Genomic DNA, 411,096 nt, shown 5'->3' on the forward strand with positions numbered 1-411,096 from the left:
TTACATGGCTGTTAAATATAGAGTTAATAGCATGTTCATTACAATACTATAGTTCACATTCTATCTATTCTAATATTCATTGTATTTAATGAAACTTAAAACTGACAGCACTTTCTGTTTTGAGAAATTGCTGTTGTGCTTCTGACACTTTAACATTGTCCCGATCTTGCTGTCAGATCTTTTTAACTTAAGAGAAGCTTCCCCTGCTTACATCCTTTACTAATAATGTCCAGAAAGCTGTGTGTGTCAAAAACATATTTAGTTTAACAGAAAACAAACACAATGTTTTAATGATGATGCAGGAAGTTATGTTTCAGCCACAGGAACAAAAGAGGTTACCCTGAGTAAGATTTGGAATTATTACTGCTTTATTAATCATAGAGGCTAAATTGAAAAAGCGAACATTAAGCAACAGTTGAACATTGTAGCAGCGGGATTAGGCGAATGAACAATAAACTGGGTGACTCCACACCATGCATTCAGCTTCAAAGAACAAGGACATCTTCTGAACTATATGTACGTCTGGAGGTTTAGTGAATGAACAGTTCTTTGCTCATCTGTTGTTGGGATTGACACAACAGCGTTGCCAATGATTTTATGGAAACCAAACATAAATTTGGAACTGCTGAGGAAGAAAAAAAACTACTGTGAAGAAATAAACTGAAAAAGAACTACTCACAGAAAAGATTTTTAAGGACATAATGTAGGTCTGTTTTATTTTTCATGTAGACAGGTCTGATATTTCACTGCAACAGATGGAGTCTTACAAATCAAAGTTCACTTTGTCACTTTAGCTTTATGGAAACAAAAAAAAAATCATTCTTCTCCTGAACTCTGCTTCTGATGTTGATAAAAGAAATCACACACATACACACTAAATCAAAAAGACTTTTTTTGTTCATCACTCAAATTCCAGTTAGAACCTACATGGAGAACAAACATCAAAACCCCAGAAGAAAAGGACAATATGAAACCTTCTATGTGACACGCCCCGACTGAAAACAGCTGAAACCAAAACAAAAAAAAGGAAAACGAGATAAAATCAAATGTCACTCTTAACACATGGTGGGTCAAATCCCAAAACATTTTTTTGTTACCTCAATGTTGCACCCTAATATAGGAGGGGGTTTGGTGGGATGGTGGAAGGGTTTCAGGTTCAAATAGAATTTCACACTAAAACAGAATTCACAGCATGTTCCCATCAACCAGACAAATGTTTGTTTTTGACGTGGATAACTTGCTTTTCTCAGCCTGACATTCTGCATCATCTGTGACATCCTCAACAGACTGAAGAAAGATCAGGCTTCAAGTTTGTTGGCAGTAACAGTCGTAAACAAAAAATACACTGAATGTGTCCAGTTTAATGATTTGCCCCCATTATGGACTGAAGGATGAGAAGGGGCAAAGCCAAAATTCTGTTTTAGTGTTACCCTCCTCTTAAATAGTTGTTATGTAAAAGAGATGTTGCCAAAAGTGATGTTTTTTTAGACTACACATAGTTTCTGCTTTGTTAATTTGAAGATGTCATACAGGGAAGAAAGTGAGAAAGAAGCATGGTGTCTACTCTTTGTGTACTCGGCTTGTGTGTCAGTGTGTAAAAAGAGAAGATCTTTTTTTCAGTTGATGGGTGTCCCAACTTTATCTGCAGGGCTTTGGGGTGTTGAGAGAGGTTTGGGTTAAGGTTGGCCATCAGGGCAAAGAGTTCAACAAATCCTGCAGGAAGAGGTCTGGGTCTGCAATTTCAGAGAGAAGACCTGAAAGAGAAACATAAGATACTTCACGTTACCATTCACATCACCAATAAGAACTGACACAAAGCATCAGAATCTTTCAGACCTTTACTTTCATATTGAGTAGTTATGAAGTTCATCATACTGACCTACAACATCAAAGAACTCTGACAAAGACTCAGCGGGCATGAGCTCATCCTGGAAGGCTCTGAGCACGCGCTCTGAAGCTTCGTAGATGGGCATGTCGTTGTGACGGACGTATTCTGCCAGGGAGAAGGACCAGCCCCCCTCTGTGTTGCTGGTGGGTACTTTCTGTGAGGCCACAGGGGAGAAATGAAAAAGATTAACGGAGGTTTACAAACCAGAAATCAATGTTTTATTATATGTATTTATCATATGCTGAGCTAACATGAACAAATAAGACCATTGTCTAACTTGTCTGGATTTTGACTTTTTCAAAGGTTATAATTCACCTCTTTGTTCAGCAATTAACTTAAAAAAAAACATATTTACACTTTAACATTGATAGTTAAACTGGCTTGATAACTACCCTATATTGTAAACATGATAAATAATTCTCTCTGTAACAGAAAACAACAAATAACTGGTGGAAAATAATACAATATTGAACAATTTTAGTGGTATCAGGTCAGATTTTAAATTGCTGTGCATTACTCACCCTGAACATGTCATAGACAAGATCCACCAGGCCCCAGAAGAGAAGAGGCGAGCGATAGACTGCATATTCCTTTGGTGCTTTATCTGTGAGTCTAAAAATGAAATAGGAACATGATATAGAGGTTGGAACCTATTTTAAAGAATATCAGAAAAAAACATGTTCAATATACAGACAAAGTAATCATAGTCTGGGATCAGGAACTGAAAATTTGTATCGACACCTTGGCATGTCGTATTTTTGTGTATAAGAAACATCATTGAAATATTTTACAGCTGCTATTTATAACCATTCTAAAACTGAACTTATTGTTATGAAAATAAAATTCACATGGTTTTCACCTATTCATATCCCACTACAATTTGAATCAATCTAATTAATTAATTAATCAGTTTAGAGTTTTCAAGAAAAAGGCACGAACACAAATAAAGGTTAAGTCCTTACTTGTTGGTGAGGACTGCCGAGACTTTGCGGGTGTGTGCAGTGACCAGAAGTCTTCTGAGGAAGTATAACCGTGAAGTCCTCCAGCGCTCTGGTGGCATGATGTGCATGGCCAAAATGGTGAAATAGTGCGGTCCTTCAACGTCATACGAGCCCTCCACCCATTTCTCACACGGCTGCTCCTGGAAACTCTGCAGGTTTTTCTCCTCCCGGGATGTGGCCCTCGTCCTGCAGTTAGTGACAGAATGAAAAGGTGAGATATGCGTCAGAAATACTGAGTCATTCCAGCTGGATGTTGATCAATGTCACAGGTAAAACTTCAAAAGTGGATTTTCTGCAATAGATTTCAAACCAGAGGGTACGTACGTATTGAGAACGTAGAGCACAGTGTGGATGATGTAGGGAATGAGGTGGATGTTGCTCTCTCGCCCTCCTCCTCCTGTGTCCACACTGAAAGACTGCTCTGTAGCAAAGCGGAGGAACAGCAGTTTGGTGTCATGAATGTTGAGTTGGTACGTTGGCTCCCGCTGGCCTGTGCACTCCTGCAGATATGTGTTGTGCCTGGACAGAAGAGAGAAATCAGTTAGTATCTTTACTGTGAACAAAATGAAATTATTTTGTTTATATTTGTGAGATTTTTTTTTTGTTCACCTTGCTAAACACGTAGCAAAAGCTGATTCTGGCACATGTGGCCCCCACACAGGAAGCAGTCCATTGCACTTGGTGTTGGCATTCTGGAGAGCAGCACTCTCCCATTCCTCTCGCCCACGAGCCAGCCTAACCCAGAGGACAAAGAAAATGCACCGATTAGAAAATGATACATTTCATTTGCTGAAAAATATTTGAAAGAGTATTTCAAACTTCAAAAGGTACATGACAGCATAAGTTGATACCTGACAGCTGCCAGATGGCAGTCATAGTGGACTATGTTAAAGTGCGACACAGTGCTGTAGCCCTGCTGCTTGCGAGGCTTGTTTTCAAAGTCATCCAAGGCCACACGCTTTGTAAAGGTGTAAATACCCAGGACTTTGGTTGGCTAGAAAAAAAAGACATGAAATATGTTGATTCATCACAGTATGTTTGTTCTGTAAACAGGAACAAGAAAGGAGATTGCATCATCTTTGTTAACACTACTTTTCTTTAACACAACTTATTGCCAGATGTAAAGAAACCAAGTGATGTGTTTATTTATAGTTATGTGGCACTATGGTTTGAAATGTGACAAAAAAACTAAAACTCTTTTTCAATTTTCACATCCATGTTGCAAATTCTTCCATTCTATCATCAGTTTATCAACTGAATTCAGTCAAAGGCTGCCAGCTACAGGAATTAATAAATAAATAAATAACTCTCTTTGTACCTGGAACTTGTAACCCTCTCTGCAGATACAGCAGGTCAAGCCCGGCTCCTCTATAAGCTCCTCCATTTGCTTCAACAGTGAGGTCTTGGTCACCACTTGACCCTTCTCATTGGTCTAAGAACAAAATATAAATGCAAAAATGAACAATAATAAACTTAGCTGTGTGAATGCAGCAAAAGGAAAGTAGCAGACAAAAAACTGATAGATTTCTTTAAAAGGGGGAAAGGTATATAGAAAAAAAGGAGACATAAGAGAAGAAAAAGTACCGTCATGCCCAGTGTTCCAAGAGCCTTCTGTCTCATGGCCATAGCCATACGCTTCTTCTCAGCTCTGGTTTCCCTTCGGGCTGCTTCAATCTTGAGGTTAACATCACTGTGTTCCCTCAGTGCCTCCAGAAGGTTCTCTGCAAGCGTACCAATGCCTTCATCACTGGATACCTGCTCCAGCTTGTGCAAGTTGGTTATGGAATCTGTGCCTATCAGCACCTGAACACAACACACAGAGACGTCCAGTCAGGGAAGGTCATTAGCAAAAATTAGATGGTGAGATTTTAAGCTGAGAAAAATGTTTCCATGGCCTGTCTTGTAAGTTCTCCTCTATAAACAGAAATAATCTGAATAAAAAGGGGCTCCATAATGAATACCTGTGTGGGGGGATGCTGGGTAGCTAAACCCCGAAGCAATCTGAGAATGAAGGGTAGAGCTGGCCTGGAGAGGAACTTCTTCCAGACATCTGCATCCAGGCTGAATAGAATTCAAAACAAATGGTTTAGATATTCAGACTGGAAAATTATTTAAATGTTTTAACTTTTCAAAGACCATCTCTGTGCTGTGAAAAACCTACTTTTTGGCATTTGGGATATGTTTCTTCATGTAGTCCAGTGCATTCTGAGTGATGCCTTTCTGAAGAATGAGATCCTTCAGTTGATGGCCGTTGCTGTTATTTTTGATTCCAGCAGCAATTTTGCAGAAGCAGTCCAAGAACACTTTGTCATCTGCACTGTGCTCCTCGTCATACCTTGGGGGACAAAGGCAGGGGTCACATCAAGTTTGATCAAAACTGCAGCTACTCTGTGTAAAGGTTGAAGCGGCCACTGTACGTCTTAAGTCCTGGATACAATCCATTCAAATATGTGCTGATTTAGAGAAAGCTGAGCAATGCCTACTTGTCAAAGCTGCAACAGGGTTTAAAGCGTTCCACCAAAATCCTCATCTTCTCCAGTTCACCAAAGGAGAGGTATGGGATGATGCGCAGCAGACCCTGGAGCACACTGGGGTTGGAACGCACAAATGGGGTGTTGATCTGGTCTAACAACATGACCAGCTGATCTTTGTCTCCTGTCAGCAGCAAGTTGCCCTGCAAAGAGAAACCAGACCCAGTTTGAACTAAGGAGCAGCACAAAATATTTGTGGCTTAGATAATATTTTGTTGTTAGCAGGTCGTTTAGTTCTTCTTTGCACAGATGAGTAAATCTTCTCCAGATTCCTACCTTGTCCTCAGAGATCTCAGCATTGGCTTCATCCAGAATGATCTCCATGATACTCAGAACTTGCTCTGCTATGGAGGCTCCACCACTGTCTTTACTCTCCTGTTCTGCCACCAAAGCCTTAAGGAGAAAGGAAAAATATCAGAAAGAGTATTTGACAACCCTAACAAAGGAGAACATTCACAGTTTGATCAAAACCTGTTCAGGATGGCTCTGATATTAGAAACTGTCATTGAATTATTTCTACTTTCAAGACATGTCTGAAGACTCATCTGTTCAGTGAACACTTGTGCACTTAAGCTGACTCTTCTCCTCTGTCCTCAGGGGTAAAATGAGTCAAAGGTCTCAAACCCAGCTCTTAGAGAATATTCAGTACTGACTATTGAATGTTGTTGAATGCTGAGCTATACAGTTGCAGTATTTAATAGTGGTTAGTTATGGCTACATTACTCCACATAGGAGTAAGAAAAAAAGCTTCTTGTACCAAATGGCAGCGCCTGCCACCAAATAACTTGTAGCACTTTGTTTCACTAACTAAGGTTACCCCTTCTGTCAAAATTCTTGTTTGTGTTGCTCATCACTTTGGACAAAAGTGTCTGCTAAATGAAACTGTAAAACTGTAGAAATCACTCACCAAGTTCAGAGTTCCCAGCATGACGTTGAGAGTGTTCATCTCTGGTTTCACCAGCTGCTGCCTGTTGATCTTCACCTTTACACAATAACTGAACAACTTCAGCAAAACCTGCAGAGGAAACAAATGACCAAAGTCAAACCTGCTGTGTTACTTAAACGTACATAGGCTGCTTCTGTGAGAGCATTAACAGCAACCCTCCTTAAATCAAGACGTTTTTATGCAGCATGTTAACAAGTTACTTAAAGGATGTTTAGTTGGAAGGAAAGAGATGTCTCACAGTTAGTAGATGTCTTCCTTGTTTGAAATCTTTGATTCCTGACAGCCGGTTGAGCATACACTCCAGTCCTCCGCACTGTGCCATGACCCCTGCCATCTTATAAACCTCCTCATCATCCTCCTCCTCATCTGCAATGAGATTAGATGAAATTTTCAAAAAATATGGATGCGATATTGCAAGTTAATGTCTTTCTGTTTTGTTTTGTTTTATTATTTTTTATTGGGGGAAAATAACACAGGCCTTTGTGATGGAACAGATCATGTCCTTGAGGTTAATGTCTCAGGCGTTGGTAAAAAGTCAATAGTCAGACACAAGGGAAAATTCAAAAATATCACATAATGTAGTTTTTGGAAATCTTACCTGTGGTTGAGTCCAGAGACTCGATGAATTCTTCAGTGGCGTCACCAAGCAGACCTCGCATGCGGTAGATGATTCTCATTGGTTCACCCTTCAGAAAGTAAACAGAAACCATTACTAACAACAATAGTTGTTGTAAGATGGATATATTAAGTGCTGTACACATTTATTACCAACCTACAAAATTTCAAACAGTCCAACAGAATTTTAGTAAAACTCATAAAGACTCACCTCATTTGTAGGGCACCAGACCTTCTTGTAGACTTCTGCCACTGACAGATCCAGGCTGATGATTTTGTTGTTTACCAGGAGCTGAGGAAACAAGTCTGGCATTAAACAGAGTCCCAGCTAAGGGCTAGCCTGGTGAAGTCTGGCACGAAAACAATGCACTGTTGAGGAAAAAACAGCACAAAATAAACAATCTTTTTTTTTTTTTTACCTCCATGCCACTGTCGTCTTCAAGAAGTGCCACCAGGTCACAGTCTTGGCAGATCTTGTTCTTGATGTCCCTCATGAGTGGGCCAATACCAGGCTCATTGCTGCTGTAAGGGTTTCCTGGCATACGACCCTGCAAAAAGTCCTCCTGCTGGGGGTCCTTTTCCAACGTGACAAAAAACTCTGTCACCTCATTCTCCTCCTAAAAACAAATGTGAAACAGGCTGATGAAAATAAATGTACAACTCTATTTCTGTTTTTAACACTTTATTTATACATTTTTTGCAGAAAGTTTTTGTTATAATACACCAAGAGAAAAAGACTCACAGGATAGATGATGCTGCACAGTCTCTCAAAAATGAAAACTGGTGTCCTGTAGTCATCCAGGTTGTACCGCTTGGCAGTCTCTATGCACACTGCCATGAACGCTTTGGTTTCAGACTCTGTGCCTGTAAACACAACAACAATGGAGTACTAATGTTATAAACACACAAGCAAGGATACTGGGGGGGGGGATTCTAAGAACATCCTTTGAAAACAAATAGAGTTAATTCAAGCAAAAAGTATAGTGGAAGTACATCTTGTAACAAGTTGAAATCTGTCTTTAGGAACGTTGGGAAGTGCAAACCTGTTGTCATGTCTTCAAGCATTTCAAGCAGCATGTCTTGAGTCTCGTCGATGAGCTTGGTGCGCTGCACCACCAGTTTCCTCAGGCACAGGTAGCCATTGAGCACGGTTCCAACCAGCCGGCTTTTGAAGTGACGCTTTATGGACTCAACCTCGACGAACGAAGAAAGCAATCCTGCAATGGCACCAAAAAATATTTGAATAATTCAAATGGTCAAAAAGACATATACATTCACAAAGACATTTGATGTTTAGTTTTTCCTTTTTATGTATTTTCAAAGCTGTACACCACAGTTTCTACACTGTCCTGTTTACTTTCAGACGCAGTTAGGAATGGAATTAACATACCAGTCAGACTCTTGAGGGCATAGCCTTGCTGTAAGTCTGTGCTCAGTGTGGCCTCTTCCAGAGCCAGCAGATTGGCTATTTCCTGAAAAGGAAATTGAAAATAATTCAGAACTCTTTTGACTCATGATATTTGAATAGAATATTAACACATAGCTTGATACTGACATTTGAATAAAACCTCCAACCATTTGTTCAACAAAAGTAGTGATACAGAGCAAATCAAATGCGATCATAGCCATAACAGAGGAGAAAAAAAGACCAGAGTAAAACATTTGAATTAAGGGTAAACTTCTATCAAAGGAAACTCTACACATAAATATTAACTTGAAACAAATCATGTTACATCCTATTACCTTGGTGATCAGGTTGCCAATGTATGGTAGGACTCCACGGGCTGCAAGGTAAACTTTCCAGTGTGTTGGTTTGATCAGCTTCTGATAGAGACTCAGGTACTCCACTGCACACTCTCCAGCGATGCTCAACTCATCAAGATAACTGAAAAAACACAATGAGTGTTACAACCCACAAACTCAGGTCTATGGTCGGGATCTAAGTGCTTGTATTGCACTTGTATTGATTCCTCCATAAAGAGGCTCACATAGCTCCTCATTTTCATAATAATAATAATTAAATTGTTTTTTATTTATATAGCCTTTTCTAAGAACTCAAAGACACTGTACAATTGTTAAAATCATCAAAAAGTTCTGATGATGTCCTATATCTAATAAAAATTCATTAAAATCTAATATTATATGGCTTAACCTCACAAGTACTTTTTCTGTTAAAGATTTATACCTGGTGAGCAGGTCCAGAACTTGTTGCTTGCGGCTGGGAATTGTGGTTAGGGCCTCCACAATGGTGCAAGCTGCCTGTCTGGCTGCCTGGGTGGCTGGTGTGAAAAGAACCTGCAACAAATATGTGATCACACAATTTAATTATCAATGGAATTGGTGGTAGATTTGTACATGAACAGTGCTCCTATAGTCTATTTGACCGTCAAAAAATTTCACACTGCAAATCATCCATCAACTCCACATCCACACACTGATAGCAGACATGGGAGCAGGCAGAGGGGACTGAGTGCAGGAGCTGGGATATTAAATCCCCTGATTGAAAAGAATGGCAAATTTACAGTTTAACCATTTAACTAATCAACTTTTGAGAAGTTACTGCAGACAGAAAAATACACATTTACATGCAGGGTAGTAATGACACTTGCAGCATGTTGTAACTATAAATGAACCGTTACCTGTCGCAGCCAGTTGTTATGACTCAGTTTGAGCAGGCGAGGGAAAAGGCCTTCACCTTTTCTCGACCTCATGAACTGCTTCCACTTCCACACGTACTTTTCCATCAGGTACTGCCTTCGCAGCTCAGCCTTCCCCTGAGGCTTTGGCACAGTCTCCTGGCCTGTTGAATCGAGATACACTTAATCATTAAAAGCTGTTTTCCTTTTGCTCTTTTGCATTGGAAGAAGAAAATGACTTTGATTTATTTGTTGTATCTGTATTCAGGCACAGTATTAACCTCTTGCGGGGAGACACTTTTTCCAGGCCTCATAAGATGCTTTAGGGTCCTTTTTGAGCCAGAGTTGAGCCTGGGCATGGATTTCATTACTGTAGGGTTTGACTGTTGTCAGGGACTCAACTGCAGCATCCTGCAACAAACAGAAAAAAATGTTGCTGTGTAAGGAAATGTTTGTTATAATGTAAAAACTGAAAAACACAGTGCAGATACTCAGTTGATTCATTTTATGGGGAATATAAGTATATTAAAATATTTAATGAAAAGTAAGTAGTTTTTGATTTTTTAAAACATCAAGTTCACCAGCTTGCAAGTTCAGGTTTTTGTCAATATCTTTTTCTTTTATTTTTAACTTCAAAGAGCCTCGCCTTATGGTCTTGTCACTACGCTGCATCACTTTCACACTTGCAGCCCCCTTAAGAAGAAGAAAACCAGGAAAAAGCAGTGATTTCACAGCACTATTGCAGCTCATTTACCTTATTCTTCTTGCTTGTGGGAGCAGGCGGCTTGATCAACTTTTGCAGGATCCTCAGGCACATCAAAGTGATGTTCTCCACCACTACTGGTGTCTTTATGTTCACGGACATGAGGAACAAACTGAGGGCTGCGTTGATGAAAAAAGGGAGAAAAAAAGGCACAAGATGGTATTAGATAAAATATTGACCATAATCACTCATTACGATAAAGAATAAAATATTCAAAGTATAAATCCAAGCATCAGGGTCAGAAAAGAGATCACAATATCCAAGGAAACACTTTGGGCTGAACTTGTCTTTTTTCACCATGTGAGTGCTTGTTAATCTGTAGTGTCATTAAAAGGCGGTTCAATGCCAAAGTAAAAATCTGAAAAAGCTTATCAAACCAAAGCGCAGGCTAATTCTTATTAAACACAGCCCCTCAAACTAAAACGCCAAATAAAAAGCACCATCATTGAGTTTTTCAACTTAGCTTACCACAACGCAACCGCAGCTCCCAGCACCCTCCCTCCTTTGAAATGGAGTCTGTCAGGAGAAGCATTTCGTACTGCAGATTGCTAACCTGTTCAGAAAAACAAAAACATCAAGCTCAAACCAGAGAAAAAAATCTTTCAGTAAGTTTAACCTGCTTAACCCAGGTGTTCTGCTGCTACGATAAAGAGATTTCCAACCACTTAAATGAGACTTTTTGATTGATTCATCCATTCAATAAAAATTATTTGGATTATTTACAACTGCTAGTAGGATGTACATGACTACAAACCAAGTCAGGATTGGCCCAGTGGCCTTTGAGAGCAGCCGAAACTTTGGCAATAATGAGGTCGTTCATCTGTTGGGTAGCCTCAGGATGATCTCTGAAACACAAAAATGAAAGGACAACAAAATCGACATTAACAGCGCAATTATTTGCTATCACAATGGTGGAAACAAAAGAGCTGAAAAGTAAACAAGACTAAAGATTCTCGGTCCAGGGTCACAACATATTTTTTCCTTGCGATCCTTACACAACCCTTTTACTTGAATCGAAAAGCAAGGGGGATATACCTGGTGAGGAGACAGACCAGCTGGCGCACCTCTTCTCTCATAGCTGCTGTACCTCGCCGGAGGTTATACTCAAACAGCTCACGAATAAGACCCTGGAGAACCAGGATCTGCCGCAGAGCTGGGTTAGTGGCCAGGGCACGCAGCAGTGTGATACAGTGGCCAGTGACAGCTGAGGCACAGCCGTAACACTTTGTTGAGGAGGTGTGTCCACAGCCAAGAACTGAGAGGGCACGGTACTGGCTGGCAGTGAAGGTAGGCTGGTGAGTGCTGCTGCTGCGTGATGACTTGGTGGCAGCTTCTCTCTGCTGAAGATCATACTCCAGGAGCTCTTTGCGAGATGCAAGCACTTTCTGTAATCGTAAAGACAAAGCAAAAAATTTAATTGGAAACAGACTGAAACAAAGACTACCATTAATTCAAACTAAAATATTTCTTCTGTCACCTGTATGATCTTGGAGAGCTCATCAAAGGACGTCTTGCAGTCTCCACTGTACTCCTGTGCCAGCTGCTGAATATATCTGTTCACATTGGCTGAGGATGTACCAAGTCCTGCACCAGCTCCAGTGTCATCCTGAGAACAGAAAATGGTAACAAACGGTAACCACTAGCATATCAAAGCAATTTCCCATATACATTAGCATCAAGCCAGTGCTGTTTTTTTTATATCAAATTGTTAATTTGGAAGCTTTATACCATGTTGAAAGCATCGAACATGAATCTCCTGTGAGACAGTAATGTACAATTCTTTGTGGGTTCAGTTCTTTAGTAAAACTTCAAGCAGAAAATCCTGAATTAAGAGTTTTCTTGGGAAACTGTTACCTAACTGCTAAGCTAAGATAGCTGCTGCAGACTAGCCGACGTAAAGTCCGGCAGCTCTGGCATAGTGTAAAGAATCAATAAGGGAATCGTTAAGCACAAAGGCTAACTTAGGGATGCACGATATTGGATTTTTGCCGATATATAAAACCCCTTCTGGCCGATACCGATAATCACAAGTTTGTTTGTTTTTTTCACTGTAAAGAAAGCTAAGTCTATCCTGTACTGGAATTTATATGTTACTCTTATTGTGACAGTCTTATTTGTTTAAGAAACACACATAAAACAAGACAAAAAACGTTTGATTTTACCATAAATAAAAAAAGTATTATATTTTCAAACTCAAGACATTCAGTATTGAAATAAAGAAAAATAATTTCTCTAGATCACATGAACTTTAAATGTACAATGCATTTTTAAACATAACCAAGTTGCATTTTATTTTTTTCAGAGCTACTGTAACAACCTGGTGACAGACACAGAGCTCTGCAGTGCAAATAAATGAAGTGCTACATTTTATTTAAGGAGCTTATTTTTCAGATGGAAAATAATAATAATCCTAACTGAATAGCACCTTATCGGCTGTGCTTATCAGCAGAAATTTTCATATCTGCCGATGACGATAAACATGTTTTTAAGCTTTTATCAGCCGATACCGATATTGTGCCGATAATATTGTGCATCCCTACGAACAATTACATTGAAACATTTCTTATCAAATCTCAATAGGAATTGTGTTTTGATTCCCATCCCTACAGGTTCTTGTGTATTTTTTCAGTAGGAACTGTGGTCTGAAACATTTAATTTGCAACAGTGGTCACAGAGCTTTTCACATAGTAAACTGATACCCTAATCTAGTCTTACCCATGTCTTGTATCAGTCTTAAAACTATCAGTCAGGCGCTTCTTGTTACTAACCTGTGGTTTCTCTGGGGCAGCCTCGTTGACTTTAGAAAGCAGGCTCTCCAACTGTGGTCGGTGACCCATGAGCTGGTGGTAAACCCGGTCAGCTTTGTCAAGAAGTGTGTTGATGTTGGTCACAGCCTGCAATTAAAAAAAAAAAAAAAAATTCATGATAACGTTGTCCCAAAACACTTCCAATGGGCTCCAAGCCTATTTTTCTGTGCAAGGTTCTCTAAAACCGTTATGAGTTGAGTTTTCAAAAGATACTGTTTACCTTTTTCCTGTCCTCTTCATTTTCAATGGGATCCACGGCACAGCACGGTTTTGCATAGAGCATGAAGTCAAATCGGGCATACTTGCAGAAACCACAAGCGTTGCACAGGAAGGGGTCTTTCTCATCATAGTTGATAGACCTAAAGGAAAAAAACAAAAAATTTTGTAACCAACTGATACAACTCCTCAAGTTTCAATTACTTTCATTATTCTAGAAGGAGAAAAAAGCTGCTGCTTACCTGCACTTGTGACACTGATACACGTTCTCACCACAGTTGCCACACACTCCTGGATTAGCTGGCACAGAGGCACTGCAGCGTGGACACTGCAGGGTCTCGGTGGAAGCCTGGTAGTTCTCATAAAAATCAGAGAACTCAATCATCAGATTTGATGCAACAATTGGTAGTGGGAGGTCGATCTTTACTTCTGTTTGTCCTGGGGTCAGCTGGACTTTCTTTGCTTTGTGCCAACGAGCCGGTCTGAAAACAGAGTTAAGTCAGCAGTCATCTTAAAAAAGCAGAATAAACCTGAAAGGTGCAACTGTGCTGAATCTTTTGTATTAAAATGTATTAAATAATACTAAATGGATGTTACCAACACATTATTAAAATGAGAAAATTAAAAGGCATTTTTGGACATACTTGTTCTTCAGCTCCACAATAGCTTGCACAGTCCTGTTGTTGTAGTAGAGGTTGATGGTGCGGACCATTTTTGTGCGTTTGAGGTCACCAATCTTCACCGTGACTTTGCTTATGGTGTGGCTGCCGATAAGCTTGACAACCTGCTGTGTGGTGGTGTAGCGAGTGTCCACTTTGATGGATGACAGCTTTATGTTCTGGAAGATAAATGGAGGAAACACACTAGTATTTAGATTAAAGATCTTACTGTTTCCCCTGAAATTCTACTGTGCTATCTTTAAGGATAAACACCACACATTCCCATTTTCTTCCTTCTTTTTACCTGTTACTACCACCACCAAAAGAGGATCAGAGGCAGATACCAGTTTATCACATCACTGTGCCTCAGTGCATACACAGCGTTAATATTCATTGTTTTTTTTAATTGCATATAGGGTAAGCTGATCACATCCAGTTGAATTTGTGAAAGCCATGCAAACCTCTCAGTGTGTTAAAACTTAATCTGGAGGGTGTTTTTTTGTTTTTTAATAAAATCACATGTATATTAAGACAAGTAACTGTGTAGTGTACATACTGAAAAGGGAACTTCTGGGTTGTTGCAAACCAAACAGGGGTCACTCTCCAGATAGAATCCGTCAAACTCCACTAATCCTGACAGAGTGCTGCAGGGAAAACCAACAAACATTTATATACATTGTCCTAAAACTTCATTTTCCTTGCTATCAAATAGAATGCTGATGTGTACGTACTTGTAGATGTTTGAGTTTGGGTGATTTGTCAGGATATGGTTCTGTGCTCTCAGGATTTCCACAGCTTTTTGGGAATACTCCTTCAGCTGGCAAAAGAAAAGGAAAATGATGAACATTTTTTCAAATTTAAAATACAGTAGCTATTTTAGCTTGAGTTTGAGAGATAAATGTTGAACAAAATGGTGACATAAGGGATTGAGAATGAGCTCATTTAAATTTAAAGAGACAAAATCAAAAACAAGTATAATGAAAGTTACTTTGGGTTTCAACCAAATCCTTCTCTCATGTTATTCATATAATATTCTGGAAAAGAGTTTTTTTGATCCCTATGAAGGAAATTTTGTCAGATAAAACAAAAACAAAGAGTGAAATAGAGTACAATAAAAAAACAAAGATTGGACTGAAACATGATAAGTGGTGAGGGTTCATTTGAACCACAGGGGGCTGTTTTAAAGAGTGTGGTGTCACTTCTAAGGATTTTCTGTGACAATGTATCTCAATGGTTCAACCAAAAAGCAAACAGGCAAAACAACACTAAGACACTTTATTTATCTTATTAGAACATCAATTAAAGAGAGTGATTGTTGTAGTAACAGGAAAGATTACAACCTTGCAGGGCATACTTTTTAAAATACTGGGGAAATAAATGAGGACACTGAGAAATATAACTGGAATATTTCTGAACCAAATTCATATTGGCTAAATGGTTAAACTGTGCCAAATTGGCACAGTTTAAACTGCTTAAATAGTCGCTTGTGAGGTATTCAAACAAACCTTCTTCTCTGTCTGAGGGGTTTTGAGTGAAAAGTATCCAAGCAGGTCCACAAACTGGGCAGCTTTGCGGCCATATGCAGGGAGCTCAGGCCAGATGGCCCATGTCAGTTCCAGAAGCAGCTCCTGCTGAGATTTACTGGAGTTCCTACAAAGAGATTAATACATCAGCCACAGAAAAGGAATCAAGTGACAAAAATTTTTTTTTTTCTTTTGGATCCACATTCTCTCAATCGTTCTGCTCTTTAGGGCTATCGCTTTCAATCAAACTTTTATAAAAGACCAAACAAGGTCTCAAAATGAAACCAAGCACAAAAAGACGTAACCTTGTGATAACAAGACTGATTGAAAAAGCTTGGGACTTAACTTCTATGGATGTCTGTTTTGAATTTTACAGTACCTGTAGATATGAAGAGCCAAGCAGTGGGCTTGCCAGCGGACAGCAGATGAGTTTGACTCCAGCAGGAAGCAGCGCAAGAACTGGATGAGGGTTTCTTTATCAGCAAATTTGTTAAGCTGACTGACCAGAGCCATGCAAAGCTGGTCCTCCTGGCTGCTGACACCATCCCCTGTTGTCAAGCCATGAAAATGAAATCAAACCAACAACACTAGCATCTTGTTTTTCCTTAAATATTGCAGGATATTTTGGGGACTGAATGTGTATGACCCACACAACCATCGGTGCGACAAGAAAGTCTGTTCATGCCTCACCCTCTTTGTCTTTGTCCTTGTCCTCCTTTTTGCTCTTTTTACTGGAGGACTTGCTCTGTGAGGACTGGGAAGCTCCGGCCTGTCCAGCACTACCGGAGCCTCCTCCTGAGAATGACGAAGAGGAGGAGGAGGAGCTGGCCAGTACCTTACTGCCACACAGGGCGCAGGAGAGCAGTTGCAAAAGTACTGGGGAAACACCCTCATCCACCAGGAAGCTGACCTGAAGGAGGAAGTACAGAACGGCTAGGGAGAGAGGAGAAGCAGAGGGAAGAGAGACACAGTCAGCGTTTACATGTCAGCCTAAAAAGTTGGTTTCAAGAAGCAGAATCTGTTATTAAACCCGCTTACAGTCATCCTTCATGCAGAACTTCTGCCAGTTGATTGTCCTCTGAGTGGCAATTTCTGCACAAGCTTTCAGATGTTCCATCTGCACAAAGTCAAGAAGTAAAAAGTAAGTATTTTTACTGAAAAATTAAATAATCTTCAAACAAATATGCATGTAATATGAAACTAGCAGGTTCAGGGAGCACCCACCAGACTGATGAGAGTGTCATACTGTAGAGCAGAACCAGATGAGGCTGTGACCACACCAGCTCGCAGAAAGATGCCCTGCTCCTCCAGCAGCTTCTTGATGCTGCGCACATGGGAGTCAAGAGTGTGCAGATCTCGCAGCTGACGGTACTTTTCCTTTGATCCACAGATAAAGAGCAACAGCTTCCTCACCTGGCGCCTGACAAATGGTGTCTGTTGGATCATCAGATACTGGAGAGACAGGAAAGAGTTTAGTGATTATGTCGTTATTTCTTGTATGTTTACTGCTATTTAAGGGAAAAATCCCTTATATGTTTACTTTAAGGTTTACCTCAGACAGATAATAAAACCAGGAATGGTCAAAGACAGGAGGTGGGATGCGTGGATTGGTGTCCGCAATCTTCTTGATCTGATATGGCAGGCGCAGCACCATTTCAGTCAAAAGCTGGGAGTAGGCTTCAAACACATCAGCAGCATGTCCCTTAGGAGAAACAAGTCCACATTAACACTGATACAAAAAATCTTTTGAGCATTATAGATGAGATCTTTTTCTTTCTGATACCTTGACATATTGGCGCAGGAAAAAAGGGCTCATATCAGGAGGGGAGGAGGCCGTGTGTGGACGGAGGAGCTGGCTGGCAGCCACAGGCTCTTCTTCACCTTGCTGACTCTTCCAAAACTCCAACAGAGACTTCAGCACGTGGAGACAGTAGTCAATAGCACCCAAGCTGAGCAAGGCAGTCGCTGTGGCGTTAGAAATAAGTGAGGAAGACTGAAAAAAAAGAAAGAGAGCGCACCTTTTTTTAGACATTTATTTTGAATACCTGTGAAAAAGAAAAAAGTTGTCCACAAGGACATCTAATCACAGAAAGTTGTGGGATTTCAAGATGACTCCCAAAAGACTAGAGGGTTAGTGTGGAAATACCAGGATGTCTGAGTTCTGATGACTTAATATATATGAAATGAATCAATGTGGTTTTCCATGCATTTTTTTAAAACATACCTTTATTACATTAGATCACTAAAGAAAAAAGAGAGGCTGTACCTCAGAGGAGGATTTGGATCCAGACTTGGTTCGAGACATGAAGACACTGAGCAGTCTCATGATGACGAGGTGAACTTCATTGATGGGGCTGCGTTCATTCTTTTTGGACACATCCTGCAGAGGGAAATAATAGAGTTTTTTTAAAACAAACAAATAAAAAACAAAAAAAAATTATTAAGTACAGCTTATTCCATCCTTACCTTCTTATGCATGCCAAGCTCAGCAATGAGCTGTGCTAGCAGGTCATCCAAGGCACCCTTGTCCTTTTCATCCTCCCCATCCAGGTCAGAGGTCAACATGAGGATAACTTGCATGTAAGGAATGGCTTGGACTCCACCGACATTGTGGAGCTGAGAAAGGTGCTGAAGCAAGCGCTCCAGTAGCATAAGACGAACCATGTGAAGCCTAAAAAAGTACATAAATTAGAAAAAAGAAACATTTTTAGTATAAGTAAATGTAACACAGTATTATGCCTTAGTTGGCATACTTCAGCACAACACTGTTCAGCCACTCACAGCTCATAAGCTCTAAATTTCTTTCCTCTACATGGTTCTATTGTTGGCCCAAAGTGTTAAGTTACAGTGTCCTTGGTAAAAGCTGCTTGTTCAGCAAAACTTATGGTGCACCATGATTGATGTATTCTCTTCCCTTGTCTTTGGGAAGTCTGACCTGTTGCTTGTGTGGATGTCTCCCTCGGTCTCTCCTTCTCCCTCTGAGCCATCACCCTCCTGCTGGGCTGTGGTGGTACTGATGGCTCCAGTGCTGGAACTGACACTGCCTGGACCAGCTGGGTGTCCCTCTACTGTTGTGTCCCCATATGCACTGCTGCGTCCTGACACTGTACAGACAAATGTATGTAACATATATGTAATATTAATTTTGTGCCGTAATAAATTCAAACTAATACCATATCTGTAATTCTGTAAAACACAATGTTCTAATCCCAATTCAATAAGGTTTAAAATTCTGTCAAACAGAGAGAAATAAAAAGCAGGAAAGACAGGAAGAAACAGAGAAATATTAAAAGTTTTCAGGGTCAGTGGGGTTTTCTGGAATCACATACCACTGTGCTCCCCTGCTACAGAGTCGATTGCAGAACCTCCACTCTCTGAGCCAACACTTCCGCCATGCTCAGCTGGGGAGGTCCTCAGTGTGGAGCCGTCAGTGGCAGCTGTACTGCCCTCATCATCTGATGCCGGGGCTGAAATAAAAGCAATAGCTGTAACAGTAAATACACCGCGGTCATCTGGCCAGGATACGTGTTTATACTTGTGCACAATCATCAATAAAGCATCACAATACATCAAAAACACTTCACATAGGCATGTTTCTAGTTCTGCAACAAACCTGTTGTGAGAATTGATCACTAATAGTTGCTTCACATTTAAGAATGACGGGTTGTGGACAGTTACTTCAATTGTCAAACATACATTCTGAATTTTTTTTTTTTTTTTTTTAATGTTTTTTGTTTTAAAATTCTCTCAAAGCAAATATTAAGTCTTTCCTGTGAAGTCTTTTTCAAAACACCCTAAGGATATATATATATATGCCATTGAGCAGACCTAAGAATCTTTTTCTGATGACATACTATCAAGTGTTTTTTTTCCTGTTACCTGATGCTGTGGTATCTGAAAGGGTTCCAGCATCAAGTGAGGAGGAGCTTGGAGCTTGGCCAGACAGGCCAAGGCTCTGAAGGCCAAGTGCACTGCTGCTACTACCTAAAGTAGAAAAATTGTAAAATATGTAAAATGCATTGGAAGAAGATATCAGGCAAAGTGACATGTCATATATTAAGGTTTGATCTATTACTTAAGGTGCATCACTGCAAGATTAGAATGTGCTTGATGTAACAAATACTTAACACATGTGAACTCAAGCTTAGTTATTCATGTTAATTAAAAACCTAGTTTGCAATTTAAATAGTTTTGCATAAGAATAGAGTGTCTAGGAACTAGGATAGTTTTGATTATAGAGTAGTCTTGCTTAGTGTCCCCATCCCTGACCAATGCCTTCTTTGGGAGGCTACCTTTTTATGAACTGTCTCCTCACAGATCTATACAAAGCACCTAATTTTGATTTTAGACAGTCTTGGTTTCCTGAAAAAGACCGATTTGTTTACCTTGTTGATCCTGTTGAAGGCTGAGAGCAATAGCCAGCTCTACCATAGTTTCATCATCTGCATCTGGTGGAATGTCCAGCATGGGGGGGAAACCCTCAGCCCCTGCCAGCAGAGCCTCAAGAGGGGACGGGTTACCATTATTCACATTTTCTGCTGTCTCTAAGACCATAGATTCTGACTGCAAAGACAAAAAGAAGCATTTTCACAAAACCATATTAAGACAAAAGTTTAAGACTGAGGAGAAAGTTAACTCAGAGTTCTTTGCTCACCACCATCTCGAAGTCCCCATGGTCCACTTCATTCTGCTCCTGACTCTCCTGTCTTCCTTCCTCTCCTCCAGTCAGCACTGACGACTGCATTTTGTCATCTGCATCATCATCATCATCGTCATCCTTGTCTCCTGATATGCAAAATTAACAGAGTTTCAGTGAGCTAAAAACGCATATCTTCACTCGGGCATGATCGTAGGCTTTTGTTATTTGGTGAAACGTCTAGCTGTAAATGCTCCAAACATTTGGTATTGCAACTGCCCCAATTTCTTGCAGTGTATTGGCATAAATACTCATAAGATGTAATGCCCCATGAACAGTTCAATTGCACAGTCACATACAAGTTTTGATAAACGTATTCTATAAAGTCTGCACAAACTTACCCATTGGTGTGTTAGAGCGCGGGGGAGATGGAAGGGTCACGTGTCGTCTTTTGTTTCTTGGTCGAAGAACTCTGATCAGAGCCTGCTTACAAGCAAAGCTCACAGCTGTGTCCTGAAATTGGTTGAACACAGCACAGTTACCCATTGACTATCAGCTCATTTACAGCACTTCAGCTTTCGTCCTCTATGATCCTCACCTCTTAAGACCAGGTCATAAATAGTATCACACGACTGTATAATCCTCAATTCTTACATGAGACAGGAAATTCGACAGGATTCTAATCATTGTTGGTAAAATGTCTTTATTGGCTGTATTTGTCAGTAAAGAGGTTTGAACCGTGAGACAGATTCTCAAGATTTCCTTGAAGTTTATGCAATCATGATTCTAGTCAAGAATAGAGGAACTTCACTTACTGGGCACAGCAACATCTGCATGTAGATTTTGGAGGCTACATTGATATAGTCCAGTTCACACGTGCAGTATGCATGGATAATATCCACCAAAGCATTTACTGTTGCTTCCACGTGAGTTAGTCCTTGAATTGGGAATAAAAAAATATTCACAATCATTGTTTTAAAACGAGTGCACAGTGCATAAGGAATAATCTAAATACTTCAGAAACCACACATTTCCATTTTCATACTGCAGTTACCATACAGCATAATGTTGTGGTACCAAGTTCTGAGCTCACCAGGCAGGCAGGCAGGCGCCAGAAAAGCATTCTTTGGTTTAAGAGCATGTAGCTTCCAGAAGTTGTTCATCAGCTGTGTGATGAAATTACAGCTTTCACTGTCCATGTGTTTTTGCCATTCGTCTGTCACGTCTGGGGTTTGAAGAGACAATCATAAATGAGGCTTCTTGACACCTATGAGTTAAATCTAACTGTAAAAATATTCTAACTACAGTTTTCAGAAGAATTTCTTTTGACATTTTCACTAAATAATGAAAACCTGAACACAAATAAGATTTAAAAACTCACACATTGACAGGTCTTTTTTTGGAAGCAATAAGCACAAGCAGGTTGATCTCTTACCGGAGTCATGGTGTGAAGACTTGGTTTCTGTGAAATGCACCAAGTTGTTTGGTCTCATGATGGCTATGGAGCGAGCAGTGATCACCAGCCTCTGAAAGACATCAGGGTCGAGCTCTCTCCCTTCTCTGCTGCAGCTATTCAAACAATGCACTGCATTACTCAGCAGGGACTGGTCCTGGTGTGAGAGAAAAGATATAGATGCCTTAGTTCCCATAAGGGGTTCAAAAGGACAGGGACAACATTTAAGATTAAAAATACATTAGCTTAGAATTCTGTTTCACCCTTTTTATTTTTTTGTTGTTAAAAAAATGACTAAGCACAAAAACTTTGAGCAAAAATAAAATCAAAATTGTTGTAATTTATGAATCACAGGATGCTGAAAAGCAGGACCAATTTCTCTTCTTCGAAAAATGAGATGTAGCAAATACAAGCCCTAAAAGGTAGAGGACGTTTGCCCACAGTACATTTCCAGTTCATCTCAAGTCTGGCACAGAAACATCAGTAAAAAAAAGCCATTTCAGCAGCACAAACAGGGAAAGATATTGATTCAGAGAAGTGTCCTACATTAGCTCCTTGCATCCAAAAAAGTTATTTATGGTTCATCAATAGAAGAGTTTTATTTTCTAAAGCTCAACGATGTTCATTTGTTGTTTAAAACAAAAGGATGAAGTCATAGTTACTATCTATACAAATAAGGGCATGCAGATTTAATTATTCCATTCATTTGTGGTAGTTATAACTTTAAAGTTATAGTTATGCACTTCTCATTAACCTTGTGGTTGTGGTAGGCAGTTCTGCTGGTGTGCAAGCTGGCAAGGAGCCCCTTGGTTTGATGCTGCACACCAGTGGGGGTGGGCATAGACAGAAGCAAAGTAGCCAACTCCAATGCTGCAACCTTATTTTTCTCCTGAAAAGATTGAGGAAAAAAAACAGTAGACATTAAACATGTTCCTGAAGAGTGATAAAAGAAACATTGTATTACTTTTAATAGGAAGAAGGAACAGATTACCTTTTCATTGGAAGAACCCACAGCAAAGCAATTTTCCAGAGCCTCAAGAGAGCTAACTACCAACCTGAAATAGAGAATGAAAATTATCCCTGATCGGTGGGATATTTTGCCTTCAAGCTACAAATCAAACACAACAAAGAGCATATCTCAACCTGTTACAATCTGCACTGATCTAAATGCCAAAACAACACTGAATGCAAGAAGAGATATCAGAAAGCAAATGACTTTTTTTGTTAAAGTGTGAAAATGATGCATGGCATGTTCACAGTCTCAGGCATAGACACACAAACTGGCAAACGTGCACAAAACCATACAAACAAGCAGAGAAAGGGCAGTTACTAACCGGTCCAAGGTCGATAAGGACTCAGTTTCACAACTTTTTATTTATTTTTGGGAGCAAAAGAAAAAGAACAAAAAACAAAGTGTGAGGATCACAGAAAGAAACAAGTGGAATTAAATGATTCAGTTGAACATAAGAAGCATGCAAGAAAAGATGATGCCACAATAGCCATGCACTAAAGACAACCAGACCCCAGTATTAAAACTTCAAGCTTGCCCTTGTTAACTTGTACTATCTAGCTAAACCTCATGAAAAGTAAAGTAATGCTTTGGTAGTATGGTTAATATTTTTGAAGACCAGTTAAAACAGTTTTCTAGAAATACAACCCTGATTCCAAAGAAGAAACTATACACAGAAGAAGCCAAACTTAAAATATCAAACAAGGTGCAGTTAATTTATTAATTTGGTTTTTTTTAACCTTTTAATTCAAAAAGTCAACCTTAAACACTTGCTTATAACTTCACATTAAAACACAAATTGTATTGTTTCAAGCCTTTTGTTTTATTTTTGCAGGTTTTGGCTTTAAGGTTATATAAATCCAGTATTTATATTTGCACATATGTCTCAATCCTCTTTAATAAAGTGCTCAAAAAAGAATAAATATTTGTTTATATATACATAGTTAGTCAGATACCATGATGCTAAAGATACTACTGTCCAATCACCCTAGCTTTTGCTGTATCATGGTATTTCCATTATTATGAGCCAAAGTCTACCATCAAGGTAACTTTTTTTTTTAATTATGCTAATAGAGCTCTTCAAACCTGTTTATTTAATGGAGAATAGACATTGTCTATACGGCAATTTCTGCTGGCAGAGTAGGATGGTCAGTCCTACAGTGTTTTAAAAGCACACCATGTGTAAAGCAATAAATTGTCATACTATCCCACCAGTTAATGATCCTGGTAAACTTAATATTCTGCACGTGCAAATGCCAACATCCTGTATTGACATCATCAACCCCCAAGCAGTTAGCCCATACCTCTCGAGTACACTGCCACTGGTGGTTGTTGGGGTAGCTATGTCTCCATCAGAGCTGCCATTGCCTTGGTTGAGGTTGGGACTGCAGACATTGTTTACTGAAGCAGAAGAAAAGTCCTCTGGTGGATCCTCAGGCCATCCAAACTGCTCCTTGGTTTTTCCATAGATCTTGATCGAATCAAGCATGGTGACTCCAGCTGGGTCGACTGAGGCTCCAACTTAAAAGTAAAAGAAATATAAAGGCACATTGTAAACAACATGCAACATCAACATCAGAATCCAAGAGGGTGAAACACTTCCATTTTACATTTATCCACACACATTGCTGTAACCACAACTAATCAGATTTTTGCAATAAAGTAATATACATTAGGCAAATTCAATAAACTTAACTCTGCACAACCAGACAACATCTGAGAAATTCAATTAATGAAAAGGGTGCAATTTAAAGAGCGCAGTTTCAAGAAAAATGAGTGAATGGAGTTTAGGAAGCACCATTTAAAAATTCACAAGGCAGAACAACTTTAATCTTTCACCCCATGAATAAACCTTTTCAAGTGCATATTGCAGCTAAGATAAATAGAGACAAGTATTACTATCACTAAAATGTTAATCATTACTGCATTACTAGATGGGACAAGTTAAAATCAAAACAAGTCAAATATAATCATGGTTGCACATTGATGCTTACTGAAGATGCAGAGCTTCTTGTCTGCCTGTAGAGCCTCCTCTCTGGTGAAGGGGAAGTCAAACCAGCGAGCCCTGGTCAGGTTGATCTGCATGGTGCGGCCAAAAACCTCCACATAGGAAGGGGCCCTCTCAATGGCCTGGGTGCCCACTTGCACCCTCATGCCTGTCATCACCATTGAGCTGTTGTTGTTAACTGCCTCCACAGTGAATCCGCCCGGCTAGAAGAGAAACAAATTGAACTTTGTTAACATTTCCGTGTTATACGTGAATTGTTAAACAACAAAACAGTCAAATTAGCTCTGTTTCCCCCAGCATCAACGCATCATTTTAAAAAATATATTAATTGGATTCAAACTAGTGATTCATTACTCAAAAGTCATGTCAAATTGCATGATGTTCAATTAAAAGAGATCTTAATTATTTAATATAAGGTCATTGCAGTCTTTCACTTTTGTCACAGAACCCTCTTTACAAATGTACCTTTGTATTCGCCACATACATCCCAGTTGAGTTAAGTCTGTGTTTGATCTGCTGTCCATTGTAGACCTGCAGAAGGTCATTGCCTCCAAACTCCACCTCTGTCAGCTGCTGGTTGTGTTCAAAGAAGTCCACTGGGAATGTCACTTGACTGGATGTCCGGGTTGCTGAAAGTACAACTACATTAAATCATTTTTGCTAAGCGCTTTGCAGATGTTTTGAAATTTTGAACTATCTAGAAAAAATGATGACTCCATTTAAAGTGAAAAATAAACAATGCTCAGTATAAGGTTGTAGGTTCTGGCTACATTGCAATGCCACTGTTGGTTAAATGAGTGTTTGAGAAACATCCAGCCATTTGGATGCAAATGTGACAATCACATTTGCATCCCAACGGTATAACTTTTATTTACAATATAACTAACAATTTTAAATTAATTAATTGAAAGCATTTTTTGAGCCTCAACTCACTTGTTGCAGCAGCTTTGCGTTTGCGAACGGGCTTCATGATGCTAATGCCACAGCTGGGCTGCAGCGAGGGCTGGAGCCAGTAAGAGGTGTTGTCAACATTGGCCATGTAGATTCTCAGGCTTCCGTCCTCACAGAGGAGAATCATAGTTGTGCGTTGTTGCTCGTTACTGGCAGTGTGTCGAATAGCCACCATGTCCTGAATCTGAGTAAAGGAAAAAACACATTAATGTTAACCCAAAGAGCTTCTATTCACACTGCAACTTCACTTGACCGATTCAAACAAAGAGCCTGAAAGACATTTATCTGGATTAAAAATGTGTAAAATCAAAAAAGCACTAATATTTTTATCTACACATTATGATAATGTCACCAGCAAAGCATAGGGTGAACTAAGTTGCCTTTTTGAAGACTTTAGAACTAAACTAAGATCACACCGCTTTAGTTTTTGTAGCTTTGCAAACTTACTCAAACAGGCACGTCAACTGATCAGTGAGTATTTTATCCAGTAGGACTTGATAAGATCTGATATTTCTGGGCTTCTTTTAAGTTTTGAGGAAGTTAAATTTATTCAGCATGTCCAGAAGTTTTCAGCACACACTGTTTGACGGAAGCAAGATTTGGACTTCACTTTTTATCAGAATTATGGCTGGCTGTGCTGTGCTGCAGACCGAGGTGCTGCTGCTGAAGCATGGTGGATCTGTGCAGCGTTTTCCTCTAAGAAACATGAGTAACGCCAAGTAAATTTACAGGCTTTATCCTTGGCAAATGCACCAAACCAATAACTGACATCAGGTGGTAATTCTGACATTACCCCTGGTCCGCACAAATACAAATCCTGTACAAATCGTATTATAGTATCACCAAACTACTGGTTAACTCCATTTATTAAAAAAGTAGTGATATAATGTGATACCATCACAATAATTAAAAATATCATGGTATAATTTTTTTGCCACACCATCCAGCACTACTAGAAACTAGAAACTCAACAGAAATAGCGCAAGTTACAAGATCCACATGTACCATTAGTGCATATCTGCTTTGACTTTTTTCATACACTGATTTTTTTTCTAAAAGTTGAACTTTCTGTCCTCTAAAATACATGCAAACAAATCAAAGTTTAGACCCCTTACCTTAGCTTTGGCTGGCAATGTTTTGATCTCTTGAATGAGGAAGGTGTCCGGCTTCACCATGATGACAAGCGGTATTCCTGTAGTCTGCTGCACGCAGCACACCAGCCCTGGGTGGTTCATGACCTCAGACCACTGGCACAAAGCCGGTGACATCTTACTGCTACTCCCATTGGAGCTAAGAAGGCAGGATGGCCAGAGAGAGATGGTTACTTAGTAAGCACTTCCAGTTAAACATTGGCTTCTTAAAATGCATCATGTATTGTGCTCAAGTAATGTTACCCTTTCATGTTGATGGGGAAAAGCCTCTGCACCTCAGTAGTGCTGCGACTCACTGTTGCCGCAAAGGATTTTCCCTGGCTGTAGCTGAAGAAGAGCATCTGCAGCACATGTGAGTAATAAACTGACACACCACCCCCGGCAACTTGCCCGTTGCTGTCCTGAAATCACAAAAAAATAATTTCATTGTGTATTGCTTCAAACCACTTAATGAGCTTTCTGGAGGTCTAATTCTGTGGTCTTAGTATATCAGGCCTACCTTCAAGTCTTCATGGTTTATCTCCAGAACATTTGTGACATAGAAAGGGCCATGTTGGGCACTGCTGGATTCATCCATGAGCTGGGTGTACATGTAACCTGCCGAGGACATGATGGCAATAACGCTCTTCCCCTCCTCATTAAAAAGGAAGGTGGCATCACGGATCTTGGAACTTGGTAGCAGGAAGTAGTACATGGGGCTCAGGGCATCCACAGATAAGTCATAAATCTGCACAACAAGAAAGAAATTAATGACTTTTCCTAATTTTAGAAAGCGTTTCAGTTATTGATACATGTTAAGTAAAAAAATATATAAATTACAACTTTATCGTGATGATGATGGATCTTATATTTTTTTTCCCTCACTACATACCTTGACAAAGTCTGCAGTGATGATGGCGAGCTCAGTTTGTGATCCTGGTAACCAGATAGCTTTTATGATGAAGTTTCCAGTGGCCAGTTGTGGATGCAACACCAGATGGTCTGACACAGACCCTGTGCTGCTGAAAGTTAGAACATGGCAGTCCTAGAAAAAAGACAAGAAAAGAAAAAAGAGACAAAATAGTCAAACACCGAAGACCTTTTTGACCTTTTTCCAATAAAACAACAAAGGCAGACATGTTACAAAGCCTAAGTGTTGTCAATAGAAAGAGCTGTCAACCTAATGCAACTCATGATGAGAGAAGTTCTCAGTGTTTAAGACGTAAGCAAATGTCAAGATCTGATGCTACAAAATCACTGACAAGACTTGACTATAGCAGCCATGTTGGGATTTTGTGTGTGTGAAAAGGGGGTAGGGGATGGACTGAAGGTGCTCAAGAGAGTAGTGGAAGAGGTACCAGAGAAAATCTAGATATATGTGGCCCCAGTCTTTCTCTAAATGTTAACATGGACTCAGAAAGGCCTCAAAAGGAAAAAGCCCTTCATTACAAGGAAACTAGTTTCCTCACCTTTAGGCCACACACTGCCAGGTAATCCTCATTACAGGGGTTTCCTGTGAGACTGAGCACAGTAAAAGGTACTGGAGCAGAGGCCAGACGGGTCAGTGTAAGCTTCCTCTTGCTTGAGTCAGCCTGTTTCAAGAGTGTAGACAGCTGCAGAACAGTTATCTGCAAGGTAGGACATGGAGAGAAAATTACTTAAAGGGATAGGGGGAAAATGGAATGCATAAATGTTAATAATTAAATTACATTATTGCCAATAAAATACATGAAAAACAAACAAACAGAAAGGATCATTAAGTAACTTAAATATGCAACAACCAAGAAAACACTAGGGTTCCAAAAGGGCCTGGCTGACGGCGGTGGGCTCAGGCCCTGAAAATCAAAAAAACCTAACCAACCCCAGGTCCAAAACATGATAATAGCAATATAAAAATTGAATTGTGAATGTCAGGCTTTGCTCTATGTCAGAAATTTCCTTTATAGGCTTGTAAATATCAATGCATTATATTATTGATGAATTTAGCTTCTTGGCCAAAAAGCTAACCTTTCCTTTCTCATGGCTCACTGCCAGGTGCTGGCGCCGTCCATGGGGTGAAGACAGAACACACATAGCAACTCGACGCAGGACATGTGCACTAATGAGCTGGCGAATAGTTTGTCCCTGGTCCCCACTGTAGTTCATCCTCACATTCTCAAAGGCACCTTCCTGCGAGCCGAGTGTGGGCACCTAGGAAATAGCAGTAAGTAATAGAATTCATTAACCAAAATAGATTTTCCGGAAATGTTCGTAGAAACTGATATTCAATGTTCAGGTTTTATTACCATCAACTGATCTGTCATCTCTACAGTTTTGTCCTGGGTGTGCAATTCATTTAGGGCTTGCTGAGCTCGGCTGCTGCTCCCCACTGCTGATGCCTGCTGGAAGTTGGTCTGAATAGCTTCCATGAGAAACATGAGCATCTCCAGTATGACTGCTGCAGTTGATGAACCAATCTGTCGTGAAAAAAGAGAGACAAAGGTTTGAACGACACAATGTTGAGATCTAATACAACATTTCTTTATGAGGTGTTGGGCCACATTGAGTTTTCTTAGAAGAAAAAAAATTAAACCTGATCAGACACAAATACATATATCGGTGATTAATCCTTGATAGATCAAATATAAAAATTCGAACCACTTGAGCCAGCAGCTCCTCCTGGCAGCCCTCAATACTCTTGCACACACTGCTCTTCTTCGGTCTGTCTTCATCACCAGGTTTGCCGTCGCAGATAGTGACCTTGCCCTTGTCAGAGGGTGAGGAGTTCTGGTGGCGAATAGCACTGTCAGGCATTCGCAGTTCACTCTGGAATGCAGAAGACTCTTTCAGAGTGGAGCCTATCCCGCTGCTAGGGCTGCGTTTGACCAAAGCCTGTGGATGGCACGATAAGAAGTAAAGCAGTGAGAATAGCAACATGATGGATCACTGAAATCATATATAAGCAACTCTAGCAGCACAATAAATACAAGCTTTCGTCATGACAGCATATGTTCCATTAACTTCTTTACAAAAATGATAACCTACACTCATTCAAACATGGCTAGCTCCCCCACAATGTGGAGTATATAAAGTAGCAAAAGAAATACACCGTTTAAAGGGGTATGTCTGATAATAGTCTATTTAATCTTAACTGCCCCCATGGCAAAAGTCATGACTGTTAATATCACAAAAACAATGTCTACCTGTATTCATCATTGTAGTCTGCTGCATGCTTTTACCACACAGTTATTTCTCTGAACAAAAGCATCACAAGCCATAATAATCACAGAAAAACAGAAGACTAATGGGAAACTAAAAATAAAATGTAAATGCGTGGTTTGTTCATCATCACATGCACACTTAAAAAGCCTCTATAAAACTTAACTAGGAAAACTGGCCTTTCCACTACACAAAATATTGACAGAAGATGTTATTTCACTCATTTCTGGCCACAAACGTGGACTAGCTATAACCCTGACCGAATGAAATGACTGGATGGAAGTCAATGGGGGAGTGACTTGCAAGCCAAAGTTACCGCTGTTGTTCTCTTCCCATGATGACCTGAGGTATTCGGTCTCACCTGGCAGCTGCCATCCTCTTTGGCACCGCAGTCACAGAAGAAAGAGCCATATTTGGCATAGGAGATCTCATGGTCTTTGTGACAGACCTTGGCGCACACTGTGCACACACCTACCCCATCCACCATTTTACAGGTGTGACAGTGGTACCTGCAAAATAAAGAAACAACCAAGACTTGTACATAAAATTATCATTAATGATTTCATCAATGGCAGGATGTCAGTTGCTAATTTAACAGGCAGTCAAATAAACTTCCTGATTTTAAAAAATAAGAACAAGACAACTTTGTGCAGTATCTTACACTGAATGGAATCAGGCTGTCATGTTTCAAAACAAACCCTGTCAACCCACAACTTTTTTTTACACAGTGTCCTGTTAAACAATTCAATGACTGCAAATATTTACCAGTGCTGGTTCATAAACTCCTTCTGTGTGATGGTAAAGGTACAGAGTTTGTTGCAAAGAGAGTCTTCATCCTGCAAAACAATGACAAATATGTTGGCAACCAAGAAGTTAGCATTAGAAAAACAAAAACAAGCCACTTATATCACAACACACAAAGACATACTTCACGCCATAATCAAAGGGATTTTTGAGTGTCGACCTGCAGTAATTTTATTTGTTGGCAAAGTAGTGTGTACAGTGTTTAAGTATTTTCATTTCCTTGGTTTCACCAGCTTAAGTTTGATCCTAAAGATTGATCAGGATTGCTTTTATGCTTTTAATGTATGCTATAACAACACTTATGTTAAATTTTGTTAACGTAGGGGTGTTTTTTAACATTTCAATGTCTTTTCTAAGCTTTTAATTTTAAGCTCAGTTTTCTTAAATTGACAAAACATCAAACATTGACAGAAATGGGTATAATCTCACAGAGTCTTCAGCCTGGGAATCATCCTCCTCAACAGCAAGCTCCTCAACCCAGTCTGAGTCCACTTCCATCGCCTTTTCTTCTCCCTCCATCAGCAAAGCTGAGGTGCCTTGACCACTGCTCTGCCGCAAGGCATTCATCACATCAGCCAGATAGGAGATGATGTGACAAGAGCATTCCAGCATGCTGGCGTGCTGAAATAAAGGAACAGGTGTACACTGAAAACTTGAAGGTTATTTTGAATGAAAATATTGCATGGGAAAAACATGTTTGCTGGCGTGAAAGAAAATTTCACCTGGGTGACGTTGAAGTGAAATTGTTATACTTTGAATTTTTATTGTATAAAAAACATACCTTTCCTTGAGACAGGTTTGTGCTCACTTTTTCCACAACATTCTTCTGGGTGAGATACTTTTTGCTGGAGAAAAAAAAACAGATTTTTTGTTTAGGCTATTCACAGACTGATAAAATTGCTGCTCAACCAAGCCGAATTTGTTAAACCACTGATTAAAAAACATTTTTCCAATCATAAGTTTCTATTTGATTTTAAAAAATTCATGCAGCAGTTTTCCTGATGACCTTTGCATGAAATTACCCCCCTGCCCACCTTTATTTGAATATGATCATGGAATAACACATGAGAGGACTTTAAATCTTACCATCTGGTCAGCCAGTCGATAGCTGCTCTGTGAAGCTGCAGGTGGCCAGCCCCCTGTCCAGCGCTGGCAAGCGTGGCCATGATGACCATGAGCTCAGGGAAGCCTGTTCCATCTCCATTGGTCAGCATGTCTGTTGCCATGGGAATGAGTGTGCTCAGGAGAACAGTGCACACTCCCTCCCCTACCTGGCTGTTGTCCCTTACAATGTGAGTGGTGAGCAGTTGAAGAAGCTGTCTGTTTTCTTGCACTATTTCAAGCTGCTCTGAGTCCTTTGGTGGTGCCGCTGTCATGCGCGTCAGCCATGACTGGAGGCGAGAGGGCTCCACACAGGCCAGCTGGGCCAGAGATCCGCAGAGACATAGGAGGCTCGGGTTTGGGCTTTTCTCCGCTAGATATGACAGCACTAGTATTAGAGTACTGAAAAAACTGTGTCATTTTTAGCATACATTTATTACATTCTCAAATCGGACTGATGACACCTTGGCTTTTTCAACTTAAGAACCTGATAAACCCTAAAAGAGTGTCAGACTTTTGCTTCTACACACTTTTCTTATGGTAGAATAAAGTAGTTTGTGTTGCAGAAGTTTCATTACTTTATGAAACAACCAGACAAGCACAGTAACCTGGTGTGCAAAAGTGAATGAATGAAATAAAATGTACTTACTGAGCTGGAATAGTTTGGTGAAAAATTTCAGAACCCTGTTGCAGAACTTTGCTGATAGGTTTTCATTGGCTGTTGCCATCATTATCTGGACAAGTTCCCCACTAGACAAAAAAGACAGACTATTTGAGGTAGATGTAATAACTGTGGAATAATGCAGCCTGTATTCTCAGCTGAGCAGGTACCTGAATGAGAAGAATTCTTCCATTGCCTTGCGGACTTGGCTGCTCTCAAGCTGCTTCTCAAGGTACTGAAGGCATTCCTCAAGGACAGATTCATCCAAACCACTACCAAAGAAATAAAAAACAAAGCTCTAATTTTGCTGAGTACAGAGAGAGGATAACATTCCACAAAAACAATTCACTTAAGTAGACTGAAAGTTTAAAAAAACGCGAGTTAAGTGCTGATTTAAAATAAAGGTCCAGATATAAAGTTTGTGGTAAGTTTACAGATGGTAATGTCAAATGTCGTACCTGTTAGGATCTGAGTGGTTGGCAATGATGTTGTAACACCCAGTCACCAAACGCTCGTAGATGCGGGCCAGGAAGGCATCTGACTCTGATGGTCCAAGGATGCGCTCCAGTGAGGTGCTGCTGATCTCAGCGACACTCTCTGTGCTGCTCTCCAGCAGGAGAGGCAACAAAGTGCGGACAACCTGTGAGGGATTCAGCTCCTCTGTGCTGGAGAGGCAAATGGCAGTGGCATTCATCAAAACATTTTTCTTCTCTGTTTAAATTTCAGATTTTAAAAAGGGCAGGAAAACTAACTTACACAATAAGATCACCAGTGAGACGAACCAACGAGAGCACAATGTGTTTTAGAGATGAGGCCAGTGGCAGGGACTGACAGCTCAATGTGCCCAGATGAGCTGCTTGAATTGCACTGATGTAGCTTTCTGATGGAATGGTATCATTGGCAAACGCATTTCGCTGAGAAGACAAAAAACAAGATGAAATAAGTGTTGTACCAAAGATTGTCTTTAAATTTAATAAAGAAAAGCTGGGATATTGGGAGAAAACCAAGGGATTTCATTTGATTTTCATTATTTAATACTTCAAAAAGTAAATATTTCTACAAAGAATTAATTTTAAAATGAGCTGCCTATAAACATTTTAAACCATACACCTGATGATTACTAACAACTTTATTTACATACCCATGAGCCAATGTTTGGGAATTCATTGGTGTGGATGCTGTTCCAAGTCTCACATATTGTCTGTACAGCTGATGGCAGGTTCTGCATAATGCTGTGACCTGTAAAGTTTCATTTGGAAATGAACAAGCGAGTACACTTAAAAGACGGTAAAATAACAATAATACTTTAAAAATCCTGCTCTTTAATTAACGATTTGCATACCGAGCATGTTTGCCTTGCAGCGAGTGGAACCAATCGATAAAACTGCAGCATAACCCTGGAGCTTGGCATCTGTGAGCTTGTTCTCCCCTTCCTCTGGTATGTTCATCAGAAGGTATGACCTGATCACAACAAGTCTGGTTAAAATTTGATCAGACCCAACACATGACTGAGCTGCAGACAGATAAAGCACATGATCCTTAAAAACTGTAAGGCCTAGTACACACACTGGTCTGCACAGGCAGTGACAAACAGTGTCAGCATCTAAGCACTTTGGTAAAGAAGGTGATGAAAAAGACACCCAGCGTCTAAAAAAACAAAATTGGAACAGGCACATAACAAACACTGATTGTGTCGTCAGGCAGAAGATTGCTCTGAAATATACAAAATCTCCAGATAAACATTGATCTTATCTTGACATTTAAGCACACAACACATGTATGACAATCATAAACTTGTCTGATGTCCAGATTTGTGTTTTTTTCTCACCTTGTGAAGGCTGTGTAGATGTCAGTCAGCTGCAGTGTGGCGGGCAGCAGGTTCTTGGTGATCTCTGATGATTTGTGGGGTTCTGCCTCAATGGCAACCTTGGACAAATGCTCATCAAGGGAAACCTGCACCTTTGAAATGACTGCATCCAGAGTGTAAATGGCTTGCAAAGAGGGCAGCTGGTGCAGTGGAAGAATTGCATTTGGGTCTACGCTTGAGAAAGTTGATATCTGCAACAGAATCAAATTTTCAATCATTACAAAGTTTTTGGAATATTTCCACAGGTAAGGAAGTGAACAATAATGATAGTATCATCACTTACCTGTCTGGCAATGTATTCCTCTGCTAGTTCAACATCGTATTTGACGGTGCTGCACTTTGCAGCTGTGATCTCAACCAGAGAGGCTGCTTGGTCGGGTTTCATACCCTGCTTCACCAAATGATCCTGTCATGGCCATAAACATCAAAAATCTTAATGCTGAACCGCTTAAAGATGTTTGATAAGAAACTTAAAAACCTAGTCTAGTGTATAGTGTTTGCAGTGTGTCTAAGCTTGTTCAATATTCCTGGAATTTAAATGATCAAAATCCCAATTCAAGTATTTAATAACAACATATTGATGTCAACACTGGTTATATACAGGTGTTGAATTTAACAATGTTTTGACTCATTTCATTACTTTGTTGCAGATAAGAATTTTGTTTGACTGATGTGGGTGTCAACAGACCTTGATCCAGTTCACGTAAGTGGACACTCGGAGTCGTGAGGACCATCGGAGTGTGTGAAGTATGTCACTCTCACTTGGATCGCTGCAGCCAGTCTTCAGCTGTTCCATGTACGCCTTTGAGGGTGGTAGAACCCCCAAAATTCTCCACAGTACCAGAAAGTAATATTGTAGAGAACAAGCCTCCTGTGAAGGATGATAAGACCATATAATTCATTTATTCCTTTTTAATGTCAATGCTGAAGTAGAACTTTACGTCACTGTAAGTTAACCCCACATTTACTGGTGTTTTCTATTAATGATTTCTTTATTCTAAAAATGGACTGGCTTGTTCAAAGTACAAACAGGTCAATTCAGATGTATGAGATGTATGCTTGTTCACTCTGAAAAAAGAGTTCACGGTTTAGTTCATGTTGTGTGCTCTCACCAAAGGAGTGACAGGCTTGTTCTCCTGTCGTCTTGCTGTGTCAAACTCAGAGCCTGCCACCAGAAGTGATATGAGCCAGGCATACAGCTCATCGTATTTCACTGCTCCGTTAAATAGTTTAGGAAAGACCTATAAGAAAAAATCAAAACATCATTCTTAAATCCTTAGGCAACAGAGAAAATAAATAGAGATTTGATAAAAGTTAAAGTCTCACTTTGCAGTCCAGTCTGCTGATGTCATCTTCAGAGGCCTCGGGGGACAGAACGCAGTAGAACTTGGGCTGAACATTTGAATCTCCAAAAAGAAAAAAAAAGACTTTAAATTTATGAAAAGGACATTTTTTTTTCATTAAGTAGCACCATATTCTCATTTTTTTGATTGACTAGACACACGACAAAACAGACAATAAGAATAACACTGGCATAAGTGAATTTTAACCCTGTTTAATCTCTTGCCAAATGATCACTTAAAAAGTCACAATGTTCAGCTATAGTTATAGGTTCAAAAGTAAAAATTTACCCTATTTGTTCAAAACAGCATTAGGAGAACAAGTGAAATCATTAACAATGTTTTGTAGAACTTAAAACTACACTCAACACTGTGTTAAACATTCTCCTCAAACTTAGTTCCAAGTAAAAGAGCAAAGCCCTATTTCCACCAAGCAGTCCAGTCTAGATCAGTACGGTTTGGTACAGGTTGGCCTGGTTAAGCCTGGTCCTGTTTGCCAACTGTGCCCCCTCGTGGTAGGCGGCATGTAGGCCGGATGCCAATAGTTACATTATAGAATGATGCCATAGCACCACGACACAATGTACCCTGCTAATGAATCCAACAAAGAAGAAAAATGCAACACAGTAAACAAAGAGCAACTATGGGAAACATCCAGCAATTCGCCTTCTTTGTTATTGGTATGTGGCTCTTTGTTACAAGTGGCACCCCTAAGGAAGGGTCCTAATGAGTGGGATGGCTTGTCTCAGTGATTTGGGGATCTGTCCCGGGATTAGTCAGTGGAAATACCATCAAATGTGTGCCGTGCTGAGACAAACCAGACTGAACCGCTTGGTGGAAACAGGGCTGCCACTAAACACTGAAAGCTCAATACATCAATGGCTTTGGTGACAACATAAATGGGTGGTTTGCCAAAATGTTGTAGCAACTTGTTCTTCATTGGTCTTACCAGCTGAGCAGTGTTTGGCCCAGTTCTCCTCCACCTCTTTGAATCCATAATATAATGGGAGACTGCCCCGTTTGCCACCTTCCTGGGCTGAACTTGGCCCGGCAGAGGGTGGGGTTAGGAGGTTATACTGCACCTATAACAAGAACAAAAATAACTCAATAAAAGATAAATGATTAGATAAATCAAATATTTATACAACCAATAAAAAAATTGTCAATCAACCTGTTCAAAGAGGTACAGAGGAGCTTTGGAGTAGTGGCGCAGCAGGTAATCAAAAACCAGACACAGACGGGCCAGGTTGAGGGGCACTGCCTTCAGCTGGGAGTCTCTGCTCTGTGCCACTTCAGTGATGGCCTGGGTAACCTGGGTCAACACTGACCGTCGGCCGCGCTCTGACAGATTGTGGAACAGAAGGAGCAGAAGCTGGAGGTGCTCCACGTTAAGATCATCTTCCCCGTGAACAGAACTCTGGATTGTGTGCTGCTTCAGGGTTCCCAAGAACCTAAAAGAGAGAGAGAGTGATAGATGACTTTCAAAATTACTTAAAAATGTATGAGACATGCTTTTTTCTTAATACTGGTGACTTGTAAAAACAATGCGGCAATAATCATTCATGTGCCAGGAGAAAGCTGGTAAAATTCTCATACCGTTCCCAGACTTTCATACACTCAGGGACATCTGGCTCCCCCTGCACACTGGCTTTGTGCTGCCATATGAGGAGAAGTCTGGAGAGTACTGACAGTGACTGAGGGTGAATGTACAGAGGCCAGGGACCTTCTGAAAAAGGTGCAACACCCAACTGCTGAAGAAGAGTACTCTGGAAACGACAAAACATGCAAAACGAACTCTGTTACACTGAACAGTTGATAAAGATTCACATCATTTGCACGTGTATTGTTGCCTCACAAGATACACGTGGGAAATAAAGAAATTATTGATACCTGCAATGCTGGGGAAGGAAGGTCTGATGTTACCAGGGTGTGGTTGAAGTGATACAGAGCCAAAGAAAACACTTCATCTGAAGAGCCTGGGGGAAAAATATATATTCTATTAAGTGACAGGCTTTGCCGTTTACCAACAATGGGCTACATTCATCATTATCTGATAGAAAATGAGGGATATAACTTGAATTTATTCATGCATTGTCATTTACTGGCATACCTTTAACATCTTTGTCAACGTCTTTGATGATACTGGCTAGCGTGGCCATGTGTTGCTCTGTGAGAGATACACTCAAGTAGTTGCGGATGAAGTTGTTCCTGGACTTCAGCATTGAGGTGGTGATAAAGTTCAGAATGCTTGAGGCTAAACTCAGGAACTGGAAAGTAAAAATTTGGGTGAGTTTGGAAATGAAAAGTTTTTATTGTCTGTAAAGAGGATGAGCAACATCAAAATATCAGCTGTTGTAATCTAACTTGATGCTGATATAGAAACACAAAAAATAGCCATTACCAGTTCAGGGTCTTTGCGACCAGCTAGAATGTTGCCGTTCTCGCTTGGGTTCTGCTTGCTGGGACTCTTCAGTCGAGGAGAGGTCTCCAATGGCGGGGGTGGTGGAGGGGGCGGGGGAGCAACTTTGTCTTTGGTCGGTGAAATTGTCTCTTCAAACCAAAGCCCCAAGATTGGTTCACTGTCATCATCTGTAAATAAAGATGATGGCAAACAGTTAACATGAATGTTGTAAGAGTGTAAGAGAGTAATATCACAAGACAGACAAGATATTTGTGAAGTGGTGTTGGTGACGTCAAAAGACAAGACATAAAAGCTTTAGATTAGTTTACAACACCTACAACACTGTGCAGGCAGTGGACAAAGACTGCAGTAATAAACACAAAGTGATGTCCTGTTGTTAAAAATCCACTTAAACTTCAGTCTTTTTACAAGCATCTACATTTTTAATTAATAATATTACCTATCACCTAACCTTTCATAAAAAGTTTTCATAAAGCTTTCATAAAAATCGCCATGAAAATGAGTTATTTCAGGTTTTACACCTGTTATGCAGTATCAGTTTGTATTGTCAATAGCGACTGGTGACAGAGATCCTTGCATGTTTGCCTTTTGTATCAAAGCAGTAAAAGACAGATCTCAGCTCATCAGCTTTCATCTCATTCACAACTTTACATTCCTGTCTCAACAGTCTAAATGTGCCCCTTCTTGGGTTGGTGACAAAGCTGTGAATGACAGTATTCAAAGGCACAGCTCAAGCTCAAGTCTGGGTAAGGTCCTTGAGACCATCGTCTTATCAGATGATGCATTCAAATACTGCTCTGAAAACACAAGGTGGCCATGAACTTTAAGGTTCTCTGCTTGCAAAGGTACAGAGGAGAAAGCTTTTACTCCCTGAAAAGGTAGTTGGCATATCAGCAGCACTCAGGTTTTGGATGGTGCTGTATTTTGAGTGTTTGCTTTTGAGTTTTCTTGTATCCACTCATCACCTTAGGCCCAGTAAAACTCAAGGGAAATAACTAGAAAAGCCAAAATACTGGGTCGTACCACATAAAATGTAGCATGTAGTGTGCACTACATTTTCTGTAGTATAACTTTTTATTTAGATCTATTTTGTAGAATGCTAAATGGGTTTTTCGGTTTCCTTAGGCAGAAGTAAATAAAGGATTGAAACACAGCTTCTGTAGCATTCACAAAGGAATCCCTTACAAAAGTCAATGAGTAGTTTAAAAGGACTCAAATGATCTTTATTCGATGACAAAATTCATCAGTATTTCTTTCTCATTGTGTCACTGTATATGTGACAGACTGTTAAACATTAGTGTCTCAGATACACTGCAAAAAACTGAAATCTTATCAAGTGTTTTTGTCTTTTTTTAAGTAAAAACTGTCTTGTTATACTTGATATGAGCCACTTTCAACTTATCAATCCAGAAAAATGTCTTGTTTCAAGTTATCAGAGTACAAAAATGAGGTTTTAATTGTTTGTAACCAGTAAAAACATCTGCCAATGGAACAAGAAAAAATTGCTTGAAAGTTTCCTTGAGACTAGAACAATGTCTTAATACAAGTAACTTTTCTCTTGTTCCATTGGCAGATTTTTTTTACTGGTTACGAGCAATTCAGAGCTCATTTTTGTCCTTAAATAACTTCAAACAAGACATTTTTCTGGATTGGTCATGTGAATTTGGCTCATACTGAGTCTAAAAAGGAATTTTCAACTGAAAATAAGACAAAAACACTTGATAAGATTTCAGGTTTTGCAGTGTAGGTTGGACTGGTAACTCAACACAGTAGGTGGCAGTGATGCATCTACCATGAGAAGAAAAAGGAAGAGAATATTAGCACCATGCATTGAGGGATGCGAGTTAGACTGGTCCACTGAATATTACATTTTTTTTTGCAGCAGATTTTGCTGCTGTTTGTATTCTGCATGCTGCATTTTGACCAAATCAGCATGTATCACTAGTATAGCAGGCTAGTTTTGAAAACAGCCCATGTTTGAGTCTTTCTCCACCCTGCTGACAACACACTGAACTCTCACATTTAGTTGTGGCCCCACAGTGCTAGCCGTTTCAGCTGCTGTGAACAATTTAATCAACGTAAGCAGTATTGTGATTAAGCATAAGAGAATATAAACGTATGTTGATCTTCACATTTTCATTCCGCTTTAAACAATAGTTGTTCTTCAGGTGACAGCATGAGTGAGAGCAAAGTGTGTTGGAATCCAAATTTTACAGGCAAACCTGAAATTATCATATTCAAAAATAATACCACTGATTTGACATGGGTCCTCAAATGTCTTTACACAAGCCATTTTTAGACACATGTAACAAGTATTGCAATAAGAGTAAAAGGCATTAATGATCCCAATTAAATGGACTGTTATTATTTTACTATATACTGGTGAGTTAGTGGATGTATAAGACAGTTTAAGGACTAACTTTTCATTGGCTGTACAAGGCATGACAGGACAGTCACAGACTAGATGAGAAAAGGTTAAGGCCACAGGACACAGCTGTCAGAAGAACCATCAAAACCTCCACTCAACATATCCAGAGCTGCAATATATAGTTAATCAGTTGCTCTGAATGTTTGAGTTAAATATTCGTCACTCAGCGATAAGCACAGATTTGCCTGCTTGTTAAATCAGCTATGAGAACCAGCATGTCAGAACCATTGGTATTATCTTTTGAAACACATTACGCTACAGATGAGCCTCTTTGACAAAACATCTACTTTAAGATAAGCCAATTTTTAAATTTTGAAAGTTTGCCAAAGGATCTCCATCTGTGGCTCTACCATATTCTAAGGTAACAGGGCCACTGCTTAGAGCCTAAATTGTGAGACATACAATAACAAAATGAATCTTGGACAGTGAAGTGGACACCAATTCTTTGACCTGAGGACAGAAAACAGCTGACCTGAGACACAAGCTGCACTTGTCTTCTCCTGTCTTCTCTCTGCTGAAATAGTAGACACTGTCAACTACACTGTCATTGTGTGATGAAGGGACAAAATTCAACTTTAACAATGTTGTATGAATGTGTGTGTGTTTTACCATTCTCCCTGCTGCCACAGCCTAACTGACTGATCCACTGACATAACATCGGTTTCACTGCATTACTGATAAAACTCAGCACTGACCATAGCTCAGAGATCAGACACAAACACGACTGCTTTCAGTACTTGCCACCTAAAGAGAAACCTGAGGCGTACCCAGGAATTACACAAAACTTCTGGGTTATTTACTTGTCAGTTAACTTATGAAGTGATGAGTACAAATATGTACTGGTAGTAGTTTTTTTGGTAAATAACCATCATTTACTTTCAAACTATTTCTGCTAGATCACACTTTAGGGATGCTCTGATATACAATTTCAAGGCTGTTAGACATAATAACATAGCACTGGAATGTTATGTAGTCAGGGTAATCAATAGTGATAATCTAAAATGTAAAAATGTAAAGACATAATTTTGTCAAAAAAGGAGGTTATTTCCCATATTATGCTTATGCCTTATACCTGAACTACCGTTTAGGGATAATAAAGTGCATCCTATTCTATTCTATTCAAGGTAATCATGAAACATCAACTGGAAAAAGGAGATAAGGCCACATTTTATATTTTCCCATTTCCACAAGAAGTTCATCATAGCTATTATGACCTGCCGGTGCCATCACCACCACCACTATCTATTATCCCTCAAGGAACGCCACTTGGCATAAAAAACTCGTAAAAGTGAAGATGCTGAGACTTTACTAAATTTAACTGAGTATTTAAAATTACTGCAGAACCACTGTACACTATGTTGACACTGACACGCTTGCCTTCCAATCTATTCAATCAGAATAAAACATCTTTTAAGCTCAGTGGTGGTGGCGTTTCCTTTGATTGGTAGGTTAGGGTTTAACCTCAGGTCCTGCTATCCACATGCCAAATTGTACTTGGTCAAGTCACTGAACCCCAAATTGCCCCCAGTGCCGTGCCATCGGTGTGAATGGGATTAGTTAGTACTGGTGGTCTTCACAAAGCAACCTCTGCCATTAACAACACTTAGGCCTGGGCCAATACAAATTTTGCTGGACAATATGTCCCATTGACGATAAACAATATTATTGACAAAATGATTTTGAGACCAAATTAACCACTTATATAAAAATAATATTACAGAGTTATTCTGATTGCTCCAAACTGAGGCAAAAGGACTGCTCCTCTCATCCATGAGGCTTCATCAGCCTCATCCTAAATTTTTAACAGACCAATAGTCTCACTTTCAAGCATTTAGAATACACTTTCTGTGAGTAAACACCATTTTGCACTGTTCTGTTTGTATTTACTTTTATCAATCAAACACTTCAGTGAGTTTTGACTGTCGGGGCGAAGGCTCTGCATCTGCAGGTGCAGTTTCTTCCCCAGCTGGGAAAATTCGGTCAAGTGGTTGTGTTTTAGGTGGGCATGTGAGTTTGATGTGATGCCTTTTTTTTTTGGTGGTGCACACTGACTCGTCCGTGTTGGTGGGCTCATCTTGCTCCTTCAGTTTGAAGCCAAAATATTTCTACACTGGGGCAGTGGCATTGCACTTTACGATCATCTTCTTTCCTTCTAATTTCTGCTACTTTAACCTGTATCGCCACTCTCAAGCTCACAAGGCTCATTTGCTGAATTCTGTTTACACTAGCCCGAATAGTACAAGAGTCATGATTGTCCAAATTTCCATCAGCAGATTGATAATGATTACTTCATTGCACCCCCACTTCATTGTTTGGGTTATCACATACTGGCCTCTGATATATCAGGCATCCCTAAAAGATCCTCTATGCTTTACTATCTCTTTGTCTGAAAGCATTATAGTTTTTGTACAGTAGTTTGCATATCAGTATCATATATGCCAATCTACAAACCTTACACTGCTATGTGAGGGCATCCTCTAGCATGAACTTGTGATTTTAAAAAAAGGCCATCGAGATGATTTGGCTGCTAAATTCCACAAGATTACCTTGACTGCTGTCTTCCTCAGTACTGCTGAAATCATCCTCATAATAGGTGTTTGAATCCGTAGAGGCACTGGCATCACTGCTGACTGAGCCTTTCCTCTGGCGCTGGAGAACACAAGCCTAGGGGAAGCAAACGCAGAAAGAGCCTTTATGATGGTCACATATTTCAACCTTTGCATTTCAATAGTTTTTACTCAACAGAGATCAACATAGATAAATCATTGAATCTACTCAAAAATAAGAGCAGGGTACAAAAAAACAGCATCAGTCATCATTTTTATGTTACCTTTTGCAACATTTACAGGGTTCCTACAGCTCAAGGCAAGTTAAATTTAAGACTTTTTAACTTTTTTAATGACTTTGGAAATCAAATTTAAAAACAAGTCGACAACGAACCACAATTAAAACAAACAAAAACACCACATAAGTTACCTGGGTTAGAGGGAATTTTAACCCAATGTTAATTTTACATAAAACATCACTTTTTACCTTTTTTTAACCCCATTTTTTACAACTTTTTGCCTATTTCGCCCCCATTCATCTTTTGTGGCCACTGTCACAACCATTTTTGGAATTTTTACATGGTTTCTGAAATTTAGTTTCAAATTTAATTCTAAATTTTGCTGCCATAATCAATTTTCCTAAGCCACTTGTGGATTTTTTTTTGCCAATTTTTCCTCATTTTTCTCTCTCCAGGCACCCTAGGTAGAACCAAGATACGCGTCTGCTTTAAAAGTTCCACATCAACATTTTGTTAGTTGCGCTATTGTGATTATGCAATGTTGCCATGAGAGTAAATCAGGAAATTATTTAGAAAAATAGATAAATGTAACTTAATATTTTTTTTTACTTCAAACTAACATATATCTTACCAATGTGTTCAAATTTTTAAGACTTTTGAAATTTGGATTTAAAACTTTTTAATCCCAATTCAGGCCTTATTTTCAGAATAATGAATTCAATGCCTTTTAAGACTTTTCAAGGATCCGCGGGAACCCTGCATTTAACACTCTTTGTTGTTTCTGTGTGAAAATAATGACATGACATTACAATGCCAAGTGAACATTTTTTGTGATAAGATTACTGCACCTTTTTGTAAGATGTGGAGAGAAGGGTGAAAAGTAGATTTGTCAGGGGCACAGAGTCAATGAGCCTTTGCACTCTTTGGATGGAAGTGCTCTGTGCCATGATGTTGAGCTCTGCTGGAGGACCATCACTCGCCCAACCCTGCAGGTAGAGATGCGAGAAAATAGAAAAAGGAGCAGGATTTTAAAAAACAGATCATTTTGTGAGTGTTCAAATATGACTGATGTGTAGCATGTTCACATGAAAATTTGCAAAAGAAAACAGATGACTAAACACCAAATGTTGGTATGGCATGATGTCATGTTCCCATAACCAATACTTTTTTAATAGCAAACAAAGCACAAAGGAAGGAGCAAGACCTCTAATCACTAGATGGTGCTCTACTACAGAAAGCTCTTGTAGCTCTGCCTTGGTATCCTGTGTGTCTAGTTGAGCATCAAGGACCAAAATGAAAGGAATGTTGTGCATATATGTGCTTCTAGGTTGGCAGTGTGACTAAAACATGAGTGAGAGAGTGTCATTCGTAAAAAAAAAAGAAAAAATTCTTTGGAAAACTACAAAGTGTTTGTGGTTACATGTACCCGATGCAGAGCCTCAACTTGCAGATCCTGGAAGAGCGAAGTCAACAGTTTGATGGCATGGTTGGCCAGGATGACAGACAAAACTCCAAACCCTTGGTGTCTTTGGAAAAAAAACATAAAAAGGACAAAAGACAAACAGTAAAACAATAATTATCAGATTTCTTTACAAGATATAATGATAAAAAATAAGCAATTACAAAAGTTTGCTTGTACTACTTGAAAAGATCAGTAAAACTTATTGTACACCAGAAATAGGCTGAATCTTAACGTCCACACTCACACACTGACTTAGAGGCGCGTCTACACTAAATTTCTCAACTTATCTCTTATTTATTGGTTCATACCCTTTGCCAGGACCAAGTTTAGGCGATCCTGCGCCATCCTTGGTGCGAGCAGCAATATCCCGGACACGCAGAGCAGCCAGAGGATCTTTCTCTTTCCCTTTGTCTGCCAGGGCCGTTGGGCTCAGGTTCAGAATCAGGTACAGGCTGTTTAAAAGGCACCAAGCCCCAAGCAGCTGGAAGTTCTGATAATGCTGTGCAACAAAATCAGTGAGTAAAAGATTTAACAGATTTCTTTGGAGAGCACATATTTTTCAACATTTTAAAGAAACAATGAGAATCACAAGTTGGTCTAGGTAAGCACATGAGTACATCAAAAAGGCACTCAAACATGATGCTCACCTCTCCTCCAGCTCTGCGTGAGTTGCTGATGGCTTGGCCTATCATTTCATAGATCTCCAACTGTTGTTTTACAAAAAAACACTGCATGTTATCTTTTCCATTACATTGTTTCTTGTTATGGTATACAAAAAGACAAGATATCAGTGAAGATCAGAACTAACACCCACTCAAAATAAAAGTATATTATTCAACAAAAAGATCTTTAATTAATTGAGGTCTACTCACACATTTCTGAACAATTGTGGCTGCATCATTTTCATAGTCTTCCTCTTTAGTCCCAGTGGAAGCAGAGCGAAGTTGCAAGCCACTACCTACCTGCAGAATGGCCATGCAGGTGGCTACACTTACACCTAAAGGGAACAAAATGCTTTGGGTCACTTTTCATTTCCCATCTAGAATCAAGCAATGTTCAAAGTTCTACTACAGCTTTCACAGCTGTATATATGAAAATTTTGGTAACCTACCAGCATAAAGACAACTCAAAGCCAGCACAGTCATATCCAGTAACCTTCCTGGTGTCAGGGGCTCCAGCACCGGAAGCGAAAGTGTGTCCAAAGCCATGGTCACATCAATCACCAGCGAATGGAATCTATGGGTATAAAAATTGACTTACATAAGCTTAGGCTTAAATAGTTCCACCAGTCATTCTGAAGATGCATTAAGAAACTGAAAAAGACTTATGTCACCTTAAGAGTAAACGTTTAACATATTACATAAGCAAAAAGAAAAATGAATACCCATTGCGGACAGCAGTGGCATCAGCCACTGTGGCAGGCATGATAAAGAAAGAGTTCGCTGATACAGCATCCTGGAAACGGTTGATGTAGCGTAGAAAGTAGGGCAGGTTGAGGCACACTCGTAGCAATTTCTCAGACCCACCTAGAATTATACGAAAGAAAGAACTCAAATCACTGACACTGAGGTTTAAAATTTCAAAACTGATGCTGCATTCAATAAAATTGAAAAGAGTTTTTAGAACTCTTGTCAAAGGAGTAAATATGTATGACTGCACCTTAAGAAAACATATCAGGAGTAAAAACTCTTTTCTCTGTTCTCTTTTACAGCATAAAATTCTTGAATTGTTAATGTGTTCAGTTTGATTGTGGATTTCATAAATTTCAGAGTGTATAAACAGCCACATACCAAGTTCCTGTAAGCTTGACACATTCTGAGAGACAAAGGCATTTTTCATTTTGGCCTGAATGGCTTGATCTGTGGTTTGGTCTTCACAATCACTTTCAGCCTATAGTCAAGGGGACATGAAAACATTCAATTAGCAATGTAATGATGGGCAAGAAAGTAAGTATTAAGTAAATTTAATCACAGGTTTTTCATTAAAACATCAAGGACAACTGTTGCAGTTAACCCTGGATGAGGCAGTTGAGGACCTGTTAGTTCATAGGACTTGCCTGCATGTGAGCTGATGATGGGGAGGCTAAGATGGTGGTAAGGTCGGGGTTGAAAACTGAAGTCAGTTGATTGAAGAAGTTCATTTGTACTTCTTTTTGTCGAAGCTCTGGGTTCACAGCACTGGGCAACTCTTTTTGATCTTCCACTATAAAAATGTACAAGGACACAAATATTTTAAAGCAATGAAGTCAGAGGTTCTTTCAACAGCCTTGTTGGAAATACTGAAAGTCCCTGTTTTTAGTTATCATTTTTTTTACAGTCACAAATGAATTATTCAACAAGTAGAGGGTTTCTGCCATCATCAGTTGAGTATTTGTTGAATTTTTGCTTGTACTCCAAGGGACACTTACCATCTGAAAGGGTCTTCACGGTTTGAGGCAACTTGGCAGATTTCATCATAGCAGTAAAAGTAATGATTTCTGTGCGATCTAGTCTGCTGCAGCCAGTGCAAAGTCCTTTTATCAGAAGAATCAGGTGTTTCTGAAAGTAAACAAAACATAGTCCTGCTTTAGCTTGTGTTCTGTCACACAACATTTCTGGGGGCAGAAAAGTCTTCTTCTATCTACTGAACAAACCAAGAGCTGAAAGCATGCTCTGGTCATTCAAATTGCTCATGCGTATTTTCCCCCTTACCTGTGACACTGCACATGCCTCATCTGGGTTCTCCAAGCGCAGCAATGAGAATTCAATCAATACCTTGCATGCTGCAGCAACTGACAGCAGCTGATTCCTTGGTACTATGGAAAGGACATAAATAACATAGTTACAGTAACATTAGAGTTTTCAAATGAAGAACTGATTACAGTTAGGAAAATAAAGATACATACTTTGTCCACAAACAGTGGTGATGTAGTGTGCAGAGAGTGCCACAAATGATGAGTAGAAAGGCTCATACTGTTTGTCATGGTGAAGGATGTCAGATTCACTGCAAAAAGACAATCAGATAACCACAATGAATACAGTATGAATATAGACAGCACATTTTTACAGCCTTTCTCCTGGAGCTGAGACACCGAGAAACATAAAATACAGAATGCTTTTTTTAATATAAAATCCACTTAAGGCAAATTAATTTCATACAACTTATATCCACAGGGGAAAAGTGCTATCTTTCACCAATTCTGATATTTTGGGGCTATAACAGCCTTTCAGCAAACGGGATGAAAATGAAGTTAACTGTGCGCATTCTAGCACATTACTTAAAACACAATAGTTTATCTATGCAGTCTTTCCAAGAATGTCTGACAGATCTGCTCTTTGGCAATTTGATGGTCCCTAAGAAATTGACCGTCCCCCCTTCGCTGATAGACCTCAGCAGTCTACAAACACCTTTAACCGCTTAATATTAATAGTACAAGATACCTCCAGACAGTGGGAAAGAAGCGCTTGATGGGAAACTCACTGTTACTTTGAGGAGTGTTAGGTCCTTTTTACCAAACCACTACAACATGCTTTACAACGTTAGTCACATTCACCTTTTCAGATCACTTTCATACAATGAGAGCAGAGGCTATGTAAAGCAGCATCAGTACTGACAAACCCCTTTCACACACCTATGTGCAATTAAGGGTGAAATGTGTCCCAGTGGGACCTGGGATCAAAACCTCAAACTTCCCATTGAGAGACAACAGACTACCACAGGGCCACAGCCACCCCAAAACATAAAAACCATGATATGCACTCCTCCTTCTCCTTCTAAAAAAAAGCTCCTAAAGTGAACTGCTGAATTGGTCATTTGCTTATATTTTCTGAAAGAGATTAAAGTGCTTATTATTACCCAGGTTAATAAAACAAAGGGTTCTTCAATACATCTTGCACTCACCATACTGGTTTCAGATTAAAATTTAATTCTTACATTTCAAAAATTCCAGTAAAAACATAGAATTTTACATCCCCTCCACTATGAAAACTTCTCATAAAGTTAAAATAAAAAAACTAATATTGTTTGCAGATTTTTAATTGTAGACATGGCAGAAAATCCTAAATGTTTGTTTCATCTCCCAGATTTTACGGTTCAGTTTGTAGGCAATCTGAGAGATGTGCCGCTGGAGATGCTCAGTATTTTAAAGACATTTATGTATTACTTTAAGACTCTATATTTATTACCTCTAACATATAATAACTCTTAATTGAACAAAGATTTGTGCACTGCATTTTGTTCTTTTCATAATTATACCCAAATGCCGACAACTGAATTATCCTTGTTTATGCTGACACGCTTGCTCTTGAAGCTCTAACTCTTGACTGTAATGTTAAAACTAGAGTTCAGGATATTGAACCTGCAAGACAGGTGCAGACTACGTAGACATGACAAATCAATAAGCAAGCTTTCGTTTCATTTCAAAACGAAACCTGGCAACAGGGTTACTCATGTGTGCCGTTCTTAAATGTTTCTTCAGAAAATGAGCTGTCGAATTTCGCACAGAGATCGCTTTTAAAGTGCCCAGAGGCATCATCTGATATCACCACAAAAAAGGTGTATCAAGTGACAACTTGACTGCCGTCAACTACTGATTTGACAATCGCTTCGTGGAATGTATTCGCTAATGCGTTACAGAGAGAGGAGCGTATTTATTGACATGAAAATGAAAGACAAAACAACTAAGCTGATCTACAAAGAAAGGTAGTTTAGCCCCGAGGAAGGCAGTTCGATCCCAGCTTTCTAGCGATGAGCAAATAGTGCGAGATGCAAATATGTTTTTAGTTCCGCCTATTTACAGGGCAAAAACATGACAAGTTAACAGTGTTACAAAAACAATGTTGCAAAGAAACACAACCTCATCAAATATGACTTGAGAGTACAAGGTCCCCGCCTACTTTGTGCCCTACCACGGACATACAACACCAAACGTTTAACTGGCTACCTTAACCGTCAGTTCATATCTAAATGGTTTGTTGTCACAACCGAACTCGGTCAGACACAGCAAGTTCAGCATATAACCCTGAAATAATTTGACAACTTCACGCTGACGTAATCCAAAAATATTGTAGCTGAGCCATTTCAGTGGCATTTCCCCGACTGTTTTGAAGGCCCATTCCTTCGTTAGCTAGCTAATGTTTGTGTTAGCTAGCTAATGATGAAGCAAATTTTCGAAACGCTACACTATGCTGTCAACACAGTCCTGATTAGCCATTAAACATACGGAGGATCGCCGTCCATGGCCTAACATTGTACATTGTTACAATTAGTTTATGAGTTACGAGCAATGACAAGCGTCACCACATTATGACTTAGTTAGCTAACAGTTAGCATATCAACTAGCGTCAGCAACTGACTCCATGCCAGAGCAAGTTAAGCTCAAATAGCTCGCTAGCCGCTAACGTTAGCTAAGCAGGTAGCATTTCCCATCGAATCTGACGAACCAAGCTAAGTTAGCATGTTAGCTTTTCAGCTCACTTCTTGGTGAACACAGACCCCATTTGAGTTGAAAGAGACACGCAATTAATTGACAAGTGGCCGGTTACCTGTTGATTATAGACCCAATAAGCTGAGGTAGCTCTTTCGTTTCAAAAGCGGTGTACGAAGCTGATAGAAGCGGTCGAACCGCCGCTGTCCATTCGTGCTCCCCATCTCCTCCGCTCGACGCCATCTTGAAATCCCTTAAAAACTACCTACTGAGGGACGACAACAATTAACTTCACTCACAGGGGGCGCTGTCATCCCGACAACAGTTTGCCTCTAAGATACAGGTTTAATAGTTTAATGTCATAGTTAACTGAAGTCTACTTTTTTTGAAAATAAAAGGGAACATCTTTCCATTATGCATTTCACAAATAGATATCAAAAAGGTAAGTCACATTCCCAAGTTTTTAATCTAATTTGATGTATATGTTCACATACACTGAGGTCAAATCTGCCACAGAAAAACTGACTGGCTCGTAAGAGGCAAATCACATACACGTATCACATATGTCACTGCTCCTTTCTAATGTATTGTAATTTAATTCAGCACATTTTACCTCATACTTCGAGTAGCTATTCGTCAATGCAGCCCATAGAGGGCAGACGCTTTCGATTTCAGGACTAAAGGGTAGCTGGTCGACTTCCGACTTCCTTCCTCCCCTGAAGAGCAAGCCGTATCCGCTGCGACAATGGCAAAGCTAATTTTGTTTTGCCTAAAAATAACTACTTTATATCTCACTGTCAATGCAGTGTTTGAGGACCAAGTCGGGAAGTTTGATTGGTAAGGTCTTTTGTAATTGATCAAATGAGTGTGCAGCACAAAGGCATATTTTTAAGTGGAGTTGCTAATGCTAACACCTGTCACAGCCACTAGCTGCGACCCGGTGCCTGTGTGTATGTGTGTGTATGAAAGAACAGGTTTTTTTTACAGGGTTATAACATCATTGCAATCACCTTTATCATAGAGGGACTACCGATCCATGAGATACAAGCGTTTGATGCGTAGTTATTATTATTATTTTTGTTTTTGTCAATGATACCTGTCTTTTGATTGTGTTCTCTGTCATGTCATTCATAGGCGACAGCAATTCGTTGGCAAGGTACGATTTTCTCATTTCGACAGCCAGGCGCAGTCTTCCAAAAAGGTACTTGTGGCAACGGAGAACAATGTTTTTGCTGCACTCAATACAAGGACCGGAGATCTCTGTGAGTAATTGACGAATCAGGACATTCTAGCAGTGATCCATTGTTACTGTGAATTCTTTGCCCTTTCTCCTGTAATTTTTTATTGTCTGCCGCAGTTTGGAGACACGTTGATAAGACTGGACCAGAAGGAAACATTGACGCTCTCCTGCATCATGGTCAAGGTAACTTAGATGTTTTGTCAAACTAGACTGAAAGCTTTAGATTCCATTTGAAAGCAAACTCATTTAGCTCTCTTTGTGCACCAGATGCGGTGCTGGTGGTTGGAAATGGCCGCTTACTGCGCTCCTGGGACATAGGTGTTGGTGGTTTGAACTGGGAGATAGTGCTCGACTTTGGCAGGTAAATATATCTGTGACTGGAAGTTCTTCTGTCTATAATAACCATTCAAAATGATCTGATGTAAACAGCTCTTTTGCATTTTAGTTTTCAGTCAGCATGTTTAGTGGGACAGCAAGACACAACAAAACATGTGGCTGTTCTGAAGAAAATGGTCATCTCACTTCATTATCTTTCTAATGGTCATCTGAAATGGATAGAGAATCTCCCAGAAAGGCAAGTTTCTTTTCTTTGGATTATGAAAAAGTGAAATCACAGTTGTTCATAGTACTTACAGTGGAATAGTTACTTAATTGACTGAATATTTCCCCAAGTGATTTAGGATTCACTCTAGACAGGTTTGGAGTCTTGTCAGAATACTTTTCCTTTGTTTAATGATTTGTATCATTTGGGCTCCTAACAAGTAGTGAAAGCAAATGATCGAAAGTTTTCTCCGTTACTCTATTAATCAGTCACAAGTCCCAATACAAATGATCCATAACTGCTTTATAAAAATGGAAGATCTAGGCTGTACTCTTTTAAGTGTAGTTTAAAGGGACTTGACATAAATCCACTATGAGCAGTTACCAAGCACAAATTGTAAGACAAAAAACCTTAATGTAAGCAATACCAGATGAATGTTGATGAAGGTAAGGGGGGTGGAGGGGATTCAGAGATGAATGGATGCTTACCTTTATATGACATTATGTTAGCTGTCATATTTATTGGTGTTAAATACATAGGGAAAATGATTTCTGAGCCTTGGAACTATTAAACAACAGGAGTCAGTTGGGTGTCCACAGAAAATAGAAAAGTGAAGTCAAAAGTCAAGTGAAGAAAAATAAGATGTGTCCTGAGCATAAGACCATAAATTATGTGTGATATTTAGTATGTTAACATACAGTGAATTATATAATTGTCTTTTTCCTCCTTTAGTGAAACTGTGGATTACCAGGCTGTGTACTCTGGTGGAAATGGTGAAGTGTATGCTCTTGGATTAGGCCCTCATTCCCACATGCAAATTGTTACATACAGTTTGGAGGATGGGGAGATAATCAAGCAGGTAGTCCTGATTTATTGTTTCAGGAGAGAAGTTTTTTTTGTGTATAAAGAATACAGTTATTTTCACAACATTTTATTTTCTTACGTGTATTGATTTAATTCTACAATTCTCTTTCTATGTGCTGTGTCAAGGTCTCAGTTGAAGCTCCGTGGCTGTCCAACATACAAGCAAACTGTGTAGTGATTGGCCGGGGAATGTTGGTGTGTGTGGACTCACCAACTCTGTCCCTGTACATGCTTGACTTGCATGAGCAGTCACAAATGACCCAGATCCCCTTGCAGGTGAAAACATTACCTTTTTTTCTTGGTGAAAATGCTTTGTATCATTGTTTAACTGTGTGTAATCATCTTTTTCTAGTCACTGGGACTTGAAGTTGCTCCAGGTTTCCATCCTGTACTGGTGTCCACCCAGCCAAACCCAGCCCGCCAGCCACTGTCAGAGTTCTTTCTCCAGGTTGCACCTGAACACCACGTGCTTCTCCAGCTCAACAATGGTCAGCTAGTCACACTGAGGGATTTTAAGCCTGTAAGTCACTGTTTCCACCATGGTATACTTGTCTATGAAGCATAGGGCTGAACGATTTTGGAAAATAATCTAATTGCAATATTTTTAGACCAATATTGCGATTGCGATTTAGCATACAATTTTTAAAAAAATATATTTTTATTATTTTTTTATTATTATAATAATAATTATATATATATATATATATATAAATATTTTTTTTTTTTTTTTTGGGGGGGGGGGGGGGTCCTTCTGCATTGTTCACTTAACACAAGTTTTAAGTCATCTTATAGTATGACTAACCAACAAAAGATACTGTTAGCATTTAAACAAGTCTTTTTTGCATTTCTTAAATGAAAAAGAAAAAGAAACACTGTGAAATTTTACTGACCTCCAGTTGTCAGTAAGAGAAACAAACCATACAGAAAAAAGTGACAAAGGGGTAGTGCTCTACAATCCACTGGATGGATCTTTGTAGCCCACAGGGTTGGGGTTTCTTTTGCCTGAAAAAAAAAACAGCATTTTGACTTTTGCTGGTTTTAAGGGAGAACAAGTACAAGTTACTATATTTCCTCCAGGTCTGTGCACATGAACCTTTTTTTTTCCTAGTTACAGCCTTTGCGATTTGAAAATTGCAATGTATTACATTGCAGTGTTGGTTTAAAATAGATAAATGGTTCAGCCCTAATGAAGCATGTCTTAAAAATTGAAATTTGGGACAACAGTATAGCTCAGAAGTTAAATCACAAGCTCAGTGTACAGACGCCATAGTCAAACTCAAAACAACTGGCTGGGCTTTATTTCAACTTTTCACTTCCACCATCTGTGCCCTCTTCTCTTCTCTTGCCGTATCCCTTAAACAGATCCACTAAAAAGTCCAAATGTGTAAAGAATCTAAAGATATCAAACAGCAAGAAAATCAGACCAGAGTCACAAAGACCTTGTTTGAAAAGTGTTTACATTTTCACTGTTGGATATTGAGATATAGGTATTGCATTTATTGTGTACAGTCTGATGAAATCATCAACATATTTTTCTCAATTAATAGGCCACGCTTGTTGCCTTTGCTACTACTGGAGAGAAGACTGTTGCTGCTGTAATGTCGCCCAAAAATAAAACTGTGAGTTGGAATAGTTTTTCACTTTCAGATCTGAAAAGTATGTTGTTTGCCATTATTGTCTCTCTTGAAAATATTGGTAAATATCACTTTTTTTAATTCTCATTCAACTTTTGGTTGGCCTAATGTGTGGATTAAAACATGTAAACATTGGTTTTCCCCTGTAGGCTTGCAGTCTTAATTTGTTTAGTGCAGAAACTGGACGCAGACTTCTCGACACAACACTCATTTTTAATATGGATCCTAACGGCGGGAAACCAGAGAAGGTAGGTCTTCATTTGTTGTACAACATTTCTGATCTCTAGCAAATTAAGTCAAGAGCTATTACTCTTAGAGCTGGTCAGCAAGATGATTTGTGCACATTAAGCATAAAGCTCTAGATTTTCAAACACGAATTGTTAATTTCTGGTTCGTTCTGTCTCTCAGCTGTATGTACAGGCCTTCCTCAAGAAAGATGACTCTGTTGGCTACAGGGTCATGGTGCAGACAGAAGACCACACCCTGACTTTTATACAGCAGCCAGGTGCCTTCAACACTGAGTATTTATTAAGGAGGACATGCTTTTCTTAAAGTCAAGAAATGTAATGTTGTAACAAAGTTAATGTCAGTTTTAAAAGTAGATAGTCCAATAATTTGATTGACCCCAATGGAGACATTTCATTTTTTAATCATCCTACCCACTACCAGCACCTAACCACTATAAGAAACATTCTGTGTTTTATGCATAATGTCACTTCCTCAAGCATAAGAGAAGAAATAAGTTTGATGCTGTGATTCATGGAGAGTGCATATTGTCATGGGTAAAAACAGAGCAATAATTGGTCTTGTTGTTCAGGGCGTGTAATGTGGACAAGAGAGGAAGCCCTGTCTGATGTGGTGACAATGGAAATGGTGGATCTGCCTCTCACTGGGACGCAGGCGGAGCTGGAGGGAGAGTTTGGCAAGAAGGCTGGTAAATGCCACACCTGAATCTACTTGTTTTCTCATTCCTTGTTAAAGAATAATATACAGTGCTCATTTTCATTTTTACTTCATATTAATGGTTCTCTGATTTTCTTTTTTTATACTTATCAAATAAGCTTAAAGCAGCTGTCCAAACCCCTAATCTCATAGGTATTCCAGTTGTTTGATCATTTTTTCATTTGTTTTATTTAACCTTTATTTAACCAGATAAACCCATTTAGATCTAGATCTCTTTTGCAAGGGTTTTTTCACCATTTCAGTCCTGACACGAGTAGTCAAATGTTTTCTTCAAAGCGGAAGGCATAAAGGCTTTCAGATCTTTGAAGGAGCATACAGAAGCATTAGTCAGTTGTAATTTTAAACTGCCCAACCTCTACACAACCATAAATGAATGTCAGAGAATTGTCGCTTTTCTTTTTCTACAGTTGTAGACCCTAAGTGAATTTTTCGCTTTAGTTTTTATTATAAAGGTTGCACAATGTTTTCTGAACTGCTGCTTTGATGTGTTTGCTATGTGCTTCACCTGCTTTTGTCTTTTTGCTGTTTTATTGCTGCGTTTGGATTCAGCCATTCAAGGTAATAATACTGCTCTTCACTGATAAAACTTGATGATCTGACTATATCTGACAAAATACCCCCTGCCATGTCCCCTGGACCTTTCTTTTGGTCTCCCCTCCACCATGGCTAGACTCTGAAGTGTGAACCTAATTCACTGAAAGTCAATAACTTGTGTCTGATTGTCCGAATTTTCTAGATGGCCTGATGTCCATGGTGCTGAAGAGGCTCTCCTCTCAGCTCATTTTGCTCCAGGCCTGGATTTCCCACCTCTGGAAGCTTTTCTATGATGCACGGAAGCCTCGCAGTCAAGTTAAAAATGAAGTAACCATCGAAAATCTCTCCAGAGATGAGTTCAACTTGCAGAAAATGATGGTCATGGTCACTGCATCTGGGAAGGTACTCTGTCTTATTTATATTAGTTAGGTAATAATACCAGATGGATGAGTTGTGCTTTACATTTTTGTGATTAAACTAGTTTCTGGTTATATGAATTTTGGATCAGGTTTAAAGAAAAAATGGCATTTTTTTCTGTTAAGCTCTTTGGGATTGACAGCAAAACTGGCAGTATTCTATGGCGGCACTACCTGGACAACATTCCCTCCAACGCAGCCTTTAAACTGATGGTGCAACGGACTACTGCACACTTCCCTCATCCACCGCAGTGCACACTGCTCATCAAAGACAAGGTATCTAATAACTAGGGCTCTGGTTTAAGCGCTACACAGTGGTAGTTGGTTTTGTTAACTCATTTGCCTCATAGACAGGAAGGCTAAAGCTGACTACTCTTTTCTTGAGAGGAAACGTATCCAACTGCAGGGGCAGTGGCGATTAAACTGTATTTTTCCTCTTTGTTCAGGACACAGGTCTGGCTACACTCCATGTTTTCAATCCCATCTTTGGAAAGAAAAGTCACGTCACCCCACCTGCTCTGCCACAGCCGATACTCCAGTCATTGATGCTCCCTCTCATGGATCAGGATTATGCCAAAGTCTTGCTGCTCGTTGACGACCAGTATAAGGTCTGTGGCACACTATAAACCTGCTCATCCAGCTACTTCCTTTAAGTCTCTGTCCACATACACCAGTACATTATAAAACAAATGTCTATTGTAGTTTTATTGGTTATCAGAGAATATTTGCTTTAAAAAAAACAAACTCTTTTCCTGAACAGGTTTCTGCCTTCCCCTCTACAAAGAATGTACTACAGCAGCTCCAGGAGATGGCATCATCCATATTCTTTTATCTTGTTGACTCCAGTCAGGGAAGACTTTCTGGCTACAGGCTTCGAACAGTAAGTTAAAGCTCATCTATGGAACTACTACAAGATTCTTTGCACATTGGGATTAAAAGTTTCAGATCTCTAAAGTTTCAGTCTTTCATTTTCGGTTGGCAAAGATGATCAGAATTGTTGCAACTGTATGATGTTTAAAAATAATAATAATGAATGTTATGTATCAAATGCAGAATTGGCCAAAAAAGTGTTTTGCATCATCCTTAATAAACTGGACTTTGAGTTTAAGTTTCTGTGTAGTATGCAGGAATTAAAGGAATGTGATATGTTCAGTATAAGAACAGATGAGGGTGCAGAGATCTTCCACAAATATTTTGAGAATGTGCATTATCACCAGAAATCTCTTCATCCAGCAAGCCACTGTTAAATATTGTAAGACTGGAATAATTAATTTGGATGCTTTGATGTCTCAGGACCTGTCAACTGAGCTGATCTGGGAGGTTGTTGTCCCACCCGAGGTCCAAAGGATCGTCTCTGTCAACGGGAAAAGGCCAAATGAGCATGTGCACTCCCAGGGCAGAGTAATGGGTGACCGTAGTGTCCTCTATAAGGTTTGTTAACTTTCTCTTTGTCCTTGCAGATACGGTGAACTATAAATACTCTTAATGTTGCAGGGTTTGGTCAGTACACAATGCAGAAAAAACGTTTCCACTTTGGTCAGAAACACAGTCACTAGTCGCACTCTGATGTAAATGAAAAAGTCATCTCACCAGAAATTATTACGGCTCATGTTGCTGTTTTCCTGGTTCCTCTTACCCACCATGGACTCTGGAAGGTCTTTTTATTGGACTTAACCCTCTATCCTGTAATTCCTCCATATCCTTATGGTTTTGATCCATGGGCTTAATCTTTTTCTACTCTGATAGTATTGTATCTGAGAGGGGTCTCTTGTCGTATCCTAGTGAATGAGACTATCATTAGTGTCATTCATTGTGGCATTGGGGCTTGAATGAATGCAGAAGTTCAGTTTAAATAACCTGCTCCCAAAAGCATTTAGGTTCCCAGACTCTGTTTCCATAGAGCCTCAGGTATTCTGTGTTGGAATGGACTAGTTACCCCTCTTCCCCAGGTTTGAGTAACTTACCTCTCTTATGCAGGAAACGCTGAGTTTCCCCTCATATCAGGGTCATTAACATTGGATTTTCAACCTGCCTCTGAAACAGACTCCCAGTCTTGACTAAACTCTTAATCAATGTGGTTTACAGAGATTATATGTAATAATGCTAAATAACTGCCTTCCTCTTAAATTCTCTTCATATTTTGGTTAGTAATTTTGTCACTTGGTTACCCTCCTCTCCTGTATTATATTATATTATATTATTATATTATATTATATTATATTATATTATATTATATTATATTATATTATATTATATTATATTATATTATATTATATTATATTATATTATATTATATTATATTAACATATTAACATAATACTTTGGGGTTAATTGGGGTAAATAGGGATGAGCACATTCCTAAAAGTGGACTCATGATATGTAATCCTTTTCAGTCTTTTCTGCTCTTTTGCCTGTATTAGTTTTATTGAACATCATAAAAGACCCATGTTACTAAAAGATACATGGGCAGTGTCCCTAACTGTGGCTTATTGGTCAAAGTTTAAAAAATGAATTGTGTCTACATGTGTATGTAGGGTCTTTTGGGAAAATAATGTCCGAGTTCCCTACAATGTTTCCTGTTAAAAAACACAGTGTGGGTTTTTTTTTGGTAACTCTGTTTTTTTCCATTTTCCACAGTATCTGAACCCCAATCTTCTGGCTGTGGTGACTGAGAGCACAGACACGCATCAGGAGCGAAGTTTTGTGGGGATCCTCCTGATTGATGGTGTGACAGGTCGTATCATCCACGAGGCCGTTCAGCGGAGGACCAAAGGACCTGTTCATGTTGTGCACTCAGAAAACTGGGTCGTGGTAAGAACTGATAGCATTTGTCTCATGAGATGTAAAAATATCAGTTGTGTCTTTGGGCTTGGGGGATCTCACCTCTGATTCTAACCCTGCTTCTGTTTGTCTCTGCAGTATGAATACTGGAGCACCAAGTCTCGCAGGAACGAGTTCTCTGTCATTGAGCTGTATGAAGGGATGGAGCTTTACAACAGCACCGTTTTCAGCTCACTTGATCGGCCTCATGCTCCTCAGGTTCTCCAGCAATCATACATTTTTCCTTCCTCCATTTCTACTATGGAGGCAACTCTGACTGAGAAAGGCATCACCAGCCGCCATCTGCTCAGTAAGTGTTGAAGTTTAGCCTTGTAGACTGCGCACAATTACTGTTTCTCAGTTCTGCCTTTTATGTATCAAATGAAGGACTTTTAACATTGTTTACCCTTTTTCTAAATATATATCCTTTGTTTTCCTTTATCACAGTTGGTTTACCTTCTGGAGGAATTTTGTCTTTGCCTAAAATGTTCCTTGACCCTCGGAGGCCAGAAATCGTGTCTGAGCAAAGCCGGTAAGTCCTACTGCTTAGCGTGGGATTACATTTTTTAAAAGTACACTGTCTTAAGCTTTTTTATTATTATTATTATTATTATTGCTCCTTTGCCTTTTTGATCACCAGTGAAGAGAACCTGATACCATACGCACCAGAGCTGCTGATCCGTACAGAGTGGTTCATCAACTACAATCAAACTGTGTCAAGAGTGCGAGGAATTTATACTGCCCCCTCTGGGCTAGAGTCTACCTGCCTGGTGAGTTTGCCATCACAAAAGTGTAATATTATTTGATAACTACCTCTGTACAGTTAACCTTCAGTGGAAACAAATGGATCCTGGACAAAGTTTATGTCTTTTTCTTGCAGGTGGTGGCATATGGTCTTGACATCTACCAGACACGCGTCTACCCCTCAAAACAGTTTGACGTTCTGAAAGATGACTACGACTACATGCTGATCAGTAGTGTTCTCCTCGCCCTTTTCTTTGCCACCATGATCAGCAAACGCCTGGCAGAAGTTAAACTGCTCAACCGAGCCTGGCGATAAAGTGATCAACAAAATCCCATCTCTGGCAACTGTAAGGGGTGCATTCAGGACCTCGGCCCAAGGAGATGAGATGGCATGGGCCATGCCTGCAGGAAAGCTCAGGTCAAAGTTCAGTAAAGCCCACAAGGAACTGCAAGGGGAGAGGGAATGGCAGGGTTGGGGAGAAAAGAAATTAAGGTTTTACATGTTTCTCATGTTTATTTTTTAACTTATTTTGCAAGCACAAAAAATAATTTTTGCCATAAAACAAGTTTATTGTGTCATGTTGTTTGATTGAGATGGTAACCCTTTGTTGATTAACATGCAATTACACTAGCTGAGATTCATTAAATTTGAATATTCCTTTTATGAATACATTTGTCAATAGATTGTCCTAATCAATAGTAATGATGAATTCCAAGCCCAGAGTAAAGAATGGATGTGCAAATGTGTGAGCATAAACACTGTCAGAGTTGAATGGTGTGAGATGCCATTTACTCGAATGGCAGATAAACCGTGAATGTGATGTTTGGGGAGATGATGTGGCATGTACAGAAGTTTTTTGTGCTTTTCAAATAACTATCCCTGAAGTCACTCTTATTGTCATCAACTGATAGGCTTGATGAAGTCTTTGTTTTTAATGACATCCAATCAGCAGCTCATAGGCTTGTTAGCATTTTACAGTCATCAGCTGCTGTTTCTGCTCTATTAAAATGTGTCTCAGAAATCAAGTTTTCATATGTTCTGTTTCCCACAATCATTCAAAAAAATGTTTCTTTTCAAAATTTGAGTGGCACATATAATTCTGAAAAAAAGGAAGTCCAGCCAAGCATTGAATAAATAAGTTATTGTATTTATTCATCTATAAATATATTAAAAATCCAAATTTAAAAAGATTCCAACAGACTCCAACAACATTTTGAAATTAAAAAACACTGAAGTTTGATACAGGACCTTCAACTTGTAGACGTAACAGTGGTTGTAAACATGCTCAAACAGAAATAATTCAGTCCTCAGTCTTTATGTTTTTGACCCTTCATGCATTACTTGAGCTCCTAAAATTTTTAATACTTGATTCATCATTATAATGGGTTTCAAACTGATCAGCACTCTAAACAAAGAATCTCTTTAACAGTCAGTTTCCAGTTAACGGCACATTTCAGTCCTATTCTAAGGTTTGACTCGGTATGCTAATCTGCTCTTACTGTTTTTCTCTGAACAAATAATCTATGTGAGATTTAAAGTCTCTACTCAAAACATTAAGTGTTTGTAGGTTTTGTAGCTCAAGTTCTTCTAAATATAAATATTTTTCAGACAGTTGAAAGCATCGACAGCCACTAAAATTAAAGTTTCATGGTTGTTCAAAGCAATTGTTATTATGTAAGGTCATTCTTACATGCGCCACATTGCTCATCATTAAATTTCTTTAAAAAAGTATGAGTTCACAAAATATTGAATTCATCTTTTCAGTACACATGCCTACAAGCAGCATTTTTTAATAAAATAAAACACATGAGTAGTTTGATACAAGCCCAGCTTGCACATACAGTGATCATTTTCTTTCTGGTAAAAACATGGAATTAGACAAGAAAACTTAAAATCAATGTGTACATGATGATCAAAATAAAAAACATTTAACAATAAAACATTTTCCCTGTAAGAAATCTGTTGTATCCCTGTAAACCAAAACTAAAGATACATGGTACTAATAGCAACACTGCAAGAGAAATGTGATGGTTTTTTAGGTTCAAATAGAGCAAGTATCCAAAAGTAATAAAAATTAAATACTGACCAATAAAATGTTCAGTAAAGCACAGAAAATCTTAAATTATTGCATGACATAAGTAATTAAATTGAAAATATAATCTTTAAGACGGTGGACACACAAATGTAGAATGTGGATGTTTAAACACTCTTGGTACACTAGAGTATCATGTGGTTAATTATACTGTCAGTCACAGTTTAGTACTCAAGTTCCAATTCTCGAGGGGTTTTACCTGTCCTGGCAAACACTGTGTCCTGTCCTGGATGCTTCACTCAGGTTTCTCTCTCGTCTGTCAGCGTAAGCCTGTCGGCCCGGGGGCAGGAGGATGTAGTGCGTATTGCTGGCCTGTCTGCCATCCTTCAAAATGGGAACAATGCAGGGTGAAAACTGAGCTGCAGGGGGCGCTCTTTCACTTTGCTGTCTCTGTAATGCCTTACTCACATATTTAGGATTAGCAGCAAAACTTTGTGTGGCAGGCATCACACCATTGATATAAATGGGAAGGCTTTTGGGGCTGGGTGTGCGTGGTGGACAAGGGGGTACTAAAGGGACTCTTGGGGGGATTTTAGGAGGCTTGTCTTCCTCGTTGGCACAAAGAGTCTTTAAGCGAGCAGGAGGTTTTGGCGGGATGGGTATACGGGGAGGGATTTGTGGCTTTTCAGCTTGGCAAGTTGTGGTGCTGTTGTAAAGAGTTTGGGAAACAGGTCCTGAATAGGAAAACCGGAGCCTAGATGGTTGGTTTTGTTCTGACTGGTCCTCTCTTTGGAGGGCAAGGGACCAAACGTTGGCTCCAAACTCACTTCCCCTTCCCGTTGGTCCATCCTCGCTTCCTGGCCAAGAGAAAGCCACCGAGCCAAACCTAGAGTCATTAGAGCGTATCAAGCTTTCTTGGTAGGCATAATTTACTTGACCACAGTCTCTATTTATGCCCCTGCATATGGCCTTTGGGCAGCTTTTGGGCAGAAGACGGCGTCGGTCACTGGTAAAAAACTCCACCTCACTATCAGCTGCTTCATCAGACATGAGCTCCTCAGGGTCAGGCAAAGGTGGCAGAGGTTTGGCTTCTTTCTTAAAGCCCCCCAACATTGTCTGTCTCTGGGAGGATGGGACTACTTGGTCTCCTTCATGAGGACGCAGTGTGTTATCTGGCCTCTGGCAGTAGGTATCACTGTAGAAACAAGGCTGAGAGATGGAGGGGTTGCCTGGGAAATGAAAAAATAATCAGCTGTAAACAACTCAATTAGCAAAATACCAACACATACCAACTACCAACACTCACCAAGCTACTAGGTTTTTTTTCGTTATGAAAGGTTTTGCTATCACAGTTTCATTTAGTGCAGTACCAGTTCTCAGAGGAAGATACATGAAAAACTGAGCAATGAGAAAAAAACCTCTTAACTCCAATGTTGTTAGGGTGTAGGAGGAAAAATACCAAGGGGGTTGGCTGCACAGCGTTTGAAAAAAAGCTTTGCTTTTGCAAAAGGGTTATCATACAGGAAACGCAAGGAAAAACATGTTGAAAACAACAGCTTAACCTATCACCCTCTTCGTCAAACATAAGCCACAACACCCTGATTAACACAGGAATTGTCATTATCTGTGGGGCTGAACATAATCTTAACAGAGCTTCCCATAACCTTCTCTGTGGAAACATCCAACGTGCCCCAGACTTCAGGAACAGCTGGTGACCAGGGAGCAAGAGCTTCCCCTCCTCCGTCACACTGCTCTCTCCTCCGCTACACAGCTCAGTGCAGAGATGGCAAACTCACCTAGGGCCTGTCTGCACACAGAGATTTACCCTGACAGGATACATAAATAAACCTATTAGGGAAAACTAAGGGTTGCTTAAATTTAAATATTAGGTGCTCATGTCAAACTCTTTTTTTTTTTTTTTTTTTCAAAAAATTTTGAGTAGCCGTCAATTGTGTCTGTGATTTATTTTGTCTATTCTAATTATATTTCACTGACAACTGACATCATGTTTGAGCAGGTTTGACGATATCACAGAGTTTAATAGAGCTCAAAAATAAGAATATTCTGGATATATAGCCAAAGTAATTTAGGTTAAATTTTTATGAACAGTCTTTCCTATAAAATAAACACTGACATGCATGTGTATAAAAGGAATATCCCCAAAAAACTTACGGTTAAACTCCTTGGCTGTTTGCTGCTGAAGCTCAGTCATGCTATGTTCCATGTCAGCACTGAGGCCAAAGCACGCTCTGTAAAGCAGGACAGGTTAAGAAGCATATATGGAGCTTTACATGTGTGTAAATCATTTCTACACATAACCTTTCATGAGTGAGTCATTATATATGAAACAACAAGCATGTCTTGCTCCAGCAGAGCATATGCTCTGCTTTCCTACATCTTGTCGGATTATGTAACATTACAATTACAACAACTGCTCCAGGTAGCTGGTCTTTATTTACAAATAAACAATTCTGTTTTACGAAAATGTGCCTTGGATTATACCTATTGTAGTATATTTGTGTAGGGGGTTTTTTTGGTCTTCATATGAAGCCATGGATTTTTCTGTCTTAACTTTCAAGATGTCATACAATCAAAAAAACAGATATTTAATGGTTCACTCCTAGAACAAAAATAATAATAATCACCACTTTAGCAGCTTGTATTCATAATTTTTGTACTGTCCCAGTATGTACTTGTAACCAATTCTTGCCTACATTTTGTATCTTTCTTCTTTCGAGTGGTGAGTACCTACCTATTTAGCTCATGATGTCTCCAGTAGTTACCCTGACCACTGGCCATGCTGCATCACAAAGTGTATTCTTAAAATACATGAAGGTCTACGTTGTATAAGCCTAGAGCACCATCAAGCTCCATCAAGCCCATCCCAGCCGTATTTCAGTGGCAATCTGTTGAAGAAAAACAGAAAACTGAAAGTTAAAGGCTATCTCTAACCGCGTAACAAGAACACTTGGACATTCCCCTTGCAGGTGTGTCTTTGTTTTGTTCTAGTCACACCTTGTAACAAGTGAGATGCTCATAAACAGGGAATACAAACTGTGTACATCTGGAACAAAACTCTATCCAACACATCCAGCTGCAAGAACTCTTTGCACCCAGCATGTCATAAGAGCATTCTCAGCGTTACGCATGAAATCTTCCAGTATTTTACTCTGCGCTGAGAGTAAACATAGTTGTGTAATTAAAAAGCACTTTACAACAGTAGCACTTGAGTGATCTTTTTATGTTGCTTTTTTCTTGATGTTTTTTTTGTGACTTACATTGAAAAAGTTTTGCACTTTAGATGTGAGAAAAGATAGACAAATAAAAGCTAAGTCACTTTCTTGCAGCTGCCATGTGTATCTCTTTGTTGTTCCAGCTTAGAGCCATTTGTCTGATGCGCAGGCTATTACACAATCCCTGGGTCAGATGTGGGAGGGCAGCAGCGCTCACTCTTCTCTCTTTGACCGTGGAACCCTGACGTTTCCGCCCTTGCAACAGGGGCTAATTGTGAAGCATTCCTGTGATGCTCAGACTCAAACACATCAGCAGCACACCAGAGCACCACATCTCCAGACACACTTCACTAAAGGTTATTCCAATTACAAGATCATTTTAAAATTTCTAGGTATAACTTCACAATTTGTAGGATCAGAAAAAGTCTTTTCTTCAGTAATAAATGAATTTCCATGTTTGCTCTGAGACCAACTGACGCTTGTCTTGATTGACACTCAGTGTTTTAATATTTAATCACATACATGACAGCTAATTGTTGCTGCATACTTGTAGCATTTATCCAAATAATCTAAAAAAAAAAGTTGTGTATGGATAATATCAGAGTTGAATTTTCTCCATCAAGATCAAAATTAAAATCTCAAACCAACCTGACTCTTATAATGTACTTTTTTACTTTCAGAATGAGCTCACTATTACTCTTTAGTAGCATATCCCAAGGACAGACCAACCAACATTTCACAACTCTAAGTATTACGTAAGCGTGTGCAAATAAAGCCTTTTTATCCACATCTTTCAATCGAGACTGAAATCCTCCAGTCTGTCTGTCTGATTCTGTTGAATCACCGGTCTCTGGGATTGGCCCATTTTTTTCATGAACTATTCTGCAGTTTACTTTATAACTGCCATGCAGCAGGTATGATATGAAGTGATAACAATCACTTCAAGCCTCCTAAACAACTGAGGTACCATATTTGCCCTGTCTGTAAATGTAAATCACTCTGCAAACAACAAATAAGTTACTCACCCCTCCTCCTCAGCCAGTGGGCACAGCAAGGTCTCAGTTTTACTATCACACTAATCTCATTCTTCAAAGTGTTGCTTTGTTTTCTATCACTGATATGACCACAGTCTGTGTAGGAAGTGCACAATTCCAAGCATGCATAATAAAACAAAATAAACCACTACAAACAAAACAGTGACCGAGGGCCCATTTGAATATTTATGTCATCCTTAAAACAACTGACTGTGGCGTCATTTCCGTCAGTGAGCCCCGGAGATGGAAGACGCTGAACAATTATGAATCCTACCGGCAAGTACTCAGCGTCCATGAATGGAGCCACTCTGAGGCATGAATGGGCCTTTGTGTCACTTTGGTGAGCAGTGAAGCAAGCCTGAAAATACAAGTGAACTCTCCCATGAGGTTAAGACTGAACATACGCCATGGAGACGAGCACACATGGCCAAGGTATGAGCCTGTGCTCCAGATCCCCTGCAGGAGTACTGTGCATGGTGGCACGGATAAAAGAACAGGCCTCAGGATTTTAAAAAAAGTTTGTTTATCACATGCAGGAGCCTTGATGAGTTGTCCTTGGCTGCTCCAGCCGCCTTTTTTTTCAGGCAAAAGGCCATTCACAGGCTGGACATTTACAAATGGTTTAATTGCAGAGCAAATATAAAGGATTTGCTTAACATTATCATCTAAATTCAACATTCTCTAATCTGCCAAGTGACACACACAGTTCAGTAGGTGACACATCCAAAAAGAAAAGCACAAGTTTTGAACTGTAGTACCCTCGTGCCAGATCAATGTTTTTTTTTTGTTTTTTTTTAAATACAATAAAATCTGACATCATTCTAGTTAATTGTCCACAAAGGTAATATTTAAATGTGTAAATGTACAGACTTCATACCACAGAAATTTTGCTTCCAAAAAGATCAGCTTTCTGCAGGAGCATATTAGGTTGTGAAGAAGGTATTGTGCACATGTAGGAGGATTAACTTGTAGTTTGCTTCACAGCTGACAAATTTACATTCAAGATCCAAAACAAAATATATTTTATAAATCCTTTTAACTTCCTCAAATTATCAGAACTTTCCGAGGATGATTTTACACTGCTTATAAAGTCTTTACACAAAACAATTAAAATGTACTTTTGGTTCTTTGATCATAAATTTACAAAACTGTATCATCACTGAATTTTATTCTAAGTTGTATCATGTTCCTTTATATATAGCGCAGTATCTTGCGAACAAATGCTTAGGACAAACCAACATGTCTCTTCAAAAAGTGCTGTGTATGAGTGGGAAAAAAAAAACCTTTGAACCTGAATCTTTGAATTAAGGCTTGGGTCTTCCAGACTGTGGGATGATGGGGGTGAGTCATTAGCCTTTCATTCATGACTTATGCCGTAATTTATTCTACTATGGTCATTCAGTTTTATTTGACATGAATTTTAAATTAGTGGGAGCTTAGCAAGTATATCTGAGTAGCTATGAATAGCTAGACGGTGAGGGCATAACATTTATGAGACAATTTTACTGGGCGTAATTAAATACAATACTTAAGAACTATTTACCTTCCTTGAAGGTTTTTATCAATTTAATGTGAATTTGGCAATGTAAAGTAACATACTGTTAGTCAACTTTACAAACTTAAATCTTCATATTCAGGTATAGTTGAAATAGTATCAAGCAGGTTTTCTTTATTTCTTTTTTTATTTATAGGGATTAAATCCAAGTTGGATTTAAATACAGTTGAATATACTGGGTTGCTCATACAGTTAGATAATGTATTTTCTATCTCTTCTCATAAGATGATTGTGATAATGTGGTGTAATCCTTATCAAGGTAAAGTGTACATCTCCTCAAAACTTCGTTGATCAATCTCTTTCAAACATATCACATTGAAAATTAAACCACAATTAATATATAAAAAATCCCAATCATTCTAAAGACGAAAAAAAACATCACAACTTTCTGGGCAACAGCAATGATAACAATGTAAATGTAAATATATATTACAAACGTGTAAATAAATAAACAGACAAGCTAATTAATTGGATGTTTAACTGAAGGTTATTTTTTATGGCTCGGCAATATACAATAAAACCATGCCCTGTTTAATATAAATTAAATAAAACCAGTAAAGTTATTCCAGATTTGCTCTTTAGTGCCCCCTAGCGGCTTACTAGCGTGACTGGCCCGAGGTTTCCAGGACTCACCCATCCCGCCTCATTCGGCGGACTCAATCGTACATCGGGGTTGGAGGAGCTATTTGTACGCCTGTTTATATAAGAATAACCTTGTTAGATTAGTTGTAACTAACTATCTGACCACATAAATTTCAGTTTAGCCAATGAAACAACTGAGGGTACTCTGTTTTAAATAACTTCAGAAACACCGTCGCGTCTTCACCTTTTCTCATGTCATGCGTTCCTCGTGATTAATTCAATTCAGTAACTTTATTACATCAAACAGGAAGGTTCGTCTGTCTACAGCATAGTTTGTGACTCAGCTCCTGACCACTCGGTTAAAAAAGTTGTAAAGCTTAGTTTTAATCATAAAGAAAAAAAAAGTTGTCGCCATATTATTAAATGGGTGGTAGTCTTACCGTGGAAATGAAGTCTATATATCCACTACGCAGAGTTGGGTCGGTCGACAAACTGAAGAAACCTATTTGCTACAACTGAATAAGCCAGTCCCCGAGTCAAAACTGAGCCATGTGCACCATCCCTCCTATCAACAATACGAGGAGGTGAAACTCATTTTGTCAGAGTGACGCGGTTTTTCACATCTCCTTATAATGCGTGCAGCAACCAGCAGCCCCGGCCCGTGGCTCCTCCCTATTCCAGTCCTCCAAACAGAGGAAAATAAAACGGCATATTCAAATAGTTTAAATTCATTCAGGAACGTGACCCTTGGCTCATAAGACAGTTTTGATGGGAAATTTGTGAAGTAGGGGAGAGCGGGGTAAACTGAGACACTTTTTACATTGTTTGACCCGTAGGCAAGTGGAAATGAAATTGAAGCAAAATCAACACATGTACATTGATTTCATGATGTCTCACATCAATGGAAATAGTTAGAATGCATCCACAATGATTGGTCATGGAAATATAACCCGTCAAAAAAAAGGTCTTTGTGGCTCAACTTGCCCCAGCTAAGGGGTAAATTGAACCACATGGGGGTAAGTTGACCTTTCGACCTTTTTGGTAGCGTTCCTTGAAGTTGATGAACCAATCTCGACCTAAAAGAATAGGGACACTATTAAGAATCTGTTTAGCTGCAAGATCAACTGTTTACCTGAGTTGAATTGTGATCTCCTCGACACTACCTGCTGAATGGTTAGCTTTCCAGCTCTCGGGGGACAGAGATATTGTTTTTTTCTGCCATTTCGTAGGCTAGATCACAGGATTTCTTTGCCGTGAGGCCATGGAGCTGGTCAGCCAGTTTTTTCACATGGTTTGCAAGGTCTTCCTCCATCTCCTCTGTGAAGACCCTCTTTGCGTTTACTGTCCCTGTGTAGCCTGCCACTGTCACTTCCCCTCCCTCTTTCTTTTTTAGGAATCTGTGTAAGGTTGATCTGTTAATATTTCTCTCTGTGGCCACTTTTCCTATGGATTTTCCTCCCTGGACTTTGGTTGCTGCTCTCTGCATCTCCTCAAGGGTTTGGGCCCCAGTTTGTCTTCCTGCTGTATTTACTCGGCATTCAAGCTTGTCTACATTGTTACACATATTTAAAAAACTAAACAAAAAAAAAAATTCATTATGTATCATTACACTTAAACACATTTTACCTCTGACACTTTAGTGCCTCATTCTGGGTCAATTTACCCCAAGCAGTTTGGCTCACTTTATCCCACAGCCACCATTTTGTTAAAAACAACATAGACTAGCAATTCAGGCTAATACCTAGCTACATGATTCACATGGTTTTATACATTGATAGTTCAGCTACACATTTGATGTATGTTTTTAAATATAGTCAAAATTATTTTGAGTTTATAATCATTATTCATAATATGTTGAAAATTTACTTCGACATGCAAAAAATGACTTTTGGAGAATAAAAGTTACTTAACACTTCAACTTGTATTTCTGTTTACCACAGAGAGCTTAAAATGTGGCGGGCTAACTAAATCCAGAGTCATGTGACCACTGATTTGTACCATTTCCCAGAGACAGGGGTGGGTCAATTTACCCACAGGCTCAACTTACCCCGTTCTCCCCTATTTCACTTAGAGGACACTTTGTTAAAGTGATGCCACTTCATATCGCCTTTGATCCTCTGTTTACTACAGAATAGTTTATTTACAATATAGCATTCAGGGCCTAAAGCAGTTAAGTGTGGCTAGAAGAGAATGTCTTTATGCTACGTACCCTGTCTTCATGTCCTTGTGTCATTTTCTACAATATATAGGCCTACAAATTCTTCTCACAGCCAGTGAGGTTGACGATCTTAGGAAACTAAGAGACATCACTAACTAAAGATCAATTCACATTGCATTTTTTAGATGATTTATATATTGTCAGATTTAGAGAGCCCGATGTCTTGTTAGGTAAAGAATATTTCTCTTACGCCACCTAACTCTGCACATCATAAAACAAAAAATGTCCCCAGATTTAGATTTATTTTATCTGCTTGCTGTAATGAGTGTATGGGAAACTGTCGCTCAAAAGGCAGCAAACAATTTTGTTCTGACCTGTGTGGGAGTCAGCGAGTGTGTGGGTGGCTTCTGGCAAGTACAAAATACAACTGATAGTCAGGAACAACTTGATATTTGCCCCCAAATCATGTTGAAAGAGGACTTGTTTTGAAGCCAAAATGTCACACAGGATATTTGCTGTCTGTGTTTGTCTTTGCCCACACTGAGAGAAGCAAAAGGACAATACAGGAGGACATTTACTCGAAAATAATAGGGAAGTGAGCGCTGGCCTTTTTTTTTTTTCCAGTTGAGACTACACTGGGCCTACAGTCTTCCCAGTCCAGACTGCTGAGTTGTCTTTTTCTGTTGTCACAACCCAAACAGATCTTTGGGACAATAAACACAAGGTGCTGAATAAAAGCAACCTTATGAACATTCAGGATAAAGCCAACTGGCGCCCTCACCTCATTTCATTCTGCCCTTTGTTCTCCTGAGGTTTCCAAAAAACCAAGGTCATATGTTGTAAATCACAAACCCACAAATGAAACATGCCACACAAAGAGTACTGCCTCATTAATCAGCATCATTTGTTTGCTTAAAGAAAGACTCATAACACTGTTTAGCCAATAAGTTGATGGACTTCCTGTTGTGTACTGAAGTGATTGGCTGTATGTAATTTCAGAGAATCATAGGATGTAAAACTGCTGTCAGCCGTCACTCCCATCACCCATAATCCCCATAAAAGAAACATTCAGGTTATTTATTCTGTTTTTCAGTGTCAGGGTGACCCTGCTCCTTTGCTGTTGACGTGCTGCCTCTGTGGGCTCTTGTGGTGACCCAGGATGGCCAGAGCAGTGGGGGTTTTGTTGGGGTGGGCCAGTCTCCCACAGGGGAGGTCAAGTCATTTCCTGCTCTGAGAGACCTCCGTCCCTCGCAGCTGTCAGTGCAGTCAGAAGCCCACCTCCCACATCTGTAACCCCCCTTTCCTTCTTGCTGTTTTTTTTTTCAAAGATGTGATGGATTTCTCTGAAGGAACTCCCTCATGCTGCTGCAGAATCAGAGATTAACCATCAAAGCTGGACTGAATTCAGGGCCTTCCATTTGGACATTTGATTTAAGACAAGAAACACTGATGCCAAAACACATATAAAAAGATGTGGCCCACAAGTGGATAATGAACAGCAATAGTCTGTCTAAAATCTTTGGCTTTGGTGGACAAAAATGGTTTCACATGTCTTATTAGAATAATGTTAAAGATGGATAAACTCCAGGCTAAGCAGTAACCCACCCTACAGGTCTGATTTAACGACAGAATAGGCAACAGAGTAAGTAGGTGTAAACATACGTGTTTTATGGTAAAAACATTTGTGTAGGTTGATGTGCTGACACGATGACACCGGGAATTCTCTTATAGAGGAACCAGCTGTGTACAAACATGTAATAGTAATCAGACTGATGGGCCCGCTGCTGTTTTCAGAGTCACGCTCAACTTATGTTTGAGTTTCACATTCCTTTAAATCCCAACGCTATCGTTCATGTGTGTTACAGGTTATCGCTTGTATCACAGTAATATTTAGTTCATGTAGCTGCAGTAAATGTAATATTTATCACATTTCATCACAGAAAAAAATGTCTCCAGTTGCAGCTCAGACACGAAAAGAGTTTAATTCTTGTTGCAAAAACTTCTTTTTTTTAAGGCAGATGAGTTAACAGTACTGGAGCGCTGAAAGTAAAATATGATGAATTGTCAATCAACTCTATACCCACATTGCAGTGAACTCAGCAAAGATGAACTCTCATGATGGTAATGTTTATTACACACCATTGATTTCACTCATGTCTTTTAGCAGCCTGCCACACAAAGAGTACACTTTTGTTATTTTATTTTGAGTTTGTTTTACAAATGAGATATAAAGAGATTAACATAAGTAGGCTGATTTTTGGAGTGAGAAGCATCTGCTCATTCTTTATCACTGCTGTCTGCAGGGTTATGGGTGATTGGAAAAACACACTCTGCATTTAATCTTTTTTAATTCACTGGTTGTGCAGTCGGGTTTGACATGCTGGAGGCGTCAGGAAGGAACCAGGCTGCTCAAATGTCTGAGTGGGCTTCACACCAAAGCCTTTGACCTTAACCCGTGAGAAGACAGCTCAGTTATCAAAGACAGCCAACAGGATGAAGAATGGTCTTGTGTTGCTTTTGATTTTTGGTAGCTCAGGAACTACAAACTGGGCAAGAAGGACTGACTTCCTGACTAATTCCTGACTACAGTCATTATCATTTTCTACACATATTAAATTCCAGAGGATCGTTTGTCTTAAAGTGTAAACATTTGATTTAGAGGAAGAAAGACAAACGCACATACAAGCACATAGCACTGGTTGTGAAGCTATCCCCTCAGAATACAAGAAGTTTAAAGGTTTCTTTTCCCAGGGGAACGACAGATAAAAAGAAAAGAGTCAGCAGGCAAAGAAGTGATTGAGGAAGTGGCAAAGATTGAAGGATTTAAATACTGTGACATCTGATTTCACGGTGATAGCTTCAATGAATGGTGGAAACTTCAGTATGAAAAGGGTGATTCTTTGCCCAGGATGCAGCACTGGGGGTCCGGCAGCTTCTCTACCCATGATTTGAGGCCTCCAAGTGGGCAGAGGGGCTGCAGGCCCAGTGGGAGGGTTTCCGCAATGCAGTAAAGTGGATCTCCAGTTCATTCAGAGTTTGAGCTGCTTTAGAGAGGACATTAAGAGGCCAGTACACAGGCTTGCCAGAGCAACTTTGGAGGGACACAGGACTTAGTTAAAGCTTTTTTATCATTTTCTCATTTGAAGTGTCTGATAATTAAAAAGTCACTGTCCCATTTTAATCCATGACCACTTATCACACAAGTTAGAAAACAAACTTTAATTGTGTTCTTTTTAGTTGTGTTTTATGTAACCATGCACTGTCTTGCTGGCATGTGTTAACTCTTCCATTTTCAATGAGGAGTATCTGTTCTTATAGTTTATCTTATAGCTTATCAGGACAAGGACTGAATGTTCATTTTCAGTAAACAGATGTGACAGATGAGGACAATGTCAATATTTGCTTGTCTGCTTTGTCACAATTTGTTCACAGGTCAAAGTCTTTTTGATTCACCACATCAGGATGAACAGGGTCACCTAGGGCACTCTAAAAAAAGTTACGTTTTTCTGATGTTTAATGGTATTTCCTGTTATTCCAAGCTTCCAGGTGTCTTTAGAAAGCTATGGCAGGTTCTTTCATACTCAGTCTTTCCTGCGACATAGCTCAGAGTCTTGAAGTATGATGAAGTCAATGCCCTTTTATTCCCTCATTTTATCTCTCCTCCCACTCCCACTCACCTCGCTTTTCTTCTTTCACCTTACTTACTCCTGCTCCATCACTTCCTGTTGAGTCAACCACCTACTCCATGTTTTACAGTTTATTGCTTCCCTCCTTGCTTTCCTCCTCCTCCTCTTCCTTGTTCACAGATGCCTGTCTTGTAAGGGAGAAGAATGCTGCTGTGACATTCTAGTGGCACTCCAGTAAGCGCTACGGCATGGAAGAAAGTAGAGTCTGAGAAAGTCAAAGCAGGCCCAAGACTCTTCCTGGCAACGGGACTGATTCATACAATAAATGACTCATAAAGATCATTGAACTCAGAAGTTCAAAGCATTATTAACTAGACAGTAGGTTCACCATGCTGCTCTCCACTGTGTGCTATCAACTCCAATGATTATTCAAGAAAAAATGAGCATCAAAGCAAAAGAGAGAAATATAAGCTATTGAAAAAGTTAACACATTCATAACACAAACATTCCAAGAATGACTCTTGAGTAGAATTACCTCCATGAAAAGTTTGATACATATTGACATTGTCTATTTGTAGATGTCTCCTAGTAAAGCAACAGGAAGTGATGCTGTGGTGAGGTAAGGCTCACTTAGGCAGTGCGTGCCTGTGTGTAAGGGAGGGTTGAGGGCAGGGCTCTGAGAAACGAAAGGGCTCTGTGGTGGTGTATGGTGGTTTGGTTGAGTCATTAAAAAAAGAGAGGCTGACTCAGTTTTCAAAATTGTCTCGAGGAGCACGTCGCCATTCTCTCTGGTATTTTGAATGGATTTATACGAAATGTGGTGTTGTCAGGACGAATCCCCTTTTTAAAGGATTAGATGACTTCCTTCAGATCACTCTGGTAGATATACTATTTGGACATAGTTGAAGGTTTAAGTTTCATTCCACCATTTTCTGTGTTAGTCAAAGAATTAATGTAGCGTAATGCACTGAATGGGAAATGTAAGCTTTGCCAAAGGAGTGCCTTTTCCCAATACTGCTGTTATCCCATCTTGGCATGAGGTCAAAGTTTTACTGTGATTCAGTCATTTCGTCATTTCTGCAGTTTTCTCTACACACCCTCCTTGCCACAGTAACCTTCCAACTGTGTCAGTACAACCTTCAACACAAAGTGATCCATCTGGGAGTATGGACTGTGGGACATAATCAAGAATTAGTCATCCTAGATATGTTGCAAGGTCCAGGATTGGAGTGCTGCTGTTGGCATTATCTTGCTCTTGAAGTAACTAGATGGACACCTGTCTCCACGACAGAATGTCATTTACTGATAAAACTGAAGAGCTGTTACACTTTAAATGTGGCACAATGTGAGTCACCCTACGTTCTGCAGAGCATAGCCCTACTACAGCCTAGTTATTGCAGTTGTATAACAAATTACCCAATAATTGTTCAAATAAATCATGGTATTTAAAGCTTGAACAGCTGAACTTTGAAAGATCAGGTCTACAGGTCTCCTTTTTTTGGACCTGCAACAAAGTGCCAAGGGGTGGGCCTCTACACTGTAAATTGTGTTTTTGCATGTTTGTTATTTCAACATATTATCTTAAGCCAGTAGAACAAATGATTGCAGAGGCTGTTATAATAACATGATATTATTAGTTGAAAATGTTTCAACTACAAAATAAATGCTAAATTAAAAAAACAAGTCCAGCTGAATGAATATTCTATGTCAACTTGATTTTGGAGGCAGTGCCGGGATAAAACGCTTGCGTCATCACGTTTTTGTGAAATGCATTATGGGAAGCAGCCCATAACGTCGTCAGCGACACTGGCATGTGCTCGGTCAGACGCATCCCGCGGACGACATTTTGCTTTTGAGTTGATGCAGTTACAACACTTGTTTTACTTGGTGAACTCACGATTTGTTCTAACCACACCACAGACTGTGAACGTGGGAGCAGAGGAAAAACGGGTCAAGACGTTTTTGGTGAGTTCTCTTTGCTTTTCTGTCGAGTTTAGAAATGTTTAGTGGTGGTTTAACATGGTAACGATAAAAAGCTAGCGTGTTTAGTCCTTGGTTAGTGCTAGGGCTGTCACTTTATATTCGATATTCGAATAAACCTTCGAATATGGGGGTAAATATCCGTAACCGTACAGTGTTTCCCATTAATTAATGAGACTGTGGCCGCCACAGTGTCATTTGGCTCCGCCACGGTCTCATTTGGAGAAAAAAAATACGATGCGTCACTCTGTCAGACCATTACACAGCTGTACTTTCCTACCGCACGTTAACAGACGAGAACAAGAGTGCGCGCGCACTGGTCACGCTCATAGACGTCGCTCTTTACTTGGTACGTTTGGCGCTAACCAGATTCCAGCACATTGGAGCGGGACGTCTGACTCTAAGTTTCAGTGCAACTTCTTTTTTGGGCATTAGCGCCCATGCTAACTGCGGTCGTGGACACAGTATCTCACAGTATCGCCCCCCTGCTCGGGAAGAGGAACGGCTGCACCGCGCACGTCTCGGTACCAGAGTTTCAGTGACGAGAGCGGCCGCACTGTTTTAATGTCACAGCGCATTCAGAGTCAGTGCAGGCACACAGTACAATCACCTGTTACCATACCAACGAGCTGACGCTGCTTATTATTTCATATTCTCCTCTCCTGGGGCCTCAATTATTGCAGCGAAGTCCTCTTAAGTTTCACTTATGACGAAAAGGCAAAACGTGCATACCACCGAAACATATACACTCTTTTCAGATCTATCAGACTCTGCATACACACGGCTGCACGCTATTCTCCGTGATAAACCACACTGCGCCGAGAAAAGCATGAATGTGGTGAGCGCGCCCCCTTTCCCTCCTTCAGCGTGCCCGAACTTTACCATATATGGTCAATGCAAATCAGTACGTGCATATTAAGTAGCCATGTGCGTTTTTGTAGTGACGTCAGCGTAAGACGGTAAACACAACATAAGGAGAGAGCATGGAAGAAGATGAATTTCTCTCCAAGCCAGATACACAGCAATATCAGGAAATATCAGTCAGAAAATGATCTTGCATTGATTTAGGCTACATTTTGTGATGAAGTGGGCCTCAGCAGATTTAGAAATCTTTATTTATTTAGACTATTTTCTGCAGTCAATGTAGCTTGTTTTTATCTACACTCACAGATTGAAGCAGAATTTGCTCGCCTTACATCAGTTGACCTGAAGGGCTGCCTCTTTGCCGGGCTGGACCAGCATATGACAAGGTTCCTGGAGCTGTACAGAGCAAAGAGTGGCATTGAAGGCCTAACCAGGCTGTTGAGATCTCTCGATGATAATGTAAGTGTAAAGGAATTATTTTTTACATCAATGCCTTTCACACTTGTTAGGATCTTCCACACTGTATTTGTGAAACTTTTTTCTTGGGCACTGTTTTAGGAAGCGGATTTAGTGAAAACTGAGTTACTTGACTCAGCATTACAGGAAACTCAGGGTTTTTTGTTTCAGAAAGCTGGTTCAGCTCAGCTCTGAGTCAGTCACCATGGCAGCATACTATGTGAACCTAATCTGGTTTGGAGCAGGTTATTATCCAGATTGAGATCACAAAGTATAAAAGTTCTGCCTCATGACCGATAAGTTCTCTTGGCAAATGAATCACCGATTTAGTGAGACAGTCTGATCAGCTGACAGGGCTGTCAGTCCTTCAATGAAAGCGAGAGAGAATATGCATCTGTCTCTTTTATGCTCATTAAAAAAGTCAGGAGCCTGTCTTAATTTTATTGAAGATTATTTACTTTTTTTTTTTTTTTTTTTTGGACGCAGTGCATGCATTTTATTCACAACCTAACTCTCTGCATTGCAAGTACACCACAGAATTGCATGTGAGCAACACATCAGTTTAGGAATAAAATGTGATTAGAGCCATCCCATGGAGCAGTGGTTTTATTTAATGTCAATGCTGCTGTCAGATATGACTATGTCTGTGATAGGTCAGATGCTGCCAACTTCGCCTGTTTGATGTGAATGCGCTAATGTCCAGACTGGGAAACCCAGGATCAATTTCAGAGTTGATAAGCCCTGTTGTGTGACTGTTTGGTGTGATCACGACTGCTTGGTTAAGTGAAGCTGGGTAACTGAAAGATACCCTGGGTTTGTTAAACCTGCTTCGTAGTGCAGGCCCCAGATCTCAAAAAATGAAGAAAACACTTACAAGCATGGTGGATCATTGAAGTCTTTTAGTATTAAATTTGATTTTAAAAATGTGAGGCCACAACATGTCTTAATGTCTTATTTTTACTTGAGAGGTCTTAAACGCTGTTTACAATCGTATAGAAATGCCAGTTATTGAGTACTGTTTTTTTTTTTCTAAACAGAGCTTGAACCACCATAAGAGGACAGTTCTCCTGCTGGGCCTTCCACACTTCTTCAAGGAGAAATCCTCCGGATTTTTCAAGACTGTCAAGGTAAGCATGTTTTATGTCTTTATTGTAGTGGTAAAGAATAATTTGAGGTAAAATTGCTTGTTGGACCTACATAGTGGTGCCTACAAAATACATGCTATAAGCATGTGCTTTCTGTAGGTGTTGGACGAAAATATGAACTCCGATGTTGAATTAATTCTCTTCACGACACAGATTTTTCTGCTCTCGGCTCACGCAACTAATTCTTTCCCCTTTTTGAAAAAAAAAAATATTCTCAAGGCAGTGTAGAGCACGGTTGCTACAGTGACTCAGTCCCTTAGCTGCATGTCAAACCCCCTCTCACTTTCACTCTGCATCCTTGTCTCTCTCATGCTGTCCCTTTAAAATTAATATATAAAGCTCAGGGGAAAAAAACAAACAAAAAAAGTTCAACAATGTCTCCTGAGCTGGTGGCAATGAGAAATTTAAATGAATTTTCCTTCTCTGTGGCAAACATTGCACACCATTCCTTTACAAAAAAATTCTGAAAAGATCTGTCCAGCTTAGATCATCAAAATCAAGTTTATTCACCGAGTTTGGAAAATTTTGTTCTGTGGCCCATTTAGTAGGGTGATGATTGTTATCAACATTTCTGAAATGGTAACCTTGTTTCTGTTTTTTTTTGTTGATGTCAACATACATACATTGCTAACAGAACAATTTTGGATGGTAATATATTTCTGCCTTCTTCAAAATCTTGTGTAGGCCACAGATGGTGAGGACACGTTCAGAAAGGGTATGAAAGTTGGTGTTGTGATGGTGAAGGATGGAGGAGACATCGTTGACACAGTAGTGGTTCTCAAGGAAGCAGTGATCCTGTCCGATCTGAAGGACATCCCACGTGCCATGGCTTTGCTGATGGGTCTTCTTTACTCTCTCAAGACTATCCAAAAGAACTAAGGTACACGTTTGAAGTCATTCAAAAGGTCCTGATGAACATTGGTGGAGGACAGTGTTCAGTTGACAGTTTTTAACAAGACCCTAATCCTTAGTTGTTCTGACCTTACACTGTTTGTTTACATTGTTCTTTATTTACAATTGTCAAGCAGTTCAGTAGTCCCATATAGAGGCTCAACTGTTACACTTACTCACAGTCCTTTTCTTCCTCAGATTTTGCCCCTCTGAGTAAATGCCCTGTTCTCCAGCTGTGTATTCCGCATCTGTTGACTGTGAATTGTGACTTCACACTTTAGTGTTTGAAATGTATAATTCACATCCATTTACTGCTGTTGTTATTCATTATGTTTGTGAACTGCCGATGTCGTAGGCAGAGGGGGGCAGGGGGTTGGACTGACGTACACACACGCAGACTTGATTAAAAGTGTGATTGTTGTTCAAAATGCCTTGGGTTGGCAATGCCATGCAATACAGCAATAAATGTTGAACTTGTTGCTTGTGAATTGCTGTTTGTCATATTTCTCTTTGAAACAAACTTGATATAGGCATTTGTTACAGTCTGTTGCATTTATTGTACTAAGAAAATGTTAGTACAACAGGAAACATTAGTTATGTTGAAATGGAAATTTAAGTTCAAAGAAATATTGAATTATATTAAATAGATTAATTAATTTAATTTAAATAACGTGACATTTTTAATTAAGCTAAAATGGATTTGCATATTAAAATAACAACCATAAAAAGTTCAGTCAATGACTCCAAGTCAACTTAACTGAAATTAAAGGGTTTACTCAACTTAATATCTTAATTAAGCTGGAATACATTTACAGGTTCAGACAACTATCATAAGTAGTTCAACCAACTAACAAATCCAATTCAGTTTAACTGAAACAAGAGTTTAAACAACTGACCATTTTAAGTGAACTGAGAGATTTGCAGGTTCAAACAACTACCTGAAGGAGTTAAGTCAATTATGAAATCTAAATCAATGAAACTAATGCAGATTTTTACACAACAAGGAATGTTTAATGAAGATGACAAATAATTCTTTTTCATTTAACTTAGATTTTTAAGGCAGCCCTTTCACTCATAATTTTAAGTTGAAACAACATGTTACATTTTACAGTGTAGCTGAATCCCCTCACGCAAAAAAAAAGTTTACATGCTTGTATCGGTTAATCCATGTTTTTAAAGTAGTGGAATGTTTATCTCAGCACCAGACTATATGCAAGTTGAACTAGTCATTTATTAAATTTGTTCCATTCTTTATGTGTGTGTGTGTGTGTGTTTGATTATGTACCGTATCTCAAGTCTCAGAAGATTTACGCAAATTTTAAAACCTCAAATTGGCTATTGCTCTCTGCTAAACTTGCTAGACAACCTCCCAAAATGAGATGATTTAACACACTTTTCTGAACCCCTTTGTAGTCATTATCCAAAATAAGGCAAAGGAACCAAAACTCTGGTACCTAAAACTTACAGTGTTTTACAAATCAAGTTAAATGATGCCAACAATGACTGGTTGGTTGCTTTTTTAAACTAAACTGACTAGTGACATCTTGTGGTTTAAAAAGGTACTCCATGAAAAACAAATGGTGATGCATGATTTTTTTTCCTGGTTATGATAAGAGGAGAAAGAGCTTTGTAGTATGTCAGTTGAACTTTAGAGTCCAACATGTACAATAATAGAGGACATTTAAATGAAGCACAGAGCAGACAGAGGTAAGTAACTGGACAGATGGGGGACCACACCTCTGCATCACTGAAACAGAAGTGTCACAGAGGCAGTTCTCTGAAGCAGGCAATGTCCTTATGTTTGAGCAAAAGGGTGGCAGATATTTAATATAATGCTTTCTTTCAATTTTTCTTAAACTTGGCAGTAAGAAAGATTTCAGCATCAGCTGTGCAGCAGTAGTAAAAGAGGTATCAAAACGTCTGTGTAAAAGTTTTCATGAAGCAAGAGGCTGCTGAGTTACTGCTTAATGTTTGTGTTTGAGCTCATAGAAAAGCTTGAATGTCAATTCAAAAAGTAAAACACTGCAAAATATTTTTATAATGTCTTATAGAGAAAAGTAAATTCTGTTTGATATCAATTCAAAGAAGATAAATATTATGTTACTGGATGCTCCATAATCAGTCTGGTTGAATGTTTATAAAACAGAAAAACAAACTGCAAAAAAGAGCAACAGAACAATTGTTATAAATATCATCTTTAGGGGAGCAAAAAGTAATACCTGATGATTCATGATTAACCTGTCTGACACTGTCACATCAACCAGAGTAAGTTGATCAAAACAATTTATGAATGAGAAATTAGCCCAAAACTATTTACTGCGTATGTTTTGCCCACTTTCTGTCATCCATAACACTTTGCCTCCATACCTCTGCGAACTCCTCCACATCAACCCACCCAGTCGCTCTCAGGTCCGCTTCTTCCATCGACCTTACTTCATAGACCAACATGGGATCCAGAGGCTTTAGATGCACCATCCTTCTCCTCTGGAACTCCCTCACATCAGGCATGACATTGATTCTCTCCCACCATTCAAATCCCATCTCAAAACATCTGTTTAGACTTGCAAACATATTGATTGATTAATTTGTTGATTTTATTGTTGCACTGTTCTTTGTTTTTATTTCTGTACTGCACGGTGAATATTTAGTGTTTAGAAAGGCACCTATAAATAAAATGTATCATCATTTATTAGTAGTATTACATTCATTTCCGTTCATGTATATAACCCCACATCTGATTGGATGGACTCAATACAGCGTGTACCCTGAGAAACAAACTTCTTTTAAACAATTATATTGTGCATGATTCAAAAACCATTTCATAAAATTTCAAATTACTCAACTTCTTCTACAAATTCAGAGAATGATTCACATGAAAAAACATTTAAAAAGAATTTGCTTACAGCTCTCAACTACAGATTATGGCTCAGGTTATTGGCACATTACAATTTAACACTAAATTAGCAAAAGATCAAACACATTCCCTTATTCAGTCATTCTCATTCCTTCACTCATACACACACTTGTACACGCACAATTAAAATCCCTGGGCAATATAAGCTTAATAATCAGTCTGATTGCACTCATAGATTTGGACCTGGTCCTGCTTTGGTCAACCCTGTGAAAGACTGATTTTCTACAGTAAAACTATTTACAAAGCCTGTTTTTCAGCTGCTTAGTTTTTGCCACTGTCCCCGCAATACACCACCCTGCTCTCCAGCCGTGAACGCTCAGCTTCAAACACCAGCAAATGACTCAGCAGTGTCTCCTGGGGACCTGAACGAATCATGGATGGATCATTGCTCTGCACACAAACAGATGAAAGGCTTATCAAATGTTGACAGTGTTTTCAAACTGCATATATTTAGTTTAGGGTTGGTGGAAACATGAAAAGGAAGTCTATCTTTATCTGTCCTAATCCTTATTTTATCTCTAGTTTCTCAAACAAATACTGATCAACTCTCAATATCAGATGAAAATTAGATTATACTGAAGTAAGTGGCAAAAGCATAAAATTCTCAAGTTTCTTTGTATTGCAAATATTGTTTACAAGCACTCACCGCCACAGCTGAAATAAAAGTATCCACAAGGTGGTAGTCAGCACCACCATGTCCACTCATGCCAAAGTTGCGGGGAGCATTGTTTTGTGCCGTGTGCTTAGTGGATCTCTGGGTCAGAAAGTCAAACACACTTATCTCATGGCCATTATATGACAGCTCCCCCTGTGGAGACATATTTCAGCATAACAGTAAGCCGTCATCTAGAAACAGAGTCAATGGTAAGTTTACATTTCACTTTTTAACACAGGAGCATGAAACTGTGCACAGGGCCTGGGGGGTTTATCGTCTTCAGGGCTTCATTTGAGCTGTACATGCCTATGTTGCCATGTCATCAAATCAAAAACAGAGTCTGAGACGATCTGCGCAACAGGAATCTCTGTGAAAGTACAGGAACTGGGTCTAAAGTTACATTTGTAGTTTTGGATATGTTGTTAAATGCCAAGGGGCTGTGAATGGAAACACGTTTTAAGCTGATTCTGGTATAATGCTTCAAATAGTAGCAGTAGTAGCAGTATTCTCAATGTTCTACATGGTCCCCTTCCAAACAAAATGAATGATAAGAATCCAGATGGTTTGTTCTTTGGAGCAGAACCAAAACTGGCGTGTAAGCATTCTGGTTTCCTGTTTACACTTAAAGATGTATTTGGACTGGTTTTACATTTACTGAGATTAGGGATACACCGATCCAACTAGTCTGGTCTCAATATCGAGACTTGGGCTTTGGGTATTGCCTGATACTAGTGTTAATAACTTGCATGCCCTACTGTGGGATAAGATTGGTAATGTTTTGGGTAAAAGACAAAAATAAAGGGTATATAAGGTATTACTTAAGTTGATATTCATTTAAACTATAAGTGTTGAAATGTTTAACAGCAGTTTGGTTAAAACAATTAGAGTCAAGTTCAGACCAATCCTTTCCCACTGACACCTGATCCAGCTTTGAGGGGCGATACCTGATACAAGGATCGAAACGGTGCATCCCTTACTAAGATTTGTATAGAATTTATCAACTATGTTAAATGAAATAGAAATGGCATCACTTTCCTCCTCAGAAATCCCTATGAAGAGTTATTATTCCCAATCATTTTTTAGTTCCTTTAATACCAGGATATATGTCTGTAAAGAATTGTTGAGGACTGATCCCTTTATGCCATTGAGATGGCAAGAAACACTTTGGCTAATGTTCACAGTATACACACCCTGGTTAAATGCCTAAATGAGACAAACCTATAAAAATGTGCTGATGGCATGCCATGGGATCGCTGTAATTGCTGAAGACACAAGGCTTCCCTGAGCAGAGACAGCCAGTAATGTAACAATACTTCAGTCTTTTCAGATGGAGTAAACTAGGTCTGTTAAAACTCTGCCAGCCCTCAAAACATTACCCTGAGTAGTCATGCACTGTAATAAGAAATGTGCTCAAGGCCATTTTTAACTGTTTGAATGTGTTTTTTGTAAAACAATATTTATCTGAAACAAAAATATTAACTTTTTTTGTTACAGAAAGTAAACATAACAAAACATTACATTAACCCTCTGATGAAAATAAACTAGCTTTATCATATATGAAGTGATGCACAAGGCAAGTAAAAAAGCAGATTTTTATATTTATATCATTGTATTTTTTCATAACAGTAAAGTCAATATTTAAAGACTTGTACAGTATAGCTAATGTAGGCTGCAGTAATAAAATATCTGCTAAAAAAAGAGACAAGAGGAGAGACTGCCTCTTAGAGCTGCTTTGAGTAATGCTTTAATTTTACCGATTTCACTGTCTTGGGATCGGGTGTTGACTTAATAAAAACGGCAGTGGCTGTCAAGTCAAAGGTACAAAAATTAATAAGTTAGGCCTAACTAATGTCAGTGGATCATGCAAAGTTTATACCACGATGACTCTAGAGAGAAACCATTAACCTTCCATTTCGTAAATTGTTTTTTACATGTCCGATTTTTTTTTCTGGAACCTTAGAGTAGAAGTCCTTGTGCCTGGTTTTAGGGCAAGGCCAAATAATTTGTATAAGCTGTGGGAGTTTAACAATACATAGACAGTCTTATGTGCCTTTTTTTTTTTTACAAAAGAAAAACAAAGACCAAGTGACTGATACGCTGAACATAAAAGACACATTTTGTGGCAGATTTTGACTTTTTAAGGCTTTGGTTTTCAGCTTTTGGTCAGCTGGTGAGCAGCCTGAGCTTAAATACAGTTTTCAATCAACTACCAACTCCCTTCTTTGTCTATTGCTCTTGTTTCTTCTTTTCGCATTTTCAGCTCTACTTAAAAACAGGAAGTGTATCAGGATACTGTGAAGAAAGTTTTTTTAGGTTAAAAAATTGGTACGGTGTTCACACACTTTTATCTAAATTGTGTTTATTGAAGTGCTGTACCAGTGTTTTGACCCTCTGTTTGATTACCTTACTGCCATAGATGACTGTTTTTCGCTGGCATATTTCCTCAGTGAATGCTACCATTGAAAAAGCTGCTGTTAAGCCTCCTTCAAACTCCATGTTAACAACCTGAAAAATCCAAACAAAAACCAATCACTCGACAGCAAGGAAATGATCAATAACAGTGAAGTTTCAAATAACTTCATTTGAATCTAGTAAAAATCTTTTCAAATGACTGGAAGTCATTGGTTGTAAAATATAAAAGTGCTCTACCCAGAAACAAACCGATGCTGACCTTTTTGTGTCTTTTGAGATCAGAACAGCTTCTTATATTTGATCATTTTTTTGACTTCTGATAGTTAGGTTTTCCTTTCTTAGTTCAGGATATGAGGAACAGTTAAAAAAAAATACACCCTGCTACTTTGATTTGGTCTCATCTTTGATGCCACTATGTGTAGTGGATGGCTCAGTGGTTGAATGGTTTGACTCTTGACTGTTTCATCGCTACATACTGCCGTTAGTACCAATGAGCAATTGGGCACTTTACACAGCTGCCTCAGCTATCGGAACAATCAGTGTGAAACTCTGTGCAAATGTTAAGTTATATGACGTAGTTTAAAAGTGCTTTAAGTGGTCAGTAGATGAGAAAAGACCTATCTATTGTTCCTACAATCCATTTAGCATGCTTACTGATGAAAACATGATTTTCCTGTTGCTCAGTGTCATCAGGAGAGGAAAAGTATATTTAGTATTGTGTTATAAAGTAAAAGTTTTCTCACCTGGTTACTGCACACATCATTATCACAACTGTAGACACAGCGGCCATACGGTCCAGTCTTCAGCGCCTCAGTTACCGTCTCGATGTCTGGTAATGAGCTTTGGCATATGACTGATACAGGCCAGCCTGTGTGACCCTAAAACATGTAAAAGAACACATGCAGCATGTATGGAGTTATTCATACCAAGAGAATTTCATATCAATGGAGTAGAAAAATAAAAATGAAAATAATAAAATTGCTGAAAATCTACCTGAAATGTGTGTGTACCTGTTTCACTCGATCCAAGTAGATTTTACATGCTGAGTATGGACAGTCTTTCTCAACTGGACAATCCACACAGCGATCTGCTGCACCCACTGGCTGAACAAAAACAACAAAATACGTCAGACTTGTATTCATTTTGGGTAAAAAGGTTTCTATTTCCAATAGTGGAGAGAAGCATCATGGATTACATCCTAATTTCACTGCAAAACAACAAAGAAACTGAAGTTTGGTCATGTTTTGGACTGCTATAGTTAACATTTATGGATCTACAATCAGGCAAAATATACAAAAAAGTATGAACGCAAAAAAAAAAATGTTATGTCATTTCTGCAGTGTATACAGGTTTTTTTTCCATATACCTTTTTTTCTTTTTGGAAGTGGCTAACAGATCCAAAGGATGACACTTTCACACACCTGTCAAGAACAAAACAGCTGTAGTGATTAGTCTGAGGAAAACATATTCACCTCCAGCCAGTTAATGATTAATATAAGTGTAGACTGCATGTGTTGCTGGGGTTGATCATTGACTGTTTTTGTTTACCTACGTCCTCCTGCCCAGTGATGTATCAGGTCAATGTCATGGCAGGACTTGGCCAAAAGAGCGAAGGAACTCTCTGCCTCATTCCTCCAGTTCCCCCGAACAAAAGAGTGAGCAAAGTGATAAAAACCCACCTGGAACAAGATTTTGGCAAAATGATCTGCAATGGTCAGTCCTTGATTAGAAAAATTGAAGAGCAAGAATACTTTCACCCATAATTTGTTTTTGTTTAATCTCTCACCGGCTCAAGGTGCTGAATATGTATGATGTCACCTATGGCTCCACTATCGATCAGCTCCTATTAAAAGTTAGTTTCATTTTTATTCTAAATAATTGATAGGAAAAACAGACAAAAACGTATTTGTATTGGTATGTTTTTCAACTTCTTGCTCAAAACGACAAAGAGTTTCGTTTTTATGTATGAAAATCAACCAAAACATGCCAACCTCACCTTAATCAAATGGATTAATGGATCATAGCGAAGAACATGGGCCACTGTAAGCATCACACCACTCTGGGTACAAGCCTTCACAATGGCTTTGCAGTCCTCAACAGTCGTCTAGAGTCAAATCAAAACACTGGGTAGTTTTTCAGTTTAGTCACTGTCAATTATTAAGTAGCATGTGTTTCCACGATCTGCCTTGTGTTAAAAAGTTATGTCAAAATAAGTTTATTGTAAGTGAAATAATCTTAAAAAAGCAAACTGTTTTTATTTCTTTCCAAGCTCTTTAACCAGCAATATCACTACAAATTAACATCGATGTGAAAGTTTAAAGCTGTGTAAACACACTCACTGCCATTGGTTTCTCCAGAAGCACATGATAGCCTTTGTTAGCAAAAGCCACAGCAGGTTCCTTGAGGACACAGAGATTTTTAGGAACTTAGCTTTGCGCAAACATTTGTATACTAAGTGATAAACTATATGTTGTATGTCTACCTTATGAAGGCGATCAGGAGTACAAATAAACACAGCATCTGCAAACTTCTCTCTTTCTGCCATACTCTTCCAGTCTAAGGGGTTAGAGAACAAATCTTTCAGTCGTTCAGTAAGAGGCAGAAAATCACAGGAATTGAAGTTTTTACCTGCTATAATGCTCACCATCAAACACATTTTCATTCAGGATGTTGTGCTGCTGTTGAAGCTTCGTGCGGGCAAATTTCCTAGGATCAGCTACTCCAACAACCTGAAGGGTTGAAGTTAAGTAAAAGGTGGTGAGGACGGAGCAGTACAAGTGTGGTGACATTTTAGATGAATGGACAGTGACAATAATACAAAACCCATGAATACACTCCCAAACACTCCCTAATTTATAAAAGTCCATTTCCCATATGATCTGAAAGGTTGATGGCTTCAGTCGGGCCAACTTAATACTAATGTTACTGCATTTTACACCCATAATTGTTATATAAAATGTATTTGTATGATCTGCAAGTGATGCAGTATTAATTTTACCCGACATGTTAATTGCTTTAAATGGTCGCATCTTTGATCAATTTCCAGAATTTTTACTTTTCTGATTGTTCAGCCACAGAAAATGAAGACTTTCTGTAAATGTGCTCTTTGTTGTCAGAAAGAGATCCAGAAACTTTAACTGACCTCCATGCGCTCTGGGTGGATAGAGGCGAAACGGGAGTAACTGTCCCCTCGATTGCCAGCTCCAACCACCACCACTCGGACGGTCGAAGACATTCTGGTATCCTGTGAACTTTGTGACATAAGTAAGAAAAAACACACCTTACACGCGTCCTGGTAATTATATGAGCCAGAGGAAACCAAAGGACTATTGTCTTCTGTGTGATCTTGGTTAGGCTAAAGTAGATATATAGTTCCCAAGATACGTAGTAGATTTTCCAAAATTTGAATCTCTGAATTGACTATGGACAACTCTTTCATTTGTTTTGTGAATAATCAACCCCAGACGTGGTTGCCCATTAACATTTGCTAAAGAAATCACTGTTTCCGATCGAGAAATGCGTATTTCGTGGTGGTGTATTGCATGGTTGTATGGTTCAGTACCTGTGTTGCCCTTTCCAGAGGTCAGGTCCTATGGTGTAAAAAGAAATGAATACCAGACTGTCCGGTATACCGTGGTAAATAAATAAAAACCAACCGGAATGGAGTTGGTAGTGACTTGGCGCCTCCCACAGTGTACACGTGAGGTGTTGCATTCACTGCAACTCGTCAAACTCGCTCTCGATTGAGCCACGGTGGCAGGAATTACGTTTTATTCAGCCTAAAGCAAATACCAAACATTATTATTATTATTTCAAGGACTATTTACTTTTCAAATGACTGCAATTCATCTCCCAAGCCCGTAGAATAGCTGCGTTCCAGTCACTGATCATCAATCACTGATACAAAACTGTCTTTGGGATCACTCCCAGCAGTCTTCTCACATTCATTACAGTAAAATAAAGTGACTTCTAGTTCGTATCATACCACTCTTATTTTATTGGTATATATTATAATGTGAAGATAATATTATCAGACCTCTATTTGAGTCTTAAATGTGCACTTAACCCAACATGCAAGCTCTGAGTCTTCGGCAATCTTCGGGTATACTCGTCTTGTCCGAACACCATTTGCAAGCAAGATAGCAAGGGTCACATGATTCGGTTAGCTCCTGCGTAAGCTCGACTGTGTAGCTTCTTTCACATGTAAGCTAGCACCCGAAATTACGACAAGTATCTCATGAGTAACAAATAAATAGGTTAACTTCACTGAACTCTACGTCGTAAATTATTCATATTTGCGCTGCATTGCACGGAATCGCGCTTCTTTGTTGGTTTTAAACATTTCTCTGTTTTCGTTAGCTAAGGTTAGCGCGTTAGCTCACAGTCAACCATCATGAACATTGACAACGTTAATCAGAGTGTCACAACCGGAACATCATCTACCACGTCTTCTACAGCAAGTAATTGCATTGCAAATGATAATGCAACAACAAACGTCAGCAGCATTCCTTCGGTCACGAGTAGTGGTAACGTTATGTCACTTTTGTGTTATTGTCCTTTCTGTCCTGCAGATCACTAAGTACGTGCTATTAAAGCTAGTATTTTCTCATATATGTCGTTGCCTGATGTAGTATGCGTACATTTATTACTACATTTGGAAATTTTTCTTTTATGATTTAACATGTTTATAGGTTTACATGAGATAGTGTGCAACAATTGATTGCTTATGGGGGCTCAAATAAAAACTTCTTTAGCTTACGTGGTCATGCATGCACTGTCACATGAGTAAGGGTAAAATATGATAATGTTTTAATAGAGCTTATAACCATGAATTTTATGAGATGAACCAAAATGAAATTACCCCCACCTTTTGTGTTTACAGTTTCGGCCTCATCAGCCATGGTTACACCATCAGCTGATAGCTCTGTCTCTAACGGCGTCTATGTTCCTGGTGGCATCACCAATGGAGATGTAAAGCCTGCTGTCTCCACCACTCCTTTGGCAGATTTCCTCATGCAGCTGGAGGAGTACACTCCCACAGTGAGTTCAGCTCTGGAAGTCACCAAACTACAATCTTCAGATAGCTTAAATAGCAATAACAGTATAGTTTGTGATCATACATTGCTACGTTCTGTTAGTCTCGGAAGTACCTTGCAGTGGTGTCTACTCTGCCAGTTAAATGAACTGCTCAACATCACGAGTTAAGGTGAATTAAGTTGTGAAAAATGCAACAATTCAATATAGGTAAAGCACATCTTTTTGGCGTACCTGAAATAGCAAAGCATAAAAAACAGCCCTGCTGATCAATTTCCCTCTAGATCAAACATGAAAAGAAATCTTAAGAAAAAAAAAAATTGACATAAAAAAAAATCAAATGTGTTTTTAGTTGCTACTGTTTCTGCAAGTACTTAGAAGAAGCTGTTAAAAGGCACTTAGCACTGTTGATGTAGTTTCCCATTGAATGGCAGAACTACAGTTATTGTTCTTTCAAACAGTGACTGAGAAAGTGGTCTTCCTGAAGTATAACTGCTGATGTCGATGGTTTATTTTTTATGTATTTATTTATTTCAGATTCCTGATGCTGTCACTGGGTACTACCTGAACCGTGCTGGTTTTGAGGCTTCTGATCCAAGAATGTAAGTTATACCAAGACTTTGAAATTTAACACAAGTACAGTGACAGGAGACAGGTGTCAGAGGATTTGCAAAAGCAAGAACACAAATGCAAACGCCACAACACAAATACAAACACCGCCACACAATGGAAGTACAGTCACAACAGAAGGGAAGAGGTCAGATAATCGGACAAAGAAAAGTTGTGAAAGTAAGTAAAGTAAGTAAATGATTGTTTTCTTTTTTTAACTTCAGCTGTGAGAAATAAAGCTATAATGGTATATTTTATGCCATGACTGAATCACAAAGCTAAATATAAGATGGCATTACCGGTAAATATAAAAATATAAGCACCATGAAGGATATAGCAAAGTGAGACCCTTACAAAGCTTTATTCATCATAGCTGAAGTTAAAAAAGAAAACAATCATTTACTTACTTTCACAACCTTTCTGTGTCTGTTGGGATAACTGACTTCTTTTAACTTACCTTGAGGCTGTACATCAGTTGTGTTGTGACTTTTGCATTTGTGTTGTGACTTTTGCATTTGTGTAGTTCAGTTTGCATTCATGGTGTGGCTTTTGTAGATTGTCTGACACCTACTAGCCACCGTACATAAGTGATGTGGTGTGGAAGATTCAATCACAGCCGGACAGATGTAATCACAGCTGACGACATCTAGACAAATCATATTTCTTCAATGAACTTATGACTGAATCTTTCTTTGTATGCGAGTAAAAGCAGACCCTCAGCCTCTTTCATCAGACTTCAAGAGACTAGAAGGGTAACAGAAAAACAGTGATGCTGACTTGCAGTCAAGCAGCAACTTTCAGTCTAAAATTATGAAGCCATTGTGGAAGTGCTAAAAACTGCAGTTTATTAAGTTTCTGCTTAAGACTGGCTACAGCACTCCTAAAATCACATGTATACCCATTTTAGAATACAGACTCACTCTACCATACCTCATACACGTTCAGTAAAAAGTTTGACAACACTCCACTTTTTCTTGTTTTTGTTGAAAGTTATGCCTAATTGTGCTCATTGTACTTTGATATACTGAAATGAAAATAGAGAACAAATTAAAAATTATATCAACCAAAATTTATTTTAAACTTTTGATTCATTAAAGTGTGTGAGTGAATCTATTTAATAAATAGATGTTTTTAAAGTTATCAAACATACTGAAGCTGTAAGTAGAGAGGCCTAAAAGTCACTTCGACTCCATCTCTTAACCACATCTCAACTAGGATGAGGTACAGCTGAGTACACTCTCTAATATGCACTTATAGACAACAGGCCTGAAAAGTCCACTTTGAACTCTACACGGGAGTGTTTTTCATCAGTTGTTTATCCTGACAACTAGCCAAGTCAGACTTTTGCCTAAAGGACTTTAATTTTATGATGATAAACTGTATGATCTGAACTATGAAAAGTGATGGTTTCCAAGCTGAAACACATTACAGGATTCTTCAAACCTTCACACATTTAGAGACCACACACTTGATGATAAAAAAGGAAGATCACACAAGATCTTTCTTTTCTGACCTTATAGTGTGTAGTGTGCACTCTGGAGAACAACACCCACTAGCTGATTCTTTAGCAGAGTATCAGCTTCTGCTTAGTGCTGCAAATCCTATGTAGTAAAACAAGACTTCATTGTAAAAAAACCCATGACGGATGAACCAGGGGAAACAATGACGGGTTTTTTGCCCCATTAAAACACACAAAAAAAGAAAAAGGATTATGGAAAAGGTTGTGGAGAATGGTGGCTATGTGGGCTGTATGCATTATAGTGCGAGTTGGTGGTGAGTAAAGTTAAGTGTTATAGATAGATTTTCTTGCTTCCCCTTCGATCAGTGAGCTGAGTCAGCTACAGCCTTGATTGGCTTTGCTCGGGTACACGTGACATTAAACACCATGCCTGTTCAGCTCCTCTTGGAGCATCCCACTCACTACAGGATTTCTGTTCATTATCTATGATCTCTCAATCAGGCCTTCCTAGTAGCTATAACCAGACAAAATCCCTCCCAACACACCCCACACCACAGGAAAATCGCATACAATGTAGTTTGCAAACATCAGACAATCTGGCCTTTGCTGGCTTTGATCGTAAAGTGGAGATCAGAAAAAAATCAGCCAGATTATCCTGCAGTGTGAACCAGCCTTAAACTGAATTATTGTCAGTGCAATGTCAAAATGTGATCCTTTCTCTGTCTCTAGAATCCGTCTGATCTCCCTTGCTTCTCAGAAGTTTATCTCAGACATTGCCAATGATGCACTGCAGTACTGTAAAATGAAGGGTACTGCCTCAGGAAGCTCCAGGAGTAAAACAAAGGTCAGTGTATGTCTGTATTTATTCACAGTGCTCTAAATAGAATTCAGTCATAAAACACCTGAGTAATGGAAGGTGTTTGGATTGGTCAGATCATGGGTAGTTGTTAATTGTCTCTAACTTCAGTAACCTGTTCCTGATCATTTCTAATTTGTACTTTTGCGTTTTCCCTTTATGCAGGATAAGAAGTACACTCTGACAATGGAAGACCTGGCCCCTGCTCTCACAGAATATGGTGTCAATGTCAAGAAACCATATTACTTTACATAAAACTGCATTTCTCTCATTTTAGTTTTGCTTTTGCAAGTTTTATCATACTGCTGACCCATAAGTCTGTTGACTTTTTTGTTGCTAAACATTTTTTTTAATCATAATGCTTTGAGACAGCTTTGACACATCTTTGTAGTGAATCTGCCATTTTTTGTTGAGCCACAATGTGTTAAATTGTAAATTTAAGTTTAATTGTGAAAAATAAACACATACCAAACACATTTATGTCTGTGAGCTATGGTACCTGATAAGGTATTAACTGATAAAAATCAATCAATCTTTATTTATGTAGTGCCAAATCATAAACTAAATGTCAATACAATTTTATTCTATTAGCAAAAACTCAACATCAAGAAAAGAGCCTTATCTCATCTTAACCAACCATGAGTACAGCACTTTGCAGCATTTAGCAGGTTACAGTGAAAAGGATAAACTTCCTTTTAACCAGCAGAACCAGACTCATGTTAAACAAACATTTAGCTCAGCTGTGTTGGGGTTAGAGAGAGAGGAGAGAGGTAGGGAGATGTTGAGAGAGACAGAGAGAGGGATGTAACCAGTGAGAGAAAAAAGAGCAAGAGAAAGAGTATGTAGTTCCGCATTGTAGTGATGATGATGATGATGGCTAGACTGTTAATAGGCGTAGCAGCTGGTGTCTGACAGGTCCACAGAAGCATGCTGTCGACAGCATCAATCCAGAGGAACCTACAAAACAAACCCAGTGACTTCCAGAAAGATCCATAGTTTATCATTTAAATGGGACATTAGGATTAGAAGTTTAAGCGTATAGCAGCATGAGATTAAGTTCAGACTGGAGTTTTAGGTCATCTCTTATAAGAAGATATGGTGTCTGCCCTCCAGACCTCAACCAGTAGATGATGCCAATGAGGAGGAGCCTGACAACTCAAGGCTCAATCTCCCGTACAGCTTTTAGAGACCATGTGCAATGAGCAGGCCTGCATGCTAAGAACACAGTGATCGAGATGGATAATATGGCATGATATGCTCTTCAACCATTTGAAGCCTGACCCGTTTAAAAAAAAAAAAGAAAGAAAGAAAAGAAAACAGAAAAATCTCTTTTTGTTGAAACCATGTTTATTAATATTCTAACATATTCCACAAACATATTGCTACATTATTTTGCTTATATATCTTTTTTTTAAAATCATATTTGATAAAATGGGCGGTTTTGGCCAAAAAAAAATTGTAACGTTTTTTGGCTTTTATGGCTTCATTTTTAATTACTTGCTCAACACTGTACCTCTGTGGTGAATAATGTGGGGAAGAGCTATCCACTATCTGAATAAACATTATTCTTCTTCTGTTGTACAACCTTTTTGGTTTATGAGAGAAATTGTAACAGGCCACTTTAATTTGAGTTAACCTCAGGTATTTGCTGAAGCATTGAGAAGGAGTTTTGAATTGACAGTTGAAATATTATGAAGTGTGCTTGTTTTCTATGCGGTAACAAGAGTAAGACGTTCAGATGCGTCCACCAGACGGCGCCCCTTGCAGGGCATCAATAGACTACGCGCTTTGTCACAAAACTGAATTTGTTCCCCACCGCACGCCGTAACATGTCTATCCTGGGCCACCGTAGAACCCTTCAGCGCTTATGTTAGATATTCAAACGTTCATATGAAATTCATTGAACTTTTGTATTCAGTCGTTTTAAAGGGTGAAATATAATGTCTGTTCAGCCGTCAAATCCAAACAATCCGATTGTGTTCTTCGATATTACCATCGGTGGGCAGGTGAGTAGTGCTGAGTAAACCACTGAAACAGACTTTACTTCCGAGCCGAGACGTTTATGTTACCACGTTGAGGAAATCCCGCTGTAGTATCGTAATTCGATGGGAAATTTGGAGCTACTTTTCTCCGTGATCTTTCAACTCATGTTAGATTCACGCGAAGATGAAAGATGTACAACTTTTACCGCTGTGTCCAAGGTTTTCCTTGTAGCAAGCCTCGTGTAGCGTAAACACGGTGAAGCGGTGTAATGGTGGTCTTGTGTTCATCCAGTCGTCCTCCAATAGTCGAGATCGTAATTTCACTAACCGACTAGCTTTTGTTATCTCTACCCGATAGTTTATCTGGGCCAAATTTCTCCACTTTGTGAAACTGTGCTAGAAGAAATGGTGACTATACATATCATTAAGGCACAACTGAACCTATCTCCCTACACTGTCAAGTTATAGTGGAAGGCTCTGATGCAGTTGACAACAAAATGCGAGATGGTAATAAGTAAGGTATTTTATTATGCCACAGTTTTTGTAACAAGCTGCATTGATCATGCATTTCAGTATAGTTGCAGTGAAACTCATTTTTACTTCACTGTTAAAATATGCTTCTGACAGATTTGGCACTGTAGGTAAAGAAAGATAAGAAAAAATGGCATGTGCAGATGGATAGGCGGGATATGTAAACACAAAATATTTCTGTGTATTGTTACCTCCATTACATTTTACTTTCCCATCAAGCACCACCAAATATATGGAATGCACAGTTATCAGAAATAGACACTTTACACTGTAGTGCATATGGAATACAACACAAGATGCTGTGTACACACATATCACACTGTATATCTCTGGTTAAACTGTGTATTAAGACACCAAGCAGTGTCCATTTTAAAAGAGACACAAAGTATGTGAATCTGAGCATGAGTTTGACCATGTCTAAAATGTGATGTGCCATTATAAGTACAACCCCAACTACAACCCAAGGGCTCTGTATACAATATCCAAAAGGAATGTTTAAATTTTAAATGCTGTTTGGTGCAAAAATGTGCATTTTATAATTGATGGCATGTCAGCAACCTATTTCAAAACATATGAGACAGGATTATTCATCTCTAATTACGTTTTTTACAAACATTCAGAAAGTGAGAGACCATTTTATTTTTTAAAAATCTTTTTATTCAACTTTTCTTCAAGTTAGAAAATAGACAAAAGAATAGGCTGAAGTCAACAATCAATAACATGAAATTTGACAATGTACAACAAGATTAATTTCTTGAGTGGACGCTCAGCAGTTTAGAGTCTCTCTTGTCTTATTTTTATGTCATGGTGTCTCAATGGCTTCAGAAGGTGTGTACTTTCCTATGCACGTAGCTTCAAAAACAATTGATAGCAATATTATAATATTGCTGAAACCTCACTTCTGATTTGGGTTGTAGTTTACCCTGATTCCATTCTTCCTCTTCTGACTTGTCTTTTCTTCTTTTCTCACTCAAGATGATATGGTTGTCCAATCCCTCATATGGCAATATATGGATATCACAAATGGAGCCAACAGTGTATACAAAATTAAGCACTCTGATGATGCTTCAAAGCATTTACCCTGAGGCATCATCAAGATTTGTATCATACACTAAAAGTAAACAACCTCAGATAGGTGGCACCCCATCACAGTAACAACATCCAGCATGTTAGTTTTTTTTTTTTTTTTTTTTTTTTTTTTACATTTTTGTCCCACCCTTTTCCACCACTTCATATCATTTTTGAAAGCAGCAGCATACTGCAGATTCACTTTCGACTAGTTCTGTCCAGTTTTTGTAGATGTCAAACACAATGATTTCCATGCCAAAAAAAACAGTCTTTGTGTGTGGTCTCCCAGAGTTTTCAAATCAGTGAAGATCTAAAAGTTGTAATGTGACTGCCTGGCCATAGTCTTTCTGTGCATAATTTTTTGAATTTTACAAAATATTGTTCACAAACATGATCAAATCCTGTCACAGTGATTCTGCGATAAGCTGCAAGAGCATTATCAAATGAAACATAAAGATGTCTGTTTCACTGAAGAATACAAAATGTCTTGAGGAAAAATAAACACAATATTAAGTGCAGGATGAATATCATTCCAATAATTAGAGAGTAGGTCAGTTAATAGCTGATAATGCTGGTATCATGTTAATGTCAATGCATGTCTAAGGTATCCTACCCTGTGATATTCTTTTGGTAGTTTTTTCTCTGAACCCATGAAATAAAAAATATATTATATTTTCAAATATAGATGATATTTATGTCAGAAGCAACAGTAAAGTGCATTACAGTAATTGTATTGCACAAGCCAGAATGATAATATTGCTGTACAATTATTTCCAAACCCATATATGTATATATTTTATATATAGAGGAGAGTAATTTTCTTCTCTTTTGATGGCTCAAACACAGGCATGGGGGGGTTGCAGCTGTTGTGTTCCTTTGCTCAAATGCCAGAAAACTTGCCAAGAGCACACATTTCCTGGCAGATTGCTGTATGGCCCTTGTGTCTTGCTTTTTACCCAGAACACTACACCTACAATTAAACTGTTAACACACTCCAACCACAGTATGTTGACTGTAAGGTATGCAGGCACTACAAGGCCAATGAGCCAACAGCCCACAGACACGACCAGGTAAGGCATCCAAAACAGACCAAAGCCCAAAGTTAGGCTTAACCATAGAGGGGGTCGCTGCCAGTCACTGTCCTCCAGATAATTCTCCTCAGCGCTTTTTGTGTAGACGCTCTTTGTTTGGGTGGACATCAAGTCACTCCTCCTCTTCTTATGATCTTCGTCCCTTGCCAGAGATATTTTGTTAGACTCTTTGACCCAGCGGGGAATCATAGAGCAAAAGGGCAGCAAGGTACAAATTACTGCAATGAATAGCCCCAAAACAAAGTAGGTAATCACTGAACAATCAGATAATCTACAAACAAACATAACTGTCCATGTCCCAATGCGTTGGTCTTTCAGCTCAACTTTCCCAGAACCAAACGTGAAAGTAGCAGCCAGAATCAACACCAGCAATGTCAAAACTGCATTTCTCACAAGCTTGCAGAAAGAGCTGTGGTTATTCGGCGAGGCATCTTCCAAGCTGTAGTTGAGTAAACCCAGGATCATCATGGGTAATGGGAGTGCTCCATATGTTGCTGATGCATTGGTCAAGACAAAACAGGGTGATAGAGGAGACTTGTCAGGTCCAAGGAACCACACAGTTGCCATGATAAGCACCATGAGCACATCAACCAGTAGAAGGGCCAGGCTGCACATGTTTAAAAAGAAGGTGTAAACCTTTTGGCAGCAGAAGTAGAAGACTAATGCATCCAGTCCCAGCTTAGAAATCATGAGCAGAAGATATTTGTATGTGTTGTTGGTGTGGCAGCCAGCCTCATCCCATTGCTCCATGATGACTAGCATCTTAGCTGTATGGGTAGTCTTCAACAGGTGGCAACTGATACAGTCTGTGCTCTGTATCAAGGAGCTCTGGATGATGCTGGAAAAGACAAAATAGTGTTGGTTTGGTTATGTCATCAGGTTTGGTTTAAGCATTAATTTATATCCATTCCTGTCAAAACTCCTTTGAACAACTCTGAAGATTAGATGGCAGAATCCATATTTGCTAAAGGAGTGAACCTAAAAGCAGGAGCTGCAATGTTAACTTGCTTTGGAACGCTTCACAATGACCCTGTTATTATTTAACCTCAAGCAAAACCTCATCTCTGACTAATTCTGACTTTTCCTCTTCTGCAGAACCAGATTCTTCATGTCAGTATTCATCATCACTGTGTTCAATCTAGAAGCATAAACTCAAATTTCCTGCAGTTTCTTTGGTTTGCAATAACAAAGCAAGATAAAGGTGGTTCTTGTAACTAAATCATGTACTTATCTAGTGTAAACACATAAGCATGCATCACACAGTGAAGTCTGTACCTGTCGCATTCAGCTGAGTAGAGATCCAGATTATTCACTCCTGCAGTAATGGAAGTTAGAAGCCCTGCTTGCTTTCATCAGTACTGGTTATTGACTGTTATCAGGTGATGCCTTTACCTTTTGAGCAGGTCTTTCCAGCTCCACCTTCCATTGTCAATGTAAACAAGTAATAGGACACACCTTCTCATGAAGGATGCCTGTCTGATTTGCATTTAAAACACAAAGGGGATGGTTGCTTGTTTCGCTTTACATGTCCTATAACATGTATTCTGTAACGCTGAAACCACTCAACCGGTTTTGTTTACCAGCACCATGCTCTTAGACAACTGCGCAAAAATCTCTGGAAAGACTACAAAGTGTTGGATGCTAGAGGCAGTCGTATCAAAACATACTTACTAAGTGTATTTCGGTTTTGTACCATTTATATTGCAATAACATGCTTTTTTTAAGTTAGTCGGTTGTACTAGTTAACAGCTCAAACTGCTTTACAAGGAGCAATTATTGGTGAGACTATTCTAAAACATTTAGGCTTTATAGGAAACCTCTATTCATCTTCATATTGCTTTTCCAGCATGTTTGGTCAAACATGCACCTGCAGGTGTCTGATTGAACCATATCAGGTTAATAACACAGAGATTTTTACTGCACTGAGCAACACTGTGAATACTCACAGCCATCCACGCCTAAGGATAGGTGACGGTGTTATGATTGATAAATACTTTTATCACTTACGTAAAATCAATATCTTTTCCTCATTTTATTTCTTTATTAATTAAGTGGGACAATCTGAGGAGATCTCCACACTGTTACATCTTTTTTTAAGCATTACAACAGCAGAGGCTTACAAAAAGTAGACCTTCAAGGAGCAACATTTTTGAATCTGAAAGGCTCTTACCTGTCATCAAATTCTAGACACAAATCTCTTCAGCGCTCAGTAGTTGATGTTAGTTCCTCCTGATCTGACTCGATGTCCTTAATTTCACTCTCTGGAAACTCTAAACTTGATTTCTCTGAATCAAACAGTTAAGTGATCATGGCAGTGATCTCGCTGTGAACAGGTTGAACTGGGAGTGAGAGTTGTGCAGTGATGGCATGTGGACAAACAACTCTTTTATACAAGATTTTTTTTTCATGCATTCATACACACAAATGAAACACATGCATGTCAACGTAACAGTGAGCCTCTTGCATGTCCCCCTGGGCTGTGGGAGGCCTAAGTGACCCGACACCCACGCTCCCAGACACACACACATACAAACCTTGCAAAGGGTCTAATGTCTTGTAATGAGCTGCGTCGAGATTGAAGCACTCTCATTCATTTCTACAGATTATGTATTCTTTGACCTTTGGCAAGTGCAGCAAGATGGCTTGTGTTGTTAGGGTCATATTTTCAGCTCAGTGTTTAATGTGTGTCAATGGAATGCTGAAAGGTGTAACTGGATTGAGCTGTTGCGTCATTCTGTTGAGTGCAGAAGAAATCCTTCAGATGTATTTCAGTAACATTATCTTCCAGCTAGAAAACCGTAACTGGTAATTCCAGAAAGGGCTGTTTTGGCCAGAAGTTAAATTTGTTTTGCAGTGAAACTGTTTAACAACAACCGGTAACACAAGGTTGGATACTCTGTTTTATCAGGATGTTGGACGGATGAAGATCGAGCTGTTTGCTGATGTGGTTCCAAAGACAGCTGAGAATTTCAGGTAAGGATGAAGTCTACTTGTCTAAATCTGTCACATAAAAAAAAAAAACAGATTAAATAATCACATCAGATTGTCTCTTAGTTCTCAGAGCCAATATTTGATTCTCTCTTACAGGCAGTTCTGCACTGGAGAGTTCAGGTAAGTCACTGGAAGCCCGTAATCCTTATCAGGACACAAACACTTCTTCACCCTTTAAGTTACCAATACAGATTATTTTATCATAATTGAAGAGATTTAATTGGGCATGCCAACTAACAGTAATTTGAGGATTTAGAAGTTAAGATGAAGAACTTATTTTGCTTTTATCAGACAAGGAAGTTTGGAGGAACCTGACACATTGAAAAAGATAACTGTACTTTAAGGTCTCAGGTCTCTGAGTATTTCTTTGCTGCATTAAAAAAAAGAATTTCTTTACAGCAGTAACAAACCATGTGCAGAGAAAAAAAAAGTCCAATGAGCTGTTATGAAACACAATGGTGGATCCGCTCTGTGACTGTCAGTTTGCCCTCAAACAACCCTACAAAAAGTTAAATTTAAGCTAGTGTTTACATCTTTTGAGGATAAATTGCCTTATTCACATTAATATGGGGCACATTTCCCTGACAAATTCAGAGTACCTTATTTCAAAATATAAAAGGACAAAAATAATGGCTGATTTGCTTTGTAAAGAGTTTCCAAAACTGCAAACAGGATAATGTGCTAGTTTTCTTGTATAAAGGCAATATTTTTATTTCAATGAACTTAACAGGCAAATTCTTCCTATCCCCTTCAGCCAGTTTTTACTCAATAAGAAATACAGTGTTTGTATTTTAAAACTAACACATTTTTGTGAACTTTCAAGTCCATTTCTGTGTTGCAGGACCACGTCACTGTCACTGTTTCATTTACATTTCTCTGCTCAGCATTAGTTTTGTCAGATAGGATCATAGACAAACATTGATCTGTCACATGCTTCTTTATTATTCAACAAAGTTTAGAATGGCAAGTGTTTGTTTGCATTGCCCATTTGATTAGACATTTATGTTATTAAATGTTCTGTGTTGTTAAAATTCTGTCTTACAGGAAGGATGGCGTCCCTATAGGTTTCAAAGGCTGCACATTCCACAGGTACAAACTGTAACACCTTTTTTTTGTTTAGTTAACAAACTTCTTTGGTGTTTGATATATTTAAATGATTCTGAATGGATTGATTTTGGTTTACTTATCAATATTTTTAGCTGGTGTTAGAATAGCCAGTGGAACTATAATTAAGAATAACAACTTCACTGTTTTTGAAGATGTAATCCATAACAGTCAAATGTGCATTTTTTTCTTTTACTTGTGAAAGGCATACAGTTGTATTCTCGACTCATTATTAAGTTCTTTTCAAACAAAATTTGACTGTTTTGACATGCCTTCTTCTTTTATATTGCCAGGGTTATCAAAGACTTTATGATACAAGGAGGAGACTTTGTGAATGTGAGTATATATCTATAAATCTTTGCTGTGAGGATGGTGCCACTGAGCAGAGAAAATGACACACTGATGGCTTTGAGTGCTTCAGCTCAGCTGAAAAAAAAGCTGCAAAAGTGAGCAGAAAACCTCCACAAATCTCTGATGGGATAATTTTAGGGATTGGAGACCACAGGGCTGGTGTAAAGGAGAAGAGTTAAAAAAACATACACAAGTGAGATATTGAAGGCATCTTGCCTAAAATCTGATGATTCTTGAAACATTTTCTCTCAAATGCTTGAGAAATCTACTTGTCATTTCATGACCTTATTAAGTTCATCTCTCATGCTGAGATCACACAATCTACAGAGGTTTGTTAAATTATGCAGGCCTTCATGTAACTCTTTCACTCCCTGGTGGACATTAGGGGGATTACAGTTACATGTTTCACATGATCAAGCTTTCTTTTTGTCTGACAGACTGTTTTCTCTCCCATTTTGTTCAGGGTGATGGTACCGGTATCTGCAGCATCTATAGAGGTCCGTTTGCAGATGAAAATTTCAAAGTGAAGCATTCTGCGCCTGGTCTCCTGGCCATGGTATGTACAACAGATCAATGATCACATGTCAGGGTCACTGTTTCATCAGGAAATGGTTTGTTTACAGTGATCGCCGTCAAATTAAGATATTTGAGGAAGTCTTCTCCTTAACTCAGTTAGCATGCCCTGCAATGTCCTCTCTATTCAGCCTTGATTTACCTTATCCTATCAAATGGATTTTACATCAGCTATGATAGAATTGATTGGTTCAAGTGAAATAACCCCTATCATTTAGAAAATTCATTTTACAACTGCAATTTATTTCTCAGTTTATATTTATATTTTCTTTTGTAGGCAAACAGTGGTCCAGGGACAAATGGTTGTCAGTTTTTCATTACCTGCGCTAAATGTGATTGGCTAGATGGGAAGCATGTTGTTTTCGGTAAGAGAGATTTCAATATTTTTCATGCATTTTTCAATTGGGTTTTTAAATTCTTATTAGTCTGTGCTAAGTAAAAGTATCTTCTTCACAAAATTTTCAGGAAAAGTGGTCGATGGTTTGCTGATCATGAGAAAAATTGAGGTAAAAATTTACTTCCATCTTTTGTATAGTTACTTGTTTTTCTGTTCTGTATTGATTCTGTTAGCTGGAATTCGGTGTCTGCATAAACAAACACTCAGTAGAGCGGAAGAACACTCTTAATGCAAAAGTATTGAAATATGGTGAAGCTGAGTGGAAAAACAGCTAGATAAAAAAACAGTTTGCAACAGCTTCAGCTCAGATGAAAATGCCTTTTCTAGTTGTATTACTTCTTTTTTTCACAAAATTATTTAACTCATTCATCTTTTTCTTAAATAGAGCCTTTATAAAGACTGAATAATAATTAATTAAGATGTTGGGGTTATAATAATGTTTGATTTACTAACTGTCGAACTTCAGGTCATCAGGACAAATCATTCAATGCTAAAAAAAATAAAGAAAAGCTGCAATTATCAGAAACTACTAAGTATTTAGGCAAAATTTTGTGTGAAGAGTGTTTCTTTTCTTGCATGAAGCCTTTTTATCTTAAGCTTTTTTTCTAACTTTATGCCCTTTTCCCCACCAGAATGTTCCCACAGGACCCAACAACAAACCCAAGCTCCCCATCCTTATTGCCCAATGTGGGGAGATGTGACCCAGCTTAGTTCCAACAATACCAGAACTACACAACCTCTGTGTAAATGAAGTAATGTCTCAACAAACATTCACCCTTATACTCCCATTTTATTCTTTTTTTTTCTATTGATTCTCTGAATGACATTCTAAAGTTAAGCAGAAATAGTATCATTTTCCTAGTACAGTATACCTGATCCCAGGGTAATGTTTTAATGATTCAGATGGATTTTTGTTAAGATAGGATGTGATACACATGCTTGGTTAAAATTCACCTTAAAAACCTTATGTTCAACTCAGTTACTGATGTATTACTGAGTCCAGTGGAGACAACTTATGTATCAACTTCAAATTGTTTTTGCTAATAACTAATAAATTGTTTGCCATTTTTGTAAATTTTGCAAGGGTAGTGTGTATTTATTAAAAAATATTTTCACATCGGCAAAAAAATGGCCTTCCAATATAAAGTTCGTGTTGCGTGTTCAGTTGTTTTACCCTCAGCTTTGGTAGTAATTGTTCTCTCAACCCAAAATAGTGAAAGTGTTCAAATTTACTGTCTAATAATGAGTTGTAGCATAAAGCTAAAAGCAGTAACAAGGTATTTAGATGTATAGATTCTTTTCTGTATTGAAAAATCAATAAGAGGTCTTGACAAAAAAAAAAAAATTATAAAGCATTTGCAGTCAGTTGACACATTTCAAAAAGAAAAATAGATAAAATTGAATGTGCATAAAAAAACTGCTCACAAATTCAGGTGCACTGACTTTGCTCTGAAAGAACATTATGTACAGAGTCCATTAAGACATGTTTAAGCAGCATGAAATAGTTTGTTTCCACTGGAAGTAATTCTGCAAAAATGTACAGTATGTTTTGTCTCTGATGTAACCAAGATATATTATTGTAAAATAATCAATCTCAGGCTCATCGTCATTAAAGCGACAGAGGAAACACTATGCAGGGAAATACAGTGGAATCCTCCAAGTCACACAAGCCCTGTGCCAAGCAATCCTCTGCTGAACTTATGGCTACCTCTTCTTATCCCAGCCATCCATACAAATCCAAGCCACCATACCCCCTCCCCCAACCATGCTCTCCCTGTTCTGCCTTGGATACCGTTCTCATAAAAGAATCCTTTCAGATGGAGACTCAGTTCTTATGGAGGGAGGAAGAAGGTTTTTCTTTTTTCCCTTTTTTTTCCTGCAGTGATGGAGGTAGTTGGGGGTAGGAGCGGTCTCTTCGTGGGGAGGCTTTCTGGGGTCAATGCTAAAGCCCATCTTTGTGTGGGAGAACGGACTCGGCCATTAACAGCAAGCTCTCACACATCAGCCTGTGCTCATAAACAGTGCCAGTGGAGCATTACCATGACAATGGATGGGGTGGGGGCTGTCTCACACTCAGTCTGGGTCTCTCTGTTCTCTGCTACTGGAAGTAGAGTTTCTGGATACACTCAGGGTAATGACAACCAGTTAACCACTATTTGTGCATGCCAACAGGAGAGGAGTAATGTGACTAACTATAGAATTCAGTGTCCTCATTTGAGCTCATCGGCCATATTTATCTTTGAAAATTTGTATCAGTTTTTAAATCCTGTTTTTTTTTTTTTTTTAAATCAATTTTAAGATGACCCCTAGCTATTCCTTATTAATAAAAAAGACAAATCACGTGAAATATTTTCTCCATTGCACTTGAACATAAATGTTATGGACATCTTGGTGTAGTGTGTCCTGGGATGACCTTAGAAAACCGGCAGGGAGGACAGCGAATTACTTCAGATGATTTATTGTCAAATATCGAATGAAATTGCTTGTTTTCTCTATTGTAGATTTAGTGATAAAACAAGAGTTCCTTTTTAAAGAAAAATATTGCATTAGCTTTTGAAGCAGACTCAACTGACATGCTTTGTATTTCATACTGAGAACTTCATGTTCTCTATAGCGCTCTGCGATGCACCCAGACCGAATCTTGCACTGAATCATGTTTGATTGAGAGGTACCATGCTTTGAAACGACAAATATAAGATGAACATTGTGTTCTATGGATTAATAACGCCTTTTCCCTTTTTAATATTATTCATACACTACGATTCATAGATCAAGAGCGCATGGGGCAATAGATTTGACGTTTTAGATTTTATTCCACCTGCTAGGAGCAGCAAAATTAAAGTTATGCGTAACGGCTTAAGAATGGCAATAGATAGTAAAAGATGATCACATATAGCTTTCAATATTTGCTGCGAAAATGTCGTTTGGTCTCTTCCTGGGAGAAAACTGTCCAGCAGTAATTCAGAAACTACACTAATCTGAGAACCTGTTTTCCCAAATATAAGAAATACACTTTGTCGATTTTTACTAGATTTTTCAGTATCTCTAACACTTTCGCGAACTAATCATTTTGTATTCCTGTAAATTGATAAAATATTTCTTAAGCATCACAGGGCAACCAGGGAGACACTTCTTTCCCGAAGTGTCACAGTTTCCCTTGTCTGGCTTTGACATCACTGGGGCGGTGAGAAGAGACAGGTACATTCTCAATTGGCCAATCATCACAAGCGAACGTTGGCCACAACAATGATTGATGGCCGTCTTGGCCAATGAGAATAGGTTTTGTAATGCGTTAGAGATTCTAACCAATTAAAGAACTAGTTGGGCGGACCCACACCAGGAACATTCCCCGGCACAGTTGTACATTCTGCCCAGTTCGATCGGCAACGGGAGCGGAAAGAGGAAAGCAGAGAGCCCGAAGGCAGCAGCCCCCACCACCGCCGGCCCAGGTTACCATCTAGCACCGGGAAACATAGCAGAGAGCCGCCGCCGGCAGAAGCCGTTACCAACCAGTAGTAACCATGAGCAGCGAGGCCGAGACACAACAACCACCGCAGCCTGCTGCCGATGAGGAGAGCCCATCCAGCCCGGCAGCCGCAGCTTCCGCGGGGGATAAGAAGGTCATCGGTAAGACTACTGCTAGTTAGCTTGGTTAGCCAACGGCACAGCAAAGCCGATGCGCAAAAGAGTCGGTTGCTAACGTTTATGAACCAGCCACTAGTTCAGTTGAGGTTATACACAATCGAGTCAGTACGCTAGCACACAGTTGCTTTATTTGGCATAGGTTGTCGGGAATTGAGTTTAATACATATGTGTGTACATGTTAGCTGTCTTCGTGATTCCCTCTTAATGTGTCGTCCTACTACATGTTACGTCAACGTGTGGGTTTTCTTGTCGCCTAAAGAAACTTAAACTTTAAATAAAGTGCTTAACTGATGGATTTTGTCTTTAGAGCAAAAACAAGTCAGTAACGGTTGATTTTTTTTTTTACCCAATCAACCCTCTAGCTATGCCTTATCTGCCACTGCATGCTAATTTGTCACATGCCGCATGTATTATTAAGCAGTTGTTTCAAGTGGCATATGATAATGACAACGTTTATCAGATGGGGGTATCCGATAAACCACTGCCCGTTTGCCTAATTTTCCATCTACCTCTGAACGTCAGATAACCGTCATAGAAAACCGACTGGCCGTTACTTGCACGGCCGTTGGAGCGGTTTCAGGGCAACCGTCTGTCTGAACGCCAGTACCACTTTCAACGTTTTGTGGACGATTCGTAGCGGTTGACGTAGATTCGTGTGAACGTAACGTTTGCTCGTTTTTTTTTTACAGATAAACTCAAGTGATTGGGTACTTGGTTTAATCTTCTACTTCAATTGATTAACATGAACACCCATCGTTGTCAAGCTAGCGTTAGCTGCTAACCTCCCCTTTGTTCATACGAACGACTGTGGCCCCGTTTGTCATTAATTATTCGAGAAACATGTAAACACAAGCAGGAACCTAGTCCAGTCATGGGGGACAAAACGACGATGTCAGTATCGTTTTCTAAGTCTATCGCAAAGTTAACAACAGGGTTTATCTAATTTTGACCAAAATCCTTAGCTAGTATTTTGGCCTGTCTTCCACAGGGGTGGTAACGTTAGCTCAATGGCTAACGAGGCTAACTCATTGGCTACACTAGCCTAGCCGATCATCGTTTATTTGCATGACTGTAGGGGCAACTCAAAATGTCCGCCGACTGATTCCATGAAAATATTTAGCCTCTTAACAGTAAATATGAGAGTGTTAACATTAAACGACATGTTTCCTTGTATTTCAAAGCTTTTTGTCACCATTGTGATGCGAGTCGACAAGCTACTCTTACGGTCGTTTCGGTTTGTTGGCTTTAATCCAACCGCATGGTTGAGAACCAGTTAGCAATGTAGCTTCTATGCTCAAACAGCCTAGCCATGCTTATTGCTAACGTAGCCGGCCGCGATTTACCACGTGTGATCGAGTGCTGTACGTGCGGCTTAAATGGGGCAGTAGGTCTGTCGTTGCTGAACTTTGTAACGATGTCAGTCACTATTGCTAAAAGACGGTACAGCTTTATCCAGCATCCATCGCACTAATGAAACAAGACATTCAACTCCATGGAATAAGGATTCCCTCAGTATAGTAGCAAGCTGATTACTAGCTCGTAGTTTTCATGGCTCATGTCGCATTTAAGAGCAGCTGGCATGAGCCTCCCAAACTATCATGATCTATTAAAGGGCGACAGTTGGGATTTAAAAATACCAGCCAATTTGTGTGTTGCCTTCGTGGTTTATCCATCCTCTGCTGAAATTTGACCCCATCACTGTTTTTCCATTGCTAAAGGCGTTGTGCCGTAGAAATAAGGCAGTTATTTGATGTGTTAAATGGATTGACTGCAATAAAAGTTGATTGGTAATTGACTCTTACATTGCTTCTATTCGTAGCCACAAAAGTCTTGGGTACAGTCAAGTGGTTCAACGTCAGGAATGGATATGGTTTCATCAATAGGTAAGTAGCTCCCACCCCCTTGTCCTCATGAACCCTGATAACATCTGCGCTCATGTGAAGGAACATCTCCAATCCTATTATAGCTCTGTTTTGCTTGCTAAGCTGGCTAGACAATTTACTTGCCTCTCGCAGTTGTTACAACTAAATCTAATTTTATCCTCAGACTTGGTGGTTCAATTGCCAGTGGATACGTTGTTGCACTTTGTCACAAAACAACCCTAATGTTTTCCCCCTCTTTTTGCTCTAGGAATGATACAAAAGAGGACGTTTTTGTACACCAGGTTAGTTGTATGAAGTGTTTTTCAAAATCATTTTGAATGGTCATTAGCAAAAAAAATAACTCACAGGTCAACTATTTGTGATTTTAGACAGCCATCAAAAAGAACAACCCGAGAAAATACCTTCGCAGTGTTGGAGATGGAGAAACTGTGGAGTTCGATGTAGTGGAGGGAGAGAAGGTAAGTTGCGTTCATGTGATTGTTTAATGTCTTTTTCTGAAGGTAATGAAAATGCCTTTACTTCCTTTTGCCTCCATCTGTCATATGGAAGTGAACTTTTCTTCGTAATTCACTTATCCTCAGGGAGCAGAGGCAGCTAATGTCACTGGCCCAGGCGGCGTTGCAGTCCAGGGAAGTAAGTACGCCGCTGATAGAAACCGCTACAGGCGGTATCCCAGGCGAAGGGGTCCTCCCCGTGGTGGAGACTATCCAGAGAACTACCAGAGTGACGGAGAGGGTGAACAAGGCAGTGGAGGCCGTGACAAAGGCAGCCGAGATGGGGGAGAGAGTGCCCCTGAAGGAGACTCGCAGCAACAGCAGCGCAGGCCCGTTTATCCTGGCAGACGGCGTTACCCCCCATACTTTGTACGTAGACGCTACGGCCGCCGGCCCCCATACACCAACGCACCACGCGGAGAGATGACTGAGGTACGCCGTCACAGGGCTACTTTCCTGAAGCAGGCACCCAGCCGTCCCATTAGAGTGAAGGGACTTTTAATAGGTTGAAGTCATACTCAAATCAAACCTCTCCTTTTGAACAGTCACGTGGTTGTGTACATTAGATCTTGGTGTATCGGGGGTCTTGCCGATATCTTAAAAAATGACTCAAATATATTCCTTATCGGACATGAGTAGGAACTTCCTTGTGTTACCTACCTCTTGTATCAGAAAACATGTAATGGCATCTGGCCATTGGTTTCCATTCATCATGAATTAAGATTGTACATTACACTGCAATTCTCAATTAGCATACTAACTCTTGACAAAGTTATGTGTCAGTTTTTTTGTTAAATTTGCCTTTAGGGAGGTGAGGGTGACGAGGGCCAGGGAGGTCCAGACCAGGGGAACAAACCAGCAAGGCAGAACTACTACAGAGGCTTCCGACCAAGGTTCAGACCAAGGTTTGCATGTTGGCTTCATTGATGCAGGGCTGCAACAAATAGAGTAAACTTTTGGGCAGTGTGGACCATAGCCTCAAGTCAAAAAAATTGAATTTTGACTATTTGAATTTGTCTTTGTAATAAATGCTACTTTAAATGGCCTGAGAATGTTGCTGCATAACCTCAAAACCTTGCGGCTGTGCATATGAATGTGCCATGTGTACCGTATTTGTTGCAGAAATTGCATTCTGACTTCAAACTGCATCCTGTTTTGTTGGCTTTCCTCTATGCAATATGTTCACGTTCTAGTTACATTGTACTTCTTGGTTGCTACAGTAGAACGGGTTCTGCTTTTTGTTACCAGGGGTCCACCCCGTCCCAGACCGGTGCGGGACGGTGAGGAGGACAAGGAGAATCAGGGTGGCGAAGGTGGTCAGAACCAACAGCCCCGCCAGCGGCGTTACCGTCGCAACTTCAACTACCGCCGCAGACGCCAACAGACTGGTGGCAAACCCGGCCCAGAAAACAAGGAGCCCAAGACAGGAGGTGACCCATCTGCAGAGAAAACGTCCGCTCCCGAGGCCCAGCAGGGTGGGGCTGAGTAGGAAACAACCTGCCCACCGGCACCTACCATCTTTTACCATCGTCCGGGTGAGTGTACAGTTGGTATTTTTTATTTATCTATTTATTCTACTTATTAACTTAGGAAACAGCCGTCTTTTTTTTTACCTGTCGTGTTATCATTTTTAAGTGTAGACATTTATTTTCCCTTTGGCTCTGTAGTAGATAAGTTAAAGTGTGAAAGCATTTTAAAAATTGATAAATGTGTCTCTCCAAAGCCCACCTACTGTTTTTTCCATTTTGTTGTCTGTTGACATTTACTAATTTACTATTTTTGTGTCTTTTGACAGTTTTTTTGTCAACAAGAAGAAACATCAAACAAGAATCGAGCAATAAAGATTTGACTTGACGATCGTCACAAGCTTGCACCATGCATTTGACCAGATTACCACCAATTGCCTGCAGAATCTATGCAGACTTGTTTTTTTTCCATTATTTTTATGTGACAGGAACAAAACATTTTGGGGAAACAGCAAATGTTTTTCTAAATCTCTTAAGTTTTTACACCAAAAGGTTTTTAAAGAAAAAATGGAATTTGATATCTGGTCAGTTTGACATTTTTAAATAACTTTTTATGTATTCAGACATTTTAACAAAATGCAAGCTAAAATAAAAGTCCAGAAACCAGACAATTTGACTCTGTATTTTTATTACACAGACATTTAAAAACTCTGAAACCATGGCATTAAAAGTCACACATATATAAAGAGAAATAAGAATATGCATTTTTTTTTCATAAACCAAACTCAATTGTACAATTATTTGAACTGCATTAGAAATTGCAAACTTGTAATGTTGTCAATTTTACAAGGTCACATTTTCACTGACATATCAAAATCCTATACAGCATCATGCAACCACAACGTGACAAAGAAACATTTACTGTAGCTTAAGATCAAGTTTCTAGCTTGAGGTCAGGTTAAAGTACCAATGGAAGTAAGTGTAGACAATACACTGGGTATTTCTGCATGCAAATTCCTATACTTCATGCAGGACACTGTATACCAACACTTCACATGGGTAGAGCTCTAATCATATGATACACCTGGGGTCCACTTTGAGTAAAGCAAGTAATGGCCATACACTACCATTTAAGATAAAACCCAAATTTTCCATCTTTTTATAGAAAATTATGCAGATGAATGAATTGTTGTATTCTCAAATAAAAGCAGAACAAATGAACATTTACATTTTTGGTTCAAGGTGCCTCACACGAGTCAGCGACCCTAAATCCAGCAAAACAGCCCCAGTCCATCATGCTCCGTCCTCCATGTTTACATTTGATGTCACACACTGAGGAACCATCCTTTTTTACAAATCAAAGATTTCAAACTTTGATTCTTAAATCCATAACACCTTCTTCCAGTCTTCAGTGGTACAGGCAAGCCTCTTTTTCTTCGTTATCAAAGTCTTCGCTTCACAGTTGAAACTGAGACTTGTTACTACAACCACTATTAGCTGTGCTTGAAGTTGTCCTGTGAGCCGTTAACAGCACAAGCTGCTAACACTCAGAATCTTGTGTTTTGATTCTGTTGCAGCTTTGGGTCAGCCAGACCTCTTCCTGTCAGTTCCCACCAGTTTATGAGTGTTAATTAATGAGTTAATGGTAAATTAAACTGTACTTACTGACACTGTAGGAAAGCCCTTTTCTTGAAATGTTATGATGGTCCATGTCTTTTTTTATTAACTGCCTTTTCATCAGCATTTTACAGCAAAATACTACTCTGGTATAAAAGTGTTGACACAATGCTCAGGAAGGTACAGTGCCACGAGTCCAGCACTACTTTTACTCATACAAAGGGATTGTAAGTATTCAAGGGAATTTGGTGCACCTGTATGAGTTAGCACCAACTTTAAAGGCTTGATCAAACCCCATTGTTCCTGAACATCTTTAAGTTGTTAACCAATTAAATGCTAAAAAGGCTTTTTTTTGTGTAATTCTGTGATGCACATTATTTTTCAGTTTTGGGTATCTTTTTTTAACCTCTGGTAGTTTGCCACTTACTTTTCTACCATTTCAAGCTATTCTTGGACTTGAATTGATCAAATTTCAATTAAAAAAAACCTAGAAAAATTGGGGCATTCTAAATCTTTTGACCCATAGTGTACACCCAAAACAACAACCCTACCTTTAAATATGGCGTTAATTGCTGCATGCAAAATCGTTAAACATATTCATCTGAAATTACAATTCATCCACATTAATTATCTTCTTTTTCGAAACACTACACTTGATCGGACGTTGTGGCTGTTTTAGAAAAAGGTTCAGGTTCAATATCAGCAGAAGATAAAGAAACAGTGGGCCACAATGTTTCCAGTTTCAAGAACCAAGACACTAATGAATGTCATTTTCAGACTCTAATCATGCTCATGTCTCTCATATTTCAGTAATGGACATCTTAAGGTAATTGTCGTGTGCCCAGTGAATAAACAGCAGTGCAATCTCAAACAGAACTTATGAGTCACTTCTCTACCTCAAGGTGACATTTTAATAGTTACTTCCTGACCTGAAGGCGTGTTCCATTTCTTTTACCACCCTGAGTGTGGAGCAACCTATTGGCTTACACATTTGTTTCTTTGCGCAGACGCTTCATACGTTGAACATTGTTCTCCATGGCAGTGGGGTTGGTGATCTCTGTTGCACAGCTTGCAGGAAACCAGCCTCTCTCCCCGTCTCGCATCCTCTCCCCATAACACCAACCTGCAGCAAAGCACATTCATTTCGTATGTGCTCCTGTGTGCTTTTAACTGAGTGTTGAGGGGCAACAGTAATTTTGCAGGAAGGTCTGTATTTGATGTTAAATCATTAAAGAAGAAAGAGTCAAGCTCCAACACACACATAGGGCCTCACCTTCTTCTTTCTGCAGGACAATAACAAGCTCTGCTTGCTGAAGCCCCAGCTCATCTGGCTCCTTTGGCATGTAGGCTTTTGTGGCTTCATACTGTGGCTGACCTAAACACATTCCCATCACACAATTGTCAGAGTTTTGACCCGTTTTTAGCTCCAATAGTTGGTGTTTCTGTGAAACACTTTTTAAGGGTTTTCATAATCCAGAATCCTGCTCACTATTCTCACGCGTATCCTTTGCAACCATTATGTTCATAACTGGTTCAAAACTAAGAATCACTACATTTAAAACCCTAAGTAAAAGTAAAAAGTGAATAGGAAAATGTTTGGAGGAAGCTTAAAAGTGTCAGATTTTTATATCTTAAAATTTGAACCATTTTTTAGACATTCCACTGAAGATTAAGAATTAAAACACATCAGGTAAGAGCACAGATGTGATATAAGAAAAGTTACTGTTTTTGTATGTCTGGAACTCAGTTGTGATCGTAGGAACAACTCTCACAAGAAATAAAGCACATCGACTCACCAGCAGTGGAAGTGAAGATTCCTGCCTCCTTGTTTTCAGTAAGAGCAACTATCCAACGTGCCCGGTCCACCCTTGGTAACATTGACAAAACAGTAGCGTTATTTTTAACCCAAACTTCTTTTGGGGATTAATATACTTCATGAATGCATCCTGTAACTAGAAAAGCACTCAGAGAGCACAGACCTCTGCCAAGCATATTGTTATTGTCACGCAAAACTTTAGTCCTACTTTAATGTTATACTTACTTTCAGCAGACTGTCTGCTACAATTTGGTGTAAGTTGAAGGTTTGTATGATAATTTGTTACCTGACAGTGTTGAAAATTATGATGACCCTGTACATATTTCATATTCCACATCTTAGTATCCAGAATATTGCCAGGATATAGATTTTACTTTTACATCTGCCAGAAATTATGGTGATCTTGTCTTGTATTTTTTTTGCAAAGAAATCAGACTTTTTTTTAAATCATGGAGTTATATACACATATGGTGAAAACAGCCCTATCTCACAATGATAAAGAATCCTTAAAAAAAAATCCTGGATCCAGACAGTGATCTATATCACCTTCCATTTTGAACATTTCCTGTAAATTTCATAAAGATCTGTTTGTTACTTTACGAGTTATGTTGTTCACAGACAAACTAAAAAACAGGCGAACTCTCCCAAAAACTAAACCTCCTTGGTGAAGTAATAACAAGAAGTTTGTTTCTGTTTAACACAAAACACACATGGAATCAGTTTGTCTTGTCATAAAGCCTTCTGCCAGTAGAGGGAGCCAAACACAGATTTAAAAAAAGTTCTACGCCTCATTGTCTGACTTCACTGATGGATATGGAAGTTGAAGTACCTTGATTCAGCCACAAGGGTGATCTGCTCTGCTCTTCCTTCACTGTTTTTGCTCATCAACAGTCTAAAGGAAAGAAAGTGGCTGTTCTTTGAGGGTGGAGACATCCGTCCTTCTGCATCCTCACCAACCTCCACCTCCACATTCTCTGGTGTTGCGTAGTCCATCACCACAAAGCTCTCCTCACTAGAAAAATAAAGTTGTTTTTTGGTCAAATGTCTTTTTGGATGATATTGTGCAGAAAAATCACCTAACAAGCTGTTTTAGTGATTCCAAATCTAGAGATGGGTGTGCTTGAAGCATAAACTTTCCATATGATGACTCGACTTAATTCTGCCACAATGTTACAGAGTAAATGTGCATTATTAACAAGCACATGTGTTCAAAACACATAGCTGGACCTCTGCTGATTTAATTTCCTACAAATCATGACCTGATGACTGGAGGGTAGTGTGGACTTAACAAGCTGAAAATTGACTCCAGTGTCAGCTCTGCTCTGAGCTGACATTGTTTTGTTTCTCCCTAACTCAAAACAGAAAGCTGTAGTCTTTCGAGCTCACATGCTGAATGCAAGATTGAAGAATCTCAAGTATGCCAGCACAACATCCACACTGCTCTTTTTCAGTCCCTTTTCTCTGCACTTTCCTTTCTGGTTTCTGTGTTCCTCACAGCTGGATTTACTGAAACTCCACAGGAGTCTCGAGGAAAAGTTCATGAAATGCTTTAAAAGCTGGTTATTGTCAACAAGTTTGTCATTTTTGAGCGGCCAACATCACATCACATGCCCGAGGTCAGGTATGAAGAAGAAACTTTAAGTATGGGGAATTTCCTTTGCAGCTTTCCTTCACATTGTGATTGTAAACTGCATAATTAATAGTCAGAACAACATCAGTGTATTTTAATCCAGCTGACCTCTTCTTTTTGGTGACAATCAGTACATCATTGAATAGAAACAGGCAGTAGCTTCTGTTGCTAAAAGCCCTCCAGATGCTGAGCTCCTCACTGCTGACAGCAAGCTCACCGCTCTTCTTCAACCACCGTGATGATGACACCAGAGGAAAAGGCTGAAAGGACACAAGTTATGAGCCACAATTAAGAGCTGTATCATAACACAAGAAATCAGCTCAATTTCAACTCTTCACCTGAAAAATGTAAATTTTTAAATGTGTCTTCAGAAGGTTTTTGTAACACAATAAATGGTCAACTTTTACCTTAATTTTACCAAAATCCATCTGTTTCTGGATAGTGTACATCTGCTCTGTCCTCTCCATCCGCCTAGCCCCATCATTGCAGCTAGCAACCAGCTGTTGGAATAATAACCAGATTATTGCACAATGCCTGAGAAATCAAAAACACATTTGTTTTCACAGTGTTTTCTGTTCAGGGCTAATAAATTGTTTCCAAGCCTAAAGATGTGTTGTTCTTATCATGTGTACCTTACTGATGGCATGCAGTGCCCAAACAGCAGCAAAGTACTCTGCAGTTTTGTCTGGAGTTTTCTGGCAGATCGTCTGTGAAATGAGAAGAAAGTCGTCAGTTGTAAGCTTCAAAATAATTTATCCTGGTTTGCACCAATTCTGACATATCAAGCTTTTGGACAGACATTTTGTATGTATTGGTGAAAGTTGCTTTAAGAACATGCATTGCATCTTATTAACTTTTCTAAGCCATCAGTTACAATCATCATCAGCAGGATAAGCAAAAATTCCTATATCATGATGACACCAAGTGGCAACCTCTGGTCTTAAATCAGGAGAAAATCTCTTCTCCCTACCGCCTGCCACCAAGCACCAAACCTGGGGGGACCGAGCTTTTTTCTGTCGCCACCCCCACTCTCTGGAAGGCTTTACCACTTCATATCCGTATATGTCCCGACCTCTCCACCTTCAAAACACTAACCAAATCCCACCTTTTTAAAAAAGCTTTTAATGTTTCATTGTCTTTTCAATGCACTTTATTTTTCTGCTCGGCTTCTTTTCATTCATGTTTTATAATTGTGTGTTGTTTTATATGCTGTTTTTATCCATTGTGAAGCGTCTTTGAGTGTTCAGAAAAGCGCTTTTATAAATAAAATGTATTATTATTATTTAAAGCTAAAGTCTGCAGTCTGCTGAGGGTCTGCTTGAGGCTGGCTCCAGAAGTCTCATACTCACAAAGCCAAAAAATAAACATGTTTACAGCCTGGTACAAAAAATGTCTCCCATCTGAATATCTGATTTTGCTAATGACACACACTGCTTGGGGGTGACATTTTTTTCTAACTCAGCAGTTTAGAAAACATTAAGATCTCAAATTCACCAATCAGCAGGCAGGCGCCTTAAAGCTAAGAATGAGAGGGCTCAGAGCCTGCCCTATTTCCAATATGGCCGCGGTCGCCGAGTTGCTTTAAAAGTCTGTTCCAGTAACAGATGGGTGACATCACAGAGATGATGTCCATTTATTACACAGTCTATGGATGACACTCATGATAACATGTCCTGAGAGCTTTTAAAATTAATCTCATGGGACAGAAAAAATATATTCTTTATTTAGTGGTGGGTCGGATGCTGTACATGCTAAGGGAAATCTGCAGGCCGTTGAGTTTTAAAATAATTCAATCTGTTTCTACTTCACACAATAAAAACCAACAACATAAATCCAAGACTTTGAGGAGATGTGAACAACTGAAAGCTACTCATAAGAGAAAAGCTAAGAGAAAGCAAAGATTATACTGACATCCAGCAGTAATGGCAGTCTGGTGACCCGCTGCATTGGAAGAATAAGGAAAGAAATCATTGGCAGGCCTCCACATTCGCTGCTCCCTTCAATTTGCTTCAGGGTCTCTTTAAATGCAGTGTTACTGGTCCTTATGAACAGAGAGGAAGAGGGAAGTTTAGCACATCATAAGAAGTTGCTTCAAATCTGTGATGTGTCTCACAGCATCATCTGTACGACTCACAGCAGCTTCTGCAGCGTCCTTTGCTGAAACGTCTCATTGGAGCAGTAGACAATGTAGGGCTCAAAGTGGTTGGTAGCATGGTTCTGAACAATATCACTAATGTCCCGGATTACCGGGTTGTCATAGTGACGCCGTTCTAGGTCCTCAAAAAACCTGAAATGGAGAGAAGAGGAGGTTAAAAAAGAAGTGAAAGGACTCTGTTTTTCCTCCCACTGACTGAGTAAATGAGCAGGGCATACAAAACTGTTTCCAGGCTAAACTACATGTGAGTTTTTGAATTTAGGCTATGTGGGATGGGATTTAAACTTGAGCTATCTTAAATGCACTTTGGTTTTATTCACAGACTCGTGCCATTCCGGGACAGAGGAAATAGTCTAATATGAGCTGCAAACATTCAGTAACAAGAGACTAACCAACACGAACACTTCTACATACTGTGTGAGAGCCCACTTACATGATGGTGTTAGTGTTGTCACTTACATAATGCTCCTTGCAGTGTTAACTAATCTTTATAACTGTTGTGACACCAGTGGAAATGATTCACACAAATGACTGCCTTCTCTTTTCAACATGTAGAGACGTTTAGAACAATCCTGCAGTAACTTTTCTACCAGTGTAGTGAAATACTAAACCAGTGTGAAACTGCAAGAAGCAGGTAATCCTGTCTTCCTAAGCTTTGTAAAGCCTTTGTATTAAGAGCATTATTATCATTATAAATGACTTTCAGACCCACCCACACTGTCTTTTTCACAAAAAGGAGTAAAATGACACCTGAAAAGCAGCCCAACCCAGAGAGTCACTGCAGCACTCTCCATATACTGCAAGCAACGCATGTAATACAGCGAGTGAGACACTTCTTAAAAAGTAGTTTCACAGATCCTGTTTTCTTGCAATGAAGGAAAAGAGGATTTAAAACAGAACAGCAATCTTTTTGCTTCTTAAACTGGATTCGTTCTCATGCAAACAATTGTTTGCAGCAATACACAAAATAACACAGGCTGCGTTCAAAGACATTATCATTTTAAAGCCTGCGAATACCATTCAGAGCAGAAAAACCAGTTTGGCCAGCATGTTTTAACATGTTGGGGCCCACAGGATACCGAAGACATACTAAGGGCAAGTAGTCGACCAGATTCTTTAAAACTTCCACTACAAATCTGTTCTTGGTGAGAATAAGGCCTCACTCAAAACAATGTCACAAAGTTTGGATTTTGTAAAGTCTAGTTCATACTGCTGGTAGTGAAAAAGTCCCCTGAACTGCTTCACATTAACACCAGTTAATTACAGTAAGGTGATGAACCTTCTCCACAGCTAGTTTTCCCATATTCTCAACACACATCCTACAAAGAAGCCAGTCTACAAGATTTCAGACATGCTCACCCCTGGCTGACTTTATGGATGACAGAGATGTTGGAGAAGAGGTGATGGTGCTCTGTGGCAGTCATTGTCTTCTTCAAGGCTTCACTATTCTTAAAGTGACGCACCAGGATACCCAGACTGTGCAGATACGAGTGCTCCGACGTCATGATCTCAAATATGGCCTGTGAAATGATAGTAAACAATGAGTCCTAATGTAAAGATGACAATCATATAAATGACTAGGCATCTCAGATTAAACATTTGACATTAGAAGGAAAGTCTTATTCATTACTGCAGGGGTGGCCTGCAGTGGTACTACAAAAAGCCACATCACACGCGTGGCCTAGCAAACGCACTTCCTCTCAAACATAACAAAATGACATAAAATAAAAATCAAAACATTTCCAATTTTTAAAGCAAGATTTAGTGGGTTTGTAAGCGTGTTTAAATTTGTACTTGGAGCCGTGTCAAAGACAAATTTCTGTTTTTACTGCAGAAGAGACAAATTTCCATCTATCTTTCTATCTATCTATCTATCTATCTATCTATCTATCTATCTATCTATCTATCTATCTATCTATCTATCTATCTATCTATCTATCTATCTATCTATGAGCGATTGAGAGGGGCACATGTAGAGAAGAGAAACTGAAACTTAAGTATCAAGGTCATCAACCAAGTCTTGACCAATACTGATCCCAACGTTGGCATCAATATATGATTTTTTTAGATCGATCGTCAAACCACTACCCATAACAATATATTCACATATATATTTTATGAATGGATCAGTACCGTATTGTTTCAAATGTAAAAGGCACCCATCCCTAATCAACACTCATACATCTCTAAAGGAAAGGTATGGTTTGTTGAATTACTTTAAGATGATTGAGGAGCCCTGATTAAGTTGCTTCTTCTGTCTGAATTATACTGTTTCATAAAAAAGGAGGAGAAAAGTGGTTACACTAATTCTCAAAGAAAACACCAATATGGATTACATCAGCTGTATCTATTATATAATAATGAATGACAGAGTACAAATTTTGAGGTGCAAGGCTTTTGACGCTTAGTTTGCTGTTTGTTGTCAGGATCTCATGTAAATGATTAGGTGCAAATTATACATTAAACACACCTTTACTTTGACCACTAAAAGTTGGTTCAGAAAGGACCAAATTACATTAACTGACCTGAGTTCCATAAACAGAAGAGGCATGTTTGCTCTATGGATGAGTCTACATCACTTACAGCTTACAGCTTTCAGCTTACAGAGGGCTCACAAAGTGTGTATGCTCTAAGAGCACTACTTTCAGTTGATGCAGCATAAAAGTAAAACATTATAAATATTTTCTTCTTCTTAAACACCTTAAGTCTGGAAATTGAAGCCCTCTGTTTAAAGCTAAAACTCAGCGTGATAAGAGACCAAGAGTCCAAAAGAGCAAAACAAGCACCTGCTTAGGACACAGACTGTGATCACAGGGTGTGGCTTTGTTCAGGGACGGTTGTGCACACAGGTTGGACTCAGTATTGACACAACATCTGCTGTTAGACTTTTAGTGAAGTGGCATTATGAAGGAGAAAACACCACCTCGGAGTCAGACCGGATAAGTGGTGTTAGGCTGTGGTTTTTCTCTGAAACTTATCTTTTTACTTATGTTTCTTTCAGCCTCAATACTTCTTACAAAGATTTTTGACCAATCTCTACAAAGGGTAGAAACTTATTCTAAAACATTGGTCAGTGGGAGATAAAGCTTAATATAACTAAAACATGCATTCAAATGTTACATCTCCCAGATGATTTCATCCACTTGACCTGTATCTGAACTCTGGGATTTTTTCTCAGACTGCCTTAGTGGGCAGGGTTTTGTTGTGAAGGTAGAGTGTAATAAGGAAGAGGGCAAAGTCTGATAAAAACTACCTTTGATCTCTAAAACAGAGAAATGGACCACCCACTTTTGGGATCGACCAATAGCAGGAAAAAAAGTCAGGATATACCAGCCTTAACACCAAGTTTCATTAGGCACATTTATAACAGAAAGATGATCAATGATGCTTCAAATGGGGTTACTCTACTTTCTCGACATGGCATATGTGATGCAAACACACACACACACACACTTACCTCTTGTCTCTTGCGTTCCTGAGGTGTGATCAATGTCAGGATACCCGTGTCCTTCACCTTTAAACATAACCAAGAACCTTAAGTCACTATCTGTGATCTGCTGCATATTTGAGATATAGCATGTTTTGTAGATGATAAAGATGAGAAGTCAACATCCCCAGCCTGTTGAACAAGCTTGATGAATGTATTCACAAGGTCTGGGTTATTCACGAGTCTGGGTTATGAAGTGTGTCAGTTTATGCCAGAAGCTGAGAAAAAGACGGTCCACTTTTCTTTTACACCACTGTGATTCAAATGGATTTATGTAGCTGTAAACATTTTAGTTGTAACACATATTTTCTTTCAGAAAGTTCAAAGCTATCTTAAAAATCTCTGAGGTTTTGCTCCCCTCAATCCTTTCACCTCATTGCTTGCATTTAGAACAGCAGTACAGGTACAGTTTACCTGTGGCAGCTGGCTCCAGGTGAGCTGTGCAGGTCGATAACTCTTGACCACGATGCCCTGGTCTTCAACAGCATCTACAGGATGCTCCACAACCACAAAGTCATCCAGCAGCTCATCTTGGTTGGTGGAGTGCAGCCCTCTCTCCCGGATCTCCTGATAAAGGCGTGGTGTAGCTGGGGATCACACCAATTTTGAGTCTTCAGAGTGACTTTTTTAGGTGAAAGTACATTTTTCATGTTTTTAAAGAAAAAGATCAGACACTTATCCTTAGATTTCACAGTTTAAAGGGAGAATACACATTTTTCTTTTTATTTAAACCACTCCTCAGAGGACAATATGCATAAATCAGATGTGTCCTAAAGGGTAACGGTATTCAGCTCAGTGCAATGTATAAAAAACAAATGTACAGATGGAATCTAAGAAGATAATCACATGTGCACCTGAACAATCAAAGCGTAGGCGGTGAGAATGTATCTGTTTGGAGTGACCTAAATGCATTTTTCTGCTTTGAATGTGTCATTGCCGGAGTAGTATGGATACTTTTAAGTTAAAAAAAACAGTCACAGATTTGATTTTCACAAGACTGAGACACAAGTGTAAACCAAAGCGAAGGTTCATGTCACGTTTGTTTTGTTTTTTCCAACAAAAATTTAGTTCTAAAGATGATTTTAGCATCTATTGATACTTTTTATCAGGAAGTTGCAGATCTGTAAATCTGTTTGATCCAACATCCTCATCTATTATCAGTACAGCTGATCCCATCCAGGGTTGCTTGAACCAGTCCCAACTGCCAATGGGTGAAAGCAATGGTACACCCAGCACAGACTGTAAGTCTTTCTAAGAGCTGCCAGGGACAAACAACCAGCCAGTCATACTATAAAGTGTCAGTGCCACAATATGGCTCCAAACAATTCCAGTTCAAATTTAAACGTCAATGATAACTGAACAAAAAATCATAATAATACAAGCAGCAGAGTCTGAATATGAAGGATGTAAAAATGTACCATTCAGGACTCAACAATTTGATATTTCACAGTTGACTATTTCTCGTTAGTTCCTGTTCTGTTACCATGCTAATAATAAGTTGTTTTGCCACAGCATATCGTACCCGTTTTAACATTTTGATTGTGAAACTACACATAACAGTTTTCAGATCCTATAAAAAGAAATATTTCCCATCTATTTGTATTCTCGTGTTTGTGATAAGAGAAGTGGACAGAGTGACACATTTTTGACCTACCATCTTTGAAGGAGCCACGCTTGTTCTGGTTCCTCTTTTTCCTTCCCAGAGTTCGCTACAGAGGGGACAGCATTGCAAAAACTGTTTACTGTGGGAAGCATGAGGCTCAATATCAATGTTCAGTGCATCTTTTTAGGATTATCAGTCCCCTCCTTCAGCACTACATCTTTCCTTAATTTTATCTTCTTAACATCACTGTCTGGTAAACCACTTTGAGACTTCCTCATCACTGGTAGTGGTCTGGAAGATAACAGACTGTTATGGAAACACCCTATAATCCCCATGACTAAAGAAGAATAACTGCCAATGCTGCTGGCCATACTTGCTATGACTTCTGAGGATAATACAAAATGTATTATCGGGACTGTTTGTGTCTGATAAACAGACCTAGCATCAAAACCAACACTTTATTCAGATAGTTTCACTGCTGAGTATCTTCATTCAAATAATAGCCAGAAATATCTGATTAAATGGTCTTTCCACAGTACTGGATATACAATGAGCAAGCTGCAACTTCAATTATGATTAATTAACTCTTAATTAATTAATTAAAGTGTCAGCATCATATCATAACCAAAACCCTGAGGAGCTGTACCTTGCGTCCAGGACTGCGGGCTGGACCAGGACTTGGTGCTCTGTCCTCTCTAACAGGTCTCAGTTGGGAAGTAGTCCCTCGTCCAGCAGCCATGGCTTCAATGTCCAAGCTCGTCACAGCTGCTCTGTAAGATTTGTTTCTGCGGTTCCTTCGCAAAGCAAAGCCATCACCATCACTGTCATAGTCCTCCCAGGACAAATCTGGACCCTGGGTTGAATGACGACTCCTGGTCCCACTGCTGGAGTTCTCCAGTCCAACCGGGAATGTCACCACAGTGGTGTGGTGGCGGTTTTTAGGCCGGCTTCCGGCAGCTAAATTTTTGGGGATGAGTTGATTGGTGCCAACCTTCAGTGCTGCAGGGCTCTGGGTGCTAAGAAGTACCTGCCGTGGCCCCGTTGTCCTGTCTACTACATCTTCCTGTGAAGTGGATACTTCAGTTTGGGGTGTTGCAGAGCTTGGTGGCTGATAGCCTTCATCGCCAGGCTCTGATATGTGGAGTTCTGTGGAGAAAAGGCTCTCCAGGATGAGAGGAGCATGGTCCCCCATGCAGTTGTCGGACTGGTGGTTGGACATGGCACGCTCCTCAAGGAGATCCTTTCACCCTTCCCCAGTCTTTTGATCACTCAGCAGCTACAGCATTGGAAGAATCTGACAAGGGCGGGAAGTTTTAGAATCTACCTGCAGAACCAGAGACACCAATTACAGGCCATACAAACTGCCCCCTATGGGAAAAAGCAGTGGTACAATTAGAATAGGCTATATTTCAGAAAAACCCTCAAATGCCACCAGGGACAGTTAGGGGGGTCTTCTCCCTGAAAATGGGAACTTCATCCTACACAAACGCACACACACACACACACACACAGCTAGTAGGATTGAACTGTCAGTTGTGTTAGTTCTCATACCAAGGGACTCAACCCGTGACTCACCGCTCACTCCCACACTGCACTTGCTGTCACAAAAAAAACAAGCAGAGCTCTGCTTCAGCAAATCTGTGCGCCACAGAAAAAAAACGCCTGTTGTCACCAATTCTTCTCACTGTAAAGCTACTCCTATCTGTCATGAGCAAAGGCCATATCCAGCAGTGACTCCACATGCCTTCAACATACATGACATACTGGTAAAAGTTTTAAAATTAAACTCAACAAGCTTTATGAGAATAAGTTTGAGAGCATTTTCTTACAATATTTTACTTTTAAATGTGAAGAAGACATGTTTTCAAAAAAGATAAGAGGCAGTCGACATTCCTAATAACTTCTTTTTCTAAAGACAGATTAGGGTGGGAGCAAAAATGTCTGCCTCACATTCCCATGGTTCATAACAGCGACTTGTCACGAAGTTAAGCAAACAGAGAGGTCAGAGTGGAGAAACAGCTCTCTTACCTGTGCTAGGTGGATGACCGGCCGTGTCTTTACTGATAACACAGCCTGCCGGTGAAAGAGACTATCCTGTCCGGTAAAGAGAAGGACAGCTTGGGCAGCTGTAGTCCGCTTCACGCTGTCACATATTTTTCCTTACTCACTCACTTCCTCCTCCTTTTCCAGGCGCCCATTAAGCTACGCTGCCTACGTCACTACAGGTAAGTGTCAATCAGACATCGATAAGAGTCGATTTAACAGCAAATCAAGAAGCTGGCGAGGAGCTGAAAAAGGAGCTCGACATGTTGAGTTCAGGGTCTAAGAGATCCCTAAAAGTGATCTGAACTCAAAACTTTTTTAAAAACACATCCAAGCAAAAGGAAGCGGCAGAAATCGATGAAACGACGTTTCAGTAATTGAAATTTAATTCAAAGGGATTAAGCATGCTCATTCACACAATACGTCGTTTAGTTTTAACTATGTGAAGGTATGCTCCTTTATAACACTTGATGACATTTAATCCGCATGCTTGACAAACAATGTTCTCACTGCCATCTGGTGGCCAAAAGGGCAACATGCAGCGCCGTCCCTGATTAATTAAATGCAGTCGATTAAACAGCTCACCTATGAAATAAATCATTTAATAAATCCTCATCAAAATTAAAGAGATTTTTTTTTCTTCGATGCAAGGATTTTGTCAAAGTAGACACCAGATCATACTTGCCAGATATGTTTGAAAATAAAAGGCCTACTCCAAACAAGAAAATCTGTAGCACTATTTTTTTTCAGATTACCTATTTTTTCTCAATTTCTTGACTTTAGTGCTACTTAAATTTTATTTATGAAAAAATAACTTAATCATAAATGTGTAAAATTCTTAGTTTTTTTTTTAATCGATATGGGTTGTTTCAACAATTGTTTTCCATCATTGTTTGATATTCTATTTGAATCTGGCTAATGGCTCTGTGAAAGCTTAAAAATCATCTGTACCTCACTTCAAACACAGCAGGGTACATGGTAGCTGATAGCGACATCAATTAATCAATGTAAAACTGTTGGAGTTTGAGGCCTTTCACTTGATATGCTAGTCTTCCAGTTTTCACTGTATATTTGTTTCTGCTTGAGGAGACAAACACACTCTCGACTTGTTTGGTGATCAAAGGTTTATTGTTTTTCATTTATTGTCTGAAAATATAATTACACATGAATTAGCCAACAGTCTATTCAAGCAAGGCTGAAACATGTAATATAATGCATTATGGAAACAAAGAAAGGACAAAGCTCTGAGAGGGACACTATATACACAATTGAAATATATATATATAGAAAATCAAATGGCAATGACGTTTACATAATTTTAAATTTATGCATCATATGGCATCCGATGACAGTAAATTAAAAATATTTCCAAATGATAACTAAACCACAAACATGTCTCTCACTTTCACATAATGTGTACACTCAATACCCTTCATTTAAATATACATCCAACATTGATTTGGAAAAGAGAGAAAATGTTTCCCATCATGTGAGAATTCTTGGGTGTTAAGTTCAACTCTTCCAAACACATTCAACCAAGTTCAACTTTACATAATATGTTCATCCCCAAATTGACAAAACCAGGTCCATCAGGTATGTAAGTTCTACAAGGTGTTTAAAAGTGGGACTGTTCACCAATTAAGAGATGAATCCAGTTCGTTGTTTGGTTATAACAAATCAATAGAGTATTTGTATTGGCCTGTTGTGTAAATTGTCTCTAGATATGTATTGTCAATAATACTACACAACAAAAGCCCACTTTATCTGAATAAATAATCCGACTCTTGAGCGAAAGACATCAGCATGAGTATTGACACTGGACTCAACACACACGTGGCTGCAGATTACTAATAAATGGTTGGCATTAACTAAAGAATGGTGATACACAGATATATACGCTTCATTTTGTCGGCTGATCTGCTCATCATTTTTTTTTCCTCCAGGTCAGTGAGATAAAGGCTTGAGGATGACACAGGATGACTAACTGTCGTTTTTCTGTACTATTTAGAGTGGAGAAGAGATTGTTAGCATTAAACAAAGATGTTTACTTTTTTTTTTCTCCAGGTCAAATAGAGTTCTCAACTGAACACATATTGTGAGTCTATTTTTTTCTTTTGCTGATGACTAACAGTCTATGGTCCTGGCATCAAATGTACTTGATAATACGCCATAACATTCTTGATACACATCATGTAACACATGCACACAACATCTCATACCGATGATCAACATAGGTCACATATTGAAAATTCAATTCTCACACTATGCACTTGTCAGTGATAGTTGATAAGATTTAATTTGCACAGCTACATAATCTTAATATTATTTAAGAATGATCTATATTAATATTTAAAACCCACAGAGAAATAAAAACAAGCTCAGCTACAGATATAGATTAGTTTGAGCCGTATTAAGATTACAGTTCTGGCAGTAAAATTAAGCTGTTAAGAAAGTGCTTCTATGAACTTGATACAAAACTAGACATCATCTACAAACCAAATGCATTAGCAAAACATGCCAATGCCATGTGTAAATGACTTTACTGTAATGTAAGCTACATTTGCATTTATAACATTACAATGAATGTGTAATGAAGGAGAAATATACATGAAATGGCTATTTTCACCCTGGCAGAAACACCCACAAGTAGCCCCATTCCATCTATTTCAAATGTGTTTCATGTGAAATGGATTCTACTGATTTGTGGAAACCAAAGTTACAGAAACTACGGACAATATTACGTAAGTTGAGCACACAAGCATTTAAAGCAAGTGCCTCAAACAAGGAAAATCAGTGCATGTTATCAGTAATGTCAGCACAAGACAGAGTCTGTTCCACCTGGTTTTAAAATGGGGTATATTTAAGTCAGTGTGGACAGCAGGAAAGACTGTGTGGTTCAGTATTTATGGATATTGTGGTGGGGTTTAACAGTGACAAACTCTTCCATGCTGACTAGTGTAGGGTACAGGATGGAAGAGCAGGTATTCAGTAAAGGCCTTGGAGTGGGTGACAATGGGAGTAATGCAAGCGAGAGGAGAGGATGGCCTAGGTCACTGTTTGGTTATATCCCCTTTCTTCAGAATGATCTGTCGCTGCCAGGGGGCCAGCTTGGTCTCGTCGTAGCCCAGGGTCCGTATTCGTTCCAGTTCTGTTTTCTCTTCAATCTCTTTTGCCTGTTTGGCTTGCTGCTCTGCTTTCCTGCATGAAAAAAGGTAGAGAAACAACAAAAATTAAAGGAATAAATTGACATCAGAGAATTAAATATCATACAAAAACAGTCTATACAAAATGTATGTAGCCTACAAAACAGATTTTTGACAAATATCAATCAATACCACAACTATAGTTTAACTTGACATGTGTTTATGAATTAATGCAGAACATTACTTGCACCTCTATAGATATTTTTACATTTAGACTTTCATTTACTTGAAAAACATGCTTAAATTATATGTTAACATATTCTAGTGCATCAAATGGTGATATAAATGTCTAATATTTTCCTTTTAACTCCTGTCACCATTCTATGATCTTAACCCTTGCACTTTACCAGCCTTTGTCATAAAATGTCATGGGACAATTTTCACAAAACCTAAGACTTTCACAGTTATCCATATCATTTAGTTCTTTTGAATGTAGGGTCGGCAGGATTTTCCTTAAAACAGAAAGTCAACTTTTACAGGAATAATCTTGCTGTACCGTCGCCTACGACCTTCTATACATGTGTGTCACGTTGTGTGTCTGCCTCAAACCCCTTTTCTGCCTTTATGTTGATGTCGGTTAAATTGTATCGGGACGTTTCTTTGCGGAGAGTAAGCGTAATTTAGCGTTCTGACGGGGACGCATTTGTTAGGCAGAATATAGAGATGGGGATATAACTTTACACATTCTTGTACAGTAGGTGGCGGTATGCACTCAAACGTTGCTTGGGATCCGCCATTAAATGAAAAAAGGAGAAGAAGAAGGAGAGCATAAGCGCGTGGCTACCTCAGCCAATCACAGAGCGCCCAGTGCGCAGGTGACTTTGCTTGTTGATGAGCGAGCGGAAGAAGCTATCCTTAGCGGCTACGATAGTGGACGTAGCAAGACACGACCGAAGTGAAACGAAACGACAAGCAGCTAAAGCTTTTTCCTAAACCAGGGTGAAGCGTGGCCTGACTTTCATTCGCTTTTTGGCATTTGGAGAGCAGCTCAGGGTGAAGATCGACGTGAGATGACTTTCCGTTGACGAGGTATGTGTATGTAAGTTAGCGAGTTAGTGAGTTAGCTTGTGCCAAACGAAGTGGCTCTCGAGTCTCTCCCACAGAGAGGTAGAAACGCGAAGCTACAGCAGTTTTAATGTTGTATTTACTAACAGGTAACGAAAATTCCTGCAGACCCTACTTTTAAAGAGAGTTCATTTTAACTCAGCATGGGAAATGTTTTTTTTTTCCTTTCTTACCTTTTTAGTTCCCTGTGATGTCAGGAAAGCATAAGCAAAAGAAGAAAAGACGTTAATACAGAGACAACAGTTATTTCACAAGCAAAAACAATGTTGACAATTAAAAAACAGTCAAAATTGTGTAGGAAAACTGGAGTTAAACAAATACATAGAATACATAGACACACCAAAGTGAAAAAAAACAACAGCTTTATTTCATAGGATTAAAAAACCTGACACAACCAAGTAAACCTGCAGAAAATTAACATAAGGAAAACAATATTAGGTTGCCTGAGATAAATGACACCTGGAATGAAAAAGCATGTGGACTGAAACAGCTGTGTTACTCACCTCTCTTCATCCATTTTCTTCTTCATTATGTCTCTCCTCCAGGCAGGCATGGACGCAAGGCGTGCAGCCTCCTCCTCAGCCTGTAGAAGGACAGAGGGATTCAGGGGTGGTCAGAGATAGAGAGGCACAAACCATGTAGTAAAGTTTATAAAATATCTGTGAATTATATTTTGAATTTATCATGTATTTACCTTATTTTTTCAAACATGTTTACTGTTTCTTTTTCAGTATTTTAAGGGGGGTTTAGACATTTTTGGAATAATACTCAAACCTATCTTTCTGACAAGGTGTCATGTGAAAAAGAAAATAAAGTGTAAGAACAATATGTAATGGATAATTTTATTAATGTTTTCCCACACTTATAACCCTCATCAGCAAAAACATCAGTCCTTATTTTGTCAAACAAAGTCATAAAGCACTCATTCGGATACTTACATCATGTGTGTTTCAAACCATTTCCATGGTCTGCCTCATCAAAGTTATCCAGATAACTCAATAAACCTGCTTACTGAAACTGTAGTCAATAGTTAGTTCTTTTTAGGTGGTTATTATTCTTTTAAACATTTTGATTGCATAGAGACCTTTGAAAACCATAATTTCAGTCTAAAGTGGTGTTGATAAACTCAGGAACCCATTTACAGGTAAGAAGAGAACTGTTAAAAGGATTAGTCTCATGGTAAACAAGGTCTGAATACAAACTATAGCCTTCAAGGAATGTTAAAATAGGCCCCGTATGTGGCATGCAGAGTAAATTGATATATGCACTTATCTGAACAAATACAACTCACAATGGGTACGCCTGTCCTATTTACTCTTACTAATGTAAAGCCTTTTTACAGGACAGGGAGGGACACTGTTTGATAAAATGTTCTCTTAGACAAGGAACACAAAAAGTAATTGGATCTCTTCCTCTCTTTCAGGACTGTAACTGGAGGTGGAGCAAGGACAGAGATGGCATCCATCTCGGACTCCTCATCACGACAGATAAGATGATAATAAACATCACTCCTTGGAGTTTCTCTCACCAAAGCTCTTAATTTGCTGTGGCAAAACATGAATCCAGGTAAGATTACCAACACAGTACATCAAGAAGATTCCCATGGGAATTAAAAAGCAAGACTCCACACAAGTGGACTCAAATGCACTTAGTGCATAGTAGATGAATTAATGTCTGAAAGTAGATTGCACAAAAAAAACTGGACAAGGCCAGTTTCTGTTTATCTATGAATCACCGATCCTTGTTAACCACTTTAAGGAGGTCATTTGGGCTGTAGGTATGAAATCCAATGACATGTTGGTAAAAGGAATCCTCTTGTTTCAGTTTGGAGCCTGTGCTGACACAGAGTTTGTTTTATAACCGACATGATATGTTGTGTTTAGCTTTTAGATTTATGCAAACCAACTGACATGAGAGGAAAAGTGCATGTTTGCTGAACCAGTGACATCTTTGATCATTGAGCTCAGCCTTGTTAATTTCAAATCACTGCCTATATAACTTGCCTCAAACAACTCTCTGTTACCTGCTCTTGTTTAAAAAAAAAATCAGTCCATGACAAGAAGGTAGTAAAGCACTTATTGAAAGCTGAAAGACCCAGAGTGAACAAACTCTGGACATTTTTTTCATGAAAAAATAAATAAAAATATAAAAGGTCAGATAACACCCTGGTTGTTCAGACTGCGTTGTTCAACTTTTACTCAATGGAGGAAAAGGAAACATCATTGTAGCCAAAAGACCATCATGCTAGAATCCAGGTGAATCCATGATGAAAACAGGTTATTCTCCTCTTCAACATCTGTGACTGATAGTAACTTGCACATTGTCATGCAATACACATACACTTGTTGTTGCGCAGTGTGTAAGCCTGACAGATTAAAAGAAGCATGCGTTAAAGTTGTTTATATTTATATCATCACTGCTCACAATACTACTTAATGTTCCTTTTATATTCAACAACTGAACTGGGGATCAAATACTATATAGAAATCCAAATCTATATATACACCTTTAAGTTTACGAGCCTTCCCTTTTGGCTTGTGAGTTGATCAAGATTCACTGTAACCTCCTTATGACTCCTGTAAGCCATAGATAGCATGACAGCAGGTGGTGCTAAGAGGGTTACTTGAAGGTAATCTTGATGCTGTAAAAGAGATAGTGGAGTGTGGCTCTTTACTGCTACAAGCATTACGTTAAAGGACTGCATACTCACAAGCTTTGTGTTTCAGGCTGGCTTTTTCAACATTACATAAAGTAGAGAGATCATTCAATATAAACTAATTTAGCCAGATCTTTTACTCGAGTAGTCTGTAAATCCAAGAACATAGATTGAGTAGCCTGACTCTAATAGTAACAGCAGAATGACTAGGAGGGATCTTTTCATCACAAAAATGTCAACCAACTTTATTTCAAACAGCAATGTAAAAACCAAATGATGAAGATATGCACTTAAATAAGAGAGTTTAACAAATCCCTTAAAAGGATGGAATCATCATCATGGACAAAATGCTAATTTAATCTTTAAGTTATTTTTTTTGTCTTCTGAGCGATTCAAACTGGTAAAGTTACTAAATTAAGATATGTCTTCAGGCTTTGCATTACCCTCACCCGCTAATCTGTGTAATCTATACTGAAAGGCACACATTGTTTTAACAAAGTCAAGGGGTCACAGACCATTTGTGAACTACTTAACCTTGATCTCCTCCAAACCCACTAGAGACCTAGTTTTTCTCCCTTTCATTTCATACAGAGATTGCTGTAAAGAAAGCTTTTTTTTCCATTCTTGAGTAAATTCTTTGCCTCTGTCTCAAAATGAACCAATATATGAAGTTTTTAGTATAAACCGAGTAAGAGAGTGAGGACTTCTACAGGATTTGCTTCACATTTAAAAAGATAACCAAAACAAACACACTAGCTGACTTTTATGGCAAAAAACAACTTAAAAAACATGTTTTTTTTAGAAATAATGTACCATGGCAATAAGTGTGTATTCAAAAGTTCATCATTCAATGCAATTCTAAATTTTAAGTATTTTAACAGCATTGTGTCCTTTGAAGTCGTAGGCGTTCTTTTCATCTAGTTCATCATGCACAAAAAGGTTAGCCAGTAGCTTTGTTTAGATCATGAATGAACTAAATTAATTCCTTTTGTGACAAAGCCAAAAATCAAGCGGCAGAATGTTTTCTGCTCTGCTTTCCTTACTGCTTACATCGGTGGACTTGGCCTCTGGGGGATACTAAATCTCTGTTAGACATCAAAAAGCTCAGCTTCCTTCTCTTTCCAAAAAGCAAAGCTTCTGTCAATGTATCTGATGATCTCTTCATTACTGAACTCTTTGAGCTCATAGATCACTTTGATTGAATCTTCATTACTGTCACCTCTCACTGCACATTTTTCACTATGAGGTTCTTCCAAGACTATGTCAGTAACAGGTGTAACCTGAAGTTTCTCTGACTCTGCTGAAGAATTGGTGTAAACTACATTTTTTTGCTCATGGGCTTCCTCTGAACTTTTTCCATTGAGGGCCACTTTGTCTGTCGGTGACATCTGCGAATTGGCTTTATCAGCCTCATGAGCGCTGTCCTTCGGTGTCTCCTTTACGGTTCTCTGGTCAACACAATGGCAACTGGCTGGTTTGCTGTCATGTGAGTTTGATGATGGAGAAACAACTGGTTGTGAGGAAAGCTGTGGTGATGGTGCATTTGGGGTTTGGGGTGCAGTTGGAGGTAGGGGTGCAGGATGGGTAGGTGGGGGTGGAGGTGGGGGGTGAGAAGGTGGGGGAGGGAGTGACTCTTGCATTGGCATAATTGACAGGTCTGGGGACATCGATTGCAAAGAAGCTGTCATTACACCTCCACCACCTTCACAGTCTCCAAAATACTTGACTTTTATGTCTTCAAACCCATCTGTCCAGTCCCGCTTTCCTTTCTCAATGTCCTCCATGACCTCTTTATGAAACTGTCTTATGACCTCCCATTTATGACTACCAAGACGGTCAAACATCTCGTAGCACAAGAGGTGTCGAAACTTTCGCTCACAGCGTGACATGGTCATTTCTAGCAACTGGAAGTATCCAAGCATGAAGAGGTCGAGGGTTAGGCTTTCATAACTCATGGTTGATCCGTTGATATGGGGCAAAAAGTGCTCTGGCCAGTAGATCATCTGGGCACGGCTCAGTCTGCGGATTTGGCGAGTGGGCACTTGACTCATGATTGTCCTCCAATGACCAATCAGGTTACCTACTACCTGCTTTGACTTCATGAAAAGAAGAAGTTTGTCGTCCTCACTCTGCATCTCCTCGCCGAGCTGTGCGCTGAATTGATCATAGTCCTCGCAACCAACAGTCAAATGATTTGTGCCAGCATATTGAGTTCGATAAGATTCAGAGATGGTGTACTTCCGCCAGTGTTCGAGGAACAAGAAGACAATTCTCTCTTTCCTCATTTCAATACATTCCTGGACATAACTGAGGTCCGTCTGCACCTCCAAGCTTCTTGTCAGTTGATTGTTATTTAAAACAGGGTCTGCAGTAAGAGTCTGGTTAAACTGTTCGATGTTGGTCGGTGCCATTGCCTCAGCGGGTTCATATGTTTGTGGAGCATGAGATGCAACAATAACTGGCTCTTCAATGAGTGGTAAGACTGATTGCTCCACTAAGGACAAATCTCCATTGGAACATAGCTGTGGGACCTCAGAAGAGATACATGAGACAGCTCCTTCACAAACTGGCTCAAGATGATAACTAGACTCACTTACTACAGGAAGTGACCTCTTTCGTTTATACACCCTGTTGGCTTTGTCGTCTGGAGACTGTACCTGACCCTGGATTTCATAATTGGCCTTCAGGTTCTTTACTGACACTCCACATTGTTTGATCTCCTTCTCTACATCCTCTCTTGTTGAGAACGACTGAGACCGTCCAATAACTCCAGTACAAACTGATCCTGATGGCTCAGACTGAACTGTGCTCATGCTCCTTGCCTTTTCTTGATAATACCCAGGATGTATAAGATCCAAGATGTCTATCTCTTTTCCCCCTAATGTGGCAAGAAGGATAGCCATACTCTTGAGCAGGGTAGAGATCTTGCTGCACCATGCTGGAAGATCCTCAGCTTGGCCATGCACCTGTTTGGGGTTTACTGAGAAGTGCCCTTGACTCAAGGCAGCAGAAACTGGCAGGAGCTGGTGAAGCTCCCGTTCCAGTTCTTCCAGCTCCTTCTCAACTTCTGAGACCTTATGCATGACCTGCAGGTTCTCAATTTGCTTCTCAATTCGGTTAAGGTCACCTTCTGTCATCAGTTCCCCAAACGGGCCCAAAATGGCATTGTGGATGTGGGAATAGTGCCACTCTTGAGGCTGGTAGTGCCCGCTTTCTGCAAACTATATCAGATGTCAGAGGAGACCAAGAGACAAGAAAGAAGGAAAGGGGGGAGGCATTCCTTCAGCTCGAAGTTCCTGGTGTGAACATAAGCTTCAGTACAAATCCATCTTGACAAACAGGATTTACATGGATTTAGTGGTGCAATGGCACTGCCTCATTACAAGCACAGAACTTTCTACTTTAATTTTGAGCCTAGGAGCACAGAGAAAGCTTTGTCCTTTTTGAACTAATTTGCTACCAAAGAGGTAAGAATAGATTATCGACAAGTATAACACTTGATACTGCAGAATTTCTAAATCTAGATTTGCTCTATCCCTCTTCATAGTTTCTGCCCCCAGCAATTAAAACTAAGGATTCTGGTTTTACTAAAATCTAGCTTACTTTTTTTTCATCTGTCTGCAACTACAATGCATCCCTGAACTGTAATACAGAGTTCAATTGTGGTTGGGTTCTAGCAGCAGTTCAGCAGACTGACACACTTCAGTCCTCACCCACAGTTTCCCTTCAGGATCTACCTGAAACCAAAGGAAAAGGCATCCCGTCTCCCATTTTATCTTCCCTGTATTATTTATAATATTTTTTAGTAACTTTAGGGGTGAAATGGTTTACAGAAGTGGAAGTTATGTATTTATTGTTTTAACTGGTTGACCGTAGTGTGAATGGGCCTGGCATCACACCACTGAATCAGCATGTACAAACTTGGAGCCGCAAAACCTCATCATCAAACACCAGCCCACACCTGTTTGTGAAGTGTGTTAATGTTGTGATGGAAATTGCAACCAAGTATTCAACACACTGCAACTCAAACATTTTTTGTTTATCTGAGCTTATTGAAAAGAAAAACCATGCATGAAGATGAAATAGGTACAACAGAAATCATGTTAAAACTCATGAGCACATACAAAACATCAAGTGCTTGAGGTCTTATTTCATTTCATGAAGCAAATTTCTCACTGAATTATTAAGATGCTAAAATAATGTTTATTTAGCATTTGGCTAACCAGTTAGATCAGCAATGCTGTGGTACCATGTCAGCATCTTCAATAACAGAGGAGGGAAAATGATTCCTCTTTGATCACTGTTGAGTGCAATGTAGCCTAAGTTCATTCATTCGTCCCGATCAGACTCTGCGTAAATTTTTTTTCCTTGTACTCATAATCAGCACATTTTGAATGAGTTGTTCATCCTCTGTCTCACTTTGTGCACAGTCTTACTACATGCTGGCAGAGGTAGAAGTCCTTGATTCTTGAACCAAGCGTCTTTTGTAAAGATTTTCAAACTGTTCTATGGTTTGACTAAAACAGCTGTAAATGACTTTGGTCTTTTGGTCTACAGACAAATAAGAGGTGTTGCGTGACTTAACGTGAATTTAATGTACCACTTAAAAGGTTTAAAGAGAGAACTAACATCATGCAAAATACCAAAATCATATTTATTCTAACTTAATGTTTTAATCACTCAAATCCACACAGAAACCAGAGCCAAGCTATCCCGTCTGTGCTGTTCACGGTTATAAATTGAAATGATTGAATAACCAAGGTTAAAGAGCGTTTAAATTTACAGGACCACAAATGGGAGAGCTTACCACAACAAACCCAAAACCCAGTTCACAGCCTTGCAACATCTTTCCTACCTTGCGTTTGTGCTCCTCCTCTTCTTGTATTTTGACCTGAAGCTTTCGCACCATCACTTGCCTCTTCCATTCAGGGATTGCTTTCCCCTGTTCGTCATGAGTGGGCACTAGTGTCTCCACATCCGCAATGCTTGTCTTCCGCCCAGACTCTGCTCCTGCCATGCTGCCACCATTGTTCCCATTGATCACTGAGTTGGAGGTCAGCTGCTCATAGCTTGCAGACGTTGACATGGTTCTGACAGATCCGGAGTTAGTCGGACTGGGGCTGGGACTTGGGGTGGCTGGTTGTGGGGTGGCTGACTTGTTGGATGGTGGAGGGGATGACGGCTTGGGTGGTGGACTACATGTGCGGGTCTCAGGTGGAGAAATGGTGTTGCCCTAGAGGAATGAAACAGACCAGCATGAAAACACATAACTCTTTTCAGCAACACAGTTTAGCTTTGGCAACCCAATATGACACTGCAGCCAACTAATTCTGGGGGAAGACCCCTGAATCCTGGAAGGATCATCAAAGAATCCCGACTGCAAGGTTTACTGGTCAACAATGATGATGCAAAAGATGCATCAGAACGATATTCTATCAATCCCCCCAAAAGTTGCAAGATCTGTGGCTAAATCCTTGATGGAGAATTGATGGAATTTTGAATTGGCCAGTGACTGTCGTGAACAAATCAGCTGTAGAGGAAAGCTGGACATACATTGTTGCCTGTGGGTCCGCTGCTTGAATACACAGTGGTGTAGCCTTTACTGTGAGGTGTGGGCTTGAGGCTCTTCCCTGCTTTGATCTCTGCCAACAACTCAGAGTTGTCTCCAGTGGGGGACATCATGTTGAAAGACTTTGTGCCTGCGGACAATGGAACAGAAAAGTGAAACCGGGTAGAAAGAGAGACGGAATACAGGGAGAGAGAAACAGGAAGAGTGAGAGAGACACTGAAGAAGAGGTAGCAAACGAAGGGTTGGGTGACATTTCACTGTTAAATATTTCATCTGATCAGGCAGGTAACAATGCTAACCTGGAGAATGTTGAACAGTGATGTGAGTTCATGGTGCAGGGTCACTGTCTCTCACTGATGAATTTCCTTTTTTTTAATTTATTTATAACTCTTTGGTTCTCTTTGGTGTTTACTGTGTGACAGCATTTGGATTTAACAAAGGTCCTTCAGCAGATTTCAAAGATGAATAAACCAATTAGAATTCAGATCATTAGGCAACTTTTGAACAGAGACGGGAATAGATGGGGAGGATAATCAAAATTATTTCACTACAGTGAACCCAAAGAGATGAGGCACACAACCTCTTTTAGAGTGTCACCTGATGTGTACGCAGCCAAGCAACGGCTAACTCGTCTAAAAGTAAGTCTATGTCAAATATACATTGAGCCTTCATGGATCCTAATCTACTTAGAGGGAACAAAGCAACAACTTCAGACCCCTGCTGCGACCTCTGCTGTAAACACTTTCACAAAGAAACTTAGTTTTAAGAAGCTAAGAATAAAACAAAATAAAGCGGATTAAATTTTATATCTGCCTGCACTAAAGAAGCAGTTACAAGAACAGCATAACTGTGCACTTAAATTTATTTATAACAAAATCATGGAACACATCAAGGAGTCAGTGAGCAGTTAAACAATTTAAGATTGATATATTCTTACTGTAAACTCTATTGTCAACAGGAAATTACTAAATAGTGGGCCACAAACAGCAGTTTCATTTGTGCAACACAAACTTATGACTAGAAAGAAGATGTTCAGATCAAACTGTAATGTTTACATTTCTCTTTCCAGTTTTTTAAATCTTGGGACATCAACTTTTTAACTATTTAGGCCTTGCTATAAAGAATCAACAGTTATCTCACCTGTTTTGTTGAATACAGGCCTCCAGTAAATTGGGTATCCTCAGTCTCTCAATGATCACCCATTTTGAACTTGCTAAGCCAGGAAAAATATCTTCCAATAAATTGTTTTCCGTTGAGGCGACCACAGCGGTCTAGCTGGACACGAACCCCTGCTAGCCTCCCACCCCTCCTCACTCTCCCTCACTCTCCCTCTCTCAGTCTGTCTATCTCTCTCTGTGTCTCTCTCTTTCTCTCAGGGAGGCCGGCCCAGCTTTCTATTAAAGACCCATCATCACAGTCGGGGGAAATCTAAAGGAATCACCGGTAACTGGAAGTGACAGCGAGCCACTGCCAAGCCGGCAAGGAATTAACTAACACATGCACACGCACACACACTCATGGATGGATGAAGTTAGCCTCCCACGCACACACTGGTGCATGTGCACAGTCATGAACACACACACACACACACACACACACACACACATACTGCACTCAAAGAATCAACCGTCAACCAACAGTGTGTCTGTCCTACCAGACCAATCATCGCTGCAACAAGCTAGATAGTTCAGTCCTAAACAAATGAGTGACGTGTACACCATCTCACCTCCACTCAGCTGAAGTAGACAGGCCATTCACCTTTGCTTTAGTCAGTTTACACTCATCCAACTCAAACTGCTCCCAGTGAAAACGATATAAATAAAGAAACAGCGACTGAACCTTGACACACTTTGGGACAGCATGTGACAGCTCTTAAACGCTCCACTCAGAAGATTACATTCTTCAGTAAATCCATTCCAAGAGCCAATAAATAACCAAAAATCTCTGAAAGTCTTACGAAAAATTAAACCTCAGTCACAAAAAAGCAGAGTTGTAGATAGATATATAAATGCAGCCTACCTTCATTCATTTTTGCTTGACAAAGCTGAAGTGCAGAGCTCTAAACACAATCCAGTCTCCACAATCAGATTTTATTTAAGGACAAAAGATTAAGCAGGACTGGAGTTAACTGTTTCCATACACCTTTTGTGATTGTGTGGTTTTGAATCAAAGGTAATGTGTTGGTATCAGTAACATTCTGTTTAGGTTTGGGGTGTGGACTCAGCAGTCATGTCAGAGTGAGTGCAAAGGAGGGTGGGGCTGCGACAGGTAGAGAACATTTGATAAATAGCCTCTCGGGCTGGACATCATTGCACGGAAGATTTTCTGCTCTGGGTTAGAAACTGAAGAGCAGTTCTCTGGAGCAGTTTACACCAGGATATGTCCAGTCTGATTAAACAACCTGTTTTCTTTTAGTTATCTCAACAGGATCAGCTGTAAACTCCCTTTGAACCCCCAGACCCCAGTTTTATAGCTGCCTGACTACTTATTCACACGCTTTTCTTTATCTTCTAGTATTTTTTTTTTGTTATGAGTTATTTTATATTTATTTGATTCTGTCTCTCTTTATTAAAGTGGGTGACTCACTAAACTGCTTTAATATATTAGTTGTTTACCTGTAAAGACCTAATAGATGTGCAGACCAATTTTCTTTCTCTTTCCTCATAAATATCTTTCTTCTCTACCACCAGAAGCTAGGCTTCAGCATTTGCCTTATACTGTACTTACTTTTCATTTGTTTCGGTGCCCCTCCCTCTGCCAGAGTGGCAGACAGTTCCCCGCCTTGTTGCAGCAGCAGTGAGGCAGTACCATGTCAGGCAATAGAGGAAAACAAAACAAACAAGAACAAAGAAACGGGACGAGAAGAGAGGAGTTCAGAAAGAAAAAAAGGAAGTGATTCAGTGAAGATTTGATTAATGAAAAGAATGATTGAATTTGAAAATCAAAAAAAAAAACTTGTCCTTTGATTTATTTTTAGATTTCACCAGGAACCCATGTATTGATCAAATTAATGGGAAATAACTGAAAAGAGATCTTATTATGAGTTTGTTGAATTTAGGTTGTGTATGATAGAAAAACTTAATTCAGTTTAACCTCAGTCAGGAATAGTGTGTACAGTATACAGCAGCAGCATCCAGGACAACCTGGGGCACTTAAGGAAATAGCTGAACTCTAAACCTGTTCTCAAAGTAATGGTAGCCCCACATCATTAATTTATAATCTGTTATTTAGGATGCGAGACTCAGACTCAACTCATCTTAACCCAGTAAGATAACGTGTGTCCATCAGTACCAGTGGTTCTACCTACAGGTAATAAATGTACCATAATGTGCATAAGCATCAGTGCCAGCTATAAAATGTACATCACTTAACGATTTAATTTATTTTTGAAGAGCTTTATACAATTATTTGCTGCCAGGAAAAAAATAGAAAACAGAGAGGAATCAGGTGAGAAAAGGTAGGAGGGAGGAAATAGTGATTGGATTCTTACTTCCTGATGAGGAAGATGGGCGTCGCTGGTTGATCGAGTTGCACCTTGAAGAGTGATTGGGTGGCATCTCTGGGGGCAATGGAGGAGGTGGAGGAGGTGTCGGTGTTGTATTGATAGGAGGTAGAGGAGGGGGCGGTGGAGGAAGTGGGGGCCCAACAGAGTCCTCTGTGGTGCCATTCTCTGAGTTTTGGGTTGAGCTGTCGTTGGGCTCTTCCAGCAGCACAGAGCCCTGGGAGGGAGGGACGGATCAGAGTCAGCGAGTCATGTTTGACACTCACTAACTTGCTGTTGTCATTACTTATGAAACATATTGACACATTACTGTAAAGGACAGTTTGGACATAAGTATACAACAGGTGGCCCAGTTGAAAAGTGAGATATGTCCCCAAAATAATGTCAAAGCATGCTGAGGTAATTTTAAAGTATAACCATTGGTCCCCCTACATCAAGTCATGGCCTGCTGAGCAAAGAGGTCATTGTGAGCTGTCTAGCTTTCAGGACAGAAACTAGGTCGGGACTTAGTGTCTACTATAATAAGGTTCGAAAAAAGGTGTTGGATTTGGAGAAGCAACATTTTGCTGAAAAGTTTACACCGCCACACTAGTAAATGTAATTCTAACTTTTTGATTAATCCACAGCATACACGTTCCTCTGCGATTCATTACTTCCTAACTGTTAGGTGGTAGCAAAGACTGTAAAATATATGGACGTAGCCTTCGAGTCTCCTGATTAACAGCTACAGGGCGCCAGATCTGTCAGTCATGTGAGCTGCGCCTCTGATTGGGCAGACTGGTAATCTTAATATCTTCTAAACCGCTAAGTTAGAAAAAAAATCCACTCCCTCCAAAGTGCGTGCCAGTGGTGAAATTAGCGATTTAGACCCAAACTGTTTTTTGAACCAGGCTGTCGACATGTTTTTCAATTTTGTAAAAGTCCACTTTTTTTGGCTTGGCGTGTGCATTCAGGTTTTGCTACAGCCAGCCTCAAGCAGACACTTCATGAACTAAGATTTTCGGCTCTTAGACATACCCTCCTTAATTTTAGACTGGAACTTGCCACTTGTGTGGTAGCTTTTGTCAAACCAGCTAGCAGTTGAGCATTCAATGACAAGTTTGTGGCTTTTTGCTTTTAGTTATTATCCTACCCAAGGAAAATAAAGGACGGTATATCATGTGAAAAATGTTAAAGTGGAAGAGAAAGCACTGATTTAGGAACTACTCAGAAATACAGTTACATAAAAGAGCTGTTTAAATACAGAAACTTCAATAAGTATCATGAGTTACTTCCCAACCCTGATTTATCTGCTTTATATTTCAAACAAAACAAACAATTCAAACTTAACACATTAGGTTTTAGAAAATACCTTTTTCTGGTGATAGTCTAAAGTTCTGATTTAGACAAGGAATCATTTTTATTTTCCAGCCTGCATTGGCATGCAAGTAAAACCTCAGCTAGACACGGAGAGCATCACATTCTTTCACAGAGCTGTCTGTCAGTGACAGATGTGTGCGGCCCTTCAGATGTGCCCTCCCTCTGCTTCCTGTCGTCTTTAATCAGCTCATAAAGACATAATACCCTGTTACTTATTACACAGCTAATATGACCTAATCTCAGGGGAAACTCAGGAGGGTAAACATTGGGAAGAAGCCATCTGTCACTGCAAGTGATAGGGTCTGAACCCCCGGACCCCGCAACCCCCACCCGGCGCGTGTCTGACACGCTCTGAAAGTGTGCCATATCTGTTGGAATCAAATTAATGGACCGTGACATTTGATGCAGCCCCGCCCTTCAAACAATCCTCAGACGCGTGCTCCTCATTGTTGTCCCTTTTACTTTTAAATGCCCCTAGAGAGATGGGGGGGAGGGCTGCGTCCAGATGGGTCTTGGCTGCACTTGCTATCTCCCCTGATGATTAGCCAATCCATCTGCTAGGGCCCCTCTGAGACCAGTAGGGGCCCCACTGGGGCTTTAATTGGCTCACACAGAACATTTGCACTCCTGATACTCATTAGATAACATGAACACCTCCCAAAGGACGTAGACAAAAGTCTGATACACTCCATTCACTTTGCCTCTTGTGTTGGTTTGCTTAGTAATCATGGGTACCATGCAGCAAGAGACAAACATTTTCTTTGATGTTATAGGAGAAACAGGAACAGGAAAGTTGATTTAAATATGTACTCAGAATTTAAATTCAAATTTCTGTATTTTTCTACCATTCGATAAAAATAAAAAGTGCTTTACAATTAAACATGCAAGCTTCCATTGCACAAACATGGATCAGTGTTCTCGTCACTTAATACCTGCTTGACCCTTTGTGTTTTCACCCATCCTTTTATTGGATGTAATCTCTGAGACATTTATTTATTGCATCTTGGGAGTGGAAAAAGAACCGAAATAAAAAGTGATTCAGATTTATTATTCTTGTTAGTCATAGTCATAGGAGTCTTTTCCGTATGCTTGTCCCGAGCGTGCGTTTGTAGTATATTTCAGGAAGTTTAGACAATAGGTTGGAGACTCAGGAGCAATTCAAATAGTAATTTGCATAAGGTGGAGCACAAAAGCTCAAGAGGACACAAGATTATGAAAGATGCTGAGTGTACAATGCACAGTCAAATAGTACAGTCTGTGTGGTAACCTAAGCCAGCACGCCATCACTGCGCCTGATCTCACCTTGGACTGGACCTTTTTGTAAGCTCTGCGCTTCAACATAAACACAGTATTTGAAACTTAACTAACCCTACCCTGTGGAGTTATGCATCACTGTTTCAGATTTTTCACTGACACTTAGCAATGCATGCTAAATCAGACAGAAACGTGGAAAAAAGATTCCTACAGTTTTTCTTCAAACAGAAATGAATAATACAACTGGCTCTGCATGTCCCTTATAAAAGCGCCTATTACCATCTATTCTGAGTGTGCGTATTGATGGACCATGGTGACAGCAGTGCAGTTTGTGATGCTGAGATCTGACTTACTTCCTCGTTGGGTGCCATGCCTCTGTACACTCTGGTCTCTGCTGCGTCGCTGCCCAGGTTCCTGTAGTAGTCCCCAGTGCTGGGCTGCTTACTGAAGCTCCTCGACTTCCTATTTGAATCCACGCGTCGCAGTTTGTCGTGACTTTCCCCTGGAACCAGCTGATTAAAATACGAGAAAGTGACAGCAATTAATTAGTCTTGAGGTAGCTACATTATTTTCCAATTCTTATTAAAGAAAAGCTCAAATGATTTGATGATTAGTTGTTGCAATGTTGGAAAAATCAAACAATACTGCTGGCGTCTTATTCATGAGGACATATGGAAAATACCTAACAGCTGCATAAATATCTACACTGATGATTATCATTCTTTGTCATCTAAAGTGAAACAAATGATAAATTAAGACAGTGAATAAGTTCAGAGATTTCACTATGAAAAGCATACAACACATTTATGCAGTCATGGATAATAAAGTATTCTTCAAACAAATTCTGTAAAGAAAAATGAAGTTTTTATTTTATTCCCAAAGTATTGTTTCCAACAGGTGTTTGGTTGACAAAATAATAGAATCATTGATTCCTCTGAGTTGAGAGTTGAATGGCAAAAATGGTTTTAATATGGCTAAAGACTGCTTTTGGGATGAATGTTTCATTTGTTGGACAATAGAGTTTAACACATACTTAGTAGCTTTTGTTGCCAGATTAGCTTCCTCGTGACCAAAGCAGCCTTATCCCAATAGTAGAACAAGGCTTTAATTCATGTGCAGAAAAAAAAAAACATGAGCATTTATCTTTCATTTAAGGACAAGGGCACAGGAACCAGAGCGTTAACATGAAACTTTTGGAAGAAAGCAAGAGAGACCCTTCTTTCCACAAAACAGGGTCAAAGGTCGCTAACTTGGCCCCTTCACTGAAGCGCTCTCACTTTCCACTCTGACATCTATCCCACACAAGAGCTATGAGGGCCTGATATCCTTCTTCTTGATTAATGGATGTTGGTTTGTCAGAAAGATGAACCATGCTAAAACAGTGAATAAGCTCAACCTGCCATTGTGACTTACAATGCTTCCTGAGCTCAATTTGTGACAGCATTTTCCTAATGCAACAAGCTTCTGATTTGCATTATTTTTCTCTCAGAGTACTTGCAAAAAATTTTTTTGGTTGGTATTACCCAACTACATTAGCCTATTACAAAAAGGCTAGCCCCTTTGTCTGTGTATATTGTAAGACTTACCATTAAACTAGTCAATCAGAAGCACTCCTTATACCCTGTCATAGCAAAGTGTGTAGTTGCTTTGCCTTTCAAATCCAGGAATCAGCTCAGTACTCATTCATTTACATCGTAAAGCCATGTGAGGCCTCTGCTTCTCATGAAATTCAGAGGAAAGTGACATATGATTAGCAGAAGTCTGATATTAACAAGCGGAAATAATAGGCAGCCGACCCTTGACCTCTCTTTCTTTGTGGTGTCGTGTTCTGGGTTCTTCTAAGCCTGTTGAGTTTTGTTGACTCATGTCTGCTGTCAAAGAAATGGTCCCTGCGCTCTCATCAGGTAGGAGGGTAATGCGAGTAGGGGAGTGCCACAGATGGTTTGATTGTCACCCTCCAGGGAGGTGGTCCAACAAAAGCCAGAGCACAAAGCATTTTATGTTGCCCCCTCCCATCCCTCACACCAACGAACACACATAGACAGACAGCTTTTCTTCCCATTACACACATCGATCTGTCAGCATTAATACACTGTTAGGTGCAGATAGTTGTTTTGACAGTCTTATCTTGTATACACACTACCAAACCTTTTCCTGTCTAGAAATAAAAATATTTAGCATCTGTATGTGATTTTTTTTACAGATCATGAAATGTCACACACAGTTGGACCCTTTTTTTCCCTTGCATTCTTAAAGACAGCATCTCAGAACAGACAAAGGACACACAATTAAACAAAACTCATTTAGTGTCTCACCATACAGTAGCTCAAAACAGGAGACCAAGGAGAAATGGCAAGTTTTCAGGATTAGCAGTATGCTGTGTATCTACCCAAGACTTAGTACAGCAATAATAATGCCAAAGGTGGGAAATAAAATCAAGAATGATAAATAAAATCAAGCCTTCTTACTCCTACAAAACCAACCTTAGCTGTAAAAATCCTCTCCCACTGCTCTCCTCCAGTCTGGACCGCCGAGGCTAGCTGTCACCGAATCCAGAACGTCACCTTCTCTCTGCTCAGCGCTACGCCTGTCACTCTACCTGCCCTCTCACTTTACCCACAGGCCTCATCAATAACCAATCAGACCAGCCACAGCAGTGGCAATGATGTCACCACCAGCCTAGAGACCAACCACTCCCCAGTCCTGTCCAGTGCCTCTTATGCAAAACTTTAAGACCAAGGTGCTGCCCCCATCATGGCCGAACACGCTTAAATCTCAAAGGCTTTGGAAGTATTAGCATGTTTTAGCTTACAATGCCCTGAATTAGCAGAAAAAAACAGTAAAAAAATTACTAATCGCTGGAGAGAGCTCAAAGTTCACGCTTTCTGGGGAGATTACTGTGGGTCTTACTGATGAAAACGTGCCTATTTTTTTTAGCATGGCTACCCTGCATGGAACATTGACTTGAGTCCAAGCAAATACAGACAAATGAGGAGAGAGAAGCTGCAGCAAAGAAAACCAAACAAGTCTTAAACAAACAAGCAAACATGGGAACCTGAAACTCCCTCCCCTTAAAACAGAGCCCCTCAGCTTAATGAAACTGTCTCTAAATGAGTCATGATCAAAAGTTTTTTTAATTGTTTAAAATTGTCCTATGCACATTGGTCCACCTGATCTGCTGTTTTCTTCGTTGTTACTAAGGCGCCCAAGGTAGATTGTTTTTCTCAATGTATGTGGTACATGCTGATCTTAATTGTCTCTGTTTGTGCGTGCCTGTTCATGTGTTCCCAGCACCAGCTTCTGTTCAATTATTAACAAGGACGCACCGGGTGCTGGTCACCTGGGTACCAACTCAGGGAGGAGGGGGGGGCGGCACTAATTAAAACTCTTCTCCTATATGAGTGGTGATGCATGCACTCACACACGGAAATACACCCACACACACCCCACCACACACACCCCCACACACACACACAACAAACAGCTAACCCTGGAAAGACAGGGCATGTTGTGGGTTATATAACAGCCAACAAAAACTCACTTTGCATAGCATTTCCTTACACAAGACCTATCTGTCTACACATCTCACATTGCCCGCAGATTGACTGGCCCTACCTCTGACATGCAAGTCTATCATGTGACTATTGTTTTGCATGATAATATGTTTGATTAACTTTTATTGTAAAAATATCGTAATTTAATGTAATGATTGAGTACAAACATGCCGCTCGTGGATTTCAGCAACTAGCCTTAGCTAAGTCTTAGTTTAGCCATGACAGGGTGAGACATCTGAACTGTTAAATAGAGAATGCTTTCGAGATGTATTGTCTAATGATTACTGTATAAACTCACATGTATCCTATCCAAGTGCTCCAAAGAGACTCCTTACTGTTAGTCTAAGATGCTCCACTGTGAACCTGCCATGGCTTCTTTTTTATATAGGGAGAAATGTATAAACAAAAGACTAACTGAACAGTTAAAGTTGAAAATATCAAACTCATTTATGATATTAGGTGGAAAGAGAGGGAAGTTGTTCTGTCATCATACCAAAGACAAAGTCAACATTCACAACTCAGTTGAGTGAAAGTGTTTTATCTGATCTTGTTATCTTTTTTTTAATGAATTTAAATGATACATGTTGGTGATGTAATCGGTTTAACAATAGAATAACCAGCCTCTGAGGACTTCATTGAGGAACTGAGCCACCAGAAACAGCACTCAAACATATGCTGGTGCCAGTTTTAATTACTTGCCAGGGCTGTAAAAATACTTTTGAGTGATCTGGAGCCAGATTAATTACTAGAATTAAGATCAAACCCATCACAACAACCTTTGTGTGCGCCAACCCAGAAGACCTGCCACAGTAATGAGAATCGTTAGCCATGCTAACACAATAACATCATTGTGGGAACCGAGACAAGGCTTATTGTTACACAAGAGAAATAGCGCAACTGATTAGACACAAGGGAAAAAGTAGCTCTGGCCAATTTACTTCTTCTTCCTTAGGACTGTTTGATCTTATTCATCATGACACAGGTTCAGCAAACAGGAAGCTTGAATTTAGAGTATCTGAATTCAGGGTCAGACAAATGTAGCAGGTGTGGGAAGCCATCACATAACTTGATTTATATAACAATCAGTTATGCAAAAGGAATTACCCAACATAATGGCTGAGCTAAAAAATAACAACTAAATTTTATCCCTTTATCTTTTCCTGATCACTATTTCTTGACCCCAAGGAAAAAGGTCCTGAGGTCAAGGAATATTGTGAGGAGTCCTCAGAATTGCTAAAGTTTGGGGGAAAGAGAGTGTAATGGTACTTATACCAGGTTGATTCTATAAATGTCACGTAAGGTAGTTGTACCAGAAAAACAGCTTCCCTAAGAGCTTATATAGCGCTTGCAGCGTTCTTTCTGAGTTTTTTGATGCAGCAAACTGTGGAGAGCTTGTGTGAAAACATGACCCATTAAGATGCCTGCAGGTTGTGAATCAGAGCAGCCTCTAAGGATGAGATATCTTTCAGCTGCTGCAACAGTCAAAAAATATTCAGCTCACTTTAAGCATTTATCTATGGAAATATGGTCTTACTATAAGTTATTTTCTTTTTGACGAAAAACAAAAAATCTTTGTATTTGTTGCAAAATCCTATTGTCTTGTTTTACCTATTAATTTCCATGAAAGTTACTTTTTTTCTGTCTTTTTTATTTTATTTTTTTTAGTAGCACTAGTTTTACAGATATCCCTGTTTCTGTTTTACTATTAGCACAAGAGTCATGTGGAAAGAACTATGAACTTCAAACAAACACACTCCAACATCCCAGATGAATTTTTATTTATCTTAATTATAATAAGTAAAACAATGATTGCGTTTTGACTACAAGCATTATTAACTTCATCAAAGTAGCATAAATCACATTTTATACCAGCAGTGTTAACTGCACTAATCTGTATTAACTAATATAGGGAGATAAATACAGCATGATTGATTGATTGATTGATTAATCAGAGGTTGGAAAGGAATCATTTCCCCAAAGTGAACTTATTTGTTCACATGAATCATTAGTTTGATCTTATGAAACTTTATTATCTGGGGAAGATAGCATTCCAATCTATATCTATCTCAATGATTGTTTTCCTCAACAGTCGAATGTTGCGTCACTTTAAACGTTGATGCCGCAAGGAATTGTGAGTTGATATATTCCTCTCTTCTTTTGTAAAGGGCCGTCCAGTGTATCCTTTGCTAAAGGAGATAACAAAGGAAGCAATAAAGTTCCTTTCCTTATTATCCATGGAGATTATGGCTAACACTTAAACAGTTCTGTGTGCGTGTTACACTCAGCGTAACCTTCCTAATAAAAAATGACTTTTTAACAATCGCCTTAGATGAAAGTTTCTTTTTCTTTAACTACAAATGAACCATATCTGTACTGACCTCCTTCTTGGCAGGGTTGCTTTCCACATGCCGCAGGTTGCTTTTCACCTTTAGGAACTCTGCTGATGATGGCTCCTTAGGCGGCTGTGGTGCTGGGTAGCCTGGGGGTGGAGGGGGCGCTGGGGGAGACTGTGGGGGTGGTGGGGGTGGATAGGTAGGTGGTGGTGGTGGGGGCCTGGAAGCGGCATTACCAGGTGTCTCACTCTTCTTGGGCATGTCAGTGCCAATGTCTGGGTTTAACATGTCCATATATGCCTGCATGTCTGAAATTGCAGATTCAGATGCACCTGTGGCAAAGATAAAACCCATTAAGGCATCTTTAATGCAGAGTCACTGAGTTTTTAACAAGAACTCAGACAGTTTCTACTTCTGGTCAAAAATCCCAAAACAAAGCCTTTAACACTTTACTATATTTATAAGCACCTATTTCTGTTTTGCTAGGCTTAAAAATGAATGAGAAACAACATTCTGAACTATACAATCTCCTCTGAGTGCAAAACAAAATGTCTACACGGAGACCACTAGGGTGCAGTACCAGTTTTCCATACACCAATGACAGCAGATGGAAGGCACAGGTTGCTATGTGATGCTAGCTCTTTAGCTCTACACTTCATGTTGCTTGTAAAAATATGGCTACTCCCCACTAACATCTGACTGTGGCTAATAAAACATCATAAACTTCTCAGCTCTTTAACCTTTGAGGTTTTAATTTAGAAGCATAAATGGAAACTATTGGAAATTCATTGAAATAAATAAAATGGAGAATGCTTTTGTTGCCTTACTCAAAAAAGCTTAATTCTGCTTTTAATTCTAAAAAGTAAAATCAGTTTTACTACATGTGTTGCAGACCTGTGTGTGCAACTGCGTTCAGCTTGACTGGCGGGCCTCGTGACGCTGTTAAGCTGCTTCTTTTCTCCCCGGTGCTGGACTGGCTGGAGTTGGCTGAGTCGTAGTTTGACAGGGAGCTGGATGGTGAGCTGATGTCAAAGTGTGCCCCCTGGCTGGCAGGGGGCATGGTGGTGTTTGGGGATGAGAGGCCCGAGTCTGGCTGCTTGTATTCGAGGTCTGTTGACGGGTCCCGAGACAAAACGCGGTGCTCCACACTCTGTTCGAGGATGCAGTTAATCAAGAAGAGTGTCACTGTGCATATTTGGTTGAACTATCAATATGTGAGAGTGAAATTCAGTGTTGAAAAAAGAAAAAACTAAATCCTAATCCAAGGTATTTCTCATTAATTGCACAGTAGTAAGGATGTACTCTCATTGTGCAGATGTTTAAATTAATCATATTTAATTTGACATCTACTTGTTCATTGTCAACTCTCAAATCCCACCACCTCTCTGTCCCTGATGACTTACATGAGAAGAAAAGCATTATGAGTTTAATTACAGCACACTGATGAAACATCTCACAGCTGATCAAAAAGGACCCGGGGCTCTCCGCTTTTCCCACAGCACAGCTCTCACTTGGCTGAGTGTCCCTCATGGGAGGAGCGCAAGAGGGGGAAATATGTTACTCAAGCACCAAAGAGAGTGCAGAGCAAGGAGGAGGTTTTATTCCCCTAGTCAGCTGGTTGAAGCCATGGAGGCTACTGTATGAATCATGTCAAAAGCTGTGATTTCACTCGAGGTTTGTTGTGTTTTCTGCCACAGAGTACACAGTCTTGTGTTTTCCAAGGTTGGAATTTGGCAAGGGGGCGCTAAGTATGGATTACTACTGCTCATTACTGAAATATCTACCGTCTGGTGTTTAACTCACAACATCACAACACATGCAAGTTGGTCATGAAATACATTGTCACAATAGAAGACCTAAAAGTGAGCTATGATTCAGTCCAGAGTTAGATACAGTGGAAGTTGGACTTATGTAATGGTCAAACTGATTTTTTAATCTTTTGTTTTCCTCTTGAAAGCTGCCTTTAGTTGATTAATAGAGACAGTATTAATCCTACTGACTCATGACTCCAAACATGATTACAACCTTAGCATAAAATCATTCAGCAAAAACATTCCTGCACCTAAATTAAAATATGTATTATTTTGATTTTAATACTGGGGATGTAGAGAGGTTCGGTCTGCTTGCCACCAAGTGGTGTAAGGCACAGCTCTTACCATGTTCTCCACAGTGCGCAGGTACTTGGCACACTGGGAGTGGCCGTTGTATTCAGCCAGGTCTGCTGCTGTGAAACCGTCCTGGTCTCTGATGCCAAGATCCACCCCATTGACCACAAGGATCTGACAGCACTGGAGACATGAGACAGAAGGGAAGTACACACAAAATAACTTCAATCAGTTCGTCACCTTGAATGAATCTGAAATTCAACAAAGACCAAGAGTTTAGTTTTAGAAAAGGAAAAATATGCATCAACACCACTGACTTATGGACCTCCATGATAAATCATTATAGATGTGCAGATACTTAAGGTTTTGGTTGATTTGTGAGACCTGGCATAGTGTTATGGTCTACACATCAGTGAATAGTGTGTCTCATCAAGATGACGTTGTCCATGAACTCCACATCAGCCTCAACTCTGATTTTTACCTCATCCAAACTTGAACAAAGGTAGATTGAGTCACCTTTCTGAATTTAAATTAATTTAATTTAATTTAGTTTATTTGATAAGGAGGGACAATGTACAATCACACACACTTTAAAAAGAATAAAATGTAATGGTACACAAATCTAGCTACCAAGCTAATTTCCATTGGTCCCCCCAGCTAAAATATAAAAACAAACAGGTTAAAAAATATATGAATAAAATACCAGTATAATATTTAAAGGATTCTGTTCTTCTTGTTTTGTTTCTTTTCAAGGAAAAGAAAGAACAGAGAAACATTATCATAATACAAGGCATCTGCCGACACATGCTTCAAAACTTATCTGAAACAGATGTCTGACATCCTGGAGACTATGTCCATTTATTAAACAGCCAATGGTTAAAACTGGAAGCCACACTATGCTTGTCATTCAGTGGTTGAGCATGCTTTGCATTGCAATTTTACACTGCTCTGTTCAGTTAGCATCTTCATAATTTTTACCTTTGTTGATCTTGTTTTTGTTGTAAGGGACTGTCATTCAAAAAAATCTACCTTCTTGTCTTTTGGATGTATCATGTTTGTGCTAAAACAGATGAAGTAGTAGATACAGTTAGGCCTGGGATGATAGTCTATAAATCAATTAATCTTTCAATAAATGAACTGAATAGTTTTGCTGGCCTCAATATATCACTATGTGCATGCCTGTTTGTTTTTGTAGTTTGGGATGAAGCTGATGAGGCTGAAAGCCTCATGGATGAGAGGAGACGAGTCTTCAGAAACTCTGAAGAGTCCAGTTGCCTCGGTTTGGAGCATTTAGATTAAATGAGCTGGATGAGTGAGAATTTACATTGACACAGAGAGTGTAGTTAGCTACATCAAAAAAGGAAATTCTGCATTTTAATTCTGTTTTTTAGCCAAGTGGAATTTTTGACTGAAAGCCTATTTTATTTCATTTCATTTTATTTTTGGGGCATTTTAAAGTTATTGATATACCAATTACATTACTACAAAGTACTTATGAGAAATAAAAGTTTATTGCATTATTATGATATATATTTTTAATATTAGTGGTAAATTTGGTCTCCAAATAATATTGCCAATAATTGTGGGACAATGTATTGTCCAGCAAAATTTGTTATCAGCCCAGGCCTAGATACAGTTTGTTTTGACAAACTTTAGTCAAAGCAGCAGGTCAGCGTGGCGGCAAAAATACTGACCGAGATCAGTGATTCAAAGCAGATGGTCAAGTACAAAATTTGCTTTGAATGTGAGAACAAACAATGGATACCCTCCTGATTTGTTTAAGTGGTGACTTTCATCTATTTATTTCACACAGAACAGCATTTGCCGATTCCAAAACTTTTAACTTTGAATTCCAGTCTACCCTGTGCACTAATGCTGCAAAAGATATAAAGACACAAACCTCCAGCTCCCCATTCTCTGCAGCATCGTGGAGAGGGGTTCCTCCCCAGTTGTCGGTGACAATGTCCCCACCGTGCAGCAGAAGCCAGCTGAGCACCTTTGCGTGACCACGACTGGCTGCAAAGTGCATGGCTGTGGCCCCATCGCCATCCCTGTCGGTCAGGCTGATTTCTGTAAAGCTCATCTAAAGCAGGGAGGAAGACAACATCAGTAAAAGTCACATACTAAGAGATGAGCACAGAATGAAAGCTGCCGGATAAGGTTTCAGAATACTTCAAATGTAAAGAGTAATAACTAAGGCTGTTAGTGTTCACCACAACGTGATCATGGGTCTTAAATTAACAGATGCATTTTTAAGTTGAAGCTACAACAAAGAGAAGCTACACCTCCATTTCCCCATTCTTGATGCTACTGTGGCGGAAAACAAAAACCAAAAAGGATTTCACACATTTTATGCAGCTCATGCAGTCCACAAATGTGTGCACGAATCCACAAATGTGTGAACTGATTTGCAAACAAATATACAGTAGAGATAGATCGATATGGATTTTTTGGGTCCGATACTGATTATCAGTAGGCAAGGAGGCCGATAACCTATATTTGAAGCCGATATTCGTTTGCAGTCAAAGTGAAAATACTGGCGTAAAAAAAGTTGAACAATACAAACTCCAACACTTAACTGCATTCAATGCCTTCAAGCATAAGTTTATTAAACAGCTCCCAGGCTTAGCAGCATGTTTTATAAAGTTAAACAAAAACTTAAAAAATAAGTAGCCAAAGTTTTCAACAGTAAATAAAGTTTTCTAAAATTTCAATGTTACTGTGAAAATACTGGACAGAATTAAGTTAGTGCTGCCTTTTACTGGCATGTAATGCAGTTGAATAAATTATCTGTTAGGTTTTACATGACTGATTTTAAATGACCATCTAGGGCTTCCATAGTGTAGACAGGGAGAAACTCTGTGCAGAGAAGCATCAGAGCCAAAACAACACCGTTTTGAAATGGATTAAAAAGAAGGCAGATGTCGATATGCCCCAAAATGCCAAATATCGGCCCTGATAATCGGCCAGGCCAATAATCGGTCTATCCCTAATATATAGTCTTAAATGGCTGAAAAGTTTAAGTGTTTTTTCTACCTGAAAAGACACACAAAACATTAGTCACAACTGAGGCTGGCCTCTTCATTGGCCATCTGTGTACTGTGGATTTTTTGCTACAGGCCTGCCTTGTAAGTGATCTGCAAATGTGTAAAAAAAAATCTGCAAGAGGTGGGTTAGTTTGCCCTGAGCTCAGGCTGCCAGGCACAGGCTGCCAGGTGGAGCTATTATTGCAGCACTGTGCCTCAGCCGCTATGCGTTCTAAATTATTGTGGCACCTTGCAGTCCTGCCAGTGTGGTGCAGTGAAGAGGGTGGACTGTTCATGACCTGATGTAAGTAGAAGTTGGCACTTTTAATTTAGGTTTAACATTGCCTATCTTTGCGGGGGGGATAATGTCTACCGCCGCAAAATAATCCAAAAGGAGGAGGCCCCCCCTGAGTTGCAACTGATTTTTGTGGATTTGTGCATACATATGTCAATCTTTTACACATTTGCAAATTTGTTTACACATTTGTGGATCAGTTGAGGCATTTGTGAACTGACTCACACATTTTTGTGTCAGTTCACATACTTGTGGATGCATTTACACACACACAAATAATTTTGCTACAATTACAGCTCCATAACAGCCCTGTTTACTGCGCTTAAATTACTGCAGTCTGGTCAACATTATGGAAGACTCAAATAAGCATGTTGTGTTAGTTGAAGTATTTGTTTCACACCAGCCAGACGATGACTGTGTTGTGACCCATCTGGGCAGCAGCATGCAAAGAGGTCATCCCGTCATTGGCTCTGATGCTTGGATCCGCCCCACAATCCTTGACCAGGTACTGTATGACCTCCAGATGACCCTCCTGGCATGCCAGATAGAGCGGCGTGGCACCATTCTTTGTTTGGGAGTTTACAACGCTGTTGAAAAATGAAACAGAGAAGTAAATTTAGAGAGGGTGGAGCTGTAACTTAATGAGTTTGAGTGAATAGCATAATGTCTGAGTCCTCATGACTGTGTCAAGAGTCTGATCCCCTTGTTTCACTGTGAGAAGCCCTACAGATCATCACGTTTCTTTCCCTGCCTTTCCTGTCTAACTCTGTCTCTTTTCTGTAGTGCCTAAAGAAAGCGACAGAGAAAATCTCATAAACTGACTTTAAGATTGAGTTTTGGCTGCCAGCAAAATCTTAATTTGGGCCCCAAAGAAGTAGACATTGACAATCAAATTACACTGCTTTTTATTCTAGATTTAGTTGTTGCACTTTTAAGACAGACGTTCACCATGAAAACTGAGAAATTCCTCACATAGTTAGTCACTGGCACGTCTGGTTGAATATTCTGAATAAATGTGCCAGTTTTAACTGATTATATCTCAGGCTCTGCAAAAATACCAAATGTACTGCTTTTCACAAAGCTGATTTCAGAGTACTGCATGTTACCTAAAGGAAATGTGGTGTGGTGGCTCAATACTGGCCTGTGTAACCGCATCACTCAGCCTTTGTCAGTCCCTGTTTATCTTCATTTGCAACCTGATAAAATGCAAACATTTAGTAATGATATAGATTTAAAAAAAAATCTAGATGGGTTTACTGGAACAGATGCTTGTTCATTTATTTATATTTTTTGTCACCAAATACATCTGCTGCTTTTTAAACTTAATTTTAATTCTGTTGAAAGTTTTGTTCAGGAAGATAGAATTGCAGATAGAAGACAGAAAGACTCAAACAAAAGCTTAAATTTCTCATTTTGAATGCTAACACTTGAAAAGGCAATAATGGAACAGGTACCTGATGCATGGCATCTTAAAGAAATGCTTAAGACAGTCTGATAGGAAGAGAGCTTTTTTTTAAATTGACTTTGAATGAAGCATAATTGTTAGTGCCAGATGGGCGGGGAGTATTTCAGCCACCCCCTGATCTAACGAGATTGTCTGAGGTCCTTAAATGTCTCAAGGGTCAAGAACGATCCAGATAAAAGAAAACACCCTGTGAATGGATGTTGTTTGCACACATGGCTGGATGATGCTTGAGGTCAGAGGTTTAGAACCGAAAGCACGAGTAGCTCAATCAACCACTTCCTACAGTGTGGAAGAGTATCCCTGAGTGTCTAATACCTAATCTCCAGCTACAGAAACCACAACTGGTGTGGACTTCAGCTGAGACTCTAAGTCAGTTGACACAGGCCAACTAAAGTGAACAACAGAGGATGTGGAAAATGTTTGTGATTGGTTTAAGTTTGTCAGTAGTTTTGCTGACCATGTGACAACAGATTTCCCATCTCGTAATGGTTTATTCCAGCAGGACGCTATGTGTTATCATGAAGCCCAAACCATCACAATCTAACTACATGATCCTGTCATGTCAAGATGGACTGAGTCGACTGCCCCACAAACTTTTGGAATCTATGATTTCTAAGATCAAGAAGGGCTCAAAGAGTAAGTAACGAGTAGCCCAAAAGCTGGTCTGTCACTGTTTTAAATTGCTTTAAATAAATGAGAGGATGAGGTGCCAATGCTGTACATGAGGCTTGTCCACACTGGGCCAAACATTGGTTGGTCGGTCAAATTGAAAGGGGCTGTGAGAACTATGCAGACGTGCCTCTTACTAAAGTATGTGTCTGTTTAGAAACAAATGAATGGAGAGCAGACAAGACAGGAAACAAATCAATGAGGCGTGTATTTACTAACAGCTCTATTTTTTTTAACTTGACAATCAAACTTTGTAAAATCAGTTCTTAGTGTGGTTAAGTAACCAGTTACATTCAGCACTACTCACAGCTAGGGGCCCCACGTCGTGTCTTGTATTGTACTGGTATTGTTAGTGAATCCTGGTTATGTCCGACCAGTTCTCATCTACCAACTCCAGCCTCATCAAGCAGAGCTAACGTAACTTCACTCTTCATTTTATTGATAGACTCTCAAGTTTGAACAGACCACTACAGAATAACTGCTGACTGTGGGTTGGGATGACCATTAACACAAACAGCTTAGTCCCTATTTTAGCTTTTAGCTCAGGCTGTACCCCTCTCCCGTCTTCACTCCCTTTTCTTTTTGACAGTTCAGCTCCGGTGTCCATTCCCACAGAATTGATCCAAAATCTTTTTTTTTTTTTAAAAAACAGATGTCGCTCCTCACTATTAGACTTTGCACTAAACTTTGTCAGCCAGTGTAGTGCTGTTAAGGGGACTTCTATGCACCGCAAATCATTCTGATTTTGGAAGACCTCACCAGCAAAACCACTTAGAAAGTCCTCACAGGGATGTTAAAAAAAATTTGTTAATAAAGAACTCAAATACTCAATACAGTTGTTTTCTCTGAAATTACACCAGGCAAATTATTGCTTTACTTTTTTTTGCCGATTTTAAATGGCCAGCAATATCTGTTGCCCAGTTGGATATATCATACAATATTTATGCAGAGGCTCTTATCCCCACCTCCTCTACTAAGGCTCCCCCAGTGCCTGTATACCTCTACTTCTAATATTTTTTCCATCATGGCAAGAGGTCAGGGCGTGAACGACTGCTTCCCCACCAAATCCTATAAAGTTGTGCTTTATTTGGACACTGACAAACGAGCAATGAGTCTCCTAAGCAGATTAGCACTCCGTTGGCTTTGCTTGACTCACTTTGTGCTTAACGAAGGGTTGTAAGTGCCAACGCCACACCCAGCGGGTGAAGATGAGCAGAGAAGGTGAGGATAATGAGAGGCAGGTCTAACGGGGACATGCAGTTCCTGTAGACACAAACATGAACAACCCAAACTCTACTTCGGTAGAACAGGGCTCAAGGCTGAACTCTGGTGGGTCAGGATCCACGTTGAAACATCTTTTTGAAGATAACATGTTCTGTGTGATATCTTAATGCACATGACTATCTGCTCATGATCAGTGGCACTATAAGTATCATTAATGGAGTTAGTCACATGCCCTTGTTTAAGATGCAGGAAAAAAAAGGGGTAAAAATATTTACCTGTGAGTAAAAACAACCCAACTTAAATATTTCAAAACAAGAGGATGAAGCATTCTGTGGTTCTGTCATCAGGATGTAGGCAGCTGGGTTAATTATTTATGCTTGTAACCCTAAGTGGGCTGAAGTTCACCTGGGTCTGTGGAGACAAGAAGCTTATACTTGTCATTAATCCTCACCCAAACTCTGTGAGAATGAAAAAATCAGAGTCTATTTAAGGCAAAAACATTATAATTCTAAAAGAAATAATAATAATAATGATAAATAAAAAATTAATGGCACTAAAAGAAGAGGCCAGAATAAGAATAAGAGGCCTCTAAACAGAAGATCAGAAGTCAAATTCAAAGAGCTAAGAAAGGGATTAGTGCTGTGTGACCACTATGCTGTCAAGTGGCAAAAGAGGTACTATAGGGTCTGTCACTTTAACACTTGAAGAAAAAACTACACTCTAAGGAAGCAGAAATTTAATATATGTCCTGTTGAGTACCAGTGAGTAATTTGCCTCAGTATTTCTTTGTACTCTGTCCCTTCCCCCACCTTGCACAGTAACACAAAGGTTATCTCCATTACCAGCAAAGTAATTGATGTCAGACTAATTGTCTTCTTGTCTGATAATGTCTGATTACTGCAGCTCCTCAGTTGTTTCCCTGACTAAATAATGCAAGTGTTGTAGGAGAATTTACACACCACTTACCCATGTGGCCTAGGTTGCTTTTGTGTAATTCATATTTGAAAAGTAATAGATCACGCATTCCACACCTTCATATAATTTATAAAAGGCTGGGGCACTTCATAGCAGTATCTAAAGCTACAAAAGACAGGCAACAAAACTGTTCAGGTTCAGGTCACTGTGGTCCTACGTGGGACAGAAAATGGCAAGTCACACTGCATTTTATCGGTTTAAGTCCCCTGTGGTAACATAAGGGGCTGTTGATCCAAGTTGTACCAAGAAGATATTGAGAAGATTACTGCGGGGGAAAATAAGTGCAGCGAGGCCATTGGCTGGAGGAAAAATGCTGCTCACATATTTAACCTCTATGTCTGTAGTTGATGCTGACTACCACTGCAGACAAAAATCTTCCACTGAAAGCTTAAAAAGCACCGTTTTAGATCATAAGGTTGAAATACAAACTAAAGTGGCTCAGTTTGCTGATACAGACCAAATTATTTAAATATAAGAGCGCTGTTTACAACTGCTTCCGTTTCAAACTGAGGTTTACTTAGCTAACCTCTATAATATCCTAATGCAAAGGTCTTTTCTTCTCAAGTGCATGCTTGAAATATGATTGGCCAAAAATCCTAATCTGTACAAAGTGATTACATAACCTGTCTGTAGTCTCTCTCTCTCTCTCTCTCTCTCTCTCTCATTCATTTGCGCTTTTGCACAGAGGCTACCAGCATAAGGAAAGCACATGAGCCCGTTTGTTTCAAATTCTTTAAAATTTGATGTTGAAATTGCTAGCAGTGTGGATATATATTATAAACAAATACCAAAAACATCACCCACAATGAATCACTAGGAAACAAAGCTGCTTCAGCTCTTTGGCAGAAACTTCTGCATATTATATAGCACACAACTAAACTTTGCAACATTTTCTTGGCCCCATCTGAAGGCTTGTCTTCACCTGTATTGGACGATTTACCAGCTGTCACTGAAATTTTAAAACGTTTGCAAAGCTATGAAGCAAATGTAACACACCGCTCATCTAAAAAAATCACGCTAAATCTAGCTTTGCTATCATGTTATAAGTAAAACATAGAAACACCTGCATCCACTTATGTAAAATCTGTTGATTGAAAGATAAAATGACAAAACATATATTCCACCAAAACAGTGAAGACAACATGATAGTCTGAGTTTCTTTAGTCACAGTTGGTTGTTGCTCTAAAGGCTTTGTCTAGAATAGAATTTACTATAAAATATTACAGTTCATGTCATTGAAATTTTGGGGGTAAACACTTTAAAGTAAATTTTAAATTATTGGTTTCAAGTTAAGCCACAAATAGACTGTTTAGTTGGTCTGTCTTATTTACTGCATGTAAGAGTGTGTACAGGTACCTCTAGTCAGTAACAATGTGACTGAAGTAATGATTAAAACAGAGGGTTTTTTTGTTTATTTTTTTTAAAACTTTTTTTTAAGTAGAACAAGCTCAGTGATCCAACCTCTGAAATCACAGATTTTTTTCTTGATATCAAACTCTAGAAAGACACCCTTTCTTTTTTGTTTCATTCCAATCTTAACAATGCCTGAGGCTGGCCACTACAAAGCAGCTCGTCCATTCAAACGGGTTTGTTTCCCTCATTATCTTATCGCTGGTTGGTGCTACTGTGTGTCACCATGGAGATGGTGGTAAACAGCAACAGTAGTGGTGGGGGAGAGTGAATGGGGCCCAGCTATCAGGGAGCTACCATGTCCCTGAGACTCATTAAAATTTCAGCAACCATGCACCTGTCTGGGATGCAACCTGACAATATTGGAGGTGCAGAGCACAAGATTAGAGCCTGAATAAGCTGCTTGTCCTGCTAATGTCAATAAAGTCCAAGCAATTCAACAGACAAGGCTGTTAAGCTTGATGACCATGTCATAAATTCATTACATTTCTACTTCTTTATGGCAGCAGTTAGTGTGCATCGTTGATAGTTGACATGGACACAGCAGAGAGAATACCAATCAGCTCAACAATTATCCCAATTTATGCCTTTATGCTGCTGTGCTACTCCAGGCTACAGAGAGCTACACTGAACAACAAACCAAAAAGACTTTGCAGCTACTTCACAATGGCCTCATCTACATGACATTATCTTGGGGGATCTGTTAATTTACTGAATCTACTTTAAAGGGGTAGTTCAGGTTTTAGAAGTGGGGTTGTGTGAGTTACTTGTTAAGTATACCCTACAGGGGGTATGAGTCAGCTCAGTCCCTTTGTTGAGAAACTGGCCCGAGATCAAGGATGCAGTCTAAGCTAACAACCGGTACAGGTGATGTCAACTCTACTGTAATATAACTAATTTTAAGAAACTATAACCCAAACGCAGGAAGTTACCAAGTTACCAGGTATAAGGCAATAAGCTGTAAGTCTGTGCGCATGAAACAAAGACATACTTGGTGTCAATAGGACTTGCTAACAGGAGTATTTCAGGACCTGTCAAGTCTGGGTAATGTTAAGCTGGATGGCAACCATAGGTCTTTCATTGAAGATGCCATGAGGAGGGTCTGTTTGAATTGGACTGCCTCACCATCTTCTGGCCCTGAGTCTGATTCACACTGTCCTGATGACTTTTGGCAAGGTGTGCGTTTGTTTTTGAGTAAAAAAGAGATCAGATCATACCAACTATTCGTAGTTTAAGACAACGTCTTACTGGACACAATGCGTCGAGGTGAGGTATTTATCAGTACAGTTACGTAATGCTGTTGTTTGAACCGTGACAACAAGCAAACATTGCCCGGCTATATGTAGCGCTATAGGCAGCGTGGTGCTCCAACATATCTGTAAGCTAACGTGACAACAAGTAAACACTGTCAGTTTGTAGGGAAGTTTAGTAGCCGTCTATATTTAGTGTTACTCACAGCCCGGTGCTCTAAGACATGTCCGTAATGTGTTTTTAAGTGAATCCTGGTTAGCTATGTCCTGCCAGTCATCTACCAAGCAGAACTAACGTAACCTCACTCTTCATTTTATTGATAGACTCTCAAGGTTGAACAGACCACTGCAGAATAACTGCTGCATATGGGTTGAAATGAACATTATCACAAACAGTTAAGACCCCATTTTAGCTTTTAGCAAGGCTTTATCATTGTCCCGTTTAGTTTTCTTCTGCTCTTCTGTCCTTTTTCTGTCTGACAGTTAGGCTCCAGTGTCCATCATCATTACAAAATAAATCACAGAAATTATTTTCAGCAGAGAAAAACACAGACCTCTCTTCTCCCTCCTAAACTACGTGATGAAACTACTTGATGTTGTCTTGGGGACTTTTACCTGCCGTAAATCAATCTGGCCCTGCCTGACCTGATCAGGAAGCTAAGAAGTGGCATTTCAAAATAACCGTAACCTGTATTATTGGTTCTGATAACCTCATTTTAAAGTGTGGATTACCATCAGGCATTTATCTAGAAGGGAGACTTTTTCTCAAACTCCTCACAGCTCCTTTAAGCAGATTTATTGAGCAGATTGCAGAAGTGCCATAAACACACTGTTTAAAAAAAAAGCCCATCTTTACAGCAAAAACTAACATGGTTACAAATTTTGCACACTTAGGGGTATGGCTGATTTAAGCGACAGAGGGGCACACTAAGGCCATGTCCACATGTAGCCGGGTATTTTCAAAGATGACGTAGAACACGTGCCAGCCAATCAGAACGAGCCCCTGTCATTCAGCTGTGATGGTTGAGAACTGAAAACTCTGTATACTGGTGTCTATATGATACCATTAAACTGGGGTTTCTCAAAATCTTCACTTTGTCCAAAGTTTTAAGAAAACACAGTTGACGTAAAGTGACGTAAAGTGACGTAAAGTGACGTAAAGTGACGTAAAGTGCCGTAAAGTGCCGTAAAGCTGCGGTTTCGTGTGGATGACAGGCGCAAACCTCTAAAAATATATGCGGTTTCCCAAATACCCAGCTCCATGTGGACATGGCCTAAAGCTGCTGGCAAAGATAAAAAAAAGGTCCACCTCAACTCCACTTCTTTGCTTGTGTAAGGTGACCAATTATTGGGTTGAGCCAGCATTTCTGATATGGAAACTGCTCGTAACAGACTTCACAGCTCTGCATCTATGGGTGAAGTCTCAGAGTCTACATTCATGTATTATACTGTCTATGTGATCAGCATTTGTTACTTAAAATTATATCAATCCCATCAGCAAAATTCGATTGATGATTCTTTGACCTATTTCTCAACAAAGAGGCAAAGATGAACACCATCCCTTGTAGTAAATACACTCCCTGTTGAGATGTACCTTAAACAACCCAAAAATGCTAAACTATCTGTTAAATGAAGTTGATATATGATTACGTTAAGTTCAAAAAGCAGACATTATTTCTGGTCTGTAGGGAAGCACAATACAGCATCCATGGTAACTAAGTTGCCCCTGGAGCAGGTCTGGAGGTTGAGTGTTCATTTGCTAAATGTGTCAGTTAAATGGATTTGAACTGAGCTCTACAATGCAGCCATCTAACAATATTAATCAATTACAACCAGACTAATACGAGACAGAACACCACATGGAGCCGACAGAGTTTAACAGTCTTTTCTGCAGTGACTCTCTTACTGGAGCTTCACAACAGTGGAAGAAAACTAAAATTCTTATATTTTTCCTCTCTGCACTTTAAGAAATACATGCAAACACTGTTTTAAAGTTGGTCCTGCTTGATCACTTGGGCGTTTGCTGAAGTGTTGGTGAAAGATGCACTGTCACATGCATCTAGCATTATACAGTCATGTGACTCAGATACAGACTACATGTACCACAGTCAGTATTCTGTGTATTTGAGTAAGGGGCTGCATGAGACTACAGACTTAAGACTGGAGCTATAGTGACCCAACTACAACACTAAAAGAACAATACCCCGCCCAACCTGAACTGTTACTGCGGTTTCCTTTCATGAATTTGAGTTACTTTACTATGCAGATGAGTTAAAGACGATTATAATTGGTCGAAATATCAACAGGGTTTTTGTCTAAGCAAATTGTTTCTAGGCACAACTTGATCCCATATGATGCATCAAATTGATCTGCTGGAAGAAGCCTGTTCACACTGTAGCAAAAAACCTCAGCTTCTGCTTGTATGTTACATCGGTAAACAACATAGAGGATTTTCTGAATAATACTTTGATCTATTTCAATCTATTCCAATGGTTAGCCAGTCACAATTTAGAGAAAAAAAACAGAGGTGGAGTGGTGAAAATTGGTGATTTGATGGTTATTATCGAGTGTTGCTAATATAGTCCTATATTCTGCCAAAACTACATTTAAATGCTGCATCATTATCACAATCAAGTGGCTGAAATGGGGGCGCGGTGACCAAAGCCCTGCTATCCAATTTACAAACTGTTTTCCACACAAAACTACTAGTGGCTGTTTACAGAAACCTCTGGCATTGGTTTGTGCTTTTCTAGTCCAGAAGACTGACAACCCAGTAATTCAAATACCTCACCGTTGCCCATTGTATTGTAACAGTCCTTATAAAAGGTTGTTATCTCAGCAGGGCACTGGTGGGTCTGACAACACACTGATTAGGGATGAAATTCATCAGAGGATAAGCCCAGGCACACACAAACACATTTAATCAAAGAGAAGCAACAGTTGTTAAATGGATTAATGAACTTCTTTGATGACAGACAATTATTGAAAGTTAATTGCAGCAAACATGTCAAATACCTGGGGAAAAAAAAGGAAATTCTGCTTTCCTTGCTCTTTTGTTGAAGTAAACTGTCTGGGGTCACAGAATAAAGGCATGCAAAATAGCTGTCTAGTCATGTATTTAAGTGACAGAGTGAGGTTTTTTCTGTTTTTCGGGTGTTTTTAACAATCAACCAATTAAAAGAGGAAAAAAACTTTTTTGGCACTAACGATTGTAAGTTGCAGCCATACCTTCTGCCCAAGTCTTCTATATACAGGACAGGCAGACTAAAATAACATTAGATCACAGTATTTGCTTGTTGAAATGGCTTTCACATAGCACTTAGGTCCTCTGGCAACAATATGGAAATATTTGTAGATGTATTACATAAGGAGCACATGGGCAGTGAGCTGTATTTTCGGAGAGCTAAACCAGTAAGAGGTTCTTTCCTTAATGAGATTTGAGCAAAAAGTATTAAGATTGCTGCGCAGGTATCAAACAGCACAGTGCAGCACACTTCTGTACTATCAGTTTAAGCCCAAATCTGATAACCTACTGACAACGATAATGTCCATCCTGAATTTGTTTTTTAACAAGTAAAACAGGTTAGACTTGATTTGTTTACCTTTCGAATCTGCTGGATCATTTATCAACGTCAGACTCCTAAAGTGGCATCTGTCTGAAATCGGAAGAGAGGATCTACTGCCACCTGTCTCAGTTACAAACAGCAGGAGGGGACTGACTACAGCCTGTTAAACTGATTCTTTTTAAGTTTCTCAAACAGTCAACATTTTTGCCACTCTTTATGGTGAGGGGATGCCTTTGAGTCAATTTAAGTTCAAACACTGTGAAAGATTTTTGGACAACAAAAATCCAAGAGAGGTAGGACACATCAGAAAGTGATTACCACTGGTGTCAGGTTTTAGCCGTGATTAGTAAAATTAGAGTTTGTATTAAAATAGGTCAACCTTATTAGACACTCATTCTGGGATGATAGGCATGACTTTGGAAAGCAATATCTCTGTTCTTTATCCAAATGATAAAAAACATTCTGTGAGTAGGTTCATAGAGGGCTGTAGAGAAGAAACTGTCTTGTTCTTACTTTGGGCTGTGCCCCAGTAACAGTCGCAGTGAGGGCAGGTCTCCTTTGGCAGCAGCATAGTGAACAGGTAGGGCACCTGTATCTGTGGAGGTCCCAGGGTCCACCTCACCACTCCTCAGCAGCCAATCAGTGATCTCATGGTGACTGAAGCGGGATGCAAGGTGGAGAATGTTGGCGCCAGAGCTGTCCCTGTGCTGTCAACCAAAACAAGGCTAATTAGATCCAACATATAGCTTTGCAACATTTGAATTTTATAGAAAGGTTATCACTGAAAGAATCTCACAGTTTGATGGCAATGAATCAAGCTGTTTGTCTCCTTTGTGTATGACTTTCAGAATGTGGTTACCATTGCCTTTGGGGTTGTGAACGTTGCCAGTAAAAATGTCCCACCTGTTTCACACTTAAATAATGACATGATACTGTTATGGCTTTAAGATTGTCAGTTTTCTCTCTATTCCAAAGCTTGTCATTGAGTGGGCAAATTGCCTCTTGACTGTTGTCACTGTGACACAGATTTATTTAAGAAGCAGTTTACTGTTTGCAGCAGACGGCAAGTTTTAGTATTTATCAGGGTACTGAACACTACTATGTACATACCTGACATTCTGAAAAGAAGGAACAATTATTATGTGAGCTAATGCATTTTGAATTAGCATAGAGTGACAACTGCAAACAAACATAATGAGTAGAGAAATAAAGGGGAACCTGAAATCTCCTAGGCATTAAAGACAACACCTGTCCTTACCTCTCCAAATGTTTACAACTTGTGCTTTCTTGTTAAAGATGTTCACTTGACAGAAACGTTCTACCTTTTGTCTTCTCTGGAGCTCAGAATATGAAATATGAATGCTCTTTGGATAGATGTCTATTAATATTTCAGATTTATCAACAAAGAAACTAAAGCTGTGGCAGGATCAGTGGAGCATCAATAATAACATCAATAACAACAGATACAATCAAGATCAGAGTGCAGTGACTCAAAGCAAAAGGCACAATTGTGAAAAGTTCAAGCTAATAAACCATTCATCCACTACAGTGCATGCAAGTTGTAATTGATATGTTTTACTAAATGTCAGCCAAGTGTCCTATCAGCTGCCTTTTAGACGACAGATGATAGAGCTCTTAATACCATGATTCAAGTTTAGGATCACAGATTACTGCAGTTGGATTGGGTGTCTTATTAACTCAGATTAAGCAGCCCTTTTCTGTTTGAGTTGTGTTGATCTGAATCATTTCTGGGAACAAGTGGTCAGGATATTGGTGCACTGACCATCAGTACTGTAGCATTGTGCAAAATAAAAAAAGATATAAAAGCAGCTGATGAGCTCCTGTTTTTAAAGACTGGCAGGGTTATCACAAGTTATTTTTTTCAGCCAGGTTATGTGAAATGTGTCTGTTAACACTACAAGTCTGGTCATTGAAGAAAATAACTTAAATACACTGTTAATACTGCATATACTCATTTTTTTTTTTAGTTTGTGGGAGCATACTTCAGAGAATGCTCAAGTGTAAATGCAATAAAGCTTCTACTAAGACTCTTTTAAAATCTGGGCTAAATTCCTTCTCAAGTGAATGCTTTACATTTTATCAGCAGTGACTAAGAAATTTGGTACAATGCTTAATCCATTGTGTGATGCTAGAACAAACTTTTTGTCTACATTATTATCAAAACCCCTCTTTCTCTTTGTGTTTGTCCTTTATGAGTAACTTCCTCTACTGTGAAAACATCAAGTTTGAAAATCTACTTTTGCATACTTTAGTGCCATGGGGACAGCATCATGGGTGTGAAACTGAAACCAAAACAAAAGTCTCAAAGCTTTGGCTTACCTCACCATCTACTACTATTATTTCAGACAAGCTGTGACAGGTGAATTTCATTGATTTCTTGATCTCATAGAGTGATATTATACTCTAGTTTTTAAAAGAAAGGCAAAAAGGCAACACGAAGTCGCTGACTGTGTGGATAGGGAGCAGCATGTACTTATGAAAGACACAGTCACCTGATGTCCTCACATCATTTAAGGTCTCGATTCTAAAGCTGGTTAAAGTGATTTATTAAAGTTGGCTGCCATCTTGAAATAAGTTTTCTGATGTCACTGCTAACCCCAGAGTGCTTGTTCAAAAAAAAACCACAGAATGAGCCTAGTTCTAAAGTTTCAAGGCATTTGTGCATAATGAGTGCATAAGTGGAAAAATACTGATGAGTTTTTCCTTTTTTTGTTTGCCATTTCAGTTGAATGATAGTAGACTTCCCACTTTGAACAGCTGCACACATGACAGCTCTGTAAGCTCCTAACTCCATTTACAGATGTTACTCTTTCCTTATAATGCTATAAATGAAAACACACTTCCCACTGATTAACGTCTGTTGTAGAGAAAATGAGGCAATCATAGAGATGGCATCCAGGTCAGAGGAAGCAGAGAATTAGGCTACTGTCTGCATCACTTAAATGAGGCTAACTATAGCTTAGGTGACTAACCTCTGGCCGACATCCGCCCTGGGTCAGCAGCCACTGCAAACAAGCCAGGTTGCCGGTGGCTGCTGCGTCATGTGCCGGGCTTGCTCCGTTGTTAGCCAGGCAGTTGCCCGCTAGTCCTGCCTCTTCCACCAGGAAACGCAGACATGTTAGTTTCCCAGCTCTGGCTGCGTGGTGGACCGGTGAAGCCCCCATCACGTCCCTGACATCGCTGGTAAGCGCGTTTGCCCCCAGTAAAACTTTGAGAGTCTGAACGTCTCCTTGTCTGGCGGCTAGTAGCGTCCGGTCACCCTCTACCACCATGACTGCCGCAGACTGGACAACTCCTGTCTTCTTCTGACTGCGCTGAGCCTGATCACTTCACCGAGCAGACAGGCTCACCATTGTAGAACATCTCAGTCACCCAGGAAATGTTGTGGGACAGCTCAGTTGTTGCTCCACATCTTCCCAACACAACGCAGCCAAATAGTCAAAAGCACCATCCGACTCGGAACATGCACATCTTACCATGCGGTAGCTTTTTTAAAGTCGGAATAAGACTCCATTATTGTGGGAGTCGGATTATGAGTCCTGTCTCCGGATGAATAACTTGCTGCTGTTTATCTTTCGACGATGTGGCTCCCTTTCTTCTCCCTCAGTCGTCCGCAGGATGCTCAACACCTGTTGCACAAGTATGGACTTAATTTTTGCCCTAGTAAACTTATTTCGTTTTAATTCTTTGTTTACTCTGTTTGCTCACGCGTATCATGTGCCTGTGAGAATAATACGCAGTGTTTTCTACCTATAGCAGATGGCGACATGGGACTCAGCGCCTGTTAAATAATCCATCAGGGGGAGGATCGCTGAGCTTAGGCTACAGGTTGTTGCTCTCTGGAAATCGGCTCAGAAGTTAAAGGGACAGTACGAAGCAGTCATTTAAAATGCTTGTGAAGGAGAAAGTAATGAAACCGCCTGGACGCGTGTAGCTAGCCAAACAGTAATTCAGCAATGGACTTTTTGAACACACGCCCAGTTTGCATGCAGCCTGAGCGCCATTAATTTTACATAACGGCAATGAAACCACTATCACCGGACACCCGCAGGTTGCTCACCAAAGAGGTCCATCTGGTGGCCTTTCAGAAAAAACAAGCTGCTAAACAAACTACCCCGAACCTTAAATGGGAGCTGTAAAAAACATCAAAGAATTTTTATCACTAGCAATATGACACGACACTATGACAACAGATGTCTTCTTAATCGTTTAAAAATATCCTCAAGCAGAGCTCATGAGTCAGTGCAGCATATTGTCTAGTAGTAGAGGTTAAGCCTTTGCTCATTTGCAAAATTGGTAAACCTTTATGGGAAATTTTGTTTTCAACAGGTGAAAACAAAATCTTTGCATATAATTTAGTGGCAATTCCAAGTAATTTCCCCTAGATTGAGGGGATTTAGTTTATCACCACATATACTATACTCTACTGTGTGTAGTGTGTGTGTGTGTGTGTGTGTGTGTGTGTGTGTGTGTGTGTGTAGGCTTGATTCCAGAAGTGACATAAGGTGTGCAGGTGTGCAGCAGCCGCACTTCACCTCCAATCACTCCACTACAAATAGGTTCCCACTTCACCAAACTGCCAGATTATAGATTCTGCTCCAGTCTAGCCCCAGCCACTTGTCTTAAAAAGACGAGTGGTCTCTCAGTTCTCTCTGGATTCACTCACCGTGGATTCTAACCACTTTTATGGCCTATCCTCCCAAACAATCTAAGACTCTTGATAAATTTTTGATAAATTTTTGATCTTCAAAATACTTCTTTGCTGCTTCAACCTGCATGAGTCCATGTATTCTGCTCACTTTAGGTATCAGATATAGTACTCCAATTCTATAACCTTTAGGTTTTTTATTGCCCACAATGCCCACCAAAAAAATGTCACCAACCAGGCCTGTTGTGTAACTCAGGTTACAGAATACCAATAAGAGACAGAAAAGAATGAACAACTTGTCCTAAAAATTCTGCTACTGGTAAATCTTTGCTCATCACAACTTTCTGTGTGCTGGTCCCTGCATACATGTGCCTCCTTTCTTTTCTTTATTTGATTTGTGTCCTGGAGTTAAAAAGGTAGCCTATGAAATATTCTAATATATTTCAAATGGATTTGTGTTTAAATCAGCTACAATCAATTAATATGTCATTTCACGCAACTTCGGATAACACAGTTTTATGGGAGTGTGGAAGGAGCAGGTTTTCATGAACCTGAAATGGGGTTTTACTGTAATACCATTAATCACCAAAGGAGGGCAGGGAAGCTGCACATTGACCTGAGATAGAGCTACCTGTAAGGACGTCTAACATCAAGATGGACCAATCATTTTTTCTAAATTATTACAGCCGAATCATCTTACACCAAGGGAAATAAAATAATATCTTAAGAAGAAAACTTTATGTTCTAATAAAATGGTTGTGGCTAGTTTAATCAAAGCAATGAACCAATTTATCTAGTTTGAAGTTTACGTATTCGGGACGCTTAACTACACTATTACAGAATGTCATGTCTGAGCCCGTTTGTAGACTAAAATATTTAATGTTTTCACGTGGGCCTACTTTATGTGTGCGCACCAAATTATTTTCATTATTATTACCTTTACATACTTCGCTCTTCACCAGACTCCTCACTTTCTGATTCTTCACTGTCGGATTAGGTTGATGATCTTTTCCGCTCTGTCGGCCTGCTGCCTGCTGCCTGCTGCCTGCTGATGCTGGGGGTGTTCCAGAGGTATGGGTGGGGCGGGGGGCAAGTCTCGTGCTTGGCGCGTGCCTCTCTGGACCATCTGTTGCACTGGTCTAACTGTCATAGATACCACGCGCCTATGAGAGGGGAAATTCCCACGAGCGTTTTGACTAATGGCCCAATTCCCAAAGGAAATGGACAACAATGACCCCCCAAATCAGAGGACTAACACATTATGTTAACTGTGACTACAGGCCTGTGACAGGAATACATCTACCTGTATTTCAAAGTAGCATGCGCCTATGCCCACCCGCATGTGGTTTGTTTTGAATAGCCTATAATGAAACCATTATAATATGTAAAATTTGGTTAGATTTAGGATAGGCCTACTTACTTTAATTTTTTAACAACAGGGAAACTAGCCTACTTGTTTTTAGGTAGCTAAGGTTAGGGTAAAACTCGATCCTAAAACATAGTTTCTGACATTTACGATGTTTTGATTAAAGTTGGAAGATAATCTGATGAATTTTTCTGTTTCTGTTTGAATATTTCAAACCATGTTTGTTCGCTGATGTCCAGATATAACGAACATTTGTGCAGCTGCAGCCCTGCGGCTCTTCAATAAGATGTCCCACACAGGATTTAATCATGTGTAGGTGATGTAGAGTATTTTCCCAGGCTTTGTTAAAGACGTTCCCACAACTTCAAGCAATTAGAAGCTAAATCCCCACCGAAGTGGAAAGGGTCTACCAACGGTTTTTCTGCAGAGCCTGGGAAAGCTGGGCTATTTCTTGCACGCGTCAGGCGTGCGACAGTTATTCAAATTAGAGTAAATTATTCAGGGGTGGGCCCCCTCTATTGTATGGTCACATCTGCTGCTGCGCGGGAACGTTCAAACAAGGACATTTTCTGCTCAAGTTCAATGTGTATAGGATAACAAAAAACCTCTCTCTTTTCTCATTATAGCACTCAAAGCCCTGAAACATAGAAAAAGTCAAATCGAGAGAATTTTGCAAAATAGTTGTGATAAATCTAAGTGTGTTTTCGAGCATTTACCCAGCCTATTTCATTGTTGAGCGTATGGTTGCTATATTTACCTATGTATGAGTAAACACTGTTTGCTGTAGGGCCTATTTATTTATAAGCCATACAGTTTTCTAAGCTACTCAAAACACTTAAACATCTAGATAGGTTTTAGAGCACTTAATGTTGTATTGGATTTTAAATTTATCAGATCTTAATGGAAAGATGGACAGTTTGGATGGATTCTGGTAAAATAAATTAATTTATCAAAAAACCTACCATTTTCATTTTAAACCTACCTTATTGGACTCTACAGTTGTTAAACTATCAAGTTGTAACTAGTTTTTGACACATTTTAAGCATAAGCTTGATCTTATGTGGGCAACGGTACACCAGCTCCTGGCGTCTCTCTGTAACGGCCCAAGTGGTTGGCGCGTGCCATTAACTAATTGCTTTCGCTTCACTAAGCCTGGGCGCGTGCAGAGAGGATGCCTCCAGTGTACCTAAACCTGGCGGGTTTTTATCTAGTTTTCTGATCTAATTTGATATTAATAATGATTTCAATATTTAATCATTCTCAGATTTTGGTGGTATGTCACAAAGAACAAATACATAAACACAAACATCTCTTTCACATAATCAAATGAAGACTGAAAACCAAAAAAGAGACCAGACAAAATGAACTTTATTCAGCAGCTTAAAGAAGACAAGACACGAAGAGAGCATATGACTTTATTTATTCCACACAATAATTCAAGCTTGAGTTTATTTCTTTTTTATTTTCTTTCTTTCTTTCTTTCTTTCTTACTTGTTTTAAAAAAATAGACTCACGTAACTCATTCGCTAAAAGAACCATATCAGTCTGACATGAAACAAGACTAAGTACTACCACACGTTACAACAGTCTGATTGAGAAATGACAGATATTCCTTTTAAATTTTTATTGGGTAACTGTTGGACTATAGTGCTTCAGAGAGGCTTAAAAGTTGGGATAGACATTTCATCCTAAATCATCTTATTTAGCCTTTTTCATAGTTTTTTTGTTCCAATGGATGAGCCACTGGCAAACCTATCAAAGTAAGTTATCTAACAATTCTTTATTTAACATTTTAGATGTGATAGTATAAAGAAAGGCTAATACACTTATGAAGGATGGTCATCTATATCAATAAAATGACCACTTTACGGCTGTTTTCGTTAAGATATGTAGAATTCGAAGTTAACAAGATGTTCTAAACTATCCTTTTGTCTTCTGCATATGATCCATTTCATTTTTTAAAAAATGTTTTTTATATACCTATTTTCTGTTTTCTCGAAACTCTGTAGGGGTTTATGTAAATTTGTTCTTTGGGAACAATTAGGAGAGCTTTTTTTTAGAAAATAATGTATTGATCATGCCTTTTTTTCCCCTACACCATGAAAAGGTACATCAACAATAATGGCTAAGATGGTGTTGTAAAAACTATTTATCCTGATCATCAGTCTGATATTACACCAATTACTACCTTTTATACATTACAGAAGTCTACTTGATATGTTTATATCAAAAAGTGACACTCTTTTCTTTCATGTTTTGATTATTCAGTTGTGGTGCCAAACATTCGCTCCCTTTCAATGCTACATGTTAGAAGTAGGAATAGATACGTCAGCCTGAATCATCTTGATCTCGGTCTCTCTGTCATTCTCACTTTTTACTTTGTTGTCGTCCGTCTTCCGTGAACTCACCCTGTTGGCGTGTTGTCTCTCCCAAAGCGACCTAGTCACGCGTGATCTGCAGTGAGAATTTCTGTGGTCAGACTTTCTCACACTCAGGCTCATTAGTGACAGACAGATACAGGACAACTAATGTGACACGACAGCCTTTTAACACAAAAGTAGTACAGTGAAAATTCAAAGGGTTTTTACCCCACTTTGATGTGATGTCTTCACTTTAAACATGGTAGTGTGGGGTTTCGCTTTATTTCAGTTGTTTAAGCTTATGAGAAAGTCTTAATTAATTATGAAACCCAATAACCTGTGTATCCTATCAAGGAGACAGAATATCCATGCATTAAACTACATGCCTAGAGATACAAAACATGACAACAACAATTAACACACGTCAGTCTTACCTTACCAAAACATTGACATGTGACAACAGCAACAGCCTGTTTATGATACTTTGAGTTTCTTAGATGGTTATGATCTAATTTTTCAAGCTTAGACATCACACATTGACTTAAAATAATTCACGCATAAACCTTTTAACATTTTTTTTCCCAAAAGCTACATTAACAGAACTCCATGCAGAAGAAACGTTTGCAATAAAGTTTTATACTGCACTTTATATGGCCTAAGTAAGCACGGTAATTACACAATAAGTATTGAACCAGCATTTTAAAATAGGGAAATATAGGCTAAAACAACATACCAGGTATTGTTAGCGTGGTCCTTCTTCCCGTCATTTAAAGCCCACGCTGCTCTGCTGTCAGGTCTTTGCTGGTGGATGACTGCAGTTGTATTGAGCGCCCTTTTCCAGCATGAGGTTTACGGCTCAATGACAGAGACGCGCTCTTGTAGTGGGCGGAGACCAAGTAGCCTACAGTACACGCCCCAAATAACATGGCTCGTGCTCTCCTGTTCAGAACCTCACATCAGCAAGAAAAAATATAGTAGTCTGTATGTATCATTTGAAATCCAACTTTCTTGTATTGCATGGGAATACATTTTTTTTCGCCCTGTTTGGTTCTTAGTAAAAAAAAAAAAAAAAAAAAAAAAAAAAAAAAAAGTTAGACCAGAAACCGGTAAATCAAAATAATTTTCCTGTTTTACACAGCTATATTTTCAGTTCCAATGTCATAAAAAAACATTGATTTCTATGATAAATAGAAATATTCCAATGATATCAGACAGGTGAGCAAAGTTTTTCTTGGATCACTCTTTCCTGCTGTAAACTATTCTGAAAAGATGTTATTTTGGCTCAAGTAAAACGTGAAATAGTATTAGGATTTAAAAGTCTACCCGTGATTAAAAGCACCTCCCACTGTTTGATTTTCCCCCGGACAACTCTTAATGGCCCCCATGTCTCTGTAACCTCAACATAATTCATCAGAGCAGGAAAGCCATCTGCTGCCATTGTTTGCCTGGCTCGTGCTGTTCTCGTGCCCCTGATATGGCAGCACAATGGAGCCCCCTCAATCAGAAATCCAATATTCGAAAAGCCCGCGAACAAGCCTAATGTTCAGCCTGTCCAATAGCTCGCATGCAACAGAGGCAGCTTAAATCTACAGGATACTAGCCCAAGATTCAACAAAAGTATCAATAAAAGAACTCCATTGTAAAGTTTTCAGCGAAAATATGAAGAAATAAACATCACTTTAATAAGGAAGGCTGGGATAATTCTATGTCACTCACTACTACTACTTATCTTGAAACACTTACGGTGCGGTACAGTGACAAATGCTTTTGGAGAGCTCTGAGCTGATTGTCTGGAGGTGGAGACGCCAATGCGTGCGACGCTGTAACTTTACCTTTGTCGAGTTTAAAATGTGCACCAGATGTGTGTTCAGTTTTACAGCTTGGCTTCTGGCTTGGTTACGATATTCAAATCCTGTCTGAGCCACCTCACATCTGATTTATGCAGCAATTACGCAAAAGCTTTTTCCAACTCAGACGCCTGACTCTACGCTTCGCACTGTTATAGACCTCTATTGTGAGGGGGAGAGAGACAAAACTGCAATTTGACAAAGTGTCTGTAAACACAGAAAGCCAGTGTGTACGCAAGACAGCCTCTATGTAATTTCTGGTGACTTTCATACACCTGGATTTCTTTCTTTGTCTGTCTTTAACGCAATACGCTGATGCTCTTTGTCCTCTGAACCACAAAATCACCAAAGAGAATTTCTATGATTTGACACCGCTACAAGATCCTTTAATGAAATGCTGGATATATATTTGTGGATATGCATGCTGTATAATTCACGTTGAATGAAAACAACCTTTTGAAAGGCTTGCTTAGAAATACACGCAAAGTGAACATTTTTATTTAAAGACTATGCACTATTATTTCCTTAAAATCTCCTTTGTGAGCGTCTCATTTGTCACGTGGCCAAGGGATGCTGGTGTAGGCTTCAGTACTAAACCAGTGACGTCAATAGATCCTCGTGCTTGAGAAAAAAAAAAGTTTGGATATTGGTCACTGGTGGCAGATGCTTTATGAAAATAGCGTTGTTTGAGGCTTGGGAAGCTTCTCAGTAAATGTTGATAGGTCTTCGTTTGCATCCCTGGAGAGAGAACAGCAACAACTGCAACTCAACAATGCAACAAAGACCGCTGTGCAAAGGGATCACATTATTGGGCAATAGTGATACGTCCGCCTAAATGAACACCCATTTAAACATATTTTGTCTACTTTTATTTTCCTGCAGCAACAGAAAACGATCAAATGACACACATTATAGAATTAGTATTTGAAATAAAATTAAAAAAAACACTATGGACTAATCAGAAATTGAAGTATTACCACCTTGATCTTTAATGAGATGTAAAACTGTTTGTTTTTATACATCAAGAGCTGAAATCTCAGAATCCGTTTGAAAGACAGCGCAGTGCCAAAAATCACTACCATTTAGCTACTGACTTCTATGACAGACAAAATCAGCAAATACCTGCATTTTCAGAGTCAATACAAAGCTGTACTACTGCTCTGCATCTAGCTGTGTCATTAATATGTCAAGTGAATGGGAACAATGTCAAAATAGTAACAAGTTAAAAAATTAAAGCTACCTCAAGATTCATAGCAAAGAGCAGATCTAGACCCAGGTTATGCCCAAAATAATTCACTCATTCCCTACTCACTATATAGTGAATTAGATATAGTGAATGACCATGCTCACTCAGATTTCGGACAGCACTACAAAATGGCATTCACTAGGCCTATATAGTGCACTATGTAGTGAATAGGGAGCGATTTCAGACACAGCCCCAGTCTTTATTGTAATTTAGAGAAACCTAACATGAATCCCCATTAATCATAAGTAATCTTTGTCATATGCATTTATCCGTCCCTGGTTCTCATCATCAGTGCATAAAAACAAACTCTTGAGGAAAGAAAGAATCTTTCTATTCATTTGTTTCCTTAAAACTTCATTTAACTCTGTGTCTCCAAAGTTACTAAAGAATATTAAGAAAGCTGAACTTTTAAAGGGGCTTCACTGAACCTGCGTTGCATAAGAAATCTAAACAAAACAAAAGAAAAGGCAAGTTAGCACCATGCATGGTTATCCTTAGCCTCTTTGTGAGGTGGTGAACTTTTTTTTTGACCACAACCTGGGTCATCAGGATCTAAGTGTCAACAAAGTCAAATCCCACTTTCACATCTAGCTTGAAAATGATCCACTCCTTTTTCAGAACCATGGACAGAGGCCACCTCAAACAGGTGACTTTCTATAGCTTAATGTGCTTGAGAGAAAATGAGTGTGAGTTGACATTCTATTCAGGGCTTGACATTCTGTTCGGTTACAATATTTTTCAATAAAGTACAACCCTTATTAAAGAAAATAATGAGTTATAACAAAGTGTAAATTGTTGACAAGCAACAGAATTTCTAAAATAAATGTAAACACATCATATGAAATACTGAGGCTGAAAATTGTATTTATTCTGAGCAAAATATGTTAATTCTGAATATATTGCCAGAGACATTATTTAAAACATTTAGGCCTGATTTAAAAAGTGACTGCGCTTGTCGGAATTTTAGTCCTGAAGGCTTCTTCAGTTTAAGCTCAGAATTAACCATGAGCTGGACAGAGACAGAGAACAGAGAACCTTTTAAACAGTTGGGATGGATATGTATACCACTGTGTAGCAGCCAGACACTTCTTGTTACAACACCATCCATATTTTGTAATCAAATCAAGGACACTGGTTTCTGCACTTTTGAAATAGAAATGCCAGAAATAGGATTGTAGCTGCTTAACTTAAAATATTGAGCCGTCTTGTTTGTATTAGGGGAAAAGATGATGCTGCAGACAGGCCAGCTTTGCACCGACTCTTCCACAACAGAGACATGCTGTTGTACAAATTTTGGGAATGGATACATCAGCCGTCCTTGCTATAGGCACTTATAGGCGTGAGAGACATGGTGGTTCCTCTCCTCTTAAAAGTGGAGGTCGCAAGATCCAGGATTTTCAAAAAGACTGTCAAATTTTCATGTTAAACAGTGTTCACAGACAACAGTTTATGAGTGGTTTTGAAATAGAGTCATACTGATTTTGGACTTTTCTTTCCAAGTCTGTGGTCAGAACTGAAAAGGTACAAAGTGCGTTTTAATTTGCTGCTACTATTACTTTGGATAAGTTACAAAAAGAGCTCATGTAAAAAGAACTGGTTTCACTCAGTGGGTTTAATGTGAAGTTTAACAGTATCAAGGCAGACACATAGAGGTTTGTGTGCTCTGCTTGATGCACTCATGACAGTGGTTGATTTAGACACATGTTGTTTTATTCTGTTATGTCATGCATTTAAATTAAATTTAATTCAAATCATTTGGACCTTTTGTACATCACAACCAATTTAGACACTTCATTAAACAAGGATTTATTAAAGTAAATGATAAAGAAACCAGGTAAATATGTTTATTTTAGAAACTGTTCCCAATTCATTCCTTACTGCAACAGACAGTCACACTCAACACATAAGAGTGCTGTTACGTGATATAAGATTGTACTTTTAGCAAGAGGCACATTAAGTTTCAGGTGTAAAGAGATGGGCAGGGGAGTCTCGAGAAAGATGATGTTGAGTCTGACTAGCTTTGTTGGGTAGAGCTCACATTCCAGCAGCTTGAAGCATCACAGCCACTGATTCTGCGGTCTGTCCGGCTAACTAAGTAGAAATGGAGTCTTACTGAAATAAATCTTTGAATCAGCATTGCTTTTCTGTCTTGTTTTCCTCAAGATGGCTGGGAAACTATTTTAAATCACAGCCTCTGGGAAAAAGCATCATATGAAGCAGTTCAGGTGTTAATCAAGGATAAGCTATGTAGGAGTGTAGGAGGCAAAAATCGGAGAGAATTTTCTTGTTGCAAATAAAAACATTTTGGGCAGAAAAATTCAAATGTTGGATTATAGTAAAATCAGTGCTTTAGCCAAACATTACTTCTTAGTCCATTGGGACTAAACACAAGTGTATTCAAGTCCCCTTTCCTTTATAAGTTTGTTGTATCTTCTTAAGTGTTATCTTTATATTTGTTTGACTGTTCCTCACAAGGACAGACAAAACAAAATATTGCCATTTTTCCAGACAAGGTTGATTATGTTTATATCATCCAGTAACATAGATTCAGTTACAGGATGGAAAAAAGATTAAATCTGTGATATACTGATTTTGACCTCAAAGTTCATTAAGATTTTTGAGGACAAATTGGAAAGCTGCAGCTCACACAGCACTTCCACATTCTCCGAGCAACTCAATGAAATATTATATTTAATGTGAAATTATCTGTAATTCAAACTGTTGTAACTTAAGTGCATGCATGACTTTAATCTGCGTGGATGAACACTGGCGTAAATCTAGTCTCTCATAGTTATAAGAACATTTTAATATGAGATTTACTGGGATTTGATAATAAACTCGTGAAATTTAATCCAACCCTAACTCAACTCAAGCTAATGTGTTTGTCGCAACGCTGAGTCAGGGACAAACAGCAGCCAGCTGTACTGATGCTTCAGGATGATGCGGATCATGTTGGCGTAGAATTCGGCTTGGGATGCCAGACATCCTTTCAGCAGGAAAAAAAAAAACAATTTGAAAGTTGTAAATCTTCGAGGTTTGGCAGCTTCTACGGAGCCGCTGTCGAGGCGATCACCTTCATCAAGAGTCATCGACGCTTTTGGATTTACGCATCAGTAACTCTGCGCAGGCTCCATCTGTCCGAACACAGTGGCTCGTGTCAGCCTCATGCCCGATGTCACATTTAAATTTGAAGCTCGAGATTTCAGATGATGTCTTGGATAAATACATTTTCACCTGCTCCAGCCAACGCTGAACCAGCAACAATCTTAAGCCACAGCAATACAACATTTAAAGGGCTTGAATTGGATGTAATAAAATAAATAAATAAATTCAATTGCAACCTGCAGTTAGGATTTTGACTTCTAGAAAGAAACTATTCGTTTTCCTTTCCTATTGGGCTTCTCCAAGATTTTTGGGAAATCTACTCTTCTGTATCTTCCCACAAAGGATCCCTGTGCCCTCAGCCAGCACAGATGGATACCCACGCTGAAACTAGGACAAAAAGGTCCCAACTGAAGCCTCTTGAACTTTTTTTTTTTTGTCTTATCTCGCCCGTTCCCAGACTGGACATGATGGCAGTTATTTGGGGCCCCATGGGAGAGGGCGCGTGCAAAACCGTGCATCTATAATGCTTTTTTTAAAAAAGGGACTGAAACCCTCAAGCTAGAGCGGAGCAGCTTGAAGCCGAGATGCTGAGTCTTCACCAATATGATACGAGCTTGTTGACAATATGTGTTTGACACAAAGTTGACTCAGTAGACTCTAAAATAATACACATTTAAATACTGAAACACGTAATATACACAGTTTTATAGAACTGCAGTAAACATTTCATTGTGTAGAGATGTTTTACAGCGATACCTGGCACAAAATGACCTACATTTGCTTGATAAGCTCTACAAGCATTAGATTTGGCATCATCATCATTTCGTTTTGCAAAGTTTGCTTCTTATGAACACAGTGTTGTATGTGCTATAGTGTTTGTGCGCTTTGACTCAAGCTTCCCTCCCAAAACCCCCACATCGATGGTGATGGGACACAAAGAGCAGGGGTCGGGATGCTGATGGAAGCAACAGCAGTGTGCTGCGCCAGTGTGAGGCTGAGGAGAGGAGGGGAGGGGCGAGATGAGGAGAGGGGGGCAGAGACGGAAGAGGAGAGGAAAGGGGGCTTTCCCATCTGTTGCACTGCTGTGGCGCGTGCCGAACGCGTGAATCCTACTGCCAGCTCATCTCACTGTTTGGGAATAAATACTCAGCAGTAATAGATAAAACCAAAGCATTTACAATAGTCAAAATGAAATAGTTTCTTTAAATATGCCTCTCTTATAGTTAATGATATACATTATGTGTTTAAAACCTGAACTTTGTAGGAATATCTCCAGAAGAGATGACAACTTTTTCACCAGACCATTGTTCTCTGTAAACCCTTCTGTCTCTGCAGTCTGTCTTGTTTACTATATGACTATTTTTGTGTTAGACACGCACGCTTGATGTACGCACTTCTGCGCTTGGATTCAAGGTTGTCCACGTCACTCAGTCTCCTCCCACTCTGCTCCAGGTAAACACGGTGTGGTTGATATTGGAAACAAGCTGCTGATGGTTCACAAGCAGATGTTAATCCATACATGGCGTCGCTTGGGTGTCTGTTATTTTAATTTTTTTGGAATAGATTAGTCCTGTCAACTCAAAATCACTCCTCTGGCTTTGTGTTTCTATTGTTGCTGGGGGGCAGGTGGAATCCGTGTAAGCACGAAGAAGTTTACGAAATATTCTTTATTTGTTCATTAATTCTTCTCTTTACTGTTATTTATTGCAATAAAGCTTTTATACATCTCATCAAACTGGAATGGCTATTTACAGATTGCTAAGCTTATTTGTTGTGATTTCAGTAGTTCATTGATTTAATAATAAACATAAACATAAATCTATAGCAAAATCAGGCAAAAAAGAACCAGAGCACGTCTTCAAGAGATGCTATAAAGCAGTTGTCTGATAAGCTAAAGCCCGAAAGTAAAGGACACAAAACACCATTAAATGCTTTGTATACTTATTTATGTCTTGGATGAACGTTGAAGCTTAAAATTTAGAGGAAAAAAACGCATAAACTCAACGTAAACGAGCAACCTCGCATACCAGAGGTATAGTCAGGGACCCGACAGGACCAGATGGTCCCACAGGAGCTGCGCTACAGTCCCACAGGCATTGCCCCCTCAACCCCCCCGCGTCGGACCCCTTGCGTGATGGCTGGTGTCCCCTCCCCTCCGACGCGCCGGGGACCCATAAATAGGAGGCGCCGCGGCACACAGGCACACTTCAGCTGAGCCGCTCCAAGAGCAAGTACCCTCCTCAAAAAAGCACAACAGCAGCAAACGAAATGAGTCCCAGCATCACTGCCGAGGCCGTTCAGCCTCTTCCAGCCAGGTCCACTGTGGCACAAAGAAAACAGGCCAACGAACTGAGAAAGGTAAGGGAAAGAGATAACCTTCAGAGCTGTGAACAAGTACCGTGTTTTCTCATTCGACTTTCTCAGACTCCGGATGACTAACGTTGTTTTTATTTCTTCCAGACTCTGAAACCTTTACTGGAGAAGAGAAGACGTGCTCGTATCAATGACAGTCTCAGTCACCTGAAGAGCCTGATTCTCCCACTGATTGGCAAAGACAACGCTCGCTACTCCAAACTGGAGAAAGCTGATATTCTTGAAATGACCGTCCGTTTCCTCAGAGACCTTCCCTCCACTCCTGTCAAAGGTGAGCATCCTACTATGAGCTGCGATATAACCGCTCACAAAATGTTTATGCTTCATATCTGAAACTGGAAGTCAAATGATAAATTCAAGCAACTAATCTCTTCTTTTCTTCTTTCAGACTCGGCAGAAAGTTACAGAGAAGGCTACAAAGCTTGCCTCCAGCGCGTCTCCGCCTTGCTTCCAAAAACCAGCCTGGATCAGGAGGCGTGCCAGCGCGTGAACGAGTTCGTCCAGCAGTCCAGGTCTGCGACTGTCACCCCAACCTGCCTGAACTGCTGTGCACAGAGCTCCAAGACCTTCCCTCAGATTCAGCAGAGACTTTTGAGCCTTAAATCAAGCTTCAGCTCCAGACCGGAGAGCCAGTCCCGCAGCAACAGCGGCGCCGTGGCTCCAAGCCGCGCACAGCCAGTCCCACAGGCTGTGAGCTCAGCCATGTGGAGACCGTGGTAGATTAGATGGAAATGAATGTCATGTGTGCTATTTATTTTGTGATGTTATTGATGTTTTCGTAGACATAGTCATAGTTATTACTAATTGTTGGATTTACTGTATAATAATCTGATTCAACATTTATCTCAAGATGCGTTAAATGCCAGAGAGCACGAGCACAGATCTTAGCACAGGTCTAAGAACGATTTTATATGCAATCCTCTTTGGGGTTTCAAAGATATGGGTTGTTGACAACACTTTTGTAAAACCCCACGGGTTGTTTTGTTTGAGGTTTGCACGATAGACTTATTTCTTACTATGATTATTAGTATCTTGGTCTGTGCAAAAGAAGTCTGTAAACACTATGTGTTAAAACTATTTCCTGATTTTTCCTTGACATCTTATGTGGACAAAAAACATGATTGTGACACTTCAAATATTTTGTTGTTGATTTTCTTTACAATAAATACATGAAAGGAAGACGGTTGTGCTGTTTGGTTTGTGAAATGTGTTTGTGGTTTCATAACCTTAATATACTGAATGACTAAACAACAAGACCACAATCTCAGCCCCATGAGAGCAGGGGAAAAGGCGCGCAAATGCATAAAGCCCATAAAGCCACAGGTCCGCTGAGCCCATTGATGCTGATGAGCAGCTGCTCTATTGTTGCTGGCGCCTCTCAAGTTGCCGCCAAATTGGTGGGAGGAAGTTGGACTGAGGGAACACACACTGAGACGACTTATTTCTTCATTTATAGCGAGAGATTCAGCACAACCCGAAGAAACAAATCTGACAAATCTGACTTCATCAAAACACAGTGTGTGCTGTCTGCTGATTACTTGAATAGCAGATGATATCAAAAAGCTCCGGGATCTGACACTTTTGCCATTTATGTAATTTGTATGTATTTATACAGCATCTTTTGCACAAAGCACTGCACAATGCACAAATGCTGAAGCAGAATTTGATAAATCCTTTATGAAGAGAGTAGCTTGGTGAAATCTGTAAAAAATGAAAATAAAAAAATAACTTCCAGAGAATAACCAAAACATAATTTTCCTATTTTGACCACAATTACATCTTATGTCTTGGGACAAAGACTGATTCTTGAGTCTCTGTAGCTTTATTTTTCTTTATGGAGGACACAGAAAAAAACAACTGGTTGAAGTAACCCTGAACTCAAAATGACGGTCTGTTATATGAGATGGGCATTTTTTTAAACTGCTGGTATGATGTCGGACTCAGGGAACAAATGTCAGAACTGCTGACTTGTAATTTTTCTAGACATCCATTCACCTTTTTTCTCATCAACATAGTTGAAAATTCACTTGTGGGTTTACTTACATTTTTTGGTGTGACGTTACGCTCATGTATGAAACTGAACAACAAAACATTGGTGTATTCAAAGATGATATAGTTTCTGGGGTTGAAGTGTCACTTGGCAGACCAGCATTTAAGAGTTGTTCAATGGATCAGCAACACAGAGGGGCAATTTCTCAAAGCACCATCAATTTATCTCAAACTGATGTTTTGTTTTGTCTTGTAGTTGGCAATCACACCTTGTGAATCCAAACCAATCCTTGTGGCTTCCAATCAGGAATGCATTACAGAAACCAACAGTGATAGTCCTTCGAACATTGTGTTCAAGTAATATCTGAAAATACGTTAAACTTGCCAACACAAATGTCATGCTGTTTTTATTCCTGCTGCCACTTCTGATTTTTTTTTAGTTGACTGCTATGGTTAGATGAGACTCATTGGTTGTAATAATAAAGTATCAATCAATAAAAAGATAAATCAACTTTTATTGATGTAGCACCATTTCTAGAAATTCTCAGATCCTCTGGTATGCTTTTACAGTGTCTTGGAGTATACTGACTTACAGCAGCATCACCAAAAGAGTTTTGTTCTCCTTTGAGGAACAGTTAAAAAAAGAGTGAAGCTATAAGAGACGTTCCTGGTTCATAATCATTGCATCTCCAAGAGAAAGTCATATGAGCAGAGATTTATTTATTTTGTCGTAAAGACATTGCCTTTAAGGCTACAAATCAAAGAAAACATATCATGTGCTGACACATGTTTAGTTAAGAATTTAAAACAGTAACTACTGAGCTTGACTGATATCCTTCACTCGGTTTGGACTAATACTGATTGTGGTCACTGGCAATAGTTTCATATGAAATGAGCCAACTAGCAGGTGGTCACCCTCATAAAACAAGATATATGATCCCAAGTCAGGTTCACGCATGGTTCCAAACTGGTCTCCTGCCTTCATCTTTTAAATATTGTCTGTGGTGTGAACCACGTTACTGTAGGTGAGAGGAATACACTGATGGAGAAAAAGACAGCTCTGCCTTGAGATTTGTTGGTAATTTTTTCATGTCAGTTGTAGTTATTGTGTTGTGTTGTGTTTTAAATGGGTGTCACTAGGCTGACTATTTTTGGGTTTGGGAGGTTTACTAAGCCCTGACCGTGCTTGTTGTTGTTGTTGTTGTGACTTACTGATTCTTGAGACTTTGTCAAAAACACATCCCACTAAAGAAAGTGTAAATCTGAGAAAAAGTGAATTAAATTATTCACTTCACAAATTCAGTGTTGATCATCGGAAGGTTTGTTGCACAAATATAACATTTTCATATGTTTGTCTTTATTCCAGTAAATTATAAGGTTATATGATAACCCAGGGCCCAAAAAATCTGCTGTCCTCAGACAACAGTTTATCATTTCAATTTTTTATAAAATTATGAAAAAATATTTAAAACGAATAATATATTTACCAGATGAAAGAGAATAATAGAAAAGTAGCTTTACACCATCAGGCAGTGAACATGCAACAAAATTAACTTGCTTTGTGATTGCTCAAAATGTGTCCTGAGTTTTCATCAACACTGTCAGAGATTTATCAAAAAGCAATAAAATCAGATAAGTACTTGATCAGCTTTATTCCTGAAGACCTCCTTTCCCCTCCTCATCATCTGCCAAATTGTCACCCTATTAAAACAATGACCTAAGTCTTTTTTTTCTTTTTTTTTTTGACAAAAATGAGTTTTTGGCTTTAATCATCTCTTGATAATGCACACCATCTCTGGTAAAATCACTTAAATCTTTAGCTAAAAGGATCATGCTTTTTATGCCCATAGGACAATGGCCCATGTCAAGACAGTGACTTGGGACATTTTATTTCCAGCCTACATTCACACCAAGCCTAGGAAACTGTTTTCACTGCAAAAATAAACATGTTTACAGCCTGGTACAAAAAGTCTCCCTCTGAGAAATTAATTCTCTATCAGAACACACTGTACAGGGGGATTTGTCAGTTTGCCCAATCAGAGGCAGAATAGAGGGGGCAGCAGTAGCTCAGCCCATAGGAACTTGAGTTTGTAACCGGAGGGTTGCTGGTTCAAGTGGGCATGGACCAAGATTGAGATTTGGGCTGATAGCTGGAGAGGTGTCAGCATGACTTCCTGAGCACTGTCGAGGTACCCTTGAGCAAGGTACCATACCCCCAACTGCTCAAGGTTGTACATTACTTGGGATAAAAGTGTCTGCTAAGTGGAATTGTAAATTATAGAAAATGTAGCTTAACTGATGGACAGGCGGGCCCCTGTAGCTGTCTGTGCGGGGGTTAAAAGCCTGACCTTTTCCCAAAAGGCCTCTGTCCACAAGTTGCTTTAAAACTTAGTGTCAGATGTCACAGAGACTTCATCCATTTTTTAAACAGTCTCAGGAACAGGAGCCAGCTCGCAGCAGGCAGTCAATGTAAATTGTTCTTGTTTAAACATTGCCACTCTGGTTTATGGAAGTTGTCATTCACAGTAGAGATAATATGTTCAAGACAATTTTATTTGTTGTACCAAATTGCTTATTAAGCAGCCATTAATTTGAGAGGGGGAAAGGTTGGAATTGCTTGCTGTTTTTTGGCCACTGGGTTGTGTGGAGGGAACCCTGAGGACAATTGAGCATGACGCTTGAAGACTGACAAGAAACAATGTGAAAGGAAGGAAGCACATTAAATGCACTGATGATGAAAAAAGTAAACGTGAAGCATATACTAAGATCGATGTCAGACACAGACAGCTTACTTGTGATTTGTGGCAATAACATGAGTGTTTGTACCTTTGTCTCATAAAACATACCACTACTACAAGGGAAGTTGTAAAGAAATATTGGTTCATACTCATCCAATTATATGTCATCTTGTAACTATAAGTCCATGGTCTATAAAGACCATGAGGGATTTACAAGGTTTCCAGTTTTGAGAGTCTGGACTCTGATGTTGAAAGAATCAGTATGTGTGCGAGTGCTATAGTGGCTATATCATTTCACAACACACACAATAAGACCAAAATGATCATTATTTATCATCGAAAATCTCTCACACTGTCAAAATCACATAAATAAGACCGATATCTTACGATACGTGTTTTTGGATAGTTTCAAGCTGAGGCTTCCATAAATTGGACTAGATTTCCATAGCATATCCCATAGATGGTCAGTGGGATTGAAATGGACCAGTTCTTATAAAGTGCTTTTCTGGGCTTTGTGACCATTCAAAGCACCAACAGTTATAGCTGTTGGTGCTTTGAATGGGACCTTCACGTCCAGCATCTTCACCTCCAAGATCGTCTGAGATCAGCCACTAGGATGGCTGCTGCAACAATTAGTTTGCATAACCAAAGATTTCTACACAAACTGTCAGAAACCATCTCAGAGTAGATCAGCTGCATGCTAGTCATCCTCACCAGGGTCTTGACCTGACTGCAGTTCATCATCATATCTTACTTGAGCAGGCAAATGAGCGCACTCAGTGGCGTCTGGCTGAATCCTGGTTTTCACTACAGGGCAGATAGTGTGTACAGGGTCATGTGGGTGAGCCGTGTCTCCTCATCAACAGCCTGTGTATGTGTATGTGTGTGTGTGTGTGTGTGTGTGTGTGTGTGTGTGTGTGTGTGTGTGTGTGTGTGTGTGTGTGTGTGTGGGGGTGGGTATATTTGTGGGGGTGGGGGGTTTAGGGTTTTTATGGTATTCTTTTGTTTCTTTCTTTTCTCGTTTCTTTTTTCTGTTTGACTCCGTTTTGTTTTTGTTTTGTTTTGTTTTGTTTTGTTTTTATCCTCTGTGAGGCACTTTGTGTTGCTAAATTGCAGGAAACGTGCCATATAAATCAAATAAAGTTAAAGTTAAAGCCATTTGTTGATATCAGCGTTGAGAATCTAGTGGCCCATGGTGGCCGTTGTGGTATGAGGAAGAGTATGTCATGGACAACAAACACAGGTGTATTTTATAGGTGGCATTTTGAATGCACAGAGATGCCGAAAGGAGAACATGGGTCCCATTTTTTAACCATTCATCCATTAACATATCATCATGTTGCGTCATGCTAATACAATGAGGGGATCTGTACACAAGTCTGACCTAAGGGTGGTGACTGCAATGGTGAAAAAATAAGTTGATGACCAGTACCAGTTAACATCTTCCATTCCCAGGCCATAGCTAGCTGCCAGCTCTGGATTGGTGGGTCAGCTGGGCTTTCCCTGTCCCTCTCAGATGAATGTTGGTGCCATGATAGAATTGGCTGAGAGGGCAAAGAGTTAATGACAAATCCAGGAGGCTGAAAACATCCCAGTTCTTGCCTGGCAAACGCACTCATTGGACTTGTTGCCCATTGATCATGTTTGGGATGCTCTGGACTGGTGTGTACCGCAGCACGTTCCAGTTCCAATATCCAGCATCTTGGCACAGCCATTAAAGAGTACACAATCAACATGATCAATGCTGAGCATAGAAGATGTGTTGCACTATGTGAGGTAAATGCCATTTGATACCCCACAAAAAATAACTATCTAAGATTTTGTAATGCTGCGTAAAGATTATATTATCTGTTTGCTAAACCTCCAATGGACTCCTTCAGTCTGTCTGTAGACGGATATTTAGATAGCTTAGCTATCTGATTTTGTTTTTGCTTCGAGATCCAACAAAATACCTCACATAAACCTGCAGGGCAAAAGTTATTGGTACAGCAGGGGTGTAACAACTCAAACAATGATCACATTTCTGTACAGCTAGACCCTAAAAGCTTGGATGAAAGTTTTGTCTGCCCTCAACAGAAGTCAAACTGTGTGTAGATGTTTTAGGTAACCGTAATCTATACAGCTAAGTCAAAAGACAACAATGGTACAAATAGAAGACACACACACACACACACACACACACACACACACACACACATTCAGAGCTGTTACCAAGGATATGGATAGCAGAGATGGGAGTTAGAAAGATGCCCAAAAGCACTTGAAGGATTCAGTCAGAGAGAAAAAAAAGATAGCAGAGGGACCCAAAGAAAAACCTTCCTGTATATAGTTTTGTATGGTTATATAGTGGCTACAGAAAAAGTTAAGAAAATTGTAGAAAAAAATCACACTATTTTTCCCTTGCTTTAAAACACAGCACAGCTTCAAGATTTGACTTTGTGGTTAGATGAGTGCATATGTTATGAAAACTGTGGAAGCTGCAGTATTTGAAGTCTCTACAGCAAAATGTGTTTGCATGTTTTGGCTGGTCATTGTTTAGTTTGAATATGATCAGTGATACTTCAGTGAGGTATTAGTTAGAAAGATTTAAACACCAATTGTTTAAAGGATGGAATGAGAGCTTCACGGTTTGATGCTGTATATAAAGCATCATGAAAGCTGCAGGAAAGCCAAGGTTGGTCTGATTCTATAATCCATTCAGTTAAGGTCGTGGTTAAAGGCTTCTCCCAAAGCTGTTATTTTATGCACGTCAAACCTTTGATATGAGTGTCAATTTAATCACATCATTTCATTTTTCTGGAAATTTCAGTTACTCAACTAAATATGCGTTAATTTACATTTCATAATCGGTTGATGTCATTGAAGAAAAGAGTTCCTCACACTGACGACGCCACAACGATCAAATCCAAGCTTAATGTTCAATGACACATTAAACAACAAGGACCAGTGCGAAATGTGCACATACAATGGGTCAGTACATCGTTTCGTCTCGTTTTGACTGAAAATTTGATTGTTCAAGTAGAAAATTTCATCAAGCCCAGCGCGTAAAACTCCTGGTGTTACTGCCTTTAAGCGTAGTACCCAACTTCTTCTTCCATCTGGTCATTTCAGCATTTTGGGCCGGTTGATGCCCATTAAGATAATACTATTTCGCTTAAAGCTACTGTTAATGTAAATTATTGTGTAGTCAGAGAAAAACACCGAGGCAACTCATTTTCCTTTGCTCGCTTCACGCTGCTGTAAAAGTTAAGGTGTCAGACAGGAGTCTCCTTTGCTGATTCTCCCCCATCAACCCGCGTGTGATTTTTAATTTCCCATGAAGTGTCGAAACATTTTCGAACAAAGGCTCCCTGTTATCCAGCCGGCACAGATGGGTTACCGACGCTGAATTTGCTCGAAAAGACAAAAGAGGACTCTAACCGTAAGAGAGGAACGGAGACGAAGTGCACCTCCGCACAACCCCCACCCATCCCCCACTCCTCCACCCTCCCTGCATCCCAGAGGAGCCGAAAGGGGCGCGTGCAGCAAGTGTGCCTTCCAGTTTTTGGTTGGAGCGTGGATTTGTTAAAGTACAAAACAGAAAATGTCTATAAAATGGTCCTCATACTCTATGCTCAAAAAGCATTGTCCACCAAAAAGCATCACTACTAATCTTCATCCGACTGCAAACATTATATAAAAATGTTCCTTCAAAAATTCAACTAACACTGTCCTTTCAGTGTCATGTACCTCGTCATGATAAAAGTATGCTCACGAAGAGAGACTATGATATTTAACTGAGTACTCTTTTAAACAAGAGTCCTCTTTTCAGGAAGACAGACATGCTCTGCAAAACCAATTTCCATTTCCATCAACAGATTGAGCTTTGTGTGTCGTCATCCCTATACAATATTGATAAACAAGCATATCATGATAGCGTGGACGCTAAAATATCCAGGAGTCAAGCTAAAAGTGCAGCATAGTTTCCAAACAGGGGGTGAGGGTGATTTGTTTCAGTTGAACCCATGAGACACTTGCAGATGGGGTAGCCACGCCAAAACTGCGTGGTGATCATGTGTCGTGCGCGTTAAGTCTATAAAAAGTAGCTCATGCAGTACTATGTGTGTGTACGTGCGTGCGTATGTTCGAGAGATGCATGGATTCGTGGTGGAACAGGGGGACAGCCTCTTTAGGATGCTGGTGCATGGCAGGTGGAGTGAATGGGGGTGGGGGCATGGATTGAGTAAGAGAGGCTCGGTAACAGACAGCCATCTGGTTCCTCTGGCGCGTGCTGCGCGCGTGGTTCCCCTGAGTGCAGTGGTATTTGATGGGTTGTCATGTCTCTCCACTTCTTGTTTAATTATGAAAGTCCCAGTTTTGTTCATAGTTTTACATTTACACACTATGAGAGCACGATGACATGTTCTTGAATCCTTCAAGTTTGCAAGTTAAAAGTCGTAATATTTATGACATTTAACAAGTTAGAGCCCACGATATTTTTCTTATTTTATTTGACACGGGGCATTGTCATCAAAGCTCATGCACTCTCCCCCTCCCCTTGTTTTCCTACCCCCACCGCCCTGCATAAGGCGTTGGCAGCAGCACAGTATACAGCCTACAGGTAGAGACTCCCCCTGGGCAGAAACAGCAGAAAAACGTCATATGCAAAACTATTGTTGTCAAAATGTAGGAGCAGATGTTATATGAAAGTAGCGTGGCTTGGGTATGAGATTTGAGAAAGAGTCTGTATCTGTGCATTTTTCCATGCACGCAAGCCTGACCCCTATGCTAGTGGTGTATGTATTGCATCTTGTTGTTCCAAGTGTGTATATTTATTTCAAGATGGCTTATAATCTAAATTATTTTGTCAAACTTTCCTGGCGCTGTTATTATTTTGTCAAAATCTTGACGTTGAACAACCAGAGAAAATTCATGTCCTGATAATTTTTCATGATGCAATCTTTAATTACAGTGGGAAAAAGTTTATAACATGTTAGAAGACCAAAAATAAATCGTCATTGCGCAGCCTTGCCCCACAAATTATGGCAACCTTTAATACTTTTATTTAGCTTGTATTTTTATTCATCCCTGTAGTAATGTGTCCACTGCTGTATCCATGATCACTATTGTCCATCTGTCTGAGCCTGCGTGAGCTCTTGTCTTATAGTTTTATGTCCATTATATATATATATATATATATATATATATATATATATATATATATATATATATATATATATATATATATATATATATATATATATATATATATATTACCGTCTTTCCTTCTAAGCCACATACGTGCAGTGCGTAATTACGCAAAAGTATTAACGATAAGCACGTGTCTCTATTTTACAAACATTTTTTTCACCTGTGTTATGAAACTTTGATGCGCTGATCAGCTGAATACAACATGCTTGTTGGATGATATTCGATGAATAAATATTCGTCGCATTCAAACTTGAAGCTTAAGGCGCATTTTTTACCAGCTTCTTCGCAGTTTTTGTTTGTTTCGATGAATGGACCATACAGCAGACACGCACTGCAGTTGTCACGCATGGATTAGTGGAAAAGACAGATGGTTATCCTACCAATTTTAATGGTTTTCTGTTGTTTTCATCATATATTTGACCACTCCAAATCGCTGGATGCGCTTGGGGGCGTACCCATGACGCACGAAACCGACGCCACGGACTTGGATATAAACCGCACACCGTGGCCGTTAGAAACACATCTTCGCTGACTTGTGTTTTAAACACTTCTCTGGCACAAAGAAAGCGCAGGAAATGTCTCCAAATATGACTTGTGAAACTCTCCAGTCATTCTCTCCAAGGCTTACTGTGGCCAAAAGGAAAGAGGCCCTTGAGCTCCGTAAGGTAAGCGAAATCCTTGACTTTTGCTTCTTTATATCCAAAAAAATAATTTTATTGTTGCACTTGGATCTTTGGTTTGATTATTAAATTGCATTATTTCTTTGCAGACTATGAAACCTCTGATGGAAAAAAGAAGACGAGCCCGTATCAATGACAGCCTCAACCATTTAAAGAATCTGATCCTTCCCCTCACAGGCAGAGATGTAAGTTGTTTAAAACCAATTAAATTCACAGAGAATATACCTTTCAGCTGTCCTTAAATCAAGGGATTTGGCTGCACATGTTTGACCTTTTTTTCCCCATGTTTTCTGCAGAAAACTCGCTACTCCAAGCTTGAGAAAGCCGACATCCTGGAAATGACTGTGAGGTTCCTCAGCGACATCCCTCCTGTTAACACCAAAGGTGAGTTTTGGTTCTGCTTGTGAAGCACCGTAAATGGAATATTACTTAGACCCACATATTTCAAGGCTATCGAAACTAACATTTCATTGTCTTTTCGTATTCCTCAGACAACTACAGAGAGGGCTACAAAGCCTGCCTCCAGCGCGTCTCTACTCGGCTCCCCAAAACGAGCATGGATCAGGACGCCAGCCAGCGGATGAACGAATTCATCCAGCGAGCCACCCCCGCCACTGTCACATCAACTTGCCTAAAATGCTGTGCCCAGAGCTCGAAGACCTTCCCTCATATCCAGAAGAAACTTCTAAGCCTGAAAACAAGCTTCAGCTCCAGAATGGAGAACAGCATCGCAGTGAGCGCCAGCCGCGCGCAACCAGTACAGCAGTCTGCGAGCGCACCCATGTGGAGACCCTGGTAGAAATGCTCAGTATCCGAATCTTCCGAAGGCATAAAAGAGACTGAAAAGTGTTTCATGGTGGTAATATGATGATACCATCATTTGTAAATATAGTCTACACAGTGATTCACCGTTCCTATCGTTGATGAAAAGCTAGAATTCATCGTTAAATCGTATTAGTTGAGTATTATATACTTGGATTTTTGCGCACGAGTCTGTTGTCCTGTACAAGTTGACAAGTTCAGATAGCCGCTTTTCTTTAAATCTGCATGTATGTATCCGTTTAATATTTAGTCCTCCGCGCGGACTAAGTGAGAAGGGCCGTTGAAACAGCCCTGTAAGACCCAAAGGGTCATTATGTATGAATTTGCACAGACCACTTAAGAGTCTGTGCGGATGAAACTTGTAGACATGTTATATGTCACTACCAGTATCTCTGTTGAGGTGTGATTGATTTTGCTATTTTCAGCAAAAATTGTATGTATATTATATATATAAAAAAATGAAATAAAACTACGATTTCGTGGTAAATTCTTGTTGTTTGTGATGTTTCATAGTCATTTTCAATACACTGGCCTTTACGCATCTGTACAACTTTGAATATCAACTTAAAGGACTCATTAGATGATCGCATCAAGGAAATCCAAAAATGCAGCATCAAATGAACCTTAAAGTACATCACTATAAAAATTCAGGTTTGCAAAACTTACAAATATCAACCGGCAGCACACATGAATAACAGTTTCAGAATGTTTTGTTTTGTGTTGAAAGACTCAAGAAACTCGTTATTCGCTTTTTTTTTTTTTTTTTACCACAGGAGGTAACGAGTGGGACCTGGCTTAAGGTTTGAACAAAAACCTTTATTGTTCTATCAAAAAACATATGAGGAATCATCTGTCTTTAGCTTTGCGCCAGGACAGGCTTTGCTATGAAGAGCAGACCACATAGAGCAGTGCGCGTGTCTCGAGGTAAACGTGGTCTCTGCTCCCCCCTACCGACGTATGCATGAAATGCAACTGCCTGTGATTTCTATCCTCGTCGCACAATCTCCTGCCCTATGAGGCGGAGACCAGTACATCCCAGCTAACCGGTAGTTCTGACAAATGTCCCTTTTTCGTAATTTAGGCCTCTCTTGTTTGCAGGTACCTTGCATAAACAGTTTTTTTTTTGTCAAAATCAAAATAAAACACTGTGCTTAAATTATACATTTGTGTTTATTTGAATCATTATTTTGACATATGAGTCATTTCTAATAGAAGCGGTGACCAGGACTGCTGGCGGACGCAGCAGAGGTCTGGTCTCTCGTCACATCACACAGACACAGATCTCGCTTCAACACGAGACAGTCAGAGCCCGAGACCTCAGCATCATCTTCGTCACAATGTCGGAACCGGCGCGGGCGCGTGAGGCAGCATCTACCCTTCAGTTATGCAGGTAGGACGCTAAATACGAGACACAAGAACAGGCTGAGGAACCCTCACATACTATTTACGTGCTGTACGTTGATAAGTGATGAGAACAGCGCCGCTACCGTGGTCGCTACTTCCCGTAACTAGGTAATCCCCTCCTTGCCCTGCTCAACTGTTTCCACAGATAAAGCGGCCTAAAGTCTAACGGTTGTCATAAAATACACCATTGTCTAGCTCGTGTTAGACATCCGAAACGACACGGTGTGATCCGCCCGTGCTGCCGTTGGAGGTGCAGGACGCCCATTAGCATGTCGTATGATGTGACCTCACTACGGTTAGCCTACTAGGAGGAAACCTTTAGACTACTAGCTATAAATGACTACTCAAGATCGCTATCGCATTTACAGAACTGCGAGAAAAGTTCAATTTCATTGTAATCGCTGGGAAATTTTGGCCTGTGTTCATTGTTTATCTGTAATTTGCTATTAGCCATGTGCTTCCTTATTATCCCTTTCCTAACTCAATAAACAGAGAGACAAACAGAGACCGCTATAAAAACACAAAGGAAGTAATGGGTGCAAAGGTTGCAGAGCTAGTGCAGCGATAACCTGCTAAAAATGCTTTTGCAACGGTTCGGTTTTCATATCCCAGCAGCCTGCAGAGTTTGTGGTATTACTTTTCAGCAGTAGATGGAGCTATATAGCTTTGTGACTAACAGCCTAGTTTGTATAGCAAGACTTTAGAATAACACGTCACTTACCTTACTTACCATACATGTCTTGTTTGGCCATCAGAAGGAGACACGTGATCACTTGCTCGGTCAAAATGGAAAGTTTGCTAAAACAGAATTAACCAATTACATTCACACTATGTTTGCTCATGCTTGTTGGTCTCCCCATTGATTTTCAGAATGGTAGTTTAATACACTTAAGAAACTGACCACTGTTCATGCATTATATCATTTCAGTGCTGCTCAGTTTATCCCCCAAGACCTCTAAGCAGTGAAGGTAAACATCTGACGTGATCTGGACATCATATATATGACTGAGGAATACAGATTTTAAAAAGTTAAAGGAAAAGGGCATATGTGATAAACCAAATGCTAGTATACGACAAAAGCAAAGCATTAGCAAAACATAGAGCAATAAGAGCAGTAGTTGCTTCTAGCAAAGTAATCATATTAAACTAGTGAAATTGTGCTGCTGATGGGTAACCTACCTCATCTTGGTGACCTCAAACCAGGTGTAGTGAATAAAGTAAGAAACCATTTCAGCAGTTGTTCTTTGTCTTAACCTATTAAGGCGGTATCCAGGTGGAAGTGGTTGAATGCTAGCTGTTGAATAAGTGAAGTTAAATTCCACTTCTGACTTTGCGAGTTGCATTGGTTCCTGAAGTTAGAATGTTAATGCTAAAAACAATACAATGTTTCTCCTCAGGCTATGGTTACTAATTGTCCCGTATTGTAGTAAGGCCGCTATCCTATTTAACTAAGCAATGAGGAAGTTAGATCTGTATATGCACATGTTTTTTATTTTATTCTATTTTTTTATTTTATTTTATTTTTTTATAACTTTATTTTTTCAATCAGTCAAAACTCATTATTTATCAAATTAAATTGTCTCAAATAATAATAGTAATGAAAACAGCACAAACAACCAAAACAAAACAAAAAAACCCCACAAAAAACAAAACCCCACAAAAAACAAAAAACAAAACAAAACAAAAACAAAAACACTGAGGAGGAATTATGCATATACATACATAGACATACATATACATACATATACATACATAGACATACATATACATACAATGCAATGCAATGCAATACAATGCTAAAATCAATACAATGTTTCTCTTCAGGCTATGGTTACTAATTGTCCTGTATTGTAGTAAGGCCGCTATCCTATTTGACTAAGCAATGAGGAAGTTAGATCTGTGTATGCACATCTTTTTTAAGTAAGTAGTAGTAAGTAGAGTAAAACAGGTTCAAAGACAGGTTTTGTTGTGTTACACTTTCCTTCTAGTTCTTGGTGGGGGGTTTTTCTAATTTTGTAACTCCTTACTGGAGTGATCATTTTCTGTCTACTAGGTAACTATGTGTGAGAAATTTTACTGGTCAACTTCTGTCAATCTATCTGTACTTCTGTATAGCATCAGTGGGAGTGTTGGGATCCAGTCTGACCAGTCATGATGTCTGAGGCGGGGTCAACGTTGACACTGCATGATGTCATCAACCACAGAAACGCCAGGGCCTAAAACTTTAGAGGATGTAAGAGAGAGGCTCATTCAGGGGAGGATTAAGTCACAGGAAGAGTCAGAGTTTGAAGATGCTTTGTATTAGACCTCAGAACAGACGGCCAAAATATGAACTGGATTACAAAGCAGCACTCAGTGGGCAAAGTGTTCAACTCAGCAGGTATTTTATTTCTGATGAATCAAACACATCTTTAAATTATAGACAGAGTGTTTACATTACCATGTTCTTTTTTAAATCTAGCATTGTTTAGGCTATATGGATGAAGGTACAGAGTAATTTTCCTTTGTACTGTCTCAGATGATTGCTGTAAATCTGCCCTGCCTGTTTATTTTAAAGCAACACTGAAAAGTACAACCATGCCCCCTTTGTGGTTTGTTGCTTCTGCTTTGTTGATGATAATGTTTTGCAACTGTAAAAACCCCAGCATTGCTAAGCTCTGATTGTTCCTTAGGGAGAAGTCTGCACACTGATTTTCATAAAAAAGCTAAATTAGATAATTTCTAATTGCTTACCACGATATTTCACAAACCACTATTGTTGACTGTTGTTACGGTGCCCTTGTGAAATGAAGGATTACTAATGGTGTCCTGAGGTAGATGATTTTCTTTGAATCAACACACACATTCACACTGACACTCACATACCTGTAGATCTTAACCAGCTGATGAGTACTCAGATGTTGGTTCATCAGCACATGCCTGTGTGGTTTGTGACCTCAGAGTACGTAAACAGATTACATCGTAACTGGTAAGACTAGTTTAACTGACACACTGAAGAGTTGGAAATAGCTGATTTACATGACAGCATGTTGCGATAATAATACTGAAAGCAGTCACCAGATAGATGTGGGGGGCCAGCTGAGTATAGTGTCAACAAACATACCTTTAACTTTCAGAATACTCTGAGGAAATGTTTTACTTATCAGTGTTAATGAACTTTCCTCTTTGCGTTATGATTGACTATATAGATACACCGCCAATATACCATCACCAGATTTATTTAACTTCCTTTGGATCCCACAAAACACTAAATAATGTTATCTTAACTGCAGGATCATGGGACCCAACGATGCCAACATTGTGGGCAACGTCCACGGGGGCATCATCCTCAAGATGATCGAGGAAGCAGGATGCATTGTGAGCACCCGACATTGCAACACGCAGAACGGGGTAAGAGTAATATCGACTATCAAAGATTTTTCCAGTATACATGTTCCAGTTAAAGACAGACCTGAAACACCCATTCTTATGATCCCAGGATCATGGGATGCCTTGTCAAACGTGGCACAATGATTCTTTGAGCGCGCACACATTGACTGCTGGAGCTGGGCTTGCGCGCTCTGGTGCTGCCAATTGTTACAAGTATTGTTACAAAAAAGAAAATAAAAAAAAGAAATAATCCACCAAACACACATTTTCGTACTTTTTCTGCGAATGTTATTTTGGTTTAACTTGAGAGATTTATTATTAAAAAAAACCTTAATTATATAACAAAAAATGGATAAAGTTCCAGTTCATAACACTAATCAAGTTTTCTAATTTAGAACAAGTCCCATTATTCGTGCAGGAGTAATTTTTTTGCTCAGGATTGCTTCACCAAGATTTGTTTTTGTTCTGTGCTTGTATTACTTTTCACCTGGTGAACTTTAACAGACTTCTGACACATTCTTAACTTGCATCATTTGATTGTCATCTTACCTGCTGCAACAATGTGTTCACTATTTTGTCCTACATTGTACTTTTCAGATAAGACAGTCAGACAGACACATGATATACTAAATATGCAGTGCTTTGTGAAAGCACATAGAGCAGTTATTTAAAAAAACAAATGAGCATTTTTATTAGAGCCCGACCGATATGGGATTTTTGGGGCCGATGCCGATACTGGGGGCAAAAAAAAGCTGATATACAATATATCGGATAAATGGACCGATATCCACTAAGCGGCTGATATATATAATAAATTCATTGATATACACAGGATATATACTGTATATAATCACAAATTATTATAATACCCATAAGATTCAAGACAGAGACAGAACACTGTTAAATTAAAACAAGGAACTTTAATTATAAAACCGTTCACATAAGAACTGTATTGTTAACCAATGATAAATAACAAGCAGTAAACACAATGATAAATAAAGAAGTCAAACTTTAAACACAGTAAGTAGAAAAAAAAAGTCAAACTGTAAACACACAATGAGCAACTTACACAACGTTAAAATGCCGTTATTGTAGTCTTACATTAGATAATGGTGGGCGTATGAAATAACAGTACCATTTATCTCTGTTTATCTCTCAAAAAAAGCAACTAACACAACGTTAAAACGCCGTTCTATAGTCTTACATTACATAATGGTGGATGGAGGGGGCAGGCACTCAGGCAGTGTGCAGCCCAACACACAGACACACAGGAACAGGAGTGACAGAATATCTGTGGAGCAAAATTTTTTTCATAATCGGCTACATTTTGGCCAGTGTTGATTAATCCGCCCAACCAATTAATCGGTCAGGCTCTAATTTTTGTTCAAATCATTTGGGAAATTGAAGTCATGATGTGTCATGATCTTGTGTCTTTAAGCCAAATGTTAAAGCCTATGTTCAAATTGAACTTAAAAAGGTTATCACAATACTTAATCAACCTTTATGTGTGGAGCACTTTTGGTGCACACACAAACTGTTAGGATTATCATGCATTTACCAACACATAAAACTGGCATTATCAGTCTCCTTTCCTGTCTTTGTCTGTCTTTTTACTCTGATCAAACAGTCATACATATTTTGAAAGTGTGTAATTCCCTTTTATCTTCCAAAGACATCATGATGCCAGTCTGATGTCTTTTAAATTTAGAACTGCAGACATTGTCGATGTTGAGTTTTTATCATCAGAGAGGAGAGAAAGAAGTAATGATGAAATGAAAGAGTCATTTTGTGTTGTATTTTTACAGATGAGCTGTGTTGAAAGTAGAAGTGTGAATCACAGGGTAACTCTTAGAACTCCTTAAAGATATGAGCGATGCTCATTTTGAGCAGTAATTATGTTTTTTTCAAACAATAACTTTGGGTTTTGACTCTTTTACTAAGTAGAAATTGAGGTAGAGAATGCAGGTAAGGGGTCAGAGGTCAGAATCAAACCTGGGCTGACAACTTGAAAACATTAGTCTCTACACATGAGACATGCAACTTAACCACTAGGTCTGATGTATGTGTGTGTGTTTCGGGGGAGTTTATGACTTGCCGTGTTTTATCTTTAGGATCGCTGTGTGGCAGCTCTTGTTCGGGTGGAGAAGACAGAGTTCCTGTCTCCTGTATTCATTGGAGAGGTCACCCATGTCACGGCTGAGATCACTTACACCTCTAAACACTCACTGGAGGTGCAGGTCCATGTCATGGCAGAGAACATCCTCACAGGTGACATCTCTTTATATCTGTTGACCTCTTAAAAATTAGCAGTGCTATTGCAATAATGCTGAATGAACTAAAATACTGTCATTATCTACTGAACTTCACAGCTATAGGAAAAGTACTAATTCGTTTTTACATTTAGACTGAACAGTTGGAATCTGATACCTTCTTTGTTTAACAGTGTTCACCTTTGGCCTCATTTACACCCACATCACTAGAGAGGAGGAAAAGAATGACAAATATTTTCATGCAGAGGGTTCATAGACAGGGAGACAGACACAGAAAGACAAACACACATGCTTTCTCTCTCTCTGTCACACACACACAAACACTCACACAAAGCAGGCAACACACATACACTCCTGGACAGTTGCCACACACCTTTAATGCTTCACTTTACATTGAAGCAAACAAATGCAGTAGTGTGTTTCATTAAAAGCAAATAACTAATTGATAGCTCACAAAACATGGGTAGAGGTAAAAGTGAAGAGTATGTGAAGAATTTTACCGTGGACTGTAAAATGAGCTTGGCCAGTTCAAATGGCTCAAGCTCATAGATTTCAGAATAATGGCATGATATGAACAGCTTTGGTCATTGTGATATTTCTCACATATGACTGCATGCAGAAGGTATTACTTCCTCTGGTTTCTTTTACAAGTTGACTGAATGATTCATATCTTCATGCGGGTATGCTCACCTCTGTGTTCAGCGATGTGGTGGGATGAAACGTTTGAAATGTCAAGGCACCTAGTAGTTCAAAGAAAAAAAATGGGAAAGCTTGATCTCAGCTGCTGTACATGAATAAACTTAACAGAGAAATGATTGTACGATAAAATAACATGGCTGGTATATTGCAGCATTTCCCCAGAGTTTACAGCCTTATAATGTCCAATAATGTAGAAACGACATCCCATCATGAAAATTAGATAAATAACATATGGCTATTTAGAATAGAATAGAATAGAATAGAATAGAATAGAACTTAATTGTCATTGTAACAAGTACAATGAAATTGAAGTCACAGCAGCAATCAAGGAAACAAAAGTAAGAAAGTGTATAGAAAGTGCAAAAAGGTCCATAAGAAAATAGATGATGACAGCTTGTCCATCATTGTCCAGTTCAGCCAGCCTCCACCTCCATAGGGTCCAGGACTGAGCTTCTTCAGTCATGCTCCATCTCTGTCTCCTGGATCCTGTCTGCTCACAGCAGGTGAAGCTCTTCCAACATGGCGTTGGTGTCTGATGTTAGCTCTGTTAGCCATGTCTGTGAATAGCATGATGCTACTCTGCCCTCTGGTATTCCCTCTGTTGCTGGGTTAGCACAGCTAGCTCGTCCATCCTATTGGAGATAGGTCTTACGTTCCCAATAACGATGGATGGAAGGACAGGTCCATGTCGTCACTTCTTAGCTCACACCTGAGAACCAGCACGTCGTCCTCACCTTCTTCTCCTCATCTTGTGGGAAGACATCAGGTTTTACACCAGTTAGCATTGACATGCTACAGGCTGCTAACAGCTGAGTTCACATGTAAACCATGGTTACATGTAAGATCTCCAGACAAACACTGGAGAAAAAGTAGTGAAAATATCACTGAAGCCACAAAAAGTTTGGTGTCCATGACCAACAAATGAACCATACAAAGTAATGATCCACTCCAAATACAAATTTATGAAAAAGAGACGAAAAAAATTACAAGAAACGGACAAAGAAGAAAGAGCTGCTGCAAAAGGCAGCCACAGACAGGGCAGCGCCTAGCAACAGAGTGAGTGAGACAGTCTACCTCCATTTGTATAAGAATCTAAATATAAAAAAATTGTGCAGCAGGAGAGATAGTTTCCTTTTTTAAAAAAGTAGAATAACTTCTTAATCACTAGTTTCTAACAATAGCTGTACCAAACTTTGATCTCTGTTACTTTTATCCAGCTCTTTGTCATCACAGTACTGAGACAACTTTGATTCTAGAAAATGCTGCACACATTGAAAGCAAGGATTCCTTTCCTAAGTTTTTAAAAAGTTGTCCCAAGATGGCCCTGGCTGTTCAACTCAATGCTCAAAAGTGACTTTGGAGTAACATACTGTATTTGGGGGTCAATTTTTCCCCCAGAAATCATAGCTCGGCCTGAAAAATCATACAGTACTTTTTTTTTTTTTTTTTTTTGAAATCTACTAAATCCTTTCTAAGTAGTTATAGTGTACCTTTCCCAACACAGGGTCATTCCATGCTCCTTTTATTCTGCTTAGATCAGAACAGAAAGTACCCCCTGTGCTGTTCCACTGTTTGGCCAGCAGAGAGCAGCACACAATAAAAATTGCAGCTCTGAAACCATGCATAATGAGATGCAGCTCTCATGACATGCTGCATTACATGCTGTGACAGGGGAATAGAAACTAAGGGCCATGTTGGTTCCCTGTTTTCATTTGTTTTTCAAGTGACCCATTTTTAATTCATGTTCATTATAAAGATGCATGTGTGTTACATGTTGTTGATGCACACATTAAGTATCCACAACCCTCTCTCTTTGTATCGCTGTGCGTCTCTATTTCTCTCTGTCTCTCTCACACACACACACACACACACACACACACACACACACACACACACACGCACACGCACACACACACACGCACGCACACACGCACACACACGCACGCTCTGAGTCCCTCGAGTAAAGATGCAGAGAGGATCACATTGGGCTGACTGAGCATTATCTCTGAACCTTTAAATGCCAGTGGTGAGGGTGATGCACAGACTGTCTATATTAGCCCCGTGTTAGATGTTGACAGTTTTGTAACTGCATGAAATGATGTCAAAGTGGAGAACATTCTGTCTACACTCATAAATACACGTAAGGATGAAGACAACGGAAGGAGGGTTTCTGATATCTTTTAATGAAAACCTCTCTTTTTCCGTTATTCCCTTTTTTTGATCATTCAGAGTCAGCCGATATTATTCATCTGTGATGAGGGCACTGAGGAACAGACTAAATGAGGGAAGAGATGGTAGGACAGACAGACCGACAGACTTATAGCAACTAATAGGCACACAATTATATTGACAAGGAAATGATTACACATGGAATGATAAAAGAAGACAGACAAAGAGTAAGTAGAAACAGAAAAGGGATAAAGGAAAGGAGGTGCAAGAAACAAAAGAAGTATCCCCTAGACAGCCGTTACCCTAGCAACAGGCTTATACTGGTTGGTTGGCTGGTTGCTGGGCTGGAAGCAGGTTGATGGAGGCGGAGGCGGGGATATGAGATGACAGGTTCATAGCTTGGTGCATACATACAGGCATCAGCATGGTTAGCCTGCTTAAAGAGCACGGCCAGTTCAAAAGGTCCAGACGAGGGAAGATCAGGAGGAGACATTTTCAACATCAGGTCGTAAACACTGACGGCCATAAAGTTGTAATAGAGTGTTTTCTACCTTTTCTGAAGAAATGGTTGTGATTTGTTTTTATTATGAACTGTTTATCTTCTCAAAACATCAATCTCTTCCAAACAAATCACAGTGAAATTTAAGACACATTTAATCTTTGTAAATAACAATATATTTTTAGAGGAGACGTAGAAAATATTTTATTCCAACGTTAAAGGCAACAGTAAATACATCAGTAACAAAAGTTCCTCCTTTTAATTGTTATTTTTGTGAATGCCATCTCTTATGTTTTGTTATCTTTACTTATTATTTGCCCTTTAGAGGCATTTTCCCCACTTTATGTGCTGCATAAAATTACTTTCTCACAATACACATTTTCAGCATTTATCCCATTCCTATCCACCATGATACTTTTACTACGAGAATAAGTTCCAGAACATTCTGTTAATCAATATGAGACCTGTATTTTCCATAGATGCAGGCGGCTTATTCTGATCACAGGAATGATTCTAAGGTTAAAAATAAAGACACATGATCTGCTACACATTAAACAGGACAATGTGCTCATTCCTCTACCTTCAACTGAGGATATGGAAATGAGGAAATGGCCTCAGATAAAGATTTTTTTTCATGTCCGCTCTTTTGTTCACTCCATTGTTACAGTTGGCAAATCAATGGACAACCTGAAAAGCTTTCTGTGAATATGGTCCATCCTCTTCTTATCAAGCTCACCTGAATGCAGCGTTTGATTTGATCACAAGATTTAATCTCAGCCATAATTTCATCCATTATATTGTTTTGATAAAGATATTTTGTTTCATCTGCATTTGTTTTAGCTTTAGTTTTTAAGAAGATGTCTGAGATATATATCCGTTTTCACTTCCTTTTTGATTGCTCCTCTGTAGACAAGGGGAACTAAACTGTTGCCTGGGACTATCCTTTCTGTCTTTGGTACGTGTTCAAAAAACTGCAACTCAAGCCACAAATTTAACCTTAACTGATCATTAGTACAATCACAAATAGCTCAACAGGTAGAGATACTTCAAGTGAAAACAACATTTGTTCAATTGAGGGTGAATTCTTTTCAAAACAACCACCATTTGGGGTTAGGTCTATCTTAGTTTTACTTCTGCTGTATCAGTAGTCGCTTCACCTGTCAGTTCTACAAGGAATAAGGTGGGTACAGGGATTTTATTCCATTGTGGTATAAAAAAAAGTCAAAACAAAAGCCAGCCATGGCCCATTTCTATTCCAATATTCAGTCCGGTCTGATGTAAAGGAGAGCTCACCTTTGCAGTGGTGAAAGCTGGTAGGGAGGTGGATTCCTCTGTGTCATTGAATGAAGCCTGTGCAGTAAAATAAGATAATATGTGATTGGAATTTCATATTTCAGAGCCTACTTTGTCTGTAAAAAAAAAAAAGAATTATTTTTCAGTGCAGAAAAATGCTATAGCACACATTTAGTGTATGATGTATGAGTGTATGATTTTTAAAAAGGATCTGAAACTGTTATTTTTCAGCGCAGCGTAGAATGAGATGACATGTTTGTAGTTTTAAATAAGAAACACTGGGAGCCAGGGGAGATGTGGTGGTCTTTTGGGTCATAGCTATAGGAAGTAGGTCATATCTATACACATGTATGTGGCTGTGCATTTCTGTGTGGAGTTTTGAGTTGGCACAGCTGCAATTCATGCTCACTTATTGATATGCATTTGCTTTTATGGTTACATTTACCATAGATGTCAAAAACTTTTTTTACTTTCAATGAAAAAGTTAGTGTTAAATGTGTGTTGATGCATGTTTATGTCGCGAATAAAGTGTTTGTACAGGAAACTATTTGTACGATATAAAACGGTTACATAAGCCCAATGTGCTTCACTTCACACTGGACTGATTTACAGATTCATGTTTTTGTTTGTGTGACCACAGTTTGCATAAGCTCAGTAGATGTGTTCATCAGTGCTGCATGTGTGTACGCCTGTGTGTGTGTGTGTAGGTTTGCGTATATGATTTCATCAGTGTTTGGCCCTTTAAAAGGTTCCTGCAGGGCCGAGGGGGAAGAGAAGATAACGGGAGCAGACATTATTTGCTTCTGTCATGTCGGCTTAGTGTCAGGCCTCACACACTGTGGCTCACTCAGACACGGACGCCAAGTGGATGTACCTGCACACATGCTCCAACACGACGTGCACACTTACCCAAAACATACTGACACACACATGGGGTAGAGGAGGGACAATCTGCGTCCATGTGGAGCTTGTGCTGATACTTTCTGCATAGCAAGAGTCACACTGCATTAACACTCTCTAGCTTGCTCAGTTTCACGCTGGAGAGAGCTGTGGTTTCACAAGTTCCTGATAAATAGTGATGGCTGGAGCACAAACACAGAAGCAGAACTGTTACTGTTAAGTTGTTGACAACATTCAGGATTTATATCCAATTGCAATTAATCTTTGTGTATAACAAAAAAGCTGCATGCATGTTTTTGCAGTGTTATAAACATCTTGTTTACCTCAAAAACAGGCGTGGTAATTACAGCTTCTTCATCGTGGATGTGTTGACAGCTTAACAGTACTGCGTCTCTGTTTCTGTTTAGCCATACACACTTTACACACTTGATTCGCATGCATCTATGTATTTCTGCACTCATCTTTTTTCCACATGTGTTAGTATATGTGTGTCTGTGAGCAGGGGGGAGGAGGCATGAATCCAGGTTCCACAGTCAGTCAGGCAGCATCTCGTCAGGCAGGCCTCAGTCATGGCCCCCTAGGGGAGGGCTGCCTACTGTGGGCACGAGCCGTGATGATTGTTCCTGCTGGGGGGGGATTGCACATGCGCACTAAGAAACACACACGCGCTCACACACACGAACTCACACACGTTGGAACACACCAATTTGCATATACCATCAATGTACACACATGCGGTGCATATAATGCCTCTCTCACACAGTCACATCTGCACAGTGATCTAACGTGATAAAAGTGGATCCCCCATAGAGAATGACATGTGCAAAAACCCAAACACACACTCAGGCTTTTTCTCACACAGGGGGACAGAGATCTGCAGATGTGACATTTCCACACATAAAAAAAGCCTTTGCATCATTTTACAAGTACACAAAGGTCTTTGCACAGACACTTAACACACATGTACACAAAAGTCAGATGAAGGTAATAATACTTGTGTTGCATGTGCACTCAGGCACACATTTGCATAGAGGCAGCAACCAAAGATGCTGCCCCTTTAATACACATTCACTCACACACAAATGCGCGCACACGTACACATGCACAAAGCTGAAAGCAATGCGTTGTGAATTGAGGCTTAAAATAATCATGGCAGTTCCTGCTATGATCCTGATGTTTCACACAGCTGCACATACTCAAAGAATAAGAATACAAATGTAACAACTTTTCTTTATTAGATTTTTTTTGTCATCATCTAAAGCAGGGAAAATAGGATGATATATTACTGTGATTTAAATTCTAGCACATCTAATTTAAACATAGAAAATAAAGGAAACAGATAATAGAAAGACCTTTAAAAGGGAAGTTGGAGGCTTGCCTGACTTTTGGAGCAGACAAGAATTTCCCGAGGGCACAACTGAGGTCTGTAACAGGACGAACACTACAGCAGGAAGGTCATTTCAGTGCGTTCAAAAATATGTTTTGTTGCAGCTGTGTGTTTTATGATTTGACTCTCTTGTCCAAAATGTTGCGTGCATAAGGAGACACCCAAGGTGTCACTGATCAAACAATGTTTGTACACAACTGAAATATACATAATTCTTTAATTGAGTTTTAAATTATCTACTTCTGTCAAAGTGCTTTATCCCAAAACTCCTGGCATGATATCATCTGTCCCTATCGGGCAGAAACATCCCACAGTGGGACTGCAGTCTAGTTAAAAGTAATGGAGTCTTGGCTCAGCACAATGGAAAATCTGTGGTTTTGATCATGGGGATCAAGCAGCAAGAGTGAGCCTTGCTGCACTGTGTCTGAGCCGGGAACATGCTGTTCAGGAAGGAGAAAAGAAAACAAGGGCTTTTTTTCCGTTCAAAAGAAAAATGAAGGGGTTTGGGGGAGCGTCAAAGTGGAGAGCAAAGGGTTGGATGTGTAAAATATGGCGATAAATCAAGTGAAACTGCTTCGGGTAAAAGAAAGAGCGAGAGCAGTGTGCAGAGAAAAAGAGAGAGTGTGGAGAAGGTAGGAAAAAGATGGAAGAAGTAAATCAAGATAAAACAGTACGGATCTCAGAGTGGTGAAGGCTGGGATTCAAGGCCATATCACTCCAGGGTTTTCTTTTTTCATATTGTCAGCTTAAAGTTTCTAGCTGGACTCACCAACAATGAAATGAATTTAATTGCTCTTTGTTCATCAGTCATCAGATCGTGGGACACCTAAAATGTGGTTTCTGGTTTTTCCATGCTCACACCATCATGAATCATCACATTTTTTGCTAAGTTGTTCTCTGTTCTCTGGCATTGCACTCCAGTAAAATCAGCCAAGTGTTGCAAGCGTGATTGTCTGCTTTGTAACAGTCTTCTGCACACATGCAGTTTCCTGCGGCACATTCACACACTCAGTGCACTGCTGCACTAATACATCATCAGTTAAAGGGGAAAAAAGATCTGCCGCTGTCAGGCGCCATTTGTCATAGATGTCATGTTAATGCTTTCTTACATACTTAGGCCACCTTGTTCAAAGGCTGCAATCAATGAACTTGAAAACCTGAATACAGTGTCGATTTTAGGAGTTTGTGTTTTGGATGGATGCGGTCAAGTCATCCTATGTGCTTATTCTTTAATACTAATTAAGAAAGCCATCTGTCCTGCTGCTGCTCGAGAACCCTCCTTTGGGACTGAATTCAGTTTTCTATCATATTATGGATTTAATCTGCAAATGTTTCGAAAAATGTTTTTAAGATTGGATAGAATATTTTAAAAAGAAGTATTAGGCTTTTCCTCACCATGGTGTGTAAATGTAAATTCATGAGGATAAATGGATGGGATGTCACAGGCATGCTGCAAAGGTACAATAAGGGTGCAAATAGGAATGGCATGGAGTGACAATGAAATTAACTCTGTTCAACCCTGAGGGATTTGAAAGTGAAAGCTAGTTCCCTGGTTACATTTTCAAAAGGTTAACAGTCATACTGGGAATGTTTCTCTGTCCCTTTCTCCCTCACTCCTCTCCTTCCACATCCATCCTCCAATCAAAACACAGTCCACTCTCAAGTCCCAGCAGGAGCTTGTAATAGACCGGAGTCACTTGGTCTTGGTAGAGTCAAGGATATGTAAATGTGTCTTTCTCCTCTCGGCAACTTCCTGGTTGCTGGCAAGGGCGAGAGCCAATGTGAGGAGGAGGACAGAGGCATGGTAGGCATGGCAACGTGACCCGGCTGTATGCACGGTTTTAACTTTGATGTAAAATGCAAATGTTATTCCCAATAGGGCAAAGCTCCCACTCGTTTCTCTTAACCGTATTTTCCTCTGTAGCATTTCCATGATGTTGACCAATTACAGCCATGTACACAATCATGTCACAATTCTTCATGATCTCACACATTGTTTTATTGATGAGATGTCACTTATGCATATGCTTACAACTTCAAGTTTCTGCGTACTTCACACAAGTAAGCACAGCTGAAATGCTTGTGAAGAAACAGATGAGGAAATGTTTCATTCATCAGTGAGAAACGTGAACTTTCACACACAATCTCAAACAGCCATAAGTCAAAAACACTTTGACATCTTATTTATCATACCTTAAGTCTCTGTGAGTCTCTGTGCCTTAACAACCCAACCTTAAAATAGCACCCCTCTCTGTTAGCAAATTAAGAGAAAAAGTGTAGGCAGCATAGAACGGATATCACTATAGCAACCTCCCCGCCTGAATGCTAGGAGATGTTCTCAACAAGTAATATGTCTTAACTTTCTTCTCAAAGAGTTAATGCTACCACCTCCACTAGACAAAGTATCTCATGCAGTACATGGTGACACATAGAAGACTGGACAACATATTTATTACATTTATACTTCCATCCAGTCTCTTAACTCATTGAGGACGGAGATGGTTTTGTTTGGGGGCTAAACACAGCAGGGAAGAAAGAGAAGAATTAAGAATTTTAGATGTCCAAAAAGCAACATTGCAGCTTAGCAACAACCTTCAGAATTTTAGCTGTTTCCTGGTGTTTTTCCTTCTTGTTTTTCATTGTTAAATTCTTATCTCTCTAGCTGCACTTAGAATATTAAACTGAAAAACTACTGTTCAGAACCCTTCCCATTAACCCCCGGTGTTCCTCAGGGATCTGTTCTTTCCCCCAGCTGTTTGTCTTCCTCTCACTTAAAGGTCATATTAAAGTTGGCTCAGCTGAAGGGGTTGAAAAAAGGAGGCAAAAATCCCAACTGTAGATCAACTGTATTTCTTTCCGACGAAGGAAAAATAAAACAGTGCAGCTTCATGCACTGTACAGACCAGGGGGTCAAGGGTCAAAAAAGGATAATAATACCTGCTAAAAACAAACAAAAACAAAGGCAAAATAATTAAGATTATGGAACAAAATAAGAGACACAGCTACAGTCACTACCATTCCAGCCCTTGCTGCTCAGTATACTCCAAATTCAAGACATTTAAACGACAGCTTCTTCACCAGCCACCCTGAAAACTTCCACCCTCCTCCTATATAGCTGCTGGCTATTATCAGGAATGAGGGATTATTAGCTTTAATAAGTCAACCTACCTCTAACTCTTATCTGGTTTGCAAATGCACTTCGCATTACACATAGGGACGCACTGATACCGATCCATGCCTTTTTTCACTGGCGCTCTTGGCTACTTGATTTAAAATGTTACCTTTGATGCACCTTTTTTGCTGCATTACCAGTCTACAGGGTATAAAAGTTTAAATTTGCATAGAGTTTCTGTACATTCTGAAGCATTGTTTTCACCAATATAGTGCTAAACATTTGAATATTCTATAGTTGAAATAAATATTTACTTGCCAGTCTAATCCCACAGTAGGACATGCAGGTTATTATTTGACACTGGTATCGGATCAGTATCGCTATGGACTGATACCCAAAGCCCAGGCATCAGTATCGGAACCAGAAAAGTTGGCTCATACCATGCCATTACATATTGCACTCAGGTTGTTGCAAGGCTATTTAATAAATGGCTTGAAATTGAGAATGTTTTGTTTGTTTTATGTTTTACTTTGTTGCCTACTGTGTCGGTATGGATCGGGTATCGGCACAATTAGATTTTAATATATCGGATCGGATTGAAATGTAAAGAAGTGTATCGTGCCATCTCTAATTACACATTGAGGTTAAAAAAATCATTATCACAATACCTTCACATAAAGTGTATTTTTAAATTGGATTTGGCACACCTCCATTTAAGCCAAAGACAGACTAGTCTTGGTTTGGAGGTGGTAACAAAGCTTGGAACGTAGGACAGGTGACAAGAAAACTACCTTTCACAGATTTACCAATTAAGAAAAAAAAAAAGATTTATGTAAAAGACTAACTAGTCTGCTTCTTTTACTCTCAGCCAGTTTGATGTTCAAATAGGAGAGAACGTATACTCCCACAGCATGCAAATGTGTTATTATAAGTGCTGGGCAAGTTAACGCGTTATTTTCGCGTTAACCCGTCAATCTATTAACGCCGTTGAATATTTTAGCGCAAATTAGTGCATGTTGCTCACATGCTTTTATTGTGTAAATGTCTGCTGCTGACCGCGGTGGAACCGGAAGTGAAATTGGCAGAAAAACACGATGAGTAACCAAAACAAGCATGGAGAAGAGGGGCAACGCCACGGAACTTAAAGGCGCTCGCCGCTTAGTGTATCAGTCCGCGCGCGCAGCGTGCCAGATATAAACAAACACAGGTAGTCTGCCAGGACGAAGAGACACGATGAGAACTAGAGCCTTATTTAGCGGTGTTTTGGTGTGAAAGTAACGCGCTGAAAATTCTCTGAATAAAGCGTGAATGCAGACCGATATCAGAGTTTTTCGGTGGGAGTCTGTGTTTTTGGTCAAGTAAAATATGGCCCTGTCTGAGTGCAGAAGAAAAGCGGCAGAGGAGCAGGGAGGGGGTGTTTGGTGTGTGCGTCCTGGGCTTCTGCTGCACAAAAACATTGCTGTAGGGGTAATTTCTGCCCTAAACTTTGTGATAGGACCCAACTTGTTCCATCCCGGAGTATCACTTTAATTCCCTGACCGTGGCAATAAGCTTTAATTTTGTATTTACATTTTGTAAATTTGATTTGCACTGAATATGTGATTTAACTATTACTGTATAACAAGTACTGATTTAGTGTTTGCATGACAGATGTTGTGGCACTTTCGTTCATATGGCAGAACGTTCCAATAAAAGTGCACTATACTCTGGTTTTGAATTCATTATTAGATTTTGAATTTACAATGCAATTAATTATGATTAATCAGGGAAATCATGCAATTAATTACAATTAAAAGTTTTAATCGTTGCCCAGCCCTAGTTATTATTATTATTATTATTATTATTATTATCATTATACAAATAAAGTAAATTGAAGGGCAAAGTAAGTAAGAAAAACAAAGTTATCACTGTTACAAAACTGTTTTCACAAACATAATCAACACCTCTTTTTTAAGGTGTTCTTTGAAGGCCAAAATAAAAAACATAGCTCTTAGAAATTGAATTATCTGTAAAAACAGACGTATCTTGGAATAGATATTTTTCTGGTGAGCTTAATGAGGAAGTGCCTTTTGTTTTTCATGTTTACAATAACAGATACAAAAGTCAGGTGTAATCAGGATTACAGGATTATACTAAACCTTGCACTAACTGAGGGACAGAGTTTGGTGAATGTGAGTATGTGTTGTTCTGAGTAGACATGATAAATTGTCTTCGAACAAAGACGCTCATTATTTTCTGCTTCTTTGTTTGCTGAAGAAAAGATGGTCTTTGCGCAGCGTCTCTGGATTCGTAAACAAAATAAATAAATGGAGGGATTTTTATTGGGGTGTTAATAAAAGCGTCTGCTATGACAATGTCTATTCCAACACTGCTTGGTTTATATGAGGACGTGTCAAAACTCATGTTGATTGTTTTATTGTCCCAAACAATATGAACATTTTCAACAGCCCAAGAACTGAACCTTTTCTCTGTGTCTACAGGGGCTAAAAAGCTGGCCAACAAGGCAGCGCTGTGGTACGTTCCCTTCTCTCTGCAGAATGTGGAGAAGATCATGGATGTTCCACCCATCAAGGCATGTGAAAACATGGTTACTCTGACATTCATGAGATGACGTTTGGTATTTCATTTGTCGGTTTATGTCCTCTGTCTTACCATCTTTCCTCCATTCCTGTGAAGAGCATACAAAGCCATTTAGTAAAGTTTTTACCAACACAACACCTGTGATGAGACATGCGTGAGTAAGTGTGCACACCTTTTTATGTGTTAATATACATTTTATATCTATAGTATGCTGCTGCAGAGCAAGAGGAAGAGGGTAAGAAGCGTTACGAGGCTCAGAAGTTGGAGAGGATGGAGACCAAGGCACGGACTGAGGAGGTGGTGCCACCTCTGCCTGACCCAGGTAAAACCCGAGATCAAAAGCTTCAGATCACAGCTCCATATGCAGTTAACATACAGTACATCAGAAAGCTGAGGTGTTGCTTCCATGTCTCTGGAGTGAATTGTGCTAAAAAAGTTATCAGAACTTTAAAACACAGCAACACCTCTACTTTCTATCAAAACACAGATCCATCTGAGTCTGAATTATTTTCCATTTTTTGCTCTGATCTATGAGCAGGAACTGAAGCAGGTGCTGTAATACTGGAACAGACATGTAATCACATTACAGGACACTGTGAACAGTTCTGTTGAGTGTAAACATAATTGTTTCCTTTGTTGTATCTTTTACTACTTGATTCTGTTAGTGTGACCTGCAGCATGAAGTCAAATCCAAATAATCTTAACAGTGTGGGATAAACTTTCAGAATCCCAACTCTTACATGAGAGATCTTACTGCATTTTACCATCATTAAACTGTTGATAATCGCTCTAATTTTGTCATGCTTACGCAATCCAGAGGACCATCCAAAAGGTATGTTACTCAGCAAGCTGTGTGTCTATTGTTGAACATTTACAGAATCATTTTAGATGAAGCTCAATAAATGAATTAGATTTGTGTTTTTGTAGATTTTTTAAGTGTGTGTATACATTTGTCAATTCTTGATGCAGAACGACACACAGTTGGCTTCAGCCAGTCCAGTCTGATCCATTTGGTGGGCCCCTCTGACTGCACTCTTCATGATTATGTCCAAGGCGGTGAGTTTACCCTTTTTTGTTTCACTTACAGAGCTTGGGTTGCATAGTGAAATCAGATCTATGTCCCAACACACACTGATATAATAACAGACAGTTGTATTGCTGACTTAGTGCCTCATTATGCAGAGTCTGTTGATGAGTGCATCAATGACCTTTGCAAACAAAGCAGGATTTTTGAAACTAACAGTGGATTAAACAAAACGGGAGTTTCCACTCATACGTGAGTTCTGCTGAGTTGACCTCCAGCTGTCTGTTGTATGGTCTTGTAGTTCTCACATTTCCAGAACTGATGCACTCAGAGATGCTAAGTGTTTAATTCCTATCCGGTCTGAAAAAAAACACCCTGCTTGCTGAGATGAAGAGAGCTGGTAAAGAAAGACACACATCAGGCTGATAATCTCAGCTTTCTGCTCTTCTGATGTGTTTGAGAAGACAACACAGAGCTGCAAGGCCAGTGAGGAGCAGTGTTAATCTTTTGTGTGTGTGTGTGTGTGTGTGTGTGTGTGTGTGTGTGTGTGTGTGTGTGTGTGTGTGTGTGTGTGTGTGTGTGTGTGTGTATGAGTGAGAATAGGCATATTTTGGTTATGAATGAGACAGTTTGCCAATTTTATTTTAAAATTCTGAGCTAATAGTGGATTATTTTTTCTCACTTTTGGTTAAAAAGACTTAATGCTACTTTAATGTGACCAAAATATTAAACTGAGTGGGATTGATGTTTTCTCACTAAATCATCACAGGAAACACTAAAAGGAGTGTTCCACAAACTCAGGAGTATTCCGTCTCTTGTATACATGAATCCAAATTTGCATTTAAAGTTTCCTGGAATAGGGCCAATGCTTACATTCATATCATTGTGAGTTCTGTATAAGTTCATATGCGACAAAGTCTAATAGCAGCAAGGATACTTTGACACTACACAGTTAGAAAATCTTATCTTGAAAATGCAAATGTTACTGCTGAATACAGAGAAAGGGAGATATTTAAAGCAAAAAAGAAATACTTTTAAACAAACTCATTTTAAGCGTTGGCAGAAATAAGGTTAATCTATCAGAACCTAACTGAATTAATGTCTCAACACTGACCACACTGTACCACAAACTGCTGACATACCACTTCAGAACCCAAGTCGTTGTCTGCCACTTAATATCCATCAAATATCTTTGTCATTTTCCCACAGGTGAAACAAAGAGCTCATGAACAGCATCAGGCTGTTTAGTATTCAAGACAGGGGATATCCTGTCCGTACACAACATGACTAGAATATTAAAGTACAGCTGGATAAGGATGAAAGAGAGTTACCTACTGCAGAGAATGTATAGAAAGGAGTAGAAAGACAGAGAGAAAAACAGACCTAAAGATATGACTATTAAGGTGGGGATAAAAACTGTGCTGTTATCTCAAAAATGTTTTAACAGTGACTGAGCATTTCATCATTCTACTGTAAACAGTATAACATTTATTTAACCTTCATAGGTTTCCTTGTGCTTTCTGGGTTGATACAATATGTACCGTGGCAACACAGACAGGCAGAGAGGAAGAAATACAGCAGAATTTAATCCAAAGTGAAGCGTTCTTGAGAGAGTTATATAGCTTTAAGTCACTGTGTCCCACCTTCACTTTAATGGACAAGTGATGTCAGAAGAGATAAAAAGTTCAAGTCAATAATAGAATAGAATAGAATAGAATAGAATAGAATAGAATAGAATAGAATAGAATAGAATAGAATAGCGTAGAACTTTATTGTCATTGTAACAAGTCCAACGAAATTGAAGTCACAGCAGCAAGCAAGAAAACAAAAGTAAGAAAGTGTATAGAAAGTGCAAAAAGGTCCATAAGAAAATAGATGATGACAGCTTGTCCATCATTGTCCAGTTCAGCCAGCCTCCACCTCCACAGGGTCCAGGACTGAGCTTCTTCAGTCATGCTCCATCTCTGTCTCCTAGATCCCGTCTGCTCACAGCAGGTGAAGCTCTTCCAATGTGGCGTTGGTGTCTGATGTTAGCTCTGTTAGTCATGTCTGTGAATAGCATGATGCTACTCTGCCCTCTGGTATTCTCTCTGTTGCTGGGTTAGCACAGCTAGCTCGTCCATCTTATTGGAGATAGATCTTACATTCCCAATAACAATGGATGGAAGGACAGGTTGATGTTGTCACTTCTTAGCTCACACCTGAGAACCAGCATGTCGTCCTCACCTCCTTCTCCTCACCTTGTGGGAAGACATCAGGCCTTACACCAGTTAGCATTGACATGCTACAGGCTGAAATTTGACCTAGCTGCACCACCAGCATCACCCAGTGATAACACTGAAAGCCACTTTAAAGCTTCCTTACATTATGACTTTAACCATCTCAGTTCTTTTTGGAGCCAGAATTGACCTGATGAAGTCCTGGAGAGGAGTGAAAGGAGTGAAGAGGGTCAGTAAAGCTTAGCTATTAAAATTTTACAGTCTGTGTCCAGGACTTAAATGACTATTACATCATTTCCTAACAATATTTGTTGCCAAAACTCCCCAAAAGTCATAACTCAGCTTAAAGTACTAAGGTAGCTTGTTGAACACATGAAAGTAGTGCTTTCTTCCTCCTTCTTAAATTAGACAGAAATAAGTATTTGAGTAAAAAAAAAAAAAAAAGGTTAATGATATGAACTTCTTACCTTTAGAAAGCTTTCTCGCTGGGAAAAGCAAACAACAATCCTGATTTTCATGCAGATTTAATGAAGTGCTGTCAGTCAATCTTTATGTTTTATATAACATCAAAATCGCTAAAATATATATCTCAAGATACTTTACAAAAACAGAGAGGGTTAGAGGGAGATGCAGAATGAGAAAAATGAAGATAAATGATCGCAACATGGATACAATACAGACAATGAAGGTTTAGGGTTGTGTAGTATTTACAAGAACCTCCAATGGATGCTCATAAACTGATACTAAAACCAAAGGCTCATATTATTATTATTTGAAAGGAATTGGGGAAAAGTCTCAATAAGAACATTTAAAACAACTGGAAATTTAAAAATTCTCCATCTAAAACTCAGTTGTAAAAAGCAGCAGATAATTGGATGGTTCATACAATCTTCACACAACAAAGACACATTTTACTTTCCCAAGACAAAAAACCTCAAAAAGATTCAAAAAATGAAACCACAGCTGAGGATTCAGAGCTTACCTATGAGAAAACAGTGCACACCTGTCACTTCAAGGCCTCTTGTCTAATTAAACAAATCTTTAATATCACATCAGCACTGGCTTCATCTTTCAGTACAGGTTGCTGCTGTTTGTGAAGCGGTGTATGACAAGGATGAAGAGGGATGAAGAGGGAATCTGAAAACTGGAACAACAAATGGAAAATACACTGTCTTTGAAGCAGGACATTTAAAGTACTGATGACATTTTCAATTCCCTGCTTTGGGAACGACAGCCCCCTCGGACACTTAAATTGTCACTGTGACTCATCTTTTGACCTTGTTGGATTTCTGACCAGGACAATCCAATCATCTTTACACAACCATTTTTATTATTTAGAAAGGGTTGAGGAAAAAAAGGCACTGCGAGACTCCTTTTTTTGTCAAAAGATGATGCTTTTTCTTCAGGCCACGTTCATGTAAGTGCTTCTGTCTCATGTTACCTTTTACAGATTAGAAGCTACTGTTGTATTTGTGTTGTTTCTCCTTGCTCGCTTTCCTTTCTAAAAATTATCATTAGGGGGTAAAAATGATAAAACTAAGTGAAAACAATCTAGGCAGTTGAAAGCTATGATTAATAACAAGATAGAAATTAGTCCTGCAAGTCCTGTCTGGAAACTGTTTTAATGGCATCTGTAACAAATCCAATATTTTATCAGCACAAGCACATGCAGATTGTTTCTGGCAGGCTCTTACTGCTTATTAGTGCCATTTCCATTAAGGTCGGCTATGCAAGAGGCCATCGCAGAGGCACACAGATAATGTGGATGAAGAACAGAGGGGATATGTTGACTCAGAGGGAGATACATTGAAAAGGAGACTGGACAGGACAGCAGGGTGAAAGGAGCAGGAGAAGGAGGAGGGGGGTGCAGGGTGGGACAGATAAGTATCGCCTGTGTCATGGCTGCCTCTTTAATTCAGAGAGCTGGCTGAGAAATCTGTCCAATTAAAAATCAGATGTGGAACACGCATCCAGGTCATTTAGAATACGCACACACGCACACACACACACACACACACACACACACACACACACACACACACACACACACACACACACACACAGCCCCTCACTCTCCATACATGCCACTGCTCATTAAACAATGTTCCTTGTTGTTCGCTGCTGCTGCTGCTTTCACTACACTCATTATGTTTACATAACCAAGTCAGGTTGGGCAGCCAGAGTGCTTGCTCTCTTCTCCTTCTGTGTCTTACTCTCTCCTGATCCTCTCCTTCTCTTTCCCCTTGTTGGAGGAAAGCAAACTTTCCTCCACATGTCAGCTGCAGCTTTTACTCTTCCAGTTATGTGTTGTGGAGAAGTGGCCTACTTAGCTCGGGCCTGAGGAGACATACAGCACATGCATGAACACATGTGCGAGAGCATACATGCATGTTCATATTGTAAATGGAAACACAGAATATCTATTCACCATGTATACATCCCTCAGTCATTTCTCTTTAAACCACAGCCTCTGTATGAACCAATGCATTGGTGAAGCCGGCTGATGTGAAGAGCTGAGCCAAAGGCACCTGCAATGAATCAACTTCACATTATGCTTAAAGCATGTCTGATAAACTCCCTTAATGTTTATAATATGAGATGTGGAGTGAAAGCCTGTGAGAGCCTGGTTATGAAATGAAAGCCAATGTGCTGAAAGAAAACCCTGGAAACAGTGTGAGGTAACAGAGGCTCAGAAACTTCTTGGATGCCCATTAACTCAGTGTTCCTTTTCTTCCTCATCTTTGTCATTCTTCTTTCCCATCCACCCACCTCCCGTCATTATCTCTCCCTCTCCTTTCCTCTCTTCCTACTCCCTTCCTTCCTTCTTTCATGTTCTAAAGAAGTACCATGTGTTTCCATGGAAACAGCATTTGATTGCCACAGGTGGACAACACTTTGGTCTGATTAAAGACCAATGAGGCAATAAAGAAAAAGACCATATATGTGATGTTTTTCCTAATGTCTTGGTTTGCTTAGGAGGGAAAAAAACAAACCTGATTTGTCATCAGCTAACAAATTTAGCATTGGCCAGTGGGTGACCTTGCTAAGACTTTAAACAATTTGGCTTCTGAACACAGCCTCAGCACTGTGTCCACTATGTGTGTGTATGACTGTGAGTGAGTGAAGGGGAAAAACACTGCTAATAAACTAGTTGGTATGTATGCATAGATTTAATGTGTGTGTGTGTAGGACAAAGCTTTGCCAGGGACTGCCTTAGCACAGGAACACATCCATCACTGTGTCTCTAGATTATCTGCCCTCTGCTCTGATCTATGCTCAGTGGGTTTATAAACATGTCACTGCCTGAGACAGAAAGGTTCAGGGAGACAGGGATATGTCCTTTGGAGCTTGTGTGATCAACCTTTGTCAGGAGTGTTTGTGTGTGTGTGTTAAAGCTTGTGCAAATTTTGTGTTTGTGTATTTGCATGGTTGTTTTATCTTTGGTTATTTCACTTCTCACTTCCCTGAACTCACTTGTTTCACTTTACCTGTAATCTAACGTTGATTCAGAAAAGCACATCTGCCCATTTGAAACTCCAGAAGAGCAATTTGAACTGTTAGTATACTACAGACTGAAAAGTAAAAATATGTTAAAAACTTAAATATTCAGAAATTTAAAGATGTAAATAGCAAGGGACAAAATCTGGTTTAGAAAAAGGAAGCCTGTGTGGAAGTACTTTAGATTACTTTTTATAGCCTGAGGCTGGATGCAAAAAGACTGGAAAGACAAGACAAAAAAAATCGGACTTTCATAGCATTAAAAAAAAAAAAACTATTTACAGCCTGTTTCAAGAAAACTTAGTTTTAAAGCGCTTATTTAGCTATCGGCACACAATGTGCAGGAGTTTAGAAGATATGGGATCATAAATTTGTCCAATCAGAGACACAGCTCAGCTCCCTTGACTTAATAGAATAGAATAGAATAGAACTTTATTGTCATTGTAACAAGTACAATGAAATTGTAGTCACCGCAGCAATCAAGAAAAAAAAAGTAAGAAAGTGCATAGAAAGTGCAAAAAGGTCCATAAGAAAATAGATGATGACAGCTTGTCCATCATTGTCCAGTTCAACCAGCCCCCACCTCCACAGGGTCCAGGACTGAGCTTCTTCAGTCATGCTCCATCTCTGTCTCCTGGATCCTGTCTGCTCACAGCAGGTGAAGCTCTTCCAATGTGGCGTTGGTGTCTGCTAACAACTGAGTTCACATGTAAACAATGCAGCCATGGTTACATGTAGGACCTCCAGACAAACACAGGAGAAAAAGTAGTAAAAATATCACTGAAGCCACAAAAAGTTTGGTGTCCATGACCAACAAATAAGCCATACAAAGTAATGATCCACTCCAAATACAAAGATTGAAAAAGACATAAAAAATGACAAGAAACGGACAAAGAAGAGAGAGCTGCTGTAAGAGGCAGCCATAGCCAACAGGGCAGCACCTAGCAATGACGGGCACCTTATGGCTGTTAGAAAGGAAGCTTAAAGCCAGAGTCATATCCAGTATGGCTACCACCAATGTCGGTTTCAGTACTCTGCATCAGGAGCAAGAATGGATAGGTGACGTCGCAGAGACTATGTCCATATTTTATTCAGTCTACGGTGAACAATAATCTCTAAATAACTTTAGAAGCTTTATGAGTTCCCTTAAAGAAGTCCAATTGTTTTATTGAAAGTCATCATCTTTTTAAGAAGTTCAATAACATTTGAGTTATGCAGTTTAGTTGTGTTATGACATTACTTATTGTCTTTTCAGCATGAGTGGTCCAACACACCGTACACCCAAAAAAAGAACCAGAAAACTTCTGTTGATATGAATGCAGTGCAGAGAGGGTAATATTGTTCACTGCCTCCTCTTCAAGTTATTCTCAATTTTTGTCACTCTCAAGGTTATAAGTGCGAAAAACAAAACAAAAAAAAACAAAAACACAAACCCCCAAAACCTGTTTAGCTGTCTTGTTGGCATGTTAAAGTCTCATAATGCTGCTGTGTCATGCAGCTGTATTCCTGACCCAGCTGCACCCCCTGGTAGAAGATCAGAGATGAAACAAACTTGAGAACAGAGAGTGAAGTAAAACAACTTTTTATTGATTAGAAAAAAACCCTTTTGCCCTGAACAGTGTCTGCAGCTCATCTAATAACCTGCATACAGCACCAACATCCTCCACCAATCACAGGCTTTGGCAGCATGTATACAGGCTAAGGGCGAAGCCTGGGGCAAAAATAAATCCACCGAGCATGTTGCTGTGAGGATCATATCCAATATTTTTATCCACTCTGAGCTTATCTCATCTGAATTTGGACAGCTGGATGGCGAGAAGACACTTTTAGAGAGAAAAGTTGTGGGTTTTAAAATGTAGCCAAGATTCATCTCCACATCCTCAGCACCTTACTGGATGCCAGTTCTACCAAGCAAACAAGCTGAGGTTGTCTATTTACATGGAAGAACACAATATGAGCATGTTTAATAGGGCTGGGACGGTATGCTTTTCACACGATTTGATTCTTTTACAATTTTTGGGGTGCAGATTCCATTTAAATTGACATTCTTTGATATTTTTGATTTTTTCGATTTTTAACTTGCTTTTGTAACACCAGACCATGTAAAAAAAAAAGCTGGATGATGATGATGTCCACAGACTATATCAGAGGCCATATTTCACCCAAAAACGCACATTGTGTGAGTCAGAGAAAAACATTTTGCCCTCTGCTGGAGAAGAGTGGTAACATTTTTCCAACCCAGATTATAAACAAAGACTACAATGAAGTATTTAAATTTGGAAAAAAAAAAGATTTTAAACAAAGAATCCTGATTTAAAAATCATGAGGCAAAAAAAACATCAGCTACTTAAGTGAATATTTTTTTTTCTCTTCCCCTAATGTTCCTTATTTAACCAAAGGTTCTTCAGCCAGAGAGGTAATCAGGGTTTTTTTTTTACGATCACAGCTAGAGCTGCATTTTAGCTGCAGCAACTCTGTGTGACAGTATTTCCATTATAGGAATCACATCTCAGTGATTTTCTCAAGCCTATGGCATGCAATGAGCTCACAGTTAGACAGTAACCATGACAGCACTGACTTGCAATTTGTGAAATTTAATGTCCCACACTAATTCATCTAACTGCTCAATAAAGCTCACCACAGCTGGAACAGTAGCATGCAGCTCATGGGTCTTAGTAAGAGAAAGTGGGCGTGTTACAGCGTGGCTGTAATGTTAAACCGGAGGTGTTTCTATAGTAACAGCTCATTAGGAGGCAGTTTGAGCTGTTTGATGCTGTCCATGATTAAAGCATTTGTTGGGATGGGGATGAGGAGAACAGAGAGAAGGAGGGAATTGTTGCTCGTGGATAGCAATAGGAACAGGGCAGAATCAGGAAGAAATAGAGCTGCAAAGATAGAAAAGACAGTTTATGAAGGTATAAGAGAGTATGTGAGAGGTCATGGTTCTCTGTTGATGCCTTTGTGTAACATACTTCTCTTCCAAGGAGAGCATGCCTTGCAGTGTGTGTTATGTCTGAGCTGGTTCTAATTAAAACAAGCATGAAGTTAGTAGACAACAGTTGATGGACAAGAGGAGCTGCCCGGCAGACTCCCTGTGTTGTTCTCTTGCCTTTTTGCCCATAGACAGAATTGTGCATAAAGATTTTGGGAAATGGTCAGAAGGAATCTTGTCACTGAGGTATTTTTGCCTTTAGCCAACTGGGCTGCACTAGGGACTTGGTTACTAATTGCTATTTCTCCCCCATTCAGAGTGAGCTGTCTTTCCTCTTCATACACACCAACTCAGGCCCCCCTCTCCCCCCTGCCTTTCAAGTTCCCGCCCCTCGGCAAAGAGAGAGTCATAGTGTGCCATGTCACCCTGCGAATGTGTAACGCCAGGCCCGAGGCTGTCTTGGCCTCGCTTGTCCTCATTTGTAGTCTCACATTGAGCCTCACTCCAACCTTTTACATGGACTTCACAAGGAGAAGGGGTTTTGCAGGAGTTGCATTCACAGTCCCACTGACGAGCATCTTCAGTCCTCAAGGACAGTGCTGCCTTCCACTAACTTCTCACTACTGTTTAAATGAAGAACATGATCCTGTAGAAAATCATTCTAAGTAAAAAAAACAGGGATGAATAATGTTTTGCCAAAAAAAGTGCTGAGTGGTTATTTTATGTAGCATTTCATGCTTGTTATTTTCAATTTTGAAGTAAAAACACTGCAGCATGGCAACAACAAGAAAACACCCCAGCTTTTTACAACCCACAGCTATTTTTAGGGGATAGGAAACCTCAAAGGTGGTGTGGTAAAGTAAAGAACTTGAGCAAACTCAGGTTATTATCCTCACAGCCTTGTTTTTATCTGGTGACATGCTCGCACAGTGGAGTCTGGCTGCTCGACTTAGTCTACAAATCCTTATTCAAATCACAAGTGTTTTCCTGTTTATCATTTCAAAATTTAATAATTTATATAAAATATCAGAAGAATATTCTTAAATTTTCTCCATTCAGCTTCATTCCAAAAATGCTGTGAGGGCCTACTCTCCATCTCTTATTTTTCCTTTATTCACCCTGAATGACCTCCTAAAGACTTTCATTCTCATAAGAGCCTTCATAACATTACTGAGGAACAGAATCACATTTAATCTAATTCATACCATCCAATATTTGCAAATGGAAGCGCAAATGAAATCAGATCAGATGAAATTTCCCAAAAATGCAGGGTCACTTTGTTTTAAGGAATAATATCCCTTCATCCTTTCAGCTGATGCTGACTGCTGCTGAGGGAGAAACTGTTTTTTTAGCTCTGCTCTGATTTAAAGATGGAAACTATTTTCTCTAAAAAATTGAAAAATATTACTTTCCACCAGATCTAGGAAAAGCAATTTCTTACTGAAAGTGTAAATATTTTTATGAATTTATTTTTGACTTTTTTATGTATTGATGCTAGTGTTTTCATAAACGCTGGTATGGTGCAGTTTCCTGAGTCAACTCCAGCAGACCCTCACTGTAAATTCACTTAACAATGCTGTTACTCCTCTGGAAGGTGGGAATCCATCTTTTTTATTTGTCAGCCTGTCTTACTGCTGCTCTCCCCAGTACCTTTTTCACCTTGAATTATCTTATGTCTTCTGGTTTAATCAGCTGTCAGTCTGCTTACTGGCAGTCTTGGCTGATCACAGCTTTGAGGGAATATACTGCTGCAAAACAAATAAGGACAAAAAGAATGGAACCCCTGAAATGAAGAGAAACAAAGAGATCACACTGAGCATTTTAAACAATGTGCCAAAGATTTACAGGTCTGCAGCCGTTCATGTGGGTTTGGGTAACTGTGAAGGTTTTGTTATTAGAAACTTAAACTACTAGAACAAACAAAAATCTCAAAAACAACCTCACATACAATGTTTAAAAAAAAAGAAAAATGAAATTTCAGATATCGTAGAAGTCAAAGCATTCCCAAAATGATGATCATCAGTGATTAAAGTTGTCTTGAATAACGGCCTACACCTGTGTGAAGGTGTAGACAATGACTCTCCTGGAATGAAACCTGCCAAGAAGCATCAGCCAAAGCTTCTGATTACATTAACCTTGATACTGTCTTCAGAGGAAGATGCAATGTCAAGACAGAAGAAGAGCTTTTTTTTTTTTTAATAAAAGCAGTTTAGTTAAATGTCATCGGTTTGGTTCAGCAACACAACTTATTCTTTCAATAATCAGTGTAAAAGAACGGGATGTAGAAAAAAATCACAAATATGATGTAACCATTGATGAGATAAACTGAAAAAGGAAAGGCATCAGTTTCTTTACCCATACCTGAGAAGTAGGATGCCTCATGGGTATGAATTGTAAAGTTTCAAGTTGAAGGAGACATGACGTCTTGCAGTTTTCAGATCGGCAATGAAGTGTGTGGCTCTCAGAGTGTTTTAGGTAAATGTAGCCTATGGCTGCATCGTGGGGTAATTGGGGTTGAGAGATCTTAATTGGGGTTGCTTATCTGGTGTTAGCTGATCCCCCCTGTAACTTCTGTTTTATCATGGCATCAAGTTTTGGAGGGAATCTTGAAGATGAAGGCTTTAGTCTTAGATTTATTGAAAACCATCTTGAGGTGTCATTTTTTCTCAGATGGGGTGTTCAGAATTTGGTTGTCTTAATAGATCCAAAAGTCTTAAAGGGACGGTTTAGCTTTTTTTTCTAATACTGGGCTATTTTAATGAAGGCACCTTAACAATTCTCTTTTTGTTAACTCTTAAAGCAAATGTGTAATGTAGAAATGAGAGTTGACTATATCAAACTGGTTTAAAACAACACTTGAAGTTTGCAGCTGTGTAGATGTTCATCCCCTTTATTTTCTGTCATTTTTTAAAAATTTCTTCTCCACTACCCTCAGACTCAAATTTGAACTACTAAATGCCATGTCATTTGCAAAAGGAAGCTCAAATCTAAATAAATCAATTAATAGATAAATAAATAAAAAATATATAAATAACTAAAATAAATAAATAAATAAATAAATAAATAAATAAATAACAACATAATCACCGTGTTTAAGGAATGATTAAGACTTATACAATGAAATATGTGTTTTAATGCCCCATATCTTTTGTATAATATGTCAGAGATGTTGCTAAAAATAGAGGTGAGAGTGAATCAAAACACTTAACCCCCCCCCAAAAAATAAATAAATAAATTAATAAATTAATAAATGGATAGATAGATAGATAGATAGATAGATAGATAGATAGATAGATAGATAGATAGATAGATAGATAGATAGATAAATAAATAAATAAAAGATGAAACTATCCGTTAACCTTAAAATCCAATCTCAACTTTCTCTTTCACTGACAGATGTTTTAAAAGCCAGTCATTTGATGGTAAGCCTCAGGCAGGGGCCACAGAAGCAAATACATGTAGCCTGTCATTCATTTTAATGGAATTGTTTTGACTCAGTTTAGTGTAATTCAACTTTTCCCTTCAATTTCATCATCTTGTCAGGTCATGATCCCTCTCTATTAAGTGGGACATGCTCAGACACGACCACTCCAGGCTTTGAATAGCAGCAGCCTGCTGCGCCTGTTACCCAGGGGAAATTTTCTGTCTTAGGTGAGATTCCATCAATTTTCACAACAGAGTGGAGCTTAGGGGGGGCTTTGGAAAACGTTTTGCAACAGGCCTCAACAAGGAAAAGACGTATTCTCTCCTGCAATCACTTAAATTTCTGACATGCTATTGTCAACATCTCTATTGTGAATCAGAAAGCTTTTAATGGATGTCTTCCTCTGATCATTTTTTAACAATAATGATGTGAAGAACAAAGGATCTGCTTCTTCCTTCCTCCCTGCCTGTCCTGGGTTTTATCGAATACTCAGTCACTACATTCAGAGCTTTCCTTAATTAGTCCTGCTCCAAGGAATTTTCTATCATTAACTACAGTGTTGAATATATTAAAGTACACTCTGGTGTACCTCTGAGACAAGCACAAGCTCGAGAGGACGTGTTTACTTTCTAAACTTAACCTTTGGTATCATCAGTGGAATGAAATGGAAGTAAATCTCAGGCCATTTGGGACAGGAGAATGTCAAAGTAATGACATGTTTAATTCTTAATCAAGTCAGTGGGAGCACTCTTACAGTGAATGCTGCATTTGGGAGCAAGCAGTGCGCTCTGTTTGTACACCCACACATTTGGCTGTCATAAATAGAGCCACACAGTGCAGATGGTGGGAGCTTTTGGGAGACACATCAACCGTCAGCAAGCAGACTTATTGATTTTCTGCAGCATGAGAGCTACTAAAAGGAAGTCAGAGGAAATGTTTGGGGCAAACGAGGTATCCAGTGAAGGTCTAAATGTCTTTAAATGAGCATGAGTTCAAAAACACACACATTACTCACACTCACACACTATACAAGATTAAAAAACAGATGCCATCATGTTCTTCACTTGTCTCTGCTCTATCCCACCCACTCCATACAAGATGTCCCACTTTTTGAGAAAAACATCCGTGTCCTCCACATATGACACAAAGTACCGGAGCTGCATGTGTGGCACAAGCAGACAATGAATGTGCAGATTTAATAGTCTTCTGTGTCTAGTAAGTGAAGTCTATTACTCTGTAAATCATGGACGTCAAGCGTCTAGCCTTTCTGTAATGCTCAACTTTGATTCCTGGCTCAGTGTTAAATCAAAGCTTTGATGCAGGGCTGTCAGAGTGCTGTGTTAACTTTTTGATGGTGGTTTATTTGATGTGCTCTCATATCTACAAGTGATACTTTACCCAAAATGTGTCTTTCATGATTGAATGCTCACCTCCTGTAGGATTGACAGGTGGCTTTGAAGTGTTTGTAGTTTGATCTGTAACAAAGGAATGCTGGGTTTAAAGATTTATAATGAGATCTATAACGATGTATAATTAATGAAGCAACTTGTATAAAAACTACTACTATAAAACATATGGTAATTTAGAAGGCTTTAAAAACATGCAGCTACTGTTATTTAAACAATCAACGTTTTCTTCTGATGAGTACAGTGGCTCACCTTCTGTACTCCAAATATAAAGGAGTGCTTTAAAATAAACAGGTGAAACAGTGAAATACAAAGAGATGTGAAAATCCAAACATCTAAATAACTGATAAAATAATTTTATGACACTTAATGTTATGTGATCTGCCCCATAAAGTCAGGCACTGGTTATATTTAGGTTGCTTAAATTCTTAACAAGGTGAAAGGATGGTAAACCTTGAGGCATAGCATGAGCATGAGTGCTGTTCCTTGAACCACATTTAAAGACTACTGATGGCTTTAAACAGGATGCAGTTTAAAGACACAGGAAAAGACGTTTTGATTGGTTTTGAAACAGATTAAAAATAGCATCCATTGTGTTCCAGTATATTCAGGTATTGTATTTTTAATGCAACCACTGTGAAGGGAAAGATGTCAGAGACTATTTATAGCACACTGAAGAAACAGCTTTCTGTTACCATTTGAGGAAAGCATAATGATATTTTTGTCAAAAATCCTTACTTACACACTGACAAAACAAAATTAAAAATACAAAAGGTATCAATTTGTCCACAGGGGGCGCCAAATTCAACACAAACAAGAAGTTTTCCACTGGACCTTTTAGGACAGTGGTATTTCACACCACAAACAACTTTAAGGACCCTTCCTGTCTAAACAGTTTGAAGCTCACCCGAGTAATGCATTGTATTTTATTTGGGCTGGGATGATATGCTGTTTTTGCAATTCTTTTAAGATTTTTGGGGGTGCAGATTCGGTTTAAATTACAATTCTTCTCTTCATTTTTGTGATTTTTAGTTCACTTTTTTAACACCAGACTTTCAGACAAAGTTAAATAGTGAAGATAATGTCTGTAGACTATACCAAGAGCCATATTTTCCCATAAAATGCACATTACGAGTTAGAGAGAAAAATTTCACCCTCTGCAGGAGAAAGTTTTTCCGATCCTGTTTATAAACAAAGACTAAAATGAAGAATTAGAAACTGGAATTTTTTATTTTATTTTTTTTAAAGAATCCCAATTTTTATATTGTCTAACAAAAAATCCCAATATGTCACATTTCAATTTTTTCTTCCACCCCTGAGTCATATATTACTGTAATTATTGATTATATCTGACTTTCAGCTCAGTGATTTCCAAAAAGTGGGTTGGGACCCCCTTGGGGCCTGCAAAACTGATAGCGATGTTGTGAAATGCTTTCCAAAATTTAAAACTATTTACTACAGCATATTTCATTTATTCTTGTAAAAATATAAAGTTTGTCAGTTTTTAGATTGGCCTCTCAGTGACTTCCAGAGGTGGCTGGTCTTTGGCTTCTTTGGGTGGTTGTGGGCTGAAAAGTTTGGAAACCCGTACATACCCCCGGGCTGAGTTGGAACTTAGCCACAAATTCATATCATCCCTAGATTGTGTTTGCTACAATTTCTTATAACACACTTTTTATTACTTAATTTAGACTGGTCATTTTTAGCAATGGTTGGTTATTCCTTTACAGCATACCTCACAAGAAAGGACAGTCCGTTGCCGGGAATGTGACCTGAGTCATCGACATTAGCAAACCCTGATCATATCAATGCACAGACAAAAGTCTGGTTGATTTGATGATGAGGAAAAAGCAAGCACAGAAACACAAACAATAGAAAAATTGAGTATGAGGGTTCAGACACACAAAAATTAGGCAAGACCCTGACAGGGATGATTAGTCATGTAAAAAAGTTTTATAACATAAAGCAAGCAAGTTGTTATTTTGGATTAACCTCTTCAGGTGAGAAAAGACCCCTCTCAGTGCACCAAGAACTCACCCACTGAAAATTATCCCAAAATTATACAGTTTATCCGTCTGTTCAGTAATATTTTATTGATGTGAGAGAGAAGCTGACATAAAATTTTTATAAAATCAAAAGCTGTCTTGGTTTAAGTCAAAGCTTTTTTACTGTGTTGCTGCTACTTAAGATCAGAAGGCTACTTTGTGTACTGTGTACAGAATAGCATTGGGGTAAGGTAATACCACTTTAACCGTTCACTTTTATGTGTTTTTTACAACACTGAGAGATGTTGACCTAAAAGTAAAAATGATTGAAAATTACTACAAGAATGATGGCTCTTTCAGTCTGGAGCTGCTGTATATCACCATAGAGTTGAACTACTTGTGTATGTCTGATACAGGCGTGACCATGAAGCTGATGGATGAGGTCGCCGGCATTGTGGCAGCACGTCACTGCAGCACCAACATCGTCACCGCCTCTGTGGATGCCATCAACTTTCATCGCAAGATCAAGAAAGGTGAGGAGGACGAAGGGAATGTACTCATTGTTGGTTTTATGATGCAGGAAACTAAGAGACCATCCTCCACTGTGCTTTAAGTCTTACACTTCTCTTCTTGACAAACTAATGAACTGCACGCTGTAAAAAGCTCAGCTATGATAATGTGGAAAATGTCAGCAGTCTATAAATTCAGCCTGAGACCGTGCTGTTTTAAGCTGGGCTAAAGCCAATGTTAACAGATGTCACACTTTAACTAACCAAGATAAGTTGTGTTTTGTTGGGCTGTCACTTCATCTGGACAAACACATCCTTGTTATGATTGAACATTTTTCCATTACCAATCTTTGTCCCTGCCATGTGTCCTCACCGAGGAATCATCAAGAGCACGTGTTCCACATCGCCTGCCTGTCTGTCAGGTCCAGAACTTATGTGGAAAATCTGAAGCATCTTGGCTGAAATATCATTTGTAGGTTATGACACCATTTCACTTTTCCTCTTATAAGGGGAAGCAGCTGACTGCTCACGGTGTCGATACCATTCTGCTTTATTTTCTGGTCATTTAAAGGAGCACAATTTTAATGGCTGCACCTCTTTAGACAGACAGTTAATTTGAAGTGCTTTACGGGACAGCTGAGAGCCAAAGTACAAGAAAAAGCATACATAATCTCCTGCTCTTGACAGGTCCTTAGGCATTCTCAGACATAGTCTCTGTGGTGTGACTCACTGGTTCCCGAAGAGAGGTTTTCAAGCCTAACATTGGCAGGCACCATTTTGACACCCAGCTTAACCAAGAAAAGGCAAAGTGGCAAAACTGAGGTGACTTTTTACTCTTCTATATACCCTTCTATATATCATAGAAAAAAAGCAATCTCTAGTGTGCACGGTTACACAAAAAACTTTGTACCCTGATGTGTATAATCTGATGTGAAACCGGCATTAATACTTGAGAATGAGCAAGGATTCGTCTGTTTTTGTCAAGTGGCAACATCCAGCTGCAAGAAATGAAGTAGACTGGGCTGCAGTTCACAGAGCACCCGCCTATATCTGTGAATTTCATCGTTATTTAGCAGTTTACAAGATATTGTGATTACAAATTTGTACAGGCAGGCACACTGTAGCTGTTAGCTAAGGGATTCGGACCACACCATAACTCCACCTCTTTTTTGCTCACCTGGACTGAGTTCAACATTTTCGACATGGCATGTGGCGATGATATGCTTCAAAACTCCACTTCAGAACCAGATGGGTGATGTCACAGAGGCTATGGCTACTTTCAAAACCATCTACTGTACTAGCAGTGCCGGCTGATTTTGTGAAAATGTAGTATGTACAAGACATGTGTCAGTGAAAAAGAGCAAAATCTCCACCAAAATTTTTTTTCTCCAGTCTGCCTTGCACATTGTTTCCCACATTGCATAGCGTGGGTGTTGTTCTTTTTTTCTAGTTTATGACCAATGGCACTCAGCTTTAGCGACATTTCCATCATCTGCATGAGCAGCCCATGATTTTGCAGCCAGCCAAAAGTAAGCACTCAAATAACTGACACTGACAGATGTTGCTTGACATGTGGCAGAAAAAGATCACTTTCTGTCTGACACCATATGCCAACAAATAAAACACACAGTCAGTTTTCATTCTTAATCAAAAATACACGGTTTCAGTCGTATCCTTGGTCAAGATATCTTTCCCTGTGATAAACAGTGTTGGCATCAACCTGAAATATCCAACAACAGATGGACTCCAGTTCATGTGGGAGACAAACAACCTTTTCATTTGGGGTGCATGTTTATTTGTTTCTACAGTTTGCATATCAGAATTTTGTGGTATCTAAACATGTCACCAGGGACTGAAAGCAGTTCTGACTAAGTGCTGTAGAAAAGCACTCGACATTTATGTCTTACAGTATTCCTCTGCTCTGTGTGTGTTGTTTGTTCTTGTGCTGTAAATGACAGAATCCAGACATTCAGATGTTATGATTATCACAGGATATGATGTCAACAATGAAGCAGCTAAATCTCTCCCTGTTGTTAATTTATGAGGTGAAAAGAACTTTTTGATATTTTAAAGCTCAGGACAGCTGTGACAGATCAACTGTCAGCCAAGTGTCAGAGCTGAATGTATGTTATAACACATAAGATTTTATGATGGGTGGATAAAGTCTGCAGAAAAAGGAGGCGTGAGAAGGACTGAATGGCTCAGAGAATGTGAGGGTGGTGGGTCAACTTTAAATATTTAAACTATAAAACATAATTTTACAGTATTGAACCAGAAAACAGTTAAGATTGACTGAAAAGCATGTCCAGATGTTTTTAGCTGCGTGTAGTTGTTCCGGTTGCTCCATCTTTCTCTTGATAATAACGGTCAAGGATCCTAACAGAGACCTTCCCATGACTCTGCATACATGTGTTTTTTCAACAACCAGCTAATTTAAATGATATGAAATCCCTTTAAGATATTTCCAGTTTAAAGTTAAAACCTGTTAGGACTTTACAAGTCATCTTGAAATAGTCTGACTTCTAAACATCTGGCCAGACATAATCCACAATTTAAAATGAGATTATCAGTGCCAAAATCTGTCGGATTGGACTTAAATGGGAGAAAATGAATCTATTAAGGGCGAACTGACTGAAAGTCCCTTTGATGACACTACGACAGCTGGCACACTTTAGCGAGAAAAGCAAGATCTGTCCTTTTTCCTGAAGAAAACAAATTCTTTGATTTATTGTGTAGTAGTGGTGGACACTGGAGCTGAACTGTCAAACATTTAAAGGACAGAAGAGCAGAAGAAAGCTAAAAAAGAGAGTGCTAGAGTAAAGGCTAAACCACAGGTTAAAGGTCCCATATTATGCTCCTTTTCTGCAGTTTGATATGGGTCATTGATGTCTTCATGAAATGGTAGTATAATGTTTTGGTCCAAAAAGCCAAAAATTCAAGCACAGCAGCATTGTTTCCAGGCTCTCATAGCCCCTCTGTTCAGAACGGTCTGATTTAGTGGGCGTGACCTTCATATGTAAATAAGCCACCGCTGATACCGCCCTGCTGTTCAGCGTCACTGAGAGCGGCACCACGAGCTCCGAGTGCACGTTTAGAAAACAGCTAAGCTTATTTACCGTAACATTACAGGCTAAAACAACAGGCTAACCGCAGCTAAAGTTAGCATCCTGAAGCTAACACAGAGACAGGGGGACACTGAGGAAAAGCTCTTACATCTGCTCCACAGCACACAGCATTTAAAATACTCACATTTCCAGGGTCTGAGGTTTGTTGGTGGATGGTTGGTAATGTGCCTGATTCAGGACCAGTCTATTCGCTACCCCTCTGTTGTACTGTCCAAAGTTGGAAAAGCATTCGGCCGGTGAAGTGACTAGCACAAACATGTAGTTTTACTGAGTGTAGCTGGTACATTTCCTTGATAAATGAACTCTAGCCACTTAGTCTTGTCTTCTTCTGAGATGGGAAGCTTGTGCATGGAACTATGTGGCTGTTTATAGCCAAAAACAGGGCAGTGATGGCTCTTCAACTTCAGCATTCTCCTCCCCGCCACTGGAGGGGGGTTCGGGGGTATCTGCTCCGGTGGACATATCAGGTCAGACTTGCCTCTGATTGGTCAAAAAAAGAAAATGCTGACGCTGGCAAATCCCCAAAATCCAAACAGCTCGTTTTAGATCAGGATTTTACATTCACAAGTACTACTAGGTACAGGTTTTATCATTAAATATCACATTTTGTGGGCTGGGAGGAAAGTCAAAGACCCACAAATTTAACTAAAAGACTTAATAAAGAGATTTTTGCATAATATGGGACCTTTAAAGCAAGAAAACAACAAAATATAGCAAAGACTAATAATATAATAATAAGGAATAGACACAACCGGTCCATGGGAAGACAAAAACATCTTAACATCCTAACAGAGGTCTGGCTCAGAGGGAGGATGTTCAGATGGTTTGTTTGTGAGTTTTGGAGGTCCCACTGTGCCCACTGTGAACAGTCCACTTAACTAATTGCACAGATTTTATGTCTTGTGGGATTCAGCAGCAGCAGGACTGTTTTATAATTCAAACAAATATCATTTGAGAAAAAATGCACAGAATGATACACAGAACAAATCACCTAGTTAAAAGTCAGAGAGTCCAGATGTTTAATCTGAGAGATTTTTTGCCTTGTCAAAAAAATAAGCCTTCAAAAATTATGCATCTTGGTTTTGTCTTATAAATATCAAGGGGTAAAACACCGAATAGTAAAAATGATAGCACCAGGTTTTGGAAAAAAGTGTTCGAATATATTATCAGTGCAAAAGCAGAGGAACTCTGGTCATGTTAGAAGGAATATCAGAATTTAGAATACCAGAACAGTAGATACATTCACTGTTATACATGGTTCATGAAGACATTGATAATGGTGAATAATGGAACCAGGTCAGACATTTAAAGAAGTAATGACATTTTTCATTTATTCATACAAATAAATGGTCTAAAAATTCAAAATACTTTGGCCAAAATTAAACTGTTTTAAAAGTGTTTTATTTACTTTATCGCTCCAGTTTTTGTCTGCCTAACATATAATACTTCCAGTGTGCACAAACACTATTTTATTTTGCTATTGAGCACATTGCAATTTTTAGTATGTGTCTCTTTTAGTTTATCATTATCTTGTCTGCAACATTCTTGGCATGTTTTCATTTAAAATGCTTCCGTATTGTTTTGACATTAAATTAACTCAAGCCTGGGTAGAGCCTGAGCACTACACTGAGCCTTCAAACATCAGAAAATGGCTGCATTCATGTCATAGCTCATGAGTCACTTGTTCATTAGTGTCTTTTCTTGTTCTTCGCCTACACAGTTAAGTGTTCTCTTTTCCCCCCTCCTAACCACAGGCTCTGTGTAAGGCAAGCACAATGTCCGACTGAACAGCATTTTGCATTATTTGGCAGTGAATAAAAATCGGTTATGAGATGGGTATACAGCACTGCAGCAGTGTTTGGGCGATGAGCTTCTCAACCATCCATATAAGCAATTAGGCCAGAGATATAAAGAAAGGAAGGAAGGTCTTTAATCAGGATGACAAGAAGATTTCAGGGTATGAATAGAAAGAACTACAGGTATGACAGAGAGAAGAAGTATTGGTACAGGACTGCCTTATGAAACCTCACAACAATGTATTATTTATTAGTTGTACATACTCCATTCAGAGAAGAAACAGCTGGGGTAATGCAGAAAGTGGACACTTGGAGATGAACATCATACTTGTAAAAAGGATATCTAAAAAACATTGTTTGAGTCGTCACTGAATCGTAACGATTCTCTAGTTTTGGCATGGGGTGAGGATCCAATATTTTTCCTCAATTTGAGGCATTTTCTGTGCAATAAAAGAAACATTTCTCAGTTTTGTCATTGTCAGACCTTGTTTTGACTGCTGACCTGCTGCAGTCTTCCTCCATGTCATGTGACGTCAGCTGTGACGTGTCTTTAGATGATCTTATGCAGGTTTGGTCACCCTGTCAGGTTTGACCACACCCCCTGCTGTCAGTCAGCTTCCCCACGATTCCATCCCAAGTGTGAGGTCGTTTGTAAGCCTTCTTTGTAGCAGCTGGTTTTGGAAACTGAAATTTACAAATCTTGTAGAAAATTTGACAAACAGATGATTAGGGTCACATCAATGAAGACAAACACTGACATTGTCAAGAATAAAGTCATATATTTACAAGCATAGCTAATGATGTTGTGAATTTGTATGAAAAATGTACGATGATTTAATTTAATTTGAGATTTAGAAAACACTGAAGAATACAGTGGTACATCGACCAAGGTTGAAGCTAAAAATTTGTAAGAATTAAGTTGTCCTGATACTGTGATGTTGAAGTGCTAAAGATTGGGTATTGAGTAGTTTGTGACTTACGATTAGTCCCTGTAATCTAACATCAGGGTAAACAACAGACTGAAATTTCTGAGAATCAAAATTATTATTGATTTATTTTTGCTTTCATTTTCCATTAACTTGTATAATAATAATAATAATAATAATAATAATAATAATAATAATAATTATTATTATTATTATTATTATTATTATTATTATTATTATTATTATTATTATTATTATTATTATTATTAGTGACTTTGGTCATTTTGTAAAATTTCTGTCACATACTCAAGATGTGTCTCATACATGAACCACCTGTTACCCTTATTGTTACAGCGACAGCGCTGATAAAACAACACCAGCACAACAAAGAGAATTAAAGCTGCGAGCAGCGTTGAACGGGCCTTCGCCCTGTGTGCGCCAGTCGGAGCGTGTCGCAGCCGCCACATGTGCTTGCCCAATCCCTGCCAATAGGAGCATGTCCCAGCTGCCGCATGTCCAAGCTGCCGCATGAGCAGCGAATTGTGGCTCAGCCACCGCCACATTAGCTGCAAAATGTGGCTCAGCCGAGAGCCATAGGTTTAGGCACGTTCCAACGGAGCATCTTGTTAGTCATACATTTAGATGCTGTGGAGTGATCCAGAGGTTTCATTGATGTCCAGTGAGTTTAGCTGTTTTATAAAGAACAAGCGTTGTGTAAAAAGATTCTTTCGATTTCACTAAGAAGCAGATACAGCTATAGCTGCGAAGCTTCTCCCATGTCATTAACACTGACAGCCTGCATGTGTTGAGAGGAGTTTGCCCTGTTTAAAGTCTTACACCTGCAACTCAATGGGGTAAGGGTGTTTATGCAGTCTAGCTGTGCTGGTAATTGAGAGAACACTGGTAAAACTCCTGGAAAAAACACCAGGTTGGTACAACAGGGTCACAGATCATTTTCTTGTAAAGGAATGGAGGGTAGAATTTATGTTTAAATAAAGAAACAATTTTATGAAGCGCTATGTAGCACTAATGTAAGTGCAACCAATGATGGAAATGCACTGAAGCTGTGACACAGAGCCTCTGTGTTCATGGGCTCACAAGGTGTATGAGGATCAAATCTTGGTACTGAATGTCAGTCAGTGTCCCTCTGGTGAGCACATGGAGGGGTATGCAGCCCTCTGACAAAAAATGTTAACCCACAGCATTTATGATTCACTGTCAAACAGGTTCTGCAATCAATGTTGCAGACAGCAGAATGTTTCCACAGTGTTTGCATAACATTGCCTGCATGTCCCAGCTGCCGCATGAGCAACGAAATGTGGCTCAGCCAAAAGCCATAGGTGTAGGCATGAGAGTTGAGCCCAAAACTTATGATGCCCATAGCTTAAAGTAGCTGGACAGGCTGCAGATATGAGCCCCTGGGTGGCGCTATGGAGCATTAATATAAGTGCAACCAGTGATAAAAATGCACTGAGGCTTTGACACTGAACCTCTGTGTGCATTTTGGCCCTGATCCAACACTGTACTAGAGAACCATTAAGGTTTTAATGAAATGGTTAAAATGGTCAACTTTGAGCCTCATTTGTGGCCACACCCATTCACGTAGCAAAAATCTGTTTGAAACATATCAATGTCAGTGAGTATAGTATACACAGGCCAAGTTTGGAGTGGATCTAATGAAAAACCAAGGAATTGTTCCATTTCGTCTGAGGCTAAAAATCGTCAAAATCCGATGTTTATGGCCAAATAGCGGACTTCCTGTTTGGAATTCACTATGGTCATAATAGAGTTTTTTGTAGGCGTTGGCATGAATGTTATACCCACCAAATTTCAGGCCTGTAGCTCAATGTGGCCGGGGGGACAAAAATTTTGAGCCCCTTGGTGGCGCTATGGAGCATTAATTTTAATGCAAATAATGATAGAAATACAATCAGGCTGTGACAGTGAACATGTATGTGATTTTTTGTCCTGATCCAACATTGTACAGGAGAGCTACTAAGATTTTCAAAAAGTTGCAAAATGGTCAACTTTGACGGTCATTTGTGGCCACGCCCACAAATATTACAACAATGTTTTAATACATTTTTATCTTTAATATGTGTTGTTCACACAGGCCAAGTTAAGAGTTGATCTGATGGAAAACTTAGAAATCATTCCATTTAATGTGAGGCTAAAAATCGTCAAAATCCGATGTTTACGGGCAAATAGCGAACTTCCTGTTCGGAATTGAATTTGGTCATAATACAATTTTTTGTAGGTCTAGGCATGCTTGTTATGCCTACCAAATTTCAGGCCTTTAGCTCAAAGTAGTCGGGAAGCCAAAATTTTCAGCCCCTTGGTGGCGCTATGGAGCATTAATGTTAAGGCAACTAATGATAGAAATGGAATCAGGATCAGACAGTGAACACGTGTGTGAATTTTTGTCCTGATCAAACATTGTACAGAAGAGTTATTAAGATTTTCCAAAAGTGGCAAAATGGCCAACTTTGACGGTCATTTGTGACCACGCCCAAAAATATGAAAACAATCTTTTAATAACTTTTACTCTTTAACATGTGTTGTTCACACAGGCCAAGTTTGGAGTTGATCTGAGAAAAAACCTAGGACAAGTTCGTTCAAATACGTACCCTATACATGTAATTTTTCCAATTTCAGGCCTTTGCCAGTAGGGGGCGCTGTACTTTTTTGAGGAAATAATTACATGGCTGTATCCGGGACGCAACACTGAACATGTGTGTCCGTTTTGGTGTATATCGGAAAAAGTTGAGGAAATGCCGAACTTTGAGCCCACGTCGTAGCCACGCCCATCAAGATAGAAACAATCTTTTAATAACTTTTAATCTTCACTGTGGATTGTATACACATGCCAAGTTTGGAGTTGATGCGTCAAAAACCCTAGGACAAGTTCGTTCAAATACGTAGGCCAAAATCGCTAAATTTCGAAGTTTAGGTGCAAATAGCGAAGTTCGTGTTCAGAAATCACGCAAGTCATAAGAGACTTTTTTGTACGTGTGGGCATGCTTGTGCTGTGTGCAAAATTTCAGGGCTGTAGCTCAATGTCGGCCTAGGGGCTGCAGTTTTAAGCCACTAGGGGGCGCTATGGAGCGTTCATTTTTGTGCAAGTTGCAAATTCATAAATTTTTTGGGGCATGTAATTTTTGGGTACACGTCTGTTCGCGTTTTCGCCAAGCGTCGGCGCGCAATTTGTGTTTAATGCGGCGGAAAGAAACATAAATAATAATCGCAAGGGTTTCAATAGGGCTTACGCCCCTGGTTCCCAGGGCTCAGGCCCTAATAAAGAAACAAATCAGGAATGTCCAATCCTATTAGCTGACTTTTATCCGCCTCTTTGCATTGCCTAAAGAATAAGAGCACACATCTTGATGGGTTAGATGCATTAGCTGGCTAAAACTCTGCCTAAGTTGGTTTCAAAGACTGGAGAAATATGGGAAATGCTTCTCTGCAGTGAAAAAAAAACTTGTCCTCTTAAGTTAAAACTATGCATTTTAAGATTTAAACAAAAAAAAGGTTGCATACATCGTCTGTATTTTCTGTTCTTCTGATTCCCTTTTTCCTTTACCTTCCATCTTTTTGTAAATCTAGAGAATATGCAGCCAGGTCGATTGGCTGGCTGTAGATCTGAAATTCTTACAGCCAGAGATCATCAGCCTGTCTCGCTCTGCGGACTCTCTCAGTGGAACTGACTCCAACAAGTTCATGATGTAACAATGTGAAGTACGTTGCAAGAGCAGATCTGAAGGAGCCCCAGGCTGAATAAATCTTTGTTCCAGCCTGTTTCAGGTTCAGCCTATATCCTGTATGATAGGCCTGCATGATATACAAAAATATGTTACGTGATAAAATTTGTCAAATTATTATATAATTATGAGATATGATAACTAAATAACATTTACAGAATGCATTTTAGCTGTTTCTAAAAGAAAAATATTTTTTTTCACAGCTAAACTGACTCTGGTTCAGCATTGTATATTGAGATAAAGTCACCGGGATTTTTTAATGTTGAAATGCTGAGCATTTCAGCATAATAAAACATTTTCCCTCAGTTATTGCTTTATGTTCAGACTTTCATAGGGAGCTGATTTGGCTTAGCTGTTTATATTGGCTTAGCTGTTTATATTTGCCTTCAGTTCCCTATCCACTTTCCTGTCCTCTGGTGTTTGGCACTAAAGGACCCCCAGAAGTGACCAGTAAATCTACTTAGACTTTCAGGATGTGTTTGGTGGGACTTTTCACATTGTGTAAATTGTTTAACTGTTTTACCTAAAGGGACTATCATAGTGGTTATCCAGAGTTTTCAGGTATTTCAGAGGTGGTGTGATGTGGATGTGAGACATTTGCATTCTAACAAATCCAAATCCCTAAAACTCTTCCACAGCTTCTTTATTTGAAATCCACATCTTAATAAAATTTCAGTGGAAGGCTGCAGGGAAAAGCAGTTTGAATGATGAATTTCTCATCTTTTTTTTTCTTATCTCTTCAAGGCTGTGTGGTGACGGTGACAGGGCGGCTCACATTCGTCAGTAATAAGTCGATGGAAATCGAAGTGTTTGTGGATGCAGCTTCACTGGTGGAGGCAGAGAAGAAGAAATACCGGGCAGTCTCAGCCTTCTTCACCTTCATCTCACTGGACAAATACAACAGGGCACAGACTGTTCCTCCCATCAAGGTTTGTGTTGTTTAGTCTCTCTGTAAACTCATTGATCCTGCACATCATCCTGAACTCAAGTCTCACATCTCTTGTTTAGTGTTGCCGTGGTGTCCTTTGCTTTTCTTTGTCTTATTTTGAGGACATGGGTTTTAGAATGCCTCTCTTCTGAGGCACTACCTCCAAAGTCTTTTCCCCCTTTTCAATGCAGTTTAAGATGGGCACTGATGAAGAATCAGATCAAAACCAGCTTTAGGGACTTATAGAGTTACTACTGAAATATTATGGCACACAAAAATTCCTTAAGAGCAGACCTGTCTTTCCACATGCTTTTAAAAAGAAGTCATCTATTAAGACGTCAGCAAAGTCATAATCCACTTAAATCATAGATCAAAAAGTCAGAGTTAATGAGCTCCTTTTCACTTCCTATTTTAAATCCACAGACACTGTCTGTCACTGTATTATTTTTCCTTCTTTGTTTTTTTTTCACTGTTTAGAAGTTTTTTGGCTGAATGAAACTTTGCCTTTTGTCTGTGACTTTTGGAAACTTCAAATTATTATAGCCTGTCTTTTTTGGCCACTTTTTAAGACCAGTGCCTTGTCAGTACTTAAAACTCTCTGCTGTGTCTGCATATCAGGATGCACTGAGCACCTCATGCTAATATATGTCTGGTTGACTCAGCACCTACTGTCAGGATGTAAGCTGTGCATGTGCACCTGCAGACTGGGGAGAGAGACGCCTGCTGTTTGTTCTAGCTTGACAGTACATGACGATCTAATCCCTTTTTTATGTGCAGGCACTGTGCACACCAGCCATCTGTTTAAGTCAGCACATTTAAAATATTTCCTGGCGCCAAATGCGTTCCCTGATTATTCCTGTGATGATGGCTCTAAAACACTTCCAATTGCTCAGTGAGATGAAGTGAGCCTGCAGTCAGCAGGTTTAGATGATTCAGAGGCTATTATACTCACAATTAAAACTGCAAGATGAGAATTTTGTTGATTTTGTTATGTGTTAACCATTTTATCATATTTTTTATGTTTGATGCATTTGGACATTTCTGGATGATGCAATGCACAACATAAAGCTTTGATATAACTTTACAGCTTGATGTACTTTGAGCTTCTTAATTTCAACTTAATGTAAATAAGTCTGCCCACCTAGGTGACCCACCTGCTTGTCTACATAAGTATCCACTTCAAAGAAGGGGGTTTATGCTTTGTTTTGTTCTTTCTTATATTTTAAACATGAACATATAGTGCTAGTACTAGATACCCAAGCTAAACATGCTGATTTTTTCAGCTATGTATTCTTGTAAAATTCCAGAATCTGTTGATAAACTGCTTAATATGGTCCGTTCTGTTGGCCCGAGCTCTTTACAAGACTCACTGAAATGATTGGGTCATTGAATAAGGATCTCCTAAGTGGTTCATAACACGTTGGAGGAGTGGACCTCAAACACCAAGGCCTACCAATAGCCCAGGAGCTGGGAGCCCAAAAGAGACACCAACTTTGTCTTTTAGACAGAGGCTGAAAAACACCAGTGTGAGATTTTTTTTAAACTGTAGGGCCCTGTTTGCAACATTTCACCTGACAATACAAAATGTGAAAAAAAATCGATGCTTACATAAAAATACTGAAGAACTGATAATGCTGTAGTATGCATGCCAGGCCTGTAGTTAGGGTGACCAGGTGTCCTGCTTTGTGCAGGACTGCACATCATTTTAATCACTTTTCCCACGTCCCACAAATTGAGACGATGTCCCGCATTTGATCGACTCTTGCTCGAGTCTCCGACAAACAAAGGTAAAAGCGGTAGACACCAAACAGCAGATTTTGGACGAAAAACATGAAATTCCTGGGAGAAAAAAGAGCTGATAACATGTTTATTTAAGGCTGAAACCAGTGCAGGGTGATTCACTTTTTTTTTATCAGTTATTTCTCCGCTCCGCATGGAGGTGAGTATGATGCAAAGTGACACACGTCATGATGTAAAACCTACAGAAACAGCCCAGAAAGTTAAAATGTCATCACCTGTGCCTTTTTGTTTTATTGCACATGGACTAGTTGACCTTTAAGTGCTATGAACATACACTGAATGTAAAAAATTGGGGATACTCGAAATGTATGCATTCACAATATTTTACAAGCTCCAAGAAACTGTGGTTTCTTTTTTGAACTTTTACAAGTCAATTTATTCAAGTTTTTATGAGTATCATTTTCCTGTGACAAATGCATATTCTTGTCTTTTGAAAAGGAAAAAATCTGTTTAAGGGAGGAAAAAAACAAAAACAAAACACAAATGGGCAAACTGTGCAAACAATTTAAATTGTTGTTATTTTTATAATTATGAGCTTGGTCTCATTAGAAATATTACTGATTCAGAGTTAGATGGACATTAATAAGAATTTATCTATTAAAAATTTTAAAATTTGTCTATGTTTTAGCATTGTAGTAATATGTCCCACATTGTCCCGCAATGTCCCACACAAACACACTCCTTGTCCCACATTTGGCTTAAAGGCACCTGGTCACCCCACCTGTAGTTGGCACTGTAGAGACACACCCCTCCACAGACCAAAAGAAGTCTAGCCGGCTACTAATAAAACAGGAGAAGTGCAGAAGTGGTGTAACAGATGCACATTTAGATGACAAACAATCAGCAGATTTAGCAGCGCAAGGACAGTAGTCTGCCATTGTTACTGTTGTTGTTGTTGTCCGGTTCGGGCATGGCAATTTGGGTTGCCACACTGAAAGTTTAATGCCCAAAGCAGAGTGTGATGTCAACATTTCCACTTAAAACTCCAGCTTGCTGTTCAAACGGCAACAGTGGCAGCGGAGTTCAGAAAAATTCCACTCTGTAGGCTGTTTTTAAAAAAGTTTCTGTTAGCTCAAATGCCGTTTTCATGTAGATGAGAGGCATTAACACAACAGTACTTTTGCATTTCTTCCTAAAACTGTTGCCATGTAAATGGCCCCTAAATCATGAAAAGCTCTACTGTGAGTACCAGAGGAACAGCATACAATTCTACAATCTTACAATTTTATTTAGCAGATGCTTTTATCCAGTGTGACATACAATACATTCAAGAATTTAGACAGAAGGGAAAACCTTAGTTTGCATAGAGCCTGAAAAACACTACACCCCCTCTTTAATGTAAATTAGTGAGCCAGTTTCAAGAAATGACAGGGAAAATTAGTGTGGTACTACCTAAAACAGATCACATGCTGTGAACCTTTATTTATTTGAGGGCTGTGGATGAGATGCTTTAGTAGTTTGTTATTTTAAAAATCAGGCCACTCCTGCTTTTCTTTCCCCTTTAAACTAAGCTACCCTTGTTTAAACTTAAGTTTATCACATTGGCATGCACTCAAACTTGACCTACAAACACCAGACCATTACTCTCAAGTGCTCACTTGTACAGAATTCAGGGGTTGCACCTGAGCTAATCATTAAATTTTAAGTGTGTGCAGAGGACCGGGTAAGCCAGAAAAAGGCATTTGAACACCACTCAACAATAGTTTGAAAAAAAAAAATCAGGCACATTAGAGCTTTGTAAGTAAATCTGCATTTTTTCCACTTACATTTACACAGACACCAAAGAATGCAGGAATAAAATGTGTGTTTTATATCCAAAAAGGCTCTGTAGCTTAGCCCATAAACTTAGGGAGGGTTGTTTATAACACCATATTCTTCATGCCATGTTTTGAGAAACACAGACATGTAATGACACATTTATAGGAAGAAAGACAAGCTTGGCAGCACTGAGAGTGAAACCTGGCAAAGGATTGTTATAGGTGTATGCTGCCAAGTGTTACGATGACCCTCCATAAACATTCACAAGCATCATCAGTTTTAACATCAGGACATGTTTATATAAAAACAGACTTGTCTCCTTCTCCTGCCAGACAGAAATGTGCATTAGAAGTGCATTAGAAGTGCATTAAATGTGCATTAAATGTGCATTTGGGTGGGTCAGCCTTTTCTGAAAATCAGTATCCCAATTTCCATTTCACAAAACTCATTGTTTGGTTCAGCTAATGTGTGCCTCCCTTCATGCAGTTTTCCATCACACACAAGATTCCCACAGCTATTGTTTTAATGGCAGCGAGAACAGCACAAATGATTATGGCAATAGTAATTTCTCCGTCCAACTCAATTTTGTGAAAAGAGCCTAAAAAAGCTTCAGATAATTTTCAATAATTCATCTTTGTCACTCCAAATGGAAGTCTAAATGGAGCGCAGGCTGCAAGGATTCTGATGTAGCATGGATGATAAATAAGGATAAGACGAGACACATTTCATGTGTTTGAGCAAAAAAGTTTAGAAGAAATAAAATATTGACGGACTGTGTGTTTTGTGTGTTAAAGGAAAACAAATAAAGCATGTCCAGGTTTGTTTGTGAGGGGATAGGCTGAACAGATCACTGAGCATAGATGAGTGTGTGTTAATTTACATGTGTGATGGAGTAATGATGAAGCTTTATCAGGGCTATGCTGTTCAAACTTGATTGACAGATGAAAGTAAACAGATTCATTGATATCAGTCCCTTGGTGTGAAAGACGGGCGTCACATGCAGGAAATAAGGTTCAACACATCAATCCAATTAACACCTGAGTTTCCGTTGGCTGTGAGATGGGCCTGTGTGGAATGGAAACACAACGGTGAAAGCAATTAGGCTTATTAGCCACAAAAGAAAGGGCGACAAAGGCCTCCTTGTCCTTCCATTACAAGTTTACTTTTTGCAAACTTGAACACCTGTTTTTCTTCTGAGAGATATAAACACACACACTCTTCATGATAATAGACTCTATGTTAACTGATAAAGTTAAAGAGACCAAAACATGAATTCATTCATTTTCCATACCCCTTATCCTGTGTAGGGTCAGGAGTGGCTGGAGCCTATCCCAGCTGCCTTAGGACAAGAGATGGGGTACACCCTGGACTGGTCGCCAGTCAATCACAGGGCTGACACATAGATAGACAACCTCTCATGTAGACACTCACACCTACAGACAATTTAGAGTGACCACTTAACCTGATGAGCATGTTTTTGGACTGTGGGAGGAAGCTCAACCCACGCATGCACAGGGAGAAGTTGCAGACTCCACACAGAGAGGCCCACCAGCACAGCTAGGAATCAAACCAGTGACCTTCTTGCTGTGAGGCTGCAGCACTGACCATTGCACCACCGTGCAGAGACCAAAACATTTAGCAATTGATTTTATTGTAGGTGTTAATAACTGATAAAAAACAACGATATAGCACTTCAGGTATTAACTTTTTTCTTAAGTTTTGTCAGAAATGTGATTTTGATGTTGAAAACGAAGGAATTTTAATAAACAATGCAGACAAACAAGGCCTAAAGGAGATGTCAACTCAGACACAGAAATACACAGGATCAATACCTTAATCAGGGTCCATGATAGGAAAGTCATCACAAGGCTAATTCAGTGAACAGAAAACAATACAAAAAAAAAACAAAAGAAATCTGAAAAAGAGCAGCGTGTAAAAAGGAGTGATAATCTCTCACAAAAACAACTTCTTATGAAGCATTACCTTTAATCCTTTTGCTCCTGGGGGAATTCATGGAGTTTGTTGTTTTCAGCACCCTCTGTGTCACTTTGCTGGTTTTGTCTTTCAGATCAGAAATCAGAATGTTTCTTCTCCCTACTCCTTACAGGAGATTCAAATCTTTCAAATTTGTAACACTATTCAAGGAAATGTTTAAAAGGCTTTTTTTTTCAAATATCACAAAACTGAACATTTTGCAGATATCTGCATATATATTTTAAAAAAGAAATATCCATCGTGTGCTTTTACATATGAAGGAATGGCAGGACACCAGAAGACAACTCAGGGAGCAGCAGAATAAAAATCCTTCAGTCAGGCCAAACAGAGGGAAATTCAATTAATTTAGTCTTCATTATCTTTTTAGTATTATTTTGAACATAAGCACAAAATGTCAGTGCTGGCACCTAAGTTTTCACTTGATTTTGAGGTGTGTATTCAGTGTGTTATGCTACATTAACCCCTTGATGCCTGTTGTCGTTAATTTGCGACATACCCTGTCGCGTCTGGATGCAGCTGAAATGACCTTTGTATCTCATTATTACCCATTGATTCATATTCTACACATACCAAAGATCATATTAGATCCCCTATGTCACAACATATTGATCAGGGGTTGAACTTCTCATGTCTATAGATATAACTTAGTTATAACTATTGTGTGTACCATATATGTATTCAGGCAGTAAGGGGTTAAAGATAGCTGCCATCCAGTGTAAGCACTAACCACAGACAAGCTGCTCCCCTTGCTTAATGCATGGTGCCCTAGCTCTCATCTGTGCAAAATGGGCAATTTTGATGGATTTCGGCACATTTCTAAAAACCTGTTGTCCAAAACCAGACAGACTCCTTTACAGTGATCAAGCTAGGCTAGGCTAACTGACCCCTGGCTGCAGATTTAGATACACTACAGCCCTAAGAGTGGAATAAGATTTCTTATTTAACTACTTTTAAGCAAGTTAAACATGCGTGCTTCTGAATCCAAAGCTTTAAGGAAGTCCATCAGTCATTCAGTGTCAGGCCCATCACAACAAGATTTGCACTGTGACTGGTTAAGATGCTCATTATGCATAAATCCAGCAGAGCACATTTTCCTGTTTGCCAGTTTAATGTAAATGCAAAAGAAGATCTGATGAAGCTTTATTTCTGCTCTTGGATCCTTTTGTAAAGATGGTATTACTGAAACATGGGTGCACCCTCATGTAAAAAATCCTCCCTGATGAAATTTTCATGACATTGTGGCAGATTGTGCTCCAGTTGTGCTCTATAAATAGCTGGATCAAAAGGACAGCTCCCGCTATTTTTGACTGCAGGTGCTTTTCCCCCTATTCTCTCATCCTCACATTCTCTTGAGTGAGCTCGCTGCGTTTCCTATTTTTAGATCTTCCCATTTTAGCTTGGCAGGGGGTTCTGTGTATGTGCATGTGCGCGCGTGCTGAGGATGAGAGGGTGTTTGTGTTATCGATGGGCTGTCACTAACAGTACCATAGTGTTGGAAGAGCTTAAGAAAGGAAGGCAGGGTGCATTAGCAGAACAGAGTTTATCTCAGGAGTGCCTCACCTCTCAGACATAGTACCTGCAAAGCATGTCCTGAAATAATGTATGTGCACACTGGAAATGATCAAAAGCTCCTCTGACTAGTCTTGGTTGTCTTTTCTGAAGGTTTTATGTGACATCATTTAGAAAAATGCTGTGTTTCCTGAGCACTTTGAATGTGCAGCAGGCTGCTAATGCATACTAAGTACAGCTGCTGTGGAGGGATATCCATCCTATGGTTTCTTCCTGTGGGAAACGCCTGAGTGTGTTTGTATTCAGAGGTATGAATGTGAAGGTGGTTACTGCATGCTTAATACTGAGTGCACATTTAGGAATCTCCCTGTGGAGGCAAAAAGCTCTAAATAAATAACTTTACAGTGAATGTGTGAACCCATGCTGGTGGACCTGCAGTAGTTTTGTCTCTGTTAATGAAGCTTATCTTTATTTCTCTGTTTCTATTGTTCCACGATACCTCCCCTTACTGTCTTCTTTAGCTCAATATATCCATTCATCTCTGCTTCAGTTCCTGAATTATCCTTTATTTCTATCTTTCTCTCCTCTTCTCCTCCATCTCCTCTGCTCCCTCTCCTGCCTCCTCACTGCCGGGGACTCAGCTGGCCTCCTGTGACACAAAAACAAGCCTAGTTGTCATGGCAACCTCCTGTAGGCCACATGAAGTGATGCACATTTATTTTTAGATGCCTCCAATCCAGAACAATCAGCAACGGGTTAACAGACACGCTCGTGCCACAGTAGCAGATACTTCTCACTGATCGAAGACTCCACGAATGAAACACACCTTCGTTTCCTCCAGTTTGGCCTGTGTGCCAAAAATGATAATGACAGGTTTTTATACAGGGGTCATTTATTTATTTATTTATTTTAAGTGTGGTTATATAAATCAACACCATTTCTTCTGTGTTTCAGCCACCATGTCCAGTGATTTACCTTAACCTTTTGAGCACTGACAGATAAAGTGAATATCATTAATAATCCTTTAAACAGAGACACCAGTCAGTGGGCGGGGTTTGTTAGGCAGCATTTGAACACTTCCTCTTTGAAGTTTATTTGTCAGAAGCAGGATAAATGTGATAAGAACTAAACTATGATGGCTAGATGAGAGGGTCTGAGCATCTCTAAAGAAGTGCCTATTCAGACCCTTTTCCATAGCTTTAAGTTCTACAGTGGAAATGTGATCATCAGACCTGGACCACAGAACATTTGAAGAAGGTGGTGACCTTTTTTTTTTTTTTCCAAATCTATTTTAGCATTTTGGATTTGCTAAACAAAGTCTGATGTTTTGAAAGCTCCCTTTGCATTTACCTAGACTTGAATGATCTGATGCTAAAGTTTTAGTGCCGGATGCAACAGCACTGAGGCCAAGTGAAGTCCTGGTCTCATCAAGTCAGAACTTTTGACTCCGACCTGAGCTGTCGTGATTTCATGGCATCAAACATGGTTCTGCAAAAAAGTTGAAAATTAGAAAAAAAAATGTCTCCCTTCATAATTCTGATCTTTTCAGATGCATGTTGAGGTCATCACCGCCACCAAGGACGTTTCTGGGAGAGTTTGTCTGTTTGTTCATCTGTGAACAACATGACTCAAAAAGATACTAACAGATCTTGATGAAATTTTCAGGAAATGTTCAAAATGAGATAGAGGAGAAGTAATGGAATTTGGAGGTGAACCAGATCACCGTCTGATCCAGGATTTTTTTAAAAAGGATTCTGTATCATTGTGAGATAGGGCCCTTTTTACCATATGTGTATATAACTCCACAATAAATGGTCAGATTGCTTTGCAAAACAATACAAGACATGGTCACGATAATTTCTGACAGATGTAAAAGTACGATCCAGATCCTGGTGATATTCTGGATACCAAGATCCAGAATATGAAATATGTACTGGGTCATCATAATTTTCCAACACTGTCAGGTAACAAATTATCATACAAACCTGCAACTAACACCAAATTGTAGCAGACAGTCTGCTGAAAGGAAGTATAACATTAAAGTAGGACTAAAGTGTTGCGTGACAATCACAATATGCTTGGTGGAGGTCTGCGCTCTCTGAGTGATACCTTAGCACTCTGCTTTAGTGGCATTAGATGTTATGAGTAAAAAACTGATCATCATCAATCATAACTCACATGATCAAATATGCAACACCATGCTGCTCAGACTAAGATTATGAATATTAATGTCAAAGTCTAAACTTATGACAGGTAAACTGTGTGTCAAACAAAGAAGCCTATTGTCTAAAATGTCTTATATTCTGCATCTCTCTCTTTCGTTTTCTCTTCTCTCTTCTTCTCCCTCTCCCTCTTTGTCCCTTACCCCCACTCTCTCGTTTACACACAAACATATGTGAGTGTCCAGACCCTTGTCAGTCCAGATGGCTATTATTTTCTTGAGCCGGTTGCTTTCAGCATAGTGCTACTTTTGAGACTTAGACATTTGGCAGTCACTGTGTTGCCCTGCGCCTGCTCTGATAACAGCTTGTGCCAACACAGCAGGACCCCTCTGTCATTTTGCTGGCATTACCCGAGTCCCTTTCCCACATTAAGTCCGTGTTCCAGGTTTGCTTCATTAGGTTCATCACGTTCATATCAGAGGTCCACCTAATAGATGGACATCATGCACAAACTGCTGCATTTCTTAGCTGTTATACACTGACTCTGTGGTTACCAGAGCACACTGTTTAAAATATTGGTTGTTTTCACCATTTTCATACTAGTACAGTGGCGGCCAGCCAGTCAGAGACCAAGAGCCACAAAAGTTTCGGTGGTACAACAAAGAGCCACATCAAAAACTCACTTCCTCTCACACATAAAAGAAATGACATAACATTTTCAAAGCAACATTTACTTTGTTTGTGTGTTTCAATTCATACTTGGAGCCGTGTCAAAGACAAATTTCTGTTTTTACTGCAGAAGACATACAGTTCCATTTATCTAGATAGCTATGAGCACATTAGCGATGTAGAGAAAAGAAACTGAAACTTAAGTATCAATCTCATCACCCAAATATTGATTGATACTGATCACAACGCTGGCATCAATATATCAATATTTTAGATTGATTGGCACACCACTATTCATAGCAACATAATATTTTTTTATGAATGGGTCGAAGAGCCACACCGAAAGGCAAAGAGCCGGATGTGCCTCACAAGCCACAGGTTGGCCACCCCTGTACTAGTGTCTACATTCTGTCTCTGTCTCTGGGTTATTAAATGAACTGAGCAAAACTGATATACTTTTTGAACATGTTAGCTTTTCATGCTTTAACACCTCAGATTGAAATTTTAATGTGACCAACACTGGTTTACTCAATTTCATGTGCCACAGCTAAATGCTTGAGTTAATGTTTATGAGTAAATAGAAATTAACATGTTAAATTAACATTATGAACTTTGCAAACTTCACACCTTTATTCTCTGCATCAGTATCATCGTGTTTTGAACTGGAGATAGTTAGCTTCTGAATGAGTGGTTCATAGAGCTGCCAGTTTGCTGTTGGATTCTTGACTGTATTATTTTAGAAAAGGAAAAATCCACAGTTAGACCACCCAAGTTTGACAATAATTTATACATTTATACAGAAACAAGAAATTCTCATAAATATCATAATCACATTATCAATGCAGATTTATTTATGTTTTATCTACTCAGTTGCAACATAGACAAACGAGTTACAACGAGAATAACCTGTACAATAGTCAAGGTTTATATCTGAGAAACCTGTCAAGTCTTCAGTATCAGAAAAGAATGATCAGTGAGCAGAACATCTCAATGCCTGAAACAGCAGAAGAAATGAGTTTGGATATGCTCGCTAGAGGCACTGTAAAGGATTTATCTCACTATGCGAGCTAAGTAGGCTCTGCCCCAGAGTCAGCAGCAGTAGTTGATGATCCTGCATAACCACAGTTATCAGACTGACGCCGCTGTGGGAATACTAATTACATGAGGACACCAAAAGGACATCGCTTGCCAAGCAATGAATTGTCTTGGTGAGTTATGCACATGTACAGCCTTGTAGGGATGCAGGCAAATCACAAGTGTAAGCAATCATACATAGACATGAGAATGGACTCACTAGTGGCTAGAAGGGTAGAAAGATATAACTTCTTATAAATTTTTCAGTGAGAAAAAACTGTTTACTGTAAAATACCTAAGTGGCCTTATTGAACTAAGGCAACAACTACAGTTATTAGCAAATAAATGCTACTCAAAGCAGCACTAGTGTAGGACTCATCTGACTTGTACAGAAACTGACAAAGGTGATACATCCTATTGTTATTTATTGACATTCGTTATCACCTTTATTCAGTCAGTTTGGTTTTTAACTGGATTACGTATTGAACCATCCCAAGGCAAAGTGGATAGAAAATAAACCCTAACCCATTCTGTCAGCTGTTAGATTCAGCTGACATTTGCCCACGTTTTCTGATGACATTTTGCATCAGATATACATGTATCTATATGTCATGTGAAAGTCACACTATCAAACTTCAATAGTTTTAGTTTACTGGTTGAAGTAATTCTTTTGGTCAAAAATAATCCCAATAGATTTTTGTAGAGTCTGCTCCAGTTTAACAGCTGCAGCCCTTGGGGATGGATGTCTTTGTTCCCCATTGTGTCTGTAATAAAGTGGGGTAATTATTAAGCTTCTGTTTTGTGTCAAGTTACCAAATATTTAGCGATCAATTCCTGTAGACAATCCCATTTGCAGTCAAACTGAAAATGTTGGTTAGTTTAGCCTGTTATGCTATCTAATAACTCCACTCTGTGAGCTGATGAAGGAAGCTGCTTGTCTAGAGAGGAAATGGGTATAAAAAACCACTGGTAGCCACTTGAATTACTTCCTGTAATTATTAAGTGAGGCTGCATGTGTATATGCATACAGTATGTGTCATTCTGCCTTGTTCCACTGCAGCTAAGTATTTCAGTTCACTTTCCTCTCATAAACCTAAAGTGAAAGCACATTCTTACGGTTTGTAGCTTTGGCACACAGGAACCCATTTTCCACACTTCCTGTTGCATCTGTTTACAGATTTGTTGCAAGACACTCACACTTTGGAAAAGCTGCGAGTTTTTGAGGTACATTTAGGGAAAGCTAGAACTGTGGTGAAACGTGATCTATTTTTTTTCTTGTAGTCAGTGAACTGGAATTATCCATTACTTGCAGTTGAATAGCAAACAGAATTGACTGAGCAGTATGTTGACTGTTATATAACAAGCATACAACCAACACACAGCTCTGTGCACCTGAACCCACTGCAGAGGGAAGTGATTCTCACCAGCATTATGTTTGTGGCTCAGTGTCACTAGCTTAAATTTCTCATCTCATTAGAGCCATGACCCCTGAGCTCACCCCGTGCATGAAATTTTGTTTCGTTACTGCTCTTCTCTCTCCACAAACTTAAGGCATCATCTGTTAGCTTTGCACACAGGGTGCTTCAGACTGACAGGTGCTCTGAAATCTGCCTGCCACCTAGTGTGTGCACAGACAAGGTCTCCTTCTGTTATCCTTAACCAACTCATCCTTTACACCTGTGCTGTCTGTGTTACCTTCAAAAACCCACCCCAATGCCGACAGGAACAAACTCACTTATACCACACTCCTTTGTTCCTCTGGAACAGTGTGCAGAAGGGGGGAGTGGGAGAGCTAGCAGCACCATAAAAGTAAGTGTTGACACTGTTGCTGGTTGTGATATTGTTGTTTGAGTTACAAGGTTGCCAGGCAGTCTAATTAAACTGTGCAGGCTTGCAAGTACCTCCGCCTACTACCAAACAGAGATAAGTAAAGAGGAAAGAGTCATGCTATACAAGCTTGAAATGCTGAATCCAGAATTATAAGCGATGATGGCACAATCATTATCAAAAGTATCGGACTATTATACTACCTCTAACTTTCATTATACTTTCCCAGCTGATGGAAGAATGCCTCTACCATTGTAATGAGGAAAAAGATAATGGTGCTGTTGTTAAACTCAATGATACAGATGAACTTTAAAGGATCAATCCACCTTCTCCTGACAAACAACATATGGAAATATATTTTTTCCTGTTTGTGTTGTAAGGACACTAAACACCATCCATATTTTAAACACAGGTATAAAGTAACAATCCTGCACGTCCATATTAAACACTAGAAATTCCTGAGTCTGTTTCTAAAAATAGTACAAGACCTTCATGAGACTTGCTGAAATGATGAGGTCATTATGTAAGTATCTCCGAACTAGTTCATGAAACATTTGAGGGGCTTAAACAACAAGGTCTGGCCATCGTTCTGCCCCGCCACAGGTCTCCAGAGTGTTGGCTATCCAGAGGAAAGGGGGTTTGTGTAGTGGGGAGTCTTAAAGAGACAGCAGCTAAAAAGAGGCTGAAATAAGGGTTTCCTATAACACCAGTGTGCAAGGGATCAGATTTTTTGAGCTGTGAATTATGTAAAGCTTCAGGGGTACCAGAGGGACAGTTTGAAACCTGAACAAAATGCACAATACCCTGTTTTGACAAGCATTAACCCGATGGAGCATTTTTTTATGATGAGACTTGTGGAAAAAATTAAATAGAGTAATGCCTGGGGGATAGTTCATACATGCAACTGAAGATTCAATACTTACTCATCTGCCATGCACCAATGGTTTGCTCCACCTGCAGCCTCAGTCTTTCGGGAATTTAAGATTTTTTTCGATCCCTTTTTGATTTCTGCATGTTAAATTAATCCATAAAGAGTGATGAGATTTCATCATCTTAATAATTACATTGGTGATTTTATTAGAGTTAACAGGCTGAGCTGAAAGGCAGTACGATCCCTGGGCCTTGCTGCACATGTTAGATTAAAAAAACTCCAATGAGAGCAGTGGCAGACTTTAAGTACTTGTGTAATATCTTGTGGAGTTGTTTTAAGAATGCCATTTCAAGAACTCAAAAATAGATGTCCTGCAAATGATGTACAAGATGTATTTACCTTCACTGATACTGATTCTTGAGCATATTTTGAATGCATGTAAAGTGACCCTGCCAAAACTCAATGATTGATTCTGTGTTTCATCAAGCAGATGAGTGGCAAGAACAAGAGCACAGACTGATAGATTAGATTTGAGCCCTTAGTTAATAAAATAAAGACAGAGGGAACATTCCAGAGCCCAATATGTGTGTATGAATGATGAATGTGCCTGAATTTTTTTCCTTTTTTTGTTTCCTCAGTTCGACGGAGAGGAGGAGCTGAGACGTGCAGAGGAAGGCGAAGCGCGTTACCTCCAGAGGAAAGAAAAGAGGCTTGCAGAAAGGGAGCGCCAAAGTGCTGCTGCTCAAAGTTAAACCCTGCACCAACAGTATAACCCACATCACATATACAGTATGGAAGAAAATTGTCTCCTGTTCTGCGATTGTAGCTTCCTTTAAGACTTCAGCCTGTGACTAGTATTTTCTGTACAACACACCAAAGTGTTCACACTTAGCTGAATATGTGTGTGAAGTAAGAGTACATATTTTATTTTGCTGAGATTTTTAAAGATTGTACGAGCAAGAAATCTATTTTATTGTTGGAGTATTTTTAAGTATGAAGACTTCATGATTGGTGCGAATGCAAAGTGAGAGTCTGAGTGCAAAAACTGATGATTTAGCGAATAATGAATAAAAGATCCCAGAGTGAGTCTGGGGCTCTCGCCTTGTGTCCTTGTGAGTTTCATGACGATGATGTCATTGTCTTGGGCATGCCTTGGCAGAGGGCACACGCTAGCCATCGTTTCAGCACTGTGTCTTTCACAGAGAAATCAGGGGAGCTCAGGGGGCTTTTACTCAACTCGCATCTCTCCCATGCCCACCCTCCCTCACTGCTCTCCTCCTGCTCCTCTTCCTCTGACTCCAACCTTTGCTCTGCCTCACTGTGCTGGCCTGACCCTCTCCTGCTTACTGTCATGTTCTCTTCATCTCCAGTCTTTTTGCTATGTCAATGTTCCCCTCCTCTCAGCCATTCCATAGACAAAAAGAAAGAAAAAACATGTCAATATGAGCTTCTTCCTCTTCCTTTTCTTCTTCTTCTGCTTGTTCTTCTTCCCTCCAGAGTTTGGCCATGCATTGCATCAAAATCCTATGACTACACTCTTGGACCAAAAGGAGAGGTGGACTTTAGTGTAGAACAGCTAATGGAGAAAGATGTTTTCATACCAAAAACAGTCAGAATTAAGAGATATCTCTATAAAAATAGGAACATTTTTGGAAGTTTTGCTCCTCTACTGTTTTCTTACCCTCAAAAAACTGAATTGAATCTGAGGTTATCATTTTCCCCCTCTGTCCCCTGTGTGTTCTATTTACTTCCTCCATGAAAATAAAATTAGGCTCAAGCTGCACTGGGGGAGGTAGAGCTATTTTTAACCCCTTGAACTCAAGACATCTTGTGTGGGAGGAAAGCACAGAGGGAGAGAGATGGGGGAATGTGATACAGGGCTACAGGAACCTTCTCGGTGGAAAGATAACACTTTATGGAAATTTGACCCTCACACATGACTTGAGCACAGGCATGTTCGGTTGCCCTGTTTGAAAATTCAAAATATATAAGTTACCTTTTGCAACAATGATCTCAAGCCATTGCAGCTGGTAGCAGCTAGCTTCTGTACGTAGAGACTCAACATGGTAACCATGGTTACTTAGGTGGAAGGATTTGAAATGGAAGCAGTGACATCTATGAAGTTGTTCCTCTTTGAGATAGCAACAGAATTTGTAGTTCTGTTGAGAAGGTAATGTCAACTCTAAAATGAAATTTGTTTGTTCTTACTGTGCAGAACTGCAGTCCATAGAAAGTGTGCTTAACGCAGAGTCACTAGAGGAAGCTGTTTGTCAAACTGCTTATTCCCATCAGAGAATAATGCAAAGAAGCCAAAAAGCTGATCCAGTATTTCCTCCCATGTCTTTGCATCTAAATGAGGAGACTAGCAGCCCTCTCACTGAGCGATCCCAGTGTAAAGAGACTGACAAGACTATTTAGAAGATAAATGATCCTTCAGTGCAGGAGAAAAACCATTACGGACTCTGAATGAAGGATAAACGATAAAGCAAGTCGGTATTGGAGAAGCCTCATCTGTTATTACCAAGAGACCCTCTTTGCATTTTCTCCTGGCCTCTGTCCTCAGTCATTTTCTGACAGCAGGAGCTTTGCTTCCACACATGAGACTACGCACAGAAACCTGAACCGTGTGCATGTCATGCTTCAAGGTCACTCTGGAAAATAAGTTTGTCAATATCTGAGAGAGGCAAAGCTCCTGTTGTGTACTGGCAGGAGATGCAGATGCTCTAAGGCATGGGCGTCAAACAGAAAAAGGTTAAGCGAGTCAATTTTTCCCTTTTTTTTTTGGTTAACTTTTTTTTGTGCTTCATGAAACACTTTCACAGTGCCAAGAGATGAGTCCTGCATTCAGCCTTCCTGTGTTATCTGGGCTAAGAGCCAGCGGGGCTTTCCTTGCAGAGGAGTAGGTGATGGGCTGCACTTTGTCTAGCCTGGAACCTCCTTTTCTCTCAGTCACAGGGGACCTCACTGGGACTACCTACTGCTAAATTAGGCTGCTTCTGACAGTGAGGCCTACAACCTCCACAAGAAGAGGTGGCAACACTTCAGAGGACATGAAAAGTAAATTGCAAGAGGGCACATCAGCAGGACATTCAAAACAGTGTTAACTATTAAAGAGCTACTCTGTGCTTGTGTGGGTGCGATGTGATGTGTGATGGTAGAACTCACAGTAGTAAGAGTGGGGGCAGCTCGTCGCCAGCAGAGCCAGTGGGCGGGAATGCCTTCTGTTGCTTTTTACTTCCAGGTCACCTAGCATCACAAGAGGAGAGGTTAGAGATACACACTCAGATTCTTTCAGCTAACTCTAACTCATCTGCCCTGTCTAGGTTTAATAATGGGATCATTTTGTCCAACAAGCTGAACTGAAATATGCATATTTCAACTTTAATAAACATGCTGAGAATGAGAGATCGAGACAGATGGTGTACAAAGCAGTTTGCAGACACTTAGTTAAAACTGATGATAAAAGAGAGTGCACTGTCTGTAAGTATTTTTATATGCACTGATAGCATGACACTGCAAGGCTAAAAGTTCACAGCTTGAGGTGTCAAAGTAGACAAGCTTCTAGCACGGGGATCTTTACAGTTTCTTTAGCAGGTGTCAAATCAGTGCACTAATAGGTCTCTTATCATTTGGGATAGGTAAAATTATGTCACGGTATGTGGGGTAAAAAAAGCTAACAAGTCCTTTTTTTTTCTCTCTGAAATTGTCGATTTTCTCTGAGGCACAAAAGGATCCTTTGATATTTATTTATTTATTTATTTTTGCAAATGAGCAAATCTGTTCTTACATGTCCCTTTGCATGATTTGAATGAAAAGAAAATGCAAACCCAAAGGCTGTAGCTGTCGGTAAGTATTGATGGGATCAGTAGTGAAGCTCATGGGAAATTTCCCACCCCGCCTCTGCATTTGAAGGAGCTTTTCTTCCAAAGGCACAGAACAGCACAGCTGTGAAGTGTGCTGCATGGGTAGCTCCCAGGTGCAGTGTGTGAATCCATTTAATGAATGGGAAGCTGGGAAAGCGCACACTGCTCATCAGACCCTCTACCAAACAAACGAGAATGAAAAAAATCCTCGATAAAGTGTCAAAAACCAAGGCACCAAAGTCTTTTCGGTGTCTCTTCTCTTATGTGGAGATTATTAGGTTTCCTCACATGGGTACAATCAAGCCCAGAGGGAGGTAAACTGCTCTTACTGAATCATCTAGGGAGGGAGTCTTACGTCGTACAATGTCAGTGAAAAGGGCCCTTTGGAAGAAGCGTTAATGTAACTGTACCATCAATGGGAATCACAAATGGGAGGGTCGATACAGTAACCTATACATTTTTAAAGAATGATATGAATGAAAATAATAGATCTGATGTCATTTTGATCCAACATATGTGAGTTAAGGGTCATTCTTTAAATGCGGTGCCTTTTGGGTCATAGAAATGGTTAAAAGAAAAAAAACTTTTTTAATTTTATTTTGATGTTTCTTCTTAAAAACATGGCTCTAAGCTTTATGAAAAGCATAAAGGTCAATCTCAGTCTGCTAAATTTAATATATTTTTTTTAAGTTTTAAAAATGTATGTCACAGTGAATGTGTCCACTGTGTTGTGTCCACCGTGTTATCCATATAAGGATAACACGGTGGATATTTTACTACAAAAATAGCTTTTAGCCTAGCTTCATTAGCATTTAAGCTAACAGGATTTTGCATAGCTGACAAGAAATCAACATTTTTACCCAGGAACCTTTTAAAATTATGATATTTGATCATTTTCTTCATAAAACTGGGATAACACGGTGGAGATTTTATGATTGACCACATTAGATCTTCATCATAAAAGAGTAACTATAATAAAATTTACAAAAGAAAAGTGAGTAATCTTACCACTGTTGAATTCCCCTCCTCTGGAATGACATCACATCAAAAGACTGCATCTTGCTAATGTGTGTGGAGCCTTCCTAGAGGTAAAGTTACTTAGGAGGTGGACACTAAATCCAAGGACAAATATTAAACTACAATTTTAGACAAAAATATATATTTTTTGCTGATGAAATTATAAAATATATAAAGAACCCCTTATAGCTTTATAAAAATATCCAGAAATATTTTGGAAAAAACAACAACAACATAATTTTCTTGAACGAAACAGTGGAAAGGGCACTGGGGACATGGCAAAATAGCACATTTTTGATTTTTTTAAATGGTATTTTAAAAAACTGTTAAAGTTTTATGAGTTATATCCTTGTGTTTTTAACAGATAATTAGTGAAATTTTACTAAAATGAAAAGTTTTTTTTTAAAATTGTATTACTTTCAGAAAATACAGCTGGATTTAGGCTGGGGACGCAAAAGGCACCGCATTTAAAGAATGACCCTTAAAATAAGTTTGGGCGGTCATATTCTCCTCCAAATAAGTACAGCCTATGAACTTGTTTGTAACCAGGGGCGAAAATCCCTTCTCATTGTTGGGGGGGACAATAAACAGTAAAATTTAAGACATCAATTCCTTGGGGGGGGGGGGATAAATGCTTTATTTTTTGCTGTGTTTTTTATATTGTGATATTAAACAGTGACTATAATCATATCATTGTTCCTTTAAGTCCATATCCTACCTGTCTGCAGATTTGTTTATACTCAACTGGCAATTCCAAGTGGTGTTGGTTGATAGGTTTCAGTTACACCAGTTGTGACCAAACAGTATTTATTTTCTCACCATGAACACTGGTCTGATCACAATTACAGCAGCTTTACAAGAACTGAAAGCGCAATACAAGTTCTAAAAATAGAAGAAACACTTCAGCGAATAACTACACTACACCAAATTATTCTTCAGAGATATGTTTTTATCAAACCGTCAACAAAAATAAAATCTGAATATGATACAAAACTTAAAAATGCACAATACTTTACGGATTTAAATTATAAAGTGCAAATGACTGCTACAAAACTTAAATACACAGACCTTTACACATATAAATAATAAAGTGAAACTAGGTAGATAGATAAAATACATTTGTCTTCATTGGAACTAAAGAGCCATCCATGTTCACAAATGTATCCTCTAAGTTGGATCTTGAATCTTTCAGTATTTAAAATCGTCAAACAGTGTGTTTTATGTAGCATGACTTGTTTAATACCATTAGAATACATTACTTTACTATTAGAAAATTAATTAGAACTGATTTTTATTTATTTTTTTTGGGCGGAGGGCTTTATGGAAGGGGGGACCCCTGCGTTTCCCCCGGGATTTGCGCCTATGTTTGCAACAGACTGAAACCCTTATCAATTCAAATATATCAATATTCAGGCTTTAATGCAAATCAAATGTGCAACGAAGAGCAGAGGCTTTTCAGTCAATATGATAAGCTTTTTTCAATGAATTATTTCTCAGTGCGGTTCACTCCCACGACCACTGAGCGTCTGACCCGCGGCGTGAACGAGCCTGTGCTGTCGGGAGCGCGCGCAGCAATCATGCCTCGTCCGTTGGTCGTTTTACCATTGTTGGAGCACAGGAAAAGAAATTCGTCTTTTACCTGCAGTCTCGTGGTCCCTAAACGCTCGTGCTGACACGCGACCTCGGGCTTTGAGGCGTAGACGCCATAATTCTTGTGAGCAAACACGTCGATAATAAGCGGTTTCCCCCTTCTAGTCAAAGAGGGCAGTAAGACACAAAAGGGACCGCTCTGTGTGAATGTGTGTCAGGGCTCATCCTTCATCTCGCAGGTCGTTCCTTCACCTTGGTGCTGTCCACACCGCTGACGCTGTTCAGTTTGGGGATGTAAACGTTAGGACCGCACTCCAACGGACTCGAACTGATGATATTCAACGAGTGACTGAATCCCTCGGAAAAATGAGCCTGTAGGAGCAGAAACGTGCATTAAAAGGTAAGATCGATGAGATGCACAGCGGTTTTTATTTACGTCAACTGCTTTACTGGTGAAATGCTAAATTAGCTTATGTTGAGAAAACAAGGCTTCGTCCATACAGGTGGTGTCTTGAGCACGAGCAGCTCCATTGATAAGGAAAAGTGAATTCACAGTTAAATCGTAATGCCTTCCCTCTCGCTGTGGCATATTTGCAATTCTGACTTTTCAATGTACTGAATTGTTTAAGAAATACATGGAAGCGGTCTGTTTGATATGGCTGTACTAAAAAACCCACACACCAGGCTGTAATTCTGTGATGAGCGTTATATATTATATATGTGCGCTGGATTTGGAGTGATGATTTAATTGTGCTACAAGGCGAAGGATAGCCATAAATTCCCAGGATCAAACACTGACTTTACCCCTGTTTATGATTAAGAGAAAAGCTCACCAGCATTTGAAACAAACAGGCTAATGTGGTTATCGGACATCTATTGACTTGAAGCAGTTTCTGACACGAGAACATCGAGTCTCTTGCAAACAGAGCTGCACAAACATACACTGCAGGCATTTCTGAAAATAAATTAGCTACAACCTTCGAGTCCTTAATTTTTAAACGAGGTTTAGTGTATGGTTAGACTTTTTGGTGGCTACTGTACTTCTAAGCTTTTAGAAATCCTCTTTAAAAAATATTTGAAAACATAATGTTCTGCTCTTACTTATATAAACCCACAACAGACAAACCCACCCAAAGCCAAACAGAAAGAAAACTCAACTAGCTTCAAAAAGACACGATATATCTTGTAGCCAGCCACCTCATAGTTATTTAAGCCAGATATACCCGCTTGTCCCCCTTTCTCTTTACTGAATTAGTTTTTAAGCTGAGACAGGCAACTCCAGAGAATCCTGAAAACAAGCCAGATTTTGAAAGTATCCCATTGAGAGAGTTTTTAAACTCTTTCAGTCTCTAACACATGACCACACGCTCTGTCTCTCTTCACTTTTACTGCAGGATGAGCCTCCAGAGAGCATTGCAGAGAAGAGCTGAGCATAGTGTAATAATCATATCTTTTTCCGTTCCCTGACATTTATGTGTGACTAGCATGATAGCATTAGCTAATGGAAGAATCCAGTCATGTGTGGATGTTTTTTACAGGCCTTCTCATAGATAAATTGTTTTATTAATAAATACTGAGAGTGAAAGGAGAATTAAGACAAGTTGGAGCCATATACTTATAGAATGGATTGCCCACATCGAGTTATGGAAGACACAGAATGAATAATCAATCTTCTCATTCTTTTTCATCTCAAGATGTGTTAAGACCCAGTAGCAGCAACGGAGGGGGATACCAGACAGTCAGAGGTCACAGAGAGGCCATGTTGCCAATGATAACATTCACTGCTCAGAGAAAGTGCTGTAGCCTTCGTGTGACAGTTGATGTAACACCACAAAGCCTCACAACAGATCTGTGTTTCACAGGGCATGTGACATTTTGTTTGTCACACATTTGGCTCTGTCATTTTGTGACTGTGTTAGCCCCCTGTGTTCCCAATTTCCTGTTTCTGACTCAAACACACTTTGACTGGAGTCGGCTTAGACAAAGCAACATGCTAATGTGGAACTAAGAGAGAGGAGAAGTGAATGATTATCACCACTTTTAAACTCCACCAGCTCCAGTTAGATATGTTTGAAAATAAATTTGATAGCTCTAATTATTCTCTTGTATTAATTCACTTTGACTGCACGCCTGTTTCCGGGACACACTCAGAAACCCTCTGCCATATGGTGCACAGTGATCCAGCCACAGTCATAGCTGGAGGTAGCTTAACATAAACAGGAAGAGACCCTCTAGGGTTACATTTGTGATGGAAAATTCAAGTTCTTTCTCCGTGAGTAGCTGGCCCCTTGCTAAGAAGTGCTCGTAACATTAAATGGGATTCCTGTTTCTGATTTGTGATCTGTTAAAAACCTTCACCTCGTTATTAGAGCCAGCTAACTTAATAACACTGACTGTACTGTGACTTCTGCCTATCTCAAGATTTATTCCAGATTTCTGCGAGTGGGAAGAAAGTGGAGGATGGGACTAGAAAAAAATCACACTAAAAGAGTTATATCATGACTGGCCTCATAAGGTTTTTTAGTGACTGCTCATAGTGTTTCTAAAATGAAGACAATGCAGTTGATGTAACTGTCTGCTAATGAATCCATAAAGGCGTACCAAAAGGACACATTCTGAGACTGATACTGTTTACTTTTTTTTTTTTTTTTTTTACTTATTGATAGAATGACACAAATCAACAAATTTGGAGGATATATACAATCACACTTTCCAAAAAGTTGGGACTGTGTGTAAAATGTTAATTACAACAGAATCTGATGGTTTACAAACCAGTTCAACCATAAATATAACTGAAAATAGTGCAAAGAAAAATACCATATGTTGGAATTGTAAAAATATATGTTCATTTTAAAGATTTGTCAGCAGTGTGTTTTGAAAAAGTTAAGACGCTAACATGTTTTGTGTTATGTTTCATCCCCTCCCTTTGCTGATGCAGCAATACACTGTTCAGACAATTTGGTCTAGAACCCATGCAGTGATTTCCAATGCGGAGTCATGTTCGTTAAGCTGGCAGCGCCACATCAGCCACCCAGTATTGTTTGTCTGTCTTTGTTGCCCTGATGATTTCATATACTGTGAATGAGTAAATCGCTATATTCTTTGAAATTTTATGCTAAGGAATATTTTTCTGAAACTGTCTACTTGCTCTTGTAAAGGGTGGTGAACTTCCATCTCCCCATCTTTACTTGGGGCTGTTCGTGAATGGCTCAACCATAGTAAAAAAATGGACGTCTGCTTGCTCGGCTCCAAGTGAAGTCTCCACAAAAACTGCTCCCCCTGGTGGCTGGCTGCAGTATAGGTTAAAAAATCCAGCTTTCCAGCCATTACAGATGGGCTGTGGTCAAACTTTAAAAAATTAATACTACTCTTAGAAATGTTTCTCACGTCTGATTGTTGTGGTGATTTGAAGATAACATTTGGCTGTCTTGTATTCAAGTTCTCTTCTTTCTGAAAAGTTTTGTTTTCAGTAGTTATACGAGGTTAAAAATGAGGCTTTACGCAACTTTTAACTATGATTGACAGATGCCGTTCTTCTGTATTTTTTGGGGGGATTGTAAAATATGTCGAGAGGTAGAGTCAAGAAGTGATTAGACTCACGAAAGAAAAAAAAAAACATTATTTTTGTCACCCAGCTCCACTCAGATTCTCCCAGAATCCCTCATCGTCTCTGGCTGCAATTGCTGCCAATGGTAGCGCCTGTGGTGGGAGAATTTTGGCTTCAAAACCATATAATGATAAATGGCGGAGCCACGCTGTCCACTCTATATACAGTCTATGGGCCCAACATGTTGTCAACAAGCAGAACAGGCTGATAAATCTAATCTTTTCTAGCACAAAAATGGGAATAACATGGATTAGCTGCAAAAAGAGAACTAAACATAAAATAATTTTCAAACCCATATAGTCCAGTTCTCTGCCTACTTTTTTATAATGAAAAATATTGGAATGTCATGAAGGTCATGTGTCAGTCGGGAGCATGACCAAGTCAGGGTGGCAGAAAGTACATGCTGAGGCAGCACTGATTTTGCTGGTCTATATAGGCATGCCATCTCTAGGGAATCTCTGTACTGACTCCCCACCAGTTGGTCATCTTTGTAGCCAGAGATGGGGATAATAAATCTGTTCTCAATTTCTCTCCCCAAAAAGAGCTGTTGATTGTTCCAGAGTTAGCTTAAAGACGGTTTATATCTGCACTCTAGTTTATAGAAATGAGAGCTTAGTTTTATAATTATATCTGTTGCGAAACATCAGATAGACTATTTATAATCTGTATTGTTATCAGCCCTAAACAATGATAGTGTTAAACATCTAATCTTTACTTCTGATAGGCTCAGCCCCCCTGGAGTGCCTCTCGGTCATAGTGTTGGTCTGTTGCAGACCCGCGTCAATATGGGGGTTTCAAAAACCTAAAAAGTGCCACCATCAATAAAATACTTATGTGATTAAAAGATTTGATAAAAGTTAGCATTTACTGATCCCTATTACTCACACTTTTTATCTTTGTGCTTCAGAGCTGATCTTTTTGCTGATCATTAATATTGAGGTTCAGTAGTGTGCTAATTTGATGGTAAAACTAGCCAGGGCAAATTTTATTCCAAAAGGTAAATTGTCACCATTGACCTCTAGGAAGATGAGAGTTCAAGCTCCCATAAGCACTTCTAGAGCCTGATACTTCCTGATTTCCTCCTGACTGAAGCTAAGAGTGTTTCCATGGCTTGTTTTTGAGACTTCAGTGGAGCTAAGGGGCTGACACGGGAGCTTAAATCACGGTCAGCTGGTTGGACTGCATGCTGATAACTCACCCTGCCTCCTTGCTGTGCATGACTGGAACTCTGTGATTAAACAGAAAGTGGCATTTGCCCTCAACAAGTTATTGCTGTTGTTGTTGTTGTTGTTTCAGTCTTAAAGTGTTGCTTGTGCATATTTACAAGCTTCTGTCACTCACTGTAATTGGATACTTAACTGTGACTGTGACTTAGATGTGCTCGAAAAAAACAACAAAAAAAACAATTTCCGAAAAAGAAAAAAAAAGTCAGGATTTAAAATTGTTAACAAAAAATCCAGATTCTATGATACATCATTTTTTTCCCCTGCAGGAAATTAGACTCTACGGGTTTGATAATAATTTATTATGCATAACTGAGAGTGGAGTCTTGTTTCCTTGATAGCAAAGCTAAACAGACGTTTCTTTTTAAAAAATTCATATTTATTAGCCTTTTTGAATTCTCATCAGATTGGGTAACACCAAGACTGACTGGCTCTGTGTAAAATACATCTGTATTAAAAAGCAGACAGGCCTTCCTTAATCATTTTTACCCAATACTTTCTGCTACCTTCATTCCCTACATTTGTCAACTCTTGACTTTAAGTTCAGAACTGATCAATCACTGATCAACTGCTCCATCATTAGCCACTCTGCTCCACTGTACTCAAATCAGACTGGAAACTGTGTTTGGTTTGTTGCATAGCAACTGAATCAGTCTTAGAGAAAACATTCAGCAGAAAACACAGGTCAGACTAACTGCTCGTTCCCCTGTGAATATAAAAATAAACCTGCTAATTAACCTTTGATGTGAAATACAGGCTTAATCAAAGTGTGTCCAGCAAACAGGCTCTGCCCACAGATTAATGAAGTACAAAAACAATGAGTGAATATCCTTTGAATGATTTAGGATGTAAAATGAGTATATAATGAACTTCAGTTATACCAATAGTTGTCAAGTACAGATAGGTTGTTCAGCTAACCCTCCTCTTGGATTTATGATCCAAGCTGATTTCAAGACCTGCTTAAAGATGCACAGCTCTAGATGCTGCTGCCACAAATAATTCTGGAGGGTCTACTATAATAATAATCATAATAATAATAATAATAATAATAATAATAATAATGATGATGATAATAATAATAATAATAATAATAATAATAATAATAATAATAATAATAATAATAATAATAATAACAATGATTACAACAACAACAACAACAACAACAATAATAATAATAATAATAATAATAATAATCAATTCATCAGTGTTCAGTCCTCAGAAACTTGACATATTGTGTAAGATGAGTAAAGGCATCAAGAGATATTATGGAGATTGAGTGGATGTAGGGGACTGTGTGCCACACTTTCTTATAAAAGTGGGTTTTGAACCACGGGTGTTTGGATGGAGATTGTTCCAGAGGGCTTGGCTGTGTTTTGAGGTCAGTAAAGGGAAGGCCAAGGAAAAGATGCTGTTGCAGCAGTCCAGTCAGGAGGTTGTGAAGGCATGGATGAGGGTTTCTGCAGCAGATGAGGAGAGGGTCAGTCTGAGCAATACTTGACAATACAATACAATACTTTGTTAGTGGAAGAAGGATATTCTGGTTATGTTTCTGATGTGTGGTGGCGAGGAGAGAATGTTTCAGGCTTGCAGGGAGGGTGTAACTGAGGAGTTCTGAATGGAGGGAACGAAGGCTTTGTGGCCACTAAGATTGCGTTCAGATTTATTGCAGTTAAATTTTAGAAAGTTGTAGTTCATCAAGTGTCAATGAGGCAGTTACTGAGGGTTGAAAAGATGACACACAGTGGCAGTTTTGGTGGAAATGTACAGGTGGGTATCACTGGCAAAACAGTGGAAAAGTAGCCTGTGGCGGCGTATGATATGGCAGAGGAGAAAGTCTGAAGAGGATAAACAGGAAGGGACCAAACACTGATCCTTGGGGCACACCATCTGAAACACTGTTGGCATGAGATTTGCAATTATTGACTGAGATGAACTGAATTCAGTCTAAGAGGAAGGAGTTAAACCAGGAGGTTGAATGATGATGTCTATAGACTATATCAGGGGCTATAATTCCCCCACCCCCCCCAAAAAAAATGCACAAAGATCTGACATTTCCTCAACTTTTTTCCAACCCAGCTTTTAAACAAAGACTAAAATAATGATTTAAATTTGAAAGAAAAAAAAAATTCTTAGGAAAATAAAAAACATGATTTAAAATCGTTAAACAAAAAACCCCTGAAACTTCAATATATATTGATTTTTTTTCACCCACCCCTAAATAATAAAAGCAAAACCTGAGGCATATCTGTGCTGTCTTCCAGATTTCCCTTCCTCCTGGTGTATGTCTGTTTAATAACATAGATGTCTCCACACAAAACAGAGATATCAGCCTCATGAGGAGAGAAAATCCCCTTAGTTAGTTTTAAGGTTCCCTCCTGCAGTGTGTTGAGTTAAAGCCAGTCCTGCTGATCATTTGCCACATGAGAGGGAACTGCTCCTGTGCTCTCATTGATAAGTATAATGAGTGAGAAATAATGAGTGCTCATTGGGGATGAGTGAGATTGATGGTGTTGTTTCCTCTGAGGGCCATTGTAATCCCTCACGGGGAGAAAGAGAGCTCTTCACCTGCACTGAACCGGTGCCACATGCACCACATATAGACTCTCTGATGCTGTTTAAAATGAAATCGTGTCAAGGGTTTGTGTAGTATTTCACATGCTCATTTTTATGAATTGTTCAACTTGTTGAGACAAATCTAAAATAAGAAGTACTTTTTATTTTAATATTCTTAGCTGTATTTCAGTTGCTGTGATGATTTTCTTCCTCTTACATTGATCAACTAGTTAGTTTATTAATTTATAACTCCTGTTTTCTTTTATGATGACACGTTTTCCTAAAAGAAGTCACTGAAACCAAGAAAGGTAATGTGTAAAAAGACTCTTTTTGTTAAAAAAAATAGATTTGGTAAATAAAACAGATAGTTATCGTTAGATATAAATTTAAAAGTGAAATAGTTGTCTTTGATTAGATTTTTGTTTCATCTCCCCTCCTCTTTCCCATGTGTCCCCACAACCCCCTCTGGTGCCCCTCTTGGGACCTCCTGAGGTGAAAGACCCTCACTTTAAAAAATACTGCCCAAAATGTTCTTTTTGCAGTATGTCTTTAAGGCAATAGCAAACTCAATAGTTCATCATTGACAATGAATGTCAAAAAACAACAGCTAATTTAAATCACCCTCAAAGTAAAATTGACTGAGTTCTGTTGATTTGGAGTAGGAATTTAACTCTCATGCATGAATTGCAAAAGCCTGTGTCAAGATTTTTCCCTTAAGTGTTTTTATTCTTCTTAGGGCATAAAAAACTGTTTTCATTTTTTAAATACATTTTTTCAAATCAAGTTACAGATGTTATGTCTTGTCCAGTGGACTACATGCGTCTGAGCATTTAATATGTAACAGCATAAACTTACTCTGAAAATGATTTTTTTTCTTTTGGTAATAAGTAATACCATTTTAACATGTTTTTACTTATTTAACTCATTGTTGCAAGATGTACACCTCAGTAGGGAAATGGTTAATCATAACTTATTGCTTATTTGAAACGAAGTTTTCAGAAATAACAGAGTTATATAACTACTCAGATGTCACTGTACTTATAGGGCTCTTTTGGAAAAGAAGGATTGAGAATATGGGCCCCTGAGGGGCTATAAATGTGGCTGTCTGGTAGTTTTATTTTTTTTTATTGTTTCAAAGTCAGTGAAAGTTTATTTGCAGTAACATCGACTGGCCCCTGAATTAACCTCTGAGCAGCGTTGCAGAAGAGATCACTCTAGAGCCTGATATGTAGTTCCACCATTGAGACCATTGCATGTTGGAGACTTTTAAATAGTGATCCACTGCAGTGAATACTGTACACCAGAGGGTTAAACATGCACACATACCTCAGAGATACTTCAATACACAATTCTTGAGAGATCAAAACTAACAACAGTGTCAATATTTTAACTTTTGAATTTAGTTATAATTTTATCTCAATTGAGTTGATGGTTAATAACTGTGTTTTTAACAGAGAAGAGGAGAAACTGCCCTCTAGGTGAAGAGCGCCCTGGGTTTAATACAGAACAGAAAAGTGAGAAAAAAGGAATGAACTGAAAAAGATTTCCCTTTTTAATCAAACTCTGGAAGATGTAAGTAGGAAGCATGACTTTTGCTTATGAATTTGTAGCTTTTCTCCCTCTCAAGTGTAAGTCTAGTGTATGTCAGTGTTATCCCCACAGTTTGCCTCAGAATAGTTGCTGGGTCTAGTGATTTTCTGATGTTTCCAGTATGTCCTGACAGGTCATCATATTACATAAACATATGTTTTAGATAACTTATTTATTCAGCCTCTTTGAGGGAAGTGCTCTCCAATGCTCATTTCACTTGTTTTCTAATCTTCTAATATTCCAACCCAAGATCCAAAAGCAATGAGCACTGCACAGTTTATCATGCTTATTTTGGGCTGTCATATTTCTGTTTTGATTAGTTAAGTCAATAAAGATTGAAGACAACTCATATTAAAGAGAAGCTATTGTAAGATTAGAGCAATTGTGCCTTTACTTAACTCATGTTCTCCTTGGCAACTGGGTTACCAAGCACAGCACGCTGAGCAGAACCGAGGAACCAAAGATGGCCCCTGGCTTCTCTTCCACTGTTCAGTGGATCCCAAGCAGATGTTCAGCAAATGAAACTGAAAATGTTTTCTATTGCGCGTCAAGTTTGTGTCTTGCAATTTGAAGAACTGTTGACTGACAGAAAACAACGCCACTGGTTATAAATAATTACATAAGCCTTTATAGTGAATGTTTTTTTTCAAGCTGTCTGACAGATTCTCATATTTCTCTCTTAGCTGTTGGTTTTTAATATCACTACCAAGATTCATGAAAGAATAAATGTCAGACGTTGAGAAGCTGCTTTTTCTGGTTAGAAAAAAAATGTCACAACAACCTGGGAATGTAAATACAACAGTAACACTGAATGCACTCGCATCATACTAGACTACATGATCTGATCTTTAAGATTAAGTAAGATCACCCAGTCAACATGTTGGTACAAGAGCAACATGCAAGATGTAAGTATCACAAAACGAATTAACCTGTGTTTTAGTTTTGTCACCTGCAGGAATCACTTTCATCTGCTGTGTGGGCTTTGCTGGGATTTTTTTCAAAATAAGTAAATTGTTACGATCTGAATATACAACAAGGTTTTTAAAAAGAAGAAATTGTTATAAATTAGAACAAAACTTAAACTGTGGCTGAAAGAGCACTGCAGAGCATTTTCAATATTTCACATGTTTAATAATTGCTTTAAAGTGAGATGGGGAAATGAAGGACTGCTCCTGACATTTCCGGTTTAAAGCTTTGAACCCTCAAGCTGCAGAGGACTGTGCCCGTACAGCCTAGCATGAGTGTTTTTAGTGTGTTAATGTAACTCAGGCTGCTGCTACTGTGCCATAAAGAGGGGGAAAAAATCATACCTGCTGACTTGACTTTCAGAGTGAAATACCTGCCATGTGTAAGCATCAGAGATGTAATATTAAACACTGCCCAGGGGAAAGCCGTGCAGCCTCAGGGGGCACAGTATTTTCCTCTCTGACAGCTTCAGGGACGAGTTGCTGCTTGGGAAACAAGACCCCATGCATCATACCTGTCAGCAGAAGGCTTATAACAAAGGTCTACCTCCTTTCTCTCTTCCAGCTCATACCAAACCATAGTTTGGAGACGAGGTTCAGCGTCACGTACAGGCGAGTGTTTGTGACAAATTCGAAGAGGTTAAATTAGTGATGATAATGAAATTGGCTTGTGACGTATTCTGTCGCCTGTCACTCCAAGTAAGTCTTCAATTACAAAGAAACCTGCTCTGTCTCATATATGTTGGTCACATTTTTAAATGTAACGATGCTGTCTACATGCTGGCCAGCCTTATAATCCATAGAAGAGATGAGCCTCAGCAAATGTTTGATCTGCTCCACAGTGAAATAAAAGTCAAGACTGGGAAAAACCAAGATGGTCAATAAGTGTAAAGAAGTGAGGAGTCAGCTTTAAAATACAGATTCAAAATGAGTCCTGAGGCTGAACTGGAAAGCTATGGTAGACAGTATTTGAAACTCTACCAGAAAAGAAAAATGTGCTTATGAAAACAACGCATCAAGATGACGCAAATGCCCATGGTATCATCATCAGGGTTATTTTCAAGTTCTGAACTCTAAACCTATGAATGAGTAAAGAGGAAGAGGAAAAGTAAGGAGGAAGAATTGAAGAGGTCTGTTGTGTGTGCTGTGCTACAAAGCGCATTTGATATTTGAAGAAATTCAGGAAGTAGATAAAGAAAACATACTGGGAAAAAAAGCTTGCAGTGTTTGAATACTGACTGTTTATGGTTTTAGTTGGTAAAAACACAGCTGCAATTTCTACTATATCATGGAAAAAATACTTTGTAGATTAAAACTTTGCCTCTTAATTTTGAACAACCATAACTTTTATCATAAAGCACTGAGTGAACATGAATTGTTCAAGGCGTTGTCACCTATTGTTATCATTATTCAGGCGTTCTTTAACTTTGCCCTGAAAGTCTTCATCACTGGAGGATTTAGATAGTTCATAAAAGATACGAGCATTAATACGTTTTAATGCTTAAACATAGACACTGATCTCTCTCATAATCCTCCCTTCATCAACAGCAAAAGAGAGAAGCTGCCCATTTGTTTGAAATTCAGTAATCAAGTTTGAGAGGAAGTCTTGGCAGTGTGCTAACCATGAGTGCAGATTCCTCCTGTGTGCAGGACAGAGGACAGATTTGGCTCAGAGACAGAGACCCTGGGGGCTGTGGGTGATAAGGCTGGCAGTTAAAATATGTTAAGAAGACCTTTAAGTGAAGTGTTAAAACAAGGCAAATGCTTCAACCACTGACAGTGCTTACACATCGATAGCACAGAGACACTGTGATACCAACTGTAAAACCACTTCTGTATCTGCATTCACCTTTCCTGGATTCTTCCAGATAATACTTTCTTAACACTGTCACCTCAGCTCATCTTAGTGCTCAGAAAAAAATTGCCCAGAAAATTGTGCCTAATGTCTTCAAAGAATCAAATTGTTTTAATAAAAAAAAATACTGGAGATTACCTGCCAGGTAGGGATGGGTACTGAATTAGTTACTTTTATAAGTACTGACCGAATTCTTTCAAGAGTATCAGGTACCGATTCACGTAAAATCAAAAAGGTACCATGTTTAGGTACCTAAATGCATCTTTAGCCGCGTTTCCACCAAGCAGACCATTGTGGCGTTTTCACTGACTTATCCCGGGACAGATCCTCAAATAACTGAATTGAGCCATCCCACTTTTTTGGGACCCTATAGTATGGGCGCCAGATTGAACCGATCCACTCTTGGAAGGTGGAGCAACACACGGCAGACCGTTGATTGCTCAAAAGAATCGTCACTTACCCCAACAGCGGCTGCATTTCTCCTGGCGGCACACAGACTTCTCTGAAACAAAGCTCGATTGCACTTTGTATCAAAGAGCTACATGCCAATCAATCAATTTATTAGCGGGGTAAACTGTGTCGTGCTGCTACAGCGTCACACTATTGTTTAACAGCTGCGGCTTTCGGCAACCGGCTTACAAGCTGCCTACCACGAGAGGGCAAAGTTTTGCTGTGGAAACGCAAACGGGATCAGGCTTAATTGTACTGAATCGTGCCAAACCGTACTGAACCGATCCGGACCTCTTGGTGGAAACGTGGCTTTTGGATGTATCTGGCAATTTACATCATCCTCATTTTAGAGGCTGATGTAAAGTGCCAGTCAGTAAAAACTAATCCCCCACACACACACACTCACACACACATTCATACAGCAAAATTAAACTCTTTGTCACATCAGCAAAACAGCACCAGAGTTCCAAGTTAGTTAAACAAAGTATTGTACCACCTGCCAGGGTTATACCTCCAGTTAATGGCTTCTGCCAAAATGATCTACTACCCCGTTAACAAGCACAGATGACAGATGGCATCTATTCAAGAAAATGGAAATAATGTATGTCAAGAAATACCTTTAAGTAAAACCTAAGGCTGGTGGAGCTCGCTCTGCTCACACTTAGCAAACCAACTTAGCATTGTTTACCTGCAACTGTGTGAGCTGTGCGTATCAGACTTTTAAAAAGAGATATTTAACTGGCTGTGCTTATTTGTATTTTTAAGGCCCAAATATAATCTCCTCGCTGTTTCCTTCCAATGTACTCCAGCTGCTCTTTCATCTATAACACTGCTGCAGCTGCTGTGCCAAAGTTACAATGAGCTGCTTACTTCAAAGGGTTGGAGGTCTGCATTAAAGAAAATGTAACATAGTTCTGATTTGAAACCCTGATGCAATGATAACCCAGGATATTTTCATTGTCATTGTGATTAATTAATACTTTTTAAATATACAGATGTTTTTAGAACTTAAAAACCAGATAAAACTCAGAAATGAAACTGTTGCTCTCTTAAGTGTCTTACAAACAAGTTTTCCATAAATGCACTGTAGAGTCTTACATCAGATACAGAAGGTAAATGAATCAGCTCTAACGGTCGGGGAGAGTGACTACAGAAAGACTGAAAAGGCCAAATCGAGGCAAAATAGAATCAAAGTTGAGGATATAATCCAGCTCTTGTTCCTTTTATTAAACCCTGCTCAACTCTCTCTGACTGTTCCCACAGGTTGAAAAACTCGAGTTGCCTGCAAACATCCTGTAATGACCCAGTTAGACCTTATTGCAATTTCTTGTATTAATTGAAAGCTGCCAGTGTCCCTCCGGAGCCTTGTGAATCACCCCAGCAGTGGAGCTCTGAGTGTATTTCTGCTTCTCTCAGCTTGTGCTGTTAAATTGGAAACACAGCTGGATAGACAGAAAGCGGACTTGTTTTTGTATAATGTGCCTAAGTTGAAACATGACTTATCGTGATTAAGAGCAGTGTTGGTTAAGTGGTCTTCTTTGTACTGTCTCATTAGCTGTACGAGGTTTTATGCAGCTAATGTAATTAACTAAATGAATAGAGGGACTCCTCCCTTCACTGTGCTTAAAATGTCTTTTCTTCATCCATCTCAGCTCTGTGAGTCAAGGAAAGCACTAAATAAGTAAAGTCAAAGTTTTACATTTGCCAACGCTACAGTATGTTGCTTAATACAGTATAACTGCTGCATGTGAGTTAAAATGAACATTATCAAAAACAGCTTAGCTTGTGTAATCACCTTTAGCCTCTAGCCTGTGCTGTATCACTCCCCTATTAGGCTTTCTTCTGCTCTTCCAACTGAAAGGTCAAGTTACAGTTAACAAAAACTAACGAAATAACGAAATGAGAGGGAGGTGACAAAGTATATGGAACATATAATATAGAATAGAACTTTATTGTTATTGTAACAAGCACAACAAAATTGAAGTCACAGCAGTAATCAAGAAAACAAAAGTAAGAAAGTGTATAGAAAGTGCAAAAAGGTCCATAAGAGAATTGATGATGACAGCTTGTCCATCATTGTCCAGTTCAGCCAGCCTCCACCTCCACAGGGTCCAGGACTGAGCTTCTTCAGTCATACTCCATCTCTGTCTCCTGGATCCTGTCTGCTCACTGCAGGTGAAGCTCTTCCAATGTGGTGTTGGTGTCTGATGTTAGCTCCTTTAGCCATGTCTGCGACTAGCATGATGCTACTCTGCTCTCTGGTATTCCCTCTGTTGCTGGGTTACCACAGCTAGCTCGTCCATCTTATTGGAGATAGATCTTAAGTTCCCAATAACGATGGATTGAAGGACAGGTCCATGTCGTCACTTCTTCGCTCACACCTGAGAACCAGCACGTTGTCCTCACCTCCTTCTCCTCACCTTGTGGGAAGACATCAGGCCTTGCACTAGTTAGCATTGACATGCTACAGGCTGCTAACAGCTGAGTTCACATGTAAACAATGTGGCCATGGTTACATGTAGGAGTAGGATCTCCAGACAAACGCAGAAAAGAGTGAAAATATCGCTGAAGCCACAATGTTTGGTTTTCATGACCAACAAATGAGCCATAAAAAGTAATGATCCACGATCGAGACGAGAGAGATTTGTCAAAAGGAAAAATCCCTCTAATCTCAAAGTCTATTTGAAAACAAAAACAAATTGAAGCCAAAATGAAATTGAAAACAGAGGTCTAAACTATAGTGATAAAAAAAAAACTATTAAGAAAAATTTAAACCTTGCCAAAGGGCCCTTGGGGGTCTGTGTATTTATGACCAGGAAAATATGAATCAAAAGTGCATGTAACTGAAGCACAAACATCTGATGGTGATCCTCGCTGTAAAAAATTACCATTTTAAACATTTTAACCTCTAATTAGTTCTTTCAAGCGTTTGATGTATCTTTAAGAATTCTTCCACACAAAATGAAATAATAATTGGTGACCTACATCCTTCAGGGTATTAAAATGAACAGCAATGATAAAAAGTTATGAAAAATCAAGAACCACATGGCAAGAGATGCTGTTAATGAGACAGGGAAATGTGCAACTGAATATGTTCATGCTTCTTTTATTTGTAACTTAACAGCCCAGTGATGAAGAAAAAATGAAAATCCCCTTTGGTTTTGTCCAATCCAAAGTATAATTCAGTTTCATTGATTGAATGTTAAGTGTTCAAGCTGTGTAAAGTAGCATAAATCAAACCTGGCAGGGACAAAACCTTATGTTGTCAGTAGAAAAAAAAGAGTATTTGTGGCGTTTTTAGTGTAATGCTACAGTTCAGCTAGTTTCCAATTACATAGTCCATCAGATGGGAATCAATATCACTCACAGCAAAGACCACAAGTCAGGATTTATGAAAGTGTGGTGCTTAAAGGCCAATTTGAATATGAACACACATTAATCTCAGGCTTTAGAGCATCCTCTCAGTCTGATCAATAGATATGCCCAAAGAGGGGCAGATCATTCAGAAGAGAAAAAACTGAATGGTGTTTCAGGTTATAGATTCCCATGTTACCAAGCATACAGTGATTCTGAAACCCCCCAAATGAAAACCTGCCCCACAGTCCCAGTTCCAGCTGTACTGTGCTCCAGGCTGAGGAATCAGAAGTGGTGAAGGCAGCAGTTTCTAAACTCTGTTTGGGCTGAGATGATGAAGACAGGATGATGGGCTTAGGGTGCAGGCTAAGCTGTGGCTAAATAATTCACAAAGCATGTGAAAAGATGATAGGCCAAGATGATGTGTATGTGCAAAGTTGTAGTGACCAATACAGATATGCAGGTACAAAAAACTTTGTGAACTAATTCACTTATGATTGTATTGTAATCTCTAATTTTATTGAAAATGCCATGAGTATAAGTGGTAAAAGCACATCACTGCCCTTGGTATTCTAATTATTTAGTAGGTGTGTCAATCATACTTTTAGATGCTTGTTTTTTGAGAAAATTTCTTATAAAACAGATTTTTTGTCTCCTTTTGTGCAAGTACAAAAGCTGTTTAAAAGTTTTTGAACAATGATTGTTTTATTCATTCTGGTTTTTAAAAAAGCAATTAAAAGATGCACTTTTTTTTCCTAACTTCTGTACTTGATAAAAACTTACTTACATTTATTTAAACTCTGTTTGTGGTGCTTTCTCCTTGCATTCTCTGCCTTTGACTTCAAGTGGATGACAGTTATCTAAAAGGCAGAGAAAACAAAATAATTAGCTTTTGTTTATCTTAAACTGTGCAGTTATAATTCTGTTTTTTCATTGCTGTGAGAAACCCCATTTTATTCAGTAATGCATTCAACTACACTTATCCTTAGTTTCTGTGTACATTTAATGTGTTGAATGCAGAGGATTCATTTTTAAAAAGTCACATCACTTTCATCCCTGCAGAGTCTTTGAGGTCATTTGTGAATATTTGAAGAAAAACAGGCAGTGCTGAGTGGATTTACTGCACAAATTCACTCCTGGGAGACTATATGAGAAAGGTCTTAGTGACCCAGTAAAGCACATCAACCATGTGAGTTAGATGGTTGGAGTGATCTGGACAGAAATGCTCAGTTAATTTTGTCAGCAGTTTTCCAGTGTGAAATAATGAGCTGACATTATGTTTGATCAAACAATACCAGAGGCTGTGAATAAGCTCTGAGTTCAGATCTGAAATGTGTTAAACTGAAATCACACAAATACCTCTTGAAGGCAAATTATTTGTCATTCGTGATACAAATGAAAACAGGCTCAGCTGCGATCTCTCCTCAGTAAACTCTGATAACATCAGTGTTGATTTAAATATATATTTATGGGAGGTCAAACAATTCAAACCACATACATTTCCAAATTGCCAGTTAGACGTCATTCCTGCACCGCCCTTTATTGCTCTTATAAACAAAGCAGTTACATCATCTCTTTCCATGGCAGCAGTGCAGAAGGACTTTCAACCTGTGGTGTTATTTGTGCTGCTTTTACAGTGTTTAGAGTCTGATTCAACTGAGGTTTCAGTCTCAAGTCAACAAACACTGCAGCTCAGTCTGTCCCACCCAGCTGGGAAGTCCTGGATCAAAGCTATGAAACATTCCTTTTTTATTCTGGCTTGCTTTTGTCTTTGTTTTTTTTTTTTCTTAGATTCTTCAGCATTTGATAACACTTGAACGCAATGACTCTTGGATTTTCCTTTTTGTTGAATGTTACTGGAATAGTATCTTTTCTCATCTTTGTTTCTTGTTGTATTAAAATCACCGTGGAACAACTTGTTGGCTATCTTTGATGTTTAGGGAGGAAGTGAAAGCTGAGTTCATGTTTGCCTTCATTTTATATTGTTGTCTGCATTCAAAGAAAGACAAACTGCTGGCCCTTCGGTGTCATCCTGGTAATACTCCAGGAGGTGTTGTGGATAGTGAAAAACTGCTCTGTTGTTCTCTGACAAAAAGGAGGCTTTAGTTTTTTTTATTGTTACTTTCTGCAGTGTCCTTGTTTATTTCACCCTTGGTCAAATGGATACGTCTGTAGAAATGGATGTTTTGGTACAAATGCAGCAGAATGATTCAAAATAGGGGTGGGAGAAAAAATCTTTATTCGTTATATCAGGATTTTTTGTTTGGCAATATCAAAATTGGGATTCTTTGTCAAAAAATCTCTTCTTTTTCAAATTCAAATTCTTCATTTCAGTCTTTGTTTATAAACTGGATTGCAAAAAAGTTACCACTTTTCTCCAGCAGAGGGTGAAATGTTTCTGTCCGACTCATGTGATGTATATTTTATGGGAAAACATGGCTCCTGATATAGTTTGTAGACATTATTATCATAACTGGACTTTTTCACATGGTCTAGTGTTAAAAAAGCAAACCTAGAATTGTGAATATCGAAGAATTGCAATTTAAATTGAATCGGCATCCCAAAAATCACGATAGGATCGAAATGCGAGAATAGTATATCGTCCCAGCCCTGATTACCTCTGCCAAAGTTATGTTTTTGGTAGAGTTTGTCTGTCTGTCTGTGAACAACATAACTCAAGATTCAACATTCAAGATGCTTTATTGTCACAAGATAATTTACAAGTACATACACTGTGAAAAACTTGTGTTGGGGTCTTTGCCCCGTGGTTTAAAACACAATACAGAATAATAAAATAAGGGATAAAAGCGGGTATGTTAAAAAAAAACTAATTAAAACAGTTAAAGACTCAAGGCAATATACAGTCATGTCGTCAAAGAGTTAATTTGTTGAGCAGTCTCGTGTCATGAGGAAAAAAACTATTTTTCCTTCTGTCAGTCTTGGTCTCGATATGTTCATATCTCCTCCCTGAGGGTAGTACCTTGTACAGATAGTAACAAATGGATCTTGATGAAATGTTCAGGAAATGTTCAAAATGAGATAAGGAAGGTGGTAATCAGAATCACCATCTGGATCCAGGATTGTCTTAAAGGATTCTTTATCATTGTGAGATAGGGCCCTTTTCACCATATGTGTATATGACTCCACCATAAATGGTCAGATTGCTTTGTAAAACAATACAAGACAAGGTCACCATAATGTCTTACGGATGTAAAAGTATGTTACCATATCCTGGAAATATTCTGGAAACTAAGATCCAGAATATGAAATATGTACTGGATCATCATAATTTTCAACACTGCCAAAATATCATAGAAACCTGCAACTAAAGCTAAATTGTAGCAGACAGTCAGCTGAAAGGGAGTATAACATTAAAGTAGGACTAAAGTGTTATGTGACAGTCACAATATGTTTGGCGGAGGTCTGCGCTCTCTGAGTGCTTTTCTAGTTCACAATGTGTCTTTAGGAACATTTCCTCATGGTGGTTATGGTCACGCAAGTCCTGATGAACATATAAAAATTCTGCCTTTTAAATTTCTGCATTAGCAGTTCTGATTCTGATCAACTCACTATATTTAGGGAGTCATCGGAGGAAAGAGCAAGCGTGTTGGAAGAGAGCAGAAGGATAATGTCATGGGTCTTGTCATTTGCAGTGTTCCCTTTTCAGGGGTCTTGCCCACAGCACATCAGGGTTTGAACAAGCTAAAAGACAGGAAATAGATGTGACGGGACGCTTCAGCAGTGTCAAGCATTTTTCATTCCACAGTTGAGTAGTCATATGCTTCTGATGGGATATACTCAGGATGATCACATGAACTGACTGAAATTGTTGCAAGATGAAGGTGTTTGTTGGTGTTCAGGAGGGTTTACATTGGAGCTCAAAGAAATGGTTGTAGATTGAATTAACATTCCTCTCAGACAGCAGAACAGTAGTTAAAGAAGTTCAGCAATAACAGGATTGCAGCCAAAAGTTATTTTCATTGTTGACCAGTATAGAAAAACTTCAGCGTCTAAAAAGATTGTGTGGTATAGACTTTGTTCAAAGGCTTAGTCCGTCCATCCTCTGACGCAGCTTTGTGTACCTAATTTAATTTTCAGTGGATTCACATGCAAAGAGGTTTCCCCCTCTCAGTATACATTTCTTCCAGCACAAATGTGACCATTAGAGCAGATACGAATCACAGCTCTGATTCACTGGTCTTTGTCAAATAGGAGTTATAAATGACAGTAGCTTTATGCAGTTCTCTGTCATTTTCCTCACAGCATTTCAGAGCGAGCCATGCTGACTGATTACCTTTCTGTCTTTACTGCATGAATTCAAGGCTTTCACTAGAAATGTTCACAGTAATCAGTTATGATGAGTATAACCATATTAGTCGACTGGAATGAGAGCTAATTCAGGATGAATGAATATTTTGATTTGAAGGGACTCATAATTTTCTTTACATCCTCCCCCCATGTTTGCTCACTGTGCCTCCCTCTCTGTCTCTCCAGCCTCCGGCTTGTGAGGGAACCGGCCCGGCTCTTCATCCTCCCTTCCAGCATCTGCCTGTGTCGCACGGCTACCATGTCCCTCCCCTTCCTTGCCCATCTCATGGAGAGTGTACGCCCACCCAGATAGGATGCCTGCCCTGTTAGATGCCCTGCATCCCCTCCTGCCCATCATCACCTCCTCCTCCTCCTCGTTTGTACCAGCTCTCGCCAACAGCTCCCTGCGGCCCCCGAGGCTCCGCCCTGCAGTGCTACAACATGGTGGATGAGGTAACCACCATGAAGGATGATGTCATCAATGCCAACACGCTGGCTTGGCTGGTCTGCTCAGGCGTGTCCATCCTGGCTAACACGTGGAGCATCCTTAGCGTCAGTGCCAAGCAAAAAAAGTGGAAGCCTCTGGAGTTCCTCATATGCACACTGGCAGGCACACACATCCTCAACATGGCCATCCCCATCACCATGTACTGCGTCATTACACTGCGGCGCCAGCATTCAAACTACGAGTGGAATGAGGGGCTCTGCAAGGTGTTTGTCTCCACCTTCTATACGCTCACGCTGGTCACCTGCTTCTCTGTCACCTCACTCTCCTATCACCGCATGTGGATGGTGCGCTGGCCTGTCAACTACAGGTAAGACAACAAATACAAAAGGTTTTTGTTTCAGCTTATTAAGAAAATCCAGTGGTAACAGCCCAAAGGATTCAGAATCTGAGTTTTTCCTCTGGATGATAAAAAAACAACTCGGTCTCAATCAGGAAGTGCTGGGATAATCTCCATGCTGTGCAACAAAGAGGTTCAATTGTTGAAGAGGAAACAAACTTCAGCATATTCTGCTATACCTTCTTTATACGTATATTTTGTTGTTGAAGGAACATCTGTCTGAATTTTTTAACGAGCTAGGTATTATTTATGTCAGTGTACTAAAAATAAAAATACCTTTGGCAGGAAAGAGCTTATTTTTAGTAAAGAGTGAGTTTGGAAAAATGTTGCAAAAGTCATTTTCTTTCTATCAGAGCCTACTTATGAGACAAAAGCTTGACATGTTAGCTAGTTTTTGACACCTTTTCTGCCTTCTGAAATAAATTCTTCAGGATTTTATTCCATTTTTAAAACTAGTGGGGCCCAATTTGAGAATGTGCAATTATGTAATCACATAAAAGGCTTCAATGTGATTTAAATGACTAAACATGTGTCTGTGAAACATTACAACCTCTCCGACGCCTGTCAGATGCTCTAACCGGCTATGACGGTGATTGAGAACTAGCGAAACAACAAAAAAATAAAATGCTATAAAAATGTTCTTCTTTCTCTTTGACAAAGGCACCCTGACGGACATGTGTAGTTTATAATTTATTATCACCCGTAAAAAGAGTTTAATTTGAACTAGAAGTCTTACCAGTATTACTTTAAACCCTTTTCTTTTACTGCTCTGTTTTTGATCTGGCCATTTTAGGGAGTTTGCTTTAGATAATTTCTTCAAAGATTAACCAAGCCGAGGCAGTTTTGTATTCACTTATAGACAGGGCTTGACATTAACACCGGCCAAATGGATGGGGGTGGATTTCGGCAGTGGCTGGTAACACCACTGCTCCCACTGGCCACTTTGGCAGGTTGAATTTTATCTCAAACATGGAGCAGAGAGACACACAAAAGGATGAGTCTGATGATGAAAGCTCTGAGGAAATTTAATTTACCTCTCCTTCATTGTCATTCTCATGAAAAAAGAAATAATTTTCTGATTACAATTGTTCATAAATATTTAAGCAGACAGTGTCTCTTGCTGAGTTTTGATCAGTTCAATTAATCCCCTTTACTATTTCATTATAAGCAATAACAAACTACTATTTTAATTACTATGTCTTAATAGACTGCATATTTTCATATGAAAGGAGCACAATGTTACACACAACTTTATCAGAGCTGAATACCTGATTAAGGACCTGTGGATTTTAACATTGATGTAGTCTTGTTTTGAGTGTGCATAGGGGTCATTTACATTTAAAGAGGTTGTAAATCTTTTTTAAGTTAACTTTAGCATGTTATCATCCGCTTTAATCATATTGAACATAATTATCCAACAACAAATTGTGGCCAGTGAAAATACTGAGTGGCTAGTAACTCAGGAATACCACTAGCCACAGTGGCTGGTGAGCAAAAAAGTTAATGTCAAGCCCTGCCTATAGATAAAAAATATTGTGACAGAGAGGCGCATACAACATGATGCTCTTCAAAATGGTCATCAATGCTTAAGAAGTTGTTTGATTTTTACCTGCTAAGAATTGAGTCCCATCTTTCACTGTAACTCTCTAGTCCATGAACTGAACGCTCCGTTCAGCATAAATCCCTCTGTTAATAAGAAAGTAACCTGATGTACCTGCGAGGACATGAAATTTGGGAACCCACACTCCAGTAAATGGCATTTACTGTTTTAGTAACGTACCAAAATCATTGCAATTGCACAATTTTGCCAAATCATGCAGCACAATTTCAAACTGCTGTCACGTTTACTCTTTGCAACTGTTTCTAAGACGGATGCTCAGAAATCTCTGTCCTGCCAACACATCAGCTTCTTGTTGTTGTTTGTGATAACAGCATGTGTAACCCTCTAGACACGGCATCTGCTTGCTCCTGCTTCCAGCTGCATTTGGTTCCTCACATCACTCTGTATTACCAAGTAACGCTGAATAATACAGATAAGATCCATCTCACACTAACAGGCAGCACTTGCTGCAGTAACACCAGTTTGGACTTGTTAGACTCCCAAGACATCTGCTCTTCACACATTTTCAGATGTTCAGTGTAAGATTGCTGCTTAGTTTCAGACAAAATTTAGTTTCAAGGGAGGAAATGGCAATGCTAGGGATCTGATAGTGGGTGAGAAATTTGCAGTTGTGTTTGCTGTGGTGTTTGCTGCACCAACTAGCAGTGAGGTATCTGAAGCTGGTTAATAACCATAGACTGAAGCCAATCCACGGACGCAGCCAAATTTGATATGACGCTGGCTGTAAGTTCCCTTTCGAACAGCTTCAGGGTGCCTTCCAGTCACGTGATCTGAGCTGTGTCTCTGATTGGACAATCAAATGATCCTAGTAACTTCTTCCAAGTTAGAAAAAGATTCACTCACCGAACAGTGTGTGCTGATAGTGAAATCAGCGCTTTAGATCCAAGAAATTTTTGAACCAGGCTGTAAATATGCTTTTTTAATGCCGTAAAAGTCTGTTTTTATGGCTGGGTGTGTACGTAGCTTCCAGTCTTTCTGCGCCCAGCCTCAAGCGTATGAAGAGCAACTTTTAGCACTTCCACAATGGCTTCATTTTTACTAACTGGTAGGGATGGGTACCGAAATAGGTTCTTTTATAGGTACCGACCAAATTCTGTCAAAAGTACCGGGTACCGATTCACGTAAAACCAAAAGGTACCACATTTAGGTACCTAAATGCATCTTTGTGACAGTGAGGGAGTGGAAGAGTAGGTGCTTTTCCATGCTGGACATGAACACAGCATTGATAGGTTCTATATTGTAGAATAATTATATTAAATTCAAAAATGAAATATTTTATTAATAAACAAATTAATATTTTTTACTACATAAACACAAAAAAGTACCGAAAATTGGTACCCTTGAGTACCGGGACCGATTGCCAGGTATCGGGCATCAGTACCGTATCGTTTCATATGTGAAAGGTACCCATCCCTACTAACCGAATGCTGCCCCTTGCTCATTACCCAAATTTTAGCTCAGCTTAAAGCAAAAAAAATCTGTGGAGAGATGGTTGGTATCTTGAAAAACTTGTTAGCTGGGACACTGATAAGTCAAGCTACCGCTATATATGTTACTTGTCGCACATGTTTTCAAAAGTGGTCTAAAAATTATACAAATACAGAACAACTACAAAAAATAAATACAGTTTTGCACACTAAATTCAACCTTCTCTGTATGTATGTGTGTGTGTGTGTGTGTGTGTGTGTGTGTGTGTGTGTGTGTGTGTGTGTGTGTGTGTGTGTGTGTGTGTGTGTGTGTGTGTGTGTTTCATAATCCAGTGGCTGGTGCTTTGGTCACTGTTTATAGGAGAGCATTCAGCTGCCTTGCTCTCGCCATCTTTCTCCTCCTCTGACAAACAAAGCGTGATTGCACTTCCTGTGGCGTTAGGCCTGCAGATGCTCAACCTGCAGTCAGAGCAGCCAATTGTGCAGATAAGCAGACGCTCAAATAAGATATGCAAACTTCCCTTTTAATCTCTGCTCAATCTTGCTATCTTAACTGCTTGTGCAGCTGTCATTATTGGACAATGCCTAGAGAGAGATACCAGGCTTTGCACAAATACTTTTATCTACCTCGTCTGGTCTCGCTCTCATCTGATTATGTCCTCTTTCATCTCCTGTCTGGAAACATGGACCTTTCTCTCAGCAGCTCCTAAGTTTGTTTTCAAGTCACTTTTAACAACGATATGGTAAAGTAATAGCTCAAGCAATGCACAGTGTAATTGCTGTTCATCTTTCATTTAAATTGCTCTACTTTTGCCCTGCTGAGGTAGCATAGCTGCCTTATCTCTGATGTTAACACATACTGAAGGCCTGAATTATGAATTTCAACCTTGTACTTCGGCAGCTGTTCTCATCACACTGCGCTCACTGTCTTTGAGGAGCTCTTCCCTGGCAAAGCTCTCTCTCTGGTAATAGATTCCAGCGGCTTTGTGACGTAATCTCTCCATCACATTCACCCCAGGCACATTCAGGAGAGGCTAGCATTATTATTCACAGTGACAACAAGACCTACTTGTCTTTGCCAAAGAAGGAGGACAGTGCTGCCCCCTGTGTGCTGCTCATATGGTGCTAGTGCATAGAAGCTGATGCAGTATTGATTTAAATGTTTCTGACTGATTCAGACTCATTTGGAGGGTGAGGGTGAAACAATCTATCTAGCTGATGCTTCCTGAGGAATTTCAATGAGGGAGGAAGGGATAAGTCACATATGCTCTGGCTTATATAAAGAGACAGAATGAATTTCCCCTCAACTATGTCTATAATTGAAGATGAAATTAAGCAGGTTATAAAAAACGTTGTTAAATCAAGCATCTTCTTCAAATGAACTTTAGTATCGTGCCAGCTTTTAAAGAAGGCCAATTTGTGCATGTCATGCTGAAGTGATGATGAAATTAAAAGTTTCAAGGACTATTTAGTTTTTCATTTATTTTCACTTAACGCTTTATTATCCAGATTAAAAAAAAACAATTGAGCTCAAGATCAGGTTTAAAGAGGTGATCTGGCCAAAAGGTCAGCAGCACACTAAAAGGACAAGCATGGTCAATGTATAACCATTTTGGATGTTCCATACCACTTTTTTTCAGACCAATACCAGCGCGAGTGCTCCCTCTTGAGTACTCTCTGATACTGAGTACCCATTCCACCAGTAATTTTGATACATAAAATTTGAATGACATCATTTTGAACAAAGACAGTAAAGGCACTCTGCCATTAAATCCAAAATAAAACACAAAAAACTCTCTGATTTTATGATTTGCTTGTAATAAATTAACAAAAATGCTAAATAAAACAGTTATCTGTCAGAGTTTAAGGATTTTTTTTTTTAAATAAACTGAGGTGTAAAATTAAACGTTTTAGCTGTTAATTCTCCCTGGTTCATCCATTTGCTGTGATGTCAAACTGCAGCAATGTAGCGCCAGCTACTGGAGAGGAAGACTTACTCAATGTAATATTTTCTTGCCTTGAGTATCGGCTGCTGATATCTGCAGCCTTCATAAGTACTGATACCTTGAAAAAGGCTGGTTTCGCCTGATACATTATACCGGTAATCGCCTGTCGCTAATAACCATACATTACCCCACCTTTACTTGGTTATTCACTTAAGGTACAAACACATTGGCATAGAACAAAGATTAAAAGATTGTTACGGTAAATTAACAGCAGTACGCTTTCAATATCAACAGACTCGCACAGATCCAGGAGCCGCTGCATTTAACCCTGAAAGTGTTAAATAAAGCACCATATGTGATATTAACTATAAGCAAACTGACAGATTGTCAAAACCCTGCTTTGCTCCGCTTACACTCTGCCCAATCTGATAACAGCAAATGACAGAGTGCTCAGAGATGCTCATTTAGATCTATTAGTAAAGTGATTGGGCATAAGGCTACATAAACTCAACTGAAAAACTCAAATTTATTTTTTGGCTGTAGACAGATCCTTTTTTTTCTTCATATCACATAACCTTGCAGTATGAATATCGGGCATGCACATATCGCAATACTGGAATGATATATTGCGCAGGCCTAACCACCACTCATGGTTTAAGTTTCTTTGTCGTGACAGGTTGCCTTAAGTTGTACTCCCCTGTTCCACTGCCAGCACAAGGATTTTGGCCACATTGTTTAAAAAGTATAAAGGAAATGGGGCGCAGATGGCCTAGAGTTCTAGGTTGCCCCATGAAGTTCGCCCTGGAGCGGGTGGCCCAGGTTCGAATCCAGCCTGTGGCCTATTTCCTGTATGTCACTCCCCACTTTCCCCCTTTTCTACTTTATCCACTATCCTCTCCTATCACATTAAAGGCATGAAAAGCCCCCAAAATAACTTAAAAATTAGATAAATGAGTATGAAGGAAATGGAAAACTAGCGGTCATACCTCACCTTACAGTCTGTGGTGCCAACAAGCAGAAACAAGTGTGCCAGAACTATTTTCTGTGGATTGATTTGACCTGACGTGATTGGTTTTCCTTGGGAGTTGGTCATGTTTTTGGTTGTAATAAATAAAACTTGATCTTGAACAGATTATAGAGGTTAGAAGCATTGGTTGTGATAACTGATGTCAGTGAAACAACAGTTTCATAGACACAGGCACTCTTCAATGGTCTTGCTTGATCTGTCGTTTAAGATAGAGCCAAAGGCTTCAAGTGAAATGGCGTCTGAAAGTTTCAGGTCACTTTGGAGTCTATTCCATGCAGAGCAGACAGCAAAACTTAACACTTCTTCCCACAGCTTGGTGCAAACACAAGGAACACACAAGTGTCTTAAGAATGCAAGGCATAACGTCTTTTAGTTCTTAAAGGTTGAACGATAAGTACGATGGAACTAAGCCTCTAGTATGTGTACGTCAAAGATTGCCAATCAGATTCAACATACAGGTCAAAGAGATGAGTGAGTCATGAACAACCAGTGACAAACCTCAAGGGAACAATGACAAAATGTGTCCAGAGACTACAGACATTTAGTTCAGGGGTGGCCAACCTGCGGCTTGGGAGCCACACGTGGCTCTTTGCCTTTCAGCGTGCGGCTCTTCGATCCATTCATAAAAATATATATTTATAGTTAAGAGTAGTGGTATGTCAATCAGTCTAAAATATTGATATACTGATGCCAACGTTGGGATCAGTGTTGATCAATATTTGGGTGTACACATTGAAACTTAAGTTTCAGTTTCTCTTCTCTAGTACAAATTTAAACACACTAACAAACACAATAAACCTCACTTTGAAAATTGGAAATGTATTGATTTTCATTTTATGTCATTTCGTTTTTGTGTGAAAGGAAGTGTGTTTGTAAGACCCCGTGCATGATGTGGCTCTCTGTAGTACCACAGTAATTTTTGTGGCTCTTGGTTTCTGACTGGTTGATTTAGTTTATACTCTGAAATGCAACACGCCACCATAATCAGAAAAGTAGCATATTCAGAAGTTTCATCGGTCTGAGGGGGGCCTCCTTCCCTCCCTCTGAGCTTATTGATCAATTTAGTCGTAACAAAAGCTCTCTGCTGGAAAGAAAACCCAAAGTATTTATGACCATTTGCATCTACATTGGTTTGCATCTATGTACTTCATGATCTAAGAAAGAACTGGCTTCCTAAAATGACTTTTTGAACATCCATTCAGCTTTTCAACAGGATTTAGATGCAAAAATCTTGGCAAAAAAGCACAGCCTTTTCTGTTATCACCTGCTGTATTTTTAAGATGTATATGATCTATTGCAAACCTTGAAAAGAGCCCCACCAGCAGAGGACATAAAATAGGCCTGGCAAATTGCTCAACTGTAACAATTACTTGGAGGTGAGAGGAAATAGAAATCCCTTCACACTGAAATAGACCTAGATGACAAATAGAGCGAGGGACGTAAAAAGCAATCTTTTGCCATGAGCGAAGCATTGATTTTCCTCCACTCATCTCCAGTTAATCTAAGTGATGACTGTGTGGGGTGAGTCTTTTTAACTGTACATGTCCTGGTTATGTATGTGCCAGTTTGTGGCATTATGTTACTTACCTTGTAAACTGTAGTTTATAAGTGCTTTTCTCCTGGAATTTGGAAAAATGTTTTCCTCTGCCGTCATCTATTAAAAATGAAATAACATTTTCACATCCCTTAATGTCTCAGCCATGTAATGCAATACATTGCAAGTTGCAAAGAAACACAACTGGATAGACCCTACTTGTAATGTTGTTATGAAGTTGATTTGAGCAGGGTCCCCCAGGGGACAGCTCTGGGCCCCCTACTGTTCTCTCTTTTTAGGAAACATGGTGCTTTTCACCGCTTTACTGATGACGTGCAGGTGTACCTGCTGTTAAAAGTCCCTAACAAAGACTTTATTCAGTCTGTGCTCAACTGCATGGATGAGGTTAAAACATGGATGGGTTTGAACTTCTTAAAACTGAATGAAATCAAAAAAAGAGGACGTCCGGTTCAGTTGCACTGACCGGGTTTAGGTTTTTGCCAGATCCCTTGGTTCACTAGCACCTTACATAGGGTCCCACGCCAGGAATCTTGGTAATTATTGATGGTGCTTTTAAATTCCACAGACAAGTCAGGTCTGTGGTCAAGGCTGTTTTTTCCCAGCTAATGCTTCCAGCCAAAGTTAAACCACATCTCAGAAAGAAAGACCTTGAAAAAGTTACCCATGCTTTATTGCATCTCGCTTGGACTTTTGTATCTCCCTGTATGTCGGCGTTGACCAGTCAGAGCTCAACTGCCAGCAGCTCCTTCAAAATTCTGCAGCTAATCTCCTAACTGGGACAAAAAAACACAAGCATATGACTCCAGTGCTTTCTTCACTCCACTGGCTACACTGGCTTCCAGTTAGGTATAAGATTGAGTTTAAGATCCTTCAGATTGTTTTTCAATCTCTGAATGGTCTGGCCGCTGAATACCTATCAGACTTTATTGAGCTGCATCAGCCCTCCAGAGCCCTTAGGTCGGCTAATCAGGTGGTTTAAGATGTTCCTGATCCTTTTAGTATTTAGAGGAGATTGAGTGTTTGCAGTTGTGGCTCCCACTCTGTGGAATGCATTACCTTTAGCTGTGCCAACTGCAAATTACCTCTCAACTTTTAAGAATCTTCTCAAGTTGCACTTATTCATTCACTTTGGCTTTTGGCGTAGTATTGTCACTTTTTAGGTTTACCTATATTTTTGTTTTATGCTTTTATACGTTGTATACTTTTATTGTTTTATTATGGTTTTCATTGTTTCTGCCTATTTATAATGTAAAAGCTCTTTGGTAGGCCACTGGCTGTTTTAAATGAGCTTTAAGCTGACATCGACATTCTGAAACATGATTTTATTATTTCCAGTGTTTGTGTTGAGGACCATGCAGAAGTAGTTTCATTTCAGATCCACTAGTTTCAGGGTTAAGGACCTCACCTTTAATACAGTTTCAGGCTACCTGACATGCACTGCTTAAAAAAAAGGTAATACATATTTTAGCTGAATGCCTGCCAATCTGAAGTCTATGCTTCTTCTTTCAGGTTGAGTAACACCAAGAAGCAGGCGGTACACACAGTGATGGGTATCTGGATGGTGTCCTTCATCCTGTCCACTCTTCCAGCAGTGGGTTGGCACGACACCATTGACCGTTTTTACACCTCTGACTGTCGATTCATTGTGACTGAGATTGGTCTGGGCTTCGGAGTTTGCTTTCTGCTGCTCATCGGGGGAAGTGTTGCCATGGGTGTGATCTGCATCGGCATCGCTCTCTTCCAGACTTTCTCCATTCAGGCCGGCCACAAAGCTGACAAGAACAAGTTCAATGTCCCCACCATAGTGGTGGAGGATGCCCAGGGGAAGCGCAGATCATCCATCGATGGATCAGAGCCTCTCAAGACATCGTTGCAGATCACCTACCTGATCAGTGGTATCGTCTTCATCTATGACTTCCTGACCGGCTTCCCCATCCTGGTGAGTCCAACCTAGAACTATATGTACCACCCGAGTCCCACGCTGAAAAAAATGTTTTGTTGAATTTACCCAATTTTATTAATTTTAGCAGTTGCACGCAATATCTTTATCTAGATCTAGATAATTTATTTAATCTTAATGTATATGTTATCTTTAAGTTATTTCAATTTAATAACATTTGTTGTTGTAACTCAAATACACGTAGTAGAATTTACTCGAATTTCCTAAGAGATCACAACTAAATCCATGTTAAATAATTTAAGTTGGTCCAACTACTTCTTTTTATTAGATGTGGCAACACAGTATTTCAAGTTATTATGATCCACAAAAATACATTGGAAACCTTAACTTAAATATTGAGTTGGATTGATTAAAAAAATTACATCACTTCAACTGATTGAAGATTCCCTTTTTACGGCGCAGGTTATCCTCTGGCTCTGCTCTCTGATGAATAGGGCCTATTGTACATTACTGCCACCTCCTGCTCTGGAGAGGTGTTGCAGATTGGATTCCTATCTAAACCAATTAGGTGGAGTTAACATAAAGTGATCTTGTTGTTTTAACAATTTTGCACATCATGCTGAAACAACATGTTTTAATCATGTTTAACCACTGAACATGAAATAATCTAGTAGAAGCTACGTGTTTTATTTATGCTGATTGAACAAACACCAATGTTCCTTTTTTGAGTGCAGTCAATAACGGAGCTCATAGCTAAACCAACCAGTTGTGGGTTTGTCAATTTAGATAGACCATTGATATTGAGGTGATGAGAAAAAAAGATGTACAAGAAGTTTTGTGTGCACAAAAGAATTAACACAACTATACAAAACATGAACATTATAACCATGAAAACTTGTGCGTGAATACCATTTTTTTAAAGGAGCATGTGATAAACTGTTTCCCCCTTGTCTTTAGACTCAGGAACACACAGTAGCACACATGAGATCAGACAGTCCTTTTCTAAAGCCTCTGTGATACTCTAAGATGAGGTGTGACATGACATTGTGGAAAAACTGAAAATATTCTTCAAAAGAACAGTTTGTATTTTCCCACATCAGGGTCTTTTATTATTTACATAAACCTGATGTGTCTTTCTCATCTAAGGCTGTAAGTAGGTCAGGCCATGTGTGTGATGTGTGTCTGAATCTATATATGTATGGTCCATTAAGTGTGGGAGGAGGGGTAAAAATGTATTCTGTCTGTTGTGCACACTGTTGGCCAACACCTTCAGGAAAATCTCAACCCTATATGTGCATGGGTCCAACCGAGCCTGGTGGTAAAACACTGGAACCATTGACGCTCTTTTGTCTATAGAGGAACCCTGGATTTAGAAAGTGTTACTCCCCTCCTACATGAGAACCTGATTCTTAAAGTGCATTATGACTTCAGTAAAGAAGGGAGCTCTGATTCGTGTGTTGCCATTTGGTTTGCAAATTTCACCCTCAGGTTCTCATCCATTTTTTAACAAGTCAATTCATTGGTTTTCCACACAGACTTGAAAGCCTGTAGAAAGCTTTAGGCTTAATTCTTGTGATGCAGCCAAAACAGCCACCCTGTCATCTTAAAAGCAAGCCACCATGGTGCGTGTTGCCTCCTGTAAGGAAAATATCCTTTGACAGCTATTTTCTTTTAATCAAAGCAAAGTGCCCTCTCTTCGTGTTTGAGGATTACGGTGAGAAGAATTAAAACACTGACTGATCTATCACTCCTTAATGTCTAACTGGAAGATCATTGTCTATCAAAGAGCCTCAGCTGTACACTAGCTCTGTTACTAGGTGCTAGAGCTCTGGTATGATTTCTACAAGCCATCTGTTGGTAGTATTCCTCATTCATTAGACTGAAGTGTTGTACACCTGAGGCAAGCCAAACAGAAACAAAGCACCACTACGTGAACACAACCGTACTGCACAAATCTGAAGCATTACCCGTGATTACTATCACCTTTCTGTATATTGATATGAGATTTATGTGATATTGCTCTTAAACCCTCAGTTGTCAAATGCTTTTTGGTGACTCACCAGAACCACTAGTCATTGTTAAACTCTGCAACCAAACACCTTCCCAAGAGTAGTATGGCACGGCATCATGAGTGCATAAAAATGCGAAAGAATGGATCATTTTTTCCACAAGCCTCTCAATGCTGTTTCTGTGCTCATTTTAATGTCTGGATTTAATGTACTCCAAATTCTACTAGAATTATTGCTCACAATGTCTATTGGGGTTGAAAACAATAGTGCTGTGCTGCATGTACAACCATCCATTTTTGGGATGCACCAATTAATCTTTTCAAGTCTTGATACCTTTAGTGAGCTTTGGTATTTGATGAGTCAAACAGATTTGCCCGAAAGATCAGCTCTTTGTTTCAAATATCCAATCTAACTTTTTGAGTCTGTATTGGACTGATTCCCAAAACCAGGATCAGATCAGTGCATCCTTAAATTCTAACCCATGCTGTTACACTTAAATACATTTTAGAAGTTTGATACTTCTTGGATAGAATAAAATGTCTTGTTGTCCTGGAAGTCTGTCTATAACTTTACAGACTTTGAAATTGTTTATATATTAGGCTTCAAGTTCAATATCTGCTCACTAAAAGCTAATTATAGAACATTTCAAAACATTCTCTCCACATCTCTTATTCAGAAAGCTGATTAATAAACTGCTATCTGCATACATTTTCAAAATACCTTTTTTTGCCAGAAACTTGCTGTTGCCCTTCATCATTGAACATTGACAACCTGGCTGGGATTCAAAGCAGATGTCAGCACAGGAGAGTTTGCACTAACAAGGGAAAATGGAAAAAGAAGTAAAAAAAACGACTGTTGGAAAACCTTGCTTGAGACAGCAGTTACACACTCAGAGCTTTCGGCTCCACATCTGCCGTTTGTTGTTGAAAAGAACCAGTACACATTTATGATTATGTTTTATAAATTGAAAGCGGACACATGGATAGTTTTAGAATACCATTTCATTTGTTTCATTTTTCCACAAGTTTTATGAGCTGCTGAATTATGGTTTGTAAGCATATAATGCCTAATAGTTGAATATTTCTGTAAGGATCAAAGGTTTAAAATACATTTCTAGTCTTATTTTTATATAAAAAGGTGACAGTGAAATATGCCACACACATTCAGAAAGACACAGGTTAGTACGCTGTGGCGCAGATCATAATTCTCGTGCAGTGGCTTACAAAAGGACTGCCAGCCCTCTTTATATCCTGATGTAATGAGCTATTTAAATGCATTGAAAGCTGGGACACAAACACAAATACTGAGATATAGATGGAAAAGAGAATACAATTACTACAGGTGCTTCAAAATCAAAACAAAAATTGAATTACTAACATTTGAATATAATCAAGAACTAGCCATTGAGCTCGAATTGATATGCTGAACAATTTAGTATGAAGAACAAAGCTCTAATGAGATGCCATCTTTAAATAAAAAAAAAAGAAAAAAACAACCATTTATGCTTTTAGATATAAAGTTTAACTTATGTGACACATACCTTCATTTTAAAGCTGTTCATAACAGCATTTATATTAAAGTTCACACTGGTCACTAGCTGTTCCCTTGCCCACATTATCAATGTTTTGGCTTGTTGAGTTGCTTTAAAGTGTTCTGAACACACATTTCATAACTGATTCAGCTCCCCCAATGAGGAGGAGCTTTCTGAAGGACAAAACAAGCAGCTGTTAGTGGAAAAATCATCAGATGTAGAAGCAGTGCGAGCTTGTTTTTCTAGAAATATAATCCTGTGTAATGCTGAACCACATTTTTAGGCCTGAATGTTAGATTTTTTCTCTGCATTTAGGTGTGTTAGAAAAATCTATGATGTGATGGATTGTGAAGAAAACTTGTATTGTCTTTGTGCTTTTACTATCCTGCACTGGCCAAGTTGTGCCTTTCATTTTTAGATCCCCAGCATTTAAAATATTTTTAAATGATTTCATCAAGTCCCAGATCAATGTTCTTAGAGTTCAAAGTGTGACCAGAGCAATGTGGAATTTGAGTTGATCAGATGATAAGTGTCTTGGCCCAGAGCTGCAGAGATGAGGATAAGATACTAGCCTAAAGGTGAATCTTAAGCAAATACAGATGACACTTTTTCCTAGCAATTGAGAGGCTGAATTAGAAGTATGAATGAATGAATAAACAAACTGTTCAGATGTGGGTTTCTATCTGCAACACTTACTTAACATCTTATAATACAGAGTTGGTTAAAACCTCTCAGAGGTTTTAACCAACTGATGAGTCTCAGAGAAGAAGGATTTATATTCTTTCAGATTTCTTGACCAAGGTTGTCTTTGAAAAGTATTTTAATCCCCTGAATAAAGTTACAGGACATAAACTCTTGAGTTACAGCGGTACAGTTTGATCATGTTCATTTATTATGATGCAGAACAGAAATATTCAGGATGTTTTAGAGATGAAGAACGCTCTAGTACAAATTTATGAATTAATAAACTAGCATTTTTTGACTTTGCTCAGTGTTTCTATTTGGAAGCAAACAGAGCTGACCTGCTGCTTGTGCTGCCTCCTTTTAAGCTACTGATTAAGGATTTTAATTGTGTGTTTGTGACTAAAACCATTGTAGTTTTATTGTGGACACATTTGACATATTTGCCTGAATAGTTCCCAGATGAAATGAAAAAGTAAGAAGTTCACCATGTGTCCACACACATACACATACACAGCTAATCATGTATTTCTTCTAACACTCTCCTGTTCCTGCCCAGGTGGTGAGCTTTGCCAGTCTAAAGTTTGACCGCTCCTACAGCTGGATGGTGTTGTGTGTGCTGTGGTGCTCCATTGTGCAGTCCATCTTGCTCCCCATGTTCCTCTGGGCTTGTGATCGCTACCGGGCGGACATCCGCATGGTGTGGGAGAAGTGCGTTGCAATCATGTCCAATGACGATGTGGATGAGGGTAAGGCACTGTCAGATGTCGCCTTCTTGTCCTGCTTCCTTCTTCCTTATTCTCTACATGATGATGTGAACATGTGTAATAATCCTGTTTTCCAAAGATGGCACAGATATAGATCTTTGCAGTGAGATTGGGATTATGTGGCGTTTAGGATGCTCTGATGTTAACGTAATTTAACAAAACGCAGAGAGTTCTTAGGGTTGTGATTTTTCTCAAATGTCTCTGACTGTAGGGATAACAGTAAAAAAATCAATTCATCAACAAAAATAGTCCTGTTTCTTTGCTTTATTTGAAGTTCTATATGAAGAACTGAGGAAAGCATCATGAAAGCTAAGGAACCTTTACTTTATTGCTTAATATATCATTTTTTACTTTGATTTTAAGGCAATATAAGGTCCCAGTCCTCAGGAGCAAAGTTTCTTTGCCATAGGTTTATGCATCAGCCATTGATAGTTATTTTCAACAAACAAACCAATTGGTTTCAACAAAACCAATTCATTGACTTTATTATTCCCTAAATTCATTGGATCACTTCAATAGATATAAGAAGAGATCTCATGAAGATTTTCATGAACAAGAAACACAAACTCAGCAGAGAAAAAGAAGTTCTCTGAATGTTCTCATAATTCTCTTGTTGTTTAGTCTCAAGTAAAGGTTTTCAGAGTAGTATTCGCCTATGACAGATACAGCTTACTTTGTGAGAATAGATTTGATTACTGTCACCTTACCCTCTCATATAGGTGAAAAAGAATCACAGATTAAAGGAGAATGGAAACAGTTTTTATTGATCTTAGCTTCTTTGATCTGAGTTGACTTTTAAGTATAACTCAAAAATATATTGTGGTTCTTGAAATGTTCTACAAGAAACAGCAGTGATGATAATCTGAAAAAAATGTAAAATGTGTGTTTGTAAAGTGAAGTACTTTATGTATGTAATCATTGAGGGGTATAAAGATGCTGCTGCCTTAGTTTGTTTTTAAAGATAATGATGAAAATAGAATAGTCTGATAGTATGTTTGATAAATATAACAGTATTACAGTATTCAGATCAGGTAGCCTCTAAGCAAAGGCATAATTTCCAGTCACACATTTCTTTAAAATATGCATACTATTAAGTTTACTTTGATGTGTCAGTACTACTATATTAGTATATTTTGCTATTGCGTAAGGTCTGAAATCAGTGGTCCAGTGTTATCATGTGACCTATCATGTGACCTTTGATGCAAGAAGATGGAACTGAAGTAACAAGTGTCTGTGTAACATAAGTTTCCATAGTGAGAAATCTTTTTCTGTGTAGTGTTTTATTTTCTGTGGTGTGTATTTGATAAAATGCTTAGCTTTACCGTGCTATGAGATCAATGTCATCCCAAGGAAAAAGAAAAGTTGCTGGACAGGGTATATATCCACCTTGCAGCACTTTTTTTCTTTTTCACTCCGATGCATTTAGAGTAGAAAGTCTTCCTCTGTAATGCCCTGTCATCAGAGGATGATAAAATAAATGGTACTCCATTTATTTTTCTAGGATCCAGATACACTGTAACTTGTGGTAAAGCTGAAAAGCCTTGTCATGTCATGATGGTCATATTTCCCTCAGGTCACGATGCAATCTGCCAAAGTTTTGAGACAGAACTGCAATGTATAAAAAAGAATCACGTGTTTATTCTTTTTTTTCTTTTTTTTTCGTATGTTGGAATTTATTTGTGTTTGTTTTATTTTGTGTGCTTCAGCCTACTACTCAGATTGAAGTAAACAAAGCACTGTGAAATACTAGACAGAGACCACTTATAAAACAATATTATAACAATGTTATAAGTCGACATCCGACCAATAGGTAAAAGAGAAAGACAGTGGTGTCTTTAGTATCAGGTAGCTTTCATTGCAGAATTTTGAAAGAGGGTTGAAATTAAAACAGTTTTGCCTACCACAGACACTTCACCCAAAATTTGGTCCCAAAATGAGGTCACATGATAATCATAGTTAGGCAATCATGATTACTTCACCATAAGTCTATGCACACTGATGACAGTATGAGCCATTTGTCTTTATTTCTATTAGCACTGTTTAAACTGAACCCGATCCAAACCCTTTTCTCCTGTTTCTAACCCTCAAAACCTTCTGATTTCCTCCCGCTTCACAACCCTCCCTGATAACTGCTTGTTGTCCAGCAGGAGCCATAAAACATCTCAAGGCAGGCCACTCCGTGTGATAATTAACACTGCCAGTTCTCTGCTTTTTTCCAGAGGGCTTGCCATGTATAACTCATCACAGTTGTATGTATAAGGATTGTTTCCTGTTCTTTTCCGGAGCTACTGACTTGCATGCCAAGCTGCCTGTGCAAAAAGCTACTTTCATCTTCCATCTTTTGGCCAACAATTTCTCGAGATGAGCATTTTAAACCAATTGATCTTTAAGGAACATGAATGCAAAAATTGGTAAAGCAAACTTGGATGGGTTAAAAGTATACTTTGACATTGTATGATATTGTTGAGAATATAAGCTCTGAATTTTCAGAGATTATCCAAGCCACTATTTGTTTTAGTTACTGAGTCCAGAACCAATTTGGAACATTTTATCCCTCTTACTTAACACCTGTTTGATTATTTTGAAACTGACCACTTTTTATCCAAATCCCACGTTTCCATGAGCAGACCTGAATGAAAAGTCAACTTTCCAGAGAACAATTGAACTTGTCTCTCTTATCTATTCGTCTGTCTGTCTGTCTGTCTCTTGTGTATTGAGTCCATTGCTCTCTAATCCTGATGCTCGTGCTTTTCTGCACTTTGCAGAAAACAGCCAAGATGGAGGAATACATGCCGACTTAATAAATGACAGACCATATGACTATAGCTCGTCGCCTGAAATCGTGACGATAGACCATAATGCCAAGTATGAGTTCTCAACCTTAGAAAGGGGGGTTCTGCAAGGGTATCCATTGAGGGAACATCAGGAAGATAAAATGCAGTATTTGCAGGTATATTTTCATTGATTTCCTTCATTTCTTTTAACTGATCAATTGAACTATTTTTACATGACACTTCATTGCTTATGTGCATGGTGAATTGGCCTCAGTGGTCTTTACAATATGTTGCTTGAATTTAGAAGAATCATAAAAACATTTTGTAATGCTATCTTTCAGATCGTTCTTTTTTTATTTGATCAAAAAATACACTCTGGCTGACTAATGTTTGGTAAATATGACCATCAACAGTCCCATGTTTTTCATTTATCACTTTGTCTTGGCCATGGACCTACATGCAATTGATTAAATTTCCCTTTTACAAGAAGGTAAGAGTTTAGTAAATGACTTACCTTCTATATTTCAGGAATCCGTCAAGATTTCAGGGAAGCACCATAAACATCTGCTCATGTTCTCCCCTAAAGCATATCTACGTCCATCCCAGTCTGATGCAGAGCTGTGCAAACAGATCAACTCTTTTAAAATCTTTATAAAACTAAAACTTTGATCAGATTTACAGATGGAACAAAATAAAAACGACTAATCTGCCTTGGTTTGAACGTTTACTTGACTTCTCATTTTGTCTCTTAATCATGAATTGGATGAACAATGACTGAAATAATTAACATAAGTTGTTAATGAGGATAAAAATCTCAATAGACTTGGCCTGCAAGACTGTGGTGAGGATATGTTGATACAGAATCAAGAAAATGCAACCCACACAATGTTATCTTTACAAACTCTTAAATCACTGTGTCATCTTTGTGAGAAACAACTAAGCAAGGGCTTCAGTATTCTAAGAAGAGTCTGCAGCCAAAGCACTTTTTAAAGTGGTTTAAGTAAAATTTAAATTTGGTATAACACCAAAGATGTCCAACAATTATAAAGGACACTTCAAAATACCAACAGACTTCTTAAGAAGCCTTGAAACAGAGATGAATACAGTAGCTATCACTTCGTTTGACCCATCCATTACCTCCATCTATTGCTGTGTCTTTCATACATCTCTGTACATAGCTGTACAGTCAATGTTGTATAAAGTAGATTTAGCTGTGCTCGTTCTTGCTGTCTTTGTGTGACGATGAAACACATGAAGTGCATGATTTTGAGTTCAGATGTTATACTCTTGTTGTTTTGTCTGTGCTGGGTGAAAAGTGAAGGCCCAGCTAAACTATACATCAATAAAATCCTTCAAGCCATATCCACATAGTACCTCAGTTTCAGAAGCACCTGGTAATGAGTAATGATAATAAAGTAAAGCCTCTCTGGCGTAGCTTTCTGTAATGTGTCTGTTTGTTACTGTCTCTCCCCGTTTCCATTCTACTAAGACTGTCCTGCATCTAAACTCATTCTAATGCTCGTGCTGCCCTCTGCTGTTGAGCTCTCCCACCTAACATACTCAGTGCTACTGTATCGTCTGCTGTCTCATTTCTCTGCGTTTACGCAAAGCAACCACAGGGGGGCAGGCTGATATCAATCTTGTGGCTCTTGACGTCACCCTGACAAACCCTCTCTCTCTTGCATAGTTGTCAGAACAGAATGGAATGTGAGTATAACTTGTAGAGAACATGTAATCTATGTTTTCTTTATTTTTCCATCTCCAAATGATAGAGGTAAAATGTAGTGCAGATATAACCCAGTCATCTGCATGTTATGTCTAAGGTAGCTGCCTGAAGGATTCACTAACAGTTCAAGTTGCTATTAACATCTTGGACATACAACTAGTAGCCTATGTGTAACATGTAGATTTTTACATTAACAAAAACAACTTAATTGGAGAAACTAACAGAACAAATTCTCAAACACAAATCGTTGATGTAATAAAGGACATTTTTCACCTTATCCACAATACAACCAAAGACAGTTCATTGGGACGACTGCCAATGAGTGTTTCTAGAATATTGCTGAGTAAAGTCAATGCTAAATACACTGCATGAAGTATTAACCACAGCTGATAACAAATGTTTATACTAAAACAATGTGCCATACCTTATCATTGGTTCATTTATTTATTGTAATGTAAAATCATTGGTGAGTAATTCCTGATCTACCCCTGCGCTGAAGGGTTTGGTTTGTGTGTTGCGTTCAGGTGCCCCCTACAAGAAGATACTCCCACGACGAAACCGACATGTGGACCAGCGACCGGATCCCCTCATACCTGCACCGATGGGGCTCCACCGAAGACATGATAGTGAGTGCCCACTACAGCTCCACCTTGCCGCGCCACGAGAGGCGCAGGAGCAGCCTGGTCTCCTACCACGAGGAGAGCCACCACCATCATCATCATCACCATCACCATCACCCGCACCGCAAGCGGCGACGCTCTGAGGATAGTGTGCACTCCCTCAAGCACCTTCCACGCGTGGTTTGTGGTGGGGAGCGCTACGAGGACGAGCTGCGGTGTTTCAGCCGTGATGAGGTGATTAACTTTATAGATGAAACACCTCTACCGAGTCCCAGGAAAAGCCCGCGGCGCACATCCACCATCTCACTCATTCCCAATGTGTATGAACAACATAGTGTCATCCTCCCTTATTTCCCACTCACAGACTTTGAGCGTGAGCCTCAAGCACTCAGGCGGCTCTCTGAACACAAAAAAGGCAGTAGTCGAGGCAACACGCCTGAGGGTTCCCCCAAACCAGACAGGCCTGCAGGAAAAAAGAGCCCCGGAGCGTGTGATTCAGGGAAAGGCTGCCAGGAGCGCTCCAGAGACAGGAAACAACAGTGTGAAGCAGGCTCACCTGGGTGCAGCCGTCAGACTGTGGGGCATTCTGCCTACAGGCCGAGGACAGGCGGGGGGGCTGGGGCAGGGGCAGGTGCTGGGACTGACTGGGGACAACAGAGGCGCCTAAGCAAGGTGGAGGGTAAAGGAAGCACAAACAGTTTTGTAAGCACACCTTCAGCATCCTCCTCGGGGTACAATACCTTTCATTCAGACTCTGTAGGCTCCACCACCTGAAAGCAAGTCTCCCTTTCTGGCATCAACGTCATTACTGAGATTATCATTAAGGAATTTTGCTGGATTTTGGAAAAGTAGCCCACTGAATTATTTGGCCTTTCTATTTGTGCCAATAATTCTGTCTGACCAGACCAACCACAAATACAAAGTTATATGAGATGATCCTTAAACTTTTAAGAAATCAGCCTGAACTTGATTTTAATGTTGGCTTTGAAAAGGTTAGCTGACCCTGGTTTAGAGCTTCATGTTGAATCACCAATCAAGGAAACTGTTTTTGTAGCACAAGTTGTGTGAACATCCCTACTCCTTGTTTTTGCAGACTGATGTTGCTTTCAATGATTTGTTTTGAGATGTAAGGGAGGTTATTGATAGGTTGGTGTTCTTTTTCTTAAATTTGTTTTTAATTGCACCTTAAGAACTTTAAGTTAAAGCTGTATTTATTCAGCACCTGATAACTGTGTGTTTTGTTTTAGGGGCACTTTTTCTTTAACCAAACTTTCCTTAAAATTGACCATGTTCTTTGTGATTGGAGCATATGACCCATTTTACACTTTTTTTTTTGTTTGTTTGAGTATGGTGTAAACTTTTTATAACAACACAATTGAAGGCACATTCAGAAAGTTTTAGAGCACCATTGTTAAACCTATCAAAGTGGTATTCTGATGCCCAGAGTTTTATATGAGATCAGGAGGTATGATGTGAAGGCCCCTTGATTCTTAATGAAAATGTGATTTAAAAAAAAAAATGACATGTCATGTATATTTTAATGATACTGAATTTTTTTTTTTTCATTTTTTTATTTGAACCTTGTTAAAAACTTATCCCCCCAACTTCTATAGCTTTTTGTGATTACTTGTGTTAACTTTTGAGATCATCAGACACAACAGTTGCTCACAACATCCAACCAATACAGCTGGTAATGGTGCTTTGACCCTCCAAATTTGGCAAGTCAGCCTGACCTCACCTCCAATGTGCTCCAGCAATGCGCTCAAACTGGTAATGAAGATGTTAAATGAACCGAAAGTTGAAAAATCAGCCTTCAGGCTGAATAGATGTAGTATAATTTAAATGCAGGTGTTGCAAAATAGGGAGGGAGAAACATTGAGAACAGACGGGGGTCTGAGCTGGTGTTTTTTTTCCCCAATGAGCTTGTGATTTGCAAATAACATGCTAATTTTTCCAACAGTAGATCAATGAAATTGACATCTTATCACAAGACCACAAACAGTTCTATCCTGGGATGTTTTACAATTTGAATTGTTTTTCTGGTGCCTGATTTATTTGAACCCCACGACGTGAATGAAACGCCCAGAGGTTCAGTCAGAGATATTCTTTTTCTAAGAAACAATTCAAAAAGTCATGTCATCAGGCATAGAAAAAAAGATAAATTATCACTGAAATGCCTCCAAACAGAAGAACACCCCCTCCCTCAGTGAACTGTGTTACTGGAGGGCAGGACACTGTTTACGTGAACGTCAACTTCTTGTGTTTACCCACTTGGCCAGTTTACTTACAAAAAGTCATAAAAAATCTTCCTTTGATAGCAGAACTCACTTTGGTCTTTGGCCTCTCTGTCTGGGTTGATGTAATCAGGAATAAAACAAACAGATTTGATTCAGCTTTTTCAGAGAAATTATTTAGATCATACGCCATAAAATGAAAATGTTCCCTTTTAAAACCTCATCAGTCGATAAACTTGTTTGCTACTACCTCCCAATGAACAAACTTACATTTACATTCTTTCTCATCTGCAGTCATTTTAAATGTTTGAATTCTTCTGTTCAAGTGTTGCTCTCACAAACTGAAGCCTATTTAGTTGAACCAATTAGCTGAGGTGCTTCTTCTGTTGGCACATGACATTTCCCTGTTAAACCATGATATGTCATAGATTTTTGCTCCTTTGTGTTCACAATATTGAAATACAATTTTGTAACATATGAAATATAAATGATTTAAATAGAAATGATGTTAAATGTTATGATTTTCTTGTTTAAATGATGAATTTGTTAAAAGATATGACTGATTAAACAAGATTATGCTTCAGAGTGTGTGTTTTAAAATTTATGGCAGATAATGTTTATTTGTCACTTATTTTTGGCAGTTGTTTCGTCTTTCTGCTCGATGCTCTTGTTTTTCTTTGGAGCTGGAGTGCACGGTAATGAACCTGGCAAAGAAAGATCACCGTTGAAACCATGACCACGGCTCGAAGAAGGGTTGTGGGCTGATAGCAGATTGTGACAGATCAGTGACCCTGTTCTCTAAAACAATGTTTCTCAATTTTTTTCAGACCAAGGACCACTTATTCCCTCAGAAAACTCTTGCGGACCACCACGAGCTAAATAGCCCCAGAGAACAAACTCATATGCTATAAACTCAAATCATACATGTAACAACTTGCTAGGGCTGAAACTAACGTTTATTTTGAAAATGGATCAATTATTTTTATTATTATTATTTTATTTTTTCTCCAATTATTTTTTTGATTGAAATTATACATTTTTATTTCTTTAATTCCCTTTATTCAGAACATTTTTTTTTCAAAATGACATAGACTTCAGTAAAAAAGTGAACTCATTTCCTCATTTCCTCATAGTTTGGTGTTTTGTGTTTTCTTTTAGAATGAGGGAAAAAATGGACCTTAAAAATCTGAGTATAACCACATGACTGATACATTATTCCAAAATACTTAAAATTTCTAGTATTTAAAAACGTAAGTACTTAGATTAAATTAAATTACTCAATGCTTTTTAACCATTTTTTGTAGATTTTATCAATTTGCGTAGTAGCTGAACAACTCGCACCCACTCCCCTTCTTTTTTCATGAATGTTCCATTAAAAACACAACTTCCTCACGGTCTTTGCGGACCACTAGTGGTCCGCGGACCACAATTTGAGATACCCTGCACTAAATGCCTTTCTTTAGGTAAGATGTGATCAATTATCACCACAGGTATTGCTAGTTTTCCTCCCCAATATGCATGACTCCACTGAAGAATAGTGATGAATGAAACAGCAGTGAAGCCTGATTGGATGGATGGATGGAGAGATGGATAATATGCTCCAAAAAGTTTAACACATGTCTTGGTCATTTGATAATTGATTGGTTACTGAGTTGATGCATCAGCCTGTTCACATTGGTGTTCCTTGAGTCATTGTTTTACTTGCCAACCCCCACGTGTGATTTTCATGGGGACATTCAAAGACACCTGGTACATCACATTTACAGTGGGGCATGAGGTGTGCTGCAATGATGAGGTTAGTGACTGTCTTCTGCAGGGTGGGTGAGTGCTCTCTGTTGACAAATCACTCTAAACTCTTTTAATAATGAATAATTATTTTCCACCTTTTGATTATCATACAGAAATATCATATAAGAACTACAACCAACTGTTAAATCTGAGTTTATGGGATTAACATCCTTTACATTTATATTGTGTCTGCAATCTGAAAGTTGCAGCATGTGCTCTGTCATATAAACAATAATTCAGATTATGAGGCAGAAAAAAAACACATCTCACCAAGTAATTCCAGATAACTCTAGCTGTGTAATTTAACTTCAACAGCTTCCTTGCAGCAGTTAAAGGGTAATTCCATGGTGTATTAATGATTTAGCTGAAACCAGCATGAAATCAGAGGACAGCTCTATGCTAAATCAGGAGTTTGTGACTCCTTCGTGAAGTTTTTGTGTTGTTTTTTTTCTTAACACAGGCGCCTTGACTACCAGCAAAGTGAGCAGGGGGCGGAGGGTCTGCGCGCTCTTCATCCACGTCTGCCCTGTTAAGGGCGCCTGACTGAACCCAGTCTGATGCTAATAACTTCTCTCCCTCACTTTGCCTCTCAGCTCTGATGTGCAGTCGCCATTATTGTGGCAAACCAAACTAGCTTACTTAAACAATGCTAAGAAGAGTTCATAGAAATTCTTAGAAAAAGTTTAAGGCCATTCAATGTGGAAGTCACGTGGCAGCTCCTTTCTTGGGCAAAACAAACTTTTCTTGTGCTCCGGGCCTCTGTTCATCTCATCTAAAGAGCAGCTTTGACTTTGCGGCAAAGGGAGCATTAAGAAGATTTACTGACGGGTTTTGTGGGCTGATCAGACCAAACAAAAAGCTGAAATAACAAATACTTGCCATAAGGAGGCTCGGAGCCGTGTGTGTTACTCGAGAAGGGGGAAACTTGGACGAGACAATGTGGAATGCACAGGAGCAGCGCTCTTCCATGGCGCAGCAGCTTCTTTTCAAAAGAGTTGTCTGAAAGAGTTGTGGGCGTTTCAGCGATTCTCCTCGCTGTAGGTGCCATCCTCTCCATCGCTGCTCATTCAAGAATGGACAGAAACTTTATGACATCCCTGCCAGAGAAGCGGAAGAAAACTATTGGGCGCTTTGAAGGAGCTGACTGGTTGACAGGTTCGTGCATATGGCCTCTAGAGTAAGTCACTCTGGTGTCTGTGGTGCAACAGGGAGATGGGCGCGAAATACTTCAAGGCCTTGGGCGTCATTCAGATTCGACTTTAGTGCAATGCCAGATAACCACTGCTGCTTTCATTAAACTTTATTCATGTTGGTGTATTTCAAACCTTTACCAGCTCTACTTTGTCTCGTTAGCTTTCGTCTGTTGAGAGTTCAAATGGAGTTTGCTGAGTGGTTTCTGAACATATTCATGAACACATCTGAAATTCTTGAGACTTTTATTTCTTTCTTTGACATTGAAAAAGGGTGATAGGAAGGGGAAAAAGGGGGGGGGGGGAAGAAGAAAAAAAGGTGAAAAAAAAGAAGAAAAAAAGGTGGAAAAAAAAGAAAAAAGGAGAAAAAAGAAAAAAAGGAGAAAAAAAGAAAAAAAGGGGGAAAAAAGAAGAAAAAAAGGGAAAAAAGAGAAAAAAGGGAAAAAAGAAGAAAAACGGAAAAAAAGAAAAAGGGTGATACACGGTTATAAAGCACAAGGTCTGGTATTTGGGTGTAGTGGAGCCGTTTTTTATTATCAATCTAAATTTGTCTTCATTGATTTTTTAATTAATCAAAGCGAAAACATGCATTGACAACATAAACAGTAAAAACAGCAAGGCAGTTGCACATATCCACACAGTACAAGGCACGTATAGGCATCACACTGAATTTCTCAAAGAGTAGACATCATAATAATTAAAGAATGGGATCCACATTTTATAAAGTTAGTTGGTTGACTCTTGAGTGGTGTGTCTGAGCTTCTCCAGCTTCAAATTAGACATATCATCACTAAACCAACAGCTATGCAAAGGAGGAAAGTTGGACTTCCATTTAAACAAGATGAGACGTCTTGCTAGCAATATGAAAATGCTAAGGCGGGTCTTGGCTTTGGGGAGACGTGGGTCCTTCTGGGCCACACCAACACACGGTAACAGTATCTAACCAACTATCGGAGGCTAGAGAAGGGAATGTTGTGAAGAGCTAAAAGGAAAAAGGAGCATGGCGTGAAATTAGCAGCTTGGAGCACAAAATTGCTGCGCTGTCCGACAAGCATCTGATTTAGCCGCCACTGTTTCGGTACTTATGTGTGAAACAGGAGAAGAATGGAAGAAAAGACAATCAAAGTCTGCTTCTCTCCTATTCTTATTCTAATCACGTATAATTTTCCTTGTTACATCGTGAATAATGCAAAAACTTTAAAATTGAAACCCAAACATGAGCCCAGTGTTCATTCCAAATTTATGAGCCTTTTAACACAAGTTACATGGAAATAGGATAAGAACGCATGTTAGGTGTATATGGACTGTAATGTCTCCCCACCCATCAGATATCATTCCATTAATCATTTAATAATGCCCATCTCCGGATTATATTACTTTGGTTCCTATAATAAACCAGTCATGACAGCACCTTCTTTATTTTGAAGAATTTTATTAAGAAAATAAAACATTTACAATATAAAAGGGGAAGCTTATTGTGTGAATTTATACAGTGCAGTTGTAAAATAACATTTCTCTATAATTTCAAAAGGGTTTCCAACAGTTCTACCATGGTCGCCACATGTTTTCCTGGGTGTGCGCAGCTTCATTCCTGTGACTGACGGACAGAGACTTCTTGTGACTGGAACCGTGTTCGTGACTGTTTTGTTTAGGAGCCTGCATACAGTCTTCGTCCTTTTTGGTTACTTTCGGCTGCTGTGAGTCTTTACACGGTGAAGATGTGGCCGGTTTCCTGCTCTCGGGTCCCATCACAGGGGGAAGAAGCCTCGGCGTCTCATTCCGCGCCTCAGCCTGGCCTGGGCCGCTGTCCATGGTGCTGAAGGCTTCTCCTCGCCCTCTGGAGCGGCTGAGTTTGCAAGAGAGCTGTGATAACATCCAGTTATCGCTGCCGTTTAACTTGTCCGCCATCATCAGATACTGGTTTACGTTTGCCATGCAATTACGGAAGCCCATTTGGTAATCAGAAAACTCAGAGGCAGAGGCAGCGCCTGAAAGCAGAAAAGACATACAGGTCAGGATTTCTCAGACCAACTCTGTATTTGAATAGTTCTTGTCTAGTCGACTTCATGGTTGGATTGATCACTTACAGCTCTGGATCTTCTGCAGGTTCCTGAGGTGTTTCACAGTGAGCTCCAGGATGTCAGCCTTTTCCAGTTTGCGTTTTCGAATCTGCATTGAGAAATTTAAAAAAGATTAATTCATCTGGTAAATTCTTCTTACAGTCATTTTGAATAGCACAACAACTGTTGCAACAAGTAAAAAAGAAAGACTATTGTATTCTTACACTGCTGCTGTAGTAGCTCTCCAGAAGACATTTTAACTGGTCCAAACACTTGTTTATGCGAGCCCTTCGTTTCTTTTCCATCTGTGGTTTGGAAACCTGTTAAAAAAAATAAATAAATAAGTTAATGCAAGACAAAAATGAATAACTCGCACAATACTATTCAGTTAGAGAAAAATTGGTGTTTTATCATCAAACAAGGTCCTCTGCACACCTTATTTCCAGTGAGAGTTTTTGACTTCACTGCGCAGTCTGTTGTCGCCACCATCCTGATTTTACCCCTGGTTTCCTTGAAGTTAATCCCTTTGAGTATGTGGAGCACGAATGGAGGAATGCCCCTGAGTGGATTTATATAGGGACCCCTATTTAACATCTCAATGCAGTCAGTCCCGCCTGTCTCTTGCGCTTAAATGAGCAACACTGGTGTCATCTGACGGCCAGAAGCTGCCAAGGAAAGCTCAACTCAGGTCAAAGAGTCATACATATATATATATATATATATATATATATATATATATATATATATATATATATATATATATATATATATATATATATATATATATATATATATATATATATATATATATATATATATATATATATATATATATATATATATAGATAGATAGATAGATAGATAGATAGATAGATAGATAGATAGACAGATGGATGGATAGATAGATATGGGCACTTCTGAATATAATTCTATCTATCTATCTATCTATCTATCTATCTATCTATCTATCTATCTATCTATCTATCTATCTATCTATCTATAACAGGTCATACACGGACCACACATCTTGGTGGGTACACTTTCTTTCCTGTGTGACGGATTGGAATACACCAAAACATCATGAGGGGCATGAAATATCGAAGAGCGTAAAAATCATAAACATAATGGGTAATCAGGGTGGTTCAACTTGGTGAGCATGGTGTGGGCACGGTTGAATTCTGTATTCAGTCTTTTATTTGTGAGTTTCACGCCACCAGGTCGAAGGCAGCACCGTGGAAATTCCCTGCGTGTCTCCACAACATTTCGATTTTCTGGTAGTCACTTGTTGTGAAAGTGTTGCACCTTGTACACATTAACAGTTAACTTTGTTTGACCTGATCTATATTTCTTCATTTGTTTTAAAGGGGACGGCTACACTGTTGTTCACAGACATACAGTCCTTAAGAAGTTGTTTGGAAAAGCAGAGATTTTAAACATTTACCAACGTTTCAGGACTCTTTAGCTTTTGTGCATCGTTTTTTGTCTTCATACCAGGCGCGTTGAGGCACCGAGGAGAATCGAGGGCCGCCCCTTGTCCTCGGTCTCTCGCCTCTCGATTTGCCACACTGCTCCCTGAAAGGAGCAAAGGCTTGGGAAAGTCATACCAGCTGAAACAATGTATTGACTGCAGGCCTACTGCAGTTCACTGCGCGTCGTGTGCTCGCTAACAGGCCATCTGACTATATACTAAATGGAAGTGAATTTAGGCTGAGTTAACTCCTCGGCTGGACTCAATTTATCCGTTCTGCACTCAACGTCCATTTCCCCTTCATACTTTGCATCTGCATCTAAATATACAGAGCCTGGAGAGAAAGTTGGTGCGCTCTAAAAAGCCACACGAAATACGTTTGAGCAAACCTCTTTAAATATCTCTGTATTTCCCCCCAAGTTTTCGTGCCTTATTTAGAGCACAATGTGTGAGTTAAAAAGGACGAGGGCTCAGGCAAAGGGAGGGCGTTTGTCTTGGGTGGGGAGTCTGAAAAGAGGTCATTTTATAGTAACCAGTCATTGATCTTTTCTTCTAGTCTGCTTTGTGACCACAAACGTGTGGGCATCAAACGATCCCCTCTCTTAAAGTGAGCCACAGAGGTGAGTTTACTCTCCCTAACCCCCATTTTACTGAGAACACTCTGCACAATCCGGGTGCCCACTCAGAAGCTTGAAATTATTGAGTGCATTTGGACTGCAATGGTGGGTCACGTGACATAAATTTTGTGACTATTTACCACAGGTCAATTCGCTGTGTATTTTTGGCATAAATAGTTTCAACGATGATGCTAAGCTGGCCTCGTAGAACTAATCCAGTTTGATGTCAGAGCTTTGATACAGCACAAACATGCATGTCAGCGCTGTGTCAGGGGACACTAGACGACACTAAAGCGTAAAATGTACCGGAAACCTGTGGACATAAATGTGGTGCCATATACTGAGGCTTGTAATTGGTATGAAATCTGTTGGAGCTGTGCTGGTGTAAAGTGAGCTTTCTTGCGGCCTTTGTCCTCTCTGGACGCCACATTATCTGCCTTTTCACGCTGGCTTTAAACGCAGGAGCGTGGAGCGTCGCTTTCAGCATGCAGCCGGGGTATCACAACAGTCGCTTTTCTTGTTATTCTGTGCCACAAGGAGGAAATTTCACCGCTGATTATTCGGTATAATTTCAATGAGTGTTTCTCTCTGTGGGGTCAATAAAGGGGAAAGGGACTTTCAAAATAAAATGAATTGGAGATCAGGTGTTGCAAAATTAGATATATTCCCTTTGAAGTTTTACTTTCTAATATTATAACACTAGTGGACTTGATTTGGTTTTAACCTTATTAATATGGACTTATAATCTGTCCATAACTTGGTTGTGGAGACAGATTTGACATGGCTGTACCTAAGTGATAAAACAGCTGTTTGAAGGTTTTCAATAACAATTCACATGGACGTTAGATGTTTTCAAAGAGTCACATCAGAAGTTGCACTTTGCTCTGTGGACACTGCCTCAAAGTGTATTCAAAACTTGTGCTTTAAAAGTATTTCCCTCCATGTCCACCTCACTTCCCTTTCAAGTTCTGTCCTCATCAATCCATTAGAATAGCACACCGAGAAGCCTGTGTCCCCATTGGATATCATAATGAAAGTGCCATTAAATGACAAGTTAAGTGTATGTTTATGAAAGGGCTTGGTCCCTCGCTCTACTTTCACTTTTTCAGCCTCGGGTCATTCATTAACCCTATTGGACCTTTGTCATGGATGCCTGCCGGCGAGGACCTGACAATGCTGCTGCAATAATTGGACTACTGGGGAACTTGTTAACATCAATTAGTGAAGCAATTATGCAATTACTGCAATAAACTATTTTCTTCCTCGAGGGAAACCGAGACATTTGCAAGCCAATGTCTAGGCGTGCACCCAAACAGCAACACACGAGAGAAGGGGTTTGTGTTTTCTTTGAGCTATAGGCTACTTCTGAAGAAAAAACATCGACTTAAAGATATGCAATGCTAAAAAAAAAAAAAAAAAAAAAAAAAAAAAAAAAAAAACAGAAAATAACAATAATAAAATATTTCAGACCCGTGTAAATCAGCAAGAGTAATATTTTAATGTGACCTCAAAATTAAATTATAAGACATGTCTAAAGTTTAACCATTTTTATGCAAATGTTTTCGTGACTTTGGTCTGTGTATTTTCAATGCTTCGCTGTCCGTGTCCGTTTCATCCCTGCATAAAGCAGTCAAACAGGCTCATTTGGTGCATCCTGAGCGGAGCAAATCGATGTACCGCCTTCCATTCAGATGGCCTGGAGACAGCGCGGGTGTGACCAAAAGCTCTTTGTGAGTAATAACACTGTCACAGTAAAGTCAGCAGGTACATGAACAGGTGCACCTGTAACTTTTGGAAAGATTTTCTGTAGGCCACGCGACGGACCTGTTGCTGAAGCTCGGATCAAATAGATCAAATAGGGGAAAAAAGCATCATGAATTTCTATAGACTGTTCATCTGGTTATTTAAAGACTTCTTACTTTGGTTTGGGAGCACAAAGGCCGCTGTTTGCCTGTGTGTGCCGGGGTGACCGCATGAAAAGACTGGAGGTGCACATTAACATCGCTTAAGGTTTTCTCAAGGGCCGAATGAACTGGCTGGAAAGTAACTTTATAACTCGACGGAGGATGAAGCCTTTGTCAGGCTCTGAACGGAGAGATACAAGTGCCTAACAAAAGGGGAGCGCCATTGTTAAAGACTAAGGCGCATGGGTATTGATGCGCCTTGAATTACAAAACATCTGTCATTTATTCTGAGCCACTTGAACACAATTTGAATGAGAATAACCAAGCACCCTCTGGCGCACTGTATTTAGCCCCGCGTTAAACTGAAGTTAGCCTACCGCTCATAGGATAAGGGTAGAAATGAAATGTTTAGTTTGAGAGTAGGTGCTATTAAAGTTAAGTTTTCTCTTTGAACTGGAGACCTGAGGCTGTCCGGTTGGCTGATTCTGCTTTGATGGATTTATGACTCTTAAGAAATGATACACTTCTTTTGAAAAAATCCACCACCAGGCTCTGTATATTAAACCTACAGATAGTTTTTAACAAAAGAACGAGGACTAAATATTAACAGAAACTTGTTGTCGTTGCTGACAGGGGCTTGACTTTTTCAGATGGATCCCCCCTTCAACATGAAATCATTTAGTCATTAACTGTGCGTAAATCAGTTCACTGATTTTCTTCAAGATGGCATGAAAGCGATCAATGCGGTATCAATCAACCGTATAACTTCTCAAAGGTATACCACTGGCGATTCAGTGCTGAAAGATAAAAGGCTTAAAATGGAAAGCATGTGAGCTGATCTATCAACACCAGCATCCCGTCCAGAGGAGAAGTTCTTTAAGGAGACAGTTTTAAGGGCAAATCCCATATGGCCACCAAACACAAATGGTCTTCACGTTTTGTATCTGGGTTGGCAGCAAAATGAAGGACCAGTTGCGGGCCAAGTTTTTCCCAGGGTTCTCTCTTTATCTGACCAGAGTGGAAAATTGGAAGGTACAAGTGAAAGACATGGGGCGTTCCTCCGATTTTCCTCGCTCCATATTTTGTTAACCTGAAATATGTGACCTCAGCAGTTACGCTGCCCCCCTTTCTCGACTCGAATGAAGTTACAAATTCTTTAAAGATAAAACTAGAAAAGTGTTTGTCATCCAACGAATTTAAAGAATTACTGCGTTAGCCTCGGTTAAACATATCCGATGTATGGATTTTTTTAAAACAGACATTCTGATTACTGCCACTTTAAATAGCCTAGTTATGAACACTTTAAGCGAATATTGTTGCTTGCAATACTATTTATGAAGTTGTCATGAGTGGATAAACAATTCTGTGCAGAATTTCCGCGGGCCAACGTGTGTGGCGAATGTAACGCCGAAATTGGTATGAAATTGTCAATTTGTTGGTGTCAGCGTTCGCCTCTCCAGCCGTGCCATATGCCATGCTAAGTGGCACTATTTACCAATTCGTTCCTACTTTCACGGTCCATCCTCCCCTTCTCCTTGCCAGAAAACTGAATAGCTTTACAAAATGGCAATTTACTCACTGAAACAGCCACAAACCCCCTGCGGTACGGTCCTTTCCGTTTCACTTTGTGGGGAACCCCAGCCTCACTGAGCGTCACGGCGTGAATCTGACTTTTAAATGCAGACAGACTCAGGGCCTCGGATGCAACTCATATTTTGTATCTTTGGTGGCTTTTATCGTCAGAGCAAGGTAATACAAACAGCCAGAGATAAAAAGAAAAAAAAGGTGTATACATGGAATGAAACATGCAATGACTGTGTTGTTAATCTACAAACAGTTCCTAAGTAATGCTCAGGTTTATAAATTAAAAGAAAAAGAAGAATTCATGATAGATCATTACAGTTAGCCTACGGCGATACTACTTAACCATTACATTAAACAATTTAATCATATATGAACAAACTATTGTAAACGCAGAATGAAAAAAAACAAGTAAATAAATAAATAAATAAATATCATGATTGAAATGTGTTTAGTATAGGCCCAGTACTGTTTGGACTATTATTGATGCAGTTGGTTTATAGATATTGTGCATTGTTGCTTTTTCACTTCTTTTAGCCCAATTTTATCCAAACTTTGAGAATAAAGTTGGCCTTTTGTTGCTTTATGATGTCACCAGAGGGCTCTCATGCTGCTCTCTTTCTTAAATCAAGAGAAATATGACTCAAGTGAAAGATTTCTGAAGTTTTAATGTAACTTTTAGAGGCAGACCTCACTGGACCAATACGAATAAAGAAAACCAAACTAACACCAAAGACCAATTACTTTTTCTGACCTCTTTGTCTGTAGCTCTATTTCCAAAAGCTAAAAAAAATGTTATGACAAACAAAAAACATAAAATCCTGAAAATTAGAGACATGTGTGGTCTTGTGGGGAAAAGAAATCTAAATGTGATGATATAGTTGTCAAAAGATTTGGATGGACAAAAAAGCCCAGGAAAAGTTGTGTAATGCTACAAAAAAAAAAAAAAAAAAAAAAAAAAAAAAAAAAAGGAGAAAAAGAACAGAAACAAACAAAAAAACGTTTTCAAGTTCATTAGCAGGTGGTCAGTGACGAGGCTGAATATAAAAAAAATTACATTCCAGAAAGGCTGAGCTCCTCAGAATACAGAGACAGAGATTTACCACCTGTAAACAGAGACTGCTAGCAAAACTCCATAATTTTATAATAATGTTCCCGAGCATAAAATTACACTGGATTTGGAATTTCATTGTGTTAAGTAAAATATTTAGAAAATCTGTAAAAATCTCTGGATAATGGGGAGAAGACTGAAAACTCATTACTGAATAGCTGTACCATTTGGGCCCTCTGGGGAACTGCACCAGAAAACAGGTAGAAATCACTGCATGGTCTCAAAATCATTACAACAGTCTGTTTCTGCATCCATAGATTTAAAGAGAAAATCATGTACAAGAATGACTTAGAGACACTGCAAGTCCATTTAAGATTGATTAAGATGGAGACACTGTCCACTGGTCTAATGAATCAAAGTTGACATTCTTTTTGGACATAATGGGCACCACTAGTCTGTTTTTTAAAGAGAAGAGGGACTTGCCAGCTTGTTATCAGCTCACTGTTCAAAACTCTGCGTGTGGGGATGCAGAAGTGCCCAAAGTAGAACCTATCTAGTAAAACAACATTGATGTTGAATGATACTGGTGTTGAAGCAACACGAAACCAAAAATTTGACAAAGGAGACCCCAAGCTGTGAAGCTGCTATAATCCTGTTTAAGGCAGGAATGGGGGCACATTTCATTTTCAAATCAACAGCAGCTGGTCTCCTCAGTTACCAAACAGTCCTTGCCAAATATTTTTAATGCATTTCTAGCATCAAATTAAGACAAGATATTTTCACAAAAAGTAAAAATTTTCACCTTAAACTGATGAACTGGTGTCATCTTAACTATCCAGATTATCTCAAAGTGTTTGGGATGCAAAAGAAAAATACTGGTGTAACTTGAAGAGAAAGGTTTAAAGTTTGTAGATAATTTGGCTCGAACTCATTGCAGAAGAAGAAGCGCTTCCAGTATAAAGCAGAACAACACTGTGGAGTGGTGCCATCATGTGGTGGGATTAGTCAAAGAAGAAAGAAGAAAGAAGAAGGGTGGAACTAGAACCATCACACATTTCCTGTTGTGTTTGTTCATTGCATTTCTTTACCTTTGTTATACAGCTGACAAAACAACATGTGAAATAGAAAAGATGTCAATCATTCTGAATCAACAGGTAACATCATATCACACAGAGCTGAAAAAAAGAAAAGAAATCAAAACAAGCGATGAAGAAGGCTCTACACTTTGCTATTTCTGCTTCTACACTGACATATTACCACTCAATCCTAAATTGGCTGCAGGTCACTTACTGGCTGATAAATAGTCAGTTTTGAATTAAAACTACTTAAACTAGTTACAGTTTTCTAAATGTAGGTGTTAGTGCCATTTCAGCAACTGTTTTAAATGAGAAACCACAGTATCAAACTGTGTTCTGCTACAGTTTATACAACTTGACAAGAAGCCAACACGTATTTACATAAAATAAGTGGCACCAGTATTTGTCCCATCCTGTTTGGAGTTTGAATCTGGTAAAACAGAAATGGAGGTGGAGACAGTATTATCAGGCCAAATAATGTTCCTGTTCATATTTACATTTACGTCGTCTCACCACAAGATGGCAGCCAAAACAAGCTCACAGCAAAAGTGCAACACCCTTTCAACTTCCTGTTGATGTTTAAATTCATATCAGCTCTTCACTGTTTTATTGACTTACTGTTAGGTGATTTTTTTCTTGGTAATATTCAAATTCTCACAAATAACCAGATAAATACCAAACAGCATGAAAACTCCAAGATGTGTATTTCAATGTTAACTTGGAAAAGTATAAAATTCTGTTAATTTTGGTATTAATCAAAAAGTGGTTAAAAACAAATTGGGTTGACCCTCAAGTGTTCATTTCAACTACTGGCTGATTGTTTTGGTATAGTTCTGAATGAGACCTTGGAAGTACTGCTGTGTGTTTTTGTGAGGCTGAAAAATGATTATGTAACACTTGGGAAGGAAATACCACAACAGGAAGGAGTACAGACTGGACAGTACTGCCAGGGCATTCAGGATTTGGATGAACTTGCCACGGTATAGCACCTGTATGGTGGCAAAGATGATCCAGGTGAGGATCAGCAGGAGCAGGCAGAAGGTTATTGCTTTGGCTTCATTGTAATTTTTTGGGAGGTCTTTCCCCATGTAGGAGAAAATGAAGCAAAGAAAGCCCAAAAACGCAAGAAAGATAGCTGAAAAGGAGTATGCTTCAATTTTAGTTTCACAACTTAGTACGATTTCCTCTGGTTGCCAGTTTGTTTCATTGTAAGGCTTTGGGGGAGAAGAGGAATAGCCAATGAGGAGGGAGAACGCCTGAGTAACAAATGCCACAGTGATGATCAGCCATTGTCCTTGATATTTCATCCACCAGCTGTAGAGCTTGGGGAACTTGGCTGCCATTTTGAAAATGCTAACAATTTGAAAAGAGCGCACAACAAAACATGCAAGACAAACAGTGTAAAACAAAATAAATGGCAAAGACCTCATTGTACAAAAGAAAGCTGTTGGCTTACCAAAGTAAAAGAACACAGTGAGACTACACAGACTGAGGCAGCCTAAAATGAGGAAGCACATCAGTCCTCCAGCTGATCTGACAACAGGGGTGTTGTAGTTGATGGCAAAGAGAGCAGACATGGTCAGTATAAGACCGTCCAAGGCCACAGCCCACAGCATGATGAGTATGGCACCGCTGTCTGTGAATGGGATGTACTCCACTGAGCGCAGACTGCATGATGTACTTCCTTCAGTGGACCACTCTGTGTCCTTACACTTGATGCACTCGTAGGGATCCACTGGTTGACATGGAGAAAAGGAAAGACTGTTGATAAAAGTAACTTGAAAACAAAGTAGGAAGAAAGAAAATGAAACTTCTCTATAATTATTGTTATTGGCTTATTATTATCTGATAAGCAGCCTATCTTAAACCAGAATATATATTTTTTTACAGAAGTAGGTTGCCTTTATTTATTCAGTTAAGTTTAACTCACATAAATCTTGGACTGAAATCTTAAACAGATAAGAGTCATTGAGGATTTTTAATGTTTTTTTTTCACCCAGTGTTTAATACTCTACCTGTTGTGTTGATATACGTTCCGTTGGGACAGATTGTACAAGTGAAGCAGCATTTGTGGACTCCATTTTGCTCTTTTGCATATCCTACAGAGCATTCTTTGGAACAAAGGGATGTAGGCACCTGAATAAAACACAAACATATAAAACGCAAGTTTAGCAACTTTTCAAATGTAGGGGAGACTGGGGCTGGTTGTCACACTTTTTACTCTGGTGAGAATTGCTCATCATCAAAACATCTCTCAGTTGTTATTCCTACATTAAAAATAGAAGCTTAAAGTCTTGGCTTGAAATGTGTATCCCTTTTATTTTTCTACTTACTACAACAAAGTGGTAATTAAGCTAGCTACCACATGGTTTTAGCTAGCAAGCTAAAAGCTGTCTCAAATAAAAGCTATTACCGTAGGCTTTTTAATATGTGTTCGGTTTTTAAATTACTAACTACCTTCCTAAAAAAATACTCTGACCCTTAAAAATCACAAAATCTCTCCTCACTTCAGTGTGTTGTGTTTTATCAATAAGATGACCAGTGCAAAGAGGCAGGATGTCAGGCCAACTGTTCAATATCAATATCATGTCATAGCGCCCTCTAGTGTGGCTGTAATAAGCAATGTGACAACCAACCCGTGTGACAACCAGCCCCGGTCTCCCCTAATCAAAAATCCAAATTTTTGGGGGGATAATTGTTGTGAAAAGTGATTATTTAGACAACAAGTGGTAAATCATACATCAGCCCTCAACAATGGATGCTATTGATACTTTTTTTTTCTTTTTTTTTCCTTTTTTGACTCTGTCATAGATATTTACATTTTATCTGTCTTTGCACAAAAAGCCACAACCAAACCCACAAATCCAAACATATGCACAAAAATATTGAAGTTTTACTTGTTATACGGACAGAAAATAAGATATTATTGATCATCATATCTTAACGCTCGCATTTTAAATCACTTTTTTACTAAAGAAAAACAGGACTCACTTCTCCATTCGTGTACCACTGGATTTTGCTGTTATTGATGAAGAAGTTTACAGATGGATGAGTCTTACGAAAGCCGACCTCCTCTGCTTTACCACTTTGGTTCCAGAACACCACAGAGTAGGATCCATACTTAGGGTCACCATGCTCATCAAATTCAATTTTTTGATCTAAAAGTGCAAAGTTGGTTTTCTTCAGCTCTGCTAGAACCTGATGTGGGTACACATGAAAAAAAAGAAGAACAGCATTTTTTTGTGCTCCAACATTATATCACAAAAGGGGAACTTCAAAGAAGAAGAAAATGAGAAGAATGAACACTCTCAGAATAAAATTTCACATTGTAATTTTGTTTTTACGCCTACCATGTGTGGATACACTGTGATATTGTTCTTGCAGTGCTTGGCTCCACATTTCAGGGTGTTGTGTAAGGCATGTGCGATGGCGTAAACAGCAGAGTAAACAGGAAACGAAAACGATGGGTCCACAGAGAGGATTTCTTCTGCACTGAAGCCACTGCTGTTGAACTCTTGGTTACAAAACCAGTTTCTCTGTTCACTTCCACAAGAAGTTCGGCTTCTGGTAGAGTACATAAAATCACTGAATCCAGGTATGGACACAAGTGGTTGAGCAACCCCAAGAACAGTTCCAATATTTTTGATTCCTTCCTCCTTAGGAAGTCTTTCGTTTAAGGACCATGCATCTCCAGCTATCCACACTTTCTGTGTGATATTCAGTTGTATCGCTGACAAAATGAGAGCCTCAGCAGTTAGTTTAGGAGCAAAAGCAACAACTGTCTGTATCTTCTGCCCCTCAATCTGTTTGAATATTTGGTAATAATTGGTATTTTCGTCAAGGCCTTTGGCATACGCCAGACAGATATGTGTATCTTTGATCCTTTTTCTGAACATGTCGTGTCCATCATTGCCATAATTGTCGTCACTATACAGGAAAGCAACCCAGCGCCAGTTGAAGTGTAACAAAATCTCAACAATCACTTCAATGATGCCTTTATTTGGATGCACTGTTCGTAGGAAAGAGGGGAATTTAGCTTTTTCGGAGAAGACAGAGCTGGTCGATCCATAATTGACCTGTCGGAAGAGTCATGCAGGAGTTTGTTGTTATTAGTGACATTGTAAAACCAGCCATTATGAAACAAACTCAACTGCCCAACATCACTCTGTTAACTCACCATGGGTATAAGATCTGTCATGAATAGAGGAGCTACAGTCAGAGCCTTGGTGCTGGTAAAAGGACCGACCACTGCTATCACTTTGGAAACATCTGAATTATTCATATTCTGCTTATATGGTTCAGCCCAGGGCTGGATTGAGTCATTGACTGAGATGAGTTTGAAAATTCCTGGAAAGGTGTGTGTATCTGAGCATTGATCAAACATCTCATAGCCCAGGGAAATATCAGGCAGGAGGTTTGTCGAGTTATTGATTTCCTCCACAGAGAATCTCATCAACTGAAATCTCCGATAGTTTGGCAGAATGGAGGGTTGGCTGGGGACAGGATGAAAAACAGTAGCTTAGAGTCACTAACTATAGTTGAAGCCAAAAATATCATTACAATTCTCACTTTCAGAACTGCTGACTTTATTGTTAGCACAAGGACCATTTACTGATAATATGCAATGCTTTGCAAGGCAACTTGATCATGTAACATGGTGCTTAGCAGGAAAAATGCCCCAAACTGTTTCTGTGTTTTCATTTTCTTTCAGTTTTCATTTTGACACCAACATTGATTATGACACTTACCTAGAGCAGTCTGTAGCTTCTGGTCTGTCATAATGAACAGTGGCACTGACTTGGTGAATATCAAAAAGTCCACCAATCAAGTAATCTCCATCCAGATGAAACTCTGAGCCTGGGACTGTGCATTGAGCCAAAGCATGAAGAAAAGCTCCCAGAAGACAAAGAGAAAAAACAAGGCATTGTTTCATTGTCGGTGTTTTGAGAATCTGATGTAGGTCACAATGAGGGATTTGCCTCTGCTGCTATTAACTTTATAGACACAGGTGGAAGCTGAACCCTTCATTTCCATGAATTTGGGAGTAAATTAGGTGTCATAAATTGAAACTTATTAATGCATGGAGGAGAACACACAAATCAGTATGCAAAATTCATCTAAACTGATGTAGCAGAATACCACAGGCTTTAACAACTGTCATGAGTTAGAATGCTTCAAAACTTGAAAGCAACCTTGAATTTCACTTTATAGTATCTAACATTAACTTCAAAATAAAACAAGAAAAAATGCTCTTTTGGTATTACATGGCTGTTTGGTGTTAAACTTGCACATTTATTTATTTATTGATGGGAAAGCCCCTTGAGATGAATCACCTCGTTTACAAGAGGGTCCCAAACATCCCAAAGTTCATAAGACAGGGCTTTATCAGTTTGTGGATCTGCTGGTGCAGATAAGGGGGGCAAAGAAATGACAGAAAATAATTCCTGGAAAACACTTAAAAAATGAAAGTTAATATCACATCATGATACAGTCAATAGATTCTTGGACTTTGAATTCTTGAAAAGGAAACAATATCTCACTGGCCATGATCATGTGTATCTTTGCAATGATTGGCTCATTCAAGTATCCCTATCTTGTGATGGTGATGTGAACATCACACCCTGGTACTGCTCTTAGTGACTGAGATGCTTATAGGTCAAATATCATAAGAATGCAATGTATAAGACATGTGCTTACTGATAAAGTGAAAATATAGACTTAAATATAAACACATTTCTTATTTTCTATGTTGACTTCACAACAAAACTACAACCATAATTCAATAAGAGCTGGAATGCTAACATGTTGTGAAAAACAGAATCTGATGGTTTGGAAATCATTTGAGCCTGTATCTATTTGAAAATAGAGCAAGATAAAGTGTTACAATTTAAAACGTGATAGTTTTATGTAAAACATATGCAGACTAAACATTTGATGGTAGCATAGTGTTTCAGAATAGTCAAGACAAGGACAACAGAAGTGCTTAAAAACAAACAGGTTAAAACATTACTGTTACAAAAATGACTCAAAAGAGGCAGAGTCTGTCATGAGTAAAAGAAAGAGAAAGATTTACCAATCTGTAAAGACTGGGTGAGTCTATGGTACATGATATCAGAGAATCTGAAGGACATGTACCAAAGGCACAAGGTTGATGGCTGATACTGAAAGATTGTTTTCTTTGGCCCTCAGGTGGCGCTGCATTAAAACAAACATGTCCCTGCAGTAGACAGCGCCACATGGGTCCAAAAAACCCCCATTTTTATAAGAAAAAGGAGAATAGATAAGTTTTGTATCAGTAACTGTAGCAGAGAGTACTTTATCACTGTAAAACCCTTTGGAGAAAGTTATCATATAAGAATATTTAGAAGAATGAGCTCATAATACCAAACTCAACATAACCACAGGCAAATAAACCCAAATTAAATGAGTCCATCCCTGTATCTTTGGTGAAAGCTCTGGGGCAGTCTTCTCTCCCAAAGGATCCTCGCCCAATTTAACTTTGGACCACACAGGTAATATAAAGTAGGACAATTTGCAATCACTCAGTCCATTATGGTGACAAATGGCTGTGAGCCTCACCAGGATTTGAATACAGGCAACCTGCCAGTGTGAGAGCAGGTTCCTGCTCTGCTCTGCTGTAGGGATAAACCCAAATTAAGACAAAGACATTCAGACACATTCAAGTTGACAAAAAGGTGATTTTGGCTTAAACCATCATTTAAGCCAAACAACCTTACTAAAATACAAAATTAAGTAATTTTGTAATGTAAACAAGAGTGTCCAATATTTTTATGTTTGTACCCTGTGAAATTAAAACTGACATAAGTTCACTTTGCAGCTGACCTACCCAAGTACTACAAAGTCAGCACAAACCCAAAATTTTGCTTTCATTTTTGGAAGTATGGCATTAGATTAGCTGCTTTTCATGTGATGATAAACTTGGCCAATGCTTCACAATCAATAAAACTGCTCCTCTCAGAGGCTCTTTGCTCTGGCTGGTCTCATGAAGGCCTTTGTTTTCATATCATCTCCTGCCAAATTGCTGTCCCTGGGGGTAGCTGGGATATATCTCAACTTGATCCAAGTTTTTGGATCAAGTTGGAGTTTTTTTTATAATGGGGAAAATTGGAATGCATATAATTCAATAAATGAAGAGCTTCTGGGTTCCCAGGCGCCGCCCTGTTTGCTATGGCTGCCTTTTGCAGCAGCTCTCTCTTCTTTGTCCGTTTCTTGTAATTTTTCGTCTCTTTTTTGTAATCTTTGTATTTGGAGTGGATCATTACTTTGTATGGCTCATTTGTTGGTCATGGACACCAAACTTTTTGTGGCTTCAGTGATATTTTTACTACTTTTTCTCCTGTGTTTGTCTGGAGATCCTACATGTAACCATGGCTAGATCGTTTACATGTGAACTCAGCTGTTAGCAGCCTGTAGCATGTCAATGCTAACTGATGTAAGGCCTGATGTCTTCCCACAAGGTGAGGAGAAGGAGGTGGTTCTCGGGTATGAGTTAAGAAGTGACGACATGGACCTGTCCTTCCATCCATTGTTATTGGGAACGTAAGATCTTTCTCCAATAAGATGGACGAGCTAGCTGTGCTAACCCAGCAACAGAGGGAATGCCAGAGGGCAAAGTAGCATCATGCTATTCACAGACATTGCTAATGGAGCTAACATCAGACACAAACGCCACATTGGAAGAGCTTCACCTGCTGTGAGCAGACAGGATCCAGGAGACAGAGACTGAATAGACTGCTGAAGAAGCTCGGTCCTGGACCCTGTGGAGGTGGAGGCTGGCTGAACTGGACAATGATGGACAAGCTGTCATCATCTATTTTCTTATGGACCTTTTTGCAGTTTCTATACACTTTCTTACTTTTGTTTTCTTGATTGCTGCTGTGACTTCAACTTCATTGGACTTGTTACAATGACAATAAAGTTCTATTCTATTCTATTCTATTCTATTCTATTCTATTCTATTCTATTCTATTTGTTCTGAAGAATGCATAAGAAGCAACCCAGTATGTTCACATATGATTATCATTATGAACGAGAGTTCAGATGTGTACAGAGAAAAGCGTCTGAAACCCATCTACCCAACATTTAAGCTCCAAGTCCTGACTGACACACATATTGATCCGAGATGGTGTACTTCTTAAAATTTTCATTAAGGGTGGTAAATTTAGTTAGCCATCAAGCAAGGTACTGAATACAATTAATGAATATGCGATCATTATTTCCAATTTTCATGTCAAGGCAATTTTATGTCAACTTCATTTTTATTGGTCAAGTTCAATATGAGACATAACACACTTTCTTAACAGTCTTCAGAAGTTGAAGAGCATAGGGCAGACCAAGTCTCGTTATCCTGAGAAAACTAAAACAAAAGAGAAGAAAAAATTAAGGGGAAAATCAAGCACAGGGCAAGCGATAACAGAGAGGACCCTCTCCTATGAGTGTCATGACTGAGTGAAAAACAAAGCATTTTTTTCCACTAAGAATAATGATGATGTAAAAATGTCAAGAAAATGTTCATTGTTCTGTCCAGAACAGCCACCATTGATACCTACCGTGAAGAAAAGCCACAGAGAAGATGAAACAAAGTCAGGAGAAAAAGAAGATGATAGCCTGGGCAATCACTGCCAGGGTGGCACATGTTGCAGTATGTATGGTATGTTGCAGCGTACATGTTCACTGAATCACTTTTACTGGACTCATTTATATGTAGGGAATTGTACAGGAGCTCAAATACATGAATTTGTAATTTACATTGTGTCAAGTTGCAAAAAAACACACTACCTTGTGATATTTCATGTTGAACAGACATTTAATCTCACATACCAAGAAAATTGTGTCTTATAATGAATTGCATGGTCTTGCACAGAAAGTAGTGATGCTAACTTCATTCGTGCACAGAGTAAATGAAAGATAGAGACTAAAAAAAAGACTGAATTGGAGACTTTTCTACTCTGAGAGAATCAAAGACGAGAAAGGCATGACTGACGAGGGGGCTGAGTCAGTCATCTCTCGATTGAAAGTTTGCTGTTATAATCCCAGTTCCATAAGATCTCATATCATCAGAAAGATCTTGATCACTGAGCCTTGTGTTAATGAGTAACAGTCAGATGAGTGATTATCAATAGGAGCTTTACATAGCATCTTTTAGGATCAGTGTATGAATGTCTATGAGTGTCATACACAGTACAAAACACTTTGAGAGGTTATAGGTCATATGTGTCTCTGTCTTTACTGGAACATATTTACTAAAGGCATCTACTGGCTGATTGTTTTGGTATAGTTCTGAATGAGACCTTGGAAGTACTGCTGTGTGTTTTTGTGAGGCTGAAAAATGATTATGTAACACTTGGGAAGGAAATACCACAACAGGAAGGAGTACAGACTGGACAGTACTGCCAGGGCATTCAGGATTTGGATGTACTTGCCACGGTAAAGCACCTGTATGGTGGCAAAGATGATCCAGGTGAGGATCAGCAGGAGCAGGCAGAAGGTTATTGCTTTGGCTTCATTGTAATTTTTTGGGAGGTCTTTCCCCATGTAGGAGAAAATGAAGCAAAGAAAGCCCAAAAACGCAAGAAAGATAGCTGAAAAGGAGTATGCTTCAATTTTAGTTTCACAACTTAGTACGATTTCCTCTGGTTGCCAGTTTGTTTCATTGTAAGGCTTTGGGGGAGAAGAGGAATAACCAATGAGGAGGGAGAACGCCTGAGTAACAAATGCCACAGTGATGATCAGCCATTGTCCTTGATATTTCATCCACCAGCTGTAGAGTTTGGGGAACTTGGCTGCCATTTTGAAAATGCTAACAATTTGAAAAGAGCGCACAACAAAACATGCAAGACAAACAGTGTAAAACAAAATAAATGGCAAAGACCTCATTGTACAAAAGAAAGCTGTTGGCTTACCAAAGTAAAAGAACACACTGAGACTACACAGACTGAGGCAGCCTAAAATGAGGAAGCACATCAGTCCTCCAGCTGATCTTACTACAGGGGTGTTGTAGTTGATGGCAAAGAGAGCAGACATGGTCAGTGTAAGACCGTCCAAGGCCACAGCCCACAGCATGATGAGAATGGCCCCACTGTCTGTGAATGGGATGTACTCCACTGAGCGCAGACTGCATGATGTACTTCCTTCAGTGGACCACTCTGTGTCCTTACACTTGATGCACTCGTAGGGATCCACTGGTTGACATGGAGAAAAGGACAGAATTATAATCAAGTTAAAGTTTTCTTAAAAACAAAACAAAAACCTTAATTTGTTCAATTTTTTAAACAATAACCTTTAGCCTGTTTTTATGGATCACTTTTTTATGAAGAGTTATCAGGGACCCAGTGAGATCTGGATTCCTAATTATTGTCATAAAAATCAACATTCTCAAGTTATTCACCATCAAAAAGTGATGTCAGCACTGCCTCTTACCATTTTTTTTTAAACTCACCTGTGCTGTTGATGTAAGTTCCATTTGGACAGATTTCACAAGCAAAGCAACATTTGTGGATTCCATTTTGCTCTTTCACATACCCCATGGAGCATTCCTTTGAACAAAGCGAAGAAGGCACCTGTGAAAGAGAAGTGTTAAACAAGATTATCAATCAAATGTATCTTTTTTATCACTCTGGTAGCCACCAACAACAAAATCAAATTATTTTCATCTGATGCACCTGAGCTCTTGAACTTTATTACAGAATATTAATTCAAAGAAATCAACTTACCCCTCCATTTGTGTTCCACTGGATTTTGCTGTCGTTGATGAAGTAATCCACTGAGGGGTGAAAGTGGTAGAAGCCGATCTCTTCTGCAAAACCACTCTGGTTCCAGTAAACTATAGAGAGGGGGCCGTACTTAGGGTCACCGTTCTCATCAAACTGGATATTTTCATTTAAAAGTGTAAAGTTGGATTTCTTCAGCTCTGCCAGGACCTGGTATCATGAAAACATATAAACACAATTACAATTTTACAGGAGCAGAGCAGACAGCTTTATCCTACTTTATCACTTCAACCAAACAGAATAATGAATTTGCCAGTTCAGATTCTGTACTCACTTGTAGACTTACCATATGAGGGTAAACTGTGATATTGTGATAACAGTGGTTGGCTCCACATTGTAAAGTATTATGCAAGGCATGTGCAATGGCATGAATGGCAGAGTAAACAGCAAAGGAAAAAGACGGGTCCACAGAAATGATTTCCTCTGCACTGAGATTTCTGCATTTGCATACCTGATTACAAAACATGTTTGGTTTTTCATTTTCACAATCATTCTGGCTTTTAGTGGAATAGATAAAATCATTAAACCCAGGTATGGTAATGACTGGTTGAGCAACCCCGAGGACAGTTCCAATACTTCTGATTCCTTTCTCATGAGGGAGCTTCTTGTTTAAAGACCATCCATCATCTGCGATCCAAACCTTGTCTGTGATGTTCAGTCTTATTGCTGACATGATGAGTCCTTCAGCAGTCAGTTTTGGGGCAAAAACAATAATAGTATTTATCCTCTGTGCCTCTATCTGTCTAAATATTTGAGGATAATTTGTATCGCTGCCAAGGCCTTTGGTGTACCCAAGACAGATCTCAGATTTCTTGATCCTTTTTCTGAACATTTCCAATCCATCAATACCAAAGTCGTTATCACTGTTGAGGAAAGCAACCCAGCGCCAGTTGAAGTGCAGCAGAATAGTAACTATCACTTCAATGACATCTTTATTGGGATGCACTGTTCGTAGGAAAGAGGGGAATTTAGCTTTTTCTGAAAAGACAGAGCTGGTCGATCCATAACTGACCTGAAAAAAAACAAAAAAGAATTAATCAGTCAAATTCAATTCAGATCAAACTGCATTTACTCTTTTATTAAGCACTTAAAAGAGAATAAAAAAAAGAGAGAATGTTTCTCATTGGTCAAAACCTTATATCACACTGGTTAATAATTCCTGCAAGGCTAACACCAGAGTCCACTTTGTATCCGATCAATCTGGGGTGAAGACTCGGTTACATCTATGTCTTTATTAATTTTATTCAAATAAAATAAATGAAGACATTTGCTTCAGTGTCTGATGTAGCAAAAGCACATTTCCAGTAGTTTTGAATAGCAATGGTAAACACCACAAAGGGCATTATTAGCACTCCCAGTTTATCAGAAGAATACAAAATATGTAGTTGGTGAGTAGACCAATGAGGGATTTTAAAACACAAAGAACTGAGTGAAACGTCCACCAAAATGAAGAAAAAAAGACATGAAGCAGCCAAGAACCACAAAAGTGTTTAGATAAAATTAAGGAAAGTTATGCTACTGTAGTAAGGACTGTCAACAGAAAAAAAACTGGAGGGTGTAAAGTTAAGTTCAATACATAACAGTGAAGCAGGCTAATTTTTAGATGCTAACTCTTAGCTGCATTAAAAAATAATTCATCAATAATTAAAACCATCATTCAACAGTAATCATAAAATGTACCGTGGGAATGAAGTCAGCCATGAACCATGGGGTTACAGTCAGAGCCTGAGTGCTCGTAAAAGGACCAACCACTGCTATCACTCTGGACATATCAGAATTATTTGTTTGCTGCTTCTGAGTTTCAACCCATGGTTGGATCTGTCCATTGACTGAGATAAGATTAAAAATTCCTGGAAAGTTTTGTGCATCTGAGCAATGATCAAACATCTCATAGCCAAGGGAAATGTCAGGCAGAAGGTTGGTTGAGTTATTGATTTCTTCTATAGAGAATCTCATCAACTGAAACCTCCGGTAATTTGGCAGGAGGAAGGGTTGACTGAGGAGAGATGAAGAAAAGATAAGCACAGATTGTTTTTCACTTCTTGATACTGTACCACTTCTCAAAGCTTGACTGACCTCATCATGTCTCAGTTTTTTAAATACAGATTTAAACAGCCAAGATTAACATAAAATAACAACTTTGGTATCTTTGCTTTAACTGGAACAATATAGTAGTGAAATACCACAACAAACAAAGCAAGCCATCTTACATCCTTTGCAAAGATCTTCAGTATATAAAAACATATTTTACAGAAGTCACTCCTAACTTTTAACTGAAGTAAATTTGTAGTAAGGTTTTAAGTATTACTCACCTGGAGCAGTCAACAGCTACTGGTCTGTTGTTGTTAACAGGGGTACTGACGTGATGAATATCAAAGAGTCCACCAATCAAATAATCTCCATTTAGCCGAAACTCTGACGCTGGAACAGTGCATTGAACCAAAGCATAGAGAAGTGATCCCAGGAGGTACAGAAAAGAAAAGAAAAAGTCCATTTTTTTTTTTTTTTACTTTTATAAAGAGTTCACTCTGTCTTTGGCACACTGGATGATGCTGGTTAAGTCTCAGCAATCATTTCCATGCAATCAAATCCTTTAAATGGTTGGAGTAGAATTCACAAATCAGTATGCAAAAGTATTTAACTTTTCCTGCAGCACAAAGCCTAGGTTATATACACACAGAAGATAAGTTGATTATGTTTTTCTAAGCTACTCTGGAGGGTAAGGATAACCCATTCAATTATAATATTCAAAAAAGGTCAACAAAGGTATAACATTCTAAGATTAAAGTTGTTTTAAGGCAAAAAAAAAAAAAAAAAAAAAAAAGTTGCAACGTTACAAGTAAAAAGTTGTAATGTTACAAGATAAAAGTTGTTCTAGAAATGTATTTTCTGTGAAACTAAAGCTAAAATACTTCATTTTCTGCACATGTGTAAAACAGAATCAGCTTTAATGTTTGCACTTCTGTCAAAACAAAAAATCATCTGCCACCCAGGCAAGAAGAGTCACAATTTGTGTGAGTAAATAACCTGATAAGATGTATGTGGCTCCCATTCCATTTACAGATGTATCACACCCAAAACTGTACGACCGTAGAGAAAATAATGGAGAACAGGGACCTGGCTTTGCAAAGTACACATGGCCATCTAAGTTTAACTCACTGTTTCTTACAGAAAGAGGTTAGCCCATCACTAAATTCAGACAAGGATGTACAAATGTAATCCATTTAATTATTCAGTAGGACTTGTCTCTATCAATCTGCCGCTCCAAAGTCACTTCAAGTCACGTCACATCACAAAAAAACAGCAAAGTCTGGGAACACTTATTTAATAACTACAACTACTGAGGACTTTTTAAATAACATCTTCTGTATGTTTTCAAATGGATTTGCCTTTCAGAAACTTTCAACCCCATGTTAACCCTGAAATTTCTGGGCACATGTTAGTTGTGTGCATCACAGGATACACTCTTGAGTGAAATCACACACACATTTCATTAATTCAAACCAGGATCTTTGGTTTAATCTTGAAGGCCACCTGCTCATACAAATAATCCTTGCATGATTTAACAGTGGACCACACATTTGAAAGAAAGAAAATATGTAACCACCATACCAGGGTTGAACGGTCATGACCCTTTCCGAGATTTAAATCCAGACATCCTCTTGTGGAGAACTGTTCTGCCCTGTTTGGCACATAAAGTGTCTACTTACACGACACACTACTACTTACACGAATGTATTTTTTCAAGAGGACAATAGCAATTCTTCCAGTGTTGAGCATACCTGTAAATGAAATGTAGATCCTGTACTTTTTATGGGTACTGCTGCCAAAGCTCACTTTTAACATACCTACAGCTATCTATTTTTGAAAAATAAATCTTAAGGCAAGACGTACAACAATAGAGGACTGCATTTTCTACCAATGAGTGATTATACTTCAACATGTCATTTTGATTCATACACCAAACTCGAACCAAATAAGTTGCTTTGCAAGTTAGCTGCAGTGTTGAGATAAGTCACATTGGCTCCGACACACCAGTGATGTCTGCGTATGTCTTTCAGTTTAATGAGATCCTGCTTCTTTCTAATTTTAAGTTTTAAAGTGAGTCAACAGTAACAATGAAAACAAACAAAGTAATTCACATCAATTTGTACATTTAATCCAGGAATGCCCCATGTTACCACAAGGCTTCCAGTGCTTCCATTTCTTTACATAAACTAAACTTAACTAAACTAAACTAATTTAAACTGAACTAAACTAAACTAAACTAAACTAAACTAAACTAAAAAAAGACTCATATTCCACTTTTATGTCATACACTTCTTTATTCAAAGATTTTAAGTTTTTAAAGCAAAGAAAAGTATGCTTTGCTGAACAATTTAAGACGCAATTTTCATTATCCCAGTTTAAAAAAAAGTCAGAGACTAAAAAAACAATTTTGATATTCAATGTGATATACTGACTGAATATTTTTACATCATCTGAAGCCAAGAAATCAAAACAAATGATAAATAAGTAAATAAGTCACTCTCATTCTCTTCTATACCCATTTTTCACCCAGAATTTAAAAAACTAAACACTTGAAAATTCAGGCGCAACATTTTTCAAGTGTAAAAGGTTGATGCTAGCCAAAACTTAACCCATGCAATCTTTCGCCCACATAGTTTTACATCTTTGAATTGAACAGTTACCTGAGCAGAAAACAATGAGTAAGGTCACTGTTTTTGACCCGTGGAAAAGATGTGTTTATTTGTTCAGTGTTTCATCTGTTTATCTGATTGTAGGGGACGTTGACATATTATACTCACGCCATTAAATCCTAATCCCAACTGTGGGTGGGTTTTCATAAAGAAAAACCAAAACACTAATGCTCAGTATTCTTGCCCAGTCAGAACTGGACTAGTCCAGTGCTTTATTAAACACTGTTCAGTTATTTTTGTAGGCATTTACAGCTGCTGCATTCCAAAGCTGGCGTCACTCTAACAAATGTTTGAGTCCTAATACTTCAGTGTCTCCAGTGGATGAGCAAAGGGTAGTGTTGTGTTTTTTGAACAGCTTTTTGAGCGTGGGCAGAGGAGGATTAAGGTAGTCATGGGCCCCTAGGCTATTCTATTTGTGGGGCCCCTCTCTTATAGTTCATGCTATCCCAGCACAAGCATAAGCCCCAGGCAACGCTGCCATGTTTCGCAATTGAAATAGGCAACCAGCTCTGAGGAAACAAGCCCAAAACAAGCCCAACAGGTGACTTGCCACATTATGTAAACAACAGACCTCTTGATAATGATATAAATATTTATTTTTGTTTGCAGCAAATTGGAAGTAAACTCAGTCAATATAAAAACATTGAATAACTTATCTTTTAAACTATGATTAAAAGAAAACACATGCATATTTTAAATATATAACAGCCAAGTGACAATAAACAGTCCATATAAAAAATTAAATGATATATTTTTTCTTTGATTAAAAATAATTGATAAAATAGAAAAAATAAATTGATAAAATAGAAAAAAATAATTGAATAAACCATGATAAATTTTTCTTGTTTTGAGCTGAGCTGTGAGAGAATCAGGCAGGGATCCCATAGGATACAAACCAAGCCCCTGCACATATGGGGCCCCCAGGCTGCAGCCCAGGTGAGCCTGTGCATTTATCCATCCCTGAGCGTGGGCACTCAAAAAACCTTTTAAGACATAATTTGGTGCACCTAATTTGGTGTCCACTTTAGTTTTTCTGGAGTTCTACTAGTTTCAGTTTTAACCCCCCAAAAATGAGGCTCCTCTCAGATTAGATTTTAACAGCCAGAAAACCTCCCTCTTAAACTTTGTACTGAAGACTGTTCTCTTCATCTTCCACCTTAAGCTCCTATAATGGCAGCATAATGTAGCTAGCAGTTTGTGTTCATTCTTCTCAGAAAAGCTTGATAGATAGATTGCCATGAAAAAACACATTTGAGCTGTTACGTGATGCTAATTACAAAGCCTTAGCTTCATCCAGGCACACAGGAAAGAGCCATAGAGCTAGTAGTCTGCATGTTGCACCTTAAAAGAAAAGTTGTGCTTTTGTGTCAATTAAGGCTGTGAACATGACATATTGTAAAACTACATACTTGCATACATGCTTAATGCTACATGCTTTGAAAATATACAGCATTAAAACGACACAAAAACAACAACAACGACGACGACAACAAAATCTACACAGAGGCCTCGTTTACAACGTTTTGTCTGAAAACGCTAAAACGCAGTGAAAAAAAGCTGCGTTTACATGGAAACGCTAGTGGACTGAAAACGCTGTAGTAAGCATGCCAGGCCTGTAGGTGGTGCTATAACTGTCTTGTCCAGAAGCAGCTTTTGGGAGGTCTCCACCGAAGTAGAGTTGAGCCGGTCATCTGGTGAATTGGGGGGTAAATAGTGGAGCAACAGATGCACATTTTATTGAAAGACATTCAACAGATTGAGCAGAACAAGCACGACACGGTAGTTCGCGACGACCGTAACAACGGTACTGTTGTCCTATTGTATGCGCGCGAGGCGAAGTGTGACGTCAGCGTTTCATAAAAATCCCACCCTGGAGACCGGTTTTCAAAAGTTTGTGTTTTAGGTCGGCTGAAACGCCGTTTCCGTGTAAACGCGAGGCTGAAACGCAACAAAACTTTTGTGTTTCACCAAAACCGTTGTCGTGTTAACGGCCCCTCATATTTGAACCAGAAGCTGCTGTGAAACAAAATAGACAAAAATCACACCACGGTTAACTTTATAGTGCTTTATTAAGATTATTTTATTTGACTTATTATTCTACATGCATGGTTATTAATGGGACACAAGCTTGATGCATTGTTATGCTTTCCTTAACATTGGTGTGTATTTAAACTTTTGCAGTATCACCCATCAATACAATCCTAACTAAATGAACCAAGAGTTAAGTATTTTCAACTCCTTCTTGAAGATATCAGAAATAAACAGAAAAATTACTGGCTGATTGTTTTAGTATAATTCTGAATGAGACCTTGGAAATGCTGCTGTGTATTTTTCTGGGGTTGAAAAATGATGATATAGCATTTTGGGAGGAAATACCACAACAAAAAGCAATACAAGCTAGAGAGAACAGCCAGAGCGTTTAAAGTTTGGATGTATTTGCCGTGGTAGAGTATGTATGTAGTGGTAAACATGATCCAAGTGAGGATCAACAGGAGCAGGCAGAAGGTTATTGCTTTGGCTTCATTGTAGTTTTTAGGAAGGTCTTTTCCCATGTAGGAGAAAATGAAGCACAGGGCACACAACAGTACAAGTAAAACCACAGAAGTAGAGGCTGATCTAGGATCAATGTCACAACCAAGAATAATTTGGTCTGGGTACCAAACTGTTTCATTGTAGGGCTTTGGAGGTGAGGAGGAATAACCAATCAGTAGTAAGAATGCCTGAGTAACAAATGCCACAGTGATGATCAGCCATTGTCCATGGTATTTCATCCACCAGCTGTAGAGCTTGGGGAACTTGGCTGCTATTTTGAAAATGCAAACAATTTGAAAAGAGCGCACAACAAAACATGCAAGACAAACAGTGTAAAACAAAAGGAATGGTAGAAATCTTAGAATACAAAAGGAAGCTGTTGGTTTATCAAAGTAAAAGAACACACTGAGACTACACAGACTGAGGCAGCCTAAAATAAGGAAGCACATCGCTCCTCCAGCTGATCTGACAACAGGGGTGTTGAAGTTGATGGCAAAGAGAGCAGACACAACAAGTGTAAGACCTACCAAGGCAAGAGCCCCAAACATGATGACTATAGCCCCGCTGTCTGTGAATGGGATGTACTCCACTGAGCGCAGACTGCATGACGTACTTCCTTCAGTGGACCACTCTGTGTCCTTACACTTGATGCACTCGTAGGGATCCACTGGTTGACATGGAGAAAAGGAAAGACTGTGGATTAAGTTAACTTTAAAACAAAGAATGAGAAAAAAGAAAGTTACCTTTAGTATTTCATGTAGCTCATTATTGTCGAAGAATAGACCTGACTGAATAGGTTTTGATTATTTTATCAGTCTGAGTTTTTTGTTTAATAAGATCTTTGTTTGACTTTCTTGTCTCCATGTTTACTTGTTCAACCCAGTCACTGTTACATTACTGGAAACATGGTTTCCACCAAAACAAATCTTCTTAAATATCCATTAAAAGCTCACATCTGGGCAAGAATCAGAGAACAGTTTTTGGTATTTCCTTTATTTTCTGTAGACTTATTTACCTGTGACGTTGATGTAAGTTCCATTGGGGCAGATCTCACAGTTGAAACAACATTTGTGGATTCCATTTTGCTTTTTGGCATACCCATCCAAGCACTCTGGAGAGCACAGCGCGGTGGGCACCTGTACAAGACAGATGATCAGTATAGAAATAGTTGAAACTCAAAACAATGACATAAAGGAGAGCTATTTTGAGGTTGATGATTGTCACAGGAGCTTGTTCAGCTTTTAAAGCTCTGCGAAAAAACTCTGTTTTTTCCTTGTTCTTGACCCTCACTGTGTGTAAGTGCAATAAATGTGAAGAAAACTCTGAGGAATACATTATTTATTCCATTTCTGCTTCTTAAAGCTGAGCATAATCTCAGTGTACTGCTGTAAGCTTCTAGAAAACTGTTGCCCCCTACTGTCAGTATAAAAAACTCACCTCTCCATTTGTGTACCACTGAATTTTGCTGCTGTTGATGGCATAGTGGATTGAAGGCTGAAACTTAAAGAAGCCGATCTTCTCTGCATCACCAGTGTGGTTCCAAAAAACTATAGAATAGGATCCAAACCTCGGGTCTCCATTCTCATTGAACTCAATGTTTTGGTTCAAAAGTGTGAAGTTCAACTTCTTCAGCTCTGCTAGAACCTGGTGAAGGTACAGAAAGTACAGTTTTTTTATGCATATAGTGTGATTTAAAACAGTGTTTATTCTAAAACAGAGGAAAGAAATTCAGTGTGAATTATATCTTTAAATATATTATGAAATGAAATCTGATTTGTTTATTTCATAGACATTTATATTTACTTTAATTACATGAAGATAACTTATTATGCTACATTTGACATTTGTGTGATAACAAAACCTTTAAGTCCACTTTTCTAGCCATGAAGAGACAAACAGATCATGCTGTAATAAATACAGCTGTACATTTTATAAGACTGTGTGTATACTTACCATGTGTGGAAACACTGTTATGTTGTCATTACACTGATAAACTCCACATTGCAAAGCATTGTGTAAGGCATGTGCAATGGCATACACAGCGGCGTACACAGGAAAAGAGTAAGACGGGTCCAAAGCAACAACATCCTCTGCACTCAGATGACTGCAGTTACAATCCTGGTTACAAATAGAGTTTTGCTTTGATTTTTTACAGTGGGTTTGGCTTTTGGTGGAATAGATAAAATCATTGAAACCAGGTATTGACACGACTGGCTGAGAAACTCCGAGGACAGTTCCAATATTTTTGATTCCTTTCTCTTTGGGGAGCTTCTTGCTCAGTGACCAAGTATCTCCTGCTATCCAAACCTTGTTTGTAACATTCATTTGTATTGCTGACATAATGAGAGTTTCAGCGTTCAGTTTGGTAGCGAAAACAATAATGATAGGTATCTTCTGTTCCTCTATTTGTTTGAACATCTTGGAGTAGTTTGTTTTGTAATCTAGACCTTTGGTGTAAGCCAGACAGATCTCTGTGTGCTCTATCCTTTTTATGAACATTTCCAGGCCATCATTGCCAAAATCATTGTCGCTCCGAAGAAAAGCAACCCAGCGCCAGTTGAAATGCAGTATAATGTTGACAATGACTTCTATGATGTCTTTATTGGAAAAAACTGTTCTTAAGAAGGAGGGGTATTTGGCTTTTTCTGAAAAGGCAGAACTAGCAGCTCCATAGCTAACCTGTTGAAAGAGAGAGAAATCATCATTTTCAGTCGACATTAAGTCAGTATCTCAATATTTGACATTGTGAATGCCTTATATCATATTATAGATTGTTTCATTCTGGAAAATATAGAAACACTGTAAATAGCATAGTTACCAAAGGAATAAGATCCACCATGAAGAGTGGGGCAACCGTCATGGTGACAGTGCTTGAAAAAGGCCCGACCACTGCAATGACATCTGACACTTTGGACAGATTTTTTCTTGGTTCACTCCAAGGTTGAAACGAGTTATTAACTGAGATGAGATTCAGAAGTCCTGGGAAGCTGTGTGAATCAGAGCAGTGATCAAATATCTCATAACCAAGTGACACATTTGGCAGCAGGCTGGTTGAATTATTGATTTCCTCTATGGAGAATCTCATCAGCTGAAACCTTCGATAACTCGAGGGGACTAAGAGCTCACTGTGGGGAGAAAGGAACGTAGTATTATCTGAAGACCAAAGATCATATACTTGGCAGAATTTTAAATCTTCACAAGGGTGTAATTGTTTTGACACTCAAAATGTATCATCACAAGACTCACCTGGAGCAGTCAGCAGCTTCTGGTCTGTCATAGTAAACAGGAGTGATGACATTATGAATATCAAAGAGTCCACCAACCCGATAATCACCATCCAGTTGAAACTCTGAGGCAGAGACAGCGCACTGAGGCAAAGCATGTAGAAGCTGAAGAGCACTTAAAAGTGCAAGAGCCCGCATCGTTGTCATAATTGGCATTCTGTTATGAGCTCAACTGGGATTTGCCTTTAATCAGCAATGCATTACTTGTACTGGCAAAGCCGCAGTGTTCATTTACATGTGCTTAAGAATGCATGGCTTCAGATATCATAAATGCATATTCGTAAACATGGCTGTGGAGAAAACACAAATGAGTATGCAAAGAAGCATCTTAGATGCTCCCTTAGATGGCTATATGTTCAATTTAAAAACCTTTAAATGTTATAACTGTGTCTGCAATTTGTATTAAGCCGAAAGATGGCAATGCGTTAGATGATGTACATTATTTTAGTAGAGAATTACACGGAAATGTCGTTACTTGTTTGCAGACGGAATTGTTTGCTTTTATTCCAACTGACCACAGTAAAACAGCAAACTGTAAAAGGCAGAATGAGGCATAGTGTCAGAGTATCTCCCTATGATGCTCATGGATATTAATCTAAAAATATCTACCAAATTTTCAAGATGTCATGAACTCAACAGAATATGGTTATCAGCTCCCTTTCAGGCTTGAGCTACACTTAAAAACAGAACTTCTTTGTATAATGGCAGAATTTCTGAAAATCAATATCAGTTTTATCTCTGAAATCATTTTCATCACATAAAAAACAATCAATTATCTCATTTACAGCAAGCCTAGTATTTCTATGTTGTGGCTCATGGTTAGCACAACGTAGACAACTGATACTTTGGTTAAAAGTCAGAAAGGTTTTGGCAACCTTAGACATCAGTGCACCATGGTTCAGGATGACCATGAGGACAGAAATGTGAACAAAAGTCAAGATGGACAAAGTTAAAAGCATAGTAAATGGACTGTACTTCTGCAGCACTTCTCATGACCAAAGCACTTAAACACAACATGTCACATTCACACATTAATACCAAAGGGTGCTGAGTGAAACACCCATCATTTACCTAACCCTGCTCATGCAGATGCAGACCTTGCGTGATTTAATTTAAGCATGGATCTTCATATGCTAAAATGTAGCATCCTCTTACAAATGTGCTTCGCATGGCTGGAGCTTTGGTCAATGAGGTCATTTGACAGGAGATCATTTGCAATCACTCTGTGGAAGACAAAGACAAAATGCAAGGCCGTGACGAAGTCTCTCACCAAAGTTTGAATTCTGACCATGTCCTGATTCACAGGGCAAAAGTATTTGTTTTTGAAGGTCACATGGGTTTGTCCCTGTTCTACTTAGTTGACAGGTGATGGTGGGCTTTGTCTTCAATAAAAATGTGTCATCACAGGTCGCAGATGGCTTATGGGTCTGGGTTGTGAAGCATGACGTTCATCTGTGACCGAGTGTAGTCTGGGGTACAATTCATGACAGAGAAATACTGCTCTCAAGTGGTGACATTGCAGTATAAGCAACCAAGAATATGTTCAACAAAGCACAAATCGGTGATTGCCGTTACAAGCTGCACATTCCAAATGTGTGCATAACTTAATGTGTTTTAACCGAGCCACAACCCCCAATCAAAAAGGATGAAGCCCATGAGAAACTCAAGTTCTTCAAGATTCTGTGAGATTCATTAGTCTACAGTGGCAGTGTTCCATTTGAGTCCGCACTACCCTTGCAAATGCATAGTGTACTAGCAATACTTAATGCATGTGAACAAATAGAAGTATACAATTTGAGACACACCCAGTGTTACAAAACCTCATTTATCTATTTTTAAATTTCAGATGTTTTTTTCATCATCATGCCAGAGTCTTCCAAAAGTGGGGCAATGATGCTCCCATTCGGAGGGAACTTAAGGATTAAAACCTCAGAATTTAATCATATTGGTGATACACTGCCTTTGGGTTGAATATCTGAACCACCATACAAAATCAAGCCGACACAAGTGTTTACTTTTTGAAGGGAAACAGCCTCTTTAATTGCATTTGGAGTGAAAAATTACACTTAAGTTATTAAAATCAAGTTTTGTTTATAACTGTAGCACAAGAAAACAATAACATGCAATCCATTATAAACATATTTTAATTTATCAAATCAAAAACCCAACTAATCAACTCTGCTTTCATCAATTTCAATTGAGATGGATTTAAATGTGGAAATGGTGGTTGAAAGAAAACCAAAAATAAAAATAATCTCAAAAAAATCTCATATTTTAAAATATATATATATACACAACAAATCCTCCAGACAATCCTTTGTAACACAAACTTTGTACAGAAAATGTTTTGATCCCTTAACTACAGTGCTGATCTAAGTTTATGATGACAGAAAATCCCCAGCATTTTGATAAAAATGAAGACAAAAATTAACAGGCATAGAAAACAGCATGTTCGCCACCCACTTCATCCATTTCTTATAATAAAAGCTTTCAATCTCTGTTTTCTTATGTTTCCTCTGCAAAAGAAAGAGAACAAAAGTTTGCTTGGAATGACTATATTTACCATAAGCATACACATATCATTAAGGACCACTACAGCTAGTCTACACAAATCCAAAGGACCCTAGGCTTTGAAACAAAGATGGGTACATGTTTCAAAAGGTTGTGTGGGTATCATGAAATTTCTAATATTGTCCCAGATTAAACTTTGTAATAATTTTAACTTGAATACTGGCTTCTTCAAACAATACACAAATGTAAAGTTGATAAATTCAGAAGTCACTGTGAGCTTAATGTCTCCTCAGAATTCTGAAGTTTGATTTTTGGGGTGGTCACACAACATCATATCTGGGACAGTCACACAAGGGTAAAAGTGGAAAGAGGAAGTAAAGAAAGACTACAAACTACCGGAGACTAAACTGATTGGGGGAGCGCCATCCACAATGAATAATGCATTCGACGTGTTGGTGGTTGGTAATCATTTTAGGTCACTGATAATCATCCATATAGACTCTTGCTTCATTAATTATCAAATTCAAAATAAATGACATTAAAACAATATATATATTTGCAGGGTGTAATTATTTTTGCTAATAATGGTTAAGAGAAAGATGAAATGTTCTTCTGTGCCTGTTATGAATGCATATGCAAGTAAATTGTGACTGAATCTCTAATCTGTCTATAATTAGTACAGAACAACTTCACGACCGTGTCATTTCCTTCAGGTTTCACCTCATATCTCAAGTTGTTATTTTGCTATCAACACTACATACTTTCATATAAATTTGTTACAAATAACAAGGTATCAATGAATTAATCGAAAGTTGGCGGATTGATTTCACTTCAAAGAAGGAAATGTGATGGATTCACCAATATTGAAAAGCGTATCACAAAATTATTTTCTTGTCTTTTCAGAGTGGTTCCTTCTTGACTTCATACTTACCCCTTGGGGTTAAAAAGGCAAAAGGCAGCACTAAGTATCACCACTGCTGAACAAATGCAGACCAATCCTCAAATCAGGATTGTGGTCTGAAAAAAAACTACCCCTTAATTGACAAAGGCAATTTCCCCCGAAATAAGTTGATCCATGCTGCTCATATCCTTATCCAACACTGTGAACCATGGATCAAAACTTTGTTTCAATGTGATGTTTTCATGTTACTGTCCCTCTTACAATAAAAAACAAAAGAAATCTCTAACCCTTGTCACTCCCCATTGGCTGTGACAGATAAAGGAGGAGGGGAAGGGGAAGTGGGAATTTTTAACTAGCAAAAGTTTTCCCTGTGTCGTCCTTGCCTTTGTATGTCCTCTTTCCATGTGTGAACGGTAGGTATCTGTACTTCACCATGTGCTAGAAAAGGGTTGAGAAGAGAAAGAGAGGGATAAGCATCACATTTTTCCAAACTATTTTAAATGCCATGTTCATCTTCAGCGGTAGATTTAAAAAAGTCAGTTAAACAAGTGTAATCCAGATGTAAAATTCAAACCCAAAAAAATTACAAAATGGAAGTAATAAGAGCCAGATCGTCACGTATAAAAATTAAACAATTGCACAACCTTCTCAGACGTTCAGGTTTAATGCATGTAATAAAATTAAAAAGCTGCAACACCAATGCAAAAAACTCATATAGTCCTAGGCAAATGTATGTGCTTTACCTTGATCTGCCTCTTCATGGTGATGCAGAAGAGCATGATGAAGTACATTACAAGTATAGGCCAGAAGACTGGCACGTTGAAGGCTTCAAAAAATGTGCAAATCATGGCGATGACAATGCCTTTTGTTGCTGAATGCCTGTAAAGGAGACAAATATAAGCTTAGTTAAAACAGTGTCATCACCTCCGTGATACATTTGACCCTACTGTCACGAATGTCTGTGGAGCCCATCACAAGCTCTGATCTAAACTCTGTAGGACAAAGGAGCGCTTGCCAAAGTGCTCTACGTTGGTTTCAGCAAAGAAAGGCTGGGTTGAAAAATTTCTAATTTTCTTGGTTTGGATTTGAGCTCAGGCTTTACACTTTGATGCTACTTCTGCACCACTTTGCTTGAGTGTCTATCCTCTTAAGTGTAATAACAGTTCTTCATCTTATTATTTTTTACAGCAGTTTAAAAAAGATAAAAATGTTAAAAGACAGATATAAAAAAAAAAAGTTATTTTTGGGCTGTGGTGCTCATATTCTACTTCTTTTGCAAAATTAGCAAAGTTAAACTTTAGTCACACACAATCATTCAACTCACCAGAACTTGAACTCAGGCAACCTCCTGATGAATGGGCGGAACTCCTCATTCTGCTTGGTAGGAAGGGATGGACCCTCATCTGCAGGTAGAAAGAGTGACGAAGAAGAGAATTAAAAGGGGAAATAGCAATCTTTATTCAACCGTGCAAACCGTAAACTGAAGAAACATTTGTGTTGTATGATTTATATTTGAACAATGTGGAATTGACCAGTGATCAGATTCAGAAGTTACTGAATATATAAAAAAGGATTGAGGAAGAGGTTAGTATTCTAATTACCAATCATTTAAAAAAGAAAACTGTCAATTTTAGTGATCTTTTCACTTCTGTGACATCCCTCCCCGACATACTGAGACCTTGTTTCTAAATATTGGCTTTGTGAAAGAAGTTGTAATGTTCTGTGCCTATTACTCTTTATGCCACCTTACGCACTTCTAAAACATAAAATCACAACAAATCAATAAAACAAACTAGGAGTTTCACAGATACCCAAAACTGCATCAGAAGTAAAATAGTGCTCTGTTAAATGACATTCGATACTAGGGAGGTTTTGAAGTAGAAAATAAGTTGATGAAAATGTGTGCTGTTTGCGAGAAACATTCTTGGTCAGATGTTTTTACTTTCCAAAGAATGGAACATGATTGGCAGGATTTAAACCCCCCACAAAAAGGAAGGTAACATGTTAACAAGTTACCCAAAGCATGACACAAAAAATGGGTCTGATTTTTAGTGCCTACTTGCCTTCATCAAGCAGCGAAGGGTCCACTTTTGGTGATAGAAAAGCAATGAAGAGATTGAGATGGTAGATTCCCAAAGCATATGTTACTATATACCAGCCCTGGGAAGAAACAAAAAACAGAACCATATTGAACACCTCAAACACAAAAACAGACAGATGCAGGAGGTGGACAAAAATGTGAAGATTACAGTTGTTACACTTGTCAAACAAAATACAACAAAAAAATAAGGTGTACAGTTTGATTGGACAGTGCCATGGGCCAAAATTTTCACATTAGGAGAGAATCACTGTTCACTTAGAACATCAAGTCTTCTGTTCAAACTCACAACACAAGTAAAACAATAGGAGCTGGGGAGTGATCTCCTTTCTCCTAATTTTGCAATCTAACAGATTCTAGTGTAAGGTTTGTGAACATTAACAAAGAAGATTACGACGTAACTCACCTGTAGTATGTACACTCTGATCATGTAGACAGCTGTAAGTAGAAGAGTGGTTGCCCATCGCACTACATAGAAGGGCGTTGACTTGTCTAGCCATGACTGATAGACCTTTTAAGAAATGATACAGATATACAAACAGACCACGGCATATTGTATTATTAAAGTACAAAGAATATCACAGATTATGGCCAAGCATGCAAAAGAAAAATGCATGAGGAGTCCAATACATGACAAAGACTTGGGAGTAAACAGTTTTCTGCACCAGAACTATTTGCTTCTTAACTGCAACACATGATATGTTCATATTATTCAATATTACGCTGCAATGATTCATCATTCTTTCATTCCTATGGAAAACATCACCAGTATTTTGATAAGGACTGTTCTTGAAACTCAGTGTAAGCCTCTACTTGTGATGCTATTTTTGGAAAACTTCAAGATAGACACTCTGATATCAGGTAAGGGAGCACTGGTCTGTCAAAATTCAAGGGCAGAAGTATTTTTTAATGTTAAAGCAACTGACTTTTGCTCTTGGTGTTTAATCATTAGTTCAACTTTTATTCAGCAGATACAAAAAAATAAAATTAGAATTTGAAAGCAAATATTTTGTTTATTTTGTCAAGAGTTTCATAAGATAAACAGTTGTTACTCTTGAATTACATAGTGCAATAAGTGTGATCCATAATAAGGGCACTTTACCTGGCCAATCCTTGTAAAAAAGGCAGCAACTACGGATGGTTTCCCATGGATTGACTCACCAATGCTGTCCCCTTCTGACATTCTGAAAGAGAAGTTAAGAAACACACATTGATTAACGGTTGATTAATGGTGCTTCACATATATAGACTACATGTGAGTCTGTATGAAGCAGACCACCAATATCTAATACACACAAAACAAGCATCTTCAGTGCTTTAATGTGTATTGTCTGGCGATGAATTAAGTGAATTTAATGTTTTAGTATTCCAACCAACAATTCAATAACTGTAGTATTTGAGAGTCCCTTCCTAAAACTCATAGTTTCAGGAAATACACACTTGCCATTTTTCACCTTAGCTATTATCCATTTTATTAGTGGTAATATTTGACTTCTCAGCGCAAGGTGCAAGCTGGTTCAAACAAAAAATGATAAATAACGTTAACCCACTTAAATAAATGCTTCAACACAAGTCCCAGCTGTATTTTATACAACGTGCAATCGCAAACCTGAAGTACTAAAACTTTTAGGCTATATAAACGACATGACAAGCAGCGTAAAACTATTCAAGACCTTCGGCTATGGCAAAGAAATATTTGTTTAATCTTTGAAATATTTAGTAGGATAATGTAACATTTGGCAGGGTAATTTCTTCTTTTATGAATACGTTATCTCGGCTCCTATCCAGTGAAACCAGAAGACTATAAACGAGTCGCTATAAAGACATAAAAGGCTTGGATTGATTATAAATTGCCCTAGGGGAATGAAGAAGATAGGCAGAGGAGAGTCTGTGTATGTGTTGTTGTAGTTAAATGATCTATGCGGTATTAAGTGAAACACCAACAAAAAAACAACCAAAACGGTAAACATTCATTTTCCGACACGACAGGAACTGGAAAGGGGGTTTCACTGTCAGGTCTCAACCTGTTAGGCCGGTAACTTAACATGAACACTCACAGGGATGACCAGAAAAGAACACATATGAAAGCCAAATATAAAAGACACAGTGTAACCCTTGTTCACATTGACGAATTAAAGCAACAGTTTGTAACTTTACAATTTCCTCCTTCCGGCAACATTTCTTTCGCTTTAGACCTTTCGAGATTCATTGATTTCGTATGGAGTGGATTATGAATTATCAAGGTAACGTTCAGAAATCACTCAACTCGATCTACGAGGTCACTCTTCTGATAAACGAATAACAGTTCGCGTAGTCACCGGAGGACATTGTAAGCAGGCGTTTTGAATAGAGATAGTTATTAAAATGGGCAAGACCACACAGGAATGTTCGTGATTAAAGCTAACGTTAGCTGCCCAACTAGCTAACCGGCTTGAGCAATCACGATGGAAGCTAAGAAGGCATATTTCTTAAAACGGTGTTTTCGTGAAAACCGTCCCGTTCCTGTGAACGAAATTAATGTTTGTATAATTGCTGATAACGTGTCGTCGAGAATAATATAGAAAAATTACCTACGTTAGCCCAACACGTAGCTCCCTCAAATAGCTCTCCAAACGGGGATTGCCCTTTGGCCCATATCATGCTACTGTGGGTATTGTAGTTTAAGTTAGGCAGCAGTCTACCTTCATCAACCCAAGCATTATGTTGTGGAACTACATTTCACATAGAGCCAATAAAGAGGCTATGTAGAGCACACCAAGAGACATTGTAGTTTCTTTGCCGCTATCTCTCTATTGAAATCCCGCTTTCTAGAGAAAATCCAGAACTACAAATACCATGGAGAAATGAAGCAGTTTGACAACTCACTTCCGGTGATACGTTTCTGCGTTGCCAACAACTGCACAACTAGCAAGCTAGCCTAGTCAGAAATCAAACAGTTCTACAGTGACCAAATCGCAGCCAGCAGATAATAAAACCAGTTAAACGCCTCCTTCGTTTCATTACCTGCCTTTCCATCCTAAATGTGTTTTCGATTCAAGAGAAATTAAATCAATGACTGCCATTCTTACCTGATACGGCCGCTGTGTCACTACCCGGCACTACCTAGCTAGCTAAACTAGCCACCTCTCGGTGTGAACACGTCAGTACTTCCGCAAGGGTTCGAAGACAAGGCAGTCAAGATAGTTGATCCCAGAAAACGAGGAAGCTGATGTGGAAATCCCAAATTTGTGAGAATCCGGCTTCATTTGCGTGTTATTCACAGTCTAAGGTTATTCAAGGCTACTAGGGAATCCTTGCTTTTTGATATACATGTACCGAATTCTTTTTTGTCATGCCTTTTTGTGTGATAATAATGATAATAATAATAATAATAATAATAATAATAATAATAATAATAATAATAATAAAGTTCCATAAGCTTTATTTTAGCACTTATTCCATCAGCTTATATTGTATATCTATCTATTTATCTATCTATCTATCTATCTATCTATCTATCTATCTATCTATCTATCTATCTATCTATCTATCTATCTATGAGATTAGCAAAATTGGAGAGTAAATGGTAAAGGGAGGCAAAGTTGGCATTTTATGGAATCAAAGAATACTGAGCAATCCCAAAACAGACATTTATGAAAACTGACAGGTAAAGTATACAGGTAGACGTGTTAATATGTTTACATTTCAAAAACAGAGATGAGAAAAGAAAAATTACCAGAAAGCTCAAAACAATCACAATTTATTCTTTACACAGTGGTAATGTATAATACTGATCATAAGCACAAATAATCCTTGACTATTTCACTTTTAAAGCATTAAAGTGCTCCCTCTGTGACCAGTTGATGTTCAATTGGTAAAAGTATACGTGTCTCGGAAGGCATGAATAGGAAAATGGCTACAAGTTGGTAAAAATTACTGTCACTGTACACATGTCCTGCAGTCACTCCAAACACTTTTGACACTGACATTTGACATTACTAAGTTATATCACAAGTAAATCTTGCTGAAGGGCAATCTAGAAATGGAAACTGGAATGTTGCAAATAAATATCCACACACAGGTGCTGTGAACAAGGTACACAACTAGCTATTATCAATATGAACATCATTAGGTAGACCTTGCTCTGCAAGGTTTTTAAACAGAACAGGAACAAGAGAACATTACTGTTTCATCTAGTGATGTGGTAAACAGGGATGCTACAGTTATTATGAAAATTCTCATCAAAACCCTGCTCCTAAAGTATAATACTGAATTCAATATTTTGTTGTTATTTTTCAACAAGAACTAACATGTTATGTCTTCAACATGGATAAAAGAGGAATGGATGTAACATCTAACATACATAACAATGTGGTGAATTTTAATGACTACACACCATTAACAATGCCTATAAAACATTTGTTGCTGATAAAAGGATACAGGCAGACTGAACTAGAGGTCATTACATAATGGCAATTTAATATCTACAGGACCAAGTGTTTCGGGTGCTGTGATATTGTCTCTATTTAATTCTGGGCATTTGAAATAAACAAGAAAAACACTTTGTATCTACAAAACCATTTTTCCGACTACTTTTAGAGTTAAACATTTACATGATACAGTATGTACATCTGTACAAGTAAAGTTAAACTGAAAAATCAATAAATACTTACCAGTATTAAACACAGAACTGGATCTAGCGAGGTTGTGACATGGGCAAGTTACTGTAACAAATGTAAGGTTGATCCAACTGTATTAAAACAGGCCAATGTGCCCAGATAAACATCGACATTGTTGTGTTAAGCATTGCCCTGACAATGCTATGACCCCATGGTATTTGCTGTTCTGGCTTGTAATGTTTTGTATTGCCTCTTGTCAATTTTCTTGGTGAAAATGCATTTGTCCAACATTCAAAATGCCCCTGTATATTCACAAACAGATATATGACAGCATTGATGACTCTTTCTATGGTCTTCAACTTTGTGGACAGGTTGAAGATTGGCAAAAAAAAAAAAATCCAAATATTATTTTAGGCTCAGTGAACATCACTTTCCATAAACTCCTCCTTGATGGAGTGCTTGCCACGCGACATTTTGCAGTCCGGCATGTCAAAACCAAAGTCGGCCCATTCATCAGTAGTCGCTGCCATTCCTGCAGTCCCAACAACTCCTGACCTGTTTGGGATTGTGATAGTGTGACGGACACGAAAGTGCACAGCCTCCATGACACGTTGACGTTGCAGTTCCCCGCTGGCAGCCCCAATGGCGGCCATAGCAGAGGCAGCCATGTTGCTGCTGGAGCGAAGAAGCTGCTGTCCATGATACTCATGGTGATGAGCAGATGCAGGCAGCTGGAGCGAGGTACCTTGTTTCATGTCCTGTAGACCTCGCCATATGACAAGACGGGTTTGCTCCGGTATCTTCAATTCACCCAAATCCTGGTGTGGGCAAAAGAATAGATGCTAAATTAGTCATAAAAGGGTGGGAGTAATCAAGACAAATCAGATGCAAGAATAGAAATAATCTCCACAGGTTTTTAAGATTAATTTATCACTTCTCAAAATCTTATCTATTTTCCACAAAGATGTGTCTTTATGTTCCAGATCATTTCCCATTGTTGTTACCCTTTTTCCTTTTCTGTTTGCGAAACTGCATGCAAAGTAAAGTTGTTGATTCTAATATCCACTCTGAGATTCAGTGTTTACCTCCATGGAGAGTGTCTGGAGATGGTAGATAGACTGGAGGCCTTGGGAGGTGAAGTATTCAATGAAGTTCTGACAGCCCAGACTGGTCAGAAAACTGTGTGAGGAGAAAAGCAGGGCTGCTTAGACTGCCATCAGGTAAAAGCTTAAAATATAAAAGAATAAAAAGAAAAGACTACCACATGTCATAAGTCATATACACTGATGAAAAGTGTAGCATACTGTGGTAGAAAATAATCATCCTTGATAAAAAAAAAAAAAAGTTCAACTTTTATTTCTTGAATCAACACAGAGCAGCTCATTCTTTGAGGCTACATCATTACTTCCCTTCAAGCTGTTTCTATTTCTAAACTTTGTGAAATTTAGCTCTGACACAAAGCATGCAGACACCTGACCTCTTGATAGATGCAGATGGGGTGATATGATAATCATGCATTTATATTAATGATTCATTAGGCCAGTCTTGCTTTGATAAAGAACCTTTATTATAAATACAAAGAATATGAAAATATTGGCAACATACAGTATAAGTGATGAAGAAGCTAATTTAACTGTACAATAAACATGACACGTAAAGAAGTTCAAAATCTAAAAAAATGCAAAAGCAAAGTAAAAAATAATGCATTTAAACATTATCTAATAAAAAAATAAGAAAAACAGATTTTGAACTTACACAGTAGTTAAAAAAAAAAACATTCGTAGTGCATTGCAAATAATGGCTTTCACTGACAGTGACATTTTGAATGATTTCAGTGTGTGAGTGTATGATAGGTTAGACTTTTGGATGCTATAACAAGGAAGTATTTGCTGCTAGGATCAGTCATGTAAGGTTTGAGACTAATTGGCTGGCTATAATGCATGAAGTATTTGACTTATAGACAGATTTTACATCATTGTTGCCAAAATTAAATCAGTCTAATCTTACTTTCACTTGTAATTTAAAATAATCACCGTGAACATACACCCCCCACGGCTATAAGAGATATAGTTGTATTCATAATTCCATCAGGCTGACTCTGTAGTTTCATCTCTATGTGCATTTTGCTTCAAAAAAACAATTTTTCTGAGTTAAGATTTTTCTAAACATATCCGAAAAGTTTGTTTTAGCATCAGTATATTCAGTTTTATCCTGACAAGTGCATCTGATCGTCTGCTGGCCCTGCACAGTAGACAAATGAGAGTGTCATTGGAGAGTGAGATACCTGACAAGGCTGGGGTCAGGGTTATATGGAGGTGGTGGGCTGCAGTGTGCAGACACTATGGTCTGACTGCTGTGGCCTCCATTCAGGTCACCATTGGGCTGCATGTGGTGGCTGTTGAGCATATTTGAACCTGTGAGACAAGAAATAGTCATTATTCAGCAAGATAAGCACCAAAACTGAAATTATTATGATTATTATTATTATTATTTTACTTTTGTATATTCTGTTAAATACATTACAACACATTACTTTGAAATCCAGCAACAATCTCCAGTCTTAAAAAACAAAGCAGTTGTGGAGTTGCAAAAACTTGCTGTTCTTAGAGTGCCTGCTTGACGCTGGCTGAATAAGCACCAGAAACTGTACACTCCTATTCAAAAACATACATCTTTACAGCGAAAAGAAACATTTCTATAGCAAAGTATTATTTTGTTCTGAAAAGTGTGTTCCTCTGCACAGATGCACACATACTGTACATAGGTTATATTCTATAAGTCATGGGTTTTGAAGTTATCAAAATGACAAGTTTTGCATATTTAGGGGCATGGCTTATTGGACAGACGGTTGCACAGTAGCTGTCTGAGAGGAGTCCACAAATTTACTTCAATCCCACCTTTTGGCATGGAGTAAGGTCGTCTGAGAGAAAGCACCCTTAATGCTAACAATAGGCTTCAGACTTGTTTATCCCAAACCAAAGGTTGATGTCACAGAAACTATGTCCATATATTACACTAATGATTTGAAAAAAAAGACAGAGGTTTTTTTAGTACAGTTGATTTAATTTGATTGAAACAAATACGTAATACTCACCCATATGAGCCATAGAGGTAGGGGCAGTTGGGTGATGCTGGGGTTGCTGCCCCACCATCTGGTTGACTGAGGCCTGTTTGCTGAGACCTCCATGGGCATGGAGCTTATTTATGTTTGATAGTGGAGAATAGGAGGATGGAGATGCTATATGGCTCCTGGAACAGAGAAGAAGAAGAAGAATGTGGCTGAGGTTAGATGCTTTTTAATGTATGTGATGTTGCAAAAGTTTATTCACAAAGAAACATTTAATTACATTTTATTAAGCTTTTATTAGGTGTCTTAAACTCTACTATTAATTTAAAACTTAAACCCATTATCTTTTGGACTTTAGCTGCAGGATGAGTTAGTGATTAAGAAATTACCTTTAGTTGCATCTTTGAATGCTGGTGTGCTTGGGTTTTCAATCTAACGCATTTTTGTAAAGTAAACTTTTTTAATTGTAATGAAATGACAAAGATCTTGGCATACAAAAACAAATAAGTGTAGATGAGTTACCAAACCATGTTTTGAGGACTCTAATTCTATATGAGAAAGTCAACAAGAGTTTCATCTAACTTCAGGAAAACCACTGCAGTATGATAAACACACCATTGTATGTTTTTTTTCCCCCCAACTTAAAAAAAACCCTTATTATTATTATTATTATTATTATTATTATTATTATTATTATTATTATTATTATTATTATTATTATAACAAAAATAATAATATGCCCATGTTGTGTATATTGGGACTCACGGTCTTTGCAGCAGCTGTTGCTGTGTTTGCTGTCTGTAGGAGTCCACCAGTGGCTGTGGCACCAGCTCTACTAGCTCCAAACTGTCTTTAATCTTCATCAGAAGCTCAAAGTTCTCTCGACCACGAACCTAAACACAAAAGCAGCACACACACACACACACACACACAAATAACCTAATCAGTCGGGGAATAGTGTGGGAGTAAAGTATTTGTGTGTTTAAAGAATCCAGTGAAACAATGAAAATCTTGTCATGATCAATGTGTGAAAGGCTCTTACAGGAATATAATAGATCTCTTCTTCTCCATGCCGCCTCTTCCTCATGTTGATGTTCGGACTGGGAATATTTGTTGGACTCTGTTTGAAGTCTGCAGATGACAATAAAAAAGAATTATAATAAAACACATTTCTATATTTCATTTCATTCTGAAGATAACTAAGGTTTAGTTCTTTGATGTAACAGCTAACCAGGGGAAAAGCTTTGCAGTGAAAAGTCATTGATCTTTGACTTCTGTATTTGCAGCAAACATGAAAATGCTGTTTCAGTTCAATTCCACTCACTGCGCTTGCTTGCACTGCCATTTTTGGCCACACTCTCATTCAAAGCTTGTTGTTCCCTGAAGTGGTCCTCATCTGCTTTACGGTCTCGGCCAGGACATGCACATATCCGACCCTCAAATGACCTTCGGCCCAGCACTTGACCACTGCAAAGATGAAAAAAAAAAGAATACTTAGTAATTTTTTTTCTTTTTTTTTTTTGTAAAAAGTGCTACTGAACAGACTGATCTTAGTCTTACTACCTTTGTACCCTTAAGCTCAATTCTTTGTACAAAACATATTTATTCATTGTAAGAGGTAACTGATGTTCAATTGCCAGTTACAGAATGCTTTCATTTAAAAAAAATTGTAAAAAGAACACAGATTACTTGTGAAATAAATCACTTATTTACATGGTTGTATAGTGATTTATTGTTGACTTACTCCCTTGTTTCCAAAGTGATGATGATGAGGATGGGTCTCCTATTCATACCACCCACACAGCTGCTGTTGCACATGAAGTTATACAGGATGGTGGTAAACTCAGTCCCCACCTGAAACACAAGTCCCAACATTCAGAGTTGGCTGCAGCATCTGATTTAGTTTCATCTCCAACACTCATACTTGAACAGATCAAACAATTTTTGAAGATGAAAACCTGAGGAGGCACACCAACCATTTGAAATGAAATGCTTCTTATTTACCACTAGAGGGAAGTGTTGTTGTGTAGCTTTACCTGAAACAGGCCCATTGTGCTTCTCCTTTTTTTTTTTTATTAAGCACCTCAGGTGCAATCACAGACATGATGATTTCTCACTTCTGTGCTTGTAAAGACATGCCCAGCGTCTTTATTTATAGATATGACTCCTATGAGGCACCTCACCAAAATTGGCTTTTGCAGTGGTTTGGACTCAACTGACATAATTTGTGCTCTAAACATCAGCATTCAGATCTCACGCATTCATGCATTTAATCACTGACAGCCATCTCTATTGATAAGTAAAGCTCAAAATCTGCAATAATAGGCCCAATATTTTATCTCATCCAGGAGGCCCAAATATTTTTGCATTCACATTGAATCATTCCTGCTGTTTAAAGATGCTATGAGGAGGATCTGTGTTAATTGTACTCCCTTGCCACCTTCTGGCCTGGAGTCCCCGCACGCTGTTGTAAATTACTTTTAGTGAGGTGTGTGTTCGTTTTGGAGTTAAATGGAGATTGGATCAAAACAAACTTTCTTTGTTCAAGACAAATTTTTACTGGATACAACGCACCAAGGTAGAGGATGTGTCAGTACAGTTACGTATCACCGTAAACCGTGAACCGTAACATCAAGCAATCTTTGTAGAAGCCGGCTATATGTTAGCAACATCAGCAGCCAAGTAGTCCGACGTATCTGTAGACTAATGTGACAATAAGTAAACACCGTCAGTTTGTAAGTGGTTTAGTAGCCGTTTATATTTAGCGCAGCTGGCAGTCCAGTGCTTTAAGACATGTCTATAATGTGTAACATTAGTAAATCCTGGTTTGCTATGTCCTGCCAGTCATCTACCACGCAGAGCTAACGTAACCTCACTCTTCATTTTATTGATAGACTCTCAAGTTTGAACAGACCACTGCAGAATAACTGCTGACTGTGGGATGGAATGAACATTATCACTAACGGTTTAGCCCCTGTGTTATAGAGTGATACAGCACAAGCTAAAGGCTGATTAGCCTCTAGCTCGGGCTGTATCACTCTCCTGTTTAGCTTTCTTCTGCTCTTCTGTCCTTTTTAAGTCTGACGATTAGGCTCCTGTGTCCACCATCACTACAAAATTAGTCATAGAAATTGTTTTCAGTGGAGAAAAACACAGATCTCTGAGTTTTATCTCTTCTCACTACTAAACTTCATCAGCCGACGTGGTGTTGACATAGAGACCTAGACGTGTCGTAGATCAATTCAGTCCTGGATGACCCAAACTGGAAGCTATGCAGTAGCAATTTCAAATAACCTGTAACCAGCAATATTGGCGCTGTTAATCTCATTTTAAAGTGTAGATTACCATCAGGCATATGCAGAAGGGAGACTTTTTTAAGATCACTTTCAAACTCCTCACAGCCCCTTTAAGTTACGTTCTATAGCACAGAATGATTTCAGTACATGCTGAAAAAAATCCACAGCAGAGCAGAAAGCAAGCAAGAGGACCTTTATTTATCTAACGTAATATCTAAAAATCGAATTACTTCATTATTCTATAAATGTAGATTTTAAGAGGAAGTAGTAAAGTCAGTGAACAGAATGTTGCATTTATCCTTTTTCCGTTTATCTCTACTGTATCATCTCATATAACAGAGCATTGACTAGAATTTTTTGAATAAATATAGTCTTCTACCTAACAGTGGAAAATTAGTCAACTGCTTTGAAAATTCTTATATTTAAGTGACTGTTCCTTGTAGGCTAAAATTGAATGATCTTAATTTTTTGTGGTTGTGTCAAAAGTTGGACACCTAATGTCAGTTATTTAAAATGTTCCTAGTACTCAAAGCTCCTTTTAATAACTTTGTTTAGTTGCTAATGCACCACTAACCTGTGGAGCCTCATATGGCAAGAAGACACTTTGGCGCCCCGTGACAGGATCATCCACGTATTGACAAAGGTTATTTCCCTCCACTCGGATCAGGTGGCTGGCTGGGGCTACTTGACCTTTGGAGAGAGTGATGGAAGGAAGGTGAGGGTATGGTTTGCTTATCTAAGTAATCTCACACATACCGTCGCCTTGAATGTACTGTTTGTTCAAAATCAAATAAGCAAATTGAAGTTGTAAGGAGTAACATTTTGCCAAAATTACCATAAAGATGTAGTTAACTCGTATCAGTGAATTTGTATATAGAGTTTGGGGTATTTTGAAAGTAGAAACTATGAGAGCACAATCAGTTGTGGTCAGCATTCATGTGCATACCGTCATTAAAGTCTCGTCCCAGTTCGTGGTTAGGGCAGCGCTTGACCACTTCTGTAACATGCTCTGCCTTCTTGTAGACAGGCATGGCTCTGATGATGCTGCCATGTGGAGGAGAGGAAGAGAGCTTGATCTGGATTGGACATGTCTTTGCAATCTGACAGTAGAGTTTCTTCAGCAAGGGAGAGTACTGGGAAGTAAAAGAAAGATTCCAGTCACTGATCCTTCAAAAAAAGTTGAATTTAGGTGTTAAAAAGAAGAAACAGATCATTAAAAAAACCCACACACAACTGTTGAGTCACCTTTCATCACAGTAACCAACAGAAGTAAAGTAAATTATGGAAGACGGGCAGTGAAAGGGGTGAAAATGACAATATTGTGAGGCAAGCACAGGATAATATAATCATGATGACATAAGGTTACGAAGAGAGAGTACTTAAACATACATACATAAGTGTGTGTGTGTGTGTGTGTGTGTGTGTGTGTGTGTGTGTGTGTGTGTGTGTGTGTGTGTGTGTGTGTGTGTTATTAAATATATAAGGTAAATAGTTGATGTAGGATAGTGATGAACAACATAATGTTGGTCTGGTAGTTTATGCTACCAGACCTCTTGGCTTCAGCAGCCAGCCTCAAGTGGACAATCAAGGAACTGCAGTTTTAATTCACTCCATCTCTCGACTGGAAACTTGGTTAAAACTGAGGACAGATAAATCCTCTGAGAGGTGGAGACAAGGACTGGGGAGCCTAAGCATGCCTCAACACAATCCTGAAATCAGAACAATCTTCCATGTGAAAATCAAAGACTGTTCAAGCAAAAAAAAAAAGAAAAAACAGTAATAAAATATATATTTTTTAAAATTAGGGTTGTCCCATGTGAACTTGCTTTTATAGTACACAATACAAATGCAGCAAAGTCTGCACATTCTTTATCGAATGACAAAAGTAAGAGTGACATGGTTTCTTTATCAAACCTTTTTTTCATTTTTATACTCTTCCTAAGCATCAACTGTTAGAATTGCAATATTTGCAACATAAAAAATATTACATCTCATATAAAATTGATGAGTTAAGAAAAAGTTAGCTGGTGATATCATCAGGCAGTCCCCTTCAGTGGACTGAAAATTTAGGTTATACCATCGACAGTTTGTTAGCTTGATTCATAATTGAGCCCATCAATGCTGACATCTCAACTTTTTATGTTGAAAACTTTCTTTAAAATGATATTTCTTGCAGTTCATCCACATAAGTGCAATGATTTAAGGGATCCACTACACATCAGGCCTTCCCTACAAGCCACTTCTCAACAGTTTTTGTTAAAACTCCTCCCCATGTACACTCAGAGAGATTACTCGGGGTTATTGACCATGGCTGCCTTTCTGTTTTTGACTTTTCTGGACTTGCAGTTTGATTTTTTTATGTCTGCTACCCTAACATAAACCAGATTTAAGGGGATCACACATGCGCGCCCACACACACACACACACACACACACACACACACACACACACACACACACACACACACACACACACACACACACACACACACACACACACACACACACACACATACACACACACCTAGCTATGAGCATTCCCTTAGGGGTAATGAAAATACCTGTGCAGAACATCATCTCTCACCTTCTCCTCTCTGACGCGTTTCAACAGCACATCCATACCATAAATAAAGAATTTTCTTCAAGATGCGACAGCCTGAAAAACATTTTTATACACCTGGTGCCTTCATGTGCATATGTACAACAACACTGAATTCTGTTCCAGTGGTTTGGTATCTGGCAATGATCAGAGCAGAAGTAAAAGAGGGAGTGGAATAATGGGAATCATCACAAAGAGGAGGTATTGATATCCTTTCAATGTGATGGTTTTGCCATATTTGAAAACACACTGACTCTTTGTTTTTGGTGTACGATGTGCATCCAAGATAGAAACTGACATACAGATGTGAGATAGAAAGATAAGATTAGCTAAAAATAAATAAAAAAAGTCCCTTTTTCACACAACAAGCTGGATTTTTGACCAAAGGGAAAAGGTCCTCAATATCACAAGTCAAGTGCAAAGAAAACAAACTGAAGGTGACAAAATTATAGCAATATTCACAAAATGTATCTATTTCAAACTATGTGGCACTAGCTAATTTTCCAAATCAATAATGATGACAATGAACATCATTAAAAAAAGAAAAAAATGATCTCAGGAAAGGTCTGTTGAAAAGGAAAATGGAAGAGTTGGTTTTTATTCATTATCAGTTAATGAGTTGGTATCACTGTTTTAAAGGTTTTGAGTACCTTAAAAGTCACAAACGACTGAAACTACCTAAAAAGTCTTTTAGCTGCAGATGCCTTGAGGGATGTTTCAACTTGTCTGCTGCACAGACTAGATCTCAGGTTTTTGCTCTGTGTTATCATCAGATAAGCAGAGCACTAATTAAAAAAATACACTATCTGATGTCTTTCATCTTGTACCATTAAGGTTCTCTACTGATGGATAAAATGGGATTTTGAGCAAGCAGAGAAGGGAAAGGTAGGATTCAATGAAAAATTAGATGCTGAAAAAAAGAAAACATGATTTATGATGAAGTGGTGATTTGTCAATATTTAAAAGAAAAAACAACTTCAAGGTAAGAGAGAAGAAGAGATTAGAAAGGAATGAAAAAAATTGTAAAGTTATATCGAAATTAATGACCCATTACAAAATGCTTTTGTAATGCCAACACAGTAGAGATTGATCAGTATTATGGTACATAAGACTACCCATAACCAAAAGATTGTTCACTTTCTTCATCTTTCTTTAAATGGTGAAGGTTTTACATTTTTAGATGTCAGGATTCAAATCTTTTACCGTCAGAGAGATGCAATGCAGTTTCAGCTTCAAAAAAACAAAAAACAAAGCACACTCTAACTGACATGCCATTTGTTACTTAGTTACCAAGTTACTTGGTTTCAAAACCTCTGATAAATCCCATAATTTAGCCATCAAATTTTCCATCCAGTAATCCATCACACAATCCATCTATCCCACCATGTATTCCAGCCTCTACACGGCAGACCGGGTGTAGGCAGGTCCTGACAGGCTCCAACAGACAGAGTGATAATTGCCAGACATCCATATACACAAGCAGCAGCTTGCCTGCCTCGAATTCACCAAACAATCCAAATATCCAATATGTTTGTGCACATTCATACACACATTGGCTGACACACACCATTACTGCTGAATACAGTCCAATCAAACCTTTTCAACTTTAAACAACTTAATTAACACTCATATACATGATATGTTAATTGGAGAATCTCCCCCACTTTCTTAAAGTCATTGTGTATGTTACTACACTCTGCATGTTTCTGCAGGGATTAAGAGGGAAGTAATGATGAGCAATGATGACCCGCAAAGATTGATAATTAAAATGTTTCAGCAAATGCTAAAACATTGGTGTCCTAAAACCTTAGATTAAACATTTTGCATCTTAGATAATAAAGGCAGATAATATCACAGTAAATTCTCAGGGTTAGGGGAACTTTTTGAGCAACTTATATCTGTTGGAGAATAATTTTGACCCACCCAGGTAACTGATAGATTTCATTCTGTAAGAGAAATCGGAAAGTTTTGTGTTACCACGTAATTCACTATTCTCTCAATTATTTAACTGGAGTTGTGGCTCAGTCATTGAAATAGAAAAAGGGAATTCTTCATGGTGGTTTTAATAAAACTGTTAGGTAAAGGAGAATAGCTGACTGCAAAGTCATTGCCCTGGTCAAGATTATCTCCTGACCAGTGTTTAACCTCACCACACACTCAGAGGCCATTCTCTTTAAGCACCCTGTATTTCAGGCTGTAAAACTTGCATTTGCAGTACAGAATTTATTATAATCATATAAAATGAAACTAAGGAACAATTTCCTCTGTTTTCTTCTCCATTGTGACCCATAGAAATAAATCTGCAGACCACGTGTGAAAAATCTTTCTTATTGGGTGTGTTTTTCCAAATTCTCTCCTCAGCAGGGAGGCCATCGCTGATGTGGCTGCTGATGCATTTGGAAAGGAAGGGAATGATGCATCGTGCAGGGCGTGTGGGGACCTGTCCTAACGGAGAGATGCTAATAGCTGGGAAGAGCAGCTTCTGACAAGCCGCCTTGCAGTGCAAGCTTGAGCCCGCATCAACCACATCACACCCTTCTTCCTCTGACACTTACTGTATGCACGCGCACACACACACACGCACACACACACACATGCAAAAAAAAAAACTCAGTTTGACAAGGCCAGGGTGTTAGATCTCATTTCCAACAGCAGTGACGCTTGTCTGCGTCCAAGCCAGGAATCATCTTCATCACGCGGTGGTCAAAGTTTCAGAGACATTTACACTAATGCACTGTGCTTTGGAGACTGGAGGGGGACTCAAAGATTACCAGACTGTCTGAACAGAGCTTGAATGGATTGACTGAATGTTGAAACATTGTATTTGCTCTTCTGATCCCATCTTCTCTCCCTGTTTTTGTTTTTTTGCCTCTTTTCTCTCTTCCGTTTCTTCCCATTTAAATGTTTAAGCAAACTCGCTGAGAGCCGAAGAGAACCAGTCCGCCTTCCTCCAATTATTTATCTGTGAAGATGAGACTTAGTGCTGAATACTTGATATAACAGGCAGCTTTTTTCTGTCAGTCCCAAAATCACTGCAAACCAGCTGCTCTGTTTAGGAGGCAGGTGTGTGTGGATGAGGGAAGACAAGAAGACTGAAAATAAATGTGCCCCTATGGCATTGCTATTCCTCGCTGCCTGCAGCAATGAGAAATCAGCAGGAAACACAGGATCTGTGAACTCTGACTGTGATTCACATCCGCTAAGTCATTCTTTTCCAAGCATGTTCCAACAGCAGACTTTTAAGAGAAGTGGGATGAGTAACTGTAACATCACTAAACAGATGACTGATGAGTTTTTTTTAGACCGGCTCTATGACTGCCCCCATATTAGTTGGTTCTGACAAGAAATGACCGTGTTATACAAGCAACTTGTTGGCTAACTTGCTAAAACAATAAAGTTAAGGAGTTGTTCAGGATTTCCCACAGGATGAAAGAATCCTCTGCATGTCCTACCCATGAGCATCTACCTACCACAGCCTCACCGTGCAGAACAAACATAACCTCACTCTTAATCTTATTGAAGGTTGTAATGCACGCGATCACAAATAGCTAACCTATGGTTTGGCCCATGCTCTATAACCCTCCCAGTTGTGTCCCGATGGATCTTGCTTCTCACCTGGTCAACTCACTTCTGAACTTTGCCAACTGGTGTAGTGTGATCATAGGGACTTGTGGTCCATGTGTCCATTTTTAGACACATGGACCATGGACCCTCTTCTAGTAGAGCTAGTTTATGCTTGCATTTTCATTCATTATCCCTACCACAGATACTCAGAAACAGTATTTAGAAGTAACCAATTTTGGCTCCAATAATCACATTTTGAATCAAGGGTTATGAAGAGGTTGTTGTATAAAATTGTGACTACCGGTATTTCAAGAACACTTACAAAGTTTTTACAGTGCGTTTAAATACCAAACATATGCAATGAACAGAATAAATGGTACAAAACTAAAAGAAAAAAATGTAGGCAGAGCTTGAAATGGGACATTTGAAGTCTTTTCTAAGAGCAGTTCGGAGGCCATTTTGGGAACTGCAGTTCGAGAGGACTGTTTTTTTTTTTTTCAAACTTTGGCCCTTGTAGCTATCGACAAAAAGTACTCATTTATTTGGAAATAGTAAGTTTTTTTTTTCCACCACCACTAAAAAACACTTCTTTAAACATTTTTTCTTTCCCCTACAGGGGTAAAACACTACTTGGAAAACTACTATGAAAAAAGCAGTTCTCTGTTTTGTGTGTTTTTAAGTGTTTCGTATTTTCCTGTATGTTTTCCTAAGTTTTATTGAGGAATATTTTCCCACTTGCGTTGTGAAGCTGCTTTTTATCTATGCGGTGTTGTATACCAGCTCCCTGTAAGTTATTGGTATCCTGCAAGTTAACACATGAACACATTGCATTATATCACACGCAGAGACTACATAATAACCCTTAAATACATCTTCTGATATTTTTCCAATCCTATAATCAGGCTTATAATATAAAAACAAAGCATTACCGTAAACTCCATAAAAGCCATGAGTAATCACTGTCTCTCTCTCATTCTAATCCCTTCTGTTTAATGACAGCAAAGGCATCTGAATAATTACAGGTTTCCTCACAATCCTTCTTCTGCAGTGTCACCATCTAAAGTGTTTCTCAAAGCTTATACTAGTCAAGAAAACCTTTTGTCTGTACTCTCTTGGTTAAAAACTCCTGCTTCTGACTTGTATTGTTTAAAGCCTACTGTTTCACAGCAAAAAAAAAAACTGAAATACAAGCAAGTGTAGGCTGTGTCGTATTCCTGGTATCAATAAAAAAAAAACTTCTTTAGACTTAGTCTGAGCCTCATTCACCCACAGGTCCAGAAAAATGTCTAATTTTAAGATATCAAAAGACAAAAACGACCAAGGACTTCTGCCTTTGAGATAAGAAAATGTCAGTGGTTAGTTTATACTATGGAGTCATCTTTCTTTTTTCAAGGAACTTGACCTATTATACCCTATTTGCATTTTTTTCAAGCAGTTCAGGGGATTTTTTTCTTTTTTTTATCTTGAAACAAGACCTCCTTCTGGACTTTTCGGGTGAATGTGGCTCAAATCAAGTCTAATGAGACAATGATTAATAAAAATAAAAGCATAAATGCTTAGATTTAATTTTTTCAGTTTTTCAAAAACATAAATCAGTTTTCTAAAGGCTGTGACTGCAAAGCAAATAATCTTTGCAACATTATCCTGTTGCGTAGGCAAATGGTAAGTTTAATCAAATAATAAACTCCTTTCATGTTCACAAGAATAAAAAGGCAACAAAGGGAGTTTTTCTGTTGTTGTTAGGTGGAGGGTGGTGTTGCAAGGAAAGTAAAAAAAAAACAGAGGATCTTTCAGCAGACATTTGTAGAACAACGATAGTTTTACGGGGAATCCTTGCAGGTTGATTTAATAGGAAATATCAAGTTCAGGGAGGGTTTCAGAATGGTTTTTCTAGGCAAAAAAAAAACCTTTTTGTACATGTCTTCTTTGGTGTTTTTCAGTGTAGTTTGGATTTGTGGAGGGCCCTAACTTCACAGAATGGAAGCAAGACAGAGGAGATGATAGACGTATTTTAAGAGGACAGACTAGAACTTCAGGCACCAGTGATGACAGCACTGAGTACCTGTTAAGATCAGAGGATGAAGGACTCAGGGAAAAAAAGCAGCCGGTCAAAGACCACCTTTCTTAAATGTCCAAAGGGGGATTTTCTTACATCACTTTTGGTTGAGTAAAGGAGCCCACCATGCATGGTTACTCCAAGCAAACAGCCACAGCGGAGGAGCACCCCGGTCGATCCCATACACACATTCACAGAGTAAAGGAAGTGCAGTTTGTCTCTTGGTTCTCTTGTTTCAGAGAGGTCAACTGTGTGACAGTCAGACGTGACACCTTTCTAGCAGGAGACCTCTCGTTGGGTCATGACAAATTACACAGCTCCCATTTCACCTGCCTCTCACCACATTGCATCAAAGCGTAAATGTTTGGTTTGGTGATGTTTTGCACTCAGTTACCATGAACTCAGTTTTTTTTTTCTTTTTTTTTGATTAAAATAACAGAAATGATAGTTAACTAAAATGTTAACACCATCTTTTAAGAACAGCAGTAGTAAAATGAATTAATTACATATTTGTATTTGAACACTTACACTATGTAAAAGTAAAAAAATGGGGAAAAAATCCTTTTAATGGATAAAAAAAACTCTTCTATTTGCAGAAAGCATGCTCTTAAAGCTTCTTGAATAATAGATGTTTTCTGATTCTATATTACCTACATTTTTCCTTATTTTCTTAAACTGCTTAGTTTTTCAAAACTTGGTAGTACAATCCCCAAACTTTCATTAAACTCTTAGAAACATAGAAAAACTGAGCAATCCTAAAAGGGGAACTTGAACCTTAAGAAAAAACTTTGTGGATCAAATTTATCCTTCTTGAATGAGATTACAGCATAATAAGCCTCAGACCACAAAAAGCTAATTTCTTCTCATCAGAACTTACTATGAAAGGTAAATAGAGGACAAGATGAATCTCCTGATGATGCACTAACTTCTCTTGCGTGCGACACGCCTGCACATGTGCTGGCTTGTGTGAGTTTGTGTGCACATGTGTAAATGATGCCACTGTGTACATCAACATAAATGGAGCAGAGTTACTTAGTAAGACAGAAAGCCAGAGAGAAAAAAGAAATGTACACATTCCCACACACACACACACACACACACTGCAAGAAAAAGCCAGAAAAGTGTGTGTACTCACGGTCCATGTGGCAGACTTGGCGGTGCTAGACTGTTGGAAGGACACCTGAAAGGCGTGCAGACCGGGGTAGTCGGTGTTGGAGGGGATGGCCGGGGCCGGCGACAGGCCCTCAAAGGTGGAGTTGGGCTGGGAGTAGGGTGAGGGGGTGGGCACGGCCGACGAGGAGGCGTTCTCGGAGCTGTAGGGGCTGGCGGACGTCGCACGGCTCCCCAGGCTCTCCATGCTGCTGCTCAGCAAGTTGTATTGGGACTGGGGAAAAGAGCAAAGAGAATGAAGGAGGTAAGGAAGGAGGGAGGGGGAGGCGGAGGGAGGGCACAGGTAGAGGTGCTAGAGAGACAGTGGCTGTGAGGCTTAAGGGGAGGTTGGGTTACACCGGGAAGGGAGAGTTGCTGGTGTTTAATGCTGCATGTGTGTGGGAAGTTGTCTACGTAGGTGTCCATTGAGGTCTATGGAGAACTCATCTGTGATTTCTACCTATTTATAAAAAAACTGATATTGGGAGCAAAGAATCCTCACAAGTCAAAGACACATCAATATGTGCATATCTGTGTTTGTGGGAATGTGAATGTCAGTTGCTGTGAGGTCCCCACAGTAGCCTCCTGAGGGCTATTTGAAGCAGCTTGTAAAACACAGGCATAATCTGCCTAATTACCTACCATTCCCCCTCAAGTCCTCTCTGCTGTTTGAGAGAAGGAGAGATTTGTTGCTCTGAGGTGTGAGTGGTGACACACTTGTCAAAGTCAGCACACACTTAAGGCACAGACAGTATATTGTATTGGCTCAACAAGTTAATGGCTCCAGAAAGCAAAACAGAATGTTGTCATCCATGATTAATTTATAATTTCCACTCACACTAATCTGAGGCAAAACACTGAAAAGTCAGAAGGCTTTATCAGAGAATTCTGTCCTCTTTTAGACATTTCTTTCAACATCAATTACTCTGCTTTAATTCAAATGATCTATTATCCTCACAATTTAACACAATTTCAAACATATCCAACAAGACACGGTGATCTTAAGAACTCATATTAAAACAAATAAGCATTAATACTTAAAGGTCATTTTCAGTACGAATGCCTGGGCTGCCTGTACTGCTGATACCCCAGGGAGCTGATATAAATGAAGCTGGTTTACACAGATAGAGCCACAGCTTGGCACACTTACACACAGCCTCACACAATTACATGCACACCAAAAAAAGCAGATAAAAATGAATATACATATATGTATTTTACCTTCTTTTTCACGTAGTACATCTTCTAGTGCTTTGGTCTCATAAGTCAACTGTTCTGTCTGAAACGTCCAAACACAACAGAGCAAAGAGAGCGCGGGACCATAGCCTAACTGCAGAGTTCAAGCAAGGTGTACATCAATAGTGTCACACACACACACACACACACACTCACACACACACACACACACACACACACACACACACACACACACACACACACACACACCCATGCATGCACACACGCACAGCCAGGAAAGGTGAAGACTGATGTGGAGGCAGAGAAACCATAAACTGAGATGAGGGGAGAGAAAGAGAGAAGGAAAGAAAGATGGGAACCCGAAAAATGGTACGACATTCTAATTATGGCATGCCCGGACATAGACGGCAATGCCGGGGTGCATGCACACACATGCTCCAAAACGCCTTGTGAAGGCCTGCGCTAAGTAAACACTGTCTGGTCTGACAGGGAGAGAGAAACAGAGAGGGAGAGGGATGAAAAACCTAAAAGAACAAGAGTTCAATGGTCGATAGAATTGACTGAATTTTTTCCACCTTTATTTTACCAACAAGCCTCACATTAAGTTTAGCATCAGGGTAGTTAAAATGAAATCTCTTATTTTGGATATTAAACGAGAAGAACCGAAAACTGCTGATGAATTTCATCTCCCCCGTGTTTCTTTGGTGTTTGTTTTCTTTGTTAAAAATCTTACAGCTCTTCTCTAAATCTCTTGGGTTTTCTCTTTAATCATCCTTTTACCCAATAATTCACAACCTGAAGTAACACACAGTAAACACATCTATCCGTCCTGCCCCTCAGCTCTGATTTGTGTTTTTAACCTGACAGCTGGCACAGACACAAAAAGTGAAGACCAGGATAAGCGAACTTCCTGCATTTCAGGGCCTCCGTTCATGAGATGAAAGCAAAGGGAAAGGTCAACGTTCTAGACTTAATGTAAACTCTATAGGTTGTGTGAGGATGCATGCATGCGTGGGTGTTTGGATCTATACATTGACTCTTACTCTGGGACATGCAGCACACACATCATATGAGGGGCGAATGGTTTCAAAACAAGTGAAACAGTTTTTCACTTGTTGACCTTATCGCTCTTCAGCTCCAGATAAGTCACAATACTAAATCCTACATATCCATTTTAGAGGTGAAGGAATAAGCTGATTAATTTATCCATAAATCCAGAAAGTTTTTCAGTAAGCTCATACACATTTCAGCATGTGTTCAAATCATGTAGTTGCTGATGCTAAAACCTTTCTTCTCTAGTCCTGAAAACAAGTCATGATGGGTCCATGTTAGGTAATATTTGCTAGAGAAGTTGATGAACAGTGGAGATAAAAAGCCTTAATCATTTGTCTTTCAGTGTATTCAAGAAAATTTGCAGAGTTGTCTGAGTCAATGTTTTCACCTACAAAAGAAAATGACTATTCAGGCTGATGAGTTATTGTGAATGTTGAATAAAAGTGTCCTTCTTTTCTCCCTTTAATATCCGGCGTCTCACAGGTATGGTTAAAAGAGCTTTACGGGGCACAAGGTAAGCCCTGGGGTATGTGTCAACAACAAAACACACACACACACACACACACACACACACACACACACACACACACACACACACACACACACACACACACACACACACACACACACACACCGTCTGACGGACTCACAGGTGTGCTTCTCTTAATACCTTTACTTGATTTGCAGCAAGTTGAAACAGAGCTAAAACCTGCACTGGCGCTGTGTGTGTATATGTGTGAGTGTTCACTCTGTGAAAGCGTTTAAGATTCCCGTTCCTACAGCATCTGTTGTCCCCTATGGGAAGACATCCTGGTAGCTGCCACTCAAAGCTGAGCTTTAAAGCCTCAGAACATTTAAAAACCTGGATTAGCCAGCCACAACAACCCTTACTTGTCAAGATGAGTGAAACATAATAGACTAAGAAGAAGAAGAAGAAGAAGAAGAAGAAGAAGAGTGTCACTCTTCTTGTGACCTCTGTTTACATCGACTTATTAAACAGATCACTTCATTTTCTTAGCAACATATTTAACACAGTTAATACCAGAATCCACTCCTGTCTGGTTTTTCTGAAATGGGCTAACAACAGGACTGAAATCAAAGTCAGGCAACATAAATCACTGACAGAGCATCATACAAGAGGAGCATGTTTGAACAAGCAGTTATGTTAGATAGAGGTCAGGTTGAGAGGAGGTACAACTTCGAGTCACATGTATGAAGGATGCCCTCTGTTGGGAACATTAGGTAAAGGGCAGGAACTGAATATAACACATTTATCAGAGGATAACATTTTCCCCAACCTACAGAACATAAATGTATAATTTTGGTATTCACAAGTAGATATCGACGGATTACTGCGATTCCTTTACAGTCCACTCATGCTTTGGCTAGATCCAAACTTATCACTGTTTCAGACAAATGCACAACACCAGTCCTTCTGAACAAATACATTTTAAAACTAAAGATAAACAAACTGGCCATATTAAACAAAGCCAAAGACACAAGGCCAAACATTCAACGCAAGCTCAACATTAAAACAAATAAAGATCCCGAATCAGCCAAAATATTAACAGCCAACTCTGATCCACTTACCACATCACAGAGCATCTTTAAGCTCCTGTAAGATAAGATGGGTTCTTTCTTTGATGCAGCTCTCATCAAGCTTACTATGTGCTGACTTCAAGTGCCACTGCAGGAGTAGAACTCTGCTCATACAGCTGACCTCTCTGTGGAGCAGCACATGATGGAGGATACAGGAGACATCCAGCCCCTCTTCTTCTCCACTTGTTTCTCTTGCCTCACTGGGCCTTCCCAACCCTGCCTTGCATCTAACAACAAATCCTGGTTCCGCCCCTTTATTTCTGTCATGACTATTCATTAACTAGCCAGGCAGGCCCAGGCTTGCCTACATAAAGATTACATGTGGATCCAACCAATATTTCACAAGGCAGAAGACAATATAGTTGATAGTGGAAGTGATTTCTTGTTTGGGTGAGAAACCCAAAGATCAAACAAATGTGCAAATAAGCGTTGAAGTAGAACTGAACGATAATGAAATAGTTGTATAGTTGACGAAAAATATTTAAAGATTTTCATCAATACAAGTCACACTGTGTAAGTTAAGACCAGGATGTTTGTCTACATTAACAGAAAGTTTGCATCATTACTTTCAAATTGATATCAAGGGTGAGCGGAATCAGCAGCAACACGATACAAGTGTGTGTGTGCAAGCCTACATGCAAACACACACACACACACACACACACACACACACACACACACACACACACACACACTCACACACACACACACACACACACACACACACACACACACAGCTGTCACACCCCAGGTGGCTGCAAAGGGTCCTGGCTTTGCCTTTAATTAGCCCAACACCCCAAAGACAGCCCCCCCCAACCAACACACACACACACACACACACACACACACACACACACACACACACACACACACACACACACACACACACACACACACACACACACACACACGGGACAAGAGTCCATACAGGGTCCACGGGGAAATAGAGAGAGGGAACAGACTGCTGCAGAGAGGGAAAGTACAGAGGAGGGAATCTCCTTAACACTGGAGGGAAAAAGTGAAAGGAGAATCTGGATGGAAGATCCGTGGGAGATTTTGCTTCTCTGCACCAGAGCACTCTTTCGATATAAGCCACAGCACTCCCCAAATAGCAGAACAAAGATTATCCACAAACTGAACCTAAGTGGGAGCTTACGTTCCTACCATCACATTGTCGTTCATGTCCCTCATGTGGTAGACATCCATGGAGCTTTCAGCAGCAATACTTCGATGGTTCCCTGGGGTGCTGGAGGAAGGCATTGGACGGTCACCCGGCTGGCTGCCTGGGGGCATCTCAAAGTAGGTGCTGTCTGGTTCCCTGTGAACACAACACAAATACAAGTTCACCAAAGAGGGATATGTTTGAATGGTGTAAAAAAAGGAGTGTAAAACAGCATCTACACCTGCTATTGACTGTTCTAGTGAATATGATTGTACACGTCTTAATTAAATCTGACTAATCCTTCTTTCTTTCGTGACATTTTTATTTTAATGCTGTTGTTGTTACTAATGTGTTATTAATACTGTAAAACACTCTGGAATGCTCTTTGAACGTTTTGTGCTTTATAAATTATCTACCTGTTCCTTAATAGAACAGCTAACAATAAAGAGAAATGTTGTGCAATGGTATCTTGGTTAATTTCTTTAAGAAATAGCAGGTGTTGACACTCACAGGGAGCTCCACAGGTGCTCAAAAGTGCCTCCTTCTTCAGTAACTGTGGCCTGGGACATTTTAGAGTCTGGTGAGGGGCAGATCACTCTGTAGAGCACAAACACAAGCACACACATTAAATTCAATAAATTCAAACCTTTTAAGAACAGTGAAACTTTTGCATTACATACTATACAAAGCTGGTATAACTTTAAACTAACATGATCAGTGTTCATTGCAGACAGGATGCAGTTCAAACGCACATACACATGCATCCAGGTGTGATCACACCAATGTAGTCCCAGTGAGGTGGCACAGAGTGTCAGAGGGCCTGGGCGTGCCCAGACCTGCCTGCCTCATCATCGTCTTCCTCTGAGGGAAGGCTTCCTTCCTTTCCTTCTGTAAAGTGTGAGCATCACCTCCTCTCCTCACATAACACAGCTGTACTGCAGCCTTAAAACGACTTCAGACTTTTTTCAGGCAACAATAGAAAGTAGATCTAAAGTTACAGTTATTTTGGTAGACTTCGCTTTGCTTTTCAACAGGTTGTCCAACAAAAAAGTAGGATAGACTATCAAAGACGCAGTATATGTTGATCTCTCCTTTCTACGTTTTTCTTTTTAGCAAACGATAAAAGCATTTAGAGAAGAAATCGTCTACCTGCAAGGTGGACATCCGTGACTCTTTGCTAGTTTTCAAAAGTCAAAACGAGACGCTCTGATGAACCAATCCGTGAGTGTAAGAAAAAAATCACTCAGAGAGCACAGCTTGAGCTGCGTAACAGACGTCTTCATTTATTCTCTGTAGTTTATTGTGCCACTCAACTTCCAGCTCAGACACGGTCGTTGTTGATCGCACCAAAGTTTACTAAATTCAGTGTCGCAGCAGAGCAGCGTCAGATCTCCTTAGTAACCCCTTTGAAGGAGGGAAAACTGTGGCAAAGGTGCATGACTTTAGAAATCACTGCAACAAATCATCACAGAGCTTAACCAAAAACTGTTCCCGGAGTCAGTCAATGTGAATTTGACTAGGTTCAACAGCTTTTATGATCGATTAACATGATTGTGTCAGCAGCAATTACTGCATTTGTTACTGCATTTTTATCTCCACATATCCGAGGCTACATGCTATTTTCCACCTCTGTCAGTACAAAATCGATTGAAGACTTACAGCTTGGTAAACATCTGGGGTGATGTCATGCACTGCTGACTGTACAAAGGCTGTTTTGTTTTGTTTGTTTGAGACTCATTCTGTGGGTATCATCATTCCTAATAATTCTGTGAATTATTACAACTAGATTATTCGGTGTAAATTTAAAATAAAATCAAGAATGAGTCCATGTGATGGAGCCGTGCAGAGCGCACACTTTAGGGTATTAACTCGGGATTGCTCCGCATGAAGTGCGCGTGCAGGTTCGCGCTGATCCGGGGGCTGCTGCCGCCTCAGAAGCCGGCTCCCAATCACTGCTCTGCTCGTTTGACACCGGAGAAATCTGAAAGAGTGTTAAAAGCGGTTGAAAGGACGAGAACGAGCTGGATTCATCGCCCTCGAGGTTTCACTCTGCGTTTTGATTCCAACTGGAGGAGGGCGACTTTTTAACGATAAATAAAGCCTGCAAGACAACAACAACAACAACAACAACAACAAAAATCTTGTTTCATAAAAATCTCGCAACGATTGTTATAATTGATACAAGAACAATCAATATGTTTAGGAGCACATGGAAATATTTTACCACGAAAAAAATGTTGCATTATAGGCCTTATATAAATTCTTAATTGAATAATAAAATATAGAAAATAAATTAAAGTACAATAAAAATAAGATAAAATGAAATGATGACTAAAAAAGTAAAAACACAAATAGACGAGCAGACGGGTGGATAGATAGGCTTGTTGACTGCTGGTGTGGCCTTTGTTTTGATTTTAAGTTATTAACTCTAGATATATTCCATGCATCCCTGAAAGCACGGCCTCTGCCGGTTCATCGCCCATAAGCCACCTTTTAATGTGACATTACCTCTGTTATATTCACCTGTCTTCTCTCTGTGTCTCCACTCCCGGGTTACTGCACCCATGACAACACAGACACACACACATGCAGGCACACACTGCTTTCCCCAAGGGCCATATTCTGCACAGTCCCAATGGACAGGAAATTAATTAAAAAAAAAAAAGTATATTCTATATTCAATCCTTTACAGCCAAATTAAAACACGTCACATGCAAATTTAAACAAGGATATCCTTGTAACCTTTCAAGACGTAAGATACATCTGAAGCAATAAAATGTAGTTGGAAAAACCTCAGCCCAGTATATTTAAGATCTCAGAAGCACAAATTAGTTCAAAATGTCGTCTATCTAGGTCACTAACTTAAAGATCTATAGGTATGGCCTACTTCTTGAAAAAAATTAACTGCTTAAGTTTGAAACGAACAACACTAAACTACATTAATTTGCAGCAGAGGGCTTGTCGAGCAAATAGAGGGGAAAATATTAAGCATAGTGTAAAATATCAACAGATTTAATTAGGCTATAATATTTCTAGGTTGGTTTATCTTAACAACATGCATTCTTTACATTGCTACTTTCTTTGAATTGACAAATTGCACAGGCCTATAATAAAAATGGATTTCAAAATCAGGCATTTTTTTTCAAACCGATTAAGTTCAATATAGAGACTATCAACTCAAGAAGCCTACTCAACAAGACCTCTTTAATTTTTGTCAAACTTTATCGTCTTGAGGCAAATGTGAACATTCTGTAGCCAATATTTTGTTTCCCTTTTTTCCTCGTATTTCCAAAACAATGAACCCCCACAATCTAGTCGAAAGAGGCCTAATGACTTGAATATCTAGTTAAATATGTATATTCCTTCCACAAGACATAAAGAATTGAACGTACCTTAAGGTTTATATTATTCCAATCCAAACGCCAAAGAATTGTGTCGCTCCGAGCACCTGTCTGTTTGTTATCGAGCATGCCAAGAGAGTGACCCTCCATAAAAACACAGCAACAATAAAAAAAGGGGCAAAATCAACTGCATTAATGGTGTGACAACAAAGGATTGATTAAAATTGACTTTCAGAGTAATCAAAAGTAACTGCGAGGTAACAGGAGGAAACTGATTTGCATGCACTCCACTGAAGTGTGATCTTTGCTGAATTGGACCAAGGGGGAGGTAAAGCGCTTCTCTGCGCTGGGAAAAGCAGGGAGGCGGTAGCGCGGTTTGGGTGTCTATAAGCGGGAAACCCTTTCAAGGAACAGATAATGTTGAGGGCTAGCCTTTAAAAAGTGATTTCGTTTTTAGGATGTAGACTATGGAAAAAAATGCGAATAAAAAAATTACTGCACAATTAATAAAGTGATGCGCGTTAATTGAAAATAACGTTGGGATTGAGATCAAATAGTAGAATGCTCACAAGCCTACCAGTCCTCTCAAAAACTGGTTTCAATAAATACTGAAATATCGTTTTCACAAGTTGTCAACACACACGCACACGCACACACATACACATACACTTTGCCATGATCACAAGAGGAAGACACAAAAACTACATTACCCAAGAAGCACCAAAAGTACAACGATCATGATTGGACATCGGAGTGTTACGTCATCTACTCGCACAAACTAGCAACAGTTAGGTTACCAGCTTCAGCCCCTACACGGGAGTCATGCGAAGAAAAAATGTGTTAAAATTGCTTGTTAGACTTCCGCTGCTGGCCTCTTCGTCCAAAGCTATATAACTTCTTTTGTTGGGAAGTTTAACCAAAGAGTGAGGAGAGATTGAAGGTAAGCTTCGTCCCAAATTGCTAATATGCTATCACGTCTGTTCAATGGGTCCAGTGATGGTAAAAGCTAACTCTACCGTTTGCACGAAGAGCAACAACTCTGCCTTTTTTACTGAACTCGTAGAAAGGCACAGTTGAATTTAAATAAACTGCCGCCTTAGTTTATTTTTTGGCTTTACTTTACCCTGCCTCCTCCTTGGACTTTAGCACGCCAGCTAGGTTAAGTTAGCCACCTGTAACTCGGCAGTGTTTAGGTCGGGTTTCGACTAGATCACTAGATTTGTCAGCTGACATAGTTTGTGACTATCTCCATGAAATGCCCCATTTCCCGTAAGAGCCTATTGGGGGGACAACTGTAGAACGTACTGAAGCGTGTTATGAAGAGCACGTTTGTTAAATGGGCTTAGGGCACCACCGAGTGACTGCATTTGGAAATGACAATCGCTTGGAGTGATCCATCACACAGAGTTAATATTTGCAATAAGCTCAAACCCTCTTTTTATATATGCCACGATAACAGATTGTTCGTTTTGCGTAGGGGCTGCTTTCCACAATGAATTTCTCTGAGGTCTTCAAACAATCCAACCAACTTTGTAAAGTTTCTCCAGATGGAAAATACTTGGTAAGAGGTTAACGTATTTCACTTTTCCTTTGTGTAGTATATAGTATTTTCAAGTTTAATTTTCATTCAAACATTGTTTTTAGTAAAGTGTGTTCCATTTGGGCTGTCCTCCTCAGGCTACCTGTGTGCAGTATAGGCTCGTGGTGCGAGATGTGTGCACCTTGCAAATTCTACAGCTCTACACTTGTTTGGACCAGATATCCCACATGGAGTGGTCTTCTGATTCCCTTTTTATCCTCTGCGCCATGTACAAGAGGGGAATTGTTCAGGTAGGAGGAAAAATGAGTAAAATGGGCATGTAATGTACAGGTTGATCTGTCATATACTTTCGAGATCAGAGACAATATTGCTCTCAGTATAAGTATAACAGTATTTGTTTATACTGTTAGTCAGGTCTATTGAAGTGGCATTTTGATGCCAATCTCTTTTGTAACCAGCAAAAAAACAAAACAAAACAAAAAACAAACAAACATAAAGAACCGTAAAAAAAAAAAGTTCCCGCTTACATGTCTTTTGTTAACAGGGCAGATATGGACTCGTAATATAAAACTCAATATCATTTTAGATTTCTTATCTTATAAACCATTCTAATCATAATTTATGATAATTTACATTATAAAAATGTACATGCTGCTTACACCCCTAAATATTTTGAAAATCTCACCTTAATACTTAATTTTTGTAATATTTTGAAAATTGTACAACAAAAATAGCTAATGTTATTACTACAATAGGGAAAAGAAGTCCTGCACACCTGTATGACATCAGTAACATGCAACTTAAGTGTCTTACCTTTGGAAGGGTATCCAGCACCAGTCTTTCATGATGTCTTATGCTAATGTGTATCTTACAGTTAAAAAGCACTTTTGGAGAGGTGCAGGACATGTGTGAAGGATTATGATCAGTAATATCTACTATCTGTTGTCAATCTCTGTCTGTCTATAGGTGTGGTCTCTGGAACAGCCGGACTGGCACTGTAAGATTGATGAGGGCTCAATAGGACTACTCTCCTCCCGCTGGAGTCCAGATGGACGTCACATTCTCAACACCACTGAGTTCCATGTAAGTGTGAAGTTGGTGCGTGAGTGTGTGCTTCTGAATATGCTTGTCTGGTTTCAACTGTTGCTGGCCCACAAGGAAGGGGGACCTGAAAATAGCCAGACACCAGAGCCTTTCTTGAATGCCCCAATGCCCCCCCCCACCTAATGCATGTATTCAGCCTGATTTCATAGCTCCCCTCCTGTTAGCGTCCTGTCATACATGGGTCTCAAATACCACTGGAGCATGGGTGCGATGTGCGTGTACCCCTCCAATGTTGCTCTGCTATTTCTTTGGCTGCCAGTGCTATAGGAGATGTGCTGTTGTCAGAAAATGTATATGTTGCTTAAAAAAAATGAATGAAGCAATAATTTAAAGACAAAAGTAGAGAATATAGAACTAAAAATAACCATCAATTGACCATTCAACCATTCTGGTAAAATGTTTCTCAAAGTTTCTAGGTAAGTAAAAGGCTCTTATTTTTATTTCATTTGTTGAAAAACACACTTTGAAAGCCATTAAAGGATAAAGGGGAGACAATTCAGAAAAAAGGGGTTTTACACAAAAAAATAAAACTGCTTTTAAATTGAAATTTGGCCCACATTTAGATGTCCATCAATGAGTCGGTAATAATAAGGCTGGTATTGCATGTTTTTTGTGTTTTGTTCCTAAATTGAAAAGTTAATGTATCGTTTATTTTCACACTTGAAGACTGGTGTAGATGGAAACATTTATTGATTGATATCTGATGATTACAACAGTGTAAAGAGAATTCAGTAACGTTCCATACCCAGTTTAGCATTACTTTATTCAACGATGATATTTATTTCTAGAGTTCTTTTGTTGTTACTTAAAATGAGTCCCTTGTAGGTAGTAAGTGGACTGGTGTAAAATCTTTGGCATCTCATAATGAGACTTTATACTTATATTCATGTATATTTAAAGTGGGATGTGGTTAAAACCATCCCTACTGCATTTTTTACGTAACAAAAAAGCCTCAAAGATGGTAAAAGATGTAGGGGATTTTGAATGGTGTTTATTCAGGTCTGTAGAATGAAACCCAGACTAATAAAGATGCATTTAGTTCCTCTCTATGCCTCTTGACTCCTAGTTTAAATTCACTTCATTGTAAGCACATGCTGTAAGGGGGTGAGAAGCTATAGCAGCTCCCCTCGAGCCATGTGGAATATGAAGGGGGCCACTGTGGTGGGTTGTGTCTGTCGTGCTGAACCTGACTCCAGGAATCATTTGACAGGTGTTGCGGCCCAACACACAACTGTGTCTGGCCTGGTGAAGGGTGCAAGGAGTGCAAGTGTCTGTGGCATGTCTGCTTTGTGTCTGACTGCATCCTCCTCCAAAAAGAAAAAAATATTGAAATAGTAGAGGCAGGACTCAAACCCTTTGGGGGACATGGTGTTGACATAGGTAAGTTCTTAGAAAGTCTGCACGTGATTCACCCAACAATCATCTTGGGTTTTTCTTCCTAGTATCTGTATCAAATGACTTGTCATTAGACACCACCTCTCCTGCTGCTCACTGATAATTTTCTTTTTTCAAATATCCCCTTTAATTGACTGTGATTGGAGTTTTAGGCTAAAAGACATTTGTATTAGACAGAATAAGGTGTTCACAATTTATTTTGAAAATAATTTTAAGAAACACCAGGGTTTTTGTTCGTTTTCAGAAGATAAAGAAGAAGAAATGAGACTTGAATCATTTTCTTGAGTCAATGTTGAAAATAGACTGATCTTATCTTATTCTTTTAAATCAATCTGATTATGCAGTGTCAATTGCAATTTATGGAATGCATTTTGAAACTACAAATCATTGACTCATAAAGTAACAAATCCTCTCCCCTTTGGTCTTGTCTCAGTCACAAGGGATTTCCTGTAACTGACTGCACAGTAGATGAGGGATGAGCAGCCAGTTCACACCTGGTATTAACACATCTCCTGGGTGATCATGTCACAAGTAGACAGCATTATGAACAACAGTTAACACATGGTGTTAGAGTATGTGTCCATCAGTGTGTCTGGGGACCACTTGTGTTCAGATCTCATTTCCACACTCTATATGCAAAATTGTTTCTACTATAAAAAGCATCGACTACTTAAAAGTATAACACACACTTGTAGCGCATGAATCCAGAAGAGGGGAGGATTATATTTCACCAAACACACGCAGGCTGCCACTTCTTGCACACATTGTCTATTGTTTGACATGTCAATTACAAGACAGGCAGTTCTTCATTGTGGACCATGTTGGCATAGACACTGCCCAAAGAATGTGAAATTTAAGCAGGAGTGTAACGGAGCATCAATCTGATGTGGCTCATCAGTTTCTACTGAAGAACTGATGCTAATACATGCAGTTATTGGTGCTAGTGCTGATCTTTAAAATCAGCCAGGAACACATCTGTATGCATGTGTGAGGCCAGCTTTTTGGGGAGCTTGTTTTTCCTGCTTTAAACCACTGTTTTGCTTCTTTTTTAAAGTGCCCTAATGAGATAACATGAAACTATAATATATATGTGTTTCTGCTTCATTTAACCAAACATAAGTATAACCTTTGTTTTACAAGAGACATGAATTATTTGTAGTTAAATGAACACACAGAAATTCTGTAGCACAGAAACTATGAGAAAGCACAGCTGAGCCTTCAGGCAGTGGACTGTAACCCCTGATGCAGTGCTTTTGTGTTTTGATTTTCCTTTTACTGCTAGGATATCATCTTTTGGAAATCACTCATGAGTACTTTCTGTGGTATAAAAGCTTTTGATGGTAGCCCATAACACTACTTGTATGAATTGGTGTATTTAAAACCGTGTAAAACACTGCTTTTATCACCCAGCTAAATTTCATCCAGAGGTTAAAAACTGCATCCTGTCCTTTTGTTGAGGATGCAAAAGTACCTTCACTGAAGCAAAGCAGGCACCACATTGCCAAGGGCCCCACTGAACTTACCTTCACCCCTGCCCAAGATTTCATTAAGACTGTGCCAGACGGGTGTTCGTGTCAGGCTTGAATTTCAGCCTCACTCATAAACAGCCTGCTATATTAACTTGTTTAGGGACAGCTGCCTGTGGGGTAGATTGTGCCTTTGTGTGTATATTGGTGTGAGTTTGTGTGTGTGTATGTATGTGTGTGCCTTTTAGGCCACTGCAGTGTATTTGCTTTTTTACAGCAAACCTGAACACTCTTAGAGGTTTTCAGGTACACAATTTAAAAGTTTAAGTGTAATACTTAACTTCCACCATCACAAAATGAGAGCTACTGTCTTCAGTGCTCATGTGTGATTCCATGACATCCCTAAAGAGACTCCAGGTGAGCCACACATTTCTAACCAGCCTGAGGGCTTTTGTACTGTCCTTATCTGCTCAAAGTTAGAACACTTTAAATCAGGAGTGGACATGTTTACAACTACTTTCAAATTGTGGATGGCGCCATTTCTCAGGGTTTAATAGAAAGTTGCATTGCTGAAACCGAGCTGATGTATTGTGAGACTTCATGCAAGTCATCGCCTATTTGAATTGCAATTGTTTATCTTAGGACCTCACAAAATGCAGCTCACGCATCTATGTTAATCCACCTTTACCAGCTGAGGGGTGATAAACTGAGGGTGGAAAAACTCCAGCCAAGGACATCACTGAGCTTGACTTCTCTAATGGTTTTTACATTGCTGGCATCGGATTAGTGATAGCATTCTTGGCCAGTACTGCTGGAGCCTTGCTAACGTGTAGCATTGTTGGCAACAGTGCTACTGAACTAAACTGCAAATGCAGGCAGCTGCTGCTTTGCAGCATGGGACAATAGCTTACCCATACCTACGTGAAAGCTGTGAGAGGCTCCAATTCCTCGGTAGAATCATGAGGCTGTAATCGGAGAAATAGCTATATTGGTTTGAAATTGCTTCCTGTGTGGAATGCTTACAGTCTAATCCTCTGCTGACAGATAGGCCTATATGGCATCAAATACACTCACCCATTTTCTGGCACTTGCTGAGGCGCCCAAAAAGAATGGCTGATAGATATATTTTCTTCCAAATTGCTGTCAGTAACTTTTGTCCACAACAGATTGTGGTTATTGAGCTGCCTACAGGCTGCCTTTTTAAGAATGTTCCCTAATTCTTTGGTTTTCTGCCAATAAATACTTGAAGTGACGGTCAAGTTTAACCCCACTTTTCACATTTGAAAGTGTCTTTACAAGACTTTCCTGTCGCAAACCTCCAAGTGCATTTTAATCATACAGCTTTTTATAATACTAATAGTGTTGATGTTTGTGAGGGGCTGATGGGCCTCAGTATATGGAAGACAGTTATGCAGCCACTAAAGCCCAATTTACACAACCCCGATCATGATTTGCTTAGAATTCAAAGGGTTTTCAGGGAGCCTTTCAGAATGAGGCACATTTTGTGATACAGTGTATAACAGGGCAATGTTCTTGTCTGTTATCACTCTTTATACTGATCACCAGAGAGGAAATTCTAACTGAGACACTGGCGTGATTTTATTCCATCCTTGATGATGAAAAGACAGCTATGGTTTTCTGCTTTTTGCTTTATACCACCCACAGGTCCCAATTTCTTATCCTGAAGTGTTTGCTCACTTTGGAGATGAGAATTCATCTTTCGTGTGACTTTATTAACCAAGGATCTTGTTGCATCCCGCCCCACATGGAGAAGCATTTCCCACCTATTTTCCTCATGCTACCTTCCTCCAACTAGTTTAAGGTTACACTGCCTTTCATGGCTTGGTCCCCTCCTATGTGGCAGGTCAGTGGCATCTTAGAAGTGTAAGTGTGTTTGTGTTTGAGCAGTGTTGATGTTAGTTTCCATGGCACCGTGTCTGAGGGGATGTCCAGGAAGCGTGCAGTGAGATGTTATTACAGGGTCTACACAGCTGGATGTCTTGAACCTAACAGGAGGGTCAACACTTCAACTGAGTTAGGTGACAGACTTAGCTCAGTTCAGATGTCTGCCCAGACGCCATGTTGACAGCCTTGACACTTCAGTAGATTTATCTCTGCAAAAACTCGAGTGAGCCTGACTTTGTTGTGATCTTTTTTTCTTCCTTTCCTGCTTTGACTTTAAATTAGCAGTGTGAGGAAACATTTGTTTAATAACTAGATAACTTAATTTTTCAAATACCAATGATTTAAACCAGGATTAGACAGCGCTGAATGCACTCCATGGCAGAACATTAGCTGTAAAGGAAGAAAAGGGTGGTGTGAGAGGCATACATGTTGGTACTCCTTTGATTGCATGTTACGTCAATTGATCTTTATGTTATTCACAAATCTTGAAACTTGATCCAAAAAAGAACACACTGTTTATATTACAAACATTAGATATAGCATATGTGTGTAAAACTGCAGAACTACAACATGGGAAAGTTGGTATTGTAGAGTAGCTGTAGCTGTATTTATAGAAAGTTTGACAGAATCACCCGCAGCCTTTTGGGACCTCTTCAGATCCTCTTGTGTAAACGTTGTGGTGCAGAGTCAGAAGAGGAGTGATATGGACAACACATTCCCTATTTTTTATTTTATTTTGGCTCCTTTGTTGGATCAGCTAATTTCATGTGAGCCTCATAAGTCTTAATTTAATCTCTTGTGCTTCTTTAAGTGTTTGCAACATCTGAACCTGTGCTCACTGCCTGTGGAGATAAACTAATAGACAACTCACCACACACCGAGCACCTTACATGGCTTTCCATGTAGTGATGGATGGCTTCTATGTCTGTCCCACATCCCTCACAGAGATTTGTCATTGACCTCCTCAAAGACTTTAGGCGCTCTGTCCACAGCTGTTAAAGAGCATGATGCACAGTGCTACCCAGCGCTATGGCCTAGCTAGTGGATGAGTGGACACTATGAAGACTCAAGTTGTGACCCTATGTTTGAAGTGTCAGAGTGTTACTGTAAATGAGACTTTGTAGATCACAATCACAGTCAGGATCTTCTTATTGAAGAACAATGCTGAATTCAATCTCATGAACACTTGTGTCTAAAATAGGCTTATCATCTTTAAGTTAGTCTAAAGTGTATGGACCTAATTTTACATCAAGACTCAGCCTCTGATTCACTATTTTTTTAATATCATTTAGAACCTTTTAAGTTGTACATCCACCACAATTCTTTGCCTACTATGTAACCTCTAATAGGAAAATGTGTTGTTTAAGGTAAGTAAGTTATACATAAAGATCTGAGGAGTCATGTAATCATGAAGATGTAAAATGACCTTGAAAATCATGATTTCTCAAGCCTTGATTCACATGTGCTTTTGCTCTTCATGCTGCCTGAGTTGCTTGTTAACTTTCTATTTCGAGATAATCCTCAGTTTATTTGTTTTTCTCTCTTTTCTCTTGTGTCCTAACAGCTGAGAATCACCGTCTGGTCCCTGTGCACGAAAGCAGTGTCTTACATCAAGTATCCCAAAGCATGTCAGAAGGGTCTGTATGAGAATAATATTGTTTTATTTATTATCCCCTGGCTTATGATCCTATATGTATTACATAGAGTACCTGAGGACAGGGCTAGTCATCTGAATGCCTTAGCGTGCTCCATGAATCACATGCCGTTCTTTACCTTGGGGCACAACCCTGGATATGTGGCCAAAGTATAGTCCTCTTTGCTGACAGCTGTGCCCCTCTTCAGTAAATGGGGCATGCTCCTCATAACAGGCCTGTCAGCAGCTTGGGGAAAAATGATGGTCTGTGACTCTCCCCATTTTCCACATGCAATACTATGCTCTTCTGAAACCTGTGAATCCTCACAGCCGTCATATAAATAATATGTCCATGATAGTTACATACCAGGGACCTGCTGGTGCCAAAGTGTCACATTATAGTATTGGATGAAATACACAAGCAGCCTTCAGTAACATGTTTATGGCTTTTATTATAGCATGATGCACTCACTGCCCACTTTATTAGGTAAACTTTGCTGCTACCTGGTTGGACCCCTTTTTGCATTTACAGCTGACTAAACTCTTCATGATATAGATTCAACAAGATGCTGGAATCATTCCTCAGAGATTTTAGTCGACATTGACGGAGCATTACAAAGTTGTTATCCTTCTGGATGTAGCCATCAGAAGACACTGTGGTCAGATGCTGTTGCTACTTAGGAGCTCAAAGTGTGCTCAGAAAATATCCCCCACACCTTTACACCACTCGCAGAGCAGCCTGAACTGCTGATTCAAAGCAGGATGAATGCTTTCAGTGGAGACTCATCACACCAGTCACCATTTTCCCAATCTTCTATTGACCTATTTTGGCAAGGCCATGTGAATTGTAGCCTCAGTTTCCTCAGTTTCTTGGCTAACAGGAGTAGCACTTGGTTTGGTCTTCAACTATTAAAGCCTTTTTGCTTCAGGGTTGGATGTGTTGAGAGACCATCTCTAACCAGTCTTGCCCTTCTCCTCTAACCTCTGGCATCAACAAAGCAGTCTGGCCCAGAGAACTGCTGCTCTCTGGATATTTTCCCAATTAATCTTTTTTGGGATCATTCTCCATAAACCTTGGGGTTGGTTGTGGATGAAAATCCCAGTAGATCAGCAGTTTCTTAAATACTGAGGCGAGCCCTTGTGGAAACAACCATGCCAAGTTCAAAGTCACTTAAATCACCTTTCTCCTTTTTCTGATTGTTGGTTTGAACTTCAGGTTGTTTTCAACATGTGTAGCTGCCTTAATGCATAGAGTTGCTGCCTTGTGACTGGCAGATTAGATATTTGCATCAACGAGCAGTTAAATAGGTGTATCTAATGAAGTGTCTGGTGAGTGTGGAATGATAAAAGTTGTCTTTATTAAATTTACTAATACCTGCTGTAGCTAAACTACATTTGAGAAATGATAAGTTGATTTGTTGCTTTTTATGGACCGTACCATACTATCTACTCTAACTTTATTTTATTAAGTCCTTAATGTTTATTATTTTTTTAAATTAGCTGAACAGTATCACTGCAAGATTGTTTTTTTTTTGGTGATGATACACTGAAATCTGTAGTTACCTTTGATTGAATAATTCCTTCAAAAATCTTTCAAACACAGGTATAGATTTCAGCAGAGATGGCAGCTATATGGCTTTGGCTGAACGCCGCGACTGCAAAGACTATGTCAGTATATTTGTTTGTGACGACTGGCATTTGCTCAGGGTAAGTGGAACTTGATTGCTTTGCAAATTTTTTTTTTAACAAATATATTTTACATATTGACAGGCCAAGTGGAAACAAATGATGTAACCTAATGAAACGATGTATCTTGAATCTCTAACAGTTCAACAGAAAGAAAATTACTGTTTTATTATTTAGTTTATATCTTTTAGAAACATGATTTTTGTGATGCAGCAAAACAAAAAAGATTTTGGACTTTGTGTAAAATATCTTAAAATAGATTTGGATGGTTTGAAAATCATTTAATTCCTATATTTAATTAAAAATAGTGCATTAATAGTGCCCGGTCATATAACCAACCAGTTGCCACCAAGTTAGGAGATTTTTTTTCCCAGTTGTTATTTCTTCATTGTGACATAAACTTATAGTGCTTTATTTTCCTTATTCCAGCTCCTTTGAAATTTGTTGCTGGCATTACATTAAAATTAAGTGGAAAACAGTTTGTTTGATTTTTGCCTTAAAAATTAGAAATACTTTTTTTGCACTATCTTTTATTAAGTATAATTTTATAATTATTTGCTTTAAATGATTTGTAAATCTTCACAATTTGTTTTATTAACATTTTACACAACATTTCAAGTTTTCAGGGTATTTAGATCACAGAACGGTAGTATCCTGACCCACCCTTCAGTTATTGTCAATTTGAATGGTCTTTGACAAAGTTGGAGGTATAACTTCTGTAATTTAATATATATAATTCAATCTGCTGCAGCACTTTGAGACAGAGACCCAGGACCTCGCAGGGCTTGAGTGGTCACCCAATGGCTGCGTGCTGGCAGTGTGGGATAGCTGTCTGGAGGTGAGTTAACAGATTCAAGATGAGCAACAGGATAGGAAAACATAAATGACCTGATGGTTTGTATTTTGTATTAATCATGTGAGTTGCATACCTCGTCCTTTCTGCAGACTATAACAGATAACAGTGATCAGTGAAGAACTGAATTCTTGTCATTAACAAGTGTAACAGAAATGTCAAAGTAAGGTACTTGGTTTGATCCTTGCTGTCGGAGCATTCAAACCTACCTTTGACATGGATAGATGATGAGCAGTGTTGATCATGGGTGATGTTGTTAAATGTATGTTTATCATCTCTGCAGTACAAGGTGTTGATGTATTCTTTGGATGGGCGGTTGCTGTCCATCTACAGTGCCTATGAGTGGTCACTTGGTGTGAAGTCTGTAACTTGGAGCCCAAGCAGCCAGTTCCTGGCCATTGGCAGCTTTGATGAAAAAGTAAGAGTTTCAGATAAACAGTTCTGGCTGATGACAGTGAGAAATAGGATATCATGTTAAAGCTTGACACCACATAACACACAAAGTACCAGCAACCCGTAAAAAGCCACGTGTTTATGGCTAATGACAATGAGAGAAGTCACACTTTATAGCATTACACAAAACTACGAAACAGGACACCTTGTTTTGTCTTTTTCCACTGCTATATTTTCAAGACCTTGTGCATTAACCACAAGGCAATCAACAGCTGCATTTGAGTCAAAGATAAATGCATGTGTGAAAGAAGCAGCAAATTTAGCATTAAGCCTTTATCACCAGACTAGCAAGATACAAAATCACTTCCCATTTTTTTTAGATTGAGTTAGTCCTCCACACAGCTTTTTCTTACATCACTTTAAGCAGTTCTTAATAGGGAATGAAAAAGAACGAATTCTGTCAAAAGTACTGAGCACCGATTCATGTAAATTCAAAAAGTACCATGTTTAGGTACCTAAATGCATTCTTGTCACTGTGAGGGAGTGTAAGAGTAGGCAATTTTCCATACTGTACATGAACACAGCATTACAATTTTATATACTGAAGAATAAATATGTAAAAAAAAAAAAAAACTTTATTATTGAACAAATTTATATTTTTTACCACATAAACGCTAAAAAGTACAGAAAATTGGTACCATTGAGTACCGGTACCGATTGCCAGGTACCCAGGCATCAGTACCGTATTGTTTCAAATGTGAAAGGTACCCATTCCTTGTTCTTTATACATACAGTAGAAGCACATTATTTAAACTGTCAAACATGTACAGATTGGGCTATAATTTGATGTGTGTGTGTCTAAATATCAATTGAAAAAAATGACAGTATTACTCTTTTTTTTCAGGTCCGCATTCTCAATCATATCACATGGAAAAAAATTACACAGTTTGAGCATCCAGCAACCATCAACAATTCAAAAGCTGTGAGTATTTCCTGTCGTCATCGTGAGCTTTGAGATTCCTTTAGGTCACTTATTGTTTTTCTCCTGCTTCTAGGTTGTATTTAAGGAAGTGGAAAGAAGGCCCACTGTGGGAAGTGATGACCTGTCGCTACACAATATTACAATTGGTACCACCCTCTTCAACACCCAGAGCCAATGTACAAGTTTTTTTTCATTTAGATAATCTTAATATCAAAATTTCAATCAATGGTTTAGGTCAAGTTGCAAATCTTCTGTAATCACAAAATGTAAATTGTTGTTACTGTCTCCACCAGATGAGATCTGTCCACCTCCAGTCCAGATACCGGTAAACAAACCCGACCCGGATCGAGCCAACCCTAAGATTGGTGTCTCTGCTTTGGCATTTAGCTCAGACAGCCGCTATTTAGCCACCAAAAATGGTAGGCATTCTTCCAACTTTTCCCCAAACCTTGAATTGGATTCTTGATGCATGAAAAATGTATTTTCTAGGTCTTTGAGTTTTTTTTTTCTTGGTGACTTGTTTTTCTTTTAGAACCAGTGATAACCTGTGATAATCTGTGTTTCTCTGACTACAGATAACATGGCTAGTGCTGTCTGGGTGTGGGATATGCAGAAGATGGCCCTGCTGGCTGTGCTTGAGCAGACATCAGCCGTGCGGTGCTTTCAGTGGGACCCTCGACGCCCCCGGCTGGCATTGTGTACAGGCAACACCAAACTCTATCTCTGGTCCCCAGCAGGCTGTGTGTCAGTCCAAGTCCCCACTGAAGGTAACATACTAACCTGATTTATAACCTGATTTTTATCTAAAAATTCGAACATATCCACCTCAGAAGCAGTGTTGTTGTTGTCAGCTGTGCTCTCACAGGTGAGATAAATTCCTGAACATAGTGCAAATGGTCACATTTTCCAAAGGCACATTGCTATTTGAGTTATTGTGAATGCATCATCATTGTATTTCACTGTTTCTGTATCCTTCCAGGTGGTTTCCAGGTCCAATCACTAAGCTGGCACTGCAGTGGAGACTCTCTGATCCTGCTCTCAAAGGAGCAGCTATGTTTGTGCTACATGGAGACTGACCAGGAAGAGAAGTAAAACACAAGAGAAAGCACTGACCATAAAAAAGACTAGATCACAGTTTGGGCTTTTTTATCACTCATTTGATGAAGAAACTCAAGAAAACTTATCTTTGTGCTGCTCCTGATGTTGAACAACACCATGTTGTGCAAGGTGCTCAGTGCTGGTAACTGGGATGTTGAACTTGTTCACAAAGAAACCATACATTTCCTTCTGAAGGACATATAAAAAGGAAAAATATACCTTTTTTATTAGACTGATGCACACATAGGGTCTAGTTTCTTACACTGTGAAAACTTTAATGTCTATGGGCTTTTAAATTGTGTGTTTATTTTGAATAAATTTTGATATAGTAAAGCAGCTCAGTGTGAGTTCGTGAAAATTTTCAGCTATAGTCTGTAAGGACTGAGACTTGGTGTCTTTAGTTTTAGTTAATGGATCCAAAATAAATAATGCTTCACAGGAAAAAATACTGTTTAATCTAAGGCTACAGGTGTTTCAAGGTGTCAAAGAGGATACATAATGATCATCCCAGCTTTCTTTTCTCTTTGAGTAAGAAAACAGGAATATTGCAATGATAGTTTTGGTTTTGCATTTTAAATCATGTCTCTCTCTTTGTCATGAAACAAATGGTTCTAACTCCTCACAGCTTGTTTACAAATATTTTGATAGTGTCATTAGTCTGCCTGATGGAACCAAGACATAAAAATGAGGTTTCATTGTGTTCTTCTGTATAAAGTTTCTTAACGTGTGCAATTCTCACTGAAATATTAGGAGCAATATTTTTCCCGACGTGGTTGCATTCACTGATAACATGAACATAATGTACAGACACTTCTAAACAAATGTCAAAGAAGAGGCCTCCTCAAGAACATGAAAGCATTTTATTGTCTCCAGAGTGGCTACTGTGCTGCAAATACCTTTAACTTAAAACATACCGTTGTGTGTTCACAATCAACAGTTAATCGCCTTTAAAATCTTAACCTAAAGCACTTTAGAATTAGCAAAATAAAATATACATTTGTAGAAGTACTCATGACTTAATGTCTTCAAAAATAACAGCAGTTAAATAAAACCTGACAAGCACCCACAAATCACTTTAGAGTACTCTTTTATAAGTCATCTGTCATGCAAACTCAACATGCAGGGAACATGCTAAGACCAAAAGAAGGCATTTTGGGAAACAGTTATTCATTGGCATTGCTGAACGTGAAAGTATGGCCTGTTACCTTTGGTAGTAAAATTGTAAAAGAAAATCATTTTAATTCCTCGAGTCTGTGATCCACACATTGAAGCAACTCTTTGTCTGAATCTTTCTCTTGTGTGCTTCAATCCAAGTCGCAGAACTGAACGTTCAAACGTGGACACTGAGCAACAACAGATATGACATGAATATAAGCACATAGAGCACAGCACTGGCAAAAGGTCAAGACGAGGAATTTATCCTTTCCTTTGATTCTTCACACTTACAGTTGTGAAAAAAAGGGCAGAAGCCTATCAGCTTAGCAGTCAGATTGATATCACTGTCCCTATAAGTAACATTACAATCCCATCTGTGAAGCTCCATCCCCAGCTGCTCTCATGTGAAGACCCCCTTCAGCCCAAAGAGCAGAATAACCAAGACCATCAGTGGAAACCTTAATGTATTTCCTAAGGATCATATTTAAGTCAATGTCACAGGTTAACCTCATATTTTGCTATTGTTAGCATTCCATTATCAGAATCTGTTATATTTGTTTTTACAGTCAGTTAATGAGTAGTTACAAAAAGAGCCAGAGATTTTGACGAGCTCAATTTAAATCAAGGATTGAACTGATGTAATAATGCAAGTGTCCTTTCTCTCCACCTTGTCTCATCAACTTATACTCCTGAAAGCCCACTAGCAACACTAACAAAAAGGAAGTAGGGGCACAAAAGTGCATTAAGTAGACAGTCCATGCACTGCTGGGCATGTCTACCTACAGCATGCTAACCACTTGTCTTTTACACCAACTTAAAGGTTTGTGTACATTTTTATGGGCTCAGCTCACACACTGTCACATACTACTTATGCATTACCCTGTCGTGGAGGTACCACTTCCGTCAGTCAGCACAGTGTAACACATACACATGGGTTGAACTCAGTTGTAATTTACAGGAACTGGATTTTAGAAGCCGATCTTGCCACGCGTCATGGAGTAGCCCAGCTTGGCCTCATTGTTGATGAAGGACATGATGCCCAGATAGGTCTCGATGAGCAGGGGTCTCTCCAGGATCAGCACACCGTTAGCTCTACCTGGGATAGGGTGCTCCTTATGGGCTTTCTTCACTGCCTGAACCAGCTGGGTCCTGAAGTTGTCCAACTTTGTGTTCAAAAGAAAGAAAATGACACTAGAATATCTCCCCAAGAACTTTGTGACATTTCTGTTTCCCTTTGTTTATCCTATTTTAAATTAAATTCTTCTAAAAAATTTCTCAGGTGCTGTTAAGCAGATTAACAAATTTATATACTGCATTTCCAAAAATCCTAATTTTCTTATGGATGCTAAAATTATTTTACCTGGCACACAGAAACAAAAATATTTCACAAAAAACAACAACAAAAAAACAGGGTCAAAATCATTAGCCTCCTTAAGAACTGACCTTTTTTATTGAGCCAGAGCACAAACCACTGTTGTGCAATCTCTTGCTTTAACTGTTATGCTAAAAGCTTGTAGTCAATTAATCAATCGAGTTAAAACTGAGGTCTTTCCTACACAAAAACAAAATAAGTCACTTCAGACTTGAGCAAAAGAATTGTTGATGTCTACAAACCAGAAAAGGGATATAAAAAAGTTATCACAGCATTTTTAATGAACACCTCAAGCAGTCCGCAGCAAAACTGGATCTGGGTTTTTGCTTTGTCTTCTAACATGACAATGATCCAAAACATATGGTTCCTGGTGAAGAACTACCTTCAGAAAACCAAGGTGAACCTTATTGACTGGGCTGCGCAAAGCCTTGACTTAAATCCCACTAAAATCTGTGTGGTGAACTTAAGACCTGAGTCAAAGCCAGGAGACCATTAAATCTGAAAGAGGTGAAAGTTTTGCCACTAAAGATTTTGCCCAGGAGATGTGTCAGAGACTTGTTGCACATTATAAAAAAAACAGCTACATGCTGTTATCCAGCTTAAACAACACACAATTGACTGTTAGCATCAGAGAGGCTAATAACCTTGACCCTGGTAGTTATTTTTCCTTTGTGAAATAATTTTGTCACTTTGTGAAAAGGAAAATATTGTTAGAATCCAGATTTAAACTAGGATGTTTGGAAAGTTGTTAAAGATTTATTAATCAATTAATCAACACTAGACATTTAAAAAAAAATCATAATGGGGCTTAAAATTTTGACCCAACTGTAAGCATCTTTCCCAGAGTCTTTTTTCCATTAGAGGCTGTTTATAAGTGTGGGTTGATACTTCATTAGCTCAGATGCTGTTGTTTTATTTTTGAAAGAAGAACTTATATCCTCAGAAAATTAAAGGAACTGCTGAAGGCAGCAGTCATTGTTTTCTGTTGAACTGTGACTACTCGAGTGGTTTTTGGTTGGCTATTGCGCACAAAAGACTTGTGGCACCAGTGGTCACCATTGTTTTTCTGAAATAATGACAGACCAGCACAAAAGAGATTACGCCCCTACCATTAAAGCCAAACCAAAACCAAAATGAACTTAGTGAAAGCCAAAGGTATCATACCTGGCAGAGAGATGCAACCTTCTCATCAGCATGTGCCATGGGGTGATCTGTGAACGTGGCGTAGGGCATGTCTGTGGACCAGGGGTTCCAGCGGTTTAAGAACGAGGCCCGAGGACGTTTGTCCCATTGGACACGAATCCCATAGCCTTCTCTCCTGTAACGAAATAACATAGAAGTGTAACCTCAAGGGACAGGATTGCTACACCAAGGCACTGTCAGCAAGCCCAGCTGCAGATATTAAGAGAAAGAGGAGATTTAAACAAGAGATCATAGGGCACAATATTTTTATCCTCCTATCCTGACAGAACAAAGAGCTTTGAACCCTCAGAGGAAGCAAGAATAATATTTCAGGTACAATATTCAAAGGCCATATGCATGGCTAGATTGTTTTTCTAAGTAGGTCAACTCACATATAGGCTGTCAAGATTGAACTGTATTGGCTTACTTGTTCAGTGATTTGGGCGGGAACTCAAACTCGCCCACTGAAATTGTGTCTACAGCGTTGAGACAGATCCTAACAACCTGCTGGCACAACAGGTTGATGAAGTCATACTTGCACACCAGTAGCGACCTGCAAACACAACCAAAAAGGGTCAAATTGTGTGTCCGCGGCAAGGTTAAAATAGCTTTGGATTTGTCATTATAGTTTAGTTTTAGTTAGTTTTGACATTTTTTTCCATTACAGTTTAGTTTTAATTAGTTTTAGAGCTGGCATTCTAGTTTTTATTTAGTTTTGATTTTTGCAACAAGGCTTATTTTTTGTTTAGTTTTAGTTTAGTTTCAGTTTAGTTTTAGTTTTTTCATACCTTATTAACCAGGTGCAGGATTCAAAAAGGTCAGAGTAAATATTTTGTCATACTGTTTATTTTCAAGTCCAACATAGTGCTCACTGCTCAGTCAATACTGATACTGAAGTGTTGGCTGCTGCCTTAAACACAAATAATAATAAAAAGTTAAATAAACAAATATAAACATAAATTATGTAAAACAATAAAATATGAGTTTTAATAATTAGAAACTTGGACTCTGTAACAATAAAGTCAGACTCACATACAATGAAACTATTACAGATGCTCCAATTCATTGCTCCCCTACATTTTGTCGCAGCACAGCCAGTTAGTGCAGTAAACAAGCACGTCCCAGTACGTCACTATGATGGTGCCGTACGGCACTGACAACTGACGAAAACTGTCTTAAAATTGGTTGGGAAAATGTGTTGGATTAATTTAACTTCTAAAGGCTATTAATATTGTCAGAAACTATAACTAGGGAAATGTCTACAATTTTAGTTAGTTTGAGTTAGTTTTATGAACACAAGATACAGTTATAGTTTACTTTTCGTTTTTGTTTTCTTTTCTAGTTTTTATTAGTTTGAGTTAACTGCAATGTATTTGAAAGTTTAGTTTTCGTTTTTAGTTTCGTTTTAGTTGACTATTATAACCTTGGTCCGTGGCAAGTTTCAAATGTCATGTGGTTTATTTCTGAGAGATTATTCCTAATGACAAAGTTTTACTTACCTATCAGTTATGAGAACGAGTCTCTCCCTCTCATTGTTCCAGTGGTCTACTCTGTAGAAAGGGACAACATACGGGTTTGTTCTGACAGCCTCAAAAACGAATTTTACACTTGCGCTTAAATCAATGATATAGTTGTTTACAGGTCATGTTTCATGGTTAATGCATAAAAAAAGTGTCAGAGATTAAAACATACAAAATCTTGCACCGTCTCACCTCATTGTAAAGGGTGTCAAAACATCCACCCTGTATTAGTATTTCTGATGTGAAGTTGATCTGTGCTGCTGGGATACTCACTCTGCCAGCAGCCAGACGCTGAGCACCTCTCCATCCTCTGAGGGGAGTGCCACTGTCCGGATGTCACTCACAGCCTGTTCAATGGTACCTGGCTGAGATCAGCATCACACAACCGTCAACCATCAGCATCATCACCAGAGACCAGCGTCCCTTTCCTCCCTGTGATGTACTGCGGAAGCTTTAAAAACGCAGTGATTCACTCCTAATTACAGCTTACTGCTGGATGGGTTAGAGATCGTGTGAGCATGAGAACATGATTGGGGCTTATTTTGAAGAGAAGTACGCATAATATTCAACACACATCCGCCAGCGAGCGAAATGAAAGCAAGGGGGTTGCACTTACTCTGAAGACGAAATAGTCCTTTACTTTCGCTTGCATTGTGGGGTTGTGAACGTGGAAGGGCGTCAGGGTTTGTAAAGGGGGGCAGCAGGCCACGGAAGCTCCGTGTCCGAGGCTTCTTCCGGCCTCCGGCGGCGTGAAGGCAACCTCAACCCCCTCCTCGGTTTCTGCAGGGTGGAGAATTGCGGCGCCCGGACTCTCCGGCTCCACTGTGTCGTTCAGCTGAAGCATGCTGCAACAGACGTCCTCCTCGTCAACGTAAACGGTGTTAAATAAGGGAAGGTCCTTTCGAAGACGCAGACTCACCCATGGCGCACGGACAATGTTTGGATTTTGAGAGCTACAAGGAAGTAAGCCAGTGCTCCTCTGCTTCACTTCCCCCGTGTATTCCCTTCCTCTTAAAGGGACCCCATGTTTTTTTCAGCCTGCTAATAAACTGATGTGGAAGATAAGAATAAAAAGGGCACACCTCTAATGACCATAATAACAGGCCTCATACTCTGAACTTGGATTTTAATTGGAATTTGCAATTTTTTCACAAGTTAATCCAACTTAATGGCTCTGTACCAAAATTGCATTTTGGTATTTTTCTTGGCTTTATCAAATGACAATTGAATCTCATTTTCGTGTATTAAATTATTATTATTATTATTATTATTATTATTATTATTATTATTATTATTATTATTATTATTATTATTATTATGAAAATATATTTGCCAGGACACCAGGATAACTAAAAAGTTCTTTATATAAATCACGTTTTTGACGTTGAATTTAACAGGGTTATTTTGATTTAGTGGTCAGCACTGTTGACTAGTTAATTTACCTGGCTGGGCAGGTCCTTATCTGAATGGGGTGTGCATGTATTCTCTCTGGGGTCAGCCCTATGTATCCACAGCCCAATGTTTTCACATTTCTAAGACTTATTTTTTCCAAAGACAATTAGGCCCTGTGCTCCACAGCCCACAAATCATCACAACCATTACAAGAAAAAATAAAATAGGTGGAGCTTAGAGTGTTTTAGCTGAAGCATCTCTTGTGGATGCCAAACCCTTGTTTTCATTTCTTTGAGTCAGCAAAAAATAGATTTTGGAAAACAATCATTGAAATGTGGGAACAAAGGGCTGTGGGAACATAGAGTTGTGGGAAGATAGGGCTGTGGGAAGATATGGCTGTGGGAACACAGGGATGTGAGACCATAGGGCTGTGGGAACATAGGGCTGTGGGAACATAGGGCTGTGAGACCATAGGACTGTGAGACCATAGGACTGTGAGACCATAGGACTGTGAGACCATAGGACTGTGAGACCATAGGGCTGCGAGACCATAGGGCTGTGGGAACATAGGGCTGTGAGACCATAGGGCTGTGAGACCATAGGGCTGTGGGAACATAGGACTGTGGGAACATAGGGCTGTGAGACCATAGGGCTGTGAGACCATAGGGCTGTGGGAACATAGGGCTGTGGGAACATAGGGCTGTGGGAACATAGGGCTGTGAGACCATAGGGCTGTGGGAACATAGGGCTGTGAGACCATAGGGCTGTGGGAACATAGGGCTGTGAGACCATAGGGCTGTGGGAACATAGGGCTGTGAGACCATAGGGCTGTGAGAACATAGGGCTGTGGGAACATAGGGCTGTGAGACCATAGGACTGTGAGACCATAGGGCTGTGGGAACATAGAGCTGTGAGACCATAGGGCTGTGAGACCATAGGGCTGTGGGAGCATAGGGCTGTTGGAACATAGAGTTGTGGGAACATAGGGCTGTGAGAACATAGAGCTGTGGGAACATAGGGCTGTGGAAACATAGAGCTGTGGAAACATAGAGCTGTGGGAACATAGGGCTGTGGAAACATAGAGCTGTGAGACCATAGGGCTGTGGGAACATAGAGCTGTGGGAACATAGGGCTGTGAGAACATAGGGCTGTGAGAACATAGGGCTGTGGGAACATAGATCTGTGGGAACATAGGGCTGTGGAAACATAGAGCTGTGAGACCATAGGGCTGTGGGAACATAGGGTTGTGGAAACATAGAGCTGCGAGACCATAGGGCTGTGGGAACATAGGGCTGTGGGAACATAGAACTGTGGGAACAGAAGGCTGTGGGAACACAAGGCTGTGGGAACATAGAACTGTGGGAACATAAGGCTGTGGGAACACAAGGCTGTGGGAACATAGGGCTGTGGGAATATGGGCACACTTCTGGTTCAGCTAGCAGCAACTGATGGTATGAGTGCTGGTATCCTGGAGCAAGTTGCCCCTTCTGGTTCAGCCTTCTTTAGCTGAAGAAGATTGTTGCGACTGCTGGCAGGAAATACTTGCATCTAAGAGCAAAATGCCCTTTGCCAAGTGCAGTGCATTTACAAAGCAATGCAGTTGATACAATATGATCTGACATAATAAGGTGGGGTACCCCCTGGACAGCCTGGACGGATTGCCTCTGCCAACGAAAGGCATCATTATTCTATATCGGGAACAGCTGGATGACATCAGGGACGCTGTGCCCTTATATGTTGTCTAAGAACTCAACTCACAACCACACCCATCACACGAAGGTATCAGCTCTCTTGTCATCTACCACCTCCAAGAGTTGCATAAGCACTGCACAGTTCTACAATCCACATTAAGCCACCCTTTCAAGTCTCACTAGCAACAGTGTACCTTGTCCTCCATCAGTTGCAAGTTTTACCTCGGTCCCTTGCCCTCTGGCATAAGCCACTATTATACATCAGACCAAAGAGACAGATGAAACCAGGATGCCACTAAACTCTGGCTAAGAATTTGACCAACCTCAGAGCGTAGCTCTACTTGAGCTTCTGGCATCAGTTAACCTCAGTCTACAGTATAATCAACTCTCAGTGTAGCTAAGATTTAATTTAATTTAATTTAATTTAATTTGTTTATTTTTTTGTATCAGTGTGCTTCTTTTCTTGGGTTTTAAGTTTAACCAACTCTGTAGCTCTGCTAGAGGTTCAGGCACCAGGATGCGATTTACTTCAGTTTAAAACTTAACCACCTCGCGGAGTAGGTAAGATTTCTCTCATGGCACTGTTGTACCACTTTTTTGGGGTCTAAAGTTTCATCACCTTTGCAAGCAAGCAAAATGCAATCCTCAAATGAAATTATAGACGTTCATAAAGTTCATCAATCATTTCATTAATGAACTGACAACATTGGGATCATGTAATACTCTGACTTCTACTGTCTGGGTTTTCAATAATTTGGTTGGGAAGTTAGTACACTAACGTGCCACCAGAGGGAAGTATAGCACAGAATAAGACTATTATCTAGTGCTTTAAAGCATCTTGTTAATGCAGGGTCATAGTTCATATCTTTAGTTAAACTTCTACAAATAAGAATGATCAAACTAGCTCTCGTATTTCTTTTTTAAACAGTTACCCCCCAAAAAGGGACCAAAAATACTATATTAAAAAAATATTATTAAATTTCAGTTGAATCTAATAAAGTTTATTCACCAAACAATGAATCAGATTTTTAATCAGACATCTGCCATGGCTGTGGATGAGGGAAAAGGGTCAGAGAGAGGGAGAGTACTTAGAGAGATACTTTAAATACTGCAGCACATGCTGATGAGTTATATAAGGTCTGAGGTGGAGCTGCTGTAACTTTTACAAATTTATTCAAACTAAACAAAAATGATCAAAAGTAAGTGTAAATCAAAAATACATTGCAACCAACACTGAATAAATGAGCAATGTGTTAAAAGAGGGGGCACAATTAAGATTAATAGCATCACCAAATTCTGAAGTCAGCTTAACCTTCTGTGCAGATTTACCGTCTGTGGAAAAAAATACTCAAGAAATCCAGGGTGAATGCTTGTACCTGATATTACCATAGACTTTTATAACAGGTTTTGTTGGACACAAATCAACTTCTTGCTTCCATGAATAGTTTTTATATCTGTCATTTCCCCAAATTGGTTAGCAGAAAATATTCTGTTGACTTTGCTTTAATTTTCAGTCATACTTTGCTCCACTGAAACAATTCAAATATGAAGAGGACCATTGGACCACATAAAGGGTTGGAACATTCTTTAAGACAGAACAAGATTTGAGCCATAAGCTCATAAACAAAAATGAGCTTGATACAATAACATATTAGTAAACTGGTGTACAATATCAATGACCTTACTGTTAAATGTAAAGGCACTGGACTGAGAGTTCTCAGTGTATAATTTTTATGTTTTTTATTTGAACAGAAAATGCCAAAAAGATAATTTTCATGTACTCTATCTACTCTTTCAATACCAGTCCAATAAAATTATATTCTCATTTTTATGTTCACTGTACATCACTAATATCATAAACTTTGTTGTACTCACATTTAATGAATTTTTTTTTTCCAATCAAACCATGTTTTTAGTTTTTCATGTGGTCCTTTATGACCGTTTCTATTTGTTTGATATTTTCACTGGAACTAAAAACGTGTGTCATCTGCAAAATTGACAAATTTTAACTGCCTCGACAATTTGTACATTTCATTGATTAAAAAGTATAAACAATTCGGGGCCCTATACTGACCCCAGGGGGACATCGCAAGCACTGTCAAAATATCCAGACCAGCAATTACCCAACCTTACAAACTATAGCCGTCCTTTTGAATAACTTTATTCAGTCCAATATCAGTCCCCATTTTTTCATGTTATTCTTGTTTATAGACTAGTATGCCATGGTTAACTATATCAAAAGGTTTTTTGTTGTTGTTGTTGTTTTGTTTTGAGATCAATGAATACTGCCATTGCATTTTTATTGTCTATTGTATCTGTGATTTCCTCAGTTTATTCCATCATTGCCTGTGATGTTGATCTGTTGACCCTAAATCCATACAGACTGTCTGAAAATATTTTGTTTGTCCAAAAAAGGCATCCATTGTGTTGTCAATAACCTTTTCCAGTATTTTTTAAAGATAATACAAGTCTACAGTTCTACAGTTTCATTTAGCGGACGCTTTTGTCCAAATTGACGTACAACACAAGCAAGAATTTAGACAGAAGGAAAACCTAGTTAGTGCAACAACAGTGCTACAAGTTATTCGGCTGCAGGTGCAGCCATTAAGTGCAAAATGTGTATTGATATGAATCTTATTTTTATTTTATTTTTATTTTTTTGCTTTTTGTTACAAAGCTCAATGTAAAGAAAAAACACTATTTCTGCTAACAAGAAATAAATTGCCCCTGACAGTGTATATTTTTGTAAAGGAGATAGAAAAATATGAACAAATTTTTCCATCTTACATGGTGAAAAGCAAGTGACCACTGAAAATGCTATGGCGATTACCACTATCAAATATCCTTGCGTTCTGCCAAAGATTCAGAAACACAACATCTCCGGTCTCAAGAAGTAAAGTTGCACCGTTAGCAGAGCTCCCAAAGTTGGAAGGCTGATGCTCATATGCAATACAAACGTGTGCTCCATTCTTCACCAGCACAGCACCTGTAGGATGTGAAGCATGTCCATGTGAACCTATGTAGACCTCAAAGTGATAGGCTCCTCTCACTGGTGCAATGAAGAAACCTGTGTGACATAATTTGACAGTAATTATCAGTGAGCATCTGTCAACTCCAGCTAAACTACACAAAAAGAAAAAAAGTCTGATAGATTATTCTGTGGGTAAATGTAAATACCTGTGTTTGGGTTGTAAGCATTTCCAATGTTTGAGATGACATGTCTGAACACCAGAGGAGTGTGTGTGTTAAATGGTCCGGTTTCACCGTGACCTGAAGCCAACAGAGAGGCTGAGAAAGCCACCTGTTTGACTGAGAGAGGGGGGGATTGTGTTTTGTTAAAACTCACCTGATGCAACAGTGTGGCCAGCAATTATTAGAAGTTGACGAATACATTTTAAATTCCTTGATCAAACTTTCGGCTCAGTTTTGAGTCTTACCTTCACCATCTCTCCTCAGAGCCTCCACCTGGTTCTCTGTGACATTTGACCTGGCTTTCATGGTGATCAGCTCTGCTGCTTGTGCTGGAATTAAAATAAAGTTTTAGAATCAAAATTAACCAATTTTTGAATGTTTAGGTTTATTCTATGATATCATGAGCTTTTTAATTCATGCAGTATCAGAAGCCCCATGATCCCATTCTCTCCATAAAATACCTTGGAGCTGCTGTTTGAACACATTAAACTCAGTCTTCTGTTTGTCCAGCTCAGTCTTCTGTTTGTCTAGCTCAGTCTTCTGTAGCTCCAGTTCCCTCAGTTTAGCTGCTTGTGCTTTAATAGAGAAATACACTTTTTTTTTTATTTAACTTTATTGTTTGTTTATTAGTTTTTTACTTTAACTGAGATTTAGTGAACTACCTTAAAGGTAAAAACAGTAAATTATCATCTATATGACTGAATGTCTGTGGTGCATCATTCACTGTACCTTCATTCTCTGCCTGTAAGTGCCTTATCTCCACCCTCTGTTCAGCCAGCGAGGTGCTTATCTCTCTCAGCACAGCATGGAGGTCTGGTGGACAGCTCTGCTGATGGTCCAAAGCATTTTTCTGGTCACTTCTCTGGGGCTCATCCTGTTTTCCAAGAGCAGAAACTTCGTTGTTAGAATCGGAAGCTGTGGACACAGAGAAGATCAGCAGCAATAGCAAGAAACACATCATCATCTTCATCTTCATCTTCATTCTCAAAGTGTCACTCTATGCAGTTCTTCTGCTCCTCTGTCAATCCCAGCCTTAAATAGTGTCTTATTCTGATCAATCATTACCAGAAGTTATCAATAGAGAAACATTACTGGATCTTTACAACTTTGTCTATGTCACTGAACAGACAGAAAGAAAGAAAGACAGGAAGGAAAAGAAAAGAAAAGAAAAGAAAAGAAAAGAAAAGAAAAAAGGACACACATCTTATCCTTTATAGTTTAGACAAAATCATATTTTCCAACTCTGAGATAATCAGTTAAGCACAGTCAAAGACATTTACTTCAATATTTTCTCATTTATGTGAAAAAACATTGAATGACTAAAACATGGATCAACAAGTTTTAAGTCAACATGTAAGCCTCCACATGGCTGAGAGCACTGTCAAATTTTATGTACAAAGCAGTGGAGGGATTGAACTTTCATCATCAGTGAAACAGGAAAATTTCAGAGTAGGAATATTGATTTGATGTTAAATACAAAAAAAATCACTTAGAAGTGTTTCATACAAAAAGAAAATAAAATCTCACGTCTGTTTATTCATAGATTAAGGCCAACATCAGTTTAAGTGACCTCTTTAATTCTGTTAATCAGTCATGCAATTTAAGATAAGGAATGAGCACGTGCACTGGTTTTACTGGCACACATAAAAGTGTTCAACCATCACAGCCATTAGAGTGATAACTGAGGTTGTTAATCAATACATTTCAATTACAGAGCAAAGGTGATCTGGTTTTATAACTCTTAACACAAAGTCAGGGCATGTATCTAACAAGAGAGAGTGATACTTTTCACTCTTCAAAGAAAGTAGGACAAGATGTTTGTCAGAGAATACTTCTGACACATGTAGAGGACACAGTCAATCAGAGTGTAAGATGCAAAAACTCTACCCAGCTCAGTCATCTCCGGCAAACAGGAACAAGGATCAGTTCATGGTTTTATACTCTTATTTGTGTCAGTCAGACAAGGACTGTGACAGTGTAGTCATGACCGCTCATTCCTTATCTTTAATGTTTATTGAGGAAGCAAAACGAAAAACATCTATTTTATTTTGTCTTATCTCAGCCTGTTGACAGATCAACAGAGGTCACTTTTTCTGATGTTGTCTTTAATACACAAACAAGCAGGAATGATATTAATTATGAAACACTTCCAAATAAATAAAAGATCTTCTTTTTCCTTTTACAGGGATATTTATGTTCACACTCTCTGAGAAATTTCAGTGAGGATGAAGGTTAAATCCCTCTAGTGCTTTAATCACACTTCAATCACACACGTCTTTACTGCTGTTATCCTTCATGTGGAGGTTCAAATGTTGATTTAAAATCTATTAACCCACATTTTAGTCATATGTTTCTTCAACTCCAAAAAAAACAAAATTTGAGATTTTCTTAACATATATATACATTAGAAAATATCAAAGTGGCTGTCATTAACTTTGGTTAACTGGTCATTTGGAAAAGTGTTCATTTATTTGGAAGGATAAGATAAAGGATACATTGAGTGAGTCTTCTGTGTTTTTTCATTTTTTGTTCAATGACATAGACAAAGTTGTAAAGATCCAGTAATGTTTCTCTGATGATAACTTCTGGTAATGATTGATCCAAATAAGACACTATTTAAGGCTGGGATTGACAAAGGAAGAGAAGAACTGCATAGACTGACACTATGAGAATGAGGATGAAGATGAAGATGTGTTTCTTGCTGTTGCTGCTGATCTGCTCTCTGTCCACAGCTCAGCTTCAAACGGACTCTGACAGTAAAGATTCAGCTCTTGGAAAAAAAAATGAGACCCAGAGAAGTGACCAGAAAAATGCTTTGGACCATCAGCAGAGCTGTCCACCAGACCTCCATGCTGTGCTGAGAGAGATGAGCGCCTCGCTGGCTGAACAGAGGGTGGAGATAAGGCACTTACAGGCAGAGAATGAAGGTACAGTGAATGATACACCACAGACATTCAGTCATATAGATGATAATTTATTTTTTGTTGTATACCTTAAAGAGAGTTCCTTGAATCAACACATCAATGGAATAATATGAAACAAAAATAAAAAAGTAATATCAAAACATTTATTCCTGTATTAAAGCACATGCAGCTAAACTGAGGGAAGTGGACAAACAGAAGACTGAGCTGGACAAACAGAAGACTGAGCTGGAAAAGCAACAACAACAACTTCAAGGTGTTTTAATAAAGAATATAAAGCCTTTGATAAAGTGTAAATTAAATAACCCAGAATATCATAGAGTAAACATAAATGTACAAAACATTCAGGTAATTTTGACTCTAAAAATTCTATTTGCATCCAGTGAAACTTAAAGAAAGTTATAGAGTGCCATTTCATCTAAACATTCAAACAGAACACTTTGTCATCATAACACTCCTTTCCAGCACAAGCAGCGGAGCTGATCACCATGAAAGCCAGGTCAAACGTCACAGAGAACCAGGTGGAGGCTCTGAGGAGAGATGGTAAAGGTAAGACACAAAACTGAACTGAAAGTTTGATCAGTGAAAAAGCTTGATCTATCAATTCACCTGTAAGATGCAGGCCACACTGTTAAATTTACAGAAAGCTTAAACCAAACTCTCTCTTTCTCTGTCTCTCAGTCAGACAGGTGGCTTTCTCAGCCTCTCTGTTGGCTTCAGGTAAAGGGCATGTCGGACCATTTAACACACACACTCTTCTGGTGTTCAGACATGTCCTCTCAAACATTGGAAATGCTTACAACCCAAACACAGGTATTTAAATTAACCCACAGAATAATCTATCAGACTTTTTCTTTGTGTGTAGTTTAGCTGGAGTTGACAGATGCTCATTGACATTTACTGTCAAATTATGTCACACAGGTTTCTTCACTGCACCAGTAAGAGGAGCCTATCACTTTGAGGTCTACATTGCTGCAGTTGGACATGATTCAATTCCTTCAATTGCTGTGCTCGTAAAGAATGGAGAGATTGTTTTTAGTACAAATGAGTCTCAGCCTTCCCACTTTGGTAAGGCTGCTAATGGAGCAACTTTACTACTAGAGACTGGAGATGTTGTGTTTCTGCATCTTTGGCGGAACTCAAGGATATATGATGATCGTTTTCACCATAGCACTTTCAGTGGTCACCTGCTTTTCATCATGTAAGATGGAAACATCAGTCAACATTTTTGTGCTCCCTTACAAAAATATTCAATGTCAGAAGCATTTCAGTACTTGATAACAGAAGATCATTTTTTGCTCTTTATAAGGTGCCATTTATCAGAATAAGGACGGAAACAAAATGACACACTGATTTATTCTTTGCACAAATAAATTTCAAAGTTTTTTTTGTCTTCATCCATTCTGTTTTCTGTTTTCAGATGTTTAAGTAGAAATGTAGCCTATTTGTTTATACTTTGTCTCTAGCAACACAATGAAATGGGCTCTGACATACTCCAGCTGCTTACTCTGTAACTTAATTTTTTTTCTTTAAGAGCATAGCGTACTTACAGCAGTATATATATATATATATATATATATATATATATATATATATATATATATATATATATATATATATATATATATATATATATATATATATATATATATGTGTGTGTGTGTGTGTGTGTGTGTGTGTGTGTGTGTGTGTGTGTGTGTGTGTGTGTGTGTGTGTGTGTATGTGTGTGTGTGTGTGTGTGTGTGTGTGGCAAGAGCAAAAGAGAGATATAGTGAGAAGATAAAAAAATGAAACTCAGTGATCTCTGTGAAACTAGTTGAGCACTTTAGTTTGTGTCAGTAAAGACGGGACCATCACACTGCACATGTCACTGCTCCTTCCTTATCTTTAATTTGATTATTGATCTGAATTAATGGAGGAAGTTCCAATAAAGTCCCTTTCTCATATTGCTTTGCCCTCTTGGGTTTATGATAAATGCTGACTCATCTCAGCCTGTAGACAAACCAACAGAGGTCACTTTGACAGATGTTGTCGGTTATATATGAACAAGGGAGGATTATATCTTTTAGGAACCATCTCTCAAAGATTTCTTTTTTTTTCCCATTCCTGTCATCAGATCAAATTTTAATTCTGATATTTCATTGGGGGTGAATCCCAGTATTTGGTTCATAGAATCTGTCTGCAGTGTCAGTCATGTGGAGGTTTAAACATTGATTTATAATGAGTTTACCCACAATTATGTCATTAGAATAGCTTTAAACTCAAAATCACACTTGCTTTACACACAATGAAAATTGCATTTAAACACACATCTTGATATTTAATCAAAGTTTAGTATTGGTATTTTTCCAAAGCTGAATAAGTAATTCTTTATTTAAACAAGACGTTATTGTTATTCTGTATGTAGCTAGTATACAGGACAAAATATCGTTTCTATACTTCTAACTCCAAGTTTCTTATCATGGTTCTTTGTTTCTTTCTGTTTGATCCCATTTAAATTTTAATTTGAGGTTTTACAGACATTAAATCAAAAGATCAAACATTCATTCAGATTTATGTTTTCTTAGGAAGTACACTCAGTCACAGGGCAACTTAATGATATAGCAATTTCTCTGCTTCTAGAAAATATCCATTTATGCAAACAAAGGTACAACTTTGTGATGGGACACTTCAGCATGTGACTGCAGGAGCTGGGATTGAATCCCTGTTTCTCACATTAAAAGATGGTGACTCTGAACCACAGCCACTCAAGATCACAGTCTTAGATCAACCCCATTATAGTTACAAAAAAAAAACTGCAAGTCCTAAGCAGACACAAATGGAAAAAGAGAAATACAGAACGAAGCTAACAGTCCTTAAATTTAAGTTCTCTGTTAAATCACAAGAAACTTAAATGAAAAAACTCACAGAATTCTATCCCAGAACCACAGTAGTGCAGGGGATACCAAGAACATTGAAGGGACTGTGAGGGGTTTCCAAGAGATTTTAGAAAAAGTCTCACTTGTTGATATTTGCCTGATCCTAATCCACAATTTAAAATGAGATTACCAGCACCAAAGTCGGTTAGTTCTTGATGCTATTTCTCATCTTCCGGGTCAGTAAAGACAGGACCAGACTGACTTGTGGAAGTAGTGCACGTGCTAAAGGCTAAAACACGGGTTAACTGTTTGTCATAATGTTAATTTAGCCCACATGCAGCAGTTATTCTACAGTGGTCCGTTCAAACTTTCAATAAAATGAAGAGTGAGGTTACATTAGCTGTGGTTGGTGAGGTTGGAGTTGGTAGATGAGCACTGGTCGGACATAATGAGGATTCACTGACATAAGTTACTGACACGTCTCAAAGCACCGGGCTGTAAGTTTTGCTAAGTACTGCCAGTTACTAAATTATGGTACAAACTGAGTCTCCAAAGTTTGGTTGATGTCACATTTCAAAAAGTAGTTCTACATAACTATTTTGTGAAAAATTGTCTTGAACAAAGAAACGTATAATGTTAAAAAGATCCACTCTCTGTTCATTTGCTTTAAAACAAACTCAAGCCTTTAAAAGGAACACATCCTCACAACAGTGGGTGCAACTGCTCATGGGAAACAGAGTCTTTATTCTGAAAAACAAACAAACAAACAATGCTAACTTTTCCAAGAAGCCCGCACAGCTCTTTTAGTGAAGATTTTTTTTGTTACAATTTATAGCATTAAAGCTGTCACATGTTTTCATTTAATTTTCTCTGAAGTACATCTTCAATAATCACAAGCATCAAAAGAACTGCAATTTCAGAATCACTCAATATTATTCTACAATCCTTTATTGTTTTTTTCATTATGTCTCGTCCCAAAAGTCTTTTCTATGTCTTTCAGAGCCACCTGTAAGGCAGTCAAGAACTTGAAGTCAAACCTACTAACCTAACCACATGTACAATAAGTGCATCTACGGATTCCTTTTTTTTTTCTTTTTTTTTCTCAAGTTTTTTAATTTGATACGCATTTCACAACTTGACATCATTTCGACTGCTAAACATGTCGTGCACAATTATTATTATTATTAATTTTATTTTTATGCTTTCAATAAACATAACAGAGGAGATATACAACTCAGATTCAAACAAAACAAGAAAGTAACATTTATCATTGTTATGTCGTTGACTCTACGGTTACAGATGAAACAAGATCAGTAAATGAGATGCCCATGATTGATGGAGAAAACCTGTTCCCAGTGGAACAGCACCACCCTGTGGACATGCAGTGCTAATGCAGTGCTTTAAGTAGGCGGTGAACAAGGACTTTAGAGACATACTAGTCATTAAGTGTCTTTACAAGAGCCTTCCATGGGGTCTCTGTGGGGCTGCAGTGAGCCTGGTGGACTTGGGGAGGATCAGAGTAATGCAGAATTTAAATGCTGCTGATAAGCATTCCTCATGTCCTTCACATCAACAGGAGCTTCGCAGTGCTTTCTCTTTGAGTCTTTAGAGAGGCCTCATCTGTGGGTAACCTCCCTCTCCTAACCTTTTTCTCTCTCTCACACACTCGCACACACTCACATTCATATTCTTCTATCTTGATCATAATTGACGATGAATCCTCCTCTGTACTCTGCATTATCTCACTATTCTTGTCCATGTAGTCTCTTGTTTCTATCCATTCACAAAACTAATGTTCCTCCTACTTTTGCCCGTTTCCCACAGGAGCTGCAGGTGTTTTCTTACGACATCCTGCTGCCCAGTGTTACGTGCTGCCATTTCCCCCCTGGTTTGACATGTGGCACTGCTGACATTGTCGAATGGGTGCTGCTGTGACTCACTGGTAGAGTGGTAAGGTCAGGGGTTTGATTCTTGGAGAGGTTTACAAAATTAGCAGCACAATGTTTTTTTTCCACCCTAGGCACTGACAATATCATTCATGACAAGAGTGACAGCAGAAACAGTGCTGTGCATACACCTGAACCCAGACTGCTGTGGGTTTAAAACAGAGTTTGTGGAGAGAAATTTCTTGAGTTGATGATTAACAGGAGACTCTAAAATGTTTGCTAAGCAGGGTGATTTGGAGATCAGCCTGCAATCATTGGGTTCACTCTTATCACCACTCTTATGTAAAGGGATTGGGTGGCAAGTTTTCCATACTTTGGGAATTACACCAGATGAGATGGAAAGGTTAAAAATGTTAGTTGAATGCTCAGCAATCAGAAGAGAAGTTATACACATGTTTTATTATTATTATTATTATTATTATTATTATTATTATTATTATTATTATTATTATTATTATTATTATTATTATTACAGGATCTCATCATTGCGGCCGACGGCCAGTTCCTTCAGCTCCAACTGCAACAACTATTAACATACATAGTTGATAATGCACTATAGAATCATAGACAGATATAAGGTTTTAAAGTAAGGAAAGTTATGTCTGAATAAGTTTTGCTGTCTGAATGACGTGCCAACAAGCAGTACAAAGCCAAACATATAAAAACAAGTTATATCCAAAAGGTTTATGATGGGGAGAATTCTGAAAACTAAGAAAACAGCATGTAAGTAGTTTGTATCTCTGATACATTTATTCATCTTTTTATTTAATGACAGTTTTTTTTAAGAGGTTACCAAAAATTTGAGCATGTCCCGTCTGCATTCCTCTCGCTCCACTGGCTTCATTTATGTTTTACCATTCTTTAGCTTTCAAAACTTGCCTCTTAGACCCTCACATTTATTTGGCCACTCAGTTCTTGACACCTGAAGATCCCAAAGTAAAATGTGACTGTTCTTTTTTAGTTGTGGGCTCCTACACGCTGCCTCCTAAATTTAATCATAGGCCTGAGCCTGTTTTTTTTTTCCAAAATGTGAACAGTTTCTCCTTTTTTTTCCATCAATCATTGATTTATTTTAATACTCCTCTGTTATGGCATGGCTGGATTTTTGACCTTTTCAGAAAAAAAAGGATAATTTCTGTTGTGCTGAAAAAACAACCTCAGTTTTCTCTGTGAAACTAAAACAAGTCTGTTAGTTAAACAAGAGAACATTACGCTGCATGTATCACTGCTTCTTTCTTATCTTAAATGTTTTTCTGATAATAACTTCTGGTAATGATTGATCCGAATAAGACACTATTTAAGGCTGGGATTGACAGAGGAAGAGAAGAACTGCACAGACTGACACTTTAAGAATGAAGAAGATGATGATGAAGATGATGATGTGTTTCTTGCTGTTGCTGCTGATCTGCTCTCTGTCCACAGCTCAGCTTCAAACAGACTCTGACAATGAAGTTTCTGCTCTTGGAAAACAGGATGAGCCCCAGAGAAGTGATCAGAAAAATGCTTTGGACCATCAGCCGAGCTGTCCACCAGACCTCCATGCTGTGCTGAGAGAGATGAGCGCCTCGCTGGCTGAACAGAGGGTGGAGATAAGGCACTTACAGGCAGAGAATGAAGGTACAGTGAATGATGCACCACAGACATTCAGTCGTACGGATGAGTATTTACTGTTTTTAGTTATTGACATAGCAAAATTCAAGTGTGTAGTTGAACATTTATTTCCCTATTGAAGCACAGGCAGCTAAACTGAGGGAACTGGAAATACAGAAGACTGAGCTAGACAAACAGAAGAGTGAGCTGGAAAAGCTGAAACAACAGCATCAAGGTATTTTGTTGAAAGAATAGAGACTTTGATTAATGTGTAAATTGAACCCATAACAAATCCATAACATTGAAGAAACAAGTGAAGGTTCAATACATTCAGGTGATTCTAACCTGAAAATTTGACTTGAACCATCCACCATGTAATGAAAACACTCTTTTTTTCCAGCACAAGCAGCAGAGCTGATCACCATGAAAGCCAGGTCAAATGTCACAGAGAACCAGGTGGAGGCTCTGAGGAGAGATGGTGAAGGTAAGACACAAAACTGAACCGAAAGTTTAATCAATAACTTTAATTTTATTCGTCAACATCTAATAAATGCTGGCCACACTGTTGCATCAGGTGAGTTTAAACAAAACACAATCCCACTCTCTCTCAGTCAAACAGGTGGCTTTCTCAGCCTCTCTGTTGGCTTCAGGTGAGGGGTATACTGGACCATTTAACACAGAAACTCCTCTGGTGTTCAGACATGTCATCTCAAACATTGGAAATGCTTACAACCCAAACACAGGTATTTACATTTACCCACAGAATAATCAGTCTTTTTCTTTTTGTATAGTTTAGCTGGAGTTGACAGTTGCTCATTGACATTTACTGTCAAATTATGTCACACAGGTTTCTTCATTGCACCAGTGAGAGGAGCCTATCACTTTGAGGTCTACATAGGTTCACATGGACATGATTCACATCCTACAGGTGCTAAGCTGGTAAAGAATGGAGAGATTGTTTGTAGTGCATATGAGCATCAGCCTTCCCACTTTGGGAGCTCTGCTAAAGGTGCAACTTTACTTCTTGAGACTGGAGATGTTGTGTTTCTGCGTATTTGGCAGAACACAAGGATATATGATAGTGGTAATCGCCATAGCATTTTCAGTGGTCACCTGCTTTTCACCATGTAAGATGGAAAAATTTGTTCATATTTTTCTTTTTGATCTATAAACATTCACTCACACCAGAAGTGTTTCAGTTCTTGTTAATAGAATAACAGTTTATTTTTCTTCACAGTAAGCTGTTTGACAAAGCACTAGAACAAAATATCACACTGATATAAAAATCAGAAATAATTTTTAACATTTTTGTCTCCATCTTTTTTTCTGTTCTGCATTCAAATTCTTTATTAGAAATGAAATTTTCCAACAGTAGTGACCAAGAAAAGTAAGAGTTCATGAAATAAAATATGGAAATTGGTTTACTGCAGACAAATAAATGTCTTATTCGCAGTATCTATGTTTCATATGGGTGGATGACAAAGTGTTACAGCAGCTGCATTTTTAAGATGTTAGACATGAAATATAATATCTTTGTTCTCTTACATTTAAATGAATCTTTTATAAATCATTGACAAACTTAAAAGAACTGTTTTCATTGAACAACAGCTGTATGAACCACTTACTCTGAAGTGACAACAACATGAAATAAAGACACCCTTATTTCAAACTTGATTGATGATGTTTTCTATAATGGTTCTTTCTTTCTGTTTAATCACATTTTCATTTTAAATGGAGTTCTTGCATACATTTCTTAAAATTGAGTTCTCTTTTAAATCACAAGAAAACTAAATGATAAAACTCAAATCACAGAATTCTACCCCAGAGCCACAGCAATACAGGGGATACCAGGAATACTGAAGGGGCCGTGAGGAGTGATCTTGAAAAAGTCTCTCCTCTAGATAATAATTCAAGATCCCATTACATACATACATACATACATACATACATACATACATACATACATACATACATACATACATACATACATACATACATACATACATACATACATACCAGCCAGTTTATCAGGTTCACCTTGCCAGTACCGGGTTGGACCCCCTTTTGCCTTCAGAACTGCCTTAATCCTTCGTGGCATACACTCAACAAGGTACTGGAAACATTCCTCAGAGAGTTTGGTCCATCTTGACATGATAGCATCACACAGTTGCTGCAGATTTGTCGGCTGAACATCCATCCATGATCCATTTGAGTACAGTGAACTCATTGTCATGTTCAAGAAACCAGTCTGAGATTATTCCAGCTTTAAGACATGGAGTGGGGATTGTAACTCACTCATTGTCTCCACATTGTGATGAATGCTGTGCAGACTCCGCTTTTCTTGTTCATGAAGCCCTGATGAATTGCTTTTCCCTGGTTCAACGCAGTGAACTAGGTTGTCCAGAATCTCTTGTATCCTTGGGATTGGATGATGGTTGGGCTTTATTCTTTCATTCAGCTGTGTAGTCTATGCACCAACGAAGACTATTGTCTTTCTTTCTCACAAAAACCACTGGAGAGGAGCATGAAGAGTGAGATTTCTGGATTCATCCTCTACTCAATAAGTCCTGCTTGTCCGTTTTATCTTTTTGATAGAGGTGTTGAGGGGTTGCATTGTATGATTTGTGTACAGGAATATTATGTTTTAGCTGGATGTCCATTTTTAAATGTGGAATACATCATGTATCTTCTGCTCTACCTGTAGTTGTCAAGTGGCTCAAGTTCTACTGGTGGGTCCTGGGGTTCATTTCCTGGATCATGACTTTGTTGCTTTAGTTGAGGTTCAGCACTACTGTTAGTTGGTTGTAGCTCCTTATCTTCTGCAGTTTTTATCTCAAGTGGATAAATATCATCCACACCATACAACCAGCCTAGTGTTGAGCAACCACATAGAGTAATGAACCTTTGTGCAAGTTCAATCAGGAAGACTGTGCGCTCACACTCTTATGTTTCCTTCACTCTCTCTCCTGCTTATCACTTATCAGCTGATCGGGGTGTGTCAGCTTTTCTTTCTATCCAATCACATCATCACAATTTCATTTGTAAGCCCATCCTCTCCCAACTGCTGAAGTTTAAATACTGCCCCCTCTGGTTGTCAGTTGTCTTTCTGGCTCACATCATGACCCTCCTCCCCAGTCCTCATTGAGTCATCAGATCCAGTCTATTGAAGACTTCTTTATTACCAGTGTCTTGACTCTCACAGAGGATATTCATAATTCAACACACCATTGTACCTCCTACATTAGTTATTTTAAATGCTTGATGGGGTCTGACTGCCACAACTGTTAATCTTGCATCTCTAACATTGAATCTGTTCATAATTCTAACAAGTGTATAAGACTCTCCTGACTGAAATGTCTTTGTCAGGTTTTCAACTGTCACAATTATTTTTTCACTGTCTTCCTCTGGAAGCTGAATCAACGTCTCTCTCATCATCAGTCCTGTTGGCCAGTGTGTCTCCTGATTTGGTTCCAACACCACATGTGACCCACTCAGTACTCCTTTATTCAGTTTATAACATTCCACTTTCACGACTTTGTTTTTTGGGGGGATTTTGACAGGTCTTCTGCCCATCCTTGCAATGTGTGCTCTGTCTTTAGGCTTGTCTTTTCTCAGGACAAGCAAGAAGGCTCTCTCCATCCTCCATGGGGGATGTCTGTCCCATTGGCAGCTGAGAGATGAAGGTCATCATCAAGGAGCTCCTCCACTGGTCTCACTCCAACATCTGGAAGGAATTCTCTTTTGCAGTTGTTTGATGGTGTTTGACAGTCAGAGGCGGCTGCAGGCTG

The 411,096-nt window shown here is 39.1% G+C and overlaps 25 protein-coding genes and 1 long non-coding RNA gene across 52 annotated transcripts; 12 read left to right on the top strand and 14 right to left on the bottom strand.

Moving 5' to 3' along the window:
• Positions 1-337: 337 nt before the first annotated feature.
• ubr4 (ubiquitin protein ligase E3 component n-recognin 4) lies at positions 338-50,500 on the bottom strand. 8 transcript variants are annotated; one of them, XM_074681963.1, is made up of 106 exons: positions 50,363-50,500; positions 47,725-47,822; positions 47,531-47,634; positions 47,248-47,377; positions 46,897-47,042; positions 46,631-46,730; positions 46,225-46,366; positions 45,952-46,076; positions 45,713-45,837; positions 45,488-45,547; positions 45,149-45,339; positions 44,805-44,904; positions 44,227-44,364; positions 43,140-43,257; positions 41,066-41,107; positions 38,145-38,332; positions 37,854-38,010; positions 37,634-37,719; positions 37,340-37,509; positions 36,915-37,194; positions 36,693-36,825; positions 35,730-35,809; positions 35,516-35,644; positions 35,092-35,274; positions 34,687-34,809; positions 34,365-34,594; positions 33,879-33,997; positions 33,678-33,775; positions 33,293-33,450; positions 32,995-33,201; positions 32,707-32,808; positions 32,525-32,625; positions 31,861-32,248; positions 31,556-31,619; positions 31,204-31,395; positions 30,736-30,806; positions 30,332-30,479; positions 29,410-29,643; positions 29,058-29,228; positions 28,780-28,962; positions 28,242-28,400; positions 27,665-27,817; positions 27,293-27,520; positions 27,037-27,194; positions 26,758-26,932; positions 25,625-25,826; positions 25,157-25,320; positions 24,678-24,894; positions 23,988-24,204; positions 23,009-23,041; positions 22,666-22,729; positions 22,429-22,563; positions 21,657-21,831; positions 21,315-21,446; positions 21,037-21,158; positions 20,623-20,734; positions 20,240-20,370; positions 19,971-20,148; positions 19,465-19,569; positions 18,915-19,070; positions 18,521-18,689; positions 18,052-18,256; positions 17,852-17,965; positions 17,369-17,578; positions 17,138-17,287; positions 16,810-17,037; positions 16,624-16,702; positions 16,276-16,518; positions 15,965-16,133; positions 15,568-15,712; positions 14,794-14,879; positions 14,619-14,706; positions 14,048-14,241; positions 13,646-13,885; positions 13,408-13,546; positions 13,149-13,274; positions 11,858-11,986; positions 11,416-11,765; positions 11,135-11,225; positions 10,849-10,933; positions 10,372-10,499; positions 9,899-10,028; positions 9,621-9,781; positions 9,167-9,276; positions 8,725-8,866; positions 8,372-8,453; positions 8,025-8,198; positions 7,724-7,845; positions 7,401-7,598; positions 7,193-7,273; positions 6,965-7,052; positions 6,605-6,732; positions 6,328-6,435; positions 5,697-5,813; positions 5,373-5,563; positions 5,051-5,224; positions 4,851-4,950; positions 4,474-4,692; positions 4,208-4,321; positions 3,741-3,883; positions 3,499-3,624; positions 3,214-3,408; positions 2,851-3,075; positions 2,410-2,500; positions 1,880-2,042; positions 338-1,754 (listed from the first exon to the last, which is right to left on the bottom strand). In XM_074681963.1, the coding sequence occupies exons 1-106, from the start codon at positions 50,485-50,487 to the stop codon at positions 1,690-1,692; spliced, it is 15,570 nt and encodes a 5,189-aa protein (XP_074538064.1). In that variant the 5' UTR covers positions 50,488-50,500; the 3' UTR covers positions 338-1,689. The 8 variants fall into 8 exon arrangements, with proteins under 8 accessions (XP_074538064.1, XP_074538061.1, XP_074538060.1 ...); XM_074681960.1 differs by having other exon boundaries at positions 18,915-19,052; positions 30,287-30,479; XM_074681959.1 differs by having other exon boundaries at positions 30,287-30,479.
• Positions 50,501-50,922: 422 nt separating this feature from the next.
• emc1 (ER membrane protein complex subunit 1) lies at positions 50,923-61,022 on the top strand. Its single transcript, XM_074681206.1, has 22 exons — positions 50,923-51,081; positions 51,379-51,506; positions 51,602-51,667; positions 51,752-51,845; positions 51,930-52,058; positions 52,758-52,884; positions 53,016-53,165; positions 53,242-53,409; positions 54,437-54,508; positions 54,673-54,771; positions 54,932-55,028; positions 55,341-55,457; positions 56,223-56,422; positions 56,563-56,712; positions 56,883-57,044; positions 57,197-57,316; positions 57,730-57,867; positions 59,074-59,247; positions 59,356-59,566; positions 59,704-59,788; positions 59,897-60,026; positions 60,137-61,022. The coding sequence occupies exons 1-22, from the start codon at positions 50,990-50,992 to the stop codon at positions 60,314-60,316; spliced, it is 2,889 nt and encodes a 962-aa protein (XP_074537307.1). The 5' UTR covers positions 50,923-50,989; the 3' UTR covers positions 60,317-61,022.
• A 510-nt stretch (positions 61,023-61,532) lies between these two features.
• Positions 61,533-69,044, bottom strand: errfi1b (ERBB receptor feedback inhibitor 1b). 2 transcript variants are annotated; one of them, XM_074681207.1, is made up of 4 exons: positions 68,878-69,044; positions 64,786-64,939; positions 64,206-64,282; positions 61,533-63,262 (listed from the first exon to the last, which is right to left on the bottom strand). In XM_074681207.1, the coding sequence occupies exons 2-4, from the start codon at positions 64,830-64,832 to the stop codon at positions 62,289-62,291; spliced, it is 1,098 nt and encodes a 365-aa protein (XP_074537308.1). In that variant the 5' UTR covers positions 64,833-64,939; positions 68,878-69,044; the 3' UTR covers positions 61,533-62,288. The 2 variants fall into 2 exon arrangements, with proteins under 2 accessions (XP_074537308.1, XP_074537309.1); XM_074681208.1 differs by lacking the exon at positions 68,878-69,044 and adding an exon at positions 66,292-66,470.
• A 13,090-nt stretch (positions 69,045-82,134) lies between these two features.
• On the bottom strand, positions 82,135-89,529 carry LOC141799431 (putative oxidoreductase YteT). 2 transcript variants are annotated; one of them, XM_074681675.1, is made up of 14 exons: positions 89,101-89,529; positions 88,681-88,789; positions 88,183-88,267; positions 88,021-88,094; positions 87,878-87,937; positions 87,535-87,642; positions 87,325-87,381; positions 87,087-87,217; positions 86,905-86,959; positions 86,549-86,641; positions 86,282-86,416; positions 85,530-85,631; positions 83,118-83,279; positions 82,135-82,861 (listed from the first exon to the last, which is right to left on the bottom strand). In XM_074681675.1, exons 1-14 carry the CDS (start codon positions 89,250-89,252, stop codon positions 82,733-82,735), a joined length of 1,452 nt encoding a protein of 483 aa, XP_074537776.1. In that variant the 5' UTR covers positions 89,253-89,529; the 3' UTR covers positions 82,135-82,732. The 2 variants fall into 2 exon arrangements, with proteins under 2 accessions (XP_074537776.1, XP_074537777.1); XM_074681676.1 differs by having other exon boundaries at positions 88,681-88,782; positions 89,101-89,187.
• A 139-nt stretch (positions 89,530-89,668) lies between these two features.
• taf10 (TAF10 RNA polymerase II, TATA box binding protein (TBP)-associated factor) lies at positions 89,669-93,983 on the top strand. 2 transcript variants are annotated; one of them, XM_074680514.1, is made up of 5 exons: positions 89,669-89,998; positions 90,421-90,578; positions 91,110-91,174; positions 93,370-93,484; positions 93,662-93,983. In XM_074680514.1, exons 1-5 carry the CDS (start codon positions 89,932-89,934, stop codon positions 93,749-93,751), a joined length of 495 nt encoding a protein of 164 aa, XP_074536615.1. In that variant the 5' UTR covers positions 89,669-89,931; the 3' UTR covers positions 93,752-93,983. The 2 variants fall into 2 exon arrangements, with proteins under 2 accessions (XP_074536615.1, XP_074536613.1); XM_074680512.1 differs by having other exon boundaries at positions 89,674-90,064; positions 93,662-93,981.
• Positions 93,984-95,320: 1,337 nt separating this feature from the next.
• On the top strand, positions 95,321-104,619 carry ppih (peptidylprolyl isomerase H (cyclophilin H)). The gene is made up of 9 exons (XM_074681640.1): positions 95,321-95,502; positions 101,077-101,141; positions 101,256-101,279; positions 102,204-102,248; positions 102,557-102,599; positions 103,078-103,170; positions 103,465-103,552; positions 103,653-103,693; positions 104,217-104,619. Exons 1-9 carry the CDS (start codon positions 95,437-95,439, stop codon positions 104,283-104,285), a joined length of 534 nt encoding a protein of 177 aa, XP_074537741.1. The 5' UTR covers positions 95,321-95,436; the 3' UTR covers positions 104,286-104,619.
• LOC141799402 (putative G-protein coupled receptor 160) lies at positions 97,914-98,930 on the bottom strand. Its single transcript, XM_074681639.1, has one exon. The coding sequence runs from the start codon at positions 98,928-98,930 to the stop codon at positions 97,914-97,916; it is 1,017 nt and encodes a 338-aa protein (XP_074537740.1).
• Positions 104,620-106,940: 2,321 nt separating the features above from the next.
• Positions 106,941-111,743, top strand: ybx1 (Y box binding protein 1). 4 transcript variants are annotated; one of them, XM_074681092.1, is made up of 8 exons: positions 106,941-107,211; positions 109,049-109,112; positions 109,360-109,393; positions 109,481-109,570; positions 109,694-110,038; positions 110,414-110,511; positions 110,855-111,141; positions 111,402-111,743. In XM_074681092.1, exons 1-7 carry the CDS (start codon positions 107,106-107,108, stop codon positions 111,093-111,095), a joined length of 978 nt encoding a protein of 325 aa, XP_074537193.1. In that variant the 5' UTR covers positions 106,941-107,105; the 3' UTR covers positions 111,096-111,141; positions 111,402-111,743. The 4 variants fall into 4 exon arrangements, with proteins under 4 accessions (XP_074537193.1, XP_074537194.1, XP_074537195.1 ...); XM_074681093.1 differs by having other exon boundaries at positions 110,414-110,499; XM_074681094.1 differs by having other exon boundaries at positions 109,694-109,975.
• Positions 111,744-112,241: 498 nt separating this feature from the next.
• arhgef16 (Rho guanine nucleotide exchange factor (GEF) 16) lies at positions 112,242-125,559 on the bottom strand. 3 transcript variants are annotated; one of them, XM_074681091.1, is made up of 15 exons: positions 125,409-125,559; positions 124,027-124,674; positions 123,432-123,486; positions 122,192-122,364; positions 121,748-121,804; positions 119,650-119,810; positions 118,270-118,422; positions 118,047-118,176; positions 116,768-116,842; positions 116,543-116,635; positions 116,244-116,395; positions 115,335-115,517; positions 114,486-114,556; positions 113,963-114,064; positions 112,242-113,812 (listed from the first exon to the last, which is right to left on the bottom strand). In XM_074681091.1, the coding sequence occupies exons 2-15, from the start codon at positions 124,597-124,599 to the stop codon at positions 113,673-113,675; spliced, it is 2,118 nt and encodes a 705-aa protein (XP_074537192.1). In that variant the 5' UTR covers positions 124,600-124,674; positions 125,409-125,559; the 3' UTR covers positions 112,242-113,672. The 3 variants fall into 3 exon arrangements, with proteins under 3 accessions (XP_074537192.1, XP_074537191.1, XP_074537190.1); XM_074681090.1 differs by having other exon boundaries at positions 124,027-124,700; XM_074681089.1 differs by having other exon boundaries at positions 124,027-124,704.
• A 1,174-nt stretch (positions 125,560-126,733) lies between these two features.
• espn (espin) lies at positions 126,734-169,692 on the bottom strand. Of its 2 annotated transcripts, XM_074682500.1 has the most exons (15): positions 168,897-169,692; positions 166,417-166,610; positions 155,745-155,931; positions 153,924-154,106; positions 152,075-152,206; positions 150,813-151,068; positions 149,964-150,250; positions 144,385-144,543; positions 141,407-141,635; positions 140,644-140,697; positions 137,901-138,046; positions 137,203-137,580; positions 130,195-130,274; positions 129,865-129,876; positions 126,734-128,621 (listed from the first exon to the last, which is right to left on the bottom strand). In XM_074682500.1, exons 1-15 carry the CDS (start codon positions 169,194-169,196, stop codon positions 128,474-128,476), a joined length of 2,745 nt encoding a protein of 914 aa, XP_074538601.1. In that variant the 5' UTR covers positions 169,197-169,692; the 3' UTR covers positions 126,734-128,473. The 2 variants fall into 2 exon arrangements, with proteins under 2 accessions (XP_074538601.1, XP_074538602.1); XM_074682501.1 differs by lacking the exon at positions 140,644-140,697.
• LOC141800044 (uncharacterized) lies at positions 129,449-139,393 on the top strand. Its single transcript, XR_012599285.1, has 3 exons — positions 129,449-129,655; positions 131,115-131,257; positions 139,293-139,393. It is a non-coding gene; the product is annotated as an uncharacterized LOC141800044 (long non-coding RNA).
• Positions 133,407-135,484, bottom strand: LOC141799935 (espin-like protein). The gene has a single exon (XM_074682359.1). It carries the CDS (start codon positions 135,482-135,484, stop codon positions 133,436-133,438), a length of 2,049 nt encoding a protein of 682 aa, XP_074538460.1. The 3' UTR covers positions 133,407-133,435.
• A 12,763-nt stretch (positions 169,693-182,455) lies between the features above and the next one.
• LOC141799802 (transcription factor HES-2-like) lies at positions 182,456-183,589 on the top strand. Its single transcript, XM_074682165.1, has 3 exons — positions 182,456-182,854; positions 182,957-183,140; positions 183,258-183,589. Exons 1-3 carry the CDS (start codon positions 182,765-182,767, stop codon positions 183,587-183,589), a joined length of 606 nt encoding a protein of 201 aa, XP_074538266.1. The 5' UTR covers positions 182,456-182,764.
• Positions 183,590-193,329: 9,740 nt separating this feature from the next.
• Positions 193,330-194,265, top strand: LOC141799871 (transcription factor HES-2-like). Its single transcript, XM_074682264.1, has 4 exons — positions 193,330-193,451; positions 193,556-193,651; positions 193,763-193,850; positions 193,958-194,265. Exons 1-4 carry the CDS (start codon positions 193,362-193,364, stop codon positions 194,263-194,265), a joined length of 582 nt encoding a protein of 193 aa, XP_074538365.1. The 5' UTR covers positions 193,330-193,361.
• A 1,044-nt stretch (positions 194,266-195,309) lies between these two features.
• acot7 (acyl-CoA thioesterase 7) lies at positions 195,310-256,242 on the top strand. 4 transcript variants are annotated; one of them, XM_074681607.1, is made up of 11 exons: positions 195,310-195,386; positions 195,501-195,678; positions 198,965-199,082; positions 201,173-201,329; positions 213,871-213,962; positions 214,178-214,292; positions 214,788-214,802; positions 214,940-215,026; positions 230,875-230,991; positions 241,317-241,501; positions 255,804-256,242. In XM_074681607.1, the coding sequence occupies exons 2-11, from the start codon at positions 195,626-195,628 to the stop codon at positions 255,915-255,917; spliced, it is 1,053 nt and encodes a 350-aa protein (XP_074537708.1). In that variant the 5' UTR covers positions 195,310-195,386; positions 195,501-195,625; the 3' UTR covers positions 255,918-256,242. The 4 variants fall into 4 exon arrangements, with proteins under 4 accessions (XP_074537708.1, XP_074537706.1, XP_074537705.1 ...); XM_074681604.1 differs by lacking the exon at positions 195,310-195,386 and having other exon boundaries at positions 195,491-195,678; XM_074681606.1 differs by lacking the exons at positions 195,310-195,386; positions 195,501-195,678 and adding an exon at positions 197,958-198,072.
• Positions 256,243-261,565: 5,323 nt separating this feature from the next.
• Positions 261,566-304,774, top strand: gpr153 (G protein-coupled receptor 153). 2 transcript variants are annotated; one of them, XM_074681274.1, is made up of 6 exons: positions 261,566-262,035; positions 281,727-282,355; positions 291,471-291,900; positions 296,642-296,831; positions 299,615-299,799; positions 301,874-304,774. In XM_074681274.1, the coding sequence occupies exons 2-6, from the start codon at positions 281,871-281,873 to the stop codon at positions 302,741-302,743; spliced, it is 2,160 nt and encodes a 719-aa protein (XP_074537375.1). In that variant the 5' UTR covers positions 261,566-262,035; positions 281,727-281,870; the 3' UTR covers positions 302,744-304,774. The 2 variants fall into 2 exon arrangements, with proteins under 2 accessions (XP_074537375.1, XP_074537376.1); XM_074681275.1 differs by lacking the exon at positions 299,615-299,799 and adding an exon at positions 301,311-301,330.
• Positions 304,775-308,720: 3,946 nt separating this feature from the next.
• her3 (hairy-related 3) lies at positions 308,721-309,770 on the bottom strand. Its single transcript, XM_074682416.1, has 4 exons — positions 309,677-309,770; positions 309,466-309,561; positions 309,269-309,350; positions 308,721-309,169 (listed from the first exon to the last, which is right to left on the bottom strand). Exons 1-4 carry the CDS (start codon positions 309,728-309,730, stop codon positions 308,727-308,729), a joined length of 675 nt encoding a protein of 224 aa, XP_074538517.1. The 5' UTR covers positions 309,731-309,770; the 3' UTR covers positions 308,721-308,726.
• A 7,974-nt stretch (positions 309,771-317,744) lies between these two features.
• LOC141798779 (taste receptor type 1 member 2-like) lies at positions 317,745-321,871 on the bottom strand. Its single transcript, XM_074680620.1, has 6 exons — positions 321,687-321,871; positions 321,116-321,431; positions 320,289-321,014; positions 319,930-320,136; positions 318,954-319,074; positions 317,745-318,673 (listed from the first exon to the last, which is right to left on the bottom strand). Exons 1-6 carry the CDS (start codon positions 321,869-321,871, stop codon positions 317,745-317,747), a joined length of 2,484 nt encoding a protein of 827 aa, XP_074536721.1.
• A 4,340-nt stretch (positions 321,872-326,211) lies between these two features.
• On the bottom strand, positions 326,212-330,222 carry LOC141798781 (taste receptor type 1 member 1-like). Its single transcript, XM_074680623.1, has 6 exons — positions 330,041-330,222; positions 329,409-329,724; positions 328,015-328,740; positions 327,672-327,878; positions 327,398-327,518; positions 326,212-327,140 (listed from the first exon to the last, which is right to left on the bottom strand). Exons 1-6 carry the CDS (start codon positions 330,220-330,222, stop codon positions 326,212-326,214), a joined length of 2,481 nt encoding a protein of 826 aa, XP_074536724.1.
• Positions 330,223-334,698: 4,476 nt separating this feature from the next.
• LOC141799735 (taste receptor type 1 member 1-like) lies at positions 334,699-338,060 on the bottom strand. Its single transcript, XM_074682073.1, has 5 exons — positions 337,779-338,060; positions 336,914-337,639; positions 336,398-336,604; positions 335,976-336,096; positions 334,699-335,627 (listed from the first exon to the last, which is right to left on the bottom strand). The coding sequence occupies exons 1-5, from the start codon at positions 338,043-338,045 to the stop codon at positions 334,699-334,701; spliced, it is 2,250 nt and encodes a 749-aa protein (XP_074538174.1). The 5' UTR covers positions 338,046-338,060.
• A 2,308-nt stretch (positions 338,061-340,368) lies between these two features.
• Positions 340,369-346,934, bottom strand: rer1 (retention in endoplasmic reticulum sorting receptor 1). 4 transcript variants are annotated; one of them, XM_074682446.1, is made up of 8 exons: positions 346,823-346,934; positions 344,857-344,938; positions 344,161-344,265; positions 343,720-343,816; positions 342,981-343,059; positions 342,400-342,535; positions 342,040-342,094; positions 340,369-340,760 (listed from the first exon to the last, which is right to left on the bottom strand). In XM_074682446.1, exons 2-8 carry the CDS (start codon positions 344,935-344,937, stop codon positions 340,750-340,752), a joined length of 564 nt encoding a protein of 187 aa, XP_074538547.1. In that variant the 5' UTR covers position 344,938; positions 346,823-346,934; the 3' UTR covers positions 340,369-340,749. The 4 variants fall into 4 exon arrangements, with proteins under 4 accessions (XP_074538547.1, XP_074538546.1, XP_074538545.1 ...); XM_074682445.1 differs by lacking the exon at positions 346,823-346,934 and adding an exon at positions 346,325-346,532 and having other exon boundaries at positions 340,385-342,094; XM_074682444.1 differs by lacking the exon at positions 346,823-346,934 and adding an exon at positions 346,329-346,531 and having other exon boundaries at positions 340,387-342,094.
• A 648-nt stretch (positions 346,935-347,582) lies between these two features.
• Positions 347,583-372,735, bottom strand: tp73 (tumor protein p73). Of its 4 annotated transcripts, none has more exons than XM_074680810.1 (14): positions 372,486-372,735; positions 369,604-369,690; positions 369,096-369,249; positions 364,069-364,317; positions 355,662-355,848; positions 355,290-355,405; positions 353,164-353,273; positions 352,744-352,886; positions 352,462-352,550; positions 352,185-352,312; positions 351,447-351,601; positions 350,637-350,766; positions 349,438-349,531; positions 347,583-349,170 (listed from the first exon to the last, which is right to left on the bottom strand). In XM_074680810.1, the coding sequence occupies exons 2-14, from the start codon at positions 369,660-369,662 to the stop codon at positions 348,769-348,771; spliced, it is 2,016 nt and encodes a 671-aa protein (XP_074536911.1). In that variant the 5' UTR covers positions 369,663-369,690; positions 372,486-372,735; the 3' UTR covers positions 347,583-348,768. The 4 variants fall into 4 exon arrangements, with proteins under 4 accessions (XP_074536911.1, XP_074536910.1, XP_074536912.1 ...); XM_074680809.1 differs by lacking the exon at positions 372,486-372,735 and adding an exon at positions 370,243-370,427; XM_074680811.1 differs by lacking the exon at positions 372,486-372,735 and adding an exon at positions 369,804-369,933.
• Positions 372,736-373,181: 446 nt separating this feature from the next.
• On the top strand, positions 373,182-386,923 carry wrap73 (WD repeat containing, antisense to TP73). Its single transcript, XM_074680813.1, has 13 exons — positions 373,182-373,374; positions 373,912-373,995; positions 374,112-374,264; positions 374,941-375,057; positions 381,409-381,481; positions 383,081-383,184; positions 383,915-384,001; positions 384,300-384,434; positions 385,314-385,391; positions 385,465-385,567; positions 385,685-385,810; positions 385,967-386,158; positions 386,371-386,923. The coding sequence occupies exons 2-13, from the start codon at positions 373,927-373,929 to the stop codon at positions 386,481-386,483; spliced, it is 1,350 nt and encodes a 449-aa protein (XP_074536914.1). The 5' UTR covers positions 373,182-373,374; positions 373,912-373,926; the 3' UTR covers positions 386,484-386,923.
• A 413-nt stretch (positions 386,924-387,336) lies between these two features.
• Positions 387,337-392,738, bottom strand: tprg1l (tumor protein p63 regulated 1-like). The gene is made up of 6 exons (XM_074680814.1): positions 392,335-392,738; positions 391,992-392,083; positions 391,698-391,748; positions 390,626-390,751; positions 390,181-390,334; positions 387,337-388,807 (listed from the first exon to the last, which is right to left on the bottom strand). Exons 1-6 carry the CDS (start codon positions 392,560-392,562, stop codon positions 388,613-388,615), a joined length of 846 nt encoding a protein of 281 aa, XP_074536915.1. The 5' UTR covers positions 392,563-392,738; the 3' UTR covers positions 387,337-388,612.
• A 7,926-nt stretch (positions 392,739-400,664) lies between these two features.
• On the top strand, positions 400,665-402,119 carry LOC141798782 (complement C1q-like protein 2). Its single transcript, XM_074680624.1, has 4 exons — positions 400,665-400,920; positions 401,078-401,170; positions 401,596-401,727; positions 401,836-402,119. Exons 1-4 carry the CDS (start codon positions 400,665-400,667, stop codon positions 402,117-402,119), a joined length of 765 nt encoding a protein of 254 aa, XP_074536725.1.
• Positions 402,120-407,043: 4,924 nt separating this feature from the next.
• On the top strand, positions 407,044-408,439 carry LOC141799875 (uncharacterized). The gene is made up of 5 exons (XM_074682271.1): positions 407,044-407,335; positions 407,451-407,543; positions 407,709-407,792; positions 407,920-408,051; positions 408,156-408,439. Exons 1-5 carry the CDS (start codon positions 407,071-407,073, stop codon positions 408,437-408,439), a joined length of 858 nt encoding a protein of 285 aa, XP_074538372.1. The 5' UTR covers positions 407,044-407,070.
• The last annotated feature ends 2,657 nt before the right edge of the window (positions 408,440-411,096 follow it).

The sequence above is a fragment of the Halichoeres trimaculatus genome, unplaced genomic scaffold (assembly GCF_033239565.1).
Source record: "Halichoeres trimaculatus isolate MK-OKI-2021-1 unplaced genomic scaffold, fHalTri1.1 fHalTri1_scaffold_11, whole genome shotgun sequence".
Lineage (NCBI taxonomy): Eukaryota > Metazoa > Chordata > Actinopteri > Labriformes > Labridae > Halichoeres > Halichoeres trimaculatus.

Bases quoted from the DNA above. Each gene is read 5' to 3' on its own strand.
- tp73 (XM_074680810.1), bottom strand. From the start codon at position 369,662: ATGTCCCAGGCCACAGTTACTGAAGAAGGAGGCACTTTTGAGCACCTG. The intron at 355,849-364,068 runs GTGAGTACACAC...TTTACTTCCCAG, and splicing joins CCAAGTCTGCCACATGGACC to TACTCTCCCTTGCTGAAGAA. The intron at 352,313-352,461 runs GTAAGAGCCTTT...TTTTGTGTTTAG, and splicing joins AAGAGATCTATTATATTCCT to GTTCGTGGTCGAGAGAACTT.
- ubr4 (XM_074681959.1), bottom strand. From the start codon at position 50,487: ATGGCGTCGAGCGGAGGAGATGGGGAGCACGAATGGACAGCGGCGGTT. The intron at 27,818-28,241 runs GTGAGGAAACTA...TCTTTTTTCTAG, and splicing joins TGGCAGTGTGTGGCCTAAAG to GACTGCCATGTTCTAACTTT. The intron at 14,880-15,567 runs GTTTGTTTGAAT...TTCTTTTGCCAG, and splicing joins CCCCTCAGACAGAGAAGAAG to CTGAAGGAGTATTCCCAAAA.
- arhgef16 (XM_074681091.1), bottom strand. From the start codon at position 124,599: ATGTCCAACCACCAGTCCGACAACTGCATGGGGGACCATGCTCCTCTC. The intron at 116,636-116,767 runs GTACACATGATA...TTATTCCAACAG, and splicing joins CACTGCATGCCATCAGTAAG to CTGGTTGCTAGCTGCAATGA. The intron at 116,396-116,542 runs GTAAAAGTTGAC...GTGTCCTTTCAG, and splicing joins TGGATTTTGGTAAAATTAAG to CCTTTTCCTCTGGTGTCATC.
- rer1 (XM_074682445.1), bottom strand. From the start codon at position 344,937: ATGTCAGAAGGGGACAGCATTGGTGAGTCAATCCATGGGAAACCATCC. The intron at 344,266-344,856 runs GTAAAGTGCCCT...ATTTCTTAAAAG, and splicing joins TTTTTACAAGGATTGGCCAG to GTCTATCAGTCATGGCTAGA. The intron at 343,817-344,160 runs GTGAGTTACGTC...GTTTCTTCCCAG, and splicing joins TCAGAGTGTACATACTACAG to GGCTGGTATATAGTAACATA.
- LOC141799871 (XM_074682264.1), top strand. From the start codon at position 193,362: ATGTCTCCAAATATGACTTGTGAAACTCTCCAGTCATTCTCTCCAAGG. The intron at 193,652-193,762 runs GTAAGTTGTTTA...TGTTTTCTGCAG, and splicing joins TTCCCCTCACAGGCAGAGAT to AAAACTCGCTACTCCAAGCT. The intron at 193,851-193,957 runs GTGAGTTTTGGT...CGTATTCCTCAG, and splicing joins CCCTCCTGTTAACACCAAAG to ACAACTACAGAGAGGGCTAC.
- LOC141799431 (XM_074681675.1), bottom strand. From the start codon at position 89,252: ATGCAACACCTCACGTGTACACTGTGGGAGGCGCCAAGTCACTACCAA. The intron at 87,643-87,877 runs GTGAGTGTGTTT...ATTTGACTCTAG, and splicing joins TTCTGGAGAAACCAATGGCA to ACGACTGTTGAGGACTGCAA. The intron at 82,862-83,117 runs GTGAGTGCTTGT...GTTTGTGTGCAG, and splicing joins CTTTTATTTCAGCTGTGGCG to AGCAATGATCCATCCATGAT.
- LOC141799875 (XM_074682271.1), top strand. From the start codon at position 407,071: ATGAAGAAGATGATGATGAAGATGATGATGTGTTTCTTGCTGTTGCTG. The intron at 407,793-407,919 runs GTAAGACACAAA...ACTCTCTCTCAG, and splicing joins TCTGAGGAGAGATGGTGAAG to TCAAACAGGTGGCTTTCTCA. The intron at 408,052-408,155 runs GTATTTACATTT...TATGTCACACAG, and splicing joins TGCTTACAACCCAAACACAG to GTTTCTTCATTGCACCAGTG.
- acot7 (XM_074681606.1), top strand. From the start codon at position 197,984: ATGCTTTGTATTAGACCTCAGAACAGACGGCCAAAATATGAACTGGAT. The intron at 199,083-201,172 runs GTAAGAGTAATA...TTTTATCTTTAG, and splicing joins ATTGCAACACGCAGAACGGG to GATCGCTGTGTGGCAGCTCT. The intron at 230,992-241,316 runs GTGAGGAGGACG...TATCTCTTCAAG, and splicing joins TCATCGCAAGATCAAGAAAG to GCTGTGTGGTGACGGTGACA.
- wrap73 (XM_074680813.1), top strand. From the start codon at position 373,927: ATGAATTTCTCTGAGGTCTTCAAACAATCCAACCAACTTTGTAAAGTT. The intron at 375,058-381,408 runs GTAAGTGTGAAG...GTGTCCTAACAG, and splicing joins TCAACACCACTGAGTTCCAT to CTGAGAATCACCGTCTGGTC. The intron at 384,435-385,313 runs GTAAGAGTTTCA...CTTTTTTTTCAG, and splicing joins TTGGCAGCTTTGATGAAAAA to GTCCGCATTCTCAATCATAT.
- emc1 (XM_074681206.1), top strand. From the start codon at position 50,990: ATGGCAAAGCTAATTTTGTTTTGCCTAAAAATAACTACTTTATATCTC. The intron at 53,410-54,436 runs GTAAGTCACTGT...CTCAATTAATAG, and splicing joins CACTGAGGGATTTTAAGCCT to GCCACGCTTGTTGCCTTTGC. The intron at 55,458-56,222 runs GTAAATGCCACA...CGAATTTTCTAG, and splicing joins AGAGTTTGGCAAGAAGGCTG to ATGGCCTGATGTCCATGGTG.
- espn (XM_074682500.1), bottom strand. From the start codon at position 169,196: ATGGTGGTAGAGGGTGACCGGACGCTACTAGCCGCCAGACAAGGAGAC. The intron at 166,611-168,896 runs GTTAGTCACCTA...TTTGGTTGACAG, and splicing joins AGGGCGGATGTCGGCCAGAG to CACAGGGACAGCTCTGGCGC. The intron at 150,251-150,812 runs GTCTGCAACACA...TCTTTGCCACAG, and splicing joins GAACGCAGTTGCACACACAG to GTGCATCTGAATCTGCAATT.
- LOC141799802 (XM_074682165.1), top strand. From the start codon at position 182,765: ATGAGTCCCAGCATCACTGCCGAGGCCGTTCAGCCTCTTCCAGCCAGG. The intron at 182,855-182,956 runs GTAAGGGAAAGA...TATTTCTTCCAG, and splicing joins AGGCCAACGAACTGAGAAAG to ACTCTGAAACCTTTACTGGA. The intron at 183,141-183,257 runs GTGAGCATCCTA...TTCTTCTTTCAG, and splicing joins TCCCTCCACTCCTGTCAAAG to ACTCGGCAGAAAGTTACAGA.
- taf10 (XM_074680512.1), top strand. From the start codon at position 89,932: ATGAACATTGACAACGTTAATCAGAGTGTCACAACCGGAACATCATCT. The intron at 91,175-93,369 runs GTAAGTTATACC...CTCTGTCTCTAG, and splicing joins GAGGCTTCTGATCCAAGAAT to AATCCGTCTGATCTCCCTTG. The intron at 93,485-93,661 runs GTCAGTGTATGT...CCCTTTATGCAG, and splicing joins GCTCCAGGAGTAAAACAAAG to GATAAGAAGTACACTCTGAC.
- LOC141799935 (XM_074682359.1), bottom strand. From the start codon at position 135,484: ATGACAGAAGGTGACCTTAACCGAATTGAGAAGCAAATTGAGAACCTG.
- gpr153 (XM_074681274.1), top strand. From the start codon at position 281,871: ATGCCCTGCATCCCCTCCTGCCCATCATCACCTCCTCCTCCTCCTCGT. The intron at 296,832-299,614 runs GTAAGGCACTGT...TGCACTTTGCAG, and splicing joins CAATGACGATGTGGATGAGG to AAAACAGCCAAGATGGAGGA. The intron at 299,800-301,873 runs GTATATTTTCAT...TGTTGCGTTCAG, and splicing joins ATAAAATGCAGTATTTGCAG to GTGCCCCCTACAAGAAGATA.
- LOC141799402 (XM_074681639.1), bottom strand. From the start codon at position 98,930: ATGCTAGTCATCATGGAGCAATGGGATGAGGCTGGCTGCCACACCAAC.
- tprg1l (XM_074680814.1), bottom strand. From the start codon at position 392,562: ATGCTTCAGCTGAACGACACAGTGGAGCCGGAGAGTCCGGGCGCCGCA. The intron at 390,752-391,697 runs GTAAGTAAAACT...TTGTGTTTGCAG, and splicing joins CTCGTTCTCATAACTGATAG to GTCGCTACTGGTGTGCAAGT. The intron at 390,335-390,625 runs GTAAGCCAATAC...ATTTCGTTACAG, and splicing joins CCGCCCAAATCACTGAACAA to GAGAGAAGGCTATGGGATTC.
- LOC141798782 (XM_074680624.1), top strand. From the start codon at position 400,665: ATGAGGATGAAGATGAAGATGTGTTTCTTGCTGTTGCTGCTGATCTGC. The intron at 400,921-401,077 runs GTACAGTGAATG...CCTGTATTAAAG, and splicing joins CTTACAGGCAGAGAATGAAG to CACATGCAGCTAAACTGAGG. The intron at 401,728-401,835 runs GTATTTAAATTA...TATGTCACACAG, and splicing joins TGCTTACAACCCAAACACAG to GTTTCTTCACTGCACCAGTA.
- ybx1 (XM_074681092.1), top strand. From the start codon at position 107,106: ATGAGCAGCGAGGCCGAGACACAACAACCACCGCAGCCTGCTGCCGAT. The intron at 107,212-109,048 runs GTAAGACTACTG...TTCTATTCGTAG, and splicing joins GGGGGATAAGAAGGTCATCG to CCACAAAAGTCTTGGGTACA. The intron at 110,039-110,413 runs GTACGCCGTCAC...ATTTGCCTTTAG, and splicing joins CACGCGGAGAGATGACTGAG to GGAGGTGAGGGTGACGAGGG.
- LOC141799735 (XM_074682073.1), bottom strand. From the start codon at position 338,045: ATGAGATTCTCCATAGAGGAAATCAATAATTCAACCAGCCTGCTGCCA. The intron at 337,640-337,778 runs GTAACTATGCTA...CTCTTTCAACAG, and splicing joins TGGTGGATCTTATTCCTTTG to GTTAGCTATGGAGCTGCTAG. The intron at 335,628-335,975 runs GTAAATAAGTCT...CATGTCAACCAG, and splicing joins AACTTACATCAACGTCACAG to TGGATCCCTACGAGTGCATC.
- her3 (XM_074682416.1), bottom strand. From the start codon at position 309,730: ATGGTGGCGACAACAGACTGCGCAGTGAAGTCAAAAACTCTCACTGGA. The intron at 309,351-309,465 runs GTAAGAATACAA...TTCTCAATGCAG, and splicing joins AGAGCTACTACAGCAGCAGT to ATTCGAAAACGCAAACTGGA. The intron at 309,170-309,268 runs GTAAGTGATCAA...TTCTGCTTTCAG, and splicing joins CCTGCAGAAGATCCAGAGCT to GCGCTGCCTCTGCCTCTGAG.
- LOC141798781 (XM_074680623.1), bottom strand. From the start codon at position 330,222: ATGGACTTTTTCTTTTCTTTTCTGTACCTCCTGGGATCACTTCTCTAT. The intron at 329,725-330,040 runs GTGAGTAATACT...ATCTCTCCTCAG, and splicing joins GTAGCTGTTGACTGCTCCAG to TCAACCCTTCCTCCTGCCAA. The intron at 327,141-327,397 runs GTGAGTTTAAAA...CATGTCAACCAG, and splicing joins AACTTACATCAACAGCACAG to TGGATCCCTACGAGTGCATC.
- ppih (XM_074681640.1), top strand. From the start codon at position 95,437: ATGTCTGTTCAGCCGTCAAATCCAAACAATCCGATTGTGTTCTTCGAT. The intron at 103,171-103,464 runs GTATGTACAACA...TTTCTTTTGTAG, and splicing joins CGCCTGGTCTCCTGGCCATG to GCAAACAGTGGTCCAGGGAC. The intron at 103,553-103,652 runs GTAAGAGAGATT...CAAAATTTTCAG, and splicing joins TGGGAAGCATGTTGTTTTCG to GAAAAGTGGTCGATGGTTTG.
- errfi1b (XM_074681207.1), bottom strand. From the start codon at position 64,832: ATGGCCAGTGGTCAGGGTAACTACTGGAGACATCATGAGCTAAATAG. The intron at 64,283-64,785 runs GTAGGTACTCAC...CCTGCTTTACAG, and splicing joins AGACATCATGAGCTAAATAG to AGCGTGCTTTGGCCTCAGTG. The intron at 63,263-64,205 runs GTAAGTTTTTTG...TTCATTTCCCAG, and splicing joins AACAGCCAAGGAGTTTAACC to GCAACCCCTCCATCTCTCAG.
- LOC141798779 (XM_074680620.1), bottom strand. From the start codon at position 321,871: ATGAAACAATGCCTTGTTTTTTCTCTTTGTCTTCTGGGAGCTTTTCTT. The intron at 321,432-321,686 runs GTAAGTGTCATA...TCCTGTCCCCAG, and splicing joins GAAGCTACAGACTGCTCTAG to CCAACCCTCCATTCTGCCAA. The intron at 319,075-319,929 runs GTGAGTCCTGTT...TGTTTTATTCAG, and splicing joins AGTGGTACACGAATGGAGAA to GTGCCTACATCCCTTTGTTC.